At 41.1% G+C, this 576,716-nt stretch overlaps 15 protein-coding genes across 31 annotated transcripts in view; 7 read left to right on the top strand and 8 right to left on the bottom strand.

Annotated features, from left to right (window-relative positions):
• The window catches only part of LOC119660040 (protein disulfide-isomerase A6 homolog), a 10,444-nt gene extending 8,276 nt beyond the window's left edge, over positions 1-2,168 (top strand). The window contains exon 3 of the mRNA XM_038068422.1: positions 1,069-2,168. Within this exon, the coding sequence (XP_037924350.1) occupies positions 1,069-1,956 (888 nt within the window). The 3' untranslated portion in view covers positions 1,957-2,168. The remainder of the gene's footprint in view (positions 1-1,068) is intronic.
• A 4,974-nt stretch (positions 2,169-7,142) lies between these two features.
• Positions 7,143-8,165, bottom strand: LOC119655730. Its single transcript, XM_038061775.1, has 2 exons — positions 8,005-8,165; positions 7,143-7,945 (listed from the first exon to the last, which is right to left on the bottom strand). The coding sequence occupies exons 1-2, from the start codon at positions 8,042-8,044 to the stop codon at positions 7,554-7,556; spliced, it is 432 nt and encodes a 143-aa protein (XP_037917703.1). The 5' UTR covers positions 8,045-8,165; the 3' UTR covers positions 7,143-7,553.
• Positions 8,166-14,805: 6,640 nt separating this feature from the next.
• LOC119661497 lies at positions 14,806-15,875 on the top strand. Its single transcript, XM_038070863.1, has 3 exons — positions 14,806-15,007; positions 15,070-15,486; positions 15,547-15,875. The coding sequence occupies exons 1-3, from the start codon at positions 14,911-14,913 to the stop codon at positions 15,717-15,719; spliced, it is 687 nt and encodes a 228-aa protein (XP_037926791.1). The 5' UTR covers positions 14,806-14,910; the 3' UTR covers positions 15,720-15,875.
• A 6,619-nt stretch (positions 15,876-22,494) lies between these two features.
• On the top strand, positions 22,495-23,669 carry LOC119661378 (intraflagellar transport protein 43 homolog). Its single transcript, XM_038070697.1, has 5 exons — positions 22,495-22,653; positions 22,718-22,914; positions 22,977-23,006; positions 23,066-23,188; positions 23,250-23,669. The coding sequence occupies exons 1-5, from the start codon at positions 22,615-22,617 to the stop codon at positions 23,506-23,508; spliced, it is 648 nt and encodes a 215-aa protein (XP_037926625.1). The 5' UTR covers positions 22,495-22,614; the 3' UTR covers positions 23,509-23,669.
• A 15,197-nt stretch (positions 23,670-38,866) lies between these two features.
• On the bottom strand, positions 38,867-48,418 carry LOC119661454 (endoplasmic reticulum lectin 1). Of its 3 annotated transcripts, none has more exons than XM_038070808.1 (7): positions 48,132-48,418; positions 47,729-47,846; positions 47,547-47,669; positions 47,043-47,491; positions 40,313-40,363; positions 39,984-40,199; positions 38,867-39,541 (listed from the first exon to the last, which is right to left on the bottom strand). In XM_038070808.1, exons 1-7 carry the CDS (start codon positions 48,270-48,272, stop codon positions 38,963-38,965), a joined length of 1,677 nt encoding a protein of 558 aa, XP_037926736.1. In that variant the 5' UTR covers positions 48,273-48,418; the 3' UTR covers positions 38,867-38,962. The 3 variants fall into 3 exon arrangements, with proteins under 3 accessions (XP_037926736.1, XP_037926737.1, XP_037926738.1); XM_038070809.1 differs by having other exon boundaries at positions 47,043-47,488; positions 48,132-48,417; XM_038070810.1 differs by lacking the exon at positions 40,313-40,363.
• A 7,768-nt stretch (positions 48,419-56,186) lies between these two features.
• On the top strand, positions 56,187-65,584 carry LOC119646998 (PI-PLC X domain-containing protein 1). The gene is made up of 3 exons (XM_038047724.1): positions 56,187-57,473; positions 64,960-65,230; positions 65,303-65,584. Exons 1-3 carry the CDS (start codon positions 56,603-56,605, stop codon positions 65,538-65,540), a joined length of 1,380 nt encoding a protein of 459 aa, XP_037903652.1. The 5' UTR covers positions 56,187-56,602; the 3' UTR covers positions 65,541-65,584.
• Positions 65,585-68,720: 3,136 nt separating this feature from the next.
• On the bottom strand, positions 68,721-101,901 carry LOC119646273 (Y+L amino acid transporter 2). The gene is made up of 7 exons (XM_038046682.1): positions 100,994-101,901; positions 91,164-91,359; positions 77,433-77,535; positions 77,080-77,347; positions 76,648-76,972; positions 76,462-76,586; positions 68,721-69,203 (listed from the first exon to the last, which is right to left on the bottom strand). The coding sequence occupies exons 1-7, from the start codon at positions 101,248-101,250 to the stop codon at positions 68,933-68,935; spliced, it is 1,545 nt and encodes a 514-aa protein (XP_037902610.1). The 5' UTR covers positions 101,251-101,901; the 3' UTR covers positions 68,721-68,932.
• A 24,529-nt stretch (positions 101,902-126,430) lies between these two features.
• Positions 126,431-150,225, bottom strand: LOC119661386 (hydroxylysine kinase). The gene is made up of 4 exons (XM_038070708.1): positions 149,682-150,225; positions 131,754-131,878; positions 131,480-131,679; positions 126,431-127,164 (listed from the first exon to the last, which is right to left on the bottom strand). The coding sequence occupies exons 1-4, from the start codon at positions 149,960-149,962 to the stop codon at positions 126,547-126,549; spliced, it is 1,224 nt and encodes a 407-aa protein (XP_037926636.1). The 5' UTR covers positions 149,963-150,225; the 3' UTR covers positions 126,431-126,546.
• Positions 150,226-173,695: 23,470 nt separating this feature from the next.
• Positions 173,696-182,765, bottom strand: LOC119646244 (male-specific lethal 1 homolog). Its single transcript, XM_038046637.1, has 2 exons — positions 181,414-182,765; positions 173,696-175,270 (listed from the first exon to the last, which is right to left on the bottom strand). The coding sequence occupies exons 1-2, from the start codon at positions 182,381-182,383 to the stop codon at positions 174,741-174,743; spliced, it is 1,500 nt and encodes a 499-aa protein (XP_037902565.1). The 5' UTR covers positions 182,384-182,765; the 3' UTR covers positions 173,696-174,740.
• Positions 182,766-187,628: 4,863 nt separating this feature from the next.
• Positions 187,629-188,729, top strand: LOC119657108 (protein TIPIN homolog). The gene has a single exon (XM_038063871.1). The coding sequence runs from the start codon at positions 187,701-187,703 to the stop codon at positions 188,610-188,612; it is 912 nt and encodes a 303-aa protein (XP_037919799.1). The 5' UTR covers positions 187,629-187,700; the 3' UTR covers positions 188,613-188,729.
• Positions 188,659-198,119, bottom strand: LOC119657099 (polyphosphoinositide phosphatase). The gene is made up of 5 exons (XM_038063858.1): positions 197,951-198,119; positions 190,175-191,384; positions 189,673-190,080; positions 189,210-189,618; positions 188,659-189,148 (listed from the first exon to the last, which is right to left on the bottom strand). The coding sequence occupies exons 1-5, from the start codon at positions 198,029-198,031 to the stop codon at positions 188,683-188,685; spliced, it is 2,574 nt and encodes an 857-aa protein (XP_037919786.1). The 5' UTR covers positions 198,032-198,119; the 3' UTR covers positions 188,659-188,682.
• A 37-nt stretch (positions 198,120-198,156) lies between these two features.
• LOC119657118 lies at positions 198,157-198,535 on the bottom strand. The gene has a single exon (XM_038063881.1). The coding sequence runs from the start codon at positions 198,460-198,462 to the stop codon at positions 198,223-198,225; it is 240 nt and encodes a 79-aa protein (XP_037919809.1). The 5' UTR covers positions 198,463-198,535; the 3' UTR covers positions 198,157-198,222.
• Positions 198,536-203,758: 5,223 nt separating this feature from the next.
• On the top strand, positions 203,759-210,341 carry LOC119661646 (dnaJ homolog subfamily A member 2). Its single transcript, XM_038071078.1, has 3 exons — positions 203,759-203,958; positions 208,561-209,004; positions 209,206-210,341. The coding sequence occupies exons 1-3, from the start codon at positions 203,890-203,892 to the stop codon at positions 209,914-209,916; spliced, it is 1,224 nt and encodes a 407-aa protein (XP_037927006.1). The 5' UTR covers positions 203,759-203,889; the 3' UTR covers positions 209,917-210,341.
• Positions 210,342-313,251: 102,910 nt separating this feature from the next.
• On the top strand, positions 313,252-547,009 carry LOC119647229. 13 transcript variants are annotated; one of them, XM_038048070.1, is made up of 12 exons: positions 313,252-313,648; positions 313,929-314,030; positions 314,130-314,571; positions 314,669-314,756; positions 326,186-327,182; positions 433,792-433,858; positions 466,704-466,748; positions 501,331-501,411; positions 524,795-526,830; positions 526,886-527,556; positions 530,632-531,337; positions 538,670-547,009. In XM_038048070.1, exons 9-12 carry the CDS (start codon positions 524,851-524,853, stop codon positions 540,227-540,229), a joined length of 4,917 nt encoding a protein of 1,638 aa, XP_037903998.1. In that variant the 5' UTR covers positions 313,252-313,648; positions 313,929-314,030; positions 314,130-314,571; positions 314,669-314,756; positions 326,186-327,182; positions 433,792-433,858; positions 466,704-466,748; positions 501,331-501,411; positions 524,795-524,850; the 3' UTR covers positions 540,230-547,009. The 13 variants fall into 13 exon arrangements, with proteins under 13 accessions (XP_037903998.1, XP_037903995.1, XP_037903997.1 ...); XM_038048067.1 differs by having other exon boundaries at positions 433,786-433,858; XM_038048069.1 differs by lacking the exon at positions 433,792-433,858 and having other exon boundaries at positions 314,690-314,756.
• A 6,058-nt stretch (positions 547,010-553,067) lies between these two features.
• LOC119661588 (chromobox protein homolog 3-like) lies at positions 553,068-562,223 on the bottom strand. 3 transcript variants are annotated; one of them, XM_038070992.1, is made up of 4 exons: positions 562,085-562,223; positions 561,754-562,011; positions 561,480-561,614; positions 553,068-554,184 (listed from the first exon to the last, which is right to left on the bottom strand). In XM_038070992.1, exons 2-4 carry the CDS (start codon positions 561,853-561,855, stop codon positions 553,753-553,755), a joined length of 669 nt encoding a protein of 222 aa, XP_037926920.1. In that variant the 5' UTR covers positions 561,856-562,011; positions 562,085-562,223; the 3' UTR covers positions 553,068-553,752. The 3 variants fall into 3 exon arrangements, with proteins under 3 accessions (XP_037926920.1, XP_037926918.1, XP_037926919.1); XM_038070990.1 differs by having other exon boundaries at positions 562,091-562,215; XM_038070991.1 differs by having other exon boundaries at positions 562,079-562,205.
• Positions 562,224-576,716: the final 14,493 nt, after the last annotated feature.

Here is a 576,716-nt window from a genome sequence, read left to right as displayed (position 1 = left end):
TTGATCATTTGAAAACAACGAATGAAGAAGTACAAGCCCTGCCTCAGCTGGAGCAACGGCGTAGGACAGAATGTCGATTTGCTAGACATCATTATTTGGAGTTCCTTATTAAGGCAGGCCCACACCCAAAATCAGTTTTTACGTTGTTCGTTTCCAAATTCCTGTTGGATACGCATGCGCACTATCCTAAAATTTGTCCTTTGATAAAACTCTTACTGGATTACTGGAACCGTTGTGGCATTTATTACAGAGTCTTGCCTCCAAAATCGGATTGAGACTCGAAAAGCTGGGAGGCCATTCATCAGATATGACGAAATTTGGAAAATTCGATGTGCATCAATGTTGAGTCATATTTGTCTTATGGCTAGGGGTTGTGTCTTGCTAAAATATCGAATTCGCAACGTTGAAGTCCTACTGGGCCACGGAGGTTCAATTACCTCAAGAATATTGGAACGACTTCTTGGCTTTTGATCTACGAAAGAGTCTTTCCGCTGGTGCAAATTCTGTCCCAAACTACGTATACTTGATCGCGAATTTTGATGATTATCGATAGGTCAAGAGCCTCTGCCTATCAAACTCTGTCGTTTTGATAGTTTTGGGCCCATTCCACAAGAGTTTCTCATCAATGAAGAGGATACGTTTCCATCGCTGGTCTGCAGCGTTTAAGTTGACCGCACCTTGGGCAATGTCAGCTCGTTTTCATCGGAGAATCTAAACTTCCTGCAGCTTGTACGGTTCGAGGTTAAGTTAATCTTTTGCTATTCGCTGCACTGATCGACAGTTGATGACGGTTTCATGGTCAATTTTCCTAATGGTGGCTGTTGATTAAAAATTTGAAGTTGAATTGAAATTGGAATATTGTTCCACTATAAACAGTAGGGCATCGACGTGAGCAATATAAGGGGATTCAGTGTGAATTCTTTATCAACTTTTGTTAGCAATTACATGAGAAATCAAGAAACACACTCTTAGCCGTTATTGACCCTCACAGTTCGAAGTTTTGAAAACAATAATTTGTTACTTCTATTTAAAAATTTATCCTAATTACACATTTGATCTCTATTACAGGTTAAGGAAGCACTCGGTGAAAAAGGATCAAGTTCCAACTCTGGATCCGGCGATGTTATTGAACTGACCGACTCTAATTTTGAGAAACTTGTTTACGGTAGTGATGATATTTGGCTTGTCGAATTCTTCGCTCCATGGTGCGGACACTGCAAAAATCTTGCTCCCCATTGGGCCAAAGCAGCAACAGCACTCAAAGGAAAAGTTAAATTGGGCGCTTTGGATGCTACTGCTAACACACGTATTGCTAGCTTATATGGAATTCAAGGATACCCCACCATCAAATTCTTCCCGAAGGGTAGCACCAGCTCTTCAGATGCAGTCGAATATGATGGCGGCCGCACCGCACAAGATATCATCAATTGGGCCGAGGAACGATACTCAGATAACATCGCAGCACCCGAAATTATTCAGGTCACAAGTGAAAAAGTAATAACCGACACATGCGAAGGAAAACCGCTTTGCGTTGTTTCCGTTCTTCCACACATTCTTGATTGTGACGCTAAATGTCGAAATGCATTCATCGATACACTCAAAGAAATGGGAGAGAAATATAAGAAGAAGCAATGGGGTTGGGTGTGGACAGAAGGGGCTGCTCAACCTGATTTGGAAGAATCTCTTGAAATTGGTGGATTTGGCTATCCTGCAATGGCTGTTGTTAATTTCAAGAAAATGAAATATTCACTGCTGAAAGGTTCCTTCTCGAAGGATGGAATCAATGAATTCCTGCGCGACATCTCGTTTGGACGTGGTCATACAGCTCCAGTCCGAGGTGCAAAACTACCAAAAATCGTAACAATCGACCCGTGGGACGGTAAAGATGGTCAATTACCAGAAGAAGAAGATATTGATTTATCCGATGTTGAATTAGATGAAAAAGATGAATTGTAAGATAAACTAAATGAAAGACTGCTCAAATGCATTTACTTCCTACGACAAAGTGCGTCCCATCGCGAATCCACATATTTACTAACTGTAAGTGATTCTAAGTTTGTTTCTTTATATTTTTTAAATGAAACAATTGTGTAAATTAATTCGTAATGATGTAATTGTAATAGTAAAATTTGTATGAGGTTAACTAATAAATTAATGGTAATAACAAAAACCAATTGCTGACTTTCATTAGTATAGATCGAAATTCTATCGTATACATCAACTTTCCATTCAACCAGTCATTGATAAGACACACATGAACAATCGAAAATACCTCTGTCAATTAATGACGTCGTTTACAAATGTTCACAAGCAAATAAAACTTCGTTATCGTTCTGAACTCTGATAAAATCTTGTCGTTGTAATTATTCCAATTATTGACAAATATGCTGCTGATAAATACTAATAAAACAATTAAGCAATCATTTCCAAATAAAGCCAATTAAAACGTCTTTCATGAATAATGAAATATTCTTAGGAAATCTTGAAAAAAACCTGAAATTTTCCAAAAAAAAGTTCCAAGCCCGATAATAAAAATGGGAAACTATATGCTGATCTGAACGAATGCAGTTTCGGAATAAATAATGTTGATTACTTCCATAAAGCGCACCTGAGTTATGAAATTCCAACCCAGGCTGATTGAAATAATAAAACTTGTTGTTTCTTTTTCGTTGGTGTGGGTATTTATTCTTGCAAATACCGATATTTCTGGCTGGTTGGCTGGCTGATTGTTTGGTCAGTAGCGATTTAGAATCATCCGCCTGGGTATGCAGACGAGGACTGAATAGCCCTGAAAACGCTTTTGTCTCAGCCGGTAGAGAACTTGTTATATTATCGTATAGTTATAGTATCGTATATTTAATAGCCCTCTAGTTCCAGTACACAAACGATCGCGGAGCGGTAGAGTTCCAAGGATAATTGTATATAGTTTGGGTCAAAAGATCCAAACCGTATATTAACGAGGAAATTCTAAAACCAACTTTTCTATATGGAAAGAGATTTTCCCAGATGTTTGGCTGTAGTTACAGGGGTTAATATCGAGGTTTTCCTCGAACCAAAAGCCTGGGGTCAAGCTTGGTTAATTTAGATGTAGCGCCCTTGGTATTTGGTTCTAAGACTAGACAATCCCCTATTATCCTGCTATATGCCTTAGGTGTGTTTATAGGTTCCATGCTCCATTATATATATTTTGATTTGGTGAAAAACCATTGTGGAGCCTCTTCGTTCATCATGCAAAAGTTTTCCGAAAGACCCTTTTCCTCACCTCGGAACAGTGCACCACCACCACCAGGCATCAATGGAAACATTAGATTTGGTTCATCCTTCACTTCCACAAGCATTGCCGACATTTGGAACTATTCCATCTGTCAGCGCCACTGAAGTCGAGGAAGCAATAAAACCAATAAAATTGGGGAAAACAACAAGACGACGTCGTTTCTGATCCCTGGAAAACGAAGAGCTGGGACCTAACACTATGGCGTAGTGAATTCTTCAATCGGGGTTATTCAGGAAAGTAGGACACTATCTGACTGGCAAGAAAGTGCCACAGTTCCAATATGGAGAAAGAAAGGTAGTTCAGCACGCGGCATCATTAAAATAACCGTGAATCAAGACGGATTTGTCAAGAACTGCGAAACTACTGACGGAATACACGATGCGTGGTTACTCATAGAGAAATAGAGTAAGAAGCATCGCCTAGTGTCAAAAGAACTCGTACGCTGGGGCAAATTGCTCCCACGATGATCCGAAAAGTAAAATTTGAAATGTGGCAGGTATATCAAAACCAATTCGTCTCTGTTGGTGTTCATCATGGAAGTGCCCTTTCATCACGCCTCTTTGTTATGGACACTACCACACGGGACACACAACATCCAGCGCCCTATGCAGATAATGTTTTCCTAGCATCTCATAGCAAAAATGATCTCGAGCAAGTTGTCCAAAAATGCAACATTCACCTCATACAACAACGTCTCAGATTGAATCTGAATAAAACTAAATTTTTGACGACCAATCCCCATGTAACGGGCAATTCGCTGTCAGTGGTAGTTACCTGTCGCATTAGCACAACCTGCATGAAGTGGTTTTCTACAACTGGTGTTCTTTGTGATCGACGTGGAGAAAATGCGAAAGAGGCGTCTTCGATAGTATGGTCATGTAATTCGCGCTAACGAGAATTCACTTGCCAAGATTGGTCTGAACATATGAAGTCGATGGTAAGCGACCAAACGGCCGGTCAAAACAACTACACTAGATGGTAATTTGAAAGCCTCGCAACTGCATCCAGATCAGACTTTGGATAAAATGGTGGAAAGTGCCATTGTTTGTCCTTTTAGCCGCGGGAGGTGAGCATTATAATATGTCCCAGGGTGAAACATGGATTGGTACCCACGATGGAGCATGAAACCTGGGAAACGCCTGCTGAACCAACACCAACAGCTCTACTACCAAACCCTATCTCCACCTCCACGTGGTGATCGCTGGGAGTTCCTTCTTTATGAAAAACTGCAGACGGAGAAGGATGAAGGCGATTCTCCCGCGCCTAAAAACGGGACAAATTGTACCAACTGGTCCTCCAGGTTGGGGGTTGAGTAGGGCTGACAACCACACAGAAAACCGACGTTACGAAACCACGACGAACCCGGCAACAACAACGGATTAACGATTTGCGCATTTTCTTATGGAACGTGCGCTCCCTATCCAGATCGAATGCTGCTGAGCAGCTAGCCGATACCCTGTCCCAATATAAGGCTGATGTAACAATAATCAGGGATGGAGCCCGTATTCAGACGATACGGACTGCGCATTATCCAGTTAGCAGTATCACACGAAATGGTTGTTGGAAGTAACTGGTTTGCGCGGAAAGCGGTCGACAAACATACGTGGGCCTCTCCAGACGGGATCACTTTCAACCAAATCGACCACGTGTTGATTGAACGCCGCCACCTCTCAGCCTTGATGAATGTTAAAATATATAGGGGGGCCAATATAGACTCGGACCACTATCTCGTTGGCATGGTACTCCGAGCTCGAATTACGACAACACCTACAATCCCCTCTGACAATCAGGTGAGAGTGAATACTGAAGCCATCCACAACACAGCCCTCCGCAACACCTATAAGAGGGAAATGGATGCCGCAATAACCGCAGTGAAAAGAGGTCCTGAAGATGAAGCATCAACAAATGGTCTTCACAACCACTTGAAGAACGTTATCATTGATACGGCCACAAAGATACTTGGACCTAGCCGCAAGAAAAATCGGAACGCCTGGTTTGACGATGAATGTAAGCTAGCAACGGAATGGAAGAATGCTGCATACCGAGTAATGTTGGATTCTCAAAGAACGCGGGCACGCGCGGAAACTTATCACGAACTCGGTCGAGCGGAGAAGCGACTTCACAGAAGGAAAAAGGAAGCTTGTGAGAACCAACAACTCTGTGAACTTGAAAAGTACAGGGCAGCAGGATGAAGCCTTATACACCACGATGCTCATCCTGCCGAGACAAAGAGGGAAATCTGATTTCCGACAGAATGGGCATATTGGAGCGATGGGTTGAATACTTTGATGAGCTACTGAACAACCAGAACATCGGCGAGCTGGAGGTCCCGCCAACTGAAGACGACGGACAAATACTGCCACCACCAAGTATAGGAGAAACAGTCGCCAGAAGCCGATGGAATTACAGCCGAATTGGTTAAATATGGAGGCGACCAATTACACCAAGTGGTTCATCAACTTGCGCTCAAGATATAGGACAGCGAATCAATGCCTGACGATTGGCAAAGAGGCATTATCTGTCTCATACATAAAAAGGGAGATATCACACAGTGCAGCTTTTATAGAGGTATCACGTTGCTGAGTACCATCTATAAGATATTCTCCGCTATCTTGCTAGGCCGAATAGCCCCACATGCCCAGAACATCATTGGCCCATACCAAAGTGGTTTCACTCCAGGCAAATCAGCAACAGATCAGATTTTCTCTGTGCGGCAAGCGATGGAAAAACTGTTGGAATATGGACAACAGTTGCAAGATCTATTCATCGACTCTAAAGCCGCCTATGATAGCATAGCCAGAATAAAACTGTACAGGGCCATGAGAGAATTCGGTATCCCGACGAAATTGGTAAGACTGACTAGGCTGACCCCGACCAATGTGCGAGGCCAGATAAAAGCAGCAGGACCACTCTCAAGACCATCAAAAATTCAAACGAAATACAGCCCCGATGAATCTCTATTTCTAAATTTCAAAATGAACACATTCGTGACACGCTGCATCCATCGGGAAGAAGATGTAATAGAGCAACAAGTCCGATGAGAGTCGAACCGAAGCCTTCTAAATCCACAATACCTCATGTGCTAGATGGTGATTTAGGAACGTTCTCCGAACCAGACAACCCACCCCGCTATGGAAGGGAACAAGGGCTAAAGGAGAGGAAAGGCTGGAAAACCGTTTACCCTACAAGGAAAGTATTCGAACAAAATCTAGATGAATGCGAAGTCATTTTTCGGTTTTCTCCCATGAAGTAGGTCATTTGTATACTCAACGATCACCAGTCCTACTCATGCATTATAACCATTGAACATATAAAACAACAATTTTAGGACACTTTGTCGAACCATCCAACCGGGAAACCATTAGCATCACTTAGTGCAATAACTCCACTAATTCAACTCTGCTGGTATCTTGTTCAAGCTTCAATGTAACTATAGACGAGCATGACATTTACCCAACTGATCGACTTGCTAATGCTCAATTTTCTAGTTGACTAAATCAAAAAAGCTCAAACCTGTTTAGAGCAATGCCCCTTTTCCATTCATTCGAGTATGTTTGCATTTAATTTCTCTGTGTCGTCCAATTCCACTTAACTATTTCAGTTTCAACATCCAATTCTAATTGAAATCGGTTTAAGTCCAATAGAATGCCGGCGTTCTCAATCTGCGACCGCAATTATGTGTCGCAACAAGCACTCCATTGGCTCTAATGAATCACCATCAGCAGATTTTCTGCTGTTTATGTTAATTTCGTGTTGACCGGTTGAATCACGCCGGAATACCGGCTCCGCGAATCACCAAAAAGTGCAAATTATTTGCAAGCCTGGGTGATTTTGGTCGCATCGGGCCATGCGTGAAATTGAATTCGAGGTTTTCATAAAAAATATCTAAATTTTATTACAAAAATCTTACAAAAAATATTCGAGCACTTTATCAGACAAATCACATCTTAGCCTAATTAGGGAAGTAGAAAAATTTCTAAAAAACTATTGGAACATTGCATATAAAAGTGATGGGGAAAAATTCGTCATTTTCGCTTTTAAGGAAGTTTGTCGATTTTCGTAGAAAGTGTAAAACTAAGCGCTAAAGCCAAAATCATAGGGAAAAGTCGATTCCTCTCTCTTCGTCGTCAGTCTTGTCCCCTGTGAGCAGTCGCACGTACATGAATGAGAATTGCCTGCATTCCAAACTTTTTACGGTCTAAATTTTTGCATCTACTCCTACTGAAAATGGAATTGAACACAGTGCGACGGCCAAAGGGCCCATTGCATGGTTCGGGACTCACAGAGCCGCCTTCTGATCGTGTTGGAAATTCTCTATGGACTGGATCGACCGCGATGTCGCCCCGGTTATCGTCGATGAGGCGTCCATAAATTGATACGTCCGCTCGTGCTTACAGAAGAATGGATAGCAAATAATGCCATAATACGCACCGAACCCGAGGATTATGACGGTGGTAATGATCATGATGAGTCCCCAAGCGGAGAATCCACTGGACTTCGAGGTTCGCGGCGCTGCGCCTTTCTGTTTCGCGGCTTCCGGATACGGCTCGGCACCATCGTAGGACGAACCTGAATATCTTCTCGCGTTATATGACGAGGAGCGACCTGAATTACCACCACCAAAACTGCTCCCGCTACGACCATAAACTCCGCATTCCGAGACGTGAATATCTACAAGAAAACAAGGCATTCATCGTCCGTTCGTTCCAAAAAATGCACAATTCACTCACAAATAAATAATAAACAGAATGCGAGCACCACACGCGACATTTCTCACAGAAAACAATTGGTAAATAAATCACTGGCAAGATGAAAACAAGAAATTACGAAGAATAACTCGCGTCCCCTCTACTCGTCGCACATTCGCTTTTGTTCGGAATTTGGAATGTTGTTTGCTCGTTTGATGTCGCATGTCAATAGGAGTGAAGTTGGATGAAGTTCACCAGCAGATAGGAAATGACGAATGGTGTCGGTTGGTCGGAAATGTATAGCTAATCAGAAATCATTAACAAAAAGTGTTAAAAAATGTTTTGATATCTGACCCGGAAATCATGTATTCTCATCCTCAAACCTGTACCGCATGGGATATCAAAACTAAATTAGAAAATTAATGATCGTTAAATTTGATACCGCGGAAACACCTTCACAATACCATTAAAAAGATGAAACTTTAAGTTTACATGATTTATCACGGACGCAATAAAAGTAAAACGATTGGAACAGTGTCAGAGAGTTTATCTAAAGTGTTTTACCCAGGGGTGGTACTCCGGAGAAACTAATAGCTATTATAGAGCGACATATGCATGTCCTCCACTCACTACTTTGTGGATTATAATGCAACTATACAACTTCTTTCGTAATGTTATTTTCTTTTTCCGAATTGCCACAATCTCGGCAGATGGCGAATTTTACCTAATACTAGTATTAAGTCCCAAGCATTTGGGCTTGGACGATCTTATCTACTTAACATATAAAAAAGCTAGCAAGTGATAGGCTAGTGGGAGAATCCGTTGAGAACTTCCCGCAATATCGAACACGTATGCAGAATGGTTTATTTCTGCATGGTTTGAAGAAGGGTGTGTGAGAGTCCTAGGACATCTAGAGGAGCCGTAAGGGATTTAGGTGCAATACATGTAGCTAACAATATTAATAATCGAGGCGCCAAATTTCTTTGATTTCCCGAGCCAATGGCTCATAGTTCACTTTGTTCTTCACGTATTTCATTCAATGTTGCTAATGTTGGGAGTAGTAACATCAATAATATACACAGAACGACCAGTCTTGTCAAGTAACGCAACATCAAGCTAGTTGTGTGCTATGTGGCCATCCCGAATCGCACACATAGATCCCTCCGGCTTAGTAAAGAGCTCCCCAGCACACAACCATCCGTTCAGAGGCTTTCATTCCTCGATCTGCTCTTGGTCTAACCTTACCCCACTCAGAGGGACTCGCCTGCTCTTTCCTGCAAAAATAAGCGCGTAGCGAGTCGGTTTGGCGGTGATGCTGTGCCGCCAGGTTAACTACGTCCTTGTCTCTGATGTCGTGAGCTAGGTTCATCCGCTCCACAGCAGAATTTGGGTGATGTATTGGGAATTCGGACATAGTAGTCTTTATCCGCCGCTTGGCGTTATCCAGATCAGTTTTCATACATGGCAATGTTCCGAATGCATACGCCAGTGAAGAGATAGGGAATACGGTCAGTGCGCTTATCTTATTCTTCCCGGAGAGATGCGATTTCAGTATAAGCTTCATACATCACAAGAATTCAGATAGCAGAGAGTCCTTTTGATCACCAACTCGAGCATGGGTTCCTTGCAGAATTAATAGGTGTGTGTGTGTGTTTGAGGTGGGGGAGGGGCAAAGCCTCTGAGCACACAGCCTTTAATGGTCCATTGTACTCGATTTCCCCATCTGACGGAAAATCCTGGATTCGTTTATGTACCGTAGGATTTCCGTTAGGGGTTTCCGCTGCAGTTGGAGCACATCATTACTAAAAATCTGATGTCTGATCTGTTCATAGGCACTCGCATAGAAAATGTTCCGTGGATTATTCCTTGGTACTTGCCCTGTCATAGCTTGAATGTAGAGGTCACCAATGCTATGTCTGGCATGTGGCTCGTGATGCCCTTGTTGATACTTTCAGATGAACGCACGGTCAAGGTGATATGCCATCCTTCCGTGACTGCGCCAGGAACTTTATTAGTTTGGCATCAATGCTATAAAGATGTAGGACATGGATTAGCCGAGTGTGGGATTAGCCTTGGCGTAATTGATATTGCAACTAACGAGATTTCTTTGATGATAATGAGTTGCTTTTTGCAACCCCTTGACACAACTTAGCCCTCTTGGGTATCATCCGCAAAATCCGTGCCCGGCGCAGTAACATCGCCCGTGTCTTCGGCGGGTAACCACTAAATTCCACCTCAATACTCTTTTACTTCCGTTTCCGAAGAGTGCATAATCTAGACGCTCTGTTGCAATACGTTGAGAGATCTGAAAAAACTCCACTATTTCCTCACGTACGTTGCATTATAGGCACGTCTGGAGTGACTTTCACTATACCGCTTTCTGCTTTAGTGTGTCAAGAATTTCAACTATGGGTGTCTCATTTGAAATGCAACGTTTAGGTAAACCCTCTGCACTTTGTTCCTCACCTGTCTGCTGGCATTGGCAGTTCTTATTTGAATCAGCTTAGCAATGTCCTGTCGCACTAAGCCACGCGGACGTTCCAGACGAATTTTCCATGGTGGACCTCTTTGGTCACTCACTTCACTAACGCGAAAGCGAATCTTCTGACCGTCCAACCTGACAGCTGTAACTGCACCAGTAGTTGTAGTTGCAGGAGTGACATATCAACGCACAGTCGCAATCTCATCATTGATTTGAGATAGAATTTTTGTATTTGCTGGAGATGCATAGAGCCTGGGAATACCAGGTCTAACCAAAGGATTCATTTGCGAAAATTCTATACACGCTCTTTGGAATCCGTCCCGATCCTCAGGGGGGACTTCAGCCGGAAGTCGAAGAAGAGTGCTTCGGCGAGTACTAAAACTGTTGTCCCCAGTGCGGTATGGAATTATTAATGCCGCCGTCTTTGCCCCCATCGACTGTTAGTTGCCAGTTTCCGCAGTGCCCTCAAATCTAACACGCTCCCGGATAATAGCTGCGATTGTTTCGCTGCGAGTAATGAAGCGGTACTGGTCTGCAACTCGCTGCATAGTTACGTGCGCTCTATCCGCTGCCTACGCAAACCTGCTGAAGCACTCACAGATCGTAGCGAAGCAATAGCAGCGCGTGGACCATTCTTCTGGTCAACCTGACGCCTAGACGCTAAACCGCTCCACAATTAATGGTTTCGATGCCGTGCTGTCCATTACGGGAGCCCGACCCAGCCGTGTCTTCCAATTTCGGTAACTGGGCGATGTGTATCTTACGTTATCCACTTCTCCCTCCTCCTCCGCTCTGTTTCGAAGTGGTGATTTACCTTGCCTTTGAGTGGTCATTTTTCTGTTTTTCATACGTTCTACATGGCGGGCCATGAACTTTCAAACCTTAATATAGATGGCAGCTTCGATTCGCCATATAATAATTACAACTCATTGTTGTATCTTATTCGTCATTCACCATCTACCCTCACTGAGCCTGAGATTCTCATGAGAACACGGTGTTATTTCTCGTTTAATCTAACTTGCACTTTTTAGTGAGTAATACTATTGCGGCCTTGGCTGGATTGATACATAGCCCTACCCTCCCGCACCAGATACTAGTAATTCTCAATCCAGTTTGGATTCTATCACATATAGGGTCCTCATATTTTCATTACGAATTAATACAATGTCGTCAGGGTAATTCTGGACCAGAATTCCAGTATTTGTTAGCTCTCCTAGGAATTCATCAACTACTATATTCCACATTAACGATAGTGGTACCCCACCCTGTGGAAAATTTTGAGTAGCATTTATTAAAATAATAGCTGCACCTATCAGAATTTATACTTGGCCGCTCTTTAATATCTTGCCCATTCAGAAGGCAAGGTGCTCCCGACTGTCCTGGAGATTAGGACATCTCGTATCTCTGCATGCGATGTGCTGTCGAACACTTCTTCGCATCCAAAAATGCATACAGTGCTCAGTGCTATTTCTTTAGCGGTAGAGGTAGAGGATTGGTGGAAAAGTTTCGTTGCGGTTCTTTGCACCCGGCTGATCGAAGTCAACCCGTTGGGGGGTACTGAAGTAGATTTTGCTACAAAAGATGACCCTCTGAGAGCATACGTTCCAAGAGAATTCCTGGAAGATGTGTTCTCGGCCTGGTTATTTGCGGCTAGCCCCCCGTTATCGCTTGGTGCTTGTTCACCAGAGTACATCTTTTGATGACGTGACTCCCTTAGCCGGACAGCTGGTCTCATATGCGTCCGTCACGACTCTGTGAAGGTCTACCATCATTCACTTCAGTTCCACTTCGCTGCTGATACCACTACCTGACTCTGGGCTAGTCATGTTATTGCTCAAGTACCTTATATATAAATCTATTCTTTCTATTTCAGAGTTTTTCTCAATGTGTGTGTGTGTATTCTGTGATCCGACATAGAGGGTTCATCCAACACCTTCCAATTCTTGACTAGCCCATGCATAAGAGTATTTTCTAGAGTTATTTCCAGTACCTATTCCCGAGTATAATGGGTCACCACGGCTTAACTGCTCAGAGGCTATAGTTACTCCTTCCCCACAAGCACGCACCTCTTCCCGAATGTTGCTGTATTCCGTGTATTAAATATTTCTAACCTATTACTAAGACTAAATTCATCAGTGTTAACAAGTCTTGTTAGGGAATAAGTGGTTCCCGAAATATCGGGATTTGCAGGGCCAATAAATAATACTAGCGAATAACAAAAGCAAGTCTTAATTATTCCAAGGAGAAGTGGTAGTGCCTTCCCTTGTTACCAATCTAACGACTAATTCTGATAGGATCCAGTTGTAGTCTCGTTTGAAATAGTCCGATACTAAGAGTGTCTCGCGAGCTCTTCCCCCGGCTTCCAATAAAATTTGAACAATCATCACATGACTCGCAGGAATTCCGAAAGACATTCAAATTTTAAAGTGGGTTTAAAAATTATGCAAGCTCTTACTTTTTCGCTGTGGCTTTGGGAAGCTAGGGCATCTCGATAGTTCTGCTCCGGGGTTCCTGACTCCAATCTTCGCACCTAACTTAGTGGGTTCCGATTTGGGCTTTTTTTGTGAACATTCCCCTCTTATGAGCTGATCCCCGGTGCTTCCTTCTTTTTCGGATCCGCTTCTTTCGGCTCCAGTCCTTTCTCCAGAGAGCGCAGATATCATTTATCGTATGCGCCATTCATTGCGGTCTTTACGGTAAGCCAATGTTGAATTGGACTTCACTGTATGCCTTCCCAACTTTTCCCTTTTTAGGTGCAATTAACCGGGTATTAGTATTGCGAAGCTATGCCTCTGGCTGATGGAGCGGTTTGTATGCGGTATGCAATCCCGGTTGTTTGTTGTTTTTCTTTGTTTTTATTAATTTGCTAGTTAATTTGGTTCCCACGAGTATAGAAGTTAGATGGTCCGTCATATCATAGCTACTGAAAGCCGGTACGAGCAACATTACTCGCTGAGGCGTCAAGGTAGTAACGCTGCATTTGCCAGGTTGTAAAAAACTGAATTTCTAAATGAGCATTATTTTTTTTTACCTAAAACATAAAAAAGTGAATTTAAAATCAATGAATCTCAGAAATCATATTTAACGCCATAATCACAAGTGTCACCATTATTTTGATAAAAAAATATTAAAATCAATCCAGTGGTTCCTGAGAAAAATTAAGAGAAGTTATGAAAAGCATGGTTTTGAACGGTTTGATCAGATGACTCCTGACTTACATTAACTTCTACTTCAAATCAGAAGAAATCTCAAATTTGATGAGATTTTCCTAAGCAGGTCCAGCTCTCCCTTCTGAAGTGCATTTTGAAACTCGCTACACCCAGACGTGGTTGAAGCCACTACAACTTACCATGATCACCCCTCTTGTTCAATACACCCTTCTGCACCTTTGTTACCGTTGTTCTAGGGAGGGATGTACTCGATTTGGTGACCTTCTTTTCTGTCCTTCTAGCATTACATGAAATATCGACGAAACATAACCACCTAGGATGAACTGCAATCGAGGGATATAATTATCGTGTATACAGCCCAAAAAACGGCAGTATTCATCATCATCAACGGCGCAAAAACCGGTATCCGGTCTAGGCCTGCCTTAATAAGGAACTCCAGACATCCCGCCGAGGTCCACCAATTCAATATCCCTAAAAGCTGTCTGGCGTCCTGACCTACGCCATCGCTAAATACGTGCACCGTAAGATCCTTCATTCTTTTCTTCAATATATTGTTTTTTTTCTGCCCATTTCCATTTTAGTTTGTGCGCCAGGACGTAATATTTTCACTAGTGAACATTACGATGAAATAATTATATAATGCAAAAATGGGTAAAATTAACGAATATATCTTTCCTTTCTCTCCCCGCGTCCTAAACCAAGAATTCAACTGGCTGAAAATTGAATAGACTATTAGGAATTTGTGGTTAGAACACAAGGCTATCGCACGAAAGGTCGCGGTTCAAATCTCTTTGGTGGCAGTGGAATTTGTATCGTGATCTTCCGTCGGATACCAGTCGACTCAGCTTTGAATGAGTACCTGAGTCAAATAAGGGTAATAATCTCGGTCGAGTGCAATGCTGACCACATTGCCTCCTACAGGCTATTCTGTAGTGTACTGTTACGGTCTTGAATGAAGTGCTCTAACACACTTCAAGGCCCTGATCCAATATGGGTTGTTGCGCCAACGATTATTATTATTATTAGGAATTTTTCCTTTCAGAAAAAAAAAAACTAAAGAAAATCCGGTACATATTTCCCGCTCATTTCCGGGCATTTATTTTCTCTTTTTTTAAGCCTGCCCTACTAAGCTAACAGAGTTCCACCTTCCGGCACGCATGCGAAACTTTTTGAATTGACATTTTAGACGTTTCATCTGCACTTCGCCGTTTTCTGTTTTCACCGGCTTCGCGTTTCTACTTGCGATTTTCTGACTTAGAAGATAATAAAGTGGTGTTTGGAGGAAATTCGTGCACGATGAGTGTTTCATTTGATGCACGCGAAGTTTTGACACATCTCAATGCCCTGGGTTATCGGAATATATCCGCAGAGCAGCTGAAGGAATTTATTAAAGGTTTGCGTTTTGCTAATATGCAGTGAATGACGGTTGGCATTAAGTAAATTTATTCCTTTCAGATTTGAAGAAACTTATCAAATATGAGAGTAGAATCGGTGCAGTTTTACACGCTCAACAATTCGAACTTGATGGCAACCGAAATGAGAAGGACGTTTTCAGCAAGCTCCATGAGAACCAAACCACTAGCATCAAAGCCAAATATGGCACTAGCGCTAAGAAGACAGAAACAAAACCTTCATCGCCATCCCGAAAAATAAAACCTCGGAACATCTTCAAAGAAAGCAACCAGATAAAGAATCCTCCAGGGGATATAAAGGAAACTAAAAGCAGACCGCAATCGGCCTCTACAACGGTCACAACAAATACGGAAAGACCGAAATCCGCTATGGACACTGGACGACGGCCTAAAACCCCGAAATCTTCACGAATTAGCAGATCAGCACGATCTTCAACGGATCAGAAAGAGAATCGAATGTGTAAGTGGCAAATGTGTTAAGAAGCAGCAGAAAACATGTTTTTTTTATTTCAACTTCTAGGGATTAGGCCTAAAATTCCGCACCCTCAACCGCCACGAACTAAGGATCCTGTACAGCTTTATCAGTTCTATCAACGAGAATGGGAGAGATTCAAACCTCAGTTGCCTGGCGAGAATGATCATTCTGAGCTGCGGTGGCAGATCAGACACAAATTAATGGGCGGAAGTTCATAGTAGAATTTTGCCCGTGAAGTGATAGTTGCTAGCTAATTTTTTTGTGATTTTAATATTAAGTATATTACGAAGAAAACTATGCTAAGAAACAATTTAGAGAAAACATAATGTTTTGTGCTTGAACATTTATGAGAATAGACAGTGTCATATGTTGAAGCTCAGTGTTCTGAATGAAGATGGAATCCAGCAGTGCACAAAGGTGAGTTATTTCCAATTCTGCCGATTTTACCGTTGTTGATTTGAAACGGGTCATTAAAGCGAGTTTCACGGCAGTGATTAACACCCAATGATTGAAGTTCCTGTCTGCCTTGCTCCTCACGGAACTTGAGCTCATTTCGTGGTAGTGCTCAATTCCTTGATCCTAAGTTTCATAAGTTATATACGGCACATCATCATCATGAAGAGCGCAACAATTTGTATCCGGTCTAGACCTGCCTTAGTAAGGTACTCCAGACATCCCGGCTTTGCGCTGAGGTCCATCAATTCGATATACCTAAAAGCTGCCTGTCGTCTTGGCCTACGCCTTTTTTCCACCATATATATTGCGCTTATAGACTTTTCGGGCTGGATCGTCACCGGATTTTATCCACAACTAGACGTTATGTAGGCTACGGAATAGTCCATGCTCCGTCTATCCTCTCAAACACGGCCAAGATTTCGAAATTTTTCTTGCCAAAATCCCAGGTCTCCGAGAAATACATGAGAACTGACAAGATCATTATCTTATATAATAAGAGCTTTGACCCTACAGTGAGATTTTCCAGCGGAGACATTTTTGTAAGCCGAAATAGGTTCTGCTGGCTGCCAACAACCGTGCGCGGATTTCATTATCGGTAGTGATTTTCGACCCTTGAGAAAATTATCAACGATCTTAAAGTTGTAGTCTCCTCTCCTTACTTCTCTTGGTTGAACAGTGCCATTTGATATTGTTGGTTTTTTCGTTTTTGGCTCTTGGCTCCATTAATGGGAAGCTCAGGGTGAAGGCAATTTGTACATCTTGGGTTGTTCTTCAATGGGGCTATCAGGCCTAGCAAGATAGCAGAGAATACCTTATAGATGGTACTCAGCAACGTGATACCTCTATAATTACTGCATTGCATGATATATTCCTTTTTATGAATGGGACAGATAACGCCTCGTTGGCGGCATTGACTCGCTGTCCCACACCTTGAGTATTATTTGATGAACTGCTTGGTGTAGTTGGTCGCGTCCATATTCAATCAGTTCGGCTATAATTCCATCCGCTCCTGACGACTTGTGATTTTTAAGCCAGTGGATTGCACGGACTGTTTCTTCGATGCAGGATTTGTCATCGTCTTCAGTTGCCGGGTCCTCCAACTCGCCGATATTTTGGTTGTTGAGCAGTTCATCAAAATACTCAATCCATCGCTCTAATATACCCATTCTGTCGAAAATCAGATTTCCCGCTTTGTCTTGGCAAGATGAGTATTGAGGTGTATAAGACTTCATCCTGCTGACTTGTTGGTAAAACTTCCGCGCCTGGTGCGGTTCCTCCCTGTACTTTTCTAGTTCACAGACTTGTTGGTTCTCCCAGGCTTCCTTTTTCCGTCTGTGAAGTCGCTTCTCCATTCGACGAAGTTTGGGATCTGTCTCTGGGTGGGCCCGCGTTCTTTGATAGTTCATCATTGCCCGGTATGCAGCATTCTTCCATTCCGTTGCTAGTTTACATTCATCGTCGAACCAGTCGTTCCGACTTATTTGCGGCTAGGGTCAAGTATGTTTGGGGGCATACCAATGATAAAGTTCTTCAGGTGGTTATGAAGATCATTTGTTGATGCTTCATCTCTAGGACCTTTGTTAGCTGCCGCAATACGTATCCATTTCTCCCTTATATGTGTAACGGAGGACTCTGTTATGGATGGCTTCAGTGTTCACTCTCACCTGATTGCCAAAAGAAATTCAAAGTGGTATTGTTATTGGAGCTTGCAGCACCATGCAAACGAGATAGTTGTCCGAGTCTATACTGGCCCTCCTATATGTTCTGACATTCGTCAAGGCTGAGAGGCGGGATTAGCACCTGGTCAATTTGGTAGAAAGTGGTCCCATCTGGAGACGCCTGTGTATGTTTGTGGACCGCTCTCCACGCAAACCAGGTATTTCCAACAACAATTTCATGCGATACTACTAGCTGGATAGTCTGTTGCCGATTGTCATTGCTAGTTTTGTACAAGCTAATGTATTGTCCGTAAACGGTCTCCGTCCCCATTTGACTGTTAAAATCTCCAAATATGATTTTGATATCATACCGTGGGCAGGCTTTGGGGGTTCGTTCTACCGTCTCATAAAAGATACCCTTCTCCGAGTCTGCAGTCTCCTCTGTAGGGGCCTTAATGAGGCTTATATTTTGAAATTTTTCTCGTGCATAGCCCTTATGTTTTCAAAGCCGATAACAGCAGGTTTCATTTTTTGGTTGACTAGGAAACCTACTTCGAGCACACGGCTTACTGGATGGCCACTATAATATATGGGCTTCAGAAAACCGGTTGCTGTCCAACGCATCTCTTTCAACTCTATTACATCAGCCCTATATTGGGACAGGGTATCGGCTAGCTGCTTGGCAGCTCCTTTTCTGTACAGGAAGCGCACGTTCCATGGGAAAATGCGCAAATCGTTGTTCTGCTTCTGTTGTCGTTTGACTGTTTAGCTGTCCGTCAGTCTCTCTTATTGAATTAAATCTTTCAAAAGTTGTTCAGAATATAACTAATATAATGTTCAAATTCGATTCAACCAATTAATTCTTACCACTAAAAAAAAATAAGTGAAAAAAGACCTATTAATGTGGTTTCCTCCTTTAATAAACTCAACAAGTATAAGTGAGAATCACAAAATCGTCGATACGCTCACCATCTTTGCTGCATGTATCCTCCATGGCACAGGTCCCTACTTTTGCTGCCATTACGATGAGGCCAACAAACAAGGAAATTAATACACATAATGGTAGTTTTTATATTCTTCTTTAGAAAATTCGCCCTTAAGGATTTTTTCTTTATAAACAACATAATCGGAGTCAGATTTTCAATTTAATAAACATTCAAGTTTTCCATATAGCAGTTGTCTTGTACATTGTCAACACAAAATGATCAAGTGGTGTCAAACTATTATCATGAAATTTGTTGTATTTGCTGAAAGACTAAAATCCTACGCTGGCAGGAGCTCCCCAGAAATGTCCTTTTTCTATTTTTAAGACTTCGATTAATTTTTATAGTAAGGTCATGAAACGTTAAAACTCTGAATATCCCAAAGAACTATTGCAATGTTGGCTTAACGATGGTGGATGGGTAGGTATCAGTGGCCGCTCCATGACTACTATGGCTCAAATATTCAGAGCTGACCTGTAGCATTTAGAAAGAAAAACAGCCGCTAATATCTAGTATTCACAACCTGCTTCTGGCTAGAGCTGGACAATCCCAAAGCAAATGCCTGTGGATTTCTTCCTATTCTATTCAACTTTGGCAATGCAAATTATAGGGTATGATGAGGCTAGCGGCATGGTTTATTTCAAATAATTTAGACAAAATCAATCAATCAACATAGCCAAGATTTCATTCAACTTAGTGTATTTCTCCAACACTAGTTTCTCCTTTCTGTGCTAGTATTTAAAATATTTGTTTTCCAGATTGACCATAAACATTTTGAGAATGCTTTATCCAAAGATCTTACGCCAACTCATTTGCTTTCTTCTCTGCATCGCTTTAATACGGTGAGCTCGAGAACTATCATTTATGTGGGCTTTTCTATCATCGAACCACAGTTACACAGTTAATACACGACCTATCGTTTTGGTGATTTTCTTTGAAATAACAAACCAGTAATTGGTAGAATCCTTTTAAAAACTTATTTTTTCGAAGTAACCATTCGATAGATTTGGAAAACTTAGCAGAAATCGATAGATCGTGTATTTTATATGAACTATCGCCCATAATTTCGGCTCTCGCTATCGTCGTAGGGCCACATAGAGATTTGCACATAGTCTATCATCATCATCAACGGCGCAACAACCGGTATCCGATCTAGGCCTGCCTTAATAAAGAACTCCAGATATCCCGGTTTTGCGCCGAGTTCCACCAATTCGATATCCCTAAAAGCTGTCTGGCGTCCTGACCTACACCATCGCTACATCTTAGGCAAGATCTGTCTCGTCTTCTTTTTCTACCATAGATATTGCCGTTATAGACTTTCCGGGCTGGATCGTCCTCATCCATACGGATCAAGTGACCCGTCCACCGTAACCGGATTTTATCCACGACTTCACGGTCATGGTACCGCTCATAGATTTCGTCGTTATGTAGGTTACGGAATCGTCCATCCTCATGTAGGGGGCTAAAAATTCTTCAGAGGATTCTTCTCTCGAACGCGGCTAAGAGTTCGCAGTTTTTTTTTTTTGCTAAGAACTCAGATCTCCGAGGAATACATAAGGACTGGTAAGATCATTGTTTTGTATAGTAAGAGCTTTGACCTTATGGTGAGACGTTTCGAGCGAAGCAGTTTTTGTAAGCTGAAATTGGCTCTGTAGGCAGCCAACAACCGTGCGCGGATTTCATCGTCATAGCTTGTATCGGTTGTGATTTTCTACCCTAGATAGGAGAAATTATCAACCGTTTCAAAGTTGTAGTCTCCTATCCATATTCTTCCTGTTTGACCAGTGCGGTTTGATGTTGTTGGTTGGTTGGTTTTCGATGCTGACGTTGCCACCATATACTTTGTCTTGCCTTCATTGATGTGCAGCTCAAGATCTCGCGCCGCCTGCTCGATCTGGATGAATGTAGTTTGTACGTCTCGGGTCGTTTTTCCCATGATGTCGATATCATCAGCATCGTAGACCGTTGTTGATGCCAAATGGTCTTGAGAGTGATCCTGCTGCTTTTATCTGGCCTCGCACATTGGTGGGTCAGCCTAGTCAGTCTTATCAATTTCATTGGGATACCGAATTCTCTCATGATTGTGATGTGATGCTGTAATAGGCGGCTTTAAACTCGATGAATAGATGGTGCAACTATTGTCCATATTCCAACAGATTTTCCATCGCTTGCCACAGAGAGAAAATGTGATCTATTGCTGATTTGCCTGGAGTGAAGCCTCTTTGGTATGGGTCAATGATGTTCTGGGCGTATGGGGCTATCCGGCCTAGCAAGATAGCGGAGAATATCTTATAGATGGTACTCAGCGACGTGATACCTGCCTCGTTGCCAATCATCAGGCATTGATTCGCTGTCCCATACCCTGAGCACAAGTTTGTGGCGCAGCAGGATTCACAGCATTCGAAATTTATTTTGAATGTTCGAATGCGAGCGGACAGATGACCCCACCGACGCTTTCCACTCAGTTTAGACCTCGCCACATGAGTGGAGAGCAGAGTGCCATGAGTGGACCGCAGAATGTCATATAAAGAAAAAATAATTACTAGACTTCTACCTACTACTGAGGATAACTACCCAAAAAAGAAATCGGCATTCGCACTCCGTTTACGATTTGAATTTTAAAAAGTTTTTATGAAATGTATTGATTTATGAATAGAACTTTGTTTTTTTTTTTTTAAATAAAATTAAGTTTAAATAAAATATAATTTATTAAATACTAAAAGTTGATGAACCACTTGGTATAACTGGTCGCCTCCATATTTAACTAATTCGGCTGTAATTCCATCGGCTCCCAGCGACTTATGATTTTTTAGTCCGTGCACTATTTCTCCTATACTTGGTGGTGGCAGTATTTGTTCGTCGTCTTTAGTGGGCGGGAACTCCAACTCGCCGATGTTCTGGTTGTTCAGTAGGTCATCAAAGTACTCAACCCATCGCTCCAATATGCCCATTCTGTCGGAAATCAGATTTCCCTCTTTGTCTCGGCAGGATGAGCATCGAGGTATATAAGGCTTCACCCTGCTGACTTGTTGGTAAAACTTCCGCGCCTGGTGCGGTTGCTCCCTGTACTTTTCTAGTTCACAGACTTGTTGGTTCTCCCAGGCTTCCTTTTTCCTTCCTTGAAGTCAATAGGAGGGTTAAATCCTTCTCGACTTTTGCAGGGCAGACTTCGCCATCTAAATTCAGCAGCTGGTAAGTAGTACGAGTAAATTCTACCTTTCACGGTTGCCAGTGGGACGTCGACTACGCGCGCCGAGAGACGTCTCTGTACTCGCCACTGAGTGTGGACGGTCAGTCAGAATCTCTATGGTAAGCTTGTGTCTCGAATCGTACCATCGGCTCGTACCTCCCTTTGGAATATACACACGCAGACCATTCTTGATCCACCGATTAACAATACTGTCCCATATCTTTGCCACAAGTCACTTGTTATCTTTTCGGCTGGTATTCCACTCTGCCCTGGTTGGAAAGCCCACAGGAAACTTCCTGTTGAAGCTCGGCTAGTGTGTGGCTTAATTAAGTATTCTTTGTTGGTCTTTCGAGATCCAAATGGCGAAACTTCGCAGCCAATGATTTTTAGAAACCGACATCGAATTCGCGTCTACTGCCATCAGACTTTTCAAAAGCAGTTTTTTCATGAGAAATAAATACTTTACTGCGCAGCTTACTGCACTTTTCTATCGTTTAGTGTCTCGTTGCTAGTGCTAAATATCTACGCTTAAATTACGAGTGGACTATATTGAAAAGCGCACTCCATTAGAAAAAGAATGGAAACGACATTCTTCCATCTTTTACCAAAGTAGTAAAGTAAAAAGTTCGCCAGACACCGCCTCAGAGAGATGCGTCTTCACATTTTTCTTCACTTAACCGGTTACCTGTCCAGAATTAATCCACCAGGTGTCTAAAACCTGTTGTCATGACAACCCGAGCGTAAACATAAATTGTCTGAGTAAACAAGTAAATTGGCCCTTCCAGAGATATTCTTGTTTTTTCGAAAAAAGATATAAATACCAGGCATGGATTGGGCTGAAGATTTGAAAATTTCAATTAGAAAGGTTTGTAAAATAAAAATATATCAATAAAGTGAAATTAACATATTAAATGATTTGCATTTTCTAGACCACCGCAAAGATGGGTCGTCGTGCTGGGCAGAAAAGCTTAAGCTCACAGAATAGTTCGGAGCGTGAAGAATCATTGGATATTGATTTCGATGTAGGATCTGATGGAGGAGGTCCTAGCAGTGATTCATTTCTTAAAAGTCCTCCAAAAGGAAAGAAGTCCGGAGGTTGGGCTGAATCGGGCCTCAAGTCGGGCAAGTAAATTAATGTTTATGGTAGAAATTCGGAGTCGAAATACTATAATGTTGATTATGTTTCAGAAACCGAGCAAATAAAAACTTAATTGAAGAGTAAGTTCATATAGTGAGTGCTTGAATATGGTGATATGATAAATACAAACAACTTTCAGGGAAAGATTTAGTTCGGCAGTTAACATCAACGATAATGACTTTTTGGACGATATACCAGTCATTCCGGATCTGGATGATATACAGGAAGAACTTCTAATGTCAACTGTCGTAGAAGCACCTTCGTAAATACCTAACCCCTCTCAATTATTCAAAAACTCTTAAAGAAATTATAATTTATTGCAGTGTCTCGGCGAATCGAACTGTGACTCTAAAAGAACTCAATTCAGATCTTTTGAAGCAGAGCGCGTTCTCTACTCTTGAGGATATAGATTTGGCTATTCTTACAAAGTGTTTGCAGTCACAAGCTCAACTTGATGAACCCGACGAGCCATGGGAATGGGAAAAGTTATTTACAGAAGTTTCAGCGGAAATTCATGTTGATAACAATACATCAGGAAAAAATGACACTTCAGAGGATGTTCAAACGCCTTTTGTTACATAAGTTAGTTATAAGTATATGGAAATAACAAACCAAGTAAGTTATTTTTTTTTTCATTGCGTCCAATCAAATTCTTGCGAACAATCGCTAAGTTAATAGTTTAAATCCCGATTGTACATGTGCATACATTGTGAATATCTTTAGAAATGAGGAGATGAGTAAAATCAAAGTAAAAGAACAATATAATCACTTCAAATTTGTAACAAATCTTGATGAATGCTTTGATCAGAACTTTTTCCCCCATATAGAACATTTGAGAAATTTGTACAGAGAGTTACATAAAGTTGATAACGTAACTATCATAAGGTTTCGCTCTACTGTTAAAAAATCGAGGTTACCATTGGCTCGGTTCAGCATCATAGGCCAGTAGTTGGGTGGACTTGAAGATGGTAGTGCCTCTCACATTCACTTCATCGTTGTGGGTCAGTTTTAAGGTCTGAGGATGTATGTTAGAATATTCCTTTGCCTTAGGGCGCATGATGAAAGGCCTCCAGGTGATCTTGGCTGTGTTTAGTATGGCTGAGCTTTTTCAACAAAAAAAATTGACTTGAAAAATTTATTAAAAAAATCCTTTATCAATTCCTAAAATGTACCAGATGTACAAGCTTAATCCGTTGTTTTTTGTTTCAAGAAAAACACGTTTTTTTTATAGGAACCAAAGAAAACTTTATCCAAAATGCTGGCCCTTGCTATTTACACATTTTTTCCACCTCTCGGGTAATTTATGGGTACCATGCCAACAAAATTGTTGATCTTTCGAGGCAAATCACGCCATCAAGCCATTTTCGGACGTTTGCGTAAGAATCGGAATGTTGCCAAGCGAGCGAGTGGCCCATCGGCGAAAACAGATAATAGTCGGATGGGGCCAGGTTTGCTGAATAAGCGGGGTGGGGTAGTATCTCCCAGTTGAGCGTTTCTAAGTAGTTTCGAACTTTTTTCGATGTGTACGACGGAGCATTATCATGGAGGAAAATCAGCTTTTCATGTCTGTCTTAATATTGCGGCCGTTTTTCATTCAGAGCACGATGCAATTTGATGAGTTGTTGGTGATAACGGTGGGCATCAACAGTTTTACCAGGTTTCAACAGTTCATAGACAATACGCTGCTGATCCCACCAAACGCACAGCAGCGTCTTCCGTCCGAAGCGATTTCGTTTTGCAGAAGATGTCGCTGGCCTCAACCCACGATTTTTTTCGTTAAGGATTCTCAAAATAAATCCATTTTATGTCGCCAGTCACAATCCGATGCAAAAACATCTTTTTTTTGTGTCTGGCAAACAAGATTTCGCATTTGTTTTGGCGCCGCTCCATCCCGCCGTTCAATTCATGCGGCACTCATTTTCCGATTTTTTGAACCTTACCCATTGCACGTAGACGCAAGGAAACGGCTTGTTGAGAGACACTTAATTGTTTGGTGAGCATTTTCTGCGTTTGAATATCGTCCTCGTCCAAAAGAGCCTCCAATTCGTGGTCCTTAACTTTCCCGGGCCGATTTTCACGGTCCTTGTCGCTCAGATAGAAATCGCTATCTTTGAATCGACGGAACCATTCTCGGTACGTTGTTTCCGATAGAGCATTGTCGGCATAGGTCTCCACAAGCATTCGATGCAATTCAGTGGCTGATATCTTCAAATTGAAGCAAAAAAACAGAGCCTCCCGCAAATGCTTCTTTCCGGGAGCAAAACTGGACATGATTATTGAAGAGAAAAAAATATGTTTTTACATGAAATTGCTGATGATATGCACTGACATTTGTTGACAAATGTCGAACTAAACAAAAATAGGGCGTGGTCATAGCAGCTTGATATGCTCACTGATGCGATCTGTGAGCAAACAGCGGATTTAAGCTTGTACACCTGGTACTTCACTAGATAATTAAATGAAGAAGATACAGTTAAATTTTCACATCCATTGGATGAACACTCTTTCGAGTTCTATTGTTCGCCGATTTCGAAAACGTGGTTTCGAGAAAAACGCATTTAAAGACGCCATAACTTTTCGAAGAGCGCAATGCTGACCACATTGCCTCCTAGTGTACCGTTACGGTCTTGAATGAAGTGCTCTAATACACTTCAAGGCCCTGATCCAACATGGATTGTTGCGCCAACGATTATTATTATTATTATAACTTTTCGAAATCATAATAATATTAATTAACTTCACTCTATTATCCCAGAATCATACCAATTGTATGATTTCTTCCTTCCACAACCATATTTTGACATTTGGTTGGATATCCTTTTTATGAAATTACCGCAAAACATCGTCGGTATATAGAGACCACAAATTTTCCGCATACAGTCTTCTGATTCTGCTTTCACCCCTACTCGATGACTGCCCAAAATTGTTGCAAAGTGGTTAATTTCAGTGTCATAACTCCCCGCTTAATTATTGCCCATGAATTTTCTGTTAGATTTAAAACCGGGCTTTATACAGGCCAGTCCATAGTTGAAATACCCTCATCCTTGAGCCCTTTGTGTAGAAATCCTGACTTATATGGCGCATTGTCTTGCTGGAAAGTTGCCTTTGAATAAACTGATAACGGGAGGTTTCCAGGAATGCTAGAAGGTGTTTTGACAGCAAATTCCGGTTGGCTAAACCTTTAAGTTTCCCCTTGCCCTTGACTATAAGCCTGGCTCCATGTTGGCTGAAATAACTCCACATCATAACACTAGCGCCACCAAAGTTCACCGGCTTCCTGGTGTATCTATGATCCGACTCCTTATTGGGAGGACGCAGGGAGCAGATAAGTTCTGCTATCAGGACCGGATAAGTTCAACTTTGGTTCGTCACTGCAAATCATTGAATCCCAAAAGGAAAGAGGAGTGTCAATACGGCTCGTGACGAAGGCTAGCCGTTTTTTCTGGTTACTATATGTAACTTTTGGTTTTTTTCAGTCTTTGATATCCTCTGAGGTTGTAAAAGAAAGGTAGTCCCGCAGAATGTTCAAATTACCGTCCGTCCGGTTACTACACCATACCATGAAGATTTTTGAACGCTTTCTTGACAACCGTATTCGCAAAATCGTTGAAATAACCGTGAATCGAACCGGATTTATCAAGAACTGTGGAACTCATGGATCTAGAGAAAGCGTTTGATCGTGTGCCACACGAACTCATCTGGTATGCTCTACGACAACATTTAGTGCCAGAAAAACTCTTGCGCTGGGTTCAATTGCTCTACCATGTTCCGAAAAGAAAAGTTCGAAGTATGGCGGGTGTATCAAAACCGTTTCGTGTCTCTGTTGGTATTCATCAAGGAATCGCTCTCTCACCATTCCGCTTTATTCTTGTTATAGACACCGTTACACGGGATATCCAACGGTCAGCGCTCTATACACTGCTTTATGCAGATGATGTTTTCCTAGCATCCATTAACAAAAATGATCTCGAGCAACTTGTCCAAAAATGGAATGATCGCCTCATGCAATACGGTCTCAGATTGAATCTGAATAAGACTGAATTTTTGACGACCGATCCCTATGAAACAGGCATAATCACTGTCAGCAGCTCAGTGAACTGAGTGATTTAAATACTTCGGGTCAACGCTATCAGCCAATGGAGAACTGCGCTATGAAATTGCTTCATGCGTTAACGCAATCTGGATGAAGTGGCGTTCCACAGCTGGTGTAGAATTTAAAATTTACAGCAATGTCGTCCGTCCTGTCGCTCTCTATGGGTTTGAGTGTTGGCAGACTATAAAAAACAATGAACGGCCTCTTGCGGTAACGGAGACGAAGATGTTGCATTGTACTAGTGGCGTGACACGTTTTGATCACATCCGAAATGAGGATATCCGCGATCGATTTGGAGTTGCACCGATCGTGGAAAAACTACGAGAGAGGTGTCTTGGATCGTATGGTCACGTAATTCGCGCTAGAGAGAATTCACTTGCCAAGATTGGTCTGAACATCGAAGTCAATGGTAAAAGATCAAAAGGCAGGCCGAAATAACGGTGGCTTGATATGCTGGATGGGGATTTAAAAGCCGCGAGATTGCATCCAGATCAGGCATTTGATAGGGCCAAATAGCGAATCCAATCACAATGAGCCGACCCCGCTTGTGAACGGGGCAAAGGCAGAAGAAAAAGAAAGCCATCCTCTGAGGTTGTTCTGCAAAAGTCGCTGTCTGATGGTTCTGGCAGAAATATTTACACCATAATCTTTATGCATTATGGCTCTTGTTTGCGTGGAAGAAGCGAAAAAGTCGTATAATGATTGTCGAACTACTAGAGATTATTCGCTTTCTGTGGTGTTTCCTGGCCCATAATGTCTTGAATCGACAAAACTCTTATGTTCCTGGTTGTGTTTAATCGCGTTTTGAACTTCTTTGCGTGAACACCCTATGGACCTATGGGCAATTTTATTAATATTTTTCTCATGTGTATAGATGCTCCAGATCATTCGCCTTTCTTCCTCCGTAGAACACTTCTTGCGTCCCATTTTGATTCTTTTGTATGATTTTTCACTTGAAATTATGTTTTTCTAACTTCCAACAAAAACAAAACACTTTTAAAACTTTCACACTCGCAAAATTTTCACAATCAACAGGGTGTGCTAATTAAAACGCAAAAAGCGAGCTCATGCCGCTATTATTTTTTATCAAGCAAATGAAAACCAAAAAGGAGGAATTTTCTAGTGGTTTGCATTGCTTAAATAGATGACTCCTATACTACATAATAAAAAATTATTTGCCAAAAGCAGCATTTTGAATATTAACGAAGGTGTGCTAATTAGTTTGCCAGCGCTGTATTCCTTGCTCCAACATTTCAAGGTGTTCGAGTCGCTAAGGACGCTATACTAGCTATATTTAAAGATTCCAAAAAATATTAAGTCGACCGTTTAACTTTTAAAGTAAATACTATTTTCTGGGTTAATTTTCTACCTTTGCTATATGCCCATAACGGCATAAATAAGTAAATTGGGACTTTGAGTTTCACAGAGTTTCCCTGGACTGGTACAATATTTTTGGGTCAGCGATTCTTATTTTTCTTTGTATGGAAACATGGAAATGTATGAAATTCGTTTAAAAAGTAAGAAACGCCGAATTTAATATGCTCAGAATTGCTTGAAGGTTTTCCTTTTGAAAAGCTGGTTTCAGTGTGCACTTTCTTTTTATATATTTTTTTATAAAGATGACAAAATGATCAAGAAAAGCAAAATACAGTTTGTTTATTCGTTATTACTTAAATTATTTTTTTTTTCAGCATCAGAAAAGTAAAAAATTGAAAATTCTTGATTCATAAAACAGAGGCGACTGCATTCGTAAATTCACTTCATATAAACTTTACTACGCGAGAGTGCGTGTGATCACGTCGGCGGTTGGAGCAGAAGAGAGATGCGGTCCTTCTGTCTCCAAACAACGGGACTCCCTCACCGCTGGCTCTCCACCCTCGTAGTGAGTTGTTAATCCTGCTGTGCCACAAACTTTCTAATTTCGCAGCACTCACGAACGTTCGTCACAAAAGCGCATTTTTTTTATTAATCAACAAAAGAAATTTATATTCCAATATACATATAGCTGGGGCCATAATTTCTGACAGGTTTTGCGCATATAAAATATCTCATTCACACATGTAGTACTACTATCTCGGCCATCACGAATGAAGGAAAACCTCAGACAAATTTTGCTTAGCATACAGGTTTTCCCGAACAGAACGTTTGCGTTTCCTGACTCGATTTGCATTACAATATTATATGAAAGAATATTCCAATATCTGCTTATTAGCAAATATCAAAACATTTCACATTCAAAGAAGTATCTATTTGATCAAATCTATGTTACGATGATAATAATTTTCTACCATAATAGCGGGGAAGACTTTTATTTTTTCGGGTTCTATTATGGTTTAATTCTATTTTACCTATCAATAATGACAATACAAAAGGCAATTACAATTCAATTGAAAGTGATTAGTATCTACATGTACATTACAATGAGCCGTCTATTCTATAATCAAATACAAAACAAAAAAATAATTGCATGGAGCCAGCCTTGAACACAGATTTCGTATTCACTAAACCACTTTTATTTCTATAATAAACTCAAAGAAGCTTTGGAAACTGGAGACAAGAACCATCTAGCAAAGAAATCAACCGAGGCTTTATACTTTTACGTTGGTTATAATTCGTGGGTACACATTTTCCAGATTGTTGGCTCATAAGCAAAACCGAAATGTTCACCCTCGGAGGTGTGTGTCTTCTGTTTGTGATGGCACGTAACTGGACATTGATCGCTTTAAACCGTTCTTAGTGTTTGCAGATCTGCTCAGTGGCATCCGTCACACTCTAATAGCTCCTTGGCAGATTAGGCATGGATCATGGGCGTGGACTCCCGCTGCACGGCGACGGGTCGGACGCACGGTTCTGTCACCATTTCCACTGGTGACCGAGGCCACGCACTGCTCCAGGTCTGCCGCCTTTCAAAATTTCATAGTTAAGTAAATTCAAGTAGCTTAGCTTCGGATTTCCGTACTTAGATTGTTCAGAACACTTCCACAGACGTGGCACTGCCGAGCAGTATGCCCATCTTTTTGTTTTAGATTCGTTTAGTTTAGATTTTAGTGTTCATCTTATAGACAGTAGGCATAACCGTCCTTTTGGGTTTTATCTTTTGTATTAACACTTTACCGACCGGAAGCCTAATTTTTCGTCGCCAACGCGTTTCGACCAGTAGCATGTTAATCGGCTTTTTATCACTAACGTTTATGCGTCGACCTATTAACCGGTTACCATGGCGATAAAGAATTTGCTATTTAGTATTGAGGGTCGATTGCTTAATTGCGTCACCTGCTTTGTAGTCTCCCACATCTTCATACAGTCTCAAAATATTGTATTTACCCTCCGCGATAAACGAACAAACATAGGATTGGAGGATTTTATTTAAACTATTTATCAGATTGTCCTGACAATTATTCAGGAAGCAATAATGGTGGTGAAAGTGATGGCAGCGATATGATGATTCGAAATCGAGCTTCTGTATTGCCACTAAGAGATATTAAGGGGGTCATCCCGTGTGTCGGGTTTGAGAAATCGATTTTTTTGCATGAATTGTATCTATATATAGTGGAGAATATGTGGGCAAAAGGATTTTCCGATATTCCGAGTCGTTCAGAAATTACAGTGTTAAACAGGTAAGGAGTTTACAGCCGCGGCTAGAGTACTCGATGAGAAAGAGCATCGAATCTTTTTTTACCTGTTAGTTTTTTACCTGAGCCTTATAAATTCGAACACAGGTATAAATATAAAAAGACGGAAAACCAATCAATTGTCTAAACTTATTTGCTGTTTGGAATAAAAAGGATAATCCAGTCTAGAGTGAGCACTGAAAGGTTTTCAAGCTATACTCAGTTATATTTTGTTGTAAGTATTGTGCTGTTTGTGTGTTCAGTGATTTTTTTAAATGGATCGTACGAAGGGAGATCGCTTTAACGTTCAACGTCATGCTCGCACTAAAAAACGAGTATTTCATGGGAATCGATACTTATCAGAGAAGAAAAAGGACTTCGCATCAACATCAGCAAAGAAACTTTTAGCAAGCATGAACATGGATGTTCCAATTGCGACAAGTTTTGTATATTGTACATTGGATTTTGCTAGAGCTTTCTCCGGTATTTCTGCAAATAATAAAATATACGTAGTAGTAAAAAAGGAATGCGTTGGACATGTCGAGAAAAGAATGGGAACGCGGCTTAGAAATGCAAAGAAGAATCACAAGGCATTGGTGGAAAAGGGGCTGGAAAACTTACTGATAAGCTAAAGGAGAACTGGATAGTTTCCACCACGAGAAGGCACTTTTGACTGAAGAAGTTCAAACAGTCATCAAACCAATCTACGAAGATTTGTCCCGAGATGATCTCTTGAACAGATATTTATTAGCAGAGACCCAGAATAACAATGAGTCGTTAAATGCATTGATCTGGACTTTCTCTCCTAAACACCCTCATTCTGGGGCCAAGGATGTAGAAATAGTCACTTTTCTGGCTTGTAATTATTTTCAGTGAAGGATTCAATGGCATTCTCAAAATCCTAGTGACAATGGGATGTCAAGTTGGTCACATATGTCAGGTTTATCCCGACTGCTTCATTTATGAAGCGCGAATTTGGCGGTCCGAACGACGACCGACTGACCTCGCTAAAAGAGCCAGAACTGAAACCAGAGAGCAACAATGGGCCTTACAAGACTTTTTTGAAGAAACGGAGGGTGCTCTCTATGGTACAGGTATAGCAGATTAATGCTGAGTTAAAATTTTACTGTTGATAACGACATTTAAATTTTTAAATGCGTTTTTCTCGAAACAGCATCTTGAAAATCGGCTGCCACTATAGTTCAAAATCTATCCAACCAAATTCTTTGAAATTTTCACGACTTCTTTAATACATATTTCTACGGTCCGCAAACTATTATAATTGCAATCGGACAGGTCGTTTCTTTTTTATTCATAAAAAAAGCCGTAAAAAAACCCCAAAATCCAAAAAATTAAGTTTAAAAGCCCACCAAAAATTTACCTTTTAATATTTTCTAATTATCCTAGTTTGCGGGCCGTGGAATATTGTCCACATTAAAATGCCGTTTAGTTTTCTTTCCTCAGATGAACACAGCGCCCTCCAGCGTGGCAGCAGAAAAACACCTTTTTTTGGAGATGGGTGCATAAATTGACATAATAATAATAATAATCGTTGGCGCAACAATCCATGTTGGATCAGGGCCTTGAAGTGTGTTAGAGCACTTCATTCAAGACCGTAACGGTACACTAGGAGGCAATGTGGTCAGCATTGCGCTCGCCCGAGATTATTACCCTGATTTGACTCAGGTACTCATTCACAGCTGAGTCGACTGGTATCCGACGTCAAATCACGATACAAATTCCACTGCCACCAGTGAGATTTGAACCGCGACCTTCCGCTACGACAACCTTGCGCTCTAACCACTCAGCTATCCGGACACTAATTGACATGTATTCCGAAAAATTTATCACATATACTAGAGATATACATACACATAAACATGGTGAAAAAATAACGTTTCTATCTTTATCCAGTCCTCCAAAATAATTTTTAAAAAAAAGGCAAAAAAAACAGCCCTCACACGGGATGACCCCCTTAAAGTTGTAGCGAAATGACACAACAAGTAACATCGATCTTATTTCGCTTATGCCAATATGAAGATTATGATATGTAAACTTTTTTTTTTGGAACAGGGTAGGTGCTTGCATTTACGCATAGAGTGTTGGACTCCCGCAACAGTACGCTGTCAGAATACCAACTAAATACCTCACTGTCATCAAAGAACTAGCCTGGAACCGTTTGGCACATTACTTCGGGCTAGTCCTCCCGCTCTCCCGGCTCTGAGAGCCTTCAAGTCAAAGAATCCCTTTTACCAAGGGGAGGAGTTGTACGTTCAGGGAACCCCTTGCCATCGGGTCCCTCCGCCGTTCGAATTCAATCTTCTTCGTAATAAGAAGAGCCCGAACATAATTCGCAACACGACTCCAATTGCTAGCGCTTTCCAGTATCTCTCTGACAATGTTTTCTGGAGAGAGCACCCCTGTGTCTGCATAAAGTTGCTGACGAAAGCCGCACCTTTCGCAAGAGAAAAAGGTATGTTCAGCGCCGTCTACCACTCCATTACAGAACACACAATCAGGAGATCGCGCCTTCCCAATCCTGTGCAGGTAAGACTGGAAACCTCCATGCCCGCTTAAAAATTGGGTAAGCAAGTAGTCAATCTCACCGTGCGTTCGGTTCAACCACGAGATAGCTTGGCATGTGGAATGAGTTTTCTAATGTGCCTAGCATATCTATCCATCTTACAAAATTGAAGGCATTTCTGACATTAAGCGTTATGAGGAGCACTATCCGTCGAGATCGACGGCTGTTTGCCTCGGCTCGATGAACCGCATCTACGGTGCTCAACTTTAACTTTTTTAGCTTAGATTATAGCGATGCCTCGTGGAAAAGTGTTAACCGAAGAAGAAAAAGCCCAACTTGCCAGAATGGAAGATTCGGGCTGCACATGAGAGCGATGTTGTGGGAAATTAGTAAATCCGACGGAGTTGTGCGGAATTTCTTTAGATTAAAGGGAAAGTATGGTACAAAAAACCATCGGTGTGAAAATAAAAAAATCGGGAAAATAGAAATCGCCCTGATTAAAGAGGAAGCTACTAGAAATAAAATTTGGTTCGTTCCAGATTATGCCGAAATTACTTCTTCCTATTAAAAAGAAACGTTTGCAATAGATTTTCCTTACTGATAACAGCATTAACTATAAAAAACCTGCTAAAGTAGCTCAATTAACACCGACAAAAAATAAGGCTCGTCTCAAATTGGATAGATCGTAGATGAAATGGGAAGAAAAATGGAAGGTAGTAATTTTTTCGGAAGAGAAGAAATTCAAGCTTTACGGCTCAGCTGGATTTAGCGCATTTTGGCACGATCTAAAAAAAATGAAGCTCCTGGAATGAGCCGCCTGTTCTGAACCCGAACTACTTTGGGGATAAGTCCCCGGCAGCGCGGATCGCTTCAACAAGTTTATTCCTGATGAGTTTCTCAACCACTTTCCGGCCGTATCGAGCATACACAGCGATCCATATGCAGACGGGAACTCTGGGTCTCCTTTACCCTTGCTGATCAGCGCGAGTCTGGCCACCTTCTAGCGACGAAGAAAAATGCCCTCCTTTAAGCAAGCGTTGAATGCCTCAAATTGCAAGTCTGGCCGTTGGCGAAACACCAGTTTGTAAACTTTCGCCGGGAAGCCATCAGGACCTGGCTCCTTCTTGCTTTTCATAGTGAGAACCGCTTCTTCGAGCTCTCACATTGTGAAAAGCGGGCAATCCTCGACGCTTTCCGCGTTATTGAAATCAACCCGCACAGGATGTCTGGGGAATAATGCCCGTACAATGTGATCCATCTGGTCGGTACTTAGTATGCAGGGCTTCCGCAGATCCCCGGTTTTTGCTTTTATTTATAGCGCTGCGGAGTCTTCTTTCTGATGAACTATACTGTGCCTTTATGACACATGCCTCCTTGTTGGTGTGCAATCATTGTGCCAAACGGCGGAGCTTATGACACTCCTTCCGTAGGTCGGCAATTTCTACCGTCCACCAGTACATAGAAGACTTATCGCGGCTGGGGCTCCTCCGGGGCATGGAAGCTTCGCAAGCCATCGTTATCAGGTTCATCATTGAATTTACAACGGTGTCAACTGTGACGCTACCACTCCCAGAGTGTCCTACAGTGAGGCTCCGCCTGCTCTAAGAGCTTCGACGAACTTCCCGATGTTCACCCTGGCGATATTCTACAGACAGGGAACGTCGGGTTGGCGCTCGCCGACAAGTAGCGTCAATCACTTCGAACGCGATGTACTCGCCAGAGATTCCGACGCAAAAGTGATGTCAGGAATGGTTCCTTCACAACCTGGGCGTGGATCCGGTGAAACTATGAGCTCGGTTCTCGTCGCCATTTACAAAATCCGTTTCCCTCTGGAGTCTGACTGAGGCATGCCCCATTCAAGGGCCCTGGCATTAAAATCACCGCCTACCAGGATTCGTCCCTTCGTGCTCGAAACGGCGTTCTCCAGAACATCAAGCCGGCGCCGAAAGTCCGGCATCAGGTAAACGCTAAAAAACGTTATCCCCAAACAATGGATCCAGACAAACCCATTCAATCGGCCTTGGGCAAGAACACGAAGTCGAACGTCATCCCAAGCCCAGATGGTAGCGGTGCTCGATAAGTCGAGATGCTATGAGGTCAGGTCCCTGTTTCGGTATTGCTCGCTGATTAGCACTAGATCAGCATTTACTGCCGCAGCGAACTGTGCTAGCAACTGGTGAGCGGTTGCACTCCGGTGTATGTTAATTTGTAAAACGCGGATCAAGACTGAACAACGTCCCAAGCCCGCAGTGTGTGCGGCGCTCTCAGCAGACGCGCCACGATCCCTGCAGAGAATGCAACTTTCAATTTCATCCTCCTGTCCGGTCCCTTGCAAGTTGCTGATCTGTGTCCATAGTCCAGACACCTGTAGCACTTGGTGGGGACTAACCGCATTCGTGACCTGCATACTACCCATCCAATTTTGATTCTCCCGCTCCTAAGGAGTTTCCACCGCATATTGCTCGGGGACTTCCACCACGGCGAGTTTTTGGGCTGGAGCATTTACAGAGGTGATATCTATCCGGGCATTGGTTACCTCACGCTTTATCGCCTCCTCCACTTCGACCTTTGCTGTGAGGCAGTGAAGATCCCGGATTTCTAGACAGCACATGGGCTCTAGGCTAGAAACAAGAGTCTTCTCCCCTTGACCGCTTCGCAGAACGTACTCTTGCTAGTCGTCTTCGAGCCCAGTTCGACAAGGACTCCGCCATTCCTCGCTTTCCGTATGGAAGACACCTCTGCTCTGTTGTCTTCGGGTTTCATCCTGTACCGGATTTCACTAAGGACTTCCGCAAATGTTTTGCCTTCCGTCGGCTTAATGAGCAGAGCCGACGGTCTAGTCTTTCGTTTCCTCGTCTTTTCTGCACCTGACCTTTGGTTCGCTTTTTTAGACGGGTCTTTGGTGGCGTAGTCAGTTCTTTCTTTTTTTCCTTCTTCGCCTTCTTTTTTTGGACCCTGGAAACTACTTTTTCAGACTTTTTCTTCTTTGCGCTTTTTCTCCAGTTCGCTTTGCTGTGGGCTATCTGCGGTCCATTTGATGTAAGCAACGTTCTCGGCGAGGAGTGCGGCTGTTTCTGCTCTCCAATCATCTTCCGCTGCTCTCCACGCTCGCCTACAGAAGGAGATGCGGTCAAATGGTTCCACCAGCCCCTCCATCAGCCCGTTTTTGACGCCTTTGCTGACGTTCCTCTGGAGGAACGTTGCCGACCGCATACGCTTCACCATTGCTGCGCATTTCCTGATGAGCCTTTCCTCGACGGTCGACTGCACTTGCACTCGGTTTGCGTCCGAATCCATCTGCTTCAATGCAGGGTATTGAAGTTGCCATCCTCGCACGGTCAATCACGCCCCTTGGTAAGGGTTCCTCTTTATTTGGGCGACCCGGTGTCACATCGGATTTGTCTACCCTCGCTACCTCTTTCACTGATCGCTTCGGTGAACGACGCATTTTAGTCCTGCGCCCAAACGCATTCAGCTCTTACTCCTTTCCTATTATTTCGTCGATTTTTTAGTAGGTTTATGTATGTTCTCCATGGAAAATTAATATTATGTAAACTAAGAACCATTCTAATAGACAGAATAAATATAATTTAGCATTAACATCATAAAAATAAATATTCTGTTAACTCTAATTACACAAGTTTACAAATTCAGGTAAACTTTTGGACCTGAGCAGATGAGATCGATTCCTACTGGGCTATGCTGATGATATTGATATTATAGGAAGAACAACCCGACAACTTTTATTCAGATCGAGCAGGTAGCGTGAGGTCTTGAGCTGCACATTAATGAAGGCAAGACGAAGTGCATGGTGCAACGTCAGCGCCAAAAAAAAGAGCCAACAACATTAAATGGCACTAGTCAAACAAGGCAATAAAGATAGGAGACTACTACTTGAAGACCGGTGATAATTTCTCCTATCTAGGGTCGAAAATCACAAGTAATAATAGTTATGATGATAAAATCCGGGCACGGTTGTTGCCTGCCAACAGAGCCTACTTCAACTACAAACTGTTTCGCTTCATATGTCTCACCATAGGGTGAAAGCTCTTTCTGTACATGACAATGATCTTGACAGTCCTTGTGTATTCCTCGGAGACCTGGCTCCTTTGCAAGAAAAATTGGGAAGTCTTGGCCACGTTCAAGGAGGAATCCTGTAATGAATTTTCGGCTCCCTACATGTGGATGCACGATTCCGTATATAATGAAGAATTTATGAGCAATACCGCGACCGCTTGGTTGTCGATAAAATCCTGCTCAACAGGTTGTGGTAGACGAGTCACCTAATCCATATGGGTGAGGATGATCCTGCTTGGAAAGTCTATAAGGGCAATATCTATAGTAGAAAAGGAAGTCATGGCAGACCCTGCCTCAGATGTAGCGATAGCGTAGGCCAGGGCGTCAGACAGCCTTTTAGGAATATCGCATTGGTGGACCTCGGTACAAAGCTGGTATATCTAAGTTTATTACTAAGGCATTTCTAGACCGGATACCGGTTTTTGCCCCGTTGGTGATTTTCATTACTGCTTTTACTCTCTTTCATGTGCTAACGAAGTTTCGGTCCTTAGTCTAATAACTTTCTAAATTCAGTTTTCTCTTTTCCATACGAAAGTAAATTGGTTTATTCAACATATTTTCAAAGGTTTATCATTTTCCATATCGAGCAAGTTTTGTTGGTACCCTTCCGTGTTATTATTTACAACGAAGTCTGTCAATTTAGAAAGAAGTTAAGAAAAACTAGATGCTAAAATACCAGCCAGTAAATGATGCGATTTAACAGCACTTTGCAATACTGAGAGGCTCAAAACTAGAAAGGAATATACCACCTATACTTCGAATGAATGTTAGCTATGTCAGGTAAAGACACCTTAATTACAAAAGAAGCATTCTTGTTTAAAGATGGATAATATATAATTCAGCCTGGCATCTGATATGAAATATTCTCCCAGGTGCGTCAACCTAGTTTGTACGAGTGCCGAACACTGTTGCAGAATATGTATGGAGATTTCGTTTTAATCTGCAGACGCTGCCCGTAGATATCCCTAGCTTTCCCAAGTGATAATTTAGCCTGCAATGACTAGGAGTATTCTTACATCCAGACGATCTTCTTGGTGATGTTTAAACAATCCTTCCTGCGCTTAGCTTCGTATCTCCTCATTAGACTGGACTGTTCCATTCCTGGTAGGTTCGCCTAGTACACCCTCAGCGGTTCCAGTCTTGAACCCATTCCCGATTCCTTAGAAGGGCCATGCTCCGTGCAGTGGCATTGATGTTATTTTTCTGACTAGCTTATTCGTTGTCTCACTGCCTTCCAATCCGATGTGGCCGTGAACCCAGATTATTCAAACCTTATTGAGCGAACGTATTGTCTGTGAAGGCATTTGCATACCAGTTTAGAGTTCGCCTAGTTGGATTTGAGTGGTTTAATAGCGGCTACAGCCACTTGGCTGCTTACCTCTTAAGTATGTCAGCGAAATGTCCTGGCTTTAGAGAGAGTCATAAGAAGAAATGTCTATCTAAACTGCGAAGTATCTACTATCGTCGGCACCAAGCTCAAACTATTTTGTATTAAAATTGCGGCGTCTTTGACTATCATTTTCACACGAAGGCTCAGTTTCGGCTAATTATTGTCAATAATGTTATACCAGAATTCTTTTGGCCCACAGTTAAGACTTTTCCATCGTCGGTGTTTCTCACGTAAAACAATTCATATATATAAACTAATATTTTTTATTGGAATTTAAGATAACAAAAAATTTAAAGTAAAATACAATTACAATCTAATATTAAATACAATTAGTTTTTATTCTAGTCATTCTCGTATCTGACTTCAATATCCTCTACTATTATATTTCCAGCATACACTCCATCGCCCTTTGATTCAACTCGATTTCTAGACTCTGTTCCAGACTTGCGATCCCCATTTATTATCGTACCATCACTTGAACTACTACTGTCCACCTCCTCCTTTGCGAGCTCAGCCAACATATTCATATCAGGAACCATGCCATCATCGTCTACTGCTTTGAGGATATCGCAAATTAACTTTGATTCAATGGTTAGCACATATTTGCAAATTTCCGGTTCAAGTAAAAACATTGAAACTGCTGATGGACTCAATGAATTTATACCACCACACTTCAGTTTCACTTCCGTTTGTCGTTTTTCTCCAGTTTTGTCACAGATAGTTCCATCGTGATAAAAGTGGGTAACGTGGGTGCGAATGTTTTTCGGTAGTGGACGTTTTTGAGGATTTTCTTTCAACCATTGACGATGTGCCTTTTCCTCGAAGTAACCTAAGATTTGAGATTTTTTATCTTCAGTTTTATCGTGGAATTGGCGAATGTATTTTCCGTAGCAGAATTCATATTGCCACCAGCCAGAACCCTAGATTTATAAGATAGAATTAATACTTATGGTACCACCAACGAAGTTAAATAACTTATTTCTAAAGCATGGGTTAAGTTTGAATACGCTATTTGATTATAATGTGAAATAGCTGCCATTAACTCCCACTCATATTTGATAAGAGAATAGACCAACTGATCATAAATATGAATTATAAAATAATCGCAATGGAAAATATATGTGTTCCATACACCCCTTTGTGGAGTATAGGAAATCCACAGAAAATCTTTTTTTGTCTTGCTCGATTTTCAGTGAAACTGTCCTTCACCACATTTGATGCTAACCAAGTGCTAAGTCTACAGCAGGACAACACGAAGACAACGAGACGGAAAAGAGGACACTCAACCAACTCGGTGAACACACCGTCAGTAAAAAATAGTAGCCACTAATTAGCGCAAAGTCAAGAAACTATTCTACTTACTCCAGTTAAACAATTCTCTCCTTTTAAAAATTCAAGTATTGGATTCATGTCACGTGGGGGTCGAATTTTTGGCAATGCAGTTGGTAGTTTTGCAGATCCATCGTTACTTTTTAAATCAGATGCAGGTGTTATTTCATCGTCGCCCTCTTTCGCCTCAGGATTTAACAGCTTCTCATCTTGTTTTGGGCTGATGATGTCCACTCGGAAAGTCCCATCCTGTATTAATATATAGAATTACAATGAAATTCTATTCAAATGCAAACAGAAATGCTCTAGTGGAATATTTCTGTTTCTTTGTAGTGTAAATGTAATTCAGACATAAAACAAACCTTTGTGTCTACTTTAATGACAGCAATACTGTCCTTAGCCTTCACAGCATCCTAATAAGTGTAAAATTATAAACATGAAAACGGAAATAAATAAATCATAAAGTTTATAAATCAGGCTGTATGCACTAGTCATAGTGGACAGTAGAATTAGAAGGGACTTATAACTAAAGGTGCAGCTGTAAAATGGTATAATTTAGAATTTTATATATATTTTCAAGGAAAGCTAGAAAGGTCTTTCTCCATTTTTGGTTGTGATTTCTATGGATCAATTCCAGATGTTTTACTAAATTCAATTGAGGTCTGTTCTGCCAGTGATTGAAAAGGAAAAGTTGCGAGATTCAAAATATTAAGAATCAAGGGAATATAATTTGATTGGCAGTTTCTTTTTCTTTATTTTGTCTTCTGTTGATCTCTCACAATTTATAATTCTGTGCTTACCTCTTTCGGTCCTTTACTTATTATTTTAGCAGATGTATAATGAAAGCGACAAGGCTGCCTCTTAAACAAGCCCCTTTTTATTAAACGCAAAATATACTTGGTTTCTGCTCTAATTAAATCAACTCAGCTCTTGGTTTAAAAAAAATAAAGTAGGGATTTCCTCCGCCTAATCAGTGCGGACAGGCATAGAATTACCTATTAAGTTGCGGTATTGCACATCATTTCATAACTTATTCTAAGCAGCCGGACCAAATTTTGGCAGGGGTATTTAATCCGCCCATAGTAGCGTTGTGTTTTATGTTCTTACTTCCTTTCAATGAAAAGTGAACTTACAATAATGTACACAGATCAAAGATGAACTATAAATGGTTGGGATATTGTTAACGTTAAACTTCGAATCATTTATTATGGCTTATGATGAGTAAGTGGGGACAAATTATATTCATATCATCAGTCAGTTACTTGGGGACATGTTATCGACGCAAGAAACAAACGATCTTCTAGGCTTTAATACTGGCTAGGCAAAGTAGTAAATAAGTAAGAGGGTTGTTTCGATTTCTTTTGGCACATTCGCATGAGAAAACTTTTCCATGCGACAAAAAGCAAGCTTTCTGCCCTACGAATCCTATAAATATTTGCATTTGGATTATAAAATTATGCCGCTTGCTTTGAAGCAAGCTTTCCAAGTTTGCGTGAAAAATTGATAACTCCCTCGCTATTTTGTCCGCTAGTATCTATGAGCGGAGTAGCACTTTCAAAATTAGGCCGGGCTGGAATATATTACTGGGTCGATAATCGACCTGATTGACTACCTGGCAATAGGAGTTTTCATATGCCTATCTTCTGACCACCGATCCTAATGAGACAAGCACTATCACTGATAGTGGCAGTGGTTCGCCCAAACCTGAGTGTTCTAAATATTATATTTCGGATCAATGCTATCAACTGATGGTGAACTTCGTCATGAAATTGTTGCAAACAGTGCAACTTGGATAAAGTGGCGTTCCACAACTGGTGTCCTTTGGAATCGACGCACCAACGAACGTGTCAAATTCAAAATTTACCGCAGTGTCGTTCGATCTATCGCCTATCTCTATGCTTCTGACTGCTGGCCGCACCTCGCGGTAATGGAGACGAAGATATGATGATGGGGTTGCATGGATCGTGGAAAAATTACGAGAAAGGCATCTTCGATGGATATATAATTCGTGCGGATGAGAACTAACTTGCCAAGACTGGCCTGAACATTGAAGTGGATGGGGCCGGCCGAAACAACCGTGGCTTCATGCACTGATCCAAATCAGGCTTTTGATTGAACAAAATGGCGAAACCTATAAAAAAGAAGTTGACGTCGTTTCTGAACGGGACAAAGCGGAATCTCGGAATAATGGATGCGGACACCAAAAATCATCAGAAATATTCATTATGCCACGTATTTTTACTTCTCAATAACGGACAGCAAGGGCCAAGTTTTCTAATTTTCTCGGAAGTACATAATCGTTAGTTGGAACCTCGCAAAATTCCCCAGCTGGGAATGGTTACTTTTTTGCAGAAAACATCCTGTTTCGTTAAGAGACCCCACTTTCCCCAAAAACGACATCATAATTGACATCGAGGCAGGAATCAAATGAACATCACAAGAAGAAAAAGCCGGCACCCCGGAAGAAATTAGGCGACTACTGACCCCCACCAAGCGAATGGCCACAAAGAAAAGAGCATCGTCCAACCATCACAAAACCATTAAAAAATTAAAAGAAAAAACAGTTTTCTACTTACTGACAGACATAGGAAACGCAGTGGTTATCATGGACAAATGAGCATACGACGATTTAGAACGCCAAAAATTAGAAGAAGGTAAGTTTCACGTCGTCAAGAAGGACCCTCTACCAAACTCCGTTAAAAAAGTGGAAAAGGCGCTGGCCGAATGCAAGCCCATTATTAAGGAAGCAGAGAATGAGAATGCCTAATCCATTTCTGCCCAGATTCAAATGCCTCCCCAAAATACATAAAGAAGGCAACGAGGTCGAGCGAAGTGGGTCTTGGAAGAAGTCAAAAAAAAAGAGGAAGAGGAAATAACAGAGAAGTCATTGCCAGACTCAACGAGGCCGGGGGGATAGAAAGTAATGAAATATTAGTATCCTTCGACGTAAAAGAGCTGTTCCGATGAAGGAAGCTATACATTTGTTCGAGGAATGGATCACGACATACGAAAACTCATCCGAATGGAGAAAGAAGGCTAAATTGTATAAGAAACTGGCCTTCCCGTGCATAAGCGAATCCTATTTCACATTTAGGAATAAATTTTATAAAACAACCTCCGGAGCAGCAATGGGCAACCCCCTCTCACCGCTGCTATGCGACGTATTTATGGAGAACTTGAAAGATGAACTGGAAGAACCTGGGACACTCCCGAGATTCTGGATCAGATGCGTGGATGACGTATTAGCAATTATCAAAAGGGGAGAAGGGGGAACAATCCTCGAGAAACTCAACCGGGCATAGAGGAGATCGAAAAGGAAGGGGAGGCACCGTTCCTAGACTTGAAAATAATCCGGGAAAGAGGGTTTTTTGAATTCGACATCCTCAGTAAACCGACTCAGACACAACGAACCATTACATACACTTCAAATCACGATTTCCACCATAAGATGGCGGCATACAACTCTATGATCCACAGGATGGTCACAACACCGCTCAACAAGGAGAGAAGAAATAAAGAAATGAATTATATCCTGGAAACAGGCAATAAAAACGGATACAACGGGAACCTCATCGAAAATCGGATCAAAAAGAAACTACGCCAGGCTTCAAGAGAGTAACTTTCAATATTCTTCCAGGGAGAAAACACAGAGCCTTGGCAATGGATAACATTAACTTACATAAACGTGGATTCCGGGTCACCTCTACCAGCAGACGATACCTACTTACGTTCCGGTTACAATCAGTCAAGGACAAAAAAAGAGTGTACGGAATAAAGCGGCATTTACAAGATCTCTTGAAAGAGGTGAACAATGTTAGGAGAATAGACTCCTACGAGAGTCTCCATATCTGGAAAATTCCCCTCGAAAAAAGGGTAAACACGGGCATGGGCAACAATTTTTCCACCTTGGTGGAACTTTTAGGAAGGATTAGGAGAAGAATAGATGCCTAATTAAGATATAATAATCACAAGAACAGTCATAAAAAACCCAAATGGTGAAAAAAATTTTTTCAGAAGATAATAACACTGAAGAAGGGGACAGTTGGTCCCCGAAATACGTATTTGGTTAAATTAGATGCTTTTAGCCAATAAAACGGAAAAATATCTTCCAAGGCAATCTTTCATGCGTTTAAAGTTTTTAAAAAAGTTCGCCTTGTGGTAACTTTCTTGTTTTGTCATCGTGTCATGTCGTGTCATGCTATCGTGACTAGTATTAATTCCTATAGGGGCTTGGGGTCGCTGATTACCAATTTGAAGTCAAATTAACAAAATTTAGGATGACGGATCCAAAAAGTGTGTCTACCAATTTGGACCAAGATGTCTATATGAAGTAAAATAAAACTACTAAAATATATTTTTATAATTTGTAAATACATATTTCGAGAGCTTACTCTCTTCCTCAGTACTTTACTAAATCATTGGGAAGTTTTCTTTTGTTTTTAAATAAGAAAAGTTAAAAGCCAAAGATACATATGTGGGTACAAATTGTGAATGGTAAAAAGGGCCACATACATGGAGATGATTTTTGTGTCAATGACCGCCAATTATCAGTAATTAGTGGGTGGTGCGGTCCCTATATTTGTTGGCATGTTCTTTAATTAGTCTCGATTTACAGTTCCCATCATCCTTTAGCAATATTTAAGAGCTCTCCCATGCGGCCAAGGTGTGCCACTTATTCACTTGCCGTACTAGCTCCAAATTTGGCCTCGTCACAGAATGGCCCTCCTTGATTATGTGCACAGCTACCGATGATCGCACCGTATTGATTCCTTGTCTTTCCCCCTTGTCTACTTCCTTTATGTGTTTTTGGAACCTCGTCTATCTACCAATTTGGACCAACATGTTTATCTGAAGGTTTTCGTGGTCGTCGAATGCAAATTTATCATTAGTTCGTTAAAATCAAAGGTGACAAACCCAACATGGCGGGCCTGCAAATTTCAACTTATAGATTTCCGCGATCGCCGAACGGCTTAGGCGGCGGATCTTAGTCGGATATTTTATATAAAAGCGATAGGCGACTTCCTGACTTGTGTTGCCACCTACAGTGCATTCCAACACGTACAAATTTTCTTCTTTTTCTTCAGCCTTTGTCTCGTTCACAAGCGGGGTCGGCTCGTCGTAATCGGTTTTGCCATTTGGCTCTATCGAATGCCTGATGTCGGTGCAATCTCAAGGCTTTTAAATACCCATCCAGCATATCAAACCACCATTGTTCAGGCCTGCCTTTTGGTCGTTTACCATCGAGTTCGATGTTCAGACCAATCTTGGCAAGTCAATTCTCGTTAGCACGAATTGCTTGACCATACTATCGAAGGCGCCTCTCTCGCAACTTTTCCACGATCAGTGCAATCTCATAACGATCGCGGATATCCTCATTTCGGATGGGATCAAAACGTGTCACGCCACTAGTCCAACGTAACAACTTCGTCTCCATTACCGCAAGACGCCGTTCATTGTCTTTTATAGTTGGCCAACATTCAGAACCATAGAGAGCGACAGGACGGACAACATTGCGGTAAATTTTAGATTTGAGATGTTCGTTGATACGTTGATCACAAAGAACACCAGTTGTGGAACGCCACTTCATCCAGGTTGCGTTAATGCGTGAAGCAATTTCATAACGCAGTTCTCCATTGGTTGATAGTGTTAACCCGAGGTATTTAAATCGCTCAGTTCTGGGCAGATGACTGTCGCTGACAGTGATTGTGCCTGTTTCATGGGGATCGGTCGTCAAAAATTCAGTTTTGTTCAGATTCAATCTGAGACCGTGTGGCATGAGGCGATCATTCCATTTTTGGTCAAGGAATGATCGCCTCATGCAACACGGTCTCAGATTTAATCTAAACAAAACTACAAATATGAAATAAAACCGATTCAAAATCTTCCCATGCCCACAGAAAGCCATCTGGGACCGCGCGGCGAACTTGAGCATCAATGCTCCGGGCTTGAGATAGGTGCATTTGAGATGCTCCAACTCGCTAAATATGTTACGTATCCGAATATCCTTTTGTACACATTTTCTAAACATATTTAGCTTTCACTTTTTGTAAAAAACAAAAGTCGATTTTTCCGAAAAAATTTGAAAGAACCTTCCCTTAATGGCCGCTTGGCTATCGGTCAAAACGACTATGTTACGCTTGGAGCACGAATCATGCCCTACCCATCGACAGGCCTCTAGTACTATCAGCAACTTCGCTTAGAACACAATGATGAATCCCGGAAGATCGTACGACTCAGCTATACTGTGCGTATCCGGGAATACTCCCGCAATAACCCCGCAGATCCTCTTTGGTCCGTCCGAATTCATCGGTGTCTGATAGCTCTGCACGAAACAACTTATTTGATATGGAGGTTCCGGGAGGAAGGCGTGTAGGAATACATTACGGTGTAGACCAATTTTGGAAACACTACACCTATTCGATATCCCTAGCTATTCGTTCTGTCCTACGCCATCGCTTCATCTGACACAACCTTTGCCACCTGTTCTTTTTCTACTATAGAAATTTCTCGTCCTAGTTTCGAGACTGGCTCATCTTCACCCATACCTACTAAGTGACTTCCCCATCACAGCCACTGAACCGGCTTTTAGCTACAACTAAATAACGTGGTGTCGTTCATTGACTTTTTCGTTATGTAGGCTACAGAAAGTATACCTCAGCAAATCTTAACATCCAATTTTTCGGTATTTTTTTGATTACGACTAGATTAAAAATTCAACTGAATTCAAATTGATAATGATATGATATAATAAACAGTTTGCCAAGTTAAAAATATGTGGTGCAGAAAAGTTCAAAAATCGAAGAAATAATGAAATGTGCTAAGGAAAAGTTAGCTGCGTTGTATGCACGGTTAGAAAAGAGTTGAACTTGATGTCAGTAAGGTTGGATAGGTGGTTGAAAGTCAAGTTCAAATTAAAAAAAATAATAAACGAAAAAGAAATGTTCTATAAAAATTTAATTCAATGTAAGCGTGTCAAAACCAAAGCATTTCATGCAACTACATAATATCAACTACTATCAACAAATGTTTACTATTAACAGGCTAGCGTGGATTGTGTTAATCCAAGTCAACAACATGCACTTCATACATTACCGGAACTGGTTTATAGCGCAATTGAATATCTTCCACTTTATTGACGAGCCAACTCAATGGCTTCTCCGGTGTGTCGTCTACTGGAATACAACTAATTTCACTTTCCACTGATGTTTCAGGCAGGAAGGCCGGCAGCATGCAGAGAGCTGATGTAAGGACGATCATTTCGTAGTTGCAAGTAGATGTTTCCTTCAACGAGAAAATTTCATTTTTGCCATGCGGATAGCAAATATACCGAACGCGTGTCACTCGGGGCTGGTTGATTAAATCACAACTGGTTCCATCGCTCATTTCGATTTCGAAGTAAGGATACTTGATGTTGTCGATTTTTGTGGTTTTGAATGCTTTTCCACTATCCATATCCTTACTCAGTTGCTCCTCTAATTCCTTCATTTTGGCATCGTTCCACGAACCCAAATAGTACTCTTGTATTTTAACGTTTTTGCCTACTGAGAAAATGAGTATGATTCGAGGGTTGCATTTACATAGTTAGAATTTGTTTACCATCGCGTTCCTCATGATATTGTTTGATGTGATGGCCATGGCACAGCTCATATGACCAGTAGTTTTCGAAGCGATAGGAACAAATTTTCGATGAAAAAATGGGACTCAGAACGTTCAGCGGTGCTGGAAGGTTGAAAAGATTAATGGGTTAATTTGTTGTGTTGTGTTTGAGGTCTATTTACACAAATTGGTAGTATCAGACTCCTTTTGAGTTTTTTCAGCAGGAGGTGGTGGAATCATGCACTTGTATGTTTCCATATCCTCAGTCGTAATAACCATGGACTCGTAGCCATCTTTCTCCTGTTCAAAAATGGAAATAGGGTTCTCGGTTAAAAAGATTCTGAAATTTTTGATTAAAACAATAGGAAGGGTTATCTACACTTTCCCCTTTCCCAATATTATCCATGTAGTTTGAAATTGAATAAAAGATATCGTAAGTAATGTATATATATTAAACACATGTGTTCAAGCGTGAAATTAGGCTTCGTAAGGACATTCCGTTTTATGAAACTCAAGCCTCATCGTACCCAATTGCACATTTTCTTAACAGGGCATAAACATTGCAAATAAACTGCAACTACTTACAAATTCCTCAAAAGTCTTCCCTAGAGACGGACCAGGCCACTCGATATTATACAAAACAGAACTTTCGAAATCCTTTAAATCGTGGCTTTGGCTTATGGCTACCAAGCCAATATAAATAATTGATTTTAGCACAAACTCCATTATTGCTGGCCTACAATCTTCTTATAAACATTTTCTATTTTACGATTTGGGATGCTATGAGCTGGTGCCGAGCGATTGGTTCGACAGCCGACCGAAAAGTTTGTTATGCTCAATTGCTGATTTGTCAAATAGATTTTCTGCAAAAGCAGTGACAGTCGGACTGTCAAAATCATATGTAGCTTTAGAGAATTTGCCGGTAGATGGCTTTGGGTCGGCATCTGAAATCTTCATTAACACGTATGAGGTCGCGTGAAATTAATATTATTGATAAATGGAAGACAGGCTTCTGGTTGGGAGTCAAACAGATGAACATAATATTTCCACGATAATAATTATTGGTAAGGATTCAATTGGTTCTAGAGCTAGAAGCGTGTTAGAGCATTTCATTCAAGATTGTAACGGTACACCGTAGGACTACTGATTATTATCCTGATTTGACTTCCAATACCTTCGATGCATCTTGCTCCCATGATACTTCCTCACTGTGCAGAAGTTGTTCCATAAAAGTGACTTTATATATGACTGTAATGCAACGTACAAATGCTAAGAACGTTTCTTATAAAAACTTGCTAGTGCGACGGGAAAGTGCTATTTTGATAATCGTAACGATAAGATGGATTGTTCGATGACCGCTGCAACTTCATGCAAATATGATTGTATGTATGTACGTAGGTCATGCTGCCGTTCGAAGGAGGTATAGTATATTAGTACCATGGATGGACAAGACCGTTATTTTTGAAGTATGAAGTATATCAGAAATTCAAATTTTACGAACTTAGAAAGGACCCGTTGCCAAGACGGGTATAATGAATACTAGAAAGATGCGATAATATCATTGAAAGAGTAAAAATGCCTAATCTGATCCCGGCGTTCCATCTGAGATGAAAGATATATAAATTAAGAAAAGAACTAGGCATTGTTTCTTATACTGTAAATATTTTAATTTTCCTTTCACATACAATTGTTTCGGAGACCACATTCCTCCTTCATCAATGCTAGTACCTAATTAATTAACCTGTCTTAAACTACCCCTATTTATACGGCAACTTTTCACTCTACTAATTATTCTGTAATTTGTTTTTTCCCATACTTCCCATTTTTTCCCTATTTCTTATTACCTTCTGCATACCTCTTTTACCAAGGTCGTTGCGCAGTTTCCATCATCGTGATTTAAGGTTACCTGCCTCCCTTCTTTGATGATACATATCCTTTCCGCTGCATCCAGGTGTTTTTTGCGCACCCACTTTATATGATGCACGTTGTCCATCGTTACGGTCATAGTACACCTAATAAATAGTACCCATACTCAATGGACAGAATTTACGACTATATTGGGGAAGATTATCCATACACATCATAGGCACTAAACCCCATGTAGATACTAAAATGTACGGATAAGCATTCCTAATCCATTCGCAAGTCCGGTCCATTGAGTGCGGGTACTGCCTGCTAGATTTACTGTGGTTACGGTATGTCCCTCTACCACCATATGCTTTCCTACCATTGACTTGATGTTTCGAGCCCAGGTAGGTACTATACAGCTACCACACTCCCCCTTGCCCCTCAAAAAAGGGAAATCAGTGTGAATACACCCGAATTCAAATTGTTTTGCCCTTGAGCATGAGCGAGATCTAACGAAAATCGGATCAGCTATGTTTGATACACCACCCGAACTTGCCAATGGATTGGTGAGATTGGCACGTTTTTTTGGCCAGATTCAAATTGTTCTGCCCTTGAGCGTGAGCGAGATCTAACGAAAATCGGATCAGCTATGTTTGATACATCGCCCGAACTTGCCAATGGATTGGTGAGATTGGCACGTTTTTTTGGCCAGATGGGTGATCAAAGCCACAGTTAGATACTAGACAGCTACCTCACTCCCCCTTGCCCCTCAAGGGGGGAAATCAGTGCGAGTACACACGATTTCAAATTGTTTTGCCCTTGTGCATGAGCGAGATGTACCAAAAACCCGATCAGCTGTGTTTGACATACCGCCCGGACTTGCCAATGGATTGGTGAGATTGGCAAGTTTTTGCTTATGTATAAGTGAATACGTGAAACAACTTTTTGCTATATGGGTGACCACGCCGTAGTATTCGAATAGCAGAAGCTTACCGATCTCTCTCTTACCAATACGATTTGACGAAGATTATGCCTTTTCCTTGTTTAGCGTCTCTGATGTGTACAGATAAGCTCCTGCAAGCACATTTGCAAGTGGGGTCATTTTTGTAAGGGTACTGCCTATAGTAGATCTACTGTGATCAAAGCATTAGTGCCGGAATAGCAAAAGCTCATCGAGCGAATTGTATGATATTACCAGATGAGTAGGTGTCGTCAAAATGTTTGGCGCCAATCTGGTGTCAAATTGGTAGTAACTTGGACCGTTTGGAATTTTGAACGAAATGAAGTGCATACTAAATTAATTAAATAATTAATGGTATAATAATTCTATAAGCTGCAAACTATCTATCTTAAATTGTCATCCATTTATATTCTGCATATTGGGTATAAATTTAGTAAAAGCATAACTGACCTGCATTCAGTCTTCGATTGGCTTTGTACCTCATTTCCGGCAATGAACACTTTATTGGGAAGTTGACGGAGAGAGACGTAATATATTACTGACCATGATTATTGATACTAGCATAATAGATTAACAATTATAAATTTTCAACCTGGTACTTATTTCTTGTTTTAATTTGTTTTAGTGTATGAAATTAAAATGATTGTATAAAAAAAATAATAATAATAACCTTTATTTAATACTCTCGCTCTTATTGTTCTTACGAAAAGTTGGATAGATATAATGTGGTTTCGAGGGTCAACGCTTTTTCTGTTGGTGTACTCTCTTATGTGTTCTTCGAATCTTGTGGTCACTAGCCTTTTAGTCTGAACAATATATACTTTTACACATTCTGGGCAGCTGACCTTATAAATTCCACTCATCTCTTCTTTTTAAGGTTTTACGCAATACAAAACATTAAAATCAATTCACTGTCTGTCTGTCTGTCACACGCACTTTTCTCCAAAACGACTAAACCGATCCGAACGAAAAAAAAACTGCTGAATGAATCGCAATTATCCTAGTTCGTGGACCGTAGAAATATGTTCTGAATAAGTCGTGAAAATTTCAAAGAATTTCGTTGAATAGATTTTGGGCTATGGTGACAGCCGATTTTCGACATGCAGTTTCGAGAAAAACGCACTTCAAAAGTAGAATGCGATTTTTAGCCATAAAACCTTAACTGACCATTAATTTACTATACCTAATCCAGGTTTCTTCAAGAAGCATATTTATAGTCTTGGTTTCAATTCTTGTCCGCTTAACGAAGTCATTTGAACTTCATTCAGACCGATAAATACGAATTTTATTACGGCGATTGACATAAATCTGGCATGTCACTTATTACGTGTTTAACACTATAATTTCCGAACGATTCCGAATATCAAAAAAATCACTTTGCCCATATACTACTACACTATATCTAGATACAATTGATGCCAAAAAAAATTGATTCCGCCTTAAAGAGGGGCTCCCCATACATGGAAAGGGGGGATTCAAAAATTTTTTTCACCGCATATAGTCGTGTAGGGCACAGTTAGATACTAGACAGTTACCACACTCCCCCTTGCACCTCAAGGGGGGAAATCAGTGCGAGAACGCACGATTTCAAATTATTTTGCCCTTGAGCATGAACATGACATCCCGCCCGGACTTGCCAATGTATTGGTGAAATCGGCAAGTTTTTCCTTATGGATAAGTGAATACGTGAAACAACCTTTTGCTATATGGGTGAGCACGGCGTAGTACCAGAATAGCAAAAGCTCATCGATCTCTCTCTTTCCAATACGATTTGACGAAGATTATGACTTTTCCTTGTTTAGCGTCTCTGATGTGTACAGATAAGCTTCTGTAAGCACATTCGCAAGTGGGGTCATTTTAGTGTGGGTACTGCCTATAGTAGATCTACTTTGGGGGGAAGGGTATCAAATGAAATGGCTCGCAACTGATATTTGTTTAGTCGTGAATTGCAAAGTGCGCGAGTGAGGAGTCAAAATGTATGCACTTAAAGTGGAGGACTTATTTTCGGAAACTACCCAACCCAAAAATCCGGAAAAAAATCAGGATGATCCGCTTAAGTGAAATCTAGGCCTCAAAATATGTCCCATTCCGATATCTGCTCAAAATAAACTTACTAATAGTATATTACCAACTTTTAGAAGTTTACTGAAAATCACCCCTTAAATTCACCCTATAACTTCGGAATTTTGTAGCAGAAGACAATATTTCGCACATACGTTCTAAATTTCATGGAAATCTGACCATTAACGCCAAAGTTATAGCAGTTCAACTTCAATTTCCCGCGAATTAACTGCTTCCAAAGCCATGCAAATAAGATGCTGACGCCATCATTAATGGGAATAATTGACATTCGCGTGAAATATTAAAGTCAGTTGGTTGGTATATTACCAACTTTTAGAAATTCACTGAAAAACTCCCCTTAAGTTCATCCTAGGTGTACTAAATGAACCGACATGGAGGATAGCCTCGTGCATACATATGCCAACTTTCATGAAAATCCAACTATTAGTGTCAAAGTTCAAACTTATCAATTTCGTGCTAATTAACAGCATCCTAAGCCATACAAATAAGATGCTGACATCTTAATTAACGAGAATCATTGACTTTCAAGTGAAATATTAAAATTCCATTCATGAAGAATCTAATTCCCCCAGCCCATTTTGAGGTTTTATGTAAAACAAAACCTTATTAAAATCAGTTTACTGTCTGTCTGTCCGTCAAACGTATTTTTCTCGGAGTCTGTAGCAGCGATTGACACCAAATTTGGTGGAAAGATGGGAGCTGCGAACGCTCACCCATACAGTTACATCTTGTTACGTCGAATTTAAGGGAAGGTACATGGAAAAGAGGATTGTCAATTTTTTTTTCACCAAATATAGTCACGTGGGGTATCAAATGAAAGATCTCGGTTAGTCATTTCCGAAGCTGGTCTTAGTTTTGACATTTGAACAGGTATCGATATAGAGGGTATTTCGGAGCCTAGGCACCATACAGTGGCAGCCTCTTGACTTTTTTCAGATTTTTCGGTTAAGTAGTTTCTGAGAATGGGTCCGTTAAAGAAATTATCACTTTCCCATCATATGTCCAAGTAAGTTGTTATCATTACCCACTTTAGTTTTAGTTTTCCCGAGTTGTCACAATTTCGGCAAATGCCGGATTTTATCTAATACTAGCACTAAGTTGCTCGGATGATCCCACCTACTTAAAAACTAAAGGGGCGGTGGTGGTAGTGGTCGTGGGAGGTCAATGGGAGAATCCGTCGAGAGGCTCTGAGGTATTAGCATCCTCAGATGTACGCACTGATAAGGTGGTGTGCCACCCTTCCATGACTGTCGCCAAAAACTTTATTAGTTTCCGATCAATGCGATACGGATGTAGAACATCGATTAGCCAGGTACGTGAGATGCTATCGAAAGCCTTGGCATAATCGATAAAAGAGGAGCCTCTAGCTGCTTGTCCTACAACTACCGAGTGGATAATGAGTTGCTCTTTGCAATCCCTTGTTCCAACTCGGCAGCATTTCTGCTCCTTGGACAGAATGTTGTTGGTCTCGAGGTGCGCATTGATCCTTCTACTAATAATGAACGTAATGAATTTGTAAGGGATTGGTAAGTAAGTAATCGGTCTTGTGTCTGCGGGTCCTGCACCATGTCCTTCTTAGGGAAAAGGTAGGTAATCCCCGCAGTGAGGAAAGATGGCAATTCCTCCGCCCAACTCATGACCTCATTTATGCTCTGTGTCAACCGACTGTGTACGTTGGTAAATTTCTTATACTAGAAATTCTGCACCCGATCTAGACCTGGGCCCTCCAGTTCTTTGAGCTGTTTATGGCTTGTCGAACTTCCTCTTCGGTAACATTCGCAAAATTTATGCCAGACGTACTGGCATGGCTTGAGCGGTGATCCACTCAGCATGCTGGGCGGGTAACCCCCAAAGTCTATCCCAGTATTCTTTCGCTTCCGTTACCGAAAACTGTTCTGTCTGGACGCTCTGTTGGGATTCGTTGAGAGATCTGAAAAAGTTCCGCTGGTTCCTTGCGTATATTGCATTTTGGACACGTCTGGAGTGACTTTCGCCATACCGTCGTAACCGACTGCATATGACAGAAAGTTTCTGCTTGTCCAGAATTTCAACTACGGGTGTCTTACTGGGGATGGCAAAGTTTTTGTAAACCCTCTGCACTTTATTTCCCACCCGTCTGCTGGCATTGCCAGTGCTGATCGGAATCAGTCTAGCAATGTCCTGTTTAGTGGTTCCCGCCGATATTCCAGACGAATTTTCCATGGTGGATTTCTTCGATCACTCAAACCAACAACACGAGAACGAATCTTCTAACCGTGCAATGTGACATCCGCAACTGCACCACAATACACAAGTGATTGTAGTTGCAGCAGCGACATATCAGCATACAGTCGAGATGCAATCTCATCATTGATTTGAGATAGAATTCCCGGAGTTGCTACAGATGCAGAGAGCCTGGAAATACCTGGTCTATGCGAAGCATCTATTTCCGAGAATTATATACGCGCTCTTTCGAACTCGTCCCGAACCTCAGCGGAAACCTGAGCTGGACGGTGGAGAAGAGTGCTTCGGCGAGTACTGAAACTGTGGCCTGTAGAGCGGCGTGGTATTGTTGATGCCGCCGCCTCTGCCCCTATCGACTCTCGCGGTGACCTCAAGTCGAACACGCTCCCTGATTGTGGCCGGGATTGTGTCGCTGCGAGTTATAAAACGGTACTGGTCTGCGACTCGCAGCAGTCACGTGCGATAATTGCGGGAAACGCTCGACGAATATGATGCAACAAGAGGTGGAAAGATGTTTTACCCACCCCCGCCGCTATGTCGTAGTAGGAGTAGATGATGAAGAGGTTCATTTCTTTAGTCCACTTCATGCGCTGCCTATGCGAACCTGCTGAAGTGGTCGCCACAGATTGTGGCGAAACAGCTGGAGCAGGCAGAGCAATGCTCCTGGTCGTCGCGGTGCCTAGACGTCGAACCGCCCCACGACTAGCGGTTTCGACGCCGTGCTGTCCATTACGAGAGCCCGACCCAGTCACCAAGTCAGACGACTCCCGCCGGTTATCCGTACCGGACCTCAAATTACTCCTTCTTCTCATTAAATGGATTTCCTAGCTTCCTCAATGAGTAATCTGCAAGACTGCAAAGTTCCTGCACTTTCCTCACCTACCCCCTAAGATGGTGCGGTGCCGTACTGGCATTCAGACTGAAGCTATGCATCCCTCCTTCCTTTACAACCGGGCTTAGGACCGGCTACGGCATAGTTTTTTTTTTTTTTTATTTTTTACATTTACTCCATTAATTCAAATGAAATTTGCAGGATTCCATTTGTTTAGCTTTCTATAAAAGTTTAGTTTATAGAAAAGCCTCGATGCTATCTTGTATTGTTATCAATTTAGTCTGTGCGCGGAAAGATAACTTCGTAGTAAATTCTATTTATAATTACTTTCGGCATATAACAATGACAATGTTCATTTTAATGAAACAATAATTTCCTAAATGCTTTTAAAGTAAACACAAGGCTTGTGTAAACAGGAGTGGTATGTACACAAAATGTATCTACTCCAGAAATATGTCTTCATTCGCGGTAACTATTGCAGTAATACTCAAAGCAAACATAAGTCAGTACAAGTGTATACTCGACACTATTGCGCTAACATAATGCCTTTTATGCGACAATTGAATGTAATCAAATTAAGTGGAAGTGTCTCCCAGAATCAGATTTCCCGCATATTCGTATGAGTGTCATAGGTGAAAAGAGAATATCTGAGCTGTTTAAGAGCTCAATCCCAACTAATCATATTCACATCATTCTGAAGTTCCAAACTGAGAGACCAGTTGTGATCAGTCTGCACTAGACTGACCATAACGAGGTTTGTGATCGCCAAGTCCAACTGTCCAAAGTACGATAGTTGCGTGACGTTCATACAGAGTAATTAAAGTTAGTGGTCATAGGGCAAGCCAGGTGAAACCAGAAGTGATCCTTTTCCGATCGTTCAGCAGTTGCGTCCTCAAAGGTCTACATTTACTTGATTGCAAAGTGTTGTGTTGATTTGTAGATTGTGACCGGAAGTATCAGCCAGAATCAACATGAATTAGTGGTCCCCCTTTCAGTTAAACTGTATAGTAGCTTCCACCTGCGTGGAAGAAAGCGAACGTGAGTTTGGGTTCCGATTCGTTGAGTAATTCTCGGGGTATCGCTGGTTAGTGTCTGTACGGTTGCATCAAAATGATTAACAAATATTGTCAATTACTGTTCAGCGTTCTGTGTATTATTAACACGTGCATAGTTTTAGCCGCGCAAATAAGTGATCAGCCACTGGCATTATCGTTGACGATCAGTTCACGAACCAGAAGTTTAGAGGTCGCCTGGAGAAATGCTCAAATACATGATGGAGATGCGGTGGTTATCACAACAGAGGAACCACTCACTTTCCAAAAACCAAGTACCGGAGTAATTGAAAGTGAAGTAGTTACGGAAGGTAGCGGCGGAGGCATAGAACCATCATCCAATGCTTTCGATAATAATAGCCGCTTTAGAAGTGATTGGCAATGCAATAATTCCACTACGTCCATAGTACATCAGCTTATCCCCAAAAACGCAAACGAATGGATAACGACAACTGTACCTTTTGATTATGCACTTTCTTCTGAGATCACCATAGATACAAAGTGCTATGGTTTCTGGGCCAGCTATATTGATTCGAACGGGACAATCCTTGCAACTAGCTGCATCAGTGCACATCCGAAATGGATGAATGAGATGCGGTCTCACATTGAGAACTTCCGACTACGCGATCTATTCATACCCGGAACTCATGACTCCGGATCATATCGTTATCGCTTCAACCCAGTCATAAATGAGACTTTAGTAACCAAATATTCATTAACGCAGGACGACGACATCAAGGGGCAATTATTGCACGGAATAAGATACTTAGATATTCGGGTTGGTTATTATAGATCATCTGAAGAGTTATTCTGGGCAAACCATGGAATATCTAGGCAGCGACCGTTGAGAGAGATCCTGGAGCAAGTTTTGGATTTTGTTGAGGACACCAATGAAATTGTTTTATTTGATATTCAAGAATTCCCTGTAGGTAAGATATCTTTTTAAATCTTAGTATATAAACTCCATTTATTTTTCCTTAATGCTTCATAGGTTGGGTGTGTAACTAATCAAGTTAACAATTTAATTGATATGCATCACATTTGTTACGGCTCATCAATTTAGTTACTGGTGCTTGGTGATAAGTGGAATGTTTGTGCAAGTATCTGGGGGGATTTTGCTATTTTCGAATTATAAACTAGAATCTGCGGATTTTATTGAAGTTTTCTGGAAAAGTGAAATTTTTATATGAATGTGTAGCGATTATATATTGTTGTTGTGATTTGAACGCGTATCTTATAATCGTTATTGCTTCTTTTTGATACTTTGTCTCTATATGACAAGGATCAAATTGAATTTCGAATCAGTTCCACCTCATGGGTGCCATTTACCATATTAAAAGCCCACAATCTACTTGTTCCATGATTGTTTCGGGGGTTTGTTATGTGATTATTTTCAACGTGTTTGAAATACCAATAGTCATATTATTATTTCTAAGTTTAGATTGGTTTCAATCAGCATCAAGCACCTGGTCTTAAAAGTTGAATTCAACTATTGTGAAGTGCTTAGCAAGCAAGGAATGTTCGATGTTGTTTTATTTAAAAGACATTCAAATATTACCTACGTTGTCTCGGGTACTAGAACTTGTCCAGGAGAGGAAATACATATGTATATGACCTTCCAGATACATCTTGTTTTCGGATTCGCTAAGTGACTGAATTGTTGATATAGCTCAGAGATTTGATGATAGGCTAATAAAGTTAAAAGTGATAAATCAAATATTATTGTTGTCCAAATATTGGAATAATTGGGCCTAGAAACTTTTAAAGAGAGATATCTACGCAGAACTTTTAGGCAAGTCAGAAATTCGAAGTTTGGTGTAGAAAAATGTAGGTGCACGACTGTTTCATTTGCACGTAGGTCGTAGCTCGTAGTATATATGAATTTATTATACCAGAATATTTATTCACTTTACTGCCATACTGACATTCTATGAGGTCCTAAGATGTAGTAAATTTACACGAAAGAGAAAATGTTCATGTAATAGGTATAGCTTTATTAACAATGGTAGGATCTGTGCTAAAATATTCAGCATCGTGCCTTTTGTGGTGGCAAATATCTCTGCAAAGTTTCGTAGTCCTGGAATCAATTTGAGGATTTTGCAATTGGGTATTTTCTGAGAATGCGTCTGGCATTAAGATGCATTTTTTATCCCCCAATTGTCTCCTTTTATATCAAATGCTTTTTAACTCCTCAATCCCTGGAGGAGTGGGAAGTCTATGGAGGGATTCCGACGAAAATTCGCCTACCCCCAGCGGGCGAGGGGTCGGTAAGGATTTATAAAAGTAAGATTAAGGTCTCTATTTTCTAGTCCCGTTAAATAATCCCCAATCATTTCCTCTTATACCATTATAGTCCCTCAAACTGCGGCTATTTGGATACCATAACATGTGTATTTTGTAAGTTTTGAACCAACCCCTCAGATGTAAGCAGGCTATAATTAATTCCTTTTGCCAAAGGCGGCGGCGACAAATCAAACATCTTTTTGAAGCGCCGTAACTTTTTAATTGGGGGAAACTGCCGGAACTTTTTAACAGGGCTGTAGAGTTTGTCCTCCTGTTTTTCTTTTTTTTTCCAGACTCTTTTTTCCTCGACGTTATGATATCCAAATGATGCGCCATAAACTTTTAAGGGGAGATGACCGCCATCATCATCATCAATGGCGCAACAACCGGTATCCGGTCTAGGCCTGCCTTAATAAGCAACCCCAGACGACCCGGGTTCGCGCCGAGGTCCACCAATTCGATATCCCTAAAAGCTGTCTGGCGTCCTGGCCCACGCCATCGCTCCATCTCAGGCAGGGTCTGCCTGCCCTTCTTTTCTATCATAGATGTTGCCCTTATAGACAGGGTCTGCATCGTCTTCTTTTTCTACCATAGAGATATTGCCCTTATAGACTTTCTGGACTGGACCCGCCCACCACAACATGTTGAACCGGATTTTATTCACAACTAGACGGTCGTGGTATCGCTCATAGATTTCGTCGTTATGTAGGCTACGGAATCTCCATACTCATGTAGGGGGCCAAAAATTCTTCGGACGATACTTCTTTCGAACACGGCCAAGAGTTCACAGTTTTTTTACATAGAATCCAAGTCACCGAGGAATACATGAGGACTGGCAAGATCATTGTCTTGTACAGTAAGAGCTTTGACCCTATGGTGAGTCGTTTCGAGCGAAACAGTTTTTGTAAGCTGTACTCTCCTATCTTTTTTTTCATTTGGCCAGTGCAATTCGATGTTGTTCGGTCTTTTGGTTTTGGTTTTGGCACTAACGTTGCCACCATGTACTTTGTCTTGCCTTCATTAATGTGTAGCTCAAGATTTCGCGCCGCCTACTCGATCTGGACGAAGGTAGATTGTACATCTGGGTTGTTCTTCCCATGATGTCGATATCGTCAGCATAGGCCAGTAGTTGGGTGGACTTGAAGAAGATGGTGCCTCTCGCATTTACATCTGCATCGCAGAAAGTGATCTTCAGGGCCAGGTTAGGACGTGTTATAGGGCATCCCCTTGTCTTAGACCATTGTTGATGGTGAGTGGTCTTGAGAGTGATTCTGCTGCTTTTATCTTTCCTCCCACATTGGTCAGGGTCAGCCCAGTCAGTCTTATCAATTTCGTCGAGATACCGAATTCTCTCATGGCCGTGTACAGTTTTACCCTGGCTATGCTATCAAAGCTGATCTGTTGCTGATTTGCCTGGAGTGAAGCTTCTTTGGTATGGGCCAATGACGTTCTGGGCATAAGGGGTCATCCGGTCTAGCAAGCTAGCAGAGAATATCTTATTGATGGTATTCAGCAACGTGATACCTCTCTAATTGCTGCACTGCGTGACATCACCCTTTTTATGTATGGAACAGATAATGCCCCGTTGCCAGTCGCCAGGCCCTGATTCGTTGTCCCACACTCATCAGTTGATGAACCTCTTGGCCTAGTTGGTCGCCTCCATATTTAAGCAATTCGGCTGTAATTCCATCAGCTCCTACGGAGTTATTTTTTTTAAGCCCGTGGATTGCACGGACTGATTCTTCTATGCTTGGTGGTGCCATCATTTGTTCGTCGTCTTCAGTTGGCGGGACCACCAACTCGCCGATATTTTGATTGTTAAGCAGTTCATCAAAATACTCAACCCATCGCTCCAATATGCTCATTCTGTTGGAAATCAGATTTCCTTCTTTGTCTCGGCAGGATGAGCAACGAGATGTATAAGGCTCCATCCTGCTAACTTGTTGGTAGAACTTCCGTGCCTGATGCGGTTGCTCCCTGTACTTTTCGAGTTCACAGATTTATTGGTTCTCCCAGGCTTCCTTTTTCCGGCTCTGAAATCGCTTCTCCTCTCGCCGGAGTTCACGATGAATCTCCACGCGTGCCCGCGTTCTTTGAAAATGCAACATTACTCGATATGCAGCAATTTTCCTTTCTGTTGCTAGCTTACATTCATTAAATCAGCCGTTCCGATTCCATTTACGGTTGGGGTCAGGTATGTTTGTCGCTGTATCAATAATAACGTTCTTCAGGTCGTTGTGAAGAACATTTGTTGATGCTTCATCTCCAGCTGCGGTTATTGCGGCATCCATTCCCTCTTAGAGGTGTTACGGAGGGTTGTATTGTGAATGGCTTCAGTATTAACTCTCACCTGATTGCCAGAGGGGATTGTAGGTGGTGTCATAATTCGAGCTCGGAGCACCTTGTCAACGAGATAGTGATCCAAGTCTATATTGGCTCCCTATATGTGCCGACAATCATCGAGGCTGAGAGGTAGCGGCGTTCGATCTGCACGTGGTCAATTTAGTTGAAAGTGGTCCCATCTGGAGAGGCCCACTTATGTTTGTGGACCGCTTCCCGCGCGAATCAGGTACTTCCAATAACCAATTCGTGCAATACAGCTAACTGAATAATATGCAGTCCCTATGTAAGCTATGGGAGCCGACGTATCGCCTGAATACGAGCTTCGACCCTACTTGATTTCGACTTCAAGTATGATTCTGATATCAAACTTGGGACAGGCTTCCAGGGTCCGCTCCATTGCTTCGTGAAAGGTATCTTTCTCTGACTCTGCAGTCTCCTCTGTAGGAACGTGAACGCTTATGAGGCTTATATTTCTAAATTTGCCTCGCAAACGCAGAATGCATAGTCTTTTGCTTATATTTTCGAAGCCGATAACAGCGGGTTTCACTTTTTGGTTGACTTAGAAACCTATTCCAAGCACATGGTTTACTGGATGGCGGCTATAATATATGGTGTAGCGGCTCTTCTTCAGGAAATCGGTCCCTGTCCAGCGCATCTCTTATAACGCTGTTAAATCAGCCTTATATTGGGACAGGGTATAGGCTAGCTGCTGAGCAGCATTCGGTTTATACATGGAGAACACGTTCCATGAGACAATGCGCAAATCGTTAATCCGTTGTTGTGGCCGGGTTCGTCGTTGTAAAATCCATCCTGTCCGAGGCTCCTTCCGTGGCTTCGTAACATCGGTTTTCCATATAGGGTTGTCAGCCCCACCCAAACTCCAACCTGGAGGACCAGTTGGTATATTTTGTCCCGTTTTTAGGTGCGGGAGGCTCGCTTTCATCCTCCCCCGTTTGCAGTTTTCCATGAAGAAAAAATTCCCAGCGATCACCACATGAAGCTGGAGATAGGATTTGGTAATAGAGCTGTTGGTGTTGGTTCAGAAGGCGCTCCCCAGGTTTTATGCTCCATCGTGTGTACCAATCCACGTTTCTCCTTTGACCACTGCATTACTTTAAAGGGGTTAGGAAGGAACGACCTTGCTCTTGCTTTTACTTATACCTTCCATTCCCGCGGGCTCCTGAGTAGGGCCGAAAATTCAAGTTTACCATAATGATATCAAAAAACCCTACACTTTTTAAAGGGGAGGGACATGTTCAGCAGGAGTTTTCGTCGTAGCTGAAGAGGGAGAATTCACCCTCCCTCCTCCATAAACTCAATACTTTTTTCAGGGATAGGGTTGCAAATTCAACCTTTACAAAATGAACGCCCATCTTTCACGTAATCCCCTTACACTGACTATTAAGTGATTCTGCTCTCTGCATTCCTGGAAGTTCGCATTTCCAACATTTCCATCAAATTTTATGTTAATATGTGAAACACTTCCCGGATAAAGCGCGCGATAGATTGATGAAGTACGTTTTATATATCACAGAAAACTATAAGGGGCAATATCTAGGACAGTGAACGGAAAATTCGGCCCGGGGCTTTTCTATTATCGCTTTAGCTATATCTCTATTGTGGGCCTGGAGGGAAGCACTTTTTCCTCTTCCTTCCTTCAAGCCTAAGCAACTTACAAGCATACCACACCTTCGGCATCATGTTCACCTCAACCATATTATCGCTGCATGTTTTTTTAACGAGTATACAAACTCTCTTCATCAAGATCCAGACTGCATATTAGCAAAGCAAGGCAAGTGGCCAAATAAACACCAAAAGCTACAACATCCAATAGCATTGGTCAATCGAAAACTATGAAGATGGAAAACTACAACTTTTCCCAATTTCGCTTTCCCTCTCGAAATACATGAATGATTATTGGCAGCCAACAAAGTTTGTTTCCGCCTGTAAGCTCCGCATAAAACTGGGATGGTTGGAGTCAGAAGCTATAGATAAAATCCCGGCCCGGGGTTAAAAATATACGATAAACCCAGGGAAATCTAGAAGATGTATGAAACAATAAGATGATACCTCGCAGGCTTGCTAACTTCGGGTACTAACAAAAGCTTCTGCCATTTCCATCATGCAGAAATATTTCCTCTGCAATGCATGCTTCACACAATTCTGCAAATTGTTTGGCTTTGTCTTTAAAGTTGGAAGCCCTATTATAATACATATATGGTAGATATATTTTCTTCGGCAAGAAATTAGTGTACGTGACCCGCGGGAACGTGAGTCTAGAGACCCACCAGGTTACCGAAGCATATTTTCGATCTCGGTTAAAGTAAGGCTTAGAGGTATGTAGCAACTATAAATATACATGCCATTTTACAGCCGCAGGCTAATATTTCTGCTGCACGAATGTTTGTATGATCCATACCATCCAGGATCCTGCGGGGTTAACTTCGAAAGTGCTCTGGGAGTGAAAATCCTGAGCGACTCTTCAAAGGGTCAAGTTGAATTGGTTTTAACTTTCGATTGCACTTAACATCTATTTCAGTTTTGGCCATTTGGCGAATGGACTGGGCTTGCTTTCAAGAAGCCGCAACAAAAATTCGGGTCTAGGGTCAATACGGACGCTTGTATTATCAAAAAGAAAGCAATTTTATTGAAATCGGTATTTCGGGTATCCGGCTCGGAAAAGCATCCACTTCTTCCTGTGAAGTACATTGATGATAATTTTTTGGAATTTATTACGGAAAAATTAAAACGTTTATTCCTGTTCGGTGGTTGCAAAATTAAAATTAAACATTTTTTGAAAGGAATTTTTACAAACCAAATGGCGGCATAGCGCCTCTTGCAAAACAATTTTCTTTTTCTACAAACCTAACTAGGCGTACCGTGCAGTTTCCCACTTCAATAAAGGGAAAATTTTGATTTAAAAAAAATGGTATCCTTTTGATTTTTTTTTGTTCGTTTCATTTTCAGAAAAACCTGTTTGTCAGGGAATTGTCAAACTTTAATGTTTCGAAAAAACAGGCCAGCCGATAGGGGCGAAGGCGGGAAGATGATGACTTCCTTGGAGCCCGGAGCTTTCACAAAGGCTTGAGAGTGCTCTCCCAGGGAGTTCGTGGCGTAGTATTTAGAAATTACTACTTTCATGAAGAGTTTGAGGAGTACACTGGACGAAAGTTATATCTCATAAGCTTAATAGATAGTGATCCTTATTAACAGCTCTTCAAATCGTTCGCCTTCTTCAAGGGCGTTAAAGAAATTTTCAGTGGTATTGTCATTATGATTATGTTATAAATGACAACTAATGGTATCACACCATGGAGTTGATCGAGCGCATATAGCGATATGTTTCTTCTGGAGGGGTTTCGTAAGTTACTCTAATTTATTCATGAGCGAACCAATGTTGAGTATGCAGACATTAGCATATACTGATGCCATCTTTGTGGGGTACAGGGACATCTCTCCACAGAAAAGATCATTGCACCTATCATTTTGAAAAGTTTGACTCGATAATAGCTCAGATATAAGTATCTGTATAAGCATAAATTATGCGGTGTTTCCAACGATTAATTAATTGAAGTAATAAAAACTTGTTATTTCTTTTTCAGTTTCAAGTTTCTTGCTTGCACTGATGAAGGGAACAAGTGGTTCCCGAAATATTGGTATTTGCAAGAATAAATACCCACACCAACGAAAAAGAAACAACAAGTTTTTATTACTTCAATCTGTATAAGAAAAATAATGAAAACTTCTAAAAATACACAAAATAATTATAAATCCTGTAATATTTTTCAGGCTTTGGGCGTAATCTGGATATACATCGAAAACTAGTAAACTTCGTGAAGTCGGTTCTAGGAGATCATATAGCTGATCCACAATTAACTTGGCAAGCGACATTGAAAGATATCTGGCAGCGGAAACAGACCATAATAGTGAGTTATGATAACTACGAGGTAGTTGACGAATATCCATCAATATTGTTCCAAGCGATTGAACAGAGATGGGGCAATGTACAGAATTTGGATAGTCTTGAACGATTTCTAAGAAGAAAAAACCAATTATTCGCGTAAGTAGGTCATTGAGTACTTTCAACATACTAAGCAATATACGCATAGTATACGTTTTTTTGCTTGTTTAGAAACTTAATTAGCCGACCTTTTGCGGATATGGCAGAATTAACGCCAGATACATGGGGCGTTTTAACAGATCAGTATGGAGGACTCCGCTTGTTGGCTGACCGAGTCAATCGATTTGTCTCCAAATGGTATGAAAATGAATTGGGGGTGAATGCGAATATTGTGGCAGTTGATTTTTATCGGGGAACAACAATAGTGGAGACCGCAATTTCATGGAATTTAAAGAGAATTGTGACTTAATAAGATAGTTCTTATACGAATAAAATTCTATTTGCACTTGCAAATTTTCACTCTTTCGAATTTTACTTAATTAATTTGGTGCAACGAAACTAGCAACGAAGAAAATCATAATATTTAGTAAGAAAATCACTAGAAGTGAAATTATGAAGCGATACCTCAAAGAAAAACTTAAGGAACACCATACTGAGTAAGAAGTGTAATGAAGTACATAGAGACCCGCCGCAAAAGCTTTTTAGAATAAAGGTGAAGGAAAATATTCACTGGTCAGTATCATTGCGATAATGAATAATGACTTTCCTAATTTTTTAGTTTTCATCCTACGGGTTCCGGAGAATATCCACTTTCATATTCCCAGTTTCGATTTTTTAAATACGTTTTAAACACCTTCCGAAATAGGGTTATAAATACCTTCCGAAGACGTGGACTAGTAATTACGATAGCAAAGCAAGATCTTAAATGGCGTTTAGACTCAAATGGGATCTTCACTCCAGGATACGTTGCTATTAGCTGTCTTTATCCAACGATTATGTCCTTTAATTTTCGAATCATCATCATCTACGGCGCAACAACCGGTATCCGGTCTAGGCATGCCTTAATAAGGAACTGCAGATATCCCCGTTTTGCGCCGAGGTCAACCAATTCGATATCCCTAAAAGCTGTCTGGCATCCTGACCTACGCCATCGCTCCATCTTAGGCAGGGTCTGCCTCGTTTTCTTTTTCTACCATAGATATTGCCCTTATAGACTTTCCGGGTGGGATCATCCTCATCCATACGGATTAAGTGACCCGCCCACCGTAACCTATTGAGTCGGATTTTATCCACAACCTGACGGTCATGGTATCGCTCATATATTTCGTCATTGTGTAGGGTACGGAATCGCCCATTCTCATGTAGGGGGCCAAAAATTCTTCGGAGGATTCTTTTCTCGAACGCGGCCAAGAGTTCGCAATTCTTCTTGCTAAGAACCCAAGTCTCCGAGGAATACATGAGGACTGGCAAGATCATTGTCTTGTACAGTAAGAGCTTTGACCCTATGGTGAGACGTTTCGAGCGAAACAGTTTTTGTAAGCTGAAATATGCTCTGTTGACTGACAATAACCGTGCGCGGATTTCATCATCGTAGCTGTTATCGGTTGTAATTTTCGACCCTAGATAGGAGAAATTATCAACGATCTCAAAGTTGTATTCTCCTATCTTTATTCTTCCCGTTTGACCAGTGCGGTTTGATGTTGTTGGTTGGTTGGTTTTCGGTGCTTCCAAATCCCAATTCAAAATCTTTGACTTCTTGGAACCGTTTAAGAATTCTTGATGGGGCGTTGGTCGAGTTGGTTGAGTGTTAGCCTCTCAGTCTCGTTATCCCCGTGCCCCAGCATGTTTTTCTTTGTATTCGTGTTGTTCCGTTGCTGTATGCTTATCGCTTGCACAACATTAAGTGTGATGATAATGAAACTGAAACACAGTTTCATTGAAATCCAAGACTGGGTAGATGCCCTATACTCCACAAAGGAGTGAACACGAGAAATACAATCCGGAATCTTTGACTTCTAGGATACGCTTAAAAATTTTTACGCTTTCCATATTCTTCACGTCACGTTACGTAATTTTTGCAATAACAGTGGATGCGGTTGGATTGTCATAAATAAGGAAGAGTTCGCGGTTATACTAGTTTCTCCGCATTGATCTCAATAGCACCAGCCCCAGTATGGAGCTGAGTTTTCTTTGTGAATAGTGTGAATTTTTGTTAGTGTCCTTATTTCGCAGTCGTGCAGTAAGATCATCTTTATTGTGGTCTTGAATATGCAAAGTTAACATTTCCTGAATACATTTCTCGATTTCAGTATCAGAAGGACTGAGAAAAGGGCTCCTTCGTGGGGTACAGGGCATTCTCGCAGTCTCTTTTTTGAATTGTTTTTTTCTAATTGATTTTCAATAAGAGACTGTGTTTCAGTTTTTAGCTATACTATACACAGGAAGTGAAACTTGAAAGAAAAAGCAGGACAAAAAGATTACAGAGCGCTATGCGCATCGATTAATGTATTGTGTGTCATGTTTCTATAGCAATTCTGTGTGTCCGAATCGATGGAATCAAGCAACAGGTTACAAATAACCAATAGGAAAGTGATAAAGCGGAATTGCGATATTATTCGGATCGCGGTCTTCTCAGATTTATTGGGACAACAAGTTTGAAAATTTCTATAACAAACCATCACACAAATGAGCACCAATACCAATGAAGATTCGCAAAGCACAACTGCGGTCCTGTTGGAAAGACCCCGCCACCCGATACCATCTTTTTCGTCCTGTAAAAATTGAAGGCAGTTTCCACTTCCTGGGTATAGTCTTCTTGATTATCATGATACTTGATGCTGTCCAAGTTACAAGCCTACATCAGTGGAACGACATAAAGAGGAACACAAACATCGATGACCAATCCTGCATGCGAATCCGGGGAAGGAGATCAAGAAACTGACACCTAGTCAACTTAGCCATCGGACTTGACTGCCGTCTTTCCGCAGTGCAATCAAAGTTGTGGTTTTCCATAATAAGATGTAATGCTAACAATGCTATGCTGACGCATAGCATTTTAAGTTAAACCTCTCGTTTTACGTTCGTGAATATAATGCTGACTCGAGATTGGTATTGTCCGAGGAATGATGTTGATGTATAACCAGGTGATAGCGTACTCAGGCTGATTGGACCCAATGCGTAGCCCACTGCTCGAGGTGAGGTGTCTAATGAGACAGATGCGTCTTCATTCACTGGAAATCTGAAGTTACTTCTGGTGGAATTACATTGGTTTTTAATTATTACTATTATGAATATTTTTATTATTTTTTCAAATGAATGGCAGCAGCATCGAATTTCGGACAAAAACGACAAGCAGCAACTCAATATCAGTAGCATGTAAACCAACCACTTTTACGCTGCAATCCAAATTAAAAAATCGCACAAAAAGTCGTATCATCGCATCTTTATGTTAATAGTTCGTCGCCATCATTTAATAACAAACAATAAGTAGTTAACGAAAAATACTTGAAATTACTTAGCATTAAGTAAAGGTATATGTTCTGGTTTACACCTATGAACCTGAACCCAAGCATATACTCAACCAGGATATTAATGCTAGCAAAGAGAACTGATGATTATATAACTCATTACATCATTAAAACAACCAAAATTCTATCTTGGTCCATACAAAAAATTTATTTCATATATTTTCTATAAAAAGCATAACGAGTTTCCTTGTAAATTGGTAATAAATTTAATATCCTTATCAATTTATGTAATTATAATAAAATTATTAATATTTAGAAGCGCATTCATTCTTATTTCTGTTTCAAGCAAAATATCAATTTTCATTGTTCCCGTTTAGGTTTCATCTTACTAATTTTAAGTCGCTTCGGAACTTTGAACCAATACTGTGTTAAACATAGCCTGACAAAACCTTTCAAGGCCTCGTGAAATTTTCCCTAAGAACCTGGGTTTATCCTTCCACTCAATACATATATAGTAGAATGGAATGCCAGCAAGGGTGATCGCAATGCCTATGACTAAATTCATTGGTTGGCTTAGTGTTGGTAACATGACGAGGGTTACGCAGCAGAAGATGAAGATAATCGGCAGAGCAAGATGAACTTTGATTGGTCGCGGTAAGTCAGGCCTGGAAAAAAATTAATGATATATTATCTGATTTATTCTACTTATACAGCAAAAGAATTTTCAACCTTATTAATTGTATGTAAGTAAACTTTGGCTACCTCAACAAAATTTACATTGAATGAACAATACAAGCACATTTTGGATCTATTGCAACTCCACATGAAATGGCAACATTTGCACCAAATTTTCTACTTTTGTAGTAAAAAAGTGTGTTTTTTTGGGATACCAATAATTTAGTCTTTGAAAGGCCGCACTCCAGAAACTGCAAGTGCTGCCTTAGGTCGTGACTAAGCCTACTTCTTTTTCACATCGCTGACAGTATTTAAACCTTTTGATGACTTTATATGAGATGGTCCACAGTTAAAATTGGGTAGTCTCTAGCAAATTCTTACTAAATTTAGCATTCAAATAATAAAATTCATCTGCCGCTGCTGAATGAAAGAAGGGCCGATGTAATTTGCTGACCCTGGGCGAATTTCAATTTAAAATTGAGGAAGAATATTTGTCAGGACACGTTGTTGCAACAATAGAAACAAATTTATAACTGTTTTATCATTATGTCATCAGTTTATTATTTATTTATTGACTCACTGCCCAAGATACGTTACGATGCCTTTTTCTGTGACAGTACGAGAGAGGCGGATGAGAATCAGTTTCCCGATCTACATAGTTACATCAGTTTCTAATCCCAGTTAGTCATGGATGTTGGTATTCCTCTTTGCGCCGTGCCGCTGCTGCAGTCGTATCCAAAATCAAAAAGGAGAAAAAATAATAATGCGTAGAAAACACCATATGGAAATCTTCTCCGCAAAGGATTGCATTTTGGCCCGAACGACCATTTATACCACATTCAAATGCTTTGAAGTTGCGTGAAGCACTTGCGTGTTATTCATGAACAAATAAAATCAGGCTCATTCAGAATTTTGTGGCACCTTTAGCTTAAACATTTAATTATTAAGCCCTTGTGAAAGAAATTCGGAGAAAAGGTATACCACTCGTACGAGATTGTCTACACATATTGTAATTCCCTTTGCTTCTTATATTTGCAGTTGCCTCTGGCACGCTTCAGGATATTTTTTTCCTACGGTTGCGCCTTCGCTTGAATGTTTTGTTTCTCTAAATGAAACATCATTGTTGACACTGGATTGTCTTCTTCTTCTTCTTTCTTTTTCTTCAGCCTTTGTCCCGTTCACAAGCGGGGTCGGCTCGTCGTGATCGGCTTCGCCATTTGGCTCTATCGAATGCCTGATCTGGGTGCAATCTCGAGGCTTTCAAATCCCCATCCAGCGTATCAAGCCACCGTTGCTTAGGTCTGCCTTTTGGTCGTTTACCATAGACTTCGATGTTCAGACCAATCTTTGCAAGTGAATTCTCGTTTGCACAAATTGCGTGACCATACCATCGAAGACGCCTCTCTCGCAACTTTTCCACGATCGGTGCAACCCCATAACGATCGCGGATATCCTCATTTCGGATGTGATCTAAACGTGTGACGCCAATAGTCCAACGTAGCATCTTCGTCTCCATTACCGCGAGACGCCGTTCATTGTCTTTTATGGTCAGCCAACACTCAGAACCATAGAGAGCGACTGGACGGACGACATTGCGGTAAATTTTAGCTTTGAGACGTTCGTTGATACGTCGATCACAAAGGACGGCATTGCGATAAATTTTAGATTCCACCTCAGTTGTGGAACGCCACTTCATCCAGGTTGCGTTAATGCGCAATTTCATAACGCAGCTCTCCATTGGCTGATAGCGTTGACCCGAGGTATTTAAATCGCTCAGTTCTGGGCAGATCACTGCCGCTGACAGTGATTGTGCGTGTTTCATGGGGATCGGTCGTCAAAAATTCAGTTTTGTTTAAATTCAATCTGAGACCGTGTTGCATGAGGCGATCATTCCATTTTTGAACAAGTTGCTCGAGATCATTTTTGCTATCAGATGCTAGGAAAACATCATCTGCATAAAGCAGTGTGTAGGGCGCTGGACGTTGGATATCCCGTGTGACGGTGTCCATAACAAGGACAAAGAGGAGTGGTGAGAGGGCACTTCCTTGATGAACTCCAACAGATACACGAAGCGGTTTTGATACACCCGCCATACTTCGAACTTTACTTTTCGGATCGTGGTAGAGCAATTGAACCCAGCGCACGAGTTCTTCTGGCACGAAGTGTTGTCGTAAAGCATACCAGATGAGTTCGTGTGATACACGGTCAAACGCTTTCTCTAGATCCAGAAAGGCAATGTAAAGAGGGCGATGCTTCTCACGGTGTTTCTCCATGAGTAACCGCGCAGCGTGTATTGCGTCAGTAGTTCCGCAGTTCTTGACAAATCCGGCTTGATTCACGGTTATTTCAACGATTTCGCGAATACGATTGTCAAGAATGCGTTCAAAAATCTTCATGGTATGGGAAAGTAACCGGATCGGACGGTAATTTGAACATTCTGCTGGGCTACCTTTCTTTTTCCATATTGGAACAGTGGTACTTTCTTGCCAGTCAGATGGTGTTCTTCCTTCCTGAATAACCCGGTTAAAGAATTCACTGAGCCACAGTGTTGGGTCCCAGCTCTTCGCTTTCCAGAGCTCAGATGCGATGTCGTCAGGTCCTGTTGCTTTCCCCGATTTCATTTGTTTTATTGCCTCCTCGACTTCAGTTGCGCTGACTGGTGGAACTGCTCCAAATGTCGGCAATGATTGTGGAAGTGGAGGATGAGCAAATTCTTCAGTTGAAATCTGCTCGAAGTATTCTCGCCATCTATCCGTTGTGGCTCGACGGTTGGTAAGCAAAGTACCGTTCTTGTCATTAACACAACAGAAGTGTTCGATATCCTGTGTGCGTTCATCACCGCTTTTAGCAAGTCGATACAGATATTTATCGCCATCTCGAGTGTCCAGTTTATCGTAAAGATTTTTGAAATGGTTCGCTCGGGTGACAGCGACCGCTTTCTTTGCTTCCCGGTTGGCATTCTTATAAATTTGCCAATTAGCAGGCGTTTTATCGTCGAGAAATTTGTGGTAGAGGCGTTTCTTTTCACGGACCTTCATTTCAACATCATCATTCCAAAGCCAAGTATCTCGGTTGATGTACCGCTTACCCGGCTTGGTGACCCCGAGGGTTGCAGAGGCCGCTTTGTGGATCGTGTCTTTCATTTGGTTCCATGATTTTTCCACATTCGTAATGGTTGGCAATCGTATGAGTGAGACCGTTTCTTCATTCTTCTCACCAAATCGCCACCATTTAATGCGCGGCGGGCCAGTGCGTTCCTCACGCCGTTTTATCGGTGGCTTAATTCGCAGGACAGCAATCAACGGCCAATGCTGAGGTGCGTTGGTCTCATAGGGAACGACTTTGCAATCAGTGACAGTGGTAAAATGTTGACGTCTTATGAGAATATAGTCGATTTGCGTTTTGTTGTTCCCACTATAAAATGTGGGAAGATGAGACACTGGATTGTATTTCCTATAAAACACAATATCGATAGATAGTAGGTTTTACCGCCCGCAAGGGAATTAAATGCCACAGTAAAGATATCATCCAAGCATCCAGTTACAATTCACATGTAAACCGTGCTCTGCTTTCGACACCACACTCATTGATCTACTCTTGGTCCCATTTCACCGCACTTAGAGGATTGAATGATGGAGTCAGCTCCCAATCTGGTTTTCAAACAGCAGCATCCAAGCAGCTCGTCTGCTTCTTATTGTAAAATTAAGGACGCAGCAAATCGACTTAAAGAGGGAGGAGGGGGTAGGGTTAATTCGGTGAAAAAATGGTATGTTTTTAAGATTTTTTTGCGATTACAGATAGTGAAAACTTATTTATTCCATATAACAACGAAACAATCAAATAATATTTCCCGAAATTTCTGTTGCAAACATTTATAAATTGAACGAGTGACAGTGAATTTCCGGATGCTTTTCGGAAAAAAATTGTTTCGCGGTGTACACGATATCCTGCGATAGAATCATCTGAAACACAAACATCAAAATGCATTCATTAAAGGAGATGTTTCTCGAGGTAACCATGCAGCGATCTGTTTGATCGATTTTTCAATTTCTCGTAACACTGGCCAAAAAATCGGCAAATTCAAACAAATTTAAAATAAGTAAATATTAAAAAAAAAAACAAACAAAAAAGCCGCCAAGGATGCCTGGAAAATTATGTGAAGAGGCATCGTACAAAATTTTAAAGCGATTGCAGTAGTTTTTGGTTATAATGTACACGGACTTAAAAAAAGCCAGTTTCAAAAAAGCGATTTACACACTGGAAGACCCGGCCTAGGGTAACGGACGTTCGAATACTCATAACTTCGTCAGTTTTACTCCGATCGACTTGAAATTTTGATATAATATGCTTGAGAGAGCTAAACAAAAATTGTATACCAGAAAAGGTAAGGATACACGCTTCAGATGCGGTAGGAATCTGAATAGAAAAGTAGACTTTAAATCACCAGCTCGAGCTATGTTTTTTTTTGCAGAATTCCTATATTCCATATTATGCCCGGCATCCGGATAATAATGACCTTTGTGACTAGCTTGAATTAGACATTTGTCCAAATTAAATTCAATCGAATATCTATTAGTATCAACATAACGTGATTTAAGCACATCAGTTGCGCCGATTCGCAATTAGTATATGCTATCGCAAAGCCTTTTAGTATTATTCATTGTCCATAAAAGGGATTTCAGTGCCATACAAAACCAAAGGGGCGCAATGAGTTTCGTTGGATAATATCTCTTCGCAAAGAGTGTACATTATGAGCTCTTGTTACCCTGAGGATGGACTGACAGTCATGACATGACTACCAGAAGACATAGGATATCGATAAGCCAGGTATTTGGGGCATTGCCAAAAGTAATTAGTCAAATTTCTTTTGCTTCTTGCAACTACCGATTCGATAATGGATTGCTCTTGGCAATCTCTGGATTCAACTTCACAGCTCTTCTGCGCTTAGGACAAAATCATGTTGCTCTCGAAGTGCGCACTGGTCATTCTATTAATAATAGTCTCTATAAATTTTTAGAGGAATGGTAAGCTAGTTGCCGGCCTTGTTTTCGCAAAGTTCTGTGCCATGCCCGTGTTCCAACCGATCTACTCTAAAGTCCCCTAGTTTTGGGAGACAGTTATAGCTCGTCGAAATTTTTTTCCGTAATTTCCCAACCCAGTTGCTGCAATTTAAAAGCAGTGTGATTTCCACCCCTTATGCGTTCATGTAAGGAACTCCACCTGATATTTTTGAAAATGATATTGAGTAGCTCCTGGAAAGGCAGGTAATTGGATGGCGCCAGGAGCTGATAAGGTTCATACCTTCCGGCTAAGGCGGTTCAAAACCTACAAATCATTTTAATCCAGTGATTGCTGTCCTAAACTCGGTTCTACCATTTTCCAACGATATCTGATCTTCAAGGAGCATGTTCACAATTTAATAGGTTGTAAAAAAGAACTTAAAATTATTACAGTACCTGTAAACCAAACTATCCACAAAAACCGGAACATTTCGACCGCTTACATTGATTATAAATCAGATTTTAATTTCATATCACTTTCGTGATTACTACAAGTGTTACGCTAATCTACCCGAATGTGGTACTTTTCCTGAGAACAATGATGAATAATTGGCCTTTCAGGCTGAAGTATATGCGATCCTAAAGGCTGCAACCTGGATGATTGACGAGTGGTTGAAGGGCAGGCGCATCGCAATCTGTAGCGATAGTCAAGCTGCATTGAGGGTGTTGAGTAGTACTTTGATCGCTTCAAAAATCGTTCAGGAATACAGAAACCGATTGAATTCTGTTTCCAGATTCAATATGGTGAATTTACTCTGGGTACCTGGTCATTGTGGTGTAGAGGGAAATGAAATCTCGGATGCCTTAGCAAAAGAGGCTTCAAGTTTCCCCATGCCCGGACCGGAACCAGCAATTGGGGTGTCGGTAGCATTGGCTGATGCTGCTATCAAAAACTGGGAACAAGCTTCCCATAATGACAGGTGACGAAGCCTTAATGCTGCTAGGCACACCAAACTCTTCCTGTCAGAACCAAACAAACATACTGCAAAGTTTATACTGTCCAAAAGCAGGATGACTTGCAGAAGTATTGTGGGCATTCTGACTGGTCATAATTCACTAGCTGGGCATATCTTCAGAATAGGAATTATCCAAGATGATACGTGTCCATCCTGTAATGAGGAAGCGGAATCCACGGAACATTTTCTATGTGAGTGCCTCGCTTACGGACGCATCAGACATCAGATTTTTGGTGCTGATATGCTCCAACTGCAGCGGATAGCATCACATCCACTAACGGAAATCCTTCGATACATAAACGAATCCGGGATATTCCGTTAGACGGGGGAATCGAGTACAGTGGACCACTAATGTCTGAGTGCTCAAAGGCCTTGCCTCTCCCCCACCTCAAACGCACACACACACATACACATCATCCGTTTTTTAAGTATACTCCGCAGCAAATCTTTGAAACTACTCTGGGATCACACTATTGCCACCGACCGCATTGTTGATCATAAGCACTCGAGCGGACTTTATAATTTACTGGATCGGAACACTTTTAAAAAACAGCAAGAAAAAATCCGAAACAACGGCCGCTTGATGAATTATGATTGATATGAAGTAAACATGGAAACTGCAAAGGATTCAAATAGTCTTAGTTGTGATTTCAGTGATGGGATTAGTCCCGCAAAATTTACATAAGGCGCTGAAAACGCTCGATCTAAGGGCTGGATTATTCATAGAAATGCAAAAAACTGTCATTCTGTCTTGTGCTATAGTTCGAGGAGTGTTGTCTGGTATCAGTCAGGCCGATAACAGTGAGTGGGCTCTATTTCAAACTTGCATAGTTTTCTAATGACGAACAATATGTCTTTGTAACTTAGTTGGGCGGCAAAAGGAATCGCGCGTGTATATATTCGAATATTCATTTCTTATTAGCATACCGACATAGGCGTCAGGCGTGCCCTTTCCTCTTAAGCCGAAATACCGCAGACAAACGCTAATATTTTCCAACTGTCTGCGCTTTCATGGGAGATCAGCGATGGAACTCCTAGTTCGTACTCGCTAATTTTTGAATATACTATGTACATTTTGTGTGAATAGCGTTATCTCAATCTTCACCATATAGGTAGTACAAGTAAAGGATCAAAGTATTGATAATATGGAAATACGAAGAATACGAAAACCTATGTAGTTTCGTATACATTAAATGTACACATGTCACAATGCATGTTTATCTTATACTTACTTTGTTTTCCGTAACCACAATAAACCTGCAATACTGGCGGCTACAGAAAGCCACAGTATCTGACTGAAGTAATTAATGAGCATATAAACGTCTGCGGTTAAAAGCATCGCCAACGAAACTATACACTGAAAAAAATTTAAAACCACATTATCGACAATTTAACAAAACGTATAATGTGAAACTTACTGTAAAAATCAGGGATGGGATTGGGGTTTGTTTCCTAGCATGGAACAATGTGAAGAATGAGGGTAAATGGCCCTCTTGTGCGCCAGTTGCAAACAGCCGAGCCGATGTGAATAAAACACCATTAACACCTCCAAAGGTACTTAAAGCAACAAAGATTGGAACAATCCATGCGAGTTTGCCAAACATATGATTTCCAAAAGTTACAGCAACAGCTAATGAGCTTAACATTTCCGTTCTAGACACCACTGCAAAGTATGCTAAGTTTACGAGTACGTAAATTCCTGTGACGAGGGGCATAGCAATCCATATTGCGCGAGGCAAATTTCTATAATTAAAACGGAATTGAAGAATGTTCATTTTATTCATAAGAGTTATTAAATATTTTTTATGTTTTCTTAGTTCACCGAGGTATATAGCCCATATTATACTTACTTATAAGGATCTTGCAACTCCTCTGTCACGAAATTCAAATAATTCCATCCACCAAAAGCAAACAGTCCGTTATAAAAGGCAAATCCTATATTTGCTAAATTGTATTCTCCTTCCCACATATCTTCAAAATTTTGTACGTTTCCCGTCAACATCCAGTACAGACCAGTTAATACGATCAGGACCAAGGCGGCCAGTTTCGCTGCCGTGAACACATCTTGGATTTTCATTGACCATTTCGTTGATATGCAGTTGATAGCGGTCAAAAAACCTTCAGAAAAAAATAATTGGTTAATTGATAGATTGGCAATTAAATATGATAGACATTAAGAGATAATCATAAAAAAAGTACTCACATAAGCAAACAGCCGCTAATAGTTTAACAGCGCTGTCTGGGGGCGAGCAGTCTTCGAAAAACGGCTTAGCTGCATATTGAGCGAAGGTTAATGCAACAATTGTCTGGAAGTAGGAATATTTTTTATTGATAATAATCGCGCAGTAATAAATAGTACCATAATTAAAAAAGTAAAGTCATCATTAACTATTTATAGTCTGGAGCGAAATGTTGTTTTGGGGAAGAATTTGTGTCGAAATTCTTGGGAGTTGAAAGAAAAATTACATTTGAATTTTATGGTCATCATATTTGATTCTTTTTATACTTAATTAATGTTAGTTTTCTTTTTTCAGAAGCTGAATATTCATTTGGGGCAATTTTCAGAGAATATGTTCAAGAAGGGTGTTCACATGAAATGCATGTACAAGGGTGGGTCAAATTTACAACGAAGGAGAAGTTGCTGAAAATCCATAAAAAGAAGATAAATAGTATTGTAAATATCCCCTGAGTAATTTGTTTCCAATTAATAACATTCTACTGTTATATTAATATATAATATATGGCCGGAGTTGCTGTTAATAGAGATGATGTAGATAATATTTTAGCAGGTGATCTGTGACGGGAATTGGATATACCCCTGATGCGCTTCCCATTGACCCCCATAACGTGTTAACGACAGCATAACCGTTTACATTTCTTCCCAAAAACCATACCAACCATACCATTCTGTTTTTATGTGCTGGGAGTGGGAGTGAGACATGGAATCTAAGCACTTAGAGAAGCTTGTTCTGTTTTTGATATGCAACTGACACTCTAATCGCTGATTAAGGTCCCGCCTCGGGAAAAATTCAACCCTCCTTTCTTCATATATATATGGTTACCATTCACCCTTTCATGAGGTATAGTCCCTCAGACACCACCCTTCCTAGATATATTATTAATTAATCAACGCTTCCGATAATCTGCTCATTAACGCAGATGTCGAGAGTACGATGACCCTTCAGACTGACAATCTTGGTTTTATTAGTGTTTATTTTTAGTCCAACTCTACTTTTCTTTCTATTCAAAACCAGAGCCATTTTTCTGAGGTCCATGACCCGATGAAGGACCAAATAGTGATCAGGTGTTTGAGGAAAGATGTCAAGGTCCACTGAGCTCCTCCACGTTCTATGCAAGCATGAAGAACGTCACCAAGAAGAAATAACATCTGTGACAAAATGCAGCTTTGACGGGTTCCACTTTCGACCTCAAATTCCTCAGAGATTTTACCTTGATGCAATACACGACATTTTGCGCCATCATATAGCACTGCCATAATAGCTATTAATTTTGCCGCAATAACCCTCCTACGTAAAGCACTCAAGATACACTCACGGTTCACGCTGTGTAAAGTTATCTCGAAATCGACGAAGAGCAGATGAAGCGAAGATCTAAACTCCATGAACTGTTCCCAAATGATCCGCAGTGTGTTAATGTGGTTAATGCAGGAGGATTCAGAGCGGAAACCAGCCTGCTCCAAGTAGATCAAGCTATTGAGATGTTCTTTTATGCGTCCCAGGATAATTTTAGCAATTATTTTTGCGAGTTCAATGGATGAATTTTAACAAGTATTCCCTTATTCCACTCTCTAGGGAAGGTCTCGTATTCCCAGAATTTCTGGCGATTAAGTCGTCGAACAAAGTGGTTTTATTCTTCTGTTCGGAGGAGCGGTCCGTATTCGTATGTTACGCTGACTAGCCATTTCATCCACAAGAATGTCATACGGCTTACAATCGTGGTGAGGTGTGTCGTCATCGCGAATCGAGGAGTCGACCATTAATGTCCTTCACAGCATCATCGAGAGGTTTGTGACTACATGCAAGTTCTTTTCTGATATGGTATACACTTCTGAAATCATTACGTTCTACAGCATCTTCCGCTTTCTTGACCAGCGCAATAACAAATTCCTTTTTTGTCGCGGCACACGCTACGTTGAACTTCCCGCGATTTCACACGATATCAGAGTCCGAGTCCCAAGGGAGGCTTCGATCCCTTCCAGAAAGGTGGTGAACCTTCAAATCCATAGCCATTTGGGGAAAACTCCGAAGTCGATGAGAGAGCAAATAGATGCCATTGGGATAGTCAGGGTACCTAAAGAAAGACATCATAGCCCATTGCCTCCCCCACTGGCCAAGGCGATACGAAGGACATACCGATAACGAAAAGAAGTAATATCAATGACAGAATGAAACCCATTAGGATTCTGCTTTGAACTTCAAATTCATCCGAAGATATACGTCAATCTAACACGTAATCTTTTACGACGTCTTATGGCGCTCTGACAATATGATACCTTTCATTAAACACTCCAGATATACTTTCTGTTGACATCATCGAAAACTTTCTAAAATGTTCATTGAGGGGAGTAGAAGAAGCGAGTAAATAACTAAATTACACATACCGTTTCACAGGGCGATGATGTTGCATTCCAGGATTGTTTTAGCTATTATCCCTGCTATAGCAAGAAACTCGTAACTATCCACCCAGTTGTCGCACTTACACAGATTGCTTTAAGATATTGACCAAGATATTCTTCTTGCACTCTTTAAGAAGATACCAAATTGCTAGGATTTTCGAATAAATAACACCTCAGTAAAAACTGGACAGTTTAAAGATGATTCTATCATCATTATTTGGGGCAGCTTTTATTTCTCAATCAACGCAATGGCAAATTTCGCCATATACCAGAAGTTATAGCGCTGATTCCGGCTCGGGCTCATCAATAGCCTCGGACGGACTGTTCAAGATAGCCTAGTCCTTCAGTTAAAAAGAGTGAGTGAAATTCTAACGAAAATCTAAAGTGAAAGTGAAATTTGATTTTATTTAAAAACTAGACTGAAGTTATACAAGTGTTTTTTTGTCGTCGAATATTCTGTGTATTAACTGAGAAAGATGTCGGAGACACAATTAGCTGCGAGTAGAAAAAAACGCAGCCGGAAGTCCTCCACGGCTGGAATGCTCATGCGGGATCGGCTAATAATGCCCAAAACGTCGCATAACCGCGTAAGGTGAATGACCAATCGCTACCAGCCACTTGTCGATCTGCAGGACGAATCGGAGAATACCAATGAAACTGAAACTCAGATGACTAAGAAGGCGAGAATACCTCCCATTACTTTCATTGATCTGCCTCGGTAGTCAGTTATTGCGATAATGAAAGAATTGAAAATTAACAATTACTCTCTTAAATTGATGTCCATTGGTCGTTGTATCTTCCTGGACAACAATGAAAATGCTAACAAGTTAAAAAAGTATTTAATTTTAAAAAAAGTTAACTTTTTTACCCATCCAAGAGCTGAACTCCATGATATGCTCTGTAATGAACTCAAAACTATTTTAAAAGGTAATTACAATATCACAAGCATGGACGTGAAGAAGATTGCTCCTACTGGGCAGAACCGTAATAATGTATTTTATATATTATACCTGATGGTAATCTTAATGCCCGCAATAGGCTGTGGAAATGTAAGAAAGCCTACAAGGATAGTCAGATACTTTACGAACATGTTTCTAATAAACATTTATTCGTATATACACCCGATAAACCTTCTTTCTTCTCCCCAAAAGGAATAGGCTCATTCTTCGACCTCATGATAAGTGATGCGCTCGATTTACGAATGCCAATTGGTCTACTTTTAAAAAGCACTTGGAATCTCATTTTAGCAAAATTAAATTATAATAATATATCCAACACCAAGCAAATTGACAAACTCATCGACACATTGGTAATGAATATTGAAGAAGGTATCGATAAAAGCTTCCCATTTAAGAGAAATAGATCCAAAATAAGGCTCATCGACGATGAGACGATAAAACTTATCAGAACATGAAATACGATGTGGAGACAATAGCAAAAGACCAGAGATGTACACATTAAAGCCGGTGTTAATTTGCTGAATGCAGCGATCCGTAATCAACTGTTCACATTACGAAACACATTCACATTACAAACAGGCCCCCTTGCGCAACAAAAATGGTCAGCTCATTTACTCTAGTGCACATAAGGCAGAATTGATAGCTGATAGTTTCGAGGCTAATCACTATGCCACATGCTCGTTTAGCAACCGTTTGATTGAACTTACAGTGTGTCAAAGGACAAACGAAATACCACCCAATACAAATATGCCTCCTCAGGCTTTATGCAAACCCAAGGAAATCTTCGCTGCGCTCAACTTCTTTTTCGCAGCAGACTTGTTAGCACTGGTGAAGGCAACAAGTGGTTCCCGAAATATCAGAATTTGCAAGGATAAATATCTACACTAGCGAAAAAGAAACAAGTTTTTTATTATTTCAGATACTCAGTGTCAACTGACGGTATTTGCTGACGATAGTTGCTTTTACTCTCTCTCTCTCTATGTTAAAAATACAATAGTAGCGCTTGAAAAACAATCTAGAGAAATTATACCAAAATTTTCATAGATGGAAGATTAAAATCAACATAACTAAAACTAACTGTATGTTTTCCACTAGAAAAAGGAGGAGAGAGAATTTTCCAACTACGCCAATAAACTTTCTTGGGCAAAACCTATCATGGTTTGCTGATATTAAATACCTTGGGCTGAGGTTAGATCCAACAATTACCTTCAAACATCATACAGACGACATCTGCATTAAAGTATCCAATTGCATAAAAGCGGTATATCCTTTAATAAACCGGAAATGCAAGCTGCACCTCGAAAATAAGCTGCTAATAGTTAATATGGTCATGCAACCCATTCTATTATATGCCACTCTCGCTTGGGAAGTTTGCGCAAAGTTACAGGCAGTACAAAACAGATATCTCAAAATGATCGGCGATAAGTCATTTTATTACGACGCAGGGAAACTTCATAGGATTGCAAAAACTTACACGATAAAAGAAAAAATAACGCCGGTAAATGCACAATTTCACAACAGCATCGTAAAATCGGCCAATCCTCTTATTCGACCACTCCTTACTAACTAGTTCACATATATAGGAATATGTAAATAGTTCTTTAAGATATTGTCTCAAGAAATTTACTAGCAATAGGCTCAAGATCAAATTAGGTTAGATCATATAGATATAAGATAGGTATAAAATTTGGGCGAACTTTTTATTTTTAAGTTTTCTTGCGAGTGGTCTTATATTAAGTATTTCTTAGGAAAAAAATCTAAGCTACCCACTGTTACTGTAGTTGGAAAGTAGGCTAAGCTACGGTACCTCTATACTAAGTTTCTGCAGCAAGCACTCAATCAGCTAAAAAGATAGTTATTCCATTGCTGAACGAAAGCCGGATTATAGATTTTTTTGCGAAGTTTGAAAACTTTAGAACTGCCGTCAAAAGGAGCCGTAGATTTCGTCTGTTAACCACATACGCATACATTTATTCATTGCATTTTATTACTAAGAGATATTTTTAATAAAAGCTGTGTATATTCTTGTTGCAGCCCATCTGTTGCTTCTTATATATTACTATTTTCCCCATTTCCTTTCCGAAGAAGCTGTACTTGAATTTCATTGTCATCGTACATAATGCTAGGCAACTGATAAGCTTACCAAGCAGCAGTGGGACATACACAAGGATGAAAACAAACACAGAACTCGGCATAACATCAAAAGGCTAATAGTCAGTTAACTATGCTACCGGACAAGCCATCGAATGATAATGTTGGTCTATTGGTAATTATATGGAACAGAGTTTTTTTAAGATAACTTTTTCAAACATACATAAATCTCCCTACTTTTAGCTATCGAAATATTAAAAAAGAATAAAAATAAATAAAACAAGGAAGTCGTTTTTCTTCGCCAGTAATTCTTCGCAAATACCAAAATTTCGGAAATTATTATGCGAAATATCAATAACTGCAAAAAATTAGTATATTGTAACCTTTAATTTTTTTATCAACCCTAAATTTTATTCTGTTTCCTTTCGCTCTTCTTAGAATCTTAATCTTTTCGAAAATATTAATTCTCTAATTTTAGCAGAATTCTACTCCGAAATATTTTGTTAATGATCCGCACTACGCTCCGTCATCTAGTCAGTCTTATTTAGTTGAAATATCTATGGCGAGTTTAAATTTTTATAAGCTTTTGTAAACAATCAAATAAGAAGTATTTGTTTTGCTAATTTGAATTCACTCAGGTCCAGCCATGTGGCTTGTCGAAAAGAATCGAGCAAGGAATATTTACACATTGAGACCTTGAATTAGTGTGTGGGCAACCATCTGAAATAATTTCTTTTTCTAGACTAAACCACCTTTTTTAAGTAGAACAGGGAATAACAGAAGTAATTAATGCACAGTTAGCAACTCCCATTTAATAAAGATGGATTCGATTAATTAATAGTGCAATTAAAACCTAACAACTTAGAGATAATTAATTGGCTTCTTCCCAATTAGTTCATTTGTTGGGGTTTATTCCACAGAAGCCTGATAAATTGTGCTTCTTAGAGAATTCTCTTTCTTGTAAACGTCTAGTCGTATTGATTGATTCACTTAACCGGTACTTTACAATCTAATCGAGCTTAAGGCAAACAATATGCTTTTAATGCAATTCGCCTGCATGTCGTCTCTCTTTGCAGCTGCACATTGTATAGACATATTCCTATGCCCCGATATTGATTTTTGCTTCTTTTAAGTTGAAGAATCGATTCGATGTATGACACGAAAGTCTACTGCACATAAACATTCCAAACTAATGGTTACCTTCTTGATCAAATTATCTTTGAAGAAAGTTAAAATTTGAGGTCTTCGGACAAATTGACAGTTTGACCGCCCAAAGTACATAGCTCCTCAGTCGGTTAAGTACAAAATTCACCAATATACTGCTTTGTTCAAAAAGTATCCAGAAATTGCTCGACATTGTCCTCTTCACAGTGATCCCTTGATTCGATCCCAGAAACATTTTTTAGACATAGTGTTTGGTAAGTCCCTTAGAATTATTTCTGATTTTTTCGTTACCTCCTCCGAAAGTTGAAATCTATTTCTACCTACCTAGTTGTTTTTTGACCCAATTGAACAGAAATAAATCGCCAGGTTAGCTGACGGTAATGGTGACATTGTGTGATGATGCGTTATCGCAGTGCAAAATTCATACTTGGCTAATTGTTACACATGAAGGTGTTGTAACGCCCAAGTAACACTCCTTATTCAATATCGGGGTTCCTAGCAAAAATGCATAACACCGTTGTAATCGATGAAAATCTTGAGCGCAACCTTCTTTTTTCATTAAAAACTACATTTTTGTTCTGGTCTGGGTCCATTCCTCGTACTCGCCTGACGTCTGGATTGCGTGTCGTACTCATAAACCCACGTCACAAGCCCAGTAATGACTCGTTCGATATACTTATGTTGGATCGGATTCAGCTTTAGATTTTTTTAACGCAAAATTGAATACAAACTCGTCGTGGTAAATTCAATTTTATTTTAATAGTGTTACGTGGTCAGCATTGCGTTCGCCCGAAATTATTACCCCGATTTGACTCAGCTGAGTCGACTGGTATTCAACGTCAAATCATGATACAAATTCAATCGCCACCAGTAAGATTTAAACCGTGACCTTCCGTATGACAGCTTCGTACTCTAACCACTCAGCTATCTGAACATTACGTAAAGAAAAGCCTAAAAGTGGTTCGTTGTTTGTCTATCAATTCAATTTTTTCCACTATTCACACAAACTTTTTCGAAACGAATCGAAATTTTGTGCAAATGTAGTAAATATCGTTATTACACGCTAAATTTCAAAGCGGTAATATTTTTTACCGTATATAGGCATGTGAGGTATTAAATGGAAAGTCTAAGCTTTCCCTGACAGGCTTACTGTTTATCCCGATATCTACTCAAATGAAGTTAACCATATACTACATATGTATATTGCTACATTTTGGAAATTTATTGGGAACCTCTTTAGTTTATTCTAGATGTACACAGTTTTGTGGTATTACAATCCATGATATGAATCGTGATAGTGGAGTGTTTGGTGGCAATCCTACTACTGTTAACAAAGGTCAGGTCAAAATTGTCCTTTGTACATACATTTACTGGACCCTAGTGGATCATATGTAGATTGTAGTGAATAGTTTGAATACCGTCGTGTAAAGAAATATTCTTATATAAGAAATACACAAAATCAATTTCTTTCAATTCGTTTCCTTTTGTGTTTCAGCCTCTTCTTGGATTTCATGCTTATATATATGTTTGTAATATCGCAGCATTTGTATTTGTGGAACAAAGCTCCATGTTTGCATAATCTAGTCAAAATTGTTAATTTTGACAACAATGTGTTTATGTCACTTAAGGGGTAATCCTATCTTGTGTGCAGAAGAAAATCCTTATATAAACACTTTTGAATAGCCAAAGAAATATTTAAACCAATAAAAAATCGTAGAAAAAATTACAAGGTGATATTACCTCCTTAGTTTTAGCACTTTGTTATTGCTTTTAATTTTCATTTGTGACATATATTTCAATAATATTCAATCAATTTTGATCCACATTCGTTTAATAGTAACGAGTAAAAGCAATAGGAAAATTAATTTTCTCCAAATAATGTCACCATATCTACTATGATTGTTCTACCTCATTAAATACTGCTTGGATAGTATCTGATAACTTTGTATAGCATATGTAAGGCAAGCGGAAGTACAATAATCAGCAACATCTACAAATTGATAAACCCTTTCACAGAAACAATTAGCAAGATATCAACGCACGTACATTGGTGGCACTTGATTTTATATTTAGTCTAGCACCAGATGATGTAATCTACATATGCATATTTAGATTAGATGAAGCCCTTTACGAGAAAGTAAGCTTTCAGTAATTAGTTCCGCGAATGAACCATATGTTGTAATTATCTTTGCTGCTCGTTAACTACTTTTTCAATTATGAATATTATAACAAAGCCTTAGAGACTGGACAGATATCTGTTCATATAGCCGAAATTTTCAAGTTTGAGATATCATTTTAGTAGGTGTCAACAAATTCCCGTGTAATAAAGTATTGGCAGGTAAGGAACTTCGAATTTAACGGTGAAGACATTACCATCACAACAGTCGGCACCAACCGACATTGTGTGTAAATTCTAAGAATCTGAAATCTCTCGCAGAGAGTGGATGCAGAGCATGATCATCAAGGTCCGAAGATATATCCTGTTGTTGAGAAGAAAAATGTCGAAAAATTAGTCGACAAAGAGTAGGCTGCTTCTCATGTATCCGCATTAAGGGGGTCGTCTAGTAATAAAAAAAAAATTATGCGAAATGCAAAACTTTGACCTTCTGTAACTTTCCCTCAAACTATCCAAAATTGCATATTATATTATTACTTATAATAATACCAAATTTTGTACTTCTGGAATGAACTTAAGGATGGTTTCTGACCAAACTTCTATAATATGGTAATATTCTATTATCAACTTTATATGAGCAGGTACCGGGGTGTATTTTGAGGCCTAGATTGTAATTACGATTTTTTTCGAGATTTTTCAGTTGGATAGGTTAATTTCGGGGCCCACATTTTGAACTCTCACTTCCCTACCTGTTTTTGCAATATCAGAAATTGTATGCATGGAGCCCCCCTTAAACTAAACATAAAATGGCGTCACTTGCTATATTCACAGAAGACTTATTCTCACCAAATTTCATAACGGTAGCTTTAGCCGTTTTCGAATAAATTGGATGTGACACACAGACATCGAATCGATTCGAATAAATTTTTGTTCCATACAAAACCTTAAAGAGTGGTATTCCACTGCTGCCATGATTCTAACCGTTCAGATTAACCGAGATCAAAAACCCAAACATTATTTTTATCGTTAGACATGAGGCTCTACATGGAACTAAAATAAAGTTATAATTCCAAAAAAATATTTTTTTCGTAGGCTTTAGAAAAAAATCAATTTTTTACATTTTTGGGGGTCTGCATAACTCCATACATTTGCTCCGATTTATGGCCGTAACTTTTCAACTCTTTAAGCTATGTCTTCTATACATATTCTAAGAGTAAGTTATGAAGAAAAAATCCGTTTTTTTTCTCTGACACACCAGACGACCTTCTTAATATCACCGCTCATCTACTTCTCATCGATTTCGAGAAAGCTTTCAATAACGTTAGTGTTCTATGCAGGAAAGACAATCTGGAGAAACTAAAAGTTATTATCAAAACTACATTCAATGGTGAGAATATTATGTGCTGCATCGAAGTGAAATTTCAGAAAAATTTAGATTCCAAAACAGAGTTCTGCAATTTGCTTTTTGTCATCAACTCCAACATCAAGTTGAGGCTGTTCCGTGCCAATGTTCTCTCTATGTCGCTACATGGGAATAGCACAAAGAAAGAAATACTACCCCTGTTACTCGGAAGCTCCAAGTTCTTATCAACTTATTTCTGCGTCCTGTCAGTACTCTGTTACTCTGGTAACAAGTGAAGAACTTCGCCGATGGACATATTGATCAGAAAGTAGAAATGGCAGCGGATAGGGTATACACTGAAAAAATGGGATAACTTTTGAAGTTATGTCATGCAGTGGAACCTAGGGTGGCTGCCTAAAGGATCGACTAGAGCTAAGTGGTGGATCACATACATAATAGGATAAGCTTCTCAGGAAATCGTGAAGGGAATTGAAACATATTGTCGGAAACTGGCAGCGATGGTGCGTAGGTGTGGTTGGCGTTCTATGTCCCAGATAGGAGTTTATGACATATAAGGCAAGAAATACTGATATATTTTTTTCTGGGGTTCACAATAGCAATCCTAATTTAATACATAAATTACTTTTAAAATTTTCTAGTCTTTATTCGCCATTTATGACTAATGAAAGTGAATTTGGGATACTTCACAAAATGTTTTGAATCAGTATTACCGGTTCGCTAGCATTAGTGGAGTCACTAAAGCACTAGAAACCTACAAATCTCAGAATTCTAATAGAATTATTTCAATTTAACGATTACACATGGAGTGTATGGTAAATGTTACGTACCAGAATATTTAATTTGGCGGTGAAAGTGTGTTCATGAATAGCGGTCTGCACACAATCCTCGAACGGACCTGGAACATAGAATGAATAGCCGGATCATGGAAAAGAGGGATAAATATTCAACTTTTGAAGAAATGGAGAAGCTAGCCTGTCGGAAGGGAGGGGGCACTAATCGTACATCAGCTTGTCGGATGAAACTCTTTTTCTGTGCATCGCTTTTACAGATTTCGAGTGAGCATTCGATTTGCTTAGCCATCATCTAATATGGTAGGATCTAACCGCGCAGGAAATCCTCAAAAAATATTATATCTAATTCCGACTTTCAGATTTAGTTGCCTTCGGTTTGAACATGGTGGCATAGGTTCCACAGCAAAACGTGGATTGGTACCCATGATGGAGTATAAAACGTGAAGCAACACCTATTATCAAACCCTATCCACCTACCTTCTTGATGAAAAATTACAAACGGAGAAGGATGAAGGCGAGCCTCCTGAGCCTAAAAACGGTCCTCTAGATTGGAGTGTGGTTAGAGTGAACAACCCCACACAGAAAACCGAAGTTATGAACCAAGAAAGGAGAGTCGGACTGGACGAATTTTACAATGATGAGTCCGGCAACGAAAACGGACGAATGATTTACGTATTTTCTCCGGGAACTTGCATACGCTGTATAGAAGAGGAGCTATCAAGGAGCTAGGCGATACCCAGTCCCAATATAAGGGTGGTATCAAAGCGTTAAAAGAGATGTGCTGAACAGGGGCCGGTTTCTTGCAGAGGAACTAGTACACCACATTTTCAATTTAATCTAGTAAACTAAACTCTCTGCGTTTGCGAGACAAACGAAATATAATCCTCATTAACGTTCACGCCACTAGGAGATTTCAGAGCCGAAGAAGGATACGATCTACGGGCAGTAGAACCAACCTCGAAGCCTTCTAACAGCCAAATAGGGACGGAGACCGGATTCAGGCGATACGTCGGCTACCATAGTTTGCAAAAAACTATCAATGACAACGGAGTGCGGATCCTCCAACTAGCAGCGCTGCACAGAATTGGTGTTGGAAGTTCTTGATTTGCGCGGTATCAGGTTGCCCTATAAAATATTCTCCGGATAAAAATGTACACGGCCATGAGAGAATTCGGTATTCCAACGAAATTGATAAGACTGACCCTGGCCAATGTGCAAGGTCAGATAAAAGCAAAAGGATCACTCTCGAGATCATTCAATATCAACAATGGTCTAAGATAACGGAATGTCTTATCGTCATCCTCTTTAACCTGGTCTTGTGTGATCCGCGATGCTGATTTTAAGGTAACTACTGGCCTATGCTGATGATATTGACATTGTTGGAAAGTACAGCCCGAGATGTACAGTCTACCTTCATCCAGATCGAACATGCGGCGGGAGGCAACTTCAACACCAAAAAGCATAGAAGCGACAACATCAAATCACACTGGCCGAATAAGAACAATAAAGATAGGCGACTAAAACTTTAAGACCGTTGATAATTTTTCAAAGGTCGAAAATCACAACCGATGACAGCTATGACGATATAATTCACGCACGGTTGTTAGCAGCCAACAGAGCCTATTTCAGTTTACAAAAACGATTCCATTCGAAACGTCTCACTATAGGATCAAAGCTCTTATTGTACGAGATAGTCTTCATATGTTCCTCGAAGATTTGGGTTTAGCAAGAAAAAAATGCGAATTCTTAGCTGCGTAGGAGAGGAAAATCCTCCGAAGAATGTTTGGCCACCTACAAGAGAATTTACGATTCCGCAGCCTATATAACGACGAAATCTATCAGCGATAGCACGACCGCCTGATTGCGAACTAAATTCGCCTGAATAGGTTGCTGTGGGCGGGTCCTGAAAATCTATAAAGCAATATCGATGATAGAATAGAATACATGGCAGACCCTCTCTCAGATGGAGCGACAGCGTAGGCCAGGACGTTAGACAGCTTTTAGGGATATTGAATTTGTGAACCTCGGCAAAAAACGGTGATGTTTGGCGTTAAGGCAGGCCTAGACCGGATACTGGTTGCTGCGCTGTTCATGATAATGATGATATTTTGAACCTTGACTGATCCATCAATAGCAGAACTAAGAAATAAGGCATTATAAGGCCATATTTTATGAAACCAAATTTTACCCCCAGAGAGGCAGAGGTGGGGCAGCGTCTGACGATTTGCCTCTGCCCTGGTAAGAAACCGTAAAGCCGTCATCGCCTGACATTTGTTATAAACAAGTTTGCTTAACTTCCCCATACAGACTCTTATAAAACCAAAAAATATTTTTAATATTTACCCTAAAAGGGTATTTTCCATCCTGGCACCTGAGAATTTGATAATTTTAGTTGCTCGCTATTTAGACAGATTCAACCACAAATGAACAATAAAACTCGGATACTTGAATAATGCGAGCGCAATGCTGACCACATTACCTACTACAGTGTACTGTCGTGTACCGTTACGGTCTTGAGTGAAGTGCTCTAACACACTTTAAGGCCCTGATCCAATATGGATTGTTGCGCCAACGATTATTATAATTATTACTTGAACAATGCAGCCCGTAATTATGGTACCCAACGCTTATGAAACATTTCATTTGCCTGATTATTATTGCAAACATCCTCATTATCTACAACAAAACTGCCATTTATGTATCTTGTGAGAAGTCGAAACCTTGATAACACACTCGTCCACACACGTGCATTCCATTTAGATAACTCAGTTCTATCGGATAAAATATGGTAGTATTCCTATTGATATTTCATACCTGTGTTGTAGGCCGTATAATGAGCAACGCTATCCACAGTCGTAGGAATGCAACAAGCGGTCCGAATGCGACGAACAAGTACGCGTAGTCTCCTCCTGACCTAGTGATGCATGTGCCAAGTTCAGCATAGCAAAGTGCTCCAATAGTCGACAAGCAACCGCAAACAGTCCAAATGAAGAGTGAGGTACCCACGGATCTAAAATGGTAAGAACAGAATCTCTTAGTTGATGGAAAAATAAACATTTTATTACGCCCCCGAATCCACTTCCGCTTGTGACGTAAGAAGATACTGACGTATTTCTCCAGATGATTCTTATCTAGGGTGATGAATGGAATACGTGAAAATCGCTTGGGAGAGAGCTGCCATTTGAAAATTAAGTGAGAGTGAGCGGAGTGTTTTTCAGCTAAATCAAATGTAGATGATTTTATCTATAGGAAAGATTATTGCGAATAAAGCGATTTCCAAGCATTAATGACGTGCTCCTAGCTTTTTGCAAAAGGATGACCATTGGATTGTACGTTAATTTTCATAAGATATTCTAAGAGCTATGATGCTAGAAATATGTTGAGCGTCTTACTGTATAGTTGCACCTATCAAAAGTTTGCCTAAATACTTTGAAGTTTTGGTAGCACAATTGTCAGAACCCTAGATTCTCAAAAAATGTTTTTCAATAGGTATTCGACAGTCATGGTTTTAGTATGGTAAAAAGAAGAGTTCCAAAAATATACGCAGTAACTACTATATGCGGAGCCGCCAGATATTTCGATGCAGCGAAAATAGTAACAACAACAGTAAAGAAGCAAAATTGAAGAGCAAAATAGCACACGAGCGCTGACGGAACAACAGAGTTTCTCGAGCGACCACTAGGACTAGAAGCCTACTACAATCCTCGAACAACCTGGAACACAGAACGAATAGCCGCATCGTGGAAAAGAGGAATAATCATTCAACTTTCGGAAAAGCACAGGAACTAGCACATTGAGGGGTATTAATCGTTGTAGAATGGACTTATCACTGTGCATCGCTTTTAAGGATTTCAAGTAAATATTCGATAAGCCTAGCCATAACTGTAACTGTAAGCTGTAACCAGTTAGGAAGTCGCAAAAAAATATTATGTTTAGTTCTGGCTTTTGGATCTAAATGCCTTCGGACTAAACACGGTAGTCAAACCAGAATGCCCGCCCTCTCAGCGCTATTCAATACGATATTGGACAAAGTGACGATTAAAATACCAGATAAGGCACAATCGTATGTAAGGTAGACACCATTCTGTCACAACACGCAGCTAAGTAAGATAGGTAGGCAGGAAGACTATATCGGAGAAGCAACTCCCAGCGCATTCTTCGACATTTTATAGGCAGAAAAATCATTGCGGATCTTCGACCACGACGGTGATTGCGGGAGAAAAATTTCGCGCATAAGGTCTGTTGTTAGTGCCGCGTATTTAATGCAGTGCATTGGTATGCGCCCACGTGGTTGCGGGGATGGGAGACTGCACAGCTGTTTATGGCTTGTCAAATGAAATGCGGAAGCACACATAGGAAAGCTATCTAAGCGCCATCGGTACATCGGTACATTAACCACATGGGTCAAATATACACAATGATATTCCGTACCTCATTGCCGCTGGATTTGCTCCTGTATACAGTCTTCTTGAGTAAGAAAAATTGAAAAGAACGGAACAAAAGATGGGCAGGAATACTCCCAATGGAAAGGCTTTGTGGAGGTCCTTGCTCTAATTAGATAGATTAGAAACAAAAGGAGCAAGAAGAAGGAAACGCTCAAGCTGAATTAGGAAAAGAATATTGGGAAGATCTCTGTTAAGTTTTTGACAACAATTCTTACTTTCATCAAGTACTACCCATATTTGGATTATCAGTCTTGATAGCCAAAGGAGATAGTCCATCGATAGAGATAGAGTTCCATTGAAGAAGTTACACTGCAGAAATGCAACCTTTTAAACATTGCCTAGTATTCGGTTAATCCCATGTACGCAACCATGTTCACAATACTTCCAAATCCATAGATGTCATCCTTCTGCCTTAGGAAATTTAATCATCTGAAGTCTCTAATGTTTTCGTCTACTATTGCGACTAATATACATCCGGGACCTCCCATTCTGCTAAACTCAAGACACCGATGTTGGCTGATTATATATTCATTATTATGGGGCAATAGAAGTACCTAAATTAGTTTTTTGCGCTATCTTTGAGAGTTTCCAGTGCAGGAAGACCATTAGGTGGAGATTGTTTAAAATTACTACGCACCGCTGTCCTCCCGCTTCCTCAAAGAAGTGCATGACTCAGCTTAGGAAAATTTTCCCACGACTGGATGAAATTACCAGACTAATTGGAATCTTTCCACTGTCAAAAAGACCAGTTTACCACTGGATCTTCCACAATCCCAACGAGTCCCAAATGATTTCTTCTTCCAGACTACGTTCATCAACCATTGCTATTTGACTACGTTCATCAACCATTGCTATTGCTGCCTGACTTTCCTACCATATTAGCCTTGCTGAGATTGCCCCTATCCCAAAAGAGAACTAAACTAGACATTCCCATCCTATCTTCCTCCGCCAAGATTCTTGTGCGGACAATTGAAGCGACATGCAAGTATTAGAAGGCCGACAATATCCTCCCTGATTTACATTTCGCAGCCGACGCTTGAGTAAGGACTTGAAATCTTTAAATTTGACTTATTTCGAAGTTAATTTGAAATTCCTCACCATAATCTGATTCCTTGCCTTAATCTGAGAGAAAAGGTTTGTAGCACTATGGGTTCAAATTCATGCTCGATGCGATTTCTCTTTTCCATTCGATAACGAAGTTAATACTAAGCACCTTTCCTTCCTTTATATTTCCACAAAAGGCAGCTTCCACCTTGCATCTTGAAAATAGAAGCTAGCGAATTGAATACTATCATAAACAGAACAAAGGGAAGTTTTTCAGAGTAGTTGTTATTCAGTTTATCTCCTCACCCATCGATTCCCAACCGCTAGCACCGTCAATTCTATAGGAGTTACCCTTGCAATTTTTGAAATGCAGTGGTCGAAGTTTTTCGTTATATCCGCCATTATATGTATACGTAAGTAATCTTACTCCAGCCTTACAATTTCCAACTATAATAAGGGTAATTATTACTCCTGCTGTATCTACTCCACTTATTCATCATCGAAGGCCCGAATATTTACCCCTTCCGCGAAACATATTCGGTATCAATACCATTGTTTTCGCAAACTAAATTTATGAAAAACACGCACTCATAGTATCCTAGGCCTCCATCAAAACCCGAATATCAAAAAAGTAAACTGAAAATTTTTCACCGATTTAAAATCCTAATGAATCTCATAATTTATTCAATTTGACGATTAACGCATCATGCAATATCCGGGTAGCTCTATGTTATTTGGCAATATAGATTATCTGTTCTGTGGAATGTGTGTTATGTTGGAGTAAGCCCTACTCACAATGCAATTTCCAAACATACCGGTTTTGCGCCGAGGTCCACCAATTCGATATCGCTAAAACCTGTCTGGCGTCCTGACCTACGCCATCGCTCCATCTCAGGTCTGCCTCGTCTTCTTTTTCTACTATAGATATTCCCCTTATAGATTTTTCGCGCTGGATCATCCTCATCCATACGGATTAAGTGACCCGCCCACCGTAACCTAATGAGCCGGATTTTATCCACAACCAGACGGTCATGGTATCGCTCATAAATTTCGTCGTTATGTAGGCTACAGAATCGTCCATCCTCATCTAAGTGACTAAAAATTCTTCGGAGGATTCTTCTCTTGAACACGGCCAAGAGTTCACAATTTTTCCTGCTAAGAACCCAAGTCCCCGAGGAATACATGAGGACTGGCTAGATCATAGTCTTGTACAGTAAGAGCTTTGACCCTATGGTGAGACGTTTCGAGCGGAACAGTTTTTATAAGCTGAAATAGGCTCTGTTGGCTGACAACAACCGTGCGCGGATTTCATCGTCATAGCTGTTATTGGTTGTGATTTTCGACCCTAGATAGGAGAAATTTTCAACGGTCTTAAAGTTGTAGTCTCCTATCTTCTTTGTTTTCGTTTGACCAGTGCGATTCAATGTTGTTCGTTCTTTTGGTTTTGGCACTGACGGTGCCATCATGTACTTCGTCTTGCCTTCATTAATGTGCAGCCCAAGATCTTGCGCCGCCTGCTCGATCTGGATGAAGGTAGACCAGTAATTGGGTGGACTTGAAGAGGATGGTGCCTCTCGCGTTAACATCGGCATCGCGAATCACTTTCTCAAGGACCTCAACCTGGCCCTTCTTCAATCTAGAGGACGCATGATAGGGCATCCCGTTGTCGAAGACCCTTGTTGATGTCGAATGGTCTTGAGAGTGATCCTGCTGCTTTTATCTGGCCTCACACATTGGTCAGGGTCAGCCTAGTCAGTCTTATCACTTTCGTTGGGATACCGAATTCTCTCATGGCCGTGTACAGTTTTACCTTGGCTATGCTATCATACGCGGCTTTAAAGTCGATGAAGAGATGGTGCAAGTGATGTCCATATTCCAACAGTTTTTCTATTGCTTGCCGCAGAGAGAAAATCTGATCTGTTGTTGATTTGCCTGGAGTGAAGCCTCTTTGTTATGGGCCAATGATGTTCCCGGCATATGGGGCTATTCGGCTTAACAAGAGAGCGTAAGATATTCTTCTAAGATGGTAGTCAGCAACGTGACACCTCTATAATTGCTGCACTGTGTGATATCTCCCTTTTGATGTATGAGACAAATAATGCCCCTTTGCCAGTCATCAGGCATTGATTCGCTGTCGCACACCTTGAGGACAAGTTGATGAACCACTTGATGTAATTGGTCGCCTCCATATTTAACCAATTCAGCATTAATTTCATCGGCTCCTGGCGACTTATGATTTTTAAGCCGATGAATTGCACGGACTGTTTCTTCTATATTTGGTGGTGGCAGTATTTGTCCGTCGTCTTCAGTTGGCGGGACCTCCAACTTGCTGATGTTCTGGTTGTTCAGTAGTTCATCAAAGTACTCAACCCATCGCTCCAAAATACCCATTCTGTCGGAAATCAGATTTCACTCTTTGTCTTGGCAGGAAGAACATCAAGGTGTGTTAGGCTTCATCCTGCTGACTTGTTGGTAAAACTTCCGCGCCTGGTGCGGTTGCTTCCTGTTGTTTTCGAGTTCACCGACCTGTTGGTTCTCCCAGGCTTCCTTTTTCCATCTGTGAACTCGCTTCTCCGCTCGCCGGAGTTCGTGATAAGTCTCCGAGCGTGCCCGCGCCCTTTGAGAATGCAACATTACTCGGTATGCAGCATTCTTCCATTTCCTTGCTAAATTACACTATTAGTTTGGAATAAATGCGATACAGACAAACTCCCCGGACAGAATGTACATCCAACCCAGACCAGGCCCCCTCCACTGCTTTGTTTTGTTTGTGGCTCGTCGAATCCCTTCCTCGGTAACATTCGCAAATATTATGTGTGGGATGTTGGCATCGTGTTGGCGTGTGTTTTCGATGGCAATCCACTCGTAAACTCGCGGTGCTGAACGAATAACCACCAAACTCCACGCCAATATACTTTTACTTCTGTTATCGAAAATTGCATTGCCTGGAAACTCTGTTGGTATCCATTACGTGATCTGAAAAAGCTCCACTGGTTCCTCGCGTACGGTCTGATTTGAACACATCTGGAGTGACTTTCACCATCGAGTCTCCTGACCGTGTAACCTAACAGCGGAAACTGCACTACAATACACAAATGATTGTAGTAGCAGTAGCAACCTATCAGCACCCAGTCGAGACGCAATTTCATTATTGATTTGAGATAGAATTCTCGGAATTGCTAGAGATGCATAAAGTCTGCGAATTCCTAGTCTAAGCAAAGGATACATTGCCGAGAATTCTATAAATGCTGTTTAGAATTCGTCCCGAACCTTAGCTTTGGTAAGTACTGAAACTGTTACCCTGCCTCCATCGCTTCTTGGTCATTGGTTTCCGCAATGACCTCAAGTCGAACACGCTCCCCGATGAGGGCGGAGATTGTGTCTCTGCGAGTAATAAAGCGGTACTGGTCTGTAAACCACTGCACAATCACGTGCGCGTATCACGGAAAACGCAATCATTATTAAAATTTCATTTTATTTCTAAAAGTATCATCGGGGCAATGAAGAAGATATTATATGATATACCACTTTGTGGGAAGATCAGTCCCTCGCGGCACGTGGGGCCGGACCACTTATTTTCTTCTTTTCTAGTTTTACCACCATTATAATATATCCTACAATATCGCCTTACGATGTTTTTTAGATCGTATGGATATTAAAATGCCTTCTAACGTAACGCCTTAGCAGGGGGCTTATCATACGAATGATCCCTTGCTAGCACGATCACATTTCTAACCAAGATACTTACCGTGCCTGCCAAATGCATTCTTATCATCTGACTGAGGCTGAAAACATGGTGGAACGACGAGAAGCGCGAGTAAAGCATCGAAAACACGCAAAGGCTAACATATGGGATCGGGCATAGCCGAGCGGTGCGAGTCCTTTGTTTTCGACGCTTTGCTCACCGGTATCATCGTCACTTTGCTCGCCGTTCCACTGTTTTGAACATAACGCGTTTATGCAGATTGATCGTATTTAGTAATACACGAATTTTTGGTTCCCAAGGAAGGTACTCAAAGGTTAGTGTAGGTTCCAGGGCGAAAAGTGGATTGGTACCCGTGATGTAGCATAAAACCTGGGAAACGCCTCCTGAATCAACACCAACGGCTTTACTACCAAACCTTACCTCCACCTCCACGTGGTGATCGCTGGGAGCTCTTTCTTAACGAAAAGCTGCAGACGGAGAAGGATGAAGCCGAGTCTCCCGCGCCTAAAAACGGGACAAATTGTACCAACTGGTCCTCCAGGTTGGGGGTTGGGTAGGACTGACAACCCTACACGGAAAACAACTTGTTACGAAGCCACAACAGGAGCCTCGGACTGGACGGATTACACAACGACGAACCCGGCAACGACAAACGAATAACGATTTGCGCATTTTCTCATGGAACGTGCGCTTCCTGTACAGAGATGAAGCTGCTGAGCAGCTAGCTGATACCCTAACCCAAAATAAGGCTGATGTAACAGCGTTACAGAAGATGCGTTGGACAAGGACAAGTTTTCTGGAAAAGAGCCCCTACACCATATATTATAGTGGCCATCCAGTAAACCATGTGCTCGGAGTAGGTTTCTTAGTCAGCCAGAAAATGAAACCTGCTGTTATCGGCTTTGAAAACATAAACGAACGGCTATGCACTCTGCGCTTGCGAGGCAAATTTATAAATATAAGTCTCATTAACGTTCACGCCCCTACAGAGGAGACTGCAGAGTCGAAGAAGGATACCTTCTACGAGGCAGTTGAGCGGACCCTCGAAGCCTCTGCCAAGTATGATATCAAAATCAAAAAGGTGTGGCACAGCGAATCAATGCCTGACGATTGGCAAAGAGGCATTATCTGTCTCATACATAAAAAGGGAGATATCACACAGTGCAGCGATTATAGAGGTATCACGTTGCTGAGTACCATCTATGAGATATTCTCCGCTATCTTGCTAGGCCGGATAGCCCCATACGCCCAGAACATCATTGGCCCAAACTAAAGAGGCTTCACTCCATGCAAATCAGCAACAGATCAGATTTTCTCTCTGCAGCAAGCGATGGAAAAACTGTTGGAATATGGAAAACAGTTGCACCATCTATTCATCGACTTTAAAGCCGCCTATGATAGCATAGCCAGTGTAAAACTGTACACGGCCATAAGAGAATTCGGTATCCCGACGAAATTGATAAGACTGACTAGGCTGACCCTGACCAATATGCGACGCCAGATAAAAGCAGCAGGACCACTCTCAAGACCATTCGATATCAACAACGGTCTACGACAAGGGGATGCCCTATCATGGGTCCTATTTAACCTGGCCCTCGAGAAAGTGATCCGTGATGCTGAGGTAAAAGCAAGAGGTACAATCCTCTTTAAGTCCACCCAATGACTGGCCTATGCTGACGATATCGACATCATGGGAAGAACCACCCGAGATGTACAAACTGCCTTCATCCAGATCGAGCAGGCGGTGATCGGCGCGAGATCTTGGGCTGCACATCAATGAAGGCAAGACAAAGTATATGGTGGCAACGTCGGCACCAAAAACCAACCAACCAACAACACCACACCGCACTGGTCAAACGGGAAAAATAAAAATAGGAGACTACAACTTTGAGACCGTTGAAAATTTCTCCTATCTAGGGTCGAAAATCATAACCGATAACAGCTACGTTGATAAAATCCACGTACGGTTGTTCACAGCCAACAGAACCTATTTCAGCTTACAAAAACTGTTCCGCGCGAAACGTCGCACCATAGGGTCAAAGCTCTTACCTTACAAGACAATGATCTTGCCAGTCCTCATCTATTCCTCGGAAACTTGGGTTCTTAGCAAGAAGAATTGCGAACCTTTGGCCGCGTTCGAGAGAAGAATCCTCCGAAGAATTGTTGGTCCCCTACATGAGAATAGACGATTTCGTAGCCTACATTTCGACGAAATTCATGAGCGATACTATGACCGTGCGGTTGTGGATAAAATCCGGCTCAATAGATTACGGTGGGCGGGTCAATTAATCCGTATGGATAAGGATGATCCAGCCCGGAAAATCTATAAGGGGAATATCTATGGTAGAAAAGAAGACGAGGCAGGCCCTGCCTGAGATGGAGCGATGGCGTAGGTCAGGACGCCAGACAGCTTTTAGGGATATCTGGAGATCCTTATTAAGGCAGGCCTAGACCGGATACTGGTTGTTGCGCCGTTGATGATGATGATGATGATGATGATGAAGGAAGGACGATGCGCTTACCAAAGGGCCCAACTTCCTTGCTTATGAAGGGTCCGAACAATGGAAACGTGAGACATGCAGTATCTCCTTCCCATCTTACGTTAGCAGTACCATCCATACCAATGGATGTGAGACTTATCTAACATCTCTGCCGTCTTAGATGTCGGCACCCGATTGCAAGGAAACACAACTCTACATGGAGCTCGAAAAGCTCTCCTCTGTGTATTTGTCAAACATGCAATTAATAACTTAAATTAATGTCACAGTTTAAAACTTAGATTAAATTTTATGTTAAAATAATCGTTAAGTTTATTAACTTTTTGTATACATCTAGGTTCAAGGTTTTCCAAGAATTTTTCGAAAAGAAACATGTTTGGACTTATAATTATATATAGCTAGTTGATTCTATGTTAAGGAAAGATCTAGGAATGAACTGCTGAGCTAAGACTGGGAAACATTGCTAACCAAGAGTATTGTGAAAGCCTACTGGCCATTGTAATTTAACAATCGCTAAATACTGAATTTAGAAACTGCGCGCACATAGCCATCGTGATTTTGATAAAAATTATAATGAATGAAATTTTGACTACGCCAACTCATAAGATTACATCAGAATTTTAATGGTGCAAGTTTAGGTATTACTACCATACCCGCATCCATAAATTCCGAAGATTCAAATTACATTGTGGTATGTGGAGTGTAAGCAATTTTTGCGTGGTTATTATTTTATTGTTTACCATGCGGAAAATTGATCGCTTCAACAATTTTTTACTATGTGCGTATGTGTATTATAGACATATGATATACACATGCATGTAGCAAATTTAATTTAAAGCCATCTAAAAATGTGCAAAGATCTTTTATCTTACTAGCATGCCATGGAATGGCAGCACTAAAATCAAGGATTATCACCAAAGATACGCTCCCCATATAGAAAGAGATACTTACTCCGTATAGAAAAAAACACCTGTAGGTGATATAAATATCCCAGATCCGATGATTGTTCCCACAATGATGCCGACTCCGTTGATTAGCGTGATTTTTCGTTTCAAGACTATGTTATCCTTGCCATCATCCTTTCCATTTCCTATTGTGGTCGCCTTTCCCCCGTTTTTCTCATCGATATCATTGCTGAGCATACTTTCTCCACCCTCACTACCGTTTCGCGATATCACTTTCATTTTTCGAGCATTCTTAGACGACATTCTGATATCAGATTTTCCGAGTGAGAAATGTTCAGATTTTACACATAACGGCAACTAGAACACAAAACGCAATGATTTTCACACATGATAGAACGATAGAAATTCAGGAGTTAAATGGTCTGGTCAGCAGCCTTTTCCATGCAATATCAATAACAGTCACGATTTGAGAAACTGAAACTACGATAAAAAGACGCGCCGCGTGCGTGGTTCATTCAACTGAGAGGCAGGAGGGAACCTGTTTCGCCGGTGTTTATCAGGTAAAATGTGCACAACATATGCATATGTCATTCAACGAAACAGTCAATCATATTTCAAATACGTTTTCAAGGCAGATGTCGGCAAAACAGACGGATCCAGTTACCCTAGCCACGCGAGCGACGACTATCGTTCTGGGCCGCGTCCACGTTTCTGGATGAGTAACTTCCTCGGAATATTGCCTCAAAAACCTATCGGAGAATCGTCAGCCGTCCTATGCTCTGCAAACTGAGTCATTGCGATTGTAATACTATACAATGGAGGAAAGATACTCCGCTTTTAAAAAGAACGCTCCACACAACCGGCACGCTGGAAGCAACTCCATGAGTTCGAGAAACTGGTCTGGAGAAGCAGAACAGAGTCAGGAAGGAAGTAAGGTAGGAGCTAGATACTCTCCGGGCTTTCATGACGATTGCACATAATGTAAATGGCGAACTACTGCGCAAGGTAAGTTGGGAATCATTTTCCATATTTGCACACTCAGTAGTGATGACGACTACTACACGAGGCAAAGTTCAAAAGCTTCGAATATCAAGTTTGCGGAAAGGGGGTGTGTCGTAGAAGTACTCTTTGACGTCACTACTATGAGGCAAAAAACCAAAGCAAGATTTATTGACGGCAAACTACTTTCGCATGCAAAGTATCTACCGATCGCCCATAACGCCAGCGAATTTTTTCTTATGAAAGCGAACGGTGATCAAGGTTCTGAGAATCGAAAGCAATAACTTGATGCAAGTATCTATACTCTATAGAAAGTGGGTATATACTTATGTACATATGTAAGCATTATAGAGTTCGGAATAATTTATTAGAAAGTCAAACTTTGCAAATCACTGCTATAAAAGACTAATTAAGCACTTAAGTTAATTCGATCATTTCAAAGATAACGTTGCTATTTTTTGGCGCTGGCAAAAATTTGAACCGGTTGGAAAGCTTTCTATCAGCCGTTAACTCAAATTCCTTCCAAATTCTGCTGATTGACTATCCAGAATTGAGAAACCAATATCAAACGAGAACAACAAATAAAAATTCTCCTAGGTATTACTCTATATATATTTTTGGCCCCTACATGGATGGATGATGTAGCGTACATAATGACGAAATTTATACCAGGACCGTTTGGTTGTGGTTAAAATCCGGCCCGGCTCAATAGGTTGCGATGGGATGGATCCTTTGGGTGTGGATGACCCAGCCCGAAAAGTCTATAAGGGCAATATCTAAGATGTGGCAGATACTGCTTCATATGAAGCGATGACGTAGACCAGGACGCCAGACAGCTGTAAGGGATATCGAATTTGTGGACCTCTGCGCAAAACCGGGATGTCATGAGTGTTAAACTCAAAAAGAGGGTCGTCCGTGGACCAAAAGGGAGGAAGTAAGTTCCTTCCAAGGGGTCCGATTGGCTATCACGCTGCATTCTCAACGAAAAATTCACTTCGGCTTAGTTTAGATCTGATCATACGACGGATTTCACTTCAAAATAGTTCGCACTCATGTCCTGTTTTCGATTATATATAAATAGAACCATTACCACTTGTCGACACTTTCGGTCACGCTGTTCCCAGGGCAAAGCTGAGGTAGCATTTGATGAGTTGCCTCTGCCCTGAAGGAAACCGTCAGACCGGTTTTGTTTTGAAAATGACCTGACATTGGATGAAATACAGGCGAGTGAGAACTCAAAATAGGAGCTCCAAAAAGTGAAGCAGGTCTCATTCTTGGAACCTATCCAATCGAAAAATCTGAAAAAAATCATAGTAATGCATCTTTATAAAATCTAGGCCTCAAAATACATTCCATTTCGATATCTACTCAAATAAAGTTGATAATAACATGTTACCATATTTTAAAAATTTACCCGAAAAGTCTCCTTAAGGGGTTATATACAGTTAGAAGGCCGAAAAAAAGCGGATTTTCGAGAATTTTTTTTGAGAAACCTTTTAAAGTTATTGATCTAAATATTTGAACATATATTATGGTATCTTTTAACAATATTTTCAGACTTAAAACTAGTAAAAATATTTATTTGGACAGGAGCTACAGCTGATCTCCGGAAGCTCCTCTCAAAAAAGACGTTTTGCGGTGACCACTATATCACTGAACTGGAATCTCTGAAATTAAAAAACCAAACAGATTTCGTTAAAGTAATGTTATGTATCTAGTAATTAATCGAAGAAATAAGCAAAATAAATTTTTTTGACAAAATGGTGGCTTCTAGAAAAAAAAAATTGATTTTCGGCCTTAAATTGTTTATAAAAAAAAAAGTATTAATCGGTAAGATAAAATCTTCGATCAATTACTAAAAAATATATTTAAGAAACTTGTGTCAAAATTTGAGATCAATCGGTTTAGCCGCTTTTGAGTAATGTTGGTCACCGACTTTGAAAACACCATTTTGAGAAAAACGCGTTTAAAGTTTGAAAAGCACTTTACATAAGATGAAAAATTTTTTTTTTCAACTTACCTGGAGTCGTCTATTCCAGGACCATATAATAAACCCTCCGTCGCTTCGGCAGCTTCTAATAACTCGAGCTGATGTTGTCTGCGAGCCATTCTTCCATCTTGGGTGCTTTCACGCGCTCTGATATCGGAAATGGTCCCGCACTGCTCATCTTCTTTTTCAGCATATGAATGCGCATTGGGTCCAAGTATGATTCCTATTGCCTTCATATAATATAATAGTGATGCCATTCCTTAATCCACAAATTTTTCCTGCACCTTTTAACCCTAATCCGAGGACTCTCATGACAAATAAAAATCGTCAATTTATTTCATAAGAGTGCGCGACAAAAAGACTAGAATTTATGTTACGATCTGCACACTTATCACACAGCAAAACAATTTTAAAACCAAGTCCTCGTCCAGAAGCAGTTTGAAACTTCACATTTCCGTCACAGGTCTTACATTTCACATATTCAGAAATTGCTGTAAACACTGTTATAAAATTTAAAATGCGATACTCAACAGACGGATCACGCGGAACTGAGATTTCCTCTTGTTCTTTAAATTTTTTTGCCGAGGCACTGAAACTACTTTCATCCGTTTCGGCTGTTTTTGGATTAAAAACATTTTTTTCGCTTTTTTGGTCTCGACTTACGTATATTAAGAGATTTTCTCATTTCTCTAGAAGCCTTCATTTTCAAATTACAGATAGAATTTTAACGAACTCACAAGTTTACCGCTTGGCTTAGCTGCTCATACTGACTACCACCTTTCAGGTATAAAAGCGACAATAACACACTGATGTTTTACCCATCTAAATACATTAGAAGGGAACATTTAGAATAGGTAGGTGCACAAAAGGGATAGAGCGTTCCAGGTAAGCGCTGTCGCTCCGGCCTTATGCTTCCAACCGCTCTGAAACGCCTTTTAAAATTTGCATGTAACTTCGAAAATATTCACCGGAACGATATGAAATTTTCTGTGTGTATTATGGCAAAAAACCACATCCTACTTTTTAAATGCGCTTTCCTCGAAGCAGCATGTTGAAAACCTGCTGCCACCATAGCTCAAAAATTATCCCACGAAATTCTTTGTAATTTTCACGACTTATTCAGAGCATATTTCTACGGTCCGCAAACTAGGGTAATTGCGATTCATTCTGTAGTTTTTAAGGTTTTGTGTAAACACAAAACCTTATTAAAATCGGTTTACTGTCTGTCTGTCTGTCTGTCTGTCTGTCTGTCTGTCCGTCTGTCTGTCTGCCTGTCTGTCTGTCTGTCTGTCTGTCCGTCACACGCATTTTTCTCGGAGACGGTTATAGCGATTGACACCAAATTTGGTAGAAAGGTGGGAACTGTGAACGCTCACGCATACAGTGAATTACATCCTTTTATATGGAATTTAAGGGGGGGTCCCCATACATACAAAAGGGGGGTGTAACATTTTTTTTCATCAAATATAGTCATCTGGGGTATCAAATTAAAGGTCTCGATTAGTACTTTTCAAAGCCGATCTTAGTTTTGACATTCGTTGGAAGGGTGGGGAGCGCGGGGGGTTGAAAGTGATCACTTCTTTAAGGGGGCCATTCTCAGAAACTACCAAACCGAAAAATCTGAAAAAAATCAGGAGGCTGCCACTATACGGTGCCTGGGCTCCGAAATACCTTCCATGCCGATATCTGTTTAAATAAAGTTAATAATAGTATATTACTATAATTTTTTGTAATTGGTTAGAAACCCCCCTTAAGTTCATCCTAGTACCATGAAATTTTGCAATGATATAGGCTATAATATAGAGCATGATCTTACCAAGTTTGGTGGAAATCGGACTATTACTAACAAAGTTATAATACCTCAAATTTGTTGCTTCTTTGAAAATTGAAGACTATGAATATCAATATTACCCGAAAGTGGATACTCTCACATAATATATGGATATATTACGTGCTACGTACTAGGAAATACACAAAACCTTTCGTACCTGAAGCGCCCAGCTTCCGGTTTCCCGACTTGTTTTTTATTCAAAGAAGCTTTGAAAAAACACCAAAATTTATAAAAAAAAACGTTTAACAAGGCATCACAAAATTTCCCTTTCAATATTTTTTAATAATTCTAGTTTGCGGACTGCGGTTAAGTCCGCACGCTAAAGTGCTGTTTACATTTGTTCTTTAAGATGATCACAGCGCCCTCTAGCGTGGCAGCAGAAACACACATTTTTGGAGGTGGGTGCATAAGTTGCTTTGTATTTCAAAAATGAACTATGCTATCGGGCTAGAAAAGTTACTACGCATGCTCAAGATACTCGTGAAAAATTCGTATTTGTACCTTTATCCAGTTTTTCACAAAAAAAATTCGCCATTGTGGGAAACGGCAGAAGAGAGTAGAAACCGCGTATTCAGGTAAGAACTGGTCCCAGCTGGAAATACAGTAAGTACAGGACACAGATATTCTACGTCTAGGAAAGGCGTATCGCGGCACACAAACTACGTAAAAAGGTCTAATTCTTGAAGAGACGGATGGGTTGGGTCATTGTAAATGCGGGAAAAGAACACATTGCTAGGGACCCAACTGTCTACTCTGCACGCAAATAAATGACATCATCAGTGTCAACATAACAAACAGCAGCACGTGTCCAGTGTGTAAGAAGGCGATCAACGCTACCAGCAAATAAGGCAAACAAGTCGGGAAACCGGAAGCTGGACGCTTCAGTTACGAAAGGTTTTGTGCATTTCTTAGTATGTAGCACGTAATATATGCATATACAATATTATGTGAGAATATCCACTTTCGGATGATATTGACATTTATAGTCTTGAATTTGCAAAGAAGCGACAACTTTGACGTATTATAACTTTGTTATCAATAGTGTGATTTCCACCAAACTTGGTAACATCATGCTCTATGTTACACCCTATATTGTTGCGAAATTTCGTCGTCCTAGCATGCACTTAAGGGGGGTTTTGCAGCGAATTACTAAAAATTATAGTAATATACTATTATTAACTTTATTTGTGCAGATATCAGTGTGGAAGGTATTTCGGAGCCCAGGCACCATATAGCGGCAGCCTTTTGATTTTTTTCAGATTTTTCGGTTGGATAGTTTCTGAGAATGGCCCCCGTAAAGGAATGGTCACTTTCAACCCCCCACACTCCCCACCTTTCCAACAAATGTCAAAACTAAGTCCGTTTTCGAAAAGTACTAACCAAGACCTTTAATCTGATACCCCACATGACTATATTTGATGAAAAAAAAATTACACCCCCCTTTTGCATGTATGGGGACCCCCCCTTAAATTCCATATAAAAGGATGTAATTCACTGTATGCGTGAGCGTTCACAGTTCCCACCTTTCTACCAAATTTGGTGTCAATCACTATAACCGTTTCCGAGAAAAATGCGTGTGACGGACAGACAGACAGACAGACAGACAGACGGACAGACAGACAGACAGACAGACAGACAGACGGTAAACCGATTTTAATAAGGTTTTGTGTTTACACAAAACCTTAATAAAAAACGAGATCTATAACCGATGCAGTTAATCTGGTGGCTAACATAGCTAAAGCCGCGAAGAGGATAATAATATTTGACACGAAGAATGCCTTCAATTCCGGTGCAGATCACTGCCGAGTTTTCAAATCGATTGGCTTCTGTGCTCAGATTAAGGACCCAAATTGTATCAAACAATATGCGGACATCCGCATGGGTGGGTCTTGTGCATAATTATGAATACTGGAGTTCTGACGTTAGATCTCCTTGCGGAGGCGACGGAAGTGCATCGGCTTCACAAACAACGTAGTTGTTGCACAGTTAACGATAAAAAGTGCTGGTTTGAAAACGCGAGTCTATCGCTTGCAGAACATAAGACGAAAGTAGTATTTATCACCAGCCGACGGAAGTGCATGTCTATGAAAACCAAAATTGGAACGTAAACAATAAATTCCCAGCCTGCACTCAAATATTTAGGCGCAATAAACGACCAGAGGCTAAATTTTAAATTATAATACAAGGGTGCGGTAACCAACGCATATAACGCAGTATTAAAAACGAGAATGCTACTAAATATATCTAGGTGGCACAAGGCCGAGCCGACGCCTTCTAATTTCGAGGGCAGTTAGCTCGATCCTAGTATGTGCAGTCCTAGTGTGTGCGGATGCACTAGAAATAATGCAAATAAAAGAAAAATTGGAATTGTGTGCCTAAGTACACTTCGAACATGTTACGCTTGCTGAGCAACATCGACGAAGCAGCCTGTCTGATAGCAAGAATGATCCCAACGAGCGCCTGTGATAGCGATTACAATCACGAGTTAACAAATAACAGTTAACAAATGGGTTAACAAATGAAACGATATTTGTTTTATACTTTTTTATTCATTCACGAGGGCCAGAGTGCTTACGCTCTGGTAGTACTCGAGGAACTGCTGATCTCCGTTTTCTACACCTCCTTAAATACTACGTCTTATTTACTAATGAGTCGACAGGGAAATATACAACACATATTTCCTTGTGACCCATGGTTCTTATCTTTAACACAGGGAAACTATACAAAACATGTTTCCCTATGACCTGTGATCTTAATTACTATATGGGTTCAGACTTTTATTACCCATGGTGATAATGTTCCTGGAAGGTCGGGGATTTATTTATCTAATGGGATATTATTCCAGGAAGGTCGGGGATTTATTTATTTAATGGGATGTTATTTCAGGAAGGACTACAGACATTGTTATCTATTGAATTGCAGATGGTTGGCATCTGCTTCGTCGACTATGACTACTCCCCCTCTTAAGCAGATTCGTCCCGAATCTGTTGCAAGTTGCTATTGATGGTTTTCAGGATGAGCTGCATTCTCTCGTCGTTGTTGAATTGGACTGGGGGTATGATGACCTCATGATTCTCGCGGCGCTTGTACCTGCAGTAGCACACTGATCCCGTCATTGTCAACATTGTAAATCCGAAAATAGCAGCTGCAAACCAGTTACTTGTTTTTTTTTTTTTTTTTTCGCTTCAAACTGGTCTGTCATTTGATCGATCTTTTGTAAATTCTTTAGGTTGAAAATGCTCGGTGTCTGTGGTTCCATTGTCGACTTCCTGGATGTTACTGGATATAGCGTGCCCTTTATGTGTACGTCATTCGAGTGAATAAGGAGGAAAGTTCCGTTAGTAGCCATCTCGCTACCGTTCTCGATGATCTTTACATTGTTGTCGTTGATGAGTATTGTATTCTCGTCGATTTGTACAATTGGTGAAATGTGATGGGCTGTCGTGGTGTTGCACGTGGCTGTGGCGTTACTGAAAATCTGCATTAAACAGTGGTCGAAGGGATACTTACGTAGAGATATGCTGATGAAGCAGATTTAGAATAGTATTATTATGAACTACGGGAGAAACTTTTACTAATGGACAGATTTCCTCAATGTTTGGAATTTTAATTAAATATTTCAATATGCTTTCGTCGGCATAGACTTTAACTTGTGAGGCTGTCATTAAATCATTTAGACTAATAGTAACGTTTGAATTAATCAAATCTCTTATTTCATAATTTGCTAAAATAATAGGATTTACAATGTTTAAGCGTGCAAAAGTAACCGAGTAGACGACATTATCTAATAGACCTATTGCTCTTTCATTTCTTATTGAGATCAGTTGAAATAGGCCTGAATTTTCCACCCTAATGGAATTACGTTGAATCGTATTAATTTGAGTGGTTAATTCGTTAATTTTTGCAGTGAGTTCTGTATTGGTCTCAATTTGTTGATTTTCCGCTATAAGCAATCTAGATTGTTTTTCTTGAAGTATTGTCCAGTCACTATGATCAGGAGTCCCAGTAATAAATTTCAATGCAGAGCCTATGAAATCAATTGATCTTTTTTGTTTGTGGAATCGCAAGGAGTTTAGTAATTTCGTAATTTCGTTAAAATCAGCTTCAAGAGATGCTTTTTCTTCTTTAACTTTAAATAGCTTTTCAAAGTTCTGAATATTTTCTGCGATTACTTCGAATTCGGTTAGGTTCACGGTGTGTATTAAATAAATAAATTCTTGGTAAATCGCGACGTTACCCTTCCGGAAAGGTATATACATAGCCGTTGAGAAGTCCAATAGTCGTGCGTTGGTTGTGGTGAAGACTAGTAATCCGAAAAGATTTTTATCGAATATTATCTTTGTGAATCTTTTTGCCATCAACTAATACGGTTGTCCCTAGATCTTCTTGAACAATCTTCTTTACGTATCTCCTAGTCAGTTTTGTTCCTCGCCGTTTGTCTATTCTAACAAATATTTCTTGACCGGCGTGGAATTCACGGGATACTCGTTTCTTATTCTGGATTTGACATTGTTTCTCTTGAGCTTTCTGGAGGAGATATCTTACTTCCTTAATTTCCTTTTCAGGTAGGGAAAATAAGACGTCTACAGGTCTTCTTTTAGTTACGGAGTGAATTGAACCATTATATTTGATGGCGGCTGTTAATATTATTTCCTCAGTGTCATCGGTGTGGTTCTCCATATTCAAAGTTCTCGAAATTTCAGCAAGTGTTGAATGGAATCTCTCTATTTGACCATTACTTACGCTATGCATTGCAGGTACGGTGTAGTGAGATAAGTTGAACTTGTTTTTAATCAGAGATTCGATAGTTTGAGAACAGAATGAAGGTTCATTGTCAGTAACCAGTATTCTTGGTTTCCTAAAAAATCCAATAATCTTGAGTAGAACATTCTTTGTATCGACTATGCATCGAGAGGATATACGTTCTACAATGGCAAACTTAGAGAACTTGTCGATACATGTGATAAAGTAAAGACCATTTGTGTTAAAAATATCCACGTGCAAGATCTCACCAGGGTATTTGGGGATTGGAGTAGGAGTCAACATCTCTTTCTTCGGATGTCTTGCATACTTTCCTTGCGCACAAATAGCACATTTTCCCACGAAAGCCTTAATTTTCTGCCTAAGCTTGGGAAAGAAATAGCTATCTAAAATTTGCTGGTAGTTCTCGTTTGCTGAACGGTGTGCTCTTTCATGCTCTATAGCTATGGTTTCCACTTGATCGTTACTATTGAGAAGATCAATAACGAATTTAGTAGTGTGCCTAAATCGGACTGATGGAAATAGTTCCACTAATTCGTTTTGGATTTTTCCGAGCACATCAAGCGGACAATAAATTCCGTTTACAATATTATAATTAATTACATTTTTAAGAACCATATATAATGAATGAAAATCCTTAAATTGAATATCGTGTCGGAGATAGCCGGCGAACGGTGCTGTCGTTTTTATTTCGGTTGATTCTGCCAGTGATAAAAATATTTGGTTTCTGAAAATATTTATCGGTTCATACACGGTCCGTATGTACTGAGTAAAAGATACTTCACTGTTTGTGCAAGTTCTCCCAGTGGAATTATCGTTGTTGAGATGTTGAATGTACTGACGAGATAGGGCGTGTGCTACGACATTACTATTGGCAGGTTTGTATGGTAGAGCTTCGTTTGGATCAGCAAAAACGTTAGAATTACATCTCAAGATTGATCTAAATTCCGAACGAACCTCTTCAGGAATTTTACTATAATCCATCTTCAAGGTATTTACCTGAGCACACTCCATAAAGGAAAGAGGTTCCACGCCATTTTGGTGTCTGATACAGCTTGAACCTGTATCAACAGTAGCGCTGATTTCCTTAAGGAAGTCATAACCCAATATTCCGTCAAAGTCAACCAGGTTCGGTAGAATGAAAAATTCGGATTCCTGTCCTAGAATGTGAATGGTGCATTTTTTTGAAATTTTGGTTGACCCATTAATTGATGAAACATAAAATGGATTCTGCACCGGTCTAATAGATTTCAAAAATGAAAGTTCTTTGATGTAATTCTTTGCAGCTCCAGTATCAATAAGTACCTTCAACTTTTTTCCATTAGCTGCTGTTTTCACAATAAAAGGTAGTCGAGAGCTAGTGTTCAATAAATGAAGTTGGTCAGTAACATTTGAATGTTGTTCATCATCTGAAACATTAGGATAATTCTGAGCTGACTTTGATCCGTATTTCTGTGCACTAATATAATTGGCACGTTGTGATCTTTTATGGTCTTTACCGGATTCTTTATTCTTAAGTTTGCCTTGTCGGGAAAAATTTGTCACTTGGTTTTGGTGGAACACTCTATTTGGTCCACTTGCATTAAAATTTGGTTGGTGAGTCGTCGAATACCTGTTCTGAGTTCTTTTAGAACTTGATACATTATTGAATCTCGAAAATGATGGATCTATATCCATAGGCTCGGGAGTAGGTAAAATCTGTTTCTTTGTTTGGGACTCTACCTTGTACTGTGGAAAATGTTTGCGAGGCATTGGATTGAAAGTTTTTCGTTCAGCGAATGCACTAGCAAAAGCTGACCTTTCTTGGTTCATTTCCAATTCTTGAGCCAACGCTAAAGCACTAGGAAGATCTACGGGTCTGCTGGAAAACAGTATATCGCTTAATGGGCGATTCAATCCAGATACAAATACACGCAGTGCGTCGCTCCTGTATTTTTCATTCAGTAATTGCAATGCTTCCTGGTTCTCGGAATATTGCATTAACGCTTTGTTTGTTATGAGAGTGAGCTGTTTTTCCACGGTATCGTAATACTTTACTATAGATAATTTACCCTGCCGAAGAGTTGAAAGTTCCTGCTCTAAGAGATGCAATGGTCTTTTATCACAATACGTATGGTCAAGTCTAACTAGAATAGCTTCAAAATTCAAAGGAGTGCCAAAGGAAGACAAGACAGTGTCGGCTGCTCCTGTAATTTTATTACGAAGAATTGCAATCGCCTGATAATATCGATTTGATCCAACGTATCTCTCATAAGGCTTAATAGCCGCTTTGGCCGATTGTCGCCAAGAGGGGTATTTCTCAGTTATTCCTGAAAATTCTGGCACGGTTTTTACAACGTCCAGCGAAATTTCACATGGAATAGCGTCATTAATTTGTACATCTTCGTACTTTTTTACTTCTTTAGAAGGAATAGCAGAATGAAATTGGGAAGATAATTCATTTTTTTGTGATTGGAGTGCATACTGAAATCGCGTTTCTAAAGCGGCATCTGCTTCCGCTGAAATCTTTTGACTTTCAATGGCTAATGCATTGATTTGCCCTTGCACTTCGAATTGCATTTTAGATACAATCTCCGTAGTGATTCGGGTTATAAGGTCAGTAATGGCATCTGCGCTCAGTGACATTTTTTCGAAGTTTACGAAATTTCAAAAGAGAATAGAGAAATAAGAGCAAAGTAGATAATATTAGCTACAAGGTTTTACAAAAAAAAAATTACTTACAGGATTAACATCGACGTATTTTCACAGGTAACTATAACTAACACTTAACTGTCTCTAATTGCTCGCTAGAATGCCACTTATCACTGCTATAACACCGTGTAACTCGACGCGATTATTACATGTAATATACACTCTCTCTTATACCGGCTATAACTTTGCCGTGAAAAAAATTTATCAAGGAATAGGATAGGTTCAAATCCTTTGTTGGGCGCCAGTTAACAAATAACCGTTGACAAATGGGTTAACAAATGAAACGATATTTGTTTTATACTTTTTTATTCATTCACGAGGGCCAGAGTGCTTACGCTCTGGTAGTACTCGAGGAACTGCTGATCTCCGTTTTCTACACCTCCTTAAATACTACGTCTTATTTACTAATGAGTCGACAGGGAAATATACAACACATATTTCCTTGTGACCCATGGTTCTTATCTTTAACACAGGGAAACTATACAAAACATGTTTCCCTATGACCTGTGATCTTAATTACTATATGGGTTCAGACTTTTATTACCCATGGTGATAATGTTCCTGGAAGGTCGGGGATTTATTTATCTAATGGGATATTATTCCAGGAAGGTCGGGGATTTATTTATTTAATGGGATGTTATTTCAGGAAGGACTACAGACATTGTTATCTATTGAATTGCAGATGGTTGGCATCTGCTTCGTCGACTATGACTCACGTAGTGACGAAATCTGGTCCACTTTCCAATTATAATCATAATCGATTCTACCCAGTTCTGCATGTCGGATTGGGATTTCGGTCGAACAATCTATCTTTTTATAATTCTCCTTTCATAAAAGGAGATATGGGGGTTGGACTAACTCGACCTTGCAAGAAAGTTAATATAAGAACGTTGGATCTGTTCATCTGTTTTGCCCAAGCGTCCTTCACCTGTTGAGATAAATTCTAGTTTTCATTTGAAATAACGAATACTCGTTTTTCCTATTCGCTAGTGTTGATTTATATTTTGCAAATACCGATATTTCGGAAACCGCGAAAGACAAGCGAAAGTGGATCTAGGGCCGTTAAGGCGTCGTTCGGTTCCACCGTCGGTAGAAGCTACGCTTCCAAGGTATACAAATTCATTGGCGCCTTAGATGCTCTGCCACTAATGCATATAGGCAGAGTGCGATGACCCATCAGACTGAAAACTTTAGTTTTGTTGGTGCTCTGATAATAGCAATGCTTCTCGTGCGTAAATCACGCCAGATACACTACGTGTTTACCCTAACAAAGCCTTTCCTGAATTCGATGAAGATCAAGTGAAGTGAGCAACTAAACTCCGCACACTGCTCCAAAATGATCCGGAGGGTGTTGATGTAGGCAATTCAGGAGGATCTGGAGGCGAAATCAGCCTGCTCTCTGTCGATAAAGCTTTTTGAGATGTTCTTTGATGCGTTCCAAGATAAGTTTAACTATTATCTTTGCAGCGACCACGCAGATACCTTTGCAATTGTCACACGGCGCACACTACGCTGAACTTCACGAGATTTCGCTCGGTATTGAAATTCAAGCGCGTTACGTCCACCATCACTCGCCGCGATCAGTAGAGCCTTCAACCCCTTTCGTTCGTCGATCCGCTTCTATGTTTCCGCAATTAGCCAGACCTTATTACGCCCCTTCGGGACAAGGCCGATGAGCTGTGTAGCACCCAAAAAGAGAAAATTTTTGATGGCGGCCCAATGATCCTCAGTGGGTTACTTAGTGTATCTGCGGTCTGATCAGCAAGATAGCTTTCTCAACGGCCGAGCAGAATCATACCTTTTAAAGGTGTTGAGAAATTTCGTGATTGTTTTTTCTGAAAGGTTATAACTAGGTCTTTATGGCTTAAGTCATTGCCGTTTCGAATGGCCTGTGGATCGTTTCCTATTGTCTCGCTATTCGGGTCAATTTTAGTCAGCGAGTCTTTCGCACCTTCTCGGCGATAGGTCTTATACGAAACTAGTAAATAGAAAAATTGCAATAAATCTTGAGGATTTACCGATTTACATACGTTATTAATCAAGCTGCTACTGGGCTCAAAGTCGACACTGCTATCGTAAAATTTAAGCTGACCTAATTAAGCGATTTGCATTAAATGATGACACAACGAGCATTGTGAGGAACGCCTCATATGTAGCTTATTCTTTAGAAGCGTTCGAGTGTATGAACAAAAATTACTTATTTGTCTGTTCTTGCTGTGTTCATGCTAGTCAGGGTTCCAAAGATAAATAAAATGTGATGAATGTTTCCTTTGTATTTTACTCCGAACTGCAAGTGAAAGTTTTTAATTCAATGACTATAGACACAGGTGGACGATTATAACATAATAAGCTTGCAACTCACTGTTGTACCGCATACTCGATTCCATGCATTCTTTTGTGGATCTCAATATTTTCACAGAATTTTTCGGAAGCTCACTGACATTTATAGAAGAGCACAGGCGTAATAAAAGCCTTATGAATGCGAAACTTATATCTTATATTTCTCGTACTAATAGGAATGAATACACAACTGCTCCCTAAACAAATAACTCAATATAAAAGAGTAGATACTCAGGAGAAAAAGCAACTTTAATGTTTTATAAATTCTGCTCGAAGTACCCCCTTCGTGCTTAAGGCACAAACGACACCGACAAGCTACAGATATAGCAGCTTCCCCTGCCCTCTGTCGCCCCACATTCAGCATTCTGTCCACAAACTCTTGTCTGGTCGTGACTGGAGTGTTATTCAAAGTCTCTCAAACCTCTAAATCGAAAAGAGTTAGATCTGGACTCTACACTTTCCCATTCACTGGCTTAAGAATTCCTCATTTAACTATTAATTGACGACTCTGTCATTGTAAGCAGTATACTCATCCAATCTTTCTGGAAAAGCATGCAGTTGAGGTAAAACTTCGTCTTGTAATTTAACGAAAGATGGAGGAGTGTCTAATCGATGTGAAAGAACAACGCGATCCAAAAGACGATTGCCAATCATACCTGCCCACACATTCCACCAAGGGAAGGGGTGTCAACCCGTAACATCGATATATAGGCTATGAAATCTTCCATCGTCTTATGGGAGAACCCAAGTCTCCGAGGAATATACAAGGACTGGCAAAATCATTGTCGTGTACTATAGAAGCTTTCAGCCTATGTTGAAACATTTCGAACGGAACAGTTTTTATAAGATGATATCGACTCTACTGGCTGACAACAACCTGTTAGCTGTTATCGGTTAGGACTTTCGACCTTAGACATAGGAAATTTTCAACCGTTTCAAACTTGTATTCTCCTATCTTTGTTGTTCTAAGTTGACCAGTACTGGTTAATACTGTTGTTTCCTTCATTTTTGATTGATTGATTTCCGCATGAATTTCTTCTTGCCTTCATTAATGCGCAGCCCAAATCTCCCGCCTGCTTTGGATTAAGACAATTAATACATCTCGAGCTGTTTTCCCATTATGTTAATATTGTCAGCATATGCCAGCAGTTATATGGACTTCACTTTTTCCAGAGGGTTAACAAGGATGAACGTTAGGACACCCTCTTGTTTTAAACCGTTGTTGATGGTGAATGGTCTCGAGAGTGATCTTGCCGCTTTTATCTGGCCTCGGTGATCTTATCAATTTAGTGAGGATACTGAATTCTTTCATAGCCGTGTACAGTCTGTCTTTGACTATGCTATCATAAGCGGCTTTAAAGTCGATGAAAAGATGATGTAACTGATAACCATATTCCCACAGTTTTTTCATCACTTGCTGCACAGAGCAAATCTGATCTGTTGCTGGTTTGTCTGGAGTGTAGTCGCTTTGGTATGAACCGATGATATTCTGGGTGTGTGGGGCTATCCGGTCTAGCAAGATAGCCAAAAATGTATCATAGATGGTATTCAGCAATATGATACCAATATCATTTTTTATGCACGAGACAGGGTTTTCTCCCGCCTTGAGCATAAGTTGATGAATCGCTTGGTGTAATTAGTCGCCGCCATATTTAAGCAGTTCGGCTGCAATTCGATTGGTTCCCGGCGACTTATGAATCTTAAACCGATGAATTTTACGGATATTTCTTCCATGGTTGGTGGCAGCGGCATCTGTCCGTCGTCTTCAACTCGCCGATATTGTGGTTGTTGAACAGTTGAATACTCAACACATCACTCCAATATGCCTATACAGTCGGAAATCCGATTTGGGGGTGTGGGTGTATATGGCTTCATAGTGGTGACTTCGGTGCGCTTTCTCTCTATAGTTTTTGAGTTCACAGGTCTATTGTTTCTCCCACGCTTCCTTGTTCCCTCGGTGAAGCTGTTTGTCCACTCGACGGAGTTCGTGATCTCTAGGACCTCTATTGACTGCAATTATTGTCGAATACATTTCCACCTTTTAGGTTTTTTCGGAGGATTTTCTTGTAGATGGCTTCAGTGTTCACTCTTATTTGATTAGCAGAGGGGATTCCAGGCGGTGTTGTTGCTCGAGCCAGGAGCACCTGGCTCTTTTTCAGGAAACCGGTAGCTGTCCACCCCAACTTCCGCAATGCGCAGATCCCTTGTCATTTTTCTTTACCGGGTCCGTCGTTGCATATTCAGTTCAGTCAGAGGCTCGTTCCGTGGTTTCTTAACAAACATGTTTCATGTAGGGTTGTCAGCCCTACCCAACCTCCAACTTGGAGGACCAGTTGGCATAGTTTATTCCGTTTTTAGGCCGCGAAGACTCGTCTTTATCCTTTCCCATCTGCGGTTTTTCATAAGAAATCGCCATGTGGAGAAAGGGAGAAGGTTTGGTAGCAGATCTGTTGATGTTGATTCAACAAAAACCCACGCTTCCCCGGGGACCTATACTCCCATTTGACCTTTGGCCTTTCTAAATTTCGTCTAACCTATTTGTATTATTTACCCCTTCAACGAATTTTTTTTCGCTTGATGTTTAGGCTAGAATCTCAATCCCCTTATGCCAAAATTCCAGACTAGAACCTACTTTTATGACTACACATATAGACCGATTTGATCGAATATATCTCAGAGAAAGTTGAAAATAAAAATCATGTTTCAATTCCGAATTTTTTTTTGTTAATACATACAAGGTTGCGTATAATATATTTTTCTGCAAAAGATAAAAGTTACTACTCAGAGTGACTTGTTGAATAGACAATAGAGTCGGAACACACAAAAACAAAGGTTAAGAGCACCGCAGCGAGGCGTTTTCAAATATCCCTTGGTGGAGATGGTGAAGGGAAGCCACTCTGAAGTCAAATTGTCATTAGTTTTTTTCTACTCCATTTCATTTTATATTCAAAATTATCACTATGTATTTAAAACTCGTTTTCACGCGCTAGGATCATATAATACATATGCACATACACATATGCAATTGGTATAAGAATCAGGTTGTGTGAAGTAGTCGGAATTTCGTAGAAATTTTTATTATATGACAATGGCAGAGTTTTTTCGCCCGGTTTGAATTTGCACGTAGGCTATTGACACAGTGATACTTGGATTGTTCCGGGCATGATTTAGTGGCATTGGCTCAAAGTAAAAGGAATTTTACAAACTTGATTTATACTCCATTATTCAATAGATCCAAACAACCACCGAAATTTAGTTGGGGCTTACAATATTTGTCAAATAAGAATCGAATTTATAATATGAATCATCAAAATTATGGAATTGTCCGAAAAAGGTAATTAATAAATATTTGAATATATTCAAGTATGTGCTAGCACTCACAAATAAAACCACACACCATACAATACTGACTTCAAAAAATTACGTCAATTTTAATCCTTTCCTACTAAGTGAAGTTTCCTTAAATTTAGGAAAAAATATTCTCACCCTCCATTAAAAAGTATTATATGAAACTTTGTGACCTATTTCATCATCTTGTTTCTACGTTACTTATGTATGTGCGTACAAGCCTTCCAATGAATATATTTCCGAATCATATTGGGAAAGTCCACTTCAACAGGTGTTGAGAAAAACTGGAGGACTAAACCACATTTCCTCGTGAACGCTACGTTTCCCTCTTCTCGTTGGCACATTTCTCCTGTCTTGTCTCTCTCGCAACAATACTAACATCAACTTTATATGTTAACTCTCTATACTTGTGAGACATGCGCAATACAATTTAAGGAGCTTTCACTGGCTGCAACTTTCATGTTGAAGGAGTTGCATTTTCCCAGCAAATCCTCTTTAGAAATTGATACAAAATTGAGCTCAAGGCAGCTATCGCCACTCATTCGAAAATTGCGATACCAATTTTAGATTTGACAATTGTTATACCTGTTCTTTTATGGCGTGGTGGGGGAGACTGTGGTAGTTTAGTACTATCCTAAGGGTATCGAAAAACACATGAAGATGGAAACAAAGGATTGTAAATCTCCATCAGTAAGAAGTTACAGATTTAAAATCCACCTGGGACTTTGAGAAATCAGGTCGTGGCCGAGGCACGGATTTTGGAGGCCTCACCAGCCAGATTTATGTTCCTCCAGGCAGAAATCTGTGGAAGACAGGCTCTCTACTTCAGTGGAAAACCTACACCCGCTGTCTATGGCGCAGTTAATCAGAAAGGATATTACACCAACTCCCATAATGAGAGGAACTGGAAATCTAACTACGGCCGGCCTGTCGGTGACACTGTTGCCAACCTCTTTCAAAAAACGGGGGGGGGGGCGGGGAAGGCTCGACAGAAGGAAACTTCAGCCGCAAAAGAGAAGGGACTACAGGCTTGCCTGTCAGAACCCTCTCCTCTGCTTCTACCAGGAAAGCGGAAGAAAGAGAAGCTGATACAACTGGTCTAATTCCAGTATTTGGAAACAGATTCATGCAGCCCGGCCACCGTGAACCTGAGAGGACTCCGAGCGGATGACAACGGAAGGCACTGCGAAATAAGGCGAAGTTTCTTCAAGTGTGGCGATGTCCGGATAATACTTACAGCTCTTACGTAACTGCGAATTTTTCAACTAGCTATTAACTTAAAAATATAGGTTAAATATCGAGGCGGCCAGTTACACCAAGTGGTTCATCAACTTGTGCTCAAGGTATGGGACAGCAAATCAATGCCTGACGATTGGCAAAGAGGCATTATCTGTCTCATACATAAAAAGGGAGATATCACGCAGTGCTGCAATTATAGAGGTATCACGTTGCTGAGTACCATCTATAAGATATTCTCCGCTATCTTGCTAGGCCGGATAGCCCCATACGCCCAGAATATCATTGGTCCATACCAAAGAGACTTCACTCCAGGCAAATCAGCACTAGATCAGATTTTCTCTCTACGGCAAGCGATGGAAAAACTGTTGGAATATGGACAACAGTTGCACCATCTATTCATCGACTTTAAAGCCACCTATGATAGCATGACCAGGGTAAAACTGAGAGGCCATGAGAGAATTCGGTATCCCGACGAAATTAAAAGGACTGACTAGGCTCACCCTGACCAATGTGCGAGGCCAGATAAAAGCAGCAGGATCACTCTCAAGACCATTCGACATCAACAAGGGTCTATGACAAGGGGATGCCTTATCATGCGTCCTCTTTAAGGCGGCGCGAGATCTTGGACTGCCCATCAATGAAGGCAAGACAAAATATATGGTGGCAACGTCAGCACCGAAGACAAATCAACCAACAACCTCAAACCGCACTGGTCAAACACAAACACGAAGAAGAATAAGGATAAGAGAATACAACTTTGAGACCGTTGACAATTTCTCCTATCTAGGGTCGAAAATCACAACCGATAACAGTTACGATGATGAAATCCGCGCACGGTTGTTGTCAGCTAACAGAGCCTATTTCAGCTTACAAAAACTGTTCCGCTCGAAACGTCTCACCATAGGGTCAAAGCTCTTACTGTACAAGACTATAATCTTGCCAGTCCTCATGTATTCCTCGGAAACTTGGGTTCTTAGCAAGAAAAATTGCGAACTCTGGCCGCGTTCGAGAGAAGAATCCTCCGAAGAATTTTTGGTCCCCTATATGAGGATGGACGATTCCGTAGCCTACACAATGACGAAATCTATGAGCGATACCATGACCGTCCGGTTGTGGATAAAATCCGGCTCAATAGATTACGGTGGGCGGGTCACTTAATCCGTATTGATGAGGATGTCTATAAGGGCAATATCTATGGTAGAAAAAGAAGACGAGGCAGACCCTGCCTAAGATGGAGCGATGGCGTAGGTCAGGACGCCAGACAGCTTTTAGGGATATCGAATTGAAAGACACGATCCACAAAGCGGCCTCTGCAACCCTCGGGGTCACCAAGCCGGGTAAGCGGTACATCAACCGAGATACTTGGCTTTGGAATGATGATGTTGAAATGAAGGTCCGTGAAAAGAAACGCCTCTACCACAAATTTCTCGACGATAAAACGCCTGCTAATTGGCAAATTTATAAGAATGCCAACCGGGAAGCAAAGAAAGCGGTCGCTGTCACCCGAGCGAACCATTTCAAAAATCTTTACGATAAACTGGACACTCGGGATGGCGAGAGAGATCTGTATGGACTTGCTAAAAGCGGTGATGAACGCACACAGGATATCGAACACTTCTGTTGTGTTAATGACAAGAACGGTACTTTGCTTACCAACCGTCGAGCCGCAACGGATAGATGGCGAGAATACTTCGAGCAGATTTCAACTGAAGAATTTGCTCATCCTCCACTTCCACAATCATTGCCGACATTTGGAGCAGTTCCATCAGTCAGCGCAACTGAAGTCGAGGAGGCAATAAAACAAATGAAATCGGGGAAAGCAACAGGACCTGACGACATCGCATCTGAGCTCTGGAAAGCGAAGAGCTGGGACCCAACACTGTGGCTCAGTGAATTCTTTAACCGGGTTATTCAGGAAGGAAGAACACCATCTGACTGGCAAGAAAGTACCACTGTTCCAATATGGAAAAAGAAAGGTAGCCCAGCAGAATGTTCAAATTACCGTCCGATCCGGTTACTTTCCCATACCATGAAGATTTTTGAACGCATTCTTGACAACCGTATTCGCGAAATCGTTGAAATAACCATGAATCAAGCCGGATTTGTCAAGAACTGCGGAACTACTGACGCAATACACGCTGCGCGGTTACTCATGGAGAAACACCGTGAGAAGCATCGCCCTCTTTACATTGCCTTTTTGGATCTAGAGAAAGCGTTTGACCGTGTACCACACGAACTCATCTGGTATGCTTTACGACAACACTTCGTGCCAGAAGAACTCGTGCGCTGGGTTCAATTGCTCTACCACGATCCGAAAAGTAAAGTTCGAAGTATGGCGGGTGTATCAAAACCGCTTCGTGTCTCTGTTGGAGTTCATTAAGGAAGTGCCCTCTCACCACTCCTCTTTGTCCTTGTTATGGACACCGTCACACGGGATATCCAACGTTCAGCGCGCTACACTCTGCTTTATGCAGATGATGTTTTCCTAGCATCTGATAACAAAAATGATCTCGAGCAACTTGTTCAAAAATGGAATGATCGCCTCATGCAACACGGTCTCAGATTGAATTTAAACAAAACTGAATTTTTGACGACCGATCCCCATGAAACAGGCACAATCACTGTCAGCGGCAGTGATCTGCCCAGAACTGAGCGATTTAAATACCTCGGGTCAACGCTATCAGCCAATGGAGAGCTGCATTATGAAATTGCTTCACGCATTAACGCAGCCTGGATGAAGTGGCGTTCCACAACTGGTGTCCTTTGTGATCGACGTATCAACGAACGTCTCAAATCTAAAATTTACCGCAATGTCGTCGGTCCAGTCGCTCTCTATGGTTCTGAGTGTTGGCCGACCATAAAAGACAATGAACGGCGTCTTGCGGTAATGGAGACGAAGATGCTACGTTGGACTAGTGGCGTCACACGTTTAGATCACATCCGAAATGAGGATATCCGCGATCGTTATGGGGTTGCACCGATCGTGGAAAAGTTGCGAGAGAGGTGTCTTCGATGGTATGGTCACGCAATTCGTGCAAACGAGAATTCACTTGCAAAGATTGGTCTGAACATCGAAGTCGATGGTAAACGACCAAAAGGCAGACCTAAGCAGCGGTGGCTTGATACGCTGGATGGGGATTTGAAAGCCTCGAGATTGCACCCAGATCAGGCATCCGATAGAGCCAAATGGCGAAACCGATCACGACGAGCCGACCCCGCTTGTGAACGGGACAAAGGCTGAAGAAAAAGAAGAAGAAGAAGAATTGGTGGACCTCGGCGCAAAACCGGGATGTCTGAAGTTCCTTATTAAGGCAGGCCTAGACCGGATGCCGGTTGTTGCGCCGTTGATGATGATGATGATTAACTTAGAAAACCATTGCTACTTTTTGTTGGCAATGAATTCGCCCAATTAGTGCACTATATAGTTAGGCTACTCCGGAACGTTTATTGAATTTGCGAAAGAACTGTACGAAGCATAAAAACAAGTAATATGTGCATAAGCTACACACTAGACTATTCTACTATGAAAATATACCATGTTTAATAAAGATACGGCGGCATTTAACTGAAGAAATCCTTTCTCGGATTTCCTCGGTCGGATATTATTATAACTCCTCCATGTATCCTTAGTAGCGCAAAATATTAAAGGTCAATCACTCTGCTTCGGATTTTAAATTCCTTTGATGTTTTGAATCAGTGCAATATGTTACTCTTCATAACTCCATATGTCACTTCAAAAATAGCTAATCATTTTTATGAAAATTCAATCTGTCCGGAAAGTTTTTAATATAACCATTTGTCTAGGACCTTTTCGAAATCAATAGAAAGCACATGAAGCAAGAATGTTTAGTCCACACATGAGCGTACTATGATTCGCATCATGTTAAAGTGGCCGGTCCAAAAAATTCGCTTCCTTCCTATCAATTACACTTTAATGAACGTGAACATTGAAGATGGCCGAGATAGCTCTGGTTTACCGTGAGGCCAGAGCTATTCTAAAAATACACAAAATGACGAAAGCTGATCGTGCAAGATATCCCACATAACTATATTTAGTAAAAAAAAATGTACACCTCTCTTTACATGCATGGGGATCTCCCTTAAATTCGACGTAAAAGGGTGTAACTCACTGTATGCGTGAGCGTTCACAGTTCCTACCTTTCCACAAAATTTGGTGTCAATCGCTATCATCGTATCCGAAAAAATGCGTATGATGGACAGATGGACAGACAGGCAGCGCCGAAAAAAGCTATTGCTGTTGGTAAAATCCATGTTGACTGGGTCAGCTGTCTACTGCGAGAGCAGATATCTCCAAGAAGATGTCTCAAATACCTGGAATTTGGAGACATTTCAAGAAACTGTATGAGCAAGTACGATAGGTCTAAGTTGTTTCCATTTTCGGCACATCTTAGACCTATCGTAGAGAAAGGGCATATTGCCAAAGAGTGCAATGCGTATCCTAAATGCCTACTATGCAGCGAAAAACAGGAGAGTAACATCGTCCATATCACAGGCAATTACAAATGTCCGGCGTTTAAGAAAGCGATTTCAGCTTACCATAAATGAAATTCCTACAGCTGAATTTAAACCACTGCCAGGCAGCGTGCTTGAAAATAAAATTGACGTTGCCATCATATGTGAATACTATAAAGATCTCCCCAGTGGTGTTTTTATATCAGGCAGAAGCAGAAAAGCGGCAATCTGGACTCGTAGAAACCGAGCAATCGAAGACACAAACAAGCAGCGAAACAAATACCAGAGGCCGCATATTGCGCGAAGTATTTTGACGTCTGAATCTCGTTCTGACAAATGTTGGTGGCGTCAATACCTTACTGGAGACGGTATATGGGATCGGTTATAGACCTTACATTTATTAGCGACACATTATCTAAGGATCTCCAATGGCAGGTGAGCGAGGAATATACACACAGTGACCATCAGGCTATCATCTTCCAGATGGAGTGTAGGACAGGTGCATAACATATTAAGAGAGCTGCAGTAGTGGGATGGACATCTAAAAAACTTAACAAGGAAATGTTCGAGGAAATACTTCTGCAGGAAGCGATACTGATGGGAAACGCAGAAGAAAAGGAGACGCAGGTTCTTGAAAGGATACAAAAAGCTTGTGACACTTCCATGCCACACCGCGCTGTACTCAAGAAATGAATGCCCAACTTCTGGTGGAATGCCGAAATCGATGAACTTCGCAAAGTTTGCCTGAAAGCCAGGAGACATAGCCAACGCAGTAGAAACCGGCATTTAGGTGCAACTCCACTGAAGTGTCTCGTTGAGACACGTTCGCAGGATTCTGTGGAATTTTGGAGGGGGTCCTCTGAACTCTTTAGTCCCTCATATGGGCTCCCGGGATCCCACCAGGATCTGGAGCCATAATTTGGGAACTTCGCTAAAAAATTCTAAAAACTTACGCGAAGAAAAGTAAAAAACCAGAAGTTCGACGCTTTAAGTACGAAAGGTTTTGTGATTTTTTACGTGAAAATAGGCGGACTTCAGTTCCATTTCCCTAGCTCCAGTCATTTTAATATAATATTGACATTCTAAAATGTGTAGTGAATATAAGTGAAAGAATCAACTTTGTTATGATAGTAGTAGTAGATCTTCCACCAAACTTCCCAGTATTGTGCTCTATATTATTACTGCATCGCTTCTAGGATGAGCTTAAGGGGGGTTTTGTAGAAGATTAGCAATTGCAAAGATAGTAATGCAGAATGCATTATGCAACTTTATTTTTACAGATATTAAAAAGGGGGATATTTTGAGGCCCAGAAACTAAATAGTAGCATCCTTCTATTTTAGATTTTTCGGTTGTTTCCAGGAATGGGTCACCGAAATGATGGTGCACCGTGCTTACTTGACAACGAAATGTCAAAACCAAGGCCTGTAATAAACTCCGATCATTGGATTACACTCAAGGCGGATGACCATGTTTTGATATAGTTCTACTTCGTAAAGTGTATTAAAAGGACTAGACGACGGTGACATGTTACAAATAAGTTGAACTAATCTCCAAAAGGTGGTATCGAGAGTGCCAGTTCACATACCATAGTGATATACCTTCAGCTCCACTTCTCTCATTTAGCACCTACCATCCCCCCCTCCCCCCTTAATTAGAAACAATTGAAGTCGTTGTCCTTCATGAAATCAAACACATATACGTTTAAGCTGTTTTCGAGAGTAACGGGTATTTTTGAATCAAATAAATAATGTGGTTTAAAAAAGGAGTATGTACTCTCTCGCATATTTACGGAGAATTGAAATTCACAATGTAAAAAGTAAATGTTATTATATTATACTCAACAAATATTAGGAACAAATATGAAACTCATGACTTGATATCTTATCTAATGACGAGTGAACTCTATTAAAATACAAATTTTTAATTCTACTTAATACTTTGCTTCAAATAATCATCAGCAGTTTCCTTCCAAATTTCATTTGCCCTATTAAAATCAGCCCAAATTTTTTCTAGAATCTCCCAACCAACTTTTTGTGTAATCAACAAATAATCATTTTCAGGATCCAAACTGTGCGTGTAGGCGCCTAATACAAGACTTTGACACAAACGTGCAGCCACACAATACATCAGAATAGCTTGCTCCTTTTCCGGCACGAGTCGTACGGAATTATATCCAGCCAACACCAATCCTCCAACTGAAAGATCCTTTCCCTGGAGAATCATGTAAGTCATTGCAATAGCCAACTCAAATACTAGCGGTGAGTAACTCGTATCACCGAAATCCAAGATTCCAGATATTATGTATTCGTTTCGTCCTTTCGGCTTATTTACGATAATATTTTGTTCATTGAAGTCGCCATGAATAATTCCTTTTTCAAATTTATCTGTTTGTGATAGAACGTGAGTCTCGAAAGCTTCGATAACTTGCTCCACCATTTCAGCACGAGCAGGATCTTTGATTACGTAGACAAATTCTTTCAGTCTTGGAACAGATTCGAGCATCCACAGGGTCTTATGATTGTCGTATGCGTCGTGCTTGAAACCCTGAAAGTAATGAAAGTATTTTAATTAGAAGAGCATCTAATCTCATTCAAAAGTCATTCATATATTTGCTTTATGTTTTTAACAACATTTACCTCACATACGGAAGCATTTCTAAGCCATTTAAACGTAAAAATATTCTTCCTTAAAAACAAGCAGAAAAATTCGCGAATTTTTATGGTACAGTTTCGAAAGCATCTAAGTGCCGTTCCACTGAAGCTTTTATCGATCACTCTTGCTTGCCTCTTGTTATACAATCCAGAAGGATGGGTTGTTTGGTATTTCAAAATGGAATTGGAAAAAAACGGCCAGCCTGCTGGCATGTAGCCCAACGTCTCACAAACCAGAATGCTACGGTGGAGATAGAAAAATTCACGACGGCTTATATCCTCGGTGGCCGATAGGGAGTCATTCCACTTTTTAATTGACTGTCCTCGATTCAACCAAAGAAAATGCAGTAAGTTTTCCAAGAATCATTTATCCAGAAACTCAAATAGCGCTTCATAACCAACTTGAAAGCCTTAATGCAATCGCCTTAATTCAGAAGGCGTGAATTAAGTGAGGGGGGGGGGGATGATCCAAGAAAAATAGTGCAACATTTATCTACGGTCTAAAAAATATCAATCGGAAGCCGTTGTCTTTACCAGATAAGCCTTATGGGCTGTTTCTGTATCCTGGCACAGCATTTAGTTGCTTTCATCACTTCGAGGGAAACCAACCCGTTGATGGGCTACAATCCCAACGCAATGCACACATTTTCGGAAAGCTGTGAAATCAACAAACGAAGTGAGTTAAGGTTCTGAAAAGGACTCCCGTCTTGAATGCGAAAATTGGAAGGGTATTTGCATGCTTCCTGCCGTCGCAAAGATAATAGCTAAAATAATTCTCGAGTGCATCAAGGAATATCTCCAAAGCTGCATCTACAGAGAGGAGGTTGTTTTCGGATTTGGATCCTATTGCACTGACCGCATCAATATTGCGCAGGCCATTTTGGACCAGAGTTCAGATCTCCATTTTACTAGTTCCACATCGATTTCGAGACGAACTTCGACAGCGTCAATAGAGAGCGTATCTGTTCTACGCAGGAAGGGGATTTCAAAGAAACTAATAGCTATTATCAGAACGACAAATGATGGTGGAAAACGTCATGTTCTTTACCAAGGTAAAATCTCAGAGGAGGAAACTTCGCCACGATGCATCCTGTCCCTGATATTATTTCTACTTTTTTCGGTAATTTACTTCATGCTGCTTTCTCCGGAGGACGTTGAGGCCCATTACATCTTTCCTTAAACATCTCGACTACTATGATGGCATCAGTTTACTCTGTCATCGGGTCATGGACCTTGGCCAAATGGCTCTGGGTTTGGAAAGAGAGGCAAGGGTCGGACTGAAGATAAATATAATACAAACAAAGATAAGGTCCTCACTCTACCGGGTATCGAATTCTCCTTTCTGCTTTAATGGTCAAAACATTGAAGTCGTTGATCAATTTGAATATCTAGGAAGTTTCTGCCACCAAACTGGATGTTCTCAACGCATTAGTAGCACTGGTTTCGCCTTCGATGATTCATATAAAATCTGGAAATGCAGTTATCTCAACACCAACATCAAGTTGAGACTATCGCATGCTAATGTTCTATATAGGAGTAGCTCATGAAAAGTGACCACCACTGTTACTCAACAGCCCCAGGCTTTCATCAACACTTGGGAAGTCTTGAGCAAGAGCGCATGTCAGCAAACCATCAGCGACGGCCAAAATTATGACCATAAGGACATCGACTCTTAAAAAATCGGATGGTTCCTAGGTGGAATCTTCTGGCGCGACTCTAGAACAACTAGTTCAGAAACATTCAGTTTTTCTGAGGGTACAGACGCGTACAGGTAGTTATTTATTTATTTATTTACTTAAAGACTATATACCAAATAAATATTGTCTTCAGAGAGAGGAACAAGTAAATGGCTTAACTTGTGCTTAAAGCTAAGGAAGGAGACTGAGCCAAAGGACTCAAACTGTAGGGCGTTGTAGGACTGGCATAGCCTTGGGATCGGACAGTGAAAGTAAATGTCGAGCTCCGCGAAGGGTACTTCAGAAATGTCTGCGCTCCCATAGACGATGCGGGAAATAAAATCTGTGTTGGTAGAGCAGTTCATCAGGCAATTACAGATTTTGAAAAGAGCACACAAGGTTTTTTTTTAAAAGAAGGTCCGGGTGAATTTACGCTGTCTTGCTTCAAGAGCGCGACAATCACGGTTGCGGAAGTCCAAATTTTGCAGGAACGGTATGAAAGGTAGGAGGTTAGTCAAGAGACAATTGAAGGGGGTGAGGGGGAGCAGTTGAGTAGATAGAGTTTAAAGAGGAGAATATTGTGGTCAATGATATCAAAGGATTTAAGGAACTCAGTATAAATAGCGTGTACCTTCTGTCGAAATAAGGCATTTAGGAACGAAGTTGCTAAAAACCAAAAGGTTTGAAACAGTAGATCGGTTATTCACGAATGGTGTTCTTTTACAATCAGCTGACCAAAGTGAGCGATCAGCCAGTCGTAGACGTATCTCTCGAGGATTTTGGAGCAAGAGATAGTACGGTAGTTCACAGCTGATGAATGATTTCCGCTCTTGAGGATTGGGATGATAAGGGTCTCTTTCCAAAAATGAGGAAAGTAGCATTTTTCTAAACTTTTGTTGAAGATAATACACAGCGGGAACGAAATGTGCTGTTTACAGTCTTAACAAAGAAGAGGTTTGGAAGTTTATCGGGACAAGGTCCGATATTGGAGGCGGGATTACCAATGAGGAATTTCACAGCTGTCAGACAATTCCTCGTACAGGTGGGAAGGCCTAGCGCAGGGAACGTAAATACAAGATACAATAAACGAGTCGGAGTTAGGCACAATCATATGGTGAGCCAGAGGAGGAAAAGACGAGTTCGGCGCGTTGTTGATCTTTAATTGCAATTAGGACTTCACCACCAGCGGAAAATATAATACCCTTCTGGGAGCTCAGATTTCAGTATATTGCCATCAAGCCAGGTTTCAGAAATACAAATTACATGACATTGCTGGATCAGCGCGGATAGATTGAAAGCTCTCAGCTTAGTTCTTAAACCTCTTACATTAAGATAAAACAGACGTACGGTGAACACAGAACTAGTTACATTGATTAGCGAGGCGGGCGGGGTGCCCTGAAATTTACTCACGCTACGCTTGTACGGCTTAATAAACACACCTTCAGAAAGAAGGATTGCCGATTGCCAGATTAATAAAGGTGGTGTAGCTTTCTACGCTTGCAAAAAATCGTTCGTGAGAAACTGAGAGTATCCGAACATGGTTCTATGGATGCATGCAATCATAGTTCTTCTGATCCTGACCTATGATTCTATCGTGTGATGTCTAAGCAGAGAGGACAATTGAAGCAAGCTCAACAGGATCTAAAGAGCCGCACGTGTAGTAGTAGCTTTTCTGCATCATTTTTACCAAGTCCGAATTCTCTCTCTACAGCCCTCCTTAAAGTAGTATCGAATGATGATGCAATTTGCCGTTGTTTTCCTTGTTTTTCAATCGGTTTGCACATCCTCAGGTAACACCAAACTTTAACAAACCGTCGCAAATTCAAAAGTACGACTAGAATGTTTGAATTGGTTTGAGCAGGTTTGCAATTGCTTGTAGCCGATCGTTTCGAGTGTCAGTTTTTTTGCCAGAAATCAGGATATTTTTTTTGCCTCCTCAAAACATATTTGCAAGCGTGTAAATGACGGTGTTTGCTCACCGTCAAGCAACATATTTGGAGAAGTTTAGAGTTTGCGATAAGTGCAAAGCGTGTGGAGCCGGCATATTGCTTCTCACTTGGGTCATTGGAAACCGGCTTGTAGGAAGTACAAGTTGCTAAGGAGCTAGGGAAATGGCATGTAAGTACATGTTGACCGGCACTCGCGCCAAATTGAGAAGTATAGCTCCGTTCTCTTGGTTGATAACTGTCAACTTGAGATTTTGATAAGCCCTTAAAAGTGTAAAGAAGGAATCTAGTGTCTATCAAACGCATGTCAAAATCATAAGGAAGGGTTTTTATAGTTCGAACGGAATGGCCACGAATGCTAGAGTCTAGGTAGGAGAAAACGCAAATACTTGGTAAGAAACCGTAAAGCCGTCATCGTCTAATATTTTTAAAGTTTGAGTGATACGTCCTAAACGAGGTCCAAACAAAGAGGAAGTAAGTTGCTGCCCATTTGGTCCGGTCCGACATCAAGTGGATGGGGACTTAGGACCCCGCAATTGTTAACTGAAGGTTTCTATCAATTTAGAATTTACAATAGCAAACTTACCTTTAGAGCGTTATCAAATTTGGCTATATACTCCCCAGCCTGATAAAAAAGATTCTTTGTGTGCGGTATTTCATGGAACATTTGGCCAGGAATGAATTCCAGTAGGCGGACAATATGTTTCTCATTATTGATTATCTCAATAGAATATAATTTGCCATATACATTTATGACGGGTTTCGGACAGAGTATACCTTGGCTTCCTGAAACATAAGAATGACATGTACTAGTAAATTTTACTTTCATAATTTAAAATAAAGTCTAAACTTCTACTTACTCATATGTACCATTAGTTGCGATTGTGCATCAATGAAGTCCTGTTTTTTAGAATCGTGTGTGTTGAGAACTTTCAGAACATATCCATCTGGGCAGTTGTCTGTAATTAGAGGGTTTTTGATGTTCCTAAAACGAAAATAGAATGCGGAAAACATTAACATATGTGATAAAATTACTTTGAAAATTATCAGTCGAAATTTTAAATATAGATAGTGGTAGAATTATCTATATACGAATAAAGCAATGTTTATTATAGTATTTCCTTACACTCCTGGGATATTCAAAAAGTCTAGTTCGAACTGTGAACTGGTTGCGTTTGTTTTAAACGCCATCACAGTTACTGGACCCTAGAAAGCAAGCTTTACAGTGAAATGGACCCATATATCCGAGAATTCACCATATAGGAAAAGTTTGACTTCTGATGGTATCCCGAACTGAAAACTAAAATTCTTGCAGCACTGGATATAATATTTACGTATCTTCAGAAAAAAGATCACAAAGAATCCTCAGAGAACACAAGAGGAGATATTTCTGTCATCCTCGCGGAGGCAGTTTTGGGGATCAAAAGCTTAAACCCACCATTCAAATAAAACTGCATTGGGTTACAAGCTCTATTAAGAAGAACAAGGCTCTGCACAATCAAATCTTGATCGGGATTTTTATAGTTACTTTTGAGATTCAAGACCCCAATGAAAGATGAAGGGAAATATATTCTTCACCAAAAAATAAACCTAGGTAAAGTGAGCAGTGATGAAATTGTGATGCTAAAACAATATCAAGCTGTTCAATAGCATAGTATACTATTTCAATTCAATAGTTCAGAAGTGCAAAACTAGCTACCCGCGTGGGAGATACGGCCTAACCGCACTCATTATTACAGATGCTCTGCCTACAAAAAAAAAAGGCTGTTAAAAAGGAAGATGTCTAAACTAGTAAAGCCAAAGGACTTCCTCGAGACAAGCAAATGGTGACACAAGCCTGACCAGTCCCGGCTTCCTACGTTGCTGATTCCTAGAGTTCAATTTGTCCCTGCTCGTATTTCTAGCGAGTTCAAACAAGTGCTTAAAGGCTTCAGTCCCAACAAGCGAGCATCGACAATTCACTATCATTGAAATCATTATGAATCTTTGGAACTAAATATTGTATCATTCAACTCTTCATATCTGGTCTCACATGAGTCGACTGATTCACTTAAAACGAACTTTTATTGAGTTTCGGAGACAAACCCAAACAGCAGGCTTAATGTCAATTTTACCGGATATAAAATTATCCGAAACGAGACGAAGACTGGCGCTGCCCAATTAGCCAGAAAATACCACAAGTTTAAAGAAGCCGTCATCGACAACCTAATAACTTCTAACTACTAACAATGAAATCCTTCACCCATGCTAACTGGAACAAATTCAAGTCAGATATAGCACCAATCTTGAACCTACCACCTCAACTTCATGGGCGATGAAATAGATGAAGCTATCATCTTGACTGCTCATGCTACCAGCACCGCCGCACACAGAAATATTAAGTTGATAAAAGTCGAGAAAATTCATCACAAAAAGTCACAGAACGAAATCATGAGGCAGCTGAACGTCAGGCAGATTGCAAGTTGGTAGGTGGCAAACCCGGGACAAATATGTTCCAGCACATAAATAAACTGACGGATAAAAATAAGAAAGCAAATTCCCCAACCTCGTTCTCACTAACAACCAGGGACCTTTCTGCAATGACGCAAGAAAACCTTTCAAGCCTAAATTCAGCGCCCCTCCTTGTAACAACCCAAAAGTAATTGACATGATCTCTTCGAAGATAAGTTCATCTAAGTCAGCGTGAAAAGTTAATACTTTGCTATCCGCGAATCCTTTGAGCAATACCTTAGGAATCTATTTCAGGACTAACTTTTTACAATATCTTTATGCCTGACGTTCCGATCCTTAGGACCGACAGATCGGGTCCAAAGTACCGATAGCACAGTTATTTTCCCTTTAAACCTGGACTAATATAAAGCCCTCAATCCGTTTGCTATACCTTCTGGCAGGGCAAAGGCCAAGCTCAGTAAATTGTGGTCGTATTAGGCAGCAATAGAATTGATGCATAGACCAACGCACCAATGGAGATTTCCAATATAGTGAAGAAGGATACTTTGTACGAGTAGTTCGGGAAAAGTTTCCTAAAGTGCGTAGAAATGTGATGGCGACCGTAACGATAATGGTGGAAGATGGAGAGATTGCCATAAGGTCATTTGGGTTTCAACTGACCGACTTCGCATAAGCAATCAAATCAACCATTTTGCGATCAGCAGGAGATTTAACAGTTGTCTTCTGGAAGTGCATAACAAAAGAAGCGCTGAAATGGGCCTCGAAACGATCACGCTTTCTCACAGGGTTGAAAGACTGCGGTCCTCCCCCGCCCCCAAGTTTAACATCGGCCGTACGATCGAGTTATCGTCCAATAGTAGGAGAGCTGTCTTCCTGATGAGAGCGTTGAGTAACTCGCCTGAGAGTATCGATGAGCATTGTCCCACCGTCAAAAACGCTCTTTTCTCGGTTGCTAGGCACGTCGTCGGATGAATGGAAGGGATTGAAGGCTCTACTGACCGCTGCGGGTGATGGCGGCACCACGCGCTAAAACTTCGATACCGATCGAAATCTCGGAAAGTTCAACGTAGTTTGCACCGTGACAAAAAGGAAGGGAACACAATGATGTGTATACCTCATTACGAAAGAACTAGCATGTGGTTATAAACCTTTCGATGGTCCTGTGAAAAACGGTGGAGTGGAATATCGAAAGTGTCGATCAATTTGTACAGAAAGCCCCAATCAAAACTAGCAGACCGAACATCTCTATAGTCTGCAAGAATATAGTTGAGGTTACCACGAAGAAGGAGTTTGGAAAAGGAGTTCGAGCTCATGGAAATTTAAGAGCCAGCGAAACCCCTACTGCGGGACGGAAACCGCTATTATCAGTCTACCAGTGGAGACAGGGCTCAAACTGTTGGCAGCATGGAGAGTAAAATTAGGCTGGGTTATATGTCGCCTTAGAGAGCAGGTGTCGCTGAAGCGGTGCTTTAGATGCCTTGACTTCGATCATATCGCGAAGGCGTGTTCCAGCGGCGATGAGAGATCGAAGCTATGCTGGAGATGCGGAGCGGAAGGCCACATCAGCAAAGACTGTAGAACAGACCCAAATCGCCTACTGTGCAAAGGGAAGGAGGTGGTAGTCCATCGGCACATTGCAGGCAACAGCAGGAGTCCGGAATACAGGGGAGCCCTTAACACAACTCGTAAATGAGGTTGATACAAATCATCCTCAACCACTGCGGGGCGGTGCAGGATCAACTCTCGCAAACCATCCGTGGGAAAAATATCTATGTGGTCATAATTAGTGAACCATGTCGATATCGTTACGGACTTGCGGAGAACAAGCCTTCCAGGAAATAATGGAACACCGGGAGGAAGGCTTCATCAGAGCAAAATTGAAAAGAGTTCACGTATACAGCGGCTATGCTCCACCCAGTGCTACACTTGACGAGTATATGCAAATGCTGAGCGCTTTGGTTCTGGATGCAGGAGACAATAATAGCAGGTGATTTCAATGTATAGACTCTTGAATGAGGCAGCCGGACAACGAATGTGAGAGAACGTGTTCTATTCGAGGCATTCCGCGGACTTAGACGTGGTACTCGCGAATATTGGGACCGCATACCCTCTCAGAGAAAGAGGTTAACCTTTCTGGTTAAAGTGGCGCTCACAAGTGTCTCCAGATAGCGAGCCTGACATTCGTGAGCGCCACTTTAGTCAGAAGAATTGCTTGAAAAGTTAGTGAGGACTACACTCACAGGCAACCCACATGGCAATCAAGGCAAGGCTCAAAAAGAGCTCCTATAGCTTTCCGGTTCGGTTGCTGAGTTAGACGGCGAATGCTTCCGAGGAGGACACGTTCTCTGTGGCGACTGCTCCCCGGTAGACAGCCCAACTACTGTTAAAACAGAAACAGCAAGTTTGAGAGCTGCCTTAAGGAGGCGATTCCCAAAGCAAAAAAACTGCCTCAAACAGTTGTAGGAAAATGCCGACATAAACCCTTGGGGCAAGGCCTACGGAGTGGTAATTAAAAGGCTGCGAAGATTACCCCAGGTAACCTGTTCACGCCTCCTGAAATAGCTTGCTACCACTATGTTTCCTCATTACCAAAACAGCGAAAGTCAAACGGTGGCCCAGGTCAACGAGTGCCTGATACCTACAGTTATCGAGAAGGAGCTACGTGAAATATATGCTAGGATCAGTGATAATAAGGACCCAGGTTTGGATGGCATCCTCAGCCGAGTTTGAAGCTGGCAGTGATGACCAGGCCCAACTCCAACACCTTCCAGGAGAGCCTAGAAGAAATAATATTCCCTGCCCAGTGAAAGAAGTAAGAGTTGGTGCTGCTTCCCAAACTCGGTAAGGCACCTGAAGATCCAACATAATATCGTCCAATCCCACTGGATATAATGAGAAAGACGATAGAGAGAGTCATATTATGACAGACTGCTACCTATCATCGAAAGTGTTAATGGCCTGACACAGCGCCAGTACGGACTTCGACGCACCCACTTTATGATGGATGCAATAAGCATGGTGGTGAGCCTGGCAAAAGATACACTGAATGCTGGTAGTTGCTGCACCGTCGTGGCGCTGGATGTCAAAACGCATTCAATTCAACCAACTGGGGCCGAAGCGCATTGGTTAACACCGGGGTTTCTGGATATTTGGCGTGTTTGGTGGAGAATTAGCACTCAGAGAGAATTCTCTAGATGAGGGTCCCAAAAAGTGCATCGTCACAGCGGGGTTACCACAGGTCTCGGTACTGGATTTCATGCTATGGAATATCATGTATAATGGAGTACTTGTGCATCCCGTCTCAGACGAAGCTACGATTGTAGGCTTTGCCTGGCTGTAATTGTTACAGCAAAACACCCAGAGTATGTAGAGGTTTACGTGACGGGGACAATGAGATCGGGAAAGACCTGGCTGAAAAAGGCTGAATTGACCCTGATGGATGATAAAAGGGAAACAGTCTTAATAACGACCCATAGGAACTCTAAGCCATCTGTCAAGTACCTGGGGGTGATAATTGACGCCAAATTGAGCTTTAGAGAGCACCTATAGTATTCATGTCAAAATTCAGCTGTCGCCGCCATGACACTTGCGAAAATATTGGTGACCCGAAACACTGCAAAAAATTACTTTTAGCCGTAGTGGTGCGATCCATCCTACTCTACGCGTCACCTATGAGGGCGGAGGCGTTCGTAAACTCTTAAAGGCGGAAGCAGTCGAATTCGGATTAGCGGCTGCTGGCCATGAGGGTTTGTAGTGCCTTTAGAACCACATCAGATGAGGCGGCATTGGTGGTGGCGTGCATGATTCCAGTGGACATACTAGTGAATGAAATGATGTGATTACAGAGCGGAAGTTGTAGTGGTTGGGTCACACATTAAGGAGGGGGTGACAATTGCGTTCTGGCTACACCACACAGTGGAACTCACTTCCCCAAAGTGGCTAGCGAATGGGTCGTTCTGAGAATACTCGGGGCAGAGCAGTAGAGGAGAAGTGCGCACATCTCAGAAAGGCCTAAGGGATCTGAAGGGCATTTCAGCAAACTGCGATTGACGCGCTATACCCCATCTGCTATCCTTATCCCATTTTCCAGGTAGCAACTGAGAAGCAAACACTGTACATTCAGTATTGAAACGAGAAGTTTATATTGAAATTTTATCCCCTTCACATTTGCCTTAATATCTGTACGTTATTTTGGAACTCTCAATAGTAGGATATATGAAAGAACACCCTAATTCATACACCCGGCACTGAAGAAGGGAACAAGTTGTTCCCGATATATCGAAATATGTTGAGTAAAAAAATTACTTCTAGCCACGGAGGCGGTGATGAGTTTTCATTTCTAAAAGCCCTCATTCAATTAGACTTCCATATGAAGATTTTCCAGTATAAAACAAGGTGTACTATATACATATGAACCTTGTTTTATACTGGAAAATCTTCATCGGCAGATCAAAGCACTACTCAGATTCTCTGGAATTCTTCTCGAGCACCCCCTGTGACAAATATACTTGCATTTGATAGAGGATGAATACAACTTTATTAAATAAACTCAAGGCCGTACACTCGTACTCATAAATGCCCTTTAATAAAATCTTCAGAACATTTTGCAGTTTCCCAATTAGTGTCAACACAAATCAAGTTGGGATCCAAGATTAAATCAATTTTAATATGATATTTTTCTTCAATGTATGTTATTACTATGTAGCACGATGATGCCAAGATAGATGAATAAGATACGTTTGCGAGTACAAATTTGATGATAATAGTATAATTTAATTTGAATTATTTCTCTGAAGTGTCAGTATCGCGTTGAATTCAACTGTGTACATATTTTATTAGCGTATGTGTTATATTATTGTTTTTTTTTTTCTGGAATTGAGCTTATGTAATTTATCTGTGCCAAGTAAGAACATGTGGACAATGTGATTTGAAATGCTAAAAATATCTCTAAGTATACTTTTTGGAATTTAGAAGTTTTATCTGATACCTAGCTGATTTCTACTTTATTTACATCAGTTTAATATATCATCTGATATTATTATTGGATTGTAACATATTTCACACTCCCCAAAGGTTCCGTTGCCATTGTGGTGAATCCCAGCTCAAATCTACAGAAAACTAAAAATATCAACATCATCAACAACACCTTTCCCATTGATGATTTCCAGTTATAGAATATATTTTTCGGTCACAATGGTTGCGTGACCCCTCAATTTATCATGATTATGACGACAAACAAATATTCATCAATCAAAAATAACTATCGATTCTAGAAGCTCTAAGTCCTATGATTACAAAACACAATCAGTCTTGCTTGGTACAATTTTATCACCACAAAATAACGTCTTATTGACTTAAAATAAAATTTAATTCACAGATAGAAACAGAGAAGTTTTTTGCAGGGAGTGATTGTCTTCTAAAAAAATATAGATCGACTATATACCATATATAGTGCAATTATCAGCGAGAAGTTTCTATTATCACTTAATATTCTAGTAAAATCAATCAACCAACAACATCAAACCGCACTGGTCAAACACAAGCACGAACAAGAATAAGGATAGGGGAATACAACTTTGAGACCGTTGACAATTTCTCCTATCTAGGGTCGAAAATCACAACCGATAACAACTACGATGATGAAATCCGCGCACGGTTGTTGTCAGCCAACAGAGCCTACTTCAGCTTACAAAGACTGTTCCGCTCGAAACGTCTCACCATAGGGTCAAAGCTCTTACTGTACAAGACTATGATCTTGCCAGTCCTCATGTATTCCTCGGAAACTTGGGTTCTTAGCAAGAAAAATTGCGAACTCTTGGCCGCGTTCGAGAGAAGAATCCTCCGAAGAATTTTTGGCCCCCTACATGAGGATGGACGATTCCGTAGCCTATACAATGACGAAATCTATGAGCGATACCATGACCGTCCGGTTGTGGATAAAATCCGGCTCAATAGGTTACGGTGGGCGGGTCACTTAATCCGTATGGATGAAGATGATCCCACCCGGAAAGTCTATAAGGGCAATATCTATGGTAGGAAAAGAAGACGAGGCAGACCCTGCCTAAGATGGAGCGATGGCGTGGGCCAGGACGCCAGACAGCTTTTAGGGATATCGAATTGGTGGACCTCGGCGCAAAACCGGGATGTCTGGAGTTCCTTATTAAGGCAGGCCTAGACCGGATACCGGTTGTTGCGCCGTTGATGATGATGATGATTCTAGTAAAATAAATATACCTGCTGGGGAAGGCTCAAAAGTTTGCGTCAAGTGGACCTTCTAATCTAGTCTTAGATTCAAATTAACTCTCCTTAAAACGACGTGACGCTCTTTAAAACATAGAGCAGTCTGAAGTAATATTTTATATGTTAATAAAAATTGTCTACAATATTCCCATACGAAGCTTCTTCTTCGTAGTGCTAAAGCCCATTTTAGAACCTTGGCTTCCTTCAACATTTGGCTCCAACTATTTCAGCCCAGTAACTGTGTCCTCCAGTTTCACACATAATAGCTTTTCATGATCAACGTCTCAGTTTTCCGATTGGCGCCCCTACGTCAATTTTATCCTTAAATGCCTTTTGGGTATTCTCCCAGTGGCCAGTGATGTCTTTATAGTCATATTATCAGCGAAACTTGTGGTTCAGCAGAGCTTTCATGTAGTTAGTTGTATCGGATTCGTGTATCTCTCGCGTGAAGTACTCGAAATATTCTCCGTAGGTTTTTCTTTCGAAAAGCCTTCAGCATTTTTATTTCTATCCAAGTTAAGGTCCACCCTTCGATGTCATAACATAGTATGGGTCTGATCATCCTTTTGCATACTAGCAGTTTCGTTTTCCTGTGTATGCATTTTGGCTTTAGAATGGGGTGTACATTCTCGTCTTATTGTGTCAATTTTGCTTGCGGCCTTTAATAGCTTACTTCTAAATATGTGAAATTGCCAACAAACCCTCTACAGTAATATCCTGTCTAGGTGGCGTCCTTTTAATAACAATAATAAATGTTTTTCCCCCGGAGAAAATTCGAAATGGAAATATCGTTCTGGTAGCCCTGAGCTAAATTTCAACTTAAGTGCTCACTCCCTAAATTTTGGATATTTCGTTCTGGGACAACACAAACACACTAAACCCTTGAGTGCTGGAGCTACATTTCCCCCTTTAAAAAACTCTCCTCAAAGGTATGAATCTAGGTAACCTACAACCCAACCTCCTAGGAAGACGAAATCTGTTCAACGAATATAAAAACAAAAAATAAAAAAAAAACCGTCGAAAGAAACATGAAATGACGGCCGGAAGACCAACAGTTCTTTTGGCAAAGCAGGGAAGCTGCCATTTGAACTAAGGTGCAAAGCAAAACTAGTTGCAGAAGAAAGGCCGACCAAACACGCTGATAATCACTAAGAAAAGTGATTGTACAAAGGCTGTGATATCTGTCATGAAATCATATCGCATAATTCGAGTCAAATCGAATGTGCTTCTACCGATTTGGTCACGGGAATTCACTGCTCTATCTGAGGTCCCCAGAAATAGCGGAGAACAGTAAATATTCTTTTATTTCAATATCCAATATCTACTGTCCCAGGTGAAAAAATAGTAACTACAGATGAAAGGTACTTAATACCCGAAAATGTCCTGCGGCATTTGTATATTAAAATCAAAAGATATATACGCCAAACTCAAAAATACAATATTAACTATTCATTCGAAAGCTTAGATAGGAAGAAATTAAGGGGAAACAAGTGAGGAAACCGGAGGCTGGACAGTTCAGGCATCAAAAGTTTTGGATGTTCTTATGTGAGCAACCTCCAGCACACGACAGTTTCACTTACATGTTTCCTTTGTAAAATATAGGGCATATCCACAGCCTCCTTTTCGTATAGTTGAGATAAACATAAAGATGAACATAAATACCTATGATGACCGGGATTCGAAACCGGAGCAACGAGATCGAGGTGGTTTCTGGAAACGTGTTAAGATTTGCGTGACCCCTCCACCTCCCTGCACCCTTTGCGCTACATGTCTCTTTGTTGTGCCACCTGCCACAGGCTATACTGAGATAATATATTCCACTGAATGGTACAGCCAGAATTGGAGTTGGCCTTCTGTGTTAATATATGGCCTGTCCTTTAATAAACCAGCAGGTGACCTCTTTCAAACATGGCTGAGTTTATTGTTACCACAATATTTGCTCCGGGATCAACTCTTTGAATATAAACTTACGTAAGGGTATTCTTGCGTGGCCTTTTTGTTTACATATATATCCACGGAGATCGTTTAGCGATTTACATACTCGACTTAGATAGAGATTTGAAGCTCTCATATACACGAATTAGGGCGCAAAAATGACAATCATTAGATTAAAGTCAAAGAGTGTACCGCCAAAAGATTGTAATACCCTGCAGCAACCGGGGTTTGTAGAAGATTTGCCTCACTTTAAAGGTTTTATATAAAGTAATCAAATCAATTCGTTGCCTGTCTATCACACGCACTTTTCTCAGAAACGAATATATCTTCTGCCAAGAAATTTGATAGGAAAATTGAAACTATAAACGTCAACAAATGCATCGTACTACATTGAATTTAAGGGAGGGTCCCCATACACCTTAGTGTAATTTATCCAAAGTTCCCGTAGACAATGTAGTGTGCCAAATAATCTTTGTAAATGTAGATAGGCCCCTTAACACTTTGAACCTTTTTAGGCAAAATTAAAAAAACGCTAAGTTCTAGCCTTTCTTGTCCGAATACTAGAAATTGAGTAGAGGTGATTAAGGATGACTATGCACATCAGCACGCCAAGTATTCTCGTTATCCAACCAAATACGGAAAGGCCGATAGTGAAAAACGAATTTGTAAATGCCTGACAACCATGGTCAACGACAAAAAACCATTCAACACACAAAATTTCGGATGGGGAGAACTTCCAACTGCCGACGTTGGAAGACTTGATATACAAGACAAAGTTAACGAAAAAACAACCTTTCAGCAACTAAAGAAATTAATGACTCCAGAGAATCCTAAAAGGCTCCAATTGCGAAGTCTAGCCCCTCAATCGTAAGAACAAAGAGTCAAGTCCTTAAAAAACTATTCTACAAAGAAAAGGACAGGAAAGTCTACCGAGCAAGGGTAGAAAATGTGGAGACGGAGTACTGCTTTCGCAAGAAATAAAATGTAAAACCAATAAAGTAACGTGCACGAGCACAGGAGAAAACAAAGTTTAATAATCCCACAAAAATGTTTTGAGTTGGGATTCTTCAATGCAATTACATTGTGTCGTTTAAAGCCCTCGGGATGCCATCTAAGGTGAAGATGGAGGCTGAAATCAGGCAAGGATTATAATGCACGTAACCAAGCTATGATGTAAACTGTAATTGTGTTCGCTCGATCTAACGTTCGGACTATACAAGGAAATGCAAAAAACTATCATCCTTGCAATTTGTGCTATAGCCCGAAGAGCCTTGTCCGGTAAGAGTCTTTACTTAGTGACATCTGCCCTAGCTTAGCATTCTCCGTGCAGTTAAGAATCGCCGATTTTTTGGTACACATACATATATATATATCTGTCATATACCCAGACAATCTTGTTTATCGGTGTTCCAGGTCTAAACAGGCAAGCACAATTGAAATACCAACTTCTACGGCACCCTGACTAATGGATGTATGTAACGAAAGTTGATTTCTTATCATTTATTATAAATGTATAAATGATAAGAAATCATGTTTCCATGTTTCACCTGACAATGGAACAATGCACAACAATTCATATTTGAAATGTCTAAAGAAATCGCTTGAAAGCACTATTTATTTATTTTCATTTTGAATTCCAATTCTTCTCAAGATAATCGACTAGATAAGAAAAATAAATATTTTTATTTCCAATAAAATTGAATGGCTAACGCCACTTCGCTTTGATTTTAATCTAGAAACAGTGAGCTTCTAAATTCAGAAGTATGTGGAATAAAAAAAGAAAAGTCAGTGTTAGCCGTTAGAGTAGAATGCAATATTTTCCGAGAATACAATGATATTCCTCGCAAAGGGCTTTTCTATGAGTTTAACGTTAAACAAGTCGGGAAACCGGAAGCTGGACGCTTCAGGTACGAAAGGTTTTGTGTATTTCTTAGTACGCAGCACGTAATATATGCATATATTATGTGGGAATATCCACTTTCGGATGATATTGACATTTATAGTCTTGAATTTGCGAAGAAGCGACAACTTTGACGTATTATAACTTTGTTAGTAATAGTGCGATTTCTACCAAACTTGGTAAGATCATGCTCTATATTATACCCTATATTGTTGCGAAATTTCGTGGTCCTAGCATGAATTTAAGGGGGGTTCTGCAGCGAATTACTAAAAATTATAGTAATATACTATTATTAACTTTATTTATGCAGATATCAGTGTGGAAGGTATTTCGGAGCCCAGGCACTATATAGTGGCAGCCTCTCAATTTTTTTCAGATTTTTCGGTTGGGTAGTTTCTGAGAATGGCCCCCGTAAAGGAATGGTCACTTTCAACCACCCGCACTCCCCACCTTTCCAACAAATGTAAAAACTAAGACCAGCTTCGAAAAGTACTGGCCGAGACCTTTAATTTGATACCCCACATGACTATATTTGATGAAAAAAAAATTTACACCCTCCTTTTGCATGTATGGGGACCCCCCTTAAATTCGTTGTAAAAGGATGTAATTCACTGTATGCGTGAGGGTTCACAGTTCCCAGCTTTCCACCAAATTTGGTGTCAATCGCTGCAACCGTCTCCGAGAAAAATGCGTGTGACGGACAGACAGACAGACAGACAGACGGACAGACAGACAGACATACAGTAAACCGATTTTAATAAGGTTTTGTGTTTACACAAAACCTTAAAAATGTGGTCCTCCTGTCCACTTATGAAAAACGAATTATTATTTCTCCTGAAAGAAAATCCCGGCCCGGGATGAAAATTAAGCGGGAAACTTGGGCCCGAGGTGGAAATTTGGTGGACCCCGGTATTTTTCCTTTTTCATTGAAATTTCTACTCCCGCCACCCGAGAAAACTCCGGGTCCGAGGTAATCCCCCATCCTCTTTTCACCCTCTCTCGGCAGTCCTGGTAATATAGACCATTTGTCCTCACGTGCTTTTTCTGGGAGTTTCTGTCTTCTTTATTTTTATCAAGCTTGACATATTCAATTATTTCACCATTCGCATGGCCTGCGTTTATATCAATTATATACATATGTAATGTATATGTTTCAGGCTCATGTTTTACTGAGTTTAACATTTTCTAATTTACTCTAATCAGTTGACAGTTGATTGACTACCGGTAAAAAATCAATTCCGAGAAAAGCAATTTTCTACGGATAATTTCCTATGCTTTTAATTGAAATATTATCTGAATATTCTGATGTGCATATACATACATATACATATATAGCACATATATATATAATTATATTATCAATGTGAAGTTACGGTTTATGAAAAGTTTTTATGGTTTTGCGATCAGGCACACCCCACCAACACCTTTTCGTTAGGCCATATTTATTTTGAAGGATCAGTAGCTATCATATGAAAGAAGTTACTTCTATCACTGCAAACAATAGAACAACTTTATGGCATATGTCTTCCTAGTGCGCTTCAGTCTCTGAAGATTCCTCTCCCAATGAACTGATGAAGGATGTTCGCGTTATATAAAGTTTACATAGGTTGGTAAATATTCCCTACTATGTGCTCACCACCTCTAAACTTCTATAATTCCCTCTGCCCATTGATTTCCCTGTAAGTTAGGCGAAAGGAGTCTAAAAGGAATATCAAAACTATATTGCTATGGAAACGTGAATAACGCCTAGGGCAAGGGCTGAACTCACGGCTACGACAATTAGCTTTCATAAATGATTTATTATTGGTGTGTGGAATATGCACATGGTCCTCGGCAACAGTATCGAGGATCCCCAGAATTCTCGCTTTCTCTAACTTGAGTCAGAATTCCGGTGATATAACTTGAACATTGTGGGCCTAAGAGAAGTGAGAGGGTGGATCTTTCGAGAACATGCCTCCCCCTTCTGCGGCCTGTTCTTGTGTACTCTGGTAATATTGACGGTAGTAGACGCGAATCAGACAGTCATTGCCAGCAATCACAAAGTGTGCTCTGACAAGATCTAAACTGCAAAATTCCGGTCCAGGTTAAGGAGTATTACAATTCTACAGTGCTATATACCAACAGAGAGTTGCAGTATGGTAGACAGGGATGCTTTCTATGAGCAATTACGAGCAGTTCTTGAGGGGCTCTTTCTGAATGATAAATTCCGATAACATCTTATGCAGGCATGTAATCATGCAATGCAGAAGGAAAATTAAGGCAACTTACAGTTCTATCCAGGCCAGCCCCAACACGTCAGACGCTGCCTCACTTCCTTGCTGGGAGCAGCGTGACCGAAGCAGTTTGCAGATCTAAGCGTTTATTTTTATACATTCGCAAAACACAACCTGAGTCTGAATGAAAAACATTGCGGCATTTGCGAACTGCTCCAGTCATGCAGCTCCCAGGGCAGAGGTGAGGCAGGGTCTGATCAGTTTCTTCTGCCAAGTGGATACTGACTTAGGATCCCTCGATCCCTAAACAAAAACAAGTCAGGAAACCGGAAGCTGAACGCTTTAGGTATGGAAACTTTTGTTGATTTTTATATACATAAGACTATTTGGCCACACGATAGGTCAACTTATATATAGCACATAGTGAATATACGCTGAATACACCCCATATTCAATTCAGCATGGTGGTGACATTTTATCTCATAGGGGAAAATTTTCACTTAATTTTGCTAATATTATAATATCAGGATTTCCACCAATCATTCCAGTGTGATACTTCCTATTAAATTCTATCCTACTGCAAAATTTTAACCATCATCATCAACGGCGCAACAACCGGTATCCAGTCTAGCCATGCCTTAGTAAGGAACTCCAGACACCCACCGCAACCTGTTGAGTAGGATTTTATCCACAACCAAACGATCGTGATATCGCTCATAAATTTCGTCGGTATGTAGGCTACAGGAATCGTCCATCCTAATGTAGGAGGCCAAAAATTCGAAATACTCATTTAAAGCTTAGTCACGATACAAATCCCTCTGCCATCAGCGAGATTTGAACCGCTATGACAGCTTAGTGCTCTAACTACTGAGCCATCCGGACACTTAGAAAAAACTGCAGGGTTAAGTAAAAAGTGATTGCGTTTTTATTGTACATTCTTTAAAGTCACTTCTTTCCATAAAAAAATAAAAATCAACCAATCATATATTTTCCGATTTCGGTGAGCTTTACGGACGAGAGATGCTGCCTAATTACCTATAATACTTTTCTGAATTAATTGTTCGGTTATTGGCAGGAGCTCAAAAACACCACACTCTTCCAATCCAAACACACTGAGATTTTGTATTTGAAGTCATTTCAATCAATCAAGCTTAAAGAATTTTTTGGCTAATCTTTAAATTTCTGTAATGCCTCGCGTCGTACAATCTGGCTTTGCGACAGTCAACCTCGGTAGGCCCTCCTGGTCAAGGGGCAACTTTATTATCAAAATTCCTAGCATGCCTAGCTGGTTTTACATTAGCTTTAGTCACGTTTTTCCCTTTACGGAAGTAACAGATTAAAATATGGTGAAAATGCACATTTTAGTCTTCCATTTTCGACTTGTTTTGAAATCTTTAAAACTCAGCCAAATCGCTCAACTTTTTCAAAAGCACGAAATTCTAACCGTCATCTGTCAAACGTCATGGGCCAAACATATTCATGAAGGACCCCAAGCGTGTCACGCTGTACCAACACCATCTGTTGCAAAGTAAGCAATCACTTTTGACTCCAAGAATAGTGCAAAGAGCGACCCATGATGACGCAAAATGTACAGGACACGAAGCCCGCCAAGGTTACATCTTGTCAGCGATATTTTTTCCCCTCGTTATCAGTGAATTTCTTCACGCAGCATTATCTGGAGGAGTTCGATGATAACGTCTACTTCCTCTTTCATCGAGACCTTGGTCAAATACTCCTCAAGCAGAATCGAACTGAAGATAAATATCAACAAAACCAAGGTTCTCACTTTCATCCCACTTCTCTTATTTGTCTTATTTGTATTAATGGGCAGAGCATTAAAGACATTGATCAATTTATGTGTCTAGAAACTACAAACGGTGACAGTGAACTTCATATCACTATCTAAACACCAATATTAAGTTGAGATGCTTCGGTTTTAATGTTTGGTCTGTGTTGCTATATGGTAAAAGCACATTAAAAGCACCGCCAATGTTATTCGAAAGCTCCAAGCCTCCGCCAACACTTGCCTCCGTAGTGTCGGGGTACTTTAGCATAACACAAGTTCGAACAAAACCTATGTCCTATTAATGAGCAGGCGGAAGTGGCAGTGAATAGGTTACACACTAAGAAAGGGAGACAACCACATTACTGCTATGCAATGGAATCTACTACCCCAGGATAGGTTGCATGATGTAGAATAGTAGAAAGCTTCTCGGAAAATCCTGGAGGGAGTTAAAGCACATTTCATCAAACCCACAATAATGGCTCATAGATGTGGTCGACGTGCTATGCCCCATACTCAATTGTCAAAAAGGAAGAGCAAAGTAACATGTGAAAATATATCTGTTTCAGTACTTTATACCTTTCAACCATAACCATAAATGAATTTCTTTTGGTCTGATCACAATCTGAGAAATGCTAGTAACGTCGAATGAAAAAAAATGATCAGTCTCAATCAAACGTGGCCTTTCACAACTGACGTTCTCTACGTTCAAGGCATCAACCAAAGGCGCAGCGTTGGTTAAAGCACGGCAAATAATAACCTAAAAACCGTTCAACTCTACCCGTACTAAGCTTATAACTGAGAGAAGTGAAAAATCTGATTTAAATTCCTACTAAAGGGCATAAGCGGTAGTACCAATCTCTGAACTATTCCCTCGGAGCAAAAAATTAAATATATTAACAACCGGTATCCGGTCTAGGCCTGTTTTAATAAAGAACTCCAGACATGACGGTTTTGCGCCGAGGTCCGCGAATTCGATATCCCTAAAAGCAGTCTGGCGTCCTGACCTACGCCACCGCTCCATCTCAGGCAGGGTCTGCCTCCCCTTCTTTTTCTATCATAGATGTTGCCCTTATAGACTTTTCGAGCTGGATCATCTTCATTCATATGGATTCAGTCACCCGCTTACCGCAACCTATTCAGCTGGATTTGATCCACAACCTGACGGTCATGGTATCGCTCATAGATTTCGTCAGTATGTAGGCTAAGGAATCATCCATCCTCATGTAAGCGCTCCCGAAACTATAGGTGAATAACGTCTTAATGGCTTATCTTCGACAAAATACAGTAATTTCGATGATTTCTAGATCTTTACCAATACCAATGTATCTAGAAAGAAATTGTTAGGAGACACGTCTAAAGAACACGAAATACAGAGTATTACGTACTAGTACTTTATAATTACATAATCAGAAAGCGGAACCTGTGCTTTGCGATGGATGGGAAGCAAACTCTAACTAGGGGTTCTGAAAGGCCCTTCCCCTGCTTGGAAGGAAAGAAGATCTTGAGAAGAGTCTTTGGAGAAACATGTGGAGGAGAAGAATGTCTCAGTTAAGACGCATAAAGAGTTTATCATGCCCAAAAGTGTTCACGTTAATGAAAATGTTAAAAAACGAAATGGAGCGTAGCTGTGTACGCAAGAAAAGGACGGTTATCAAATTAAGACGATTGGAAGTAGTTTGTCCGTACAAAACCGGCTTCACTACTACGAAAATGAAAAAACCTCTTTCGATGCTACATGGAAATCATTTAAAAAGCAAACAAATCGACACAAACGTTAGATGATGAGCAGCCACAGAAATCCATTTTTATCAAATATTTATTCAAAAAATATCAACCCCACATCTATCCCTCATCCACGGAAGATGTGACGCTCATCACGTCATACACGAAGTATGTATTATACATAATTATTGAACAACAAGCAATTATCGAGTTTTATACAACTTCAACTGTCCAGAACCAAGTAATATTTGTACCGGTTCTCTTTCTTAAAATGTTAAGATTATTTATGGTGCGATTGTATCGATGCCAAGATATGAAAAAACTCACGTGACTAATGAACAACTAATGAGTTTTAAGTCGATAATTTTTTCATACCAGCTATAAATTTTTTTTATATTTGCTTCTACATTTGGAGATTACAAATCTAGTTAAGGTTTTCGAGAAAATTCATCAACATAGAAACAACCAAGAATTTGACTACTTGTTTCATAATCCTAATTCAACAATGAAAAATAAAATCCAAATTAAAATCAACACTTACGTATCTTCGGTAATCAAGAAATTTCGATCATCGTAGGACACAAGCTCCTTAATGGTGAAGACAGTAATTCCATATAAACGTTGCGCTAACTTCTCAACCTCTAAGGTAGTCACTTCAGGACGAATCTTGGCCCCGGGCTTCAATACCTGGCCGGAAGCATCAAGACTCGGCAACGGTTGCTTCTCAGGTTGCGGTTCAGATGCAGGTTCCTCCTTTTTCTCTACAGGAACCTCTTTTGATTGGGGCTCCGAATTATTCGGTTTAACTTCAGACATTTCCATATTTTGATTACAACACAATTATTCTAACTTCACTATACTTTAAACTTGTTATTGTTAAGAACTTCGCTGATTCTCCGTCTCAACCTCCAATAGATCACTCAAAATCTAAAGCACAGAACTCACTGGATTTTTATTTAGAGACTGTACTCAACAGAAGCTTCCAATCTACGTACAATGCTTCAACCTGTTAACTCGTAGACAACTGATTAGATACTGTACGACAACTTGTACAATCAACACTCTACCGAATTGATGCGTGATAACTCATATTTTCATATTTTTCTTGGGGTAATTTATAAGGTAAATAGATGGCGAAAATTTAGCGGGAAGGGACCGATCGCTGGCGAAGTACTATGAAATATATAGAGTGAATTGAAGCGGTTCTGATCTTATGCTTGAAATAAATAAGTAACTGGAAGGTCATTAACTCCCCCAGACCAAGAGGGGTAAAACACAATATACTCGTAGTCTGCTATTAATTGATTGATTGAATCTCCTATTTCAAGATTGTTTCTAATTCTCTTTTAAAACGTAAGTCTCATGTTCGTAGAAAGTTTAGTGCAGGCTGCATTACCATGCAATCAATTACACCTTCCAAATCACCAAGGGAAAACTACTAGCTCAATATGTCAGTTATAAAGTTCTCCTTAAGGAGTAGGGTTCAAAATGATTTCCAAAACACTATTCGATACACCCCATTAAACTAGCGTTTAATTGACTAGGTCTATTGCTTATATGTATAAGAGAAACACGATGAAAACGTGTGTTGGACATTCATCTCAAAGCAACTATCTTCTACCTCGATTGCCTCCTTAAAGAGGTCCACTACCTCCTTAAAACTAGTTCCCGACATTCGTTATCCTTAACAATCCTCCTGGAGCGGCATTATTGGCAATACCGCTAATTCGATAAGAAAAGCATATTCGGTCTACTATAATGCAAACTATACAACATAGATTTAAGCGCGAGCTGAAAAATATAATGTATAATCAAAATCAAGACTTTTTCCCAAGAGTTGAAATAACAATTTCTCGATAGCAGTTGAGACCGCAAAAACATCCCGGGTAAAATATATTCAACATCTTGACTTGAGGTAGACCATCAGACGTTCTGAATAACCGGCGTTATGGGCAAATTTTAAAGAATGTCACCACTGAGTACCAAATCTACAGCAAGCAATTTCCCCAGTCTCGCCGTAGGCTCACTGATAAATGGTATCCCCATGCCAGGTTAGTCTCCATATATGCAAAAGGGGTGCAATTTTTTTTCACCAAATATAGTCACGTGGAGTATCAAATGAAAGGTCTCGATTAGTACTTTTCGATGCCGGTCTTAGTTTTGGTATCTGTTGGAAAGGTGGGGAGTGCAGGGGGTCGAATGAGAGCATTTCTTTCGCGGACCCATTCTCACAAACTACTAAACCGAAAAATCTGAGGTTCTGTGAATTATCCAAGCTAGAGCAATGCATATACTTAATAATGCGACAGGTGATCTCCCTATGTTTTCGCTCAAACCATACCCCAATATTGAGAATGTAGACTCGTCCCATCTGCATTGCAAGAAATCATTCGACTCGATCATTCTTGTGTTCGGTGGTTCTAAAAGCACTGCAAACCCTCAAATCCATCAGTCTGTTAATTGAGTCAGCTGTTTCCATCTTTGAGAGTTTGCAAGCGCGCGTGCCCACCCAGATAAAGCAGAATGGATCGCGTCACTCCGGCTCGAAATAGCCTCCGACAGTATTTCCGCCATATTCTGAAACATTTTAGCAAGTGCAGCGTTGGCACCGACTGCCTTTTAAACATGCATCCTGTAGGTGTTCCCTAAAGCTCAATTTGCCGGTTTTGAGACGATCATATATCGACCGACTTCCACTTTCACAATGTTTTTCTTTCAACGGTTCGTCAGTAAAATCACTTTCGTTTTTTCATTCGCCAAGGTTAACCCAGCTCTTTCAATTTTACCGTTCTCATTGTTTCCGTTGCGTAGGCTACCACATCCTCTGGGTGGTTTGCTGTAATAATTGTAGCCAGGTCATTCGCAAAGCCGATAATCGTAGCAAGGGACCAAGTACCGAACCCTTTGGTAACCCCGCTGTGGCGATGTACTCTTTAGCTCCTCGTCAGTCCCATACCAGAGAGTCCTCTCTGAGAGGTAATTTTCACATAAACTGGCTAAATATTCGGAAGTACCAAGCCAACGCGCTATAATTTGGTTGCAAGGACAGCCGGTAGAAATTAACGCGCGTTTTGCCAAATTCACCACCGTGGTGGGGCGATGGGTCGTTATCATGCTGGATCTATATTATAAAGTCGAGATTCTCCTTGGTATTAGTGTTTATGCTTTAATTGGGATGAATTCCGAGAAATCTGGTAGAAAAGACTTTATTTTGATCAAAATTATGTATTTTCTCTTTCACTTTGGTAAATTTTGAAAATTACCGCCTCTGAAATAGTTTCTTTTCCTCAACCAAAACATTTTGTATAACAGTAAAACTTTTTTCTTTTTCTTTGTCTTTCTTCTAATATATATGTAGATGAGTATATTCGAAAGTAGATGAAATACATCATTTTCCGTAGTGAGGGGGTCCCCAAAAAGGGTCAGTTACTTCAATGACCCATTCTCAGAACCCAACCCAACTATCTAAAAAGAAATATGGTGGTCCATGCACATGGTATCTAGACCTCAAAGTACTCACTACTACTACTATATTTTGGGTCACAGCCCCTTACTCTCATATGATATGAAGAGTTCAGTTAGTTTTATAAATTACCTGAGTAACTGTGCCCTTTCATTTGGTAACCCAAATTGCACCCCCTTCACATTTATAGAAAGCTCCCTTAAACTGAACCTAACAACATTCCACTCACTGCATGTAAATGGACACATAGATCACATGTTCTCACCTAATTTCGTGGCAATAGGTTCAGCCGTTTCGGAGTAAATCGAAATTAATAAGGTTTCGTTTCACAGATTAGAAAACGCTGCTTATCAACAAACACCTCAGAAGAAAAATTGCTCTTGGCTTTTTTAACTCAAGTGTATATAAAATCTAGGCTTCAAAATATGTCCCATTCTAATATCCCCCGAGGTGTTGGATCAGTTCCATAATCAAGTGTTCCAAAAACACCTCTAAAGTTCCCACCTTCAAAGACTAATCCGTTGAACTCCTATATTTTATTTATTTTCTTTTGGTTATATGATTGATGTGATATGATCCCCAGAAATCAGAGTTATCTTAGATATTATAAAATAAACACTGGACAAAGGTTCTCAATAGTTCTATAGGTACAAAAGGTTTTTTTAGATGGTAAATTAAATAGGCTTTTTTGTTACTCCATTATTATTAGAATACCCGCGAAGATGTTGATTAGAAGGCGAAAGTGAAAATGGATAGACCACATATTGAGAAAAGTAAGCAATTCCATTACAGATCACACCAAGCAGTGCCACCCCTATTGCTAGATGGACGACGAATGGGTCGCCGTAGAAACACACAACGCTGATGGATAGAGGAACAGTGTAGGCTTCTCGAGAAGGTCTGGAGGGAGCAAGCAAGGCGAGCCATGAATGATTTATGCATTGTGCTTCATTTAGGCGATAATGGCAACTATATATTTTGCTATCCTACCGTGTTTTTTCCAACACTAATTCCAGGTTTCTTCTAGCGGCTGCCTTTCCTCTTGATCACGATTTCAACATTCAGCTGGATTTTCTAATAACATTTTTTCTTCTATCTCTACTTTTTCAGCAGCATTTTCCGGCTTAGGTATTGGAACCGTTTTTTCTGAGTTCATAGATTTGTGGCGCGGCAGTATTCGCGGCATTTGAAATTTATTTCGAATGTCTCGAATACCAGCGGACAGATGACGTCACCGGCGCTCTACTCAGTTCAGAACTCGCTACAAGAGTGAAGAACAGAGTAGGTGACGAAAAACGTCAGATAGGAAAAATAATAGTTGGTTGGCAGTCACGGTGAAAGGACAGATTTTCGTGTAGAAAGAAAACAGTTACATACGGGAATCAGTATTATTTCTAACATCTCAGAGTTATCAGATTTTCGTGCAGAAAGAAAACAGTTACATACGGAAATCAGTATTATTTCTAATATCTCGGAGTTATAATAAGAGTAATTTATAATAAGAGTAATTTCTTGAAATTGTGTATTGAAATTGTGTATTGAACTTTGCAGCATACGAAAAATATGTCAAAAACCTATTTCGAATAATAATAGAATAAAAGGTTAAATACAAGCCCCTAAATTTGACTGAGAACTCTTATATTGGTGACCCCGGAGCGAACATCGCCGCATTAAAATACGTTTAGAACCAAACTGTCCCAGATTCTACCGAGGGACAAAGCGCAGAATAAATTCTCAAATGGAAAGTCTATCGAAGGTGAAGCACAATGTGCAGCACCACATTATCACTACTGGTTCCCCGATCTTCTCGAAGGTGCGTCCTCTACCATCCCAGAAACTGGCTATTGCACGGAAAGAGTTTGAACAACTCGTTCAACAGGGTATCTGCAGGCCCTCAAACAGCTGTTGGTCTTCCCCACTGCATATGGTCCCTAAGCCAAACGGCGAATGGCACCCATGTGGCGATTACAGAAGGCTAAATGCACAGACCGTTCCTGACCGATATCCAATTCCACTCATCCACGACTTTGCGCATCACCTCGCGAATTGCCGCATCTTTTCGACCTTGGACTTAACCAAGGCTTATCACCAAATCCCAGTAGCTTCTGAAGACATTCCAAAGACGGCAATATGCACACCTTTTGAACTCTTCGAGTTCACCCGGATGACTTTCGGATTGTGCAATGCAGCGCAAACCTTTCAAAGGTTCATCCACTCGGTCCTGCGAAACCTCCACTTCTGTTTCGTATATTTGGATGATGTTTTGGTCGCTTCTTCCACTGAGTCTGAGCGCTTAGCCCATCTCGAGTGCATTTTTCAACGTCTCCTTGAGGCCGGTTTAGTCCTAAACGTTGAGAAATGCAAATTTCTCCAAAAACAGGTGAGATTTCTCGGTCATTTCATTTCCCCTGAAGGAATACAGCCCGATCCAGACAAGGTGCAAGCGACAACAAGCTTCCCGCGTCCAAAGACAGTGAAGGAGTTGAGGAGGTTCTTGGGCATGCTAAACTTCTACCGTCGTTTCCTGCCCAAGGCCGCCCATCACCAGTCCATTTTGAACGCGTACTTGTCTGGCCCCAAAACTAAGGACACACGAGAGATCGTGTGGTCTGAAGAGGTTATCCGCGCATTTGACAAATCCCGTCAACAACTGGCCGACGCTACACTCTTGGCATTCCCTCTGCAAGATGCACCCCTAGCCATTTTTGTTGATGCCTCTGACATCGCAGTCGGTGCTGCCCTTCACCAAAAGGTGGATCAAGTTTGGCAGCCTTTGAACTTCTTCTCGAAACAGTTGAATTCCGCTCAACGGAACTACAGTACCTACGATCGCGAACTGCTCGCCGCGTACTTGAGCATCGAATACTTCCGTTTCTCCCTAGAAGGCAGGCCGTTCACAGTGTTCACGGACCATAAGCCTCTCACGTTCGCTTTGAAACAGAAGCCCGACAAAGCGTCCCCCCGTCAGCTTCGACACCTGAGCTTTATAAGCCAGTTTACATCAGACATCCAGCACGTGTCCGGCAAGGACAATATAGTTGCTGACGCTTTGTTTCGTGTCTCCGAGGTTAACATCCCCGCCTCACTCGATTTCTCGGCTATTGCCAAGGCGCAGGAGGATGACGCAGCACTTCAGAGCCTCAAATCCAACCCCAAATACAAATTTCGGGAGTTGCCCATTTTCGGCTCAAACCTCTCTCTGCGCTGCGAAGACTCGGAAAAGGGACCTCGGCCATACATTCCGGCCACCTTCCGCAAGGAAGTGTTCCACGCAGTTCACGACTTAGCGCATCCAGGCATCAGGACAACAAATCGGTTAGTCACCGATAAATACTTCTGGCCCTCCATGAACGAGGATGTCAATTCCTGGGCCAGAGAGTGCATCGCATGCCAGAAGTGTAAAGTCTCCAGGCATCTAAGGAAAGAAGTGGGCTCATTCCCCCGCACTACCAAGCGGTTCCACACAACACACCTCGACATAGTAGGGCCTTTGCGAGACTCGCACGGTTATAGGTATTGTCTCACAATCATCGACAGGTTTACGCGGTGGCCTGAGGCAATACCTCTGAAAGACATTACGGCGCAATCATGTGCCGAAGCCCTCTGTCGAGAGTGGACACCTCGCTTTGGCGTCCCTGCAGTGGTCATCACTGACCAGGGAATGCAATTTGAGTCCACCCTTTTCTCGGAGTTAGGCAAACTCCTAGGGTATAAACGCCAGCGGACTACTGCGTACCACCCGCAATCCAATGGGATGTTAGAACGTAGGCACCGGGCGCTGAAAGCCGCCATTATGGCACGCGACGATCCGTCCTGGACCCAAGTCTTGCCTCTCGTCCTACTCGGCCTACGTACAACCCACCGAGAGGAATTTGCTGCCAGCCCCGCGGAGCTGGTATACGGGGAGAACCCCAGACTTCCAAGTGATCCGGTCTTCGCAAAAGAAATCGGGTCTCACAGAATCGGGGTTGGTGCATCTGCTGAGAGACAATCTCCGACGCATCAAGGCACTCCTCCCACCCAACATTCGTCCGCATCTGTCTGTGCGCCCAAGGAACTGGACACGTGTACGCACGTCCTGGTCAGGACGGATGCCGTTCGGAAACCGCTGCAGCCTCCTTACGAAGGCCCGTACCGCGTTCTCGAGCGTGGAGAACATTTCTTCCAGCTCGAGATCGGGGGACACAAAAAGGCGGTCTCCCTGTCCAGACTGAAGCCCGTGTGCACCCCTAAACAACGGCGCGTTCGCTTCAAGGACTAATGGGGAACACAGTTCCGGATTCGGTCGCTGAAACCCCTCCGTTTCATCTGGGGGCGGAGTGATGTGGCGCGGCAGGATTCGTGGCATTTGAAATTTATTTCGAATGTCTCGAATACCAGCGGACAGATGACGTCACCGGCGCTCTACTCAGTTCAGAACTCGCTACAAGAGTGAAGAACAGAGTAGGTGACGAAAAACGTCAGATAGGAAAAATAATAGTTGGGTGGCAGTCACGGTGGAAGGACAGATTTTCGTGTAGAAAGAAAACAGTTACATACGGGAATCAGTATTATTTCTAAAATCTCGGAGTTATAATAAGAGTAATTTCTTGAAATTGTGTATTGAGCTTTGCAACATACGGAAAATATGTCAAAAACCTATTTCGAATAATAATAGAATAAAAGGTTAAATACAAGCTCCTAAATTTGACTGAGAACTCCTATAGATTTAATACACAGGAAAGTTGCAGTTCGTCTTTAGTGGTTGGATTTTTTTATACAAAAACCTTCTTGCCTTTAAATTGGTAACCTATGTACACGCCTGGAAAGAACTGAACCTAGATTTTTTTAAATTAGTACTTTCACAAAATAGGACTTCCGCTCCCCAGAGGACAATACATGATTCTTTTTTTCTTGTCGATGTTATCTTTATTTCGCCAATAGATTAGAATACAACACAGCTCCGTTATCTTTATCATTATCACATTGCATACAGATTCATAGCTTCTGCTTAAAAATATTTATTATTTACAAACTGTAATAATATATAATGCTCCCACCTCAAATAAATAAACATAAAATAAAAGAAAAGTGTCAACCCCCAATAAAATTATTAAAAATAGTTTGTTTCGTGCTTTATTTCTGATAATGCATTCAAAGCTGATAAGGATGACCGCTTAGTGAAAATTGCACATTTATGTTGCATATAAATAAAAGTGAAAAGAATGATATTTATTACATTGTTTATCTAATTTAAAGATTTGCCGTTTCTTAATCTTTCGTTTTATTTTTTGGAAGCAACTTAAAACAAATTGAATAGTGAACCGAACAATAAAGACTAACCATATTTACTTATTTGTTTATCATGATTTTATTACAGTTATCAAACTATTATTCTCATAATAAATGAAAAAACCGCATCCTCACCTTCCCTAAAGAACCAGAAGCTAGTATGGACGATAATGAGCCCTGCATCTCTATTGAAATTGTTACAATGCTTTACAATTTACAAGGCTTCTTGTACAATGCGCTCTTGTTATCCTTCAGTTCCACCCTGTAATTTTCAGCGATTGAACTGAAAAGTTACTTTTTGTTTTTTATTGCCATTTTGAAGGAATTTCTGGACACAATTAAGGAGAATCCTGGGAAGAAGACTTTAACCAGGCCAGGGACCCTCCTAAGTGTGCATCCGACCTTAAGGCTAAAATAATTTGGTCCTCGCCCGAGTACCTCGAAGGGGGTCTCGACTGCAGCGGTCTCCGAGTGGCATCCGTCCCAATTAAGAGGTGCGTACAGTTGGACGTCGACACACCAGCCATATTTTTCGCTTGGTTGTTGAGTGGTGGCTGCTTCAGTTTCCGCTCTGCGTCCTTGAGTAGACGCAACAATGTACATGTATGTACAAGGTCGCTGGGAAGAGTTTCAGGTACTTCCCATATATCAAGATTTGCAAAAATTCCCTGCGACTAGCTGTCCGGAGAACAAGTAGAACGAATAGTAGAACTTGCGATCAAAAATGGTCGTCTTGGACCACTATAGCGGTATTCCGCATCCTGTAAAATCTTTTAAGCATCTCATTGGACTGCGGGTGGTACACGACTGCCAATTAGGTCGAGATCGATTGTGTGGAAGTGCTCGGTTGACCGAGAGAACACACTTACCTCTGTCCCCACATGTTTTGTAGTTTTGCACTTCTAACATGCGATACACTGTTTGACCTTTGAATTAATGTCCTTATTCATGGACGCCTAGAAATGTTTCGCGGAGGTCGACCGATTTGTTATCCGAATGCCTAGATACCCTAGATCACCAACGGAATGAAATACTTCCTTGCGCCAATCTGCCGAAATATATACTAAAGCCTTGGTCCCTTGTTTGAGGTCTCGCAGTATATACTAGCTGTTGAGCCGAAGATAGGAAACTCCATAAAAATTTATATGAAAAATTGACGATGGCGGGGATTTTGAGCTCTGCAGCAAGTGACAAAGCGTCAACAACTACGTTATTCTTTCCAGGCAAGTGTCGAATGTTTACTGGCTGATAAAGCTCAAATGTGAAGTTGGCAAGGGGATGTTCTACTTGAAAGCAAAAGTGAGTGATTGATGGACCATGAACAATGCGGTGGGTCTGCCTTCAAGGGAATATCGGATGGATTTTATTGCGAAGTACGCGGCTAACGACCCTCAATCGTAGCTGCTGTACTTTCGTTGAGCGGGGTTCAGTTGCTTAGAAAACAAGCTCAACTGCTGCCGGAATTGGTTCACTTTTGATGGAGCATCTGCCTGTCTTGTATGTGAAGTATTGACGAATACGCCAAGATTGCATCTTTCTAAGGAAATGCCAGAAGAGTAGCTTCTACTAGCCACTCTTGGTGTTCTCAAAGGCTAGGGCAACCTCTGGGGATCATGAAATGCTTCGGCCCAGATAAGTAAGCGTTCAAAGTTTAACATGCCAAAAACCTTCTTAATTTCTTAAATGTTTTCGGAGGCGGGAAGATCAAAATCACTTGTACTTTGACTGGGTCCGGTTAGAAGCCATCAGGGGTTGCTATGTTGCAGGGGAATCTCACCTAAGATTGTTAGAATTTGCATTTCTCAACGAGGAGACGTTGAAAAACTTACTGGTGGTGCTCTAAATGTTCAGCCTCAGAGGAAGACGCGACCAGAACATCCCAAACAAAAGTGGACGCTTTACAGAATAAAGTGGAATGACTCTCTGAAGGGAAATCAAAGAGTCCGAAAGATATGCATATTGCCATTTTCGGAATATCTTTGGGAGGTACAGGGACTTGGTGATATGCCTTGACTAATTTTTGGATGGACGATTCCGTAGTCTACACAATGACGAAATCTATGAGCGATACCATGACCGTCCGGTTGTGGATAAAATCCGGCTCAATAGGTTACGGTGGGCGGGTCACTTAATTCGTATGGATGAGGATGATCCCAATCGGAAAGTCTATAAGGGCAATATCTATGGTAGAAAAAAAAGACGAAGCAGACCCTGCCTAAGATGGAGCGATGGCGTAGGCCAAGACGCCAGACAGCTTTTAGGGATATCGAATTGGTGGACCTCGGCGCAAAACCGGGATGTCTGGAGTTCCTCATTAAGGCAGGCCTAGACCGGATACCGGTTGTTGCGCCGTTGATGATGATGATGAAGTCCAAGATCAACAAAATTCACAGTCTTCAATAGAGTGCGCAAAGTCATGGATGAGTTGAACAGGGTATCCTCCTGGAATCGTCTGGTGATTTAGATATCAGTAATCGTCACAAAATCTTCATTCGCCATTAGGTTTAGGTTTGCGAAGTGATGAAAGCCAGTAGTTGTCTGAGGATCTACAAATATCCTGCTTAGGAAGTTCTTCAAGTTCTTTTCATGCAACTCCAAGGTTCTGCGGTGATAATGGATGCACCTTGGAAAAGATACAGGAAACAGTAGTGATGATGTGATACTGAACATCATGCTTAACTAATTCAGAGAGACTACGCGCAGTAGTGATGTTGTAATATTTTTGAAGGAGAGCGCGAATATGTGGGTCGATAGCGTCATCAAAACGATGGAATGAGTGTTCGACGTACAGGTTGAGACTCTCCCTGATGACCTAAGGAAGGTTGTGCGGTCAATAAGAGATCTGTTGCGTAGATCCACTAAAAAGCCATAGTGGCAGAGGGAATCTGCACCTAAGATGGGGGGCCGATAATGAAGTAGAAGTAAACACTCGTCGAAGTTATAGACTCATGTTTTCGTGCCCATAGTCATACATACGAACCGATGGGAAATTTTCTGCTTCGAATTTTAAGGTTAATCTATGATTCCGGGAGAAACAAAGAGTTCAGCGCTTGCAACGAACAAGTACTGGCACCGGCTCAAAGCATCATAAATTGTCAAATGACTTGGTGCCACAGGGGGCAGCAGGGGTGGTACATTTGTGACCTTTTCCGTGTACCATCGGTGGTCTACTCTTACTTCCCGAATGCCAAGTACCGATTGTCTCTGAAAATTTCGAATTGGTGGCTGCTAGCACTACCACCGTTTGCTACAGTGGGGCCACCTGGTTCGACGTGTCACATGGCAGCTCGCGGCACCGTCGGCCAACGTCTCCAGAGACTCAAAATCCGCATATAATAAAATGGCCGCTGTGCTCTCCGAAGGTCTCTGCAGTCACAAAGACTGTAGCATCTCAATGATGACTTTGCCAGGACCCGACTGTCTCATTTCGCGGAACAGTTCGCTTAGCGTACAATCACCAAGCATTAGCTCTGTCAATAAGTGATTTAGTTTGGCTGTTCACGCACTGACATGCATTTAATGAAATGCTCCTTCAACCTTTCTGTAAGAGACCATTAAAGATAGTATAGGCTCAAAGGACCTTCACGTTCAACTTGATGTTCCTCATCCTTTCTCATTAGAGTTTTTGAAAAAGCATCCTCCTTCTACCACCATACATCGTGGATTGAATATAATTCATAATTTGTATTTATTTTTGAGACTGAGTATTCAATGATATCAAATTTTTTTATATTTTAAAACCACGATTTTTTATGTACGTATCTCTATATATAGAAAATAAATGCATTTCCGGTTACAATTTAAATTATATTACGAGTAATTGCAACTTCCTCCATGTAATCTTCTAAAAAACCGCTGAAAAATGGTAACAGTACTGCCACCGAATTTCAAATTTTCTTAAAAAGTTCAAACAGAATACGCGTAGTTAGTTTATTTCCACATCTAATTATAGCAATTAAGATTCATATCGCACTTATCAGTTATTCTTTTCACATTTACTTATCCAATTGGTAATCTCTGTGAACGCTATATTTTTTTTTCTGTGCTCTGTGCAAAGTGTTAAGAAAGTTTATTCGAAATTTCATTTTTTTTTTCAACAAATTGTTAAAGTCAACAATACTTAGCCTAAATAAATCATGTGGCTTCTAGATAAGCCGGTCAAATTATTTTCTTTTCAAGTGGTAACTAGATACACGTTCATGTGTGTTTCATGCATTCATTGCAAGTAGGTGGCAAGTGAACTTAAGGTGGTGATTTGAGTAAGTAGATATAACTTGGTTGAGCTATGGAGTCCATATACACGTAAATGTGATGTTGTTAATGAAGTTAGCTAGAGTTGAATACCCCAAATATGTACATATAATATAATATGTTAATTGAGCAATGGATTGTAGATAAAATGAAATATATGGATAGGCTTATCTTATACTATGGGTTTGGAAGTATATTAGCTGGGCGGCTAGGTTCAATTGACCTGCAACCCTTTGGCCCACTCAACCGAAGTTTTTTCACTGGTTATCTTCTTTACCTAAGTCATTGTATCATACTTATGTATATACACCTCTCGCATGGGTCTGTGTGGCAGAAAAACAGATAGACGCACAGAAAGATACTTAGCAAAGGCGTGTTGATCGGTCCGATCGATGCAGGAAGTGTAAGAAGAAAGGGCATATTGGCAAGGAGTGCAATAGGGTCTCAAATAAATATTGTGTGGAAGTAAGGAGGGACGAGATAAATGATATATTGCTGAAAATGATAAATGCCTGGAGTTTAGAAAGGTAGCTGTGATGAAAAAATAAATTTTATCCAAATAAACCTCAATCCTCGCAAGCTCGCAGGATTTATTGCGCAGACCATTTCTGAATCCCAGGTAGAAATTGCCATTATAAGTAAACTACAAGAAGTTGCTCAAGGGCTACCTATCGAGAAGGTAGAAAAAGAGTAGTTGGTGGAAATCTGCAGTAGAATAGGGAACAAGAAAACTCCGAGTCTGGGCGACATGCTGATGATGACCCTTGATCCGGCGGTAAACTCTAGGCCGGATATGTTCGCTCAGCTGTTTGAGGCATGCATGTCCTAGGGGCAGGGTTGATAAGAGCAAATCCGGCCCCAGGGTGATATTATGCGGGTGCGCCTATTATTCCCTCATTTCAATAAAGTCTTTATTCTAGGCACCTTTCCCTCGCTTTCTTTTTAGGTCTGCTTCTGTAAAGAAGCACATTGCATTGGAAATTATGATATTATCATATTAGACCTCTAGTCCACTTGTATTCTTGAAAACAAGTCGGGAAACCGGAAGCTAGACGCTTCAGGTATGAAAGGTTTTGTGTATTTCTTTTATAAAGAGATTTGAGCGTGCATTTGTCCCATTAGTATGTAGCACGTAATATATACATATATTGTGTCAAAATATCCACTTTCAAGTGATATTGACATTTATTGTCTTGAATTTGCACAGAAGCGACAGCTTTGACCTAGTATAACTTTGTTAGTAGTATTACGATTTTCGCCAAATTTGGCAGTATCATGCTGCAAAATTTCGTGATTCTAATGTGAACTAAAGGGGGCTTTTCCTGTCAATTACTAAAAATTATGGCAATTTTCTATTATTAACTTTATTTGAACAGGTATCGGTACGGAGGGTATTTCGGAGCCTAGGCACCATATAGTGGCAGCCTCCTGATTTTTTCAGATTTTTCGGTTCGGTAGTTTCTGAGAATGGCCCCCTTAAAGAAATTATCACTTTCAACCCCTCGCGCTCCCCACCTTTCCAACAAATGTCAAAACTAAGACTAAGAAGGCTTTGAAAAGTGCTAACCGAGACCTTTAATTTGATACCCCACATAACTATATCTGATGAAAAAAAATATACCCCCTTTTGCATGTATGGGGCCCCCCTAAATTCCACGTAAACGGATGTAACTCGCTGTATGCGTGAGCGTTCACAGTTCCCACCTTCTCACCAAATTTCGGGTGAATCGCTATAACTGTCTTCGAAAAAAATGCGGGTAACGGACAGACAGACAGACAGACGGACGGACAGACAGACAAACAGTAAACCAATTTTAATAAAAACCTTAAAAAAAGTGTAGCAGGTGGTAAAACAAAGTCACTTAGGGGTGACCAACATTAAGACAAGTGTCACACATTTGTTAACTTTAGAAAACATAAATCGGTAATAATCATATTCCCAGGAAGAAAATTAGATAACTTCCCCAAAAATAAGAACTAAAGAAGGAAAAGATATATTGGAAGGATATCGATTGAGAGAGGTTGGATGAAGGGGATTGATTTCACCGGGTCGTTTGTTTTCGCAGTTGCTGGAATAGAGACTTTATTTTCGTTGAATTTTAAGAAGGGTACAAAATTTTCACCCTTGGACCGGCGTCCCTTACAGGCGCAACAATCCAATCCAAGGCAGTTGAGTACCAGGTCACCAGAAAGTCATAACTTTTCCCTGTACATCACATACGAAGCAAAACTAAAGCTAAAATCTGCGACCAGGACGACCATCAATGTCCGATGCCAATGTTTTGGTCAGCGGACGATATACAATTGTCCGCTCCGTTTGAATCCAAGGAGCTTTCCCAACTCTGATAAGATAGTAGATTCGAATTAGATTCCCTGGTCTGTGATGATTACGCCGAGAACACCAAAGCGCAGAATCCACTCTCAACGGAGGACCTTAGCGCATGACTGTACCGTAATGTCCTTCAGAGGCTATGCCTCAGGCCACCGCGGAGACGGATCAATGATTGTAAGGCAATGCTTCTAACCGTATGAGTCTCGCGAAGCGTCTATAATGTTGAAATGTATTGTGCGGAAGCGCTTTGTTGACTTAGGAAACACAGCTACTTCCTTCTTAGTATGCCTAGTGAACTTGTACTTTTGGCATAGAATGCATTCTTTGACCCAAATTTTCACTTGCTTGTTCATTGGCGATCAAAAATGTTTGCTGGATACTAACCGGTTCGTTGTACGAATGCCAGAGTGCGCATCTCGCAGGAGATGCAGGAGGGTGAGCCGAAGATGGGGAACTCGTTAAACTTGGAGTCCGACTGCGGGATCTGAAGAACTGCGTCATCCTTCTGAGCCACAGTGATTGCCGAAAAATCGACTGCGGCTGAGATGTTGACCTCGGAGGTCTAGAAACGTGAGCGACTAAGTTGTCTCTACCGAACACATGTTGAATGTTCAATGTAAATTGGCTGATGTGGGCTAAGTGCCGAAATTGGAGTTGGGACGTTTTGCCTGTTGAGAAGCTCATAGTCCGTGAAGAAGGTGAATCGCCTGCCCTCAAGGGAAAAACAGAAGTATTTGAAGCTGAGCTATGCGGCTAATAGTTCATGATCATAAGTGCTGTAGTTCCGTTGAAGATGCCTTGATTAAGAAGTTCCTCAAACTCTTTCCGTGCAGCTTTGGGCTTTAAGCAGCTTTAAGATTTGATACAGTTTTGGCTTACATGGATAACTTATTAATTCCCACAGAAAATATCGACAAAGGATTCGAAAGACTGGGAAAAGTTTTCAAGTGTCTACAAGAACCAAATTTAACTTTAAAGCTTGAAAAAAATTTGTTCACTTAAGACAAAGATTAATTATTTGGGGTAACAAATAAGTTAACAGGGGTAAGAACCAGATGCTAGACAAATCACTGCTATCACAAATTAGCTGTCATCATTTACGCCAGTTCCTTAATTTAACGAGCTATTTCCGCAAATTCATATCCAATTTTTTTTCCGTAACTGTTGAGGGAAAAGGAACAATTTTCTTGGGAAAGGGCCAAGAAGATGCCTTTCAAACGCTGAAAGAAACATTATCAGGGTATCCACTTTTGGTATTATATAATCAAGAAGCACGAACAGAATTACACACCGATAAATTAAAGTTGGTATAGGGGGTGACCTGTTATTATAGGCAGATAACGACAACAGAAGAACAGGTGTATCATTCGTACGCACTAGAAACTGTAGCAAAAGTTTGTTCAATTCCACGTATTGGACAGTACAGTTAAACCAAAAACAAAGTATGATGCAGAGATCCACAAATTATATTTTCTAAATAATCATGGATTATGCAGAAATGCGGACGAAGCCAGACGTTGGGTAACGCTTAAAACAGTAATCAAGGAGATTATAATGATTATGTAGGATAATTTTCATTGGACAAAACTGTCGCCTATGAGAAGTAGAAAGTATGTGAAGTTTCCAATATATTGGAGTTCCTAACCATGTCGTAAGCAACATAGGTAGTTATTTCACTTGTAAAAAGTTTACTGAATACTGTAAGTCCTTGTTCATTAAGCTCATACTGAATGCGACTGGAACTTCGAGGGCCAATGCCAAGCAGAACATAGCATTCGAACCATTTTAGGCTGTCCAACGGCATGCAACAAAGATGAAAAGAAATGGGACCAAGGAATATATTCAATCAAATGGGAATTAAACTTTGCACGTAATAAAGCGACGGCAAAGTCCCCATTTAAATAGCTGCTAGGATACGTTACCCGCAGTGCTAATGACTCTTACTTGGAAAATCAAACGTGTAAAAATGTTTCTCAAGACTTGAAGCAAGAAAATGTTACAGCTTGTCTGGAGAAAAGATCGCTTTTCACCGATAGAGAATGAAAACCAGCCTTTTCTGCTCATCATCACCTCAACGTCAAAAAACAATAAACATTTAGCAGTAAAAGTATCATAGTCCCAAATTCCCATTCGGTAAGTTCAATAATCGTACAAATACGTAAGCGTTTCAGACAGACCAAAGCCGGACATTCAAACTTTCAACTTACACTATGCCCTCGGAAAAACACAGGAGGAATACAGGTAATGCAGGATCAGCTTCAAGCCATCTATAAGGAATGGTGGCAAACTCTCCGAAAAATTCTCGTTCGGATCAGAATAAATTGGTAGAGGAGTTAAACTTTTTTTGCCTAATAGAATCTCTTGTAGGAATATAGATTATCAAAAGCGGGTACATTTTTGGGTCCTATTTATCTTCTTTTATATTAACAATGGGAAATATGTAGAACATTGAAGACAGCTTATTTGCTTGTTCACAAAATGCACTAATCTAAACCACTTTCATAATATTTTCCCCATACAAACAAGAGACACGAGTTGTTTTCCAGAATCGATATATCTCTGTCCACACGAATTGAATGTTTACTTGCACTCACATAATTTGTCACAAAACCGAATGTTCAATTAACACATTCCGACACTAGTCGGTAAGTATGTACGTAGCCTAAGATCTACCCTCGTTTAAAAATGTTAAAGATTTATCGAGACTATCGAAGAAAATATGCCATTCGCATTACTATGAGTTTCCTCCGTTCAGATACTGTTTCGTCAATTTGGCCCATCAGTGATTGGTGGCGATTGTATTTTTAGAATCAAAGATAATCTTATGTTGGCCCCTTCAGTTCAGTGAACTTGGAAAGGCATTGTTTCATACATCAAAACATAGTAATTGATATATAATTACTTTGTAGAATGAATCAATGATAATACTTGATTGAAAGCAACTTGGATTAAGACACTGGACTGAAAGCCATCTGAAATTAAAATTTCAGAAAAGATGAATAAGTCAGATTTCATGAAGACATTATGAATATTGAAGGTATGATGTGAAATGTCGATTATTTCCCAATAAATTCGATATAGAAAAATAATTCGTAAAACTAAACTGCAGTTCTGCAGGTGATGAAATGAATTATTATCCTTGAGTCGGTAACACGGATTATGTGGGAAAAATGATAAAAATCGTTACAAAGAAATGTAAATATCATATTTATGGTACAAATGATTTATGAAACATATTAACTTTATGAAGCAGCTGATCATACATAAATTGCCCGGCAACTCATTGATTGATAAACACGAGCAAACTGCCACGACACTTGAATAGAACCATGGAAAAGTTATGTCGAAAAATCAAAAAGAAAAAATGATATCATCCACAAAAACCTAGATTATCCGAATATAGTAAAATTTTTTTTAACGATAATAATCATCATCATCATCAAAGGCGCAACAACCGGTATCCAGTCTAGGCCCGCCTTAATTAGGAACTCTAAACATTCCGGTTTTGCGCCGAGGTTCACCAATTCGCTATCCCTAAAAGCTATCTGGCGTCCTGATCTACGCCATCGTTCTATCTTAGGCAGTCTTCTTTTTCTACCATAGATATTGCTCTCCGGGCTGGATCATCCTCATCTATACGGATTAAGTGACCCGCCCACCTTAACCTATTGAGCCGAATTTTATCGACAACTTGACGGTCATGGTATCACTCATAGATTTCGTCGCTATGTAGGTTACGGAATCATCCATCCTCATGTAGGGGGCCAAAAATTCTTCGAAGGATTCTTTTCTCGAACGCGACCAAGAGTTCGCAATTTTTCTTGTTAAGAACCCAAGTTTCCGAGGAATACATGAGGACTGGCAAGATCGTTGTCTTGTACAGTAAGAGTTTTGACCCTATGGTGAGACGTTTCTGTTGGCTGCTAACAACCGTGCGCGGATTTCATCATCGTAGCTGTTATCGGTTGTGATTTTCGACCCTAGATAGGAGAAATTATCAACGGTCTCAAAGTTGTATTCTCCTATCATTATTCTTCCCGTTTGACCAGTGCGGTTTGATGTTGTTAGTTGGTTGGTTTTTGGTGCTGACGTTGCCACCATGTGTTTTGTCTTCCCTCCATTGATGTGTAGTCCAAGATCTCGCGCCGCCTGCTCGATTTGTATGAAGGCAGTTTGTACGTCTCGGGTGGTTCACCCCATGATGTCGATATCGTCAGCATAGGCCAGTAGTTGGGTGGACTTGAAGAGGATCGTATCGTTAAGATTCAACTCAGTTCAATTCTTTCATTTGTGACAATAACTCATTAACAAATTTCTGTAAAGTTCAAACCTTAGCTTTTCATTCATTAGAGTTGAACCCGTGATTAACCCGTTTTTAAGTTAGCACGTAACTCTTGCAATACAATATTGTCACACAACTACATTAACAGATAGCTACGGACAGAGATCGCCGCTTGCCGCGACAAGCTGTGTTCTGTGTGGCAAAAGCTAAATTCTTTAGTAAAAATTTTTATTGTAAAATCGTAAATTAAAAAAGTTTTATAAACTCGAATGTAGGCTTCAGCCCCTCAGTAAAATATTATATGTGGAACAACACTCCTTTCTTGTTTTGCAAGTTTTTTCAAGGGAAGAAAAGTATCTCACGCAAATTTGTTCAGAAAACAGATCTGCTATTCCAGAAATTATAAACTATAATTTGAATAGTCGTAAAAGTAAATCATTTGGATTGGCCACCGACCGGCCAAGAACCCTAATTTAATAATTGAGATGAAAGTAAAACGGTTAAAATAGGCGAAGAAGTGGTCTGATAAAGATATGAACTTCTGGAGGTGGACAATTTTCGTTTTAATTTATTCTAAACAATCAGAATCTTCACATCTTAGTAAAAATAAATACCTTTCCATAGTTATTTTATTTTTAGAGTTCTATTTCAGCGGTGAATTCACTTTTGGGATTTTAGCAAAAAAAACTCCATTTGTCCGTCTTTGTCGAAGGGCGAAGCTTCCGAATGCGTAATCCAGATCATGAAACACCCCGTTAAGATCGTGATTTGGTATATGACTACTTGTTTCCTTTACATTGAAACAAGACCAATTCAAAGAAGTCCTACAAAGTCGATGTCGTCCCAGATCAAAAAATAGTTTCCGAATGGGGCACTGTTTCTTTTTATGCAAACTAGAGCTCCTTGCTACACAGCCCGATGTGTAAAAACATATTTGTAGGAACAAGCTTTTGAATATGACCATGTGGAATTTAAGATGAAAGGGCTCATTTAGTACTTTCCGAAACTGGTCCTATTTTGAATACTGGGTGAAACATAGTGGAGTGAGTGCTTAAAATATGAGTCAGGTTATCGTTCCAATATCTGCTAGAATAAATTTTATAATGGTATATTACCAAAATTTAAAACTTTAGCTGAAAGCTATTTCGAGCACCCAAAAAAAACGGTTTTTCAAAATTTTTCTGATAGTACATTTTTAAATTATAGTCCACAAACAATATACCAATCGATTAAGCAACTCTTCAAGAGTAAGAAAAACTTTGTTATTGACAAAAGAACGTCTGCGGCGAGCAGTAAAACTCCCTTGGATCACTATTTAGAAGTATAACATTTTTTTCATAAACTATTATACATAAGTGTGCCTAGTGAAGTACATATGATTATAATTTCTTTAGCAAAATGGCGAGGCTTAGAGAAACAAATTACTTTTACGACGAACAATTCTCACCTGGATTGTTTAAATAAAAAATTTCTCTTCGTTAATTGTTAAAATCATGTGCAGATAGATAGATAATCAAATGAAGAAGTTACAGTTAAATTTTCAGCTTGATGGAATGAAAACTTTCCCAGATATACTGCCTACCGATTTTGAAAATATGGTTCCGAGCAAAACGCTTTTGAAGTTTATAAACGCTATAACTTTTCATAGTCATATGGTCCATATAATTTTTTACCCTTGATATCAGAAACGCCATACAATTGCCCTTCCCCAACCATATTTTGCTCCTACAGTTTTTTTCTGGTTATTGTAATGCTGCGCCAAGTCTCTTTTCCATAATAAAAAGCAAGTGTTTAGCAGCTTGAATGCGGCTTTCTTCTAAGGAGTTACTCCATAGAAACTAGTTTTAAAAATATTAGCTGTTTTCATCCAACAATGTTATTGATTATGAATCTAAAGATGTTTTAGAATATATAAAATTCCAAACAGATAAAACCCATACTAGAAATACAAAATTTTGTATCAGTATAAAGGATAATATAAGGCATAATTTTTGGGAAGTTTGAAGGAAATCCAACTATTATCAATAAAATTATAGAAGGTGAAACTTTTCCCATGATGAAGAAGGCAGCGAGTAAAGATGTCACCACACCAAAGGTCAGAGGATGTCGAAAATGCCATCCATCAATCATCATCTTCAACCGCAAATACAAGAGACTGTAAAATGTTGCATCGGAATTGAGACTTCTATAGCAGCAAAAGGCCGCAGTCGTTATGACAATACAAACAAATATTTCTTAAAAAAAGATATTTATGATACCCTCATAATAAATATAATAATACACATTCTGACTAAATTTATTTTCATTAAATATTCGGAAAGCCAGTTTCGCCAATTTGCATAGAATTCACTATGCGCCTAAAAAATTGGCCAGGGACTGTATATTTCATCGATTCCATCGGGAAGAAATAAGAAGCACAATTCGCTAATACACTAACAAATGTTCTGAATCTTCAACATACAAATGCAAAAATCGTGTAGCGAAAAGAGCATACAAAACCTTTCATACCTTAAATGTACAGCCACCGGTTTTTCAACTTGTTTTATACAGAATGATGTAAAATACTGGTAAGAATGCAAATTTAACTCTTTTTAAGGTTTTGTTGTTATTAAAATCGATTCACTGTCTGTCTGTCTCCCCATTCATGCAAAGGGGGGATTGAAAAAACATTTTCACCGGATATAGTCGTGTAGGTTATCAAATGAAAAGTCTCGAATCTAATATTAGTTGTGACGCATTGCAAAGTGCGCGAGTAAAGAGTCAAAATGTACACACTTAAAGTGAGACAGTACTCATTTTCGGAAACTACCCAACCCAAAAATCCGAAAAAAAATCAGGGTGGTGAGCTTAGATGAAATCTGGGCCTCAAAATATGTCCCATTCCGATTTCTGCTCAAATAAACTTACTAATAGTATATTACCAACTTTTAGAAATTGACTAGAAACCCTCGTTAAATTCATCATAGGACTTCGCACTAGCATAGCGGATAATATTACGTATACACGTGTCAAATTTCATGGAAATCTGGCCATTAACGCCAAAGTTATAGCAGTTCAAACCTATCAATTTCGCGCAAATTAATTGTTTCCAAAGCCATCCAAATAAGATACTGACGTCATAATTAACGGGAATAATTGACATTCGCGTGAAATATTAAAGTCGCATTTATGAAGAATCTACTTTTCTGCAGCCCTTTTTAAGGTTTTGTGTAAAACACTTATGTGAGATCTAATCCTCGAGAGATGTCCCATTCCGGTATCTGCTTCAATAAATTTACTAATAGTATATTACCAACTTTTAGAAATTGACTGAAAAACTCCCCTTAAGTTCATCCTAGGTGTACTTAATTTTTCACCGACATAGAGGACAGCCTCCAACTATTAGTGTCAAAGTTATAGCAGTTCAAACTTATCAATTTCGTGCGAATTAGCAGCATCCTAAGCCATACAAATAAGATGCTGACGTCATAATTAACGAGAATAATTGACATTCGAGTGGAATATTAAAATTCCATTCAAGAAGAATTTAATTCTTCCCGGTCCTTTTTTTTTCATTTGATGTAGGTTAAATTCTTGACATTTGCTAATAATATTAAACTAGTGTGAAGCGTATGAGGTTGACTATTATCAATACAGGGGTTTCCATCAAATGATTTATTTAAATAAATTAAAATAGAGGGCAATGAAATTTTTAGCCAAGTGACACGGAGCCGTCGTGCACTCGTCGCTTCCCACATCTTCTTCTTTTTCTTCAGCCTTTGTCCCGTTCACAAGCGAGGTCGGCTCGTCGTGATAGGTTCCGTCATTTTATTTTATCAAATGCCTGATCAGGATGAGGCCTTTAAATCCCCATCCAGCGTATCAAGCCACCGATATTTCGGCCGACTTGTTGGTTGCTTACCATTGGCTTCGATGTTCAGACTAATGTTGATAAATGAATTTTCGTTAGTGTAAATTACGTGACCACACCATCGAAAAAGCCTCACTCAGTTTTCCCACGATCGGTGTAACCTCATATCGATGGCGGATATTCTCACTTCGGCCGTGATCAAAACGTGTCACGCCACCAGTACAATGCAACATCTTCGTCTCCATTACCGCAAGACGCCGTTCATTGTCTTTTATATTCGGCCAAGGATTGTAGAGAGCGGCAGACGGACGATATTGCCGTAAATTTTAGATTTGAGACGTGCGCTGATACATCGATCACAAAGAACACCAGTCGTGGAATGCCACTTCATCCAGGTTGCGTTAATGCGTGAAGCAATTTCATTACGCGATTCTCCATTGGCTGATAACATTAACTCGAGATATTTAAATCACTCAGTTCTGGCAATGGCAGTAACCTGCCCAGAACTGAGCGATTTAAATATCTCGGGTCAATGCTATCAGCCAATGGAGAACTGCGTTATGCTCCTCACATGGGAAACACAAAACATTTTATACCAGAAGCGTCAAGCTTCCGGTTTCCCGATTTGTTTAGATTTCGTTCATTTCTAATCTGCGAAGGAAAATTATATTGCAACCACCTAAATGGTCCCCGGAAAAAAAACACCCAAGGTCAAAGACCTGAATTTTCAAGAGGGCGATTTTTCTATTACAGTTCGAAGAACTACGTTTCCCACTCTTCAAAATAATCGAGTTTTTTACCGGGCTTTACCAATACTCACAAATGTGTTTTCCATGATTTTTACTGAAAACCGCATCCAAAAAAATCTTATTCGAGTTGTAAATGCAAGCGATAAAGTGTATCACATTTACTGTGCGTTGTAAGAGGAATTAATTAGCTAGTCTCATTTTTGTAAAACAAAATAACACCGCCATGACATTCATATTATTATTTTTTTTAGTTTAAAAAAGGTCTTAACAATTCATTCACATTTGTTTCCTGTTTCTATCAAACGTATGTGTTGGAAATCTTGGATAATAAGGACATCTTTAAGGAAACGCGATTCATAATTTCCAATATTATTTTTATTATTTTCGTTCACTGTTCATTTACAATCAATTTTAATTTCATTTCCTTTAATATACAAGTCGAAGCGTATATGGTAGACATAAATTATCCAGTAAGAAACTGAAGAAAAACCTACAACGGTATTTTAAATTGTTTGTGTTTGTGTGTATGTGATGGTTTGCACTTGAAAAAAAAGTGCGTGCTCTACTCAAACAATTTCGTTCAAATCATATAATAATAAAAATCTACGAACTTACAAAGAATTAATATCCGAAAATATATATGTAACACAAATACTAAATATACAGACATGATTTTGTTGCCGAATATTAGGAAACGAAAAATCAAAAATAATTTTTTTCTTGTTTGCCCATTTGGATTTTTTTCGATAAACCTACTTATATAATCTACGTATAAAAAATAAATCATTTCCTTTTAATCTTAGAACCTAATAAATATTTTGTTGTTTCACTTTGTTTCACATTTTGTTGACTTGTATTTTTTGTAGAGAAAGATCTAGTTTGATTTGACCCCAACGATCGAAACAATAGAAAAGAGATTACTATCAAACAATTATGTTTTAATGCGAGTAAATAGAATAAAATAAATATCGAAAGAAATCATTCAATCTGACTGGTTTTTAGATTTCATTTTAGTTTTGCAGTCCATTCTATTTCTCCACTAGTTTTTTAATCGCAATTAAATTATGCCAGTCGACATCGATCATGGTTATCGCTGAAAGAGCGCCTTATCCAGCACATAAGTGTGTTGAAACAAATCTGAACCAAGCATTTTTAAACAGAATAAACAGTGCAAGATTCAGCCATATTCCAATGAAATGTTCCATTGTAATACCTACTAAAGGATTGAATTATTGCTAGAAAAAGCTTGTCTAAAATATAAATGTCGGTGATTCCTGTTGGCAGGAATTTAGGATTGTACTTTATGGCTACAATATTAAATGTTTGAACTGATTCCATATGTAAAAAGCTACCAATCGTGTCGACTCTCATAATTCAATTTCCTACTTTTCTTATACCGCGCTTAGTTTTTGATCACGACTTTTCTGTGGGATCTTTTATAATTTGATAGACTTTGCGAGTACTGCCGTCGACGTCTTTTCAGGATCAATAACGATGTTTTTGGACTAAAATTTGAATTGTTCCATCTCCTTGTACCAATGTCAAATGTAGTTGTCGCTGCAGCAGGCGAAGTAGGAGATGTGGAAGTAATCACAGTTGGAGCAGGATTGGTTGTAAAATATTTTGAATGGTCAGGCCATGGTAAATTAAAACCATTTTCTTTAACAGAGGGAATGATTTCACCAAATGCATTCACAGGAATTTCTTCAGTTATTTGAATGAATTTTATAGATTCCGGATTGGGATAGAATGAATTTTGAATTTGACTTTCTTCTGTGTCAACAATTTGCTCCTTGCAGTGACGTCGTTTTAGTCGTTCTATTGTACGTTGCTCGCGGATTCTCTGAACATCCCATTTCTTGCGGCGTTTCTCATCAACCTCTAGTTTATTGTGACGTTTTAGGAAAACGTCGTCGGAAAGATCTTCAGTACCTGAAAAATAATGCAAAACACATCATTACTTACTGATTAGAAAATTTAATTGATTTTTTTTAAAAAATCATTGACAATATTACTCCAGTTGAAAGTGTATTGAATTTGATAAAATGAGAGGTCGTCAATAAGGCTAATGCAAGAGAATTCAGCTTTTTGCTTAAGAGCGACTGAAATTTTAATGGATTTTGAAAAGCACGCAAACCACAAAAATTTTTTATGATTCCCGCCGTAAAAATGATATATAATATAAAATATAAGTTATCTTAAATATTTGATCTTCTTTTTGAGATTTTGCACAACCCCAATTAAAAAATGCTCTCCGTAATTGAGAAATAACAAATCAACCATAGCTATGTGCCTTCGGAATCTCGCTCGCCCGAGATTATTACCCCGATTTGACTCAGGTACTCATTCACAGATGAGTCGCCTGGTATCCGACGTCAAATCACAATACAAATTCCACTACCATCAGTTAAATTTGAACTGCGACTTTCCGTACGACAAACTTGTGCTATAAACACTCAGCTATCCGAACTAAGTCGCCCCAAAGTCTCAACAAAAAGGGGAGCTGAAAAAAGATTACGCCAGGTAAAGCAAAAGATTCCACGCATCAGCTTCAGTATTTTTTAACAGCTATGCCGTTACGGGCGAACATGACACTGGCTAACGTAAAAATATCGTTCAAACCCATCTCATGTATTGTCTCTCATGCGTTGAAGTTTAACGAATTTCGAGACATCTCAGTCATCATACAATTCATGGTTGTACCGAATTCGCCATCCATCACTGTCGCAAACTGTTTCGAAAATTCGCCGAAGGACGTGCCTTTCAAATGTGTTTAACAAATTTCCGGAGGCTTGGTTAGGATCCAGATTCCGGACCTATACCATAGCACTGGTCCTATGACGGTTTTGTTTACGCGGAGCTTCGTGTTTCTGTGCACATGCTTACTCACTAGCTGTATCCGTCGCTTGACCTCGTCACTCTCAATGGCTGCTACCCAGATATATAAAGTTGTTTACGAATTCGATATTGAGGTCCCCTACGTTGGTGAGCTGGCGTCCTACTTCTTGATAGCATCATTATTTTCGTTTTTTCCTCATTGATGCGTAGTCCAACTTCTTTCACAGCAGAGTATGCAGAACTTCCTCTGCGTCGATCAGTTTTCGAGACATAGTGTTGATGTCGGCGGCCAAAGGGTAGTATAGGTCCAGAGTGAAACGTGGATTTGCACCCACAATGGAACATAAAACCTGGGAACCGCCTGCTGAACTAACAACAACAGCTCTACTACCAAACCCTATGTCTACCTCCACGTGGTGATCGCTGGGAGTTCTTTCTTCATGAAAAACTGCAGATTGAGAAGGATGAAACGCCTAAAAACGGGAAAAATATATCAACTGGTCCTCCAGGTTGGGGGTTGAGTAGGGTTTACAAACCTACACGGAAAACCGATGTTACGAAGCCACAAAAGGAGCCTCGGACAGGATGGATCTTACAACGACGAAACCGGCAACGACAACGGATTAACGATTTGCGCATTTTCTCATGGAACGTGCACTCCCTTTACAGACCGAATGCTGATGAGCAGCTGGCTGATACCCTAACCCAATATAAGGCTGACGTAACAACGTTGCAAGAGATGCGATGGACAGGGACCGGTTTTCTGGAGAAGAGCCGCTACACCATATATTATAGCGGTCATCCAGTAAACCATGTGCTCGCAGTAGGTTTCTTAGTCAGCCAAAAAATGAAATCTGCTATTATCGGCTTTGAAAATATAAGTGAAAGGCTATGCACTCTGCGTTTGCGAGACAAGTTTAGAAATATAAGCCTCATTAACGTTCACGCCCCTACAGAGGAGACTACAGAGTCGGAGAAGGATACCTTCTACGAGGCAGTTGAGTGCATCCTCGAAGCCTGTCCCAAGTATGATATCAAAATCATACTTGGAGATTTCAATAGTCAAGTAGGGACGGAGCCCGTATTCAGGCGATACGTCAGCTCCCATAGCTTACAAAGGGATACCAATGATAACGGACTGCGGACTATTCAGTTAACAGTATCGCACGAAATGGTTGTTGGAAGTACCTAGTTTGCGCGGAAAGCGATCCACAAACATACATGGGCCTCTCCAGATAGGACCACGTGCTGATTGAAAGCCGCTACCTCTCAGCCTTGATGAATGGGGGAAGAACATATAGGGGGGTCAATATAGACTCGGACCACTATCTCGTTGGCATGGTGGTCCGAGCTCGAATTACGACACCACCTACAATCCCCTCTGACAATCAGCTGAGAGTAAATACTGAAGCCATTCACAAAACAGCTGTCCGCAACACCTATCATTATAAGTGGCGAAATGGATGCCGCAATAACCGCAGTCAACAAAGACTCTGGAGATGAAGCATCAACAAATGATCTTCACAACCACCTGAAGAACGTTATCATTGATACGGCCACAAAGATACTTGGCCCAAGCCGCAAGAAAAATCGGAACGGCTGGTTTGACGATGAATGTAAGCTAACAACGGAATGGAAGAATGCTGCTTACCGAACAATGTCCCGAAGGTCCCGAAGAAACAGTCCGTGCAATTCATCGGCTTGAAAACCATAACTCGTTAAATATGGAGGCGACCAATTATACCAAGTGGTTCATCAACTGATGCTCAAAGTATGGGACAGTGAATCAATCCCTGACGACTGGCAACGAGGCATTATCTATCTCATACATAAAAAGGGGGATATCACGCAGTGCAGCAATTATAGAGGTATCACGTTGCTGAGTACCATCTATAAGATATTCTCCTCTATGTTGCTGGGCCGGATAGCCCCTTCTGCCCAAAACATCATTGGTCCATACTAAAGAGGCTTCACTCCTGGCAAATCAACAACAGATCAGATTTTCTCTCTGCGGCAAGTGATGGAAAAACTGTTGGTATATGGCCATCAGTTGCACCATCTTTTCATCGAGTTTAAAGCCAGCACAGCATAGCCAAGATAAAACTGTACAGGGCCATGAGAGAATTTGGTATCCCAACGAAATTGATAAGACTGACTAGGCTGACCCTGACCCATGTGCGAGGCCAGATAAAAGCAGCAGGATCAGTCTCGAGACCATTCACCTTGAGAAATTGATTCGCGATGCCGATGTAATTGCTTGAAGCACCATCCTCTTCAAGTCCATCCAACTACTGACTTACGCTGATACAAGAAGAAATTGCGAACTCTTGGACGCGTTCGAGATAAGAATCCTCCGAAGAATTTTTGGCTCCCTACATGAGGATGAACGATTCCGTAGCCTACATTACGACGAAATCTATGAACGATACCACGACCGTCTGATTATCGATAAAATGCGGCTCAACGGGTTACGGTGGGCGGGTCACTTAATCCGTATGGATGAGGATGATCCATCCCGGAAAGTCTATGGTAGAAAAAGAAGACCAGGCAGACCCTGCCTGAGATGGAGCGATGGCATAGGTCACGACACCAGATAGCTTTTACGGATATCGAATTGGTGGAACTCGGCACAAAATCGGGGTGTCTGGAGTTCCTTATTAAGGCAGGCCTGGACCGGATACCGGTTGTTGCGCCGTTGATGATGATGATTGTTGATGTCATCTGCGTACGCTCACAATTGTGCCGGCTTAATAAGTAGTGTCCTGTTGGTGTCCATTGCTCGGGCAGCGTATACGAGTGCTACGTTGCAGAGCGTCGACGCTAGTCCGTCATCCTGCTTCAGACCAGTACGTACTTCAAAAGAATCCGTCAAATTGTTCAGTTCTCCACGAAAAATGTAAATGTAAATCACCAGCTCTTTTTTATAATTTTCGTATAAACAAATAATACTGCCAGAGATTTCACTTCGAAGCACCTTTGTGAGATCTTCATAAATAGAAATCAAACGATGCCAGGCGTATCCTTTACCCGCGAATATAAGAAACGATTTGCTTCTGTATAACTTATAACTGTATAACAGGCTGATCAAATTGTTTTATTGGTTCTCGTCGATTTCCTTTGTAACTTTGTAACTTTGTAATGTTCCAGGACTATCAAACCTAAACTGACGACTCCAAACGAAAGTTACTCGGATAATTTCTTTTATAACCAGTTTTTAATTATACTACCGAATCTCTATTATAATCACAGGGATATTAGCCCAGAAGCATACTACAAAAATCCTAAAGCCACAAATTATAACACATACAGGTACCGCAGGTAAAACTGAACCAACAGGTACATAAGTTTGAGTTTGCATAGGTAAAAAGCGTAGACAATTGGGTAAAATCCGAAAAGCTCTGGTTTAGGCCACGAGGCAACGAATGAATGGATTTTTCTATTTTGTGCACTTTACGCCTTTACTTTTTGTTATATTCAGTAGTGGAAAAATTCTTTTCTCGGTAGTCCTATCAAATGCACTGAGAAACGGCAACGTGTAGTATACCGAATTATTTAATTCGACGGTACAGTATGTCTATACGATTTAGTAACACGGATCAATCCGGCCGTGGAAAAGCGAAGATAATCTTGTGAATTAACTTTTATATTTTAAAACGGGAAGACATTTCACAAATACAGGGTGCGGCAGCATAACTTCCTTTTTTAAAATGCGCGCCACTCAGTTAGTTGATGTCATAGCGGGGCGCTAGTGGTCTCGTTCAAGAGGGGATACTGTAAAGTTTTGTCCCGACACGGTTCAGTCGCCATCATGGGTTGGAATAATGAGGAGCGTGTCTTTGCCGTTGAGGTTTACTTTTGAAGCGGATGTTCGGTTATTGCAACACAACCTGCATTTCGGAATCGCGTTAATTTAGCCCCGTTGGCTCCCGTCCCAGACCGCAAATCAATTGTTACATGGGTCACTACATTCAGACAAACTGCAAGTGCGACAAAAGGAAGAACTGGAGTCCCTTGGCCCGTTAGATCACCTGAGAACATTGAAGCAGTGAGAGCGTCAATGTTGCGATCGCCACGGCGTTCTGCGCGCAAACACGCATCTGCCCATGGACTATCCGATCGTTCTGTGAGAAGAATTCTTCGTGATGATCTTCATTTTCATCCCTATAAGATGGCGATAGTGCAGGAACTTTCAGAACGTGACTTCAATTCTCGGATGAACGCGTGTGAGCTTCTTCTTGATGTCGTTCCCGAGGGTGCTATTGTTTTTTTTAGCGATGAGCCCATTTCCATTTGTGTGGGTCGGTTAACAAACAAAACATGCGCTACTGGGCTGACACCAACCCTCGAGAATTGCATCAAAAGCCTTTGCATTCACCCAAAGTCACAGTGTGGTGTGCAATTTCCTCAGCTGGAATTATTGGTCCCTGGTTTTTTGAGGAAAATCAGGTTACAGTGAGAGTGAATTCGGACCGCTATGTAAACATGCTACAGAATTTTTTTTTCCCACGGCTAGAAAATTTGGATTTGGGGGACACTTGGTTCCAACAAGACGGCGCAACAGCACAGACTTCAAGAGCATCGATGGCTGTTTTGAGGGAACACTATCCAGAGCGCCTTATCTCAATTAGAGGCGATTTGGAATGGCCGGCACGCTCTCCCGATCTGTCCCCTTGTGATTTTTTTCTATGGGGTTTTTTGAAATCCCGTGTTTATGTGAACCGTCCAAGAACCCTACAAGATTTGAAGACCAACATCCAAGAAGAAATTGCCAACATAACACCTGCTATGCTAACAAGAGTCATGACAAACGCCAGAAATCGGTTTACGCAATGTATGGAGAATGGGGGACGTCACCTAACAGATTTGATCTTCAAAACAATATAAATAAAAACTTTAGACATGTACCTACATTATAAAAAATAAATAAATATTTTCCGATACATACAATAGTTTTTATTGAGTTTTGATAGAAGGAAATTATGCTGCCGCACACTGTACTTTAAATTATCTTTGCGATTCTTTAAAATTTTCGTCGCCTTAAAAACTCAATCAGAATTGCCAAAAAAGCAAGCATATTCAGACCCGTCCATTTCTTAATATTTCTAATAAATTATTTTTTAAAAACTAATTCATAGCAACCAAAGATTTAGCTTAAATTCTCTAGGTCGTCCGTAAATTTCTAATCACATCAACCGCACTATCAACTTTAAAAACACCACAATGTTCGTAACCCTTACCTTCAATAGCGTACAATCCATGAAAATCCTTGATCGTCCACTTTGGAATTTCCAGATTAGGACATTCCGACTTCAAAGCCTCGGTCTCTTCACGATTGAGATCTTCTTCTATTTGCTCAGCCTCCCATTCCCTAGTACAGTAAAGCTTTTTTGTCGTCAGATTTCCAATTCTGACTGGATGTTTGCGACGTGTTTGTACCCCTACTGGTTCCTGCTCTGCACCAGATCCACAACTAAAACTATCCTCAACCACTTGCGCTTTGTTAGCAATCACAGACTCTTCCTTCTTTTGAACCAAATCACCAGGAGCTTTAGATTTATCAGGGTGCGAAGTGTCCGCGGCCTCGCCTGCAATAGTCTCAGGTTGACTATCTTCATCGAGAGGAGGTGATTCAGCACCCGGCGATTGAACCCGTTGCAGGACAATCTTTGTAATGTATTTACCATTGTTCTCACCAATGATGTGATTATCAAGGTGATTGTCATCGCAAATCTTGTATTTACTTTCTGTGCTCTGAACCGGCTTTGCGGAGGCAAGCATTACTGGGACGGGACTAGTTTCTGTGGATGGCGGGGAGATCTGGGTAACAGCTTTGGCTTTGTTTGTGTACACCCTCAACTTAGGGACGTTCTCCTTTTTGTCCGGTCCCGTACTGTTTACCAACGACAAGGATTCTGTCTGTTCGGACACTTTATTCTTCTGAAGCCGCTTGTCCATACGCTCCAACCGTAGTTTAAGAGATTCATTTTCCTCCCGCAAATTAGCCAACAGTCTGTCTTTCGCCATCAGCTGATCGCTCTGTTCTTGAATTAGGTCAAGATGCAGGAGCAGCATCGCTTTGAGCTGTTTGTTTTCCTTCAGAATCGACAGAACCTCTGTGGAGCCGCTGTTCGCACGAATATAGTTCCCGTCATTCGGATGGCAATATACATGGTCCATATTGAATTTCGTTTTACAATTCGAATCCATGTTTATGCGGAACGTAGTCCCCCGTACTAGGCCCGGTAGGCGCCAATGTTTTCAAATCTTCCAACTTCACCACGTAAACAAACTGCGACGGCAACACATTTGCACTGCGCCGTACGCAAGAAGAGCAATCGCCTCCTCACACAACGACCCTCTCAAATTCACCACGAAAATGCTGATGCGAAAATGATTTTCTGCAACGCAATGTTCAAATCCAAAGAAAATATCGCTGACGATTATATTCCTTTAGTTGCTGAGAGTCACGAACTTTTAGGGAACACTGAGATAGTTAATTTATAACGCGTTACAAGTTAAATGCCGCGAAAATGTCAATTTATCAACAAGCACGCACGGCCTTTTTGACACATCTGAACTCACCTCTCAAACAAACTTGAGAATGAATTTTAATGAGCATGAGCACTTCGCTGTGGGACAGTTGGCAGAAGTGGTCGTAGAAGATGATCTGTTTCCACCTGGAAACGTTCCGATTCAATGAAGTGTTGCCTTCGGATAAACCAGATTTGTTGCGCTTTGAGTTTCCGTTGCATATCGTGAAATTTCCACTGTCCATCAATTAGTGAATATAAAGTTCCAAGGCAATATCCGAGGATTTGCTGATAAGACGTTTACATCTTAACTGTGGATATTGAATATTCGTTTAGTAAATTTTTGTTTGATGAGACAATATCACGGAACAGAATGAGAATGAGCTCAAATGTTGCTTTTATTCAATAAAGCTCAAAGTCAATATTAAGTTAGAAGTATTATTTAAGTATTTCGGGAGCAACTTACTCCCTTCATCAGAACAAAGCTAGGTAGCTTTGTACTGATGAAGGGAGTAAGTTGCTCCCGAAATATTAACACAATAAAATAAAATTGTAGTTTGGAGTAAGCCACTGGTCTATCAATTTTCGACTTAACAAATACAAATAGAAGACAATATCTTACCTCTTAGGATTTCGAAGTTAATTTTCCTGTTTGTGAAATTTTGCACTAGAGTAATTGAATTTCCGCTTTCGTCTACGAGTTATGAATGAATTCTGGCATATACAAAGGCCCTTCAACGAGGATATCGAGGCTTACCAGAATATTCATACGCTCCAACTTCAGCGGCATGGGCTGAATGTTCTTGGTATAAGGGAGAAAAGGTGGTGGGATTCTGGGGGGGGCGATCATCTCTCTCTTGTGGCACTATCTTATTCTACTCGAACGAATCAACACCAAGTGCCCAAAGGGAACTTCCACTTGGTGGCACCGGGAAACGCTGTATTCACATTGACTTGCTAGTCGTGATACAGTGGCTTAGCCCCCTCACCAGGGGTCATTTGCTACCATGGGAAGAGACATAGCTCTCTGAGTTCATGTCTCAGGAAAATTCTCTTTTATTTTCTGTTCGCCCTACAGTTGGAGTTTCATGGAGGTTGTGGTTACGTTCACATCTCGGACAAAGCCCTTCCGATCTCAAGCGTGAAGTTGCGCCGTACACCTCGGGTGTAGTACTTCTTAGTTCGGTAGAGGTTGTAGGTAGGTCTACCAGTATGAATGATGAGCCTGTACTCAGTATAGGCTGGTACCATTGGCCTTATCACAGCGAGGCTCCGGTTGTGGTCACAAAATCAATCCATGTCTTAAGAACACCGTGGGATTAAGCCGAAATGGCCACATAGACCTACAAGGCCATAACTGCACTCTGATAACTGAATTAATCGTGGATATGGTGTCGAATTAATACTTTCTGTATCCGATACATATAGTTATGGACTGCAACTTCACAATATTCTATCGCCTTAAAACGAAGTCAACTTAAATCAATTTCTGCGCCAATGCAGAAAAGTAGAGCATGGGCTCAATCTCCACACCAATTGACCTTTTCAAACTGGACTGTTTAAAAATAAGAATTATGGAGGAACAGCAGCCCACATTTATAGCAATATTCCGCTCATTTGAAAACAAACAAACAAAATTACTTGCCTAGCAACCGACAAATACCCAGAACGTTGTACGGAGTCATCATCGAATGTTTCGGTCACAGTAATCTAACAGGCTGTATCCGCAATAAATGGTACGGACTTATGAATGTATTGGAGAAGCTTATTCGTAGACATCAAAGGCCGTAAACATCCAGCGGTATTTACCTGCGGTTTATTGAAAAATATTGAAGGATACATCATAGGTCATAGTGAAAGATATTGAAAGATGAAAACGGTCAGGAGCAAACAATAGTAATCACAGCAACGGATTCCAAAATTACATGATAACTAAGAATAAGGTACAGGCATAGTTAAAACGACGGTGAATGCGTTTACTCAGAGAGTGTTGGACTCCCGTAGCGGTATGCCATTGAACTACCAACTAAACACCTCCCCGTCATCGGTCTGAAACCATTTGATATTTCGGTCTACGCCCCCCCCCCTTCCGGCTTAGGGAGAGGGAATCCCTTTCACTAATTAGAGAGGAGAGAAACAGTTCAAGAAATCCCTTGCCATCCGGTCCCTCCACCGGTCAAGCTCAACTTTCTTCAGAACAAGAATAACCCGAGAACATTGTGCAACACCACTCCATATGTCAGCGCTCCTCAGCATCTCTCTGACAACATTGTCTGAAGAGAGCTCCACTGTATCTGTATAAAGTTGATAACGAAATCCATCCCACTGTTAACATGAAAAAAAGGTGTGGTCGGCGTTGTCCGTCACTTCATTGCAGAACACACAATCAGGATCAGGAGATCGTGTTTTCCCAATCTTGTGCCGGTAAGACTGAAAACCTACATGCCCATTTAAATGTTGGGTAAGGAAATAATTAATTTCACCATGCTATTGATTCAGCCACGGATCTAAATTGCCAATGAGCCGCGCAGTCCATCTGCCTCTTAACTCATTTTACTATGAGAGTTGCCAACTCGGTTAGTGTGCATTGATGTTCGTCACCGGTAACCACCTCTCTTAGGTCTTCGCCCTTGCAGCTGTGAATGACTCTACGTTCCTTAGCAAGGAGGGCAACGGGGATCGCTGCCACGATCACCATCATGGCCGGATCTGAAACAATGCAAGGCACAGACAACTCGTAAAGCCCTCCGTCTCTTGTCCGCTGCTGCTTTGATTCACTCAAAAAGGCTCATCTCCGAGTCTAGCGATAGGCCTAGGTGTTTGATTCTACTGTCAATCGAACGATATAAGACTCAGGGTCGGGATTCTCTTTTTGGTCAAGATGACTGCTTCCGTTTTTTCGAGCGCAACGCTGAAACTATGAACCATCGCATCAATATGTCAAGTCTGCATTGCGCTTGTTTAGCAACGCGACCAGTAACAAGTGCCGCAACATTATCTTCATGACCGACCACACGCAACTCTTTTGGCATGACGACTCTTAGCAGACTATCGTAAGAAGTGTTCCAGAGGTGCAGCCTTAGGATGGAACCCTGTGCTATCCCCGACGTGATATCCATCCTCTTCTGGCCCCCTAGCGTCTCATACAGCAGGGAGCGATCTCTCAATATCTGAAAGAGATAGCTCAGCACGTGGAATGATTTTTTTTAGCGTACCTAGCATATCTGTCCATTCTACGGCATTGAAGACACTTTTGACATCAAGCATTACGAAGAGTACTATCCTATCATTGAACCGCATCTGCGAGCTCCATAACAGTATTCACTATGGATCTTCCCGCTCTGATTCTCAACTGGCTTGTGGATTGGGGGCGCGGATCACTTCAGCGAGTCTACTTCTGATGAGCTTTTTTCGAGAATTTTCTGGGCCGGTCAGTATGCAGACGGCAGCTTAGGGTATTTTTTCTCTTTGTTGACCAGCGCGAGCTTCGGCATTTTCTAACGACAAAGGAAAATCCCCTTCTTCAGACAAACGTTGAATGCGCCGACCAAGTCTGGGCTTTTGTGGAATAGCAGTTCTTATTTTTCATGGTGAGAACTCCCTCTACGGGCTCTTTCATGGTAAAAAGTGGACAGTCCTCGACGTCTTCCGCACTGTTGCTATCAACCCTTATGGGATGTCTAGGGAATAATGCCCGTACGATAAACTGACAATCGACTCCCCGCGGATCCCCATATCCTTTGTTGACTAGGTCTTACCAGCCGCAGGCTTTGCTTTTGTTTATCTCGCTGCGAAGTCTTCTTTTAGCTGATTTGTACTCTGTCATTATGGCGCATACCTCCTACCGAATGGGTAAGCGTTGTGCTAAACGGCGGAGCTTATGACACTCCTTCCGTAAGTCGACAATCCCGGCGTCCGCCAATACATACAAGACTTGTCACGCCATGATCTTTGCAGAGAACGCAATGCTTTTTTTCCTTACAAGATGGTAGATGTTTGTGAGGTGCTGGTTGTTCTTTTATATATTCGCAAGCAAGGTATAAGTGCGAATTATATTGAGGAGGGATATCAGGCACCGCCTGATTAATTACCATTGGTCCAATTGGTCGTCCTTACGAGGATGTGAGCTTTAAACCCCTCAATCCTCAAAGGATCTCAAATGTTTTTATGAAAAATTTGAGTTCTTTCAATTTCGATCAGTAAGCATCGAATCCAACCTTGGCATACCTGTTCAAAAGGTGAAATTAATTGCAATTGGGTTATCTATTAATAAAAGATAATGTTTTTTTTCACACTCATGGCCGATGAATGCTCCCATCTCAAGAAGCAGGAATGAATAGATAGCTTGCGTAGAATTGGGTCTTGTGACCTACACTACAGCCTGTTGTTCTACCATAGTTCGTTAAATAGTCCCGTCCGAAGATATGCAACTGGTTGCATTTTGTCGAACTCTTTTCTGGGTTTATTATTCCCTAGTATTTATGTTATGAAAAGTCGTTTCATCCGCTTCAGTACAAAGCCTGAATATTGCGTTTCCAATGTAGATACCTATCGAGTGCGGATGCTTCCGTATAGAATAGTGGGCGGTTGTTCGAGCTATCAGTGTTTTCATTTAGTTGCAGGATTTCAGTCGTTTTGATTCGCCAACCATTCTGTAGCACGAATGTTTTGTGCCTGTTACCCAGCGAGAAATTTATGGAAATGAGCTGAATGTAATAAGTTGACTTTGCTACTTAATAATATTAAGCGAATATTTATTTACTCGTCTGCAACATCGAATAAAAAAAAGAATTTAGAGAAAAAAATAAGATGGGTAATTTTCGTTTTTCAATCTACTTTTGCACTCAAGTGGCCCATTTCCATTCCGTACCTACGGAACTTCATAAACTGACAGTTGTTGAGCGCGAAAATAGTGTGAGTTTTCTAAAATCGAAGTCAGTGTTTTTCAGTTCATCGAAGTAAATCATATAAATAGTAAATAATATTAAATAAAAATGTCAGTTTTTGATGATGATGGAATGAGTGGCTTGCTCCATGATGATTTGAATGAAAATATTATTGGAAACGAATTGCCTAGTGGGAGTGAAGACGAGGAAAAAGCTGAAGGCGATGCAGATGACGAACAAAAAACAGCAATTAAAGTTGAACCGAAAAAGCGTTTAGTTCGGAATCCTCGACCCCGTTTAACGGTGGAATTACTCAAAGGACCTAGAGGAATTCATACAATAGAAAACTACTTTCAAAATATGAAATTTGCAGGGAAAGGACACGAAAACCGCGACCTAAACGAGATCATGAAGCGCTTACAGCATTGGGCACATCGGATGTATCCAAATTATAGTTTCGATGATATTTTGCTTAATGTAGAACGACTCAGCAAGAAAAAGCCTTTGCAAATTCACATGAACAGTTACAGACAGGGTCTTTTGAAAACAGCGGATGCAAACAATGATATTGTCAACGATGATAATGACGCAGATGTAGCAGCGGACGAACCTTTCGATGAGTTTGACGCTCTCATTGGCGAGCAAATAGAAATTTCAAAGCGTGCAGGTGCTACCCCGCGAACGCCACGAAGCGTCTGGTCAGACTATTCAGTTAACACAAATGCGTTTACTACACCGAAATTTGCACAAGGAAACGCGGCAGCGTCGACTCCATATCAATTTGAAACACCTCAACCTAGAAGCCCACGAACTGCTGAGACCCCAGAGCCTGGTGTTATGATGGACTCAGTGTCTGAACAAGGGACATCACTTGACGGTACCCCACAACCTGGTCCATCATCCATTTCGAAGCCGAAACTAAGCAGTGAACAATTAGCTCTGATTGCCGAAAACCGTCGAAAGGCACAGGAGCGGCTACGAGCGCGGGCCGTCGCCCGTGCGGAGGGTGTTTTAAACTAGTATTAAAAATTCGAGTAAACGGCCATTAGAATGTGGAAAAAAATGATTTGTTACGATAAGATAATACTTTTTATTTGAATTTGTTACATTCAATAAAGTTGACATAATTTTCTAGAATCTCAGCTGTTTTCTTCGACTGTTCCTTCCCAATCCAATTTGGTGCATCGACATATCGTCTATAGATCTCTTGGCTCTTCTCGTCGACCTTCGGTTCACGCACACACTCATATGTATCGCCAGGAAAGTCGCTTATCGTCAGGAATTTCATTGATCGCATACTTTTATTGATGGATTGCTGCCGGCCTATGTCGGCCATGGGTGCTGACGCTATTTTCCCGATTTGAACATAACGTTTATACTGGGATAAGCTTGATGGGGTCGGCGTTGAGATCTTGGTTCCGTAGACATCCTCCATTGTTGGTAGAAGAGCTTCGAAGGAGAATGATTTGCGTGTTTTGGATGATGTTGTGCATGTTTGCGCCTCATTCAATGATTCCTCATCGCTAGATGAATCGTCGCCGCCACTACTAGAAGAGCTGCAAAGAAATAAGTTTCATTTGCCTTACAAAAAAAGCTAAATTTATCCCCATTGCTTACCTTGTTGAACTTGTTGTGGAACCTGTTGAACTTTGTCCCGTAAGGGACGGGTTCTGAGTGTGAGCGTCACGCCTTCGTCCTGGCTGAAACGGACTGAAATTTGTTCGGAAAGTGGGCAAGAAGGTCTTTGCCATATGACTTATTTGGAATGCAATATGCTCCTCAAACGAAATCAGCTTGAAGGACATGTGATAATTTGAGTAAGAATCAATCATTTCCATGTCTTTAGAATGTACACGAATAAGTTCCCTTACGACTTTATTTGAGTCGCTACACGAGTAAGGAAGAGTCTTGCAGATAATGGGTCGCACCCAATTCGTCAAAGACCTTGCTGGGGTTTCTGGAGTGCCCAGCGGAATCTGATTATGCATATGATAGTCGGTTTGAAGCTCCCATATCGGAGGATTTGCTGCAAAAAAACATCCATTTAATAAACTTTAAAAGTTTATCATTATCCACATACGTTTTTTATCATCTCTGCTTGGAATATACAATCCCAGAAAGAGGTTAATACTATGTTGCTTCTCAGTATCACTAAATGTATTACTGTAATATCTACTGAGTGTTTGCATTATATCATTGCCTTGTGATGCCCACGCAGCGGTTTTTCGATAGGTTTTAATCCTATGCACAAGTTGTGAACCACCATATTGCAAAGCTAGAGTATCGCCATGATCTTCGTAGAGTTTCTCAAGCATTGTAACACAATCGGAGTCAAATTCTAGTTTCGGAGGTTGGATGAACCCTAACTGATGAAGTTGGTGAGCCAAGGCACACTTCCCTATCGCAAATTGAGCTGTGTTCGTTCTATCCAAGCAGTCTACGCAGTTAACTCGGACGATTCCTGTTTGAAAACTTGTCTCCGCCTCACCTAGAATCAAGGTATCATCGAAAAATACAAAAAATATTTCAATTCAGTGGAGACATTTAAACAATTGCTTCACATTTTCATATCAAATACATACCTTTGAAAAACATTCCCGTTAATTTTATGATATCCTCAGAAATTTTAGCCAAGCTCTCCATAACATTCTCACTGCCTCTATTCTTCCGAGCCATATCGAAATGGATATACCGAATGCGATGCTGAGGCGGTAGGAAAATATTCAAATATTTGACACTGTCACGAAGCTCTTTCTCCAATATACTCTCATGTTTTCGCTTTTCTCGTTTCTTCACTAAATTCAAAATAATAATAGGCGCTCCAGAATGGAAAATCAATCGTTCAAAATGCTTTGCTGCTGTTTCAGCGAAAGGATCGGATAAGTCCAAAAGTATTGAAGGTTTAGGCACCATCTTGCTAACGTCTTGTGACCAGTGAGATGGTATTGATCCTCGCATTTGTGTAAAACTGCACAGCCTGTGTCCATCAATTACGATTTGTTCGGTCTCCACTTCATTGGCCACGTCGCCATCAAAATTCGCCCCGCGCTTGAGGAAACGTGTTCCCGCGAAACGGGTACTACGACGAGCTATAAGGCAAACATAAACTGGTCGCCCAAAAATGCTGATGCTCGACTCGCTGACATATCCGTGAATAATTTCAAGAAACCAGTCCTTCAACATAATTTTATTCATAGGCTCGAGCAGAAAATTATTCCAAACGAATCTCGAGCGTGAACTGCTTCGGAAAGCGTAGTCAACACGCTCATTTTTACTGGAGACATTATTTGTTAGTGTATCCCAATCTGGCAGTTTCTCGTCTTTTTCAATGTCGACATTATTTCCTACAAATCTGGGTGCAGACAAATTATATTGTAGCGTTCTCGTTAGGTCATAGCTGTAGCTAAAGTAGAAGTTGCTACGCAAGTCTACGTTTTGGAACATTCTAAGGTAACGCTGCTCGTTGGGATGAGGCGTTTCTGAAGACGATTCATTCACTCGAACCATTACAGTGTCCTTAATAGTATATATCAAGTGCATTCCGATGAATGCACACAGAATCCTCTTTCTGACCAGTATAAGGTAGTAGCCTTCCAGGAAGCGAACAAAACCAATGACTCCATATGCGCTTGTAACTTTTGATGGACCCAAAGAGTTGACAAATCGCCGAATTTCCTTTGCTGAAAGTTCATTAGGGTCTTCTTCAATTTTTAGTTCGTTTACAGCCGTGCGATCTATTATAAGGACACGGAAGCGAGTTTCGCGAATGTTGCTGCCGACTAGGTAGAGACGCTAAAGTGTTTAGAAATATATGAGAAGTTTAATAAAGAAATTTTTAGGCGAAATGTAGAGGCAGATAACGTAATCTTAAGAGTGGTAACGGAAATATAGGTGAACGCTTAGTATGACTGAGATATTTCCACTGTGGTTAATCCACGATAGTCTTCCTGTTGTTAAACCTGTTGCGGATTTTCAAGAGTGGAGTCTATTCGAACTACTTCCCCCACCTATGACAACACTCGTCCCGAGAGTGGCCAAATGTATGAAAGTCCGTATATGATTACTGCGGTCTGCATGGAACACCTTGCTCTTTCCACAGCAATCACGATTTTAGGAGTTCGTGCCATCAGCGCTAAATGGGCTCTTCGGCCGCGACTACTGATATCTACCTTTTCTTGACAGGATTCATGCCAGGACCACCCTTAAATGAATTCAAAGCCGTTAGCTAATGTATGTAGATGCCACAAAAGAAGCCTCAGAAAAATATTGGAATGTGTCCTATATACGAAGTCGCAGGGTGGCATGGAGACAGAAAATGTTTTATGCACTCAACATCGTGTTCGTATTACATTTTCTGTGAGCTTAAATAAGTCGATGCATTCTATCCAATTGACAACGAGACCACAAACTTGTCGACTTCTGGTAATTGCTCAATACAAAGACTTGTGACAAATCTACCAACTGGTGGTGGGTTTTGTGTACTTAATTACGAGCGCGAGCGTAACGTCTATTGTACCTTATACCAGTACATGGTTTCTTAGTAGGTTGACCGTCGATCAGCGCGATTTTAAAATAACCAATTTTTAATTGCGACATAAAATCTTTTTGCGGGGGTGTTGTAGTTTTTTTTGAGGTAGGGAAGCTGAATGCGATTACGCACACACGGTTCAGTACCTCGTCGGACTACCAACTAAACACCTCCCCATTGTCAGAGAGCTAGCCTGGAATCGTTTGTCACATTCCGCTTTGCGGAGCCTTCAAATCAGGGAATTCCTTTCACCAACGGGAGGGGAGAGGACGAAGGGAACTGTCAGTTCAAGGAACCCGCTGCCATCCGGCTCCTCCACCGGTCGAGCTCTGTCTTCTAGCAACGAGAAGGACCCGAACATAATGGACAACATGGCTCCACCTGTCAGCACTCCTCAACATCTCTTCGACAGTGTTGTCTGGAGAGAGATCCTCTGTGTTTAAATAGAGCTGCTGACGAACCCCATCCCACCTTCCACAACAAAAAAAAGTGTGGGGGGCGTCGTTCACAACTCCATTGCAAAACACACAATCCGGAGATCGCGCCTTTCCAATCTTGTGCAGGTTAGACTGAAAACTTCCATGCCCACTTAAAAATTGGTTAAGGAAATAGTCAGTCTCACCATGCTTCCGATTCAGCCACGCACCTAAGTTGCCGATGAGCTGTGCAGTCCATCTGCCTCTAGTTTCGTTCTGCCACGAGAGCTGCCACTTGTCTAGAGTGCGTTAAAGTTCTTCACGCGCAACCACCTCCCTTGCGCTTGTATGTGGCTCGACGCTTCTTAACAAGAAGGGCACCGAGGATCACTCCTGCGACCACCATCACGGCCGATTCAGAGACAGCGCGGTACGCAGACGCCACCCGTAAAGCTCCCTGTCTCTGTACTTGCGCGAGACATTTACGATATACCTCTTTGCTAAGAGCGTCAGCCCATACCTCTGCGCCGTAGACCAGGACAGACTGCGTTGAACTCATCAGGAGACGTCGTCTGTCTACTTAACGCCGAAACTCCAGCTGCAGCCTTGTTCGCTGCTGCTTTGATTTGCTCGAAATAGCTCAGCTTTGAGTTAAGAGTCAACCCGAGGTACTTCACCGCTGGTTTTGACTCGATTATCGACTCGCTGAACGATATGGGACGCAGGGTCGAAATTCTCTTTTTAGTCAGGATGACTCCTTCGGTTTTTTCCGGTAAAAGGTTGAAACCATGAGTAGTCATCCATCCGCTTACCCGTCGCATCAATGCGCCGAGTCTATTTTGCGTTTGTTCGACAGTGCGTCCAGCAACAAGCGCCGCAACATCATCTGCATAACCGACCAGGCACGACTCTTTTGGCATTTTGAGTTTAAGTAGGCTATCATAGGTAGTGTTCCAGAGACCCGACCCTAGGATGGATCCCTGTGCTACCGCCGACGTGAACTCCATCCTCCTTTGACCCTCTAGTGTTTCATAGAGCAGGGAGCGGTTCCTCACATAGTCTCTCAATATCCGTAAGAGATAGTTCGGCACGTTGAAAGTATTGTCTAGTGTCCCTAGAATGTCGGGGGTGTTGTAGTGGACCAGCTTGAAACGATCACGTCTAAGATAAGAACATCTGCGCCCCTATTGCTTCCGACCTGAATTCTATTGTCAAGAAGTCATGAAAGGATCGTCTTCGATGGTACGCCCATGTCATTACACGTTGATAGCAACTTGCCACCTAAAGCTATGGCTTCGACATTCAAGTCAATGGCAAACAATATAAGGGCCATTCAATACAACAATGAGTTTATACGCTAAAATATATCTTGAAAACTGCTCGATTCCCGCCAACCTAAATTCAAAATTAGAACAATCTCAACTTGATGTTGATATTGTACATCTACATTTGACAAAACAGCGAAAGCTAATTTAATGCTGTGAATGCGCCCACGACAACAAGTTTGGTACCAACCACAACTCTTTCTAGATATATAAACCCATTAATGCTTTGACCTGTAAGGATGAAAACCTGGTTTTTGTTGGCTTTGCTTGCTTCCTTCTCCAAATCCAGAATCGTTTGGCTCAGTTCCATGACTTGTAAGAGAAAAAGCATCTTATTCGGGTATGTGATGGGGAGGCTTTGTATAAGGCTCCAATTGGCCGAGTTGAATGCATTCCTCACATCCAGGCTCACCACCACGCAATATTTGGTGGTACAACCCCTTTCGTGAATTGCATTTTCGGGCAAGCCAGTAATCATTTTGATGGCATCAATGGTTGATCTGGCTTTACGGAACCCATACTGCCGATCTGAAAGGCCTCCTTGGCTCTCGACGACCGGGAGTAATGCAAATAGTGTCTAGAAGACATATGGATCTTTAGGAGGACGATTCCCCGGAGGTTTGCCAGTCTTAGGCAGCAGCATCAGCTTCTGCCGCTTCCATAGTGCATGAAAGATACCCTCGGACATGCACGCTTCGAACAACTCCGCGAAAATAGCTTGAGGGCCTTATTCGGTATGCAGGCCAGACCCGGGGCTTTGCTGTCGCCTATTCGACTGCAGATCTACAGCAGCTCGTCCCTGGTGACTGGTGGAATGGGTGCCACATTCAGGGGCCCCTGGAAGGTGTCAGTACCATCCCCCCCCCCTCTTGATGGGGGAATAACCCCAGGATTATTTTTAACAAGAGCATAGGAAACGTGATTTGCGGAGATGAACGGCCTCTGAATCTTCCTGTCACGATTTTATAGGTGCTACCCCACGGATTTATGTCCGCTTCAGAACAGAACTCCTTAAAACATTCCCTCTTACTCTGCTGGGTGGCAAGGTTGATGTTCTTGCGGGCTTCCCGATAAGCATGCTCCTTTTGCCCTTGATCGATCCAACCTATTGCTCTCTGAGCCGTTCGTCTGCCTCGATGGCAAACCGTTCGAAGGCGGGCAAGTTCACTATTCCACCAATAATTGGGTCTTCCAGTGGGGAATGAGCATCTACTAAGCACCGACGCGTCACATGCTTTAGAGATGCTTTGTGTGGCATGGGGAGCTCTATCCGTAGGGCCGCCTGCTTTGCTAGGCAGGTCTAGCCATAACTTCATGAATGTTTGTTCATCCATCGCTTTTGCAGACCATCCTGGTGTTCTTTTGAATTTCGGACTCTGATTTGCGGGTTTCTTGCTCTGTGGCTCCGTCCTTAGTTCCTCGCTAACTTGCCAGGACACATCACGTACCAGCGCATGGCTGACAAAAGTGAGATCTACAATTGGAGCAGACCTCCCTTTGCAATAAGTATGGGCGAATGCTTCTAATAAGCCCCGCCCCTTTACTGCCCCACTCGATCCCACGTACTCGAGGAGGGCGATCAGACCCGAGTCTGCAAGGGACTCATCTGAAGTGGTTTCGGCCACGAAGCCTCACCGGAGGTTATCTGGTACCATGAGAACCGGGACTGCCCTCTGAGAGCATATGTTCCAGGAGAATTCCTGGAGAATGTGTTCTCGGCCCGGTTATTTGCGGTTGGCCCCTAGTGGGAGTTTCATGGTGGTTGTGGTTACGCCTACATCGCAGGGCAGAGCTCCTCCCTAGTTGCGGTGGAGGTGTTAGATAGGCCTCGCATCCACTGGTATGAATGCTGAGCCTGCACTCAGTATAAACCAGGACCGCTGTGCTTGCATGGCGAGGCTCTGATTGTGGTCCCAAAATCAATCCGTGTCCGAAGAGGACCGTGGGATTATGCCTACACGGCAGATACTCACGTTAAACCCCCAGGACTTTCACGCCCCACTCGATAGCCCATGCATTAAAGTCACCGGTTATCATTTTTGGCGTTCGTCACCTTGCGTCGCGAACAAGATCGTCTTACAGGTCTTCAAATTTATGCAGTGTGAGGCTCGGTGGGGCGTAGCAGTCGTATACGAATATACCACTTATTTTTGCCAATGCAAAGCCACTGGCCGCCTAACCGATGCCATACCGTATGGTTTGACGACCGCAAGCCCATATCACTAATGATAGCAATGTCCAATGCGGATTCGTAAGTGATCTGCGCAAGCAAATCCTGTGCGCCCCTGCAATGATTGAGGTTTATTTGTATTAACTTAATTCGTCCTAAACTCCGGGCCGGTGGGGCGTAGCAGTTGTATACGAATTTACCACTTATTTTTGCCAATGCAAAGCCACTGGCCGCCTAACCGATGCCATACCGTATGGTTTGACGACCGCAAGCCCATATCACTAATGATAGCAATGTCCAATGCGGATTCGTAAGTGATCTGCGCAAGCAAATCCTGTGCGCCCCTGCAATGATTGAGGTTTATTTGTATTAACTTAATTCGTCCTAAACTCCGGGCCGGTTATCGCGTTCCTCCTTTCCCCGTCCCTCCTTTCCTTTGCACAAAATGCATTTGGGGTCCCTACTGCACTCCTTGGCATTATGCCCTTTCTCCCCACACCTTCGATATCGATCAGACCGATCCAGCATGTGAGTCTGCCTTTCGAATAGAAACGAGAAGCGGTCTCTTTCCTTGGAACAATATGCAACGGTCTTTCAGATGTATGCGACTCTAAGGACAGCAACCTGGGCGATTGACGATTCGATTTCTAGATTCAATGCGATGAGTATTTCGGATGCCTTGCTAAAAGAGGGTTCAATTTCCTCCATGCAAGAACCGGAACCAGCAATGAAAGTGTCAGTAGCATTAGCTAATGCTGCTAACAGCAACTGGATACAAGCTTCCCATAATAACATAAACTTTTGCAGTAAAAACCAAGCAAACATACTACAAAGTATATCCTGTCGAAAAAGGAGGAACACTTCCAGAGGTATTCCTGACATTTTGACTGGATATAATTCACTAGTCGGGCATATGTTCAGAATGGAAATTGTATAAGATATCCTGTATTGAAGATTCGAAAACCACGGAAGAAGTGGGACGTATCTCTTTGGCTCATGAGTTTTCCAAAGGAGTTATTGAGGAAGACAGGACGCAATCTAATTGTCAAGAAGCATAACTCTTCCAGTATGGATGAAGAAAGGTACTCGAATAAAATGAAGATTTTAGAAGCATTCTTGGCAATCACCACCGCCACATTGATTAAGTAACTGTAAACCAAGCCAGCTTTGTCAACAACTGCCTAACTACTGGTACAATACATGCTGCGTGATTACTTAGAGAAATTCCTGTTTGACTGTGACAATGGTATGCATTGAGACAACACTTAGTTGAGAGATTGTGCGTTCGGTTAAGTTGCTATATTACCATTCTAAGAGGAAAGATCGAAGTGCGACACATATTACAGAGCCGCTCCATGTCTCTGTCCATTAAGGAAGCATTCTCCTGCCGTCCATCTTCCTTTTTAACATGGACGCTGTCGGGCGGGACATACAAAGCCCAACAAAGCGCCCCAAGCAGCACTCTCTACGACTGATTCTGAATAAAACAATTGTCGATGACCGATTTCAATGAAATAGGTCATATCACTATCAGTAACAGCATTGAAAATTGAACGAGCTAAGTTTCTGGGACGAATGCCAACGGTGAAGTACGCCATGAAATTGCCTTGTGTAGCAGGTCAACGTAAAGAAGTGGTGCTTTTTAGAAATTGTCCTGTTATTGACGCATTAACAAGTCTCAAATCCAGATTGCAGGCTCGAAATTTTCCATCTTAGAGTGGAAGTGTATCGGTTTCACTTGGACGAGGCCAATGACTAAGAAAAGTGTAAGCCTAATCTAGACCCGCCAATTTCACTACTGGATAGGAAAAGTAAAGGAAGAGAGGAAACGTCCCGTACACTATCGACTGGACAAGAAATAATTGTTTTAGATATAATTCATAATACTGACTATTTGGCTGGAAATATGTTATACTTACTGTTTTCGTTTCGTAAAGTGCCACCTTTTGTATCGAACTGATGATTGGATGAAATACGACATTTTTATCGGCATTATTCATAGAACTAGACAAACAACAAATCCTAGCAATGGACAAAATCACAGACGGTCTACTCTGACACCCGCTGTCATTTTGACACTATTCCACCCCCAATTCTGTCCCCGCCGCATAAAATAAAGCTTTCGATTTTCAATGAATCATTTTATTCCAACATATTCGCTTACACACTATTTAATTATTTACAGCAATATCTATTCATCGAAGCTATCATTGAACGATGAGGCCGCGGCGCTGCCATTACTCAAGTTTTGGAAATTCTGCTCCAAACCATTGGTGTTGATGCGGTCGAGGAACGACTTTAGAAGTTGTCGATTGATTCTATCCGTTTGTGTTAACTCACGCACAGCTGGTTGTGGCTCGGGTTCACCTTCTTCCACGGTAGATGATTCGGTGGGTGTAGTTGATTTGGGATTATCCTCTAGTCCAGGCATTTTGAATAACTCTGCACCACCTTGCTCCGATGGAGTTGTTTTGGTTGATTTTGAAGATTGACATATAACGGCAAAAGCGTATATTAGTTTCATTAGTCATTCTGAAGTGTATTTAACGAAGAATTAGGAACTATCGTAAACAGGCCTTTATGATATTGAAACTAAACCAGTTTTGAATATCCATCCGTTTTGGAATTTGAATACGTACATATAGATCGTCTCTTAATTTCTATTTCCTCCTTTCACTCAGACTAAAATGATTTTCTCTTTCTTCTTTTTCGGCCACGATTGGAATTGCTTTTGTTACAATTAATCGCTTTTCACAAAATACCCATTTTGAACAATTCCACTTGCTAATTCTAGTTCGCCGCGTTCGAAAGAAGAATTTTTGGCCCCCTATATGAGGATGGACGATTCCGTAGTCTACATAACGAAGAAATCTGTGAGCGATACCATGGCTGTTAGGTTGTGGATAAAATCCGGCTCAATAGGTTACGGTGGGCGGGTCACTTAATCCGCATGGATGAGGATGATTCAGCCCGGAAAGTCTACAAGGGCAATATCTATGGTAGAAAAAGAAGACGAGGCAGACCCTGCCTAAGATGGCGCGATGAGTGGGTCAGGACGCCAGACAGCTTTTAGGGATATCGAATTGGTGGACCTTGGCGCAAAACCGAGATGTCTGGATTTCCTTATTAAGTCAGGCCTAGATCGGATACTGGTTTTGGCGCCGTTGATGATGATGAATTCTAGTTCTATATTTTATCTTGGGGTATTTCGATATTAAATTAGATAATTTAAATGGACTAATATTGCCGATATATGTTATTCCCGTTGTCCTCTGTGGTTTTGTTTATATATTTTTCTTCTTTGTTCGTTTAACATTGTAATCATTTAATGACATCATTTAAAGAACTAGATATTCTTCCTTATACTGTAAATATTTTTTTTCCTTCCGCATACCATTGTTTCGGAGACCACGTGCCTCCTTCATCGGTGCTAGTAGCTAATCCTAATCTTTAGGTGCTAGCACTGATGAAGGAGGCACGTGGTTTCCGAAACAATTGTATGCGGAAGGAAAATAAAAATGTTTACAACATAAAGAACAAAACCTAGTTTTTTTCTTAATTTATAAAATTGTACAATCAAAATATCACACTGGAATGCAAATGGCTTAAGCCAATGCAAAGCTGACGGTATAATCTTCTTCAGTATATGTGACTTCAATCCAGTTCTAATATTTGAAAACAGCGATTTTGATTAAATGTGAATTCAAGCACAACCCATTGGAAGTGACCGGTAAGGACTTAATTCAAGGAATCTCGTTATGTCTGCAGATGTGCTCATGTGAATTTATTATATCATTGATCTGTTACCCTCCTTTCCCAAGAAATAACATAACACAGAAACAGTTCATTCAGTTCCTTAAAGCCTTAGGGAGGAAATTCACCGCTGCGGGAGGTTAGTCACTCTCAACATACTCACTGGTCGCCTGAGACAAACAAAAAATCAGATCTAATCGGCTTTCGAGTTTCCACGGCCACTGCACAATGACACAATCAGTCTACGAGGTTGATGATACATCCACCTTCCTATAATCATCACGGTACTTAATAAGCCACAGTATAATACTCAACAAAAGAGGTCGACGAACAAATGCACAAATTGGCGAATATACCAAAAGAAAATTGCAAAAAAGATTAGACATTAAAAACAAAATCAATGATGAAGTTCTTCAGAGCTTCAATGAAGTTATACTGAAAGGCAACCCTGCAGCAACACCAGAATTTTCAAAGAAAGTCGTCTTCAAAAATGTTAATTCGTCAACAATTTTAAAGCTATTGCAAGACAAGAATCGGGCGCGGTAAGAATGGCAATCACATAGGTCTCCTCAAGAAAGAAGTAAACTCACCGAAACTCTAAAACCATCATTTAAGATTTAAGAAGATCAGGAGACTGATATCTAACGGTTTTTGGGTGGGCTGTCTACACCGCACCATTGATTATTCGTCAAGGAAAGCAGGTAAGATTAGCAATCAGAGAGCCTGCGTTAGGATCTGTCAGGGAGTTAAGCTAAAAGTAATTTGAACAAAGCCAGCACATTCGCATTTCATTTGAAAGAAATGTTTAGACCAACCGAATCCCAAACTCTATTTGAACTTCTCAGATGTCCAATCAAACTGAGCCACGCGCAAACATCCTTGGAAGAAGTAAAAAGGCTCCAGCGTATGACTTCTTCACTTCTTTTATGTTGAAGCAGTTGTCAGGAAAAGTCCTTAAGCTACTATACTATATTTTCAATGCAATCCTGAGAATCGGATACTTGGTAAACTGTTCCAAAAATGCAATTGTGACGATGATTCTAAAGCCTGGAAAAGATGCAATTCAAAACAAATATTACACCCTGATAAGACTTTTTCCACCATATCGAAGGTAAACAACTTCTGCTCTAGAAAATATTACTAATCCTAACAGAGAGGAACGTGATACCTGATCACTAATTTGAATTTAGGAATATTGTAGAACAAGTTCACGGGATTATATCTGAAATAAACAATGTTCTTGATGGAAAGAATCTGCAATACTTCTGAAATTTTGACATGTGGGTCTTATTAATGAATCAAACGTTTGTTCCTAGTTTCTTTCTTATTCATGTGGTGGATTTTTCTATTAGCAGGCTAACCACTATAATTATACTGGCGATATCTCAACTTTGGGCTCACATGCGAAGCCGAGACTCGTCAATAAACCAGTAAATTAACGTTAGCATGCATCATTTGCATTCTTCCTACTGCATCCTCTCCATAGCTTTCGGGTTTGGATCTTAAGGATTAAGGAGTCTATGTCCTCAAGTGAACGTTGAATACCTAGGAATGCACACCCATGGAAGAGTCGCACAAAGGGCGAAGAATCAGCAATTCAAATTCAAAACGTTTTGCACATGCTCCACAGAAAAATCAAAATGGTCCAACATTAATCTGTTACAATGGTTTCAATCCACAATTCTGAGATGTATATCGGGTGGTCTTTGGCATTTCTGTAGCCACGATCTCCATTAAGATTTGGAGACTATAGCAATATATGTTCACTATTTTGCGAAGTGTAGGGTGTCCATATAATCTTTTTTCATATGAGCACAATTAATACCCTCTACATACCAATGGTATCTTTGGCTTTGGTTGGTTGCAAAGTGGGTGTACCGGTGTTTATATGATATTCCAATAGTGGAAGCAACACAGAGCACTGTAGAATACCCGCGAAGGCGGTATATTCCTTGAGCCCACCACTACTGTTTTACCAGGGCTGCCTTCCCTCCGGATAACTGTCGGTAAAAGAAACAAGGTAACCTTTTCTCCGATTATTGCGGGTCTTACTATTATCTTGCAAGTCTTTTATGGCATTTGTCCTTTCCTTGCTGAAGATGATGAAATTAGCGCACTCGTATGGTTTTTGAAGTACCCTATCGCGATGTGATGATCTAGATGGATTCCATTTTGTAGAAAACTTTCTAATGCGGGAATCTGGTTTAAAGTTAAACCCAATGAAAGTTTGTTGAAACATCGCTATTTCTAGATGGCTTAATTATCTTCCCATTTGTGGTTTTGCAGGTTTCCCACAGGCTTCCACTACATATATATGGCATAGAGTTAACTTGTGGTCGCTGTGTATTAAGATATATTGTGTACCAGCACAATGTCAACGAATGTCGATCACACAATGAACCAGACCGTCCTTCTTGGTCAAATCACTTTCGTTTACCAGTACCATATCCAATTGTGCAAGGATTAAACGAATTGAACTTCCTTGGGTTTTAGTGGTCATTAGCAATTACAGGCTGAAGAGGGGTAGCTTTCGAAAATAAGACTTAAAGGATCATAGCAGCTATACAGCCTACCAAGAGAACACAAAGCTGCATCTAGCAATTCCCCCTGGTTTGACCGGGGGCACTAATTTTAGCGCTCCTCCTTTTTAATCCGCGGTCCCCCAATTAATTGAAAGATTTCTGTAGAAATTTCGGAAGTGATCTAGGGATACAAATCCTGGGTAACTGGCACTAGGGGCAATGTGGCTATTATTAAACCTTGTGTATGCTTTTGCGAAGGATCCCTTCTATATTACCGAAATATCTATTTAACCCGGAATAAAAATTTTACTATTTCGGGCCCCCAAGAAAACTCTAGGCCCGGTGCGAAGCACCCTCCTCTCGTCAGACCTGGAGACTATGCTTGAATTTTATTATCATCATACTTAATGCTGTAAAAGTGATAAGCCTGCAGCGGCGGTGCACCACAAAAGTAAACATAAACGTTCACGACAAATCGAGATTCGAACCTAGGTGAACAAGATCGGAAGTCTGATGCTCAATGATGATCAATCTGGTCATAGCACCGTAAAAGTAGAACAGGAATGAAGAAACTGAGTGTTTTGTTAGTAAACACTTAGCAAAACTAAAGAGGGTCGCGTTATGGCTAAGAGAATTTTGTCTCGCAAGAAATTCAAGAGGCAGGAAACAGTTAATTGATTAATAGACCACGGAAAGGTGCCTGCGTAAACAGCAAATTAAAAACTTTACATTTCTTATAACGCAATTAAATAATTACCGATCCGACCTAGTTTGTTATGGAAGTTCGGTTTTCTAATTAAATTCAGATTAATTGAAAGATGAAGGTTAACAAATGAAACCCTCAACAATGGTGTAGGATTTGTTATGCTATTCATTATCTGTTTCCAGCTTCTTCTGTATGGTTCGAATCAAATAAAAGTTATTATTGAAAAGATAACACAATAATCATAGCTGTCGATGCTACTGAGGAGGGAAAATATGGAACTTGACTATAAACGAATCACCATCTTTAATATGTTCATTTGTCATACAGAATATAAAAAGCATCCGGGGGGAGTAGGGAGTAAGTTTCCATAGGTAGCAAACATCTTCTATTTTTACGGATGATAGCAGTTTAGTTTTGTTAGCCCGGGAATCTATCTCCACTTCAATTATGAGTGCAAAAATTAGCAATAGATTATTTCTATTATTAATGTTACTCTTATATAAGCCCGAAAGATTTGAATTTGCTAAGAGTTAAATCTCCCCCATATAGAGAATAGGACATTCATTGAAGTGGCTAGTGAGGAGTCTTCTTTCATTATCTTCATAATTCAACTGCCACGATTACTATTTCCAGACGCACTCCTTTTCCATCCATTTTGCTTTTGTATTCCGAGTTTTCGTCAAGTTTTCTACTGTCATTCCCATATGTTCCTCATTTTTCTGAAATCTTCACCCAGTCCCTTCTACTCATTAACTCAGCAGTAGCTCGATGATTTTTCGTGGAGGTGCACGCTGATTTTTACTTGATAGAAAACTGCTTGCGGTGATTCGGTTTTTTGATCATAGAAAAAGTTTTGTGTTGAAAACGCGTACCGAAAATGGGAGACACGAGTTTATATGAGTTGTTGGGTGTTGACAAGAATGCGTCGAGTAGCGAAATAAAAAAGGTAAGACGATTTCCCGACAAAGTGAAGTGTGCGGCTGGAAATGAAATTTGATTGTGGTTTTGTTGACGGTGAAAGCGTGCGAGGATTTGAAATTGATGCGACACCTTTGCCGGCGAAACACCGTAATTGGCTGGACTTTATAACGATCAATTGTCGATTGTATTTACGGATGGCTGAGTGTAATCGGCTTAGAATTCAATCGAATTATATAATTTTCGTGCATTTCCAACGATTCTGTGGCAAATTTAAACGCTTCAGCTGGCAAAATGGCGTCGGAATGAATGACATGCTTGTCATGGATCAAACAATGGTCTCTGCACGTTATTTTGCAGTTGTTTTGTGATAAACGTTCGGATACTTTGCCAATGCTGGAACGTAGGCAATTCCTCCAAGCAGTAGTGGAGTTACGGCTTCCGGCGATGATCGCTTCTTGCTTAGGTTTGGACCTTATTTTGGCCTTATTAATTGAATGGAATCTTTAATTTGGCAGCTGTCCAGGTGTTACGGCGAGGAACTGCTTGTTGATTATCATAATTCTGTTACACATTCGTGCCACGATTTTTCGGGACAGAGGCCCACCCGTGACAGTGACTTCGATTCGTTAACCCTTGCACGATACGTAGCCGCTAAGTGTCAGTTGTCGCTTTTTTTCAGTTCCAGTTTCGGTTACTTCACATTTAATTTAATTCGTCCGTGTGTTGTGACGATTTAACTTGTTTCAATTAAGACTTGTTCTTTAATATGATTATTTATGAAGTCAAATCACTTCCATTTACGTTAGGTATGATTCGCCACACTTTGCAAGTTAATTTGCCCATAAGTCTGTCAGCCCCGCCATCGATGACGGCACATGGTACAATGCTTGGCATTTTGCTTCTCTGTGAGCTGTTGGTAATTTTTTCGAAGAAGCTACTTCATGATTACAGCAATTATTGGGAAAAATCGTTTCCATTGGGCACATAGGTCAGAAATTGATCAGTTGTCCCCCTTTTTATGTGAGATCCAATGACTACCACTTTCGACTTCGGATCGATTTGTTTAGCAGAATCCGAAGTCCTTGGCGACGTTAACGTTATCCGAAATAAATTTTTTGTTTCATAGCTCATGATTTTCTCGAGTGGATTCTCGCCCAGTTGAAAGCAGCATATATTTTGGGCCGCATCTGGGAAGATCAACCAATTGAACGCTCTATACGCCCTGTGATAAGCTGCTTCGTCATTCAAATTTAGGGTCCACTATGTGTCTCCCTTGATTCTTCGGGGCACCGCTTTATCGCGTTGCCTGCATGTTGGACACATTTGGTCTGCGCTCGTTGCCGACCGGTACATTTTCAATATGACAGGTGCATTTCTCACGCTAGTGAGTCGATTGTTATTTCTGTGAACTTGCGAGCAATGCCACTGTCCACTCGAGCAATGCATGCATCCGTGTAAGTTGTACAATTTCAGCAAAGACTAGTCGTCGGTCTGCGAGCGTTCGCCAGCGCTCATGCTTGTTTCATACTGGCATTGGCCGGCGTGAGGTAAATATATGTCCATTGACTTTCACTTTGATGGTTTACTTTTACCTTTGTCTTCCCTTTGTGCAAGGTTGTATTATCCTTTCAGCTAGGAGTTCGTTTTTCTTGCTATTCTTCTTGCGGAGGCCTTCGACCTCTCCGAATGTATTTCGGTAGCAATCACCTAAGTAGCCAAGTAGCCTACAATGCCGACCGTCATTGCAGGCTTCTTTTTGATCATAGAAAACATGGGAACAGCATCATGCATCACATTCCACAGTAAAGGAGATACAATTAAGTGAGTTCATCGTCCTTCCGAATCATATAATTTTCTCCTGGAACCTTGTTGTCGATCATCATTCTTTGTCAGTCCTCGGTGGTAATTGGAGATACGACGTACTTACTAGTTAGGAAAATATATATATGGTTGCCATTTACCCCTTGATGGGGTCAAGCGCGTCAATCACACCTAAGCCTCATCGTTTGCAGTTGAAATGCGCTTCAGCTTCCTCAACGACTTTCCGAGCTGCTTGCATTCCTCCTCTACTGTTCTGCGCCAAGTGCTCTTGGACGACCTATTCGTTGGCCATTTTGGGAGAGTGGATTCCAGTGCATGGCATAGCTAGCCATGAAATTGTCGCCCTTCCTTAATGTGTAACCTATTTATTGTCACTTCCGTGTTCCGATCACATGGCGTATGAGAGCAAGGTCTGTGCGACAACCAAGTCTTTCGGTTGTAATAGTGTCAGGTCAGCGTACTCTGATGGTTCCACGCAAGCCTTGAAGTGGCAGGGGGATGGCAGCCACTTTCCATGTACTGGACACTACTTTACTACTTTCGTGTAGCAACACTGAAAGAATATTAGCACAGAACAGTCTCAACTTGATTTTGGTGGTGAAATAACTGTATTTCCACATTTTAAACAATGCAGCGGATTTAGCGCTGTTAATGTGCCGTGCAGCCCCCCAGTTCCGTGCCACCTTCGGCAGAAATCACCCTTCTAGATATATAAATTGATCGACGTCCTCGATGTTCTGCCCGTTAATTCAAATAGGGAGAGTGCGTCAGACTGAGAACCTTGGTTTTTTGCTGTTTATCTTCAATCCAACTCGACCTGCTCCTCTTTCCAAATCCAGAGCCATTTGACCAAGGTTCAAGATCCGGTTAGAGGACGAACGGGTATCATTAGCGTAGTCGAGGTGTTTGGAAGATATCATATTCTATTGAACGTCACCGATAACAAGAAGAAGTAACACCGATGCCATGCTGCAAAGAGGGGCGGATTCTGCTTAAAATCATTCAATATTTGATCTCGGCGCATCATGTGACATTTTGTGCCACCATATGTCATTTTGATAATGGCCACTAGTTTCGCTGGAATGCGCCTCCTGCTTAAAGCACTTTAGCTAAACTCTCTGTTCACGCTACCGAAAGTTTTCGCGAAATCAATGAAGAGCGGGTGCAGCGAAGATCTAACCTCCGCGCACTGTTCCAAAATGACCCACAAGGTGTTGATTTTATCAATGCTGGAGAATTCCGACCAAAAACCAGCTGGGAAAGGTCTCGGATTCCTAACATTTCCGTACCAGTGGAATTAACAGATCTACAGTAACCGCAGGTGCAGTGATAAATAACTCTACGGGGGGACTTTCAAGTCAAGCGGTTTTACTCCATTTGAGTACATTGAAATTGAAATGATTTCTCTTCTGCTTGGAGGAATAGTTTGTATCCGCATGTTGCGGTGATTAGCCACACAAGAGGCGGAACTTCATCGGATGTAATACGATTAAGAACCGTGGTGAAGTGCTCTTTCTACCTCTTTAATTGGTCATCATCGAGGATGAGACCGTTAACGTCCACGTGCAAGCTCTTCCGTGATGCAGTATACATTTCTGAAATCATTCGTAGTGCGTTTTCGATAGCCAAAGGTCATTTTCGTGAGGCCAGACCGTATCCGAGGCGTTGTTGGCTTTTCGATATAGTAAAGTTTCAACATTTACATGTTGGTAGCCTATAAGCAGGGAAGACTTTGATTGTATTTTTAAGCTCTAATCCATAAGGCCTCTTTCAGTTGCATTAGAGAACATGGCTTCTATTACGCTACGATTTGACGACATATTTTGGGTTGTCTCGTCTAGATTGAAATCCCCATTTTTCTCGGTCATAGGCTTGGTCCAGCTGGAACCGAGAGGTCGTCTTCATTACTGCGAGGCGGCGTTCATTGTCTGTGGTTGCCAGCAGGAACTCGGAATCACAGAGGTTGGCGATCGTGGATGTTCTCATTTCGGATGATCATAGTTTGTTACACGGCTCATCCAATGTAATATAGGGTTGGGGAAAATTAATGTCGTATTTATGATTGAATTTTAACGCTTTATTTAACATACTTAGAATTATCCGATTTAAGTCATATATGCGCCGCTTTGTTCGCAAACTTGTTGCCATTTAGAAGGCAACTCCATTGTCCCCCCTTATAAACCTTTTTTTTCATCAAATATAGTCATATGGGATATCAAATGGAAGATCTCGGTTAGTTTTGATATTTGTTGAAACGGCGGGGAGTTCGGGGTCGAAATTGATCATTTATTTAACGGGGCCATTCTCAGTAACTGTTCAACCGAAAAATCTGTGGTGGCTAGGTTCCGAAATACCTCCCATACCAATATTCCTTAAAATAAAGTAAATTACTTTAATTTTCAGTAATTGGCTGCAGAACTCCCCTTAAGTTTATCCTAGCAGCATGCATAATATAGAGCTTGATCCTACCAAGTTTGGTGGAAATCGCACCATTACTAACAAAGTTATAATAGGTAAAATTTGTCATTTCTTTGGAAATTCAAATTTTGAATGTCAATATCACCCGAAAGTGAATTTTCTCACATAATATATGCGTATATTACGTGTTGCGTGCTAATGAGACAAATTCACTCTCAAATGTCTTTATAAAAAAAATACACAAAACCTCTGATAACTGAAGCGTCCAGTCGACAGATCCCTGCGCTAAAAATTGTCAAATTTGGGTTGAATTTGATTATATCAAATACAACTAAAAAATTTGTATATATATATTTTTTCGTTGTCAATAACATTTCTTAATTTTCAGAATTATAGAAAGTTGGCTAAAGAATATCATCCTGACAAAAACCCGGAGGAAGGTCATCGATTTAAGGAAATTTCATTTGCATATGAAGTCCTGTCGGATGCCAATAAACGAGAAATCTACGACCGACATGGATTGAAAGGCTTACAAGAAGGTGCTGACATGGGTGGCGCCGACGACCTCTTTTCACAGTTGTTCGGAGGTTTCGGAGGAATGAGTCGCGAACGCGAGAAACGCATTCCCGAAATTGTGATAAAAGTGGAAGTTTCATTAGAAGATTTATATAATGGCAACAGATCAATTCCCACCGAGTACAATCGGACACAGATGTGTGGAACATGTGACGGACGTGGGGGTATGTCAGGTGCAACAGAAGTATGCAGAACCTGTGAAGGAAGAGGTTGGCAGGTAGTACTTCAGCCGATCGCAATGAATATTCTGGGGCAGGTAAGTGTACGATTTAATTTTCTACGGGCTATCTTTTCCAGTTCGATAATCTCTCATGATTTTCTCTTGGGTAGTCCAAATTCAAAATACTTGTTAAAACAACTAGAACTTGCTTGGATTGTACATTGCCAAGAATTTACTCCCGACTTATCTAGATATGCCTAAGCAGATTCACTTACCTATTTTCTACTGCTCTTTTAGGTTAGACGGCAATGTGTTAGTTGCAGTGGGCGCGGAATAATAATTAGTGAAAGTGATCTGTGCACTGAGTGCAACGGAACACAAATAATGGATCGAAAGCACACCGTTGAAGTGCACGTAGAAAAAGGTATGCAACATATGCAGAAGATTATGTTCCACGGAGAAGGTAACCAGAACTCCAAAGGTCAGAAGGGTGATGTAATTGTATTACTCATTCAAAGAGAACATCCTGTATTTGAGAGGCGCGGTGATGATTTAGTTATACGAAAAGTAGAAATAAGTCTTGCACAAGCACTTTGTGGTATCGAATACGTATTTAAGCATTTGGATGATCGTGATATAGTTGTAAGAAATAAGAAGGGCGAGGTAATCAAATCGGGCGACGTTAAGGGTATTGTTGGGGAGGGTATGCCAATTCATAAAAATCCTTTTGAGAAGGGAAATCTTTATATTGAATTCGTTGTACAATTCCCAACAAATAATTTTGCTTCAAAAGAACAAATGCAAAAATTGGAATCATTATTGCCAGCACGAACGCCTTTTGTCATGCCAATTGGTGAACAAGTGGAAGAGGTGGACATGATCGATTTGGAGCCACGATCATCGTCTGATTCTTATGGCGGGGGCAGTAGTGGAAATTACTACGATGCTGACTATGATGATGACTCCCATCATGGGCATGGTCCAAGCGTTCAATGTCAAACTCAATAAAGTAAATTAAAATCCAAAAAGACAAAGATGCTGAGACTATAATTATAAATAAAATCATAATTCAAAGAAAAAAATCGGAAAAATAAACTACAGAAAAAAAGTTTAAATAACGGAAATACTAACGAAATTTGTAACTCGAACAAAAAGCGACGAGAACCTGACATAAACACAGTGTTTAGCCCTTTAAAAATCCTATTCTATTTCTATTTACAGTATTTTTGCTTTTCTTTATTCGTCTGTTGGAAACCATTTTTTCTTCTTTGAATTTTATAAAATTCTTTATCAAATTGTAATTTATACAAAATACATATATTTTTGAATTTAAATTGGAACACTACACGAAAAGTTAATTGAGTGAAAATGAATGGTAGAGAAATAAAGGAAACCCCGAGGTTGAAACAAATTCAATCGCATTCGTAATGGTATTATCATTTGGAATTTTATAATTTTTATAATATAATTAGTTGTTTGTGGTATGGCACTTCTCCTCAACTAATTTTTATTAGTAAACCTCTTCTTAATAAGTAATTGTTGCATGGAGAGGAACAATTATATAAATGGCCTTAAATTTGTTGCGCTTTTCCATCATTACATTGGTAGTTTATAGGGAATATGAAAGGTGATGTTAAGTATGGGCACTGTAAAGGAAGATGGAATTTTGTTTTGATAGAAATAGGGCGCAATTTCGGACTGTTTTATTTACGTATTCACGTGCGATTCTTCTTCTCGATTTACAACTACTGAACAATTGTGGAACATATCTCTGCTTTAAAATGCTTTTGCTTCAACTTACAAGGCAATTTTTAACACCATACATACATGCCAACGATTTTTGTTCAAATGATGATGTTTCGACGTATTTTTCAACTTAGGGTGCTTTTCTTGAGTTACCAGGTGTACTCCTAATTAATTTCCATTTTTTTTTGTGAATAGAACACATAATTACAATGGAACCGTAATAGTTATTTTATTCGAAATATTTTCCGTCGCTTTCTACACATTTTTCCCATCTTTCTGGTAATTTGTCAATACCACGTCAGTACAATTGACTGTCTTTGAAGGTGAACCACTCAATGAGCCATTTCTGGAAATTTTGGTACGAGTCGAAGCGCTTTTCAGAAAGCACGTGGCCCAACGAGGCAAAGAGGTGGTAGTTCGATGGGGCCAGATCTGGTGAGTAAGTCGCATGGTTAAGCACCTCCCACTTGAGTTTTTCCAGCGTGTCGCGAACGACTTTCGACTTATGCGATGGTGCATTTTCGTGGAGGAAAATCACCTTCTTCTGTCTTTCTCGATATTCTGGTCGGTTCTCCGCAATTGCTCGGCTTAAATCTTTCATTTGTTGTTTGTAGCGAACGGCGTACACAGTTTCACTAGGTTTCAGCAGTTCAAAGTAGATCACACCGGTCTGGTCCCACCACACACACAGCATGACCTTCCGACCGTAACGTTTTGGTCATGCCGTCGATGTCGCTGCTTCACCTGGACTTACCCTGGATTTGATGCGTTTAGGGTTCTCTAAGACAATCCACTTTTCGTCACCCGTAACAATACGATGGAGAAAAGACTTTCTTTTGTCCCGTTGAAGCAGCATTTCGCACGTCACTTTTCGGTTCTCCATTTGTCTCTCGGTCAGTTCATGCGGAACCCACTTTCCACACTTCTGAATTTTTCCCGTGGCTCGCGGACGTTTCGAAATTGCTTGCTGTTGAACTCCTAACGTATCTGCAAGCTGTCGTTGTTGTTGTCTTCATCCAATAATGCTTGCAATTCGGCGCCATCAAACGATTTTCGCTTGCCGGAGCGTGCGGCATCGTTCAGGTCGAAATCTCCATTTTTGGATTGTCGAAACCACCTTTCACATGTTCGAAGTGTTAATGCACGATCGCCATAAACTTCCACAAGTGTACAGTGGCTCTCGGACACTTTTTTTCCTTGATTGAACATGAAAAGCAATGCATGGCGCATATGACATTTTTGACGCGCAATAAAAACTTACTGGAGGAACTTTTTGGGGAAACGTCAACGCAGTTTAGACACTCGACAACAACTAAACAAAATGGTGTCATAAATTCGATCTGGTCTGCATCAAATAATTACCATGAATCGCTGTTCTTTATTACATATATTTTAATTTCTATCGGGCTAGGGTAGAAATGATTCACATTGAATTTTTTACTGAAATGGCCGCCACCTTCCCCGCAAGTTTAAAATATTAAAAAGAAACTCTCGCTTTTCCCGACGGTGAGATTTTAATTACAATTTAATTGAAGAAACACTGAGTAAGTAAGCAACTGGCTTGCAAAACATTGTTTGATTGAATTAAAACCACATTCCCCTGAAAAGTCAAAACAACTAAGTCGGAAGTTCGACGTTTTAGATATGAAAGGTTTTGTATATTTCTTATGTAAGAATATTTCGCTGCACGATGGTTCCATTGGAACATTCGTAGTGGATATGTATTTAGTTTGTCAGTTTATTCGCTTTAGCGTGATTGATTCTACATGAGAGCGGTGCAGTAAATTTACCCGAAAGGTGGGAACGGGAAGAAAGAGAAGAGGTGTAAAAAAATAAATTACAAAGAATTTTCAAATGTGGGAAGGTGGGACAAATAAAAAAACAATAGCAAGAAGTTCGCGGTCGTACTTTTTTGTAACTGATCCGTTGGAGTCAGCACCCTGTGAAAGTGCGGTAAGGGCAGCCATCAGTCAAGTTGCCCGCGTTTGGCGAAAGCGTAGAAGAATCGAACAATAGTGGAAATACTGAGTTCGGGAGTTTTGACGCCTTCAAAGACGAACGAAGGTGTTGTGTCAATCACTCTTTAATTGGTAAGATCCACCAGCGGGTCGAAGTGGCTAATGAAGTCAGTCGTCTGTACGCCGGCGATGATAAACGGCCGGATGAAGTTCCTGTAGAGCTTGAATTCTGAGTTAAATTCTTGATTCTATAAATGTTTTGCGGGGCATTGAACGCATATAGGACAAAGCGTGATTGAGACAGCGGCACCAGAGTCGATGAGATAAACTTGGTTGGTTGTTTTATTGAATAGAAGTCGTGGCTCTGCGTCTACTGAGGGAAAATACCTCGCTGTCGTGTACAGTCTCCATTGTGGACGGGGACCGTTGTTTTCCTGATTTGACTGTGTAACTAAATACGATCACTCATTACTCATTTTCCACTAACATGACCCAGATTTCGAGGTGCTGCTCGTTAAACGGTGGGAAATCTGGGCGGTGATTGTTACGTAGCGGCTCGGGCAGTGCTTTAGCCATGATGTTGGGGTATTCCTGGTCAATCTATGTTGCCGTGCGAATCTATCAATGTGGTTTTGGGTTAATTTTGCGTGTTTCCAAATCACTATCCTGCATAATATTTCGTTCGTGTCTCTCCGAATGTTTGATTATTTGTCCAAAAACAAGGATTCACCAAGCGTTGCTTCGATTCTTAAATCTACATCGCTGGAATGCTTTGTCGGTCTCGGTTAATCACATAATATCGTTCTTCTTTGAATTCAGCGTAATCGGGATAAATGTGTGTTTGGCCGTTTGACAATAACGTAAGTGCGTTTTCTAGCAACATAGTCATAGTCTCCCCAGCAAGACTGTGTCATTGTGGGTGGTATCAGGTACTTCCTGTTAGCCCACAGTGGCCGCAGAGGATAAACAAAAATCAACAACAACAATTTTTTCTTGGACTCACAGCAGTTCGTTCAACGATGGTTGCTGTTCGGCTGCCTTTGAAATGAAACGGCATTAATAATTTACGGTTCTGGAGTCTCTTCCTAAATCTCTCGAAGCCGCAGGGCGTTCTTACTTTTTATTCATGACGATGATGGTGTAATACTGAATTATTAAAATTCAAATATTCAATTTCGATACTAATAAAAATGAATTTCTCTATATTGATGATGCCGTCGAACTTTCCACGATTCCAAACATTGAAGGTGGAGCATCTGCTGTTCAAGGTTTTTTTGTGGGGTATAACGCGTCAATCAAATCTAAGCGCCATCACTCGTGGTTACCTGAAATGCCCTTCAGCACCTATTACAACTTTCCGAGATACTCGCACTCACCCTCTACTGTTCTGCGTCAAGTGCCCTTGGGGTGACCGACTCGTTGGCCACCTTGGGAGTGTGGATTCAACTGCATGATGTAGTCATGCAATTGTCGCCCCTCATTAGTGTGTGACTTCCGAGTGGCAGGCCTGTGCGCCGACTAAGTTCTTCGTTTAAGATAGGGACATGCCAGCATATTCCGATGATACGACGCTGACAGGTATTGATGAAAGTTTGGAGCTTGTGGGTATAGTGGAGTTCACTTTCGATATAGCAACACAGAAAGAACACTATCACATAACAATTTCAATTTGAGCTTGGTGTTGAGATAACTGCATCTCCAGATTTTAGACAGGACACCAAAAACGGACAAGGCAGCATGCAGAACGTCGCCGATAACAAGAAGAAATAATATCAGTGGCAGGATGCCATCCGCTTTGGACGTTAAAGTCCTCCGAGATTTTATATTTTGCGTCATTATATGTCACTTTGATAATAGCTATTAGTTTTTCCGGAATGTCTCTCCTTCAACATTTCAGATGCACTATCCGTTCACACTATCGAAAGCTTCCTTGAAATCGATCAGGTACAGGTGCAGCGAAGATCTAAGTTCCGCGCTGTTCCAAAATGATCCGTAGGGTTCTGATATGGTCAATGGATAGGTAATTAAAATTACTTGTATAATGTTACAAAATTTAAATTTATTTTTATGGCAAACGGAATAAAATAAATTTCAAATGTTGCTAACCTTGCTGCGCCATATCACTCCGCCCGCAGATGAAACCTTGGGGTTTCAGCGACTGCGTTTCCCATCATTCGGCGAAGCGACGTTGAATGCGCGATCGCAAGGAATTCATTTCGTGAAACTTCGGGAAGAGCTGAAATCATTGATCAATCCGTTGAGCCGCCGTCAAGGATCAATCGCACGCTCAGAATCCCCAGTGCGACCCAGTTTTCTGCAACCGAGCGAAGACGAAGAATTTTGGTGTGCGCGTGTTTTCGTTTTTGAAGCCGAAATAAATTTCGAATGTTGCTAACCCTGCTGCGCAACAAATGCATGTCCATCAAACTTTCGAGATGTTCTTTGATGTGTTCCAGAATTATTTCAGCTACTATGGTTGCGACGACAGGGAACACGCAGATACCCCTTTTAGTCTTCTGTATAAAACTCGAAGTGATAACGAATGAACGGTATGACCTCAGGTGTTTGGCATTTGATTTGGCAATTTGATTTAGATGATACATTTTCAGAGGATCGATTTTGCAAAAGATCGTCTTTCAATCAGTTAGATGATAATGTTACTGGGTACTGGTCAGACTTGCGCAATGGCTGTTTGAACGGCGACGGAATTCCTTTTTTTGTAATGAATTCGAATTCAACCTTTATAATAGTCAGCTTCTTCCCAACTACAGGCGGACCAGACGCTTCTATGTAACGATAATTCTCGCTTTTCATATTTATTTGAATGGTCGGATTCTACGAGAATAAGTTGTATACCTGAGTAGCCGAAGGCACTCAAAATTCCTTTTGGAATGCTGTTTGTTGGACGAAGGGAGGCGTCGGCGGCACAGGATTGTTAAGGCGTGGTGAGGTTCTAAAATGAGTATCAGAGTTTTGCATGTATGAGTTGGGAAGGTTTTTGGTCCCCTAGTTGGAGACCGGCTAAGAATCTTGTATTTTCTATTTTTACTGATACGGTAAAGGTTATGAAGCGTGTCTTGAAAGCTTCATATTACCGTTCCGCGTGGTAACTTAACTATGTTGACCAACTTTGTCCGAATTGAATTTTTTTGACTATGTTGTCCAATTTGATCTTGAATGTTCGAAGTTGAGTCTCCAGTCGGGCCAGCTATAATACCTCTGTTTCCCCCAAAACGCCGATCTTTTGAATGAAACAATTAAGCTTACTTGCGTTTAATTAACCTGTCGCGAAGGTTGGCACGATGATCATGTCTCGATGATCGCACTAAGCCGTAATATGCAGGCACTTTCGAAGTTAATTGATGCCACCAACAACTGTGATGGTGAGCGACGTGGAGTCTCAAGGCGGGTGCGGTGCTCGTGATGGTTGAGTGTCAGCCTCTCGATCTCGTTATCCCGGGCTCGAATCCCGGTTGTCTTGGATGTTTGTGTTCGTATTCGTGTTGTTCTGCTGCTGCATGCTTATCACTTGCACAGCATTAAGTGTAACTGAAACACAGTCTCATTGAACCCTGTGTGGATGTCAACGAAGGTGTGAACACGAGAAATACATGGAGTCTGCTTGAAAAGTTCTGATTTAATCTCCTCTTTTTGATGTACTTCCTCGGGTGCCGTATAATATTTCTTCAATATAATGGTTTCGCTAGGTCGTGAGAATTTGTAGTGAATTGTATCGACTATTGACCATTAAACGAAAAGCCTCTACCTTTTCGGTGTACATTATTCTTAGATATACTCGTGGGTTTTCATGGGCGTTTAAAATTGTGCAAAACAACACTGGCTATATGACAGAATCTCCTTTTCGTAGCAAATTATAATGCACTTCTAGGTGAACCTCTATTGTTACGAATCATCACTAAGTTTGTGTGGAACTCATTAATCCATTTTTTTAATTTCACTAATGAGATTTAAGTGACGTGAAATAGTTAAAGCAGTAAACACTATTTTAAACTGTCGAACCGTTTTATGTAGGTTTGCTTCGATACGAGTACAAAACCTTATCGTTGTTGACAATACCCGACCTATCACAATGAGTTGTGGGTTCAGTAACAAGCCTTTTCGGAGGCCATCCCATAGCAAAGGAGACAGCGTGAGGTGACTCAACGTTAATGGTTTACGTATATCATTTACGGCTGTAACATAGTGTCACGCGCCTATACATGGAGAGTCTCTTTTTAGGTTGTATTTCAGTTGTCTATTGACTGCCACACATCTTGTGAATTCGTTGGCTTAGCGTAGTTGGCATGTATTGTTTCAGTCTTTCGTTATAGTTCAGATTTGTACATGATCTTTACATTTTACTTTCTTGATTTAAGATGGTACTTCGAAAATGCTAAAGTTTCCATATGCTCCTACCGTTTCTCAACGGATGCCGGAGCTCCAATTCTTTTAGCGCCTTTCTCCGGTTCCCTTTTAGAATATCGCTCACGAATTGACTTTCATGCTACCGCGCATGTCTCTGCTGTCTTTGAAAAGTTCACTTTTCGATTATTGACTTAAAATAACTGAAATTTTTCGTGCAACACTTTTCACTAATTCAATTAACGTGCACGGATCCATTTTGATATTGCTTATATTATTGTTTCAATTATGGTCCATGAGATCGGCATGCATAACAATATACAAATGCATGCGTACATACATATTGTCATCTTGTTGTGATTGGTTGTTGAAGTCATGTCACTTGCAGACAAAACTTCACATAATATGCATTGTTGCAAATTCTATTAGCTCCACCCCTATTTTTGGTTATTTTTGAGAATATAGGCGAACCTTGATGTCCTAAATGTTCTCCATCGGGTGGAGGTTTGCGCTGCACGCAGCTATTTCTCCGACCGGGTTTCAGACTAGTGCCATGTTGTTTCCCGCAAATTGACAACCTTTTTTAAGGATTGCCTTTAGATGCGGTGCGGATTGTCCGGGACAAAGATGCGGCTGAGAAGAATTATTTGACAAACGTGACTTGGGCTTGAGAGCTTTAACTATTCCATGATAGAACGACTTGTACGTGTCCGATTAAGCGTCGACCGGCAGATTTGACGTATACCAGGGGGCGGAAGTTTGCTTTTCGTTTCGCGTTTTTTTTCGTATTGTGGGCGTCGCGCTTAAGAGGTGATCAATGTGTGATCTCTGCCGAGCTTCTTTCCAATGGAACGGTTAGACTCCACTACTGCTTTAAGTTCGACGATGATACCTTTTTCGTAATCAGATAGTGCAGTAGCACGCAGCATATTAAATCCGTACAGTAACTGAAAAGTGCGAAAACGGAAATCTCCACAAAATAATTAAGAACACCACGTCAATTTGCAGATGGAACTCAAAATCCTTAAAATGACAATTTTCTGACAAAAGCTTTCTATATAGGTAAAAAGCAAAAAAGCTGGTACTTCTCATTCGATGTTCCGACGAACTTCAAAATTTCATTGAATTTGGTCTATTGTCTTCGGTGAAATGGCCAAAAATATTGGTGAAGTTAAAAACATTTGCAGCAGTGTAGATGGTGCAAATCCTGCGAGGTTTTATGCCGTGCGATTTTATGTTGATTTTTATTGAAATTAAGGCCTATAGAATTGTTAAAAAATAAGTTGAATAAAAAATCAAAACGATGTATTAAACATACGTAGAGAACCAAATTTTTATTTGAAAAATGCTCAAAAAATTAAACCATTAAAATTTGACTTAAATATTATAAACTAAAACAAGGAACAATTAAAGATGCAATTTGACATAGACAACTCTGGCTTTTCTTTGCTTTAAATATTGCAAATTTGTCTTGTTAGGAGTGCCGTTTAGAAGAATGAGAAGGGAAAAAACTTTGTCCTCTATGCCCTGTTTGATGGAATAGTCTTTTAATTCCTTAATGATCATCTTGCTTCTTTTGAACTGCAAACGTGTTGAAGCTGTTTTACGTCGTCTGTAGTTGTGATTAATTCTCGATAACATTTCTTCACTTGCCGCGAAATCGTTAGATTGTCATTAACATTAACAAATTCTTCAAAGTGAATGGGAATTTCTTAGCGATTGAATGAACCGTTTCATTCGGCCTGCTGGTTTCCTGTTATCACTTCTTCTCTCGTTTCTGTAATGGAGATGCATTTAAAAAAAAAGACTTTCCGAAGCTCTTACGAATGCAGAAGTGATTTTATGTTATGTATGCTTGTCTTGTCTATTCAGAAGAACATTCCTAACGGCTTGTGATCAATCTTGTGTTAAGCTTGTGATATGCTGTTCGCCTTGTGAAAAACTAATTTGATATAGTCGTCCGCATATTCGTACAGTAAAACGCTTGCGTCAGTCATACTGTGTCTATATTAACCGGCTTGACAAAATGTACGAGCTCCTGTTAGCATTTGCTCTCGCCACGTTTTCTGTTGAGTTCCAAAGGCTTTTTGAACATATGAAGTTGTTTTATGATTTTTCCATAGCACAAACCTACAATATCACCATAAACAACAGTTGCACAGAGATAAGTCAGCCAACAAAATTCCACGCTTTTAGAGAGCAGATGGCAAATCGAATCGTCCAGTTCTAATTATTAGGTACCGTATTTGTTTGGGCGACTAAAAGGGATAGAAATTTGTGGGCTAACAACCTGCTTTTTGTTATTGTAATGCGTTTGCTTTTGTAATGAAGGATCAATTATTTCGTCTCTGAATATTTTCCTATACTTTTTCAGGCTTCCATTGGTTTTCTTCACAGTTGCCTGTTCATAAATATCCATACGTTTTCTATGGGGTTTATATCTGGACTATTTCCTCATCATGGAAGCGATGGCATGCCGAAATTCTTTTCCCAAGACGTTATTTGTGAATAAGACAAGTGTATTGAGAAGAATATTAGTAAAAAAATTCACTAAGAAAAAATTTCGAATACATTCCGAATGGGCGCTATGGCACGGAGCCAAATTGTTCTAAATCACCAATCCGCGGAGATGCTCATTAAGCACTTTTATAATGAGAACAATGCACTGGTCAATGATTCTATATTTTTCTGCACAGTTTTTACAATACATTAAGTGTCAAATTTCTCATCTTTTTTCCTCTAATTTGTGAGGGACTGTTAGATATACCAAATTAAATTTGGACTCATCGGAATAATAAATCCCTCCCTTCCAATGCATGGATTTCGTTAACATCGGCTTTTTTGCTAGTCCTCAAGATTAGGGCCGCATTTACGATGCGTATAATGAAATGTCACTTAGTGTAAGATAGTGTCGCATAATATTTTATTTACGATTGTCGTAAGAACCAGCTGTCATTTTCCATTACCTTTTATATATTAAATTTGGTTTCAGAGAACATGTTTTTGTATTCCTCAGCAGTGAGCAACGCTAAAGAAGCGCGCCCGCTGATACCAACACGGTACGAAAGTTTTTGATCCCCCACTTAATAGATTTGTCTAACCCACACTGGTAACGATCCTGATGGAAAACGCCAAAATATTGCTTGGTGTATTTGCAAGATATACATATTGAAAACACTGTTATTAAGGTAGACAGATGTCTGTTTCTGCTTCAGATAGCAGGCAATTGTTTGTTTCGTACAAACGGCTGTGTCAGGGAAGCACTTATGCCTTGGCCAGAGACTTGTCCACGCCTTCCTTACACATTAGAGAAACAAATGCCTGTGCCTTTGTGATACCTATTTGGGTTGGATGATCAGATTGACCGACCGGACTGACCATGGTCATCCACAAGGGCAGAGTTATGCCAAAATCTAAATAAAAATTGGTGGCAGTTGATCGTGTAGGTTCGCCAGTACCTAAGTGCAGCTTTACTGAAGTGTTCTGTCGCTTTTGTGCTAGCCAGGCTCGTAAATGAGGTGGGTTCCTTTGGGCATTACAGTCCACGGTGCGCTGACGAGAACCCACTAGTTAATTCTTTCTATTATTTTGCTTAAATTATTTTTTTTAAAGTCACCATTTTATAAAACTAGGCCTTTTTCTTCGTCTTCATTACTTTTCCATTCTATTAGTTTCCTGAACATTGAAGTATCATTTTGACCCGACGGAACATTCTTAATAACTGGGGGTATTCCAAAAAAAATTGTAACCAAACCACCGTTTGGTCGTATTTTTTTTTATATACGGAGACAAAACCATCCGTGTTGGTAAATAGTCAGTAGATGGTGCTGCATGGGTTAAACTATGTTTAGGCTTACCAGCATTTAATTATAAGAAGACCTTATTTTTGGAATACGACACGAAATTCTTCCTTCATTGCCTTCCACTTCGAGATTTTCCGTCGGTACACTGTTTTCTTGCTCTCTCTAGTCTAAGATTACAATGCCAAGTTTTTAAATTGTAAGTCTATTCATAAAATTTTCTGACCGACTCGTAGTCGCTAATTCAATTCTCGATTCCAAGACTATTTAGTCTCGGTTGGAACACAGCCGCTAATCGTGAAAAATTTGAATAATTACTGTTCAATAAATTAATTATAATTGAACTTGTGTCAACCACACAACTCCTTACCCAAAAGTCCAAAATCAATCTCCTATCCTCTCCACCTTTCCTAAGATAAGCACTGACCTCCTTCCGAAACCAGCTGTGCAATTTCTCTCATCAGCCGGTCTGGATCCCGCTAATTCTTCTTTTGCTGACCTCGACTAAACTTCAAATTCCAAGTCAGTGCAAATAGTGTGATTTTAAGTTAACCTTATTTGCATTGAGGCAGTGTTGAGCATATTTGTATTCCTAAATATGAATACGAATAAATTCGTACGATGACTTTCTATGAATACGAATTAGAATATATTCGTATTCTAGAAAGTGAATATTTACACAAGTGAATACGAATACGGCTGTATTTTCACGTCCGAAAGTGAAGGGAAAAAATCCGTATTTACGAGTACCAATACGAATTCTCTTGGATTAATATTTCCAAGTGCGAATACTTTTTTTTGTATTGAAATGTTAGTATTCGGCTCGATAGCGAATATTAGCGCCTTAATGATCCCATGTTGTACGTATCTATGGTGGAGTCGGATTTAATATGCAATAAGAAAATCAAAAGGCATTGCAGGTGTAGATAAAAAGCATACATACGTACATGTCTAACCTCGAAAGATATTTTCAAGTCTGAAGAATTGTTTTGTGAAGAGAAAGCACTTGAAAGTGAAGACATATTTTTCTTCTCTGTGCTTGTGTCAGGTAAATATCTGTGCCTGTATCAGACATCAGACAGACAAATGTCTGTGTCAAGCAAATGTCTGTTCCAGCAAAATCTGCTTCTGTATCAGACAAATGTCTGAGTCCGCCTCAGCTGAATGTCTGTTTCTGTATCAAAAAAATGACTGAGTCTATCTCAGACATCAGACAGTCTGTATCAGACAACAGGCAGATAGATGTATGTGTCTGAAGCAAACAGATGGTTGGGCAAGTGACTTACATAGTAAGTGCATATAAATAATTGCCACTTATGAAGTATACATAGATAAATATTTAAGTTTCTAAATGGGGAATAGTCCGGCACACAGTAGCATCTCAATTCGCCATTTTGGCTTGCAATCGACACGCTTTGTTTACATCACACTGGAATTTTTGCTTGTATTGCACATGAGCATCAAGGAATTGCTTTCTTCCTTTGGAAAATTTAGATTACAGATACAGTTCTTTTAAGTTCACGAAATTTAATGTTTAAAATTACACTAGATACTATCTTTTCGACAATAATCTTCCGACAAAGTCGCACTTAACACGTCTGTACCTCCTGGTAGTTGTGGCAAGAAGAAAGGTACCTCTCCGCCCGGGTTTCGTGCTAGGCCACAAGATGTTTTGGTGGTGGTTCAGTGCATCGGCTACATATGGGTATTTGATCAATCTAGTCGCCAAAACTGTTTTTGGTGTTAATTAGCATTAGTTTTGTTGCTATATGTGACTTTAAGCTAACTTTATTTGCTTATTAGTATTTCAATTCTATCTAACTTAGCTTATACACATTAGACAGATTCTGACTTGCTTCGCTTGGCTGAAGTATGGTTGTTGTTCATATATGAGTTCAATATGAGCCACATATTTAGTTCTCAGAATCCAGGTTCGAGCATGGAAATAGTTTCTCTCGCAAAAGGTTCCGATGTTTTGCTTCTGTGTGGTCTGTATACAAGATAAGATGGTAGATATTTAATTGTAGTAAATTCCATTTTCACTTGTTTCAATATTAAGGAACCATTTCGTATTTAGTATTCGTAATGAAATGTAAATTGAGTAGGCCGGCATAAAATAATTTCCAAGTTCCAGGCTTCTCGATTGACAGACCAAAATCTGGAGTCTCCGGGTTAACTCCAAGCAATTGAAATGTTTTGAAGTTAGACTGTACATATACCATCTCATTGTAGATGTTGTTAGCATCATAGAGTAAGATACCATATAAGATTTATCTCCGATTTCCACTTTAGTGTTTTGCAATTCCTTTATGGCGTTTTGTATACAAGTAATTTCTTCTTTACTCAGATCCGAAGTCTCCTTGATAAATTTGAGTCTGATTGGGCGGCAATAACACGGGGATGAGGGAGTTGGGTTCTGCCACAAAATTCTATTATTGTTGGAATAAATCAGATGGAGGGGCAAAAAACAACTTGAAATAAGTTGGCATTTGAATAAAAATCACACTGGAACTTTCGCCTGCATTACACTTGTTGTGCGCCATCACATCTCCACTTGGACATGAGCATCAAGAAACTTCTTGAAGTGTTTCCATAATTTCTTTAAGGTCTGTCAGCAGTCCGGAAGTTGTGTGGTTCATTAAACTCTGGAGGTTAAGTTCGGCTACAGTTTCTGTAATATGAAAGGACTCCTTGTCAGCTTGCTGTATTTGAGTGTGGCAAGGATACATGTCCGGATTATATCTTCTTATGGTTTCGTATTGTCTTCTTGATAAGTCAGCTTCTATAAACATAGACAAAGCTTTGTGTGGTGTTAACTGCGCCTTTTCTTTTGATTGGCTACCACTAAAAGCCTCTTTGTACTTCTTCACTCGATTTGGTGACGAAATTACATCCTTGAGCTCTAATGAAACATCTCTTTTCCCTTGCTCTCGAAGTTTAGACTGAGCGGCGGATGTGAGCACTTTTATCTGCGGTCGTTCTACAAACGGAGTTATAGTTTTTGGTATACTAAACGTTCCGTCTAACCATAGTTAGTCTTTTCTCACAAATATTTCTTCTTTATTTGGTGAATTTGATCATCTGGTCTTAATTTCCGATTTCAAACGACGTATATTTCTCTTTATCTCTTTATCATTTGAAAATGAGCCGAGGTTTAGGAGGTATTCCTCTAAATAATTCAATCAATCATTAGTATTTAAAGCTTCTGATGTCTTCATATAATTAAATAATTGTTTCCGAGTCATTACTCGACGATTGAATGGGCCTATAAACAGAAAAATGTCATAATATAGCCCAGTAAAAAATATCGACTTTTTTAAACATTTATTTTCTGCATGAGTTAAAATCACACTATTTTCAAAAAGCGGGGAAAAGCGGGATCAAATTTTTTGGTATCTATAAAAGCAGAATACGTACTACAGACCCTGTTCATTAAATTAGGACCGCACTACTTTTTTCCGAAATTTGGTTTTCTTTCTTCCAAAGCTTATTACAGAAAATAGAGATAAAATAGAAAATGCTATTTTTAGATTCCCTATCTTATATATAATTCATTTAATCAAAAGGAATCTGACTTAAACATTAATACTTTATGAAACTACCTCTAGTGTCAATAACTGCCCTTATTCTGTCAGGCATACTTTCATAGCATCGATCTATCATTTGCTTGATTTCATCGTCATTTTCCCAGAAATCGGCAATTTTTAATTTTAAAACATCTAAACTTGAATTAGGAGAGGCGTAAACCTTAACTTTTAATAGGCTCCAAACGTTCTCGATGGGGTTGAGGTCCGGGGAATTACCAGGCCACGCTAGAATCGGAATGTCACATCTTTTCAACATATTAATTGTAGATTTAGCACGATGACAAGGTGCACCATCTTGCATAAAGGTTGTTGAATGTCGGCAGCATCGCAGGTAATTAAAATGAGGGCACAAAATGTCGTCAATCAAAAACTGGTATTGGCAGGCATCCATTGTTCCCTCTACAAAATATAGCGGTCCTGGTCCATCGGCTGAGATAAGGGACCATATCATCGCTGCTGGAGGGTGTTTGATAGTTCTTACGACGCAGTCTTCCTGATATCGCTCCGATGGTCTTCTGCGAACATACTGTAGCCTTTCTGTAACAGCTTCCAGCCTGCATTCGTCGCTAAAAGCTACCTAAATGGGGAGAAAAATATGTTTTGTTTTTTAAAAATATGCCTTTGGGGGATTAGGCGATTATATATATTAAAATTATATCTTATTCACTTTTTTCCAGTCATCAACGGAATAGTGCCGATAACGCTTTGCAAACTCTAGCCTGGCTTTCTTCATTCCAGCGGTCAGCTTAGGCTTCTTTGCAGGCCTTCTCGACCGAAGATTGGCTTCGTAATGTCTTCTCCTTAAAGTCATTTGCGAAACATGTATCCCTTCCTCTTGGAGATCCTGATGTAAGCTCCTCAAGGAAGAAAAACGCTTTTCGCAAGCTTGATTAACAATTCTGCGGTCCGTTCGAGGCGTTGTTTTCCTTTTACGACCGCAATTTTGTCGTTTGTTTTCGACTTGTCCTTTGTTAGCCAAATTCGCCTGATTGATTCTGCTAACAGTTTGATGAGAAACTTTCTCCCTTCTAGCGATATCTCGAAAGCTAAACATTTTCATCTCCAATAATGAAGTTATTGAACTTATTTTTTCAGAATTAATGTCTTTACGTTTACCCATTTTCGAATTTATATATATAATCCAAAGCACTTCTAAATGTTTATTCTTATCCGACTAAAACCACTTTCTTTTCTTTTAATTCACTTAACTTACTCTTTTTCACTTTTAACACACTCTTCTGTGGTTGACTGGTAATAAACTTTTAAATATCTGCCAAATAATGGGGAATTTACGTCGTATAAATAAGTTTAAATATATTTGTGAACATTTTGGATGACAAGCGAAAAGGAAGTTGGATGAAAAAAAGAGTCTTCGAAAAAAGGAAAACCAATATTAGAGACACTTGATAATTTTCTACTGCTTACAATCGTCACCCAAATAAGATAAAATTACCGTTATTAGAAAATCCCGTAATATTATAATGTCAGCGACAAGAATTTCGAAGAAATGTGAAAAAGTCGCTGTGGTCCTAATTTAATGAACAGGGGCTGTATTTGAAAAAAGTGGAATCAATGGCACTACAACAATCACCTTCGAAAAAAATATTTAGGAAAAAAATTTGGTCTTAAAACATTACTCTTTAAAAATTGAATAAAAAATACATTGCCGCTAAATGAAAATTTTTGAAAATATAAATATTTAGCATCCTTACCTGCTTTCTCGGAATCCATAACTTTCTTCTCAAAAACGTCACTTAATACTCTAGAAAACCAAATTGAAAATGCCTCAACGCAGAGGTCGTAGAAATTGTGATTTACACGGTAGCAATGGTCAACTTCCATTGACTATAAAACCTAAGTATTTAAACGATGAAAATAAATCATATCTGGAAATAATCCACAGAAGAGTTGGCTACCTGAAAATAACAATTACTCCAATTAAGGGCAGTTTCTAAGAAATAGTATTGTGGCCGGCTAGATTCATGAATTAGCCCTATCTGCGGCGGTGGGTGCGTTCTGTGTGACTCACTGTCGGCAATGGAGTGCGTGGTAGGTCAGTTTCTATAAACATAGACATCTCTTGGTGTGATTGGCTATCGCTAAAGGCCTTTTTGTATTCCCTTTTTCTATTTGGTGACGAAACTATTTGCTTGAACAATAATGAAGCATCTCTTTTCCTTTGCTCACGAATGTGAGCACTTCGTCTCAAAAACTCCATAGGCAAGCTTACGCCCGAGCAGAAGGGTCAACGTACATTTTGCTCGGTCAATATTAGGAAATTGTTAGGAGGTACAAATGATTTTTTTTAAATGAGAAGGATTTTTAGGGTTTAGGGGAAAGCTACCAATTATTATTGTCCGTTGTCCGAGATCTGCTAGCGGAAACCCACTTGAAAGCCAACATGTTATCACTCAGGATGGTCTTTGGAACATCACAATCTAATTATATCATTCTAAATACGTTACGAAAAGTGTTCACTAACACTTTTCTTTCTCACAAGATTCTCCAGTCAATTCCTCTCGCTTTATTAACAATCAAGAATAATATGCCCCTAGTGGCAAGCCGATCTACATTTCCAACAGAGCGATGGTGAAATCCCTCGATACCAACACGCATGCAAACGCAATAAAAGTAGTCAAACTTTTATTTTCTTTTTTTTTGCGGGACAAGACCTATGTTTCGATTTCAATATATTAAATATATGGCTTAATTATTGTAATGAACTCAATATGTTGCAGATGGCCAGAATGACTTTCTGGGTTTACTATTGTCAACCACGAGGGCAGAGCTATCCCTAAAACAGAAAAAGTGGCGAAAATTGATCGTGCAGCTTTGCCAACACCTAAGTGCAGCTCCACTGAAGTGTCCCGTTCGTATGTTATCGTATGTGTTAGCTAAGCCTTCCTTAGATATTTGGCATGTTTTCGATCGAGCTCTCCCAAGCTCGTTGAAATAACACGCGGGTTCAGGACAAAGAAACTCAATTTATTAACAACAGAAATACAAGAGTACAGCAAATGACAACGGAAAATACTGGAAAAAAGCACGTGCTGACGCCGACCGATGGAAACGTTGGAGAAGGAAAAGACTGACTGGGCGAAGAATTCCCCGGAAGCGTTCTGTGCGCCCCTTGCGGTGGTCGATTCGACTGCAGCACGTTTTAAACATTATCGTTGCCGTGTTACTGTCCTCGCAAGCGGCTCGGGCAACCGTCGGCCATAGTCGAGTGCGAACGATTGGCTTGAAAATATAGTCAATACACTTTCCTGTCCAATTTTACCTGGTGAAATTGCTCAAATTCAAGAGATTTACGCATCAAATTTGTCAGGGAGAAATTGTAAAGGTCTCAATGACGGGATTTACTTGTTTATATATATATTCTTGCGTTGTTTTTTTTATGATAGTCATGATGGAATAACAAGCGGTCTTCTAGTATTTTGTTAGGGATATGAGGGAGTCCTGAGTCCACCATCCACTTGATGCTGAACCGGACCAATCGGAAATAAAGTTTTTTTCTGGTCTGGTTTGGTTTCTGGTCCACGGGCCTGTGGCTAGAACCAAAATTTAAAAAAAAATATAGATGAGTTTCGATTTTGTTCCGGGCTGAAGCGAGGTGAGGACCTCATTATTGCTATGCTCTCGGTGTCCTGTTTTTGGTTTGATATAAGCTAGCATGTACTTGATCACTTTGCTTATAACATTTTTTTTCAAACATAAGAATTTTGTGCGATTGTTGTGGAACGACTAGAATTACGGTGTTCTATTTCATCGCTCGTCTCAGTAAAACGTCCGATTGTACGGTACACTTCTGGCTATTAGAAATTTCATAAGAATAAAAATTTGTCATTTTGATCTGCTTAATGTAGGCGAATTATTACGCTGTATTGCTCTTCCCAGTTTGTTTGTAATCGCAGCTGCTGAATCATTAGCTTCCTTAGGACAATACGTGGTTGCTATTTCGGTAAGCAGTTGTCGCTTCGTGAGCATAGCATCGCATAGCAAGTCTCCTCTTAAACGACCTTGCAGAAGAAGTTATCCTTCACAGGAGTCCCTAATATTTTCATATGACCGACGTCGCCGATGCTTAGTGGTGGGTTCCTCTCTCTATCGGAAGCAGGATTGGATTTAACCAGATTATGAGTGCTCTTCCAGATAGGATATCCCTTTATCAGACTAGATTAATATGTCGTTCAGAATTGGTCCATGTTGTTCCTGGCATGTCAGTAGAACTTATTTCACTCCAGATTAGAAGTTTGAGAGTTCAGATCACGTCAGGGTCACCAATTTGGAATTTAGTTCACCACTTTTATAATTTCTCAATATATTAAACATTTTCCTCGTCTTGTTATCTAAATTGATTTATTTTCAATTTAAACTTGAGTGTAAAGTTGCGACAAAGAAAAGATTTTCCCACTAGTATCCGTCTCGACGGACCAAGAAATGTGTCTGTTCTCTCGATAGATAAGTGGAGCATTTACTCCAACCAAGTATGAACTTGTATGTGTCAAGACCAATATACTAACTACTGTATTGAGGGTTTGCAATTAATTTTTCATATTTTTTTATTTATGGCATTTCGCTGTTGGAAATTGTTTTTCGATGTCATGCCCTTAACGATTCACACTTGCGTGCGTCCGACACAAAAGTTGCTTGTTTCACCACACTCTGCCGAAAGGCACTGTTTTTTTACCGGTATCACCGGTGAAGCGGTTACTCGTAGACTTTTATCTTTTTATGTGCTGCAGCATAGTGTGGAAGGTTGTACATTGAAATTCATTGCCTTTTTTTTTTAAATTATTATCTATCAATCCAGGGTTTCACTACGGTTTCTAGAACCTCTATGTATGTAGCAGAATTCACTCGAACTCCTTGAGTGAAGAAGTGAGGTGGCATGACATGTCCTTTGTTGCTCACAACATCCAAAACCATAACAGTAGGTGGAAACTTCGTGTGCATGACAACAGGAACCTCTGTAGGATCGACCCAGAGCCATCTGTCATTTCTGCGGTTGGCCTTTTGGTCTTGGTCAAAATTTTTATCATCAGAAAAAAACCATAACATGTCAGGCACTTCAGGGTGTTTAATTTTGTTTAGAAGGCGTTTTGATCGGATAACTCGCTGTTCCCGTGGTTGCTTTGACATAAACTGCCGTCTGCGCAACAAGTCGACGGATAAGACGGTCAGAAACATTAAGCTCCCTCGCAAGGGCCCTCATTGATTTTGAAGGGTCCTCGTCAGTGATCATTTGCACTTTTTGAATGAATTCTGCAGATCGGACAGTGTCAGAACCTCGCACCTGTTTTTTGCGTTTTGCAACAGATTCTGTATCGCCGCCTGATGCATCCAATTCACGGCGAATCTTATGAATGAATGAACGGGCGCACTTAAGAAAATAAGAGATTCCTAAATCGGTGTGATTTGCATATATAGCGACGATAACCGCATGTTTTTTCATTTCTTGAGTTAAGTTGTAGTCCTCCATTTCTTATCTGAAAAAGAGAAAAAAGAAAAATAATGGTTTCGGGAAATTATAGCGGCATATATGCATGTCCTCAAATACCGTATGTACCCTGTATATCCTGGTGAGCAATGTTGTACTTTTTTTGAACTGGATCATTAACCTATTATTTTATACTACGTGGTTAGAAAGTCACTTGCTTCCTTGTCAGACGGCGTTTCGTCTGGCAGTAAATTAGATGTGTAGAAGAATACTGATGATTTTATTTTTTCGACAACTTAATTTATACAAAGCAAAATTACAATTATTTGCTGACACCTTTGAGAATTATTTCAAATTGTTTTCATGGTTTTAAATTTGTCTGAGAATTTTTAGTCTAGTCTAAATGTTTAGTCTAGCGATCAGGTAACATGAATAAGATGGTACGTGCTTGTTTCAAGTGAATGTAATATGATCGTTATGAGAATGGAATGTTTGAATTGAATGTTACATGATCATTATGAGAATTTGTTTGTGGATAAAAAATGCTTATGGTGTGCAAATTTATAAATGATAAATTATTAGACACTACGTAAAACTTCGCTCATTGTTGTGAGGGTTCACTATAAGAAAGGAGCTTTTGAAAAATTACCCTTATTATACTTATAATGTTGACCCAGCAAGACATTTAATTCCAAATCATATTTGCTAGCTTAAGCCGAATCCATGTCGATAAAAATTTTCACCGAATGCTTTCGTCACAAATATTTTCGGCTAGTTGGAAAATATTTTCACACAAATATTTACGCCGTGTTTCACTGAAGTGCTGAATGGGGACGGGCTGGAGTCCGTCAGAAGCACTCACACAGAGAGGAGCTTTCATTCACGAATAATTTGATGCTCGTAAAAAAAACTAGCAAGATTCTGGAGTCTTCACGTTAAAAGTGTTTTCATCTCCAATTGCCTTGGGAGCAGCCGGTCCAAATCGCATGCTTAGCATAGACGATATGAGCCCATTTTATTGGTAGTTTTTTTACAGTTAAAACATTCCGTGGATGCGGTAGGTTTTGATGATAGTTTGTTGGAAGTTCCGTTCAATTCAATGAAAATGATGATTTGGAAGTACTAAATAGATGGATTCAACTCGTTCTAAATTATATATGGTGGCCATTTATCCCTTGCTGGAGTATAGCACGTCAACCACATCTACAGGCCATCGTTCGCGGTTGCCTGAAATGCGCTTCAGCTCCCTTTTACTAAAGTCGATTCGTTTTTAGTGATTATTATGATTATTGTAAACGATAATGAACTTACAGTTAGAGAAAACCGACATTCTTCAGAAAGACTTGAAACGTGAGTTTTTTGAATACATAAATCAAAATGAATTTTGTAATAGACTTACTAGCATGTTCAAGAGCTCTAAACGTATGCGCTTTATTAACCATTTCCTCATTGGTTTTTGAACCTAGAAATTGTCAATATTTTTTTTTATGTTTTCTTTTTTTTAAATAGGGAGAATTCACCACTTTCTTCTGATTGCTATGGTGGGATAAAAATGTTTTTGTGTGTATCCATTTGTCCAAACTAGCTGTAAGCTGAACTAATGTAAGACAAATTGCTACTTAACACATGCTACTGAAGGAGTACCTAGTTCTCACCGCCGCTCGTCTTTCCAGTCAACGATTGTACCTCAAGCTTAATATGCTCATGTCAGTTCGCAAATTTCATCACTGCTCTGCAGGTGGCGTTATAGACAAAATTTCGCCCGGTTTATAGTGTAAGGCGGTATTTACGATGTGCATAATGGAATGTTACTTAGCATAAAGAACTTAGCGTGAAACCATGCTACGTAGTGTTATACGTATACCATTTACTGACAATTAATTGCTGCTGGAAGGCGGTAATTCATCTGATGTCATGTCAGTATTTTCCGCGGGAGCCTCAAGATGACGTCGAGTTGTCCTTGTTGATATTGAGATGACGGCATCCTGGATTTATTTCGTTGTGGTAACTAAATGAGCCTTGCTGTTTTGAATGCAAATATCCCTTATTTTTTTCTGATCTCTAGCCGGGGCAATCGTTTACGATCAGATTTTACTGTCCTATTTTGGTGTCAACTGCAATTGCAAATTTTTTTTTAAATTCTATGTACATTTGCTGCCGAAACGTTTGCTATTGATGGAATCTGCCTATTTGAATTTTTAGTATTGGCTGTCAACTTTTTTATCTCAGAAATTTTTCACGAGGAGAGATCTATATTCTTCTCGATCATTATTGTGTCGGAATATAATATCTGAGGCACTCTTTCCCTATTTCCGAAGACTCTCATTCAAACTTCATGTAATCCCACATCATCACAATTACTCCCACCGAACTTAGTGGTCTCAATTTCTCTTCGTCCGATTCCAATCTATTTATTTTTGTTTCATCTGAAAACACAACCCTCCTCAAATCTTCTTTTCGCGAAAATACGGCTTAGTTTCTAATGGCGTTTGGTTAACATTCGTTTCCTAACCTTTGCGCGTCCTTGCAAACCACTCTTAAAAATCTAGAAGTTTTGCAAACTATACACGAAATTTTGGTCAATTAAAATTACGTATTTGAAACTCTCAATTGATCGAATGTATGATTTTTATTTTGATAAGAATTTAGCACTATTTTTATAGCTTGTATCTATTTCAAGTTTACAATACAAATTGTAGAATAGATGAATTAATACAATCACTAATTCATTCGCAAGAGCAACTTGAAATCGCAAAACGTGTTTTATCGTTGGGGTTTTTAAATCCAGAGTGGTCATTTGCAGATAACATTTTTTCGCTTTTCACTAATTCACTGGATGTGCACGGATACACTTTGATACTGTTTATTTTGTCTGTGGCATCTAAAAATCCGCATCATCTAGCTCTTTTGTTTAGTAACCATCGAATAATTCTCTATTTGCTATCCCGGCATTCACTGATTTCAAAATAACAATTCAAAAATGATAATTTTTGTTGTTTATATTCACAATTTTATCTACAAAACCTTATCATCTTTGTAACTTCTCACAAAACCCTACAATTCATTTAAACATTTCCAGGTTAATATAGAAAAATTTCCAACATTTCGAAAAAAACTTTTATTCACTTTGTTGTTTATATATAATTTTAAATCATGTTGCATATTGCGAATTGCAATTCTACACTTGTTTCTGGCTAAAGCGAAATATTACGAATGCGTATGCCGAGATCTAGCTGGATCAGAGCTATCCCTAAAACAGAAAAAGTGGCGAAAATTGATCGTGCAGCTTTGCCAACACCTAAGTGCAGCTCCACTGAAGTGTCCCGTTCGTATGTTATCGTATGTGTTAGCTAAGCCTTCCTTAGATATTTGGCATGTTTTCGATCGAGCTCTCCCAAGCTCGTTGAAATAACACGCGGGTTCAGGACAAAGAAACTCAATTTATTAACAACAGAAATACAAGAGTACAGCAAATGACAACGGAAAATACTGGAAAAAAGCACGTGCTGACGCCGACCGATGGAAACGTTGGAGAAGGAAAAGACTGACTGGGCGAAGAATTCCCCGGAAGCGTTCTGTGCGCCCCTTGCGGTGGTCGATTCGACTGCAGCACGTTTTAAACATTATCGTTGCCGTGTTACTGTCCTCGCAAGCGGCTCGGGCAACCGTCGGCCATAGTCGAGTGCGAACGATTGGCTTGAAAATATAGTCAATACACTTTCCTGTCCAATTTTACCTGGTGAAATTGCTCAAATTCAAGAGATTTACGCATCAAATTTGTCAGGGAGAAATTGTAAAGGTCTCAATGACGGGATTTACTTGTTTATATATATATTCTTGCGTTGTTTTTTTTATGATAGTCATGATGGAATAACAAGCGGTCTTCTAGTATTTTGTTAGGGATATGAGGGAGTCCTGAGTCCACCATCCACTTGATGCTGAACCGGACCAATCGGAAATAAAGTTTTTTTCTGGTCTGGTTTGGTTTCTGGTCCACGGGCCTGTGGCTAGAACCAAAATTTAAAAAAAAATATAGATGAGTTTCGATTTTGTTCCGGGCTGAAGCGAGGTGAGGACCTCATTATTGCTATGCTCTCGGTGTCCTGTTTTTGGTTTGATATAAGCTAGCATGTACTTGATCACTTTGCTTATAACATTTTTTTTCAAACATAAGAATTTTGTGCGATTGTTGTGGAACGACTAGAATTACGGTGTTCTATTTCATCGCTCGTCTCAGTAAAACGTCCGATTGTACGGTACACTTCTGGCTATTAGAAATTTCATAAGAATAAAAATTTGTCATTTTGATCTGCTTAATGTAGGCGAATTATTACGCTGTATTGCTCTTCCCAGTTTGTTTGTAATCGCAGCTGCTGAATCATTAGCTTCCTTAGGACAATACGTGGTTGCTATTTCGGTAAGCAGTTGTCGCTTCGTGAGCATAGCATCGCATAGCAAGTCTCCTCTTAAACGACCTTGCAGAAGAAGTTATCCTTCACAGGAGTCCCTAATATTTTCATATGACCGACGTCGCCGATGCTTAGTGGTGGGTTCCTCTCTCTATCGGAAGCAGGATTGGATTTAACCAGATTATGAGTGCTCTTCCAGATAGGATATCCCTTTATCAGACTAGATTAATATGTCGTTCAGAATTGGTCCATGTTGTTCCTGGCATGTCAGTAGAACTTATTTCACTCCAGATTAGAAGTTTGAGAGTTCAGATCACGTCAGGGTCACCAATTTGGAATTTAGTTCACCACTTTTATAATTTCTCAATATATTAAACATTTTCCTCGTCTTGTTATCTAAATTGATTTATTTTCAATTTAAACTTGAGTGTAAAGTTGCGACAAAGAAAAGATTTTCCCACTAGTATCCGTCTCGACGGACCAAGAAATGTGTCTGTTCTCTCGATAGATAAGTGGAGCATTTACTCCAACCAAGTATGAACTTGTATGTGTCAAGACCAATATACTAACTACTGTATTGAGGGTTTGCAATTAATTTTTCATATTTTTTTATTTATGGCATTTCGCTGTTGGAAATTGTTTTTCGATGTCATGCCCTTAACGATTCACACTTGCGTGCGTCCGACACAAAAGTTGCTTGTTTCACCACACTCTGCCGAAAGGCACTGTTTTTTTACCGGTATCACCGGTGAAGCGGTTACTCGTAGACTTTTATCTTTTTATGTGCTGCAGCATAGTGTGGAAGGTTGTACATTGAAATTCATTGCCTTTTTTTTTTAAATTATTATCTATCAATCCAGGGTTTCACTACGGTTTCTAGAACCTCTATGTATGTAGCAGAATTCACTCGAACTCCTTGAGTGAAGAAGTGAGGTGGCATGACATGTCCTTTGTTGCTCACAACATCCAAAACCATAACAGTAGGTGGAAACTTCGTGTGCATGACAACAGGAACCTCTGTAGGATCGACCCAGAGCCATCTGTCATTTCTGCGGTTGGCCTTTTGGTCTTGGTCAAAATTTTTATCATCAGAAAAAAACCATAACATGTCAGGCACTTCAGGGTGTTTAATTTTGTTTAGAAGGCGTTTTGATCGGATAACTCGCTGTTCCCGTGGTTGCTTTGACATAAACTGCCGTCTGCGCAACAAGTCGACGGATAAGACGGTCAGAAACATTAAGCTCCCTCGCAAGGGCCCTCATTGATTTTGAAGGGTCCTCGTCAGTGATCATTTGCACTTTTTGAATGAATTCTGCAGATCGGACAGTGTCAGAACCTCGCACCTGTTTTTTGCGTTTTGCAACAGATTCTGTATCGCCGCCTGATGCATCCAATTCACGGCGAATCTTATGAATGAATGAACGGGCGCACTTAAGAAAATAAGAGATTCCTAAATCGGTGTGATTTGCATATATAGCGACGATAACCGCATGTTTTTTCATTTCTTGAGTTAAGTTGTAGTCCTCCATTTCTTATCTGAAAAAGAGAAAAAAGAAAAATAATGGTTTCGGGAAATTATAGCGGCATATATGCATGTCCTCAAATACCGTATGTACCCTGTATATCCTGGTGAGCAATGTTGTACTTTTTTTGAACTGGATCATTAACCTATTATTTTATACTACGTGGTTAGAAAGTCACTTGCTTCCTTGTCAGACGGCGTTTCGTCTGGCAGTAAATTAGATGTGTAGAAGAATACTGATGATTTTATTTTTTCGACAACTTAATTTATACAAAGCAAAATTACAATTATTTGCTGACACCTTTGAGAATTATTTCAAATTGTTTTCATGGTTTTAAATTTGTCTGAGAATTTTTAGTCTAGTCTAAATGTTTAGTCTAGCGATCAGGTAACATGAATAAGATGGTACGTGCTTGTTTCAAGTGAATGTAATATGATCGTTATGAGAATGGAATGTTTGAATTGAATGTTACATGATCATTATGAGAATTTGTTTGTGGATAAAAAATGCTTATGGTGTGCAAATTTATAAATGATAAATTATTAGACACTACGTAAAACTTCGCTCATTGTTGTGAGGGTTCACTATAAGAAAGGAGCTTTTGAAAAATTACCCTTATTATACTTATAATGTTGACCCAGCAAGACATTTAATTCCAAATCATATTTGCTAGCTTAAGCCGAATCCATGTCGATAAAAATTTTCACCGAATGCTTTCGTCACAAATATTTTCGGCTAGTTGGAAAATATTTTCACACAAATATTTACGCCGTGTTTCACTGAAGTGCTGAATGGGGACGGGCTGGAGTCCGTCAGAAGCACTCACACAGAGAGGAGCTTTCATTCACGAATAATTTGATGCTCGTAAAAAAAACTAGCAAGATTCTGGAGTCTTCACGTTAAAAGTGTTTTCATCTCCAATTGCCTTGGGAGCAGCCGGTCCAAATCGCATGCTTAGCATAGACGATATGAGCCCATTTTATTGGTAGTTTTTTTACAGTTAAAACATTCCGTGGATGCGGTAGGTTTTGATGATAGTTTGTTGGAAGTTCCGTTCAATTCAATGAAAATGATGATTTGGAAGTACTAAATAGATGGATTCAACTCGTTCTAAATTATATATGGTGGCCATTTATCCCTTGCTGGAGTATAGCACGTCAACCACATCTACAGGCCATCGTTCGCGGTTGCCTGAAATGCGCTTCAGCTCCCTTTTACTAAAGTCGATTCGTTTTTAGTGATTATTATGATTATTGTAAACGATAATGAACTTACAGTTAGAGAAAACCGACATTCTTCAGAAAGACTTGAAACGTGAGTTTTTTGAATACATAAATCAAAATGAATTTTGTAATAGACTTACTAGCATGTTCAAGAGCTCTAAACGTATGCGCTTTATTAACCATTTCCTCATTGGTTTTTGAACCTAGAAATTGTCAATATTTTTTTTTATGTTTTCTTTTTTTTAAATAGGGAGAATTCACCACTTTCTTCTGATTGCTATGGTGGGATAAAAATGTTTTTGTGTGTATCCATTTGTCCAAACTAGCTGTAAGCTGAACTAATGTAAGACAAATTGCTACTTAACACATGCTACTGAAGGAGTACCTAGTTCTCACCGCCGCTCGTCTTTCCAGTCAACGATTGTACCTCAAGCTTAATATGCTCATGTCAGTTCGCAAATTTCATCACTGCTCTGCAGGTGGCGTTATAGACAAAATTTCGCCCGGTTTATAGTGTAAGGCGGTATTTACGATGTGCATAATGGAATGTTACTTAGCATAAAGAACTTAGCGTGAAACCATGCTACGTAGTGTTATACGTATACCATTTACTGACAATTAATTGCTGCTGGAAGGCGGTAATTCATCTGATGTCATGTCAGTATTTTCCGCGGGAGCCTCAAGATGACGTCGAGTTGTCCTTGTTGATATTGAGATGACGGCATCCTGGATTTATTTCGTTGTGGTAACTAAATGAGCCTTGCTGTTTTGAATGCAAATATCCCTTATTTTTTTCTGATCTCTAGCCGGGGCAATCGTTTACGATCAGATTTTACTGTCCTATTTTGGTGTCAACTGCAATTGCAAATTTTTTTTTAAATTCTATGTACATTTGCTGCCGAAACGTTTGCTATTGATGGAATCTGCCTATTTGAATTTTTAGTATTGGCTGTCAACTTTTTTATCTCAGAAATTTTTCACGAGGAGAGATCTATATTCTTCTCGATCATTATTGTGTCGGAATATAATATCTGAGGCACTCTTTCCCTATTTCCGAAGACTCTCATTCAAACTTCATGTAATCCCACATCATCACAATTACTCCCACCGAACTTAGTGGTCTCAATTTCTCTTCGTCCGATTCCAATCTATTTATTTTTGTTTCATCTGAAAACACAACCCTCCTCAAATCTTCTTTTCGCGAAAATACGGCTTAGTTTCTAATGGCGTTTGGTTAACATTCGTTTCCTAACCTTTGCGCGTCCTTGCAAACCACTCTTAAAAATCTAGAAGTTTTGCAAACTATACACGAAATTTTGGTCAATTAAAATTACGTATTTGAAACTCTCAATTGATCGAATGTATGATTTTTATTTTGATAAGAATTTAGCACTATTTTTATAGCTTGTATCTATTTCAAGTTTACAATACAAATTGTAGAATAGATGAATTAATACAATCACTAATTCATTCGCAAGAGCAACTTGAAATCGCAAAACGTGTTTTATCGTTGGGGTTTTTAAATCCAGAGTGGTCATTTGCAGATAACATTTTTTCGCTTTTCACTAATTCACTGGATGTGCACGGATACACTTTGATACTGTTTATTTTGTCTGTGGCATCTAAAAATCCGCATCATCTAGCTCTTTTGTTTAGTAACCATCGAATAATTCTCTATTTGCTATCCCGGCATTCACTGATTTCAAAATAACAATTCAAAAATGATAATTTTTGTTGTTTATATTCACAATTTTATCTACAAAACCTTATCATCTTTGTAACTTCTCACAAAACCCTACAATTCATTTAAACATTTCCAGGTTAATATAGAAAAATTTCCAACATTTCGAAAAAAACTTTTATTCACTTTGTTGTTTATATATAATTTTAAATCATGTTGCATATTGCGAATTGCAATTCTACACTTGTTTCTGGCTAAAGCGAAATATTACGAATGCGTATGCCGAGATCTAGCTGGATCGGCGCACAGTGCTTCGAATGTATGATGACAGTGGACAATCTTATAGGAAATTTTGAGCTGAACAAAAAAGTTCTTATAAACATGGGGTCGCAAATGCTTTCTTAGAGAGTTATAGTGTAATTTGTCTGAAAAACGCTTGTTTTTCCTGTAGGAAACGTCAATTGTTCATTTAACCTTTCTATCGTATCAATCTCCTTCAAGAAAAAAAGGGATTTATTGGTCACAAATGAATTTTTAATTGATTCAGTACTGGTATTGCTGAAAATTAAAAAAAAAATGTTCAAGCAGGAAGTTTTGGTAAATAAAAGTACCTAATTATTGGCAACAATATATTTTAAATTTTCAACTACATAATATAATTAAAAAAAACAAAACAAAGAATAAAAATTATCGAAAAAGTCATTATTAAAAAAACAATATACCAAAGAAACAAAATCGGATAAATATATATATATATACATATCGGAATTCGATATAGAATCGGACGGAGAGTCAGATTTTTCAGACACAGATTAGTAACTAATCTGAGTCTGAAAAATTTTTGTCCGAGAAATCTGATTCTCCGTCCGATTCTAAATCAAATTCTGCAAGAGATCGATTTACTTCTGATTCTGTCAAATTCGGATTAACGGAAATAGGTACTAAATATTCCTCGATACATGAGTCAATTTCAGTGACTTTTTTTTTCTGTTTATGTCTTTCAGACGCGATATAAGGATCGGACATCAGCAATAAATTATTGATTAAATCAGTGCACATATTGATCCTTGAGGATTTTCGGGTGTGATGTAATCGATTGTGACGGACTATTTTGTGTAACGCTTCTAAAGCATCTTCCGACAAATGCCCTATTGGCATAACAAATGACTCTATTATGTCGGATCCGTGTATAAGAAGTTTGTGAAGGCTGCTGGGCATGTAGTACCATCCATATAGCGATAAATATAATTCATGGGTAGACCTCAGCAATAGTCGGAACTTATCAATATTGATGAATCTACCTAGAGCAAGTACTCTTAATATTATGGATAAGTTCCTTACGAGTTCGACGTCAATTCCGGTGATTTGAGAAGTTAAGACTGGATTTGAAAAAAATCTACTCGCAGTATTCCCATCATTTGATGAGCCATAACCTTGTTTAGGTGTATCCACTATAAGTCCCATTTTATCTTTGAACTCTTTCCTAATTCTTACCTTCTCAGCTTCTAAAAGCTTTTTTTTCTCCTTCCCTTTGGCTTGCCACGATTTAAATGACAACCTGTACGCTATGTGAAGAAGGCATTCCATCGATCTTATATATGCATGGAGGAATGACAACCCGAAACGAAAATGCTCTCTGTTAGGGGGTTTCTCATCTATGTTAATGGAATTCATATCTTTTGGTTTGGCCCCACAAATAAAACATCTCGCTGATGCATTAGTATCCGTTAAAACATTACAAACACTTCCGTCAACCATCGTCATTTGAAGAACAAAACTCACGTCCAGGGTATGGGTTTTAACAAACAATTTATGGTTGACGAGATTTTCTATTTGTGTCCTTATATGATTTTCTTCACTTATTATTACAGATGAACATTCTTTCCTGAAAATAAATTTAATTGGCCTGCAATAAACTGTTGATCCCGGATGATCGTTTTGCCACAAAACTTCACTAGATTCAAAGTCAACTAGCTTCAAAGGGACGAGTGCTATTAAAAAGAGGTATTCATCGGTGCTCTCATTGTCGAGAAACCTATGTTTGTACAAACTGTGCCCGCCACTGCCATCGAACCCCCATTTACATATTAAATTAGCACGTATATTTCTATCAAGGACAAGTAATCTCGAAATAGAATCTACGGTGTTATTTAACAATTCTTGTAATGGTACACTTGCTGATACGTCTGTAATGTTAATGATCTCAGGCAAACAATTTTTTTTCTCTTTTCGGAGTGAGTAGAGACTAGGAAAAAAGTTTTCGTTGACATTATTCACAACACTTCTAAGGACATTATACTTCTTGTCAGAAAGGTCAAGTTCTAACTTTAATATTAGCGCTGCAGTCCCCGATAAAACTTCAGGGTTGCTCTTCTGTTCCCTTGTGTTCTGTGCAGTTGAAGCGAACTGAAGTTCCTCCGCCGAATAATTTTCTACCAAATGCTGCACTCGTCTCCTCTTCGTTCTGGCACAACACTCTTCAAATGATTTTTTCGGCCGACCACGCACTAAAGTGCTTGAACTTGCTTGCACACCGTATGTCGGCATACATTTGGTGACATACTCAGGAAAAGTGAGGGGAGTATCCAAAAACCCCTGATTCTTGGCTAAAAACAAGGTCCGATACCCTTTGCAGGAATCATACTTCTTTTGAAGCTCAAGGGAAGTTAATCGGGCCCATTTTGAGAGGTCATAGCAAGGTTCCAAATTCCACTTATCTCGAACCAAAGACAAAATTGCCATATCTTTATCCTGTTTGGGAACGGAGACCCATTTTTCAAAAATGTCCCTCATCAGGATTCTTGAGTTTTTTTCTGAAAATGGGGAAAAAAAATTCTTTAAGGAAAGTCTTGGAAAAATTTGATGTCACACAACGTTTCAGCATGAATCAAAGAAACTTTTTATGCTAAAATCCCAGAACCGTTTTTACCGTTTTTGAGAAAATGCGTTCTGAAGTTTAAAAAACTTTGTCGTTTTAATGCTAGTTTATTATTACTTTGATTCGATCAAAAATATATATACATACCTTCTGCTAGCTCGCACATAGTTTCCTGGCGCTTTTGTACCGAAAGAGAAGGAATAAAACTCACCACTGTTGTTAAACTGCTTCTTCATTAATCCGTTTCACCTTTGTTTACAAATATTAACATATTTAGGCGAATATTTTCGGTTCAACCAATGTTGTTTTTCTCGCCTTTGAACCTCACAGAGTAATACCCCAAACAAAGAATCCGCAAAATAAAAAGTCGATTTTTTTATTTTTGTCCATTACTCGAAGCACTGTGCGGCGTCCGGTGGCATTTTTGGAAAATAGGTTCAGAGTTGATGGGTTATTCGTCCGATTATTGAATTGAGGATAACGGTCCTCAGTTAACTTTATTCGATCTGATAAATTTTAAAATGGGTTGAAAATGAACTGTAGTGTAAGTCAACCATTTAAAAAATTCGCCCCAATATATTAATCAAAGTGACAAATTACATAAGTTCATATAGAAATTAATCAGTGGATATATTCGGGAGTTTGTTCTAAACTAGTAAAATTATTACTTGAAGATCGAGTATATTTTTTCTAGTGAGTGTCCCTTGTTGGCAATCGATATCAAACTAGGGACGTCTGAATATTTGATTTTTTGCCGCCAATTCAAAATTGATAGCCTCTACAGCGACGTATCTATACCATAATGATACGAGCGGGCCTGAGAGAACATCACCCCTCTTACGAAGACATGCGGGATTGTATAAAAAAGTAAAAAAAAACAGGAGCTTATTAAGAGCTGTTGCCGGAATATAATCATGGAACAGCTCGAACACGGGTTATTTTGAGGTCGGGTTATCTGACGCCGTCGCGTGTTCTGCACTTGCAAAATTGTCGTTAAATGGTTTCTTTGCTCTTCAAAGCGCCCGAAATTCCGGCCTTGAGTCCTTCCCACTCAGGAAACAACTGGGTGATGGTTTTCACAATACAAGATTAACGCCCTATTATCAGTTTACAATAACCTATCTGGATTCAATTAACCGAACAGAAATACAAAGCAAGAATCAACCAAGTATTCTGGACAATTTTGTGGCTGATCAGTTTCGATCGCAGGACAAAGGCGATCTCATCAAAAGCTCCCTGTCGTCTCTACCGTGCAGAGCAGCGCGACCAAAAGTGGCTACAGATGGTATTTGCTCTCTTTATGTTCAATTGAAAACCCAACAAGGGTATGAATTATACAATTAAACAGTATGGTCAAATCTCTCGGTGCTTTCACGGGCGGCCTTCTTCTTCTACATGTGAGCTCCTGATCAAGCATATGTGCTGCGGCCTAGATTTGTCAATAGCCGTTAAGGCAGAGTGCGGGTAAACAGTTCAACCCTACCTGGTCCGTGAACTACTCTCTACGTTTGTAGTCCGTCAGGTGTCGTCCCCTCTATATTCATAATCAACAATCAACAACTGCTCTACTAGTTTGTGACAAATCTAAAATTTTTGCAGTTATTTTCTCTTTCCCGTAAGAACTGGCCTACACAACGGTACGGGACCACCACTTTGGGGAACGGGATTCCCCAATAAATTAATAGCATCGTTGATCAATAGAGATACACTTTATTAGTTTGTTATACAAAAATTCATTAGGTAAATTCACTATTATTATCTTTTTTGGAATTCTATTTTTGATTGAACGGACAGGACTAGAGTGGCGGTTTGACAACATGTCATTGTTGACATTTTGCCACCCCGGTGGGTCATTCACTGTGATGTGAATTTCCTTCCGATCCATTCGAATCGGGACCATATTTGCGTATTTAAACTTAAAGGCTATGTTAAGGAGGGTTCTTAGGATAGTATCCTAAGCGGCATCGTTAATTAGCTGCCGCATCATTTCGGTCTGGAATTCCGACAACGAAGCCGCATGACATCACCAAGGGAGTCCTATCTTCAGGGCCTTATGGGTTATGGTATAAATTGAAGTCAATACTACCTATATAGAAGTCAACTACTTGACTAACTTTGTATACTATCCTCACTCTATTATGCCCCTACTTATCGTCGAGAAACTACCCGCCTTTTTGTATAGTCAATAATTCTTAACCTCTCCCATTTCAATAATATTTGCTATCCCTCGAAAACTTTATGTCAGAGAAAATCCTATCATAAGAAGTGTTAATTATTACGAATTTTTTTTATATATTCGGAGACAAATTATTTGCTTGCAACATATTGTGTATGTTCAGCCCTTGAATTAGAAGTGTTTTTGATGTGAGTCGCTTAGCGCATTATTGGAACATGGAGGATGCATGGGGACCTTAGAAGACTTCATTTCTATCTGGTTTGGTTTTAAAAATCATTTTTATTTTTAAGAAATAGGTAACAATAGTATATAGATTGGAAAAATGAACAATAAAAAACAATATTTTAAAATAACAAAAATAACTTAAATCTAATGGCGACTGTGGGCTCTCAAAGTTTTCGAATAACAATTTACAGGCAGAGAAGAGAAACAGTAAGAAATAAAAATCTAATTTTACAATAAGTTATCGGGAAATGGTCAAAAACCCGACAGAATTCACTTGGCCTTAGTGGCAAATAAAGAAATATAAAAGTAATAATAGTAATAAATGTTTTATCGCTTCAAAAGATACTTTTAACTTAAATTATTGTGCTTAAAACTATCATAATAATATGTTTATTTTATATATTTTTTTTTTATTTTTTTTATAATAACATTCATAGTCAGAAAAGGTAATAATAATAGTTGTAATATTTACAAAGAAACAAAGAATAATAACGTATGTATGTATAAGTTACAACTGGAGGCAAAATCAGCACCCGTGCAATATGTACATATTTACAAAGCCCCACCAAGAAACAAATGGCAGAACTGAGCACGGCTATTTCTATCTGGGATTTGAGATCTATTGGGCGCGCCTACATATTTCGTTGCTTCTCAAATGGATTCATCAGTAAAGTTTCTATTTTTCTAAAGACTGAGTTATGCTTCTAATTATCTTCTGTACCTAAACGTCTAGATTATGAATTGTGCTCAGAAGGTTGCGTGTTCAAATCACGTTGGGGTCACCATTTTTGAGGAACAGTGTTCCTCAATAATTCAAGATCCGTTTCTGAATTTTTGGAACTTCATTTACCTAATCAATACATCAGTTATCACAATTTGAACACAGCTCTCTATAACGAATTCTAATACAAAAATACTGTTTGGAATTTGACGAGATAAAACTTAATTGACCTTCTTTGGCCGGCGGTCGAGACTTGAGTTCCGTGAGACAAAATGTCGTTATTGACATTTGTTCTCCAGTTTCATGTCAAGCCGTCAGCTGCTCTCTGCGGCCATTGAATGCATCGGTGGAGGTGAATCCATACTGGCGCCCAAGTTCGCGGTCCGATGTGCTACCACACCATCATCAATACTACTAGTATAATTTATATCAAATTTAAAAAGAGAATAATTAATAGATAAGGGAGTAGCTTTACCCAAACTGCCACTTTTTTGTTTCGACGTATATATATATTACGGGAGCGACATACCTCCTCCGTCAATATGCAAGCTATTAAAAATAATTACGATTACAAGATTCTTATTATTATTTTTACACTAATTACTTTTAAACTAATTACCTACTAATTACGGCGACGAGTTTTTTTAGTTTCGAGGAGCAGTTTCCTGAATCCGCGTTTAATAATCGCGTGGTGTCTTCTTTCAAAATTTTTAAACTTTCCGAAGGGTCCAAGGTTGTCGTTTGGTTTGCTTGACGCAAGAGCTCAAGATTTTCCCGTTGAATGGTATAACTTTTCTCGACTATGTGTGCTGCAACCGATGATCTTATGCACGACCTTTGTTTCCGGACACTACTTACCACTTTCTTGATGTGTTCATTGAATCTAGTCGTTATCAGGCGTTTAGTCTGTCCTATATATACCTTGCTACAATCGCTGCATTTGGTAGGTACAGCGTTTTTTTTTCGAATCCTGACGCACTACTTAATTCGCGAAATCCACCTTTTCCGCTGGCACGGCGCCCGATGTTGTCCCGGTTTTGTATGTGTTCATTATATCCCAAATTTCACCAGTGGTATTTTATTCATGTTCTCGGCACATATTGCCATACATTTAATCCCCGGCAGACTTGCGAATTGTAAAAATTTTTAATTGCAAAAAATTTAGCCGGCGCGACGCTTGATCGTGTGCTGGTTTGTTTATTTTGCCTGTTTGATAAAATTTTGTTTAGGAATTGAGGGATTTCTAAGTCCGCCATCCACTTAAGTTCGTTGTAATTTATATACATGATGTGTTTTTGAATTAATAAAAGGGAGCAAATACCACCCTCTAACCACTTCGGTCACGCTGCTCCCAGGGCAGAGGTGAGGCAGCGTCTGATAAGTTTCCTCTGCCCTAGACGGAACCGCAAGTATTTATTTAGTGTTTTTATCGTAAAGATTCATTTGTCATTTCGAAGCGATCTCTTCTCTTTTCTTGCTACCAGTTTGAACCACCTGTTGGTATTTCTATACGTTGTATAATGGGTTCCTCGGAAAGGCAAAGTAATCTGGGGCGAATCCGAAGAGTTACACCTTTTTCAACCAGAAACTGCTGAACCAACCGTGGCCGTACGCGGTTGGGCATTATCATGGAGGAAGAAAAAGTTACGGTCTTTCCATAATTATGATCTCGCACGTGCGATACGTTTGCATAAACGGTTTAAAACTTGTTTGTAACACTCGGCATGGACAGTCTGATCCTTCGGAACGAATTGGTCGTGAATGATTTCTTTGCTATCGAAAAAAAGAATGAGCGTTGTCTTCACTTTCGACTTTTGAAGCCAACATTTTTTTTGAAGGCGGCGTGTTTGGACCACACCGAGCAGATCTTGGACGTGAGCGAGGCGTTGTTCCTTTTGTTCAGCAGTTAACACAGCTGGTTCAAAATACACTTTTCGTATCAGTTCGTAAGTTTTGGTATGGTTATACTCGGCTTTACAGCAAAATTTAATCGCAGCACGTTACTCTAAATTGTTCTCGATTTTTTTTAATGACATAATAGAAAAGCATATGTTACAGAAACATACACTTACTAATACTAAAATGATCGAATTGAGTTGAATCTTGGTATGTGGGAAGGTTCATCAAAAAACTTCAGTAATTTCATGAAGATCGCGCTACTACCGTTTCGAAGCGTAGTCTCAAAACTTATGGGGCGCACCTTGTATTATTCAACCGTTCATAAATGATAGAACCACTTCTTTAACTTTTATTGAAGGTAGAAATGCAGAAAGTAATAATAAAAAACTATTTTAATATTGAATTGGCTTCTCATCGCACTTGATAACGAAGGTTTCACGTGTTGGCAAACTAGAAACAAGATTCTTGATCGTTTGATGCTCAATTTTGGCCCAGGTGTCCTTGATTGCCTTTTTCAACTCTTCAATATTGTTAAAATGGCGGCAATCGTCGCAAATTCTTGAACCGAGATATCGAATAGATTCTCTATTAGGTTTATTCAAGAAAACGTGAAGGTCAGTCTGGAACATGTACATATTTTTTTAAGTTGTGTTAGCTAGTCTTTTGTCGACTGCGACCACGTTATTATGCACAAAAATTGGCTTAGTCGATTGAAACCGCCTTAAGTACAGTAACAAGTTATGGCGCAGAATTTCTTGGTACCTCTCGGAATTGATTCCGGTACCTATGGACGCGTTGAACACCGTCGATATCGACTTGTCGAGTGCCAAAAAACGGTGCCCAAATCATAACAGGTCTGTTACCGAAATTGGACATCGCAAAATAACGCGATTATTTCCTTAAAATATGCCAATCACTGGTAAATCCATCTGGATCGTGAAGGCAAACCTTCTTTCATCGGAGCTATCAATCTAATCATAAAAAAGTGAGAATATAAAGGGTACACATTGGACTTTGTTTCACCTTATTCCAGTCATGCGTTCATGACTGATTATAATTTGCGAAATTTTCCCTAATTTCGTAATATTTCGGCTTTAACATCGGTGCTTTAAACCCTCGCATGTGGTTTTAGTGTTTGTGTACTATTTTTGATTATTATCCAACCTGCTTCGAAAAATATAGCAGTATCAATGAAACACAACTCTCAAATAGTTATCAATGATTTTCCCATTGAAGTAAACGCTATATTATGATTAGACTTCCTCACAAAATTTAAGACAACAATCGACTATTACTTACAAATAATTGAACATAATTTCTTAAGGTGTTCTTGACAAAAACGTTGGATGCAGAATGACAGCAATTGTTTTTCCTGTCATTCTGCCCTCAACTCATGGCACATTTTCACCGTCTGCCCTCCACCCCTGTGGCGAGTTCAAGAAATGTGTGGAGAGCACCGGTGGCGTCATCTGACCGCTCACATTCGCAGCAGTTTCGAATACAGTTTTCCATTGCTTAATAGCTACAGAAAGCGAAGATACAGTTACGCGAGACAACTCATCTACCTCTGCCCTGGGAGTAGCGTGATCCGAAGTGGTTACTGGGTTTTGTTTGTCCCCTTGTATATAATTCATAACACGCCTAGTAACTTCAGGCCTAAGCCGATTTAGGCTGATCTATTTTTTTAAGTAACTGCAACTGATGGGTTGCTTCTGCCCTGGACGAAATTGCTAGTCGTCTATTTTTTTTAATTTGGGTTCTCCATGAACAGAGCGGTCCGTGGACCAGAAACCGAAAAAGTTTCTTTGCAATTGGTCCGTGGATGGCGAACTTATGACTGCCTCATATCCTTAAACAAAAATTTGTTTTTGGGTACTTTTTTTAGCTTAAATTCCAGTAACTCAGACATCTAATAGCTATGCCTTTGAGCTCTCGTTATAAATTATGTACAAATATGTTGAAGTTAGCCTCAGCTTGCGGAATTATAGTGTATTTTCTTTCAATTCTCAGCTACAAGGGTATAGTGAAATCAAAATAAAGTTGTTATCCACTAGTTAAAAAAATTATTGTCTGTGGTAAACTCCTTAATCATTCTATTCCTTCTTTATAGTTAACACAAAGTTCTCCTTTGTACTTCGGTTACACTTGTATCTTTTTTTTATAATTTTTTAGCTAACCGAAACTAAAAACGCAATATTTCCTTTTTTAGTTCTTTGTTTACACTTTTCTCTATACAATTTATTTACTAACAATCACTTTTAGTTTACCTACTATTTACTAGAACACTAACTTACACCCGGCTTCTACAATTTCCCTTCCTATAAAACTTTCTTATAGGTAGCCTACCTTAAATAATTTTTTATTACTTTTTCTCGTGGGTTAAAATGTACAATTGATTTCGCAAAGTGCATTTCAAAATTGTCCCCCGAAAAGCCGTATGTGGACTGAGATGTAGACCAGTCGTAGTCGCATAAAAGCTATCACCGCCAGACCAGTTGCCTGAAGCTGCGGTGGCACTCAATGCCTCCTTTGAGGACGCCATGTATGATTCCTTGAACCTTCCCTTCCGGGAGCTGGATGGTGTCCTTCAAGATTTTTTTTAAATGGCACCAAGCACCCCGAGCTCCAATTATGAAGGGCAGGACCCTGATGTTCTTGTTTGGATGTTGCGTCCTAACAGCGTCAATGAATTCCGGTGTAGAATATTTTGTTAGTTTATTTCCATAGCCAATTTGGAGTGGAGTTGGGCCTTCCCAATGTGCCCCGACATCTGATACGATGACCTCGTTGTTCTTTTGTAGCAGTAAGTCCGGCTTATAAAGAATGCCGCTTGCAGCACGTATGTGCGGCTCCTCTTGGACCCGCCAGCCGCTACTTCTGGTCGCCATCGCCTGCCTAGCAATGTTTGTGTCGGGCGATTCTCTGCCAATGTGTTGCTGGGCAGTTTTGCAGGATGTGACATACCGTTTCGTTTTTATAACATCCAGCGCGGCATTTCCGGGGCTTGGTTGGACGGTGTGCTCCAGTGAGCCGGGGGCTAGTCCAAGCAGGGCGTTGGAGTGTTTACAATTTGCCATTGCGTATAATCCATTGTCTGAAAAGGATAGCTTCGGTTCCTCTTCCTGCCGTCGTTTAAGCTCCCGGCTCGATGATTTAGTTTCAGCTTGTGAAGCTTGGGTGGAACAGGTTGCATCTTCTCCCACTTCGCGGACAGGATCTCCGGTATTTCCACACTTGGTGGATGCGTGTATTGCCAGGTTGTGGCAGTGTTCATGAATGTAGATAGCCTTCCTCACTGCATTTTATTTTAAGTTATTTGTTTTAACATGACAATAATGCTTAGGCTTCAAAATACTCTCCATACCAATATTTGCAAAACAATTTTTAGTAAAAGCTGGCCATTATGATGTGACAAATAAATTAAGGCGGTCATCCCTTGTAAAGGCCGCTTTTTTCGCTTTTTTTTAGAAATTTTTTGTGAAGAACTGGATAAAAATACAAATTCGAATTTTTCGCTATATATTTACTACTATCTTGAGCATGCGTAGTAATTTTTCCAGCCCGATAGCATAGTTCATTATTGAAATGCAGAGCAATTTATACACCCATCTCCGAAAAAAGGTGTTTTTTCACCTTAGACGATCAGTATTTTATGAGTTTGGTGTCAGTCTGAATGACAAAATTATGGCAAACTGATTATCTAATGTATTTTTATGGCAATGACTGATGGACTGATGAAAATTTAAATTTTTAAATAAAATCTGTCAGATTGGCTGGACTGATAATAAGTTGAGGGTACTGCAGTTGCTATTGTATTGTTAATCGAAACATGACTTCCTAATGGCTCGGATGATGGATTACCTTATGGCAGACTGATGAAATACTGATCGTGTAAGGACAACGTTAGTAGTCCGGATTTTAGTTTATCTAGTGTTGAACAATTCTCAAAGAACATTTTTATTCATTTCCGGATGTGAGGAATGGTTGGCGCATCATTTAAGGGAAGACTAGTCCTAATCAAGACCCGAAACGTCCTTTAAACTTTTATATTTTGAGAACTACTCAATAAAACTTAATGATTTTTTTTTTGGTAAACAAAGGACAACAATCAGGACATTTTTGTTATCGAAATTATTTTTTTCCTTAGACCACGTTCGGCTATTGACATCGAGATTTCTGTAGGCTCAGGTTGATTCATATTATGTTATTATGTACCATACAAATTTCATTGACATTCATGCAGTTTCAGAGAAAAGTGTACCTCAAGACTCAAAAACATGATTTTCCCGGAGAGATAATTTTCTGAAATCGATATTTTGCGTCATCGAGTGCCTTCTATATCGGGTTAACTATTCACCCTCGGTATAGCCTTCATATTACCTTCACTTTACGGTTGTTTTATGTGGTGTGATCACGAAATTTTTTTTTAACGTTTTCCTAAAGAGTTTTTTTTTTTCTTTTGCAGAGTGGCTTAGTGGAATGGGTAGGCCAAACATTTTTTAAAGTAGTTCCAGTTTAATTGTGCGCTTTTTTTCACATTTTACGATATATAACATGATTTCAGAAATTTACGATCCAGTCTGCAATGTCAGACTTCTTCCTCATTAAGAAAATGTTTTCGGTTGAACACATTTTCCTCTCTCCCTGTTGAATTCGGATCCGTGTTGCAACGTCCCTGACCCTACGCTCGGAAGAGTCGATGCGCTCCTTGTCGACTTGATAAATGGGCAAAAATCCTTCGTTGAAGATTATTATATGCTAAGCTTTTGGCAGTTTCAAGTACCAGTTTGCCCGAGTGCAAATGTTTTAGAGCCAAAGTCCAAATACAGCGTTTGAGGGTTTCGTTGCTGCTTTGAATGCATGCACCCAACCATCTTTCTAATAAATTATCAGAAAACAGATCCTCATATGTTGGTTTCATCAACTGTACAATCTGGGATCAATGTGAATTCTGTCATACTGAAAACTTGTGGAAGTCCCTTGTGTCACGGCCTGACGCCACTTAATGACTGGAACGGTCGCATCTATTAGAAGTCTCCTTTGCTTTTCTTTGTTTTTTAATAAAATAAAGTCCGACTGCAAGGCGATTCGACTTGAAAAAAAAACTTTATTTTTTTTATTTTAACCTTCATCCGTCCCTCATTTCCCCACACATTAAAGTTCCTCGCGTATCAAATTGATACCCCATAGAAAGTAGACGTGTTTCATGCATTTTTATTTATTTTTATTTGGAAAAATAAAATAAATAATAAAATGTTTCGAAAATATTTTATTTAAAAAAAATTGAATTCAGTTCATAAGTATTTATTCAAAAAAAAGTCGATTTTCGCAAAAAACTTTCAATCCCGAAATGTAAAAAATGAAAAAATGAATTAAATTATAGTTTATCAATGCAATTTGTGCATAGTTTGAAATGATGTGCATTGCAAACATAATTTATACACTTATCACAGCGATTGCTGTATAAATTTTTGTTGTTTTTATATTCGCAATGTGCACAACGACTTCGTTTTCCTGCTGACGGAGCATGCGTGAGTTTTTGAGAATTTGGTAAATTCGATTTTCGCGATGCGTTTGTCGTTGATGTTGGCGCTGCTGATGTTGATGTCGTTGGTGATGATGATCTTGATGAAATATTCTGAATTTCATCTATAACAGCATTTGCATTTGGTGTTCGAGGACGAGTTTTTGTGTTCGCAATATATGGTGTAACTAATTGCTTTCCGAGCTCCACTAAGTACAAGCGACGGCGATACTTTTTTTTCTCATATTCCCAATCTGCGTTGAGATGAATAAATATTACGAAACTGTTGTATGCTGAAGTATCAAGGATGTTACAGAAAAGGGCTAATGGCCAACGATTCACCTTGCGTTTGCAGCGATAAGTGCCTACGAGTTTATCTAGAGAATCAACACCACCTTTCGTCGCATTATAGAATCGAATAATTTCCGGCTTTTTTTTGTTCGTCGTTAGCCACACTTTTCTGGTCATGAAGTGTACTAAATAGAGTGACAAAACGATTCTTTTTTGGTACGTAAGAGACCATTGTGCTGCGCAAATCATGATCGAACACAAATTCGGAATGATATACTGGTTTGTTTTTCATTTGCAGCAGCAATGGTGGAATTTCTTTTCGATTTTTTCTGATCGTTCCAATCAACTTGTTTTGTTTCTTTTTCAATTCTAGGGCCAACTGCCGTGAAGTAAAAAAATTATCTGTTGTGATGTTACGACAACTCAGTTGATTGCTTAGAGTCAGAACAACTCTTTGGCCTTGATTTACTTCTGCTTTACAATTTCGATCGCGACCCGTATATACTTCAAGATTCCAAGCATAATATGTACTTGCATCGCACAAACACCATATTTTGATACCGTATTTATGCGGTTTTGATGGTATATATTGTGTAAATGGGCAGCGACCGCGAAATGGTACAAGTTGTTCATCTACTGTAACGTTTTTTCCAACAGTGTAACACATTTTCAATCGATTCACCCATTTGTCGTAAACGTTTCGTATTGGTGCCAATTTATCTCTTGATCGAATTCCCTTTCTCTGTTCTTTGTCACCGAAACGAATGCATTCATTTATTAGTTTGAATTTTTTCAAAGTCATTGTGGCGCGGAAGATTGGTGGTCCTGTTTGGTCATCTCACAATTCATTTATACATTGACCATGCGATCTGTACACGCCAGCTAATATTAGCAAACCATAATAGGCGCGCAAAGAAGCAATATCAACTTCCAAGGAAGTTCCTTGTTTTATCGAGATCCATATAAATTTGTCATTTCAACTATTGTCTTTTCGATTGGTTCCATGAATAATAGAAAAGACGACAAAATATCAGTACATCGTGACGACGCAAACAAAGTTGGACCTGTTCAAGCAAATATCACAAGCATAACAAGAAGAAGTAGGATATGAAGAAAAATTTACCAGGTGTTTCATGTAGAGCAAATGAAGCATTAGATCTATTCGGCAATTGTGGCGGCGGCTCGAAATAATAACAATATTTTCCATCTTTCGATAACACAAACTCCTTCGGTTCAGAACAAGTAGTTTCATGTTGCTGTGGTTCATTATCTACAACATCGTCGTCTGACTCGTATTCACTACTTTCATCATTTTCACCCGGTTCTGGTAAATATTCTTCGTCGTCACTACTAGTTTCAAATGGATCAAAATCACTTTCTTCCTCGTCGTCTTCACGAGGATCGAAATCAAATAAATTCGACATTTCGACAATAAAACGCGAAAGTGAACACAAAATAAAAATTTTCAAAACGCTGAAGCAGAACTGTTCTTTATGGCGTACGTTTGACAACTGAAAGGTGCATAACCGATATGGCTATACGTAGTATCAATTTGATACGCGAGGAGCTTTTACGTGACTTTTTTTATTGTGCCAATTGGGTGAAAAGTAGAAAAGAAGGAAATATATTATCTAATGAATTTCATAAACATATTCCTTGGGCCAAAAAAGCAGGTCAAAATATTAATATTACTACAAAATACAGAACGTGAAAGTAGCGATTCGTATCAAATTGATACGAGGGACGGATGAAGGTTAAATATCACACTTCCAGGTGAGCAGATCGCAAAAAACGTGTGCGAGTGCCGAGGGTCGAGGTATCACCGTTGGTTTTCCCCTCTCGTGGCGAGTTCGAATATGCCACGGAGAACGCCGGCGGCGTCATCTGTCTGTTCGCATTAACAACATTCGGAATAACTTTCGAATGTAGTTAACCCTGCTGCGCCACATCACTTCCCCTCCGAAATACCCATGAAGGAACGTGCTTTTCACAAAATCGTTTTATGGAATATTCTTAACATTATTGGCTTCCAAAATGCCGAAAAATAGAAAATCGATTTGCTAAAACCACGACGATAAAGACTCCCTTCATTTTTGTTTTTGCCATCCATTTATTGATGAATGCTGGACAAAACTGTAGTCGATACCTAAGGGTAATCCCGATTAATTTTTTGAAATAATTTAGACTTGCCTTTTCTATTCGCTAGTGATATTTATTAAGCCTTCAAATATCGATATTTCACATAATAAGACTTGTTAGTAATGATGAACTAGTGGTTCCCGAAATATCTGTATTTGCAAGCTTAATAAATACCACTAGCGAATAGAAAAAGCAAGTCTTAATTATTTCTGTAGTCGGTAGTCGGGAGAACGTTTCTCTCTAATCGGTACGACTCTATCCATTTCATCCAAAAATTATTCTTGGTCGGCCCATTCTGCTTTGACTTTTACAAGAATCTGGTAATTGTCGAGTGAGAGCGATGCATCCTACTGTGTATTATCTGAAAAACTTAAATTTTCGTTCGTCAACGCGATTGTGGCAACTTTTTATCCCGGACTCAATTATGCCATTTAGTAAGGTAAAATTCTTCAGTATTCTCTATTCAACTGTCTTATTTAAACTAATGAAGGATTCAATTTACAAATGATTTATGCAGGGAACACTTATTAGGTAGGTATTCTCTAATTCCAATTTTATTGTGAGGATTATCCAGCATTTCTACCTGGAAACGTAAAATTTTATGACTCCTAGTATATGTAGCATCCTTTTTAGTACTTTACTTCATATAGACAAGGTTTCCATCGGTATATTGTTATAAAATCTATAATCACTGGGATTGCTTTATTAGGTGACATCTTCAACTTCGCGAAAATAATATTGTTAAAAAATCCATAAAACCAAACGCACTTGTCCCTGGCACAAATTCAACTGAGAGCTGTGCAGTTCAACCTCTACAATTGAACCTTTTAGTTAAAAATAAAAATTGAAATTTATTCCTCTCTATTTATCTGTGAAAGTAAGTTGAGCTGAGACTGAAATATCCAGCCATGTAGAGGTTACATTGTACAGTTGAATTGTTTAGTTGAAAATGATGTATGTCCCCAGCATAAAAGTAATTCTGAAAACAAATTATATGTTCAATTGAAAAAAACATGTGGTTTTTACTTATTATCAAAAATATTCTGTGTTATAAGTCGAAGGCAGAGATACTGATAAATATCTGTAAACAAATAAGGTGACGAAAATGTTTGAAGGCTATCGCTGAATGTCTTGTCTGTATCAGGAAGACATTGGTGCCTCTGATTTTAGGAGCTTGGCCAGGTGCTCAACATAATATTTTTCAAAACTTAAGGAAGTTGTTCTGGGCGACGCACGGTATTAGAAAAAAAGTAATTAAAAAAACGATTGCCTTATAATCTAATGTTTTTTTTGAACAATCATGTCTACATATATTCTAGGACATGTTATGGTGTGGGGTTTACACTCTTGATTTAAGGCCATTTTAAATTTCTCCGTATACATTTGCTTTTTAGAGGTTTACATCTACTGCATCCCAAATTAGATAGAAATCGAACGATTGTATTAAATATTCAAATGAGAAGAAACATAACATGAATGTTTAGAATTAACGATTGCAGAAATGCTCAATTATAATAGTAATAATTGTCCTTTACTTATTTATGTTCACCAATTCGTAAGAATTTGCATTTTTTGAAGTTCATGGGTTCCTTGTTGATGATGTTAAAATGTGTTTTATTTAAGTTAAAAAAATGTACCTTAAAATTGTGTATCTGCTCTTTATTTTTACTTTATTCACAAAAAGTAAAAAATATAAAATACAAAGTGCCGAATTTTTTATTCTATCTCTTATTCTATCGTATTTAAACCAATATTTATTTTTTTTTCTACACCGTAATTTATCAAACTCTTATTAGCGAAATATATATATATATTTTTCAAATATAAATTAAACTTCATATTATATAATACAACATACACTAAAGTAACTGATTCCATATGATTCTCTCCTATTAGTACGTAGAGTATTCAAATATATGTTTCTAACATTTTAATTTTTTTATCTTTAAAAAGAGCATTGCCTCAGAAATGAAAGTTATATCATCCAATTGTCTATATGAAGTGAATTGGACCAATCTAGATAATGAGTGATATCAATTTTCACAGTAAAATAAAAAACTGAACTAATCGAGAATATCAAGTACAGAAAATAGAATAATTTCAAGAGTATTTGGTATGACTGGCGTGCACCCACGAAATAATCGTGGCTACTACAAATATCTATTATATTTATATATTATTTAATAATATATGAATAAAATTAAAAATAGTGAAGAGTATTCAGATATGATAATTAATTCATAAGCAATGGTGATCATAATGTACTAAATAAGAGCGAGAAAAAAGAAAAGTATATGCATACCTACAAGAATAAGAAAATTGTGTGTTTCTAATTATCTAACGCATTCTCTCCCAGATTGCACTGAGAAACATGCAAGGTAATAATAAACTAATATTTTACAATAACTCTCTAGATGCAAAATAATGCACCAATGTAATATCATTTTAATTGTCATTTTCAAGATGAAACGGCTTTTAGTAGATCGTTAATAAATTTATATATCTTTTCTTTTCCTTGAATCTTAATAGTACGTATCTGTCTCTCTGATGTCTAGCCAGCGAAAAAAAGAAAATAGAACACTGTTAATTTTATAGGAATTATTAAAAATTAATGAAGTAAGTGGAAGAAAGTTGTATACTATTAAATAAAATAATATCACAAACAAATATTAAGATGTGTTTCTAATGTCCTAATTTACCTAATTTGCTGTGAATTTAGTTAGTTTCTTCTATTCTATTCTATTTTTTAGTTTTCATCATCATCATCAACGGCGCAACAACCGGTACCCGGTCTACGCCTGACTTAGTAAGGAATTCCAGATAGCCCGGTTTTACGCCGAGGTCAACCAATTCCTACGCCTACGCTATCGTCCCATCTCAGGCAGCGTCTGCATCGTCTTCTTGGTAGATATTCCCCTTACATACTTTTCGGGCTGGATAATCCTCATTCATACGGATTAAGTGACCCGCCCACTGCAACCTGCCGGATTTTATCTACAACCAGACAGTCGTGGTATCGCTCATAGATTTCGTCCGTGGGAATCGTCCATCGTCATATAGGGCGGTAAAAATTCTTCGGAGGATTTTTCTCTCGAAAGTGGCCACTAGTTCGCAATTTTTCTTGCTAAGGACCCAGGTCTCCGAGGAATACCTAAGGACTGGCAAGATCATAGTCTTGTACAGTAATAGCTTTGACCCTATGGTGAGATGTTTCGAGCGAAATAATTTTTGTAAGTTGAATAGGCAACCGTTTACGGATTTCATCGTTATAACTGTGATTTTCGACCCTAGATAGGAGAAATTATCAACGGTATCAAAGTTGTAGTCTCCTATCTTGATTGTTTTCGTTTGACCAGTGCAATTCGATGTTGTTGGTTGTTTGTTCTTGGGCGCTGGCATTTATTTATTTATTTAATGAGGACAATACACAGAAAACAAATTCCTAGAGGAAGGAACCAGTGAATGGCTTATTTTACGCTTAAAACTAGAGAAGGAAACAGAGTCAAAGGACCCAAGTTTTAGAGCGTTGTAGGACCAGCATAGCCTCGGGATCGGAGAGTGGAAATAAATCTCGAGCTCCGCGAAAGGTACATAAAAAATGTCCGTGTGTTATGAGACGAGGCGATACGGAGAGTAATATCCGAGTTGGCGGAGCAGTCCATCAGAAAATTGCAGAGTTTGGAAAGAGTACACATATCAAGGAAGATACGGCGTTGCTGTAGGGAGGGGAGATTGAGGGTGCGGAGTCGTGACGGATAATCAACCCGTGGAAGGTTCTTTATGTAAAAGAGGGTCCGGGTGAATTTGCATTGTACAGCTTGACGAGCGCGGCAGTCAAAGATGTGCAAGGGGGACCAAGCTACACAGTAATATTCAAGGATGTTTCTGACAAGGGAATTGGAGAGTGTTAAGGAGGGCTTGATTGAGGTAAAGTCGGAGCAGGAACGTAGGATAAACCGAGACATTTTGGAAGCTCTATTGAGGATGTCAACGAAGTGGGAATTGAAATGAAGTTTGTCGTCGAATATTACACCTAGGTCTTTGAAGGAGGTCCGTAGTGAAAGGGGTTGTCCACTGAGAGAATAGGAAAACAATGTTGGGGAGGGGTTTAAGGGAATAGCGCATCCAGTGGCATTTACTGACATTCAGTGTCAGCTTGTTGACCGAACACCAACGGACTAGATTATCACGGTTGGACTGTAAGAGAGCACAGTCCAACGGAGACGAAACAAGGCAAACAATTTAAGGTCGTCTGCATAAAGTAAATACGGGCAGGTGAGGATGGAGGCGAGGTCATTGATAAAAAACAGGAAGAGTAGGGAGCCAAGTATAGAGCCTTGGGGAACTTCAGAGGAAGGAGAGAAGGAAGGAAGGTAGGAGAGATAGGAGGAAAGCCAGGAGATGACTGCGGGAGGGAAGTCTAGTAATGAAAGTTTAGAGAGGAGAATGTTATGGTCAACGGTATCAAAGGCTTTGGAGAAATCGGTATAAATAGCATGTATCTCCTGTCGTGAATTCAAGCATTTAGCAACAAAGTTGGTAAAGACCAGAAGATTTAAATCCGTTGATCTATGTTCCACGAAACCATGCTGCTCTTTGACAATGAGGTCACCGAAGTGCGCGGTTAACCAGTCGTTGACGTATCTTTCCAGGATTTTAGAGCAAGAGAAGAGAAGAGAAATCGGACGGTAGTTCACAGCAGGGAAGGGTCTCCGCTTTTGAGGATAGGGATGATAAGGGCCTCTCTCAAGAGACGGGGAAAGTAGTATTCATCTAGACTTTTGTTGTAGATTATACTCATGGGGAGGATTCGTTTTTCCAAAACGGATCTCCTTGTACTAAAACGTGACACTGAGAGGAACTTGACCTCAATTCCCGTCTTCCGGAGCATTTTGAGCACCTCATTGGGCTCTTCCTTCGCATCCAAGCCTTTGAGAAGAAAGGTTTGCACCTTCTATTCCTCTGGAGTGTAGGTGAAATGAGGAGCCTTCACTCGCTCGAGGACCTCCCATGCTTCCTTGTAATCCGCTATTTTTTTATATTTTATTTGGACTCTCTCCGCGCTCCTATTAAGTAGAGTGGCTAAATCTCTACCACCCTATTCATACACATTAATGGGGGCACCATTTCCCCCTTTTCTTTATTTTGGGTGCTACTTGTGGCCTCGGTCGGACCATTTTTTAAATTTTCAATCCTACCTACAGTATTTTTTTTACATTAGTTGACTCCACCCGTGGGGGCTCGCCGCTCATTCCCGTCAATAACACACAAACCAAATAAATGAATTTATTCAGAAAATTTTTCGGGGAAAAAGTAACTCAGATAAAAAATCAAAAATATGCTTGTTCAAATTAAGTTTTTAATTATATTGCATTAATTAGGTATCTAAAATATCTTTTTATATTATTGATAAAATTTGATTTAATTTAAATTTTAAATTCTTTTTATTAATAATATTAATTGTAGATACGTCCGTTCTCTACAAATGTCAGCCTACCTATCTAACTTAGTCGACTAAGTCAATTAAGCATTATTTTCTTTGTATTTAAATGAGAGTAAATTATTAGTAATATCTATGAATTTATTTGAAAGAAAAATATGGTTATAGATAAGTTATACATAACTTTCATAACATATTCAACTCCAGTATGTATTGGAGTTGAATATGTAGCTCTAACTTCATAGAAAATCAAGAATTTAGATATCTAGAAACAGCAATACGTTAAGCGATTAGACAGAAATTTCTGGAATTGCGAAGAAAGAAGTGTCATTCACTGCGTGACGAATCAGTTTGGTGAGACATCAGGACTTAATGAAAAAGGCAGCTTTCGACACTTTATCAATGATTAATTGAGAGGGCTTCAACCTCTACACTGAGCATGTTGTCGTACATTTTTAAGACTACATAACTGCCAGTGATTGCTATCAGGGCCGACTTAGCTATATACTTGCACATGACAATAAAGAAAAAGTAAATTGTATCAAGTAGTCAGTCTTATTTGATTATTCAAAGTATCCCAGACAAATTATTCAATAAGACGCAATGATCCACTTCACACCATCTATTCACACGATTGCCCCAGCAAACAGAGAATGCAATCAAATTATAGTTTACAAATGATAAGAGATTGCAGCCAAGTCAACCAACGATAGTTATTGCCCAGAAGACAACAGATCGTCAATCTAAACATTCTTCTTTATCTGCTTGTCTACCCCACTTGCCCCATTTCGAGCCGAGTGGGTTTTGTGTAAAATGGCACACTACCCTTTCTTATCACCACACACGTGGATGCATAATTAGTTTCAGTTCATAATGCCAAGATCAAACACCACATAGACATGGACGGGCGTCGACGCTGCACTTTCTTGGCCACTATTTTGTGATAGTCGTAGCCTGTGGGGTTCGTACGGAATTATTATTTGCACTTAACGATTTACTATTTATTCTATTCATGTGCATATAATATGGCGATGTGGAAATGGGGAAAAGCGGCGAGAGCGAGGCTCCCGAGTTGTTTGCGAAAACCAATTCTTCATTTTATGGAAGAATTCTTTGCATGCGTTCGAATAGTTTTCAAACCAAAAATTGATAAAAAAGTTACTGTCGCTGCAACGTGACTTCTTTCCATTTCTAATTAACAATAGCGACGGCAAATTGCAATTGGCAATGCACCTTGCCCTCAACAAAAAGTATTTTCTGCGAAGTGCATTATCACAGGGTGTTATTGCCTTTGGTTTAGTTATTACTTGCTGTTGTATATATAGTATAACTTATAAATATTATTTTGCAATGAATTTGAGTTGCTAATACTTGAATATAAGTTTTATATGTATTATATGATGGTGGTTACCTGAAAAAAGACTATCAACTACTCGGGAGACAAGTAGAACTTGCCCCATTAAACTATTTTCATATAACAGACGACTTGTGGTTTCGTTCAGGGTAGAGCCAACTTGTCAGAAGTTACTTAACTTGATCCTAAAAGAAAAATTATTTTTATACGTTTTCTAACTTAACGTTTTCTAACTAACGATGAAGGCCGTTTTTTTGGCTTTTTTTAGAAATTTTTTGTGAAGAACTGGATAGAGATACAAATACGATTTTTTCACCATAGTTTTATTAATATCTTGAGCGTGCATAGTAATTTTTCCACCCCGTTATTGAAATACAGACCAATTTATACACCCATCTCCAAAAAAGATGTTTTTCTGCTGCCACGCTAGAGGGCGCTGTGATAATCTTAAAGGAAAAAAGTAAACGGCATTTTAACGTACAGACTTAACTACAGTCCGCAAACTAGGATTATTAAAAAATATTAAAAGCTAAATTTTTGGTGCCGTGTTAACTTTTTTTGGCGAATTTTGGTGTTTTTTCACGGCTTCTTCAATGAATAAAAAAAAACTACTGAATGAATCGCAATTATCCTAGTTTGCGGACCGTAGAAACATGCTCTGAATAAGTCGTGAAAATTTCACAGAATTTCGTTGGATAGATTTTGGGCTATGGTGGCAGCCAATTTTCAACATGCGGTTTCGAGAAAAACGCATTTGAAAAGTAAAATGCGGTTTTTAGCCATAAAACCTTAACTGACCATTAATCTGCTATACCTAATCCATAAACCTTAGGTTTCTTGAGGAAACACAGGGACATCCTTGGCTTCAATTTCTGTCATTCGAACGCCATTTGGATCGATAAATACGAGCTTTATTACGGCGATCGACATAAATCTGGAATGTGACTTATCACGTGTTTAACACTATAATTTCGGAACGACTCCGAATATCAAAAAATGACTTCTACCCATTCTACACTATATCTAGATACAATTGATCCCTCTTAAGGGGGTCATCCCGTGTGAAGGCCGTTTTTTCACTTTTTTTAGAATTTTTTTGTGAAGAACTGGATAAAGATACAAATATGAATTTTTCATATTTAGTAATATCTTGAGTATGCGTAACAATTTTTCCAGCTCGATAGCATAGTTCATTATTGAAATACAGAGCAATTTATACACCCATCTCCAAAAAAATGTGTTTTTCTGCTACCACGCTAGAGGGCGCTACGACCATTTTAAAGAGAAAAAGTAAACGTTATTTTATCGTGCAGTCTTAACTACAATCCGAAAACTAGGGTTATTAAAAAATATTAAAAGCAATTATTCGTGTTTGCAGACAGTAGAAATATGTTCTGAATAAGTGGTGAAAATTTCAAAGCATTTTGTTGGATAGATTTGGGGCTATGGTGGCAGCAGATTTTCAATATGCAGTTTCGAGAAAAATGCATTTAAAAAGTAGAATGTGATTTCGATCCATAAAATCTTAACTGATCATTAATCTGCTATACCTAGTCCAAAAACCTTAAGTTTCTTCAAGAAACACATGTACAGCCTTCGCTTCAATTCTTGTGAAGTCATTCAAACGTCATTCCGACTGATAATTACGCGCTTTATTACGGGGATTGACATAAATGTGGCATGTGACTTATTACATGTTTAACACTATAATTTCCAAACGACTCCGAATATCAAAAAATCACTTTGCCCATATAATAATAATAATAATAATAATAATTTTGATTGATGTATTTAGATGACATCAAGCTGTATGCTGGTACTGACGACCATCTTAGAAGCCTGTTGCGAATAATAGACATGTTCAGCCGTGATATTCGGATGGAGTTTGGATTAGACAAGTGTCGAATCCAAGCCATCCGCAAAGGTCATCCCGAGCCGCATGCCGGACATAGCATTGGTGACCTCTACATCGAAGCTATGACCGAGACAGACTTCTAGAAGTACCTAAAAATTCTGCAAGGAACCCATGCACGAGTTGGTGATCTGAAGGATCTCTCTGCTGTCCGAATTCCTGCCACGTTTAAAGCTGGTACTGAAATCGCATCTCTCGGGAAAGAATAAGATAAACACATTGAATATATACGCTATCCCTTCACTGGCATATGCATTCGGAATATTGCCGTGGACCAAGATCGATCTGGATAACGTCCAGCGGCGGATACGGATAACTATGACCAAATTCCGAATGCATCATGCAAAGTCTGCCATGGAGCATCATCGCCAAGTCGACTCGTTGCGCGCTTATTTTTACAGCAAAGAGCAGGCGAGTCCTTTGCATGCGGCTGTCTGCAAGGCAGACTATGGACTGACTCCACTTAACTTGGCGGATCGATCTTTCAATCCTCTGAGAGCAGATCGATGAATGGAAGTCGAAGGCAATGTACGGTAAACACGTGAATTGTCTTTGGCAGACATTTGTTGATTTGCATTTGTCGAACAGATGGCTGTGTGCTGGGGAGCTCTTTGCTGAGACGGAGAGGTTCATGTGTGCCATTCAGGATGGTGTGGTCGCCACCCGAGTATATAAAAAGCTCATCATGAAAGAACGGGTGGAGAACGACCAGTGCAGAATGTGTGGTTCAGCGTTAGAGACGTTGGACCATCTCATTTCTGGCTGTACTGTTATGGTACCGGTGCAATACATCACCAGGCGTAATGCTGTATGTAAGGTTATTCATCAAAACCTGCATACAAGCATGGGCTGATCACGGGAACATGTCCGGTTTACCGATATGAGCCGCAAGCAGTACTTGATAGTTCTGTTTACAGCATGTATTGGGACCGGCCAGTTCTGACTGATCGCCACACTCCACACAACAAGCCTGACGTTCTGTAAGTTGACAAGACGGGTCGTTCCGCGTATATTATTGATGTTGCTATCTCCCATAATAGCAACATTGAACGGAAATACGTGGAGAAACAGGTTAACTATGAGACATTTGCTCAGGAAATCAAAGAAATTTGGCGTCGCGAGCGGGTAGTTGTAGTTCCCACAATAATGTCAGCTATAGAAATTGTACCTAAATTCCTCACGGCTTTCTTGATGTCCTGGGACTTTCGCGCAGTCTGGTTCAAACCATGCAGAAGTACACCATTTTGCAGTTTAGTTTTCAAGTAGGTAGTATCGTCCGAGCTTAAATGTTTGGCACTTAGTGCTAGTATTAGGTAAACTCCGGCATCTGCTGAGATTGTGATAACTCGGAAATAATAATAATAATAATAACAATCCATTTTGGATCAGGGCCTTGAAGTGTTTTAGTGCACGTCATTCAAGACTGGAACGGTACACTACGGGTTTATAGTACCCTGTAGGAGCCAATTGATGCCAAAAAAATCGATTCCTCGGATCCGACACACGGGATGACCCCCTTAAACGTATGCCTTGGATGGCAAATACAGGATAGAAGTGGGGTTATTTCTTAAAATAAAGTGGTTTGGTGCCGACAAAGGCGAGAATTTGTAAATACTACCTGTTCCGGAGTCTAAAAACTCAAAACATATAATTTTTAATCAAAATTATTATTTTCCTATGTAGCCTTCCATTGTGGCATTTTGCTCGGTTATAGCCCAATCTGGATGGAATCGAGAGGTTTTCCGGTCATTATTTAGCGTATCAAGGCATCGCTGTTTTGGTCGGCTTTTTGATCATTTCCCATCGACTTCGATGTTCACACCAACCTTAGCTAGTAAGTTCTCGTTAACTGGGTTTCCATGCTCATACCATCGAAAACGACTCTTTCGCAATTTTTCGAGCATGGTCTTCTGTCCGGGGACTCCGGACATATTTCGTGCTGGTGCAGGGCTGACAAAGATTGGGTCTACGGTTGAGGCAGACCTCCCTTTCTGAAACGTGTTTACATAACCTTCGTTAGCCAGAATTATATCCAACTGTACAAAAGCGTCTAGTAGACTGCGGCCCCTTGCATTTCTCTCTCTACTCTACTCACGGGCCAAAGCATTGAACTCACCAGCAGTCACCCTTGGATTACGACCCCTTGCGTCGTGAATAAGACTGTTAAGCATTTCCTCGAATTCGGACAATGTCAGACTTGGTGAGGCGTAACAGGTGTGTACATATACCCTGTTTATCCTCGCCCACACAAAGCCGCTGGTTGTCTGACTCCCAGTACATTGTATGGGTTATCGACCGCATGATTATATCGTCGCTCCACCAGTCGAATCTATAACCCATACGCCACCGTGACGGTTTCTATAGGGTTTGCTAATGATGACAATTTCCACCTTGGATTCGTAGGTGGTTTGTACGAGTAAATCCTGAGCGACCCTGCAATGATTGAGGTCTATTTGAATAAACTTCATTTTTTCATTGAAGTCAATGCCTTCCTAAATTTCGGGCATTTAACACTTCCGGGAATATACCAGTAATCCCGTCCACCAGTTCCTTCGCACAGCATCTGGGGTTCCAATTTTGCCCAAATCTTCTGCATTGATCGGACCAAACGAGTGGTATCAATCTGCTCTATCAGACGGTAAATAACCCATCCGATTCGAGTTTTCCCCGCCGTCAATAACTTCCGCGATGCGTCCACTGGTAATCGCAATGCGACCTTTTGAGTATTGCCATAGACTTTTCGCAAACTCACAAGTTCCTTCAGTGCAGTGCAAATTTCTGCTTTGGATTCATCTTCATCGAGATCCTTGCATTGTGTATAATCTCATGTTTTCGGGTCCGTACTGCGACATTCTCCCCAAGTGAGTTCTCAACTTGAGTTCGAAAGCCATCAGTTTTTCCCAAGCTGGATTTTTTTAGCTCAAACATAAGGTTAACGGGTCCTTCGAATCTTGCTGACATTTCCGCCTAGCTCATTTAGGTCAGGGTCAGCTTTGACCTTTTTCAGTATTTCCGCGTAGGACAAATTTCCCTTGCTGGAGATCACAATTTCTGTTGTTTGGTGGGAGGTTGATTGGAATATGATTAGGTGTCACTTGGGTCGCCTGTGACACCGTTGGGGCTGCAAATTTCGATTTGTCGTTGTAATTTTGTTCTCCTGTTGCGATTTGTTGTAGAGGACTCTAATAGCTCTCACCATATTTTTTATGGCTTGGTGCACATTGTGCTTGTCCTTGATGAACTCGGACAGTTCAACTACTTAATAATTAATTCCTCTGCATCAGGGCTCTGCCTTCCATGAGTTCTAACCGGATTTCTATTTCTAAAGAGTCCTTCACATTTGGCATTCATTGACCTTCCCTCCGTTTTATCTTTTATGATGGAGATCTCAATACTTTTGCATCTGTAATACAGAATGCGTTTGTAACAGAATGCACAAAATATATCGCATCAACTGGCTTTCCAATATCAATGTTCGGAAAAAAGAGTCGCCAGTTAAAAACTTATGGACCCTTCGGTTTTTTGGTGTTATTATGGTAAATTTGACAGTTTAACCCTAGGGGAGGAGGGGGAGTATATGTATAAGAACAACTTCCCTCGTCTCTAACCCTACTAAAAAAATTGTGGCTGTAATCCCCCTTGAAGAGCTACGGCACCCCAAAGAAGGGAGGCCCCATCTCTCAAATTCTGCTGAGAAATCGGGGCACTGATTCCCCCTTGAGAAGTCATGGCGCCGCAAATGGAGGGGTATTTTCGGAAAGGGAAAATTTGATTTGCCAGTACTGCCCGCAAAAGAGGAAGGGCATAGAGGGCGTGTAAGAGGAAGAAAAAGGTCCCACCTTTCTACTCCCACAAAAAAAACCCATAATGGGTCATCTTCGTTAAGGTTTATAGAGGATTTCATTGTTGTTCCGGAAGAAGAAAACCGTTCATTTCCGAAAATAACAGAGAGAAAAGTCTTGCCTTTGCGAAAAAGCGTGCTACATAAAAATCTTGGACTTGGTATTCAATTCTATGGTCCAAAAGTGTATTTGGATAGAAACCAATATGTCTGAGGGTAAGCCAATACGAGGCTAAAAGCTCCCGACATACATGCAACGGCCAAGCATGCCGGCAGGAATCAGTTAACTAAGGGCTTCAAAGCGATCAGAATGAGCAGATTGGTATTTATTGATCCATCATCATCAACGGTGCAACAACCGGTATCCGGTCTAGGCCTGCCTTAATAAGGAACTCCAGACATCTCGGTCTTGCGCCGAGGTCCACCAATTCGATATCCCTAAAAGCTGTCTGGCGTCCTGACCTACGCCATCCCAACATCTCAGGCAGGGTCTGCATCGTCTTCTTTTTCTACTATAGATATTGCCCTTATAGACTTTCCCGGCTGGATCATACTCATCCATACGGATTAAGTGACCCGCTTACCGTAACCTATTGAGCCGGTATTTTATCCGCAACCTGACGGTCATGGTATCGCTCATAGATTCCATAGTTGTGTAGGCTAGGGAATCGTCCATCCTCATGTAGGGGCCAAAAATTCTTCGAAGGATTCTTCCTTCGAACATAGCTAAGAGTTCGCAATTCTTCTTGCTAAGAACCCAAGTCTCCGAAGAATACATGAGAACTGGCAAGATCAATGTCTTGTACAGTAAAAACTTTGACCTTATGGTGAGACGTTTCGAGCGGAACAGTTTTTGTAAGCTGAAATAGGCTCTATTGGCTATTAACAACCGTGCGCGGATTTCATCATCGCAGCTGTTATCGGTTGTGATTTTCGACCCTAGATAGGAGAAATTATTAACGGTCTCAAAGTTGTATTCTCCTATCTTCATTCTTCCTGTTTGACCAATGCGGTTTGATATTGTTGGTTGGTTGGTTTTTGGTGCTGCCACCATATATTTGCCACCCTATATTTTGTCTTGCCTTCATTTATCTCGCGTCGCCTGCTCGATCTGGATGAAGGCAGTTTATACATCTCGGGTCGTTCTTCCCATGATGTCGATGTCGCCAGCATAGGCCAGTAGTTGGGTGGACTTCAAGAGGATCGTATCTCTTGCGCTTACCTTACCACGGATCACTTTCTCGAGGGCCAGGTTAAAGAGGACGCATGATAGGGCATCCCCTTGTCGTAGACTGCTGCTGATGTCGAATGGTCTTGAGAGTGATCCTGCTGTTTTTATCTGGCTTCGCATATTGGTCAAAGTGAGCCTAGTCAGTCTTATCAATTTCGTCGGGATCCCGAATTCTTTCATGGCCGTGTACAGTTTTACCCTGGCTATGCTACCATATGCGGCTTTAAAGTCAATGAAAAGATGGTGCAACTGATGTCCATATTCCAACAGTTTTTCCATCGTTTGCGCAGAGAAAATCTGATCTGTTGCTTATTTGCCTGGAGTGAAGCCTCTTTGGTATGAGTCAATGACGTTCTGGGCGTATGGGGCTATCCGGCCTAGCAAGATATATAATTAATTATATAATTGCTGCACTGTGTGAGGTAGATAATGCCTCTTTGCCATTCGTCAGGCATTGATTCGCTGTCCCACGCCTTGAGCACAAGTTGATAAACCACTTGGTGTAATTGGTCGCCTCCATATTTAACTAAGTCGGCTATAATTCCATCGACTTATGATTTTTAAGCCGATGAACGAACTGTTTCTTCTATGCTTGGTGGTGGCAGTATTTGCCCGTCGTTTTCAGTTGGCGGGACCTTCAACTCGCCGATGTTCTTGTTGTTCAATACTTCATCAAAGTACTCAATCCATCATTCCAATATGCCCATTCTGTCAGAAATCAGATTTCTCTCTTTGTCTCGGCAGGGTGAATATCGAGGTGTATAAGGCTTCATCCTGCTGACTTGGTGGTAAGACTTGCGCGCCTGGTGCGGTTGTTCCCTGTAATTTTCGAGTTCATAGACTTGTTGGTTCTCCCAGACTTCTATTTTCCGTCTGTGAAGTCGCTTCTCCGCTCACCGGAGTTCGTGATAAGTATCCGCGCGTGCCCGCGTCCTTTGAGAATACAACGTTACTCTGTATGCGGCATTCTTCCGTTCCGTTGGTAGCTTACATTCATCGTCAAACTAGCCGTTCCGACTCTTTTTGCGGCTGGGGCCAAGTATGTTTGTGGCCGTATTTATGATAACGTTCTTCAGGTCATTGTGAAGATCATTTGTTGATACTTGAATCTCCAGGATCTCTGTTGACTGGGGTTATTGCGGGATCCATTTTCCTCTTATAGGTGTTGCGGAGGGGTGTGTTGTGAATGGCTTCGGTATTCACTCTCACCTGACTGTCAGTGGGGATTCTGGGTGGTGCTGTTATTCGTGCCCGGAGCACCATGCCAACGAGATATTTATCCGAGTCTATATTGGTCCCTCTATATGTTCTGACATTCATCAAGGCTGAGAGATGGCAGCGTTCAATCAACAGATAGTCAATTTGGTTGAAAGTGGTCCCATCTGGAGAGGCCCACGTATGTTTGTGGACCGCTTTCCGCTCAAACCAGGTACTTCCAACAACCATTTCGTGTGACACTGCTAATTGAATAATCCGCAGTCCGTTATCATTTGTATTTTAATGTAAGCTATGGGAGCCCACGTATCGCCTGAATACGGGCTCCTTCCCTACTTGGCTGTTAAAATCCCCAAGTATGATTTTGATACCACATCTGGGACCGACTTCGAGGGTACGTTCTACTACCTCGTAGAAGGTATCCTTCTCCAACTCTGCAGTCTCCTCTGTAGGGCCATGAACGTTAATGAGGCTTGTATTTCTAAACTTGCCTCGCAAACGCAGAGTACGAAGCCGATAACAGTAGGTTTATTTTTTTTGGCTTATTAGGAAGCATACTCGGAGTACGCACATGGTTTACCGGATGGCCACTGTAGTATATGGTGTAGCCGCTCTTCTCCAGGGATCCGGTTCCTGTGAAAGGCATCTCTTGCAACGCTGTTATATCAGCTCTATATTGTGTCATGGTATCGGCTTGGCAGCTCCCTTTTTTTATAGGGAGTGCACGTTCCATGATAAAATGCAGTTTCATTAGAAAATGAGCAAATTGTTGTTCCGTTTTCGTTGCGGCGTTCGTTGTTGTGTTGTCAATCCAGCCCAGGCTCCTTTCTTGGCTTCGTAACTTTTGTTTTTCATGTAGGGTCGTCAGTTATATCAAACCCCTAACCTGGAGCACCAGTTGGTACAATTTGCCCGTTTTTAGGCGCGGGAGACTCGCTTTCATCAGGTTTTCATTAAGAAAGAACTCCCAGCGATCGCCACGTGGAGATAGAGATAGGGTTTGGTAGTAGAGCTGTTGGCGTTGGTTGAACAGGCGTTTTCCAGGTGTTATGCTCTGTCGTGAGTACCAATTCTCGTTTTTTCTTGGAACCTATACTATCTTTAGACCGGAGGATATCCGCATGTAACAGGGACTAGCCATTTCATTCACAAGACGTGGAATTTAATCCGATGATATATGATTCACAACCGTGCTGAAATGTTCCTCCACCTCTTAAGCTACTCATCATTGTGGATGAAAAGTCGGCCGCTAATGTCCCTGAGTGCTTCTGTTTTACACAAAACCTTAAAAATGTTCGAAATTTGCAGGTTGCTAGCCCACAGCTCTATCCCTTTTAGGTTTCTTTTATTATAAGCAAGGAATATTTGAGTGAATTCTAGACGCTTAGCTTACAGGGGAGGCACTATCTCACACGCAACGACTTCCCGTCTTAATAATAAATATAGTACAATTGGTTCGGGAGAATGGTATTATGTTGTTGTGCTTTCCTCCGTCTCTCTTAAACGGGTTTATAACCATCAATGCGGATTAAATATAACAAATTTTGTTAAAACGAATTCATGGCTCCTCTACTACAAAGATGTAAGGGCTGACCTACGATTTTGTCAGCCTTGTTGCTAGAAGAAAATGTAGTCTTATATGTGATTAAAAATCGCTGGTGACTGAAGAGTCGGCCTCCAATCTAGGTTTCACCAGGATTACCAGCTTATCCTAGTGGTGATGCAGTAACGCTCATGTCCTCATTTCCAGAGGACAGTGCCTTCCTATGGGCTCGGAGTCTGCCTAGATTCATGGTGTCCTGACCGCATTTTTTCATGTCGGTATAAGATCAGCTGCATTCACATCAAGAGAGGATTCTGACAGACAAGATTTAGTCTGTAGGCGGGAGTTACCTTCTGCCGTGCCTCAATATTCCGTTTTATAGAAGATTAAGGCAATGATTCCTTGGACAGACCTAAGTACTTTGGTTTTCAGTTTCTCCCATTATGGAAGTTGCTGCACTCTCCTTTTTGCCTGAGTGGGGCGTGGACACTATGTGTATCTATACGTGGACGAACATGAATTAGGTGACTGTGACTTCTCACCACTTGCAGAGTACAAATCGTTAGCTTCCATATTCGTGTAGTGGGAATTACCACAGACTTCGCCACTACGTTGGAGTGGTGTGCAAGGGAAGTAGGAAGGAGGTAGTTTTTTCATAATTTCTATGAGTAATCTACCCTTCGGGAACAATAATTAAAGTTGATGTTGTCATTCTTAGAAATGAAGAAAAACCATCTTCTTTGCGCGACCCATATGCGTGTTTATTTTATAGTAAATATTTAATTTATGGCATGAATAATCAATCTCGTAGCTATTAAATAATATTTGAAATAATTTTCCGCATAACATTGAAACGTGAAAGCATGCAAAGATTCTAAATCATCCTATGCAGCTATCATCTAATGAATTGCCATTTATTATTTTCTGCAGTAATTTTTCTTATTGTTTCCAGCATCTCGTATTCAGAATCTGCCACACAACCTGAGATTTCCTCTTCATAGTCATTACGAGCTTGATGACGATAGTCTTTGTTAGATAGCGCCGTCCACAGATCGCAGGCATGATCATCATCAGATCATTAGTGTGCAGCACTCAGCAATAGTGCATTGCTTGGAGAGTCCTCGAACTTTGATTGCTCGATCACCTCGACGGAAATACAGTTTAATGTTTCAATAACACAATGACAACAGAAATGATCGCGACACGATCAATTAGTCAAAGATGACCTGAATAATGTCGAAAAAATGTGCACATACGGAGGAAATGTAACTCTCTTCGGAAGAAGTAGGGGATGTTCCCTCCATTATTCACAGTCATGAATGGCACGGATTCAAGCTTGCTAGGTATGTTGCGTCTTTGTTAGAAAATAGTACAAAGTTATCAGGGTCACATCATTATCTCCAAGCAACCGCTCTAGATACCATAAAGTGGTGCATGTGCATTTCAAAAATAAACTTATGATCGATCCAAGGCCTTTCGCGTGAATTTTCAGTGGCAAAGATTTCCAACGTGCGTTTCGCGAATCGAATTGCAGAAATAGATTTTGTACATTATTTGGAAGGCAAGAAAACGAAAAGATAGACGGCGAAATCCTAAGGAGACCTTGATGGGTGGATAGAGGATAGAGCCTGAAGCAAAGTTTAGACGGGGAGAGTATGGTCAGCATTATTGTGAGTATCCTTGTTGGTAGGGGAAAGGGGAGCTTGAACTTGTGCTGGAAGTGATGTATAATATATACATTGCAAGGCAGATGTGGTACCTTAAAATTGAATTTCCTTGGTTTGCAATGTAATTAAGAGTTTAATTCTAAATCTCATTCTTACTAGTTTATGCGGATCCACTGGAGAAGTTAAAGTGGAAATATAGAAAATACTTCTAAGCTACAGCTGAGTTGACATACATTCATAGATATTTGTCCTTCCGCCATTTACAGTGTTTAAAAAGAATACAAAACTAAGGTTATCCGATTTCGTCGGGGCAATTTTGCGTCGATCCGAAGTGTTCATGCTCACTGCCTCAGAAGCTTCATGAACGTAGTATAATAAGTAAACACGCGAAAAGTACCATCAACCGAGGGAAATGCAACGACTGCTGCACGGAAATAGTGCTAATATTATGTGCATGTGTTGCTTCTGTAAGAAGCTCTGGCTTCTAGAGACACTACCCTGGAATTACGTAATATCTACCACGTACTTCCACTGTACGCAGATAATAAATTATATATAGTATATGAAAAATGCATTATATTGTAGTAACTTGGCGAAGCTATCGGGGAAAATCGAACAACAGCACACAAAAATGTTTTTCAATTCTTCTCAGTGCATGTGTGTGTGTGCATGCATTTTCCATCGGTGTTCGGAAAATGCAATGACTTATGTCACACCGTAATGAAATCAAACAGAATATAATATTGAAGAACACAAAACACTTGTTGCAAACACGTACGCTATTTACCTTCGAATATGCCAGGCGAATATGTATTTGAAGAATTCAAAGCCGCCACCAAGTTTTAATGGTAGCTGAATTTCTTAGTGTGGTGGTTTTGTAAAAAAAAAATGCGCAATTTTGTGGGTTCGTTTTAAAATTGCAATTCAGATGTACTGGAAAAAGAAGCTGAAATATGACTTTCTTGTGGTTTTCAATTAAAACCATTATCTCCTCATGCAATTTTCTTATTGGAAAATTTGCTTGATTTTATTATTATGAGTAATCGAAGGGTATTATTTATATCGAGCTTCTATGTCTACTCATTTAGATTGCTGGGAAATAGTCAATCGGGAGATTCTATTCATTAGAAAGATATTCCTCAGTTGCTTTCTTGAAATTTGAAACTCGATTATATTGAGAATGATCCAATACTAATTTCAAGTTCGCTAGAGTCGAGCATAATCTCGATTAAGAGGGAAAAGGGATCACTCAGCTCCTCACTTTGCTATAGTCTAAATAACAATGTAACAGGGTTTCAAGGAGTATTTGGGGTAAACTCCACCTTGCAGTGATAGTATTCACTATAAAGCCCTGGTCCGGTCCAGAAATAGGCAAGGGTTCTTGACGCATGAACGGCGTTAGGATGCAAGTAAATTAGTCCGAGCAAAATAAATATGTGTCTGCAGTCTGAATATTGGTGCGCGTGCGCAGGGTTCAATTGGTCTACCACGATCCGAAAAGTAAAGTTCGAAGTATGGCGGCTATATCAAAACCGCTTCGTGTCTCTGTTGGTGTTCATCAAGGAAGCGCCCTCTCACCACTCCTCTTTGTTCTTGTTATGGACACTATCACACGGGACAAACTACCTTCAGCGCCCTATACACTGCTTTATGCAGATGATGTTTTCCTAACATCTAATAGCAAAAATGATCTCGAGCAACTTGTCCAAAAATGGAATGATCGCTTCATGCAACACGGTCTCAGATTGAATCTAAACAAAACTGAATTTTTGACGACCGATCCCCATGAAATAGGCACAATCACTGTCAGCGGCAGTGATCTGCCCAGAACTGAACGATTTAAATACCTCGGGTCAACGCTATCAGCCAATGGAGAACTGCGTTATGAAATTGCTTCACGCATTAATACAACCTGGATGAAGTGGCGTTCCACAACTGTTGTTCTTTGTGATCGACGTATCAACGACCGTTTCAAAGCTAAAATTTACGGCAATGTCGTCCGTCCTGTCGCTATCTATGGTTTTGAGTGTTGGCCAACTATAAAAGACAATGAACGGCGACTTGCGGTAATGGAGACGAAGATGTTGGACTAGTGGCGTGACACGTTTTGATCATATCCGAAATGAGGATATTCGCGATCGTTATGGGGTTGCACTGATCATGGAAAGATTGCGAGAGTGGCGTCTTCGATAGTATGGTCACGCAATTCGCGTTAACAAGAATTCACTTGACAAGATTGGTCTGAACATCGAAATCGATGGTAAACGGCCAAAAGGCAGACCGAAACAACGATGGCTTGATACGCTGGATGACGATTTAAAAGCCTCGAGATTGCATCCAGATCAGGCATTTGATAGAGTGAAATGGCGAAACCGATCACGACGAGCCTACCCCGCTTGTAAACGGGATAAAGGCTGAAGAAAAAGAAAGAGTCTGAATATTGATACCCTCACTGGAAAGACGGAGGAACTCGCAGAGCCCTTCGGAAAAGGCGCGTTGATATTTGCGACCTACAGAAAACTCGTTGGTCCAGTGCCAAAAGCTGAAAAATAGAACGCGAACGCGATAAAAATGGTTATAAATTTCTCTATTTTGGTTGCTTACGTACCCAATATAGTGTCGGCATTGCCATCTCAGAAGGTTTCGGTGATACCATCGAAGAAGTCAAACTATTTGATGACTGGCTGATGAAGCTCACTATTATATTAGCTGATTGCATGCTTCACTTCTTCATCGCATACGTACCACCAACAGGTCGATACGAAGGCCTGTAACGTGACTATATCATCATTGTGGCCTTAGGCGGATGGTGACAGGTGCTATGGTGGTACTGTAAAACGTAAATCAACTATATCGTCGATAAAACGCCGACATTTTATCACTGTCATTGCCTGCAAAACCGTTCCCTATGAGCCTGTCGCACCACAATATCGACCGTTCATTGCTGTCTTGCGAATCAAGCCACCGATAAAACAGCATGGAGGAGGCACTGGCCCGGTGCGCATTAAATGCTGGCGATTTTGAGAGAAAAAGAACAAGTGATCTCGCTTTCGTAATTACCAACTATTACAAATGTCGAAGAATCGTGGAAACAAGTTAAAGACATGGGTTATAATGCGGCCTACGCAATCCTTGAGGTCATCAAGCCACGTAAGTCAACCGAGATACTCGGCTTTGGAATGACAACATCCAAATGGAAGTCCGTGAGGAGCAACGCCTCTACTATAAGTTTCTCAACGATAACACACTTTCCAAAAATGCTAATCGAAAAGCAAAAAGCCATCGCTCGAACCTGGTCTATTACAACGAACTGTACGATAAACTGGACACTCGGGGTGGCGCGAAAGATCTGTATCGACTTGTCAAATGCCGACATACACGACACACACGATATCGAACATTTCTGTTGCGTTAACGAGAAGTGTAGCATTTTGTTTACTGCCCAACAAGCCGTGACGGATAGATGGTGAGAATATTCCGAGTAAAAATATTAGGCGTCATTACGGTTTTTTAGGGAGGGAATAAGTTGCTCTCCATTTGGTCCGGTCCAACATCAAGCGGATGATGGTCTAGGATGAGGTTTGGAAAGAGAATAGCTGGAGACCTCGAGCTTCTTAATCGGGTTATTCAGGAAGATAGAATACCATCTGTTTAGGAAGAATGCACCACAGTTTCAATATGAAAAAAGAAAGACGGTCCAGCAGGTTGTTCAAATTACCGTCCGATCTGGTTGCTGTTCCATACGATGAAGATTTTTGAACGCATTCTTGATGACCGAATTCCCGACATAGTTGAAATAACCTTCAATCAAGCTAGGTTTGTCAAGAACTGCGGAGCTACTGACTATGGAGAGACACCGTGAGAAGCATTGCCCTCGTTATATTGCATTTCTGAATCTAGAGAAGGCGTTTGGTCGTGCGCTACAGAAAGTAATCTCGTATGCTTTACGGCAACACCTATTATCAGAAGAACTCATGCGTTGGGTTAAATTGCTCTACCACGATCCGAAAAGTGTGGTGAGCATATCAAAACTGCTTCTTACCACTTCTCTATGTTCCTGTTATGGACTTTGTTACACAGGACATCTAACGTTCAGCGCCATATATGTACGCTGCTTTATCATCATCATCAACGCGCCGAGGTCCACCAATTCGATATCCCTAAAAGCTGTCTGGCGTCCTGACCTTCGCCATCACTCCATCTTAGGCAGGGTCTGCCTCGTCTTCTTTTTCTACCATAGATATTGCCCTTATAGACTTTCCGGGTGGGATCATCCTCATCCATACTGATTAAGTGACCCGCCCACCGTAACCTATTGAGCCGGATTTTATCCACAACCGGACTGTCATGGTATCGCTCATAGATTTCGTCATTGTGTAGGCTACGCTACGCTGTTTTATACAATTGGCAAATTTCCAGATTTCCAGATGATGTTTTCTCCTCATGGCAAAAATGGGACGATGGCCTCTTGCAACACGGTTTCAGATAGAATCTTAACAAAACAGAATTTTTAATGTCTAATCCTAATAATAAAAAGACAGTTAATGGTATCTCGCGGTAATGTTATTAATAATTATATGGTATCCTTCCTCTACCATATATTTGGCCACCATAGATTTGGTAGCCTTTCTATTATTTTTTTTCGCTGCTTCAGCTTCACCAATCTTTTAGTTTGTCCGGCGTAAATGAATGTCGAAAAATTCAGAGCAAGATACCTTGTATATTCCGTTCATTTCTGAAATTTGTTTTGGATCTTCTCATATGCCAGCTTTGTTTTGAACTGGAATGACCTGCTAGATCCAGTGACCAGAATATCTATTTTTTTGAAAATTTGTTTTAGTTTTTGTGCCACAGGGGAGTAAGTATTTATACACTTTTTTGATGCTGGTTGTTCTTTCCCATTTTTGAACTTTCTTTTTTATCATAGATTCTATCATCTTACTATCATAGCACTTCTTATTGGTCGTATCCATGATGTATTTTTTCTCCGTACAAAAATTTTCTCTCACCAGAAAAAAAATGACATTCTAAGGCAGGTGACATGACATGATAGCCAGGTAAGACGGGTGGCTCTGGAGAGCACTCCTCTTTTTTTTGTGGCATTGTGCCATTGCACTCCGGAGATTTTATTGATATTAGGCAGAATATGAACTGTGAGATCCAGCATAAGGAATATTTCAGCACTGTAGTGCTTCACTGACTGGCACTATACTACTACAAATAATCAATCTTATTATATCGGAGTTGTCCTCTGGATGTGCGAAACAAGAAAGACGCTAATTTTCGCTTTGAATAAGATTATGACTGGACGGTCGCTATTCTTTGCTCAGTAACTGCGTGTATATCTTTTCTCATTTATGGGAAGCCCTGACTATCGAAATTACATGTGGACCAGTTCCGAGACCCAACTGCCGCTCTGGAGTAGGAAGACAATTTTTTTGACTGGTCGCAGACATCTTCGGCCACCATCAAAACAGCTGTGTGGCGCTACCATCTAACACGTCTGCAAAAATATCGTCGAAAATAGATGCTTGAACCGAGAGCATCTTCGCTCTTCCTGTCCACCAAGCGACGAGCAGCCATTAGAGATGAACTTTGATGGGTAATTGTGTTGTAGTGGCTGTTTTCAACAAGGGCTTACAGAATTCTGTCATATATTGGTGAAGCCGATCTTCAAACAGTGTACAAAGAGTTGCGATAAACTCAGTGCAAGCTCTTTTACGTCGAAGACAAATGCTCGGTGTGGGACAGCGCATCCAATTTCAAAGCTTTTCCTCAAAGCGGCAAACGCAATATAGCTTATCTAGCACTTGATAACTTTCCGACTTTCACAACAACTCTCATTCTCTGCGAAATGCTAGGAGATCACACATCTGAAGAAGTACATAAATATCACTTAACTATAGGGCGAAACGTGGATTGGTACACACGATTGAGCATAAAACCTGGGAAACACCTGATGAACCAACATCAACAGCTCTACTACCAAACTCTATCTCGTAGGATGAACTTAAGGGGGGAGGGGGTTTCAGCCAATTTCCAAAAGTTGGTAATATACTATTAGTAAGTTTATTTGAATAGATATTAGAATGGAACATATTGTAAGGCCTAGATTTCATATAAGCGATTTTTTTTCGAATTTTCCGGTCGGGTAGTTTTGGAAAATGAGTCCTGTCTCATTTTGAGTGTACACAGTACACATTTTCAATCCTTACATCAATCCTTTCAGTTCACGTGAAAACTAATATCATTTGATAGATAGTCATGTGGCTAAATCCGGTGAAACAAATGTTTACATCTCCCGTTTGCATGTATGGGGGTCCCCCTTTAAACTCCACTTAAATTTATGCCACTCATCGTTTGCTTGGGATTCCATAGTTCGTTCGGATCGGTTTAGCTATTTTTGAGAAAAGTGTGTGTGACAGACAAATAGACAGACGGACATTGAATTGATTTTAATAAGGTTGAGGTAGGGTTAATAAGACGGATGGATAGTAAATAGTAATAAGGTCTTGTTTTACGCAAAACGTTGAAAAGGTCAATGATCTTTTTTGAAATATTCAAACATTTCCTTATTATTTTTGAAAATATTGAGAAAGAAAAATGCTGTATACCAGCAAATAAATCTTTCATTGGCTTTTCACAGGACAAAGCGAACGATATGATGCATCTATTGCGAATCCGCGGACACTGCAAAATAGTGTGCGTTTCAAATTTAAATATCTCACTGTTTAATAATTTCCTTTCCTGGACGCCAAGATGTACTTTTCGACCTATTCAAGGAAGCACGTGCACCAAGTTCAAAACTCGTAGTTCTTTTTCCGTTGTGGTAATCGTCGTTGTGTTTCCTATCCGATCCGAGGCTCAATTTCGATTTCGATGACAAAAGCATATTGCGAACAGGTTGTCAGCCTGTGGCACAGCTCTAAATTGGAATAGCAGTCGGCTCTAGCGTGTTTTACGACGCGGAGAATTCCCCGTTGACCCTGTGCCGCCTGCTGATTGCATTGCCCAGGTATTACCAACGTAGAGGTGAAGAGAGAATTTGGTAGTAAAGTTGCATTCCGAGTGCCTTCTCTATTTATTTGTTGAGGATTATAGTGTCGAATTTGGAAACCCCCTTGAAGCACATACTATCCTTCAACTCTTTCGAAGAATACTTGCATGATATTAAAATGATAAGTAATATTTGGTTATTCTAAATATATATAATAATAAATACATATAATAATAGCCGGTCCTAAGCCCGGTTGTGAAAGACGGAGGGATGGATAGCTTCAGTCTGAATGGCTGTACGCCCCCGCAGCGTCTCAGGGGGTAGGTAAGGAAAGTGCAGAAACTCAGATTACTCACTGAGAAAGCTATCCCCACACCTGGCAATTAGGTATAAAATGCAAATCCATCTAATGAGAAGAACGGGAAATTTGAGGTCTGGTACGGATAACCGGCAGAAGTCGTCTGACTTGGTGACTGGGTCGGGCTCTCGTAATGGACAGCACGGCGTGAAAATCGCTAGTCGTGGGGCGGTTCGACGTCTAGGCGCTACGACGACCAGGAGCATAGCTCCGCCTGCTGCAGCTGTTTCGCCACAATCTGTGGCGGCCATTTCAGCAGGGTCGCGTAGGCAGCGAATGAAATGGACTGAAGAAATGAACCTCTCCATCATCCGCTGCTACTACGAAATAACGGCGGGGGTAGGTACAACATCTTACCACCCTTGTTGTACCAGAGATTCGTCGAGGGTTTCCCACAATTCGCGCAAGTGATTGTGCACCGAGTCGCAGACCAGTACCGCTTTATTACTCGCAGCGACACAATCCCGGCCACCATCAGGGAGCGTGTTCGACTTGAGGTCATCGGGAAAACTGGTCACCGAGAGTCGATGGGGGCAGAGGCGGCGGCATCAACAACACCACGCCGCACTGCAGGCAACAGTTTCAGTACTCGCCGAAACGCTCTTCTCCACCGTCCAGCTGAGGTTTCCGCTGAGGTTCGGGACGAATTCTAAAGAGTGTGTATAGAATTCACGGATATGGATCCTTTGCATAGACTAGGTATTCCCAGGCTCTATGCATCTCCAGCAACTCCGGGAATTCTATCTCAAATCAATGATGAGATTGCATCTCGGCTGTGTGCCGATATGTCGCTGCTCCAACTACAATCATTTGTGTATTATGGTCCAGTTGCGGCAGGTCAGAAGATTCGCTTTTGTGTTATTGGTTTGAGTGACCAAAGAGATCCCACATGGAAAATTCGTCCGGAACGTCGGCGGGACTCACTAAGGATATTGCTAGACTGATTCAGATCAGCACTGGCAATGCCAGCGGATGGGTGAGAAATAAAGTGCACAGGGTTTACCGGAACTTTGCCATCACCAGTGAGACACCCGTAGTTGAAATTCTGGCCACATTAAAGCAGAAACTTTCTGTCATATACAGTCGGTTACGACGGTATGGCGAAAGTCATTCCAGGTGTGTCCAGAATGTAACATACGCGAGGAAGCAGCGGAGCTTTTTCAGATCTCTCAACGAATCCCAACAGAGCGTCTAGACAGTACAGTTTTGGTGGCGGAAGGGAAAAAGTATCGGAGTAGACTTTGGCGTTTACCCGCCCAGCATGCTGAGTGGATCACCACCGAAGGTAGCCGCCATGCCAATACGCCTTGCATGAATTTTGCGGATGTTACCAAAGAGGAAGTTCGACGAGCCATAAACAGCTGTACTGGAGGGGCCCAGGTCTGGATCGGGTGCAGAATTTCTGGTATAAGAAATTTACCAGTGTGCACAGTCGGTTGGCACACAGTATAAATAAGGTCATGAGTCGGCCGAAGGAGCAGAAGGGCTGCCGAGCTGGGTCAAGGGGTTGCAAAGAGCAACTCATTATCGACTCGATAGTTGTAGGATAAGCAACTAGAGGCCAAAGAAACATTTAGTTGCCATATCGATTATGCCAAGGCTTTTGATAGCATTCCGCATACCTGGCTAATCGATATCCTACATCTGTATCGTATTGATTCGAAACTAATAAAGTTTTTGACGACAGTCATGGAAGGGTGGCATACGACCTTATCAGTCGGTACATCTGAGGGTGCTATCTAACCTCAGAGCCCATCCGTATACGGAGGGGCATCTTCCAGGGGGATTCGTTGAGTTCGCTTGGGTTTTGTATGGTACTGAACCCCCTTTCATGGCTACTGAATGATGCTAGAGGGCATGGTTTTGCAATAAAGTATGGCCTGCGTGCTAAGCGCGAACTAACACACTTAATGTACTTAGATCACATCAAGCTGTATGCTGGTACTGACGACCATCTTAGAAGTCTGTTGCGAATAATAGACGTATTCAGCCGTGATATTCGGATGGAGTTTGGATTAGACAAGTGTCGAAACCAAGCCATCCGCAAAGTTCATCACGAGCCGCATGTCGGACATAGTATTGGTGACCTCCACATCGGAGCTATGACCGACACAGATTTCTACAAGTACCAAGGAATTCTGCAAGGAACCCATGCTTGAGTTGGGGATCTGAAAGATGCTATGCTGTCCGAATTCCTGTGGCGTGTAAAGCTGGTGGTGAAATCGCATCTCCCGGGGAAAAATAAGATAAGCGCGTTCAATGTATTCGCTATTCCTTCACTGGCTTATGCATTCGGAATATTGCCGTGGACGAAAACCGATCTGGAAAACGTCCAGCGGCGTATATGGGCTACTATGTCCAAATTCCGAATGTATCATCCAAAGTCTGCCATGGAGCGGATGAACCTGCCTCGTCACGAGGTAGGGGCGTGGTTGACGTGGCGGCACAACATCATCGCGAAGTCGACTCGCTGCGCGCTTATTTTTACAGTAAAAAGCAGGCGAGTCCTTTGCATGTGGCCACTTAGCTTAAAGGATCGATCTTTCAATCCTCTGAGTGGGGTGAATTCGGACCGAGAGCGGATGGATGAATGAAAGTTGAAGGCAATGCACGGTAAATACGTGAATTGCCTTTGGCAGCCATTTGTCGAACAGATGGCTGTATGCTGGGGAGCTCTTTGCTGAGACGAAGGGGTTCATGTGTGCCATTCAGGATGGCGTGGCCGCCACCCGAGCTTATAAAAAGCTCACCATAAAAGAGAGCGACCAGTGCAGAATGTGTGGTTCGGCGTTAGATACGTTGGACCATCTCATTTCTGGCTGTCCTGTTATGGCACCGGTGCAATACATTACCAGGCATAATGCTGTATGTAAGGTTATCCATCAAAACCTTGCAAGCATGGGCTGATCACGGGGACATGTCCGGTTTACCGATATGAGCCGCAAGCAGTACTTGATAGTTCTGTTTACAGCATGTATTGGGACCGGTTAGTTCTGACTGATCGCCATACTCCACACAACAAGCCTGACATACTGTTAGTTGACAAGACGGGTTGCTCCGCGTATATTATTGATGTTACTATCCCCCATAATAGCAACATTGAACGGAAATACGTGGAGAAGAAGGTGAACTAGGAGCCATTGGCTCGGGAAATCAAAGAAATTTGGTGTCTCGAGCGGGTGGTTGTAGTTCCCATAATATTGTCAGCTACAGGTATTGTACCTAAATCCCTGACGGCTTCCTTTGATGTCCTGGGACTTTCGCGCAGTCTGGTTCAAACCATGCGGAAGTACACCATCCTGCATACGTGCAATGTTGCGGGGTGTTCTCGACGGATTCTCCCATTAACCTACCACCGGCCATCACCACCAGCGCCCCTTTTGTTTTTAAGTAGGTAGGATCGTCCGAGGCTAAATGCTTGGCACTTAGTGCTAGTATTAGGTAAAATCCAGCATCTGCCGCGATTCTGACAACTTGGGAATAATAATAATAATCGTTGGCGCAACAATCCAATTGGATCAGGGCCTTGAAGTATGTTAGAGCATTTCTTTCAAGACTGTAACGGTACACTACAATACACTGTAGGAGGCAATGTGGTCAGCATTGCGCTCGCCCGAGATTATTACCCTGATTTGACTCAGGCACTCATTCACAGCTAAGTCGACTGGTATCCGACGTCAAATCACGATACAAATTCCCCCCGGTAAGAAAGCCACAAAATCTTTCATATCCACCAGAATCGCCGAGCTTTCGGTTTCCGATTTATTTGACTTTTCATGAAGTATGTATAAGTGAAGGTGGAAAGTAGGGGTCGTTCTTTTACAAATATCGGAGGATTCAGTTGAGGTTGACTTCTTGAAATTTCAACGGATCCCTTCTTTTCCTTTGTTAGTTGAAAAACTTTCCTTTTTAAATTGACGATCACTGTCGGCATAAATGCATGCTGTGAATCATTTCCTAATCGCCAGTTTATACTTTGCTGTGGACCATCTCACTGAATTGATTGAGGTACTGAAGCCAAGTTGGCAGCTTGAAATATCACTCACACCAGGTTATCATCTCACCTTTTCTTCCATTTACGAGTAGATTTGACTAACTAGTTGAAGCTGGCTTAGAGCTATCTTTGAGGAGTCAACTATTCGTAGTAAAGTGGATTTATCAGTTCTTGACAATTTTTCCGATTTTGGGTTCTGGCAGCTCATGCAATAATTTTGGCAGATTTGTTAATCTCCTGAAATAAATTGAGCTCCATTTTGGAGCTGAAATAGTAAGCTTTCGAAGAATTTTGTCAACAACGAATTTTCACTTTCATCTTTATGGCTTTTGATAAGAACCCGGGCAGCAATAAATTTTAATTGGCTATCCATATCAGTGTAAGAAAACCGAACAAATTCTTTTGTTCCATAATTCTTTCTTTCCGTCCTACAACAAACAAGAAGGTTGGTTACCAATAGTATTCAGTGTCTGGGAAAGGTTCTCCCAAAAAACAATCAGAAGATGAATTTTCGGATTCTGCGTTAATATTTGCATTGCTCTCTTGGCTTGATGTATGTATGTAGTATGTCTTTGCGTTGTCTACATTTTATAGCGCACACTTGATATACATGACTAACAGAAAAAGTGTCTACACAACAAATAGCAATGTTGATATGGTTCGGTCTCGGCTCGGTGGAGTTCATTAATCTTAATTTAAGACAACATATTGCCACCGCCTCTATGGAAGAAATGCTCATATTTTCCGGCGAGAAATTCTTGTTTCAACACACATTTCTTATCAGTCGTACAGTTGTGCTGTAGGTATGAAATTTTTGTCGTTACTCAACATTGGTAGTGTCTTATCGCTTTCTGTGAGTCTGAAGACGTTTATCTATTACAGCTTTGATGGCGATGATGGTGGAATTGGTGGCAGCTCAAATATTCGCTTACTATGTAGTATTGCAGATATCAAGGTGGGAGTTGATAAAGGGGTTTGCTGTTTCACATTGTAATACAGGTACATACCTGTATGTGAATCATGGTTAGGGTTGTAATGAATGACTAATCCTCTGGGTGTCGTATAATTCAGATTCTTTGAAGGGGATACATGTTTAAAATTTTGAGTATACATGTGGTGGTTCAAGATTTGCAAAAGATGCGAGTAAGTTACTTCATGAGAGCAATTTGAAATTCCTTGCAAGAGGAAGACATCGACGTCGATTGATACAGGAATCCTAGATCGGAGCAGGCCGAGCCATCAAAGGGCTCGAAAGTAAATATTATTCTATTCCACAGCGGGGACACTGATCGGGATAGATTTCGAGCAGTTTGCTGAGCCTTCAAATGAGGGAATTCTTTTCGTCAACGGGAGGGGGGAGGGGTAAGAAAATGAATTGTTATTTCAAGGAACCCCCTGCCATTTACTCCTCCACTGATCGAGCTCTATCATCTTTCCAACGAGAAGAACCCAAAGGCAATGTGTAACACGGTTCCAATTGTCAGCACTCCTGGAGAGAAATCCCCTCTCCGCAAGAGAAAAAGGTGTGTTCGGCGTCGTCTGCCACTCTATTATATCATAGAACACACAATCAGAAGATCGTGCCTTCTCAATCTTGTGCAGGTAAGGTTCAAAACTTGTAAATCCACCACGCGTTTGGTTCAGCCACGGATCTAAATTGTCCATGAATTGCGCAGTCCATCTGGCTCTAGTCTCATTTGGCCAAGAGAGTTGCTATTCATATAGTGTACGTAGCCGTTCTTCACAAGTATCTTTGGTTTTTCTCTCTTGCGATTGTATATGGCTTCACGCTCCTTGGCAAGAAGGACGATGGGGATCACTCCCGCGATCACGATCACGGCCGGTTCAGAGACAGTGGGATACGCTGACGCCACCGGCAAAGCTCTCCCTTGCGGTAATTGCACAAAGCGCTTGCTAAGAGCGTTAGCTCATACTTCTGCGCCATTGAGCAGAATAGACTGACTCAGCAGGAGAGATCGCCTGTTAAACGAGGGACCGAGAGGCCGAAACTCTAATTGCAGCCTGCTTTGATTTCCTCGAAGAAGCTCAGAATTATTTCTGCCGTCAAACTTTACGAGGAGCACCACCCGTCCACCTCGGTGACTGTGTTCCTCTGCTCGGTGAACGTCATTGACCGTGGATCTCCCTGCTCCAAAGCCGAGCTGTTATGTATCGTCTCAGGTCTCCGGCAGCATGTATCGCTTCAACGAGTCTACAGGCGAGCTTTTTGAGCACTTTCCCGGCAGTGTCAAATATACAAAGTGGTCGGTGTGAAGATGGCAACTCAGGATAGCCTTGGACTTAGAGAAAAGTTAGCGGTCCTCGGGGCCTTCCGCGCTGCTGTCATCGTCCTGTCCCGGGTGCGCTGGGAATAGTGCCTACACACCCCGGCCTTAAGTGGTTTTATGCAGAGCCCCGATTTTTCGGGTTACCAGTTAGTAACCGAGGAGTCTCCTGTTTGCTGATCTGTACCCTGCTTGCAGTAATTTCCACCGTTTATCAATAAAAAGAAGACTTGCCACGTTTCGATGTCCTCTTGGGCGTAGAAGTTCCGCAGGCCGTCGTTATCAGATTCATAACTACCACCACCATCCCCGCAGTACCCTCCAGGGTAGTCCCATTAGCTTGAATATTCCAAGGTGTTCTCACCGTCATTTCGAGATTTCGTTTGCTTCTGGAGTCTGAGGGTGGCATTCAAGTGCCGTGGCATTGAAGTCATCCTTGACCAGGACCCGCCCCTCTGATCCAAAATAGAGCATCAAACCTGATCCGGAAGTCCGGCATTGCCTCATTCGGTGTCAGACACTGAAAAGCATTACCCCTAAACATCGAATCCAGACAAAGCCGTCCCCTCGACGTATGGCTAGAACACTAAGATGGGTGCCGTCCTGAATCCAAATGGTACCTGATATGTCGGGGTACAATAAAGCTGGGTGTTTGATCTCCATAGCGAACTGGGATTGCAACTTATGAACGGTTGCACTTCGGCGCATATTTAACTGTAGGATGCGGAATATTATGGTAACTGCGTCCCAGCTCTTTCCAGTTCCGCTCTGAATTTGCTCGGCAACTTAGTTCGCAGAGGTGATACCAATCTGGACATTGGTTACTTCCGGACATTCGCGCTTCATGGCCTTTTCTACTTCGTTTTTAAGGTTTTGTTTGGTGAGAGGATGGGAACTGTGGACCCCCAGACATGCAGTGAGTAATATCCTCCTACGTTGAGATTTAGGGGGGGGGGGTCCCCATACATGTAAAAGGGGGGTGTACACATTTTTTTTCACCAAATATAGTCATGTGGGGTATTAAATGAAAGGTATCGATTAGTACTTTTCGAAACTGAAATCTTAGTTTTGAGATTTGTTAAAAAGGCGGGGAGTGGGAGGGGTGCAAGGTGATGATTTCTTTAACGGAGCCATTCTCAGAAACTACTCAACCGAAAAATCTGAAAAAAATCATGAAGCTACTTGTATACGGCCTCAAAATACTCTCCATATCGATATCTGTTCAAATTAAGTTAATAATAGTATAATACCGTATTTTTGGGAAAATTCAGTAAAACTCCCCTTAAGTTTATGTCAGAGTTATAGTCGTAGTAGTATAAAATATAATATGAAGCATATTATCTCCAAGTTTGATCAAAATCATACTATTAGTAACAAAGTTACAGTAGCTCAAAGTTGCCGTACCGTGTAAATTTACAACCCGAAGTACTAAATCTGATATGCTAAATGCATATTCTTAACGGGCTACGTACAAATGGGATAGTTCTACACTCAAATATACTCACAGAAGAAACAAACAAAACCTTTTATATCTGAAGCGCCCAGCTTCCGATTTCTCGACTTGTTTTTTTTTCGTGAGACAGTTAAGAAGTTAGGCTAGAAATCTCTCCCAGTAGCCTTTTGACTGCTTCCCAGAATGGTTGTCCTCGGGCCTAATTCGGCTAGGACTCCCCCACCCTTTGTTTTCCGAATGGAAACACTTGCGCTTCGCCATCTTTATGCTTGATCCTATAACGGATTTCGAGAATTTCGTCTCACCTACCATAGGTCTAATAAACAGAGCTGGCCGTCTAGTCCTCCTTCGTCTCCCATCTTTTCTTTTGATACTCCACCTTCGTGTCCGCTTTAATTTTAGGCAGAGCTATTTCCAACGACGCGGTCGTTGCCTTTTGCGCCTCTTCGCCTTTTTCTTTTGCGCCCTGGAGAGCAGCTGAGATGAGGTTCCTTCAGATGTCCTTTTCTCCGTTTGTTTTTCCCCAGTTTGCTCTGCAACTGGCTAACTGCGATCCATTTGGCGCTTGCGGCGTTCTCAAAGGGGGAGGGGGTTGGTTGCTTCTGCTTTTTGTCTCTCTTTAATTGCTCTCCATGTTCACCTGTAGTACAAAATTTGATCCACGGGCTGATCCGACACCATTAGCCTGTTTTCCACCCCTTTGCTGACGTTTTTCTGGAGAAACATTACAGACCGCATTCGTTTCACAGCAGCCGCGCATTTCTTGATAAGCCTTTCCTCTTCGGCTTTCGCAAGAACAGCTGATTGCGTTCCCACTCGTCTCATGTTCGAAGCTATCTGGTGAGTTTCATTAGTTCCCACTGTGCCTTTCTCCGCAAAAAGAGCAGCGCGTGGGACTTCCTGGGCTGGCTTCTCATCTTATTTATTTGTGCATCCTGATGCTTCGTTGAATATTTAAGTCCTTGCTGTGTTCTCATTTGGGCCCTGCAGTGAGCGACGCATTTTCGTGCTACGGAGAACTTTGATGGCTGAGATGAGGTCTATGACATCACCCTACTAACCGACAATGAAAGTTTTAGGGTGGAGAACTGAAGTGTGTCTGACCAGATATCTTTCTCAGATCACAGTTGGATACTTTTCAGTTTAGTAAATATGGTTGCATAGGTCTCCAACCCTTTCATAAATCCCAGGAGAATCGGCTGGAGGAAGTTTGACCAAGTTATCAAGAAGGAACTCCGCGATATGCAAATTGGCAATATTGGCACAACGGACGAACTACATTCAAAGTTCGCGGCTCTGTCAAAGGCACTTGAAACCGCCTTCAAAGTCTTGTGGTGAAGATCTGTCCAACCTCAAGACGCGAATCAGGGATGTCTTCAACATCTGCTACAGGCACAAATATTGGTAGCCATACAAGAAATGAAGAGGTTCAAGTCGGCCACCAAGACTGTTAGGAAGCGGTTCTAATAGGACTATTGTCAGAAGATTGAAAGCACCACCGAATCTGCGAGACTCAGTAAAATTCTGTTTAAGAAACATTGGGGGCTTGCTAAACAGAAAGCGCACTGTCCGCGCAAACAGGGTGCACTGTTCGCTGTGAACCCTGTATTGTGAAATACCGCATCATCAACCAAACAGAAACCGGTTTACTGAGGCACACTGTGGACACTTTGTGAAAAAATGCAAACTTCGTGACGTACGGGAAAAATGGATACCGAAAAACTAATTGAACTTGTTCGAAATGACGTTCAATTGTATGATTTCCGCCATGTAGACTACAGAAATGTTTTAAACAAGTCGGAAAACCGGAAGCTGGACACCTGGCTTTGTGTATTTGCTCCATTTGTTCTTAGCGCGTAATGTATATGCATACATTATGTCAGAATATTCACTTTGGCGTGATGATGACATTCAAGGTCTCGAATTTTCACTGAAACGACATAGTACGGTTTCCACCGAACTTGGTATTATCACTTAATCTCTATACTATAGTTATATATTATTAATTTAATTTGAGCAGATATCGATTTGGAGGATATTTCGGAGCCTAGACACGGTATGATGGAGTTTCATGATTCTTTTCAGTTTTTTGGATGGGTAGGTTCTGAGAATGGGTCCGTGAAGGAAATAACCACTTTTCAGCCTCCCTTTATTGAATTAAATATAAGAACTGAAGTCAGCATTGAAAAGTACGAATCGAGTCCTTTCATTTGATAACCCACCTAACTACATTCGGCGAAAAAAAATTTTACACCCCATTTTGCATTAACTAGGATAGTCACATTTTTTGCATGGTAATTTTCCCAATTATGATTGCCGGTTGTAATCATCCGATTGGGTCAAATAGTTTTGATATTTTGGAAAGAACGTTTCGTTTAGTAATGATGTCAGTTTCTGCGTCGATGTTAATTCTAAATAAAAATGTATTTTCAGCTGGATGCCAATAGTCCAAGATGTTGTCGGACAGTTAGATGTTCAATGGTAGCTATGTCGTTCGATCCGCGAAGGGAATGGTTTTCAATAATTTAGCGAAATTTACACTCCATTGTCGCAGATGGAAGCCTCCTTTGCGCAGCTGGCTTTGGAGTCTCGATGTAAAGTTATAGTAATGTTCTTCATCTTCCTCCCATAGTTTGAACTTCTTGTTCCGCCGTCGATTGTGTAACAGTTTCAAAAAGAACTCATCCTAGTTCAATTGGCATGTAGTATTTGAGGTCTGCTAAATCTTCTTTCCGCGCATGGTGATTTGATGTGTTCTACCAAAACCATCAATTGTAATTTCTGCGTTTAGTGCTCTCATTGCAGCCTCACTAACTAGAGATCGTGGATGTACAGTACAGTCCTCATTAAGGAGTTTATCTTTTTAACTGAGAGGACGGTCCACAGTTATCAGTTCTTCCTCCTTAACTTATAATCCAATGGCGATAAAACATGTTACAAAACCGACCATCATCCAACCATTTGAATCTTTCGAATCGTTTGCAACTGAAGAGGAAAAATGGATAGTTGAAACAAAAGAAACCACGTGGAAGAAAGTCCACTACCATGGAATTACTGCAGCAAGATTAATTTTCACATCCTGAAAATCGCTAAGGTCTTTCCTTCCCATGGTGAATTTACGTGGAAAGCATATTTTGTATCAAATTCATATGTGCACATGTTGTCGAATCAGCGCATCTGGTGAACACACCAGAATACTAGGAACTAGGATAATCCAGTCTGATCTGGAAGGTAGCCATTTGAAGAGAGCTGTGAGCGGAGGGTAGTGCCATCTCTGCGGTACTCTGGTTGATAGTGATGAATGAAATTCTACGCAAATTGGAGTGGGGTGACTTGCTTATATTGGTGGCAGGGAAGTTTCCCTCGATTATAAACGAAATTATGGAAGGAGCGTGCCTGTTGGCTACAACTAAGGCGGACCTGATGCTATTCACCCCCAAGGCAAGGGTACCTGAATTCCACCTCTTGCGGCTAAATGAACCAAGACTGGTTCTTTCCTCCTTTCCTCCAATGGAAAGTATTTGGGTATGATCCTGGATCCTGGGTTAAATTGGAGAGTGCGGGTTAAGAAGGCATGTATAGCCTCCTGGGCCTGCAAAATGACCAAGGAAATGAGGTCTTCGGCTGAGAATTGTTCTCTGGATGTACTTGATTCATCCCAGACCAATGTACCGTTCTATTGTGTGGTGGCAGGCGCTGAACCAAAATTGCGATAGAACAAAGCTTAATAGGATTGAAAGAACCACTTGGGTATTGTTACCGGGACTCTGCAGTCCTGTCAGGCAGATATACTTCTACAACTCTTCCCCTGGCCCTGCACAATCATTGTAGCATGCAGTGCTGTCAAGCTACGTAACTCTGGATATTGCACAGCGAAACCCTATGGCTGTAGTATCATTCTTGACGAAGTGCCTTGGAAACTCTGGACGGTCCCAACGGACTATGCCACACGGAAGCTGAGTTTCCAACCAGGGCAAATGGAATACCGGCGACTCGCTAGGACATAGTACGTACATCCTTTAGGCCTTTTATCTGTTACGAGTAAAATTCAACTTCAAATGGAGGCGTAACCCGAGCTCGACTGGAACGCAAAATTACCCGCTGAAGTAGAGATTCATCATAGATGACTGATCAGCATATAAGATGTAGATGTCTTGATTGCCGACAAATATCTGTTTGTTACTGCTAAAATTGAAACCAGATGAAGGAATTGAATCATCCAGAATCTGCTAGCGGCAGTTCGCTAGAGAAGGTAAATAATATAATTTCCCATGGGACTCGTGAGGGCTCGTCCAAATTCCCGATAAAATAGTGGATTCTCAGAGGAATAAATGGACGAAAGTTTGATGAGACCTGATGGCGAGTTTACGGCTTTGAAAATCTTGAAAAATTAGGGAATGAGCTATATGTACCCAAATAACGAAAGGCTGCTGAATATCCAAGAGGTATTTGATGGGAAAGTCATAATTTTTGAAGGTCAAAGGTCAAAGGGACGAAAACTAATAATTTTTTCGTGTATGCATTTGAAAATTTTACGAAAATGCCATGATTAAGCGATAAGACTAAGACTCATGCGTTAGCCTCCACTCATTCTCGATGGCCACCTAGTAACCCACTTATTGTGTAGATATAAAGAAATTGTGGTCATTATCTACAAACAAAGTGCTATTTTCTTAGATACATCAGAGAAGTCAGCGTGGACCGTATTATGTGCAGACGATGATGCATCTGCATCTTATATGCATACATGAATATATGTTGTAAGTGCGAAAATATGCATCCAGACTTACTTCGAACGAATCATTATGAATGCATTCGCTTCCAGCTACCGCATAGCTTTGCTCTATTTCCAGCCGTGATTTAATCAAAGTGGACTGCACTAGTGCATGCACTCTGCGAATTATAGGCAAAAATTCAAAAGTGGGTACTACCAGCAATATGTAACCTAGCCAGTGGCAATTGACGTGCGTGCAAGCGTATGTGGCAAATTTTACAGAATACCATTAACATGAACATTGCTCCGTGGTGCAAGTCCCCGAAACCCACTGGCGGCTCTAATTTCACCAATTTTCCTGGAGAAGCAAAGAACTTTCTTATCGCTATTGGAAATATTGATAGCGTCAAGTGTGCTGGTAAAGCACGACCGCTATTTATGGTGTGACAAAAGCTCCACACTGCAACGAATCGTATATGTTTGTATATGTTTCTGTGTGCTTGTATATAATTCATTGCCCTATTGGAATGGTTGGTAGAAGAAAGCGGTCGAACTATTATTGATGTTTGCCTAATACTTCGGGGAGAGATTTCTTTATGGCTAACATCCCAAGGAAATGATTACACAAACCAATTATCGTTAACATTTCTGCTGAACTGTTATTGATTTTTCCTTAAAGTACAGATGTGTAGAGATCACGAGAATAATAGCAGGACAACAAAGGTTGATGAAGAGTTACATGTACATATTTGAGACATTGTATGGAATTCTTTGTTTGATGATAACCTTCCTATCGTCCATACGTAGTCATTTAAGAGCTAAATTCAGATTAGATCTATTCCAGGCGATATGCCATAGGTGATTGACTCAATTTCAGATACGCCGCCCCTTCTTAATATTCAATATTTTGTACTTTTAAAACTTTTGATGGTTTGTTTCTCGGTTTGGATTCAGTTGACCTACTTACGTCTTATCGCCAGCAAGAGCAAGTCGTTTCTTACGTTTCTTGGTCACATGGCATCAAACAGTTCAACGTTAGAGTTTGTTCAAATAAAAATTTGTCCCTTCAAACCCTTTTCAAATGCACTCTTTCTAAACGTCACGAAGGAACTCATTAAGTAAAACGTTCGCATCCCCCGATTTTATCTAAAAAACTCCTTGAAGGTGGTATTAGTCAGACTAAAAGAATTAGAGACAACTCCTGAACTAAGCTGAAAGCGTAAAGTGGAAGAAGTATATGTAAATATATTTTCACTTTTCTGTTGTACATACAAAATAAGTCGGAAAATCAGAAGCTTGAATTTTCAGGTATAAAAGGTTTTAAGTTTCCCTATGCGAGGAGCGATGAATGCATGACAGTTCTGTGTACACATGATTTTTTTAGAAAGCGATTTAAATAAATCATTTGATGGAAAGGACTGTATTGATAATTGTCAACCTCATACGTTTCACACTCGCAGTTTAACATTCTTAGCAAATGTGAAGAACTTAACCTACAACAGACACAAACAAGTCGGAATACCGGAAGCTGGTGCTACAGGTATAAAGGTTTTGTGTTCATTTTATGTGAAAATTCTCTATGAATGTTTTTGCATTCATGCATACATACAAGAGTGTATAATATTCCGTCATAGATTGCCAAACAAAATATGCATATGTATATTCATATTAAAGACAAAAATATTGTGTGCAAAATTGATTTAACGCATCTTCACGCATTTCCACCTTACTCTGTGTACGAAAGCACACATACGTACATACACACACGTCCATCTTATTGAAGACTACTCACAAATTTTATTAGCATATACACACATCCCTGTCTCCTAAAAAAGAAAACCGAAAGTGTTTCCATGGAGTTCACTTTCATACTAAAATGCAATAAATTTACATGAAATGCAATAATTTAATAATTTGACTGCCAATAACTTTCTTAATAGTAGTTGGATTCCGTTCAAACTTTCCAGAAATATAACCTATACTGATGCTGAATTTTGAACATATGGGATAACTTTAGGGGGGGGGGGGGTAGATTTCAAAAACATGGTAATACACTATTATTAACTTTATTTATGCAGATATCGGAATGGGATGTATTTAGAAGCCTAGATTTCGGATGGATGCATAATCATTATCATAATCAACGGCGCAACAACCGGTATCCGGTCTGGGTCTGCCTTAATAAGGAACTCCAGACATCCCGGTTTTGCGCCGAAGTCTACCAATTCGATATCCCTAAAAGCTGTGTGGTGTCCTGGCCTACGCCATCGTCCGATCTCAGGCAGGGTCTTCTTTTTCTATCATTGATATTGCCTTTATAGACTTTTCATGCTGAATCATCCTCACCCATACGGATTAAGTGACCCGCCCACCGGAACCATTTGAACCGGATTTTATCCACAATCGGACGGTCATGGTATCGCTCATAGATTTCGTCATTGTGTAGGCTACGGAATCGTCCATCCTCATGTAGGGGGCCAAAAATTCTTCGGAGGATTCTTCTCTCGAACGCGGCCGGAATTTTTTTCAGAAGATAAAACACTGAAGAAAGGAACAATTGATTCCCGAAGTACGTATTTGTATATATTACCAAATACTTTTAGCCAACAAAAGGGAAAAATATCTTCCAAGGCAATCTTGCATTTTAATTAAGACTTCGGCTAACAAACTACCTTCTAATTCAAACCATGCACTTACCAGTTTTGAGCAAAAAGAGGTTTGGAAGACCATCTTAGCCAGGGCCGACGGCATTAAGTTTGCCAATGAGATAAGGTACTCGACAAGGAGAGGGGTGAGAAAGGGAACGGTAGGTGATGCGGGGCAGGCTGCATCCATTAGCGTGGTTTCCAGGAAGGTTAAATTGGAGGGCGGCATAGGTGTGCATGAAAGTGGATAATGGAAGAGAGGGTGGGTGGAGTTATTAAGGAAGGAGGGAAGGCCAGGAGTAACGGTCCAGGAGAGCATGGGAAGATTAAAGTCGCCACAGAGGATGAAAGGAAGTGGGGGAAACAAAATTATTAGGACCTCTGTTAATCTGGCGAAGAAATCCGCGTACAGAGAAGGTGGGCTGAGGCAGGGAAAGTATACACACGATATGATAAAGGGGCATACGTTTGGCGGAATGACTTGTATGGTGACAGAATAGTAGATGGTGGAGGAGGAGGAAAATATGATTTCGGTATGGAGAGGGGATTTAACAGCTGTTAGGGCACCTCCACTGGTTGCCTTGCCAAGCGCACCGTCGTCTATGGCACAACGAAAGACAGAGTAACCTCGAGATCGGAATCTAAAATCCTGGCATCCAACGAGGTTTCAGACATGCAGATGACATGATGTTGGAATGCTAGGGCAGACAGTTTCAAATCCGAAAGCTTGGTTTTTAGACCTCTTATATTTTGATAAAATAGTGTAAAGTTCAGAATCATTTAAGTTCGGCGAAGCAGACGGGCGGGCCGGAAATTTTTACGAAGCTTGGTTCTCTTATAAAGCTTAACGAAGACCCCCTGGGGCCAAAAGGAAGATTTGACGAGGGCATCAAAGTCGCGGTGAGACATCACTTTGAAGGAAGCTATCAGTCGGTCAGGAGAGCCATCCTTCCAGAGGTGGCAAAGTTGAGCTGGTTTTGCTTCTAATATAGGCCAGAATTTCGTCGGACATGGTCGACTTTAAAGCCGCCTATGATAGCATAGCCAGGGTAAAACTGTACATGGCGAAGAGATAATTCGGTATCCCGACGAAACTGATAAGACTGACTAGGCTAACCCTGACCAATGTGCGAGACCAGATAAAAGCAGCAGGATCACTCTCAAAACCATTCGACATCAGCAACGGTCTACGACAAGGGGATGCCCTATCATGCGTCCTCTTTAACTTGGCCCTAGAGAAAGTGATCCATGATGCTCAGGTAAATGGAAGAGGTACGATCCTTTTTAAGTCCACCCAACTACTGGCCTATGCTGACGATATCGACATCATGGGAAGAACCACCCGAGACGTACAAACTGCCTTCATCCAGATCGAGCAGGTGGCGCGAGATCTTGGGGTGCACATCAATGAAGGCAAGACAAAATATATGGTGGCAACGTCAGCACCGAAGACAAATCAACCAACAACATCAAACCGCATTGGTCAAACGGGAAAAATAAAGATAGGAGAATACAACTTTGAGACGGAAAATCACAACCGATAACAGCTACGATGATGAAATCCGCGCACGGTTGTTGTCAGCCAACAGAGCCTATTTCAGCTTAAAAAAACTGTTCCGCTCGAAACGTCTCACCACAGGGTCAAAGCTCTTACTGTACAAGACAATGATCTTGCCAGTTCTCATGTATTCCTCGGAGACCTGGGTTCTTAGCAAGAAGAATTGCGAACTCTTGGCCGCGTTCGAGAGAAGAATCCTCCGAAGAATTTTTGGCCCCCTACGTGAGGTTGGACGATTCCGTAGCCTACATGACGACGGAATCTATGTGCGATATCATGACCGTCCGGTAGTGGATAAAATCCGGCTCAATAGGTTAAGGTGGGCGGGTCACTTAATCCGTATGAATGAGGAAGATCCAGCGCGGAAAGTCTATAAGGGCAATATCTATGGTAGAAAAAGAAGACGAGACAGACCCTGCCTAAGATGGAGCGATGGTGTGGTGGACGCCAGACAGCTTTTAGGGATATCGAATTGGTGGACCTGGGCGCGAAACCAGAATGTCTCGAGTTTCTTACTAAGGCAAGCCTAGACCGGATATCGGTCGTTGCGCCGTTGATGATTATGATGTATTGGACAAGCTGAGATAGAAAGTTCTTTTTTCGTCACAAAGTCCTTTTTTGAGATGCATGGTGACCTCATAGAGAATTTCTTTGTTTTGGGGGATCGGTACTTTGCCATTATTGATTCGCTTTCCAACAAATACAGGACATAGTTACTAGGGGGCACTGTAGATATATTTGGAGTAGCGTGGTATTGCTGATTCTACACAGAAAATGTCTGTCAGGAAATCTATGGCATTGTCGATGTTTTCGTTTGACTTTTCAGCAGAAGATACTTTTAAAAATTTTTTGAAACTTGTCCCATTTGGTTTTTGGATTAGTTAATTTATTAGATTCCATGCTCAGTTATGAGGGGGGCTCTAATTTCTTATAGAAAATATCGAATGGCGCCGATGTTAGCTGATGTTTAAGTGGGCAGTAGACTGCATTTATACAGATTATCTAGTGAGATTTAATAATGTTGATAGCTGAGTAGTGAAGATATGATAGTTTTGAATTCTGTTGAATTCTGTTTTTGAGAATTAATGTAGCCACCCCATGTGGGTTCTCATCAGAGGGGTTTCTAGAGTATATGTTATGGTGTATCCATGAATTTTAAGAAAGTTTTTGGAAGTAAGTTCAGATACTAGTAAGATATTAATATTTTCAAATTTCTATTTCGTTTTTGTAGCTAAGGATTTCATTTGCATTCCAGTGGGCTATTTATATAACTCCTCCATGGGTGGGCCATGGTTAATAGCTTAGTTCGACGTTGCATCAGTGTGCATAAGTGCATAAGTGTTATTTGATGTATTGTCGCGGTTAGTGCCTGAATGCTGCTAGCAATGGATAAAAGAATTTGTAGAATTTCGCCCCGATTTATACCATTTGCAAGACACGTTAACGCTCTTACGAATGAAATTAATCTTATAAGTGAACTTAACGCTTCAGCAAATGGAATTGACGCTCTTATAAATGAAATTAACGTTTGAACAAATGAAATTAACACTTCAAAGAATAAAATTAACCTTTCAACAAATGAAATTAACGCTTTAATAAATGAAATGCGTAAAATATTAACAAATGAAATTAAAAAATTCAAAATTAAATTATATTTTATATCATCTTATTTTAACCAAATACCCTCAAGGGAGTAAATAACATAAGCACTTATAATTTGTTGTAAACGATTAGACAAATGGCAATAAGCACCAGTAATTTCTAATGAAAATTACAATAAGGTCTCGCTGTAAGTACATCAATGACAAGATTTTGTGGTTCTCTTTATGCAGTGCAACTATGTTAACGGTCATTTTTGAATGAATACTTACACAAAAATATAAAACAAAAACAAATAATTTGAAAGTTTTTGAAAATTTGTTTATTGGGCTTGTCATTAGTAGTTGCCTTACCTTGTCGATAGGATGTATTGTAACGAATGATAGTAATATAAGTGGGAATAGCGTAATTGATTGAAGCTCCGGTTCATGTATCTTTTAAGAATAAATAACAAAGAAAGTGTTAAATACTAATAATACGATGAACGATACAGTCCAGAGCCTCAGCAAAATTTAACTTTCTCGGATATTAATGTTCAAAAACTTTCATCCGGGGCTCCATATAATATTCGAACAAGAGGGAGGAACCGAAATCGTTATACTTCGTATAGCAGGCAACAAAAAGAGCCTGCTGATAAAATTGTATTAGGATTAAATGAGTATAAAGGAAGCAGCAACTGCCGCCAGCATCAAATATGAAACAGCCAGAAGCATCCTACGGCAACATAAAAAATCAATGTGCTTTGGTGGAACCGAAATGGGGTGGTGTCGCCAGAAAGAACTGACAGATGAAGTGTTAGCCCAATTTGAAGTGTGCGTGGCAACACCAATTAGGGCCCCACTTTCTCGAAAAGGGTTCAGTGTAAGTATGTCAATGGTCAACAATGGATTGGCAAAATTTAGCTTCGAAGCTTAGAAAAGAGTATGCCATCGAGTTGTCGAGAAGGCGTCAGCAGACGCCACAGAAAATGATTTTCATTGATGAATGTGGCTTTAACTTACGCCCAAAATCCAAAAATCCACAAAGGCCGAGAAGTCGCTGAAGTTATACGTGGTGTCGGCCTGTTGATCTTACTTTTGCTTCCATATTTTCCAATGCTGAACCCAATTGAAAAGGTTTTTTTTTCGAAAAAAAGGGACACGCACGCTGAGGCTGGGTAGATGCTTTACAAGAACATAGACTCCAGGGCCTGATTCACTTGGGAATTGGTAATGTATGATTAGATTGCTCCAATTGTTATATGGATATGATGATGCTACTACCAAGTGGGGCCGATGGAAACGAGTTGCACAAAAACTTTAAAAATAAAATGAAATAAATTTTTGAACTTGGAAAAATATTGTTGTTATTATTTACATAAAGCAAACGATGAATTTTACTCAACAGATCGATAACTTGTCTTGAAAAATAATTAATTTCCCTTGAAACATCGTTATTTTCACTTCCTAAAAGGTTAACTTCATTTGTTAAAGTGTTAATTTCATTTGTTGAAGAGTTAACTTCATTGGTTAAAGCGTTAATTTCATTTGTTGAAGGGCTAATTTCATTTGTTCATTGTTTGACTTTCATATCATTTGTTTATAGAAGTACTTCCTTTGAGTGCATCAGTGTTAGATACCTTGGGCGACCGTTTAGTGCCTAAACCAGGGGTTAGAGCTCGCGGTATGCTGGTTGATGCTGTAGGTTTACTAGTTGCGCTAGGCAGCTGTGTTTCTTGTGGAAGTTGGATAGCATGTAACTTTCTGACCGGGTTTGAATAGTTATTCGTCTATTTGCATGGTAGATGATCGTTCCACATTCGGTTTGTTTTTACTTTTATCACACTCTTTGGACCGGTGAATATTCTCGCAGATTACACATACAGTAGGAAGTTGACAATATGTTTCCATGTGTCCAAATTTTTGGCAATTTATACATTGAACAAGGGAACACCTTTCGAAATGCTCCTCAACTGTGATTTTTTGGTTGAGGCGGTTGAGGGGTAGAGCGCCAACCTCCCAATCTCACTGCTCTGGGTTCGAATTTCAGTCACCATGGGTGTCTGTGTTCGTCTTGCGTTTGTCTCCCTGCTGTGAATTTATTATTTGCACGGCGTTAAATGTGATGATAATTAAACTGAAGCACAATCTGACTGTGTGGATGCCCTATACTCTACCAACGAGTGAATAGGAAACACTAATTATATCATTGAGATCAACATTATAGTCAGTCCCTTTGATTACCCCTCTTAGTTCTTTGGGTGATTAGCTAGAATAGTATAGTAGTCGGGATTAGTTTGCTTTTTGAAGTAGCTTTATTAGATTTGGGCTGTGGGTTACGCTTTCTTTTGGATGTAACTGGAAGATATTTTCCAATGCCAGTCTCTAGACTTATATTGAACCTTATGGCCGCTAGTTTCACTCATGTCATGTCATGAACTTCTTGAGTTTCCTGGACTCTGTCAATATCTATGTCGTTGTCATTATACTCTTCACTACGTACACTTTGGTTTGAAATGAACGACTTTGCGTTTTGGGAAGGGGATCATTAGAGTTATCATAGATCATGGATAATTAACTATTAAGTAAATCAGAAGACTTTGCCACAATAAGCTCAGACTGTGGGGCTTCGAACTGAAAACGTGCTCATGTTTAAAACTGCTTTACTCTACTTTAACGGTTAAATTTTCCAAATTAAGTTGAAAAATCTAAAAAATCAGAAAACATATTTTTGAAATTTCTAATGTATAATAGATCAGTACCTCAAGGCAGCATAAACGACAACAGCCAACTTCGTTACTCTAGGAGGTGAATATATAAGGAGAAAGAGTGGACATAGCACATGACTTCATAGTGTTAGCCATTCACGGCCAATAATAAAATGATATCCGGAGGCTCGTATACAATGGTTAGTTCACCCATGCAATAGTAATTAGGTAACGATTGCTCGAAAAGGGTATAATAGGGTCATCAGCTTCTAGGCTTGTTAAATAATATACGTAATGGCGTGAAGGCAAGCTGCAGAAGAAAGTGACAAATGTCCGCGAAACCACCAACTTGCTTGCTAATATAGAAAACAATTCTGTTCCATTTCGGAAGCAAGTTGTGAATCAGGAGGATTTAGAAATGGATTCTAAGTTCATATCAAAAGCAGCGAATGATTTATCCTCCGGTTAGAATATGATATAGTAAATTATCCCAGAGTCAGGAATGCATAGAAGAGCAATTTCACATGCAATACATTACAAAAAACATCATCTTTCTTGATAGATGATTAGATGTATAATAGATTGGTTGGTATCTTATCGGAAAATGTTATCACTTTACTAACACTTGGTACGGATGTAAAAAACGTACACGATGAAACAGACGTTGGTCAGTAGATATTACTATCATTAACATTGGTATTTGCTTAGGGGAGTTAGTAGAATTTAAGTGTACCTCCTGCGTTTCTAAATGGATCTTTTGATCAAATCTACTCTTAAAATCGTCATTAAATCATCACACTTTGAATGGAAAAATATAGTGAGACAAAGGCAATGAAATTGAACTCGACATCAAAATCCATTGTGTTGGGGATCAATAAGCTGAAAAGCGCTCCGAATATTCGATTTTTTGTTAGACTAACCGATAAGAGAAATTTATATTCCCACGAACGGGTCAATATATTTCCTGGAATTTGCTAGAAAAATTCAACTTATCGCATGGATTCGGTGGAGGCAGACTTTTTCGAACGATATATTGAATGATAATCATAATAGATCTACAATATAAGATTTTCAGAATACTACTACTCTTATGGAGTTAGATATTGTGGAGCGTTTTCCATCCATTTGTAGGATTCCATGCGGAAAGGACACCATACTTTCTAATGAACCGATTTGTTATTAGGAGGGATGAGTTGTCAACATATCGTGGTGTTTTGTAATCAAATTGACGGAACCCAATCCTAGCCACTATATCCAATATAATATGCGTTATTTTGTGGAGAGTGTCGAACTTGTGGCGGTGCCAGGCACTTGTCTGGAATTAGAATATTTAATTGCCTTTCTTTTCTACTAAAGGGATCTACTCCCTAAAAGTTAGCTAATTGCTAGAGAGGTTAAATAGAGCAGTCACTCGGTAGAAGGATTAGTCTACTCACAATGAGAAGCAGGATCGATATTGGATTTACATAAACATATCACATACATATATAAACACGGCTTTCATTCGACTTCTACTATCTACTTAACCTGGCAAAGTGGTGACCTGGAATTTAAAAAAGGGGATTGAAGGTAAACGTAAAAGTAGAGAGAACGACTATGGCTCCGATCGCGGTAAACTGGGTACCAAGTTTTCCAGACTCCAACCCCCGCGACCCCCAGATTCGGTTTGAAATCGTGGAGGCAAGCTTTGTGAGGTATAAATAAAAGACGCAGAACAACAATATTTGCAAGTTATAGTGGTGCTGCGCGCGATATTTCACCGAAGTCTGCGACATAATTACAAGTTTGCGTGCCAGCTAGGAGGAGAAATTGAGACAGCTAATAAATGACACATATATGTTTGACGAGTAAGCCTCCCAGTTCCTCCGCCGCCTGCGCTGTCCTGGCAGTACTACAAATCGGGCGCTGCTGATGAGAAGTCCATGGTTAAGATGCCTGCCATCTGTTCTTTAACCGATCATCGTGACGATGGATGGTCAGCCACTACAAACTACAGCTGACAAGAATCGTGGAAACAACATCCTTGCCTTCAACAGCGGGAACCAGTTTAACGCAGCTAGTCCAGCAATTATCAAGTCAGCTTGCACAGCTGCGAATGGTCAAACAGGACTCCCAACCCAAGAATTCTTCCGGATGTAAAGGTCGACGCTCTCACTCTCGACTGTATGGACAGCCAAAATGAAGAAGTCCTCGTCCTCGAGGTATATGCTGGAAACACTGGAGATTTAACGCCGAAGGCACCAAATGCGTGTAATTGGACCTCCGAGAAATGCCACCGTTAAAGGTGGCAAACGGGCCCGTTTTATCGTCTTCATGTCGCCTGTTTATGTTCGACAAAAATACGAGAACATGCTTCATCAGAGGCCGAGATATGCGTTTATCAGCGCTCAAAATTCCAATTGCCACATACGGAATCGCTAACCTCACACTCAACCTCAGTTTTTGATGGGATTTCCCAAGGACATTTGTTATAGCGGACGTTTCTAAACCAATACTTGGAGTAGATTTTTTAGCACATTTTCGCGATTCAACAACTCGCCTTACTCGCCAAGGAGAGATGGCAGAATGTACAATCTCGACCATCACAACAGTTGCTGGAGAAACTCCTTATCATGATATCCTACATGAGTTTCATGAGTACGGAGATTATCGCGCATTCAATGTTGGTTTTGGATAGGTTTGGACTTCATCGCTTCATCTTCACGTGAAGAGCACTCTAGCCACTTAAGAACTTTGTTCTAAAGGTGAAACAATATGGAGTAGTCGTGACTCTAAGCAAATGCGTTTTTGGTTAGCACGAGGTCAGTTTCTTAGGATACCTTGTCTCAAAGGAGGGGAGACGTCCAGTTAAAGCGATCCAATCATACCCGCAACCGAGATTCTTCACGGCAAAGTTAAAGGAAATTCATCAACCAACTGGACCAGCGAATCTACCGCAGCTGTTGAAGCTTCCAAAACCGCACTGGAGCAGGCGACACTGCTTGAACATCCAAAATCTGACGCACCTTTGGCCATTTTCTGCAATGATTTCGCGATTGGAGCAATTCTCCAACAGCGGATTAATTGTTGCTGGCAACCATTGGCTTTCTTTTCAAGAAAACTCGGACCAGGAGCACGTAAATACGGAACAGATAGATTACTGGCTATGTACCTAGCGATAAAATACTATATTGGGCAGTTTACGTCCGATATTCAGCGCGTATCCATTGCGACAACGTTGTCACGGACGCATTTTTGCGCATTGGGGAATTGCAATCATTTATTGATTACGCAAAGCTTGCAGCGTTTCGCAGCCGCAGCGTGTGATGCAGCCCACCTTACACCACTCGACCATTCTGAAAAATTGTTTGCAACAGCTTACACTGTTTATCCCACCCAGGAACAAACGCCGCCATAAAACTGGTAACACAGAGGTATGTTTGGTCATTTATCAAAACCGATTGCAGGAATTGGATGAGTGGCTGTCAGCGATTAAAAGTGACTCGTCATGTGATCGCACCAGTCAGGATCATTGCACCACCGTCATTTAGATACGAGCACGTTTATCTGGATCCTATCGTTATCCCTTACTGCGAGGAGCAACGCCATTGCCTGACCATGGTAGACCGTTTCTTACGATAGCCGGAAGTAGCACCAATCCTCAATCACGAAGCCATCACAGTTGCCAGAGCGTTCATTGACACATGGATCTCTAGGTTTGGCATACCCCTTCGGATCACCACAGATCAAGAAAGACAGAATTATGTTTGAGAATCGAGGGATTCCTAAGTCTGCCATCCACTTAATAGCGGACATCCCCATATATTTCGATACCTGCTCAAATAAAATTAATATTAACATAATACCATAATTTGGAAATGTACCCGAAAGCCCCTATAAGTTTATCCTAGAAGTGCTATTATAAATAACACACACGAAAGTAAGATCATTGTTGCTAATTCCTTTCCACCGCCGCCGGTTTACTCTCTGTCCAACGGTTTGCCTCTCATACGCACTTTTATAGGAAACGGCTATACCTGTTAACATGAAATTTTGCGGCAACTTTCTACATTGAGTTTCCTATGTGACTGTAGAAATTTAAGAAGTAAATTTATTTATTTATTTAGTGACAACACATTAAAAGTAAATTGTTAGTTACAGATTGTCTTCAGAGGGAGGAGCAAGTACGTAGATTAACTTCCGCTCAAAACTAAGGAAGGAGACAGAGCCGGAGTGTCCAAGCTGTAGGGCGTTGTAGGGCCGGAGTAGTCTCGGGATCAAGGAGTAGGAGTAGATGTTGAGCTCCTCGAAGGAGACTTCAAAAATATCCGCAATATGCAATACGTACTATGAGAAGCGATGCGGAAAATAATACCGAAGTTGGCAGAGTAGTCCAGCAGGCAATTGCAGAGTTTGAAAAAAGGCAAACAAACCAAGGAAGATGCGGCGTTGTTGTAGGGAAGGGAAATTGAGGGTGCAGAACCGTGGCGGATAGTCAGTACACACGGCGACGGTACTCTTTGAAAAAAGGTGTCCGGGAGAATTTACGGCAGTAGAAGAGGGGCTAGACTACACAGCAATATTCAAGGACGGTTCTGATAAAGGAGTTGAAAAGCGTCAATAGGGCTGACATTTTTGTAGATTATTCTACACATCAGTAGCTTTGGTTCGGAACACGTATTAAATTAAAAAAAATTTTATTTTTATTCCGGATAGACACAATTTTTGAAGACTTTTCTTTACAACTTCGCCATTTTAATATTTTGTAAGTTAAAATTATAATTGTGGTTCGGACGATAGAGGCAAAGTATACAGAATAAGAAAATGTGTGAATTTCTGCTTTCAGCTTACTGCAAATGGAGGTGTGCCTTCCACCAGCAACTCAACATTTTTTAGAAGAGCTCACTTTGATCGAAAAAAGCAAATATAAACGATTATCGAATTAATTAATTAATAATTTTGTATCATAATTCAAGATGCCAATAATAACATACAAATAATATATACAAAAACATTGAGAAGATTACTTTTATTTTTATTGTCAAAAAATAATAGACGCATTGAGTTTCTGGTTTCTGATTCCATTAAGGGTCATTTTCTGGCCTTGTGGATTTTTACTTCAATGGTATTTACATTCCCTTTAATTCCTTTAATAATAAGTAGTGCTTTTTTCTGTTGAAATTAAGGGAGGGAGGGGGGTTTCCCATAGGGGTGTATATTTTTTTTTCACAGAATATGGTTATGTGGGATATAAAATTAAAGGCCTTGATTAGTACTTTTCTAATATTGGGTGAAAGTTAAAGGAGTGAGCGCTCCAAATGTATTCTCTAAAAAGTGTAACAGGTCTCGTTCTTAGAACCTATTCAACTCAAAAATTTGGAAAACTTCACAATGGTCGTTTTAGGAATGATGGGGTCCTAAGTCCGCATCAACTTAATGCAGGACCGGACCAAATGGGAAGCAACTTACTCCCTCTTTCCTGGTCCACGGACCCCTCGCTTAGGGCTTGCACCCAAACTTTTCAAAAAAGTGAAGCGATGGCGGCTTTACGGTTTCTTACCAGGGCAGAGGCAAATCGTCAGACGCTGCCTCACCTCTGCCCTGGGAGCAGCGTGACCGTAGCGGCTCCCAGATGTTAAGTGCTCCTTTATATAATTCGTAGAACACGACATGACTACGAATTATATTGAGCGCAAATCCGCTTTATTGACCAGAGCTTGGCCAGAGCTGAAATATTCGTTTTAGGAACTGCCCTGGTAAGAAACCGTAAAGCCGCCATCGCTTCACTTTTTTCACAATGGTGCACCTATATAAGATCTAGGTCTCAAAATACATACACTTCGATAAGTTCATCCTAGAAGTACCATTATAAGTAACACACAATTTTGGAAAGTTTGAAGGAGATCCAACCATTATTGACAAAATTACGGAGGGTCAAAATCCTGGATTTTAGGTGAATTTATGGCGATCTGAAACGTGTATGGCCGCACCACCACATAAACTGAACTCATATGAACGATGAAGTTGAATGTGCCAAGGAATGTTTTGAATTTTTAGCTATGTATGAATGGAAAAATGTGCATAGCGAATTTCTCACACAAAATGAACACTAGCCCTTTGTACACGAAGCGTCCAGCGGAATAATTAATTGGCTCTTGTTCATTTCTCCAGATGCCCGTCAATTTTATACAATACCGCGGTAAATAACGTTATTGTTCCTCCGTTTCTCAATATCCCAGTACCATTTCTAGTTTGTACACTTACAGGCATGATTTGATAGCATGAATGACTTCACTACAGCGCTACGTCATCATCGACGAATCATCGATGCTTCTACTGATGTTTCCTTTTTACGTCTTATTAGCTTAGCAATTTATCGTGAAAATAGCCCGTTGTCCTTTAGTTGTCCTTACATTGTCGCTCAATTCCATTCCAGAGGCAGTCATAGAATTTTTGGAAATTATAAATCATTTTCGATCTTTTCTTTTTTTTTAGATGTTCGCAGCTATCACCATTCTTTTTCAACTCCTGGGACGAGCCTCGAATATTGGTCTCTGCTTGGGTTGATTCAACATAAAACAAAGTTCCATTTCCCAATTAATTTTTATTATTAAGGTGCTGGATGTTGGTGTTCGGATGCCTGCTTGGCCAAATCCAATCCAACCGCTGGTACTTGACTTCCGAAACACCTTAACCTTGTTTTACTTCTCTATTGCTCATGTTGAATGTTTTTGAAGGCTTTGTGGAAAACAAAATCTTATTAAAGTCGGTACATGTCTGTATTTTTTTTACCCACTAAAACCACCTACTTTTCCTTCCACTTTCTTCGCGGGACTCCCATAAAGTATTATATCGCGAAGCTGCATCAGAATTTATCCTACATTCGTGTTTGTCGCTAGTTTGTTCTTTCGACTGCTTAAGCTTCTTACGAAAGTGGGTTCTGCGTTCTTTGCAATATTCGGGCCTTTTCGTTTATATAGCGAATCGTCATGTACTTGCTAGTGATACGTGCGACAATTTCCGTGTCCGCTTAAAACCTGTATTAGGCCGAAACCTACTTAGCCGTGAGTTCGATCCATCCATCTTCGAATATCCGATACAATTCTGTGGGTCCAGCGGCCTTTTTCTGACTCCACTTCTTCTGTCATTCAGCGATAGTTTCATTTCGTGTGAGCTACCCCTAACGGACAGGAGTTTCTCCGGTGAGATATGCTCTATCATAAAGACGTTGTCCACCTCTCGCCAGAATATCTATCGGTAATCGCAACATGCTCCAATTTACTTTTATTTGCCTTACTTTCGAGTGCGCTGGGGTGGCATATAATAGGATCGAGCTGATCACAATTGAAATAAGGAGTTGATGGTTCGATCTTGGACCACCTATAATTGGTAGCTTCCTTGCCATTAGTGCTTCAGTGCAATATGTTTCGGCTTCTTCATTGTTCACTTGCGAATTTAAATTTAGTACCTCCTTGTTTGGAACGAAAGGACGCCGTGGGAACTAAAGTGCTTGGAAGCCAGCAACATAAAACAGACATATGACTAGCCTTCAACAGTTAAACTACACGCGCTGGACGATGCCGTCAGTCACTTTTTTGAAAATTTGGGTAGTTAGCTCCAAAAAGGGGAGTCCGTAAACCGTAAATGTGGAAGGAAGTTTTCTTCCCAATTGGTCACAGAGGGGGATTACACTTGGATATAATTCGCACTTATGTCGTGTTAGTCGACTATAAAGGGTAAAGGAGCGATTACCACCTATAGCTACTTTCAGTAACGCTGCTCCCAGGCCAGAGGTGAAGCAGCGTCTAATGGTTCTGGACGAAATCGGCAGTGACTTCTTATTATGAAGTTCAACAAAACTTTTTTCCTCCATTTGCGCATTGTATTATTGTTCCTTTTACTTAATTGGATACATTTTTGGCAAGCAATGATGATGATTTTTGAGTGAATTTCCATTTTTTTATCACAAGCAGTATCGAAGATTAATTTTTAGACATTAGAAGTCCAGACTTCTGACTGGCCAGGTTAAGACACAGCCAATATTTGTCTTCAAGCACGCTAAAGTAAACTTGGGACCAAAAATTGTGGCGTTATCTATTTGAGCTAGTTGAAAACAACATCTTATCAAAGCGGTTTACTGTCTGTCTGTCACAGGTACTTCCTCAGAAACGGTTGAATCGATTGATACTAAATTTGGTGGGAAGGTGGGAACTGTGAACTCCCACGCAGCCAGTGTTTTCATCGTTCTATGAGGAACTTAAGGGGGGCCCATATATGCAAAAGAGGCGTGTAACATTTTTTTTTCACCGAGTCATGTGGGTATCAAATGCAAGGTCTCGATTAGCCCTTTCCAAAATGGGGGAGTGAGGAAGTCATAAAGGGACCACTTAAATGAAGGGGCCATTCTAAGAAACTAACTACCAGAAAAATTTGAAAAAATCATGATGATGTCTCTATATGGCATCTCTTTCATTTCTCTTTTGCGTCAAACTGGTACTCCTTAAGAGATAAGTTGTTAGAAAAACATCGAATTGAATATCAGGTACGTGCACCGTATATACACTACTTAAATTTCCTTGCGCTCTGGTACTCGTTACTCATTCTCCGGTTTTATTCTCCTAACTTCTTTTTCAATACGATTTATATCTTCACCTTTGATAGCTGATGGCTTTTCAACTTTTTTCTTTACTTGGATCAGAATATACGATATAATAAATCACTGTTCTCAGTAAATGATAATAATTTTCGTTGGCGCGACAATTCAATTGTATCAGGGGCTTTAAGCTTGTTAGAACCCTTCATTCAAAACCGTAAAGGTAGGAGGCAACGTGGTCAGCATTGCGTTCACCCGAGATTATTATCCTGATTTAACTCATTCATAGCTGAGTCGACTGGTATCCGACGTCAAGTCACTGCAGTCTACTACAACGAATGGGGTTTGAATCGCAACGTTTCGTACGGTAGCCTAGTGCTCTAACCACTGATCTATCCGGACGGACGATTCTCAGTAAATCTGCGTGTAAATCAAGGGCGAATCGAGCTTGAAAATAGGCTCTCCCAGAATGCTGCGTGGATTGTCTGGGTGGACGAAGAAAGCTATTGAGGAGAACACGTTCCCCGCAGTGTTCAAACTCAACCTATTCTTGGATGGAACGAAAAAAACTCACTCGAACCACCTAATGGATAACAGAAGCATGCGGTGCTACTACACCAAAAAGGCGATTGCTCCCCAGTAGGTAATCCAACTACTCGTGGAACAACGAAATCGCAACGTTCTAAGCCATGTGCTTCCAGGCAAGGAGGCATTGGAGGGAAATCCGAAAGCGATCATCGAAAAGAGGCACACAGACAACTGCGGGGCTATTTAAAAGGACATCTGGAGGATGAAAAAAACAGTTGTGTGACCATATTAAGTTCGTACACGGTGGGAATGAAAAGTCTGTAGTGAGTACCTCAGGTGATCTGCCCGCACCATCCGAAAGAGATTGTTTCCTCATTACCGAAACAGCGGAAGGCAAATGTTCAGCTCTACGAGTGCGTGATACCTCCAGTAACCGACGAGGAGCTACGAGAAATATGTGGTAAGATCGGCGACAACAAAGCCCTCCCCCTCTGTGCCTAAAAGAAAGAAATAACTCCTGCTCAGTGAGAAAAGCAAAAGTTGCTGTTGCTTCCCAAAACTAATAAGCCACCCGAAGGTCCATCATCATATTACCTGATCTCTCTGTTGGATACAATGGGGAAGATGATCGACTCCTACCCACCGTCGAAAGCAGCAATGACTTGTCGGAGATCTAGTAGGGGTTTCGGTATGCTCAATTTATGGTGGATGCGAAAAGCTTGGTGGTAATCTGGTAAAAAATGCGTTGAGTTTTGGTGGCTGAGCCGTATTGGCATTGAATGTCAAAACTGCATTTAACTCCTCCAACTGGATCGGAATTAAAGGGACTCTGGTGTTCCTGGAGATTTGACGGGTCTAATCGGGAGTTACCTCTTGGAGAAGACTCTCTGGTATGGGATGGATTAGGACCCTAATGAGCACGTCGTCATAGTAGGGGTACCAGAGGGTTTGGTGCTGAATCCCCTGCAGTGAAATGCCATGTATAATGGGGTGCTTGTTCTTCCTATTAAAGACGAAACTATGACTCTCGGCTTCGCAGATGACGGTGTTGAAAGAATCAGGCTTGTCTTGGCGGATGAGAAAACGGTAGCAGCCTTAACGAACCGTAGAAGGAAGAATACTGTGAAAGTGGATGTAGGTGGACATACGATCCCTTCGAAGCCGGATTTCAAATACCTGCGGGTAACTGATCTAAGGAACACCTAGATTATGCATGTCAAATGGTAGCTATTGCCACTGCGGCGCTTGCAAAAATGTTACAGCCATCGGCGAACTGAAACGCTGTCGAAGATTCCTTTTAGCCGAAGTGGTACGGTCTATTCTGTTATGGGTCTAGCCTGTGTGGGCGGCGAATCCGGTTTACTGGTTGATGGCTTCTAGGGTTCGGGGCGTTTTTAAAATAAGATCAGATGAGGCAGTACTGTTGGTAGTGGGCACGATCTTGGTCAACATTCCGACGAGAGAAATGCGTGTACTGTACCATGCAAGATTAATGGAAGAAACGCAGAACGCAGACGGGATGAGTCTTTAAAGAGTCGCTAGACGTATAGGCTCAATCCGAACACTAGGAAACATGGGAAATCCAGTACCTCACGAGACGCGGTGGCTGCTACAGACAGTGTCTGCATCGCTTTTGATCCTCAGTTTATAGTCCGCCTTTTCAAGTGCCGTCGAGTATTCTCGACTCATGTAGAGAAGTTAAGGCTGTTTACCTCGGTTCTCTCGTCCTTTTTCAACACTGGTCGTTCATGGGGATACTGGGGTTTTGAACATACAGGTATTGGACAAATTTGCCTTTATCCATGCCGATCCTTAGTAGCCAGATTTGTCAACTAGTTTGAGCTTCACCCCTCCCAAGTGTCGTTAATTTTAGCGATGCACGAATCCAAGAAGTATAAAATAGTGGTAGAATATGGTACTTATGGATCACCTGGGGGGAATCAATGCAGAGGATACTTTACCCTGTTCTTGCTTCCAGTCGAGGTGATGCTCGATGAGCAGTTACGTCAGCCTAGCCTCAACGCTGATCCATACTTCCGGCCGTAATTTGTCATTAGCGGAGTTACTATTCACCAGCGCCACCCGTAAATGGCTACTGGTCAAATCGTTGGAGGATTTTCGAGTGCATGCTCCGTTAACGTCGACGCTTTCTTCGTTTTCGGTTTTTCGAATTTGAATTCATGTAATACTGGAAAATGTACACCTTGGTTACTCCGGCCACCAAGATAAGGATCGTAAACTGAAACTGTAGGCTCCCAAGGTGACGTGTGCTGTTCCACTTTGACTTGGAGCTCTGTTACCATCTTTTGCAGTGCAGAGAGAACCGTCTTCAGGTTGTTGTTTCCTTTCATCCCCCGACAAATTCGTTTAGCCCTAAAACATGACTCGGCAAGCAGTTCCTAATCAGTTGAATGAACCTTCTCTCAACCTCAGTCTTAACCTAAAGTATAACAGACCAGAGCAACCAGACACTAAATTCCAAAATGATTTTGAAATTGGAAAAGTGGAATGAATTGCAGATAAATATTAATAGAAGCAACGTTCTCACGGATGGCGATTCCATTGTTGCAAGAAAACTTCTAGCCTCAATGGTCTACCCGTATGTAAACAGACGACATCCAAAAAGGAGCTCGAATTATCGCATGTAGTTATCGGACTGAAACGGTTTGATCTAGCGTATTATTCTAGCGGAATAAAGCCGAGACTAAGTGAAGCCTTCTTTCACTTTAAAAGTGACTTGGGAATGTATTAATTCGAATCATTTTTGGCCCACTTATGAGTGTAACACCTGATTATGAAGGAGTTACATCAGCAGGGCACCTGTGTTTTTCTTCCTATCCGAAGATTAAAATAATCCGCATCTTAGATAATACAAAGAATCGATATTCCTGCCAAAGAATGAAGTTGCTTCCCCGTTTATTAGTTAGATAACAAGTGGTGCTCGAAACGGTTCTCAAGGTGGGAAACTGCACTCCAACAGGAATAATTACAGAATATTTGTGCATCAGTGGACATGTTCAAAGCTTTGATACCAGTATCGGTCATGCTCGATTCTGATCTGTAATCTAGTGAGTATTCGGTGCAGCTAGTAAGCTGGCGTAGTTTCTGCATTAGGTCGTCCTCGTCGATGTTGCTGCTGCTTACAGGCCAGTCTTGCTGTTTTCTGACCCACTCTAGTAATAGGCATCTGCCTGCGTAGTATGCATACTACATATAGAATTTGTGAAGCATATTCACATGGGCAACCTCTGCCTGTTGGCAGCAAAGAGTAGCAGCGGCTGAGGCAGCGGCAGCGACGGTATGGCAGCAACAGCGCAGCACGCCCAGAGAAACGCTGAAACGCTCGACAAATTATTATTTAGTATGGTCGCCACTTTGGCCGAGTAGTTTTCTTCTTTTCTAGTGTTGTGTGTTCAGCTATTTCGTGGTGGTTTGTTAGAATTTGCGCAGGAAGTTCTGGCGGGTAATTAGATATTTTGAAGCACTCCACGATATTCTGCCTTGCAGCCGAAGCGTATGGCTAGATCGCTGGTGATGGCAATGCTGTTATTTTTGGCAATCTGAAGGTAAATTTCGTTTATCAGAATATTCTACTAACATATTCTCAAGGTAGGCCGAGAATTTCAGCCAGTGCGAAAGCACGTATTGCAGTTAGCATGTTATGTCTTTCTGTCGATGTTATTCGGAATTTGAATAATTTAATATATTTTAAGATTCAGCCCGACTCTCACCCCCACTGCTGTTTTCAAAGTGTTAGGGTAAAGGGATGAAGGCTTGATTAGTTCAGTAAGATAGATTTGGTCAAGAATGCGTGATAGGTACAGCTAATTGGTTCTATCCACGAAGGTAACCCGTGTCCACATGTGCCTCAACGTATCAACCACTGAGATGCAGTTGTTAAATGAATATCTTCCGTTCTACATTGGAAGAGCCCCGGGCCCTTGAAAGGTGTCAATTTGTTATAGATACATAGATACAGATAGCGACGTACTAACAAGTATCTAAGCACGATATGGAGCCGACTTGGGCTCCATTGCTGTATTGCAGAGTTAAAGTTGCAGAGCGTTACTCATCAACATCATACACTTATTGTTGGCGTTGTTGTTGCTATTACTGGTGGCTGTTTGTTGATAAGGTGTTAAGTTGAAAATGAAAAGTTGTACGGCGGCGGTGACGGCGGTGGTGACGGCGGCTGCAAAACGATTACACTTTTTATCTTTGGTCTGCGCGCATACCACTCGAAAGATTACACATGCTTTAAGGGGAAATTTTTATAAGAAGAGATTAAACAATGAGGTCTGCATGCACAAGTCTATTGAAGGAATCGAAGTTTTATCTAAACTGTTTATTTAATTTCTTTAACTTGTAATCGTATCTCGGTCTGAGTGTGATTTCCAAAATGGGTGAAACAATGGAATCATGAGCGAAATATGAAAGAATAGATTAGCCAACAGTTAACAACAGTCTTCTTCGGTAAACAGAAGTATGAGTAAGGTTGATTTTTTTCGGTTTTGTTGTTTATGGTAGTTGTTATCAGTCGAAGGCTACTTTAACAATATAATATTTCCATGTGTGCGTTTATGAAGAAAAATGTTATATCTTGACAGTAAGATGAAGAAATATTTGACCGCAATCGATAAGAAGGAATGCTGTATCGGCTTCAAACATCTAAGGGTGAGTAACTAAGAGGAAGGTTCGTTGAGAAGAATTTAACCCTTAGGTATAAACTACCTACCAAAAGCAACTTAGAAATTTTTTTCTTTAAGGATTGAGGTGAGGGTGTTTTTAGTCCACATTCACTTGATGACAGAGAAACTTTTTTCCACTTTTTTGGTTGATGGACAGGTAGCCATGGCCGGAGGGAGAAAATCCGGCCCCGGTTTGAAAATTATGCGGAAAAACTAGGTTCGAAATGAAAATTACGCGTTTGTCGCTTTTTTAAATTTCTACTCCAGGGTTCCGGAAAACATCAGGCCCAGGGAATATCCCTGTTTCCACTTTCTATCGTTAAGCCTGCAGATAACTCATCAGACACTCACTCACTTTTGTCAGAAGCGCAACTAAAAGTGACTACCAGGTGTTCTTCGTTGACTAAACACGACATGGATGTGAATTATATTCAGGACAACAACTGCCTGCTTGAGACTTAAGCCCGCGGAAGTTTAAGTTTTTAAGACGTCCTGAGACCTTTTCTTCCTCTTTCTTGACTTCTCTTTACTTTAATTTAAAGCACCCAGTTTTTTAAAAAGAATGGCGCTTTCGGCAACATCTCCATTAGTTGCCTTGTTCTTTATGCAAATATACTGTCTTTAGCCGTTGCCCCAATCGGTAGCAAGGTCGGCTCATCGTTTTTCTCGGTGAAAGGGCTTGGTGCAGGTAGAGTCGGGAGGCTTTTAAGTCACTGCCTAGCGTATTAGGCCGTCGTTGTTTCAGCTGGCTCTTTGGTCGTTTCCCATCGACTTTGATATTGAGTGAATTACCTCGAATTACATGCCCATGCGACCGAAGACGTCACTCTCGCAACTTCTCTACGATGAGTGCGACCTAATATCGATTGCGCATTGCATTAATCCAACGCAACATCTTCATATCATTACCGAGAGGCGGCGTTCATTGATCCGAGATACTCAAATCGTTCAGTTATTGACAGCCCGCTACTGCTTGAGATCAGTTTTGTTGTGATACGCTAGATAAAGATCATCTGCATAGACTAGTAGGAGTGGATGTTGGATGTCTCGTATGACATTGTCCGTAACTAGAACAAAGAGGAATGGAGTGAAGTCTGTTCCCTGATGAACACTGATAGGGACCCGAAGACGTTTTGATATGCCTGCCACACTCCAAACAGATGGTGTTTTCTCTTCGTCAATAACCCGGTTAAAGAAATCACTGAGCCAGGGTGTGGTTCCAGCCCTTCACTTTCTATACCTCAGCTGCGATATCGTCAGATCTTATTGCTTCATTGTCGTTTCATTGTCTGTTCAACTTCTGTGGTACTAATAGGTAGAATTGTTTCAAATATCGTGAATGTTTGCGGAAGTGCTTCCGTCCATCGCTGCTCGTGAGTCTGTAAGCAAAGTACTCTTCTTGTCGTGAACAAAAGAGCAATGGTGTGTGTGCACGTTGATGCTGGCTTCTGATAAGCCGGTATAGATCCCCCTCGTCGTCCTGGGTGTCCCGCTTTTCTTAAAGGCCTTTTTTATGGGGCGTTCGTGTAAAGGGATCGCTTTCTTGGCTTTATGAATGAGGGGTATGTTCTTACTGATTTCGTCATGAATATCGTCATTCCATAGCCAAGTGTCTTGGTTAATGAATAGCTCCCGAGGTTTAATAACCCTGAGGTCGATTTGTGGATCATATTGTTAGTTGACTCCACGTTTATTCCACGCGGTGATCTGGTTGCTTCGTTCGTCACTCTTATTAGTGAAGGTACCAATGTTAAGCATGCAAATACGGGTATAAGGCCTAATTTGCATACGTTCTGACGCATCCAGAACTCTTGTTCATTTTTCGACAAGGTCCGCCTTACCGCGTCAACTGATGTGGACTCCCTAGTACTTTTCCAAGCCTTGTTAAATTGCATGATCACTTTTTTGAAAGACATCGAGTATGTTTTCTTGGTCGACTTGTCGCAAAACCTGTCGCTAAGTGAGGTCAGGTATGATTTAGCATAGTTGAGTAACTCAAAATATACTGTGTCTCTCTTTCCCCAATCTTGCACTTTAATTTTCATGCATTTCACCTAATAAGTTTTGCCAAATTGGTAGGCATTTAGTATAAACTACCTGTGTTTAAGATATGTTTTCCAATATGTTCCGCGTGTATCAGGGTTAATTTGTGTCCTTTAGAGATATACGTACCAGTGTTTCAACTTTGTTCTCGGCTAGGTCCAAGGTGCATTTAACTTAATTCCTTTAGTTTCAGGTTACGAGCCTTTTCCGCTGAAACAAGTTTTTGTCTTGAGACTCATCGTCTCATTCACGATTGCCTTCCTTCCTTCCTTCTCTGGCTTTAAGGACTTTTATTGCTCTAAGCTAAAAGGTTTTAATTTCCAAGCTTCTAAGGGACGTCCTTCCCTGTCTATGTGTTAAGTGGGTCATCCCATGTGTCGGATCCGTGGAATCGATCAGTCATGTCAATATCACACCCTCCCAGTTTGCCCAGTCGCTCCATGCTTTTCAATCTTCTTGTGGAAGTGGAACCTTGTTATCTTGTTATCACTTGTTATCAGTAATTCAGGATCCTGCCTAGATAGAATATCAACTTTCCTTCAATTTAGGCAGCTCCTCGCATAACTGGTACTCCTGGACATTCTGAAAAGCGCCCTTTTCGTCTGCATCTATATGTGCAATGGAGAGGAGTCAATCCCAGAGGGATCTCTAGGGATGCCACTGGGCATGTTCTCATTGCTCCACTGATACACACGCAAGCTAGTCTTTGAAGTTTGTGAAACTCCCTAGCTACTGTGCAGTTCCAGATTACCACCCCATAGGTAATCATTGGCCTTACTATTGCAGTGTATATACAGTGCAGCATTTTTGGGGTGCTACTCATTTTCTTCCTGCTATGGACTTCCAAGTCATTGGAGCCCTTTCCGACCTATGTTTTCAACATGTATTTTCTAGAGTAATTTTTGTTCTTGTGTGATTCTCAAATATTTGACCTCTGTTACTCGTTTCATCTCCATACCATGTAATCTAATGGCTCTCAGGTGATCAAACTTGCACTTCCTAGTGAATGGTAATAAATTGACCCTGGCTGGATTTACCCGAAGCCCCGCCTTTTTGCTAACTAGTGACTCGCAGTCCGGTTTGAATTCCGTGACATGGGGTATCCTCATATTTTTCCCTACAGACTAACACAATATCATCAGCGTCTCCCTGGACGTGTAACTCTCCTAGGAGTTCATCAACTACCATACTCCACATTAATGATGATAATAGTCATTCTTGCGGACAACCTTGAGTAGTGCTCATGATAATAGAATTTGTACCGGTACTTCTACTTGCCTGCTCTAAATTTATTTGTTTTCTACTCCTTCGGTGTCCAAAAACGCATACGGTTTTTTTTCTTTCTATGGCATCCGGTAATATATTCGTCAGCTGATATAGAGCAGTTTCGGTTTACCATCCTGTCTCGTAAGCGTATTGGCATGGATGTAGGGGATTGCGTATTAGAACGTTAGTTCTAATATGGTTGTCTACGACCTTTTTGAGTATGAACGATGTCAGGCAGATTGGTCTGAAAGGTTTAGTGTGAAAAGGATCCCTTTTACCCGCTTTCGGAATAAAGACCCCTCTTGCCCGCCTCCATGGCCTTGGTATATACCCCAAGACAGTGTCAAGCGAATGCTATTCCCTTCCACCGTGGGTTAGGGCTAAGGGAAATGAGTTATGAGAAGCAGATGTATTCTGTTCTCCTCATTTTCCGTAAATGTCCCATCTTCCTTCTTTAGACAGACAGATAATGTTGCCATGTCTTTGGCTATAGTTTTATATAGCCTCGATGCTTCTGTGGTGTGCTTATGGGTTTGCATCGATCGTGGAAAAATTACGTCTTCGATGGTATGGTAAATCGCGCTGAAGAGAATTGGTGTGAACATCGAAGTTCATGGTAAGCTACCAAAAGGATGGCCGAAACAACATGAAGTTCTTACCTCTTACTGCGAAGATCCCTGAAGGCCTTCACATTTGGACCGTTGCACCACTAATTAAATGTAACTGGAAATAGATATTTCGATAAGGACAATGTTTGAAGGACCAGCGGTGCTCAGCCTTACAGGCTATCAACGAGTTGAGTTTAACTAGGAAAATGACGACTGCGGCTAAGAAAATAGTAACTGGCAGTAGTGTTCACTAGGTAGATTCACAGAAGATTGCATATATTTTTGAAATTTTCAGACATTTATTTCTCTTTTATATTTTAACCTTCATCTTCTTCAGCCTTTGTTCCGTTGATAGCGGGCTCGGCTCATCTTTATCGGTTGCATCATGTTGTTCGGTCAAAAACTCGATCTGGATGGAATATCACACAAAGCTCGCCATTCAGGGTATCACACCAGCGTTGCTTCGGCCGGCCCTTCGGTTGTTCTCCATCGACTTTGATATTGAGACCAACCTTCAAAAGTGACTTCTCGTCAGCACGAATTACATCTCTGTCCATCGATGATAACTCTCTTGTAATTTCTCCGCAGTCGATGCAACCACATACCGATCACGGATGTCCTCATTTAGGGTGTGACCATCGCGTGAAGCCACTGGTCCAACATAACGTTTTATAGTCGGCCAACACTGAGAACCATAGTGGACGACAGAACGAATAACGCTGCCGTAGATTTTAAATTGGAGGCGTCTGTTGATTCGTCGATTATAAGGAACGCCAGTTGTGAAACGTCACTTCATCCTAGTTGTTTTGCTGCGTGAAGTAATTTCAAAACGTAATTCACTATTAACATCGCATTGATACGAGGTATTTAAACCGCCTAGTTCTGGACAGGTGCCTGTTTATATTGGGGTCAGTCATCAAAAATGCTGTTTTAGTCAAATTCAGTCTTGGGCCTCAGCTCCTCGCTCTCGAGAGCTCACCTGCCATGTCGTCAGGTCCTGCTGCTTTAGCCGATTTCATTTGTTTTATTACTTCCGTGACTTCAGTGGTGCTGATAGGCAGAACTGTTGGTGCTGATAGGCAGAACTGTTCCAAATGTCGACAGTGCTGTTGAAAAGGGACGATTAACTAGTCTTTCCGTTGAAATCTGTTTAATGAAGATCATGCCTTCATGCTCCCGAAATATTTTCTGTTGGAGAGTGAAAAAGTTTGGTGCCTCTGTTAAGATGTGTCTTTTGGCTTTAGGAGTGTAGGCGCAACTCAAGTTTTATACTCAGTAATAAAGGAGTTAAGAAAATCGTCATCCTTGCATCAAAAACTGAGCTTGGCGAAGAGTTGAACACTTATTCAACCTGTTGTCAGTACTGGTTGATGTCAACCGTATTAGATAAGCCATGCATCTCCTGATATGAATGTCAAGCGTATCCTTGACATAGAATGGTACTTCCTTAAAGTGAAGAACTCTAATGCTCTTTTTCTCCGCTCTTTCAGACTCGGTCGAATTTTGGGGATGAAGTCGTTAGCACCCTTACTCATCTCTATGCCTTTGGACTGGCAATTTTCAAAGTAAACGGTTTTTATTCGTAGTATTTCCTAAATAGTGCGACCTTATTGGTGTTTCTTGTATAGTGCAAGGTCAGTTCCCTCAAGGGAGTTTCTTAAAATATTTTTAAAATTATCCATACCATCGTTGTTTTTAAATGGGAGGATGAATTCCAAAAATTAGCTTCTAGAAGTGTGGGTTATTTTAACTGGCTTATAAAGGAGGTACTGGCTCAAGTTTGGTGAAGTCGAGAAGAAAGGCTACTGTGGGTATGATTAATTCAGTTTAGGCCTATGACCGGCGCAATCGATCCAGACTGGCCGACATCGCTAATGAATGAGGCAACGGCTAAAGAAGAATAGGTTATACATACAATATATGGTTTCCATTTACCCCATGGTGGGGTGTAGGACATTAACCACACCTATTCGCCATCGTTTCCGGTTACCTGAAATGCGCTTCAGCTTCCCCTACGACTTTCCTAGACGCCGGTACTCCTCCTCTACGGTTCTGCGCCAAGTGTCCTTGGGGCGACCCACTCGTGGGCTATTTTGGGGGAGTGGATTCCATTGCATGACGTAGCCTGCAATGCAATTGCAAGTCGTTTGAGGTAGTGTCTGGTGAACGTACTCCGATGGTACAATGCAGACAGGTGTTGACGAAGACTTGGAGCTTTTGAGTAACATTGGGGTTCACTTTCCATGTGATATTCAAATATATATAGTAACACAGAAAGAACACTAGCACAGAATAGTTTCAACTTGATCTCGGTGTGGTAATAACTGTATTTTCAGATTTTAGGCAGGCCAGCAAAAACGGATCCAGCGCTGTCAATGCGTCGGGCAACATCCACCAGGAGCCATACTTCCTAAATATACAAATTGCTCGACATCTTCGATGCTCTGCCTATTAATGCAGATATGATGAGTGCGATGATCCGTCAGACTGAGAATCTTGGTTTTGTTGGTGTTTATCTTCAGTCTAGCACTACTTGACACTATTTCCCAATATAAAACTATTTGGCCAAGATCCATAAACGGGTGGTAAAACAAACGGATGTCGTGACCGTGGTCGAGATGTTTGAGGAAAGATGTCGTTGTCCGCTGAATTCCTCCACGAACGTCATTGATAACAGGAATAATAAATAACAGATGCAGGTGCAGGTGCAGCGATAAATAACTCTGCAGGGAGATCGTCAAGCCCAGTGGCTTTACTCCGTTTGAGTGCATTGTTGACCGAAATGATTTCTCTTGTGCTTGGAGGAACTGTCCGTTATGGCGACTAGCCATTTCATCCACAAGAGAAGGCTAAGAGCTGTGATGAAGTGTTCTTCCACCTCCTGTTCGTCATCGTGGATTATAAGCCGACCGTTGACGTCCTTCACAGGACCATCGAAAGATTTGCGACCACATGCAAACTTTTTTGTGATGCCGATACAGTGATACATTTCTGAAATCATTGCTACGATTTCGTAGTCAGCTAGATCTTATGATGACCGTTCGGAACGAGACAGATGACCTGTGTAGCATCCAATAATAGAGCATTTTTTATGGCAGCCCAATACTGATCGATATTCTCAGGTGAGTTACTCAGTATATCTGTCGTCAGTTCGGCAAAAAAATTCTCTCACTGTTGAGCGAACGTTGGATCATACAGGCGGTCGATGTTGAACTTAAGGGCCCACCCCTACGAGAAGTGGAGGACGAAATATGCAAACGAATGCAAGAGAACGTTAGCGACCATCAGATGGTGGGACCCTCCTAAATCTACTGCTGATGGCGAAGTTGTCCATCTGATTGCTCGTGCGATGTTGGTCAGTTGAACCAAGCTGACACTGGAATCGCGTCTGCTGCCCCTTGGCTTTCCGGAGTACAAAAGCACATTGTCATTAGTGTGACAAGAGGGAGAGGGGTTCCATCCCGAGTACCACTATCTTCTTTCGCTTAAGCCCAGAATATTCAGCTTGTATCGTAGAAATCCCGCTCAAGATAGAGAAATTGAGCACTCTGGGGACCCTCGCTATGGAGTTCGGAAATGAAAGACTTGTTTGTCTTTCTATAAGACTATATTTCGTTTATTATTAATGGATCACCCATCAATTATTAATGAAATAATTTAAGGGTGCATGTCTCTTAGAAATTCAAAGTTCTATCGAGGAAATAGAAAAACAAACAACTAGGTTGTGGTAATGAAGCTTTTCGCGGCATACAATATAAAAATCCTCCCCTTGTAAATAGGGAGAGTCATGCTAAAAGGGAAGACGCTTTGCGTAGTAGGATCAACGGTTAGCCTCTCGTGCCTCGTGCCTTGCGTTTAAGCGTCCGCCTATTATCGGGAATCACGATTTGGCAGCTGAGCAGGACTGGCTTACGCAAGAAACGACGAAGGGTTGATTAGAATTGTAATTAATAGATTTGGCGTATATAAACCCAAGGTTGTTTCAAGTGAAGTTATGATAGCTTAGAAAAGTTCAAGGATGTTTATAGTTAGGAAAAGTTAAATGGAGAGGAATTTTCCGGAAGTCAGCGTCACTATCCCGGCATTGAAATAGAATTCGTAAATTGTCAGAAATTGCTCAGGGAACAGACAGAAGTCTGGGAATTGCATGGTTGCTGAGGTCCTGTATAGCTTATAGCCTTGGATCGCCACTGTATAATAGAACTGAATGCAGCGATTTTCATTATAGTTAATTTAATTGCTGTGATGAGGTGAGCCTATGACGGACGATTGTTCTTGGGTTGTTTCCTTCGCTGGGATTCTGCGTATTCGGGATGCTTCCTACATCCCTTTTCGGGGTTGGTGATCGCTAGTTCAGTAATTGATGAACTTGAACTAACGCTCGGAATCTGCAGATACTAACTGGCCTACGCATATAGTGAGGCCCGCGGTTTGGAGTTGCAAATCTGCATTGCAAAACTTGTTTCGAACAGATCAGGATGCGCATGCTCGATCTTGCTTAACCACAGGTTTAACTTTCAGTTCCTCTTACTTTTTTGCTGTGAAGGACGGTTCAATAGACAATACGTGAGTGATGAGCGTTGAGCATTTAGCCTTATCGTGAAGGCTTTTCGTCGCTGTTAAGCTTTCCTTGCTATTGAGGGGCATGCGGAACTACTGACGCAATACACGCTGCAAGGTTACTCATGGAGAAACACCGTGGATCTAGAGAAAGCGTTTGACAGTGTGTGACACGAACTCATCTAGTATGCTCTGCGACAACACTTGGGGCCAGAAGAACTCGTGCGCTGGCCCCAATTGCTCTATGACGATTCGAAAAATAAACTGCGAAGTGTGGCGGGTATATTAAAACCGCTTCGTGTCTCTGTCCGTCTTTATCAAAGAAGCGCCCTCTCACTAATCCTCTTTGTTCTTGTTATGGACACTGTCACACCGGATATACAACGTCTTCAGCGCATTATACTCGTACACTGCTTTATGCAGATGATGTTTTCCTATGAGCTCGAGTAACCTGTCCAGAAATGGAATGACCATCATCATTCGTGGTCTTAGATTGAATCTGAATAAAAATGAATTTTTGACGATTGATCCCCATGAAACAGACACTATCACTTTCTGGACTGAGCGATTTAAATACCTCAGGTCAACGCTGTCAGCCAATAAAGAACTACGTTATGAATTTGCTTCACGCATTAGCGCAACCTGGATGAGGTGCCGTTCCATAACTGATGTTCTTTGCGGACGCCTCAAATTTAAAATTTTCCGCAATGTTGTTCGCTCTGAGTGTTGGGCGACTATAAAGGGTAATGAACGGCATCTTGCGGTAATAGAGACGAAGATGTTGCATTGGACCTGTGGCTTAAAATGCCTTGATCACATCTGAAATGAAGATATGTGGTTACATTGATCGTGGAAAAGTTGTGAGAAAGGCGTCTTTGATGATATGGTCACGTGATTCCCGCTAGCGATCGGTTTGAACATCGAAGTCGATGGTAAGCGACCAAAAGACCGACAGAAAGAGCGATGGCTCGATACGCTAGATGGGGATCTGTAAGCCTCGCCCCGCTTTTGAACGGTAAAAAGTCCTAAAAAAAGAAGATAGAGATGCAATTTTTTTCGTAATCTTAAATTTTTAGGTGGTTTTGAATACCATAATTGAAAGGAGCTTCGCATTTCCATTTGGGGCAGTGCTTTTATTATGGCTGGTCGGTGTCCGCCAGTTTATATGGATAGTTGCTTCGAGCGAGGTTTGTAGATTCCAAACATTGTAGTACTTTATTGTAATATTATCCGAAAATATAGTTATAAATATGTAATTCATGTTTAATGTTGTGGGGTTTGTTTGGCGAATGTTTTTCCTCAACTTCGAATAGTTCTACTACTGTCATTGGAATTACCAAAGCTTACTTGACTCATTAGGTGAAATCTGGCACTAGTTAAGATAGTGATGATTTAGAAATATTCAAAAAATATATTGTTCTAATGCAATGAAGATCGAGGAAAATTAAATACTTTTATTTTCATTTTGGTCCACATATTTCGACAATTAAAAAAATTAATAGTTCTATGGTTTGAAAGATATATGCACTGATACGTAAAAATATAGTTTTACTATTATTTATCATTTTTTGGTCGCCCATTGATTCAGGTATGTGCATGATGCTGGGAAAAGCGAACACTTGAAACGCTCAGGGCGATCTTAGAGTTACAATTTGTAGTCTTCTAGTCTGTTGCTCGTTTGTCCAAATACCCAGCGGTGCTACTGTAATTCTTTACGTATGGTCATGCATGCAATTGGAATAATATGTTAAATGAATTATATAGTCCAAGAGTTGTTGGTCGGCCTGGACGTGGAACAAACGTTGATTTCGCGGTGTATCTAAATCGACTGGTAGCACAGTGCTCGCCTGCGCTGCTGCTGAGGCTTTCCATTTCAACGACCAATTCCTCCGCTGCTAGCTCGGCGTCCCCAAGCAACCTCATTGTGCTAGGCCCGCCGCTTCAGATATTTTCAATTTCAGACTTTGTAGGTATATTTAGCGTGTTCTCTCGCTTTGTAAGAGAGCCCACGTCTAGTGGTAACGCTAATGTTGCTCTAGTGCTAGTGCGCTTAGACAGACTTAGATGGTTCACTATCACGTTCATGCTGATAAGAAGACTATAGGAGGAGGTAATCAAGCGTACGAGCTTGCCGTGCTGATATCACAGTGCCCGATTCGCTCCAGTCTTGTTGGAATAAAATTGAGCGATAGAAGATACCTTGGTGGTTCTATACTGGGAAATTTATTGAATTAGTGTTGAATCGAATAGATTTGAAGCCATGACATTAGGTTGTCGTTGTTTGCATGGCACTCGTTCTCGATCTGCATTTTTTGATTGTGTGAGGCTCGGTGTTGAGTGAGAATTTAGCAGCCCATGTACAGAATGCAACAATTGCATTGTGATGAGCGTACCTTTTAAAGATCACAAAGATAAAAACTAAGGGTATGGAACAACCACCGCAGCCTGGCTGATTCTTTCTCTTTTGTTGCACCTAATGCTATTCTCGGTACCACGATAAGGTATAGATGAGTTGACTGGAATTCGTAGGTCCCTTTACAAATCTTATCATGCGTTCCTGCGAAGGTGCCAATGAATACCTTCAGAAATGCAAGGCAACAACAACAAAGGCAAACTGCGTCATCCCGTGGAATACCATCTAGGAGAGCGAGAGTGAACCAGCTAGTTAGGTGGTGTTCGCGCATCTTTACTTTCCTTCGATCAGCTGCGCAATCTGATTAGCTCGCCAGCAGCTTTCTTACTTCTTGTTGCTGCTCCGGCGAACTGGCGCGACTCTAGTTCTCTTCTTGGAAGTTGAAGCTGGTTGAAGCGCAGCTTCTTCTGCTTGCTATCGTTGATTTCGCGACGCGGGTACGGTACGGCCGTCTAGCATTAATTCGTGTCATACTGCTTCGCTTACCGTACTGTTCAGTGTGTCACACTTTTGATTTCATTTCAGTTGGACGTGCGCGCCGTGCTACGCTGTCTCAGCTGCTGCTCCGGCTGCTCCTACCCTGTTTTTACGCTACACCAGCCTCAAAAGACTCTAGCCTCCTCTGCTTCGGCTAGATTTCCCTCAGATGCTCCAAGTTCTTCGTCTTCTGAACTTTGCGTAGTCCACCAGTCTTGTTTGTCACCAGTGACCGATATTTGGTTGCCATATTTTACGCGCTTACGCGATATTGTGCGGAATATGTGCAGACTGAGAAACGCGCTTCTTCAAAGAAATTGCGGTGACGACGGGACTGAAGAAGATTCGCGTGAAGAGTTGTGTAGGTGGGTGGTGACGGTAATGTGGTGACCTTGTGCATTCAAGCCTCGGAAGAAAATAAGAAGTGAGAATTTGAGAATTGTGTTTATCATTATTAGTGGGCATTCCGCTGTAAGGTGTGTGCTTAGTGGTCGCTGATCAAGTGCGAAAAAGTGAAGGTGACTCGATATCTGCTGCGTTTAAACGATGAAAACAAGATTGGTTTTTGTGTTGAATGACTTGACGTCCTATTCCTGTTAAAAAATATCTTAAGATTCCATTCATTAAAACTTGGACCACCCGGTTGAGAAGCTTAAAAGTGTGCACCACCAGGTTCCGATCTGGGGCCTTCTATATTTCGGTATACCAAGAGTGCACTTCTCCCCCAAAAACACGTTCTGCATAAGTGACCTATTGTGCTGGTTGTGGATCATCAGAGACGAGCATGCGTACTATATACCACACTGAGGGTACCATAGTTTGTGGAATACGAGTGCTAACAACTTGCGATTATAATCGAAGTTATATCATCGGAGACCGTGGAATTGCATGAATTGATTGCTGGCTGTGTTAAGCTATTCCCTTACCTCTGCGTCTCACTTGGCAGCCGTTACCGATTTCGCGGTCTCTCACACAACACCGCGCCTAACTTTGCGCCGCCTGTGCCGCTTCTAGCGGTCTAGCTGGTGCAACCGCTTGACTTCAGGTGAGTTCCACGTTTGTTTGTCGTTTTTTTTCAGGTGTAAATTATCATTAGTCGGGCGGATAGTGGCTATATTTTCTTTCTTTTTTTTACACGTTTGTGGTTTGCTTTTTGTTGAGCTCTTGCAAGCTCAACACTGACACTGACTACATCTGCAACCTCTTACTCTTCGCACCCGCAATGACTTGGTATCTGCGAATGCTATCGCGGTTGGTTAGTGCAAAAATGATGATGGCTGCAACGACGATGAATACGACTCCGATTACGATGGTGTGGATTAATTAACTTTCTGAGATTTATAACTCTTTTCACATGGTTGACCTTGAACTTGAAGCAGACTAGCAGACAGACAGACGGATGATATGCATGTTGTAACAATATGCAATTTACATGAACAAGTTTTAGAATATTGATAGAGTAGATGTGGGTTAGTAGGGGCCATTTTGATATGATTTGGTATTATGGATGAGGTACGTCTAGCGAGTGTGATATAAGATAGTTACTTCATAAATTATTCATGGGTATGATACGAAAGAACGGACGGTAGAAATTATTGGAAATTCCGAAGATATTGTATATGTTTTATGTCTTCAGAAGAAAAATATTCTGAAGACATAAAACATTTCAAAATGTAGCTTAGAAGAGGAATAATTGTTCCTAAAACTAGTTTGGTTACATAGGTTTTCTGTGGAATTGCTAGAACGATAACATGATGCATGGAAATTCCCATTAGAGCACTGAGATGTATTGTGATCCAGTGGGAAGATTATTATAGTAGGATTAGACTAACCAAGCCATTAATTCATATGGACTTGGAGACTTGGTTCTTCAGCTCGACAATATTATAGCTGACATCAAGTTTCTCTCAGAAATGTGCTTCCATGTATTTGGGTATTCCCCGTTGCGACAAATGCGAATATATTATGATATGAAGACGGGGAAATCCGACGAATTTTAAAAAAGTCCAATACTCCAGGGTTGGTCAATGCCTCATCGAAACTTCCCTGGCGACAATATCTTTATTTTGAAGATATTTTGCTCTTGGTAACCTTGCTTGGTAAGTCTATGATTGACATCGTTTAGTGGTGGCTCATTATTACTATCTTATCCTTGCGATATTTACCACTTAATTAGTATTTATATTTGCCCTTTAAAAAGTATATTTTTTCTTTTGAGTATTTCCTGTTTGCCTCTCAGTCGTGTCCGATCCCCATAGTTCGCGTTCAAACAGCTTCTTTTTTTCCCATAGAATCCAATCCTTTCTGAAACTTGACGGAAAAGATTCGTCTGACAGTTATGTCTTTTATTTGTAGAATTTGGAGATAAAAAATAGAGGAGATGAGTAGTTCTCATAATTGGCTAACGCTTCTTCTCCTTCTATGGCGCTACAGTGCGATGTCCTTGGTCTTCAGAAGTCTTCGCTTCCTTGCTTCACTGATTCCTCCCATATATTTGCCTGTTTTCCAGGTGGTGGTGGTTTTCCTTCCACTTTGCCTTTGGGTAGGCGCCTGGGAATTCCTTTATTGTCCATACCTTCTATATGGCCTGTCCACTGGAGTTTTCGGATAACTGATACAACTTGCCGCCCACTTGCATTGGGCCTATGATTCTCCTGAGTTTTCGACACTCAAAAGCATTGATATGTTGGTTTTCGGTTTGGTTTATCGACCGCGCCTTCTCGCAGTAACACAGGACAACCTGAATTAAATTTTTATATATTATGGTTTTTGCTTTCCTGTGTAAATTTTTTTTAAAAATTGGTAGTACAAGGTGGAATGATTTGTAGGCGAGCATGATCCACCTATTGGTCTATTTGGTTTCTGTCCTTTGTGAGAGTTGCATTTGAGTGCTTAAAACTGCCGACTTTTTGCAATCGTTTACTACCTTATTTTGCCTGATTGGCGTCTTTTTATGGTTTATATTAAGATTTTGGTATTGTCTTCGCTTATTTCAAGGCTTATCCCCTTTGATATTTAGTCGAGCTTTACAAGTGCTTCTTTTGCGCCCCCCTTCGGTGGTGCCAAGATATTTACATCTTCAGCATAGACCACTATTTGGGGTGATTCCAGTCTATGAGCTCACGGTAAAAACTGAGAAGACGATGCTCGAAAAAAAATGCGCGTTAGGACATCGAAAGTGTTTTCAATTATGCCTCATTCGTGTTGATTTGTGGAACAGCATGATTGCATGGAATCGATTTTTTGTTAATCAGGTAGATCCTTCACGTGCTGGAGTCAGAAAAGACTCACATACTGGTCGGACATTGAGATAGGATGTCTTAGGGGTTGCTTCCAGGGAGGAATTCTCCTGCTCTGTTATTGTTCCTGTGTGAATCTTGCTATTGTTCTTGGAGGCCATAAAGGTCCTCGCACAAGCATTTGGCGACCATCTAACTGTAGAAATTATTGAAACGTTTGCGGAGATAGTATGTGACTGCTTAAATACAACTCTGCATGTAATCCATAGTTGTTGCCTCCGTAACCGACTCACAGTGAATGCTACGAAGACTGAATTAGTTTTGTTCACTAGGGACGTCGGGTGGGACAGCTACACGTTACTTATCCCATCAGGGGCGGAAATCTATCTGGTACAATCGACCAAATATTTAGGAATACATTTCGATTCCAAGTTAACGTGGAAGTACTATATCCAGAAATAATATTAGAAATCCTGTAGATTGCTCTGGTACTGTAGAATTGCGATAGGCAAGACTTGAGGGCTTTCACGAAAACAGATTGATTGGATGTATCATCATCATCAACGGCGCAACAACCGATATACGGTCTAGGCCTGCCCTTATAAGGAACTCCAGACATCCCAGTTTTGCGTCGAGATCCACCAATTCGATATCCCTAAAAGCTGTCTGGCGTCCTGACCTACGCCATTGCTCCATCTCAGGCAGGGTCTGCCTCGTCTTCTTTTTCTATCATAGATATTGCCCTTATAGACTTTCCGGGTGGGATCATCCTCATCCACATAGATTAAATGACCCGCCCATCGTAACCTATTGAGCCGGATTTTATCCACAACCTGACGGTCATGGTATCGTACATAGATTTCGTTGTTATATAGGCTATGGAATAGTCCATCCTCATGTAGGGGGTCAAAAATTCTTCTGAGGATTCTTCTCTCGAACGCGGCCAAGAGTTCGCAATTCTTCTTGCTAAGAACCCAAGTCTCCGACGAATACATGAGGACTGGCAAGATCATTGTCTTGTACAGTAAGAGCTTTGACCCTATGGTGAGACGTTTCGAGCGGAACAGTTTTTGTAAGCTGAAATTGGCTAATAAAACCCATTTTGATGTATGCTTGCATCGTCTGGTGGTCGAGAATGAACTTTTAGATTCATAGGAGACGGCTGTCTTATTATTATATTATTAAAGCACCGCGATATTCGTTAAATCCACCCCTAAAGCTATCCCTTACCCGGCATTTATTTGGAGGTGAATCGGAAAGCAGTTAACGACGCATATAGGCTTGATACCATTTGCACGAGGAGAGGTGGTCAATCATACCACCATGCGTTCATGTGGAAATCCTTTGCCAAACATTAGGTAGCTCTGATGCCTGATCGTCATATGGTTTTCAGGTCCGTCTTTCAAATGACATACACCGTCGTAATCACCAAAAAGGGAAGATTGCTCGAAAAATGGCCACGAGTCTTTTGGGATTCCAAGCCTAGTAATCTCATGGAAGGCAGATCGAATGCGTGCATATTCTCGAAAAGGACGACCATATATCACGTTGAAATATATGCCATTTATTGGCAGCAGACAAAGAAGAAAATGACGGAGTCGCACCATTTGAAGCTGCTCTGATAGTCGGGCAGCATTATTAACACTGAACAGCGGCGATATATCAAGTCAGTTGGTGTGGGGTTGTCACCAGGTGCTCTTGAAACTTGGCAGACTCAAATAAAAATTTGTGATGTGGGTGAATTGGGGGCATTGGAACATCGTTAGTAACGAGGAAGCTAACAGATTGACTCACCAAGTGTCTGGATCCACAATGGTGGGGCCAGAGCCAGTTTTTGGCATCCGGCCTTCCACTGACAAGTCTACTCTGAAGAGTGAAATTTGCAAGGATTCACGAAGTCCTATCGGCAGGGGAAAATTTTTGTGAAGGAACTCGAGGCCTAGAACTCCATTTTTGTTGCCCCTTAAGAAATGGGAATAACAACACAAGTAAGGCTTTTACCGGGACGCTGCTCCTGAAACTACCACACGGGAAAAATTGGAGTAGCTATATGAAGTCATGTGGGGAAAGTGACGGCCCTGCATTTTATGTGCAGCTGTTCGACCTCCTCAGACCTCAGACGAAAGTGCCTCGGTAAGGTTTTCTTCATCGAAGAGTCTGTGCACCCTCTGTCTCTGAAAAATATTCTCCGATTCGCAAGAGCCTGCCAATACTGTATGTGGGATTCCGTTGAATAGGCACTCTCTGGGGATAGTACAATTGACCTAACAAAAGGCATGAGTGATTGAATCGCCGGCTTTCCTTACTAAATTAAACATCTACAGCATGTAAGGAAGCTGTAGTATCCGATTTAAGTCAAATATGCGCCGTTTTGTTCGCAAACTTGTTGCCATTTAGAAGACAACTTCGTTATCCCAACCAGTTTTCGCAAGCCTCTTTTGAGGCCAACTTAGTAGAACCAAGAGCGTTTCGTATGAATCGGAAGAGATAGTAATCACTTGGTGCCAGGTCCGGAGTATACGGTAGGTGCGATAGGACATCCCATCCGAGCTCCCGTAGCTTTTGGCGGGTCATCTAAGATGTGTGAGGCGAGCGTTGTCCTGGTGGAATACAACACCATTCCCATTAATCAATTCTGGCCGCTTCTAGTCAAGCGCCTGCTTCAAACGGCCGAGTCGCTCACAGTAGAGGCCCGAATTGAGGCTCTGGCCATAGTTGAGCAGTTCCTAGTCGATGATTCTCTTCCAATCCCATCAAACACACAGCAAAACTTTCCTGGCCCTCAATCCGGGCTTGGCGATCGCCGCGCTTCGACTACGATTTTTTTCGCTTGAGGTTGTCGTACGTGATCCACTTTTCATTACCATTTACCATCCGCTTCGAAAATGGGTCGAACTCGTTCCGTTTCAGCAGTGCATCGCAGGCGTTGATTCGGTTTTTGCGTCAACTCGTGTGGCACCCAAACATCCAGCTTTTTTGGAATGCAATCTTCTGCAGATGGTTCCAAACGGTTTTATGGTCTATACCCCGTTCCTGGCCAATCGAGCGGTCTACTTGGATGATTTGGACGATTTTATCGGTTTTTACGATGATTGGCCTACCAGTATGGAGTGTACCTTCGACATCCCCTGCACTAGAACGAAATCGATCGGACCAACGCTGGGCTGTGCGAATCGTTACAGTATTGGGCCCATAAATTTCACATTTTTTCGCCGCCTTCGTTGGATTTTTACCTCTCAGGTAGTAAAAACGTAACATATGACGAATTTCTTGCTTGGTGGACTCCATCTTTGACGCGCTATAACTTGAGACTGAAACGTACGATCATAAAACTGTCAAAGAGACACCTGTAGCCCAGATTGTCGTCTTCACCGTATAGTATGACCCGATGCGATAAGTTCAACACAAGATATGTTTAAGTGTCGTCATCTATTGATAAAATACAACATTTCTTTTTCCCCAACCCAATATTTTCAGTTCATAGGAATGAAGGAAACTGGTTTATCGGAAGTTCTGCAAATTTCTTGAGAGATCATAGACCCAAATTCTGTGTTGGCCTCTGGAGTTGTCTTTGTGCAAGTATCCGGGTCGTAGATAGCAAATCCGGGGCCGGGGTTAAAATTATTAGGAAAAACAGGGCTTAGGGTGAAAATTATATGGGCCTCCCTGTTAACCCTTTTTTCATTGAGATTTTTTTTACGGCTCTCTGAGAAAACTCTGGACCCGGGGACATCTCTACCCCTCCATCCCTTTCTTATCAGGATTGGCTAATATGCTTGTCAAACTCTTCGTGACAATCCTCGATTTGCCATCTTCGATGCACCAAACGGGATGGTAATATCAATGTACTGTCGAAGAAGATCGTGGTATTTTTTCGCTGCGGAAATTACGAATTTGCTTGGACTATCGGAGCTGACCAAAATTAACTGTTAAATGTATCTAAGTATATGCTATAGATTCCAATATAGTGTAAGTCCATATGTATTTGCAGAATTAATTGTTCGAAGTCTTTTTTGTCATCTTGATTGATAACAACAAAAGCTAAGAGTACCCTCTCTACCTGTGCAACCTAATTAGGAAATATTTCACACTTGTACCCATTTCTAAAATAATCTTGTCCCCCATTTACCCAATTCTGCACTGCAACAAATGCCAAAGTCATTGCCAACGAGGTGTGCCATGTTCACCAGCGTAGGCGAGATATCGGCGACAAACGTGGTTGCAAAAAGCTTCCAATGCAACAGAGATACTTCCATAGGATGCAATCAGCCACCGTTTTTGCCCGCTCGCCCGATGCATCATTATTTCTTGTGAATTTCAATTTTTACATGATTATAAAAAGCAACATTGGCGCTCGTTTATGGCCTTTTGTTGCATTACATCCGACAATGCGTTTTTTTCAGTGCGGTTTTGGTTTGGTTTAACATTAAACAATATTAGAGGTGACTTGTTTGTTTCGTGCGCATCATATGATATCTTGGCGTTGGACAGTTTATGGAAGCTTTTAATGCACTCGCTATTGAGTTGCGGGGCGAGATTGGATCATTCTCCCTTTATTGCACTTGTCTGGAATGGGAAATCTCGATGGCGTAGAACTTTTTGTTAGATTTAACCATAATTTTGATTTTTACAGCCACATAAAATTGCTTTACCTTGATTTCACATTTCCTCGTAATTTTAGTCTTTTGGGACGATATAAGTGTTGGACTCTCAGGTGCAGGTGATTCATTATGAAGTGTTAATGTATGGTGTGGTATTTTTTATATTTTAGTATATTCAATCAAACTAGGTGAAAAGCGTGCACATCTATAAATATCAATTCGGGAGTCATAACTGAGAACTATTCATCTGATTTAAAAGATTCAAGCAGCTGGAATTTCGTTAAATATCATCATCAACGGCTCAACAACCGGTATCCGGTCTAGGCCTGCCTTAATGAGGAACTCTAGATATCCCGGTTTTGCGCCGAGGTCCACCAATTCGATATACCTAAAAGCTGTCTGGTGTCCTGACCTACCCCATCGCTCCATTTTAGGCAGGGTCTGCCTCGTCTTCTTTTTCTATCTTATAGACTTTACGGGTGGGATTATCCGCATCCATACGGATTAAATGACTCGCCCACCGTAACCTAGTAAGTCGGAGTCTATCCACAACCTGACGGTAATGGTATCGCTCATAGATTTTTTACGTCTCAGGTGGTTCTTTCCATAATGTCGATATGATCAGCATAGGCCAGTAGTTGGGTGGACTTGGAAGATCGTACCTCTTGTATTTACATCAGGATCACGGATCACTTTCTCCAGGGCCAGGTTAAAGAGGACACATAATAGGGCATCCCCTTGTCGTAGACCGTTGTTGATGTCGAATGGTCTTGTCTTGGTCAGGATCAGCCTAGTCAGTCTTATCAATTTCGTCGGGATACCGAATTCTCTCATGGCCGTGTACAGTTTTACCCTGGCTATGTTGTCATAAGCGGCTTTGAAGTCGATGAAGAGATGGTGGAACTGCTCTCCATATTCCAACAGTTTTTCCATCGCTTGCTGCAGAGAGAAAATCTGATATGTTGCTGATTTACCTGGAGTGAAACCTCTTTGATATGGACCAATGATGCTGTGAGCGTATGGAGAATATCTTATAACTGGTACTCAGCAACGTGATACCTTTATAATCACTGCACTGTGTGATATCTCCCCTTCTATGTATGAGACAGATAACGCCTCGTTGCCAATCGTCAGGCATTGATTCGCTGTTCCATACCTTGAGCACAAGTTGATGAACCACTTGAAGTAACTGGTGGCCTCCATATTTAACCAATTCGGCTGTAATTCCATCGGCTCCTGGCGACTTATGATTTTTTAGCCGATGAATTGCACGGACAGTTTCTCCAATACTTAGTGGTGGCAGTATTTGTCCGTCGTCTTCAATTGGCGGGACCTCCAACTCGCCGATGTTCTGGTTGTTCAGTAGCTCATCAAAGTACTCAACCCATCCCTCCAATATATCCATTCTGCCGGAAATCAGATTTCCCTCTTTGTCTCGGCAGGATGAGCATCGAGGTGTATAAGGCTTCATCCTGCTGACTTGTTGGTAAAACTTGCGGGCCTGGTGCAGTTGCTCCATGTAGTTTTCTAGTTTACAGACCTGGTGGTTCTCCCAGGCTTCCTTTTTCCATCTGTGAAGTCGCTTCTCCGCTCGCCGAAATTCGTGATAAGTCTCTCCGCGTACCCGCGTTCTTTGAAAATGCAACATTACTCAGTATGCGGCATTCTTCCGTTCCGTTTCTAGTTTACATTCATCGTCAAACCAGTCGTTCCAACTTTTTTTGCGGTTGGGGCCAAGTATCTTTGTGGCCGTATCAATGACAACGTTCTTCTGGTGGTTGTAAAAATCATTTATTGATGCTTCATCTCTGCGGAGGGCTGTGTTGTGGATGGCTTCAGTGTTAGCTCTCACTTGATTGGCAGAGGGGATTCTAGGTGTTGTTGTTATTCGAGCTCGGAGCACCATAGCAACGAGATAGTTATCCGAGTCTATATTGGCCCCCCTGTATGTTCTGACATTCATCAAGGCGGAGATGTGGCCAATTTGGTTGAAAGTGGTCCCGTCTGGTGAGGCCCATGTACGTTTGTGGACCGCTTTCCGCGCATTTCAGGTACTTCCAACAACCACTTCGTGTGACACCGCTAATTGAATAATCCACAATCTGTTATCGTTTGTCTTTTGGTGTAGGCTATGGGAGCCAACGTATCGCCTGAATACGGGCTCCTTCCCTACTTGGCTATTAAAATCCCTAAGTATGATTTTGATATCATATCTGGGACAAGCTTCGAGGGTTCGTTTTACTGCCTTGTAGAAGGTACCCTTCTCCGACTCTGTAGTCTCCTCTGTAGGGACGTGAACGTTGATGAGGCTTACATTTCTAAACTTGCTTTTGAAAGCCGATAACAGCAGGTTCTATTTTTTGGTTGACTAAGAAACCTATTCCGAGCACATGGTTTACTGGAAGGCCACTATAATATATGGTGCAGCGGCTCTTCTCTAGGAAACCGGTCCCTGTCCAACGCATCTCCTGTAACACTAGTATATCAGCCCTATATTGGGACAGGGTATCGGCTAGCTGCTTTTAGCGTTTTTAGGCTCAGGAGACTCGCCTTCATCCTTCTCCATCTGCAGCTTTTCGTTAAGAAAGAGCTCCCAGTGGTCACCACGTGGAGATGGAGATAGGGTTTGGTAGTAGAGATGTTGGTGTTGGTTCAGCAGACATTTCCCGGGGTTTATGCTCCGTCGTGGGTACCAGTCCAGGTTCCGCCATGGGACCTATACTACCCTTTGACCACCAATATGACCGTTAAATATGCCTTTTCCAAATGTGACGATATTCTTGAAATTCCAGCTTTATTGCATATATATAGACTGGCATGATTTACACTGCACAATATCATAATGGAACAAGTCGGAGAACCGCAAGCTAGACGCTTCAAGTACAATAGGTTTTGTGTATTTCTGTTATAAACATTTGGGTGGGCATTTATCCTATCAATACCTACCACGTAACATATACATATATTATGTGAGAATATCTACTTTCGCGTGATATTGACATTCAAAGTCTTGAATTTGGACAGAAGCGACAAATTTGACCTATTAAAACAGATAATGTTCTATTTTAAAGTCTATATGGCTTCATGATTCTAGGTTGGACTTAAGGGGGTTTTCACAGAGAATTACTAAAAGTTATAGTAGTACACTATTATTAATTCGAGGGAAGGGTACTTCGGAGCCTAGGCACCATGCTGGCAGCCTCTTCATTTTTTTTTCAAATGGGGGGGGGGAATATATCCGTGAAAGAAATTATCCCTTTCGACCCCCGTATCCCCACTTTGTCAACAAATGTCAAAACTAAGACTAGTGCTAACCGAGACCTTTCATTTGATACCCCACTTGACTATATTTGGTAAAGAAAATTTACACCCCCTTTTGTATGTTTGTGAACCCCCTTAACTTAGACGTAGGATGATATAACTCACTGTATGCGTGAGTGTTCACAGTTCCCAGCTTTCCACCAAATTTGGTGTCAATCGGTATAACCGTTTCCAAAAAAATGCGTGTGGCAGATAGACAGACGGTCCCGATGACTTCAATGCTTGGATCTTTCAGTGGGGTAGCAATAGAGACAAATGCAAGGGGCCGCAGTCTATTAGATGCTTTTGCATAGTTGTATATAATTCTGGCTAACGAAATTTATGTAAACACCTTTCAGAAAGGTTTGCCTTAATCGTTGACTTAACATTTGTCTTGTGCTGGCGCGTGGTATGTCCTGGTACGTCAGCGAAGATGACACAGGGGAACACCATGCCCGAAACCGAGAAAGATTTCAGGTTGATCTGCAAAAGCTCTGGAAGAGTAGACTTTTATAGAAGTGTGGCTGGACCAACTTAACAAAGCATGTGACGCGTCCATGTCTGGGAGGTGTTCATTCCCCAGTAGAGGACCAAACTATCGGTGGAATACTGAACTGGCCATCCTTCGATCAACCTGTCACCGAAACAGAAGAGCGGCTCAGAGGGCGGTATGCAGAATCGACCAAGGGCAAAAAGAGTGCTCCTATAAGGAAGCCCGCAAAACATTCAAGTTCGCTATCCAATGAAGCAAGAGAGAATGCTTTAAGGAGCTTTGTTCGGAAGCGGACGTAAACACGTGGGGGAGCGCCTATAGTATCGTGATGGGGTGCTTCAGAGGTCGTTCATCTTTGCAGGTCACGTGCGGTTCTCTTTTTTTAAAAAATTATCAGGGGGTTATTCCCCCAGCAAGATGAGGGCACTGACTGCTTCCGATCTCTGAATGTGACGGCAGTACCGCCAGTCACCAGTAACGAGCTGCTGGAGATTCGCGGTAGAATAGGAAATAATAAAGATCCGGGTCTGGATGGCGTACCGAAAAGGGCCCTTAAGCTTGCCCTGAAATCCAGACAGGCCATTTTCATGTCCGTGGGGACATTTTCTGCATCATGAAAGCGGCAAAGTAGTAGTATTACTACTGCCTGAGGGTGGTAAACCTCCAGGCGAGCTAACCCCCTACAGATCTATATGTCTTTTGGACACTATGGAGAAAAGCTAGGGTGAGTAATCTACAAAAGATTGTTGTTGAGAGCCTGGGAGGCCGCTCAGATCAGCAGTATGCGTTCCGTAAAGCCAGGTGAACCATTGATACCATCAGAATGGTTACTGGCTTGGCCGAAGATGCAATGCAACCATGGAAAGGTAGTACTAGCAGATATTGTGTGGTGATGACCCTGGTCATAAGAAATGCATTCAATTCGGCCAATTGGAACCTAATACGGGAATCTCTGGCGAAAATTGGTATTCCCGCTTATCTCGAAGCTATTGCCAACAGCAGTACCAGAACGGAAATTTTGGTATGACACTGATGGCGGACCTCTGGAGTACGTTGTCGAAGTCTATCTCTCCTTTAGTGCAGACGAAAAACGCCGAAAGGTAAAGATCTCTGAATAGATAGGAAGAGCGTTGGGAACGCTCGGGAAAAGGTCGGTGGACACACAGGTTCATCCCTGCCATCGGAGAGTGGTTGGAGAGACGGGCACGTTGCGATTAATTATAATCTTACCCTGTTTTTCCCGGGGCATGGATGATAGCGCCAGTACCTGTACAGTTTTCAACTGGATACCTCACCCGATTGTCCAAACTGCAATGGAGTCCTATAGGATCCAGAGCACGTATTCTTCTACTGTCCAAGATCCGTCGAAGAAAGAAAGAACCTAGAGGACGCTCTAGGTGAGGTGCTGGTCCTAGAAAATGTGGTGTGAATAATACTAGCATGTCAGGAACACATCCATGGTCTCATCTATTCAGCGCATACTGCGAAAGGCAGAGGAAACGAGAAAAGTGTGATTACGTACGCCGCGCAGACGCAAAAGGTGACTAGCCTACAATGAACTGATTCCGCCCCTTGATAAGATATTACACCTGATGGTGGTTCCACGGGGTATAGGGGCAGTCGGAGGTGGTTTTAGTGGGAAAGACTCCCACACGCTGGCGTGTCGTGGCCAGTGTCTTTTAAAGATTTCCATCTCCTCAAAAACAAAAATACCATATCCATAACATTACCTATCACCTCTTCTCCAGTGATTTTCCATTGGTCGGGAATACTGATTTTCATGGAATAAAGAATAATATAGTAGGACCCGCATAATTTTGACCCCAAGCCCAGATTTTATGGATAATTTGTACTTCGGGCTCGGAATTTCTCTCTGTTCATTGTTCGCTCCTTTTTCCATACTTTTCAAAGGAACGGGTTAACCCTAACAGTCAATTGCAACTGGTTCCACCACTGAAATACTCTAATGGTTTCCACTATTTGATATTGTTTGGATTTATCAGAATTAAATCATTTTCGATATATCTTCAATACGCACTTAATTTCTTTTCAAAAGTGGCATCCAAAATTATGATCTTCTTGTGTAAACATCTTAATGAAATTTTAAATTAATTATTATACGTTAATTCATTGGGAGTGGAACACGCTTTTACACTATCACTTAAAAAAATACTAGAAGCAATCACTAATGTTTCGCTGTACGAGTACTCAGTACCAGTCATTACTCAGGTTTAATAGTTATTCAGTGTTTTTCGTCTTTTTGTTGATGAAGAAAACTCGTCGTTTTATTAATAATAGTCTTAACTTTGGGGGGGGGGATATATTGCAATTTTTTATGATTTTCGAGTGGTTATTTATGATCTTGGTTATCGACATGAATTTTTATTTATAGCAACTTAAAAAGAATTATTGATCTTGCTTGGCACTTTTCGTTCCAGGTTGGAATGATCGAAGGTTGGCAACTCCAATCATAGTAAAAATTTCAATGCAAATAAAGATGAATAGGTGTTTGATCTGATTGAGTTTATCACTTACTGTTAGACTGTTAGATTTAGAAAGACAAAGTCACTCTGTTGTGGTTGTGATCGTAAATTAAATGGTGCTTCTTTCAAGAGAATTCAAGCATATCAAGGCAGTTCCGTTGTGGAAAGGGAGCAAGGAGGTGTTCCCCCGGGACCGCAGTTTCCTCGAATGGGCGTCAGCCACGCTGATCCGTCACCGTACATGATCCACGGAATTGCACTTCAACTCCTCCTAGGAATTCCCGAGACGGCCGCACTCCTCTTCTACTATTCTGGGCGAAGCGCTGTTGGGGCGGTCTACTCGTCGGCCATTTTGGGAGAGTGGGTTCTACTGTATGGCATAGCAAACAATGGAATTGTCGCTGCTCTCTAACATGTGACCTATCCATTGGCACATTCGCCTTGTCATCATATCGCCCTTTAGTAACTGACCTGTGCGCTGATCAAGTTCCTTATTCGAAGGTATCAGGTCAGTGTATCCCGACTTGAAGTTTGCGGGGAAAAGTGGGGGTTACACACGATAACATGAAGAAATAATATTGTGGACAAAATGCAACCCTGGCAATTTAACAGACTTTGGACCTCAAAGTCCTCTGAGATTTTACCTCGATGCAGCACGTGATATTTTGCGTAACCATATGTCACTCTGATAATTGCTGTTGATCTCTGCGGAATGTCCTTCTGCGTAGAACGCAAGATACACTCGCTGTTCACGCTGCCGAAATCTGTATAAAAATCAATGAAGAGCAGGTGAAGCGCAGATGTAAACTCCACGCACTGTTCCAAAATAATGTGTGTTGGTGTGGTCAATGCAAGAGGATCCAGAGCGGAAGCCAGCATGCCCCCTCTTTTGACCAAGTTTTCGAGATGTTATTTGATGCGTTTCAGAATGATGTTAACCAATTTTGCGATAGCAGGGAGCACGCAGGTACTCCTCCAATTATTATACTCAAAACGGCTGGTCTTCCTTGGAATTTTAGCAATCATCCCCTTCTTCCACTCTCTGGAAAGGTATCGGATTCCCAGAATTTGCGTGACAGTGGAAGTAGCAGATCTGTAAAAACTGTAGTTGCAGCGTATAACTCTACGGCGGGATCGTCAAGCCTAACGACTTTATCCCGTCTGAGGCATTGATGGCCGAGATGATTTCTCTTCAATTTGGAGGAATAGTCCGTATCCGCAGGTTACGCTGACTAGCAACTTTACCAGCAACAGGCGGAACCTCATTGGATATCATACTTTTAAAACCTATAGTAAAATGTGCCTTCCGCCTCTTCAGTTCCTCTTCATCGTGAATAAGAAGCCAACTACAGGACCATCGAAACGTGTGCAAGTTCTTTGGTGATCCAGTATGTACTTCTGAAATCATTGTTATCTATGGCATCTTCCGCTTCCCTGACCAGCACAATAATAAATTCTCTTCTATCACGGTACACACTACGTTGGATTTCCGGGCATTCAATATGGTGTGGGAGTTCGAGTGCCACCACTCGAACCGGTTAATAAAGTCTTTAATCACCCCCCGCACCCATCGGAGTCAAATAAATCTTGCAACCCCTTCCGGACGTGGCCGATGACTTCCGTAGCACCCGAAAAAAAAGCATTTTTGATAGTGGTTTAACGGCCTACGAGGGCGATACAATGATTATAGCGGTCATACCATTTTTATAGTACGATTTGTCTTTATCTTCAAAACAGGTTTCTGTTTCGCTGATTAGCTCTTCATCGGCGCTAAATTTCTTTCCAGCGAGCAGTTTCTTGAGGTTTCAGAATAGGAAAAAGTCGCTGGAAAATACGGTGGATGCCGAAGCAATTCGAAGTTCAATTCAGGCAATTATGCCATCATTTTCATTGATTTGTGATACGGTGCATTGTCTTGATGAAACAGCGCCTCCGTTTTCTTCACATGCTGTTTTTCCGCGATTTCATCATTCAAACGCTTCAATAACGCAATGTAATAGTCGCTGTTGGTGGTTTTCTCTTCTCAAAATAGCCGATGAATATTATACAATGCGAATCCCCAAAATAGTGATGCCATAGCCTTGCCAGCCGACTGTTGCATCTTTGTATGTTTTCGAGTCGGTTTTTTGCGTGGAGTCCACTCACATGAGGATCGTTTAGATTCTGCTGTGAAATACTGGAGTCATGTTTCGTCCATTGTGGCATATCGAGGCATAAATTCGGGTTTTTGATGGAGGAAGAGCTTCAAACACTGCTCAGAATCGTCAACTCGTTGTTGTTTTTGGTGGATTGTGAGCTCGCGCGGCTCCCACTTTGAACAGAGGTTTCGCATAGCCATTTATATCTTAGAGCCTCAGCTATCTCGATGAATTTCACTTTGTGGTCATCAAAATGATTTTGTGGACATTTTTTGATGTTTTCATCGATAATCGCCTCTTTGGGGCGTCCACTGCGTGCATCGTCCTCGGTGCTCATTTCGCTTCGTTTTAACTTAGCAAAACACTTCCCAGCGGCTGATTTTCTTGGTGCTTTATTAACACACGAAATTCCTTTTTATCCATTTAAAGTAACAAAAGTTGCTTCATTCAAAATGCTCTATCTCACAAATTAATAGTCCGACAGCTGTCAAATTTGTACACGTGTCTTTTGAAGTTATGGGTTAACTAAAAAATCATATGAATGTAATACTAGTAGCCCAATCTGTGTGTTAGCCTACGAACTTTTCATCTCAACTGTTATTTCTGATTCAGTACGCTGCGATGAATTAGGCTCAGTTCAGTTCAGGAAACAATCACCTCGCAATATCCATTTCGGGAAGCTTGATCGTATTTTAATAACTGAGCATAATATAATATAATTTGTTGTCAGGCAAGGCTACTTGAATCGGGGCATCTTCGTGTTGGAAAATTCACTCAACCATTTGCGAGAAATCCGGCCGCGAGCTATTAAGAAATGTTTTTAAAAGATTTAGGTTAACAGCTTCGTTAACTGTCTGATTAGCCCCGTTTTGACGTTTCATCGCACTTGACGTGCTTTTCCGAAGCGAAGTCCTCCTCTGGTGTTATTGTGATTCGGGGCCTGCGTGATTTTGAAAAAGACTTTACATTTTGTTGGAATTTTTCTTTTAAACTATAGTAAGTTTCTATGCGATTTTTTTCGGTGGGTAGTTTGAAGTTGAGACATGAATCTAGTAGCCACTCTTGTCACTCGGCATAATTTTTAAGCTTTTGTATAAAACAAAATTTTATTGAAATTAGATTACTGTCTGCCTGTCTGCCTGCCTAACTGTCTTCTTTTTTCGTAAGTGGAAATCTTCCAAAGACATTGGTACACATGTATCAGTGTGTGGGATTTTTACACACTAAAACCACCCGCTAACTCCTGTCTTCTTCCCAGCGGATCCACCGGAAAGTGTTTTGTGGCAGAGTAGACATGAGCTTGCTTTCGCAAGAGCATTTTCCTTCCACCTTGATGTTGGGAATGAATCTGTGGGTCCATCAACCCTTTTTAGTCCATTCTCAGGGTAGTTGCCATCTACTTAACGATTCCTCCCTTTCAGCGTTTTTCTCGCACGATCAGTGAAAGAATCGGACCCGTCATCGCATTGGCCAAAATGTCGATCGGCATCATTTTGGCTACTGGTGCGCCACTATTGTAGCCTCGCTAGCAACTAGAATGTTGAGGATATCATTATACATGATGCGATCCCAGCACAGTTTGACCAGTTTGATTGCGTCGACGGTTGATCTGGCCGTACCGAGGCTGAGTTGTCGGTCTGATAAGCCTACCAGACCCTCTACAGTCGGGAGCAATCTGTTGTAGATTACTTGCTCCAACATTTTCCCTATACCGTCCAATACACATATACAATACATCTATTCGAAAATGGTTCACTGGGAGGCTTACTAGGTTTAATCAATAAAAGCGTTTGTCTTTTTCATATCTCGGAAAAGATCCCATCCGCCAATCATGCTTCAAACAACTCTGCAAACATGTCTAGACTCGACTTAACAGTCAGATTAAGGGCTTCGTTTGGTATATCGTCGACGCCCGGTATGTCTACCCGTTCGTCTGTCTGTGACTGTGGGCATTGTCCGTCTGTTTGTCTCAAATAGGGTGTCAAACGAAAGGACTCAATGCTGCCTCAGATCTGAAATTTAATGCAAAAAGGGGGCAGGAAACTGATCATTTCTTTCACGGAGCCATTTCTAGAACCTATCTAACCGAAAAATCAGAAAAAAGTCTCTAAGCCACTATACGGTGCCTAGGCTAAGATGGATATCTGTTAAAATAAATAATAGCATATTACTTAAGTGCATCTAGAAACATGAAATTCTATAGTAATATATGCTGTAGTATGAGGCATGATCGTACCAAGTTCCGTATCCGTTTTAGGCCTGCCTTAATAAGGAACTCCAGACATCCAGCGCCGAGGTCCATCAATTCGATATGCCTAAAAACTGTCTGGCGGTCTGGCCGACGCCATCGCTCCATCTCAAGCAGGGTCTGCCTCGTCGTCTTTTTCTAATATAGATATTGCCCTTATAGACTTTTCGGGCTGGATCATCCTCATCCATACGTATTAAGTGACACGCCCACCGTAACCTATTGAGTCGGATTTTATCCACAACCAGACGTTATGTAGACTACGGAATCGTCCATCCTCATGTAGGGGGCCAAAAATTCTTCGGAGGATTCTTCTCTCGAACGCGGCCAAGAATTCAGAATTTTACCAGTTAAGAACCCAAGTCTCCGAGGAATACACGAGCACTGGCAAGATAATTGTCTTGTACAGTAAGAGCTTTGACCCTATGGTGAGACGTTTCGAGCGGAATAGTTTTTGTTAGTTAAAAGAGGCTCTGTTGGCTGCGAACAACTGTCCACGGATTTTGTCATTGTAGCTGCTATCGGTTGCGATTTTCGACTCTAGATAGGAGAATTTATCAATGGTCTCAAAGTTATATTATATTAAGCTATATTTCGTCTTGCCTTCATTGATGTGCAGCCCAAAATCTCGCGCCAGTCGCCGCCTGCTCGATCTGGATGAAGGCAGTTTGTATTTCTCCGGGCGTTTTTGCCATGATGTCGATATTGTCAGCATAGGCCAGGACTTAAAGAGGATCGTACCCCTCGCATTTACTTCAGCATTACGGATCACTTTATCATCCTCGAAAGGATGGTAATGTGAGGATCCCCTGGTCCTACAATGCCCTAAGACCTTCAGATTGAAATACTGTTTTCTGCCTAGGGCACATTTGACATCCACACCAGTGGATGTAATATCCTTGCAGCTTGGCCACTAGCACCCGTTTGGAAGAAAGGGCAATTCCACGCCGATCACAACGAGGTCTTCCTCACGATTTGCTGAATGCGACCTTCTCTAACTGCAAAGCATAACTTTCCGATTAGAAAGTGCTTCCTCGCTATGAAACTGCCTTCGTTGTTTTATCAAAAATGTCTAAGTGCATGGAAGGTGAGCAAGGTAGCCAGTTGGAAGCTTCATGTCTTCGCAATTCCTATCTGCGACAAATCAACAGATGTCTCGGCCTTTTCGTGTGCTTTTATTAGATGCATTTATCATATATTCCATTTGTCCTTTATATGCTCGAAAGGGTGATCTCGATGTTCCAAAATCTGATTACTATATACAGTGGCTTAATCATTTGTTTCTTTTGAGAGCAGAGGTTAGTGGAAATATGTGCAATACCCACTTTTTAAGTATTAGTAAAGGAGAACCAAGGCATGTTTAGAACCTTAACTTGACGAAAAATGTGGCAATTGCATTATTTAATGACTACATATTCAACAACTATAAACAATAAAGAATTATTAGCGAAGCAAGCTCGTCAAGAAATTGATAATTTATATTTTTCCTCTATTACAAGATGCACAAGTCGCCGAGAATCTATTTTCATTACATAATCACCAACCACTACCTATATCTTGCAGTACTCAACACGCGATCAAGATAAGTACAAATAACAAGGTACACAAGTATCTGCGCCATCTTAGAGCCCCACAAACAAGTGTATCTTCAGTGTGACGCCACGGAAATAACTTGAACGAAGATTGTCTTGAATGCTGCGCGGCCGACCCGCTAACCAACCAAGTATAGGTTACATTCCCGATCCAATCGAATACGTCCAAGACAGAATATGGAGACTTATAAAGTCTCCCCAAATACAATAAATAAATAATATTGTACTACGTCCACGAATCATGCATGTTACGAAATCTCCTCAAGTAGCTTCTTTCGCAAACATTAAATGACTGAAAAATCAAGTTGAAAGCTGGATCGTGTTCAACCGCAATAGTTCTACCCGCTTGTACTTGAATAGTTCGTAAACTAAGGCATATCTTCGGGAAGAGGGTGATAAGGGCGGGGCAGAGCGACTGGACAGGCCATCGCGAAACTACGGCTAGATAGAACCACCGGTTACTTGTCATCATGATGGCATGTTTCTTTGAGGTCTCACCAAAAACCACAAGCTCTACTCCATGTTATTGAGACGTGCAGAGGAGATTATAAATAGCCACTAACTTGCATATAATAAACGATGTTTGCTAGGGTAGAGGGGGGGTGAACAGAAAGAATACGCTACAACAATTAAATGAGTGGCAATCGGGGGTCTTAATGGTTACCAAACTTGGTAAATCTCTTAACAATGCTGTTTTGGAGATATTTTCCAAATGTGCTTCAGAAGACGTTCCAGCAGGTGTTTATACATGGTATCTTTAATCTATCTATTCAGCGTGTCGATTCCAAGAGGTTCAATATATTGTTGTGGAATTTCGCACTCCCTTTCGCCTTTCAAGTCCTCCAAATGGTGGAGAAAAACATTCAGTTGGGTACTCCTCCACCTACTCTAAATGCTCTTCATAACAATTGAACGCTACGTGAGCTAGCTCCTCTGCAAAACTTTACGTTGGCTCTTTTTATCTCTATGGGTCAAGATAAGATATGCCCACAACGAACACTTGACACAAAGACTTAAAGCCTTTTTCCAGCGTGTTACGAGCTTAATCGAATTGGTCATTTCCACGGGGCCCCAATTCTAATGCATTATTTCATAGTACCTCCGTGTATCTGTTCTTCGCCAGTAAGCTATCTGCTTCGCATGTTGCCGAACATCGGCTTTTCGGTCAATCGAAGGACAAGTGCTATAGAACTGATGGGTGTGCTTGTGGTAGTGGTATCAGCTCCCAAGATAACAAAATCACGAGAGATTTACTATTTGAGAAATTCGCTGGTTGATAAGATTCCTATAAACACAAAAGCACTCAGCTTAGACGAAGTCGACCTTTAAACCTTGCGAGGTTTTTGTTGATTTCCGATGCCCTTGCTTTGGAGATATTTTTTCCTAATTGAATTACAGCGTTCGCAAGGTGAAACTTAAGTTCTGTTCTGGCATCAGTTGCCGAGTTTTTAGATTTTACCGGTAAATATCTTATCCAGAAAGATAAATGACTTGCGCATATCAATTTGATGAACGGTGTCTGCGCAGTACCGCAATGGAATGACTTAAAGTGTTTTTGGTTAAAGAATTCTGGCAGGCGGTTTGCCATGTGTTGCATATGATTTCACTCAGAGGAATTGGAGGAATTAGCTTTGAATACTTTGCTTGCCAATGGATTTCCATGCCAGCAAATTGGATAGTTTTGTTGATCTAATTAGTCGATTCTAGCGAACAATGTCCCCGAAGATGTTATCCTTCAAAAGAGCCCAAAGAAACGCACTTCAGAGCTCCGATAACCGCGATGTGTGCTTGGGGTATTCTACATGGAAGCTAGCCCACATTGGGCGCCCTTCTCAAGTTCTATCGATGTCCTTTAAAAGACATTGCGGCGCAGCCCCTCCTCCGCGGCAAAGAGATTCTTCACAATTTCGAGATGATTTGCGTATTTGTTGCTCTTGGATTGTGGCTGATGAGCCGTTTTTTCTGTTGCGCAGTCTGTCTGGATTGTTGCAGCCAACTTGACATGACGATCTGGTACTGGTACTACGACGAAGGTAATATTCGTTACCAGGTAATTTGCAATAGACTGATGATGTCATGTTGACGCCAACCTTGAAATTTGCGCTGTGCTTCTGCTGCATGCAATTCAGAACTTTGCGGCGGCATGAGATGCTTTTAATTAAACAAAAGTTACGTTCGTAATGGACTTGAGTGTTTTTTGTTTGATGGTGGTAGCTCCGCACTGGGACTACGAACATACTTTTTTCTCTGGTTGCAAGTTGGTGCATCGCTTGCTGGGAACACCATCGGAAACAACAAACTATTTGGCTCGGTGTTTATGTAATCAGCGAAGATCTTTAAGTATGTAGGGACGAATGTGTGGGTGTGCTATGTGTTGGCATCGCTTGCATGAAATGCAACCAATAGAAACGCCCTGATGTGGATGATGTGTTGTGGCAAGATAGGCTAGTTAGACACGCTAAGCGGAAGACTGATAAGGTTGGCCTTGGAAACTACTATTTTAGCGACCTGTGGATCTATGTAGGTTGAAAAGGAAGAAATAAACAATTTTCTGAGAAAATTAATTCTACATTTAAATTCAATTCATATCTACATTTTCCATTTTTCAAATCTTACAAATAAGCTTAAGATGCATCCTTCGCTGTTTGCGATATAAAATTATTATTGCATGTCTACACGATGTTTTCTTTCAGTTTTTAAGGTCTTGTGTGAAATGACACCTGTTTAGAATCGATTGAATATCTGTCGGTCTGTCTTTTGTTGGAGTAATCATACGGTTATGTGAGACCTTCATCCACTAAAACCATCTCCTCCTTCGCCTACCCCGTGGGACTGCCATTTCGGTGTTATGTCGCGGGGCAGGATCAGTTACGAACTGCGGGTCATGCAGGAAGACGATACACAGGAGGAGCAACTCCAACGACAAAGGAGCACGGCATCTCATGGTGCACCTTTCGGGTGGGGGACGATGTAGACAAGTGGTATTGGTATGTCGATGTCATATAGATGGTTTTCTTGTGTGTCTTTCTTCATTTACCCCAGTAAAAAACGGATGCATTCGAATGATTGATCTTGGGTGCATCTACTTGTTTACTTCTCACTTTCTAGGGGAGCAAGCATGGATTAATTGCCGAGAATGTTGCGCGTGTCTGCTTCCACCAAGCTTCCCACAGAGGAATTATGAAGCATCATTCGCTCAATAATTCCATTAAGATCCACTACCATTAATTCGAAATGAATCGCTCCGCTGTGAGGTGGGAAGTCATAAATAGCTGTGCAATGTCTGTTTTTATTTCGAATGTTGCCAAGTGCTCGCAACCACATGGACGCACACCAACGCACTGCATCACATACATGGCAATAATAGTAGTCAGACTTTTTCGTCTCCATAAAATTTTAAACAATGTGCTAGCAGTTGAATCTCCTCTGTATAGTCCACTTGGGCTCGTGTCGTTATTTGCTACTTTCTTCCGAAGCTCCTGCTTCTTCAGCAGACTGTGGATCGTCTTTATTAATTTTTTCACCACCTTTCAAGTTTTTTATCAGAGGCTAACATGTGGTCGACGATATTCTCAGGTGCCAACTGCGTCCCGGCTTCACTTTCCCCCTTCGTTCTGTGCGCCGTGAACCTCTGTCAGTTAAAAATACCACGCTTCCTATCCTCCGCAATAATCTTGCATGTCGGGCAGTATGTAGAGTCGTCACGACCGAAGCGGGGATGACATATGCCATACCTTCATGTCGCTTAGGAATTGGGTTAGGTTGTAGTTAACCTTCCCATGGCGTTGCTTAATCCACTTAAGGATATCTGGGATAATTCTTTGAGCCTAATATTTCATCATTTCTACCACCCCAGTATTGCTTCAGTTCATATTGGATCATAGAGGCGTCGATCCTCATTTCCCAAAATATGGATGGGGACCATACCTGCGATCATCCATGGTGGCAAGCGCACTATGTTCGCAATGCACTTGATCGATATGGGGTTGCGATTTTCATTCTATTTCCTTCTAGTTTCAATGCCAATTCCGAAACTGGAGCGGCGTTGGTGTTCGCCATTCCCGACCTTTATCGACGTTTTTTTTTTCGCCGCTTGGTGATCAAAACTACTGTGGCGCGGCAGGATCTGCAGCATTCGAAATTTATTTCGGATGTTGCGGATGCGGACGGGTAGATGGCGCTGAACGCGGAAACTCTCCACTCACTCGTTTTCAGAACGCACCGGGGGAGTGGAGAACCAGCGGTAAAAAAATGCCGTTGGTTGGGACAGTAAGGACCGCATGGAAATAAGTCGGTCTCTTCTGTATCCAACCGCGGCTACGAACACTTCGGCTCGATCATAAAAAATAAGAAAACGGGTTATAATTTATTTTAAATTAATTTAAAAGACTCAAGACACAGTGAAGATTAATTAAAGTGGTGACCCCGATAGGAAAAAGTGACAAATTATCCGCCATCGCCGCCATTGGTGAAGTTCTATTGACGACAAAATTCGTCCGAGCAACACGGCAGAAGTAGAACTTCCAAACACCTTTCACACACCGGACCAGCCATCATTGCCACGACCTTCCGACAATCTTTGCAGGAAATACTATCCGCGCTTCAGAAGTGTTCCCAATGTGTGTGGGCGGATTAATGGCGTAAAAGTCTGAAGAGTTTCGGGGCTCCATCGGTCAGTCTTCTACAAGTGCGGAAAAAGTCATTTGCTAAATTGGTGACCCCGAAGGAGAAAACACGCAGCCCCGGCCACAACCATCGCCACCGCAGCAGCCGCCGTGTAAACGATGGTAATAGTGTGAATTCTAAGCCCAGCTCCGCTTCCCACGACTCACGCTGCCTTCTCGGCCAAGTTTTCTTCGATTACATATTACAAGGAACCCGGGTGCAGCCGCAGCTCTCGTACTCGGCATAGTGTCAGGGGTTTTATTTTTCTTTTGCGCCGCCCCGTCGACGACGCCCTCGGGCAGCCCGCTGTCGTCAGCCAGAGCTCGACGTGTCGTCCGTGTTGTATGCACCAGCGACTCCGCAGAAAATTACATTGTTCCGAGCAGTGCGACGAGAATCCGAGTGTGTTGTTCAGTGGCACTCCGCCGGGAATCCTCCACAGGAACTACACTTTTGGAAGCCGCCGAAGTATCTAGAGCAGCAGAATTCTACATCATCAGCAGTCGTGACATCTCTAACAACCTGACCGCCAACACTTTCATCATCATCATCATCGTCTTCCTCGTCTTCTTGAGACATAGCCACCATCGTTGCCACCGCAGACGTCGTAGCCGCTGCAGACGCCGTAGCCACCGCCACCACAGCGGACAATTAAGTGATTTCGTGCATGCATTGTTACAACAAATTAATTTAAATATTATAAATATAAAAAAAAGGAAAATCAATAAAATTAAAGCCGCTGCAAGAGACGGCGTTGAGGTGTTTCGAATCGCGAGTTCTCTGTTTTCCCGGTGTTTTTGGTCTGCGCTGGAGAGCGTCCGCTTCGGTCGCCGTTTTTCTCGGTTCGTGCGTGCATTTGTGGGTACGGCCTGCCGTGTCGGTGTAAATTTCACCGCGTTTCAGTATAAACTCACCGCGTCTGCATCACAATCTCGTACTTCTTGGTAGGAAAAATGTCGTTTGACAATAAAGACGCGGCAGGCCCATCGGACCCACAAGTGACCGCCCTCGCCGTACGCGTTCCTCCGTTTTGGCGTCGGAACCCCGAGCTGTGGTTCGTGCATTTGGAAGCGCAGTTCCAAATGTCCGGCATCACATCGGACGCGACCCGTTTCAACTACGCGGTGGTCGGCCTGGACGAAGAGTCCATACTTCTGGTGTCCGACGTAGTGAAGTCGGCATCGTACGCTCAGCTCAAGAGCGAGTTGATCAGGCGCCTGTCGGCAAGCGAGTCGGCAAAACTAGACCACTTGCTGGCGGGTTTAACGTTGGGTGATCGAACTCCCAGCCAATTGCTTCGTGAAATGAGGCAATTGGGTGGGAGCAAGATCGGCGACGACCTGATCAAGTCGCTCTGGCTGCGTCGGCTCCCGGAGGGCACCCAGGCGATCCTAGCCTGCGTCTCCGGTTCCTTGGAGGAACTGGCAGCAACGGCCGATCAGGTACAGGAGGTGTACGTTCGCCCAACCATAGCGGCCGTTCAACCACCGTCGGATGAGGTCAGCGACTTACGGCGCGAGATCGCGGCCTTAACTGCCAGCGTGGCCGAGATGCGGGCGACGTTGGACGCTCAGCGTTCGAGTGCCAGGTCGCGAGCTCGCTCACGGTCTGCCACACGAAAAGGGCGTTCGGGTAGCAGGTCGTCAAGACAGCCTGCGGACCAGGGTATTTGCTGGTATCATCGTAACTTCGGAGATAAAGCGACAAGATGTACGCTACCTTGCAAATTTACGCCTACCACAAAAAACTAGGTCCGCGGGGGGTCTTGGCGACGGCCACCCAGAGCGCAGCGCCACGTCGCCTAACTATTTTCGACCCCCTCAGCAGGCGCAACTACCTCGTCGACACGGGTGCGGAGGTTTCGGTTCTTCCCGTACCCCAGCATCATCGACTATACCCACAACCACTCAAACTGGCGGCAGCAAATTCCTCCCGCATCAATACATACGGGTACAGGCAAGTGGACGTGAGTCTTGGCTTGCGTAGGACGTTTCCGTGGCGTTTCATCCTGGCGGATGTCAGCTTCCCCATATTAGGCGCAGACTTCTTGTGTCACTATGGGTTGCTGGTGGACTTGCAAAATAAGTCCCTTATAGACCCCACAACCAAACTAAATTCGTCGGGCCAAATGGTATCTCACGCTGACAATAACCTTTCCGTTCTTTTGGAAGACATCTCCGACTCTCGTGTTCGGACACTCCTCCAAAAGTTCAGCCAGATAACTACCGAGTGTAGTCTCTCGAAACCAGTAAAGCACAATGTGCAGCACCACATAAATACTACTGGTTCCCCGATTTTCTCAAAGGTGCGTCCTCTACCACCCCAGAAACTGGCTATCGCCCGGAAAGAATTTGAACAACTTGTTCAACAGGGTATCTGCAGGCCCTCAAACAGCTGTTGGTCTTCCCCTTTACATATGGTCCCTAAGCCAAATGGCGAATGGCGTCCCTGTGGGGATTACAGAAGGCTAAACGCACAGACTGTTCCTGACCGATATCCGATTCCACTCATCCACGACTTTGCGCATCACCTCGCGAATTGCCGCATCTTTTCGACCTTGGACTTAGCCAAGGCATACCACCAAATCCCAGTAGCTCCTGAAGACATTCCAAAGACGGCAATATGCACACCCTTTGGACTCTTCGAGTTCACCCGAATGACTTTCGGATTGTGCAATGCGGCGCAAACCTTTCAAAGGTTCATTCACTCAGTCCTGCGAAACCTCGATTTCTGTTTCGTCTATTTGGATGATGTTTTGGTCGCTTCTTCTACTGAGTCTGAGCACTTAGCCCATCTCGAGTGCATTTTTCAACGTCTCCTTGAGGCCGATTTAGTCTTAAACGTTGAGAAGTGCAAATTCCTTCAAAAACAGGTGAGATTCCTCGGCCACTCCATTTCCTCTGAAGGAATACAGCCCGACCCAGACAAGGTGCAAGCAATCACAAGCTTCCCGCGTCCAAAAACAGTGAGGGAGTTGAGGAGGTTCTTGGGTATGCTAAACTTTTACCGTCGTTTCCTGCCCAAGGCCGCCCATCACCAGTCCGTTTTGAACGCGTACTTGTCTGGCCCCAAAACAAAAGACACGCGAGAGATTGTGTGGTCTGAAGAGGCTGTCTGCGCGTTCAATAAATCCAGACAGCAACTGGCTGATGCTACACTTTTGGCATTTCCTCATCAAGATGCACCCCTAGCCGTTTTTGTTGATGCCTCTGACATCGCAGTAGGTGCTGCCCTTCACCAAAAGGTGGACCAAGTTTGGCAGCCGTTGAGCTTCTTCTCGAAGCAGTTGAATCCCGCTCAACGGAACTACAGCACCTACGATCGCGAACTGCTCGCCGCATACCTGTCCATCAAATACTTCCGTTTCTCCCTAGAAGGCAGGCCGTTCACAGTGTTCACGGACCATAAGCCTCTCACGTTCGCTTTGAAACAGAAGCCCGACAAAGCGTCCCCTCGTCAGCTTCGACACCTGAGCTTCATAAGCCAGTTCACGTCAGACATCCAGCACGTGTCCGGGAAGGACAACATTGTTGCTGACGCTTTGTCTCGTGTCTCCGAAGTTAACATCCCCGCCTCACTCGATTTCTCGGCTATTGCCAAGGCGCAAGTGGATAACGCAGCACTTCAGAGCCTCAAGTCCAACCCCAAATACAAATTTCGGGAGTTGCCCATCTTCGGCTCAAACCTCTCGCTCTGCTGCGAAGACTCGGAAAAGGGACCTCGGCCATACATTCCGGCCACATTTCGCAAGGAAGTGTTCCACGCAGTTCACGACTTGGCGCATCCCGGCATCAGGACAACAAACCGGTTAGTCACCGGAAAATACTTCTGGCCCTCCATGAACAAGGATATCAATTCCTGGGCCAGAGAGTGCATCGCATGCCAGAAGTGTAAAGTCTCCAGGCATGTAAGGAAAGAAGTGGGCTCATTCCCCCGCACTACCAAGCGTTTCCACACCATACACCTCGACATAATAGGGCCTTTGCGAGACTCGCACGGTTACAAGTATTGCCTCACAATCATCGACAGGTTCACGCGGTGGCCTGAGGCAATACCTCTGAAGGACATTACGGCGCAATCTTGTGCCGAAGCCCTCTGCCGAGAGTGGATACCTCGCTTTGGCGTCCCTGCAGTGATCATCACTGACCAGGGAATGCAATTTGAGTCCACCCTTTTCTCCGAGTTAGGCAAACTCCTGGGTTTTAAACGCCAGCGGACTACTGCATACCACCCGCAGTCCAATGGGATGCTAGAACGTTGGCACCGGACGCTGAAAGCCGCCATTATGGCACGCGACGACCCGTCCTGGACTCAAGTCTTGCCTCTCGTCCTACTCGGCCTTCGAACAACCCGCCGAGAGGAATTTGCTGCCAGCCCCGCGGAGCTGGTTTACGGGGAGAACCCAAGACTCCCAAGCGATCCGGTCTTCGACAAGAGATCGGGTCTCACGGAGTCGGGGTTGGTGCGTCTGCTGAGGGACAATCTCCGACGCATCAAAGCGCCACTCGTCCATACCTGCTTGTTCGCCCAAGGAACTGGACACGTGCACGCACGTGCTGATCAGGACGGATGCCGTCCGGAAGCCGCTGCAGCCTCCATATGAGGGCCCGTACCGCGTTCTCGAGAGGGGAGAACATTTCTTCCAGCTCGAGATCGGTGGTCACAAAAAGGCGGTCTCTTTGTCCAGGCTGAAACCCGTGTGCGCCCCGAAGCAACGTCGTGTCCGCTTTGTGGATTAACGGCGAACGAAGTTCGGGGATCCGTCGCCGAAACCCCCTAGGTTTCGTCTGGGGGCGGAGTGATGTGGCGCGGCAGGATCTGCAGCATTCGAAATTTATTTCGGATGTTGCGGATGCGGACGGGTAGATGGCGCTGAACGCGGAAACTCTCCACTCACTCGTTTTCAGAACGCACCGGGGGAGTGGAGAACCAGCGGTAAAAAAATGCCGTTGGTTGGGACAGTAAGGACCGCATGGAAATAAGTCGGTCTCTTCTGTATCCAACCGCGGCTACGAACACTTCGGCTCGATCATAAAAAATAAGAAAACGGGTTATAATTTATTTTAAATTAATTTAAAAGACTCAAGGCACAGTGAAGATTAGTTAAACTACCTCGGTTTTATGCTCTGTGAGCGGCGTCTTCTAGCCCAGTTCTTATTTTAAGAATTGAAACGTTTGTGATCCTCAATATCTTGTTCCAAGGTAGTCACTTCAGCGAAGCCAATGATTGTCACCCTCTTGGGTAGTTGCAATTTTAAAATTCTGCCGTACATTATTATCCACTGAGGAAGACCGAGAGCTGATCCTTGGTGAACCCCACACATTGTTCTATACGTTTTAGGTCCATCGTGAGAATCGTAGCATAACAACCCCTCGCGGAGAAATTCTGTGACTATGCACGCCTAATTTAATTAAAGACGCAATAATTTTGCTCCATTTTCCAGTATTGAAGGCATTCTTCACAACGAGAATATCTAGCGTAAGATTTATTGGTTTTCATTGCTTACTCCTCAATTTTCGTCACCGTACTGATTACATTGACAGTAGATGTTGCCTGTCACAATCAGAGCTTCTTATCTGATAGCCTACTTTCGCTTTATGTGATTGGTATAAGCGTATTCAAGATGACCGGTTCAAAAAGTGTGCCGATGTCGTTTAATAGGCGTATGTTACAGGCCTATAAGACGAAGTACCAAATGTTTATTTGGCTTCAAGATTAGCACACGTTTCTGTTTGCTGCATTTTTTCGCGAGAACCCTTTCTTTGAGGCTCGTCGTAACAATCTTCTTCGCGGCTTTCAGGACTTCTTTTATGGTTAGTTCGGGAATTTCGTCGAGATCTATCAGGAGAAGTGGGTTGGTTCGATTCATTTGAAATTTCTGGGAAGAGAGTTTTAATGATATCAATTAGCAAACCAGGGTTAATGATCGATGGTTAGCATCTACCCTTGACTGATGCCATGACTGCCTTGTATCCATCTCCCCACGGATCAAAGTCGGTTACCTTGCATAACCTCTTGAAGTGTTCAGTTTTCCTTCTAAAGGTGGCCGCTTGCGGTTTTCCCGTCAGCCATTTGAGGTTACTGCTACGTTGGTTGTGTCTCCTGGCTTTAAGGCACACTTTGCGAACTTGGGCATTCTACGAGAAGTTGGACATTCGTTTCTTGAGTACAGTGCGGCGAGCCACGGAAGCGTTACATGCTTTCTGTATCCTTTTAAGAAGCAGCATCATCTTCGTTGGTTTATTCCTCGCTCACTTGTCACTACAGATCCTTAGATAATGTGCCGCTAACGAATGTAAGATGCCTGTTACTCTTCTGTGTTTCTCTGCATAGTAGGCATTCAGGATCCCCATTGACCTACCGCACTTGCTTGTACAGTCTCTTGAACTGTGTCCAAATTCTCGACATTTGCAGTCAACAGCTGACCCAGCCGACGCGAATTTTGAAAAAAGCAATACCTTTTTTAGCCGCTTCGAATGGTAAGGCTATTGTCGCCGTCTGGGTACCACCTCATACAATTACGTAGCCTGATCACATTGGATTTAAGGGTCGAATCTAGCCTAAATTGAGTTATTGAGGCCTCGCAGATCTCTGCTTTTGTGGTGATCTCATCTAGGTCCTTGCAATCAATCAGCATTGAGTCCTGGTTCAATTTTACATCCGCTGCATTGCCCAGTGATTACTTGATATTTTTATGGATGTCGTGAGACTTACTCTCCCCAGGCCTAAGTTCAAGAAGTAAATCGCGTTTCTGCGTGCATCTTATCCGATTCACGAGAGGTACATACCCAAGTCAAGGAGGGAACTTACTATCTTAACCTTCTGTGCGATTTCCGCATATGTCAGCTTGCCTGTTGTTGTCATAATGGGCGCATTTGGCCTTCTCTTTTGCGGACTTTCTTTTTTCTCTACTTTAGTTCAACTTTTTTAGTCGGGTAGATTTGTAAATATTTTCAAAGTCTTCATAAAATCACGGAAAAAACTTATGTAAATACTCCATATTTAGAAGCCAATACATGTTCTTCTGCCTGTCGTCTATCCAGATGCAAACAAAGTGAAAGGGACATGACAACACTTGATTTTGTTCATGCGAATTCTCTAAGCGAATTTCCTCACTTGTCCTAAGTGGATTTTCAGATTGCTTCATCAGGATACTTTTGTAAGTCTTATTTTCTTCTGCGAAAAGTGGGAGAAGTACCTTTTGCAGGTACTTTGCTAATTCACCCTTTTTGGTATCATTTCTTGCTCAGATCTGCTCTTCTGATTCTAGTGACGATTCGCATTGAGTTGTCCATGGGGAAAAGTGATCGACTTGCCCTGGGTAATTATTTTTTCTAGAGATTTATGAGTCTGTATCCATCCCGTCTCAAATTGTATTTTACAACTGTAATATTCTCTGCGATGTACTATTGTTTTTAAATTGGCAACACAAACGTGGTACTCTCGTAAAGATAAGCATAAATAACTTTGTTGAATTTTAACAGGGCTTTTTGTAATTCACTGTTGCTTAAGGGAATGCTGATATGCAAATGACTCCAATGTTCTTTCGGAAATTCAACCAGTTAGTTGCTAGTTTCCAACTTGATTCCTTGTTATATGTACGCTCGCTGATACTGAGCTGCAAGAAGTTCCACATGTTATCAACCTGGCCTCACGTTCGCTACTCTTGAAATTCCGCCCAGCTATCTCTGTCAAATTCGTTGGTTCCTTTATTAACCCTTCTTAACCATCTTGTGGTTTATTCTCCCGCTCTTTTTCTTCATTCTACGTTCCATTTCCTCCCTCCTTATTTATTCCATTTCTGGTTGCAGCTTGCCTTGTATCTCCTACCATTCTCTCACTGAAATAATAAAAAGCTTGTTGTTTCTTTTTCGTTGGTGTTGATATTTATTCTTGCAAATACCGATACTTCGGGAACCACTTGTTCCGTTCATCAGTGCTAACAAGTCCTGCCCGGAAAGTCTATATCTATGGTAGAAAAACAAGATCCTGGCAGACCCTGCCTAAGATGGAACGACGACGTAGGTCAGGACGCCAGACAACTTTTATGGATATCGAATTTGTAGACCTCGGCCCAAAACCGAGATGTCTGGATTCCTTACTAAGGCAGGCCAAGAGTGGATACTGATTGTTGCGCCGTTGATGATAATGATGATTTTGACCGATTTGATAAGTAATGTAATATGTCACTGGCTTCTTATCCCTAATATTCAGCCATTGTCGAGATCACGATGAGAATAACACATGGCGGAGAATAGTAGAGGATGAATACAGGCTTCTTGCGAAGACATGGAATACGCTCAAGTGCATTTCGATGAACCGGCAACGATGGGACTTAAGCGGCAACCATATAAAAAAATAATACAGTTATTCAATATTCCCCTTAATAGTGAACACCATTGTTCAATAACTAACTTTCATTCGACCCAGGATGACCTTTTTGCTTACAAATATCGAGATCAGGACGTTTTAATATAGGGCAGAATCGCCGAGAAAACAACGAAATTTCGCGCTACTTGTGTTCGTGATTTGATTCTCCTTAGATTGCGTTGACCATAATCGTTATGTAGTATTTTCTAGGTTTCGATCGCTCATACGTTATGATGATTGACGAGCGGTTAAAGGACAGGCGCATCGCAATCTGCAGTGATAGCCAAGCTGCATTGAGGGCGTTGAGTAGTCCTTTGATCACCTCGAAAATCATTCAGAAATGCAGAAACCGTTTGAACTCTATATGTAGGTTCAATACGGTGGAACTACTCTGGGTGTCTAGTCACTGTGGCGTAGAGGGAAATGAAATCTCGGGTGCTTTAGCGAAAGAGAAGTCAATGTAGCATTGGCTAAGACTGTCTTCAAAAACTGAGAAGAAATTTCCCACAGTAACAGGTGGCAGAGCCTAAATACTGCTAGACACACCAAACTTTTCCTGCCAGAACCGAACATGCATACTGCAGAGTTTATCCTGTCGAAAAGCAGGAGGACTTGCAGGTGTATTGTGGGAATTCTGACAGGCCATAATTCACTAGCTGGGCATATGTCCAGAATAGGAATCATCTAAGGTGATACGTGTCCATCCTGTAATGAGGAAGTGGAATCCACGGCGCATTTCCTATGTGAATGCCCAGCGTTTGGACGTATCAGGCATCAAATGTTTGGTGTCGATGTTCTCCAGTTGTGGCGGGTAGAATCACATCCACTAACGGAAATCCTATGGGATGGCAAGTACAATAGGCCAACACGGTCTGAGTGCTCAGAAGTTGTAGCTTCGCCCCCATCACACACACATCTGGTCGAATTGCGGTCGTCATGGATGTTTCTGTTCGTCTTTGTGCTTGTATTTTGCGGATGTCCTATACTCTACAAAGAGTGAGATATACGATGAGTAACACTTCGAACCGTTTTTTTACCGTAATTTCAACGTAGAATAATTTTAGAAACTTGTATTTCTGCTGGTATCCCTCGAAGATTACATCATATACCAAATATTGGTCTAGTGGAAAGAAAAGAATCGACTGAAAAAGTGTTCACTTCTTTCTCAATTTCCTCCTTTAATAAAATGTGTGCCCTAATCTGCTTCTAAGCATTGACGGGAGATTATAACTTAACATATAAAAAAATATGAATATTTTATGGAAAGAATTTATTAAGACAGTGCATGCGCCTAATTGCCACCTTACATTCTACTCCATCAAGACTTCAAGTTAGAACCATCAAGAAAATCTGAATCTAACTAATTGCATCATTCTCGCTTGCATCGCGACCTCTAAACTTGGTGCAACTTTGCAATGCAATTAGCATAGTAAAAAGCAGGATAAATAAGAGATATACATATCATTATAATCATAGTTTGTTCTTCTGGGCCTACCAATCTCCAGACAATGTCTAAATGTTCAGATGTTTTCAATGGAGAATTTCCGTCAAACAATGATAATCATCATTTGTATTCGATGCCAATCATGGACACACGACTTATAAGTACTTCGTAAACGACCATTATCGCAAAGTATAATTTTCATTTCGAATCAACAGAAAATTACTGGACATACAATGGAAGCAGCAAGAACGACCATTAGATTGGGCCGAATCAGACGTTTAGTGAATTACCAGAGAGCTCGCCATGAGACGAGATCATTTTGATATAATGTATAAGTACATCATTATTATGACCCGTGGAAAATGGTCATGAAATGATCTTGATGACGTGGATGACTCTAATGATGTGATACCTCTATAAGCAAGTATTGTGGGGAGATAAAAGAAAAATCATGGAAAATGTTCTAGAAACCATATTTGGTCGTAGTGTCCATACAAGATTGATAATAAGGAACTCCTGCTTGTGCAAGATAAATCAAAACTGTGAAGCAGAAGGAAGATTAAGTTGCTGTTTGCATAGATCTTATCTAATCGTTCCAAAGTATTGCTTTAGATACGCCACGCTACTTTTGTAAAAGCGGTTCTACTTCAATTGTCCGCAAATACTGCTGACTGTGCATCACGCTCACGTCACATCACCAGCACTATCTTGCCAATAAGATAAGAATAGTTTTTACCCTATTTTCCAGTAGTAAAATCCTCCAACCTTGCAATACCAGTCTGGTACTACCAATCAGCAAGAATAAAACGATACCCGATAGCACACAATCGCGCACATCTTATGTAACATCTTCCAAGCATATTAATCTCTAAGGTCACAATTTTTCTTTGCTGCGTCGTAAGTCAACTAATTATTTAGCACCAAACGAGCCAACCAGCGAAGCAACTAGAGTTATTTCGCAACCACAAAGATTCCTACTAGTAGAGGCGATCGGGTGTTGAGCTAAGAGTCTATGGCTGTTATGAAGGCGCAGCACCGAGCTTTGTTGTGACCGCGATCATTGCAAAGATCTATCTTGCACGCCATATCTGTAAACCAGAAGTATCCACAATATTATTGGACTTTTGTTGACCGTTTTACGTGCTAAGTATTCTTAAGAGGGTATACACGACTAGATGCCTATCATCTGGTGGCATAGGCTGTGTGACTATAAATATGATCCACCATGGTCCCCTGGTGTTTTGGTCTAGTCACCTAGTTAACTTTAAGACGTCTTGAATAAACAGAATGTGCTGAGGCATCTTCGGAAGTCGCAAGCCCAATTCGGTCACTATTTTCATAGTGCGTAGAAGAGGAGATCACCCACTGGAGACACCACCACAGCGTTCCGAATTGGGTTAATTAAACGCTTCTGCTTAAATGCTCTGTATTGTAATATAGAGTTCTCTCGGCTCCTGAGGTCTTTAGGGCACTGATCAAATTTACAAATACAAGCTTATGGTATATGCGAATCTGTGCACAGGAAACAGACTGATTTTAACAGCATCTAAAATCTTTGTTGTTAACTTTGCCACATAATATAATAATTCTTGCTGTTTCGAAGCTCTTCTGCTGAGTCAGTTTTAGGCACTTGAAGCAGCTCAGCTTTTATGTATCTAATCTTTGAGGCTACTTCTAACTACTACATAAGTTGATATCATTCAAGACTGAATAACAAAAAGGCGACCGGAAACTGGGAGCTTCAGGAACAAACGTTTTGCAATGCGCTAACTTTACAGAGTGAACTAATAAAAGTGTTGTCGTGGAAACTTTATTAAAGATATAGTAACAAATGTTCAGAAACTTATCCGTTTTCTGCATCCTTATACTTTTTTCAGTCATTTTCCTATGCGTAGCCGGCTTCCTAGTAGACATCGATAAACCTCATTCATAGCCGTCGTCAGCGTGGCTTGGGTTACCTCAGTGCTATCAAAACAGTGTCTCCAATAGGCTCGCTGGATCACTTGGTTAGCAGCACTGAAACTTTTGCTGAGTTTCGTGAAAAACTTATGATGTAGGATCTTGTAGTCTCTGAGATATGTTTTATAAAATTAAGGATTCTCATCCAAACAAGTTCCTTCCATGAACACATCCTAAGTGATCCCAATGCACTGAGATGCATATTTGCTTTACAATTATATCATTTGCATTGTTTTTGCGGTCAAAGAGTATTATAGGTTCCAGGGCGAAACGTGGATTGGTACCCGTGATGGAGCATAAAACCTGGGAAAATCCTCCTGAACCAACAACAACGGCTCTACTACCAAACCCTATCTCCACTTTCACGTGGTGATCGTTGGGAATTTTTTCTTCATGAAAAATTGCAGACAAGAAGGATGAAGGCGAGTCGCCCGTGCCTAAAAACGCTGACAACCCTAGACGGAAAACTGATCTTACGAAGCCACCACAGGAGCCTCGGACAGGATGAATTTCAAAACGATGAACCCGGCAACATCAACGGATTAACGATTTGCGCATTTTCTCATGGAATGTTCGCTCCCTGTACAGAACAAATGCTGCTGAGTAGCTAGCCGAGACCCGGTCCCAATATAAGGCTGATGTAACAGCGTTGCAAGAGATGCGATGGACAGCGAGCGGTTTCCTGGACAAGAGCCGCTACACCATATTCTATAGCCGCCATCCAGCAAGCCATATGCTCGGAATAGGTTTCTTAGTCAGCCAAAAAAAGAAACCTGCTATTACCGGCTACCGGTTTAGAAACATAAGCCTCATAAACGTTCACATCCCTACAGAGAATACTGAAGAGTGGGAGAAGGATACCTTCTACGAATCAGTTGAGCGGACCCTCGAAGCCTGTCTCAAGTATGATATCAAAATCATACTTTGAGATTTCAACAGCCAAATAGGGACGGAGCCCGTATTCAGGCGATACGTCGGCTTTCATAGGGATACCAATGATTACGGACTGCGGATTATTCAGTTAGCAGTATCGTACGAAATGGTCGTTGGAAGTACCTGGTTTGCGCGGAAAGCGGTCCACAAACATACGTGGGCTTCTCCAGACGGGACCACTTTCAACCAAATTGACCACATGTTGATCGAAGGTTGCCGCCTCTCAGCCTTGATGAATTTCAGAACATTCTCACTACCTCGTTGGTATGGTGCTCCGAGCTCGAATTACGACACCACCTACAATCTTCTCTGACAGTCAGGTGATAGTGAATACTGAAGCCATTCGCAACACAGCCCTCCGCCTCACCTATAAGGGAGAAATGGATGCCGGAATAACGGCAGTCAACAGATATCCTGGAGATGAAGCATCAACAAATGATCTTCACAATCACCTGAAGAACGTTATCATGGATACGGCCACAAAGAAACTTGGTCCCAGCCGCAAAAAGAGTCGGAACGGATGGTTTGACGATGAATGTAAGCTAGCTATGGAACGGAAGAATTCCGCATACCGAGTAATGTTGCATTCTCAAAGAACGCGGGCACGTGCAGAGACTTATCACGAACTCCGTCGAGCGGAGAAACGACTTCACAGACGGAAAAAGGAAGCGTGGGAGAACCAACGAGTCTGTGAACTAGAAAAGTACAGGGAGCAACCGCACCAGGCGCGGAAGTTTTACCAACAAGTCAGCAGGATGAAGCCTTATACACCTCGATGCTCATCCTGCCGAGACAAAGAGGGAAATCTGATTTCCGACAGACTGGGCATATTGGAGCGATGGGTTCAGTACTTTGATGAGTTCCTGAACAACCAGAACTTCGGCGAGTTGGAGGTCCCGCCAACTGAAGACGACGGACTAATACTGCCACCACCACGTTTAGAAGAAACAGTTCGTGCAATTCATCGGCTAAAAAATCATATTTCGCCAGGAGCCGATGGAATTACAGCCGATTTAGTTAAATATGGAGGCGACCAATTACAGCAAGTTGTTCTCCAACTTGTGCTCAAGGTGTGGGACGGCGAATCAATGCCTGATAACTGATAAAGAGGCATTATCTGTCTCATACATAAAAAGGGAGATATCACACAGTGCAGTAATTATAGAGGTATCACGTTGCTGAGTACTATCTATAAGATATTCTCCACTATCTTGCTAGGCCGGATAGCCCCATACGCCCAGAATATCATTGGCCCATACCAAAAAGGCTTCACTCCAGGCAAATCAGCAACAGATCAGATTTTCTCTCTGCGGCAAGCGATGGAAAAACTGTTGGAATGTGGACAACAGTTCCACCATCTGTTAATCGACTTTAAAGCCGCCTATGATAGCATAGCCAGGGTAAAACTGTAGACGGCCATGAGAGAATTCGGTATCCCGACGAAATTGATAAGACTGATTAGGCTGACCCTGACCAATGTGCGAGGCCAGATAAAAGCAGCAGGATCACTCTCAAGACCATTCGACATCAACAACGGTGTACGACAAAGGGGCCCTATCATGCGTCCTCCTTAACCTGGACCTGGAGAAAGTGATCCGTGATGCTGAGGAAATCATCATCATGGGAAGAACCACCCAAAACGTACAAACTGCCTTCATCCAGGTAGAGCAGGCGGTGTTTGCCGCGAGATCTTGAGTTGAACATCAACGAAGGCAAGACAAACTATATAGTGGCAACGTCAACACCGAAAACCAACCAACTAACAACATCAAACCGCACTGGTCAAATGGAAAGAATAAAAATAGGAGACTACAACTTTGAGACCGTTGATAATTTCTCCCAACTAGTGTCGAAAATCATAACCGATAGCAGCTACGACGATTAAATCCGCGCACGGTTGTTGTCAGCCAACAGAGCCTATTTCAGCTTCCAAAAACTGTTCCGCTCGATACGTCTCACCATAGGTTCAAAGCTCTTACTGTCCAAGACAACGATCTTGCCAGTCCTTATGTATTCCTCGGAGACTTGGGTTTTTATCAAGGAAAATTGCGAACTCTTGGCCGCGTTCCAGAGAAGAATCTTCTGAAGAATTTTTGGCCCCCTACATGAGGATGGACGATTCTGTAGCCCACGTAACGAGTTCAGGATTCCAGACAGCTTTTAGAGATATTGAATTGGTGGACCTCGGCGCAAAACCGGGATGTCCGGAGTTTCTTATTAAGGCAGGCCTAGACCGGATACCGGTTGTTGCGCCGTTGATGATGATGATGATTGTTTTTACTCTTTGGACCAACTCCGTGGAGCCGGATTCTAACCTTTGCTGTGGAACCGGTCTCAGTGATATTAAAACTGTGGAAACGGTAGGACAGCAATTATTGTAAACTTTTGCATTCCGATCGTGTCACGAGAAAAATGCAATCGACGGTCGAGTGGAGATTTGAAATGAACTTTTGCAATGTATTGAAATTTATCCTTGTTTTTTGGACGACATCACTGGTAATGAAACCTGGACTTACGACCATAAAACAAAGCGATAAAGCTCTGAATAACACATCGACCAATCCCCCCCAAGCTGAAAAAGGCAGGAATGAGCAAATCAAAAGTGAAAACAGTGCTCACTTTCTTTTTTGATGGTAAAGGAGTGGTTCATAAGAAGTTTGCTCCTTAAGGATAGACAGTTAACGCTGCCTGCTACGTGGATGTGCTGGAAAAGATCATCACGACGAGAAACGGCATCTCCGCTATCCAGAAACTCTATCATGACAATGCCTCTTGCCATAATTCACTACTAGTCTGTGTGTTCCTGACCAAATACCAGTTGCCAGCGCTGACCGAACCCCCTATAGCCCTGAAGTTGCCTCAGCAGACTTCGTTTTGTTCACTCGGATTGAGGTAGCCTTGAAAGGGGCACGATTTTCGTTCACAGAAGGTGCGAAAGGTTCCCCCCACTTCCAGGGCGCGTACCCGATATGGCAGAGACACTGAAAAAAATGTGACAGTCTTTTGAAAAATTTTAAGTGATCGAGGAAATTTGTTCAGTAAATTACTTAAAATAAAAATAATTGCATTATTTTTGGAACCCACCATGTAGGATCTTAAGGAATGTTTGGTCCTACTTTGGGCGCCATTGCACTCATGCTGAAATATTCGGATAGTTTTCAATTTCACTTGAAGCTTGGTCATCATAATCCATACGGGGTTTTCCTTCTCAAGCAAAACAAGACAATCGATTATTCCACAATTGTTTACTATAAAATGTTCGCGCTATGGTCACAATGATTTGATTTATTACTTTAAAAATGTGTTTTTTGATGAGTGAAAAGGTTGTACCGTTAATTGGCAGGTATTGCATAGTTTTGAAAACTATATTAAACGAGTAAACTTTTCAGTTAGTAAGTTCAGTAATTTTTTTTTACGGTATGAGGGTTCAACCTTGGAGTTGAAAAATAAACAAAAAAAAACCTCAATTTAAAATAAATTTGTTGTGACACTCGAAATCTAATCCAATTCTATTGAATTGCCAGTATCTCTTATTATTAATATTAAGTACACTTAATGTTTTCTGGATCCTTGTGAGTTGCTCTGTCAGTTCTTTAAGTATTATCGTTGACTTTTTGGACATCCTGTATATACGAGGTATGTTCAAAAAGGAAGGTGAATTTTCAAATTTTGCGGGCAACGTACATTCGCGAATCGAAATTTTGCTGTTGTGGGTTGGTATACATGCCCCCAACATATGTGCACAGTTTCAAGTATATAGCATACTTAGTTTGTTTTTGGCAGATAGAAAAGTTAGACGTGGCTTGGTGTGCTCGGAGATTTATCAGTATTACAAAAGATGGAGCAAAGAATTTGCATCAAATTTTGTATAAAAAATGGAATCAAGTGCTCTGAGACCCTTAAGGTGTTGGCAGGGGCATACAGTGAGTTTGCTCTAAGTACAAAAACAGTTTACAAATCGTACAAGTTCCTGCAAGATGGCCGAGAAGATGGCAATTACGAACCTCACTCTGGACACCCCACCACATCAACTACAGATGATAATGTCGAAGAAAATTGTTCTGGAAAATCGTCGAATTACCATAAGAGAAGTTTCTGAAGATGTTGGCATATCAGTAGATTCGTGTCATGATTTTTTTTCGGATATTTTGGGCGTGGCAGTGAAGTTTGTCCGAAAACACCTAAATTTAGACCTTGCTTGTGAGAAATTTTTTCGCCAAAGACAACACGACAATAATGTGTCAGCCATCATATTGACCGGGTTTGGCACGCTGCGACTTTTCCTTGTTCCCAAAACTGAAGAGACCTATGAAAGGACGGAGATTTATAACGATTGACGACATAAATACTGCATCGTCAGAAGAGCTCAAGGCTATACTAAAAGGTGCTTATCAGGAATGCTTCAAGGACTGGAAAAACGTTTCCACAAGTGTATCTGAGGGGGATTACTTGAAGAGGACAATATAAATATTTTTCAATAAATAAATATTTTTTTATAAAAATGAAAATTCACCTTACTTTTTGAACACGCATCGTATATATTTAGTACTTGAAAGTCAAACCAACACGGGATTTTACGTGTGAAAAATCAATACGCGAGGTAAATCTGAAAAGTGAAACAAAAAAAAAATAATTCGAGTGATTATTATTTTTTTTTCACTTTCCAGATTTAGCTTGCGTTTTGAATATTCGATAGATGCACGCGTCCCGTGTTGGCTTGCTTTTCAGACTCCGGTGCAGATTCACGGAAAGATTAAAGGACACATGAAGTTCTGTATAATAACTCGTGAGCGATCGAAGTGTTCAAAGGGCCTACCACATTTCCAAACCTGGCTAGCAAAGAGTGTCGACGGAACAATTCGATGGAGCTTTTGAGAAGATCTTGCGCTTTCTGAGGAAATCCTGAGTTTTCTATACCGACGCGAACAGATTCCGATCGATCAGCCTATAGTTATATTTTCTTTTATTAAGGGAGTCATCCCGTGTGAAGGTGGTTTTTTGGCTTCTTTTTGAATTTTTTTGTGAAGTACTGGATGGAGATACAAATACGGATTTTTTACCATATATTAAGTAATATCTTGAGCATGTGTACCAATTTTTTCAGCCCGATCACATAGTTCATTATTGAAATACAGAGCAATTTATACACCCATCTCCAAAAAAAGGTGTTTTTATGCTGCCAAACTAGAGTGCGCTGCGATCATCTTAAAGAAAAAAAGTAAACGGCATTTTAACGTACAGACTTAACTACAGTCCGCAAACTAGGATTATTAAAAAATATTAAAAGGTAAATTTTTGGTGCCTTATTGAACTTTTTTTTTCTGAATTTTAGTGTTTTTTAAGGCTTCTCTACTGAATAAAAAAAAACTACTGAATGAATTGCAATTATCCTAGTTTGCGGACAGTAGAAATATGTTCGGACTAAGTCCTGAAAATTTCAAAGAATTTCGTTAGATAGATTGGTGGCAGCCGATTTTCAACATGCGGTTTTGAGAAAAACGCATTTAAAAAGTAGAATGCGATTTTTAGCCATAAAATCTTAACTGACTATTAATCTGCTATACCTAATCCATAAACCTTCGGTTTCTTCAAGAAACACATGTACAGCCTTGGCTTCAATTCTTGTTCTTTTAGCGAAGTCATTCGAACGTCATTCGGACCGTTAAATACGAGCTTTATTACGGCGATCGACATAGATCTGGCATGTGACGTATCACGTGTTCAACACTATAATTTCCAAACGGCTCAGAATATCAAAAAATCACTTCACCCATCTATTCTGCACTATATCTAGATATAATTGATGCAAAAAAAGAATTCGATTCTGTGAATCCGACACACGGAATGACCCCCTTAAGAACACATTTTATTCCATTAAAACATTTTGCTTTTATTATTTTTAATTAACTTAAACAAGAATCACAAGAGTTCTTCATTCCTCAAATTCTGACTTCTCATTTTTAACAACTGACATTAAAACTAAATTCATTTTTTTTTTCGAAAAACATCATTTTTTAAAATATGTTGTTAACCCCGCTGCGCCACATCACTCCGCTCCCAGATGAAACCTAGGGGTTCCAGTGACTGACTTCGGAACTGCGTTCCCCATCATACGCCGAAACGAACGCAACGTTTCAACCTCAGGCTGTCTCCTTATGCTCGCTTCAGCCTGGCTAAGGAGACAGCCTATTTCTGTCCCCCGATTTCGAGCTGGAAGAAATGCTCTCCGCGCTCTAGAACACGGTACGGGCCTTCGTATGGAGGCTGCAGCGGCTTCCGGACAGCATCGGTCCTGATCAGAGCTTGTCCAGCTCCTTGGGCGCGCAGGCAGGTGCAGACGAGTGCCGTGTGGGAGGTGTGGTTCTCATGTGGTGATGGTTGCCCTTCAGCAGGCGCAGCAATCCCCAATCTGTGCTTGTTCGTAGGCCGAGTAGGACGAGAGGCAAAATCTGAGTCCAGGACAGATCATCGCGAGCGACAATGGCGGCTTTCAGCTTCCGGTGCTAGCGTTCTAGGATCCTATTGGATTGCGGGTGGTAAGCCGTAGTTCGCTGGCATTTGAATCCCAGGAGTTTGCCTAATTCAGAGAGAAGGGTGGACTCAAATTGCATTCCCTGGTCAGTGATGAACAGTGCAGGGACCCCAAAGCGACAGATCTACTCTCGACAGAGGGCTTCGGAATAAGATTGCGCCGTAAATCAACGTCACGTTCGCTTCGCCGTATGATGGGGAACGCAGTTAATTTATTATGTTCAAAATTAACAATTGGTTGGGAAGAGTCCTTCTTTCCTCGTGCTCGTTCTGTCTACAACTGACACCAAAAAACAATGTTCACCGTCAAAAATTGTTCTTCGATCTCATGGCCGCCATGATTTACATTTACGTGCGTTCGAGGCACAAGGTGCTCGTTCCGCCTCAAGTTCATCTTTCAAGTTTTAAGTTTCACGATTTTTCCCAGAAGCAAGTGCCCCTACGCTAATCCTCCCACCTTCTAGAGTTTCCTATCCTGCCCTTAGTAGTATACCTCAAGAGCTAGTTGTTTCTGGTGTTTAACTTTGAAACTTAGTGTCTCGTAGGTGATTGCCTTCCAGAAGTCTCTAGATCCACGGGCCTCTGTGGCTATATGCAGAAAAGCATTGCTGTCCGAGTTCCTGAGGAATATCTGTCCCTACTTTTATAAAAAACGATTGACGAGATAAAAACTGCATCGTTAGAAGAGTTCAAGGCTATACCAGAATGGAATGCTTCAAGGACTGGAAGACAAGTGTATTATATCTGAGGGGGATTACTTGAAGGGGACAATATAAATATTGATTGATAAATAAATATTTTTTTTATAAAAATAAAAATTCACTTAACTTTTTGAACACACCTCGTATAAATATATGAGTATATGCGATTTAACTATAGTTAGTTGTAGTAATGGTTCCACATCCTAATTAATCATGATTTTCTTCCTTGTCTATGTCTTGTTCAAAAACGTTCAACAAATGTAAGTGAATTTTCTTCTTTTTCACCAATACCAGACACTAAATGAGGAAAATTGGTACTTTAGGCTGTAACTAGCCGCATATCAACAGTGACACTTTTTAAAGGATTAAATTTATTATTTTTTGTATCTTTTATGAACTATAGGAACCAAAACTCTCAGGTTGACTTTATTGGATATTTTTTGAAACACCTTCGGAGAAACCAATTTCTGATTGTTTTTCCAGGTGCTATAGAAATGCATCTGAGAAGACCCTCGATTCTGGCACGTTTCACTTCCTCGCGCATAGCACAGATGCGTCATAAACCGAAAAATTTTAATTATAGCGCATTAGCATGTTGCACATGTGACACCAATTGTCTTCCTCAATGATTGAAAAAACAACGCGAAAGACACAAATGAATCAATCAACAATCAGAAAAAATGGCATTGATATTGTTCAGAAAACGATAATGAAAACGAAAGCCCCCCTTTTTGGAAATGAAGAAGTACCTCATTGTTGTCCCCATAGTGGTGGAGTAATATCTTTGCAGTTGGCGCCCATTGTTCCATCCCAGACCTCTTGCTTTTTGTGTTACTAAAAGGTAAATTGTCGCGATACAAAACAGTGACTCGTTGGAATATGTGGCCCATTTCAAAATGAGCAAAGAGTCAAAAGATGCAGAAGTATCTGGTAAAGAAATACTTACAAATGATGTTGGAACAATTGATATGGAGGTAAATATATGGCGGATGTATTCGTCAGTTGACTGAATTGTCGGAACAGAACAGAGGTGTAGATGGTTATAAATGGTTCTCCATAATATATATAATACATATGAATGTAGCAGATGAATTCAGCTTCGAATTCCCTGTCTGTACTCAGCTAGAGCTTGATTTTTTCAAGAGTCGTTTTAAAGAAAGTGGCTCTAGCTCTAACCATGTTGGCTAGGGTATCTATTAGGGAAATATAAAAGTAAGGAGTATGCCACATACATATAATGTTCAAGAATTTATGTACTGCAGCCGATTTGAAAAAATAGGGACTAAATGAACAGGACTAAAAGGAAGCAGTGTTATATATCTTCCCCCTGTAAATGTACTAGAATCCTTTCTGTACTCTTTACTCCTTAACAGTTCTTGTAACAATTTTCTGGTCTACGCCACTGTTTTCAAAGCTCACATACGTTTACCACATATTTTTGTATGTACATTCATTTATAAAAATACAATGGCAGTGAAATTGAATCAGCCGTCGGTTGTGTCCCCAAAATGGGCCAATAACAACAGAGGACAGAGTGTTGTCAAGGCTGCGGAAAGAAACTATTTAACGTTTCAACCTGTGCCGTGCCATTTTGTATATACGATGTAATGAGGGTCTGTACGTGTCCATTAAACAATGATTTCAGAAAATTGCTACTTACACGTATCACTGTGTCACCATGTCTTCATATCTTCATGTTCATGTGCCCAACCTTTGAGCCACAATCAACCTACCTATTTTGGCGGCATTCATGCTTTTTTTCGGAAAAATGAATAGAGAGTAACGATTCCATGGATAAATAGATTGTTGTTGGCTTTTTTCATTAGTACTCACTGAACCATTGAAGATGCTATTTTACATACTTATAGTTCACAAATAATTTAGTTATATAACACAAATTGGTTGTTGTTCTTGCAGCGCCCATCAACGCAATTTGAAGTTTCACTTTTAAAGAGGTTTGTCTAAAGCGGAACGGTTCCGAAAGCTTCCTCAATGCGAAAAGAGATCCTTTAGTGAAGTACTTGAATGGAATTAGAGAGGATAATATTCCCCTGCATCTTTATTTGGAAAATACATTCGCTTTGGAATGATTCTATCAAATGAAATTCGGATTTTCATCGGTCCTTTGGAAAAAACGCGTGCTCTGAACAGCGGGTTTGAACTTTTTGTTCTTTTTAACTGATATATCTATCGGTTGTTGGCAGCCAACAGAGCCTATTTCAGCTTACAAAAACTGTTCCGCTCGAAACGTCTCACCATAGAGTCAAAACTCTTACTGTACAAGACAATGATCTTACCAGCCCTTATGTATTCCTCGGAGACTTGGGTTCTTAGCAAGAAAAATTGCGAACACTTAGTCGCGTTCGCGAGAAGAATCCTCCGAAGAATTTTTGGACCCCTACATGAGGGTGAACGATTCCGTAGCCTACATAACGACGAAATCTATGAACGATACCATGACCGTCAGGTTGTGGATAAAATCCGACTCAGAAGATTACGGTGGGCGGGTCACTTAATCCGGATAAGGATGATCCAACCCGGAAAGTCTATAAGGGCAATATCTACGGTAAAAAAAGAAGATTAGGCAGAGCCTGCCTGAGATGCAGCGATGGCGTAGGTCAGGATATCGAATTGGTGGACTTCGGCGCAAAACCGGGATGTCTGGAGTTCCTTATTAAGCCTAGAGCGGATACCGATTGTTGCGCCGTTGATGATATCTATGTATCCCAGAACGGATTCAAAATCAGCTTCGTTTTGATTATTATTACGTATAACTATTATGTAATGGAAAGCCTCAAAGGCTAGGCTGGCCTCAAACTCAGTATTGATCTTTTCAATAATTAAGTCACCTCCTTGTCCCTATTCATTATCTAGATTGACCCTCTTAGGGTAGTTTGCATTTCAGAGTCCTTCGCGATTAGAAATAAACTATCTGGTTCCGAAAAACTATCTTCAAAATAAGTAGCTTAAATGCATTATTACCCAGCAATTTTGCAAAAGAAGCGTCAGTACTGCAGAATGACGGTCTCGTCTATGAGTTAGTCAAACTTATAGTCGATGCTTGTAACATGGTGCCGCCTTTAGAGTAGTTGTTGTCTGAATTAGGCAGGTTTCAAGGAAAACAACAGTGGGAATGAAGCGATTTGTGGAAAGCCAACAGATGATAAACATATTTGTTCAAGGGAGTCCCCAACAATTGAGTTGAAGCACATCAGTATCAAAAATCTGATGTATGATGCATCTTTAGGCGAGGCTCTCACATAGAAAATGTTGAGTGATCCCGCTTCCCCATTACAGGATGTACACGTATCATCTTGTACAATTCGTATTCTGAACATATAAGTTTAACAGTATGCTTGTTGCGTTCTAGCAGGAAAAGTTTGGGGTATCTAGCAGCAGTAGCTTTGCTACTTGCCATTGTGGGAAGCTTGTTCCCACGTTTTGATAGCAGCATTAACCAATGACACCCCTTTGCTGGTTCCCGTCCGGACTTTCTCCCGTGCGCTCCCGAAGCTCCAAAAACCACCCGGCGTGTCGTTTTATTATAATATGCCCTTATCTGCTTTTTATAATATATACTATATGGAAGATATGAGAGAGGGAGATATACAACAGCTTGCTTCCGTTCATCGAATTAACGGGTGATATATTGTAGCAACAGCATGGGTTTCGCTGAACCGATGCTATATCAGATGCGATAGCAATTGTCGTTGATCTGGCTCGGAGTCATTGACCGTTTGAAACTGCTGTACGGGGGTAACTCTTGATGGTAGATACCTGTAACTCGTCGTCTCAAAATCGGTTGTCAAATACCTGGGGGTGATGATCGTTGCCAAGCTGAGTTTCAAGGGACACTTAGATTATGCGCGAGAGAAGGTAGCTCATCCCTTGCAAGGATGATGCCTAACGTGGGAGGGCCGAAGTATAGTCGCAGGCTACTCATCGCGGGAGTGGTGAGGTCGATCCTGCTATACGCGGCCCCTGTCTGGGCGGGAGCGTTCAACTACGCTGTCAACCGGAGGAAGATAAGTTCGGCATACCGGCCAATTGCGCTAAGGGTGTGCAGCGCATTTAGGACGGCGTCGACGGAGGCAGTGTGTGTCATCGCAGGAATGATCCCTATAGATCTTTTATCGAGCGAGGCACACTGGCTCTACGAAAAACGAAAGGCAAATCCAGCCGAGGTGAATGCGAATTTCCGAAAAGCCATCAGGAGAGAGTTGCGTGGCAAGTGGCAACAACGGTGGGATAACTCCGACAAGGGCCGATGGACCCATACATTGATCCCGTGTATCGAGAAATGGGTCGAGCGAAAGCACGGAGAATTGAATTACAATTCTGACACAGTTCCTTACGGGACACGGTGGCTATAGGAAGTACTTGCATCGCTTCGAGTTGGACGAGTCTTCCAACTGTCCTGAATGCGGTGCTACACCCGAAGACCTGGAGCACGTTATGTTCCATTGTCCCAGATTTCTGCAGCAGAAAAGGAGGTTGAACAGCATGTTAGGGGCGGACATGGAGCCCTCGAACGTGGTGGAAGAGATGCTGAAGTCGGAGGAAAACTGGATGGCGGTAAATAAAGCAGTAGCCGTGATGCAGACAAAACTCCTGGAATTGGATCCAGCTCGGAAGGCGGCGCGACATGGACGAGCTGGTATAGCGAACCAGAGCCTCCCCGCGAAGTAATACTTCATGGTGGTCCCGCGGGGGAAAAAAAAGATACCTATAACTCTGTAAAGCTAAGCTAGGTGTCCCTGGCTATTTAGCCTAGTTAATCGAGAGATAATACCCTGAGAGGCCTCTCTCATGCGAAGGGGGTGAAACGGTGAAATAATATATTTTATTAGTAGGTATTCACTAAGATTCTATATTGTTACCCCCGTTATGAAACATTATGTACCAACGTTGATCGGTTTTACAGAAGACACTGCCATAAAGTTTCACGTCTTCAGAACTTTATGAAAGTGAAATAATTTATACAGCAAATCATGGTTACAAATGAACCCAGCAGAAGAAAAGCCGAGGGCGGTACTTGCTCCCTATTGGCACTTCAATTGCGTGGGAACCCCGTATCCCGCTGTAACCTTTCTGGGGATTTCACCACCGTCTAAAAAACATTACCTTTCCATCGTAAATGTTGGCCATTGTGTTTAAAATACTACCTATGTATGTACATCGTTGGCAACAATTTAGAATAAAAGCCTGCTTCTATAAGGAAAGTAGGATTGTCCACTTGTTAGTAGCTTGTTAGTTGAAAGTCCTCGACTGCTAGTGAACTGGTTTCGGCATTTACCCAGCATTACAAGCCTCGTTTTTATTCCATAATTCTATAAAAGAATAGAATTTACTGTCCTATCGTAGTGTTCGCAATTACTTCTAATCGGTCGGGATACCCTCTCTGTTCTTTATTTATTATTTGCATTCGAAGTGAATTCGTTAATAGCACTGTAGTGATATAGATTAATCTATATCCTTCTTGTATATACAGTTTGGGTCACATTCCATGTTTCTTAGTAATTTAAACATTAATTGGGATTGACGACGGCCTAAAGACCATCCTGAGTAGCTGGAGCACCAGAACCTGGAAGTCAAACCAACACGGGATTTTACAAAAAAAAAATAATTCGAGTGCCGCAATCGAAAGATTATTATTTTTTTTCACATTCGGGATTTAGCTTGCGTTCTGAATATTCGATAGGTGCACGCATCCCGTGTTGGCTTGCTCCGGTATAGATTCACGGAAAGATTAAAGGACACATGAAGTTCTGTATAATGATACGACATGATACGACATTCCCGAACCTGGCTAGCAAAGAGTGTCGACGGAACAATTCGATGGAGCTTCAATACTTGCGGGCGGAACCCTCACGGAAAATTTCACTAACTTACTTCTTTTTTTGCCATCCACAATGGTTTTTACGCCATCGCTAATCCCAATTAGTCTCTAAAAATGGCACCCGACGTGAGGTCCAACATTTGCTAGGCTCAATGATAACAAATTCAGGCTCCCAACTTCGCTTTAGTGTATTTGGTAGAGATACAAAAGTTTCTCAACTTTCTTCCCCGCTTCACGTATATTTGACTTGTGATAAAACATTTTAACTTCATTTTTTTTTAGGTATAATTGACATTTAATACTTAATTTATTATATTTAAAATTAACAATTGATTGAGAGAAGTCCTTCTTTCTTCGGGCTCGTTTTATCTACAACTGACACCGAAAAACAATGTCATGGCCGCCACGATTCACACTTGCGTGCGTCCGACACGCAAGTAGCTCGTTCCACCACAACTTCATCTTTCAAGTTTTAAGTTTCACGCTTTTTCCTAGAAGCAAGTGCTCCTACTTTAATCTTCCCACCTTGTAGATTAGAGTTTCCTATCCTGCCCTTGGTAGTAGCTGGTTGTTTCTGGTGTTTGACTTTGAGACTTAGTGTCTCGTAGGTGATTGCCTTCCAAAAGTCGCTAGATCCACAGGCCTTTGCGGCTATATGCGGAAAAGCATTGTCATCCGAGCTCCTGAGGAATGTCTGTCCCTACTTTTATAAAAAACGGCAATTTCTTCGTCCAGATGATTGAATTTTTAATATTCTTCCTTCTTTGTGTGAATGAATTCTAATGTTAGAAGATCGTATGATGTGACGCCGGAGTCGCCACCGGTGTCACATTTGGAGGCCAGGCTGACGTTGAAGCTGCCCTTGTTTGTAAAAGAGGGCCTTGGTGAGAAACAGTGATCATCCACCCTAAAGAACCCGCCGATGATTGAACGGTCACCAGTTCTTGTTTCGCTGTCATCGGCGCTGCCTCCCTTGACACTCAGGCCACTCAGGATGGTCTTTAGGCCACCCCTCAATAGTATTTCTGTCATTATAGTTATAATGAGCTCCCAGCGGGTTTTCGTGATCTTTTTTTCCTTTATAAAAGAAAAAAATCTGAAAAATTACTTTAAATCTGAAATATTTCATTCCATCTAATTTCAAATGCTGCGCTGCTGGTATCACCGGTCGTTGTTACGAACTGCGAGCTGTTATAGTCGAGAATTCATTTATAATCGAATAATTCATGCAATACAACCCAAACAAGGTGAACTGAGGTTTATAATGTGTCTTCTTTAGAAGTGCTTCTTTCGAGTCTGAGAAAAAACTTTAGTCAACTGTATTAAAATCGTTTCACTGTCTGTCTATTTTATCGTTATAAGGTGGAAAGGTTCAAAACTTCTACTTTTGGTTCCTGCCATATGTTATATGAAACTTTTACTCGCTAAAACCACCTCCACCTCCTCATTTACCCCGTTTAATCTTTTAATCCACTTTGAGATATCAGGGATAATTCTGTGAGTCGAGCGTTCTTTGGGGGAATCTCATTCCTTCTGTCACTGCAGTATTGCTTCAGTTCATGCCAATTATCGGTTACTATACCTATATAGGATTCGCTAATTGCATGTTGGGCCGTAGAAGCGTCGACCCTCGTTCGTAAAGATGTCGATAGGGATCATGCCTGCTATTATAGATGCTGCCTCATCTAATGTTGTACGGGCACCCGTCTGCAATGAACTTATTCGGTTTGCATTTTTTTATCCGGTTTTTATTCCAATGCCGAGGCCTAGACGGGAGCTACATAAGATAAAATCAAGCTAACAACTCGACGGCTCTGCCTTGGGCCAGCTATATTCGGTAATATTTTCGCCAATAATGTTGTAACTCCATAAAAGCAAGGTTCAATTTACTTGTGGGAAAAGAATCCTAATGATAATATATGTATATTAAAGTGTATTAGAGCACTTCATTCAAGGCCGTAACAGTACACTATAGGATTATAGTACCCTATAGAAGGCAATGTGGTCAGCATTGCGCTCCCCCGAGATTATTACCCTGATTTGACTCAGGTGCTCATTCACACCTGAGTCTACTGATATCTGACATCAAATCACGATACCACCAGCGAGATTTGAATCGCAACCTTCCGTAAGACAGCCTTGTGCTCTAATTACTCAGCTTGGAAGTTTCAAATTTAGAACCGACACATATAGTTACATTGTATACGAACATTGAACCCCATTCGCCCAAAAAAGGATTGACGTTTTTTTAGCAAATATAGCCATGTGAGGTGTGCTTTTCGAAATAGGCCTTAATGTTGACATTGGTTGTAAAGAGGAGTGTGGGCGTTCGAAAGGATCAGTTGTTTTAACGGCCCATTCTCGAAAACTTCCCAATCCAAAAATGTGCCAAAAAAATTTGTTGTTCATGCGTCCTCGATCTTCAAAATACCTTCCGTTACATGTGCTCAAATAAAGTTAATAATAGTATGTTATTACATTTTGTAAATTCATTGCGAATCCTTCTTTTGTTTATCCTTAAAAAAATATAAAACTTCGCAGTGATATAGGCTTTGGTGTGGAGGTAGTTTGGTGGAAATCCTTCTATTATTAACAAAGTTATAGAAGGTCAAAGTTACATCAAATAATTGCTCCCTAACAGATAAAATGTCAGTACCACGTCGTATAAATATGTATATACATACACTATAAGCTACGGTATGGCAAACTTAATGCTGTCTGCCCACACAACAATCAAGAAATCCCAAATCTCATATCATGAGATAAGACAGCTACTGCTGATAAAAAATACTAGCATGTGTAAGCTATAAAACTTATCTGCCAAGACTATGCCGAATGCTCTGATCATGGCAAATTGCAAGCGACGAACAATGCTCGATTTTCGCGAGGTTCCATACTTCATCTATGGGAGAAGTAGTAGGAGTAACATACATACCTTGTACCAGACAAGAGTTTGTTGCCTCGTTTTTGCAACATGTTCTCCTGATTATATGAATCTTTCTTACAAGAAACTAATGTCCATTAGTCGCCTGCCTACTAGTTCAGCAAAAATGTAGGAAAACTTCCACTCAAATAAACTCTAATTTTTCACCGAACCAGGCTTTATTCTATATTCCCTGATGACCTTGAAGGTTCCAGTATTTTATAGTAGGATACAAATGGACATTTGGTAAGTGACTGGTCCGTCGTCGATCATGTATAAAAGATATAATAAAATATATTTGGTACCGGATGTAAGGGATAACATTAGGAATAACTTTGGGAAGTTTGAAGGGAATCCAACTATTACTAAGTTATAGAAGGTGAAACTTTCACATTTTGTGTGAATTTCGTGCATTCTAAAACGTGTATGACGTCATCATAACAAATCAATTCGTCAATACTACAACAAAGTGAGCTCACTCTGGGTTTTAGCTATATACTAATGAAAAAATGTGCGTAGAAAGTTTCTCACATAAGATGAACACAAAACTTTTATACCCGAGGTGCCACCTTCCGGTGTTCTCCATTGTTTATATCTTACAATGATCGTATTCTTCTAATCCTTCCTGTGAATAATTCCTTCAATTCCGTTGACTATCAATATCTACATACGCATCTCCTATAAAATATTTAGGTCACATTAGTGGTTTGTTATTTGCAATGATCTGGAAAGTTACGCAAGTGATGAACACTAAAACCTAGTATGACCCTTTCATAAACTAATAAAACCAATAAATAGCGTTTGCAACAAAATGGCGAAACTAAGTTCAACTCTCCCTTGCTATTATGTTATTGAAAATATTCTGCGATCGTTTTAACTTCAATCCTAGCATAAATCAAAGCTGGTATCTTGATAGCTTAACCACTTATCACATTAAAGTCAGGTATAAATGCAATTGAAAACATAAAGTACGAGCATGACATTCAGTACTTCATACAAAACTGCACAAACCTTGAAAATTCCGAGGTCGCCGAGAACCCACAATTAGTGTAGTTATCTTGCTACTACACCAGCTTAAATGCTATCTAAACACAACCAATTTGTCGATCAAATCTGAAGATATTTACTCGGTACTTTGTATCGTCATGGATGATTTCAGTTAGAAAAATTTGTCTGAAGATGTTTTCCTATTTATGATTTACATACGTTCTCGTTATTCGAAGAAAAATCGCTCCTAAGGAAGGAAGTCTGAGAAATGTGAAACAAATCTTCAAAATAACTTGCAGTTGTAGCAATCGAGTATATCTATAGATCGCGTATCTATAGATATTATACTCGTATACTCGATTTTTTCACTCTACGTACACCATAAACATGTACCTATATACTTATACTACACAGACTTATTATGACATTGTATAGTAGTCCAATGTTCAATTATTTAATTATTAATTACTTGTATTTTAAGTAACTCATTCACGTCAGTTCAAACTATTTTCAATCCACTATTAAACAACTAAAAACTTTGCGTTCGAAAATGTGCAGGGATTTTTTTTTTAACTTTTTATTAAAATATTAGAACAATTGACATATGTATGTATATTTAATTTATAGTTTAGGATTCGCTATTTTCCAAATTTTGAAAGAAGAGAACAAGTCGAAAACAGGACGGTTCACGCTTCAGTATGAAAGCTTTTGTAGTTGCTGCAGCTCTACGCAGCTAAAACTTTCATTGGGTAGTACAAATTGTCACCTACCTTATCCGAACAGAACGGATCTATTTTAGAGCTCAGCTGGTTCAGCTGGTTCCCTACCTAAATTCTAATCACTCCCAGCAGCGCTTAACTTCGATTTAGCTAATTCAAATTATTCTAGCAATTGTTAATCTATAGTTTGGTCTATATCTAATTTGAAAAAGAAATTTGAATGCGGTTTAATAAATGAATTTCAAAACTGGGAAAAGTAAAAATAAACCCAATTTTCCCTGGAAGTAATTACTGATCACATTCCCAATAGGTGGTCCTGCATTCGATGAAAAGTTCATATTCTAGATTTTTTGTTTAAAGATTGAGGGGGCCCTGAGTTGGATGGATTATCCATACTCTGGACAAACCCGTCAGACGTTGTATTCTAAAAGTTTTTTCCATAGAATGCATGGATTATGCAAACGGCCTTTTCGACTGTTGATGGCGATGTCAGCATAAGGGATGCTTCAGTTTTCGGGGATCTACAACTGACCAGGCTGCCAACTCTACTGAACCTTGTTCACGCTTCACTAAAACTTTGGAAGCTGGGGCGGTTGCTCTCTTATCCATTTCATAGATCAATTGGTTTTCCTAGATTTCATTCTTCTGTCTGTCAAGTTATTGTTCAGTGCGCTGAAGTCCCGATAATCTTCAACTTGTCGTGACCGCGTTCTTTAAGAATATTGGCTTAATACGCGGGATTTTGTCATTTAGAGGCTACTTTCCAGTCACCAGTCATTTTCTTCATTTTTTTGGCTGGTGCAAAAGATGTTAATGGCAGTACCAGTGATAATGTCATTAAGGTGATAGCAGACTTCATTTATTGTCTTGCCTCAGCCCCAGAATAACTTGCTTCATTTGTGATTGCAGTATTTAGTGCATTTCTATATTTAGTGCTGTTGCGTTCGTATTTATGATAACTCCATGAATCGTGGAGTTTTCTCCCTTGAAGCTACAAATCTTAACTTGAAAATAACGCCAATAAGACGATGATGCAAGTCAATACTAGCCCCCCACCAAATTAGGCCTTTGATAGAACAAAATGGCGCAGCCAATGACGATGAGCCGACCCCGCTTGTGAACGGGACAGAGGCAAAAGAAAAAGAAAACTACTAACCCCCATCATTTGCTCTTATGTTGGTTGGTTGGTTGTTCGAGAGGTGGCAACAATTGATTGTCATATCGTTAGTCTGATTGGAAATGATCGCATTTGGAGATTTGCAGGTAATTTTGTGGTGGAGTGATACCAGGCACCTGAAGAAAGCGCGATCAGTCACAAGGCCGGTTATAGGAAAACCGGGACTACTTCACAATTCAATCTCAGTAATCGTGTGAAGTAGGCTTTTGATATAGAAAGAAAGAAGTTTTTGTGAGAATTGAATTGATAATCTAATTTTGTTTTAAGAAAAATAATTTTTAGATTATTTTGTATCGTGTGGATACTTTTCCCAGCAAAACAATGCACTACAATTTCTCGCAACGCTGCTATTGGATAGTATTTGGATAGCATACTTATAACCAGTCATCGAGTTTATTTTCATCATCATCATCATCAACGGCGCAACAACTGTTACCCGGCCTGCCTTAATAAGGAACTCCAGACATCCCGGTTTTGCGTCGAGGTCCACCAATTCGGTATCCCTAAAAGCTGTCTGGCATCCTGACGTACGCCATCGCTCCATCTCAGGTAGGGTCTACCTCGTCTTCCTTTTCTACCATAGATATTGCCCTTATAGACTTTCCGGGCTGGATCATCCTCATCCATACGGATTATGTGACCTGCTCACCGTAACCTATTGAGCCGGATTTTATCCACAACTTGACGGTCATGGTATCGCTCATAGCTTTCTTCGTTATGTAGGCTACGGAATCGTCAATCCTCATGTAGGGGGCCGAAAATTCTTCGGATTATTCTTCTTTCAAACGCGGCCAAGAGTTTGCAATTCTTCTTGCTAAAAACCCAAGTCACCGAGCAATACGTGAGGACTGGCAAGATCATTGTCTTGTACAGTAAGAGCTTTGGCCCTATGGTGACAAGTTTCGAGTGGAACAGTTTTTGCCAACTGAAATAGGCTCTGTTTGCTGCCAACAACCATGCGTGGATTTCATCGTAGAAGCTGTTATATGTTGTAATTTTCGACCTTAGATAGGAGAAATTATCAACGGTTTCAAAGTTGTAGTATCCTATCTTTATTCTTCCCGTTTGACCAGTGCGGTTCGATGTTGTTGGTTGGTTGTTTTTCGGTGCTGACGTTACTACCATATATTTTGTCTTGCCTTCATTGATGTGCAGCCCACGATCTCGTGCCAACCGCCGCCTGCTCGATCTGGATGAAGGCAGTTTGTACGTCTCGGGACGGTCTTCCCATGATATTGATATCGTCAGCATAGGCTAGTTGTTGGGTGGACTTGAAGAGGATCGTACACTTCGCCTTTACCTCAGCATCACGGATCACTTTGTCTAGGGCCAGGCAAAGAGGACGCATGGTAAGGCATCCCCTTGTTGTAGACCGTTGTTGATGTCGAATGGTCTTGAGAGTGATCCTGCTGCTTTTATCTGGCCTCGCACATTGGTCAGAGTCAGCCTAGTCAGTCTTATCAATTTCGTCGGGATATCGAATTCTCTCATGGCCGTGTACCGTTTTACCCTGGCTATACTATCATAGGCGGCTTTAAAGTCGATGAATAGATGGTGCAACTAGTGTCCATACTCCAGCAGTTTTTCCATCACTTGCCGTAGAGAGAAAGTCTGATCTGTTGCTGATTTACCTTGGTATGGGCCAATGATGTTCTGGGCGTATGGGGCTATCCGGCCTAGCAAGATAGTGGAGAATATCTTATAGATGGTACTCAGCAACGTGATACCTCTATAATTGCTGCACTGTGTGATATCTCCCTTTTTATGTATGAGACAGATAATGCCTTATTGCCACTGATCCGGCATTGATTCGCTGTCCCACACCTTGAGCAGTTGATGAATCATTTGGTGCAATTGGTCGCTTTCGTATTGAACCATTTCGGCTGTAATTCCATCGGCTATGATTTTTAAGTCGATGAATTGCACGGACTGTTTCTTCTATACTTGGTGGTGGCAGTATTTGTCCGTTGTCTTCAGTTGGCGGGACCTCCAACTCGCCGATGTTCTGATTGTTCAGTAGTTCATCAAAGTACTCAACCCATCGCTCCAATATACATATTCTGTCGGAAATCAGATTTCCCTCTTTGTCTCGGCAGGATGAGCATCGATGTGCATAAGGCTTCATTCTGTTGACGTGTTGGTAAAACTTCCGCGCCTGGTGCGTTGCTCCCTGTACTTTTCTAGTTCACAGAACTGCTGGTTCTCCCACGCTTCCTTCTTCCGTCTGTGAAATCGCTTCTCCGCTCGGCGGAGCTCATGATAAGTCTCCGCGCGTGCCCGCGTCCTTTGAGAATGAAACATTACTCTGTATGCAGCATTCTTCCGTTCCGTTGCTAGTTTATATTCATCGTCAAACCATCCGTTCCGACTCTTTTTGCGGCTGGGGCAAGTCTGTTTGTGGCCGTATTTATAATAACATTCTTCAGGTGATTGTGAATATTATTTGTTGATGCCTCATCTCCAGGTTCTCTGTTGCCTGTGGTTGTTGCGGCACCCATTTCCGCCTTGTAGGTGTTGCGGAGGGGTGTCTTGTGGATGGCTTCAGTGTTAACTCTCACCTGGTTTTCAGAGCGGATATTGAGTGGTGTTGTTATTCGAGCTCGGAGCACTATGCCAATATAGGCCTCCCTATATGTTCTGACATTCACCGGCTGAGGGGTGGCAGCGTTCGATCAACAGGTGGTTAATTTCGTTGAAAGTAGTCCCGTGTGGAGAGGCCCACGTTTGTTGGACCGCTTTCCACGCAAACCAAGTACTTCCAACAAACATTTCGTGTGACACTGCTAATTGGACAATCCGCAGTTCGTTATCATCGCCTGAATACGGGCTCTGTCTCTACTTAGTTGTCCCGAAGTATGATTTTGATGTCATATCTGGGACAGGCTTCGAGGTTTTATTCAGCTGCCTCGTTGAAGTTGTCCTTCTCCGACTCTGCAGTCCCCTCTGTAGGGGCGTTAACGTTAATGAGGCTTATATTTCTAAATTTGCCTCGCAAGCACAGAGTGCATAGCCGTTTGCTTATGTACCGATAACAACAGGTTTCATTTTTTGGCTGACTAAGAAATCTACTGGGAGCACATGGTTCACTGGATGGCCGCTATAATACCGGATATATGGTGTAGCGGCTCTTCTTCAGGAAACCGGTCTCTGTCCAATGAATCTCCTGAAACACTGTTACATCAGCCTTATATTGGGACAGGGTATCGGCTAGCTGCTTGGCAGCTCCATCTCTGTACAGGGAGCTCACGTTCCATGAGAAAATGTGCAAATCGTTATTCCGTTGTCGTTGCCGGGTTCGTAGTTGTGTTATTAGTCCAGTCCGAGGCTCCTGTCCGTGTAGCGTTGTCAGCCCTACCCGCCCCGCAACCTTTAGGATCAGTTGGTACAATTTGCCCCCTTTTTAGGTGCGGGAGACTTGCCTTCATCCTTTTCCGTCTGCAGTTTTTCGTTAAGAAAGAGCTCCCAGCGGTCACCACGTGGAGGTGGAGATAGGATTTGGTAGTAGAACTGTTGATGGGACTTATACTACCCTTTGAACAGTTTATTTTGCCTCCTTTAAAAGGGTATCCTTGCCATCCAAGATAGACTCCTCCGTAGGGGCATAATCTCAATGCGGTTGATATTACGAAATTTCCCTCGCAAACCCATTTTCCATATTTTTCCATTTATTGCTTTAAAATTGGTAACAACATGTTTTACTATTTTCCTGACTCAAAATCTTGTTTCAGGCTCATGACGTTTTGAATGGCTACTGATAAAGATGTTGAAGTCGCTCTTCTCTAATTTGTCAATCCGGGTTTATCCCATTTCCTGCAACACGGCGATGTCAGCCTTATATGTGAATAGGGTATCGGTAGGCTATTGTGTCCCTCGAACTTTATACAGGAAACACACATTCCATTAGAAATGAGCAAAATAGCAATGTTCTGTCCCCTATAGTTCCTTTCCAGGTTGATGGGGGCACATCTCTCTATAACATATATTTCCACCTGGAATATACTAGTGACTTACCCATTGGCTCAAAGTACGTTTCCTTGGGCCAATGACTCGCTGCTGTAAGGGATCCATCAGCATGCCAGGTAATCACTTGCTGATTTAAGCCGTATGTCGCAGCCACGCTCTGCCAGTTTGTCTTGTTACTCCAACGTGTTTCAAATCGTAGTGAAATCTTGTTGTCACGTAATCCCTTGCTATCAATAATTCGGGCTACCACCTTGAAAGAATTTCAATCTTTCTTCGGTTTAGGCGGCTCTCCGTCTCATCTATACTCCCTCCTTCCCTACATCTGTATGTGCAGATGGAGAGCAGGTAATCCTAAAAGGAAAAAGGATCGAGGGATGCCGTTGGGCATGTCCTCATTGCCCACTGATATACACGCAAGTCAGTATTTGGAGTTTGTGCAACTCCCTAGCTTGTGTGCTGAGTTCAGTTCTTTTTTCCCAGATAACCGCCCCTTAGGTAATCATTAGCCTTACTATTATTGCAGTGTATATCTAAAGTAGTATTTTTGGGATGCAACTCGATTTTTACTTGCTATATACCTGTAAGTCATCAGAGCCCTAATAGCTTTCCGGCGTAACTTTTGGTCAAGTTTCATTCTCAAATATTTGACCTCAGTTTCTCGTTCCGCCTCCATGTCATATAACCTCATGGCTCTCAGGTGATCAAGCTTACGCTTCCTAGTGAATAGTACTATGGTGGTTTTGACTGGATTGATACGCAGCCCCGTCTCCATGCACCAGGCAGTAGTAGTTAGTCCAGTTAGGTTCTATCACATAGAGTATCCTAATTTTTTCCCCTACAGATTAAAACAATGTCATCAGTGTAATCCCGGTGATAAGACCTCGCCCTGTGGACAACCTTGAATAGTATTCATAACAATAGAATTTGTACCTGTCAATACTTCAATTTGTCTACTCTGCCCATTCTGCATATACAGAAAACCAGTGTGTTTCCCACTTCCTTGTTGATCAGAGCATCTTGTATCTCTATGTGCAATGTGTTATCGAATGCTCCTTCGCTATCCAAAAACGCACACAATGTTACATCTTTTTGTTTCTATGGTATCCCATGATACATCTGTCAGCTGATACAGGGCAGTTTCGGTTCCCCGTGTTGCCCGATAGGCGTGTTAACCTAATGTAAGGGATTCCCATTAGAACGTTAGTTTTAATATAGTTATCTACGACATTCTTCGCCTTTTTAAGTACGAATGATGCTAGGCAAATGGGTGTGAAAGATTTTGGAGTCAAAGGCGTATTTTTATACGCTTTCGGAATAAAAACCATTTTTGCCCATCTCCATGTCTTTGGTATATATCCTAAGGCTAGCTGCCCCCTTATCACCCTTAGAAGAGACTTTAAGATGATTTCTAGGCCTCTTTGGGGTAGTGCTGGGAAGATGCCATTTATTCCGAGTGATTTCAGTGGTTACTCTAGCTTTCGAACATACCTCTTTTGCTAGTTTACAGTTCTCCGTTCTTTCCCTTTTGTTCGCTGTTGGCGTGTCAAAGAGAATGTTGTCGTCTTCTACCGTGGGGTAGGGCTCTGGGAAGTGAGTTCTGAGAAACAGGTGTACACTGTCCTCCTCATTCTCGTTAAATGTTCCATTTTCCTTCTTTAGACAAACAGAAAATATTGCTCTGTCTTTGGCTATAGCTTCGTATACCCTGGTTGCTACTGTCGTATGTTCGACCCCTTTACAGAATTCCCTGAAGCTCTTCCGTTCTGCTTACTTAATCGCGTTTCTACACAGTTGGTGCATTTTTGTTTCTTGGTCAGTTTCCGATTTGTTGTCCCCGGTTGAAGAGTTTTCGCGCCTCTGTTCCACCAAGGTACATCCCTCGATGAGTTAGATATCTTAGTCTTACAGCAGGCCTCATATGCGTCAATGACAAGGTTGTTGAGGTCTTCCACCACTGTTTCCAATTGCAGTTCGCTGGTGGCTCGTGGGAGGCCCTTTGTAGGTGAGTCATGTTGTCACGCAGGTGCCAATCCGTTCTCCTGGGATTCCTTAATATTGTTTTTATTTCGGAGTTGCCCTTAATGTCGAATCTGGATTCTTACTGTACAAGACAACGATTTTGCCATGTATTCCTCAGAGACTTGGGTTCTTAGCAAGAAAAAACTATCAGCCGTCTTTGAGAGAGAAAGCCTATATGTATAACGAAGAAATTGTTGATACCTCGATTGTCTGATGACCCGGGTCAATAGGTTGCAGCGGGTATTGGTGAGGATGATCCAACCTGGAAAAGGGGGATATCTATGGTAGAAGGAGAAGACGTGACAGAACTTAGGCCAGGACGTCAGACAATTTTTAGGGATATTGAATTTGTGGACCTCGCGCCAAATTGAAGGAGGAATGTAAAAGCATACGTGATTTACTTCGGAAGTCAGGACATATTCTTAAGTTAAATCAATAAAACTGTCTCTTTCCATTTGCATTTGAAATGGGAAATCTTGAGTTTGGAATGGAAACGTCTGAATTTGAAATGGAAAATTTTGAAATTGATTTGGAAAAGTCTGAAGTTAATCTGGAAAACCTCAAAATTGGTATGGAAAACCATGAATCAGACTTACAAAACCTATCTATATATTGCAAGCCCTTAAAATCGGGCCAGAGCTATTTTAGAACGCGACGTTTCGAGGACCAACCAAGCAGTAAAACAATCCAAAGTTATGGAATTTGATTACCATTACGGTGTAGAGTACCTTCATAATATGAATCATTATGTAAGATACATTTATAGATTTTCTTATGATATCTTAACGATTTTCTTCACAACATCGTATCACAGATCTTTTGCATGATTCATGATGTTCTTGCGTTATGCAATCGCAGCGTATTTCATGGTCATCGAAATAATTGTATGATACGTGAATTGTAACTACACACAGAATAATCGTCATTCTCTGACATGATCTCGTTCGTGTACTAATTGCTGAGGCTGAGGTCGTTCAGACTGTCTCGATCTCTACACACAATAATGGACATACATAAGTCCAACAGTGCTTCAAGCTTGAAGTGCATGACTAGAATGGGTAGTGGACTGATGGTAAATGCTTTGGAGCTGAAAAATTCTGTAAACGACCGAGACATCCCAGAATGGATATGTCAATGCTGTTGATATAGAAATGGAAATATCAATCAAATGGCAATGTTAGTTGTATAAAGCTAAATATATAGATTTGGGATGTATCTTTTAGTTAAGAAATGATCCCGATTTGGCAATGTGCTGCAAAGACAACCATCCGTTAAAAGAATCAACCCAGCGGAAGAAGAGCGGCGATGAAGTTAATAGGCGTAGGCTAAGTGCAGATGGCAAATTAATTAGGACAAAATCGTTTAACCTACTGATAATCTGTTGCTGAATACTTAGTTTCCACTGTATTAATTGAGTGTGGGGCGCGTTATGGCTTCCTGACTCCCTGCTAATCATATGAAAGTTACATTGTAACCTCTCTAATACTCTCCTTCAAGATCAAATACTATGTCGGAAAAAAGCTGTGTCTGAAGCTACCCCATAACCTTGAAGAGTCAAATCATATAAAATTTAGACCTCGTCATCACGAAGATCAAATTTGAAAATATTGAATTATTTAATAGGATTGAAGGCTTGCTTTTACATAGATTTTACACTTTAGTTTTCTAAAAGAACTCTGTCTTCTCAAGGTCGTTTGAAACAAACACTTCCTATCATTTGTTTACTACAGTGGATTGTGGAATTCATCACATTGCAACATTTCACTATTTTCCGATTTCTTTAATGAGGGTAGACATCTGGATGGTTTTCTGACATCTCATTTCTACTATTTTACTCTCAGCATCTAGACTGGATGACTCGTCCTTTTAAGCTACCTTTTGACATTCACTAGATCATCCCCCTCGAACCCCATGCAATAACACATCTGACAACTTTGTTATTGATATTAACCGTACGGCGCATTATTTTCATTTTTTTCAACTAATTTAATTCCGCAGTCACCATAAAGGTATCCTTTCAATATGAGTGTGTTTCATGCTTATTACAGACTTTATCGTTTTGGTCGTTGACACATTCAAGAAGGCAAAGCCGTTGGGTTTGATACGATCTCCCCAGAACTATTCCTTGCAGATCCTGCAGAGTTACCATTTCTATAGATCCATAACTCTTGGATATCTGAGATGTCTTCAAGGGACTGGGAAAACGGGACAATCAGCCTTTTGTGAATGCGGTAATAGGCAAATACCTATCACTCTAATTATTGTTTTGTTTGATTATTTAGTTGCTTCCGAAATTAAATTGGAAAAAGATGGTTAGTAGTCTAGGAGATGTACTCGCTAAAACCATTTCGACCATTTCAGATATTCTGTAAATCTCTGGAACTTAGAGATGTTTCCCATTCTTGTTCAACTAGATGGCTTGTCGACCGAAGGTCTGACAGCTCTCTATTCTGATGGGAATGGCGATCTTATGCCGACGTTGACGATTCCGTTCTGTGAATAACTCTCTGGCGGGTCCTTGAAATGCAGGACGGATGTAACTTCACTTCCATAGAGGTTTTATATTTATTGCTTACGTAGACCATTCTGATGTCTTTTTCAATCTTTTATACTGCCTGCATCTCAACGGCGATTATCTAGAAGTTATCTTAGAAGCAGCTCCTGCCATTCTGCCACTACAATCCCAACGAAAACTGGATTCATAATGAAACCAGACCTTTCTTTTCTTCATATCATAGTCCTCGGCCAGTATCATGCCTGACTGTTTTTGCTCTATTTATCTGACTGCCACATTCAATTTATTCGGAGAGTTCAAAAGAAAGAGTTTCAGCAAGGGGTTACCCAGTTTTTGTTTTTAACCGTCTAGCAAAATTATAGCGTAATTGAGAAGTGAATAAAACCTGTCTGTGGTACGCAAATGCATGACGATATGGTTCTGTGCGGTTTGATTTGGGTTCTCGAAGATAAAGTTTGAAATAGAGCAGGGCTGGTTCTTGCTAGAAGATACGTACAAAAATTGACCCTTAAAAGTGACAGTCTCAGTCTAGTTTTCTTGAGAAGAATGTATATAAGCTCCCAAGCTGGTTACGACGAAATTGGGAGTTGTTAGTAGGCACCAGCTAGCTGCAAAAATATCACCAGCATTTTAGGTCTTGGGGTTAAGGATGTCCTTCCTCCAGCCATTTTTCTAGTACCCATTTGACCATAAACAGCTGGTTAATTGTCGGTCTTCCAGCCCGAAAACCACCTTGGTATTAACCAATCGTCTTATCGGCGTACAATCTAATTCTTTTTTCTTGAAGATTTTATAGGATGTGCAAAATACCGAGATACTTCTGTAATTTTCGCATGTCAAATTGTCACTTTCTTCTGTGATAGGGCATATTGCACCTTTTGGCCATTCTTGCGGAATCTGTTCTTACTTTCAGATGGAGAGAACCAAATTATTCGCACTTTCCCGCCAACGAGAAGGACTGTGAGTCTTGCTTGGAGGGCTTGCAGCTACCCCAGCCGTGCGAGACTATCTAATCGATAATTACCGAGGATGAAATTGAGTGGGTTCACATCCAGCTTCTATGCATAACAATTTCTAGGTCTAGATGCCATAATGCCAGTCATGTTTCAAAAGCCGCAGGAAAGGGTTATGCTTGTGTTAGATTTACAGGAGCTGCATCTTTTTGGGATACTAACCGCAGTCTTGGAGGCGCGCATGAGTGGTTTTCATACCGAAAGGAGGCAGGAGCGGTATGGAGATCCACTTATGGGGATTATGGAGAGAACGCCTTCTTTAAGTCCCAGCATGCCTGCCTCAAAGACAAATGCTCAGAAACCGCTCTCTAGGAGGTAATTGGCATGGTTGAGCGGTCACTGAAGTACAAGCAGTACACTCTAGCTGCATTCCTGGATATAGAGGGAGCATTCAATAATTTTAGTACCTTCAAGGAAGCCTTGACCAGTAATAGATTGGAGGGGTATCTTACGCATTGGAAATCAAACCAGGAAAATTCAGTGTGATCTGAAGGGCAGCCCCTTGACCAGATCTGTGGACTGAGGCACGCCCCAGGGGGTCGCCCATCTCTCCAGCGCTCTGGATAATAGTGATGGACGAAATTTTACGAATATAGGACAGCAGCGGAGTATAGGTGGTGGTGTATGCCGACGATTTGGTGATATTACTGTCAGGGAAGTCATGGAAGGAGCGTTGGGAGGCTCTGCAGTCCTGCACGGCAAATGCTCTCAATGTGAGTCTACATCTCCTCCCCCTAGACCTCCACACTAGCGTGGGTCCGGCTACCAAGCGGCCATAGTAACGTCCTAGCCGAAGTACCTCGGGAAATCTGGGCATTCCTCACGGACTATGCCATACGCAAGCTAAACTTCATGAGACACTTTGCTGTGGACTTTCTAACTAGAGTGAAAAACCGACGGCGTGTTACTAGGCTATGACACCGTATTTTTCACCGACCGACGGACTACTGATGGTCGGTGCAGGTGTTTCTCGAATACACACCTTGTATCCGGGTCGTATAGTCTCCCAGGTTTCGCCAGTGTATTACAAGCAAAAGTACTGGTGATACTGGAAGTCTGCTGATGGTTGTGGCATGACCCGATCCCCAAGCGTAACATTGCTATTCTGACCGATAACCAAGCAGCCATTAGGGCCTTTTACTCAGTAGCCACAGCCTCCAGGCTGGTTGGCCAATACAGAAACGCGCTTTACAATCTGGGCGGTACGTTCATGTTTATCTTTCTCTGGGTTTTCGGTATTAAGAACATAGAGGGGAACGAGCGGGCTGACCGATTGGCCAGGCGGGGCTCTGCTCTTGGCAGTCTTTCGCGGACATAGTCTGTATCCCGCTGGCGACTGTCGAGGGGGGAACCAGCACTACTTAGCAGTCGCGGACCTCAGATTGCCTAGCTCTAGCTAGAGTCAGACTACGGGCACTAGGTGAACCATTGTTTGGTGACCTTAGAGAGGTTTCTAACTGCAGAGCGGGAGAGCTGCCTTCTTGCCCTCATAAGAGCAGCCATAATCTTAGGAGTCTGTGACATTCAGAGGGAGAGAACAGCCACTGATACCTACCAGCCCTCCCAGAGATGTTGTCATCAAAGAAGAATTACAAACGGAAGGCTATTAATCCAAATCTGACAATATTACCGCATCGCCATCCAGTGGAGAAGTGTTGTGATAAGTACCCGTGATACTCGTCCCGGTGTGATATCTGATTATAAGATATCAATGAATATCACTGAATGATACTGTAATCTATCCTTCATTACATCACACTGTTCGCCTAGGTACAATTGGCAATGTAGGATGCGATTAGAATTCCATATTGGCTTGACTACCATTGGCCTGGAAAAGTGATTTTGGGATCGCGTTTGACAACTTTTATTTATGGAAGTTCACTTTCATTCACACCTACCATACTTGGCACTGCGTACATTTTACGCTACGAATGTGATAAATGTAAGGCAAATATCACTCTGGTGATAAATAATATTTGGTAATATTAGCTGAAAGTATAATATATGATTTTGGTGATAAACATTACATGTGCTGAGATGATGTTGGAAAAGTTTGCACATTTTTTAACTTAAGCTCTCGAAAGCCACACAGAGATTATGCAGGATTCGTAAGATCACGCCCTTATTGCGGGTTCCCAAAAATCTTGGGCCCTGTAGAATTACTAATTATGTCGTTTAAAATCTGGATACTGAACCTTCATTCGACATTCGAGTTGTAATGATCCCACTTCCTCTCGCTATATTCTAAAACGAGGTAGGATTTGCAAGGGCACTCAATCTTATTAACTATTGGAAGTATGATTTTGCCCTTCCTATAAGCTAAAGAGGAAAGTGAATTTATAAGATGCTAAATTTAGATACAGATATAAAATTATCAAAACAAATACTGGCGAAAAAAATGGTTACGAATTACAAAATCATAATGAATTCGCATATATTGATCCACATTAAATCCAATCGTGAATCTCGTTGAAAGTATCTACTTAATATTCAAGATCATGCTCTTGAAAGATACGCCATACATAAAAATCAGATATCTATGGATTCATCTCTTACTTCCAGCACAAATACAGACATTTTCGGTATATTTCCGAAATTTTAAATAGTTAAAGTGATATTGCCGATGACAACATTTCTGCGCAATATAACAGTACTAGTCGTAAAAATAAGCGACAAGCGCGGGAAGGTCAAATTTCAATGAAAGTCCGAAAAAAAACCCAAAACCATTACAAAGATCGATTCATAGATACTACACAAAAATTTGCATAAATGTAGCATATCCAGTAAACCAAATTACATATTCTCTGATAGCAATAGGTTCAAAGAGCCGTACAGAGTTGATTAACTCTTGTGAACATGGAAAGGAAAAAAGTATCTCTCAGTAAACGCTTCTTGAATCTTAAATACCATAAATATCTTTAGTATCAAAGAATGTCTTAATTGATATGATGAGATGTTGACGCCGAAAAGAGCGAACATGGTAATGGTGGTGACTGCGGCAGCGATAGTGACAACAACAAGATAATGTAATGATCTTGATGATCATGACGCCGCTGAAGTGGGCTAGACCCGGCAAATTTAAGATGATCTTGTAAGATACTTCTTAGTGGCAAATTGTGTAGTTTGTTATGTGGACCTATGGAGTGGAAAAGCGCGTATCGTTACCTTGCGCTAACCTTTCAAGAAACATATTTTCAAGCTTTTCATGGTTTAGATAAGATATTCTGTTCAAAAATGCCGTACTCACTCGACTATCTGCTTTTATTTTTTATAGCCCTACTACATACTATTATTAAGTAAAAAATATTGTGTCCAATTTTACGTAGTGAGTTGGTTTACTTATACTGAAAGTGAAACTACCATTGAGGACCCCGCATCCGGTTTAAGGTGGACAAATTGAATGTCATACATGAGCTGGCATCACTGGTAGCGTCTTCAAAACTTCAAGATACTTTTAAAAAATGTGTCCAGAAAAAGCGCTGTCTTTAATTCTGTCGAAAACGAGCTAAAAGCATTCAAATAGCCAAGCAACCAGCCCAACATAAACCAATGTACAAAAATCGTGACCTTCAAGGTGATGCGTTGGAGGACTACTATCGACTTTTTGACTCTTCTTTTCGATGATGACCTCCAAGATCATCTGAATCTGTATTGTGTGTTTTTTATCTGTCTTTTCCAACACTTGCTGCTTTTTGGTTTTTTCCTCGATTATATATATTTATTTTGTCGCTTGATTGTCGTCGTCGTTGTTAGCGTTTATACGACCATCATGAGTTCTCTTGAGCTGATCTTGTGAAATTTGCATGAATGGTACACGAACGCGTGAACAAGACTCTTGAGTTATTTATTGACGGAGATGGCTACAAATGACGATGGTATAAAGTTGCTTCTTGTCTGATAGCTTCATAACTTTGAAACCTAGCCTAGCTAGCTGGAATACAACAACTCGGGGTGATCTTGAAGACGGTAGTGCTGTGTGCCATTGGCGATGTTGCTGGCGATGATGATCATATACCATCGAAGCAATTATCTTCGGATGACTTGATTTCTGTTGCTTTTGCACTTGCTCTTCACGATTCACGGTGACGATTCTTTTCTGGTTCGCGATGACTTTTTGATTCGTCAACTTGTACTTTAGTCGACATTTCTAGTCGATGACAAAATTTATGGTCTACTCGGAATCGAAAGGTGAATTGGAAAAAAATAGAGGAAAAAATGCTAATACTAAATATAACAAAAGAAAATGTCATTTCCTAGTAGGAACCGATATACATGAGCGATATTAATCGGCATTAGGGGGTGTGCATTTACGGTGGACATTAGTGGAATCAACTTAAAAATCTTGTTTTATTAATCATGATTTAATGGAACAGTCTCTTTTCTAAACGCTTCTTGAGTTCTTCATAAAAACGCCATTATCACTTGAAACAACGCAAAAAATAAATTTGCATTATTTAACGACTGTGCTTGATCGAATTAGTGATTTATTCTTTTTGGAGTCCATATCTTTCTTTTTTCGCATCTAGAAGTTCACTTAGAATAATTTTACTCGAATTGCTAGCTAAGAGAATATGAAAGTCCTGACTTCAACTTGCATCACTGAATTACGGAAAACAATTAAAACTATTCTGTGTGACCTTTATGGCTTCCTACATAAAAGTCCAAGAGACTCATTGACAATTATGATTTAAATTACATTCCCGTTCATGTTTGTTTAGTTATTTGTTTATTTATTTAATTTAGGGAACAACACAGTTAAAACTTAGAGGAGGAAGCAAGTAGCTTTTGACACTTAAAAGTAAGAGGGATGACAGAGTCAAAGAACCCATTCTGTAGGGCGTTGTAAGGCCGACATAATGTTGGGATTGGAGGCCGAAAGTAGCTATCGAGGTACGCGAAGGGAACTCAAATAATGTCCGCACCACGTGTGCTATGGGAGGAAATGCGGAAGACAATATCTGAGAAGGCAGAGCTGTCTCTATAGTTACTAAAGTTTGAAAAGGGTACACATATGAAGGAAGATTTGGCATTGTTGCAGATAAGGAAGGTTGAGAGTGCGGATCTGGGGATAGTCCACCCGGTAAAGGGGGATCGGGTAAATTTGCGTTGTAGAGCTTCAAAAGCGAGGCGCGCAGTTGCGTAAGGTAGTCCGATATAAGAGTAATATTCAAGGATGTTTTTATTGTAGGCAGTAAAAACGAGCCCAGGACTGAGATGAAGTCAGAGCAGGAGCATATCGGATAAAATCACACATTTGGGAAGCGCGATTGATCATTCCGATATAGTAGGAATTGAAACCAAAGCTGTCAACTGAAGTTACACTCATGTAGTGAAGTGATAGGGATTGCCCATCAAGGGAGTAAGATTAGGATATTGGTGTGTATTCGAACGAGTAACTCACGAAATGGCATTTGCTAATATTTAGTGTCAGCTTGTTCAGTGTCCGAATAGCTGAGTGGTTCGAGCACAAGGCTGTCGTACGGAAGGTCGCGGTTCAAATCTCACTGGTGGCAGTGGAATTTGTATCGTGATTTGACGCCGGATACCAGTCGACTCAGCTGTGAATGAGAACCTGAGTCAAATCAGGGTAATAATCTCGGGCGAGCGCAATGCTGACCACATTGCCTCCTAGTGTACCGTTACGGTCTTGAATGAAGTGCTCTAACACACTTCAAGGCCCTGATCCAACATGGATTGTTGCGCCAACGATTATTATTATTATTGTTCAGCTAGCAGGAACGCATCGCAACATCTAGGTTGGATTGCAAAAGAGCACAGTTTTGCAGAGACAAAGCAGAGCTAAAGAAAGAGGGATGGTCTTTAATAAAAAATAGAAGTAATAAGGGGCCTTGTATAGAACCTTGAGAAACTCGAAGGGAAAGAGGGGGTGAGTAATCATGGAAAGAACTATATAGGACCGTTTAGAACGGTAGGAGGCGCACCGTATGATAATTGAGGAGGGGAAGTTGAGAAGAGACAGTTTGGAGAAGAGTGGAATTTGAAGTTCAAGGTCAGGGTCAGTAACAGCAAAAATTATCAGGACTAAGAAACCACCGGCTAAAAAAAAATTAACGTAATTACGAAGGGATTGGCTATCGGTTTGTATAAGTCGTGAGAGACTACGCGCAAATGGCGAGGAGTTTTTACGTGATGCTGTTGGCTTTGATGCTCTCAGTGGGCCTTAATTTGATATTTGTGCGTTCGATTTACCTCGGCGACCAAAAATTAGTATTAATTACTGTACTGACTTTGTAATAGTGGTTGTATGGGGTTTCTGGAAGCGCCTGGAGATTTCATCTTATGCACTACTGTTAGAGCTATTCGAAATTGTTTCGTTTGGGACGGCGTGCGTTCTATGCTCATAAAAGTATATTCCGGTCATTTTCTTGTTGTTTAATGCGGCCATTATTTCGAAATCATCGACAATGAAAGCCATCCGTTACAGCTATAAGGGAGAAAAAGATACCGCAATATCCGTAATTAACAGAGGTCCTGAAAACGAAGCATCGAAAAGTGATCTCTACAACCAAGGAAGGACGTTATCGTTGATATGGGTCGCAAATGTATTTGGCCCCAGCTGCAATAAAAGTTGGAACAGCTGGTTCCAGGCATGGAACCAACTCAGCAGGATAAGATTATATGCACCTCGATGTTCATCCTGTCGATACAAAGAAAAATCTGATTTTCGACCGCCTGGGAATTGTCACACAATGGGTTGGGAATATTCCCTAGTTGGGGGTTTTGCCAGTTTAAGATGGCGGAGACATGCTGCCACGGCCAAGCATGGAAGAAACACTGGGTGCAATTAATCGACTCATATCATAAGTCGCCAGGAGCCGATGGAATTACAGCCCAATTGGTTAAATATGGAGGTGACCAATTACACTTAGTGGTTCATCAATTTATACTGAAGGCGCGGAAGAGCTAAATTGATAAGATTGACAATGCTAACCCTGACCAATATGGAAGGCCAGATAAAAGCAGCAAGATCACTCTCGAGACACGACGGTCTAAGACATGGAGATGCCCTATCTTGCATCCTCTTTAACCTGACCCTGGAAAAAGCGATCCATAATGCTGATGTAAATGGGAGAGGCACCCACTGACCCTCTTCTTCTCTTTCTTCTTCAATATTCTTCATTGCTTCTTCCATCGTTCTCCACACCTTAATCAAAATTAACACAGTGCTTTCTGCTGACAAATGGGTTTTGGCTACCACTTTCATTTTAGTTCTGTACGATGTGAACCTTCGGCAATAAAAGAGTATATTGTTCGCATTCTTTGTTGTGTACTCGCATCTCGGATATTTCGGTGAATCATCAGGTATCCTCGATAGCTACCATGAACGCTTTAAAACTGAGTCATGTCAAAGCCTACGTTACCACGCCTTCGTTAATTCCAACTCTCGACGTGCGGTATCAACCTATGTGTCCAGCGACCTTTCATGCTCTCGGCCCTTCATTTATGCCCTTTTACCAGTAATAGATTCCTCTAATTCGTAGTGCGTCGTCGTCGGCTATCGTTGGGTAAGCGTTGCATGTTCTTACCCATTATCGTTGCCCACACAGTTGCTGAAAACAATAATACCGAAGTAACCACACCTTAAAATGAGTTGTCAACGGCTATGTCTTGGCCGCTTGTTATCCAGTAGCATTTCAGCGATTAACGAGTTGATGTTAGACGCCTTTGTAGTTGTATATTGCATATGTTGCTTCAAGTTCAACTTCTAATCGATAATCACCCCGAGATATTTGATAGCAGGCTAGGAATGTATAATTTGGTCTCTAACTTTAATGCTCACAGACGTATTCTTCCCGCGCATGGTGTCTTTTGTCTTGTCTTTTGTTATAGTTCAGCATTTTCCAACCACGACTTTATCTGCCGTTATATATTATGTTCAACAACTCAACTCAACTGATCCTTGTCGTACTTCACAGGTTGTACGATATCCTTTAGGGCCCTTATCTAAGTCACAATGATTTCTTCCCACCTCACCGAGTTAAATGCGTTTTTTACGTCCAGGGTTACCATCGCACAACATTTGTTTTCTTCAACAGCTGATTCACCCAGATTTCCCGCCAAATTGACCCCATCGATCGTTGATTTCGCTTTCTGGGATCCAAAATGCCTCCATGATAGATGCCTTCCCTTCCCGCAATTGGGAGTAATCTATTACAGATTACTCGCTCGGAAAGTTTGCCGATTGTATTTAAGAGGTATATTAGTCTATACGAGGTTCGCTTAGTGACTTGTTCGACTTTGGAATGGGTGTCAATTTTTGCTCCTTCCCCTGTGTAGGGAAGATAACTTCTTTCAAGCATGTGGTAAATACTTGTGCGAAAGTCTTTGATGCTATCGCTATTGCGAATTTGACAGCTAGCTTTGGTATGCCATCTAAGCCGGAAGCCGCATTGATTTCATCAGGGTTGATTTGAACGCTCGGGTGGTCTTTATTAATATTCTGAGGAAATAGGATGTTTATTATGTCGTTTAGTGACTTGGGGCAGGTAATTGGTAGGGAGCGCTTTGCCTTGATTGATGCCATAATTGTCAAATATGTGCCACTTCAAGGGTCAGAGTCAGCTTTCCTGTTGTTTGCCCGTCTGTCTGTCTGCTACACGATATGATATGAAATTTCGCCGGAAGGTGCAAACTGTAAACAACCACGCATCCAGTGATGTTGAGTTTAAGGCAGAAGGGAAGGAAGAATACGTCTCTTTCAACAAATATGATGATGTGGGACATCAAATAAAAGATCTTGATTAGTACTCGAAGCCGGTTTTAGTATTGATATTTGTTGGAGTGCGAGGGCTATAAAATGACCATTTCTTTGACGACTCCATTCTCAGATACTAGCTAACCGAAAAATCTAAAAAAAATCGGGAAGCTGTCTCAATGCGGTATATTCAAAGTTAATAATAGCACATATTTCTATAATTGGAATAGTTCAGCAGTCAAATATACTTACACGAAATTTTGTATAGGAATTGAGGGAGTCTTAAGTCTGCCATGGTCCGCGGACTTCTAACTTATCCTATCTTATAGTAACAATGAATACATGAAATCTACTATTTACAATACCGTTTATATGTTTTTTAGGCTTATGCTCTATGTACCCCTACGAGACAAGGAGTATTGAAGAGGAAAAGGTCGGTGGGTATTAGTTCGGTGCTTACAATTTGGCAGGCCTCAATGGGGTTGTGTTACCTTGCAGATGCAGTTGCCTTATAAGTAGATTGTGATGATTCTCTATTTTTTCGAAGAATCTCTCTATTAGAGAGCTCGCCGGTACGCTTCGGCGGTACACTTCTTTGTTTTCGAGTTGTACAACAAACCGATACAATGTCTATGAAGGACTCACAATTCTTCATAGTTGTGGTAGAGTAAGTGATCCATGTAGGAGCTCCGTATCATTGAATAGGGATTTTAAACAGAGTCAGATTAGTTTTAGTGCTTATTGCTGCTGAAGAATAGAGGAGATACTAGTTACTAGTTAGTGCTTTGCAGCAGCATTCCCAAGTAATTCATTGTTCGTGGACTGTTGACTATTGTGCTCCATGGGTCTAGTAATGCAAGGTGGGGCAAAGTAAATCACTCTATTGGAAAACGCCATAATTTTTGCAAATGGCACCAACTGTCAGTTCAGTTTTGACATTTGTGAAGTAAACAAACACAGAATACAAATCTACAAGCCATGAATTGGTTTACTCCGCAATAACACGGAATAATTGTTTCCATTTTTTTGCGGACCAGCCGTTCTGCTGAGAATATCGCTGCTGTTGCCTAAGATGTCGAAATGGGGCCCGGAATATCGGCCAGACGACGCGCCACGCAATTGGGGATTAGCGGCGCAAAATTTTGGTGGAAGGTTTGAAGATTTTTCTTACAAAGTACTCAAGACTCATTTCCATCTTAGCGGTGATTGGCTGTTTATGCTGGAGGAGTCGTCGGGCCATTTTTCTTTGAGAACGCGTCGGGCCAAACGACGACTATGGACGGTGCGCGCTACAGAGCCGGGATTACTGAATTTTTTCTTTCTCAGTTGGATGAATTGGGACTGGAGAACATGTGGTTCTAATAGGACGGTACAACGGCACACATTGATCAAGCCTCAATCGATATTCTGGCCGGCTATATCACCCGATTTAATCGCTCCAGACTTCTTTTTATGGGATTTATCCAAGTCTCTTGAAGCTCTTAACGAGAATATTCGCCAGGAATGCGAGAACCTATCGCCTAAAGTTCTGGAAAGAGTGATGGAAAATGCCATAAAACGGGCCCGTATGGTCATCAACACTGGCGGCGGTCACTTGGCTGATATCATTTTCTCGACTTGATGGAATAAATTCTAATGGATTAAATAAATAAATTTTACAAGGAGAACGAAAGTTTTATATAATTAAATTAAATATATTAAATAATTCTCAATTGCATTAGCTATCTTACCAGATCGAAGTTTAGACGAGAAGATAAGCGTATCGTCGGCAAACTGTAACTGTTCTGTGCCGTTGTTCGGGGCGTCAGCGGTGAAGATGTTATTGAATGTTGGCCCTGAAATGGATCCCTACGGTACTCCGGGTATGATCGGTATGAGACCAGAATATTCACTTCCCACGTTGGCATCAAAGTGTTAATCTTCGAAGAAACTTATTAGAAGTTTGATCATCGGGATAGGAATTTGGAGATTTATTAACTTGAATATGAGTCCGTTTACCCACACGGATTTAAAGGCCTTTCTAAGCTCTAACGCACATACTACTGTAGGTTTGTTGTTGACCTTAAGTCTGCTGCTCGTTGTGTCGTGAAGGTCGGATACAAGATGGTATTTCCCCCTTATATAAATTCAAAAACACGACATTTGTATGAATAAAAATTCAGGCCGCCGAATAAAAATTCAGGCCTAACACTGGCCGAAACAAGACAACATTTTTGTTTCGCAATTGAGTTCTAGGTCCGTCATCGACTTGTGGCGAACCCATCGTAAGCAACTTATTTCCATGATTGTGGTCCACAGACCTTTTGAGCTTGGGCAAGTACCCAATTTGCAAAATTAGACTTGCAGTTTCGTCCAGTACACAAACAATACAAAAAACCATTAAGCATCGACCTTCCGGTTTTCGACTTGTTTTAATATGATCCACGACTAATCCGGCTGAAAAATGAGGAGAAATTACAATACCCGTATATAGAATCTAGGCTTCAAAATAGTTTTTAGAAATTAGTTTTTTCCATTTATAAATTGAGTCCATAAAAAGTGGTGTAACAATTTGGTTTTGTATTGTCTAAACAATGTCTGAACAGTGATTATTTTCCTAATCGTCACCACAAAGTTAAAACTACAACTACATTCTGCGAATTTGGTAGTAGCCGGTTGAACAATCACATTTTCCCCTTTTTAATTGTGAACTTCACAGAGGGTAAGAGATTAATCTTTTATACAGTAGATCATGCAGTCTTCAGCTCACGTCACTGAGGAAGGATTTTGAAACACAGATGCATATGCCAAATTTGTCAACTCCTATCTCGGCCCTTTTATAGAAATTCCGTGGTAAAACCTTTTATATTGATACATTCGGACCCTTTTCTGCAAAACCTATAAAAGCAATATATTCATCAGCCTATATTTATCTGTTCAGAAATATAACGCACTTTTTTTACTTTTCTTTTTTAAACACAAATCAATTGACACAGTAAAACGTAAATTTGTTGTTTTTCCCATCTTCACAGCCGGAAGAACTGGTCTTTTTGGCTTCCGAATGAAAAAAATAAACGACCTCTTTCGTGGTCATCAAACCACTTACCAATGATAATTATGGCATTGACTTTCAGACTAGCCAAAAGTAAATATTACAATTCAGTGAAAAAAAGATTTTATGCTTATAATATCACAATGCAGGCAATTTCGCAAGGCTTGATATTGGAAGCAGACATTTGGTAGTGCAGGACGTATAGCAGTGACCTTGAGTTTTGCTAATGAAACAAGTAAATGAGCGCGTTATTACCATAAAGAAAATTGCAACCGAATTTCCTCCCAAAATTATATTCTTAGTAAAATTCATGATGTCCGATAATAGTAAAAGTTTAAGTTTGAAATAAAATTCAGCGAATATTAAAGGTGGAAAATTATATTGTAATAAGGAAATAATCTTGCGAGGTTCAAGGTAGCGAACGGGATGTTCTTTGAAACCCCAATTATTATTCTTGCGTCCTTCAACGCGATGAAGAAGTCAAAATTGACGCCCACAACGTTTATTCATGTGCACATCTACTACAATTTACATATGATTAATTTGAAACAAGTTTTGGTGCCTACTTAGCATGTTAACTTAAGGATTACTGTTTGCACCTTTTTTAGGCTGTCATTAAGCGGAAATTTCATCTTAACAAATTGTATTCTTGTATTCACTTGTCCGTCATGTTTATGGATTTTGAGGTAAGTCCTAAAAACACTTAACATCCCCATTTAGGCTTATATAACAAAATCACGACTTTTTCTCCTGCAATAATTACATGCAAACCCAAACTGTTGCCTTGACACATAATTTTCATGTCTGCTGACTGTTGTAGCCAATGTATTATACATATTCTGCTGGATTGGCCAAAAAGTGTAAATAATTTGGACATACAATACAAAGAATCTTTTTGTGCTCTTTTGGATGTACTCGCTGCCATCGGCTTTGGTTTTTTAGCCATTTTTTCGCCTCTACCAAAAGTCAGTCTCTCTTTTTGCCAAACATTTTTTCCCTGATTTCTTGGTGGTGTTTTGTGATGCGATTGTTGTTATCTTTTCGGCGAGCTCAACCAATTACCATACCGGACAATATGACAAATAAACCTCTCCTAACCTTGAAGATTGTGAAGATCAATCGCAAGATGATCAGATCTGTTGATCCACAATGTGTGGAGTACACACATCGTGTATTGTGGAGAAGGCATTATACAAGAGTTTCGGTGATCGTCTAGTGGAGGTAAGCATTTTTTTCGCCAGGCGTTTGAATATGGTTGACGCTTTGACTTCTGCTTCTATTGTCGTCAATGTTTGCTGCTGTTTGTTATTGAAATTGTTTCTTTTCGAGAGCAATCGAAGATTGTCGGAATTGAGGCGTCTGTCTTAGCGACAAAGAATTTCGAGAAGCCTTTTGGGGATACGGTGTTTCTATTCATACCAAAGAGCTCTTTTGCGATTTTATAGTGCCCGCGAAATTCATCTATCCTCAAATAATGTACATTTATAGATACATGCATACATATTCCAAACGAATTGTTAGCCCAGATATTAATTCTGAACACTGAACAAATGAAAATTTATTTCTTTGAACCCCGATATAAATTTAATAGCGATAGTCCTAGGCTACCAAATTTTACTTGTGTCCCACACTTTTTAAACTAGAAGTATCGCCTCCCAGAGTGTCAAATCACCAACGCCATATAGTTCTAAACTTTATACGGTAGGAGACCTATATTGTGCTTTGCCATTCAGTTTGAGGGAGTGAAAATGATTTTTCCTATCACCTCTATCAATAAACAAGTCGAAAACCAGAAGGCCAGTCCTTCAGATGCGAAAGGTTTTGTGCATTTCCTATGTAAGAATATTTGAGGGTACATTTGCCCCATTTCTACCTAGCCTAGTCGTTTCCTGCCTAGTTTTAAAAAGTAGAAAAATATCTTATTATTGACATTATTTATAAGTCGGAACGGCTGGTTTCATGATGAATGTGAGCTAGCAACGGAACGGAAGAACGTTGCATACGGGGCAATGCTGGATTCTCAAAGAAGGCGGGCACGCGAAAGCCTGGGAGAAACACCGAGTTTGTGAACTCGAAAAGTACAGGGAGCAACCGCACCAGGCGCGAAAGTTTTACCAACAAGTCAGCAGGATTTATACCTTATACACGTCGGTGTCCATCCTGCCGCCGCAAAGCATAGAAGAAACAGTCCGTGCAATCTATCGGCTTTAAAATGATAATTCGCCAGAAGCCGATGGAATTACAGTCAAACTGGTTACATATGGAGGTAACTAATTACACGAAGCGGTTCATCAACTTATGCTAAAGGGGCAGCGAATTAATCAATTAATTGACAACGGGGGCATCAACTATCTCATACGTGCAGGGCTCAGAGGCATTACATTGCTAAGTTCCATCTATAGACCTTTTCCGCTACCTTTCTATGCAGGATAGCCCCATACGAATGAAGGCAGGATGAAATACATGGTGGCAACGTCAGCGCCAAAAACCAAAGAAACACATAAATGAGAACGATAAAGATAGGAGACTTTAACTTTGTGGCCGTTGATAATTATCCCTATGTAAGGTCGAAAATCATAACAAATCGATAATAGCTGCGACAATGAAATCCCCGCACGGTTGTTGGCACCCAGCAGAGCCTATTTCAGCTTACAAAACTGTTTCGCTCGAGACGTTCCACCATAAGGAGAAAGCTTTTATTGCATAAAACAATAATTTTGGAAGTCCTCATACATTCCCCAAAGACCTAGATTCTTAATAAGGAAAATTGAGACTTCTTGGCAAGCTTCAGAGAAGAATCCTTCGGAGAATTTTTGCGTCCCTACATGAAGATGGACCTAGCCTATTTAACGACGAAATTTATGAGCGATACCATGACCGTCTGGTTGTGGACAAAGCCCGGGTAAATAGGTTGCGGAATGCGGGACACTTAATCTGAATGGATGATGGGGATCTAGGGAAAACCCTATAATGGCTATATATACCGTAGATAAATAAGAGTTGGGAGACCATGCCTCATGGGACGATGGCGTAAGCTTTTAGGGGATATCGAATTGGTGGACATCGGCGCAAAACCTGGAGTTCCTTTCTAAGGCAGGCCCAGACCGGGTAAGATTTGCTGTGCTATTGATCATGGTGGCATTATTTAAACAGATATATCCATATGGACGGCATTTTGAGCCCTAGACATATGCATAGTGTCAACTTCGTGTTGTTTTATGTTTTTCTGTTGAGTTTTCCTAAGAACGGATCTGTGAAAGTAATTATCATTTTCCAGCCTCCGCACTAGCCCCTTTTGAACTAGATGCCAGAACTGATGCCAACTTAAAAGGGGCTAATCAAGGTCGTTTATTTGATATTCCACATGACTAAATTCAGTAAAAAAAATTGACAAAGAGGCAGGACTCAGAGTGCTAAACTCCTTATGACGAACGATGTTCGAGTGCCCTAGCAATCATATCAGGAGCGGAGGAATTCAATTTTTTCGTTGTTTGTTTTATACTATTTTAAATTTGTAGCGCTACCATTATATTGGAGCAGAAAAGAACGCTTATCACTTCAAAATAAACTGTTCGGTGTTATGGCCACACTGTGAGATGTATTAAATGGGTATTCCCGCAGAAATTAAAACAAAAAAAAAACACAGGCATCAGCGTCTTTGAGCCTTTGAAAGGTTCTGATTTTTTTCGTGGTCAAATTATTCCCTAGGAATTCTTTTATTGTAGTTGCTTCATTGAATGGTATTCATTTGCCTTCGAGGTAAAAGTTTCACTTTTCATTTTCATGCAAGCAACTTGGATTCAGTCTCACGTTGAATACGGTAGTGCCACGTACTACTCATATCGCCCTCGATTTTTTAAACTTTGTATACATTCTACATTTTACTTCTAATATCTATGAACCCTTTTCCCCATTTCGGCTGCAAAAATAGCGGACCATCCCCCTGATGACGATCATGTAAATGTACGCCCAAATTAGAAGCAATAAATAACTTTGTCCATTGAGCTGGAGGTTAATAATACACCAAAAGTATTACCTGCTTGCCATAAAAAGCGACTAAAAAAATGCAAGGACTAATATGGTTTGGCGATTTCCCAAAGACCATCAAATCTGGGTTGCGTAGACCAAGAGGGGAGAGCTATCTCTATAATCCAAAAAGTTGACAATACTAACCGTGAAGGTTCGTCTGCAAATACTAAAGCTCTAGTGAAGTGATCCATCCTTACGCGTTTACTCTGCTTCTTGTTAACCAGCGTCTAGAATATGGGAGGATCCTTATAATTTCCGATAGTGCCAAATCTCAGAGTAGTTTTTTAGCTATTTTCAAACTTAAATAATAATAATCGTTGGTGCAGCAATCCAATTGCATTATGGCCATGAAGTGTATTGGAGCACTTCATTCAAGACCGTAACGGTACTCTACAGGATTATAGTACCCTAAAGGAGGTAATGTGGTCAGCATTGCGCTCGCCCGAGATTATTACCCTGATTTTACTCAAGTACTCATTCACAGCTGAGTCGACTGGCATCCGACGTCAAATCACGATACAAATTCCACTGTCACCAGTGAGATTTGAACCGCGACCTTCCATAACACAGCATTGTGCTGTAACCACTCAGCTATCCGGACATCTTTCAAACATAAAAGGGGTCCCGAAACTCCAATGGAAATGCTTTACATTAGATATTAAAAAACACTGAATTCAAAATTAGCTGTCGTGTTACTACGGCAATATTCCCGTCCAAATTCTAGCGCCAGCTGACTCGCCAGTTTACTTTCCTCAGCTGATCAATGTCCGGCTAATTTGTCGCTGCACACCTTGAACCCAAAATTTCCTATCAGCGAGACAACAACAAAATCTGACCCTATATTTTCTGCCTCAAACCGGCTTCATTACAACAACGAAATACCCGCAAAATCCCCAGCATCATTTTACCTTAGTCCGAAATAACCGTTAGAAATGCATTTAATAATATGCAGTATGAGCAAGCTATAGGAAAATAACAAGGTTAATGATCGTTTTCGTAATATTAAAATCATCATCACCATCAACGGTGCAACAATCGATATCCGGTCTAGGCCTGCCTTAATAAGGAACTTCAGACACCCCGGTTTTGCGCCGAGTTCCACCAACTGGATATCCCTAAAAGCTGTCGGACGTCCTGACCTACGCCATTGCTCCATCTCAGGCAGGGTCTGTCTCGTCTTCTTTTTCTACCAAAGATATTGCCCTCTCCGGGTTGGATTATCCTCACGCATATGGATTAAGTGACCCGCCCACCGTAGCCTCTTGAGCCGGATTTTATCTACAACCGGACGGTCATGGTATCGCTCATAGATTTCGTCGTTATCGTCCATCCTCATGCACGGGCCAAAAATTCTTCGGAAGATTCTTCTCTCGAACACGGCCAAGAATTCGCAATTTTGTTGCTAAGAACCTAGGGAACACATGAGGACTGGCAAGATCATTGTCTTGCACAGTAAGAGCTTTGACCCTATGGTGAGACGTTTCTAGCGGAATAGTTTTTGTAAACTGAAAGAAGCTCTGTTGGCTACCAACAACTGTGCACGGATTTCATCGTCATACCTGTTCTCGGCTGTGATTTTCGACTCGAGTAAATTATCCGACGATGCTGAGATCAGTACTGAAGCCACTGTTCTCGCAAACAAATAATTGGAGTAGCCAATTTACTTCGTTGCACGAAAGATAAAAGATACTTTAAGTATGCAAAAAAACAAGTGAAAAGAAAATGGTAGAACCTGATGGTATTTCGAGCTGCTTGTATGTATAATGGAAAAATGCTTTCGTAAAAAGATGTTCACTACGGAAAGAAAGCAAAAAAGAAAGACTCAAAGGACCCAAGCTGTAGGGCTTTGTAGCACCGTCATAACCTCGGGATCGGAGAGTGAAAGTAAATGTCGAGCTCCGCGAAGGGTACAACAAAAATGTCCGAATGAACCGGTCTGAGAATAAAACATTATTATTATTAATGAACCGGTCTGAGAATATAATGGTCCAATGGCCTTCTTTAGACCGCTTAAATGTTTGAAAATAATAACAACGCTACAATTTAAATTTCTTAATACTTGCGAAGTCCTCCCGGTTGTCAGTGGTTATTAATGAGGTTCTACAGGAAACAATGGAAGTAATTTCAGTCATAAATACACGATGACCAGATGACCTAGATATAGATATATAAACTATATCAAGTCAAAAATAGCAAATTGAAGGGATTATATTTTTTCCAGGTCTTGTTGTTGAGCTGCTCAAAGTTCTTTTCAAAGAACCCCATTGGTGAAAAGGAAAAATCTAAATTTGAAATGGAAAATTCTGAATCTGATCTGCGAAATTTATATAGAGGCGAATAATATTTACTATAAATAGTTAGACACAGGTTTTGTGTCAAACAAAACCTTATTAGAATCGAGTCGATATCTGTCTATTTGTCTGTCTGTCTGTCCGCCTGTCTGTCTGTTTGTCTGTCACACCCGATTTATGTGGAAACGGCTGAACCGATTGTAACAAAAATTGGTAAGAGCATGTAATCTATTGTTCCCTTTCCATACAGGAAGTGGCACCATTTTGTGTTAAGTTTAAGAGAAGGCTTCCCATACATGTGAACGGAGGGTGCAACATATTTTTTCATAAAATATGGCCATGTGAGATATCAAATGAAAGGGCCCAATTAGTACTTTTCGAAACTGGTTCCATATTTGATATCGGGTGAAAGATAGGGGAACTAGGGCTCAAAATATGACCATCAAAAAATGTAACAGGTCTCGTTCTCAGAACCTATCCAACCGAAAAATCTGAAAAAAAATCACAATCACATCTCTACGAAATCTAGGCCTCAAAATACATCCAAAGCGCCAGCTTCCGGTATTCCGACTTGTTTATATGTGATATTGTGGTGGTACTAAAGTGGGCTTCTGCCTAAATATTTGATAAAGGGGAATGATCAATTCGGGCCATTTCTTTTTTTTTGCTACATGAACAACACAAACTATAAACAACTCGCCCGCAGAGTATTGCCTGTTGTGTGGTGAAGTTGTCGGCCGCGTTTCAATAGGACTTCACAGAACCTGGATTACTGCGAAACCATGGAGGCGAGGTTCTCTTACCGAGAGAAAGTAAGAAAAGTACGTCAAAAGAAACTTCAGCATTACGTTAGTGGAGGAAGCTGCTGCAAATAACAAGGAGTTTGTAGGTGATTATAAGTCTTTCCATGGTTCCATGAGGGACATTAACGGCAGGCGCTTCAGCACGATTCGCCATCCCCCAATATGCGGTGAAGTTCCACCTCCTGTGGGTACTATTAGAAGCCTCCATAATGTGCGAATATGGACTGCTCCTCATGCTGTTTGCCACGAACTTGTGCAAAATGAGTAAAGTCGTCGAACTTAACGGCACGTGGTAAAACTGTTCCTTGCAGCCGCCACAGCTTCTGCAAAGTTAAAATGTTAGATATTGCCTTCTGTTTGTAGTTAAGTCTAAAATTGATAGACCAGTAGCTTACTCCAAACTACAATTTTATTTTATTATGTATATATATATTTCGGGAGCAACTTACTCCCTTCATCAGTACAAAGGGAGTAAGTTGCTCCCGAAATATATATATACATAATAAAATAAAATTGTAGTTTGGAGTAAGCTACTGGTCTATCCATTTTCTGCAAAGTTGCTATTTCCGCTTACTAGTAACTCCTCGGAATGTGAGCCGAGGAAGGGGATGATCTTAAATACTCCTTAAGTGGGCACTCTTTTTGATTGTGACGGTTGAAGGAGTATTTGCGTTTCTTCCCATACCATAAATAACAGGTAAGATGTATTAGAAAGTATCAAAGAAAACCTCATGAGTTGAACCGACGTAGACCAGACTGGTTTTCACTGAGTATCCTCTTGATCCCGACATTGGTATCTTTCGCATTATTGTGGAGCACTTGTTTTTCGTCGATTTCAGGAAGAGGGGAGGAGGGGAGTATATATGGATGCTCTTCATAGAGGGGACATGACGGAGAAACTAACAACTAAGGATGACATATGACGAAGAGTTTGAAGTTGAAAGCGGTGTCCATTTTTTCTTCTTGTTATTTGTGACTGCTTTGGCTGGAAACATACAGGTGTTTAATGGGCTGTGCCTATCTTTCCTCAAACACTTCAACTATGATGATGACATTTGATTGGTCCTTTACTGACTTATGGACTTTGATCAAATGGCTCTGGATTTGCAAAAGCGGCAGGTGGGACTGAAGATAAATACGTAAATAAGTAAAGAAGTTTGTTGGTATACGACTCAGATATTCGTGAATGTGTTAATGACAAAACGGCAACGACAATACATTGCATGCAATGGAATACATTATGCAAGAGTAAACGTTGAACGGGTCGTTCCAGCATTTTAGAAACTGGGTGATGACATGTTGGTATGGTTGCTACGTTGTGTGGCGCAGTTTCGAATGTTGTTAATTCAATTGACAGTTGCCACCACCGGTGTTCTCCGTGGCGGAGTAGGCCGTGATTTTTGAAATAATAATTGTGAAATCCAAATTGTGTATTACCATGACAAATAGTTTAACCGCTTAACTAAGGTTCAAAATTACATTTCAAATGCTATATGTTATCATATTGATAATATCCGAAAGAGGAATTCTTGGAAATTCATATGGAAAACAGGAAAAATGTACTATTTTATTTATTTCGACGGTCAACCGCATGGCATAGATAACAGAGACCTCTTGAAGTCGTTACTAAAAATATTCAAAATTTTAAAAGACCTCTTTTTCTTGACAACAGAACTGAATTCAATACCCAAGATTTTATCTAAACTTCTAAAAAATATCTAAAATGAACGAAAATGTTTTATTCAAATTTTAACTGAATTTGACCTGGTCATGGTCTTGCACTCTAACACCAATTTTTCTGAAAATTCTTCGGGAGACTTATCACCAACCAAGCCTACACTCAGTCTTTATACTAGAATGCCGCCAAATTCTATTGGTCTTGTCGCTGGACTGGTTAATAATATAATTGAAAACAAAACTCAGGCATTTAACAGTGAATGCATAAAATATTAGTCTTTACTCCACTCGTTGTGCTAAGTAAAAGAGCACGTGTTGTATGGCCTGATGGTGTCGTCGTGTCTTGTCCGTTTTTGATTATCTATGCAATAGATCAGTGGAACATAATCTACCAGCCGAAATCTCCAAGTAGGAGGTCGGAAGTGTCTGGTGGTAGTTTATCAACAACAAAAATGTTCTGACACCAACAATGGATGTTTACAAAATGTCGTTGATAAAATCTTCAGTGTCTTTTTCTATTTAAAGCTGCTTTACTTCTTCAAAATCGGACGAAATCCATTAGATTTATTTTCGAGGCATAGTTAAAAGTATGTATGTGTTTCTGGTGCACTTAGGTGCATATATTACATATGTTTATCACACATAGCCGTGGATAACTGCATTATCAGATCATGGGAACTATCATGGTTAAAATAGTTAATAAATAGTGCAATCTGATGCAGCTACAAACAAACCTAGAGGTTGTCTTGCTTGTAAAGTTATCAACGAGCCAACGTGAAATTTTATTGTGGCACGTTTTACAATTTGCCAAGTAATTAACATCACGGCATCGTGGTCTATTTTGCACTACCTTAGAAAGAAAATGAGGACTCTTCCAGTGTTTGCCTTAATTACGTAGATACACACATAGATGTATGTAAAACCACATTGTAATGTTTACTAAGATTCTTTTTTCTTCAACTCCAAGTTGTAAGATTCAATTTCTTGATTATCTCTTTGCTTTGCGAACTAATAAATTAGTGCAAATAGATGCAATGTCGCGCGGCTATTTAGCTCAACTGAAAATATCAAGTCGAATGGAATATAGAGGATATTTGCAAACATTTCTTCGAGAAATAGTACATAAATAATTGGTATATCTATCTCAATTGTCGCGACGTACATTATATGCCGTGTATCTGCTGTTTGTAGGAGTAAATTCGAAGTTATATAACCTCATGAGATTTGATAATAAAATTTGTTTGCTGGATGTTGCTTTCAGCGACCGCACCTCACTACCCTCTTTTAGTATAGTCTGTGGGATTTTACCTAGCATTACCTCCAAGTATTTCACACAACAGCTTTCATGGAGTTGAGGTGATCGTACGATCAGCAACACGTGGAATCGACATTTACGATTCTTATAAAGTCTCCAAAATCAAACCATCTTAAATGTTCTGATCATCAGCGACACAATTACCATTCCATTCTTGTGATCTAATGTCTCCGAATTTCTAACAATCTGTTTAAAATTAATGGTCCCTAACGAAGGCGCGCCTTGGAACCTCGCTCGCTTGCATAACTCTGAACCAATTCCGCCACTCAACAGTGGCACTTTCGTTGTTGCTGTTCGTCATGTTGCGTTAAATCGATTTGTAACAAGGAAACAAAGAACTGCTCCCGGTATTGTTGGAGAACCATCACCAAACTACATACATATCTAATAATTTGATCGGCGAGCATGTTTGTGGGACAGCCGCGCATGAATTCATTAGATACTCTTCCTCTGTATCTTTTCAGCATAACGATGGTCACAAGTAAGATATTCAACTGGAAAGATATGGATGTCATCTGTTGGCCGTAAATAATGGTAGTAGGTCTATGATTTGCTCATCTATTCTGCGTTGGTACGTGTAATTCATTTCAAGTTACGCATCACTAAAGTATCACAGATACTTTTCTTTGTATTTTCGTTTGTAGACCATGAAGAAATTGAAGACGGTAAACTATGGAAGCGAAGCAGATCGGTATTCTTCTAATTTACATATGAAACATTTAAAATTGAATAAATCGTTGAGTCTATTGTATACGTGGCCAGTGGTTTGCTACCATTGTAGTATCTACACTAACCCTTCTTCAAGACTTAGTTAGCAATTGCTGACTTCGAGAATATTTAAAAAAATATTATTTATGGCGGGCTGCACAAAACAGAATGTTATCGTAAAATCCTTGATGTTTGAAACTGTTTGAACCGAAGCGCCCGTATTATCACGAAATTAAAAAAATTAAAAAATATAAAGTCCGCCTTAATTCTAAAAACTAAACTGCTGCAGGACCGTAGAGGGAAAATCCGGGTCCCGGGTGGAAATTATGCGTGTTCTCCTATTAGCCCTAGTTTCATTGAAATTTCTGCTATGGACCCCCGAGAAAATTTCTGGTCAAGGGGAAATCCTCCCTCCTTTCCACTACCCTCTCGTTAGGCTTGAGCTTCTGCTAACTTATATGTTTCAGTGGAGGCGTTTGGGCGATTGCTCCATTAAACATATCAACTCAATGTCTTCGAGTTGAAACTCAAATGTAATATATTAGGTTGTTGCACATGAAATGGCGCTTTTTCTGTATGAAACCACCACCAGTTGGCGCTGTTGGTGTCTGATAATGAAGTATAAATAAATACTCCTACGTTTAATCAAGGAGTCATTTCAGTTTTGACAGTCGTTGTGATAACAGTGAATAAAAAGGAAAAAAGGATGGAAAAGAGCTAAGAACGTATACTTTCAAACTCGGTCATAAAGCAGCGGAGGCGACCAGGAGCATTAACGGCGCATTTGGAGCTGATACGGTAACCAACCGAACCACACAGCGATGGTTCGAAAAACTCTTGTCAGGCGACGTAAACGTTCAAAGTAAGCCACGTGGCGCTTTGAATGGAAATTTGCAGTTCTTTACTCTCCCGCAACAGAAGCGATCCCTTTCTGCACAGAATAGTGACGACAATTGTCGCCGATCAGCACAATGGCCAGCCTCCATCCGAAGAAGGTAATGGTGACTGTTTGCTGGTCTACAGCTGGCATTATTCACTATTCTTTCTTGGCACCTGGAGAAACGAAAAATGCACAGAAATTCTGTGCCCAACTCGAGGAAATGCACCAAAAATTGAGTATTCAACGGCCGAGATTAGTCAACAGAGATGGTGTGATACTCCTTCACGACAATGCACGACCTCAAGTATCCAGAACAACGGTTCAAAAGTTGAATGAATTGCAGTATGAAACTCTGTCTCATCCACCATATTCATCGGACCTTTCGCCAACCGACTACCACTTTTTTAAGCATTTGGATCATTTTTTGGCGGAAAAACAATTTAGGAATGAGTTTATCAACACCCGAAAATTGGACTTCTACGAAACTGGCGTACATGCTCTTGTATCCCGCTGGGGATGTTTTGAATCGATTGACACCTATTTTGATTAATTAAATAAATTTAAGGCAGGCCTAGACCGGATACCGGTTGTTGCGCCGTTGATGATGATGAAATAAATTTTTGTAAGTTTTACAGTCGTTTCAAATTTTAGTACCAAATCGGCCACTTCATGTGCAACAACCTAATACAAGTTGGCAATAAGTCAGTAACAGAAATGTTACTAGATTTATTGCTTAAGATTGGTTTAAGAAAGCGAAAAGGAAGTCAGTTAATGGGCGTGAACCAATGTCATTTGCTGGTCTTCCACTTTCTTTTATACGCCTATATCGACATGCCATTTATTTCTATTGTTAAATCGTACTGGCGATAAGGGGGCAAAAAGACGTTTTCCCTATGGGCTCAGTTTTTTCTGAGGTTTGAAATAGAAAGTTCTATGAAAAATAATGGAATGGACCCGTATAATTTTCACCTTCCACGGCTCTGCCTCCTGGTCCACTGTCCATTACCCTATTATTGCGAAAATTTAAATAATTAATTTTGTTTCTTAATTAACGCAAATAATTCCGATTTCATAATTCATTTCCTTTGAAAATCTTCAGCATACAATCAAAGATTGCTTGTCTGAGCTCAATCTATCCCCTCTTTGTTTCCAGAGATATTGTCGAGTAAATTCTCTTTTCCGGGTAAATTCACTTTTCCAGATAAATTCTGCACCAAAGAATTCTCAGACAGCTAACTGCGTCTAAATCTGCTTGAATTAATCACTCGTTAAAACCACACTAAATTCATAGACATTAAGCTTGTTGCACGTTGAAAACTATTTATTTAGAATGAGAAAAGTATAAATTGAAAGTTTAGATTCATGAGGCAGAGGAGACTGCGTTCGAAAATTCACTTGATATATAATATGATATGTTTTAAATTTTACTACGCGAGAGTTCGTGTGGTCACGCCGGCGGTTGAAGCAGAAGAGACCACTTTTTCTCTATGCGGTCCCTCTGTCTCCAAATAACGGAACCTTTTCACCGTTGGTTCCCCACTTCTGTGGCGAATTCTAAAAAGCCACGGCGAGCGCCGGCGGCGCTCGCATTAATAACATTCGAAATAAGTTCTGAATGTTGTTAATCCTGCTGAGCCGCAATATCCTTGTTACTGTTTCTCAACAATAATTTACATTGCGTTAGTAACTGTGCTTACGGCTCGGGTTACATCGCTTACGTTTACTATCCACGAAAGGATCAACTTCAAGCTGACTTGGATAACCGTTCCTGAGTAGTTATATTTTGGTTGTCGTTGAACATCGGGTGCCATCAGTTTCTAGTATATGAAACTATATCTATAAATTTTTTTTCTCTTAATCCATATTGAATAAATGTGATCTTCCCTGACTACATACGGTACATTTTCTCTGACATGTGCAGCAGAAGACGAACAAATTCCACTGATCCCAACGGGCTCACAGCTCATTACTTCCAAAAGTGGTGGTAAACAAGGCGAGGAAGCAGTTCGTAGTCGTAATCGTTCTCGGAGTAGTTAAGCTTTGAGTATGCGGGGCTATCAGGGATGCAATCACTTTTCAGGAATTTGTGGATTCTAACCTTTCTCAATGTGGATCTCAAAAGTTCCTACACCATTTCTACCATTCACGATTTTTTGCTACCGTAGTTGACAAAAGTTGATTTTGTTTTATCGTTGATCTAGTCCTTAAGATTTAACTTCATTGCTAAATTTTTTTGATGTTAATTTCTGATTTGCTTTTGAGTTGATTTCGTCAACCACCCATTTATTCCCGTTTGATTTTAATCGTGCCACGTTTGACTGCCGCTGCCTGTCGTACTGCTTTTGCTGCAGATAACTCCTTACTGGCTATCCTGTTTCTAAACTTAATGTTACTCCAAATAACTCCAAGCATAAAAATTGTTCAGTATAGCCTTTCCATTACCCTCACTTAAAATACATGCAGTGATCAGTGGGACTGTTCAATTCGGGCCCGGATTAGAGGAGTCTAATATAATTAGATTGAATGTGAAATCATCGGCGGGACGGGGGAAGGGGGAAACAATGTCCTTCTTACGATATTGCGTGCAGACAATGAAAAGAGATACTACCTTTTCGTTTGATAACCTTTTTTGACAAGTTGAAATCAAGTTTCGTCCACGGTATGGACGTCAACCACTATCACCATGAAAATTCCACAAACGTATCGAAAGTAAATATCGGACTGAAAACCTCTTGATTTTGGCATACCGTAGCTTCCGTCGTTGTTTTCCTTGTCAAGCAACACGCACTACATAAACATTTCGAACTGAGAAGACTGGATAAACAAGAGATTCAGTGCATAGTGGAAGACCCTGAACTGTTCTTTCTACCAAGAATATTTCTTCTGTGGCTCAAGATGTGGAGAAAGACGCAACAACATTAATAAGATAAGGTACAACACAATCGAACCTTTTTTGTGCAGCGTATTTTGAACAGAGATTTGTAGGCATTCCCCCACAGTGCAGACAGTCCATCTGCTACTGCGCGTTTGGCATTTCCGCATGTCATACTGAGTCTTAATAACGAAGCGCCTAGTTTTTTGTCAAAGCTTACCGATGAAACCTATTTTCATCTTGGTGGAAACGTGAACGAACAACATTCTCGTTTCTGCGGTATTGAGAATCCCCGTGTCAATCACGAAAAGCCAGTACATCTACTAAAAGTTGTTGGTATGGTGATGGCACTGTACGTCCATGCTTTTTTCGGGGCAATCCGCATATTGAGGTCAGTATTTCCGGGTCATTGGATATCACGTTTTGGCGATATTTACTAGCTTGATCATCAAATTTTACCATCCCAGATTTCTTTTTGGGGGTTTCGAAATCACAGGTTTACGTGTATAAGCCCAAGGACATTACGCCAGAAGTGTAGGCCAATAAAGTGAGCCCAAATTGTAATTTACAATGGCGACGGTCACTTAATAGATATTATTTTAGAAGTTAAGAACAACAATGTTCACTGTTACAATACTTCATTTTATTTTATTAAAAACAATGGAACTGCAATGCTTCAACAAAGGTAGAATTTCATAAAAACTTTTTATAGAATCCTATCACTATATCCAACGACACAGCTGGTGCTCGTTATTTTTATTAATCTAATCCCGTCTTGTCTCTTTCCGTATTCACTTTTTTCTCCATGACATCTGACATTTCTCGTCACCTACTCTGCTCTTCACTCATGTAGCGAGGTCTGAACTGAGTGGAGAGCGCTGGTGACGTCATCTGTCCGCTTCGAAATAAATTTCGAATGCCGCGAATCCTGCCACGCCACATCACTCCGCCCCCAGATGAAACCGAGGGGTTTCAGCGACCGAATCTGGAACTGTGTTCCGCATCAATCCTTGAAACGAACGCGCCGTTGTTTAGGGGTGCACACGGGCTTCAGGATGGACAGGGAGACCGCCTTTTTGTGTCCACCGATCTCGAGCTGGAAAAAATGTTCTCCCCGCTCGAGAACGCGGTACGGGCCTTCATAAGGAGGCTGCAGCGGCGTCCGGACGGCATCCATCCTGACCAGGACGTGTGTACACGTGTCCAGTTCCTTGGGCGCACAGACAGGTGCAGAGTTCTGGCCATGCCGTCAGACTCAGTATACCTTCCAATTCCCATTTTCGAGGTTGCGGGGAACCGATTCCTCCGTTCTAGCCTAGGAACTTCAAGGAGGTTTCCGATTGAGAGGTCCTCCTGTTTTTCTTTCGTGAAAACTGCTCTCAAAATTTGGGCTCGCTAGATACTACTTCCCTTTCCCACAGTCGCCTCGGTCTTAGCATTTTGTGGCATTAAAATGCCACAGTGATATGCTTAGACTCCTCGGAGCCGTCATCGAGGCCTACCTATTTACCTTCATGATCTTATCGAGACAAGTAGAAAGACTATAATGTAATTAGTAGAAATCTTTGAAATGTCTGTAGCTTTAGTTGGTTAGAGCCAAGAGCGTTGACTTCTAAATAAATAATCACGAGGTTAAGTCGACAAGACGAACATATGGATAGCTTTCGGAATGCCAAAAAAAGTTGAATCAACCCGAAACCCTTTACATCGGGTGAATTTCAAAACGCACTCCGCTGGAACTGATCGACTGGAACTGTATAACTTACCCATATTGATTTTATCTTTCAAGTTTCGACCCTCTTCGCATTTTTAGTTTATGCAATTGAAATATATTCGCAGTTCGACATTATCCTTTACTCTTCTCTTAACAGCTACCTTCTTAAACATAATTACATAACTGCAAAATTACATCCATCCACAGCATTCCAAAGTATTTGCAGCAAAGTCATCTTAAAAAAGCTGAAAAGATAGGACTGGAGGGTATTTGACGTAGGGAATAAGTATTTGTTAATGCAGTTGAAATTAAAGGAGGTCGCCTAGTCGGAGAATGCAAAAGGCGGCTCTGTTTCTTTTAATATTAGAATCAGTTCAGACTATATAATACACATATTTGTCTAGGAATGTTTACATTCGCTATCCATGAGAATCCGAGGTTCAGTGGATGGATTGGTGTTCCAGAAGAATTTGAATTGTACTCCCACGTATTATTGATAACATGCGAGAGTCAGTTAAGAAAAATACTATTGGTAGGAAGTTAATTATGAATTGCTTCTTTAGTATGGGCCTCCATCCTATCACATCCTTTCTCTTCCTCCATCCTTTAAAAATACAAAGGATGGATTGTCTAAGTTTACGGCCACAGCAGGTCTCGAAAGTCCCTTTATGCTGCATTTTGAGAGAGACTCCCCGCTTCTGTGCAGTACTCGTATGTTGATTATTAAGCGAACTGCAAAATCTTCCAATACACATGGTAGGAAATATGAGGTTATCCTGAGATCTAGAGAAAACTCAGATGACCTAGAAGAATGCGGGATATACGGGATATAAGTCTTCTACACCGATGGCTCAAAAACCGAACAGGGTTCTTGACCAGGATTCTACCTCTCAAATAAAAAAGAGAAGTGGGGTTTTCTCTGCATACGACGGTTTTTCAGGATGAAGTGTATGCGATCCTAAGTGCAGCAACTTGAGTTATTGACGAGTGATTAAATGGCAGGCGTATAGCAATTTGTAATCGTAATCGATAGTCAAGCTGCATTGAAGGCGGGGAGCACTCCTTTGATCACTTCAAAAATCGTCCAGGAGTGCAGAAACGGATTGAAATCAATTTCTATATTCAATACGGTGGTACTACTCTGGATACCTGATCGTTGTGGCGCAGGAGGAACGAAATCTCGGATGCCTTAGCAGAAAAGAGCACGTTTGCCCGGACCGTAACCAACAATTGAATTATGAATAACGGCGAAGACATGCATAGTCTAAATGTTTATGAATGTTCGGGGTACCACCCCCATGTAACTGCACATTTTTCTAACACATTTCCCAGGCGAAGTACACATCTTGAAAAATTTCGATTAGAACCTTGTTTTTAGTGGTTATCATGGTGATTTTCATTGCATAATACAGTTGCTTCAGTAGGAACCCACGAATGTAGAAATCAGTTTGACTGGGATCCTTATTACGAAGCGCTCATGCAGTAGGCAGCGAGCACAATCTGTCCTAGAGGTATAAGCTCCTTGTGAACCACACTATTAACGTTAAGTAAAACAAGCGGCATTATTCTCACTTGTGAATTACTCATTCTTGCCTTCTTTTGCTTAGGACACACTGGGGTGGATCAGTAGAGACCTCCTTGGTAATTTATCTTCAGATCGCATTCATGTTTCATTCCCAGAAATACATTTGAATTCATTCCAAAAGCTATCGGCACACGATTGAACGTTTGCTTCTTCCCTTGCTTGGGAGGATTAACTTCAAGCGTGCCTTCTACATGTTAAGTTCATTTTGTCATGGTGGTCTAGAACGGAGACTGTCGATGATTCATCCCGAGCATCGGTTAAACATCTTATATCACCTCGAAACTTGTGGAGGACAATAGTGATCAAAGGTGAGTCTTGCTGCGGTGGAAAATGTTGGGTTCGAGTATTTATTTGCCTAATCCTGAAAGACTTGGGAGCCAGCCAGAAAATACTAGACCTTTCTTTGCAAACTTTAAATTGATCATTTTAATGAAATATTATGTTTTGGTAACGACGGGGAGGGCTTTCACCTCCCAGATGATCACCTCAGCTCCTCATTCTTTGACTTCATTCCAGTGTTATTGTCAGTGAATTCTGGAACCTAACCTTCACCGTTTTCCCCATGTTCCCCCAGGAATGCTTATCGTGCAGATGAAAACATACTAATGTGGGAGATGAGATTTTTGTCTGCTTTTAGACTACAAAAAGCAAAATTGATAGACAAGGGGTAGCTTCCTCCAAACTAAAATGTTTAGTTTTAAAAGTAAATATATATTTCGGGAGCGACTTACCCCCTTGATAAAATTGTAGTTTGAAGGAAGCTACCCCTTTTCTATCAATACTAATTTGAATTTTAGCGGAATGTGAATGCACTATTTCAATTCTACTGCAACCTGACCCCTGACCCTTATCAAATTCACGAAGATGGGCATTGGGGGCGTCATTCTATTCTATGTACTTCTATGTATTTAGTCATACGCGCATACTTATGGGTGTTTTCTTCTAGTCATCTGCTACACATGTTAAAGCTGGAGCAAGTTTGCAACCCCTGGGTGCGACAAACTAAATCAATCACCCAAATCGAACCAAATCAAGAATGTTTAAATTGTTATTCGCATGGTGTAAATGGTAAAGGTTGCTTCACTCGGCCATAGGGCAGAATCGAAGTACTTCTTGTATTACTTCCTTAACTGGTCCGCAATAATACAGACAGTGCCTATGGTACGCTTAGGCAATTCCAGCGATAATTTCTGCCCCAATTCTACCAACGAAGCGTGTGCTGGAGTCATTGGGATTGAATGGTATATGTGGAAGCATCTGAACAGCTTCTGGCACGGAATGGACCAACAACCTATCATCATCAACATTATTATCTTCCTCGTCATAATAATGGTGTGATGGCCATCGTCGTTGTGTCGTGATGGTGCTGGGCTGCTGTGGATTAGAGATTATAATTCACGTCCGGGCATTTTATTCATCGTCATCAAATTAATCATGATAATGTGTGGTGGTTGAGCATGCAGATATTCGTTGAAGTGGATTCTTTCCGTTCGAAGAAGCTGATGACGATGGTGTGGTGTGGGCCATCCAACACAAATTCCGATCGTGAATCGTACGATTCGCGGTGGTATCCAACTACGCAAACACGCTCGACACTCCAGCTTCAGTTCTGTTTTATGATAATCAAAAGAATAGCCAAGTTCTGGAGGTGGATATAGAGCAGACCAAGTGTTACCAGAGCCAATGAAAAAGCTTTGAATTCAAGTAGGCAAAAAGTTTGATGTTCTATTCTCAACCACCCGGCACAATTGAGATTCCTTCTCCTGCCGGAACCTTTGGAACGGGCTCTGTTATTTGGTGAGGTGAAAATTTATCCTGAAAATATTACTCTTAGTCTAATTCAGAGTCATTCTGAAAGGCTTTTCATCTATAATTTGCAAAAACATTCCTGCAGCTTATTTCTGAATGTACAGATGTCCTGTGACTGTGAATAGACTACGTCAAGCGGTAACTCATTCTATACGAGCTACTAGCTTACATCACATTAGTATCATATGGAGTAGAACAATATGTGGAAGATCCCCATGGTGAAAACTTTAAATTTATACTTGTTTTTTATTCTGAAAAGTGTTGTATGCACTCTCCGGTGTAGCGCAGAAGGTAAGATTAATTCCATGGCCTCGTCCATCATTCTGTTGACTCAGCTGAAGATCTGTTTTCGCTGAATGCTGCTTCAAACATCAGACGTGTTTATTCTTTTTATTCCACACACAGAATTCAAGTGTGTGTCGGGTGAAATCCAGCACAGGTTCAATGCTGGAAATCGTGGGTTGGATATATCGTTTGTAGCTTGATGCTGCGTTTCTAGATGAATTATCTAAAAAATTGATGGACTAAGCGAATATGCATGTCGTAATACGGGAGATAAATTTCTTTGCTAAGGAAGTTGAAGAGTATTTCCTTTGAGCTTACGGGTAGTTGGTGATTCATAGAAAAAAAATATTAAAGAAGAATCAGTCACTGTTTTTGGAATTTACCAATAACCAAGATCCGATTGGGTATAGTCTGAGCTACAATGTACATAAAGAATGGCCTTAAGTAGATACATTAGCAAGAATCATTTACACTATCATAATGCTGTAACAAAATACTTATATAATATGATTGCCTCATTATCAGGACTGTTAGTCTTCCAGAATATGGTTGCTGTATTAGTATAACGTAGCCTACATAAAGACGAAATCTATGAGCGATACCATGGCCGTCAGGTTGTGGATAAAATCCGGCTCAACAGGTTACGGTGGGCGGGTCACTTAATCCGTATGGATAAAGATGATCCAGCCCGGAAAGTCTATAAGGGCAGTATCTATGGTAGAAAAAGAAGACGAGGCAGAACCTGGCTGAGATGGAGCGATGGGGGAGGTCAGGACGCCAGACAGCTTTTAGGGATATCGAATTGGTGGGCCATGGCGCAAAATCGGGATGTCTGGAGTTCCTTATTAAGGCAGGCCTAGACCGGGCACTTCGAATTCATGAGTCATACAGCTGTGCCATAAAAAAATATAATGCTAAGAAAGCGAGCAGGAATACAGAGGGTTCTTTTTACAAAACAGAGAAACGAATAAACTTTCATTAAACAGGTTCGATTGCATGAAAATCGCAACAATGCTAAAGGCGAAGAACGAAGCCTGAATTTCTGGAAGCTCAGCTGAGGATATCAACCTAGCAATATTAAATCAAATCTTGCTGTTGAATGTCATCCCAATACCCTTATAAGAGAAAATGATGATAAAGGCTGGCCATCCAGGCAGTAAACATTTGTTGACTTTAAACGTCAACTGTATACACTAACGAGACATCGTGTCGAGGTTTAATTGTTGGCATTTAAGTTCTAAATGCGAGTTAGCAATCGACAATAGTTTCAAATCATCTGCATAGAGAAGGCGGGGACAAGTACATAAGGAAGGAAGATCGTTAATGAAAAAAGAGAATTGAAATGGATCAAGGATAGAACCCTGCGAGATTCCAGATGAGGGACGAAAGGGGTTTGAAATGTGGCTACTATACCAGACCTGCTAGCCCTACCAGTTAGATAAGACTTCAACCAGCAGAGAGAGAGTTAGTGGTGTGACAGAACTAATCACCTCCATATACTTACATGGAGTAAGGAAATCGTTTCAACTAACTTAAATACCTTTCGTTTCTCCGGAAATGATCTTCACCCTAAAAGTTGTCTAATTTGTACAGAGTTAAGAAGAGCATTCACTCGGTAGAAAACCAGTAATTTGTAGTTCTTACATTCTGAACACCGAAATGAGAAGCAAGAACAATGTTAGTTTATCAAAAAAAGACTTTTACTGAATTTCTGCTGCGAGCCATAAAACCTAACCTGGCAAATCCCCACAGAGGAAAACAGAGAAAACAAGTCGGGAAACCAGAAGCTAGATGCTTCAGGTATGAAAGGTTTTGTGTATTTCTTTTATAAAGAGATTTGGGTATGCATTTGCCCTATTAGTATGTAGCACGTAATATATGTATATATTATGTGAAAATATCCACTTTCAAGTGATATTGACATTCAAAGTCTTGAATTTGTACAGAAGCGACAGCTTAGACCTAGTATAACTTTGTTAGTAATAGTTCGATTTTCACAAAATTTGTCAAGATCACGCTCTTGTTGTAGCTTATATTGCTTATGTTGTGATTTTAGGGTAAACTTAAGGAAGGTTTTCCTGTCAATTACTAAAAATTATAGTAATGTACTATTATTAACTTTATTTGAATAGGTTTCTGTATGGAGGGTATTTTGGAGCCTAGGCATATAACGGTAGCCCCTTGATTTTTTTCAGAATTTTCGGTTTAGTAGTTTCTGAGAATGGGTCCGTTAAAGAAATGATCACTTTCAACCCCCCGCACTCCCCACCTTCCCAACAAATGTCAAAACCAAGACCAGCTTTGAAAAGTAGTAACCGAGACCTTTAATTTGCTACCCCACATTACTATATTCTATGCAAAAAAAATTTACACCCCCCCTTTTGCATTTATAGAGAACCCTCTATCGACGAAACAGGATGTAACTCACTGTATGCGTGAACGTTCACAGTTTCCACCTTTCTGACAGATTTGATTTCAGATAGACAGTAAACCGATTTTAATAAAAATGAGGCATCGCCTTTTCAAGATTTTGTGTGAAACAAAACCTTATTAAAATCGATTAAATGTCAGTCTGTCTGTCACACTCGATTTACTCGGCTGAACTTGTGTGCCCCTTTAAATGTAGCGAGTGGCGCCATTTTGTATTGAGTTTGAAGGGGGCTTCCAATACATACGCAAGGAGGATGTAACATTTTTTTTTCACTCAATATGATCAAGTGGGGTATCAAATGAAGCACCTCGATTAGTACTTTTGGAAACTGATATTGGGTGAAACAGAGGGGAGATAGGGTTCAAAAGTGAAAGAGGTCTCGTTCTCAGAACTTATCCACCCGAAAAATCTAAAAAAATCACAGTGAAGCACCTACATGAAATCTAGGCCTCAAAATACATCCCGTCCCGATATCTGCTCAAATAAAATTAATAATAGTATCTTTCCATGTTTTAGAAGTTCACCGGAAAACTCCTCTAAGGTTCATTCCAGGAGTACAAAATTTGACATCATCATCACATCAAATGAACTTATACGAACGGCGGGGTCTATGGGAACGGTTCAGTTTTACTTTTTTGGTTTTTTTCAGTTACTTGCATATCAGTGTCAATTACTCGAGGTAGGTATAATATACAGTGCAAACTCTCATGGGCGGACACCGACCGTCGAGCAATGTTTGCCACCACAAGAGGGGTGAAAATGAAAAAATTCTGTCGAAAAACTCGGAAATTGTGGACTGACGTAACATTTTTTGTTTTTCTTCCAAGAAGTGTTTCAATACGTCCCTCTAAATTTTTTAAATGCTCGAAGGCAATACAGTCGTTTCTACAAAAAAACTTTAAGGTTGAAATTGGTTTCAAAGCAGCCTAATTTGACAGCACCTCTGATGCTTCTTCAGGCTGTTCAGTGCCGGAAGCCTCTTCATCTAAGCAGATTTCATCATGATCAAAGTACTACTCAACGCCCTCAATGCAGCTTGACTATCGCTACGGATTGCAATGCGCCTGCCCTTAACTGCTCATCAATCATCCATATTGCTGCCCTTAGGATCGCATACAATTCAGCCTAAAATACCATTGTGTATTGTCCCAAAGGAAAAGCCCACTTCTCGTTTTTATTCGAGAGGTAGAATCCTGCTCCATAACCATTTTCTGTTTTTGAGCCATCGGTGTAGAAGACGTCAGCATATCTTGACACGCATTCTTCTTGTTCATCAGAATTTTTTCTTCGTTTCAAGCTAACATCATATCTTCTACCAAACAGATATATGGGGATCTGAGAATCGGAAGGAATTGCGAAAACTAAATTCAGTTCTCCCAACGACTCTTCCAATGCTCTATGCCCCCCCGTGTCCATTGTTTTCCCATAAATCTAATTTAATTAGTCTATGGAAGTACTCTGAATAAACAAATCCAAGGGTTGCAAATTGACTAATGCATTCAAAGCTGAGTCGGATGTGGTGCTCATGGTACCGGTGATATCCAGACACACAGTTCTTTGCAGTGTGACTAGTTTACAGCGGAAACTCTTTTGTTTCACCTTAACCCACCACACTACGGATGCATAAGGGAACATCGGCCTAATGATAGCAACATGTATTTACATTACTACTTGAGGCCTAAGTCCCCATGTCGAGGCAAAGGTCCGCTACATAGCCCATAAGGTGTGAGAGCTCGTTTCATGTTTATCTTTACATGTTTGTTCCAAAGAAGCTTCTTGTCTAGAATAACTCACAGATATTTCACTTCTTCGAAGAGTTGAAGGATTGTACACCTCACCTCTGGAAGGCAAAGACCATTCCGTTTCCTCCTTTTTGTAAATAATACCATTGCGGTTTTAGTTGGATTTACTGCAAGTCCATGCCTGAGCCAACAACTGTCAATCAAATCAACGGCGCGTTGTATATTTCTACACACCATTCAGAGATCTCAACCAACAGCCAGCACAGCCAAGTCATTCGCATAAGCTTGAACGTGCATTGGCAGATTCTGCAGTTCACATAATAGTGAGTTGATTAGCATACTCCACAGAAGTAGCGATAGCATACCTCCTTGAGGGCAGCCTTTCGTCGCTTCCATTGTTAGGTAGCGATCAACACCCACTTCAGCACACAATAATCTCTGCGTTAGCATAGTGTAGATCCACTTTATTAGAGTTTCGTCAACACTATGCTCTCTGGCGGCATCACAGAGCTTTTGGAAGGGCCGACAGTCAAAAGCCCCTTCAATGTCCACGAACACCCCCATCGTATACTCACCCTTCAGAGTTGCATCCTCTATCTTTGAAATCAAAGAATGAAGAGCAGACTCATAGCACTTTCCACGTTGGTAAGCATGTTGGGTTTCATTTAGGGGGTGCTTCTTTAGTGGCTTCTCGCAAATGTGACGCTCAACTAGTCTCTCCAGACATTTCAGCGAAAATGAGGTTAGGCTGATTTGCCTGAAGTTCTTTGGATTTGAACAGTCATCTTTTCCAGGCTTTGGTATGAAGACTACCTTCATCTTCTGCCAAAGGAAGGCACGTAGCGATGAGATGAGGTTCATTGCGTTTTGTAGTCGGCCAGCACTCAGAACCATCGAGGGCAATAGAGTGGAGAACACTAAGGTATATTTTGAATTTGAAACGTTCGTTAATACCTCTATTAGAAAGAACACCAATCGTGAGACGCTACTTCGTCCAAGTTGAGCTAACGCGTGAAGCAATTTCATAAAGCAGTTCATCATTGGCTAATAACATTGATCCGGGATATTTAGTTCGTTCAGTTCTGAGGCAGTTACTGCCACTGACAGTGATAGTCTGTTTTATGGCAATCCGTGTAAAAAATCTTTTTTATTCAGATTCAGTTTGCAATTGTGTTGTATGAGGTGACCATTCCATTTTTCAATGAGTTATTTAAAATTAGCTTTGTTACCAAGTGCCATTAAAACATCATGTGCATAGAGCAATGTACAAGGCGCTGAACGTTCGATGTTCTGTATGACAGTGTCCACAACTAGAACAAAGAGGAGTGGTGAGAGGGCGCTTCCTTGATGAACACCGACAGAAACATGAAGCAGTTTTGATATACTCGCCACACTTCAAATTTCATTTTTCGAATCGTGGTATATAACCTAGCGCACGCTACTAGGTGTTGGCGCAGAGCATACCAGATTAGTTGGTGTAGCACACGGCCAAACGCCTTCTCTAGATCCAGAAATACAATGTAAAGTGCGCGATCCTTTTCACTGTGGTCCTCCATAAGTAACCGCGTAGCATGACCAGACAGTAATTCGATCATTCTGCTAGACTGTAAAGATCTTGTAATAGACTGCTCGGGTAACAGTTTTTTTTTGTTTTTCGGTTGGCATTCTTAGTTAATTGGTTAGCGTTTTATCGCCGAGAAACTTATGGTAGAATAAGAGCCCGCAGATCCTAGACCTACGTCATAGTATAAAAGTTGAAAGTCTGCCTGTGGAAACTCCCCATGGGTTTTGGAACAATTGCGTATTACAGAGTTTGACTCGTAGCGGCTTCGGCAGGTAACAAGTAACAAAGGTAGCTAGAATTCCTACTTAACCATGTTATTTTATAAAGGATAATTTTTTTATATTTTCTTTGGAGTATTATCAGAAATTAAGTTTTAGATTCATAGATCATAGTGGCAACGCCTTGCCAGACACCCTCAAAGTCAAACAAATTGTAGGTTTATCTACGTCATAGTTATATTTTATAAAACAATAAAAATATATTTCTTCTGCAGCTATTTCAAAGTCTAGATGTTACGCCAGAATATTATAGGACTCTCAGCTGGACGATTTCTGTAAATGGGACCCTGAAATAAGGGAGCAATTTCTAACGTCGCGCTTTCCTCCTTCACAACTCATATCGAAACTAGGATCTGATTCTGAAAGTACTAATCGAGACCTTTACATTACATGGCTATATTTGGTGCCAGACCATAGTTATATTGACTACCATCAACCACAAGGGGCAATAATCAAGTTGGGTGCTCATTTTCAGCATCCTTCCTACTATGCTTTTGCAATCTTAATTCACATATTTGTTCAAAAGATCTTAATGTAACTTGGATTGGATTCAAACTTACTGGAACTTATACTAGCAAACCTAAGATGCGAATATTGATTCACATTACCTCTAACATTCTTAATGATTTAAAGAACTCTTTAATTCTTCGTGACAAGCATGTCACAAAAAAGTTGCTTCTATTCTTAGACATCCCCTTTTTTGCCTGCTTGCTCTAGGACTCGTGAAAATGACTCTGTGACACAAGTGTCATCTTCTGTTAGTGCAGCGTTTTTGTGTAGAATTTAGATAAACATTTTTTGGGCAGATCTTTTTCTAGCGTTTATCTATGAACCAATGGCGCTCGTTATGTCACTTTTTTTAAGGTTTTGTGTGAAACAAAACCTTATTATCATAGAATCGAGACGGTGTCTGTCTGTCCGTCTGTCTGCCTGTCTTTTTTTTTTTTTTTTTTTTTTTGAGGAGGTGGAAATCTTCAAAAGACACTGGTCTGGACACACCAGCGTGTGGGATTTTTACCCACTAAAACCACCCCCGACTCCCTCCCTGCCCCGCGGAACCACCATCAGGTATTACATCACGGGGCGGAGTCAGCTCACTCTAGCTTAATCCCATTTCTTCTATACGCGGCGCACGTGACCGCGTTTTTCTCCTTTCCTCTGCCTTTCGCAATTTATCTTGAATTGATGCGATCATGGAGTTGACCGCATCCCAATTCTCTTGATGTGCTAGCATTTTCGGCACCAGATTTTCTGGTACCAGTACCTCTCCTAGAGTCTCCTCTAGGTTCCTCCTTTCTTCCACAAATCTCGGACAGTGGAAGAATACATGCTCTGGGTCCTCTGGGACTCCATCGCAATTTGGACAATCGGGTGATGTCTCCAATTTAAACCTGTGAAGGTATTGGAGATATCCTCCATGTCCCGTGAGAAACTGGGTGAGATTATAATTAACCTCACCGTGTCGTCTCTCCAACCACTCCTTGATGGCAGGAATGAGCCTGTGAGTCCACCGACCCTTTCCCGAGCGTTCCCACCGCTCTTGCCATCTATTTATGGATCTCTCCCTCTCAGCCTTCTTCGTCTGCAATAAGGGAGAGATTGGCTTCGCATGGTATATATTCGCCATCTCATCTGCCAAGATGTCAATCGGCATCATTCCAGAGATGACGAATGCTGCATCATCTGAGACAGTCCTGAAGGCAGAGCATACCCTCAGAGCTGTCCTCCTGTAGACTGCATTCAGTTTGCTAGTGTTAACTGACATCCGCAACGCCTCGCTCCAAACTGGGGTCGCATAGAGCATGATTGAGGTCACCACCCTGGCTATAAGCAACCTAGAGGTATGCCGTGGCCCTCCCACGTTCGGCATCATCCTGGCCAGGGCCATACTGGCAGTGGATGATTTATCACAAATATACTGTACGTGTTGCTTATAGCTGAGCTTCCTGTCTATCACCACCCCCAAGTATTTGATGGCCGGCTTGGAAGTGATGATATGATTCCCGACTCTAACACAGGCGTAATTTCTCTTCCGGCGCTTCGTGATGAGGACCGCTTCCGTTTTTTCCTCCGCAAGCGTCAGACCAGAGCTATCCAACCAGCATTTGACAGCACTGATTGCCTCGCTTGAGTATAACTCAGCATCTTCGAGATGCTTTGCGACAACAACCAGTGCAATGTCGTCAGCGTAACCCACCACTGTGGCTTCCTCCGGAACGGGAAGATTAAGTACATCGTTGTACATGATGTTCCACAGTAGTGGGCCCAACACGGAGCCCTGCGGGACACCCGCGGAAACGACGTACTCCTGCGGTCCGTCATCAGTGTCGTACCAGAGCCTCCTTTCAGTTAAATAACTATCGACAATTGCGGCGAGGTAGGCGGGAATACCAACCTTCGCTAGGGATTTCCGGATTAGATTCCAATTGGCCGAACTGAATGCATTTTTCACGTCCAGGGTTACTACCACGCAATATTTGCTGGTACTACCCTTTCCGTGGATTGCATCTTCGGCCAAGCCAAGTAACCAATTTGATGGCATCAATGGTTGATCTGGCTTTACGGAATCCATACTGCCGATCTGAAAGGCCGCCTTGGCTCTCAACTACTGGGAGTAATCTATTATAGATTACCCGCTCTAGCATTTTCCCCACCGTGTCCAAAAGACATATGGGTCGGTATGAGGATGGTTCACCTGGTGGTTTACCAGGCTTAGGCAGAAGCACCAACTTCTGCCGCTTCCATACCGCTGGAAATATTCCCTCGGACATGCACGCTTCGAACAACTCAGCAAACATGTCCGGCCTGGATTTCACGGCAAGCTTAAGGGCCTTATTCGGTACTCCGTCCAGACCCGGTGTTTTATTGTCTCCTATTCTGCCGCAGATCTCTGTCTGTCTGTCTGTCTGTCTGTCACACCCGATTTATTCGGAAACGAATAGACCGATTGTCACGAAAATTGGTGAGAGTATGTAATCTGGTGATCTCTTTACATGCAGTAAGTGGCGCCATCTTGTGTTAAGTTTAAGGGGGGGCTCCCCATACATGTGAATGGAGGGTGCAAATTTTTTTTTCACAGAATGTAGCCATGTAGGGTATCAAATGAAAGGTCTCAATTAGTACTTTTCGAATCTAGTTCAATATTTGATATTAGATGAAACATAGGGGAGTGAGGGTACAAAATATGACCAACAAAAAGTGTAACAGGTCTCGTTCTCCGAACCTATCCAACCGAAAAATCTGAAAAAAATCACAGTGGTGAATCTCTACGAAATCTAGGCCTCAAAATATATCCGGTTCCGATATCTTCACAAATAAAGTTAATAATAGTATATTTCCACATTTTAGAAATTTACCCGGCAACCCCCCTTATGTTCATCCCAGAAGTACAAAATTGGCATGCGTGTAATGAAGAACATAATGCACAGTTTGGTCAAGATTGAAGAAAATCCAACTATTATTAACTAAGTTATAGGGGGTGAAACTTTACAATTTTTTGTGAATTTCGTGCACTCTACAACCTGCATGACGTCATCATCACATATCAATTCGTCAATACCACAACGAAATGAATTCTTATGAATTGGGTCGCAGACAATTATTTTGTTTTAGTTTTTTAGTTAGCCAGACATGTGTATATGTAGGTATATATATATGCGTGCTAATGAACTTTGCGGGTAGTGCCTAATTCAAATAGATACAAGAAGTAAATCGGAAATATGGGTACGATCAATTTATATATGTGCATATATGTGTACAGTATTCGGTAATAGGCAGTTTGTTTGTTTAGGGTGAGTGTGATATCTATGACTGTAATATGTACGTATGTCTCGTAGTTTGGAAAAATATGAAGGATTATGTTGAATTTGTAGCTATATACGGACGGAAAAATGTGCGTTGAAGTTTCTCACATAAGATGAACACAAAACCTTTATACCCGAAGCGCGAGCTTCCGGTATTCCGACTTGTTTATAGTTCATTGAATTATTAATATTATTTGAACTAGAATATTTTATGCTAATTCGCATTATCCAACGTCTAAAAGCACTTTTAATTTATTTTCAGGTACAGTGGTTTTATCAGCTCTATCCTTCCCCTTCATGATTGCATGCCATAAATAAATTTATATTTCCGAATGGTAAGCTTCCCACATGATTTACGTTTATGTTTGTGTATTATTTTATCATTCGCTGGGGTGTATTTATATTTACATTTATATCTATTTCTCACAATTTCGTCTATAATAAATTACCTAATAATTATTAATTTACATTTAAGCGCGCTCTTCTACGCTATACCATATCAAAATTTCTCACTATCTGCTTCCGAGGAAGGAGACCATAACCAAATATTGATCAAAAGAAAAAAATCAAGGTTTTATCAAATCATGACGGCAAAAAATATCTCAAAGATGATCTTGATTGAGATAATTTGAAACCATCTTGCTCTGAACTGATCACACTGACAACAATACAATGACAACATTAACCTTCATATAACAATCAAATTAAATATTCCGAGAAACTAATTAACGATACATTTGTCATGCGAAATTAAGAACTTCTTCAGATATCTCATTGACATTCAAAGATTCAGTTTCTTGTTTTGTCACCTATTTTCTGGCGTATATTAAATCTAATGGTTATACAATATAACGTAGTAGTTTTGAAAGGTTAATTGTCTAGCTTGACATTAATTTTTAAGAAATGAGATGCACTCAATAATCTTTAGGAATGAAACAGATCTAATTATATCAAATTTAGACCTAACTTAGATAGAAAACATTCTGCGGAATTATCATTTCTTTAAATTTTTATTATTATATATTGTAGACAATAGCAAGATTTTGGTTCTAATTTCTTCAAAACACTTGTACCAAAAATATACTCCTTTTTGATCAATTTCATTTAAGGGAAGCCGGATGAGCATAGTTCTATGGCACTTAGATATGCATTTGTAGAATGTCTTATTTTACTTAAGTATTGGATAACCACCTAACACATACCTTGCGATAATGCAAATGCTCTGTCAACGTATCATCATTCGAAGTCTCATTGATATCACGGATCCATTCCCAAGGCTCATAAGTCATCACAAGTCCGTCTTCTCTACTTTTACAATTATTTCGTCCGAAACTCAAGGTCGACTGTTATTTATCATGGACAGCTTAAAGGCTTTAAATTTTCTGATTCACTTTCGCACGTTTGCCAGGTTGTGACCCATAGACTTCACATAATCATTGATGAATGTCAATAGAGTTAGGGTCCTTAGAACCCATTCTAGACTGCTACCCAACCATGATTAAGCATTGCATCTAGCTCTTGTTGGTGGGCATTTAAAAGTGAGAGACCAAATGATACGTCAGTTTTGGCACATCTCATTTAAGTCGACTATATTCCACATCATACTTTCCACCACTTACCACCAAATTGTTTATAACTGAAACGTCCAGCTCCCGGTATTTAAAGATTGAGTTTGTGGAATAAAACCAGTGAGATTGGTTGGAATGGACAGGAGTTGGAGTGGGACACTTTGATTAGCTGTGCATAGGGTGTTGAGAATTGGAGGAAGGTGGTGAATGTAACAATGTCGGCTTCGAATCTTTGATTAAGGAAGCAAGGTGTTTAGTGGTGGACGTTGATGATTAAAATGATTCGTAAGCGCGTTAGCCTTTTCGATTGAAGATGTGTTTTAAGATAGGATGTCTTTACGGCTAGCAGGCTTGCTGAATAAGGTTCTTGTAAATATTTGATATGCCAAGCTAAGGATGATTAGTACACAAAGTGATACCCTTTGAAATGTGGAGATAATGCATCTCGGTTGTCCCGGGAGGATTCTGTGAAAAGTTTTTATGTCAGGTAATCTCCACGTTAGGAACTTTTGTTGAATCATTCCATCTATAAGTAAGATGAGGTTGTATATAAATAGCGTGCTTATCGACTTGAGTCCACCGCACCCCAATTGGTGATATGTGGGCTCGTTTCCAAGCATCGGTATGTCTTCCATTCAACTTCTACTGATGAAATAAGATGTCAGCAGACATTATGCTTACAGTTGGGAGGAGCAACAACCTGACTTCGATATGTATTTTATCCCGTCCAACACTAATTACCATTTTCGCAACCAAACAACTTACTGTCTCAGATTTCGACTTTTACGGATCATTCTTAGGACAGCGTTGTGGTCTTCCGTTTTCCACACGTCCTCCACCCTTGATTCGGTTTTGTGAATACTCGTAAAGACAGGTACCGGGCTTGCTGAACTTTTCAATGGCTAAGTCGATGTTGCGCCATATATATTTAAGTGAGGACTTACATCTTCTTCTTTTTCTTCAGCCTTTGCTCCGTTCAAAGGCGGGGTCCGCTCGTCGTGATGCCTGGTCTGGATGTAGTCTTTAGGCTTTTAAATCCCCATCCAGCGTATCAAGCCAGCGTTGTTTCTTAGAGCTTTTTTTCGTTTCCATCGACTTCGATGTTCAGACTAATGAGTGAATTCTCGTTAGCGCGAATTACATGACCATACCATCAAAGACGCCTGTCTTGCAATTTTTCCACGGTCGGTGCAACCCCATATCGATCGCGGATACCCTTATTTCGAATAAGATCAAAACGTGCCACGCCACTAGTCCAATGCAACATCTTCGTCTCCATTACTGCAAGACGCCGTTCGTTACCTATATAGTTCGCCAGCACTAAGAACCATGGCATGACATTGCGGTAAATTTTAGATTTGGCATGACATTGCGGTAAATTTTAGATTTGGGACGTTTGTTGATACGTCGATCACACAGGACACCAGTTGGGGAACGCCACTTCATCCAGGTTGCGTTAATGCGTTAATCTCATAACGCAGTTCCCCATTCGCTAATAGCGTTGACCCGAGATATTTAAATCGCTTAGTACTGGGTAGGTCACTACCGCTGAAAGTGATTGTGCCTGTTTCATGGGGACCGATTGTTAAAAATTCAGTTTTATTCAGATTCAATTTGAGACCGTGTTGCTTTTGCTATTAGACGCTAGGAAAACATCATCTGCATAAAGCAGTGTATAGGGCGCTGGACGTTGTTTGTTCCGTGTGGCTGTGTCCATAACAAAAACAGAGACACGAAGCGGCTTTGATACACCCGCCATACTTCGAACTTTACTTTTCGGATCGCGGTAGAGCAATTGAACCCAGCGCACGAGTTCTTCAGGTACTAAGTGTTGTCGTAGATGATGAGAGATGAGTTCGTGTGGCACACGGTCAAACGATTTCTCTAGATCCAGAAATGCAATGTAAAGAGGGCAGTGCTACTCACGATGTTTCTCCGTGTATTGCGTCAGTAGTTTCGCAGTTCTCTACAAATTCGGCTTGATTCACGGTTATTTCAACGATTTCGTAAATACGATTGTCAAGAATACGTTTAAAAATCTTCATGGTATGGGAAAGTAATCGGATCGGACGCAATTTGAACATTCTGCTGGATTACCTTTCTTTTTCCATATTGGAACTGTGGCACTCTTTTGCCAGTCAGATGGTGTTCTACCTTCCCGAATAACCCGATTAAAGAATTCACTCAGCCACAGTGTTGGGTTCCAGCTCTTCGCTTTCCAGAGCTCAGATTCGATGTCGTCAGGTCCTGTTGCTTCCACCGGTTTCATTCATTTTATTGCTTCCTCGACTTCAATTGCGCTGACAACAAATTCTTCAGTTGAAATCCGCTCCTAATATACTCTCCATCCATCCGTCGCGGTAAACAAAGTACCGTTCTTATTATCATATTAAGGCAGCGGAAGTCCTGTGTACATTGCTGTCGGCTTTTGATAAGTCGGCTAGATCGCTCTCGCCATCCCGAGTGTCCAGTTTATCGGAAAGGTTTTTGTAATGGACAGCTCGGGTGGCAGCGATTGCTTTCTTTGCTTCCCAGTTTTTATAAATTTGCCAATTGGCCAGTGTTTTATCGTCGAGAAACTTGCGGTAGAAGCGTTTCTTTCCACCGACTTTAATTTCAACATCGTCGTTCCAAAGCCAAGTATCTTGGTTAATATACTGCTTACTGGCTTGGTGACCTCGAGGGTAGAGGCAGTTTTGTAGATCGTGTCTTTAATTTGGTTCCGCGATTTTTGCACATTCATACTGGTTGGTTATCGCATAAGTGAAATCATTTCTTCTTTCTTCTCTTTCCTAGCGCTGTTTTGTCGGTGGCTTGATTCGCAAGATGGCAATCAACGGCCGGTGTTGAGGTGCGATGGTCTCATAGGGAGCGACTTTGCAATTAGTGACGGTGGTAAAATGTCGAAGTCTTATGAGAATATAGTCAATTTGCGTTTTATTATTTCCACTATAAAATGTGGGTTGATGAACCATATATTCATAAAAACAAGGTCATGATTGTCCGCAAAATGGATTATACGTTCGTCACCCTTATTACGAGCTCCCATGGGACCTGTTGTCGTCTGCCTTTTCACCCACATGACCATTAAGGTCGCCGGCAATGATGATCATTAGCAGGCACGTTGCGGGTCTTTGCATCGAGAAGTTGCCAGAAGGTATCTTTCTCGGAATGAGGTCGACCTGTCTATGGTGCATACGCGGTGAAGAAATAAATAGTTCAATCAGCTGATATGATGGTGAGTTTCATCAGCAGGTCATCAAATCGTTCGACTTCTTCCCTCTGAGGTGGCAATGCCGGCACCGTATTGAGTGTGTGGGCTACCAAAATAGAGAAATTTATAGCCATTTCTATCGCGGTCGCGATCAATTTTGCAGCTTTTGGCAACACACCCATCGGGGTTCTTGCAGAGCGCAGATATCAATGCGCCTTTTCCGAAGGGCTCTTGCTAGTTCCTCGATCTTTCAAGTTATAGTGCCAATATTTAGCGGGCAGACACGTAATTGTTTTGGTCGGACTAACTCATTTACGTCCTGACGCCGTTCATGCGTCAAGGACCCTTGCCCATTTCTCGACAGGACCGAGGCCCATCCTGCCGTGTCGACTGAGGTGGACATCCTAGCATTTTCGCGAGGCTTGTTACTCGATCTGATCATGTTGTTTCTAACGACATTGTATGCATTTTCTTGGTCGGCCTGCCGCGGGATCTGTCGCTAAAAGAGATCAGGTAGGATTTAGCATAGTGGAATAACTCCGACTATACTTTATTTATCTCTTTCCCGGATCTCAGCATTTTTGTTTTACTGAGGATAGTACAAAGTACGTTGCCACAAACCCTCCTCCTATACCTGAGCTTGGGATCAGCGTGTTATGTTATTAGCATAGCGGAGTTAATTGAGGACTTAGATATGTGTATGTTTTCCAGATTTCAACCAGTTTGTAGATTTCTTCTGCTGAACAAACACCCGTATGATGGAGAAGAGGATCTGCATGATGAGAGAAATAGTTCAGGTGAAGTATTTTCATTAGTACTTTTCGTAATTCGGGAATCGGTGAGATCGGGGGTTTCGTGGCCTCAGTCGAGTAGTAAGTTGGACACCCAGAGTAAATCAGATTTCAAAGCTCCTATTTTTTTGGGTTTGAACTATAAAATTAATTTTGAATTTGGTGGAAGGTATATTGACGATAGGGTAAGTTCATTGGACATTATTGTTACGCAAATGGGAGTCGTTTGCAGGTAATTGGGACAATAATTTTCAGGGACACAATGTTCGAGATCCGATTTGGCAGGATGCCAGTAACACCATGATTCTTGCCGCCCGGATGTTTCGTATCTAAAATGTATATCCTTGGATAGGAAATTGTACTCATCCGTTAGAGTCACTATTAAGAAAAGAGTTCAGTACCATGATCAAATGGATGCAGATTCGGGATCCCCTCAAAACTTACGTGAACTTACGTACTTCCTCATTTTGTTATCGAAGGTCAAAGGTCTGCCTCCTTTTTGGGTGCAAAAGTGAAGTGGGGATGGTTATGTGTGTATCCCCAGTACACAGGTTCATTATAGCTTCTTACACAAGGAAACTACCAAATCTTCCATAGTTGAAATAGCCAGTTTCCGACGTGGTTAGTAAATTAATTAACAAGGCTTCCGGTAAGTTTTTTCCATCTTAGTGGGCGATTGTTTTTCCTTGCTCATTGAAGTCCTTTTTTGTAGCTGCTTCAAATATAATTTTTCCACATGTCGATGGAGTCTTTTGTTTGCAAAATGAAGTTTTCAGCAGGAAATAATTGTCAAAGATAATGATGACCATGACGAGTAAAGTGTCCAGTCAAGGTTTCTTGATGGCCTTCATTTGCTGGCGACTGGACCGAAAAATTTTATGAGTTATGAAAATGAAGATCGCTCAGAAAGTACGAATCCTGTTGCCACATCAAAAGTATTGATAAATCTACGGAAATATGAAGCTATAGAGTTTGTATATATGAACTCCAAAAAAATGCGTGCGTCACTTTTTCCTAAGCGTGCATACCAGTATGACCTCTTGTGATTCCCATGGTAGAAGGTTATTCGAAAATTCTTTTGCTGCTCATTCCAAATTACTGACATAGCTTTAAAATCAACTCGGAATGCATCAATTAAGAAAATTTATCGAGTATAACTCGCATTAAAATAACAATTCCTTCCTATCTTCCTAATTTGCATTTTCTAATGCACTCAACGGAATCGCCGTGGAAGAGTGGAAAGAATGAAAACGAAATTACGCACTAACCCGTTAGCTGCTCGATACCAGCAGCAAAGAAGTTCCTTATGTGGCTGTGGCTGGTGCTAAGATTTTCGTGGGCATGCAGTGAGCCATGGGGAGCGTCTGTGACGTGACTCAAGTACGACTTTTACTTTCGTCTACGACCGGTTTTGGAATAGCCCATTTTCGCCAACTCCTCAGTCGGTTCCATGTATCAGTTGGCCTTCTTTGGCTTCCGCAGTGCCATCCGCACTATCCGCTGATGATCGCATGCGGCTGCTTCGCGTTTAGCTTATCTTCGACGTTTCTGATTACAGGGCATAGTGTGGCCTGTGGCGTGGTATTTATCCAAGCATGGCTTCTTGCGTTCTTACGAACTATGCTGGGCTGATGGCTGTTCTTTTACTTTCGTTCAAGAACCGTTTGTTTATCTGATGGCTCAATTGTATCTTTCTCGGGAGGGAATCGCTGTGTCCAGGGCATATCAACCTTTGTTCTGATGCTTTATGTTCTATTGAGATCGGTCTATATGAAAGATTGATTTTTGAAGCGACTAAACAGATACAAGATAGAGAACGACTGAGTTATCGGAGAAGGAAAAAATAGCTATTGGCTTTCCAAATCTATCAACAATAGGCAATAGGTAACTCAGGTAATAGCCATTATCAATTCTCACCGATTAACAGCATAGAATATGTATTAGAAATTGCCTTTCCTTTAGACAGCCACATACATTGCAATGTTGCTTACAAAGAAGGCATTGGTGTCCCATATCCCATGCAAAGAATCGTACAGAACAGCGGAAGTTGTCACCTTCTATTTGACTGCAGTCACCTTTCCCGTGATCCCTAACCATTAAATCTCGAATTCTGAACCTCTGCCGCGACCATTTCCCTTCAAGTCCAGCCCTCAGCATTGGTAGAGCACCTTCATCTTAATTCTGCTCCTTCCAGGCATATCTTCTCCCCGCTGGGACACTTTTCTAGATGATCCGTCGGTCGCTGGACGGAAGACAGACCGCTCGTCTGCTTCTCAGACTGTTCAGATGAGACCATGGCCCTGATGTCTTCGTCGCAGCGCATGAAGATATCGCATTCTGAAGATGTCTCATTAGTGAGGTTGTTATGCTTTGGCTGATAATAAAGAGTGCGCTGTGCGGTCGTCCGCCTTCTGGTGCTCTAGTAAAGGTTCTCGCGGAACAGTCAACAACCGAACAAGAAGTTGAACGTGTGCTTGGCCCATATGCGACGTGTGTGCGATATGTGAGCATGTTCTTCGGCCATTGAAACATGAGTCTGCAGAGTTCATTCAACCGAGCCATTTCGTTAGTGTTCTTATTGAGTCTTTTTCATTCAAGTGGGTTTTGTGTGGTGATTTTTTCCCGTTCCACGGTTGGTCGGGAAAAATGCAAGAAAAGTGAAATTTGAATGGACGCGATATTGAAGAACGGAAATGCAAGATAATTGTCTCGGAGTGGATCTTTTGTGGTTCAGTTAGAAGTTCGAGGGAAATATTCAGTGCTGGTGGTTGGAAGTAATTACTAGAAATTTCGCAACAGGTTAGTAGTTGGTTTTCCTTTATTTTCTGATCAGTGATTTAGTTTGGATTATTTCGAGATAGCCATTTGCATGCTTACCCATGGTAAATCCGGAATGCCAATTGAATTCTGAATCTTCAATTTGTTATCTTTGTTGCTGGTTAGTCACATTAGAGTCGCTTAACCCAGACGCATATAACAGAAGCGCTGTTTCTGCTTCAGATTTATCTTCAGACAAAGACTCACTAATTGTCGTTAATAGTTGCTCCCCGAGATCACTGATAACACACATATCTTCCTCTTTGGAAATTAATTTTACGCAGTGAATAAAAACCAAGTGGTAAATGTTTCTTCTCTATTAAACGAGGTGGTTACTTATCCTATATCCGTAGAGGTGCACACATATATAGACACGCGCGCACATCTAATAATTTGATGCGCACAATTTGTAACTTCAAACCAGGATCAAGGAGAAATATATCTTTTTCAAAACTATGAATAATTTAATCATATTGTATTATTTCAAATATGTGCTGGTGTTTATATTCCGTCAATAATTGCTCTGATTTGGATCAAGTGCAGGAAAGTAATTCTGGATTAAAAAAACGTTTGAAGAATGCTAAAAAAGTAATAAAGAAGTCGAAAACCAGAAGCTCTGCGCTTCAGGTATGAACGATTTTCTTGAATTTTTATGTAAGAATATTTGGATACACGTTCGTTTCATTTATATGTGTATAGCTCGGCGCGTCTGATCTCGAACTACTTGTTCAGCAAAAGGAGTGGTCGCCTCATGCAACACGGTCTCAGATTGAATCGGAATAAAACAGAGCTTTTGACAACCAAACAGGCGCTATCACTGTCATTGGCAGTAGCCTGCGCAGGACTGAGCAATCTAAATATCTCGGGTCAATGCTAGTTGAGGTTTTGTGTTTACACAATCAGTTTACTGCCTGTCTGTCTGTCTGCCCGTCACACGCATTTTTCTCGGAGACCGCTGTAGCGATTCGCACCAAATTTGGCAGAAAGGTGGAAACTGTAAAACTGTGGGTTACATCCTTTTACGTCGGATTTAAGGGGGGGGGGGTCCCCATAGATGCAAAAGGGGCGTGCAAAATTTTTTTTCATCAAATATAATCATGTGGGGTATCAAATTAAAGGTCTCGGTTAGTACCTTTCGAAGCCGGTCTTAGTTTTGGCATTTGTTGAAAAGGTGCGGAATTCGGGGGCTGAAAGTAATCATTTCTTTAATGAACCCATTCTCAGAAACTACCCAACCGAAAAATCTGAAAAAAATCAGGGGGCTGCCACTATAAGGTGTCTAGGCTCCGAAATACTCTACATACGGATACCTGTTCAAATGAAGTTAATAATAGTGCATTACTATAATTTTTAGTAATTGAAAGAAAAACCCTAGAATCACAAAATTTTGCACCAATGTGGGTTACAGCATAGAGCATGATCCTGCCTGGTGAAAAGCGCCCTATAACTAACAAAGTTATACTAGGTCAAAACTGTCGCTCCTCTGCAAATTCAAGACTATCTTCTATTTCTTCAGCCTTTGTCCCGTTCACAAGCGGGGTCGGCTCGTCGTGATCGGCTTCGCCATTTGGCTCTATCGGATGCCTGATCTGGGTGCAATCTCGAGGCTTTCAAATCCCCATCCAGCGTATCAAGCCACCGTTGCTTAGGTCTGCCTTTTGGTCGTTTACCATCGACTTCGATGTTCAGACCAATCTTTGCAAGTGAATTCTCGTTTGCACGAATTGCGTGACCATACCATCGAAGACGCCTCTCTCGCAACTTTTCCACGATCGGTGCAACCCCATAATGATCGCGGATATCCTCATTTCGGATGTGATCTAAACGTGTGACGCCACTAGTCCAACGTAGCATCTTCGTCTCCATTACCGCAAGACGCCGTTCATTGTCTTTTATGGTCGGCCAACACTCAGAACCATAGAGAGCGACTGGACGGACGACATTGCGGCAAATTTTAGATTTGAGACGTTCGTTGATACGTCGATCACAAATTCAAGAATATGAATGTCAATATCACTTGAAAGTGAATATTTTCACATAATATATGCATATTTTACGTGCTACATGCTAATGGGACAGATGCACACTCAAATCTCTTTATAAAAGAAATACACAAAACCTTTCGTACCTGAAGCGTCTAGCTTCCGGTTTCCCGACTTGTTTTAGTTTAGTTTAGTTAATTGGGGGAATTCGCAATTCCGAGCACTCAGGCCATGATTAGGCTCATTGTACTATCCCCGTAAATCGTCTATTCAATGGCTTCCCGCCTACGGCGTTCGTAGGCTTTAGCGAATCTGAGAACATTCTCCAGAGGCAGAGAGTGTGCAGATTCTTCATTGAAGAAAACCTTACCAAGGTGTCTTCGTCTGAAACCAGAGGACACCGGGCAGCTGCATAAAAAATGCATAGCCGTCTCCTCCTCCTCTTCACATTGGCTGCACTCCACCCTAATCTTTTCCATATGATAGTTTAGAAGCAGTGGACAACAAAAATACCGCTTTGGCGACCCCAGGTTCTTTCAGAAGGATATTCGCCTGCCGGCAAGAGTTCAACTTTCTCCACCCGACTGCGTAAGTCCTTGCAATTTCACCTTTCAGGGTAGACTTGACAGTGGATGGCCAAATTTCAAAAACTGGTTCTGGCTCCACCATTGTGGATCCACACCCTCGGCGAGCCAGTCTGTCAGCCTCCTCATTATCAGCAATGTTTGAGTGCCTCGGCACGCACATCAGGAATGTTTCGTTTAGTCTGCGAAGTTTCAGCAGCACCTGATGACAACTGCACACCGACTGGCTTGATGTGTTAGTGCTGATGATGCTGTCGGTGCAACCCCTCTATTTTTGTCTCTATATCTCCGTCTCGAATATGGTCGTAATTTTTCCGAGGGATCTAGCCAGTTCTATAATCGGATCCCCCAAGAACATCCTTGCGTCCGACCTGCCTTCCATGACCATTTATCAACCATTCATCTCTTTTGGTGATTACGACAGTGTATGTCTTTTCGAAGACGATTCTGGAAACCATATGATCGGTCGGCATCAGAGGTACCGGATGTTTGTTCTAACGTATCGAGTCTATATGCGCCGTTGGCTGCCTTCCGTTTCACCACCAAATGAATGGGGAGTAGAGTTAGGATAGTTTCAAGTCCCGTAGTCGGCGTAGTACTCATTGCTCTAGTAATACTTAGGCAACCAAGCCTCCGAATCTGCGTTAATAGCTTCAAAGTTCAGTTTCGGCCACTAGACGATGCATGCATGCATCATAATGGGTTTTATTATGGATGTATACATGCAATGTATCCATTTTGATGAAAGTCCCCAGGTCTTACCTATCGCATTCCTACAGCACCAAAGCAATCTCCAGGATTTCTGACATTGTTCCTGGGTATGGTGTTTCCACGTTAACTTGGAGTCGAAATATACTCCTAAATACTTGAATGTTTGTGCCAGATGGACTTCCGCCCCTGCTTAGGGGGGGTAGCGTTTAGCTGCCCCATCTGACGTTCCTAGTGAACATAACTAGTCCAGTTTTCCTAGCGTTCATTGTGAGATCATTGCGGAGGCACCAACTGTGAATTTCATGCAGAGTTGCATTCAAACGGTCACATACTGTGTCTCATACTGTATCTGGAAACTTTCCGGTAATTATTACGGCTATATCGTCCGCAAATGCTTGTATGAAGACATTTTTGTATTGCAGGAAACATAGCAGGGTATCCATTACCAGGAGCCATAACAGCGGAGAGAGAACGCCATCCTGTGGGTAGCACCTTGCCACAATAGACTTCTGGCCGACCAATATGTGGATTTTTCTTCACTCTAGCTTGTGAAGAATCCAACTGATTAACAGCGGTTCGATTCCACGTTGTCTTGCCGCATCACAAATTGCCGCGAATGAGGCATAATTGAAGGCACCTTCGATGTCTATGAATGCGCCTACGGCGCCAATTAATTGGAATATAAGCGTGTGCTAGGCATGCACAATATATATTCCGAAGGCATGCACGATATATATTCCGAATATGTGAATAGACATCCATTCCCTCTATTACTAGCGCAGGAATGGTGCCATTCGCACCTGCAGACTTGTATCTACAGAATGAGTTAAATGCCCATTTTACTCGCTTCAGTAATACTACTTTGCATGCCAGATTCCAGTCTCTCGGTTGAGGGCTGTATGCACCTGTCGGTTCCGAGATTAGATTTTGGATACTGCCTGCGAAGTACACTTCAAGCAAATGATCTGCCGCTTCTTCATCGTTCTCTGTGTACCTCTCGTTCTATAAAGGTAAATAGCCCAGCTTCTAGGAACGTTCTTGAACAAGAATCCGCTTCAGCTTTGAGCTTGCCTGAAGTGGGTTAGTCTCTTCGCAAAGCGTCTCCATGATTATCGTTTAGCCCATCTTATGCTCTTTCTTTAGAGCCCTCTCTGCCTCTTTATAGCGATTCCAGCCAGCGGCTGAATCACATTTCAGAGCACGATTGAGGATCATCCTTGTCGTTCAATGATCTGGGAATATGATATCGTTTAACACTCTCCACCCTCCGACCAGAGCCGCAATGTCAAGGGATGGCACCGTGATGTCGATAACCTCTCGCTTGACCACGTTGAAGAAAGTGGCTACAAATTAAGGATCACATGGGTACACGATCGTTTCATTTATATGTGTATAGCTCGGCGCGTCTGATCTCGAACTACTTGTTCAGAAAAAGGAGTGGTCGCCTCATTCAACACGGTCTCAGATTGAATCGGAGTGAAACAGAGCTTTTGACAGCGATCAGTGGCTGTCAGTGGCAGTCGCTTGCGCAGAAATGAGCAATCTAAATATCTGGTATCAATATTATCAGCCAATGGAGAATTGCATTATGAAATTGTTTCACGCATTAGTGCAACATGGATGAAGTAGCGTTCCATAGTTGGCGTTCTTGGCGATCGACGTATAAACGAACGCCTCAAATCGAAAATTTACCGCAGAATTGTTCACCCTGTCTGTCTCTAAAAGACAATGACCGGCGCCTCGCAGTAATGTAGACGACGATCTTGTAGCGGAGAGTATTTAGAAGCCTAAGTATCACGTGCATGGACCACTATAATTTTTTTCAAATCTTTCGGTTGGGTAGTTTCTCAGAGCGGTTCCTTAGAGTAACTGGCCCCTTCAAACGCTCGTATTCCGCCACTTTGCAACCAATGTCCAAAATGCTTGAGAACTTCTATTTGATGCCCCACATGACCATATTTGGTGGAAAAAAAGTTGCAAGTTCTCTTAAGTATTTGGGAGTTCACAATTCCGGGCTTTCTACCAAATTTCCCCAATAGGTGTAACTACTTCTGAGAAAATTTCGTGACACAGACAGGCAGATAGGACGTGGACAAGGCGGAAACGGTCTTCATCACCTAGCACCATAAGATAAATTACGCTCAAATTAGAATTGGGAATCGTATCGTCACTTCCAAGCTGACCATCAAATACTTAGGAGTGATGATATATGCAATATAAGCAGCACATATATTATACTTGGGAAAATATGATATATCCACCGTAAATATGCGTCTAGCACGTTTTAGGTAACGCCCATAAATTAAGTGCGGTCTACAGAAGAACAGCTCTAGTGGTGCACTCTGACTTCAGGACCATCTCAGGTGATACAGCGTTCGCCATCTCGAGAAAAATGCCGACTGACTTCTTGGCATATGACGCGTTCGCACCAGTCAGAAAAAGCTCAATGGATTTACACCCTTAAAAATAAAGTAGCTTCTCCAATAAAGGCCTACGAGATATTCTCTCTAATGTAGGGTATTTCCCTAGTCAATAGAAAATGTCACCGGGCGATTCCACTTAATGTGAAGACTTAGCTATTACTTCAGTTTTTCCAGACTTGTAGGGAAAGCGCTGCCCAAAGATTTCAGAAAAGCACAGAGAAATGGTTTAAGGTTGGTAATTGCTGTTTTTATTTTCAGAGCAACTGATATTCTAGTATCAATAAAAGGCTTTTTTTGAAAATGGCTGGTTAGCTTGATGAGCGCACTCACAGCTTTCTGCCATTACATGAAGTTGTAAGAACAATTCGTTTGCTTTTAAAAGGGTAGATACTTTCGCTTACGTAAGTGCGCTGCTATTTTCACATATATATGAACAAAACATGATTATCATGCTACTGTTAGTATAATCATCTCTTTCATTAACTAACCACAATTTTCCACAAAAACATTAAACATCAATGGAAAATGGCTAAGAAGTAATAGCCAAGTATGATTTGAAAGAGTGCAAACATTGAGGTGCATGCGGAACGTGCCTAATTAGCTTCGGACAGACGTGTAGATGGTTTCATTTATCAAATGCAGTTTCATGTAGTTTTGTACAAAATTATTTTCCGTCTTTCATACGGCGGATGCCAGAAAGACCCGAATGTCACGTTATTACGTTGTTTGGTGTTTGATTTAGTGAAACCTATTAAACAAAAGTTTCAGTGTGGGCTGAATGTTACAGTACTTTAAATAGCTTTTGATGTTATAATGCAACATTCATCTGGTTTGAAAAGATGTCATAATATGACTTAGAGGCTCCAGGAAGACCGGGAAGTCTTGGAATAGACAATGGTTATTTGAAAACTAGAAGCAAAAACGTTCTCCTGTAATATTAAACATTATACTGCTCTCACTGGCGATTAATCAAACATAAAAAAAGAAAGCCTTTTATTCTCATAAACATTGTATTCCGAGAACCAGTTGTTTTTTCATTGTCGAGTTTTCTCGGGAATCGCCTTTCTACCTTTTTAAACAATCCTCCAAAATATCTTTTAATGGTTTTATATCCTGTTCCTATTCTCCTATGCGTAGTTTCAACGCAGCGCCAGGCATGGGTTTCACGTTAAGTACCATTTGTAACTACTATAAAAGTGTGACGGTAGGAAAGCTTCTATCCCGATTCGTCTCTTACCAACCACTTCAGCGGGACTGTAATTAAGTGGGAGTGAATATGACATCAATTTTGCCGAAGTGAGACATAGTTATACCTGTCGGGACGTTCGTTTGAACTTTGCCTTGTTCTTTCGGAAAGGTGGGTTTGTTGCCAGATAAAACGCTCACTTACGAGTAACTTTACAATCTTAGACTAAAGTATCTCTGATGTTTGCATCAACCAGCATATTTTTACAGCTGATTGAATCAGTCGATGTCAGTGCATGATCATGATTTTTATAATTAGTCAAAATATTAAACAAAGAGTTTGCCTTCAATTCCGTGTTATGAACAAACCTTAGTACAAAACCTTCAAAATGGGTCGAGCCTACTGGTTTGTCAGTGAATAGTTCGATTCGTGAAGTGCTTCACACTTCAACTAGGAAATGCAAACAAATGAAGAAGTAGTTTTGAGGTACTCGTTTTGGGTAGAAGCGGTAAAAAAAGGAATCGGGGCATGAACTTTATGCATGTTCGCATACTCCTCAAAAAATTTCATGCATTCGATGGAGGAATTTATGATTTTCCAAAAAACGGTGGCTTCAAAACACTTTCCCAAGATCATTTTTATCAATCTCGGGAGTAGAAGCCGTATTAGTGAATAGTGACCGTGGCCCCCACGTCGTCTAAAATGACTCATCCACTTGTCTTTGGATCCCGAAATGTGACTACACCCCCCATATATAGTTGCTGTTGACCTCCTGGCGGGCTGTGGAACGTCAATCACACCTGCCTGCCCTTCAGCTCCCCCAACGACAAGACGCTTTCACTCCTCCTCTACGGTTCCTCCTTATTGTCTGACTGACACTACTACTTCCGTCTTCCGCCACGCTTGTGCGCTGATCAAGTTCTTCGTTTGAGGTAGTGTCAGGCCTGCGTACTCCGATGATGCAATGCAGACAGGTAGCGACGAAAGCTTGGAGTTCTTGAGTAACAGTGGAGTTCACTTTCCATGTGATACTCCCATATAGCAACGTAGAAAGAACACTGACACAGAAAAGTCCCCCATTGCGCCAATGCCAAGGCGTGTCCGATACTACTAAATACCCGAGCCTCACAAAAAGTACGGCAGAAGGGAGTAAGTATCTTGCGAAACAAGTATCTATGTAAAATGCGGGTGTTTTATTATTAGTCAGTCGGTCACACTTGCCTTTGTGCTCCATATCTAGCATCTACTGGCTTAAAGTGAAATATCACAGTGCCTCCTTTTTAATTTCCTAGGAACGCTCCATACTGGTTACTAGAATACTAGCCTAGTGCTGTCTATACCTAAAGAGAAATCTGTTCCGATTCGTAATCAAAATCCTCAGAACCAAATATTCTCGGAGTGTACTTCCCCCGCCTGCTATGCAGGTACTACAGAAATTATTAGGCCTACAAATAAGTTCTGTCGGTTTTCACAATAGATGGCGTAGCTTGTTTTTTATTCAATTGATCCACATTTCCAAACATTCATCGGAAAGCTACTGTCAATAGGCACAAACGTCAGTATAAATTATTTAATTGAAGTGTAAACAACAATACTTTTTTCATCAACGAAAATGGCCAATTTTGTACCAAATAATGCGTTTTTGCGGGGAGTTCTACTTCATTATTTCAATATGAAGAAAAAAGCAACCGAAAGTCATCGCATTTTGGTGGAAGTTTATGGTGACCAAGCTCTATCTGAGCGAGCGTGTCAGAGGTGGTTTGGACGGTTTAAAAGTGCCAATTTTGACTTGGAAGACGAAGAGCGCGCCGGACGGCCAACAATTTTTGAAGATGAAGAATTAGAGGCATTGCTCGACCAAGATCCATTGCAAACGCAAGAAAAACTTGGAAAAACACTTGGAGTCACTCAGCAAGCCATTTTCCACCGTTTAAAAGCAATGGGAATGATCGGAAAGGTCGGAAATTGGGTTCCGTATGAACTGAAGCCAAGAGACGTCGAACGCCGTTTTTTCACGTGCGAACAACTGCTTCAACGACAAGGGGAAGGGTCATCAAATAGTTACTGGCGATGAAAAGTGGATCCATTATGATAATCCCAAACGTCGGGCAACGTGGGGATACCCCGCCATGCCTCATCATCGACGGCCAAAGCGAATATTCATGGTGAGAAGATCATGCTGTGTAGATGATGGGACCAGCTGGGTGTGGTATACTATGAGCTGTTAAAACCGAACGAAACGGTCACGGGCAAACTCTACCGACGTCAAATGATGCGTTTGACCCGCGAACTCAAGAAAAAACGGCCGCAATACCAGCAAAGGCATGATAAAGTTATTTTGCAACATGACAATGCTCGTCCACATGTTGCACAGCCCGTTAAAACATATCTAGAAACGTTGAAATTGGGAACTCCTACCCCACCCGCCGTACTCTCTAGACAGTACTCCTTCTGATTACTATTTGTTCCGGTTGATGCAGCATGGCCTGGCTGACCAGCACTTCTCCAATTACGACGAACTCAAAAAATGGCTCGATGAGTGGATAGCGGTCAAGCCGGCCAATTTTTGGCGCGATGGTATCTATGAATTGCCTGAAAGATGGATGAAAGTTGTGGCTAGCGATGGGCAATACTTTGAATAATGAATGTATAACCAATTTTTCACAATAAAGCTTCAAATTTAAACAAAAAACCGACAGAACTTATTTGTAGGCCTTATACCAAGTGAAAGAGACTCAGCACAGCTTCAAAATGTTTGCTCTGGGAACTTGAAAGTGAAAGATGTGTTTTCAGCTGGTCCCGCAATTTTTACCACATCAAACCAAATCCAGATGCATTTAGTCGTGACACTGTTAAGGAGCTAAACATCGATCTTCAAACTTCGTTCGGTTAATCTAAAGGGCTTAGGGTTAATTCTTAGAAAACCATTTGAGTAAAGTTGGCTGAAAATTTTCGTCCGGCTGCGATGTGCCGCCCGCTGTGGATTTAAAATTCTCATTTTTCTCGTAAGGGCTAAAGGAAGCAATGTGGATGCTAAGTTGATCTTTCTTGTAGAAAATATTCCCAAGGTCTTCCAGACAGTTTCTGTGCCCCGGTAGATCGGTGGGTAAGACTTTGTTTCAGTCTTATGTTTTGTGAGATTTTATTGACGTCTAGGGTGGTCTGTGAAACGTTCTAACAAAACCGCTGGCTTGACAAACAGTCGTGCGAATTACCTGACATTGAAATTGACTATCTCTACATGTTGTAATGATAGTAAGTAGACCAAAATGGAATATCCAGTATACGAAGAACGCAGCTGTATTCACTTTTATATTGCAGAAACTATGAGCTTTGTTTCTATTGAGCGTGAAGTATGTAGCGAAAAACATAACAGTAGAGAGTAACTCTAAGAGCTCCCTATAGTAAGTGCTATACTTAGCTTGTGTTGTGTCTAGGTTTTTTTGTTCTTTTTTTGTTCACACTCTGCTTTGACACAGTACCTATTATTGTGAGTTCCTTTGGCAGAATGATCTAGCAATACAATGTTGGCAAACTGTTATTTATCCTTGTCAAAGGGTCGGAGAATTTCCGGAACCGAATGAATGTATCGTCCATCTACTCTCTTGGTGTCTCCTGTTCATGTTCATGTAACAGAGCTTCAGTTACAGAACAGCAACAAACTTTGGGTTGACAAAAGTTAAACAGCCATTGTTAAAGGACATGATGAGACTCTTCTCCAAAACGAATTCGAATGATTGCTCTTAATATTCGGATCCTTAATCCATTTGTTACTTATTTTTAACCCTTATCATTTTGCCTTAAAGTGGGATTCTTATGCAGGCAGCCAAGGATGATCGATAATAGAGCTTGTTAAAACTGTTAGTTTTCGAAATTTCTAATGCTGGTCATACAACTCGCTGGTAGCGTCGGTTAACTATGGCATTGGTAGAAACTCTCCTCAGATCCGCGCGAGTTCTCTACCTTGTAAGACACGGCTACATCATTAGAGAGCCCGATTTTAGCACGTAACCGAAATTTCATCGTGAAGGAAAATCGGAAAGTTGGAACCTAACTGTGTGGATGAAGGCAGTTTGTACGTCTCGGGTGGTTCTTCCCATGATGTCGATATCGTCAGCATAGGCCAGTAGTTGGATGGACTTGAAGAGGATCGTACCTCTTGCATTCACCTCAGCATCACGGATCACTTTCTCGAGGGCCAGGTTAAAGAGGACGCATGATAGCGCATCCCCTTGTCCTAGACCGTTGTTGATGTCGAATGGTCTTGAGAGTGATCCTGCTGCTTTTATCTGGCCTCGCACATTGGTCAGGGTCAGCCTAGTCAGTCTTATTAATTTCGTCGGGATACCGAATTCTCCCATGGCCGTGTACAGTTTTACTCTGGCTATGCTATCATAGGCGGCTTTAAAGTCGATGAACAGATGGTGCAACTGTTGTCCATATTCCAACAGTTTTTCCATCGCCTGCCGCAGAGAGAAAATCTGATCTGTTGCTGATTTGCCTGGAGTGAAGCCTCTTTGGTATGGGCCAATGATGTTCTGGGCGTATGGGGCTATCCGGCCTAGCAAGATAGTGAAGAATATCTTATAGATGGTACTCAGCAACGTGATACCTCTATAATTGCTGCACTGTGTGATATCGATTCGCTGTCCCATACCTTGAGCACAAGTTGATGAACCACTTGGTGTAACTGGTCGCCTCCATATTTAACCAATTCGGCTGTAATTCCATCGGCTCCTGGCGACTTATGATTTTTTAGCCGATGAATTGCACGGACTGTTTCTAGTAAACTTGGTGGTGGCAGTATTTGTCCGTCGTCTTCAGTTGGCGGGACCTCCAACTCGCCGATGTTCTGGTTGTTCAGTAGCTCATCAAAGTACTCCAAAGTACTCGCTCTAATATGCCCATTCTGTCGCAAATCAGATTTCCCTCTTTGTCTCGGCAGGATGAGCATCGAGGTGTATAAGGCTTCATCCTGCTGACTTGTTGGTAAAACTTTCGCGCCTGGTGCGGTTGCTCCCTGTACTTTTCTAGTTCACAGACTTGTTGGTTCTCGCAGGCTTCCTTTTTCCGTCTGTGAAGTCGCTTCTCCGCTCGACGGAGTTCGTGATAAGTCTCTGCGCGTGTCCGCGTTCTTTGAGAATGCAACATTACTCGGTATGCGGCATTCTTCCGTTCCGTTGCTAGCTTACATTCATCGTCAAACCAGCCGTTTCGACTCCTTTTGCGGCTGGGGCCAAGTATATTTGTGGCCGTATCCATGATAACGTTCTTCAGGTGGTTGTGAAGATCATTTGTTGATGCTTCATCTCCAGGTCCTCTGTTGACTGCGGTTATTGCGGCATCCATTTACCTCTTATAGGTGTTGCGGAGGGTTGTGTTGTGGATGGCTTCAGTGTTCACTCTCACCTGATTGTCAGAGGGGATTCTAGGTGGTATTGTTATTCGAGCTCGGAGCACCATGCCAACGAGATAGTGATCCGAGTCTATATTGGCCCCCCTATATGTTCTGACATTCATCAAGGCTGAGAGGTGGCGGCGTTCGATCAACACGTGGTCAATTTGGTTGAAAGTGGTCCCGTCTGGAGAGGCCCACGTATGTTTGTGGACCGCTTTCCGCGCAATCCAGGTACTTCCAGCAACCATTTCGTGTGACCCTGCTAATTGAATAGTCCGCAGTCCGTTATCATTTGTTTTTTCGTGTAAGCTGTGGGAGCCAACGTATCGCCTGAATACGGGCTCCTTCCCTAAGTAATGATCATATAATAAAAAAAATTGATTCTGAAAACCTCCTACTGGGGTTTTTCCCCTTAATGTCCTATGCCCTGAGGAAGAGAGTGAGAGAAAGAGACAGAAAGAGAGGAGAAGAGGAGAGAGAGCTAGAAGCAATAACTAAACTCTCAACACCCCAAATTTCTATGATTTCCCTAGCCAGTTGCTCATAGGTAACACTCTTTTTCACGTATTTCTGTTCAATGTTGCTGAGCGACCCGTCTTGTCAGTTAAAACTTGCCGGTCCCAATACATGCTGTAAGTAGAATTATCTAGTACTGCCTGCGGTTCATATCGGTAAACCGGATATATTCCCGTAATCAGCCCATGCTTGTATGTAAATTTTTGGTAGATCATCTTACGCACAGCATCATGCTTGTCCGTATACTGCACCGGCGACATATCAGCGCAGCCAGAAATTAGATGGTTCAATGTCTCTAACAGTGAACCACACACTCTGCACGTATCGCTCTCCACCCATATAAATTAACACATGCCTGCCAGGGACAGTTCACATGTTTGTGGTGCATCACCTTCGCATATGCTCTTTGCAGTCCCTTGATCCAACTTGGCAGGCCTTCTGCTTCGCGGGCAGAATGTTGTTCTCTCGAGGTGTGCATTGATCCTCCTGGTAATAATCGACGTCATGAATTTATTGAGGGTTGGTAACAAGTAATGGCTCTTGTGTCCCTGCGGTTCTGTATCGTGACCTTATCAGGAAGAAGGTAGGTAATTCCCGCAGTGAAGAAGGGTAGGAATTCCTCAGGTCGATTAACGACCGGATCTATGCTAGGTGCCAACCGAACATGCATACTGGTCAATTTTTTATATCAGACATTCTGCACCCGATCCTGACCAAGGCGGTTCTCGTCAGCAATCCGCGGTACAATCACATGCGCGTATTGCGGGAATGGCTCGACAAATCTTTGGTGCAACAAGGGGCAGTAAGATACTGTGCGTGTTCCCATCGGTATTATTTCGTATTAGAAGTGGATGATAAAGATGCTTAACTCACTTCATCCGCTGCCTACGCGGACCTCCTGAAGCTGCAGATCGTGGCAAAACAGCTACCGCAGACAGAACTGTGTTCCTGGTGGTGCTTAGCCGTCGAACCGTCCCATGATTAGCGGTTTCGACGCCATGCTGTTCATTACGGGAGCCCGATTCAGTTACCAACTCGGGCGGCTCTAGCCGGTTCTCCGTACCGGATCTTAAGTTTTTCCTTCTCTTCATTTAATTTATTTGCATTTTATACCTATCTAACAGGAGTGGTGTAATTGCAAGACTAGAAACTTTAAGCACTTTCCCTGCCAACTCGCTGAGACATTGCGGTGGCCTACACCCATTCACATTGAAGCTATCCATCCCTCTTCCTTTCACAACTGGGCTTGAGACCGGCTACGATGGAGCCGGAGATGGAAAACCTTATTAAAATCGGTTTACCATCTATTTGTCTGTCTGTTTGTCACATGCATTTTTCTCGGAGACGGTTGTAGCGATTCACAACAAATTTGGTGAAAAGGTGGGAACTGTGAACGCTCACGCATACAGTGAGTTACATAATTCTACAAGGGGGTGCACATTTTTTTTCAACAAATGACTAATGTAGGGTATCAAATGAAGGGTCTCAGTTAGTACTTCCCAGGGCCGGTCTTAGTTTTGACATTTGTTGAAAAGGTGGGGAGTGCCGGGGGTCGAAAGTGGTCATTTCTTTCATAGACCGATTCTCAGAAACCCCTTAAGTTCATTCTAGCATTGAAATGTTGCAACAATGTAGGGTATGACATAGATCATGATTTTACTAAGTTTGGTGGAAATTGCACTATTAATAGCAAAGCTATAGAAGGCCAAAGTTGTCGCTTCTTTGGGAATTCAAAACTCTGAGTGTCCATATCACCTGAATGTGAATATTCTTACATAATATACGCATATATTACGTTCTACGTACTAATGGGACAAATACGCACTCAAATGTCTTTAAACAAGAAATACACAAAACCTTTCATACCCCGAAGCGTCCAGCTTCCGGTTTTCCGATTTGTTTTACTTGTCCCTAATGTACTTCAATGTGATAAATAAGTTGATCAAAAATGTTCTTTTATTTAAAATTTACTAGATATATTATGAGTTATGCTGATTTCAACTCTTATTCGGAAAACTAAGAGGATAGTAAGTGATAATAATCTTGAAAATGGAAATGTGAATGTTTTTTTTTTCATTTCCACGATCAAAAGTATTGTGAATTTTTAAACCTGAAAAATAAAGTAAAGCACATGAACAGCTGAGATTCTAGTTTATCATATCGAACTCTATAGCACTTCGCCCTCGGACGTTGATGGGGTTGTTTGCTGTGGTTGTGTCATGGCGGCCACAATATTTGGAATAAAACTTAATATATGTATAATACTAACAAACAATATCAGGCCGTTTTCTTCCCCCGAAAAAAGTACTTCGGGAACTAATTAAAATCTAAATAATTTCGTACTGGATAAATTCTTTTCCAATTCTGTCCGAGCTTCTCTTTTAGCAAAAAAACGTCCTGATGAAGGGAAGAATTGGTTCTCGAAATACGTCATTTAGGAAAATAGGGCAAATCTGCTTAGCTGAATAAGGAAACGATTTCCGTTTTTATATGCAATATAATGGAATATTTGAAATATCCACTTGATACCCAAACTATCTAACGAACTGCTACCATTGTATCGTCTACCCCAGCCTGGAGCATTTTTTCTTTATAGGCAGATAACACCTTTCAAAACAGGGTAGATGGACAGTCTGTCTGGTATCGAAAATTCCTTAGTTTCGGTTATTTCGCCGAAATAAGAGTAAGTTGAAGAATTTGTGTTGTCGCAAGAGGGGGTTCTAGGACTTTAGTCTAATTATGTTAAGTGGCCAATCCCGTCTATTCTTCTAAGTAATAAAGCAATGGAAGTAATAAGCTCCTACCTTTGCATCTTCATGTTGCTTTTCCCTATAGGAGCATCCTTCCAGGAGGATATTTGGCGACCTAGAGAAACTAGTAACAATAACTATCTTGACATATCCCAATGTGAAAACAGTCACTTAAGTTCAATGAGAACGGCGGCAAAAACCTAATTGCTTAAGATGTTTACCGTCAAAATGTTTATCATAGTGTCGTTGTTTATTGCAGTTGCTGCAATATCGTTGCACATGATAACTATTATACAAATGATAATTGAAATTCTCTTCATGAAGTTAACAATTTGTTTTATTGGTAAGTCAAAGCATTTCTGTTCTAGACGTTCAAAGTCATTCTCAGCTCATCGCCGACAAATTTTTTTTCAAGATGGCGGCATGACGCCAGTACTTAAACATGGAAGATGCCCTTACTTGGTAGCCATTATGATTTTGTGATATCACAGCAAGTACACATTATACGTTTTTGATTGCTTGGGAGATGGAGTTTTCTTCAAATGACGGACAATCAAGTACTTGACATTGAAATCAAGAAAAAAAAATACGCAACCTTAGAGTAATTTTATGACTATTTTGTGGAAAATACATATAAAATCGATGCGCACGCGTACTTGGGACACGCCAAAAACGATTTTGTGGCGGAGCGTTATAATCTCGGATCTCATATTTGTCGTCGTGGTTGCAATATACTATATAATGGTGGTTGGAGCGATGCTTCCATGTACTTGTTGTATGCGTTGCCGTTTTACTCAAACAGGCGCGCAAAGTTTTCCGCGCTTGACCTCGGCCCGTTTTTGTGCAATGCTGGCGATTTTGTAGTTATTTTTTTTCTATTTACAAAATGCACTTGTGCACATTTGTGATGGTCGGCATAGTACATAGCCATTAGAGTGCACTTGGAAAATGTGCAGTTGACGGAATGATGTGGTAGTTTTGGTCTGTAAGTAATAGAACATCCTCGGCCTCCATGCCCGGCATTATATTTGTGTCCAAGTGCCTCGTCATAAGCTTGCAATTATTAGTTTTTCCGTGGAGTTTGAGCGAGAAAAGCTCGACGTGCCGTGGACACATGCAGCGCTTATGAAATGAATAAAAAAGAAAAACTGGTAAGAAAGCTTTGAATTTTCTTCGGATGTTTTGTTCTTGGTTTCGCTGAAGCCAAGTCGGGTTGCCACTTCCTATTAGAGTGATTATATATAGGATATGAGGCGTGAAAGAGCGTGCACTTGTCTGAAGTTAGTGGGAAAGAATCTGTTACAGGGAATAATAATAAGGCAGTAGTAAAAGAAAGAATATGCGTAGCCTTCGACCAAAGGCTTAGAATAACAACAGGTTACCATTCTCTGGCGCAACACTGAACATAACATTGGCAACAAAACACATTATCTCCACTCGCCAATAAGAAAATCGAAAGAGGAAAAGAAAGTGACGTATTTTCGGGATACCATGACCACCTGGGGAATCGAAATCTGGAAAGCCAGCTTGGATCATACCCATGGGTGTGCTGCTTTGAAGAATATGGGGAAGCGAGTTTATTTTATGTTTGCGGTTATTGAAAGTAAAATAGGACTTTCATAAAATCGGCTCTAAGTGTCCTTTGTATAGGCTGGAATTTTTTCCAGCAGAGTTCCCGGCGATAAAATCTGTTTACCTCCACCAAACGCCGGCAACCCTCCCAACAATAGCGCGAACATGCGAAACCCAAAACTGCATTTGAAGACCGTCATCATTTTTCTAGGCTGGTCAGACGATTGGTTTCTGTGGCGGGACGATGCATTAGAAGTGCACCACGACCACATTGCATTTATGGCGAACAGTCACGCGCTTCCAAATCCAAGATATTTAGATGCAACTATAGAAATAGAAAAAAGCCACCACTATGTAAAGCTCTCGACCTTGAATTATGCCAACTTTGTGCTTGTAACGAGCACATCGGGAAAAACGAAAACAACAGCAAACATATTAGTTCTAGCCAAAGTTGCGATGGTGAAGTAGCGATGCAATTGCGTTTCATGGGCCGCGTACATGGTCAGTTTTTGACGCAGCGCAAATGCAACAGTGGGACTGTAACTGCTGCATTGTTGCATCTCCATGATTCGATGGTGATGAGACGATGAGACAAAGGGGCGGATGCGGAGTACACATGGTGTTGTGATTTAGACATAGACTTAGAAATCATCGACGACTGCCAATGAATTGTCGCTTATGCCAAGATTAATCATGCAGATAACCTCGCCTCGTCTTGAGTCGTTTTTGTTCTCCTTTCATATTAGACAGATCAACGGTCAATTGCCCACATTGGACACAGATTGTTAACTAAAGAATTACTAACAAAGGTAGGCCACCAGTCGCGGACAGTCATCATTGTTCTGAGTCTTTGCGTGACAACGAACAATGGTCGCATTCTTGTGCGTCTTCTTACTCGCTGAAACGCACAGCACGTGCCATCATTCACCTCTATTAATTAGTCTGCATCAGCGAAGATTTTCCTCCTTTTTTGCCCAGTTCTCTGGAGGCCTTATAGAGTCACAAATGCAGTAGTAAATTTAAATGCATGCAGTCATATTGCTATCACCACCCACTTCTTCATATCGCTATAACTCATTTCGGCTGAAGCAGAGCTCGCTGTAACCAAGGACTATAATTCAATCCATTTTGCAGATTATTCTATCTGCAAAACGCAATTCCGTGCTTTGAAATTCAATGCAGAATGCAATAATAATTATTCCAAGGGGAGATAGATGCAATTATACGCTATTTTGCCGATGCCAGACGTAGATCCAAGGTGAATTTGAAATGTATGTATTTAGGTTGGCATCGGTATAGGCTTTAATGTCCACTACACAATAAAACCATATTCAAGAGGTGCTTGCGTTTAGACAGGTCTTTGTTTTGATTGACAGCAAGTGGTGGAAATACTGAAAAAGAAAATCCGAAGCTGCTTGGATTCTGTGGAATATTCGCTTTGTTGTTTGTAGCATGAAAATTCTCTGAAACTGAGAATGTGTCGCTCCAATCTTTAAGGAACACCTCGTAGATATATAATATACACATCCAAAAAGCTACATATATACGGTATGTGGATTAGACTTTGATAATCAGAAGGTGAATCCCAATAACCAAAAAACTGGTTCCTATTTGCCTACCAAAGATTCTATCGAGGGGGCTGTAGAAATAAACCTTTCAAAAGTTCGGACCTTGCAAACTGGAGCGCCTCGGAGGGCGTCTAGAAACTATGGTCATTTCTGTCCGATATCCATTTTCACATATTAAACAACGGTTCGGATTTTTGCAGGTTCTTCCGGATAAACACATGTCTTCTTGATAAATTTACACGTTTTTCAATTTCGAAGCAGTGGTATCAATATTTCTGAAAACTGACGTTATATTCAATCCTCCCATATTCACTTCTCACTATCCCAGAATAAGAAGCAAAGATTTTCAACACCTTAAATTAACTTTGTTTTAAGCCAACTATAACTAGCCTTGGGAGATCTATACATATACATATGTATATGGTTTACAAAAAGGTCAAAATAAATCTAAGATGGGATAAAGTTGAAATTTAGCTCTGGTCAGTCAACATGTGGCATCCAAGCATAGTATCTACACACGGCTCCAGAAAAATTTAGGTTTTATTATCGATTCACTAATCAGTTCGGACAAATGAGTGAAATTTTGTAGCGTTGTTTCACTGAAAGATCCCTTGCTCCAAGGATCAATGTCTGAAAGTCTAAACAGGGTTGACAATAAACTTCAAAGTGTGTCCGACCGGAAGGATGTCAACAATGTAAATATCGAAAAGAAAAAATGAAAGAGTGTGAGAAGGACTTTGCTTTCTTAAAACCTTGCAATTTTAGAAAATTCAAAATCCATTTGATGTCGGATCACATCGATTCCTCATTTTGGGCAAAACACTATCAGTTCGCACCAGAGTGCTTCCTGAATCCAACAGTTTTTTTAAAAATCGTGCTAGGGTTTCGTTTCTTTGCAAATGGTGCGGCCTGGCATTTTTGCACTCTCTCCGTTAATCTTTGAATTAGCAAATGGAAATGATGATCGAGTTAGGCCCAAACAAAACAAGTCGGGAAACCAGAAGCTGGATGATTCAGATATGAAAAGTTTTGTGTGTTCCTTATATAAAAACATTTGAGTGAACATTGGTCCCACCTAGCCCCCAATGTATATGCATATGTTATATTATGTCAGAATAGTCATTTTCGTGTGCTACTGACATTCACAGTTTTATAATTTGCACTAGAGCCACAATTTTGACTTATTTTAACTTTGTTAGTAATAGTTCAATTTCCACAAACTTGGTGGCACCCTGTTTCATATTATAGCTTATATTCATGATTCTAGGATAAACTTACCGGGGTTCGGTAGTTAATTACTAAAAATTATAGTTATATTATGACTTGCGGTTTCGTCCAGGGCAGAGGTAACTCATCAGTCGCTGCCTCACCTCTGCCCTGGGAGCAGCGTTTCCGAAGTGGTTACAAGGTGGTATTTGCTCCCTTTTACTAATTCAAAAACACGTCATGTGCATGAATTATAACGAACACAAATCCGCCTTGTAACATTTTTAGGCCTAAGCCGGCTGACGCTAAACTAAAATTCTGTTTAAGAATCGAAGGATTCCTAAGTCCGCCATCCAAAGGGAGCAAATACCATCTGGTAACCACTTCGGTCATGCTGCTCTTAGGGCAGAGGTGAGGCTGCGTCCGATGAGTTGCCTCTGCCCTGGGCGAAACCGCAAGTCATAAATTTTACAACTTGAGTGCTTGCCCAAGGATGAAGGTTCCGTAAACCATAACCGTGAAAGCATGTTGCTTTCTAACTGCTCCGGTGCCATTAAGTGGATGGCCTGGTAATCACTTCGATCACGCTGGTCCAAGGGCAAAGGTGAGGCAGCATGTGATGACTTGCCTCTGCACTGGACGAAACCGCTAGTCATAAATTTGGCAACTTGGGTGCTTGCCCAAAGATGAGGGTTCTGTGGACCACAACCGTAAAAGCATGTTGCTTTTGTATGAATGGACACCAACCCTCCGGTTAGGCTTCGGTTCAAATCTCACTAGGACCAGAAGCTTTTCTATCGTGATTGAATGTTGGAGACCGGTTGACTTAACTGGTGATGAGTACCTAAACTAAATGTCTCCTAGTGTACTTTTTCATTATCTCTCGATCCAACTATCAAACATTTTGCTTCCAACCAAAAAAAGAAAGATGAAGGAATTCGTAAATTAAGCAGAACTTAATTGCAAATAATGTATAATGCTTGGCACTTAGTGCTAGTATTAGGTAAAATCCGGCATCTGCCGAGATTGTGATAACTCGGATAATAATATCGTAAGGAATGCCGCACTGCCTCCTAAAAAAACTATTGTGCCCCTTTACTAGTTATAGAATACTTATACTTATGTCTTTTAAACCTGTAACATTTCCGTATGTTATTATGTTCATTACTCTCAAGTGTTTCAACCTGGCATCTGGTATTATGTATTCTCCCAGGTGCCTGAATCTATTTTGTAAAAATGCCAGACACTATCCCAAAACATGTGTGGAGGTTTCATTACTTTGCTCACTGAATATGCAGAGATTGGTAAGTTCGCCTCTCAGCCGTACCTTTTCATTTTTAATGTCGCAACCATAAAGTCATCTCCGACTCCACAGAATGCTTCTGGTCTGTACAGGGGCGTCGCTGCTCCTTTCCTTGCCAGCTCGCACGCTGCTTCATTGCCTTCTAACCCAATGGGGCCTGGAACCCAGAGACTATATTGAGTGAGCCGAGCGTCTTCGGTCTGTTAAGGCATTCCCATTCCAATTTGGAATTTTCCTTGTAGGTAATAAGTTACGAAATAAAAAATGACTAAGAAACCAAAGGAACAAGGCCAAAAGAAAAAAAATAAATTTACGAGAAGAGAAATATATATAAATCATTTTAATTTCTGGCGTATCAGATTTAATCGCGGCCTGAGTTTTAATCGCAGAGCTGTATGAGACCCAGTACATGCCATGCATTGCGGATAATAACATGACCCACCATGTCAACTACGAATACCGCAAGTCTTTTAGTAAGCAGCATGTTTCCATTTTATGCTTGTTTTCTCATTTCCGAGATAGTAAACTTTCTTGAAATCGTAAGAAATCGACGCACCTAGCAGGTGGACTCCAGTCGTTGTTGATGCTTTCTTGAAGGTAATTATGAGATACTGCGAGATTCGCTTTCGTTTATGAGTTTACTGCTACCCTATTTTTCAAGGGAAACATTGGGGGTACTTATTTAAATTCTTTCGGTGGAACGTCAAAGATTCGGAGATGGTACCCAAGAGTCATCCAAAAACATGTCACCTCGCTCTTGGATACTTTACCAGTTTTGCATTTATCGTACAATTTGAACAAATTAGCTCAATGAAATTTTCCGTCCGGTCCGCGCCTATACCGTGCCATAAATTTGAAGTGCAATCCTGCAGGTTACAGACATCAACTCGATAATGCAGTCCCCGGAACTAAGAACCTTAGCAACGATTACCAGTGATATAAAAAACAATCGGTTTGGTTCACCAACTAGACAGCAAACCTCTGGTGAAGCTCCATTTGAGCTCAGTGTGGAGTCCTCATTTAAGTGGACTAAATAAGGGTCTATACCAAACTCTCCACCTTTAAGGTACTCCATAAACGCAGGAGTCAAAAGACACTCAATAACGAGGGATGCTGACCTAATTTATTATGAAGTTTTGACCGCGAGAGGTTCTCCCATGCTAGGCCAAAGATCTCGAAACTGAGTTTTAGGCAAATAATAACATAATTGCTGCTGCTGATAGAATTTTGGGGATGGTTTAGCTGGCGAGATTACTGCACCAGAGGTTCATAACCTGATCTAGGTTGCCGTAGCCGCCGTTATTTGGTGTCACAAATACTACTGTGGAATGAACTGGAGGAATATGCGCATGAGGAATTTAGCGCTCTTAATAAAATGAGGACTACCGCATTAAATAAGTGCATCTTGAGGATTCAGCACCAAGTTCGCATAGGTAAGTTGCAAAGGTAATTATTACTGATACTACCCATAGGGTTGATTACAATAGGCCAATAGGAAAACTTGCCTATCAAGGAGGAACGTCAATCCGACATTAGAGTTATCTGTTAACAATTATCATAACTAAATATTCGCCCTACTGTTATACAATTTTGGTGTCCTGGCTAATTGTCATTACCCCGATTTTTGACGTCACACATAATTTGGTGGTTTTCGTCACAATATCTAATTCTTAATCTTAAAAGTTGGGTAATTATATTGTCCTAGTAAGTTTATCATGGAATTAATTTGAAGAGCTGCGAATGCGCATTTCATAGCTCCGTGTTTAAGCGGATTTTCTGCGTTTCTCTATTTATCAAGAAATTTTCGTAAGGGTTAAGCTTTACCTGCTTGACCTTTGAGTATTTCCACCTCGTCCATTACATGCCCTTCTTCTATTATGTCTTTCGTCATGGATGATCATATGTATTGTCTATTATGGCGTTTGGCTGCCTCCTTTAGGGGGTCTCTGACCCGGGCATGAACCAGTCTTTTTGTCTGGCCAATATATGTTTTAGGACAGTTATGGCACTTCATCCGGTATATCCCACTCTTTTCTTTGTTGTTTTCTATCCTTCTCTGTGGTTAATCGGCATTGATGAAGGTAGCAAGTTGCTACTGAAACGCGCATATAAGATAATGAATAACTCATTGGATCAAAGAAACAATTTTTCTTTAAAAAACAAAAATGTAATTATAATAATAAAGACAATGCAAACAAGTCGTCTATACTTAATATAAACATTTTATACTTTTCGCGACATACTTTTTGAGCCCTCACTCCCCTATGTTTCATCCAATATCAGAAATCAGATCAATTTCGAAAATTACTAACCAAATCCTTTCATTTGGTACTCTACATGACCTTTCGCATATATGGGCAGCCCCTTTTAAACTCAACATAAAATGGCGCCACTGGGTTATGGAAAGCGATTCACTGACCATATGCTCTTACCAAACTTTGTAACAGATTTAGGGTCAGCCTTTTCCAAATAAATCGGGTGGGACGGACAGATAGATATTGAATCGTTTCTAATAGGGTTTTGTTTCACACAAAACGCGTCTTGCTTGCAATGCGATGGGCCTTATAATCCCTGAAGCAGTGAGAGCTTGACCGTAAAATAAAAGGAGAGAAAAGGAAAAGATTGAGAAAGGCTGAACTGAATTTCCGTTTAACACAGAATTTCAAAAGCTTTAGGGATAGAAGAGGCAACAGAAGAATATATCCGAACACCAACGCAGATGAACTAGAAAAAGTTTTAATAATTAATTTTTGGAAATAAACTTTGAAATAATATTTTTTTTTAATTCTGGATTTTTTTTTAGGGTAGAGGAAATAAGAAAAATTTGGTAAGCAAAATTTACGCTTTTAGAGATTATATTAATAACTATTACCGGAACGGCATATGGTGACGTATGTACTTTGCCGAGGTAAAATTTGAGGTGCACAGCGAAGTCAGCCATGGGTGCATCTTGCCACCGATATTGTTCTTGTAATCGATGGTGTTCTTTATGCTAGAGAGGAATTCAATGTGCCATGACATCTTTCCTCAAACGTCTCGACTACGCTGATGACATATCTTTGCTCTCTCCCCGCGTCATGGATCTTGGCCAAATGACGTTGAATTTACAAAGAAAGGCAAGAAGAGTCGGATTGAAAGCAAACACCAACGTCCATATTCGAATCATCGCAATATCACTATCTGCATTAATTGGCAGATCATCGAAGGCGTCGATCAATTTGTATATTTAAGAAGCGTTGTTTCTGCCGACGGTGGCACGTAAGGGGGACTTCTTGTTACTCAAAAGCTTCAAACCTTCGTCAACACTTGTTTGCGACATGTCATCGGACCACACTGGCCGAACTTCCTCGGAGCACTGCCCGGTTACCCTTGGATAAACGCAATTTCACCGGACCATGTAAGATCTGTGTCTAGGCGCAGTTGCCGAACTACGCTCCACTAAGGACAGGATAGCAACCATATCTGTAGATTATTATTATAGATAGCTCACTATTCCTTGAATACCATTATAACCGAATAATTTTGTTTGTAAATTATATTCAAATCAGTTTGAATAAAGTGAATCTAAATTTATGAATTTTATTCTTACAGAATTAACCCTGCATAAGCCCCAACAAAGCGCAGTCATACAGGAAAGTGAGTATATACTTATTTTTATATTATAATCTGCGATTCGACATCGATTATAAAAACTTATTAGATATTTTCCATTTTTACAATTACATTTTTTCTGTTGCCGCGGGCTAATATTTGATACATGTTTTGGTCATGGCGATCAAATTTTTGGGATCTACTTGCATCTTCTTTCATAAAATTATACTGTATTTCCTTTCCTTCATTTGGCTGAAGAAAAAGGAGCGTTGGTGACTTTTTACAGTTTTAAAGAATAAATGTTTGAATATTAAGAATTGTTCGCAGAAACAAGTTGAACGTTGATAACAGTGTTTGAAAAGGAAAGGAAAAGTGCATCTTCAGAGACTACCTATTTTAATTTACTGCATACATATATCTCGAAATTGCAGTTAACGGCATTGAAGTGGCAATCGAATATTGGGTATGTGGGAAAAAGTGTCAGGCCTATTTTTGGGAATTAATTGTAAAGCAATCATTGAAGATAGTCTAATAAATTTGTTTTATTTCATTTATACATATTTTGACTTTTTAAAAATATTTCTAAAGAATACCCATCGTTTTTCTTATGACCTGAGCGTCTTTGAAATAGTCCTTGTCGAAATGTCATGGTTGAATTTGTGGCACCTGAAAGGTCATTTTGTCTATTTGAACTCAAAATATATTTCTTATTATATGTTTTCTCGAGCGGGTTTTTTATTGTTTTGGAATTTGGCAAAAATATGCATCATTTGGTATAAAAGTTGTATTTTGCATTTTTTTGAGCATTAGAGGCTTTAAGAATGGAAGAAATGAAAATTTTAAAGAACTGGTTCGGGAAGTCAAAGCGTGATATTCACTGAACTACTGAAAAAAAAATTGATTGAATTCGATAAATATTTTTGGTAGAAGGAACGCCCCAATGTTTAAAAAACAAGTCAACGTTGAGGAAAACGCGTTTAAAGATAAAGTATAGCATAAAACGTAATTGAAGAATCTTACGATTCAATCTGCAATGCCAGGGCCGTAGAGTCCCTCTTCCTCATTAAGAAACTGTCCTCGGTTGGCCACATTTTCCTCTCTCTGTTGAATTCTGCATCTACTTTCAAAATATGCGAAAGTAAAACGATTTGGTGAAACCACGACAGTAGAGGACCCCCTTAATACTGTTTATATATATATATACACAGTTTCTCCTTTTAAATTGAAGGAGTGGCTAGCGTGTTATAATTTCTGATATATTTTGGAATTTCTGATATATAAGATATTGGTGTAAGTCTTGATGTGGTCTAAGTTCCACCTACAAAAGTGTTGCATCCTGAGCCGCAAAAGTAGTAATCTGATGACTTCGAATAGCTTATTCCAGTAGATCTAGTAGGTAAGTCTTATTGAAATCAGTTGTATTCAAAATCTTATGTTCATATGACACTGGTATAGGGCTTGCTGTATTGTCTTGAGAAAATGTTGGCCATATAAATCTATTTGGCTTACCAAATTGAGATCTTCTTCCACTCTCCTTCCTTCTATTGTTAGAATCAGAACCATTTAGAGAAAGCCTGTGATTCGATCAGCGATAGAACAGTTATTACGGACAGTGGAACAGAATATAATTTTGATAGACTCCAACATCTTGGAGATTTTAGCCTGATGCAGTACGTGACATTATGCTGCGCCTATGTTGCCATCTTATGCAAAGTATTCTCAATGTCCGACTTCAAAACTTTGCAAAAATCATATCATTGCTGACAAAGCTTTTCTTTCTCATGTTTGTTTAGATATCCATGTATCTGTAAATTTGTACCAAAAACCCAAGGATTTGTAACACTGGAGCTAAGGCAAATCACTGTCTTAGGTATCAAATATTCTTTGTTCATCATACGCCTCGAATCTTTTCCTCTAGACTGAACTTTTTTGGTTGTTTTTTTTTTGTACTATGTTAGATTCTTGGTCTATACTATATCAGAAACTTTACACGATGTGGAACTCAGCATTCATTCCCAAATTGGGGAAATGTCAGCATTTCCATACGAAGAATTGAGTTCAGCACATCTACTCATGCCAGTAGCTCGAATATTTTTTTCATAATTAATGGTATTGATTGTTCTCCATGACGTTTTCTTTAAAAAAGAGCGCGTCAAACTCTAAATGCTCTCATTACTGTTAATTTTTAAGGTAGCCCTCAAAAATGTTGTTCTTGTTGTTATTCTCGACGTTATATATAGTTATAAACCGAGGCTGAAAAACATTCGCCCAATAATTGCTAGAATTCCCAGGAGGAGTATGTCATTTAACGGCAGTTGCCTTTGAAAAACAATATATACTCTGACGTAATTCGAAGTGGAGCTCACTTTTATGTGGTCCTGACACTATCTGTGGCAGGTCCTTTACTATCAAAATCCATGCCATATTTTCACGATGATACATATAAATATTCCGTCCGTGGGAATATTACGATAGTTTCGGTTCGTCCTCTTTTATGTTTGCTTCCAAGGGCAGTATGCTGACGATTTATTTTACTTTATTTATCTATTTAATAAATAAATTAAATCAAATAAATGATTTTAATAAAGGCTGTAATGAGCGTTTAAAGAAAGTTGTAAAAAATTACATTAAAATCTTTTTCTTGCATACATGCATGCATATTTCGATAACTACTTGTGGTCTTCTTCAAAGCTGAAGTAACGAGCTCTACGTATATGCTTGCGGCGAGACTCTGATCTATCTATGTTTAGAAGATAGAACAGATAGAGAATAACATAGGTTCCCGTGACACCAAATGAGATCACATGAGGTTTTTCTCAATAGTGGAAAATTGGAGAAGAGTGAACGGATCATGAAATGAGGCTCAGGGTAAGCCCTCCCTCTGAGAAGGAGAGATGGAGATCACCTTTGCTATGAGACGCTACGAAAACATCATCTGCACAAAGCAGTGTTTATGGCACTGGACGTTGAACGTCCCGTCGTGATGATATGGAACAGCAACCGGATCGGACGGTAATTTGAAAATTCTGCTAGAATACCTTTCTTTTTCCATATTGCAACGGTGATGCTTTCTTGCCAGTCCTCCTCAATAACGCGATTGAAAAACTCACTGAGCCACAGTGTTGGATCTCAGCTCTTCTCTTTTTATAGTTCAGATGCAAAGCCTTGAAAGAATAGACTGACGCGGTAAAACAAGTGTTAACACTTTTAAGAGTTAGAAATGACCGAATAAGAACCTTTGACTATACAAAGTTGGATCATTTGGTTGAGGAGGTAAAGGCTCGAGAAGGGCTTAATCTGTTTTATTTGACAACATAATATTGATCGCATTGATTTATCTTTGACGTCATTATCTTACTAATTATTATGCAGATAGTAATTTCACGCAGTTTTTATAACAGCAATGAAGAAGTGGAATTGATAATTCGTGTGCAATCCTTAGGTTGTAATCAACTGCTGCAGGCCATGTAAAATGTTCGATATGGAGGCTTTTTTTCTCTTCCTTTTCTTTAGTCTTTGTCACTCTCGGTATTGGGGTCAGCTCGTCTGGATTGGGGTTTATATTTCTTTTGAGGTAAGCTTGGTCCGGGTGGAGCCCAGGGCTTTGAAATCATTATTTAGTATATAAGGTCATCGTTGTTTTCGGTTGTCTTTGGATTGTTTCAGCGCGTATCAAGTGACACTATTCTCGTATAAGGAGTAATTATCTAATCAAATCTTGCCTAAAAATATTTCAACTGCAGATCGCATCACTACGAGAAATTAGCACTTTTTGAGATTATCACTAGTTAAAGTTTATCAAGGCTTATGTGGTTGGAACAAATTTTATTGTGGATTGTTGAGTATTTGTGTGATCTTGAGCGAGTTGCATTCAACATGTTATTTGGAAAGCAAACAAGTTGTATGCATGGATAAAGAAATGTAGCAATTGCAATGAAACACGTGCTACCAAAAAATATTGTGAAGACAGGAAAGCCGCCTCTCATTGATACCTGAGTCAGAAGGCGTGCAGGACCCACTCCATCGTTGAATTTCCTTTCTTTCCCGAAATGCGGCTTTTGTGTTATCGAGTTGTGCATCTCCGCGCGCATAGTCAAGCATTTTTACTTTCGCCGGCTGAGATATTTAAATTTTAGGATCCATTCTGATGCAAGCGTCAAATGCGCAATGACGTATGAAGAAGCGAAGTACCGTTGACAAGATCTACATTTTCGATCTAGCTTGCAAAGAAGGAAACAAGCCCTTTTCGGCGAGTGCTTCTTTGGTGGTGAACGAAAGTATCGGCGGATCTGAATGGTCAACTTCGCCGCTTTTTGGAAAATTTTTTTTGGTCGCCCACAGTTCTTGGCATCCTCCAATTTAGTACCAAATCAACCAGCATAATTCTCAGTTTGCAGTGGTAGCTTTAGCAAATAATTTACTGATGATAAAGCGTGTACAAATGAAGGTTCAAGCTGACGTCAATGTCACCAGTTGTCCTTTTGAACTACATAGCAAACCACTTCTCAGCTAAAGAAGTTCACTATAAGATATATCCACAGACGACTAACAACGGAAAAACCGAAGTCTCTAGGCACATATCAGCTTACAATTTTAGAGTACTTCGGCTGAAGCGTGTCGAAGGAACGGTATACAATTGAAGTGCATCCTAGCAATACATGCTGGCTTCTCCACAGGTCCTTCTAAGCCACCGAGATAAAGTTTGGTACATTACAGATGGTATATTTTATATTTCAATTATAGGTATGAAGAAAAGGATGCTAAGTAGGTTACACAATACCCTTTCCCAGCGAAGTCAATTTAAAATAATTGTAATGCTAGGAACAATTATCGAACCATCGAAAAAGAAGTCTGAGGTGCAAAACATGAAGTCAAGGATGCCATAAAATTTCAAATTTTGTTGTATGTTTCAAAAATGCTTTTTTTTGTCATGATTGGATTAGGTTTGTATCTCAATGCCGATGACTGTGTTTAACGATTGTTGAATTTGTTTATTATCGATTTTCCCAATAAAACTTCCTTTTAAAAGCTTTTTTAAGCTTTAGCCTACCTTACAGCCAGCATTCAAAATTTAAGGCCTGACCCTAATCGAAGGATAGTTTCAGTATAATCTAATCTAGAATTTTCTCCTCAGATCGCGAAACTTTCTTTAGAACTATCTTCATTCATTCACAAACTTTACATTTAGAAGATTTATCAGTAAATTCACGGGTCTATGCAAACATGGAAACGTAAATATCGAATCCCCGTCTAATGCGTGGGAGATACACAGTCTTCAGAAAATATCCGACGCGTTTTATGGAATTGACTCCCACAAGACTTAAATAAGAGCTACATCTATTCTACCCCTTAATAGCAAACGTAAAACCCATCAATTAGTCCTCCCCTCATCCTCACTGCAGACATTCGATCACCTCAAAATCATTCCATTCCAAAATTTTCAAGTAACATCAACGTAGATTTTCACCGGAAAATCTAGCTTACATCCTACAGCATCCAATCGACAGGATGGTTGTTCATTTCGACGATGGTCATATCTTCTTTTTTTTTCTCTGCGCGTTATGTACGATTTGTGTTCTTCTCTAGCGTTGGATGGCTTTGTTTTGTCCTCGAGGAAAATTTTCAGACATTTGGAATTTTGCCAATTTGGTTACTTACGGCCATCATGCAGGCCAGGAAAGAATTGCGAGCTTACACTAGAGCGCAAGCAGATTGTAAAAATGAGAAAAGAAACGAATACACAACCACAACCCGTTCGAGAATTAAGAAAAGAAGATGTTTCTTTTATTTATAATTCCCGACTAGCTTCCTAATGGTATCCCAAGATATACACAAGGTGGATTTTGAATATGGTTTCATGGTATGTGTGTTAAATTGAGACTAATTTCCGAAGACTTTCTGGCTGTTGTTCGTCTGTGGATGTCTGATGTGATGGTACGACAGATAACCAACCACGCGATATTAGCATTTTCATCGGAAAAACAATTTTCGGGATTGTAAACAAATCGTTAAAGAAGTAAATTTATCGATGGCTAAGAACTTGAGCGGAGTCGACGGTGGTGATGGTAGCAAATCCCTCGGAAATCCAAGCAGAAGTTTAGTGGACTATTTGGCTGCTTTCTTCTCATAGAGTGAAGTGTGGTTGCTGAGGACGAGTTAGTGATTCTTTCGTAATACGTTTTTGTATGCATGGTTGCAGATGGTTCTTTCTCAGACATGTGAGTAGAATTGAATTTCGTTTTTGTTTAATGATGGATAGGAAAACAAACTCTTAAAAACTTCCAACTGGAGCCAGTCAGATGTATAAATAAATAGATTCTCTTATCATCTGTACCTAACTCTCAAACAAAAACCCAAGCCAAGCAGCTAATAGGACTCTTGCACCGAATCTCCAATATCCAGCAGATAAATTAAGGTGTCTCTAAATTTCGATTTTCCATCTCTAGATTTAGTAATCTTGCATAAATATCAAGAGCAGCCTGGAACAGGCTACACAAGAGTCGAAACCACACTAATCTCCTTAAAAACCGAATTCCTACTAATTTCAATACTATGAGCGGAATTTGTAACACTTGGATAGGACATGCGCCTAGTTTTCCGAGCTATTGAAGGTAACCCCTACGGTATATCGACCTCATTCGAATAAAAGCCGTATCAGTAGTACAATACTTCCCATGAGGATCTGCTTGATAGAAATGTCCTCTACAGTAACAAGAGCATTTTCTCAAATAGTTTTTGATTTTCCTGTTCCTTTCCGGAATTCTCCATTGCTCATTATATCGTCAATACAAACAAGTCGAAAATATAGTGAGCTTCTTGGATTGTTACCTGTTTGGCCTCTTTCCGTTGAAATCACCCCCCATCATGGATTGAATCGGAAAAGCAGCCAAGCGGGATAGTGGCAATGGGGCTTATGACTTGGGGCCGTATAAAAATAGATCAACAGTCTCATAACATTTCACCAGGCCATTTCGGAATGTTTTCTCGTCTGCTGTTCTTGGTGTTGGTTTTTCTTCGATGTCGATGGACAATTAAATGCTGAATTATTTGGTAGAATGGCTTAAGCTTTCATGATGAAAAAATAGCTTCAGAATTTTCTTTTTGGGAGTTCTTTTTTAGCTAAACGATAGATTCTTACTGTGACTAGACGTGGACCATTTTTTCGTGCCGTGTTTATTTACATGCAATGCGGTTGAGGAGTAATATCAGCGAAGAGTTGAGTGGCCGTTGACTCAAAGTTGAAATATATTTCACACGGGGAAAAGATGTTCAATTTGCTTGAATCAGCTCACACGATTCTACTTCTAAGAAGCGAAACTACGAGCCATATTGCATTTCCAAACTATTAGATTACTTTTCTCTTGATTTAATTTAAGTTCGCAGGCTCCAGAATATCTGATGAAATCCATCTAAACCAGATTGCAGTTGTGTTCACTCAGTCACGCATATCATTACATACAAACCCAACAGTTAAAATCAAACAACTTTGTCATTTTTAGTGGTTTGCCTATAGTCATGACACGAATGGTTTCAAGAACCAGGTCAAGGTGGTGTATTTCATGGTCACAATAGACATAGTATCGACGGAGTCAGCCGCCAATTGCCTTTGTTGATGTCAGCTGGCCGGTTAGACCATTAAAGCCGGTGAATCAACAAGCCGGCTACTCACTCGACCAGTAGCTTGCTAGCCATCCAGGTAGCTAGCACGCTAAGTTGCACGACTTTATGCATGATCTGCATTAGTTTTATTGGCACGTAAATAACAGATGTGCCAAGCTGAAGTTGCGCTAAGTCTATTTTCACCGACTAAGTGACAGCGAGAATAATCCAAACTCGGCGATTATGGCTTTAAAGTCTAATGTTTATTTAATGATGATAGGGTTAGTGTATAAATTCAATTGGAAGGATTTTCCTTTTTTCGGACCATGAGTAAATTTTCCACTCAAGAAATCTCTTTACTTTCCATTATTTTTGAGCAAAAGAATATTTTGTGATTTTGTTCACGTAATCTCTATAAATGCTTCAAATATTTTTATATTTATAATTGTGCAGAGGAATTTATGCGACCTTTTTGCTTCTTCCTTTTAGATTTGAACTCGCTTCAATGTCTATCTGTCCATCTGTCTGTCTGTTTGTCAGTTCGTCTGTCTGTTTCTCTGTCCGTCGGTCAAACGAAATTTACTCCGAAACGGCGGGGTCTATCGTCACACAATTCGGTGAGAATATGTAGTCTGTGAACCGCTACACGTGCAATGAGTTGCATTATTTTGTGTTGGCTGTAAGGGGGGCTTCCTATATATGCAAAAAGGGGGAGCAGCATTTGTTTCACAGAATATTGTCATGTGGAGTATCAAATGAAAGAGTCCAATTAGTATTTTCCGAAAATAATCTGGTTTCTGATATTACGGGGGCGAGGACTTAAAATATGTGCCCCAAAAAATGAAACAGCTCACGTTCTCAGAACGTATCCAACCGAAAAATTTTAAAAAAGTCATAGTGGTGCATCTATTCAAAATCGAGGCCTCAAAATACATTCCAATAGGATATTTGCTCAAATAATAACAATAATAGCATATTTTAGAAATTTTCTTGAAAACATTTTAGAATTACGAAACTTGTATAATATAAGACACAATCCTGGAAAGTTTGAACGCAACTGCACTATTACTAACAAAGTTATAGAAGGTTAAAGTTCTGTATACCACGTGAATTCATTGTACTCCAAGATATGTGACGTCACCATCATATAAAGTGAAATCACACCATCTGGTGTCTCACACCATCTGGGCCATCTACTGGCGGACTGCACTAATTTGAGTTGGAACTTAATTTAATGCCCCATCTAATGGTGGGTTCAGTAGTATTAACTGAGACTAGTCTAGGTGCAAGCCTGGCGCTTTCGAGTAATAATTCATATCCTTATCGGGTGTTTAATTAAACAAAAATAGAGCAAAATTCCACCTGCGGCCGGTTTTGGTCACGCTGCTCCTCAGGGTGGGGGCGCGAGGCAGCGTCTGTTGATGTCGTCTCTACCCTGCTATCGAAACCGACTAGACACAATAATGTTTTATGGGTAGTGTTCCATCCAGATGTATATATACCTGCCTTAATTTCAGCGGGATTCCACTTTTGAACTTTTTGTTTTTTTAATGGTTGGAGGTGGAAATCTTAAAAAGACGCTGCTGCGCCAGGTTGCAGCAGTATGTGGAATTCTGACCCACTAAATCCGCCCATATCCTCGCGGGACCACCGTGAAGTATTACTTCGCGAGGAGGGCTCTGGCTTACACCATCACAACTAAGTCACGCCTCCGTCGCGCTTTCCGAGCTCGTTCCAGTTTCTTCAGCTTCTCCTGTATCGCAGCTACTGTTCCGCTTATCGCACTCCTGTTCGCTGCGGACTTCAGTGTCTCCTCTATTATGGGGTCCGATAACTGCGTTGACGGCATCGTTTAACCTCCTTCTTTCATTTGCGAATCTCGAACAGTGGAACATGCTCCGGATCCTCCAGTGTAGCGGCGCATTCGGGACAGTCTGGAGACTCCTCCAATCCAAAGCGATACACCATGTCCCGTAAGGAACCGCGTTAGGTGCTAATTTAATTCTCAATGCTTGCGTTCGGCCCATCTCTCAATACACGGGATCAGTGTATGGGTCGAGTGGCTCTTTTCGGAATTATGCCATCATTGCTTGCATCTCCTGTACAGCTCTTTCCTAGTGACTTTTAGAAAGCCCGCAGTCACTTCAGCCGGATTTACTCTCCTTCTCCGGTGAAGACAGTGTACCTCATTCGCCAATGTATATCGCTCTCTCCAACATCTTCCCCATAGCGTCTAAAAGACAGATAGGGCGATATGAAGAGGGTGCGCCAATTGTTTTTTGGGGCTTCGGTATCAGAAGCAACCTCTGCCTCGTCCACTGAGCGGGAAATACTCCTTCAACCATGCATGATTCAAATATACTTATGAACCATGCGGGTCTGATTTTAGCAGCCAACTTCAGGACTTTGTTCGGAATACCGCTCAATCCCGGAGTCTTGTCTCCAATTGGTCCACAGATCTCTCGTAGCCCCTCTTCGGTCACCCTGGGAATTGTGAAGATGTCCTGTTGAACCATTGGATGAGGTCTGCTTTCTTCTTGTTGTGGGAAAAGCATTGCGATTATTTTGAATAATTTTGTCCACGAATCTTGTTCATTACAACCTTGTAAGCAGCGCCCCATGGGTTCGTTTTTGCTTCAAGGCACAACTGCTTGTAGCAATTCCGCTTACTTTCCCGTATATCCTTCTTTCGTAGGTTAGATCAACGATTAAGCCTAGCTTTCTGCCTCGGAAGGTGGGCACGCATCCAATGTTGGCGAGTACGATGTCCAGTTCTGCGAAGGTTTCAAGCAAGATTTGGCCCCTGGTGTTCGTCACTCGAATTCCCCAGTCTAAAGTCCACGCGCTGAAATCGTCGGCAATGATTTTGGGGCTGTGGTCTCTAGCGGCCAACACCAAGCCGTCTAGCATCTCCTCATATTACGCTAATGTTGCACTAGGAGGAGCATAGCAGCTGTAGGTATGGACCCCGTTGACTTTCACCCATACAAAGACGGCTCTCGAGAATGCCATTATTTCTTGAATGGCTTACCGTCCACATGCCCATAACGCCGTGTTCCCTGATGAGTTTTCACCCACTTAGCACTAACGTAATTTCTGTACAGTTCACATATTACCGTCCACACACCACGTCCACATTCGACTCTCGAATGGTTTGCGTGAACAAATCTTGAGCTGCCTCGCAATGGTTAAGGTTGATTTATATCAACCTCATTTAGCCTTATGCTACAGCTCCCTCCTATATCCTATATGTCGGGCACCTTCCACCACCTGCAACGTGCCGGCCATCTACTCCCGTTTTCCCTTTGCACAACATGCGTTGTGGATCTCCAATACAGCCTTTGATAAGGTGACCCTCTTCACCACACTTGATGCACCTTCTCGACCTATCGTATTTGCTAGTACATGCTGCTGCAAAGTGACCGAAATCAAGGTATCTGAAGCATCTCTTCAGAGATATTTGCTCCCTAAGTCGACACACGACCCAACCTGTCCTCACCTTGTTTAATCCCCGATTCCACTGGCAAGCTAATAATAACGGTCTGTGTACCTCCATATGCCTTTTTCATCCTTTTGATGGCACTGTCTTCTAGGTGGCTAAGGTTGAATTGTTCCCCTGGCGCAGCACAGATATCCTCTGATAATGTGACCTCGTCTAGGTCTTTGCACTCGATCACTATTTGTTGCTTCCGAGCTTTCACATCAGCTTGCTATCCACTATTTTCTCGCTAGATTTGTTTAGTTCCAGCAGCAGATCCCCCTTTTGCGTACGCCTCATACGGCTCACATTGCCACCCAGGTCTGTCAGTTCCGGATCGGTTTTGACTTTCCGAAGGATGTCAGCGTAGGACATATCTCCTTTTTTGAAAATTCTCATTGTACCGCTTTTTGTCGTCCACCTTTGTTCATTCTTCGGGTTTACGAGCAGCAGTCTGTTCCCCTTTTGTCACTGTTGGACCCGTAATCGAAGAACTACCCGGAACTTTCGCCTGCGCAGCTTTCTTTAGTGATGAGGCTTTTTTCCTTCTTGGCCGCTTGCTGGACACCAAGGGATTCACTTATTCCATCGCTACTCCGTTTGCCCGCGTTCTCACCTATCTTACGTTGAGATGGCGTCACCTGTGTCTCCCGTGTGACTTTGCCACATGACGTTTGGGTGTTTTTCTCCTCCACCGCCCTAATATAGAACAACTTAATACCTCGTATCAGAGCCCTGATATTTTGGGGGACATTTCGCCTCTCTTTAATGAATTCACAAAATTCATTTATGCGTTCAACCAATAAAACAAACGCTGTTTATTGCCTTCCGCGATCGCCTTTTACAGCATCGATAGTTATGTCAGTCCGGGGACTCTCCAAGTTCCTGCAGTAAATATGGAAATATTCAGATGCGTGCTTCAATTTAGATAGGTATGTGCGTATATATATATGTGGGTGTACCGAAAAAAACGAGAATTTTCGTTTTTTTTAAAAAATATTTATTTATTTTTATTTAATATTGTCGCCTTCAAAACAGTTCACATTAGGTATTATGCACTTGTGTCAGCACTTCTTCCAATCATCAAAATACTTTTTAAAGCCGATCTTTGAAATAGTCTTTAACTCTTTCAGCGATCCGCATTTAATGACATCCAAGCTTGCAAAAGGACGGCCTTTAAGGGTTCTCTCTATTTTTGCAAATAGAAAAAAGTCACAGGGAGCCATGTGGGGCGAATATGCAAGCTGGGGCATCATTACAGTATTGTGTTTGGCCAGAAATTCACGAACAACATGATGCAAAAGCCATGATTTGTTTTCCCATAAATTCAGGCCTTTTCTCGGATTGCTTCACGCAACCGGCGATGATATCCGTAAAACTATGTTTCGCCACCTGTTATAACACGTTTCGGTAATCCTGGATCGTCATTGACTTCATTTAGTGAAGCCTGAGCAACAACGGGTGGTCAAAGGGTATTATAGGTCCCAGGGCGAAACGTGGATTGGTACCCACGATGGAGCATAAAACCTGGGAAACGCCTGTTGACCCAACACCAACAGCTCTACTACCAAATCCTCCCTCTTAACGAAATGCTGCAGACGGAGAAGGATGAAAACGGGTCTCCCGCGCCTAAAAACGGGACAAATTGTACCAGCTGGTCCTCCAGGCTGGAGGTTGGGTAGGGCTGACAATCCTACACGGAAAACCGAAGTTACGAAGTCATAACAGGAGCCTCGAATAGGATGGATTTTACAACGACGAACCCGGCAACGACAAAGGAATAACGATTTGCGCATTTTCTCATGGAACGTGCGCTCCCTGTACAGAGGTGAAGCTGCTGAGCAGCTAGCCGATACTCTGTTCCAATATAGGGCTGATGTAACAGCGTTACAGGAGATGCGTTGGACAGGGTCCGATTTCCTGGAGAAGAGTCACTATACTATATATTATAGCGCCCATCCAGTAAACCATGTGCTCGGAGGAGGTTTCTTAGTCAGCCAAAAAATGAAACCTGCTGTTATCGGCTTTGAAAACAGAAGCGAACGGCTATGCATTCTGCGCTTGCGAGGCAAATTTAGAAATATAAGCCTCATTAACGTTCACACCTCTACAGAGGAGACTGCAGAGTCGGAGAAGGTTACTTTCTCCGAGGCAGTAGAACGAGCCCTAGAAGCCTGCCCCAGATATGATATCAAACTCATACTTGGGGATTTTAACAACCAAGTAGGGACGGAGCCCGTATTCAGGCGATACTTTGGCTCCAATAGCTTACATCAAAATACAAATGATAACGGACTGCGGATTATTCAATTAGCAGTGTCACACGAAATGGTTGTTGGAAGTACCTAGTTTGCGCGCAAAGCGGTCCATTAACATACATGAGCCTCTCCAGACGGGACCATTTTCAACCACATTAACATGTTAACGTGTTGATCGAACGCCGCCACCTCTCAGCTTTGATGAATCACTATCTCGTTGGCATGGTGCTCCGAGCTCGAATAACAGCACCACCCAGAATCTCCTTTGACAATCAGGTGAGAGTCAACATTGAAGCCATCCACAACATAGCCCTCCGCCACACCTATAAGAGGGAAATGAGTGCCGCAATAACGGCAGTCAACAGAGATCCTGGAGATGAAGCATCAACAAATGATCTTCACAATCACCTGAAGAACGTGATCATAAATACGGCCAGAAACATACTTGGCCCCAGTCGCAAAAAGAGTCGGAACGGCTGGTTTGATGATGATTGTAAGCTAGTAACGGAGCGGAAGAATGCTGCATATCGAGTAATGTTGCATTCTCAAAGAAAGCGGGCCCGCGCGGAGTCTTATCACGAATTCCTTCGAGGGGAGAAGCGACTTTACAGACGGAAAAAGGAAGCCTGGGAGAATCAACAGGTCTGTGAACTCGAAAAGTACCGGGAGCAACCGCATCAGGCGCGGAACATTTACCAACAGGTTAGCAGGATGGAGCCTGACACACTTCGATGTTCATCCTGCCGAGACAAAGAGGGAAATTTGATTTCCGACAGAATGAACATATTGGAGCGATGGGTTGAGTACTTTGATAAACTACTGAACAACCAGAACTAACGAAATCTATGAGCGATACCATAACCATCAGGTTGTGGATCAAATCCGGCTCAATAAGTTACGGTGGGCGGGTCACTTAATCCATAAAGATTAGGATAATCCAGCCCGGAAAGTCTATAAGGGCAATATCTATGGTAGAAAAGTAAATTAGGCAGGCCCTGCCTGAGATGGAGCGATGGCGTAGGCCAGGACGCCAGACAGCTTTTATGGATGTCAAATTGGTGGACCTCGGCGCAAGACCGGGAAGTCTTGAGTTCCTTATTAAGGAAGGCCTAGACCGGATACCAGTTGTGGCGCCTTTGATGATGCCAACATCCAGAGATGTTTACCTTCTCCAAAAAAAATTGTTTCCGCACTGGTCAGGTGACTTAGCGGACCTTCTGTATGTTGTAGGAGATAGGACGAAATCCTGGATGCAATTTAATGAACAAGATCCTCTAGAAACATATATATATATATATAAACGATACGTAGCCACAGATACTACAAAATATGGGGAATGAAAATGAAAATGAAAAATGGTATTGAATGTTTGACTGGAAAATTGATTCGAATGTTATGTTGTAAATTTCCTGTCAAGTTTCGAAGCAATCTAAAATCTAACTTTCGGTGTCGGCAAAAGATAATGGTGGGTGTAGACTATTGGATAGAATAGATTGAGTTTTTGCTTCATTTCTTCTCTTTAGTGATTTTCTCTTATTCTTTTTTTCTGTTTAGCATTGTTAGTCAAATTATTCACTTTCTGCTGCTTTTGGTTAGTTTTACTGTTTGGTTCTTTACGAGACTATTCTATATCAAATATGGTGATATATGTAAAAATATTGTAAGTAAAACTATTGGCCATGTGAAATAATGGATATGCGCCCCGGCGGTCGAAAACATATGTAGAGGCAGGATGCGCGCGCTACTATGCGGCTGCCTTTCATAAATACAGCGCATCAGCTGGTTGACATTTGTCCCGCCTGCTTACCTGTCCCACTTGTGAAAGGCTGTAGAAGAATCCCATGGGAGGACTTTTTTCACCGACTCTCGATCCTACATGGAGTGTTAGGCCGCAGGCCGCGTTAGAAGTCTTCAATCGCATATGGGCAAATAACGATGTTCCACGTGACGAGGCTTTGCGTTACGCACTTATGAATTGACGTTTTTGAAATAGGATTGACTGCAAGTGGATTCATCAAAACAAAGAAACGTTATTTCTATGGAACCCTTCTGCTCGAAGTAGTAATTATAAGCTCATTCAATACTTAATAACAACTTCCATTTACTGCGCCAACACGCGAATACGTCATTCAATCACAAGGTCCGTGATCAGTGCTGGTGACATAACCTGTCAATGGGTTGCATGGACTAGGAAACGTTGAAGTCGACCCTATTGATTTACTTTTGAGATCTAAGATAATATACGACAAGGTCTTGAATTGTCCACTTCTAGAGTCATAAATAACGTAATTGCTACTACTTTCGGCCCTACATTGGGAATTTTAAAGCCTGAATCTTATATCGACTGAGGCTAAAGATAATATCGAGCGAGGGTGTAATTCGTGGTGGTTTTCCTTCCGTTTGATTTCGTATAGCAGGCTCACGATATATTGAGCGTGTCAAACCGTTCATTTTTAAATTTTTTATGTAAAACATCGTCTTCAAATCAGTTATTAGACTTCTCAGTACCTTCGCTTTAATCTTATGCAGATTTTGGCCGTTGCATCCTATAGCATGTATTGGGTATACCTGTAAGCTATCGATGTTTGCCGTTGACAAACTAATTGTTTAGTTTTCACAACTGCAGATTTACTACCTCACGGTGCAGATTCTGGCTCTACAATTTCTACTAAGTTGACCCATTCCTCCGAAATCTTTATGTCCCGCTTATGTCCCACTAGCCACTTTACCGTTACTTTGGTTTTAGTAATCCAGTTTCGCTGGCGTTCCTGCATCTACTTGGATCCAATTTGAGGTGGTACAATAGTTGCCTGACTATAATAGAAAATACTGATTTTAACACTCCTGCACTTCAGATTCAGATTATTTCTGAAGTGCAAGTTTATATCATACTTTTCTTCCAGAAAGGCCCACATGTCGAAGTATGGATTCACTTTAAGGTCGTACCTTTTATATAAGGTCTCAAATAGCTGCTTCTACAGGAGTGCCTATGCTTCCTGATGATTGACATTTTAACTTTAGAATCCCGGCAGAACTTTGACAACATGAGATCTGGGTTTATGATTTCTTGAGTAATATTACTGGGTCGGTGTCTTTAGATAACGACATGCCAGGTGGTGAATGGCAGCATTTCACGTTGAGTGCATATAGGGCCTCAACGCATTCTTAACAACCATATTCCCAATATCGTTGAAATAACCGTTAATCAAGCCCAGGTTGTCAATAATTGCGCAATCACTGACGAAATACACGCCGCGCGGTTACTCATGGGGAAAGACAGTGAGAAGCATCTGAAAGCACTTGACCGTATGCTAAACGAACTCATCTGATATAGTCTATGACAACATCCAGTATCAGAGGAACTCGTCCGCAGATTAAGCTGCTCTACCACGATGCAAAAAGTATGTGTGGCAGGCTTATCAAAATCTCTTCGAGTGTCTTTCGGTTTTCATATAAGAAGCGCCCTCTCTTCACTCCTTTCTGTCTTTATTATGGACCCTGTCACACAACCTCAAGCGACCTATAATAACAATAATCGTTGGCGCAACAATCCATATTGGATCAGGGCCTTGAAGTGTGTTAGAGCACTTCATTCAAGACCGTAACGGTACACTACAGGATTACAGTACCCTGTAGGAGGCAATGTGATCAGCATTGCGCTCGTCTGAGATTATTACCCTGATTTGACTCAGGTACTCATTCACAGCTGAGTCGACTGATATCCGCCGTCAAATCACGATACAAATTCCAGTGCCACCAGTGAGATTCGAATCGCGATCTTCCGTACGACAGCTTTGGTGCTATAACCACACAGCTATCCGGACATCCAGACAAGCGACCTATACATTGCTTTATGCAGGTGGCATAATACGAATTGATCAAATTCGAAAAGAGGATATTCGTGAAATTTCGGGAGAGACGTTTTCGGTGGTATCGCCGCGTAATTCACGGTAACGAGAATTTACTTGTCAAGATTGGTCTGAAGCTTCGCGGCTGCATCTAGATCAAGCCTTTGTCAGAACGAAATGGCGCAACCGACCAAGACTAGTCGAATCCGCTTCTGAACGAGACAAAGGCTGAAGAAGAAGGCATGACTAATTTTTATTCAACCGATTAAAATACATCTCATTCCTGTTTGATAATAGTGTCTTACTAATTTTCACTGAACACCCTCTTTTGTCAAAAGTAATCAATAATTGCTCATATTATGAGGACTAAGAAGAGTACGAGTTGCGAAATCAGGAACGCTCATGTTCTGCTATTGTTTCCTCTACTTCATACTCCATTAAAGGAGCTGATATTTTCTGGACTGCATTGGCTAATGCAGTTACAATCCTACTATGATTTGACGCCCAAGACTGAGGTGAATATCGAATAATCCTTGTAAATTGAGCATTTATAAATTTCCTACCTTCTATAGCATCAACTTTATATGTCTCGTTTTCATGATTTTCACAGGTCGACCAAGTCCAATTTTTCTTGACAAGGTTAGTTTCTATGAGGGTTCTTGGTCTGAGTAATTTTAGAATTCGTCTGTGACAGACGCGAAGAAGACAATAAAAGTTGTTCCAGATTATTTACGGAGGCTATAGACCTTTAAACCATGTATATTCATGCGTAGAGCGGTTTTAGGTAAATTTTAGGAATACTATAGTTACATTTGTCATATAAAGCGATGCAAGATTCAAATCTTCGGCGAGGGCTTTGAAAAAAAAATGTTATATATATGTGATAAAAAAATGCCCAAAATTTGAACACTGCATTTAGAAGACGACCAGATTAACGATACATTTCCGAAAACTCCAACGTACAAAGTTAAGATTTAATAAGGGCTTGAAATGCCCAAATGTTTTTTTCATACCCATATATCTATTTACTTAAGTGCGTATATCATATCTGCACTAGATTTAGCATTTTCCATTATGTTCCATTGAATGCACCGATTTTAAGCTCCGCTGAGCGAACTAGAATGCAAATCTTTTATGCAACTCAATAGTAAGATCAATTAATTCATCAACAACTGCAGACTGTCATCCTTTGCATCGAGTATAAAAGTGTTCAAATTGATTTGAATAAATTAATACAATATTTAGTAAGCTTAGTTGGTGGATAACTACACGGGTGAAATTTAGCATGGAGTCTATCTAGAAAATAAATCTTTTTTTCTAGGAATGTCTGTGCATGTATGTACATACCATATGTATTCGTATAGGCTGGATACAAGGCAATTTCACAAACTAACATTTCTATTAAATCTTAATCTTTTTGTAATATTGTGGAAATCTTGATCATGATCATGTATGGATATTGTTTTGAGAAATTGCAGAAAATAAGAAAAAGACAGAAAAAACTTCGAGGTTACCTGAAAGATACCCAATCTGTCATCGATTACATAGATCTTCCACTCAAGATATTCCTCATCGGTTTTCTAGAGGTTGACCGGCCTTGTGAGAAGTGGACATAAAATCCAACATCCATATTAAGATTTTTCTCTATTGGCTATGGTTAAATAGATGATTTAATGTGACTTTGATGTTAGCTTAATTGGTTACGGTTTGACAATGGCTATGTCGCCGGTATCGAATAGGATGGATAGTGAGTGCTTACAAGACTTTGAATAAATTTTCAGGAAAACCAAACAAAATATTTCGTGAATGAATTATTCATTTCTGCATATTTAAGTAAATAACATATGGACAGCTATTAAATGCACATGTGGTTTCCAAACTAAATTTGAAGTTTGGATGCGTTAGTTCTCAATGCTTTTAGTGCTAATATACCGTTGAACAAGTTGAAAATTAACTGATATCAGTCAAATTGCAAATGGAGGAACTATTCAAGGTTTACAATTCTCAAGCTAAGCCATTGCAAAACATAATAAATCTTCAATATAATGAGCGAGGAATAAAGGTTTCTGGTCAGTTCGCGACAAGTTGCAAATGCACAAAAAAGTTAGTTGCTAAAATTACACCATCACCATGCAAAGGAACTACAGGGGGCAGAACATTACTATTCTCACCGATAGCCAAGCAGCGATCCAGGCACTTAGGTCCAACCAGGTGAACTCTAAACTTGTATGGGAATGCCTTGAGAGACTGAATATACCCGGCTCGTCCAAAAAGCTCTGGATACTTTGGGTTCCAGGCTATGCTGATTTGGAAGGCAACGAGGCAGCGGATGAACTTGCCAAGAGAGGAGCAGGGATGCCTTTACACGGGCCGGAAACCTTCTGTGGAATCGGAAACGTTTTCATGGCTATGAATCTAAGAAATGAAGAGGAATGGTTGAGGGAACTATACTGGCCTACCAGAGATGGAGCAGTCCAGGGTGCTTATTGGGGGATACGAACCCATACACACAAAGGAGTGCTTAAACCCCACCAAAAAGAACCTCTAAATCATAGTGGGAATTCTCACTGATCATTGTCGGCTGAACTATCACCTAGGGAAGCTAGGGATATCTACGGACACTGCCTGCAGGTTTTGTGAGGAGTATGACGAAACCTCTATACACGTCCTGGGACAGTGTCCGGTACTTGTGCAAAGTAGGTCGAGGCATCTGGGAGAACACTTAATACCAGATGCAAAGCTGAAAGATCTGGAAATGGGGAACATACTAAAGTTCCTAACGGTTATAGCCCTGCTTGAGATACTATGATCAATAGGTACACTACAACCAGTAAAAAGGGCACAATAATTCTTCAAGGACGCAGTGCGACTTTCCCTTAACAGAATAATAATAATACACCATCAATTCCAAAATTAAGATGAAAATCACTTCTTCGCTGATTTTCAAGCAGCAGATTCGAATACCAGAAAGACCAATCCCTCCTAGCGCTTCCACGATTGGCTAGTGGATGCCTATCAATGCCTTATCCTTAGATGTCGTTGTAAGTGTGTATATTATTAGTCAGTATGGCCGGTGACATTTTTCACTTTAATATTCTTAGACAGTGGTGACCATTTGAAAGCATCATACAACTCGTGAATATGCCATATTTTTCAGTACAATTTCCTCTTATGTCCCACGCTTTGCTGCAGGGAATTTTTCGGAAAAACATTGCTTTCTACATATGAACCTGTGTGTATGAAAGTGGCGATTTGGGTTACTCATTTAGGTACGGGAACTGCTTTTCTTATACTTCTGCTTTGAATTGGTGATGAAAAGAAGCGGCAACTGTGCTCTGTGCGTCTTTCATAATCTCTTTATTAACAAAGTGAATACCTACGGAAATATTAGTTGTAAAAGTTTTGATATGGTCGTCTCGTGGAGTTGAACTTGTATCTATCGTTTTTCTTTTTATTTTCATCATGAATGTCTTATTGTATTTTTTGAACATTAACAGCGAAATAGGAAAATGTGGAAACAAAATATCTTTTTGTTCTGAAAGTAATTCAGCTAAATTTAATTATATCTTCAGTAGCTTTTTTACCGAAACTGTTCTATCTAAAATTATACTAATAATCGTTGGCGCGACAATCCAGTTGGATCTCGGCCTTGAAGTGTGTTAGAGCACTTCATTCAAGACCGTACACCACAGGATTATAGTACCCTGTAGGAGGCAATGTGGTCAGAAATGCACTCGTCCGTGATTATTACCCTGGTTTGACTCAGATACTCATTCACAGCTGAGTCAACTGGTATCCGACGTCATCTAAAATTACACGTATACAAAAGTGCGTCGACCGAATCTAATAAATTTTCTATTTCTGCCTGTAGAATTTTGGTCCAATTTTTCAAGTTTTGTGTAAAACAAAACCTTATTAGAATTGGTTTACTGTCTGCCTGTCTGTCTGTCACGACGCGCATTTTTCTCGGAGAAGGTTATAGCTACTGATACCAAATTTGGTGGAATGGTGGGAACTATGAACGATCACGCATACAGTGAGTTACATTATTTCATGTCAAATTTAAGGGGAGACTCCATACATGCAAAAGGGGTGTGTCAATTTTCTTTTCACCAAATATAGTCATGTGGAGTATCAAATGAAAGGTCTCAATTAGTACTTTTCAATGCCAGTCTTAGTTTTGACAGTGGTTGGAAAGGTGAGGAGTGCGGTGGTCGAAAGTGATCATTCATTTAAAGGGCCTACTCCCAGAAACTACGCAAACCCAAAAATCAAGAGGCTGCCATTATATGGTGCCTAGGCTCCGAAATACTCTCCATACCAATATCTGTTCAAATAAAGTTATTAATAGTATATTACTATAATTTTCAGTAATTGGCCACAAAACTATCCTGAGTTCACCATGAAATTTTGTAGCAGTATTGGCTATAACATAGAGAATGATCCTACCATGGAAATCGCACTATTACTAACAAAGTTACAATAGGTCATAGTTGTCGCTTCTTTGCAAAATCATGCCTTTGAATATCAATATCACGCGAAAGTAAATATTTTCACATAATGTAAGCATATATTACGTGCTACGTACTAATGGGACAAATGCACGCCGAAATATTTTTAAAGAAATACACAAAATCTCTCACACCTAAAGCGTCCAGCTCCCGGTTTCCCGACTTGTTTATTGTGAATACTGCATACAAAACCCACCCCCATGAAAAGCGTAGAGCGAACACTGACCAGCAGCAGGGACACCTTGTCCGAATGCAAGACATATCTATCATCCTGTACACTATGTGCATGGAGTAGCTTTCCTAGTGATCCAAAAAAATAAATCTGCTGTTATTGGCTCTGGAATCATAAGGGAACGACTATGAAATTAGGGCTCGCGAAGCGAATTTCGAAATATCAGCCTCACAGAGAAGACTGCAAAGTCAAAGAAGAACATCTTCCATTAGCCAGTAGAATAAACCTTGCGGCCCTGTCCCAACATAACATCAAAATCTTACTGGGCGATTTTAGAAGTCAAGTAGGAAAGAAGCTTTTTAGGCGATACATCGCACCCATAGCTTATATAAATCTTCCTCCAATTCAGCCTTAGTTTCTTTCAGGAGCGAGGTAGGCTGATCTGGATTCAGTTGCGAGGTTTTCATTCATAGTTATTTTGGCCAGCGTTTTGGTCGTTTACTTCGACGCGCACAGCAATCTTGCCAAGTGAATTCCGGTTAGCGCGAAATTCGTGACCATACCATTGAAAACGCTTCTCTTTTTACCATCGGTGCAACCCCGTGTCGATCGCGAAAATCCTTATTTGTGTGTGATCAAGGCGTGTCACGCCACATGTCCAACGCAACATCCGATCTCTATTACCGCGAAACGCTCTTCATTACCTTTTATAGTCGGCCAACACTCAGAACCATATAGAGCGACGGAGCGGACGACATTACAGTAACTTTTCGACTTGAGACGTGAGTTGTTGAACGTTACTTAATCCAGATTGCGCTAATACGTGCAGCAATATCGTAAGCAGTTCACCAATGGCTGATAGCATTGATCCCAGATATTTAAATCTCTCAGTTCTGAGCAGATCACTACCACTAACAGCGATAGTACCTGTTTTATGGGAATCGGTTATCAAAAATTCTGTTTTATTCAGATTCAATCCGAGATCGTACTACATTAGGTGATCATTCCACTTTGTACAAATTGCTCGAGATCATCTTCTGTATAAATCTGTGTATGGAGCGGAGTGGTGGAAGGGTGCTTTCTTGATCAACATGGATAGCGATATGAAGCGGTTCTGATATACCGGTGGCACTTCAAGCTTTACTTTTCGGATCGAGGTAGAACAGTTTAACTCAACATACGAGTTGTTATGGCATTAGGTTTTCCCATAGAGTAAACCAGATGAGTTCGTGTGGCCAAACGTTTTTGCTAGATCCAGAAATGCAATGTAAAAAAGGCGACGTTTCTGATGGTGTTTCTCCATGAGTAACCGCGCAGCGTGTATTGCGTCAGTAGTTCTTGACAAACTCGGTTTGATCTGTGGTTATGTGAACGATTCCCGCCATATATCCATCGCGACTTTTCGATCGGTAAACAAAGTACCATTCTTGTCGTTAACGCAACAGAAGTGTTCGATATTCTGATATCGAGATCTTTCTTGTCATTTCGAGTGTCCCATTTATCGTAAGGATCGGGTCGGGTAACAGCGACGCTTTCTTTCTCTTTGCTCACGAAATCGCCACCATTTTATCGATGGTTTGATTCGCAAGCCTCGTTGCGCAATACTTTATGTCGCCTCGCTAGTAACTGGGATGTTGAGGACATCATTGTACATGATGTTCCATAAAGGTGGTCTCAGACCAGAGCCCTGTGGAACACCCGTGCAGACAATGTATTCTCTAGGTCCATTTTCTGTGTCGTATCAGAGTCTTCTATCTGTTAAAGTTGTCGACAAGCGCAGCTAGGTAACTAGAAACACCAATCGCCGCCAATAACTTCCTTATAAGGTTTCAACTGGCCGAGTTGAACACATTTTGCACATTAAGGGTAATCACTGCGCAATATTTGATAGTGCCACCTCATCCGTGCATTGCATTGTGAGCTAAACCAGTGATCAATTTGTTGGCATCGACGGTGGATTTGGCCGCAAAGAAGTCGAATTGCCGGTCTGATAAGCCTCCCAGTAGGAGATCGGGACCTGTAATTTGCGCAGTTGCCTAACCTTTGAATATTCCCATTCCAACCCTGTCGATAGTTCCCATGGGTATATGTACGTCTTTGGGCAGAGTTGTCTGAAGCAGTCTTTCTTGCTTTACTGCATAGCTAGTTTCAGGTTTTTTCAAGCTTTTTTGCCAACACGGAAATTGTCAATCCTACCCATATATCTCTGGGCTGCTCGTCTGGCCCGATGACACGTCAACCATTGATCAGATAATTCACTATTCAACCAGCAAGGTTAAAGCATTACGCTTTGGCATCGATCAGTCGCATCTCGTCTCGATACACTTCGTGATATGGAGGGCTCTCACCGCCTGGTATATTATCCTGGTCCAACCATAAATCTATGAGTGTTTGCTCGTCAATTGCTTTTCACATGTCTGTCTGTCTGTCCCACGAATTTTTCAGAGCTAAGATTATACAAATTGACACCAAATTTGGGGAGGTGGGAACTGTGAACGCACAATCATACAGTGAGTAATATCGTTCTACGTGGAATTTAGGTGGTGAGTCTCCATACAAGCAAAAAAAGGGGCGTACAATTTTTTTTTCACAAAATAGTCATGTGGGGTATCAAATGAAAGGTCTCAATTAGTACTTTCCAATGCTCAGTTTTGACTGATCCATTTTCAGAACCTACCCAGCCCAAAAATCTTAAAAATCGTGAAGCTGATACTATACGATGCTTAGGTCCGGTAATACGTTTTCAAATAAAGTTAATAATAATATATTACTATACTTTTAGTAATTGACTACAAAAACCCCTTTAAGTTCATATTATCAGGTAATCTGTAATATAGGGTATAATATAAAACATGATTATACCAAGTTTGATGGAAATCGCACTATTACTAAGAAAGTTATAATAGGTCAAAGTTGTCTCTCTATGTTGTAGCCCACATTGATGCAAAATTTCGTGGTAATACGATGAACTTAAGGGGGTTCTGCAGACAATTACTAAAAATTAGAGTAATATACTATTATTATATTATATTATATATTTTTCAAATTTTTCAGTGGAGCGCTTTCTGAGAATGGCCTCGTTAAACAAATGATCACTTTCGAATCCCCGAACTCCCCGCCTTTCCAACAAATGTCAAAACTAAGACCAGGTTCGGAAAGTACTAACCGAGACCTTTCATTTGATATACCCCATATTTGGTGAAAAAAATGTACACCTCCCTTTTGCATGCATAGGAACCCGCCTTAAATTCGACGTACCAGCATGTAGCTTACTGTATGCGTAAGCATTCACAATTCCTACCTTTCCACTAAAGTTGGTGTCAATCGCTATAACCGTCTCCGAGAAAAATGCGTGTGACGGACAGACAGACAGACAGACGGACAGATAGACGGATAGACGGACAGTACACCAGTTTTACACAAAACCTTAAAAAGGGCTAGGGAGAAGTAGATTCTTCATGAATGGAATGCACCGCCCTGATTTTTTTCGGATTTTTGGGTTTGGTTGTTTCCGAAATTGAGTCGTGTCACACTTTAAGTATGCACATTTTGACTCTTTACTCCCGTGCTTTGCAATTCACATCAAAATTAATATCAGATTCGGAAGGTACTAATCGAGGCCTTTGATTCAATGCCCCACATTAGTATATTGTATGGAAAAAATTGTACATCCCCCTTTTACATGTATGGGGAGCCCCCCTTTACTTGTATGGGGAGCCCCTCTTTAAACTGCACACAAATTTATGTCACTCACTCTATGCGTGGGATTTCATAGTTCCCATATGTCCACGAAATTTCGTTCGGATCGGTTTAGCCGTTTTGGAGAAAAGTGCATGTGATAGACAGACAGACAGTTTTACACAAAACCTTAAAAAATGAACGAAAAAACTGACTGAAGGTTTCGTCCAAGGCAGAGGCAACTCATCAGACACTGTCTCACCACCAGGGCAGAGGTGAGGCAGCGTCTGATGAGTCCAGGGCAGAGGCAACTCATCTGACGCTGCCTCACCTTTGCCCTGGGGGTGAGGCAGCGTCCGATAAGTGGCCTTAAAAACGATTTTCGGCCACAATGCAAAATTCTTCTATCTCCAACTAATTCAGTAATTTCAATCATATTTTGATATTTTTCATTAATACACTCTTATCACAAATCCGGCTTCAATTCCATTCGCCAACTTTCAGTACGACCGCCTTTTTCTCAAGAAATCTTTCAAGTTCAAACTGCATATTTACCTGCACATTCTCCCGTCAACATAGTTTTCCACAATTTTATGTGCGCGTAATTACTTGATATTCTCTGCAACTAAAATTTTCAATGTCAATCTACAATGTCAACTCATAAATCCATTCTTAATATTCTTGCAATTAACCAATAACAAAATATCGAATATAATAAATTCTGCCAGCTTTATTCGCACGTTCTTTAAGTATAAAATTTATGCAAATGACAGCGAATGCATCACAAATGCAAAAAGAAATGAGAAAAACAACAAACCATAATAACAACAAAAACAATGTGCACTAATGCTTGTGACATTGCTCATAGTAACAAAAAGAGTAATGCAACAAATACGCGAGCAATTCGTGACCATTTTGAGAAGAGTCGAAGCTGACATTGACTTCATTTTCTTACTGCGTTTTTTCAATGAGCCTTAATGTGTTTGGTGCCATGCAATGAGCGGGATGCACTTTGTGCAGGGTTGAGTCAACATCTGGGGTTCTGATAAGAACAAACGCAAGATCGCTGTTACTTTGGGAGTTTCTCTGGAGTCCACTAAGAAAGTCCGAGGTGCTGAAGACGATGTTTAGAGTCCTGGTAGTTTCGCAGGATCCACTGCATGGAACCTAATGGTAGTAATCCAGCGTCACCAATTACCTGTATCGAACGAAAATATAACTATCTGCTCCTACCAGTTAATTGCGCGCTGCAAATGTGTCGCACCACAACCGCAGCACTGCAGCTTGCACTTGCACTTTAGGCGTGAATGCAGGTTACATGAACGCGAGACCCAATTACCATGACCGATTGAAAATTTTTGCATTCAACTTGGCTTGATGCAAAACTGCATCGGCTTAAGGCCAAAGCCAACCACTGTAAGCCAGTCATACTGAAACGACTGCGGTATAGCGAGCGGTACGGTGTGCATAGCAGAACAACTGAACGATCAAAGCCAAAGCCAAGCCTAAATGCACTTCATCAATTATTGCAGAAATCAGAAAATCTTGAAAACGCATATGTAGACCTCCACCTCTACCTTACACAGGTTGATGTTTTTCGCATTGTATTTTATTGGCAGCGACACTGTGTCATGTGTGAGAATCTTTATGAGCATCCATAAATCTTGCGTTTATAGCGAGTAGATCATTTGATTGGAAATAACTTCGAACGTAATGTTTGCGATTAAATGATTTAATACTTGGAGGGAAAAGCAATTCCTTACCTTGAATTATCCTTGGCGATTGCTTGCCCTCTGTTTACGGAATCTCTCTGTCCCTCTCACAACTATATAGTAAGCGGACAAAATATTTTCATATTTGCCTTTGACCGATTTTCCCAAATTGGGATAATGATATCAGTTTATCTGATTATTGGAGTGGTATACATATCCTTACCCCTAATAACTGTGCCTCTACCTGAGAAGTAGTTCAACTATCTCCTTATTCATGAACACTATTTTCCTTAAGGACTAAGCTGAACACTTTCCCGTTTGTAAGAAATCCAAATACGAAAATTAACTTCATAAACTAACCTGTGAAGTTCAGTACTCGCCATTCCCGTTGACGTTATCCTCATCATCCTCAAGAAGCATTACGAAGTGGACGTCGCCGTAGTGGTTGTCCTCGCGTCCTTGTAATCCTCATCATGATCTGTATGTACTCGTACAACATGTTGTGACTACGGAGCGCAACTAGCGCAAGGACTTCGTTGGCATGATGCGAAGAACAAAACGCTTTCACTACTACGAGGACAAATGCATGTTTGCCGTAATCCATACCATCCATGCTATGTAACAGTTAGCCCAGCAACTCCCAGAAGAACCGTGTCGACTGATGGAATGGTGGTGATCTAAGTTGGGACGTTCACTCACGGGGCCAACCGGTGTGCTATAGCTATCTCCGTATCCTGGTCTGTCTTAGTCTGTCCATCCATCCTGTGCCTATAATGTTCGAGGACACTATCGGCTACAACAACTTTATCACTTCATCCAAATTGGTCCGCATAGAATGAGGATATGAGGAGCCTCTACACGTAATAGAAGAGCGTTGTGTATCTCACCAAAAAATACATGCCTCTGATGGATGCATATTGAAAGAATATTTGACAGATTTCGGCCATTTCTGAGACTGTGCATCCAAGCCTGTGAAACTTAACACTTTTCTTTTTTCCACTAAAATTTCAGTGTTACTTCTTTATTATTTAATTTTTTGTTCTTTATCCCGACTCAGCGAAAATCCTCACGTGCATCCACTCCTAAGGAAAGCAGGATGAATATACATACATGCCTTATTGGGTGTTGTCCTCATATTCTCCTTTGCGGCCCACAATTAAAAGGAAGGTCATGCAGAGCACGAGTTGGCACACTGTTGAAATGTTGAAGCCGGCTGAAGGGGGTTTTTACCAGTATATGTATGTCTGTGGTGTGGTGGGAAATCGTTCCAGTGGCGACAATAGTAGCGGCATCAACATAGCGCCAACAACAATTCCTCGAAACGAACTAGCAACGTGTTATTATGTGTTCTATTTCTGATATCTTCCGCCACAGTCATGGAACGTGGAACAAAACGTTTTAAAGCATGAGAATCAGTAGTAAAACCGGACAAATTACGCAGATTAACCGAGATGGACGCAGATCAGACTAATAGCAATTGATATTGCGTTCTGGTTGATTCCTCGTTGCGATCTAAATTTAATTATATATTACAGACGGGAAGTATAACCTTCAACCAAGGGAGCTATAAAAACTGTACGGAAGTTGGTCACAAAGGTTATGAAATTGTTGTGTTCAGTGGGACTAGCCACCTATAAAGTATCTATGGACAAAAATATGAACCAGGAGCTATATATTATTTTATTAACACATGAAAAAAAAACTCCCCGGATGATTGCACAACTACGCACTCAATATGCAATTGGAAAGGGGACGAAAATCATTAATTATTCGATGATTTTTCAATAACGTTTGAGTCATTTCAACCGCTTTAAAAAAATGCCTAAAGCTTTCATTTCCATCGATTTTTTAAAGGGAAAGTGTCATTTTTGGGTTTTAAAACAGTCCAAAGCAAATGGTCAGCAGTAACCATATATGAGTAAACTAACTTCACTGATTCGGTACTATTAGTGATGGTATAGAAATTTATCTGAAAGTATATTGAAGATCATCTGTATATTCCTCAAGGTAAATCCTCTATATGAGGTGAGAATCCTGGAAATTATCAGCTCGAGGTCATAGGAGCGAACTAGCAAGCAGATTCGATTCGTTCCTGTTTCCAGTACCGGTCCCTTTACTTCCGAGGTTACCCTCATCAACTGACAGAACTATGTGTCAAGAATATAAAATGAAAGATAATTAGATTGAGGATGAAAAGCGCATCGAAAGAGCTCTACCGGATATTGGAAAGGTGGCGAAAAGTAAAACTGCAATTTGACGCAAAAGAAGAAAAGAAAGAAAAACCTTCGGTAACTTCGTTAATAATAGTAGGACTACCACCAAACTGGATCAAAGATGGCCTATGGAGTTGGCGCGGGTGTTTTCTCGAATACACACGGTGTATCCAACCAAGTCGCATGGTCTCCCAGGTTTCGCCAGTGTATTCCAGGCGGAAGTACTGGCGATATTGGAAGTCTGTCGATGGCTGGTGCGTGATTCGAGCCCCAAGCGTAACATAGCCATTGTGACCGATAGCCAAGCGGCCATCAAGGCCTTGTACTCAATCACGACATTTTCCCGGCTGGTGGGGCAGTGCAAAGACGCGCTCAACCATCTGGGCGGCACGCTCAAGGTCACCCTCCTCTGGGTTCCCGGACATAGGAACATAGAGGGAAATGAGCGGGCTGCTCTTGGCAGTCCCTCGGCGAATACAGTCGGTGTTCTACTGGCGACTGTTGGGGGCGGAGTCTACTCGCACTACTTAGTAGCCGCGGGCCTGAGATGGCGAAGGCTTACAAGCCAAGTCAAGGAGAATTTGGCCGCTTATAACATAACCCGATCACGAGAGCTACTGTGCCAGACGCGTGCGAATGCGTTCAAGATTACGGCGGTCTGCACGGGGCACTGGCCCATAGGGGACCATGCCGCTAGGCTCGGCATACCCTACAACTCGCATTGCCGAAGCTGCGGAGAAGGAAGGGAAACCCTGATGCACTTTCTCTGCGATTGCCCAGCTCTGGCTAGAGTCAGGCTGCGGACACTGGGTAAACCATTCTTTGGGGACCTCAGACAGATTTCTAGCTGCAGGGTCGAAGAGCTGCTTTCCTTCGTGAATGCTTCTGGCTGGCTCTGAAGATCCGAGCCGGCTGGACTCTGCCTTCCTGCTCCCATAACAACAGTCACGGTCTTAGGAGTTTGTGGCATCAGAACGGCGCACCAAAGCGCTAATTGGGCACCTCGGAGCGGCCACTGATACCTACCTACCTACCCTACCACCAAACTTTTCAGTAACCTATTCCATATTAAAGCCTATATTAATACAAAGGGGAGCTCGCAGTAAATTTTAAAAATATATCAATTTATTATTATTAATTTTATTTTAGTAAATATTGGTATGAAAAGTATTTCGGAGCCTACATGTCACATAGGGGCATCGTTATGATTTTTTTGGTGAGTAGTTTCTGAGAATGGCTCCTCAATTTAAGTGCCTCTTTATGACCCCCTTACTCTTGCAATCGGCTTAAAAACTAAGACTTGATATGGAAAGTACTAATTGAGATGTTTGATAACCCACATGACTACATTCGATGAAAACAAATTGTACACCTCTCTTTTGCATATATCTGGAGCCCTTTAAGTTCATGATAGAACAATGTAACTCACTGCATGAATGGGCGTTAGGGCTGCATTCTTAGACGTACGTGATGGATTGAAAATATTTAAAGGAGGGAAATCAGTAGAAATTGCGGTGGTGCAATTAACGCCAAGAGCACACTTAGGAGAAGCTCGAGCATTCTTTTAAATGCAGCAAGGCAAATTAAAATTGGTAGAAAAGGAACTTCGGAGCTCCGTAAAAGATTGAGAGAGTCTAATAGAGCAGCGGATTCTCCTCAATGAATCGGAAAACAAAAAATAGAAAAAACGCCTCTAGGTAAATCAAAAAAATTGCCCATCGGAAGACTCCCAGTTCTCATGGCAAAAGACGGCAAAAACATTGAAGGTTCCACAGGAGGAAGCTGTAGGGGAGAAGCCGACCTTATGTGCTTATCGTAACGAAAAAAAAGTAATCTTGCCTACGCCGACATTCCGCGCAGGTCAAGACCGACACCTCCTTCACGTGAAAGTGTGTACCGTATAAGGAAGGAAGGAACACACTGCTTGAATTTGAACCAGGTGAAAAGTCAGGAGACCTGTAGAAGAAAATTTAGTCGTCACAGAGGGAAACGGCAGAAGTCAAACTGAGTAGAAATCAAGTAGTCACTGAATGTAAGGATATAGACGAGATTACTACCGTGGAGGAAATTTGCCAAGCTTTAGGGTTCCAGCTGTATATACAGTAAATTCAGGAGAGTGATATTCTACGGCTTTCGAGGGAAGAATCCTCCGAAGAATTTTTGCAGCAGCACATGTCCCGTGTTTAAAAAAGCGATCAACACTATGTGCAAATGACATTCTTACAACTAAATTAGCAGCTTAGGAAATACTCTCTCAGACAATAATTGAAAGAAAAATCGACGTCGCCATTTTCTGCGAACAATACAAAAACCAACACATTGGAATTTGGGGTGCGGATAAGAAAGGAAAAACGGCGATTTGCTAATGGGGAAGTCGTGCCATAAAAGGAACAATGAAGATACTCGAGAGTTGCTTCACGCGAGCGAAAGTAGGTGGTATATCCATCTACAGCTACCATACGGCACCAAGTCTTACGAGAGAGGAGTTTCAATTTTTGGAGGATAGGTTAGCGAGGGATGCAAGCAAGCATAACCCTAAAATCATAGCTGGCGACTTTAACGCGTGGGCTGAAGAAGGGGGCAGCCGAGAAAAGAACGCCACAGGGCGTGTATTACTTGAAGTTCTTTCTGATCTGAATCTTGTTCTAGGAAGTACTAGATGCATCAAACTTTCCGAAGAAGGGAACTGGAGTCGGTGATAGATGCCATTTTTTGTTAGTGACACTTTAGCTAAGGATCTCTAGTGGCACGTTAACGAAAGTTACACTTACAGTAATCATTAGGCCATAATTTACAATAATGAATTGGTTCCGGAAGACAGGTTTGACGAGGAAACTTTCGAAGCAGCATCAAGGCCAGAAGACGCAGTCAACGAAACAGAAACCGATCTGGATGCGAGCAGCTTCATGAACAATACGAAGAGTCGCGGAAAAAATTGCATGTGGCTATACTAAGAAGTAAAAGCGACCACTCCGAGCGACTGTGTAAGGAAGCTCCTGGGGATGATTTGGCAACTTCATAATCGATAGGTTTCTGTACTGCGAATCAGGAGACGGAACGGAATATCAAACGACATCTGAAGTCCTACAAGGATCCGTCCTATACCCAACGTATGCAACCCCAATATGGGCAGATGCACTGGAAAATACAACAAATAAGATTGGAACAATATCTAATGAAGCAGCCTGCGAAGTCGAAAGGGTGATGGCAGCCATCCAGAAGTAGCTTAGGCAGGAAGAAGCCAGTAGGAAGAATGAACGAGAGAAAAACACGAATGATCTTTGGGGTCTTTGACCTTAAATTTGATCTGGTTTCTATTGGTGACATGTCCTGCCACAAGCCGACCAAGAAAATGCATCTAATGTCGTCAAAATCAAAATGATCGTGTTGAGTAGATAGCCTCGAAGAAATGATAGGGTGTTCACCTCCTTCGACGCGGCAGGACGGGCTTCGGTCCTGTCAACAGATGGGCTATTGACGTATGGACGGGGTCGGAACGTAAGTAAATTATCCGAGCAAAATAAATACGTTTCTCCACGCTAAATATTGGCACCTTCACTGGCAAGCTTAACAAGTCACAGTAAAAATGGCTATAAACTTCTCTATTTTGGTAGCCCACACACTCAATACGGTGTTAGCATTGCCATCTCTGAAGGTTTTCGTGATTCTTTTAAATAAGTCGAGTGATTTGATGAGCAGCTGATGAAGCTCATCATTATATCAGCTGATCGCACGATTCACGTTTTCGCCGTGTCACAGACAGGTCGACTTGATGTCGAGAAAGATGCCTTCTGGCATCTTCTCGATGCAAAGACCTGTGACGATGTCATTGGGAGTGATCTTAATGGTCATGTGCGTGAAAAAGTAGAGCACAATAGCGGACACCCATGACTTTGTACTTATGAAGACATGATTAATCGAACAGTTTTCTCAGCTTCCTACATTTTATAGTGGGAACAGTAAAATGAAAATCGACTACAGTCTCCTAAAATGCTGACATTTTACCACCATCACTGACAGCAGAGCCATTGATTGCCGTCTTGCGAATCAAACCACCGATAAAACAGCGCGAGGAATATACTGGCCTGCCGCGTATTAAATGATTGCGATTCCGTGAGAGGAGAGAAGAAATGGTCTCACTTACGCGATTACGATGCATTATGAGTGTGGAAGAGTCGTAGAACCAACTTAAAAAAAACACGGTCTACAAAGTGGTCTATACAACTCTCGTGGTCACCAAGCCAGGTAAGCGGTTCATTAACCGTGATACTGGACTTTGGAATAGCGACGTCGAAATAAGGGTCCGTGAAGAGAAACGCCTTCACCATCAGTTTGGCAACAATAAAACACTGGTCAATTGGCAAATTAATAAGAAGGCTAATCAGAACGCAAAGAAAATGATCGCTGTTACCCGATCAGTCCATTACAAAGATCTTTACAATAAACTGGACACTCGGGAGGGCGAGAGGGATCTGTATCGACTCGTCAAAAGCCGACACCAATGTACACAGGATGTTGAACACTTTCTGTTGCGTTAATAACAAGAATGATACTTTCTTTAGTGACCGATGAGCCGCGAAGGATGGATGGCCAGAATATTTCGAATAGATTTCAATAGAAGAATTTGTTCGTCCTTCACTTCCCCAAGAATTGCGGACATTTGGAGCAATTCCACCTGTCAGCGCAACTGAAGTCGAGGAAGCAATAAAACGAGTAAAATCGGGGAAAATAGCAGGACCTGACGACGTCGCATCTGAGCTCTGGAAAGCGAAGAGCTGGGATCCAACACGGTGGCTTAAAGAGTTCTGCAATCAGGTTATAGAGGAAGGTAGAACACCATGACTGGCAAGAAAGCACCACAATTTCAATATGGAAAAAAAGGTATTCCACCAGAATGTTGAAACTACCTTCCGATCCGGTTGCTGTCCTATACCATGACGACTTTTGAACACATTCTTGACAACCGTATTTGCCCAATCGTTCAAATAACCCCAAATCAAGCCGGGTTTGTCAACTGCTTTATGTAGATACTGTTTTCCTAGCATCTAATACCAAAAATAATTTCGAGCAACTTGTCCAAAAATGGAATGATCGTCTTATAAATCTTAACTTGAATACCTGGGATTACTTTTAAATTCTCAATTTCTTCTCATTTCAGGTGCCTGTGTGTGTAATGGATGGACTGTGATCCCTTGGTCTAAATTTAAAGTAACATCGGTTTGATAATTTGGTTAAACAGGTAATACTCAACATATTGTAGAAAATATTATTCTTATGAAATTTTTCTTCCTTTTGACTGAAGTTAAAGTTTCCTATCGAAATATTTTTCTGAGCTGGCATTATTCGTGAAACGTATGCCACACCAATAGTTGCTCAAAATATCATTACATTTAGTTTGTAATGTGTATACTTACCGATGTTGGTTGCCCCGCGGTCCGGTTGGGTGCAAAGAAGGATCGTATATAGCAAAAAACCTCACGGTATCTCCTCCCGCCCAGATGGACCAAATGGTAACCAACCTAAGGGTTTCACGCCTGACTGGTATTTCTCTTGATGTTTGTCAGGGTATCGATAACTTTGTGTTCCAATTCTTCATCATTGTTCTCAGTAAAATTATCACATTTGGGAAATGAAAACCTTGTAAATGGTGGGAAGACAAGTAATTGGTTGACAGTTTCACGGGCAAGAGGCACCCTGTTCCTTGGAGATATCATTTTCTTTTATATCAGATGTCGTCATTTTATGGAAAATTCGGATAAACGGATAAGGTAGCGGCTCCGTTGCTTCTAAATTCAAAAGACTTCTCTAGATCGATATTTTTATAAAAATCAAGTAGATGTTTTATGTCCTTCGCTGAAAGCGATATCTACGGATGCGGTCGCGTATTTCAGCGATTGTCATATTGCTGAAGAGATGGCAGCTTCCAATGCCATCCTCAAATATGTATGCAGCCATGGTGATATATTTTGAAGTTGTGTGACATGACCAATTTCCGTTCTCAACTTTTCGACCGTTTGAATAAGTCGAAACACTCAAAATGATAAAGTCCTTTTGTGCATATTTCTACCATTCATGGGTTAATAGCAGCGGTAGCCGCAACGTAAATTAGGTTATCAATCTTGCTAGCCAAACATTTACCATTTACCTCTTTATAGTTGGGTTGTATTCACAGTTGCTAAGCTTGTCCTCCCTACTAGGCCCAGGTGGAGTATTCAAGTGTAATTTCAAGGAAAATGACTATACTCTACAGGATTTCGTTTTAAACCTGTGGCACGGTAATCGGTGCAGATGATGAAATCATTAAGCTGATTCATTCAAAGTATGCGGCACCTAGGTCTTCCATTCCTGGGGACTAACAACATTACAGACGAAGAGCCACTCTGGTCTTGTTGAGCAACACTGAGCCATATTGGGTACTACATAGTCCCAATAAAACTATTTGGGGATAGCATTAATTTTTTTCCAGTCAGGCATACAACCGTACTTATTTACAAGGTTAACTTCCGATATTCGGAAGTCAACTGATGGGACGTGCTATTATCGGTCACCCATCACACGTGACTGCTACGTGTGCAACTCATGTCGGGTTTAATTTGGTACGCCAGGCATTTCAGCTTACAAAAACTGATTCGCTCGAAATGTCTCACCATAGGGTCAAAGCTCTTACTGTACAAGACCAGTTGCCAGTTCTCATGTATTCCTCGGAGACTGTAAGAAAAATTGCAAACTCTTGGCCGCGTTCGCGAGAAGAATCCTCTGAAGAATCTTTAGCCGGTCTCTCAGTCCGTATGGAGGAGGATGATCCAGCCCGAAAAGTCAAGGGCAATATCTTTGGTAGGACGTGTATGGCTTGAATGGACCATGACATCGTCCTTCAAATGCTTCTGCTGCATCAATGCCATCTGTTTGCGCTCTCATTGAGTCATGGACCTTGTCCAAATAGCTCTGGAGTTGGAAAACAACGCAAGTACAATCGGACTAAAGATAAATACAAGAGGCTCACATACTCTTCCTAACTGCATTGACCTTGGCAGCGTTGTTCCTGCTTGATGGTACTCAATGTTAGCGTTCGGTGCTTTTTCCTGTTTTATCCAGGAATTTGGAAATGCAGATACCTCAACACCAACATCAAATTAAGGTTTCTTGCCGCCTATGTTCTGTCGGTGCTACTATCTGGAAGCAGCGCGATTGAGCACCCCTGATACTCAAATGCTCCGAATCTTCGTTAGCATTGTCTGCATCATAACTTTGACGTACTTAAGTCCAACATAAATTCGAAAGAAGAACTATGTCTGCGTACAGACCTGATTCCGGTGTACATGTAGATCTGGCGGAAGCGGCAGTGGATGGGTGACACTTTAAGAAAAGAAGAATGTGCGGTTGCGTATTGTGCTGCAATCCACTATCCCGGCCAGAGTTCACAGACCAGTTGGTTCTCCCCAGCTTTCTTTTGCCGTTTGTGAAGTCGCTTTTCCACTCGACGGAGTTCGTGATAAGTCTCTGTTCATGCCCGCGTTTTTTGAGAATGCAACATTACTCGGTATGCAGCATTCTTCCGTTCCGTTGCTAGCTTACATTCATCGCCGAACAAGCTGTTCCGACTTTTCTTATGATTGGGACCAATTATGTTCGTTGCCACATCAATGATAGCGCCCTTCAGGTGGTTATGAAGATCATTTGTTGATGCTTCATCTCCAGGATATCTGTTGACTGCGGTTATTGCGATATCCATTTCTCCCTTATAGGTATTACGGAGGGGTGTGTTGTGAATGGCTTCAGTTATCACTCCTACCTGATTATCAGAGTCGATTGTAGGTGGTGTTGTAATTCGAGCTAGGAGCACTATGCCAACGAGATAGTGATCCGAGTCTATATTAGCTCCGCTATATGTTTTGCCATTCATCATGGCTGGAAGGTGATGGTGTTTGATCAACACATGGTTAAATTGGTTGAAATCTCCAAGTATGACTGTTGAAATCTCCAAGTATAATTTTGATATCATACTTGGGACAGGCTTCGAGGGTCCACACAACTGCCTCATAGAAGGTGTCCTACTCCGACTTTGAACGTTTATGGAGCTTATATTTCTAAGTATACCTCGCAAACGCAGAGTGCATAGCCTTTCGCTTATATTTTCAAAGTCTATAACAGCAGGTTTCATTTTTTGGCTGACTAAAAAAGCTGCTCCATGGTTTACTGGATGGCCGCTATAATATAGGGTGCAGTGGCTTTTCTCCAGGAAATCGGTCCCTGTTCAATGCATCTCTTGCAGCTCTGTTACATCAACCTTATATTAGAACAGGGTATTGGCTAGCTGCTGAGCAGCATTCGGTCTGTACAGGGAGCACACGTTCCATGAGAAAATGCGTTATTCTGTTGCCGTTGCCGGGTTCGTCGTTTTAAAAGCCATCCTGTCCAAGGCTCCTTTTGTGGCTTCGTAGCATCGGTTTTCTGTGTAGGGTTATCAGCCCTATCAAACCCCCAACTTGGAGGACCAGTTAATAAAATTTGTCCCGTTTTCAGGCACGGGAGACTCGCCTTCATCCTCCTCCGTCTGCAGTTGTTCATTAAGAAAGAACTCCCTGTAGTCACCGCGTGGAGGTGGAGATAGAGTTTGCTAGTAGAGCTGTTGGTGTTGATACAGAAGGCGTTTCTCAGGTTTTATACTCCATCGTGGGTACAAATCCTCGTTTCGCGCTGGGACGTATACTATCTTTTGACCGCCAACCGAGATCAGAGAATGTTGATAATTCTAAAAAGATTTTAAAGAAATTTTTAAGCTGAAGGTTCAAAAGAAAATTACAAAAAGAAATATCAACGAGAGCTATCTCTGATTCGCTCATAATGCGCAAAAATTATTTAACCTTTGTAAAAGATCTAACGTAAGTTTCAAACTCAAGTTTCGTAATATAAGTTAACTATTGTGAAATCGTATAGACAATAGCCAATTAATTACAGGTCACACCTACTTCAATAAAATTTAAAGAATGACTGAAATAGGCACTCGTATCTATCTAAGTGGGGAGGCAGCTGATAAACAAAGACAAACCTCAACGAGATAAATGAGGATTTAAATTTTAAATCTTTATCAACTATTGATTTTTACTCTTGTCGAATTTCCCGTGGTTATCTGTATAATTCCTTGGTAGCTAACACTATATTGATGGACACTGTCAATGATTAATTTAATTCCCCATTTCAGGTTCCTAATTACTCGTTTAGGCAATGTGATAACATCCACCACCAATGCGTCCTCTCCCTTAACTACCGTGTTGAACATGACAACATTTAGGACAAGGTCCTCCGCAAAATATGTTGATAGTACTTCCACAATGAAAGGGATGAACTTCATTCGCCCCTCTTCTGAAAAACAAAGGACGAAATTAAGCTGCTCATTAAAACACCAGCCAGCTCTCCGCTCTTGGTTCGAGGCTCACCTACTTTGCACCATTTATAGGAAAGAGGACATTCTTTGGCGCCACAAGAGTTCTTTTCTTGGTTAGTTACCGTTAATTTGCTATTTGCACTACAAATGCCTGTGCTTTTGAGCCCATTTCCATGCTTTTCAATAGACAGCATGATTTTGGTGTGTTGCCGAAGACATAACGAGCTCGAAGAGCCGAAGAATCGGAGCCACGAGAGTGGCAAGTGAGGAAAAGCAGAAGCTAACCATCGTACTTGAAGTACGTTCTCATGATTTAGGGGTTGAATAGTTCCGTGGTAGACAGCAAGCTGAAAGCCCATGGCTGGTAGTTTCGTGGTAGCTTTCAGCCGGCTCTGTACAAGCCTTCTTGTGTCGGTGGTGGCGATCACGGTGGTGAAGGTGGTTGTGCTGCTGTAAAAGAAGTGGTGAGTGAAAAGGTAGATGGTAGATACTTGTAGGAGGCAGCTTGTGGGTGGTAAATATAACCAGGGTAGTTGTTGAGAGGCAGCATGTTCTCGGGTTAGTGGCTTAGTTCGATGGAGGCAATGTGGATGGCCTTGCAATGGTTGGCTGCTTAATATGGTTTGTATGTGGCGTTACTTGCTAGCCTCATTTTATCCCAGTGAGAAATATGTTGACGACATGTAAGCAGGACGTTTATACTGTATTTGATTTTACAGGAGAATTTTTGTTCACATCCTCAGATAAATAGTTCTTGCTAGAAATCGAACAAATATTCAGCATTTCTGATAACTTAGAATTAGTTGTTAAGTGTTCATTGAGAAATACTTACCAATATTCCATGAGAAAATCTTGTGTATATAGCTTTTACAAAGAGGAATTTCGATTCAATGGTATGCGTTTTGCAATAAAAAAATATATCCTGAAAGATTTAGAAACTAAAAGTTTTGAGTCTATGAATGTTTGACATCATCCTGTGTGTCCACTTCTTTTTTAAACATTATCCTATACTTCCTGACTTACCCTGATTGATAGCATTATGGTCCGCTCATACCGTGCAATAGAACAGCCGCTGAGCCTCCCCTGCCAAAATATCGGCTGATATCACATGCCCAACCATGAATGCTGCTTCGGCTGATAGTGTTAGACATGCTAGCGCTGATGGTTACTTCAAATCTTTCAATGTTAGGTATTATCTGTTTCAGGCAGGAAAAGGAAATATCACTCAGCGCAGCTATTATAGAGGTATTACCTTGCTGGGCTGTATAGCCGCAGAAAATCTGCTGTCCATACCAAAAAGGCTGCACTCCAGACAGATTTTTTCTCTGCAGCAATCAATGGAAAGCTGTTGAAACGAGGCCATCAGCTGTACAACCTTTTCACAGACTTCAAGGGCGCCTATGATAGCTCAGCTAGAGTAAAACTGGACACGGCCCTGATTGAATTGGTGCCCCTACAAAATTCAACACAAATTTACACACTGATAAGAAAATATGATATCCCAACAAAACTAACAAGATTGAATAGCTCACTCTTACTAAACTCTCACCATCAATAACATTCTAAGAAAAAGAGATCCTCCACCATGCATCCTTTTCGACCTTAGCCTGGAAACAATGACCCGACTAGCGTACTAGATTCTCCATCCAGACGATATCGACGTAATAGGAGCACCCCGAGATGAACAAGTCTTCTTCTACCAAAACAGGCAGACGGGGCAAGGTCTTGAGTTGTACATTAATGAATTAGATTGTGATAACGTGGCAAATCATTCCCTGGATAGAGTAATGTCGTAGACCAGCACGCCGCTGGAATTCCGTCGTTATAGAAAACCGAGATCTTCGAAGTTCCTTTTTAAGACTGGCCAAGACCAAACGGGTCGTTGAAAATGATGATAATGAATGTTAGCTGTTATGCCAATTAGTGCTGCTACAACTTTATCCACTACCTCACAGGCGTAAGTGCATTATATCGACATACTTGATATACCGCTTGGACTTCAATGAATGCTGGCTCCGAAAACTCCTGGTGGTATCTGGTCTAGGCCTGCCTTAATAAGGAACTCTAGATACCCCGATTTTGCGCCACCAATTCGATATCCCTAAAAGTTGTCTGGCGTCTTGACGCCATTGCTCCATCTCAGGCAGGATCTGACTCGTCTTCTTTTTCTACCATAGATATTGCCCTTATATACTTTGCGGGCTGGATCATCCTCATCCATAATTAAATGACCCGCCCATAGTAACCTATTGAGCCGGATTTTATCCACAACCAGACGGTCGTGGTATCGTTCATAGATTTCGTCGTTATGTAGGTTACAGAATCGTCCATGTAGGGGTCCAAAACTTCTTCGAAGGATTCTTCTCTCGAACGCGGCCAAGAGTTCGCAGCTTTTTTTGCTAAGAACTCAGGTCTCCGAGGAATACATAAGGACTGGCATGATCATAGTTGTGTACAATACTAACTTTCACCCTACGGTGAGACGTTTCGAGTGAAACAACAACGTCGTCATAGCTGTTATCGGTTATATTTATGTTATATCGCCTAGAATAAAAAAACTTTTTCATATCGAGGGTAATGATAGCATAGTACTGGTTGATCTCGCTCCTATGTCTGCAATTGTTTTCTCAACTATAATAATAACTGCGAATATGACATCTACCTTTGATTGGGTAGCGCGACTTGGTATCACTGCCTGGTCTACATTCGTAAGCAGGATGTTGTATATAAAGCCCCCAGCAGCTTTTCCATACTGTCTAGTAAACGATATGATGGAGACTTATCAGGTGATCCATCCATTCTTGGGTAGTTGCATCATAAATTCCTGTTCTCTGACTAGGGAAGACGCCTCCAAGGAGGTGTCGCAGAAAATTCCTTAAATACGCACCCGTATATTTCTATATCAAACATTTTTGAACTACATTGCTTCGTATGACATGAACTTATGTTTCTCGGGTACACCTTCTAGTTTCCATAACACTAAACATAGTATAGACTGATGGTTCCTCCTAAGATCAGGTCAATTCCTGCATTAGTGCGTTGAGTCACTTCTTCCATCACTTCCTTTACGAAAGGTACTTTTGATATTATTGATATTACCAACCACAATGTCCAGCGACAGAAAGGTTTCTTGTGGTTATTTCCTTGAATGGGTATCTTCTAGTAATCCAAACTATACTTTTTCCGCTTTTCTCGGTGGCGCATACTGCTTTGTCTTTTCTTACCACGTCTGCACTAAGTTCTTGGGTTAACTGCTAATAATTTTCACGTTTACATCAAGCTTTTGGATTGATTGGCCGTTACCACCAGGACCTGCATCCTTGCGGGATATATATTCAGAATTTTTCTCGGAATTTATTGTCAGCTGGCTTTTTTCGTCACACGGTCTGCATCGATCGGTTATATTGTACTATACTTCCGACCTGCTAGCTTCTAGCAACGTGTTATCCCATACAGTAGACTGAACCTGATGACTTTCGTCTGTGCATTGCTGTATACTTTTCGCAAGTTTTTTATTATGTTAAGACTACCTGGAATTTGAAACATGCCCTTCTTCGTCGTAAGCTAGTTGAGATTCACCTCTGCCCTGACCTACCTTCCTAAGGATTTATCTACCAGGTTCTTGTAGTTAAGCGTCATTTTGTGTTGCGTCTTCTGCAGTTGCAGGAGGAAGTCGGTTGTTCTGTGTTCTTCTGGTTCGTGGTACCTTGCCACTTTCCATTTAGCGTTAGGTTTCGATTAAATTTCCGCGGGTTCTCAGCGAAAGACTGGTTACCCTTACTCTTGATAATAATCGCATCCCGTCGGGACTTATTTTGTTTGTTTTTTTTTTCGTCTATATAACCGATTCTTTTTGCGAACCCAATTTGAGTTCCGAGTGGGTCAGTGGTTAGAGCGCTAGGCTGTCGTACGGAAAGTCGCAGTTCAAATTTCACAGATGGCAGTTGGACTTGTATCATGCCTGGATGTCGAATATCAGTCGACTCTGTGAATGGATACCTAAGTTAAATCAGGGTAATAATCACTGGCAAGCGAAATGCTGACCCCATTGCCCCCTACGGGGTATCTTAATCTTGTAGTGTTTCGTTGGGGTCTTGAATGAAGTGCACTTTAAGGCTCAGATTCACTTGGATTGTTGCGCCAACCATTATTATGATTATTTGCGGTAGTAGCAACAGTATCCCAGAATCTGAGATTACCAGCTAATTAGACCGCTGGTTGAATACGCCGTTTTAATCCTAAAAATTGAGGTCTTGCTCAAAATTATGTTAATTGTAAGACACCTGCAATAGCCTAGCTCATCGATTAATTGAAATGTCTTCCCTCCATCTCGCCTATATATTAACTACTGTCCTGAACTTCAATATACAGATGAATGGGTTCATCATACATGCTTCCACGAACATAATACGTGACGCTGAATTTGTATCGATAATTCCGCAAATGAAAACTTTTTCCAAACCACGTAAAGTGCCAGGCTAATCTTTTTCGAGGCAAAATAAAGCTGCCATTGTAAATGCAATCCGGCTTGAAGAACCTGTTCTGTCTTTTCTGTGACTATGAATCCCAAGCTTTTTGAATCTCCGCCAAATCATCAAGCTGCAAATGGTGCCTTTATATATCTTTATCCGATCATCCGCTACCAGAAACCCATTCCAAAATGGTGAGAATTTTTCGCTATACGGATTAACATTAATCATTTTCAATTTCGCCTTTTAGGCCGATATTTCTCATCGCCACATAAAGAAACTGGGCTTGAAGATATCATCATCAGCGGCGCAACAACCGGTATCCGGTCTAGACCGGCCTTAATAAGGAACCCCAGACATCCCGGTTTTGCGCCGAGGTCCACCAATTCGATATCCCTAACAGCTGTCTGGCGTCCTGGCCCACGCCATCGCTCCATCTTAGGCAGGGTCTGCCTCGTCTTTTTTTTCGACTATAGATATTGCCCTTATAGACTCCCCGGGCTGGATCATTCTCATCCATACGGATAAAGTGACCCGCCCACCGTAACCTATTGAGCCGGATTTTATACACAACCGGACGGTCATGGTATCACTCATAGATTTCGTGATTGCGTAGACTACCGAATCGTTCATCCTCATGTAGGGGGCCAAAAATTCTTCGGAGGATTCTTCTCTCGAACGCGGCCAAGAGTTCGCAATTCTTCTTGTTAAAAACCCAAGTCTGCGGAAAACACATGAGGACTGGCAAGATCATAGTCTTGTACAGTAAGAACTTTGACCCTGGACTGGACCTTGGTGAGACGTTTTTATAGCGGAACAGTTTTTGTAAGCTGAAATAGGCTCTGTTGGCTGACAACAACCGTGCGCGGATTTCATCATCGTAGTTGTTATCGGTTGTGATTTTCGACCCTAGATAGGAGAAATTGTCAACGGTCTCAAAGTTGTATTCTCCTGTCCTTATTTTTCTTCGTGTTTGACCAGTGCGGTTTGATGTTGTTGGTTGATTCGTCTTCGGTGCTGACGTTGCCACCATATATTTTGTCTTGCCTTCATTGATGTGCAGCCCAAGATCTCGCGCCGCCTGCTCGATCTGGATGAAGGCAGTTTGTATGTCTCGGGTGGTTCTTCCCATGATGTCGATATCGTCAGCATAAGCCAGTAGTTGGGCGGACTTAAAGAGGATCGTACCTCTTGCATTTACCTCAGCATCACGGATCACTTCCTCGAGACCCAGGTTAAAGAGGTCGCATGATAGGGCATCCCTTTTATCGTAGACCCTTGTTGATGTCGAATGGTCTTGAGAGTGATCCTGCTGCTTTTATCTGGCCTCGCACATTGGTCAGGGTCAGCCTAGTCAGTCTTATCAATTCTCTCATGGCCATGTATAGTTTTACCCTGGCTATGCTATCATAGGCGGTTTTAAAGTCGATGAAAAGATGATGCAACTGCTGTCCATATTCCAACCATTTTTTCATCGCTTCCCTCAGAGAGAAAATCTGATCTGTTGCTGATTTGCCTGCAGTGAAACCTCTTTGGTATGGGCCAATGGTGTTCTGGGCGTATGTGGCTATCCGGGCTAGCAAGATAGCGGAGAATATCTTATAGATGGTACTCAGCAACGTGATACCTCTATAATTACTGCACTGTGTGATATCTCTCTTTTTATGTATGAGACAGATAATGCCACGTTACCAATCGTCAGGCATTGATTCGCTGTCCCATACCTTGAGCACAAGTTGATGAACCACTTGGTGTAACTGGTCGCCTCCACATGTAACTAATTCGGCTGTAATTCCATCGGTCCCAGGCGACTTATGATTTTTTAGCCGATGAATTGCACGGACTGTTTCTCCTACACTTGATGGTGGCAATATTTGTCCGTTGTTTTCAGTTGACGGCACCCCCAACTCGCCGATGTTCTGGTTGTTCAGTTGCTCATCAAAGTACTCAACCCATCGCTCCAATATGCCGTCTGTGAAGCCGCTTCTCCGCTCGCCGCAGTTCGTGATAAGTCTCTGGGCGTGCCGGCGTTCTTTGAGAATGTAACATTACTCGGTTTGCGGCATTCTTCCGTTCCGTTGCTAGCTTACATTCATCGTCAAACCAGCCGTTCCGACTTCTTTTGCGGCTGGAGCCAAGTATGTATTTATGATAACGTTCTTCAGGTGACTGTGAAGATCATTTGTTGATGCTTCATCTCCAGGATTTCTGGTGACGGTTATTGCGGCATCCATTTCCCTTTTATAGGTACCGGGGGGCTGTGTTGTGGATGGCTTCAGTGTTAACTCTCAACTGATTATCAGAGGGGATTCTGGGTGGTGTTGTTATTCGAGCTCGGAGCACCATGCCCACGAGATAGTGATCCGAATCTATATTGGCCCCCCTGTATGTTGTGACATTCATCAAGGCTGAGAGGTAGCGGCGTTCGATCAACACGTGGTCAATTTGGTTGAAAGTGATCCCGCCTGGAGACGCCCATGTATGTTTGTGAACCGCTTTCCACGCAAACCAGGTACTTCCAACAACCATTTCGTATGACACTGCTAGTTGAATGATCCGCAGTCCGTTACCGTTTGTATTTTCGTGTAAGCTATTGGAGCCAACGTATCGCCAGACTTGGCTGTTGAGATCCCCAAGTATGATTTTGACATCATATCTGGGACAGGCTTCGAGGGTTCGTTCTACTTGCCTCGTAGAAGGTATCCTTCTCCGACTCTGCAGTCTCCTCTTTAGGGACGTGAACGTTAAGGAGACTTTATTTGTAAATTTGCCTCGCAAGCGCAGAGTACACAGCCGTTCGCTTGTGTTTTCAAAGCCGATAACAGCAGGTTTCATTTTTTGGCTGCCTAAGAAACCTACTCCGAGCACATGGTTTACTGGATGGCCCCTGTCCAACGCATCTCCTGTAATGCTGTTACATCAGCCCTATATTGGAATAGGGTATCGGCTAGCTGCTTGGCAGCTTCATCTCTGTACAGGGAGCTCACGGTCCATGAGAAAATGCGTAAATAGTTATTCCTTTGTCGTTGCCGGGTTCGTCGTTGTACAATCCGTCCAGTCCGAGGATCCTGTTGTGACTTCCTAATAAGTTGTTTTCCGTGTAGGGTTGTCAGCCCTACCCATCCTGGAGGACCAGTTGGTGCAGTTTGTTGCGTTTTTAGGCGCGGGAGACTCGCCTTAATCCTTCTCCGTCTGCAGCTTTTCATTAAAAAAAGAACTTCCAGCGGTCACCACTTGGAGGTGGAGATAGGGTTTTGTAGTAGAGCTGTTGGTGTTGGTTCAGCAGGCGTTTCCCAGGTTTTATGCTCCATCGTGAGTACCAATCCATGTTTTGCCTTGGAACCTATACTACCCTTTGATTGATTTGAATAGAAAAGATAAGTGCTCAGTTGGAAAGCCAAAAAACTCAATTTCGAATGGAAATTTCAGGCTTGGATAATAGTAGTCAACTGTACTTAAAAATACCTTGACGAAGGTATATTTTTCTAAAGCCAGGACATTTTCTTCGATTATTAATTTCCGAGAGCTGTGGACATATTTAATCCTTTTCATTTCATTCAACTAATTGCTACTCCCAAAAAACAGGAGCCTGACTAATCATTCTCAATCCCTAATACTTCCAAAAGTGGCGTTTATTAGATTAATTTGTCGAGGGAGTGCAATAAAGTTCAAGGATATATGTACAGTAGAGGTTTCATGAAATGTTGAGCGTCTTTCATTCTTCAAGCACCATCATCGACTTTGTTGACGTAAAGTGTGTAACATCCTTTGCACTTCTCAATCAGAACCATTTTCCAGCCCTGCGCCATCCTCCCACGCGGAACAAACAATGTCCTCTAACTTGTAGTCAATCTGACCAAATAAAGTCCTTACAGGTCCTTTATATCTGCACTACCGAGTAATTCAGCGGATTTCCCATTGGGCTTTGATTTTCTCCATCACCAGCCATCGCAATCGTTGGCCTGTTCCGACAGCCGCCGCCGTCGAAGCTGGGCTGTTTGTTGGGGGAGTCAACGGATTGTAGGGTATCGTTGTCCCCTTGTCGCTGGAGCATTCGTTGGAGCCATCATCGTCGTCGACATCGTCATCGTCTTCATCATCTTCATCATCACCACCATCATGGTCGTTGTTGGTCGGCGTTTACACTAGAATTTTTAGTCCTCTGCAGAAAGACAACACGCATCCGAAGGCAGAAAACGTGATAGTGGGCCCTTGGATAGCCAGCAGGAGGCAACAAGCTGGCATCGCACACGCCACGCCAGTGAAACTTAAGAACTTCGGTGGAACTCTGGGCACTTGGAGGAGTCTGCTTGCCTGTTAGCTTTCCGTCGAAACCGAAGCCGAAGACAACATTTCTCAGTTCTTTTTCGGCATTGCAGCAACGAGGAAGCAGGTCACCACTCAGCGTTCAATTCGGTGTTCAGGTAGAGAACAAAACCGGAGTGGACAGGGAAGACACAGCGGATCCGGTTAATTAGGTGTCGGCATTCTCGCTTCAAGAGGTCGGCATCGCTGAGGCGGAGGGGGCGGACGGAAGCGAAGGACACAGAGGCGAGCAGGCGAGTGGGCTAGCAGATGTCTTACCGTTTTGTTTGTCTTCCTTCGCACTGAGGTCTCGTGGCCTTGTTTTCGCGTTAATTAGTCGAACCACTCGCGCGCTGAGTTGTTTTGAACGCGTATCACCCGTTCGTCGAGGCCGCATGGGAGTGATTCAATTTCGATGTGACCAGATGTGTGTGAAAGTGATATCGCGTCGTCGGTGTGTGTACCTTTCGCAGGTGAGTTCTTGTATTCTGTTACTGTTGGGTAGCGGGTGGTACTCAAATGCAAAAGGTTAAAGAACTAGAGCTTTTTTGGTAGGCGAACTGCAGCCATCAGTTGGTTCTGTGAAATCGTCAATTTCCGAAAAGCAGTTCGTCCACTTGCAGCGCAAGGAGGGAGATCTAAAAAGGAATTTCCCGTGGCACTTTCACATTTCGTTCTAACACGAAGCAATCTAGGAAAAAATTCCATCAGCCCGTGGTGCGTGGCGGGCGCTCGTGTTGCTGAATCGTTCTTCGCGTTCAACTGTACGTTGAACCTAGTGAAAAGCTGGGACAGTAAACAGTTTCCGCTTTTCCGTACATGTGCACGTCTCCGCTCCATATGACTGTAAAACTGCCTATGATATCATCCTCCTCAGCATCGTCATCATCCTGACTTCTCCTTGGCGTTTTCTTCGAAGCGCCCGAGATTTATGGAGAAATAGTGGGTTATCGTGTAGTACATCAGCTTTGGCTGGTAACTGTTTCGTCGTACCTGCACAATGGTCGACTGTTTTGGGCATATTCTGAACAGATGAGGCTTTGCCCGTGTTCCGTTGTGATTGCGGCGTACGAGGAAGAAGTTGCGTTCCTCGTTCTTGGCGAACGAGTGACTAAATGTTGGCTGCTTTGTGCTTGGACGATGCAGAGATTCAACTCGATAGAAGCATGGGGAGAAAGTATATTTTTAGAAAACGTTTGCTAGCTTTGCTACCGTTTAATGTAACAACACTTTAATTTGGTTTTGTATTCATCCAGAAATTTTTTGCTCCTGAAAACATGTTGCGCACGTAGAATAGAGCTAGGTCAATGCTATGACCTTTGCGGGCTTGGAATGTTAGTACATTAGAAAATTACTTCTAGTTTCGGTAACCAATGGAAACACATATTTTTTAGCATCGCATACGAAAGAAGTGGCTATCATAACTGAAAATTTGATAAATTTTTATCTAAGTTCACATAGAAATGAATACGCCTCTTTAAGGATTTCAATATTATGTTCTCGCTCTTTCCTTGTTGCTATAATTAATATTAAATTAAGAACATTTACATATTTATAAAAAGCTCGAGATAATGACATTAGATCTTTGAATCAATATATTCACTTATTCGTGTTACAAATAGCGTTCTTTTATCAAGTCTTTCGCCTGTTTTGAAATGAAATATCTACATAGGATGCACAATTCAGTTTCATTTGAACATAGTGACTGCAAACACGGTAACCATCATTCTGATTTCAAGGCAGGTGATTCCCTATCAAAACATGGACTCAAGTCAGATGTAATGCACTATGGCCTTTATATGAATTTCCTGGATTTGATAGCAAATATATCCCAAGTTCCATCTATTACTTTATTAACCGCACTATTGGGTTTTCCTGAATTTATATAGACACTGCACTACTACAGAGAAGGAGCGCTATAAATAGAATTGTGGTCAGCAGAAATTTTCCATCATTGCATATCTGAGATGCGTGCTACACCTCCAGTACGGTGTATCGGTACATTAATGATAATTTTCTCAAATCATGATGTACTCAACATTCTTGGAGATGGTGAGCGGTTCTCCCAGTGGCCTGGACATCTGTCCTCATCCTTGCAAAAAAAAACTGCTAGCTTTTTCCTTTGCTTTGATTTTGGTGAGCGACCTCTTTCAACCGCTGTTATATATATTACTTCCTAAATTATCATTAGATTTGCAAGCTACTCTAACACTTTTCATATGACTCCACAAGAAACCAGGCTCGATTGGTACTGTAATAGAATAGTCTCTCTTTCGATATCTTAGTGCAGTCCACTGAAAAACAAAAAAATTGAAGACCTGACATTTCCTTGTGGTCAAAGGGAAACGTGGACTGGTACCCACAATGGAGCATAACACCTGGGAAACGTCTGCTGAACCAACACCGACAGCTCTACTACCAAATCCTATCTCCACCACCACGTAGTGACCGCTAGGAGCTCTTTCTTAACGAAAAGCTGCAGACGGGGAAGGATGAAGGCGAGTCTCCCGCGCCTAAAAACAGGACATATTGTACCAACTAGTCCTCCAGGTTGGGGATTGGGTAGTGCTGACAACCCTACACGGAAAACAACTTGTTACGAAGCCACAATAGGAGCCTCGGACTGGACGGATAATACAACGGCGAACCCGGCAACGACAAAGAAATAACGATTTGCGCATTTTCTCCTGGAACGTGCGCTCCCGGTCCAGAGATGAAGCTGCCAAGCTAGCGAGCCGATACCCTGTTCCAATATAGGGCTGACGTAACAGCGTTACAGGAGATGCGTTGGACAGGGACCGGTTTTCTGGAGAAGAGTCACTACACCATTATTATAGCAGCCATCCAGTAAACCATGTGCTCGGAGTAGGTTTCTTAGCCAGCCACAAAATGAAACCTGCTGTTATCGGCTTTGAAAATATAAGCGGACGGCTATGCACTCTGCGCTTACGAAGCAAGTTTAGAAATATAATCCTCATTAACGTTCACGCCCTACAGAGGAGACTGCATAGTCGGAGAAGTATACCTACTACGAGGCAGTAGAACGAACCCTCGAAGCCTGCCCCAGATATGAAATCATACTTGGGGATTTTAACAGCCCAGTTAAGAAGGAGCCCGTATTCAGGCGACACGCTGGCTCCCATAGCTTACACCAAAATACAAATGATAACGGACTGCGGATTATTCAATTAGCAGTGTCACACGAAACGGTTGTTGGAAGTACCTGGTTTGCGGGGAAAATGGTCCACAAACATACATGGGCTTCTCCAGACGAGACCACTTTCAACCAAATTTACCACGTGTTGATCGAACGCCGCCACCGCTCAGCCTTGATAAATATCAGAGCATATATGGGGGGCCAATATAGACTCGGATCACTATCTTGTTAGCATGGTACTCCGAGCTCGAATAATAACACCACCAAGAATCCCCTCTAGCCAGGGTAAAACTGTACACGGCCATGAGAGAATTCGGTATCCCGACGAAATTGATAAGACTGACTAGGCTGACCCTGACCAATGTGCGAGGCCAGATAAAAGCAGCAGGATCACTCTCAAGACCGTTAGACATCAACAACGGTTTACGACAAGGGGATGGAGAAAGTGATCCGTGATGCTGAGGTAAATGCAAGAGGTACGATCCTCTTTAGGTCCACCCAACTGACGATACCGACATCATGGGAAGAACGACCCGAGACGTACAAACCATCTTCATCCAGATCGAGCAGGCGGTGCGAATCCCTGGGCTGTACATCAATGAAGGCAAGACAAAGTACATGGTGGCAACGTCAGTACCAAAAACCAACCAACCAACAACATCAAACCACATTGGTCAAACGGAAAGAATAAAGAAGTTGAGACTACAACCTTAAGACCGTTGATAATTTCTCCTATCTAAGGTCGAAAATCACAACCGATAACAGCTACAATGATGAAATCCGTGCACGGTTGTTGTCAGCCAACAGAACCTATTTCGGCTTACAAAAACTGTTCCGCTCGAAACGTCTCACCATAGGGTCAAAGCTCTTACTATACAAGACAATAATCTTGCCATTCTTCATCTATTCTTCGGAGACTTGGATTCTTAGCAAGAAAAATTGCGAACTCTTGGCCGTGTCCGGGGGAAGAATCCTCCGAAGAATTTTTGACCCCCTACATGAGGATGATCGATTTCGTAGCCTACATAACGACGAAATCTATGACCATGAGCGTGATGTTGTGAATAAAATCCGGTTCAATAGGTTACGGTGGGCGGGTCACTTAATCCGTATGGATGAGGATGATCCCACTCGGAAAGTCTAAAAGGGCAATATCTATGGTAGAAAAAGTAGACGAGGCAGAGCTAGCCTAAGATGGAGAGAAGGCGTAGGTCAGGACACTAAACAGCTTTTCGGGATATCGAATTGGTGGACCTCGGTGCAAAACCGGGATGTCTGGAGTTCCTTATTAAGGCAGGCCTAGACCAGATACCGGTTGTTGCGCCGTTGATGATGATGATGATGACATTTCCGGTCTATGAGACTATCCTCATTTTCTTGTGAAAAGAGCAGCTTGAAGATATCCATTGTTTTAGTTGGTAGTTAGCATGTGGCCTACAACACAGCTATGAGTCGCCAACCGTCACGATACACGTAAAAACTGATATGAGTTTGACGAAGTTATAATTCACTTCCGCTTGATAATCATCATGAGTAATTGTATCATCTGCCTCATTCCTTATTTATCACGTAATTGTGTTTGTCCCCCAATTAGACGCATTTCAATGGATGAGGGTGCTTTGCGCAGGTCTGGACCCTACCGCGATCTGTTCGCTTATTACATGTCCTAGCAAAGTTCATCTATGTGAAATATCTTGTTCTGAACCTGATTCACAGCGAGAGTACGCAGCCGGCCTCTCCATTGCAAAATCTGCATATTGAGCCTTCATTGTAAATCCTTATCGTAGGCAAATGTTTGCATAGAGGTCAGTAATCGATTATTAGATCTATCAGTATACTCATTCTAAGTTCATGTAATTTCAGGGTTTCGACCGTTAATCCACGTATAAGCAACCGCCGTTTCCCATTGAACTGGCTGCTTGAGTTCATAGCTTCATATACTTCTCACAAATAAAGCTGATTCCAGGTGCACGCTCCGTCCCGCAAACAGGGTTTGCTACTCTTTCTTGCAACTTCATCACCCCTCTCATCGCCATCCACTTCCTTCCTAGTATCCATTTCAACGTTATCCCGTTTTTGACAGCTACGTTTTTTAAGTTTGGCTGCCATTTCCACGCTAGTTTGAATCTGCTTTCTTCTTTTAATACTTATAGTCAGGCAGCTGAGAATATGGATTTCAGCACGTTGTAAATTCTTTCTGACACATAGATTTATGGCATACACCTCCGCCTAAAAAAACGGTGGTATGGCGACCTATGGGCTGTGACATGCCGTGCCGCTTTACTCCATTAATCTCAGTTCCCTTTGGAATCGTGGCAGCATTTCAGTGACATAAAATTGATGCCACCTTTCATGCTCTGGTTTGGAATTCCGCTGGTGATTTTGCTACATCCGAGTACCACTTGCTTTGCAAACTCGCTCTCCCTTTAATACGAGATCCAAGAGTGGCAATTGCAGCACTATACATGTTCTGAGTTTGCATCACGATGTCAAATTACCTCCTTAGTTCCCATGTGCTATTACCTTTCCATTCACCAGCTCAAATTTCTGGATAAGCACTAGGTCCAGACCTTCAGCTTTAATTAAGCCGTTAATTGCTTCCGTCCTAGCTCTATTATTTGAAGGGTTATCTGAATTACCTTCAAAGCTAGCCAGCCGTTTGCCTATGTTCTTGAAGATTAGCTGAGGAATATTAACCGCTTCAAAGGGATTACATTCCACCTGCTCTTAATATCCTCTTTCTGAGTCTTCAACTTGGGGAATAGTTTTTCTGGACAGTCAGTATCCAGGATATCTGTATTTGGTATCCAGACCATGGCTTTTGATTTCAATAATTTCCATGGCCTTGTTAAACCCTTCCTTCTTTATCTTTAGCCTTTGTTCCGTTTACAAGCGAGGTCGGCTCGTCGTGATCGGTTGCGTCATTTTGTTCTCCTTTGGAGTCTGATCTGGATGCAGTCGCGAGTCTTTCAAATCACCATTCAGCGTATCACACCGGCCTAGTGGTCGATTAGCATCGGCTTCGATGTTCAGAGCAATCTTGGCAAGTGAATTCTCATTAGCGTGAATTACGTTACCATACTACCGAAGACGCCTCTCTCCCAATTTTTCCATGATCGGTGCAACTCAATATCGGTCGCGGATATCTTCATTTCGGATGAGATCAAGGTCGTGTCACACCACTAGTCCAACGCAACACATTACCGCAAGACGCTGTCCATTGTCTTTCATTGTCAGAGCCATAGAGACGACAGAGCGGAGGACACTGCGTTAAATTTTAGATTTAAGACATTCGTTGAAAGGTCGATCACAAAGAACATCAGTTTCGGAAAGCCACTTCATCCTGGTTGCACTAATGCGTGAAGCAATTTCATTGCGCAGTTTTCCAGTGGCTGATAGCATTGACTCGAGATATTTAAGTCATTCAGTTCTGGGCAGATCACTGATAGTGATTGTGCCCGTTTCATGTTGATTGGTCGTCAAAAATTCTGTTTTATTCAGATTCAATCCGAGACCATGTTGCATGAGGCTATCATTCTGCATAAAGCAGTGCGCTGGACGTTGGATATCCCGTGTGGCAATTTTCGTAACAAGAATAAAGAAGACCGGTGAGATGGTGCTTTCTTCACGAACACCGGCGGAGACACGAAGACGTTTTGAACACCCGCAACGCTTTAAACTTTCCTCTTCGGATCATGGTAGAGCAATTTAACCCAGCGAACGATCTCTTCTGGTACTAGCTGCTGCCGTAGAGCTTTCCAGATAAGTTCGTATAGGACATGGTCAAAGACCTTCTGTAGATCCAGAAATGCAATGTGAAGAGGGCGATGCTTTTCGCGGTGTTTTTCGATGAATAACCACGCAACGTGTATTGCGTCAGTAGTTCCGCAGTTTTTTATAAATGCGGCTTGATTCACGATTTTTTCAACGATGTCATGAGCACGGTTGTCAAGAATAGGTTCAAAAATCTTCATGGTATAGAAGAGCAACCGGATCGGACGCCAATTTGAACATTCTGTTGGACTATCTTATCTCGTTTGTTGAGCCGCTTACCAGACTTGGTTCTGCAATTCTTCGACATTCGATTATTTCTTCCTTTTTTCTCACGAAATTGTCACCGTTAAATACGCGGCGAGCCATTGCGTTCCTCTTGTTTTTTTTTGTGGCTTGATTCGCAACCTTTTATGGCTTGATTCGCAACCTTCCCAACCTCTTGAATGACACCATTATCAAATGACCAGTGCCGTGGGCTGTAGGCAATTTTTAGTCCACTATTTTGCACAGGCTGTCATCAAAACTCCTTTGTACAAATAGTTACTCGTGAATTGCGGTCCTGTAGGGGGTTTGCATCTCCGCAACTCAGAGAAAATAGCCCTTACACCATCTCGCTTTGTTTGTCGCTCAGATTTTCGCTTTCAGATTAGCTAGCACTTCCCTGTAGATTCTCCCAGGTGTTGTTCATCCACCACTGGAACATTGTTGCTCCTCGGTCGTTTGATAGGAGGACTGGATATGGCAGCTGGCTACGTTTTGATTAAAATGTTTGCCTCTTTCGCGTGATCCAAACGAAGTTGCACCTAAGAATTTGTTTGCAAAGTTTGTATTTCCGCTGCTTCTTATTGTGATTTCACCTCGCCCTAAGCTGCGCATGGGGTTACGATGTCTCCGTTTCCCTCGGCGTTCGGATGTTTACTTTACCCGGCCCTCAAGCCCATTTCTTCGTGTTGCTGTTTGAGTTTTTAAGGTGTTGTGCAAATCAAAATTTTATTAAAATTAGTTTACTATCTGTCACAAGATCAAAACTATGAACCCCCAAGCGTGTAACGAGAAACATCAGTTTAAATTGTACATAAGTACAGTTGCGCACTCAAATGTTTTGACATAAAAATACACAAAACCTTTCATAATTGGAGCGCCGAACTTCCAGTCGGTCCCCCCTAGTGCAGTAGTTCCACAATATGAGAAGATGTAAGGCACTTGAGATTACTGACCCAAAATAAATTCTGGTAACTTCAACGCTTGGGTTTCAGAATGACAAGATTCAATAACGAGGACTAGGGATCGAATCCGACGGGTATACTTTAGTACCCCGTTGTTGAGTAGAAAAATTTGCCTGGTGAGCGAGCATTACATCTACAGATGCCATCAGGTCATCTCTCTCGACATGGGAAACGGAAGAAGTGACAACTGAATGTGATCTTGAAGCAAAAATCAAACAAAACAATTGATGGAAGGGAACAGGAGGGAACGGTCCAAGGAAGGGAGCAGCGATGGAAACGGTAGGCCAGCTCTATCCATGTATAACTGTAGCATCCGACCCTAAAATGCTTCGAGGGCGTTTACATCGCAACAGAAAACAAAACTGACCTAACGCAGCACCAAAAACCACATGGCGTAACCTCTTCCTTATCTGCTTTTCAGATTCTAAGGGGAAAATGTCGGACAGTAGGATACATGTACAGCAGGTTTCACATGTTCATCGAGCAAACGGGTGGTCTCTTAGAGTAGTATCAGTTCTATGATAGTAAGTTGAAATAATAGCAATGGTTGTGAATCGGCCGCGATGGTTGTCGGTAAGTGCTGCGCATAGTAACGTTAGATGTCAGAGTTGTTTTTAGTTTAGCCAACTGGTTCCGCACTGGAATCCTTGCTATGTTCAATGCTTGGCTTCCGTGTGATGGAGGACGCAATGTTGATCAGTTTTGTAGACGTCGGGCGGCGATTGTTGAAAGATACTCATTCGTAATCGTAGAAAAAACAATATTATCTATATGTTGGTTGACAATCACGACAGCATCTCAAAAGCGAACTCTAAACCTCTACCAGAGAGGGAACCCAAATCTGTCTAAAGAGACTCTGAGCTTCCGAAAAGTTAGTAGCAGTAAAGGAGGTGGTAACAACGGTAAGATAAAATCCATAAACTGATTACGGGACACTGTGGTTATGCAAAATATTTGCGTCGCCTTCGGATGAGTCAAGTCTTCCGACTATTCCGAATGTAACGCCACACCGGAAGATTCAGACCACATTATGATTTTCTGCCCGTGTTAGCACGACATTTTTAATGTACACATCGAACGCCACAACCTCGTTAAGAAGACGCTATCCAAAAGAAAATTGAAAGACTAGACCAAGCCATTGGACGCAGGCGAATGAGTGGCGTTTGTGGGTGAGAATCCCATACACTGGATCAACCTGACGCAGTAGCGGCTTTTTAAGATTACCATCTACTTATCAGAATCTGCCTAGAGCGAATTTTTCATAGCTAGTGTCTGGTGGGAGTCATGCGATAAGGCAACGGAATTCTAGTATTTACAGCCGTTGCAAATAATGCCTGCACCCTCATCCACAAATTAACATAGGCCTGCAATTATACCAAATTCATATCTAATGTTAACTATTACATACCTCCACGATTTGAAGGTTATTTCATATATGTATATCCAATTTACCGGAGATCCCTTCTGATGTCTCCGATAATTTCATATTGAAGTTAAGATACACTTGTGTACCCCTTTTTGTGACCGACTGCAAATATGAATATACACGTCATATGTAGGTGCCAAGGAGCAAGGAGCCTTCAAATATGTGAGTAACGTCAAATTTTCTTGCTGACAATCCCGAACATTTGCTTTTGATATTCCGCACGTATATTGCACAAATTAGCGATATCATGGTCTCAGCAGAATGATGTTTGGGCTAAACACATAAGATAGTGTACTGCGCATTCCAAATTTTCCGTAAAGGTGCTTATGCTCTACGCATAGACCCTTGATTCAAATATAACAAATATATATACATAGCATATGATGGCTCCTGATATGTGTAGCTTAATGGTTAATTTTGGTGAAGATGACCTAACCCATCTAAATTGCATGAATAAATGAACCCTCCCTGAGGAGACAAATTTCTCTTTTTTCCAGAAAGTTCCACTTTCAAAAAAGGCTTAGAAGCTACTCAGAATTACAAAAACCTACTGGGTACTTGAAATCCCAATTAGGGCGAGGGGCACTGTGCCAGGAAGCCCACTGTATTACTGAACGACAGATAACAAACTATTGCCTTCGCCAAGGGGAAAAATAAAACTTGCTTCATGTCATCGTAAAGATCGTAGTTTGCCATCTGCAAAACCTATCAAAAACTTCAATTGTTTAATCCATGTCCCATCGAATTTTGCCATTCATAATCAAGTAGTTGTTGAAGAAACACCATTAACTTTCAAATAGTTTCTTAGAAATATAAGAGAAATCTTATTAGCTCTGAAATTTTTAAAAACATTTCTTCTATTTCTACTATACATTCCCAGATCAAAAATTTACCGGCAATTGTTATAAACAATAAAATCAAGCAACCGCGCTCAACATGGAGGTTCCATCGATGGTGCAGCGTTCCGGCAATACTCTCATCGTTCGGAGCGTCGTAAGCGGCAATCCATTGTTTGTGGATTCAGGAAACGGGAATCTTTTGAAAACATCCCCGACGTCCTCTCAGAATGCAAATGTCGCAGATACCAATGCCTACAATCGAGCATCGCGACTAGATTATGATGCCGAAGCGAGTCCGCCGAATGTAATCGATGAATTTGATAATCCCATGGCATCGTCAGAAACAAAAGACGAAGGACTGCCACAATGTAAAATCAAAAGGAATTATTCGTGCAGCACATGTTCATTTTTCACGCAAAATCCACGTCTCTTCTTAACGCATTTGAGAGATTCCCACGGTGAGAAAATAGTAATTAATGAGTGTGAACTGTGCTTGTACGCCTCTAGACATTATCAGAAACTGGTGCGACATATGAGGATGGTGCATGGATCAACGGAAGGAATCGAACAACATTCCCAAGCGAGAAAACGCCAATCCGGCAGGGATCATCGCAAAAGGAAAAATGAGTCAGACAGCATCCATCCCCAATCGACTCCAGCATCACCACAAATATTAAATGCCGTCGAGAAGTTCGAAGAGCCCATTACGATACCAGACGAAACTCCACAGAACCGGCTTTTGAAGTGCAGCATCTGCGAGTTCACCACCTTGTATAGAGCCCAGCTGGTCGACCATGAGCAAGATGAACATTACAAGACCAAGTTCTTCCGTTGTGAAAAATGCAGCTACGTGACCCATATCAAAGCGCGTTTCAGCAAACACGTGAAATATCACTCCATGCCAATGATAAAATGTGTTACTTGTGATTTTAGAACGCCATATAAGTGGAACTTGGACCGGCATATGAAAAATCACGGCGGTACAGGACCTTACAAATGTGCAGCTTGCAATTTCACTGCTGACATCAAGCAAAGCCTGACGGTCCACGAAATGAATCACCACGTGCCACCCGTGGGCCATGCAGCGGGAATGAGTTTAGCTCGTCGAAAGAACAAAGTTGGTGCAACAGACATTCCCGAAGAACTTCTAAGCGAGAACGGCGATCTCTCCGATCCTTATAATAACAACAACAACCTCGTCGACAGTTACGAAGAGCCGTATGATAAAAAATTCAAAATGGAAGAGGACGACCAACCCACAGATTTATCACAGAAATCATCAATGGAAAGTCTCAAAAAACAAGCTCGCCCTATTCCAAATTTAATTCCCATTCAAGCAGCAAACAATGCCTTAAATCTGACCAAAACTTTCTACGAAATGCTGCACAAAAGTTCAGTGGCGAACAGTTTTCAGTCTTTTTTAGCGGAAAACGGGGAAATAACAGTGGAAAAGGTTGAGCCCCCACAATTGTCGCCCTCTTCCAGTGCGTCATCTGGAAACAGTAAGAAAAAATCTACATTTTTCGAGCAACTAAAGCAAAACGCAACATTGAATAAAAACGAGAGCTTGATTTGTGACTGTGGTCATATGTCCAAGTGCCTTTCTGAGTCGATTCTCCATCAGAAGTCACGTTGTCGAGAGGAGCATGACAAAGTTTCCAGTCCAAGTCCAATAAATCTGTCAGTAAACAGTGGGTCCACTCGATGTCAATTTTGTCGTCATCGATGCAAGTCTAGTGTTGATTTAATAGCTCACATGAAGATCTGTACCGACGCTGGGAATCCACGTCACGAATCTTCCGATTCATCTTCTGAATCCCATGAAAAAAATGATGACTTGAATGAAGACATTAATGAACGAGTATCCCCTCATGAAGGTAAGCATCCCATGGAGAATAGGGTTTTTGTTTGGAACAGTCTCCCGCAACGGATGGAAATGGAAAATCCTGACGATGGAGAAGACGAGAAGCCTTTGGATGGGAGCAACAAATCGACAGATTATCTCAGTGAAGACCAAAAGAAGGAGAACAGCGAAAATAGCTACTACGGTGTTGAGACTGCTCCAGGCTATGGAGAGGTAGGTTTTTATCTCGCAAATGATTTATCCAAGTAATTGAGACTAACTCTTTCAGGTAACCAAAAAGATGACACCGGAGGAAGAAGCCGCAAACTCTTCCTTGAAGAAAGTATACAAATGTCCACATTGCTCCTTTTGGGCGTCAACAGCCTCTCGTTTCCACGTCCATATTGTTGGTCATTTGAATAAAAAACCGTTTGAATGTTCTCTATGCAACTACCGCTCGAACTGGCGTTGGGATATAACAAAGCATATTCGACTCAAAACTATACGGGACCCAAATCACAAGAATGCAAAAGTTCTCATGAACGACGAGACAGGTCGTCGTAACTATACAAAGTACAATAAGTACATTACCTTGATGAAAGTTACCGAAGAGGATGGTGATCCAAAATTAATGAAATCGGGTGAGATGACACCGAACCAAGAAGCTTCGCTGTCATTTTTGAATGACTATAAACGCGAAGCAGTTGGAGACTACAATGGAGGTCATTCGGAAGCTGGTTCTTCTAAGAATATGTCTCCTTTGGATACGTCGCGAATAATTCCGATGCCATTCTTTCATAATTCCCTTCTTGGTTTGGCGTCTCAACAACATGAACAAACCAAGCGTAGTCCGCCGCCGTTGCTCAAAGCATCTGAAGATATATTGGCGCAGAATATTGATGTAAAGCCTGATGGATCTGATAAGAGAACGCTGTATAAATGCAGAAAGTGTAATTACAGGTAAGAATTCATGATAAAGTCTGTGGTCTAACATTTTTAAACAAACTTTTTCCGATTCAAATTGATTCATTCGCTAAATTTATTAACAAAAAGATAATGGTTGCGATAAAAATTGCAATTACTCCAGAGATATCATGCCGGATGCTTCTCAAAAACGTTACAGTCCAAATGAATAATAACTAATAACCAATAACCTCCATTGACTTGGTTCTATTTTGGGGTTGTTCGCGGGTTGTTCCATTATAGTTTTATTCTAGATACGCATTAACGCTGTCTTCAATGAGTCTACTTCAAAGTGTATCAAATCGGCCACTTCATTGGTATGAGGGGCAAATATATTTTTTCGAATGCTTTCGGCTCCGAAATGTGCGCCCCGAGAATTGTTAGCTTGTTATATGAGGCATTGTATTTTTGTGAGTATGGACCAATAGAATTTTCCTGGTAATGCAGATCTAGATCCATACCGCCATTGCAGAAATCTGTAAAAGGCTACTAATGTTTTTCGTAGCTGACCTCTTTTAAGGTTTTAAGGTTTGTGTAAAAGAAAACCTTAGTAAAGTTTGTTTACTGTATGTTCGCCTGTCTTATCTATTTTTTTTTAATGGCCACAAACTCCTAAGACTATGACTGCTGTGAAAATTAGCAAGGGAGCAGAGTACATCCGGCTCATATCTTCAGAGCTAGCCGTGGTATTCACGAAGAATAACAGCTTGTCCACTCTGCAACTACATATCTCTTTGAGGTCACTAAAGAATTGTTTACCTAGCGTCCGCAGCCTGGCTCTACCTAGAGCAAAGAAAGTGCCTGTTGGTTTCTATCTCCTCTCTGCAACTTCAGCAATGCAAATTGTAGGGTATGCCAAGTCTGGCGGTATAGTTCCCTATACCGTTGCAATCCTGTATGCATTTGCACACGTCTGGCCCAAAAGCTCTTGCGATCTTGCTACAAGCCGGCCAAATCCTTCTCCACCTGGTGCAGGTACTCAGCCTTCGCCATCTGAAGATATATACGATTGCCGAGAGTCGTGCTATTTCTATAACAAAGGAACCCAGGATGCACCTGAGTTTGTTAAGCGCGTTTGTGCACTGCTTCATCAGCCTGGAACATGTCGCCACTAAATACGCCGCCTCATTTCGGTCAGAATACTTATGTTATGTTGATCATGCCTCAGCTATCGACAGGCTGCCAGCGTCGGTAATATTTCCGCCTGGAATAAACTACTGAATCTTGAGAGACTGTACGACTTGATTGCACTGTATGTATCCGAGAAACTCCCCGCATCGGCTTCACAGTCCATATTTGATATATCGGTGAAGAATACGTATGTCATAACCTTGCACACCGGTTCGCCGGTTCTCTCTCTTTGGTTAGAAAGCGAACAGCAAAGTTCCTCTTGAAGCTCGGTTTGCTTGTAGCAGTAGTCCGTTGGGGATGCCCAGAGTTCACGAGATACTTTGTCTAGAGTTACTATGCCCGCCGTTCAGAAGATTCTCCGACGACATATACTGAATCATGAAAACGTCATTCTTCCGCCAGAATAGCAATTAGGATCATCTATGCTATCACACAGGTCGTTGTGTCGGATATTGTTCCGTTAATCTAACATGCTTGGAGAACACATCAGCGATATGTAGCTCCATTTTTTCTGCTGCTTACTTTTGTTTCCAGTGCATTTGCTCAGTTTGAGGTTCTGTATATTAGGATCGAGCTAACCACTTTTGACATAAGGAGGCCATGTCTCGGCCTTGGTTCACTGATATTTGGTAGCATCCTCGCTATCAGTGTTCTGTTGGTTCCTCTGGTTGCTCATTACGCTTAAATATTTCAGTGCAAGCGCAAGTGTTGTAATGTTAATCTTTAAGCATAATAAAGTACTAATTTCCGTCTTATGCTCTGCTGGCATAGACCAACAAGAACTTTCGCTAACTGTTCCATTCGAGGACGCGTGCAACAACTGCCACCATTGTTGTCCGTGAAACCAATGTACTCCATGCCAGTAAGAGATCTAGCGTCTGTACTCCGTTTACCATAATTATCCACAAGAGTGGATAAAGAACGGACTCTTGTGCAACGCTGCATGGTGTTCCATATGATGTCGGTCCTTCATTTAAATTGCAAAACAGAATCCTACGATTAAGAAGCCGACAATGGTACGAACGAGTGAATCCCAGTTTTTTACATCGCTTATAAAATAAGGCTGCAAGGAGTCAAAAAGCATAAAACTTAAAGGGAGACAGAACTAATTTTTGGAAACTACCCGACCTAAAAATCTGAAAATATTTAAGATGAGGAATCTAGGTTTTAAAAATCCATATCATTTCCTTTGTCAATTTTTTTAAATTCTGCAGAAAATCCTTTTTAGTTCATCCTAGAAAAACTTGATTGCCCTGCCATTAGAAAGATTAGGTGAGATTTTCGTCGCCATACATTCACTGAAAACAGGGATGCAGTCAAACTTGTAGCGTCGCAACTGCATGACGTCCTTTCGACCAAGTTTCGAATACGGAAGTTACAGATTCCAAACCTCATATTTCGGTATATGGATATTGCTGGTTTATGTACAACTTGTCAGTGGACTTCAATGTTTTTTTGAATTAATCAAAGTATTAGGAGAGCTGGGTGTTTTAGCCTCCCTAAAATATTCATTGCTCCTTTGAACACTGGGTTCTTTAATTGGTGTCGGTTGGACAATGCGATTTATATTTCTGGATTGTTCAGAAATGGGAAATATTGGCGATCATATTACAGAAATAGACAAGAATCGGGGTCAGCATCAATGAGCAAAAGTTTTATCGCATCCTATACGTCTATGAGCAGCTATGAAATTTATTTCTTCTCACAATTTTGGTTTACGAACATATTGCCGTGAAGTAGCAAGCAAGCGTCATTGGAAACATAAGCTTATTAAGACTCACAACCATAATAAGGAACCCAGGCTTAGTTGCGATAGTTTTTGGTAATTAATCAACTGTTTGAGATTTGATCAGCCTATTTTTCTTCAACTATACTATAGTTTAGGAAACCATAAACTTTGTACTTTCTAAATGAATCACTAAAATCTAAATATTTTTGCAGGAACGCGAATCGTGAAAGTGTACTTTCACACGTCAAACAGCATTACCAGGAGGCCGGTATTAATTTTCCTGCCGCCGCTCTATCCCCACACCTACAAGCAGCTGTAAATTCAAATGAGTATATGAAGAGTGTTTTAGCCGCAATGTGCCTTTCACAACAGCAGCATCAGCTAGCATCATTGGGTGATCCTGCCTCAATGCAGAATCCTCGATCCTTACTGGCAGCCGCTTTACCAACAACGTCTGGACCACAGGCACCACAAATTGGTAGCCACTCCGTTGCACCATCATCATCTCATCAAAGTTTAAATTTATTGTCATCATCAAGTCAACGATTGCAACATCAGCAACAGCAACAGTTACCCTTAACAGTTAACCATAGTAATAATAGTAGCAGTAATGTCAACATCCACCGCACTCTAAGCAGCAATAATCACAACAACAATTCAAATGTGGCTATTATACCAGCCTCAGCTATTGCTGGATCATCAACCAGTGCCACAATGATTGGAAATAATTGTCCAACATCTACCGCCATCACCAATAACCAGCATGGTTCCGCTCCGAATAATGAGCACGGTGAGGCGGAAGAGGCAAGTTCTGGGGTAGTAACTACTACTGGTTCGGGTGTGACCGGATGGCGAGGCCCAGCACCCTATCGTTGTGGCCATTGCCATCAGGTTTCAAACTGGAAGCATGTCATTCAGGTATTTTACTAACAAACCAACAATTCATTCATATTTACATATTTGAAACTTAGAATGCTGTTCAGCTCTTTGGATATTTTAGTGCTGGTCATAAGTAGGGTGAACTTACAAGGAAGCATGCAGATAATTTTGAAGATACCAGTTTTTGTGGGATATTTGGATTCAAAATTTTTCTACTTTCATTGAAGTGAATATGTCTGGGTTTTCCTGCATCTTCTCTTTCGGTGGCTACTTTAAAGGAAAATGGACTGAAATTGATCCTTCGACGGTTGATGGCTTTGCGTGGCACACCGATGTGCCTGCCTATGTTCCGTACGATATTCGGGTCCAATTTTAGCCAATTTGAATTTGAAAGGAACAATTTAAACTTCAAATTTTTTTAAAATTTGAGGTGGAATCCGATCTGCAATCGTTGGAATTGCAGATGAGCGTATATCGTTCTATTAAATTTAAAACTAGAAAAACGGTGAAACCTCCTTTGTACTTGTAACTCGAAAGTTGAAGAAAGTTTACCTCCAAGTGTCACACAAACAAGTATCGCATGTTAACCTCGTCTCAATTTTTGTATCGTTATGTACCAGAATCTGGCTTTTGTTCGTTGTGTTCGTTCGAATCCTTCATCACGATTTCTCCATAGGAAGCCATCTGTATTGTACGCTATCTACTTAAAATTATGAGTAACATAACTGAATTCTTAAGCAATTGAATATCTTATTTTGCTTTTACGGGACTTTTTCTTTAAATCTGGAATATCCATTTTTGCATAAATAAAAGAGCTGAACAGTGTTCAACATTTAAAAAAAAATTTATACAAATATCCATGAAATTCTCGCGTACTGACCATTTGCCCTGCTCGATCGGTAAATATTCATTCAATTTTTTTATAAACGTTTTTGGGAGTATTTTAATTCGGTCGTTACTGGTGGATTTCTTATTTTTAATTCCTCTTCATTATGGTACCAATCTTTACATGTTTATATGCATATAATTGTGGTGAAATGGGATTTTTCAATTATATCTATAATTCATTATTTCATCATATCAGCGGACCGTTCATTCTAAAATATATTCGGTGTGCTTTCATATATTGAAGGGATCTACTTCGAATGTTTGTTTACATCAAACTAAAATTTTAATTTTACTTATTATAATTTATTATAGTTATATAGCCCCTCTTAAAATGTGCATATCCAAATACGTAGATTTACTAGACCAAACTACGGAATCAAAGGATAAAATACAAAGAAAACTAAATCACAGCCAAAATTTACGTCTGAAAAGCCTTCTATCGTGTGCAACTATTTTAATTGATTGAAGGTGAATTTTTCAATTACAAGGTACGATGTTAATGCTCCATGGCCTAGAATTCTGACGATATTGACTGCGTTGGGCCTATACGAGGTGAATTGGTAAGACCCTCTTCCTCTTGCGTTGGATAAACTTTCTTGCTAAGCAAACTAAATAGGTCGTGTGGGTGAATATTGGGGCGCCATCAAAACTGTTTTTATTTTTCCCTCGGGTGAAGTTATTGGCCACGCCCTAAAAGAATATCATAAAATCTGGCTGGGTACGGTAACATGGAGTCGGATGGATGAACGTAAGAAATTAAGAACTCTTCTGGTGGCAGCAAGTGAAGGTAAACAGGAAATATCAGAGCTCCATTACCGTAACAAAATTCGAGAAGTGCATCGTGACAAAAAAAAATTACCATTATTCTGGCCAGTTATGCGGTCCTTATGTACTCAAAGAGGTCGATCAAACATCCCGGTTATTTGGGGTGGGCCCTTTTGAGAGTTTGATGGTACTTATAACTCAAGTGCCGTACCCATTAGTTGCGGTAGAGGTGTTAGATAAGCATCGCATTCACTGGTGTAGATGCTCAGCCTGTACTGTACAATACTGCGGTACCGGTCATAGCAGGGCTCTGATTGCTCTGATGCGAAGAGTCCCGTGGGATTATATCTATAGGGCAGGTACTCACGTTAAATCCTCCGGACTTTCGTTACGTTAGTTAGTGAAGCTGCCTTAAATAATAATCATTACGCCACCGTATACTGCATCACGAAAGATCTTGCCGGTGTTCATACTCACCCTTTTCGTCTTGTAAGGGTAGGTAGGCTTCTAATCTAAGAAAATGAGTAGCTTAACAGAAGGAAGAAGCCCATTACCACAATTGTATAACATCCGGTAAAGTACCTTTCGTTGATGATATAGTAAGCCATCATAACACGCGGAAGCATTCTACTTTTACAATCAAAACCAAAATTGGTATTGTCATCAATAAACTTAAAAGCCTTAAAGTCTTTCTATGGAACTCCTCCTTGTAGGACTTGCAATATTTGTGGTAACACCACAGAGCTATTAAGCGAGTGGAAGAATTTGATGATCATTAAGATGCGTTAAAACAGGTCTTGAGTGCGACAATTAGAGAGTGTTTGCGTGCCTCCTGCCATCGTACGAGTAAAAATAATAGTTAAAATAATCCTGGAACACATCAAGGAACGTATCGAAGCCTAATTGACAGGGTGTAGGATGGTTTTCGCTCAGGATGTTGTTTTGCTTTTTATCGATTTCTTTGTCTGACAAGTTACGTGTTATGGCGAGTTTTTCCAAGTTCAGTTTAAGCGCTAAGTCTGAGTTAAATTTGTCAAAGTCTGTTCGACTGAAATACTTGATAGTGGTTAAGACTCGCTTTTGCAGTGAAGTTGAAGTTCAACTGCAAAATGGTCAGACGTAGTTGATGGTGTTTTACAGGATTTGACTCGCTTAGTTTTGTCAAGCACTACGAGGTAGTCGAGGATAAACTGATTTACTCGGTCTTGTCCATTTTGGCAGGGTTTCTCCATTTATATTGAATGCCTTGCCGTAACAAGATCCGTCTACCATTGTTAGTTTTAACTATTGCTACCCCAGCAGAAGAATTTTACAGGTCCTCGATAGCGATCTTTTTAAAAAGATAGTGTTTTCGGACCAGGGTGACATCTATAGAATTGCTATTGTTCCGATGAATTTCACATAATGCTTGCTTTCAAGATGAGTCTCTGAAATACTGTACTGCTTTTATAATGCCGATTAAGAAATGCGCGGTGGCACTTAACTTCATGCGTTAAGAATAAAATCCCTCAGTTACTTCTTGAGTTTCGGCAGTTTCCCGTCTGGCTACCATTTCTTTATAAGCTGGCCATTCGCGATAGCTTTTCTGTAGAGACCGCGGATAATTATGGAATGAGTCCTAACAGGTGGACAGGTCCTTTTAGTTACTCTTTGATGAGCGAAAAAATGTTGGCGTGGTCACCTCTGAACTTAGTAAAAGTGCGGGTTTTTCACCTTGTATTTTTTAGGAACGCCATCAAGCCCTCTTGTCCTTCATCGATTTCAATAGCTTCGGATCATTCATGTTATATGCCGTAATTGGAAGAACTTTCTCCTTTTTAGGGCTTGGGGGCGCTGAAAGCAGATGAGGCACTGACACTTGGGAAACGCTTTTAGCACTCACCTGTTGTTTTTCATTTTGCCGGCGGCAGACGAAGTTCACGGTTCTTCTTGTAGCTCCTCGTTAGCGAACTAAAGGCGCATCTTTCCAGCTTTGGGTGCCTTTTTCGGTCCACTTGTCGGCTCCTCCCGCAATGGACGGTATGACGAATTCGCTATTTGACGCAGCTCGCGAGAGGAGGGAGGTCAACTAGTACTTCCGTCGTCTTCATCAGCGCTGCGGTGTGCAGTCCCTCGTTCATAGCGGGATATATTGTCGTCAGCATAGATTGTAGGGACCTCATGGTGCCCTTGAGTTCGTCGATTTTTTTTGGCAGTGGCTTGATTTGAGTGCGCTATTCCTCATTTTGCTGCAGCATAAGATCATACTTATTTCCTATTTCAGGTGAACTCACTGGACTCCGCGGAGTTTTGTTACGGTGAAACGAAATCATTGTCAGCTTCGTCCTCTTATGGTATGGGCAACTCCGAACCCACATCATCCTTGGAAACTTCATGTCGTTGCTTGATTCATTGCTGATTTTCCGGTGCCTTTCGTCATGCTCATTGCCAATTTCAAAGAGTGCTTGATAGTTCTTAGAAGAAAATTTACTTATGAAAATTGGTCAGTACAAAGTACCCAAAAGTTTGTTGGTGGTGTTGTCCTGCGGCAATAAAACCCTCTACTTCTAAAAGCTGTCAGTTAATAGCGACACTGAAACTTGGCAGTCCACTTTCTTCTTAAGGGGAGAACAAGTTCACTGTGGCATGTTTTGAATTCTAACGTATGTTATGCAATATACATTTCTGGAAGTGGTGTTACCTTTCATCCGATCCAGGGGCTTGTATGTGTGGCCGCTTACTGGTCATTCACCCTATCTTCTGTTATACATCCGCTCTAAATGCTTGTCCACTGGAGCTGTATAATGTTAATATGGGAAGCAGCTGTTGATTCGTTGTATGTGAGATACAAATAACTGTTGTAGATAATTCTTCATAGGCTGTCCTACTTCACTGACAAGATTTTTTTGAAGATTATTTACGGAGGCATTGATTGCTTTCACTCAGATCGTAAACAAATGTTAAATATTTTTTCTTCAGTGGCTCGACTCCTGACTCCTCAACATTAAAGGTAGTTTGTCCTCAACGATCTAACGTCAGCTTCAGTTGTGTCTGTTCATCTGAGTGGTGTTTTTCTAAGTCATATTTGTTAGTTCTTCTACTTTCCATAGACACCTTTCTTCCGCTTCAACTAAATCTCCAATCCATAACCTTGATACCACAAATATTAGTTACCATTGCCCTCTGCAATAAACGCGGTGCGGTGTCTCCATGAGGCCTGCTCTACCTGGAATATGTCGGAGCAGCTTTGTGATTGTTTCCTTTAATTTAAAGAGATGCTTGATAAAGATGAAATTATGAATTTGCACATGACAAAGTTTAATAAATCCGACCTGGTACTCCCAGAATCCACAGGTAATTAACCTGGAGGAGCTCTAGAACCGCGTTCATACAAGGGCGTCAACCACAACTACGCGCTATTATTATGCCACTTCTCGGCAATGTATTTTTTCTCAACGTATTGATATATTGCAACGCAGCACTTTGTTTCTTATTTGGCTAGTTGGCAAGTAACTAGAGAGTTGGGATCGTTCTATAAAGCAATATCAAACTTCATATTTTACGTTAAATTTGGGAAGTCACCAAAATGTTTTCATTCTTGAATTAATGTCCTAAACAGACTCGTTAATCGTTCAAAACTGCCATAAACGTCTGTTAACCTCTCGAATCGATAAATAGGTGACGCTCACTCTTAGTTGTTTTTTTAATCCATCCCGAATTTGTACCTAGCGGACCGTGAGCGCAAATTTCTGTCTCGAGATTTAGTATAAAAAACACCACAGGGTTGATTTTGCTTTCACGATACAAAAAGGGAACCACTTTACAGTCAGTACACAATATAGGATGAGATATGCTAGTCAGAGTCCGGTAGGTAGATGCATGCTGGAACTGACTTACTGGAACTCAAAAGATTGAAAAAACTCGTTTCCCATGGTTTCGTGGCCAGAATCCTCGCCCTATTTGGTTTCCAGCCTCCCTTCAACTCTGGTCTGACTTTTTTTGGTTCCTTGCTTATGAGAAGTTATGGAAAGGAAAGCTTTCGGGAAGGTTCCAAAATGTCTTCCAGACCTGGAAATACCGTCTTCAGAAGTGTATCGACCTAAGACAGTGCTAGCGCGGTGCAAATGTAATCAATGTAAGGACACGATTTTTTATATGAGTTTAGCCGTATTACTTGATGGTAGGCAGCAGGTAGAGGCAAAATCTAGAAAAATTATTACCCGACAAAATGATAACAATTTCAAATGGTTGTGATTGTGAACCACGGCCTTGAATTCATCTACACTTCGCCGAGGAGTTAAATAGAAATAGGACCTAAGCACACACAGGTATATTGACCTGACATGTGGAACAATCTTCTCATGTGTTCCCGAGTTACATTCCCCCTTTCACAGTAATGGGGATATACACCAAGGGTTAGTGGACATCCGCTAGCTCAACCCGATTGGGCAGTGAGTCCTAGGAGGTTTTACGTGAGTACTTGTCTCGTGGACTTAATCGCATGGTCTTCTTAAGACACAGATTGATTTTGTGACCACAATCAGAGCCCCGCTGTGACAAGCAACAACGGTACCAGTCTATACCAAGTGCATGGCTCAGCATTCATACTGGTGGATGCAAAGCCTACCTAAATCTCTACCGAAGCAAGGAGTACCAAACATGTTGAAATTCAACACCACTCTGAGACCCGAAGGTCTCTGTTCGCTTGAACAGAACCACAACCCCCATGAAACTCCCACTAGGGAGCCAACCGCAAACAACCGAGCTGAACGCACATACAACAGGAATTCTCTTGAAGTATGTGAGTCCAGGGGCTATCCCGCTTCCCATGGTATCAGTATACCCCTGGTAAGGTTTCCTCACTATTGCCACTTCAGGTGAGTCCCTGTTAGGTCTGATCGCCCTAATTAGGTCTTTGGAGCATTCGCTTACTGCATCACGACCGGCAAGCCAATGCGATACGTTGCCACCACTATGGAGGTTCTGCTCGGCCACTTGGTTTTGGTTCAGCCGACAGGGTTGCCGCCCTGTCTTCCTCCCCGCCACCTCTGAGCGCCACCCCGATTGAGCATAAAAAAATCACAGGGTCTCTTTTGCCTACATAGTATAAAAAAGATGTCACTTTACCGTTTTTTTTTTCAATTTGCCCCTCGTGGCCATTAAAGAGTGGTTAGTATTTTTAAATTTTTTGGATGAGGTGTTTGCTCAGGCTTATTACTTTAGCGATTGATGCTGCCAAAAAATTTGGAAAGTTTTGATTGCTTTAGAGAGGTTTTTTTCTAGGTTTTCAACTGCTTCCTCTGACCGAGTGAACACTGAATTATTCTTTAATTCATTTACCCTAATTCGAAATTTCACAATAGTTTAATCGGAAAATGCATGAAGTACCACTTATTCAACTTCAAATTTAGGACTCCTAAACCCACTGATATTGTTATTTATGGAAGCTATTCCAGTTTACAATTTTCCAGAAAATTTATTTTAGGGAAGTACACATTAGAATTTCAAAATATTTAGTTTGGTGTAAACAAACAACTACACATTAAATGTTCTACCACAATTTACCTTCGGGGAAAAGATAAGGTGTTTAATTTATTCTTCTTTTACTAATTTTTTCGTGCTTTTTCACAACATGTTCTCGGGAAGCGGTTATTGTCTATCTCTATTTATATCCATTTATAATATTTTATAAATAAGGTACAAAAATAATCTAAAATCTACTTTTTCGTCTAATTACAGCGTCACTGTCGTTTAAAACATAATGGTGATATCAGAATCGAAACAATCGATCGAAATAGTGATAAAAACATGCCAGTGTATTACCCTTTGAATTCACAGCCACATCCGCAACCATCATCGTCGTCTTTCAATAACAGTGGCAACAGCAGCAACAATGCTGCCGCGGCTATCACAGCTGCTTCACCTGGTCCATCTGGTACGGTCAATACCAACGTGTCCAACGGGGCTGGCCAATCACAAATCTCTTCTTCGGATTTACCAAAACACAAGCTATACGGTGGGTCTTTCGTTGGGTTACAGCCAACTACTAGCTCTGAAGTCCTTAAAGATTCGGAACAAGAAGGACAAGCTAGTAGTGGCGGAGCGAGACCACGTCAACAACAATGTCCGCTTTGTCCATTCGTTTCCGAGAGTAAATCTCAAATGATGTATCACAACAGCTTACATAAGTGTAAGGCGGATTTCTATCAGTGCCAAATATGTGACTACATATGTTCAAAGAAGCAGCTTCTTAATCAACACATGAAAATCGCTCATGAAGACAAGCCTGATATTGAAATTGACCTTTCAACATGCAACAATGACACCATCGGAAGTCAGGCTTTATCCTTTTGTCCACGATGTCCAGCGCGATATATTGGAAGCAAAGATTTGAATTTGCATCTTAAAATGCATAACGCAAACTATTCACATAGATGTGGACTTTGTTCCTACACAGCTTTGCAAGAGCCATCGTTACTTTCTCATTCAACAGTTCATTCCCAATCGTACGATGAAAAGACCACTAAATTACTACAAAAATTCACAGAGGATATTCATTATCCTCGTCCGAAACTGACTTTGATATCACTGAATTCCGACGATAAAGTATGGGTAGTTGAAAGAAATACAGAGCCTGACTTAAATGAATCAAAAAATCCATGTTCTGAAGAAGATGTTGATATTGACCGAAAACCTTCGCTTTTGAAACAGCAGCTTGAGTTGAATGGAAGTGACACCAGCAGTCATGGTGTTGATCACCCTGACGAATATTCAACTAAAAAATGTCCTCATTGTCCCTATGAGACCAGCAGGAGTGCGGCTGACCTAAAACTACATTTAGAAAATCACATATGTGTATCAAGCAAGAAGCATTTTGCCACATGCCTACATTGCGATTTTTCCGTTCCTGATGAACGCACCCTCAAGGAGCATACGGCCCTACACTTTAAATCCATTAAAAACAACGACGTCGCTTTCTACACGTCTTATGAAAATTTGGAACTTAATCTTGTCGAGGAAAGTGATGACGATCACACAAAAGAAGGACCCAGGACGGGATCGGTGGCGAATAGTATTAAGAAGGAGAGGCTTTTGCTCAAAACTGATGATGCGAAAACAAATGGCCTACTGGAGCGCCAAATAAAGGGTGATCCACAAAGTGTAACAAGTTCAAAGGATGGTGGTAGTTTACATCGTAATGACGACGGTGATAATGACGGCGACGGGAATGGTGAGAAACAAATTGTGGTTGCTACAACTGGTGAATTATTAAAAGTAAGAAATACTAGTAGCGTGTAAATCCAGATGAATTTTTCAACAAGTATGGGAGTGCGCTTTTGCAGTAAAGTTGAGATGAGATCAGGCACAAAAGATAAAAAAATTTATCTTGAATTTGCAGAAGAAGTTACTCCATTGCCCTTGCATTATAAGTAGATACGTGGATACTAACTCATCTTTACTGTAAAAAGGCAATTCAATTTTTTTCTAGTATGTAAGGACGTTACAATTTAGTCATCTTGAATAGTTGTTGTTTTGTTTTTTCTTAATATTAGTATTTGATTTTTTTCTAAACGAAGTTTTTCTATACATTTCATGGACACATCAAAATATTATAATGTATTTAAAAATGAGAAATATATAGTTCTTCATATTATAATACACTTGGAATAGTGGGGCCATATTTATAGATCTTAACTAATTCAAACCTAGAATAGCTACTGATATAAAAATGCACCAAAATATGATAACAATGATTACCATAGTTACTGGAAGTAGTCTATAATTTAATATCACCTGGAAATGAGGTATTTTATTTTGGTTTTTCAGTTATTCATGATGTTTTCTCTGTATAGCCTTAAGTTATCTTTACTAATCTAACATAATTCTAATGAATTAAATGAACAGAATGGAAATCTGAAAAAGTTATATTACATAAAAATTGTGTTACTTAAATGCGATGGTGGTGTATTGAAAATGAATGACAAAAGGTCACTATCGCGTGTTTAATCGAATAGTGAATTTGTTAATCTCTAGATTGTTGTTGGTAGTTGAATGATGAATGCTAATGCGATTTTCTTAGAATCAAAGAAATCCCACAGAGTCAATAACCGAAAAATATTGTTGTTACTAATTTAATTTTATATATTTTCTAGAGTTTATACATTAGGAAAGTGATTTAGGTAGATAAGTACAGGGTGAAGTATTCTTATCGGAATATGTTGTACAATTGTGAAGGATTCATTTCATGTTGGTGTTGAGCGGTGTCGATATTCTCTGCAGTAGTGGTAGCGCTAAACCACCCTCTGGGTAGGTTTATTTGCGTTTAAATCTAAATTTTTCTATCAGTTATGGCAAAAGGACCAAAAACGTCGACTGGTTGCAAATTTGAATTAATGCGGGTCATAAGGGTAACTAAATTTTATTGTTTTCCTTCTATGATAAATAGCCTCGACATGACTGTTAGAATTATGTGTTAAAGATGGAGCTTTAACACATAATTCTAACAATCATGAACTTCTTAATTATATCTGAGGTCTGGAAAATGATATCCACTCCATATGCGTAATCAGATTCTAACTTTGTTTAAACAACTGGTTTGTGGCTTCGTGAATTTCAAGTGGAAGGGTTCCAGTTATATAATTCGTGTGTTTGCGCAACAGCGTTTATAATAGTTGCTTAAAATATTTCGCTCGGGTTAGCAAAATCATAAATCTACAAAATTGTTGTAATCTTGGGAACGACTATAAAGAATTAAGTTCTACCGTTTAAAAATGTAAAAATGTCTTGTCTATACTTTGCTGGTTTAGGCATGAGGATAGAATATCAATTGACGATTTTGGAGTGCAAAAAAAAGATTTATGTGATTTTAGCGGCGTGCAAACGTTGTTTGTACTTTTAGAAGTACTATAAAGTCTTGTTGGGAACACACGGTCAGTCAACAACGACTCCTTAGTAGCTTGATGTGTTGGTGTAAGCGAGTACGAAACTTCGCCTGATCCCCAAAAGAAACACTATTTATTTATTCCAACAACCTTTCATCACTTAAAAAATAGCTGAACATAATTTCTTATTTCACTGCACTCAACAATAATGAAAATATTTAAAATGAGCTCGTCTCAAAACATGCGGGTGTTCTTGGCAAACGTTGGACGCAGAATGAGAGCACTTTTTTTTCTTCTGTCATTCTCCCCCAACTCGTGGCACACTTTCACCGTCTGCTCTACACTCCTGTGGCGAGTTCTAGAAATGTGTGGAGAGCGCCGGTGGCGTCATCTGACCGTTCACACTCGCAACGTTTGAAATAAATTTCGAATGCCGCGAATCCTGCCGCGCCACATACTCATTTCTAGCCACTATTTATATACCATATTGCAAAGCGAAAGGATTCCCATTTCTAGCGGAAACACTTTGCCTACTGATTCATTTTCCTTCTGCTTAAAATTGAGAGCATTGATACTGTGAGTTAGTACCACAAAACCATTTTGGACTTTAAAAATCTTTAATCTTTAAAAATCGGTTGTCTGCTGTTTCATATGCAAACAACTAGTAAGACATTATTTACGGACTGACCCACCCAAATGAATTCATTTGATTCCTTTGTTTTTTTTTCGTGTAACTCGTTTGCTGAACTTTTTTTTTGAAATGACTAAATCGATGCTTTTTAATATTATTTGAAAATATCTGAATGATCTGAGAGGAAGGTTTGGATGCCACAAGAATTATTTTTTTTTTGAGGATCATTTGCAAATAATAAGGGATGAAAGAAGGTCCCTAAATTAGGTATAAAATGTTTTGATCACTAGATCTAAAAGGGTATATGAATACTTGTTTTGCTACTATCCCTTGGCCTTGGATGGCTGTGAATGGAAGTTCACTGTAACTTTTTTATAAGGATCGTATTGTTTAATTTTGTAACGTACACCTGTAAATTTCATGTTGTGTTCTTTCAAAGTTCTGCAACGGAAATTGGATCAGTTACATCCGGGCGGGTTTCAATTTTCTATAGTTGATTTCGTAAGGTAAACACTTCAAAACTGTCGTTCATAGAAGAAGTGTACTATATTCAGAAGGCACCCTTAAGGGGTTTTTCGCAGTCGGCATTCTTTTTTCATATTTTTTTTGTTTACTTATTCAATAGAATATAATTTCAACATTTCTCCAAATTTCAAGTCGACACTCGCAGTTGTTTTTTTTCTTTTTAATTTCTTTTATGAAAAACACGAAAGAGCACACTTTTCATATTAATTGTATTGACAGTTTTCTATGACAACACGTTTGTCCAGATCCTTTTTGAGGTCGCCCGACCATTTATTGTTCGGTTTGTTTGATTCTTCTTTTCTTTTTATTCTCTGAACTTATCTTTAAAAAAACTGCTTTAGGATTCAACAAGATTTCAAATGGACGGAAACATCTTCTGAAAATTGATCGTGTGTATTTCGAAACTATGCTCTTCAAAACTTGTTTTAATTTTTCTCAAGCACTACTAAATCGATTTTCAGGTTTCTTTTCTCAATCGTACGATCAAGAGAAGTGGAAACTTAATTCATACCAGCCGAACCTCTTTACATATGAGAAAAATGCTGAAGAAGATGACTAATCTTCTATTTTTCTTGGGAAATGTGCAAATTTGTGATTTATCCATTGTTGTTTGCTAATAATTCATCTTCTGGTATGAATTTGCCTGTTTAACTGCTTTTTTTTCAAACCTAGTGACATTACCTCTCTTTTTTCTTCTCATTTTTTCTGCAGAATAGTAGACCTTCGTTATTTTGTGGGTAAAAAATGTGTGGATTCCTCATATTGTTACCGATGCTTTCGTTAATTTAATTCAGTCACACCGACTGCCACCTGTCAGTTTAAATGGCGAATTAATTAAATATCAGCTTCTCGAAACATGGGAGTCTCAGGTTCAAGTGCTTATACATCCCAGGCTTACCATTTGTAGCATTAATTGTAAAGCTAATGTAGCTCGAATCAGGGTCTCATCAGCAAAGAGGGATAGGGATAAAAGTAAAGGTGAAAAAATATGGCTGTAATTCCATATCTTCAAACGTTCATTTTTGATCTTTGGTGATCATTATGTTCTAATAATTATGTAAAATCTTCGTATAAAGGGTCTCTTATAAATTTTTGCCAAGTGTATGATATGATTCTCTTGCATTGTAACATGCTTCAGTTGGATGATTCCATCAGCCAAATTTTCTAGAATGAGGTTTGTTTTATCTCAGTTTTGCTTATAAGGCTTCCGGTTACTGAATTAGTGTTGGACTTGCAAGTCGTGGAAACAGATTTATCTGATCAATTTTCTCGCTCACATTACTCCTCCCTTACATGCAGCTTATGGAATATATTTTATATTGGCTTCACTCTGCTCAAATTTTCGTGTGGTTACTTCATATTTCTTTAAAAAAACAGAGAAGGCGGCTAACGCTGCGTTAACTATTGACACTCTTTCGATCCTGTGTAGAATTTGCGCAATCAGCATCGGAAAATTTCGTTAAGTTTTGCTCCGAAGGTCGATTTCTGTTTTGTTTCATTCAAATAACCTTAGAAGACTACATACAGGAGGAGCAAATCCTGTTTCTAAACGGCCGCATATACGCGGATTAGTTACGGGGAAGTCAATTGACGCGTGTGTCGATGATGCCTACAGGATGCATGCATTGCATACATGATTCCAAGTGGGCGGATTTTTTCACGCGCATGTGATTGACGAACGTCGGGCATGTGCAGTGCTTTTCTTCCACCACACAAATACGCCGGCAGACGAATCTCCTTCTTCCTTTTGTTTAAATAAAGCTGTCCATTTAAATAGTATTTCTCCACTTTCATAGCTACAAGCACTCGAGGGGTTTTATTTTGTTCTAGTTAATACCTTTCTCTTAGCTACATCTTTTGGCTAGCAAACCTGTGAAACACCTTTCAGTTTCTCTAGTCATTGCGCCCATAGACACTGCGGAGGTTTTAAGCTGAGTAATAACTCTATCAACTCCCAAAAATAATCTTCCATTCAGGGATTGCATCTTTTAGTTATGGCCTTCAACCATTGAACATTCCTATCATTCCACACGTTTGGCCATAATTTCTCATCAGGGAAGGGAACTCCACCCCAATTGACCATAATCATCGTTAAAGATGAAGTATCCTAGTGTCGTAACTAATCGACGTCGTTTTTTTTAACGTCTTTTCTGTTCAGTTGAGGCTAGACTATCAAATCTCACTCAAGAGATAAAACGGATCCAGCATGGTCTTGCTTTTACCAGCTCCATCATGTTACATAGTTCCCCAACAGAAAAAAATGAAATGAATCCAAACGCTCAAGGAGCTTTCAATGATCACGAAACCAGGCAGATCTTATTTACTAACGATCGCTAACTGAGCGAAAATAGGCCTTCGGTAATACACACCAATTATATACACGTCTCCTGGGCATTTTTTGGTGGAGTATAGAGAATTCAATGCTCCCTTACCTTCTATAGCATTTTTCTTCTATTTGATTTTCAATGAGACTGAGTTTCGGTTTTAATATCATTACCCTTAATAGGCAAGTGAAAGCCCACAACACCAGGACAGGACAAAAGCAATCACAAACATCCATGACGAAAAAGATTCAAATCCGGCCGAACGGGAAGGAGAGGCTGACGTATATCCTTTAAGATTTCGTTTGATTTGATAAATCTTTCGACCCGTAATTTACTAGTTCGTCGACCCAAACTTCAGCAACAACATCTGTGAATTCTTCCATGCTCATACAATTATACAGGAGAATGTTACTAAGCAATTCAGGACAACAGCATTGCTTCTGATTGTTTCTTCATCATCTGTTTTTGTTAATTTTCCTAGCGTAGTAATAGTGTAAAACCATTTTGTTATAACCTGCACCTACTAATAAGGATATGAAGTTCTGATAAGTAATGGTAATATATCTGATTTTCCCTATTTATAGTCAACACACAAGTAATTTAGTTTGTTATATATAAAAGTTGTATCTACATTTATTTCATCTATTTCCGAATGTGTACATGCAGTTAATCTAATCAATTAACGACCTTGTAGCCATATCTTAGTCAATTTTTATGAATAATCTACAAATAATAAGTTTACACACAGTTCACTAATAACACAAGTTGAAATAAGAAAGTGCAAGAGGAACATGTAGTTTATATGATTAGATATTCTATGTCAAGTTCGAAATGGGCGGGCAGTTAGGTTGGATACTTATACACATAGACGAATAGAGAAAATATACAAGGACAGCAGGGAGAAATCTTAGAATCTAGAAAAAATAGCGAAAAAAAATGTTTGGGTTTGGATCGGATGTTAAAGGTTTCTGGTTAATGAAAAGGGGTAGCAGACAAGACATGGAATAGAGTTGAAAATATATTATCCTTTATAGTTTCGCGAAATTTGGAAAAATGCCGTTTGAATGGGCGCCTTAAAGGGATAATTTATTACAAAAGCTACATTTAGTTTCGCTCTACGAAATATAAATTACAATTTCGAGAAAAATGATATCACACTATCGGTATTTAAGGGTACCTTATAAGTTCTCAGTTTAAGTGAATTACAAAAAGGGTTAAGATTACAAATTATAAATTAAACCATTGAATAGTGCAAATTTCTCAAAACATCTTGGAATTCCTTCTTTATTTCATCATAGTGTATGACCACAAATATTTTGGAAGAAAATTCAATAATATGAATAAGTGTGATTAATAAGGGTAACAAATTATAAGGAAATTATATAAATCATTCAGACATATATTTATCAATTTCAAATTAATGATAAAGAAAATTAGAACATAGTTTGAACTTTATATTTATGTGAAGATGTGGAACATGAATTCTAGAAGATATATCTAAAATAAAATAAATTTTATCGAAATTGGATACCAGTTTATATTAGAGGAAAGAAGATACATATAAAACGGATGGAAAATATTTTACCAAAGCATAAAATGCCAAATATTTGTAAATTTTATTATTATACAACAAAATGAAATGAAATATATTGAAATATTGAATGTGAATAAATGACGGATGACAGCAATAAAGAAAACATCTTTTCGAATTTCAAAATGGATTTTTGTCATTTTGCCATTGGAAACGGGGTCTTCTATCTTAATAACATATACTGTTTCCATGTTAATTTTGGTAAATATATAGATAACCAGAAAAGCTGAAATGATACTTAAAGTGAAGAAACTGAATTTCAAATCTTCTGCCAAACCACAAACGCTTTTACCTCCGGTAATACCGGGAAGAAAAGGAGGAAAGGAAAAGGAGCCTAAGTCGTGATCACGAGTGAAGTGGAGACTTAGACCATTGAAAGGATATACAGTTTGGGGGTCTAGATACTAGGAATATAACGGGAAAACGGAGGAACTTCTTAAAAATTTTAAACGCTTGAATCTCCGTTAATATTGAGAATTTCGAGAGAAGGAGTTTAATTCGTGATCGCTTGTCTTGTTCTTTTTCTTCACTTCTCATCCCGTTCACAAGCGGGGTTGGCTTGTCGTGATGGGTTTCGCCATGCGGCTCTATCAAATGCCTGATCTGGATGCAATCTCGAGGCTTTGAAATCCCCACCCATCGTATCAAGCCACCGTTGTTTCGGCCTGCCTTTTGGCCATTCACCATCAACTTCGATGTTCAGACCAATCTTGGCAAGTGAATTTTCATTAGCGCAAATTGCGTGACCATACCATCGAAGACGCTTCTGTCTGAATTTTTCCACGTTCGATGCAACCCCATATCGATCACGAATATCCTCATTTCGGATGTGATCAAGGCGTGTCACAAACAACACCAGTTGTGGAACGCCACTTCATCCACGTTGCGTTAATGCGTGAAGCAATTTCATACCGCAGTTCTCGATTGGCTGATAGCTTTGACGCGAGGTATTTAAATCGCTCAGTTCTGGGCAGATCACTGCCGCTGAAAGTGATTGTGCCTGTTTCATGGGGATCGCTCGTAAAAATTCAGTTTTGTTTAGATTCAATCTGAGACCGTGTTGCATGAGGCGATCATTCCATTTTTGGACAAGTTGCTCGAGATCATTTTTGCTATTAGATGCTAGGAAAACATCATCTGCATAAAGCAGTGTGTAGGGCGCTGTGACGGTGTCCATAACAAGAATAAAGAGGAGTGGTGAGAGGGCGCTTCCTTCATGAACACCAAATGGCTGCAAAGTAGAGGATTGTTTTGAAAAACTTTAAACGCTCGTATCTCCAGTATTGAGAATTTCGAGAAAGGGAGTTGAAAGACAATGAGCGATTAGCCTTTGAAGATATTTTTCCTTTTACTGACTTACAGTATTTGATAATGTATGCAAATACGTATTTCGGGGACCAAGTGGTCCCTTCTTCAGTGTTTTATCTCCTGTATTTTGAATTTGGGTTTTTATAGCTATTCTTGTAATTATATTTTAATTATGCTTCTATTCTTCTCCTAGTCCTTCCTAAAAATGCCACCAAAAAATGGTTGCCCATGTCTGTGTTTAGTCTTTTTTTCGGGAGGAATTTTCGAGATGGCAAAGCTCTCGTAGGAGTCTAGTTTTCTAACATCGCTCACTTTCTTCAAAATATTGACGTTGTCCAACGACAAATACGTATTTGTATACATAACCAAATACTTTTAGCCTGTCTGGATCCGGTGTTTAGGGATAACGTTTTTTAGCGTTTACCTGACGCCGAATGAGTCGATTCCGGACTTTCAGCGCTGGCTTGATGCTCTGGAGGACGCCGTTTCGAGCACGGAGGGACGAATCCTGGTTGGCGGTGACTTTAATGCCAGGGCTCTTGAATGGGGCATGCCTCAATCAGACTCCAGAGGGAAACGGATTCTGGAAATGGCGGCGAGAACCGGGCTCGTAATTTTAAACACCGGATCCACGCCAACGTTTCGGTGCCCAGGTTGTGAAGGAAGCATTCCCGACATCACTTTTGCGTCGGAATCTCTGGCATCATCGGTGGACGGGTGGCGAGTCCTAGAAGACTTCTCGGCAATTGATCATCAGTACATTGCGTTCGAAGTGTTTGACGCTACTTGCTGGCGAGCACCAACACAACGTTCCCCCTGCGTGTGGAATGTCGCGAAGGTGAACATCGGAAGGTTCGTCGAAGCTCTTGGAGCAGGAAGGGGGGCGCTGGGGGGCACTCCGGGGGGTGGTGGTGTCGCAGCTGACACCGTCGTAAATTCAGTGATGAATTTGATAACGACGGCGTGTGAGGCTTCCATGCCCCGGAGAGGCCCCAGGCGCGACAAGCCTTCTATATACTGGTGGACGGCGGAAATTGCCGACCTGCGGAAGGAGTGTCATAAGCTCCGCCGTTGGCAACGTTTGTACGCCAATGAGGAGGCATGTGCTATAAAGGCACAATATAGATCAGCAAAAAGGAGACTCCACAGCGCTATAAATAAAAGCAAAGCTCGCGGCTGGCAAAATCTTGTTAATGAGGTGAATGACCCGTGGGGACTTGGCTATAAGCTTGTCACTCGGAAAATTGGGGCTCTGCGGAAACCCTGCATATTGAGCACCGACCAGATGGACTGCATTGTGCGGGCATTGTTCCCCAGACACCCTGTACGGGTTGATGTAAACAGCGCGGAAAGCGTCATGGATTGCCCCCTTTTCACAATGGGAGAACTCGAAGAAGCGTCCTGATGGCATCCCGGCGGAAGTTTACAAACTGGTGTTCCGCCAACGGCCAGAATTGCTGCTCGAAGCGTTCAACGCGTGCTTGAAGGAGGGCATTTTTCCTTCTCGCTGGAAAGTGGCCAGGCTCGCGTTGATCAGTAAGGGTAAAGGAGACCCGGAGCTCCCGTCTGCATACCGACCGCTGTGTATGCTTGACACGGCCGAAAAAGTGCTCGAAAAGCTCATCAGGGGTAGACTCGCCGAAGCGATCCGTGCTGCCGTGGACTTATCCGCAAGGCAGTTCGGGTTTAGAACAGGGAAATCTACAGTGGATGCTGTTATGGAGGTCGTAGATGCGTTTAATCGAGTCGGGGCACACAGCCGCCGATCTCGACGGATAGTGCTCCTCATAACGTTTGATGTCAGAAACGCCTTCAATTCCGTAAGATGGACAGATATGCTAGGCACACTAGAGAACTCCTTTCACGTGCCAAGCTATCTCTTGCGGATATTGAGGGATTATCTGAAAGACCGCTCCCTGTCCTATGAGACGCTAGAGGGCCAGAGGAGGATGGAAATCACGTCGGGAGTAGCGCAGGGATCCATCCTAGGGCCGGACCTCTGGAACGCTTCCTACGATAGTCTGCTGAGACTCGATAAGCCTGAAGAGTCGCGCCTGGTCGGTTATGCAGACGATGTTGCGGCACTTGTTGCCGGACGCACTGTTGAACAGGCGCAAAGCAGACTTGGCATATTGATGCGACGGGTAAGCGGATCGATGACTGCTCAAGGTTTCAACCTTGAAACCGGACTGGAAAAAACCGAAGTAGTCATCCTGACCAGAAGGAGAATCCCGACCTTGCGTCCCATATCGATCGGCGAGTTGACTATAGAGTCAAAACCAGCGATTAAATACCTTGGTTTAATGCTCGACTCGAAGATGAGCTTCTTCGAGCAAATCAAAGCAGCCGCGGACAGGGCTGCAGCAGGAGTCGCGGCCTTGAGTCGGCTAATGGCGAATGTCGGCGGCTCTATATCAAGTAGGAGATGTCTCCTCATGGGAGCAACGCAGTCCGTCCTTCTCTATGGTGTGGAGGTATGGGCTGATGCCCTTGACAAGGAGGTGCATCGTAAACGCCTCGCTCAAGTGCAGAGGCGGGGAGCTTTGCGAGTGGCGTCTGCTTATCGCACCGTCTCCGAACCGGCTGTGATGGTGATTGCGGGAGTGATCCCCGTTGCCTTCCTTGCCAAGGAGCGCAAAGCCTATCTATCGCCGTAAGAGCGAAAACTTAAGAGAAGTGGTTGCCCGTGAAGAACGTCAACGCACCCTTAACCAGTGGCAACTTTCTTGGCAAAATGAGCCAAGGGGCAAGTGGACTGCGCGGCTCATTGACAAATTAGACCCATGGTTGAACAGAAAGCACGGTGAGATTGATTACTTCCTTACCCAACTTTTAAGTGGGCATGGAGGTTTTCAGTCTTACCTGCACAGGGTTGGGAAGGCGCGATCTCCTGATTGTGTGTTCTGCAATAGAGTGGCGGATGACACTGAACACACCTTTTTCTCCTGCGAGAGGTGGGACAGCCTCCGCCAGCAGCCTGATGCAGACACAGGGGAGCTCTCTCCAGACAACATTGTCAGAGAGATGCTGAAGAGGACTGGCAGCTGGAATTGTATTGCGCATTATGTTCGGGCTCTTCTTACTACGAAGAAGATTGAACTCGACCGGCAGAGGGATCGGACGGTAAGGGGTTCCCTGAACTAACAACTCCCTTCCTCCCCTCCCCTCCCCTCCCGTTGGTGAAAGGAATTCCCTGACTTGAAGGCTCCCAAAGCCGGGAGAGCGGGAGGGCTAGCCCGAAGTAATGTGTCAAACGGTTCCAGGCTAGTTCTCTGATGACAGGGAGGTGTTTAGTTGGTAGTCCGCCAGCGTGCTGTTGCGGGAGTCCAAAACTCTGTGCGTAAATGCATTCACCTACCCTACTCCCAAAAAAAAAAAAAATACTTTAACCAATAAAAAGGAAAATATCTTCAAAGGCAAATCTTTCAATTAAAATTTCGGCTAACTACCTCCTAATTCAGACAATGAATGAGTCCGTCCGGTGGCATAACATGCTTTGATAACATCCGAAATGACAATATCCGCGATCGATATGAGGTTGCAGCCGGAAGATACTACTTTGGATGTATACTGCAATAGTAAGGCCAATGATTACCTATGGGGCGGTAATTTGGGCAGAAAGAACCGAACTCAGCACACAAGCCAGAGAATTACATACACTCCAAAGGCTGGCTTGCGTATCAGTGGGGCAATGATATGCCCAAAGGCATCCCTGAAGGTCCTTCTGGGATTAACCCCTCTCCATCTGCACATACAGAAACAGGCAAGGAGGACAATATTCAGAATGGCCGGGAGTATCAGCGAGGCGGAGAGCTGCCCAAACCGAAGGAAGAACTTTGTAACACTTTGGAGTAACAAGGCAAACTGGGAGAGCGTGGCTGCGACATACGGTTTAAATCAGCAACTGATTACTTGGTACACTGACGGATACCTCACAGCAGAGGGAGCGGACAGGTACACTAGCATATCCCAGGAGGAAATATACGCCATAGACAAACGTGCTTCCTTTAATCTGCAAAGGAACTACAAGGGGCAGGAACATAGCTATTCTCACCGATAGCCAAGCAGCGATCAAGGCACTTAGGTCCAACCAGGTGAACTCTTAAACTGATGTGGAAATGCCTTGAGAAACTGAATACACTCGGCTCGTCCAACAAGGTCTGGATACTTTGGGTTCCAGGCCATGCTGGGTTTCTAACCTAGGCAACGAGGCAGCGGACGAACTAGGCAAGAAGAGAGCAGGGACCCTTTTACACGGGCCAGAACCATTCTGTGGACTGGCTATGACTCTACGAAGTGAAGAGGAACAGTTGAGGGAACTATACTGAGCGGGCCTACCAGGGATAGAGCAGTCCAGGGTGCTTATTGAGGGATACGAACCCATGCGCACAACGAATTGCATAAACCTTACCAAAAAGAACCCCCGAATCATAGTGGGAATTCTCACTGGTCATTGTCGACTGATCTGGAAATAGGGAACATACTAAAGTTCCTGACGGTTATAGGCCTGCTCGAGAGACTATGATCAATATGTACACTATAATCAGTAAAAGGGGCACAATAGTCCTCTAAGGACGTGGTGCGACTTGCCCTTAACAGAACAACAATACTAACATCATTAACAAAGTTATAGTAAGTGCAAATTGTGTCTTCGTATGAGTTTAGTGATACTGAAATTCTGCGTTTGCTTGGGTCGCATTAAAGTGAATAGTTGTCAAAATAAATAGATATTAGGAACAGAATGCAACTGTGGTGCACCCAAAAATTCTTCCATAAGAAATACACAGAATCGTTATCATTGAGCTCCAGGTTTTACCTTCAAGTTGATCTCATCCATTAAGTCGATAAATCGAATAAAATACCTCCTACTAAGAACTTTCATTAAATTTTTCGTGTCACATTTATTTTATAAGATTCTTTACAAAAAAAAGAGAAAACCTTAAATAATTTGTGTGAAATAACAAAATCCAATTTACCCAATAAAGAGATTTGTTTGCAGAAAATACTTTTGAGTTTTAGTACTTCCAAGTTCTAATTATACCGTAAACAAAACGAGACAAATTCTAGGTCCATCAATCTATCAAATACCTCACAAACATTATGTGGCGGTTGCAAGGAAAACGCTGAAATTAGTCTATTCAGAATGGATTCTGAGCTTTCCAGTGGCTCGAGTCCGATGTATGATGAGCTGCGGTTATAATTCCAACGTTTTGTTCGTATTTACATTTTTTGAAAGCCACAAAACAGAACGAGAACCGGGTGTTGCGTACAACTAGAGATTGAAAATGGTCATACTTTTTCTACATATGTTTAATCTTATGCATTCATGGAATCCTTCCATTTCGTTTTTACACTCTACAGATTCATATAAAACAGAAAATCGTATATTTTATGCATATATATAAGAAAAAATGCGAACGACAATAATAACACGCTCCGCAGGAAAGGATGGCGTATGGGTGGTGACCGGAATCGGTTTTGTTGAGGATGGAACTTAAAAACGGTACCCAACAAAGGGAGGAAACGAATAAAAAAAAATCTGGGATAAAAGGTCGAGTTGTCTATGCTTCCGCTTCATCATCTGAATACCAAGCCAATCGTTCTTCATAGAACGCGATCACAATCTGAGGACATTTTTCGTTGGCTTCCTTGGCGGGCACTAATTCGGCTTGGTCGGTGCCCTTCCATTGCATTAGGAATTGCAGTTGGCCGTGTGTGTCTGTTGCCCCGAGAATCTTTTGTGGTTCTAGACCGCGTGCAAATCCATTTTCCTTTTCTGATTTTCCACCCGATTCTGAGCCATCGTCTGATTCGTCATCGGAGCCGCTTTTCGATCCTCGTCTTTTTCGTTTTCCTGAGATATCTGTGCTATCGGCTTCCAGTTTTCTGCGTTTTGCCGCTGATTTATCTTTTTCGTCTGTTTTCTTTTTGTTTGTTTTAGATGAATCTGGTTTGGATTTTTCGGCATTTGTTTTGGATTTGGATTTCTGATCCTGGAAGAGAGAACAATTTTATATTTGCATTCTGTATGGTACAAGTATTAGAGCATTCAATTTAAATTGATGAAAAGGCAACAGCAGTTGATTAATCAAAAGAAAAAAATCATTCGATGTCTGGTAGTGAGTACGTTTGCACCAGGATCGAATTTTGTCAGGGCCATTCACGGTTTTCCTTGTATTTAATTCAAATTTTAATTTCAGGAATAATTTATTGAGTTAGGAAGATTAATCAGAAAAATTTGTGTCAATAGTCTCTAGTGGTAAGAAACGGACCCGGGAGGAACCTCCGGTTAAAATTTTGATATGGGACAAATTAAAAATGCCCAAAATGGACAAAAACGCCGGATTGTCGCCGCAAAATCGCTTTTCAGTTTTGGCTAGGCAGGTCATTGATCCGGTCGTGGACGATAGAGATCAAGTGGCCAGAAAAATAAAGGTACCGCCAATTACGTTCACTGAGCTACAACGAAAGACAATACTTGCTGAGCTGAAAATTGAAAAATTTTCGTTTAAAATAATATCGACTGGGCGCAGACTCATACTTGAAGACATTGCTGATTAAATGAAGGTAATCGCGTAACTCTCGGCTAAAAAGTGGGAAATTCTTCACATATCAACGCCCTAAACTGCGATATTAAAACATTGCTATCAGGACCAGGAGCAAGCACTAACGCCGAAGAATGAGCAACTCAAAGAAGAACAGATAACGTCGGGCATCGACATTTGTGGTCAAGCCTGTTGGCGATGTTTATTCTAGTATTTTTGTTAAGTGATTAGTTCAGACGTTGAGGTGTTATTATATTCATTTTATTTTTGTAAATAATACGTTGAGTCTATGTTCTTTTTGAATTCGTTTACTCCTTGCGATCGATTTAACCTTATTTTGTTGGTTTTGTTCCGCTGTGGCGCTCCGCTCAAGTCAATTAATATAAAGTATGTATTGTGAAAATAAGGAGGCCGTGAGTCCTATTGCCACCTTAACCGTTATTTCGGGTAAGGTGCAAACGTGTCGGCGGCGCAACCCGGAAGCATGGTTCCTTCAGTTGGAAGCGCAGTTGACACTGGCGGGCGTCATGGCGAAGGAAACTAAATTGAATCATGCTTTGGTTGGCCTGGATGAGGAATCAGTCGTGCTTGTCGCCGACGTGCTGAGCGAGTGTTCCTACGTCCGGCTGGAGAATCAGTTCATCCGGAGTCTGTCAGTAAGTGAGGCAGCTAAACTGTCACATCTGACGCTTGGTGACCGTACTCCTAGCTAGCTACTTCGGGATATAAACAAGATGGATGTGGACAAGGCTGGGTTTTCTAAAGTCATTTTGACTTAAGCGACTCCCGGAAGGCACGCAAGCCATACTACCGTGTGTCGACGGCGCCTCCTTAGAGGTGTAGGGCGCCGACGTAGCGGAATTGAGGAGACGCTTATGGCCAATGTGGCCACATTGACGGCGGCGATGAATGCTTTGCGTTCAAGAAAGCGGTCGCGGACACGTTCGTCGTCCGCTTCCAGAAAAAGGGGGTTTCCGGGTATCGACGTTTACCCGAAGCGCAGCAACACGTTGCTTGACAGTATACGAACCCTTTAGTAGGCGCAATTATCTAATAAGCACAGGCGCGGACTTTCTGTGTCACTATAGACTGCTGGTGGATATGCAGCAAAGTCCCTGATAGACCCCACAACCTCACTTAGCTCATCAGAAAAAAATTCGACTAGCACAAACAACACTGTTTTCTTTATTTTTGTGTATGTCACGGACTCACGCATCCGCCTACTCGTCCAAAAAAAATCGCAACATAACTACCGAATGAAGCATATCTCAGCCAGTTAAACTTGATAGCACATCAGCACTATTGACTCCCCAATCTTCTGGAAGGTGAATCCTGTACCACTGTAGAAGTTCGCTGTTGCGCGGAGTTATAGACGAACCTTCCACCAACAGTTGTTCATCTCCACTCAATCTGGTCCCCAAGCTCAAATGGCGACCTTGTGAAGATGATAGATCCGCGAATGTTCAGACAATTCCAGACCGATACCCGATTCCACTCATCCAACTTTAGCAAACTGTCGTGTTTTATCGACTTTGGATCTCGCCAAGGCTTACGACCTAATCACTTGTATATTGTAAAGAAAGCAATTTGCCCACCTTTCGGAATCTAAGAGTACACAAATGATTTTTGGCCTGCGCAATGCGGCGCAAACCTTCCATTGATCCACTCTGTACTGCGAAATTTGGATTTCTATTTCGTCTACTTGGATCACATTCTGGTCGCATCTTCCACCGAGTCCGAGCATTTGGCATATTTCCAATGCATTTTCCTACGTCTCCTTGATAATAGCCTAATTCTTGCTAGCGAAACGTAAACCACTTTGGCTATCGAAAACGGACTATGATTGGTTTCTGGAATGTAGGCACGCTCCTCCACAAGGGTAACGAGAGTCCTCAGAATGATCGCTTTCTCCAACTTGGGCGGGAATTCCAGCGATATAAGCTGCAAATTATGGGTTTCAACGAAGTAAGATGGTAGGATTCTAGAGAGTACTGCTCTCCCACTTGCGGCAATGTGCCTTCGTACTCTGGAAAACAAAGTGGTAGCAGACGCGAATACAGTGTCAGATTGCTTTTGACGGTTACCAAAGGGGGCGCTCTCTTGACCTGAGAGCCGGTTTCCGACAGACTTCTATCTGCAAGACTCCGATCCAAGTCAAGGAGCATCTCAATTGTATAATGCTATGGACCAACGAAGACTTCCGATATAGTGGAAAAGGAGGCTTTCTACGAGTAATTAAGCGCAATTCAGGGGAGGCTTCCTAAAACGGCCATTGTGATCGTGATGAGCGACCTAAATGCCAAGACGGGATGTTAAAACTGTTCGCACGGATATATGATGGGGAAACACGGACTTGACCGAAACGGTAATGATGAGAGGTTCGTGAATTTCTGCAGCTTCCACCGCCTCGTCATTGGTGGCACATTGTTGCAACACAAAGCCTGCCAAAAGTTCAATTGGATTTCAACTGACGAACAATCAGATCGACCACTTCGCGATTAGCAGTAGATTTGGAAGTTGTCCCTTGGATGTGCATAACAAGAGAGACGCTGACATCGGCCTCGAAAGGGATTACCATCTGATGGTCGCTTAAGTTCGATTACGTCCGCCACTTCTCGTGGTGTTGGCCGACTGTAACCCCCAAAATTTCAAAATCGACCGCTTATATGACACAGCTGTCGCTCAACAATGGGACAACTACCTTGCTGGTCGGACGGCAGATATACTGAGTAACACGCCTGAGTATTGGGCCACCATAAAAAAATCTCTTTTCTCGGGTGCTACACAGGATCGATGAACGGAAGGGATTGAAGGCTCTAATGATCGTCGCGAATGATGGCGGGCGTTACGCGCTCAAACCCCAAGAGAACGGAAGCGGAAGCTTCCGCAAATCGCAATGATTTCAGAAATGTATACCGCTTCACGAAAGAGTGCAAGTGGTCGCAAATCTTTCGGCGGTCCTGTGGAGAGCGTCAGCGGTCGACTTCTTATCCGGGATAATGAACAACTGCAGAGGTGGAAAGTACACTTTACCATTGTTCTTATCTTATCACATCCGGTGAGACTCTGCCTTTTGTGAATAGAATGAATACTCACCGTAACATGTGGATACGGACTGTTCCTCCAAGCAATAGAAAAATCATTCTGGTCTGGGCTTGACGGTCTCCCCGCAGAGTTATCTATCGCTGCACCTGCAGATCTGCTGCTTTCACTCGTACGAAAATCTCCAATTATCCAGGACCTTTCCCAGAGACTGGAAGAAGGGGATGATCGTCGAAATACCATAGAGGGGGACCCGTTTTGACAATTGGAAGGGTATCTACATGCTCCCTGCCGTCGCAAAGATATTAGCTAAAGTAATCTTAGAACGCATCAAGAAACATCTCGAAAGCTTGATCGACCAAAAGCTGGCTGGTTTTCCTGGGTATTCACCTGCACCTGCTCTTCATCGATTTTGAGAAAGCTTTCGATTGCGTGAACAAGGGGTGCAACTGGAGTTCTCTACGCAGGAGAGGCATTCCGGAGGAACTAGAAGATATCATTATAGGTTGGTGGCGCAAAATATCACGAGCTGCACTGAGGTAAAATCTCGGAGAATTTTGAGGTCCATAGGCCAGGGTTCCATCCTGTCACCGATATTATTTCTTTTTGTTATCAATGATATTCTTCTGCCAACACCTCGACGACGCAGATGACATGTTTGCTCTCTCACCGGACCATGGGCAAATGGTTCTGGATTTATAAAGACAGGCAAGTAAAATTGGACTGAAAACGAACACCAACAAAACCAAGTTCTCAGCCTAACGGATAATCGCACTCCGCCTATCTGCATTAATGAACAGAACATCGAAAGCTTCGATCAATTTGTATATCTAGGGAGCTTGGTTTCTGCGGGCAATAGCACGAAACGATGCATTAACAATGCTAGATCCCCTTTCGTTTGTCTGTCTATAATCTGGAAATGCAGTTATCTCAACACCAAAGTCAATTCTCGGTTAATCTTCTTTCTGTGTTGCTATATGGGAATAGCAGATGGAAAGTGAACTCCACTGTTGCCCAAACGCTCCAAGCTTTCGTCAATACCTGTCTGCGTCGTATCATCGGAGTACGCTAGCCTAGCACCATCCCAAACAAAGAATTTGACCGGCGCACAGGTTTGGCACTCGTACGCAATATGATCGGAAGACGGAAATGTCAGCGGATAAATCACACATTAATGAGGAAGCGACAATTGCATTGCACGTTACGCTATCCAATGTAATACACTTTCTCTATCAAGATGGCCAACGAGTGGGTCGCCACAATTGCACTTCGCCCAGAACATTAAAAGAGCAGTGCGGGCGTCTCGGGAAGACGCGGGGGAGCTGAAGAGTGTTTCAGATAACCGCGAACGATGATACATAGGTGTGGTTGATGCGCTACATCCCACCAAGGGCATACAACCCGACCCAGACAAAATGCGAGCGATCGCAAGCTTCTCGCTGCCAAAGACCTTAGAAGGTTTTTGGGAATGGTAAACTTATACCGTCAATTGCTGCCTTACGACTTCCTGTCTGGCCAGGAACCGTCCAAGCATTTGAAACCCTGTTGGCATTTAACAACAAAGCCATGTTCATCGATGCTTCAAACATTGCAATAGGCGCTGCTCTTCACCAGTTGATTAACCAAAGCTCATTTAGTAGATGATGCTTTGTCTCGAATCTCTGAGCTCAACATCCTGGTCGCACTCGATTTTTCGACAGTCGCTGTGATCCAGAAGGATGACGCAGTTATTGAGAGTATGCAGTCGGACTGCTAATACAAGTTTAAGGATTTCCCCATATTCGGCTCACCTTCCTCTATCTACGACGAGATCCCCGAAAAGGGACCTAGGCCATATATTTCGGCCGCTTTCCGGAAGGAAGTGTTTCGTTCGGTGGACGATCTTGCGCACCCTGGCAAATATTTCTGGCCGTCCATGAAGAAGGACGTGAATTCTTGGACTAGGGAGTGCATCGCATGCCAAAAGTGTATTCCTCAAAATCAACAAAGCAATTCCACACCATACACCTTGGACATTGTAGGTCATTTGCAAGATTGCGATTTACGCGCTGAATTGAGGCAATACCTGTGAAGGGCATTAATGCAGTCATGAACTGAGATTCTCTGTCGAGCGCATACCACCCGCAGTCCAATGGGATACTGGCACGTTGGCATAGGACGTTGAAAACAGCCATGATGATGCGCGCCGAGCCATGTTTGTCGTAGGTCTTGCCTTTCGTTCTGCTTGGCTTCCTGTCCGCGAGTAGTTTGCCATTTCCAAATTAAAACCGCCTCAACCATGTCGTTATGCGCAGCGAGCAGTGCACACTCCGTGGAATTCTACACCGACCTTCTGATGACTGATGCCAAACGGAAGCCGCTGTAGCCACCTATAAGCTCCTCGAGCGTGAGGAGCACGGGTCCAGTATGGGAATCGATGGAAAAGCCAATACGATCTCTTTAGACAGGCTGAACCATTTCTTGTAGAAAGCAGATTCCACGTGAGCACCGCGTACGTTTTGGCGTCCGCTAGATTTGAGCTGGGCAGAAGGACGACCGGAAAGAGAACGCGCGGCCAGGAGAAAAAAGACAATAAATTTACTAATTTCTCACAATCATCAGAGGGCTGACATATATTCAAACTAATTTTAACTTTCTCATCCAACGAACGAAAGGTTTTCACGATTTCACAAATTTGATAAAAAAAAAATATTTACACATAACCCCGCTTGTGTGCTTGTATGTTTGTGCTTTAAAAAACTTTTCAAATCACATAGCAAACCCTAATAAATTGTACAAGCATCCTAAACATAGATAACAAAAAAAAAACTGCATTTTCTGGCAACATAGGCTGTTAGGGGATCGGAGCTACAGAGGGCGAACAAAATACTAGCCGTCTCTAGTCCCCACCAAATTTGTGCAACTTTTCGTCTTTATTAATCTTTATATTGTCTCCTAACTCTACTTCATTTGTTCCCTCTGGCGTACACATCTCCTTCAATTAAATTGCCCCGAAAACTTCACCCCTTTCTCTAACCATCGGCAAAAATATGACGTCGGGTAGTTAGCATCTTTCACTTATAAATTTAAAACGGCTGGCCCTCCGCATGCTAACAATAGACGGATAGCATTTATCTAGACAGACTGATAAATTAAAAGGACGATCTTCGTTATAACTAAAATATTTAACTGGGCTTCAAACGAACATTCAAAATCTCTATTACTGACGCGGTGAGTGCCTGACTTAATCCATGTCTATGACCATTGCCTCGACATTTTGTAAAAGCGAAATTTCACAAATTTCTTTGAATTGAATCCGCTTCAATTCGATACAAAACAAGGCAACACTCATACTTTCCTTGTGGAACTTCTTGAAATTTTGGCGGTTTAAAGTCACACCTGGCGCGGTGGCTGCATTTCGGATGACCGAAATTGGACCAGTCATTTTATCAATGGGAAAACAATGAACTACTGCAAAGGGTGCGATAGAAGTGCACACCTGAGACACTAAGCAAGCAAGACTTCCCCCGGAAAGATTCTGAGTACTTAGTCGCTGAAGCGCATCGACAAAAAGGAGTTACACCCGCAAAATTAGTACCCCACCCCGGCTTTCTATATCCGCACACAACGTATTGATTACTAACTACAGAAGAATTTCAACAATTGCGAAAATACGTCTCTACAATGCAGATCTGGACTGGGACTACGACAAGAGCACTTACCGCTTTCTCCTCCTTTTCCTTCCGTTCGCGTTCATCTTCAAATGCCTTAATCAAATCAGGACATTCCAAATGCTCTACAGGTTCCCATGTGTTGTCTTTATCACTGAATCCTTTCCACTTAAGGTAGTACTCAACCTGCAAAAGTAAGCCATTACGCGTACAGTCTAACTGCGGCGGGCAGAACACGCCACTGTTGCCGCCACTTGGCGAGGATTCGCGGGCCCCGCTCACACTGGGTGTCAGGGCCGCGAAAAATTGTGGTTATGTCACTGACCTTTCCCTTTTTGACTCTCCGGTCGATGATTTTCTCCACGACATACTCCTCCTCTGAACTTTCTGATCCATCAGATGCCGAGCCGTCTTTCTTCGTCTTCATTTCCGTTAATACTATGAAACTACCTTAGAAAAACACGTTCAATCGTCAAAATTGTTGTCGGTGACTTTCCACGGACGCCAAGTCGCCAAGCCTTTTTCCGCAGTGCCGTTCTGCTTGCAGTAGCCGGTCTCACGCTTATTGATTAGCCACAAGAGCCTACGACGGAAACAACAACACAATGAGATTTATTTGAACGTAATTTCCAAGTAAAACAAGGTATCACAATTACAGTTACCGCGTCTAAAAATCTCGCACAAAACAAACCGCGAAATCTGCCGATGCTCGTTCAACTATTTGTCTTCCTTCACGCCGGTGGAGTGCGCAAAAATGGCAAACGAGTGCGTTCAATGTACTGGCCGGTCTTGAACTGAGCGAATACTCGTTATTTCGCTGAGTTTTTGGCGGGACCAGAAAAGAGTTGTTAGAGCGAAGCATTTTTGGGAATTTATTCTGGATGAAAGTTTTTTGAAATTAGTTTACGAACAAGGAATGTCTTCCCTAGTTTCTAAGCAACAGAATTTGTTTGTTGTAAGTTTGTAGGCGTAAGTAAACATTCATGTTTCGCTCATTTTATCCTTAGATTAAAAAAACGCGATATTTGAAACTAGGATTAGATAAGCATATAAAGCTGAAACACCCACGAGTAATCAAATGGAATAAATGTAATATAATAAACTATAAGCAGCTAATAAGAATACAGAATTTTCACAATTGCATTACTAAAATTGTTCTGCGATAAATGTTGGATGAAATGAATTAATTTATTTTGAGACTGGTTCAAGTAAACCTAAGAAGTCAAGATGAATTCAAACTTGCTTCAGGTAAGTCTGTTTTCAAACGAAAACAAACAGACTCGGGCATCTCGGACAACGAGGCCACAAACGAGGCGACAAACGTTTCGCTCTCCACAGGCTCTTAGAGGATTCCAATCCTAATCTCGCTCTCCTAAACGAAACCAGACTGGGGAAAGCCCCCAACGTAAAATTACATGCTCCCGTTTACAGAACTTTCCGCAACGACGCGGGCAGAGACACAGCCATACTAGTCAAAGTAGGACTAAGGGCCAATAGTATCCCTTCGGCTGTACTGGCGTCAAACTGCCTGTTAGCAGTAGTCAGACTTCCTGTCAGGGGTGGTGGCGCCCTCCGAGTCCTAATCGGCTCTCTCTACTTCCCGGGCGGCACAGATCGTCACCTCACTCCCACTCTGGAAAAACTCTGGAAAACTGGAAATCGCGAGCAGTTTCGGCGCCTTCATCCTCGGCGGTGACCTCAATGCGAAGCACGTATCTTGGGGCGACTCAGTTAACAACGAAAACGGTAAAATGCTCTTCGATTGATTCCAGTCAGATCCATTCCTTAGCGCGGACATCATTAACGCGGGCGCGCGCATCCTTTCATCGTGGATCCTCTTTCCTAGAAGGCTTTATAATCTCATCCAATCTCTCAACATGTGTCACTAGCTGCTCCTCTTTAGCAGCCCACTCGGACCATCATGCCCTCAGCCTCTACATCTCAGCCTCTACATCTACAGCAAATTCTCCCTTCACTCCACCATCCGCACAAATGCAGATCTTTCAATCTGACAAACTGGGACGATTTCCAACGCGACTTAGACAGCGTGCTGGGCCTTCCCCTGGATAAATCACGCATCCACTCTAATGTTGAACTAGATACATTCATCCGGAAAGTGAACTCTGCCTTCGAAACTACAATCGACAAACACGCTCCAGTTAAAGAACTGGTTACTACAAATATGGGTGCTTTTCCCCCTCAACCCTCCTCTTAGTCCGCGAAAGAAACAGACTACTGCAGCGCAGGAAACATTTATTTCACCGATCACGGAACAGATGCAACGCTGACTACCGTCTCCTCTCCGAGATCATCAAAGACCTGTCCAGCAGAATCAATGGAGCTATTCGGTCCGAACTGAATGCATCTTACAAGAAACTCCTCAAATCCCTCAAACCCGGCCCACAAGTTTTCTCAGTAATTAATCGATTGGCCGGAAGGGAAAAATATTCTAACTTCAACCAGACCCCGATAAAAATAGGTAAATTCCAGTGTCATTCCCCTGAGGAAAAAATATCCACCTGCGTAGACTATTTCAGCCACTTATTCAGAGCCAAATCGCCAGCGGACCCTATCTGGAACTCCGTGGTCGCCAATGCTGTCAGCGATAAAAGGTTGAGCTTGGAAGGGTCTTACCTTTGTCCCTTTTCTCCCAGATGTCCGGCTGATACAGTTAGAACAGGCCCGTCCGCTCCTTCTTTACCTCCCTAGAAGAAGTCGAACTTGTAATCTCCCGGTACAACAATAAAAAATCTTCGGGCCCCGATGGCATCCCTAACTTTGTTCTGCGGAAGTGTGCGTCTACCATCAGTGAACGTCTCGCCATCCTCTTCAACAACTGCCGGAACAATGGCCACTTCCCGGTAGCTTGGAAATCAGCCCTCCTCATACCTACCCCTAAGAAGGGGTGCTCGGGCGATCTCAAAGATATGAGGCCCACCTCTCTTCTTTCCAATATTGGAAAAATCTTTGAACGTATCCTACTAAGTCACCTCAATAGACACCACTCCGCCATCATTCCACTTAATCAATTCGGCTTCGAAAACCACAGATCCACCGAGCAGGCAATCCTGTACCTGCAAGACCATATCCTCAATTAACTGGAAAACAGGCATTGCACCGTAACCTGCGCCTTAGACCTCGAAAAGGCGTTTGATTCAGTTTGGAAAGAAGGATTGCTCTACAAACTAATCTAGTCCAATTGCCCCCTCCCCCTTATTCAGAATCCTCGCAGACTTCATCTCCAACAGAACTTGCCACGTGCGTTTCGATGGATTACGCTCCAACGACTTCCCGGTGAATTCAGGAGTCCCTCAGGGATCTATTCTAGGCCCTAAACTTTTTAACATCTTCCTCCACGATATTCCCCTTCCTTCCGTAAACTTATCCCCCACGACAACGGCAACTCAGGCAGCCCTTCTCCCGCCCTCTTCCCCCAAGGACAATGGTCCTCCCGCGTCAGGAGGGATCCTCTTCGCTGATGACACCATTCTATATGCGAGTGGTCTCAGGCCCTCAATAGCCTCCCTCTCTCTCAATATCCTAACCAATAGGGTCATCGCTTATTTCAACCGGTGGGCCCTTACCGATAATTCCCTGCCACCAAAACCGTTTTATACAAAACTCTTATTCGTCCAATCCTGACGTACGGTTTCCTAGCATGGGCTACCAAGTCACCGAACGTAGCAGAAGCTCTCCAACGCTTTGAAAGGACGATACTCTGGAAATGCACGGCCAAATACAGAAGGCCAAACCTAAAATTTCACCAAAACTCTGTTATGTACGACCTTTTCGGAGTTTGCCCCATAATTCCGCACATGATCAAGTTGTCGCGCATCAGACTGAAATAGTGGCTGTCCACCCCTAACCCGCTGATAAAAAATCTCGCTAAACACAATGCATTGTTACGCGAGCAGAGGTACTACGTGCCAGGGCTGACTCTCCTCTCGGTCAGTAGCTTTCCTCTCAACCATCACGCCTCCCCTCCCTCCTTCATCCCCTGCTTTTATCAAAACTCCTCCCCGGACTTTCACAGAGGCTAAACGCGTAAGTCCAATGTCCTGGCAGTCAGTCCCCACGCAGGTGTAGATCACCTTTTATTATTTTTCTTTACTTAGTCCAGATTAAGACAATAGACACTAATTAGCCTGTACATAATGTACTACCTCCAAGCATAAACTTCTTCCGTACACTAAGGTCCCTCCTTCTACCAATTAGGCCTCACAATACATGCCCCACAGTCTCCTTCATCCCTCCCGCCTTGGGTCACTGTCCTTGCACAGGTCCAAATCGAGTAAAAGGTAGCCCTTTCTCAGAATGCTACCACCATTGAGAAAGGACTGCGCTTTACTCCAATTCCGTCGATCAATCCTGTCCACCGGTGCCTAAAAACTCCCTTTTTCCCGTTTTCCAGTATGGAGTGCTATTTTGTGTTATGTCTGTTTAGTTGTAAGTTATAAATTATTCTTAGGTTTCAGCACATGTTATGTCAAATGAGCACTTTATTACATGTAACCAGCTAGGCCGGATATCCCCGTAGGTTAGCGTTACATACTTAATTAGTCACGCTTGAGTTATTATTCCTTTTGTACCGCACATGTATTTCTTTTCTTTGCACAATAAATAAATCTAAATCTGAATTTAAACCTAAGAAGTTACGAACGTAGTAAGGACAGTGAGTAAAAATCGATATAAAGAAAATGAATATATGGTGTAACTGAAAATGATGTGATATGAAAGTAAAGATGGTTAATTTTATTTGAAAAGTGTTTGCTTTGAAATCAACCCAAATCTACCATTCACTGCGAGTAAATGATTTTGTTGAATTGGTGAGATAAAAGATTAATTGCTGTACAATGCTACGGTAAATTAAAACAAAAACCACTTATTCAAGCAAATTTATTTTATCTGCTTCAAAATAGGCTCCGTCTGAAGCATCCGTGCACTGCTGCACAATGGGGTTGTTCCTCCAATTTGGCTGGCCAAAAGTTGGCTTTTGCTAAATTAATTGTTTTTTAAAAAGTATGCACAATGACGCTTCTATGCATCTCATAAATAATATGCATCGCTGTGGAACCCTTTCAACGTCACCGTAAAGAAGGGCGCACATTTTGTAGTTGACAAAAATAAGTGATTTTTGTTTGGGTCTTTAATATTAATTTAACTTTTTCCAAACACATCCGTGAAAGAAGCCCTGGCAAAATTCGAAAAATGACTCCCATAATTTGGCAATTTGATTGAATGGAAAAGCTAGGCATCACACAACATTGACAGCCCTGTGTATGAATGAAAATTATTTTACCTTCAGAGGAAGATTTTTCAAGTCCACTTCGAGAGTAGCTATGGAAACCCATTATCCCCACTAATGAGCGAGATCTTCATGCAAAATATCGAGCAAAAAGAAGTCTTACCGAAAACGTGGCTGCGATATATCGATAACATCTTGCCGATTGTTCCGAAAACCAACATAAACACCATGTGGAGCATTATTAACGCAATACGCCCGAAAATTACATTTACCCAAGAGATGGAGGAAAACGGCAAACTGCCATTTTTAGACCACCTCTTATTCGACATTTACCGAAAACCAACGAGCACCCAACGAACTATCCCTAATACTTCCATAATTACCAATAAATAAAAAAAGACAGCTTTCGACACAATGATCTATCAACTCGTAACGATCCCTCTAATCTCCTAAGCAGATATCGGAAATGAGCGAAATATATCTATCTTCCCCTGAATGTCCAAAAGTTTACGTCGGACAAACAAAAACATGGTGACTACACGATTCACAGAACACCTAAGGGAACAGGTACAAAAATGCACTTTGTTAGACGCGTACTGTTTAGAATATGATCAGAATCAGTTTTTTTAAGAAATACAACACATTGTACGCTATTTAACGCTTTATCTAGAGTATAATGTTACAGAGGAGACTGCAGAGTCGGAGAGGGATACCTTCTACGAGGCAGTAGAACGAACCCTCGAAGCCTGTCCCAGATATGATATTAAAATCATACTTGGGAATTTTAACAGCCAAATAGGGAAGGAGCCCGTATTCAGGCGATACGTTGGCCCCCCATAGCTTACACGAAAATACAAATGATAACGGACTGCGGATTATTCAATTAGCAGGGTCACACGAAATAGTTGTTGGAAGTATCTGGTTTGCGCGGAAAGCGGGCCTCTCCAGATGGGACCACTTTCTACCAAATTGACCACGTGTTGATCGAATGACGCCACCTCTCAGCCTTGATGAATGTCAGAACATATAGGGGGGCCAATATAGACTCGGATCACTATTTCGTTGGAACGGTGTTCCGAGCTTGAATAACAATACCACCTAGAATCCCCTCTGACAAGCAGGTGAGAGTTAACACTGAAGCCATCCACAACACAGCCCTCCGCGAACCTATAAGAGGGATATGGATGCCGTCATAACCGCAGCCAACAGGGGACCTGGAGATGAAGCATCAACAAATGATCTTCACAACCACCTGAAGAACGTTATCATGGATACGGCCACAAACATACTTGGCCCCAGCCACAAAAGGAGTCGGAACGGCTGGTTTGACGATGAATGTAAGCTAGCAACGGAACGGAAGAATGCTGCATTCTCAAAGGACGCGGGCACGCGTGGAAATTTACCACGAGCTCTGGCGAATGGAGTAGCGACTTCACAGATGGAAAAAGGAAGCCTGGGAGAACCAACAAGTCTGTGAACTCGAAAAGTACAGGGAGCAACCGCACCAGGTGCGGAAGTTTTACCAACAAGCCAGCAGGATGAAGCCTTATACACATCGATACTCATCCTGCCGAGACAAAGAGGGAAATCTGATTTTCGATAGAATGGGCATATTGGAGCGATGGGTTGAGTACTTTGATGAGCTAGTTAACAACCAGAACATCGGCGAGTTGGAGGTCCCGCCAACTGAAAAGGACGGAGAAATACTGTGCCACCACTAAGTTTAGGTGAAGCAGTCCGTGCAATTCATCGGCTAAAAAATGATAAGTCACCAGGAGCTGATGGAAGTACAGCCGAATTGGTTAAACATGGAGGCGGCCAATTACACCAAGTGGTTCATCAACTTGTGCTCAAGGTATGGGACAGCGAATCAATGCCTGACGATTGGCAAAGAGGCATTATCTGTTTCATACATAAAAGGAGAGATATCACACAGTGCAGCAATTATAGAGGTATCACGTTGCTGAATACCATCTATAAGATATTCTCCAATATCTTGCTAGGCCGGATAGCCCCATACGCCCAGAACATCATTGGTCCATACCAAAGAGACTTCACTCCAGGCAAATCAGCAACAGATCAGATTTTCTCCCTCCGGCAAGCGATGGAAAAACTGTTGGAATATGGACAACAGTTGCACCATCTATTCATCGACTTTAAAGCCGCCTATGATAGCATGGCCAGGGTAAAACTGTACACGACCATGAGAGAATTCGGTATCCCGACGAAACTAATAAGACTGACTAGGCTGACCCTGACCAATATGCGAGGCCAGATAAAAGCAGCAGGATCACTCTCAAGACCATTCGACATCAACAACGGTCTACGACAAAGGGATGCCCTATCGTAAGTCCTCTTTAACCTGGCCCCCGAGAAAGTGATCCGTGGTGCTGATGTAAATGCAAAAGGTACGATCCTCCCTTCCCTTCCACCCAACTACTGGCCTATGCTGACGATATCGACATCATGGGAAGAACCGCCCGAGACGTACAAACTGCCTTCATCCAGATCGAGCAGGCGGCGCCAGATCTTGGGCTGTACATCAATGAAGGCAAGACAAAATATATGGTGGCAACGTCAGCACCGAAGACGAACCAACCAACAACATCAAACCGCACTGGTCAAACAGGAAGAATAAGGATAGGAGAATACAACTTTGAGACCGTTGACAATTTCTCCTATCTAGGGTCGAATGATGAAATCCGCGCACGGTTGTTGTCAGCCAACAGAGCCTATTTCAGCTTACAAAAACTGTTCCGCTCGAAATGTCTCACCATAGGGTCAAAGCTCTTACTGTACAAGACAATGATCTTGCCAGTCCTTATGAATTCCTCGGAAACTTGGGTTCTTAGCAAGAAAAATTGCGAACTCTTGGCCGCGTTCGAGAGAAGAATCCTCCGAAGAATTTTTGGCCCCTTACATAAGGATAGACGATTCCGTAGCCTACACAATGGCGAAATCTATCAACGATACCTTGACCGTCTGGTTGTGGATAAAATGCGGCTCAATCATTTAATCCGTATGGATGAGGATGATCCCGCCCGGAAAGTCTATAAGGGTATTGCCTTCTATGGTAGAAAAAGAAGACGAGGCAGACCCTGCCTAAGATGGAGCTATGGCGTAGGCCAGGACGCCAGACAGCTTTTAGGGATAACGAATTGGTGGACCTCGGCGCAAAACCGGGATGTCTGGAGTTCCTTATGAAGACAGACCTATACCGGATACCAGTTGTTGCGCCGTTGATGATGATGATGATAATGTTAACTCGCACTAATTTGCCTGCAAACGTATTAAGCTTGATTGTAAAGAACGAGATAACGGTAAAATTTATTGAACGGAATCAGCTCAAAATACATTACATGGGAAAATGTTTGCGAACTGGGGAATGACCCAAGGTTGACATAGCTTTTTCTTTGTAATTTGCTTTTCTTTTCTTCGTACCAATGGATTTTTAGTCTACTAAGAATTGTGTATAAGTGTTTAATGCAATAGACATTCAATATCGCTCAAGCACCCAAAGTCTTTCATTTTGTTTAAAGCATAGGGGAGACTGCCTAAGCACTTGAGCGTATTCTTTTACTGTTCGATTTTTCACAGCAAGAAGAGTCAACACGTACAAAGGCCTCTGGATTAGTAGGCAACCTGTAAATACTCGATTAAATTCTAGTTTAGGTAACTGCAACTCCCCCTTATTTCGGTTTCTAGACCCGTGGACTGAAGAAAGGAACAAGTTGTTCCCGAAATGTCGATATATGCTGAATAAAATAATCACTACTAGCGACGGAGATGATGCTATATTTTAATTCCTTAAACCTTTTCACTAGAAACACCGCGAACACACATTGATTAAATTTAGTGTACATCAAAACGAATTATGGCTAACTTAAGAACAGGTAATTGTGGATTTAATTCAGTTTTCACTTGCTTATATGATAACCGAGCTAAGCTTTCGTTAAAATTGTGAAGTTTTATCGCACTATTTTGAACAAAGTCAAAAAATGGGAAGGGTTTTGTTATATTTCACGGTATTACCATTTGTGAAACAATACATGAATTCGAAAATTTATAAGCTTTTCATTTTTGGTGTTATTTTATTTTATTTCTGTTAGATTCGCCGGGTGTGAAGTCATTTACTTGCTTGCATTTATTCTGAATAATGCAGCGACAAAATTTAGGAATTTTTGACGAAAAGGTAAAATCAATGCAAAATTATTTATTAAAATATAATAAATTTGAAAAGGAAGAGGTGAAACAAATGAAACCACAGTTTTCGTATTTGAAGTCAGAATTAACCATATCTCCCAGTAAACCTAAGAAATGTAGGACTGCATATTCGAGAACGATGGAAGTTAATGTAAAGCAGTTGTCATCTTTACTTTACTATGATAGTTGAGGGTGGTCTTACTAGGAGATAGAACCAAATCGCCCGGAGTGCTAATAAACCTTACTATCCATATTACACTGTAATAAAAATCGGAAAAAAAGAAGCATACCCAGACGACTCATCTTATCTGGCGAATGAAACGGGTGCAGAAAAATAAATCACAATGTTTCTCGCACTAAAGCGTTTCTAACTTTTTTAAAAGACGTACAAAGTTTGAAACATGTGGAGTACAACATGTTAAGGCACAACAAAAGATTGTTAACTATTTGTGATTATAACAAAAAAATAATATGACAAAATCCAACTCCTTCCTCAACTCGATACTGTCGTTATATAAAAGTAAAGTTCATTATCCATTCGTTAAGCGTTGCCATCGAACACGCGGAAATATCCTATGTCCAGAATTCGGCAGCGCTATTAGGTCCGGGTTATAGCCTTTCAGAAGAATGATCAGATCTACTGATCATTCAACATGCTATAAAAGTTAAATTTGACCATGTGTGTCTTGTAAAAAGAATCAAAATATGTAAATTTCAATGTGCTAACGATTCCTCTCAAAGTACCTTTCAAACCTATATAGTAGTCTAACGGACCCATTGTAATTTTTTCCTGACAGGAAATGAAATTAAAATAGATTTATTATACTATTCGCAAAATGTTTGGATTTTTTTTTCCTTGGGGACAATAGCATATTGAAATCTACAAACTTTGATTCATACTTAACAAGACATACTTTAATTTAATTTAAATTTTATAGCATGTTGAAAAATCAACTGATAATTCTTCTGAAAGGCTATAACTTGTGCCATAGAGGAACAAATTGGTAAACGGGATGGTTTCAAAGGTTTTGTGCATTTTTTTTATAAAGACATTTGAGTGTGCATTTATCCTATTGTGGTTAAAGGGTAGTATAGGTCCCAGGGCGAAACGAGGATTGGTACCCAGGTTGGAGCCTGGGAACCTGGGAAACGCCTACTGAACCAACACCAACAGCTCTACTACCAAACCCTATCCCCACCTCCACGTGGTGACTGCTGGGAACTCTTTGCGAAGAAAGCGGTTCACAAATATACGTTGGCCTCTCCAGATGGGATTACTTTCAACCAAATTGACCACGTACTGATTGAGTGTCGTCACTTCTCAGCCTTGATGAATGTCAGAAGAAGTAGGGGCCAATGTAGACTGGGATCACTATCTCGTTGGCATAGTGCTCCGAGCTTGAATTATAACACCACCGACAATCGCCTCTGATAATTAGGTAAAAGTAAATACTGAAGCCATTCACAATATAGTCCTCTGTAATACCCATAAGGGGGAAATGGAAGCCGCAATAACCGCAGCTAACAGATGTCCTGGAGATGAAGCATCAGCAAATGATCTTCACAACCGCCTGAAGATCATTATCATTGATAGGGCCACAAACATATAGGACCACAAACATATATGGCCACTGCGGCAAGAAAACGAAACGGCTGGTTTGACAATGAATGTAAGCTAGCAACGGAACGGAAGAATACTGTATACCGAATAATGTTGTATTCTCAAAGAACGCGGCCACACGCAGAGGCCTACCAAGAACTCGGTCGAACGGAGAAACGACTTTACAGACGGAATAGGCCTAGGACAACTAAGAGGTCTGTAAACTCGAAGAGTACAGGGAACAAACGCACCAGGCGCGGAAGTTTTACCAAAAAGTTAGCAGGATGAAGCCTTATACATGTATTATAATGAAAAAGGGAATGGAACAACCAGTGCCGAATGTGTAGTTCGGGGTTAGAGACATTGGACCATGTCATTTTTGGCTGCACTGCTATGACACGAACAAGCATAATGCTGTGTGGCGATCCGTAAAAACTTTGCATACAAGCATGGGTTGATTACGGGCACTTGTCGGTTTATCAGCATGAGCCACAAGCAATATTCGATAGTTGTACTATATTGTATTGGGCAATTTCTAACCGATCGCCATACATCACACAACAAGCTAACGTGCATTTAGTTGATAAGACAGATCGCTCCACTTATATTATTGAATTTGCTATCCCCCATAATAGCAACACTGAATGGAAATATGTGGAGAAGAAGGTGAACTATGAGCCACGAGGAAGTGGATGTAGTTTCTATAATATTGTCAGCTATAGGGATTGCACCAAAATCCCTTGTGGCTTCCCTTGATACCGGATTCTCCCATTAGCCACCCGTTGTTTCTTCATCTTATAAATAAACACAAAGTTGCCTTTTATTTTGTTAGGAATTCCATAAAAAAATTAGGAAATAACGAAAACGTGAGTTAGTGTCCATACATAATAGTATCGCTCCTTCTTCTCCTCCTCCTGCCGACGGCGTCTCGCTTCGAAAGCAACGTGCCGAACCTTTCACCAGCGAAAAGATACGGAGGCAGTTGTTCGGATATTCGCAGCAATAGATAGTTTCTTTGTATTTACTGTTTGTTTCATTCCTTGATAATTTCTTGTCAGGAATATTTCCCTTTCTGTTTTACACGATAAACTAAATGAAAAGTCAAGTCAAGTCAAATCAAAGAAAGAAAAACTAAGGACTGTATTCAATTTCGATTATATACCTATGTACGTCGTTGCGTCTTCCATTCTATAACGCAAAAGCTTAACATTGAGCCAGCAACAAATAAATAATATGAAGGAAGTAAGCTTCCAGTCTAGCCACGATAACTGAACTTCACTTTTGTTCGAAAAACAAAAACCATCTCCTCTTCTGCGTCCAGCTGATCAGCTGCCAATCTCATCAGCCAGTCACGATCCCGCTAATTCTCACTTTTCTTGACCCTGAGCTTTAAATTCCAAATCGGCGCCTCCAAAAGCCGAATTATATAAGATTTCCTTTTTACAAAACCGCTGACCATGCCTCGTCTAGAAACAAACGGCGGCTAGAGCATCCAGCCAATAACACGATGACCCCTTCGCTATGTTTGAATATTGCGTTGCGAAAAAACAACAAGCTACCAAGCTTAAGGGGGTCATCCGGTGTGTCGGATCCGCGGAATCAAATCTTTTTTTTGGCATCAGTTGTATCTATATATAGAGTAGAGCATATGGGTAAAGTGATTTTTTGATATTCGGAGTCGTTCGGAAATTATAATGTTAAACACGTGATAAGTCACATGCCAGATTTATGTCGATCGCCGTAATAAAGCTGGTATTTATTGGCCCGAATGACGTTCGAATGACTTCGTTAAAAGGACAAAAATTGAAGTCAAGGCCGTACAAGCGTTTCATGAAGAAACCTAAGCTTTATGGATTAGGTATAGCAGATTAACGATCAGGTTAGGTTTTATTGCTAAAAATCGCATTCTACTTTTTAAATGCGTTTTTCTCAAAACTGCATGTTGAAAATCGGTTGCCACCATAGCCCAAAATCTATCCAATGAAATTCTTTGAAATTTTCAGCACTTATTCAGATCATATTTTTAATTGCGATTCATTCAGTAACACGCTCAATGTATTAATAAATCTATGGTGGAAAATTCGTGTTTGCATCTTTCTCCAGTTCTTCACAAAAAAAATCGAAAAGAAGCCAAAAAAAAACGACTTTCACACGGGATGACCTCCTTAAGTGCAACCAAAAGATCAAAGTATAATACATTTTGCCCGTTCAATATTCACTTGCCCTATTTGAAAATTATTAATTATTTTTTGTTAGATGGTTATCTCGTTACTTTGGCTAGCATCTAAGCTTTAAAATACATCTTGGTGCAAATCTCGGTTCACTTGAAATGCCACGTAAGAGACTGAAGTATCAAAAATCCTGCCAAGCTTCCCGAACTGAGCAAGATAATAGCTGTTAAGGACGCACTTCGTTGGAGCTGTACTTAGGTACAAGCGGACCTGAACGTCAAAAGTCATCTATTTTCCAGAAATCAAGTATAGCCTTCATGGTTCGTGAAAACCAACTCGGATTGACCATGTAGTCCAATCCCGATCTTCCTGTTCATTGCAATCTTTAATAACATATATCATTTAATGCTACTAAATTTATCACGATGATAACAAAATGCACTGGGAATCAAAGGGGAGGAATTGAAGTTTGGATTTTCAATATGATTGTCACTGAAAATAATTTGAGGTATTTTCCGGGGATATTGTTCAAGTGTAAATGAATTCTTCAATTTAGGGGAACGCAGCCAATTGTTAGGTTTTTTTGTAGAATGAATAAAATTAGTCATTTTAAACGTTAATTGTTGGAGGTAAATTAATTTCGGAATGAGAATTGGGAAAGGAGGTTGTCTGAGTTTTTTGAGTTCGAGGAGAGAGTGAAAGGAAATGTTATTAAAAAGCAACCATTCACTGATATTTTAAATAATATCCTAATAATTTCATTTGGATTCACTTCATTGTGGCTAAATGAATCTCTAAACAAGTCGAAAACCGGGAGCTCAACGCTTCAGGTATAAAAGGTGTATCTCTGGTGTAAGAACATTTTATTGAAGTGCTCTTCTATTTGCACGTAGCTTATAGTGTATATGCATTTACCATGTCAATGTCATGTAAATTTATTAGTAATAATGCGATTTCCACCAAACTTAGTATTATTGTGGCGGAGCGAGCAATTTGCTTGACGAACGTGCTTAATTGTTAACGCTCTTCAAAGAATCGACCATGATTTCAAATATTTCGACAGCTACTAAACAATTGTTTTTCGAAATAAATCAATCAGCATTAGTCTGGAGAGAAGGTGGAAGGAATCTAAAATATTTTATACATAGTTTAGAAGTTTATATAAATAAATAATAATCTTTCATTCCAATTTTCAAATTATTAATAAATTGAAAGTTTTACAACATACCAAATTGGTGATCCCGACAGTCACAAATTTAAGGTTGATTTGATTGTAATTTCCTGATAGAATCGGAAATTTTGTGACCTGATGGCCTTGGAAACGATTCCCTCGCAAGGAGTTGTCTTCCCGTCTGCCACGAAAACTCGTGAATTTAGATTAATAGAGCGTGGGAAAGCGAAAGTGAAGAGGGGAGAGGGGCGACTGATACAAGACAGAGTTATCATCTATCTGCCGCGGGCTCGGACTGACTTTATGTGAACCAGAAAGAAACGAGCATCAGTACCTGGTGCACCAACATTTCAGTTTCGCAACCTGCGAGGACAACGTAAAGTTGCGAGTAAACGGCCGTCCGACCAGTCAAGTGATCAAGTAGACCCCCATCCAGGAAATGAAATACAGGAGCAACAAGATAAATTTAATTTTAAAACATTCATCATCATCAACGGCGCAACAACCGGTATCCGGGGTAAGTATATATATAGTAATAAGGAACTCCAGACATCCCGGTTTTGCGCCAAGGTCTACCAATTCGATGTCCCTAAAAGCTGTTTGGCGTCCTGGCCTACGCCATCGCTCCATCTTAGGCGGGGTCTGCCTCGTCTTTTTTTTCTACCATAGATATTGCCCTTATACACTTTCCGGGTGGGATCATCCTCATCCATACGGATTAAGTGACCCGCCCACCGTAACCTATTGAGCCGGATTTTATCCACAACCGGACGGTCTTGGTATCGCTCATAGATTTCGTCGTTATGTAGGCTACGGAATCGTCCATCTTCATGTAGGGTGCCAAAAATTCTTCGGAGGATTTTTTTCTCGAACGCGGCCAGAGTTCGCAATTCGCGAC

This window comes from Hermetia illucens, chromosome 1, assembly GCF_905115235.1.
Source record: "Hermetia illucens chromosome 1, iHerIll2.2.curated.20191125, whole genome shotgun sequence".
Classification (NCBI taxonomy): domain Eukaryota; kingdom Metazoa; phylum Arthropoda; class Insecta; order Diptera; family Stratiomyidae; genus Hermetia; species Hermetia illucens.
Note: the sequence above shows the minus strand (reverse complement) of the source record. Positions and strands in the feature narration are given on the sequence as shown.

Bases quoted from the DNA above. Each gene is read 5' to 3' on its own strand.
- LOC119655730 (XM_038061775.1), bottom strand. From the start codon at position 8,044: ATGTCGCGTGTGGTGCTCGCATTCTGTTTATTATTTATTT. The intron at 7,946-8,004 runs GTGAGTGAATTG...GTTTTCTTGTAG, and splicing joins ATTCTGTTTATTATTTATTT to ATATTCACGTCTCGGAATGC.
- LOC119661497 (XM_038070863.1), top strand. From the start codon at position 14,911: ATGAGTGTTTCATTTGATGCACGCGAAGTTTTGACACATCTCAATGCC. The intron at 15,008-15,069 runs GTTTGCGTTTTG...TATTCCTTTCAG, and splicing joins GCTGAAGGAATTTATTAAAG to ATTTGAAGAAACTTATCAAA. The intron at 15,487-15,546 runs GTAAGTGGCAAA...TTCAACTTCTAG, and splicing joins TCAGAAAGAGAATCGAATGT to GGATTAGGCCTAAAATTCCG.
- LOC119661378 (XM_038070697.1), top strand. From the start codon at position 22,615: ATGGATTGGGCTGAAGATTTGAAAATTTCAATTAGAAAG. The intron at 22,654-22,717 runs GTTTGTAAAATA...TGCATTTTCTAG, and splicing joins TGAAAATTTCAATTAGAAAG to ACCACCGCAAAGATGGGTCG. The intron at 23,007-23,065 runs GTAAGTTCATAT...AACAACTTTCAG, and splicing joins AATAAAAACTTAATTGAAGA to GGAAAGATTTAGTTCGGCAG.
- LOC119661454 (XM_038070808.1), bottom strand. From the start codon at position 48,272: ATGGAGTTTGTGCTAAAATCAATTATTTATATTGGCTTGGTAGCCATA. The intron at 47,670-47,728 runs GTAAATAGACCT...TCAACCTTCCAG, and splicing joins GTCTGATACTACCAATTTGT to CACCGCTGAACGTTCTGAGT. The intron at 40,364-47,042 runs GTAATGTATGAA...TACACTTATTAG, and splicing joins TGCGCTATAAACCAGTTCCG to GATGCTGTGAAGGCTAAGGA.
- LOC119646998 (XM_038047724.1), top strand. From the start codon at position 56,603: ATGATTAACAAATATTGTCAATTACTGTTCAGCGTTCTGTGTATTATT. The intron at 57,474-64,959 runs GTAAGATATCTT...AATATTTTTCAG, and splicing joins TATTCAAGAATTCCCTGTAG to GCTTTGGGCGTAATCTGGAT. The intron at 65,231-65,302 runs GTAAGTAGGTCA...TTGCTTGTTTAG, and splicing joins AGAAAAAACCAATTATTCGC to AAACTTAATTAGCCGACCTT.
- LOC119646273 (XM_038046682.1), bottom strand. From the start codon at position 101,250: ATGTCGTCTAAGAATGCTCGAAAAATGAAAGTGATATCGCGAAACGGT. The intron at 76,587-76,647 runs GTAAGTTTCACA...AATTTTTTTCAG, and splicing joins TCCCATCCCTGATTTTTACA to TGTATAGTTTCGTTGGCGAT. The intron at 69,204-76,461 runs GTAAGTATAAGA...ATTTTTTTCCAG, and splicing joins TTGTGGTTACGGAAAACAAA to GCCTGACTTACCGCGACCAA.
- LOC119661386 (XM_038070708.1), bottom strand. From the start codon at position 149,962: ATGGAAATGTCTGAAGTTAAACCGAATAATTCGGAGCCCCAATCAAAA. The intron at 131,680-131,753 runs GTAAGTAGAAGT...CTTATGTTTCAG, and splicing joins GCAACTAATGGTACATATGA to GAAGCCAAGGTATACTCTGT. The intron at 127,165-131,479 runs GTAAGTTTGCTA...CATTACTTTCAG, and splicing joins AATTTGATAACGCTCTAAAG to GGTTTCAAGCACGACGCATA.
- LOC119646244 (XM_038046637.1), bottom strand. From the start codon at position 182,383: ATGGATTCGAATTGTAAAACGAAATTCAATATGGACCATGTATATTGC. The intron at 175,271-181,413 runs GTAAGGGTTACG...ATTATTTTTCAG, and splicing joins TGGATTGTACGCTATTGAAG to GTACTGAAGATCTTTCCGAC.
- LOC119657108 (XM_038063871.1), top strand. From the start codon at position 187,701: ATGTCAGTTTTTGATGATGATGGAATGAGTGGCTTGCTCCATGATGAT.
- LOC119657099 (XM_038063858.1), bottom strand. From the start codon at position 198,031: ATGAATAATGCCGATAAAAATGTCGTATTTCATCCAATCATCAGTTCG. The intron at 189,619-189,672 runs GTATGTGGATAA...GTTTTTTTGCAG, and splicing joins AAGCAGAGATGATAAAAAAC to CAAATCCTCCGATATGGGAG. The intron at 189,149-189,209 runs GTAAGCAATGGG...ATTTCTTTGCAG, and splicing joins TCCACAACAAGTTCAACAAG to CTCTTCTAGTAGTGGCGGCG.
- LOC119657118 (XM_038063881.1), bottom strand. From the start codon at position 198,462: ATGCCTGGACTAGAGGATAATCCCAAATCAACTACACCCACCGAATCA.
- LOC119661646 (XM_038071078.1), top strand. From the start codon at position 203,890: ATGGGAGACACGAGTTTATATGAGTTGTTGGGTGTTGACAAGAATGCG. The intron at 203,959-208,560 runs GTAAGACGATTT...CTTAATTTTCAG, and splicing joins CGAGTAGCGAAATAAAAAAG to AATTATAGAAAGTTGGCTAA. The intron at 209,005-209,205 runs GTAAGTGTACGA...CTGCTCTTTTAG, and splicing joins CAATGAATATTCTGGGGCAG to GTTAGACGGCAATGTGTTAG.
- LOC119647229 (XM_038048074.1), top strand. From the start codon at position 524,851: ATGGAGGTTCCATCGATGGTGCAGCGTTCCGGCAATACTCTCATCGTT. The intron at 526,831-526,885 runs GTAGGTTTTTAT...TAACTCTTTCAG, and splicing joins CTGCTCCAGGCTATGGAGAG to GTAACCAAAAAGATGACACC. The intron at 527,557-530,631 runs GTAAGAATTCAT...ATATTTTTGCAG, and splicing joins TGCAGAAAGTGTAATTACAG to GAACGCGAATCGTGAAAGTG.
- LOC119661588 (XM_038070992.1), bottom strand. From the start codon at position 561,855: ATGAAGACGAAGAAAGACGGCTCGGCATCTGATGGATCAGAAAGTTCA. The intron at 561,615-561,753 runs GTCAGTGACATA...TTACTTTTGCAG, and splicing joins GGAGAGTCAAAAAGGGAAAG to GTTGAGTACTACCTTAAGTG. The intron at 554,185-561,479 runs GTAAGTGCTCTT...TCTCTCTTCCAG, and splicing joins AGGAAAAGGAGGAGAAAGCG to GATCAGAAATCCAAATCCAA.